The sequence below is a fragment of the Rhinolophus hipposideros genome (genome assembly GCF_964194185.1).
Source record: "Rhinolophus hipposideros genome assembly, chromosome: 25".
NCBI classification, from domain to species: Eukaryota; Metazoa; Chordata; class Mammalia; order Chiroptera; family Rhinolophidae; genus Rhinolophus; species Rhinolophus hipposideros.
Window position 1 is genome coordinate 15790037 of NC_138071.1, and position 576716 is coordinate 16366752.

A 576716-nucleotide genomic window follows, 5' to 3' on the forward strand; every position below is an offset into this window, starting at 1 on the left:
TATGGAAGAGCCAGGTCTCCGTAGCCAGGGACCAGGCCATGCTGGAAGGCACAATTGAATTTTTCCCTTCCATCTGACAGTTCAGGACTAGATGTTACTTTCCAAATGAAAGCAGTTCTGGAAGGTCGTTGGGAACAGTGAATTGTGATTATGCTGGCTCATTTTTAATTCTGTCTCATTACAGCTGCTGTTAAGGCTGCATTATAATAATTGCTTTAGTTCTGCTTTGGTATTTCTGGGCTTCTTTAATGTAGCTGTAATCTATGTGTGTATTAAAGGAAGCAGAGCTAAAGAACGGGGGGCAGTGTTATTAGACCATCAGAACGAACCCTGGAGGAGGGTGTGGAGGAGACCGGCAGGCAGAGAGGAGCCAAGGCTAGGGACCTGGCAACAGCAGGGGGAGAGGGGAGTTCTGGCCCGGGCCCAACGCAGACTCATGCTGTGACTCTGAGCAAGTGGAAGCAGCCTGTTTCAATCTCCCGATCCATTGTATGAGTTGCAAATTCTATCTTGTTGGTGCTTCAGAGCCCTTAGGAGAAAAATCATTGCTGGTGAAGAACCCCAAGGGTAACTACATGGGGCAGAGGGAGTGCTTGTCTGCTGGAGACCCCCCTGGAAGCCCCCACAGAAGGGGCATGTGACCTCTAGGGCAAGGACAACGGTCAAAGAAATGGTTTGCAGATGACCCCCCTCGTTCCCAGGGAGCATTTTGCTCTGGTCTTCCTTCCTTCCATCACTCCCCGATCTGTTTTTGTTTGTTTCATTTTTCCTTCGAAATTTGGTCTATTTGAATCCCTTTACATACCCTGTCTTAGCCACTTGATGCAGGCCTTCCTGGAATTCAAGACTGTAACCGCAGAACCAGCTCCAAATGGTCCTGTCCTTTTTAACGAGATACAGCGTTGCTTTTCAGAGGCAACAGAGCAAGACCTTGCAGCTGGGGCATGCGCAGGGGAGGGAACGCTGGCCTTTAGCTGCACTAGGAACCTAACTCCATCACCCGCTCTCCCCACCAAACCAAAGCACCACGAGATAACTGGAACTTGAACACCGGAACCCTTTCAGAAGCCAAGGGTCCCTTGTCCAGGGAGCCTCGGTGCTGATGCCGTTACTGTACATGGCCAAGTTCAAGGGCCTCCATTTAAAACCTGCCCCACCAGCACTTCCCCACACCTGTGTCCCCAGCCCCTTAAGAACCCTTGGCCTGGTGCAGTGAGCACGATGAATTGGAGGCTCCTCTAGGTCTCCCATCTTCTCTCTTGGCACCTTCTCCGTCAATAAGCCTTTCCTTACTCCAAACCCTGACATTTGGAGTTTTGATCTTTTGATGCCTTGAGCACAGAGACTTGGGTTCGGTACCAAGACCCCTGTGGCCTCTCTGTTTTATCCCCTCAAAGGGCAGTGGTGTCCATTGGGACGGCAGAATGCCAACTGTCCCCCAGGCCTGGCCACTCACAGTGCTTCCTGTGGGCCTTGTTCTGTGCTTAGCACCTACCACCACATGAATTCCTATCATGCTCACAACCATCCTCTGAACGAAGGAACGCTATCATCCCCTTCAGAGAGCAAACGGGGGCCAGCAAGGTGAAGGAAGGTGCCCCTGTATCCAGTGAGTGGCAGAGCCAGAGTTCAAACCCGATCTCATGTGGGGACCGCCTCCTGAGCACTGCGGCTGGCTGCCTCTCCCCACCCTTCCCCACCTCCTCCTCCTCAGGCAGCGTCAGTCCTCCATGCTGCTCAGTGGAAGGATGGTCGGAAGTGGTCCTCGGGCCAGAGACCATAGGGACCTTGACCCTGCTGGGGGGTGTAGGTCAGGACAACTGGGAGTCTGAGCACCCACCAGCTGAACAAAGGTGCCTTTTAGTACCTCAGCTCTCCCCCAAGGGTGCCGTTCCTTGTAACTGGGGGCGTCGCAGAGGAACTGAGAATGAGGAAGAACCTTTGAAGCCATGTCCCCACACGCCTGTATGCCCACCTTGTGCCTCAGCCACATGACCCCCAGATAGTTCCAGAAGGATTCCTGTTTATCCTCGTCCCAGGGTTAAAGCCTTCTCGATGAAGAGGGTTTCAAAGCCTCTCTCAGGGCCTTCTCCTTTGACTTCCTCAGGGAGAACAGTCTTTCTTGTAAGCAACTGAGATACAGTTCCAAGTCTACAGACTCCTGGAATCTCAGTGTTAGGGGACCTCCACGTCAGTGCCCACAGCATAAGTCCCTTCTCATCGTCCCTGACGGGTGTCCCACAGCCTTGGCTCAAACACACAGGAAAGTGGCTGCCACACAGAAAATGATATGGCAGCCCGTGTCATGTCTGAAATAGTTTGAATCGTTAAATAGTTCTTCCTCATTCTGGATCAAAGTCCCCCGCCTGATAACTTCTACCAGGTACTTTGATCTCCTGGAATGAAGGCATTCTTTTTCACACGATAGTAGGTTGAATTTGTGAAGGCAGCGGAAAGTTCCACCTGCGTCTTCCCTTCTTCAGATTCAACATCCTCAGGCTCCTTTTCTGTTACTTCTATTCAGATGTTCCTCAAGGAGGAAAAAAATGTCAAAAGGTCTTAGATTGTCTCCCGCACATACTGTGCTTATATACGTGTTTCCTCTTTTTCCTTTACCATCTTCCAGCCAAAATTTTGGGGTGACCACCCACACCACATATTGTGTTGAGAGTTGGACAATAGAAAGAAACGCAGATGTAGTCTGTGCTCTTGGCTGCGTTAAGAGTAACACTAACAACTGCTGAGCGCCAGCTTTGGACAAACTGCCTCCTTCTTCCTCTGGCTATTCTCACCATTTTCATCCTCACTACTACTTTTGGTGTGGTAAGTGCATTTATACTTGTGTGCAAACAGTGTTCTCTTTGGACTGGAGGAAGAACTATGGGATTGGCTGCCCAGCAGGCTAACTCGGTCCCATTCCTCCCTTGCTCCCCCATCACCTTCTGGGTCACCCTGCTGTCGCTGTGCCTTTTGTCTCTGTTCTTAGTTTTCCTTAATCGGCCCATCCAAGAAGCCTCTTCAGGGCTCCCGTCACTCTTTCCCACAGGAACATGACACTCTCCCCCCAAAACTATCTTTAATTAGTTAACAAAATTTCCCTCCACGACACAGGCTGCTCTCCCCCAGAAAAGCCAGTGACAGAAACGAACACCATTTGGTCTAATTAGTTCTGATATTTCACACAACATATTTGTGAGGTTTTTTTGGAGGGAGGGGAAGAAGGCAGGGAAAATGCTTCTATTAAAAGAACAGCAGGGAGGCTTGGGTGATGGGAAGAGCAGAGTTTGGGTCTTTGCTACAAAGAGAGCCTTCGTAAAATCAGTACCACCTGGCCTGGGGACTCTTCCTCCCACCTCTATTCTCCTCACACCTTTATCTGCATCGGGCCTCCCCAGGGATGAGTCCCATGTGTTTTCCTTATTCCAATGACTTATGAAGTTCCGACTGAGTGACCTTTTCTCCTCTGATGACAAATCTGTGCAGGGCAAGGTAACATGAGAGTGGGCCCAGCGCTGGAGACCTGGGAAGTTGGGAATCGGTATTCTCTATCCATCCTGTCCTTGGCTTGCTCTATGACCTTGGAAAGACTATTGAACTCTCCAAGGCCCCTTTGCAGGTCTAAGAGCTGTGCGTTAGGGTAAAAGGAGGGGGAGAGGAAGGTAAAATCATGCCTTGAGCTGCTAGAATCGATGCCTTTCAAGATATGGACTGTTGGCAATTATAAAGTGTATAAATTAGGAGTAGCTGTTGACATAGAAAATTGATTCGATATTTTTCTGTCACCTTTGCTGTCATCACTTTCTATCCTGCAAGCCTTCAGAGGTGTGCTTCCCAGGCCAAAGAGCTGAGCATGCGCTCCGGGTATCCCGTCACACGGCTGCAATCTCACGAGCTGTACCCGCAGGCTGTAGCTAAGGCTGGAAATCAACGCTGGGCTTCTCGCACGTTCACGTTGATCACCACGCCCAACCCGAGGTGGATGTTCCACAGCGAAACGGGGTAGAATCCCAAGTCGCACGATGGAAAGAATACAGGGTAAAGAACAAGTGTGCTTTGATGACCTTGTTGGGGCAGAGACTGGGGAAAGCCAGGAGGATGAGCCTAAGCTTCAAGCGTGAGGGATTCTTGAGCCATTTCTGGAAACTTCCCTCATCAGGGTCTGTCTCTGCGCGATTCTGTTGGGAAGCATGGCCCAGACCTGCCCGGCTCCACAGACTGCCCTGAGCCTCCCCGTTATTTGGCCTGTGGGACATGTGTTCTAAGCCTCGTTTATCCCGCCCCTGTCCTCAGCACGTTCTGCCTCTGACCTGAGTGTTGCCCTGTTGTGACCTCCACCTGTACCGTCTGCCTATCCCAGCCGCTCCTGGGAGGCGGGAGAGATGTTACCCAATACGTATTATATTTTATTTATTGTATTTTATTACAAATGTGATGATGAGTGTGAAACCTTCAAACCTGAAAGAAGTATGTAATGTCCCAGGTAAGAGTCCCCTGTGCTCTGTAATCTATGTCTGTCACTTCACCCTCCGCCAGAAGTCCACTAATTTGTTTGCACAGAACATTTTAAAACAATTTATGTAAGCGGGGTTCGCGGGTTCGGGGTCAGCTGATCAGTCACGCCCTCTCACTAAGGCGACGTGATACAGACCAGCCCCTCTCCAGCTGCCCTGGGAAATGGGCAGTGCAGTCGTTGTATTTACCTTATGCCCGTTCAGGTCCCAGGGGCTGCACTCCTCTGCCTGTTTCCTTCCCGTGGTGTCAGGAAGGTTTGGCTCCAGCTGGACTTCGGCACCTCCAGGGTGACCTACTTGCTTCTTCTAAGTCACAGCTGCTTCCAGGGCGTCCCCAGAGACAGGCCTTTACGTTATGACAGTGGCTTCATATCAGCCCACTAGGAACATTGGGTAGAAGCTCCCAGACTCAAGGGTTTCATCTCTGCATCTGACAGTCTCTCTCTGTCCCCAGCTGTCCCAGTCCTGTTCATTCTGCCCTCGCCCCACTTCCTGGAAGAGTTTGGAATCATCCTGCTGTCCCATCCCGGGTGTCCCTTGGCCTGGATGTAATCCCCCCGAGAATGGCAGCTGCCTCACCCAACCCCATTGTGTGATCTTCCATTTGGGTCTCTTGCGCCCAGACTCTCTCTCCTCTTCCCATGGCAGGGGTTGGGCTCTACCCTTGAGCCCCAGTCTCCTGACCCCTAGTCTGATTCCTTTCCCAGGGCCAGCTGGTTTCTGGGAGTCCCTCACATCAGCCCCACCCGAGGCAAACAGCATCACCCCCCAGAATTTGTATCAGTGTTCCGCCTCCCCACTCAGGTCAAGTTCTGGCTTGGTGAGAGGCCTATATTTGTCCCCTCGATGCCAAGTCCTGGACCTTCCACTTTCCCGCACCTGGACACAGGGATGTAGGCTGCACCCTCCTTCCCCCACAGTGGACAGCCAATCTTTACAGCCTGGGTCGCCCCGTCCCAATTGTCATCAACTCCAACTTGGGAACCTCTCCAGCCCCCACAGGCCCCCTCCTCTACTGTGCAATCGAGGCCATGTCATTGGCGTCATGTTTAGCTGTCACTGCTATTTCCCATGAGACGTTAACTGTCGCTCAAATGTTGAGCAGTGCTGCTAGTTTGCAGTCCTATTTGGCAATTTATTATTGTTACTAATACTCTGTCAGAAAAATATTGATGTCCCTTTAAATATGTGATTCTCACAGGCTTTCTCTAGGTAGTTGCTTGTTTCCAGGGACACATTTTTTCCCTCAGGGACACAACCCTAATTTTATCTTGAAATTGAGTAAGAAAATCAGATGCATGTCGTTGGGACTTGTTTCATAGGCAGCATTCTAAGGTCACAGAGCATGCCTGCACACACATGACAGGAGTCGAGGGAGATGAGGACGTAATGTCAGTCACCGTGTGTGTGATTGAGGTGTCCCCTTCCCTCATGCCCAGTTTCACCTACAGAGAAATACTGGATTGAAGATATTTCTGCCTTTTGTTTAGGGGCTTTGTTTTCTTGGTTTCACGTCAGACATGCTTATTTCATTTAATATTTCTATCGAACTTACCATGTGCCAGGCACTGTTCTGAACTCTTACAAGTAATCTAGTAAATCCTTACATAGTCTTACAAGGTGAGAGCTCTTATTCTCCCCATTTTACAGATGGGAAAACTGAGGCAGAGAGAGGTTCATGAAAGTGATCAAGGTTACACATCCAGGAAGCAGCAGAGCGGGGATGAAAATTCAGGCCACCTGGTGACAGAGTTGGCGTGTCTGCCTGTCACCCCAGGGTTCCTCCTGGACATGGGGATCCTGTTTCTCTGCTGTGGCCCCTTTGCTCTTGGACTTGGGTCCTTGGGAGGGCGGCCGTGCCTCACTCCACAGGAAATTGCTTCCCTCTCACTCCACAGGAAACTGCAGGTGGCAGGTCTGCACACAAACCTCTCTGCTCTCGGACGTGAGGGATTTTTTATTTTTCCTTCTGGCGTCCATTTCCTTCACCTGGAGGATGAATCGAACAGCTGAGCTGCTGCTGTGTAACCGCGGCGTCTGATTTATCCTCAGATGAACTTGGAACAAAACTCAGCCTCCTGCCAGCCCACGTGGCGGCCGCACGTTGTTTCCAGTTGTGGTCAGAGGCGTCACGGTCCTGTGCATCTTGTCCTCAGGCCACCTCGTGACTCTTTTGTGGTTCAGGGGATCCAGTTCGTGACCTGACAGCCCGTTTACCGCCCTGGTTTCTAGTGACATCCCTGCCCCCTCCTCAGGCACTGGCCATTGCGTGGCCCGTCCCCACACTATGTGTCCTTATTGCTCAATTCGGTGGTACCAGGGGACAATGCAACATGAAAAGGGAATGTGATATGTGGAGCAGGACGCTGTAATGAGACGACTTGGTGCCCCACTTGGTGCCCGGGCTGCTTGTGACTGAGCTGCGGAGGGTTACACCACGGTGACCGGTGAAGATGGCTGTGCGTGACTCAGGCTCCCTTGTACTTGCCAAGCTTGGCCCTAGATCAGCAGCAGGGCACAGAGGGCAGGGAAGGAGGAGAACAGGGCCTCAGTTTCCTCACCTGGATAACGAAGGGCTTAGGTCAGACATTCTCTTGGCCCTTGTGGCTCTGGGACTTGAGGGTCATATGGGGCAAGGGGCCAGTGGTGTGATGGGGAAGCCAGAAAAGCACCCCATTCCTAGAATCACACTGCCTGGGGCTGGTCAGTTTGCTAAGCCAGACAGTGCGCTGAGAGGCAGTGGGGAACATACAGGAGGGCGGTGACAGTTAGCATTGGCACTTCGGTGGCCAGCTCTGGCATTCACTAACGGGGCCCCTGATTACTAACGCCCACTCACGTGACATTCTGGGACTTCTCTCCTGCTGTGTTCCACTCCCTCCAATTCCTGGATATCTGCCCATCAATCTTCAAGGTGCTTCTCAGTCACGTCTTTAACCACAGGTGTGGTTGGGTCCAGGCTCAACGTCCTAATGAGTGGTGGGGGCCACAGGGTCCCCCGTCTAGTGGCCAGCACAGGGCATGGACACGCCCCCCACCCCCATTCCTCCTCACCTGCCCGGCCACCCTACCTCCTAACTCTCCTCCCCTGACTGGGCCACTGGAAGGCGCCCTGCCCATGATGGATTTTTTCAGGCTTCATTTAGTGACATAACCATCCCATTAAAACATACAAATGGCCCAACCATGGATCCTAACGCAGTAAACGGTTCTTCACCTCTTATCATTTTTTACGGGAAGAAATGGGCTTTGTGCTTCCCCTGCACCCCGCCCCCCAGCCTGCAGGTGGGTCGTGCGGGGGGCGCGACAGCCTCCACTCCTTCATCTGCCCGGCTGTCAGCTCTGCTCCAAGCACCACTCACTCACGAGGGGGGGTGCAGTTCAGCTTTGATTAACTGTCCCGTGTGATATTAATTTCTGACAAGAGGCTCACTCTGCTGTCTCTGCAGGAAAAAGGGAGGTGGGTGGTGGCAGGAGGTGGGGGTTCAGGGCACGGCTCCTGATTGGACCCAGTTTTTTATGTATTGTGTGTTGTGTTCGTTTTCAGAAGGCACTGCCTTTCTTCCTGCGTCCTTGTCCCTGGCTCGCTGTCCCCTGCCCTTTACTCGGTCTTTCCTGTGTTTTCTCATCCAAGAAGTGGGAGCCTTGATGCTTGTCTCTGCCACATGGCAAGATTGCAGGGGCTCTCTGAGCTTTCCAGGTAAGAAGATAACTTCCTAATGGACTCTAGGGGGCCTCTCCAAACTCCAGGAGGGAGGACTCAGTGATGCGAAACTCAGTGCCTTTCAATGCAGGCCCAGTGCCTGGACCCTGGCAAGGTCCGTTAACCCACGTCTGTGTGCTGACTATTCCTCAAAGTCGTCCCGTGTTCTCCTTCTGTCCCTTGAGCCAGGTCCTGCCCGGCACCCCTAATGGCTTCATTTCCTCCCTGCATTCTGAACTGGGGGCATGTCCTAAGACTCCAGCCTGGGCCATCTGTCCTTTTCTACGTCTAAGCACTCACAGTGGACACTTGTAGGAGCACATCCAAGGTGCGAGTGATTTGGGGGAGGGCAGGCTATTTGCTGAAAAGGAGTCATCCTTCCCCAGCCACGGAATCGCCCTGTTCTCTCAGGCAGCAAATTCCTATCTTCCTGGCCTCTCCTCCTGCCTGCCTTCCTGCCAGCTGCCTTCTGCAAGTCTAGGAAGTGGAAAGGGTGCAGTGGGGCAGGGGCGCTGCTGCAGCTTGCTTCCTCTTCTTGCTGCTGCTGCTGGTCCTGCCTCCACAGCCAACGAGGCAGCTGGTCCTCGCTGATGCACTGTGGGCAGAGCTGGGAGAATGTGTCTCTGCTTCTGTGTCTTCCAGGCTGTGGATGAAGCCACCTCCGCAGTGTCCTGGATTGCTGCACGCCCCTTTGGTGGGGGCTGGCTGCCACCTCTCCACCCGGGCGGCACTGGGGCAAGGATTGCTGCATGCCCAGTGCAGAAGGACGCATGAGTGGATGTGGACCCAAGCATGTATCCACACATGCAGACACTCATTCTTGAGCAATATCTGCACATGTGGCTCAAAGGCGCAGAATAACTTTGCCTAGCACCTAAGAGGTACTCTGCCATAGCGATGCTGTTTGGGGAAGATGATTGTACCGGAACAAAGAGAAAGGCCTTGGAACTGTTCCAAAGTTCTATAGGAATGTCAGGGTCGATAAGATGAAGACCACTCTCTTAAGTATCGTCACACCACACCTCCGCGGGGAGCCTTGGGAAGGAGGGAAAGGGGGAAGAAACTCAGCTGGTGTTTCCAGCCAGCTTGCACATGGAGATGGGTCCGTGCTGGACTCCACCTTTCCAGATGCAAAAAGAGAAACAAGCAAGTGCTGGGGGAGAGTGGCCAAGGTAGAGGGGGCCACGTGTGACAAGGACGGCTCAGGAGCTGTGAGGCTCGGCCTGAGGAGAGGCTCGTGGCTGCTGACCAAGATCTAAAGGATTTTCACGCGGAAAGACCATCAGGCAGCCCCAAGGTGCTCCAGAGGGCACAAATAGGACGACTGAAGTGCAGGTTCAGAAGGCAGCTTTCCTCCCAACACTTGACTCTCCACAACCATCCACATTGCTTTGCTCCTCCTGCTGACAGGAGTCAGGAAGTGGCCTGAGATCATCTTGCATTGGGAGGAAAGCTCAGGGAGATGACACAGGAGGTGCTTTCCTGCCTTCCAGGGCCTCGGGTTCTAACCAGTTACCCTCCAAAGAGGAGATTGGAACCCAGGACCACAGACAGAAGGAGGAGTTCACATGACTTCTAGAAGTGGAGACCCCTCAGCTCTTCACTGCCTCAAGGCCCCATGCCTCCTTGGGTCCCGGAAAACCAAAGCTAAAAACAATGTATGTCCCCCGAGAGGCCCGGTCACCTATTCACAGCTCTTCAGGATGACAATCCCATTGAGATTTGGGTTCCAAACACAGAAATACAGGGATGAAGAAGACAGTGGCTCTTTGAGGGGCCTCCTGGGGTTCAGAAGAGTTCAGGGGACTTCCTCCTGTCACATGCAATAGCCTGACTTCTCTTGATTCTGCAGCGGCCCTCTTCATGGCCTGGCCTCACTCTCTACCCGCCGCACAGGGGACAGGACCTAGAAGTACATGAGGATAAAAGGGGTGTGGGGGGGAGGGCGACGAAGCCCCTGATTTAGGAGACAAAAAGCACGGCAGTGGAAACAAATCTATTTAGAAGCCTCCAGCAGATTTTAGACACCTTGATTAATCATAACTTGCTACACATTATTTCTCTATAAACAAACTACAATGTTACTCATAGAAACAGCTTTATCTTGACAGCTGCAAAATGTCAGGATTTAATGTGGAATGAGCAGAGATACACCATATGTTACCACTGCAGGCCTGGAACACACTAATTCACAGCATATTGCCTCCTACCAAAGAGGTGATTACAAAGAGGACTAGGTTTTTGCCTTGTTGCCACTGTACACGCTGTCTCCAGGTCCCCAGCCCCAATCCTGGCAGAGCGGCGATGCCTGAAATGCCACACAGAGGACGGCTCTGAGACTTGCCAACTGTGAGCAAGATGGCAGCCCAGAATGCATGGATGTGGTTGTGGTGTTTTATTTTTAAAAGCTGACGCTAATAAATACAGGTGTACCCCACTGGGAAACCCATGGTTCCAGTACAATAATAAGGGGGGAAAGTCAGTACATTTGTTGGTGTCCCGCTGGGGAGAATTGCGGCTGCTTTTGCTAGAATGAAAAGCCGACCAAAGATACTACACAAATAGAACCCACTACGGAAACAAACAACGAAGGAACAAGTTAAATGCAAGAAGAAATGGAAGTTAGTAGTCATGAAGACCAAGTGTATAAAAGGACTCGTTACCTAAGGGTAGCTTTCTCCCAAAAAGAAAGAAAGGAAGTCCCTAGTAGCTGCACAGAGCGAGAAAACCCACAGGGCACATTTTCAGAGAGAGGACTGTTGCTTAGTTCTTCCTTTTTCTTTCTTTCCCCTCTTGTACCTCTCTTCTACCTTAATATGGCTCTAAATCAGGAGTCAATAGGGTCCAGAGCCCAATCAGGCCCCCTGCCTCTTTCGGTGAATGCAGACTCACGGGAACATGGCCACTCCTTTGCACGTATGGGTTGTCTGTCTGCTCCTGTGCTCAGCAGCGAACTAGACAGATACAATGGAGACCGTATGGCCCGCTGCAGAAAATGTTTGCTGACCCCTGCTCTGAACTATAGATGTGTTTATGTCACTCCCCAGCTTAAACACTTGAGGCATGGTATCAATTAATTTTTGGCCACCCAGGAGTCCACCCCCTTGTTCTGGCTCTAGAACCCTGATGTTCTTTGGGGAGCGTCCCACTCTCACTGCCTGGTCTTAGCGGGACTGCCTACCAGGGGGCGGGCCTGTGGTCCCAACTTGGTGTCACACTTCCTTCCTGGACTGTGACTTGCCAATGGAGTGGGGCGCCATTGATTTGGCCTGTGGGGAGCTCCCTCACGCTCTGGCGTCCCAGGGTAGGCCTGGTTTCAGTCTCTTTCCTAGATTCCCGGTTGTGCTTCTGGGTGGTGTCCCACCTCCATTGTTCCGCTATGTGGGTTTTCTTGCCGAAGGAAGTGGGCGCTGGTTTCTGTTGGTTTTGACCAAAGAACCTGAACGGATGCCGGTAGCCTCCCAATGGCCCCCCATCATCTGTGGGTCAGGGCCACAGTGAGGCCTGCCGTACAGACACCCCCGGACGTGGTCCTGGCTCGCCCTGAGGACCTCCCCCAGCCCCACTTGTCTCCTAAGTTCCAGTGCTCCCGTCCTCTAAGGACGCCCACACTTCAGCTGCTCTGTTAAAATCGCTAGTTCATCACCGTCTTCCCCACCTTGCTATGGGCTCCTTGGAGGGGGGGCAGGGAATGGTCTTATTTAACTGTGTCGCTAGAGCACAGCAAGGGTGTTGACTGGTAGACGAATGAGCCCCTGTTTTCACCATTGGTTCTGCATTCAGCTGAGTTATCGTCTTAGTCACGCACCAGTAGTTCCCCAGCTCAAATCAACATCAAGCCGTCCTTTCTGTTCCCACACTGACTTTATTCCCTGGCCCCAGTTATTGGCCTCTAGTCCCGATTCATTCAAGCCCTGAATTTGTACCGCGCTCCTGGCCGGCGGTTCCGGTCTTCCTCCCCCCGGGCTGTACCTCTGCCCGCAGTTGCTGAGGTGCTCTTCCCGCTGCTGCTGTGGCCGACAGTTCTACACCACGTCCTGTAGCTCCTGGCGGGAGCTCTGCTGCCTGACACCAGATAGGATAACCCCCTCACCCTTCCCTCGAAGCCCTGGAGGGAGGTATGAACCCTCCAAATGCTTCCTGTCCTCCTGGATTGCCTTTCCTGGATTTCTTGGGTCTCTACTTGGATCCTGGTGATGTTAACCTGGCTCATCATCTGGCTCATCGTCTGTTATAGGCAGGAGGGTGGGTGTGCCTCAGTGGCACAAGCAGCCAAGGCAGAAGTGTGTGGTAAGCGCCTTCGTGGTCTTTTTGCTGGCAGGAGAGTCTTTGCAGAGAGGGAACCAATCCTCTGGGGAACACACAGCTGACAAGGTTCAGCAGGACAATTAAAGCTCAACCCCCGTGCCCCTGGTGCAGTTCCTTCCCCCTGGGCCACATGCGTGGAGCCCTGTTGAAATCTCGAACTGTTAGTGCCCAGTCCACCTAGCAGAGATGAGCGTTGTGAGGCTTTGCAGGCTCCTGGGAGGGAGAGAAATATGTCTCTCTGACCCACTTCCTCCTTGCGGCCTACTTTCATGGTGGGCCAGAGCTTTCCGAATGCCAGATCCTGTCTGGATATCAGAGTCTGAAACATCAATACTCATAATTCTCTTTCTCTAGTATTCTTCTGCCAGAAGGACTTCCAGGATGTGCAAAACATCCCACAACCATCCTGCTGCCTGGGATCGGGAAGGGTACTTGGTTCCCCTCCAGTTGGTCGAGTCATCAAAAGAAGCAGATTGTCCCACGTCCAGCTCTGCAAGTCCAAATCTAGTGTCCTAACGATGCCCAAAGAAGGCATAATTATCAAGAGGAAGGCTCCTTCTTGGCTCCAAAGCTTACTTCTGAAGGTAATTGGCAGCTGCTGGTCCCTGCTGCCAGGAACTCCTCCAGAAACTGAGAAGGTCAAAAACAAACCTGGTGAGTGAGATCAGATTTGGTGGAGAGGATGAACAAACATCCTGAAGAATCTAGGACAGGCTGACACTGTCAAACGGGCAGCTCAGTTGTTTCCACAAACCTTTAGCGTGTCCCTCAAGTTCTGAAATTTCTGGCCCACGAATTATATCTCCAAGACTGCCTTCCTCACTCAGAATGGAGGAAATCTCTGCCTGAACACAAGCCACGTACTTGACTTGGAGTCTGGTCCTGGGGCCCTTGAAGGAAGGCTCAGCCTCCTGTCCTCTGCTTTCCTCTGGCCCAGGCTGCCTGGGATGAGGGCCAGCTCGCTTGCCTTGCCCTGTGAGGCTGCCACGATGAGATTAGAAAATACAGCCGATGAGTTCGACCCTGTCCCCAGTCCAGCTTCTGGTTCCCAGCTCTGAGCTCCTGGCAGAAACTGACGCATCGGTTGTCTTTTCTGTCACTGGCCTTTTTCTCCTGTTTTAAGGACTTGACTCTGGAGCTCAAAAAACTCCAGAGACCTAAAATAGAAATGTCGGAAGGAGCAAAGAGCAGCAGCCCATCATTACCAAGCAAAGCGGCTTCCCCTTGTGGGTCCAGGGCCCAGAGACGCTATAGCACAGTCTTGGATTTCAGGAAAGTGATTCCATCATTAACACCAGTTCTCAGCGATGAGATTTACCTGGGTTCCTCCACACTTGCTGAGTGTGTGTGTGTGTGTGTGTGTGTGTGTGTGTGTGTGTATAGAGAAAGAGAGAGAGAGAGAGAGAGAGAGAGAGAGAGAGAGAGAGAGAGAGAAGAAAATGAGTTTCAGAGCAAAATCTCCCTGGATTCTGATTCCCAAGCACTAACTCTGACATTCTCCCCCTCTGAACACACACACCAGTGATCTCAGCCTAAATTCAATGCCGTGGGGAAAAGCTAGACTTTGGGGGATGGCTGGGAGTTTTGCATTTGCTTTAAAGGACTGCATGGAATCCACAGTCACCTCGTGTCTAGCAGTGCTGAAGGAAGTGAGCGATCCCAAACCAGTGGATGACCCCCAAATCCTTACCATCTGTTTTTGAAATGTGCCATTGGATCGGGGCTCGAAAGCTAATTTGCCTTGCTAATCATGCTTTCCTTTGACTGATGTTAAAACTAACATTTCTGTCCCATGAAAAATAAAACGAGCTCTTGATACATTGTGAATCCACTGCATAGGTTGCAGAGGCCTTAAAAAAAAGAGGGAAAAAAGACTAAAAGACAAAGAAGACGGTGGAGCGGGGTGGGGGGGGGGTTGGGGCTCCTCTTTTCCTCGAATTGATTTTTCTTGCCACAGTTAGTGAAGAAATGAAAAGTGTAGTCAGCTCTCAGGACCTCAACTGACTGTACATTTTCTGCTCAAAGGAAAAAAAACCTCCCGTTCCCTATATAGTTTTTCAGTCCCCGATTTCAGCTTGATGTAGGTTTGTTCAGAAGAGTGATGGTGCTGGTGATGGTTCTGGCTCTCACCTGTTCTTCCTGGAGCCCACTGACTCCTTATAGCCCCCTTTCTTGGTCCTAATTGGTACTTCTTTTATTATTTTTAATAATTTGTTCAAATGGGTCATACCTACATGCTATGAAACTCAAGATACACAATACAGTGACAATTCAGTCTCTCCCTCTTACCATGTGTCTTGACTTCCTTCTCTTCAGCGGTAATACTTGCTGGGTGACATTCTGGAGACAGTCTCTTCTCGCTGCTTCTTGAGTTGCCCGCTCAGTTTCGGTGTGAAATAGCCCTGCTCACCGTCACTTGAGCTCTGACATTGTCGCTTATTCCCTGAGTGTGTGAAGAACAGCTTTTTAGCAAATCTGTCCTCTGAGGTCTTCAGTGCCTGAGAAAAGCCATGCTCTTCCTGCATGCTGAGATATTGTTCCCCACTCCCAACCAGCTGCTTCTCCATTTTTTACCTCCTCTATGTTTTCTGGTTCATGTTAAAGGACTCTAAAGGCCCTTTCTGGGGCCTTTGTCACCTCTGGTCTCACGCCGGGTAGTATCTGACAGTTTTGTCTCCGTCTTCCTACTGAGGCCCTGTTAATGCTGCACTCTGACCCCTCTGCCCTACTGATTCTTCTGCTCCTTCCCTGAGGGTCCCTCCCCTATCTCTGTACAGATCTTTTCCTTCCCCCATGAATGGTCTAGTCGTTTATTCTTCCTTCTCTCTCTCTCCATCCTGCACTCTCATTTCTATTATGAAGTCCACTCCCAAATCCGTAACTCTACCTCTGGCCCTTTCACTGAGCTTTAGACTATTTCCAACTCTTCTTCTGGACCGTTCCACCATGGCGTCCCCTGGTCAGCTGGAATCCAAGCTTGTGTCTTTCCCTGGTCCTGCTCCTTCCTTTCACCTTCAGTCTTTCTCAAAATAGTTCCATCCTTCTCCCAGTCACACTGAACTCCCCCACACATCCTTCTCATCCCCTAGACTGGTCAATTCTCCCTTCACATCTTCTGCCATAACCATCCTTTTATTTCAATTCAGAGAGCTGCCATTTCATGTCTGAACCTTTCTGGCCCAGCACTTGAATGATGTCAGGAAACTTCTAACCAATTCTCCTTCAGATCTCTTCTCTCCAGTCTACTTGCTATTTAATCTTTAGGATAACATCTCCAAATATGAGTTTAGCATGTCATTCTCCTAAACAGAGGCATTTTTTTTGAAGCAGATAGGATTCTATAGATCCATATCTATCCTTGTTTCTTAGTTTCAACTACCAAAAGGAAATACTGGTGTATACTTTTCTTGAAAACGATATTGCCAAAAGAAAATAGCTTTTTATCCTGACATGTAAGTCAATCTCAAATGGTCCCCAATTTACCTTTTCCAATTTATCTGCTATCTTCTTTTAGAGGCATTATAGTGCCGTGGCTAAGTCAAAGGGCTTTGCAGTTACTCTACCTAGGTTTTTATCCCAGATCCTCCAAATACCTAGTATGTCCCTTTGGAGATTTTTCTTGTTTGTTTGTTTGTTTGTTTTTAAGGAGGGCGCAGCTCACAGTGGCCCATGAGGTGATCGAACCGGCAACCTTGGTGTTATTAGCACAATGCTCTAACCAGCTGAGCTAACTGGCCACCCCCTTTTGGAGGTTTTAAAAACGCCACCAAGCTTTCATTCACACACTTTTCATTAAAAAATGATAATAATGCATCTATATTATAAATTGTTCTGTGGATTAAATGAAATAATCTATGTGAAATGTTTAGTAATTGCCTGGCACATAATAGTGCCAAAAAAATGTTCACTCTTGTCATTATTTCCCAAATATGAGCCCACTGCTTACGACAAACTAACCTACTCACTGTCTTTTTTTTCAAAATTAGTTTCAGGTGTACAAAACAATATAATTGTTAGACATTTTCACCCCTCACAAGGTGATAACCCCTCCCCCAATCTACTAACCCTCTGACATCATACCCTGTTTCTTCAAAAATAAGACCTAGCCAGACAATCAGCTCTGATGAGTCTTTTGGAGCAAAAATTAATATAAGACCCAGCTTTATGCTAGATAAGACCGGGTCTTGTATTATGTTAGGTAAGACCCAATCTTATAGTAAAATAAGACCGGGTCTTATATTAATTTTTGTTCCAAAAGAAATGTTAGAGCTGATTGTCTGGCTAGGTCTTATTTTCAGGGAAACACGGTATATAGCTGTTACAATACCATTGACTATTGCCTGTGCTGTACTCCACATCCTGTGACTATATATATATTAAATTATGGTTGACATTCATTATTATTCAGCTTCAGCTTCAGGAGTACACTGCAGTGGTCTATACCATCCCTGAGGTGGTCTCCCTAATAAGGCAAGTGACCATCAGATACCGTACAAAATCTTTACAACATTATTGATTGTATTCCCTAAACTGTGTTTCATATCCCCGTGGCAATCTTGTGGTAACCAACGGTGCTTTCTAATCCCCTCACTTTCTCCCTCATCCCCACCCCTCCCATTTAGCAACCCTCAGTTTTTTCTCTGTATCTGTGAGACTGTTTCTGATTAGCTGTTCATTTATTCTATTCTTTAGATTCTACATGTAAGTGAGATCATATGGTATTTGTCTTTCTCTGTCTGACTTATTTCACTTAGCATAATACCCTCTAGGTCCATCCATGTTGTTGCAAATGGTAAGATTTCATTCTCTTTTATGGCCAAATAATACTCCATTGTATAAATGTACCATGATTTCTTAATCCAATCGTCTATCAATGGGCATTTCGGTTGTTTCCATGTCTTGGCTATTGTGAATAGTGGGGCAATAAACATAGGGGTGCATATATTTTTTTAACTTAACGTTTTGGATTTCTCTGGATAGATACATAAGAGTGGAATTACTGTGTCATAAGGTAGTTCCAGCTCCAGTTTTTTGAGATACCTCCATACTGATTTCCATAGTGGCTGCACCAACCTGCAATCCCACCAACAGTGCACAAGCGTTCCCTTTTCTCCACATCCTCGCCAGCACTTGCTGTTTGTTGACTTATTGATGATAGCCATTCTGACTGGTGTGAGGTGGTATCTCATTGTGGTTTTTATTTGCATTTCTCTAACGATTAGTGAGGTTGAGCATTTTTTCATATGTCTGTTGGCCATCTGTATGTCCTCTTTAGAAAAATGTCTCTTCGTGTCCTCTGCCCATTTTTTAATTGGGTTGTTTGTTTTTTTTGGTGTTGCCTATTCACTATCTCTTGAGTAATGCCTCGTGCATGCCTTGCTCTGAATTTGTTCACGTTCTTGATCCATCTGTAAATCCTATCCATTTTGAATGTCACACCCATATTCCACTCCTTCCATGAAACCATTTCCTGACGCCCACTCCAGTGAAACTATTCTGTACTACACTGTCATGGCAAGTACACGCCATCAAAACTCAGACAGTTACATGCCATCAAAACCCCAACTATATAACAGAAAGAGTGAACCCTAATGTAAACTGTGGACTTTAGCTAAGAATAACGATTCGTATTTGGCTTATCAATCGTAACAAATGTACCATAGTAACGTAAGATGTTAATAATAGGGTGGGAAAGGGATGTACATGGAAGCTCGGTGCTTTCAGTCACTTTTCCTGTACGCCTGAAAGTGCTCTAACAACTAAAATCTATGAAGTCAAGAAAAAAAAATCTGACCGCGAACTCCTTCAATGTTCGCTTCTTTATCTGTAGCCTAAGGTTTGCCTGGCTTGAAGGCACACAAAGGAGACCCTTCCTTACATTATGTTGTGAATTCTTCTGCCTTATTTTAATGATAGGGTCAAGAAACACTATAACTGAAAAAAAGACTGTGAGATCAGAAAGGTCTGGGTTTGCCTTCTGGCCTTCTCTTGTTACCCAGTTATGTTACTGTAGACACGTTATTTACCTTCTTTGAATCTTCACATCCTCATCTGTAAAATGGGGATAATAATATTGTTAGATCATTGTGAGGATTTGAGTAAGAGATGATGTGCAGAGCCAGCAATGTAATACCTTACATTATATGAGGTAAAAGATTATTATTCCTTTATTGCCAAGTGATCGGCCAGAGGCACAGATTCTGGATGAAGTTTTATAAAAACAGACAAAAGGTGATCGCTTTCTTAACCAAACAATGTGATCAGAATTGGAGAGATCAGATTATTTAGTGATGAGAAGAGATACAGAGTGTTTCCCCCTCAGCTATATTATTATCCACAACATGGAAGAAGCTCTATCAATGTTAGCGTAATCTGCCATACTGGAGCATGTTATTAGTGTTTAATGCAACAAAGATTTTCACTTAGGCCTTCGTCTTGCAGGTCCCACAGCAGCACCGGGAACATATGACCTCTGAGGTCACTGTGATGGTGGGTCAGGCCTACACGTGGCTACATCACATCTGCTCACATCCCCTCGGCCAGAACTCATTCATGTGCCCCCTGCCTGATTGCAAGGGAGCCTGGGAGATGGAACCTTCCTGATGTTTAGACAGAGGAAACAGAGTGATGAGCACAGAGCCCGGTCTCTGCAGACTCATCGTAACAAAAGTGTGTGGGTTTAAAAGTAATTCTTTCAATGCCATCCAATTCTGTGCTAGTGGAAATGAAACTGAGTGCTTTTGTTTGAAAATAAAATATGGATTATTTCAAATCGCAGTGGCACTGGAAGACTAAGGAGAGAAAGGATGATCTCCCAGCAATTGGGAGAGAGAGAAGACCAGTTTCTTCTGTAATAAATTATTTGACGTAGGGCTTCCACATGTTAACAGTGGTAAAGAAAACCATCTCGTTCACTCCAGCCAATCCCAACAGAAAAGGTTCTCTCACACTATGGATAAAAATGTCAAAAATGAAATCCATCTCTGTCTGCAAGTTAAAGGTAGAGAATGGTGTAATTTTGCCACAGAACCGAGGCCTGACATCACTTTGAAATGTGCAACTGTAGAGTGACTTCTCTCCTTTACATGCCTGCACCCCCTACTACATCTGTAAATTCACCTCATCTTGGGGAGAATTTCACTAAAACAAGGGGATTGACTGATGACCGATCTGTTTCCGTCTCCAACCCACATGGTCCAAAGCAAATACGTAAATCAACAAGAAACACCTTGACAAACCAAGGGGGCTGGAATCCTTTGGTTGATTATCATTTCAATTACCCTTTTTATTTGTTTGAGTTAGCAGAGATGGCCTAATTTAATTTGTGATATTTATGATAATCCTATTTTGGTGCTAGATGATAATCTTGTAGCTCATTAGGTAATTTCCATAACAGATATCCATGATCAAACATGCTTAATCATAGGCTGCTCTTGGAAGAACAGATGACCAGAGCTAACCTCGCTGACCCCCACCCCCATCTGCTCACACCACACCCAGGGACATGGTTGGATGCACTGAGCAGCCCGAGTGCAGAGCTCTTCTCTCTCCTTGTGCCTCCTTCCTTTATCACCTTCCTCTTGTTACTAAGGGTTGAGAGCAGGATCATAGCTCTCCCACTTACTATAAACCTTTGAGTGGGGTGCCTGGCTTGTTATAAATGCTATTTGCTCCCGCCCTCCTTTCTCATTATGATGTCTTAGGTTGGGAAGGACGTTCCCAGAGCAATGCCAAACCTTCCAGCAGTCGTCAAAGGAAGAAGAAAGGAAAGGGAGCCCTCACTGAGCACCTTTCCTGGGCCAAGACTCACCTGTACATCTGCTTCAGTATGTCCCTTCATCCTCACAAGGAGCCTGAGAAGAGGAGGTGTTATTGTCCTTCTATGGGTGAAGATACTATGTTTGTCACTCTTGCTGGTCACATACCCTTTTTTGAAGGATCTCTCATGTCAGCCACATCCTTGTCTCTTAGTCTGTCCCTGTGCCTGGTGTGTTCTGCTCTCTGTCCTGTCTCTGTTTGTGGAGACAAGTGGGGAGTGTGGCAGCGAGTTAGAGGAATCCAGGAGGAGGTGTTGGGGAGAAAAGAGGGGTCTGGGCCTTTCTCGTCCTCTTGGTTGTCTTCTGAAGTCTGGCTCAGTTTCTGTTGTTTAACTACTCAAGTTTCGTGGGGTTGTCAAGTGACCACTTAGCCCAGGTAAACCTCCGCAGGCTCCATCCCTGAGCCCTCTGATTTCAAGAGTTCAGTCACGTGCTGTCCCTCATCTCAGGAAGCCTCTCCTTATGCAGCAGCTTGAAGTGTGGGGTTTGGGGGGTGTTATCTGCTGAGGCAGGAGGCAGGAGACCAGGGCTCTGGCCCACCTGCTACTCACTCGATATTCGCTTTCCTTCTCCAGCCAACAGTCTCTTCAGCTGAAGGTGCAGGCGTTGGCTAGGTGACTCCTGAAGCCCCTCCCAACCCCAGTATTCCTTGACTGTTGAACTTCCTCAAGAGCTGCTTCACAGCCCTTGCATTTATTTGATTTTGTCCTCACGACTCTCCAAATCTATCGCCGTGTTTTGGTAATTCACTTCTAAACTACACATCGGCCAATGGCTAGCCTATAAATTCCTATGGCCATTTTAACTTGCAATTCCTTTGAATTGACATTGTTCCCTCAAGTGAGGCCATACCTCTCGCGATTGCTTCAGCCCTCTAATCTCTTTGTCTGTCCTTGTAGCCTGGCAAAAAGGCTGTCTCCCCGCTTCCAGGTACCGCTGCCATCATTGATGGGTCCAAGTCACCATAAAGCCAGCTGCTGTTTACCAACTAATCCAATCCAGTTTGATTCAATATATATCAAGCTCCTGCCATGTGGCATTTTCTGGATTGGTCCCCGGAGCTATCACAGAGTTGTACGTGGTCCCTGCCTTGAGCTGCTCACAGGCTGGTGAGGGTTAGAAGGGTGGCAGTGGTGGTGTGTGGGAGGGACTAAGGCAAGTGGACAGAGAGCTTTCATTCCAGGTAGCTGGGGGCTCTCTTTCCTTCCATTCTTATGGGTTGCACTTCCACTGGCGAGGCTGGCTATGGAGATGGATTTTCTGGGGATCTGGAGGATGTACAGATGTGACCACCAGGACCCTTTGTCCAGAGGAGAACAGACAGACCTATTCATTGTCCTGGGGCTGGAGACACGACTCCACCTGCCTTTCCCACGTGTCACGTTGAGGGAAGCTGGAGGGAAAAAAAGAAAGGGAGTAAGCTACTGTCCCTGAGATAGATTATGCATTCCAAGGACAGGGTCTTTTGGGTGCAGGGTACAGGGTCATCGTGTATTTTTTGAATGAAGCATCCAAGGAGAATCAAGCCTCCAAATTGGGAATTTAGAGTCAGAAGGTCATGGAAAAGTGTCCTTTGTGCCTTCCCACTGGTTGGCTCTTAGTCTCCCAAGAAAGTTGCTGGTGCTTCCTCAGCTGCCACCTGCGGTGGATTTGTTGCACTTGCTGGCTGGGTGGGCAGGACTCTGAGCCTCATGGCCCCACCTGGAGGAGCTGGGATTTCACAGTCCGGTCCATGCTTCCAGGATACATGGTCCTCGAGCTTTAATGTACACCAACCCATGACACTCCTGTATTCATCCCTGATAATGAACTGGTCTCTGAGGACCTCTGTCAGCATTCTTTTAGGTCCAAACCAGAAACTCTGAACCCAGGACACTTCCCTTTAGCAATCTCTGCACCTGTGGTTTTATGGAGATAGGATCTGGGTCTTACTATTTATAAACATAAGGCTAATTTCAGTTAGCCATGCAAGGAGGAGGAGATCCATGCATCCCTCTCTTCTCCTGTCTTCTCCCCCTCTTCCTCCTCCTTTTCACTGACCATGTAGATTAGCATTTACTCTTCTCTAGGATAGCTCTGCAGAATTCTGCTATATCCAGTCTCCTCCACCCCGGAGATACAGTCATAAGAGCTTCAATAGGATACTCACATTATATCATCATCATCATCTTCCTCACCCCCACTGTCATCGTCCTGTTTCCCATGGGTGTCACCCCTCAGTTCAGCAGCAGGCCTAAGGCAGCAGAGCCGGCACTCGAGGCAGCAGTGACTGATGGGACCTCCCTATGCAGGGAAGCCATGTGACTATCCAAAGCTGACAGCCCTCTGCATGCAAGGTAGAGCGTCCTGCCCTGACACTGCCATCTGGATGCCTCGTCTCCCCTCTTTAATGCTGGCATTGAGGCTAGCTGATTAGTTCCTTCCGCTCGGTTGCACCCCGACGATCTCTCGCTGCAAAAGCTTTCGGAGGACAGATTGCGCTGATGAACGCATTTCAGACTTTGGTCTGTTTACTTCCCTCCGCTTCCGATTTTGTGCTGGCGGGTGGTCTTACACCACAGGCAGTACAGATAGCTCCTTCCTCTGGCAGCTTCCTCCCGTAGACAGCATGAGGAAAACAAGACTTTTCTCCCTCGTTGCAGATTCTGCAGACTTCTCCCAGTTTGGCTCCTATTCCAGGACCAAGAACCTGAGATAGGATGACCCAAATCCTCTATGTCAGAGATGAAACGAATGGGGCTCCGGCTGGCTTTACCTGAGGCCAGGTGTTTTGTACCCGATTCCCAGCCTTGAGCACAACTGCAACCCAACAGTCCCTTGAAGACCCAGATGCTACGGAAGCCTCATGAAATATTTCCTACAAATTAGGGAAGGGCAGCAGGAACCTGCCACAAGGCCTATTCAACCCAGAGCTGTCCTATGTTCATCAGTTTCTCCTGTTCTGGACAGTTCCGCTAAACCACGTCAGCCCACAGGCTGTTTTCATCCAACATGAGGACCGATGAGTCACAGTACCCTGGTCTTTTGAAGAGTGAACAAACTCCCATGTTCTAGATCCATGGAAGGAAAAAAGCCCAAGTATTCCCTACACTGAAGGGGCAAGAAGTTAGTTAACTTTCCAATTAAAATATTAATTGAATGGAGAATATTGCCTGGTTCCACTTATATGAAGTTCTAGAACAGACTAAGCTAATCGATGGCAGAAGAAAATCAGAATAGGGGTTGCTTTGAGGGTGGGCGTCATAGAATTGATGAGGAAGGAGCATTAGAGAATTTTCAGGGATGAAGGCAAAAATTCTATATGTTGATACAGATTTGGGTTACAACAGGTATTTGCCAAAACTTAGCAAGTTTACACTTAAGATTTGTGCATTTCATTGTACGTAAATTTTACCTCAAAATAAATCTGTAGTAAATCTAGTAAATGATATCCATGCTGAAGTCTTTAGGGAGAATTGTACTGAAGTCTGCAATGCCTCAAAAATAAGATAAATTAGAGAAGTTACTCTGCGGTTCCACATGCAACATAGGATTTATAGTGTCAGGTCCTACATTTAAATCTTTAATCCATTTTGAGTTAATTTTTGGGAGCGGTGTAAAATAGGGATCCAGTTTCATTTTTCTGCATGTGCCTATCCAGTTTTCCCATCACCAGTTGTTGAAGAGACTATCCTTCCGCATTGAGTGTCCTTGCGTCTCTCAGACACTGTTGGTGGGAATGTAAATTGGTTCAGCCACTATGGAAAACAGTATGGCGTTTCCTCAGACAGTTAAAATAGAACTACCGTGTGACTTAGACATTCCATGTCTAGGTATGTAGCCAAAAGAAACGAAATCAGTATCTCGAAGAAATATCTGCATTCCCATGTTCATTGCAGCAATATTCACAATGGCCAGGACGCGGAACCAACTGAGAAGTCCATCAACGAATGAACAAAGATGTGACATATGTGTATATCCACACGATGGCACATTATTCAGCCATCAGGAAGAAGGAAATCCTGTCATTTGTGGCGACAAGGATGGACATTGAGGACATTATGCTAAGTGAGATAAGTCAGAGAAAGACAAATACTGTCTGCGATCACTTCTGTATGGACTCTATTAGTCAAATCATACAAACAGAGAGCAGAATGGTGGTTTCCAAGGGCTGGTGGTTTCCAAGGGGGAGCTGGGAGTATCTTATTTAATGGTACAAACTGGGCACTACTAGATAAGTAAGTTCTGGAGACCTAATGCATGACCCAGTCATTAGTCAATAATAGCATTATGTTATGAACATCAAGGCTGCTAAGAGACTAGATCTTTTGTATTAATTTTTAATTTTAATTTTTTATATTAGTTTCAGGTGCACAAAACCACATAATGATTGTACATTACACCCCTCACAAAGTGAAAACACCCCCAATCTACTACCCCTCTGACATCATATATCTGTTACAATGCCATTGACTCTATTCCCTATGCTGTACTTTACAGCCCATGACTATTTATATATATGTAATAGTTGACATTCCCTACATCAACCTCCACTTCAGATGTACAGCGCTTGTTGTTATGTGACATGATAGAGGTTCTAGCTAATGCCAAGATGGTAATACATAAATATGTTAAATCAGCATGTCCACCTTAAACCCACACAGTGTTATATGGCAATTGTATCTCAATAAAAATAAAGATAAATGATAAGTGATAAAATAGAAGATAAGCTGGGTTGATGGGTGGATAGAGGGATGAATGGATGGACAAAACCATGATAATGCAAGGATAGCAAAATCTCAATGGAAGAATTTGGTTAGTGTGTATGTTCACCATCAAAATCTATCACCTTTGCATTATGTGTGGCTTTTTTTCATAAAAAAGTGTTGGGATGAAATAGGATGGGGAACTTGAAGGAGAAGAGAAGTTTTCTCTTTTTTTTTTCATTTTTGTATACCACAGCTAGAACTGTTTCTTAAATTGATACTCATCCCAGCTTCACTGGGTTGAAAGGGATCAGATGCCACAATGTGATCTTAAAGCATCAAGTACCAATAGTAGGCTCAGAAGGCAGAGCTGCTTCTTCGTCTCATCAAAGGAGAAATGTATCCACAACCAAAATGAATCCCATGGCCCCACGTGGCTCATTCGTTGTGACCTCAAAGTCAGAGAAATTAGGGAGATGATCGTGATGCCATCATTGCAATTTGCAGGACAAGGTGAGAGAGAGAGAGAGAGAGAGAGAGAGAGAGAGAGAGAGAGAGAGAGAGAGAGAGAGAGAAACAGAGAGGGAGGGAGGGAAGGAAGGAAAAAAGGAGGGAGGGAGGGAGGGATGAAAAGGAAGGAAGGAAGGAAAGAAGGAAGGAAGGAAGGAAGGACAGAAAAGAAAGAAAGAAAGAAAGAAAGAAAGAAAGAAAGAAAGAAAGAAAGAAAGAAAGAAAGAAAGAAAGAAAGAAAGAAAGAAAGAAAGAAAGAAAGAAAGAAAGAAAAAAAGAAAGAAAGAAAGAAAAGAAAGAAAAAGAAAAAGAACGATCCTTTAGGAAGTTGAGAAATTCATCTTTATCCCAACATCCACACATGGACTTTCCTAAGAAACTGGAATCATTTTGAGGCAGTGAGAGAATGTCAATGTCTGACCAATTCAGATTCACTCAAAGCCACCGCTCTGCCCCTCTGGCGAATACTTGACCTACCTACCCCCCTTTGCAGAGTGACTCCAGTAGCTGAATAGCCGGGGAGAAGCTGGGCTCTTTGCTCTTATTTTGAGTCTAAGGTAAAGTTTGTAATGTGAGGTCCAGTTGAATTCTGTACCTTAGGTTCTAAATGAATCTTGATATGTAGGCTGAATAATCTCGTGAACCCTCAGAGTTCAGTCTTTGTATAGAATTGCATTTAAAGATGCTCAGACAGACATGGGCCGAACGGCAATTGAAAGAAAAGAGGAATTCCAAACTTAACTTGCGTCTCTTGAAGAACATTAAAGAGAATATAATCCCAAACCCACAGTATCTCTTGAGAACTCTCCTCCCTGTGCGCCACTCCCTTTTATCTCATAGGTCTCCAGAACCTCCCGTGAAGCTCCCAAACTCTCTCTCAAGCTGGACTCCTTTTAATTTTTCTCACTCTCTCTGGCTTTCTCCTTTTCTTCTAGGTTTTCTTTCTTTCTTTCTTTCTTTCTTTCTTTCTTTCTTTCTTTCTTTCTTTCTTTCTTTCTTTCTTTCTTTCTTTCTTTCTTTCTTTCCTTCCTTCCTTCCTTCCTTCCTTCCTTCCTTCCTTCCTTCCTTCCTTCCTTCCTTCCTTCCTTCCTTCCTTCCTTCCTTCCTTCCTTCTTTCCTTCTTTCTTTCTTTCTTTTCTTTCTTCTTTCACACGATCTTAGCCTTTCTGGCTAAGCCCTCCTGCTTTTCCCGTGCCTCTAGCCTATTTGGTTCTGTCCATCCATTCTCTTAATTATGTCAAAAGACCTGAGAATCTTGCTGGGAACTTCTTCAGAGTTTATGTGTGTACATGGGGGTGGGGAGGGGAGATAAACAGAGGCAGGTCTGGATGACCAGAAGATTGAGGGGAAGAGAGAGATGGTAAATTGACATGTTACTAGAGTTTCTTCCTATTATGTATGCATACGTTCCCTTTTCTGATGCTTTACACATGCGAAATACTCCGTTACTGTTTCTTCTCCCCAGCTCCTTTCTTTGTCTGCACTTGTTTTAAGGTGAATTTCCTGGAGTGTATTAACTGTTCAGTTTCTAGAGATGTGTTTGTTCAGTGGCTCTCCATTATGGACTGTGCCATTAGAAGTCCAGAAGCCAAGACAGAATGACCACACACCGTTGGGGTCCTCTCCTCCCTTTTCTCAGAAACCCAAATGAAGAGCATGCATGGGGCCTTAGGAGAAAAGCACCTCTCTCTACCAGCTGTGAAGGATCAGAGTGAGTGTAAAAGTCATTGCAAAAAAGGAAGAATTGATTTGGCTGTCAAATAGTGAGCAAGATAAAAAGCCACTGATTTGAGAGCCCGACATTCTTTTGATCAGGGCTGAAATTCCCTCCCCGGACCCAGACCCCCAGACTCAGCATTCGGCATCTCACAGCTGATGAATAGGAAAGGGGTAGGTGGTGGCGATGAGCAAGGCCTGCCCTTGTTTGTTCCGTGAGTCAAACTGTGAGTGTGAGTGACAGTTTTCAGTCTTTCAGTGAGAAAACAAAAGCCCCTGGCAGCCTGGAGAAGACAAGCCCCTGAATGGGAATCATTGGAGGCATGTGTTCATTATATTGTATTCCTTGTTCGTTTTCCTCTTGGTGCCAGCCTCTGATCACCCACTGGCAACTCAGAATCATTTTTCTTTTCTTACAGCAGAGCCGACTCGGAGCTTGTTGCTGCAGTCAGGTAGCTTGCGGCCAGAGAGGCCGAGGTGGTAGGGGTGGCAAAAATCCTGCCCGCTGACCATTCCTAAATCTAGGCCACCTGAGTCTGCATAAGGCCAAACACCCAAACCATTATGGTTTGCTTCAAGAAGACCATCCTTATGAGACCCTGGTGCGTTGGTGACGCCAGAAAATCCTGCAAGTACTTTAGACAACACGAAGCCATCCAGAGTGACAGAGCACACTAAGTGAGGTCCAGTCTTTGGGCACAGTCCGGAGGCTTCACCATGTGGGATTCACCGTTTCGGATCAGATGAGTGAGAAACGAGACACACTGGCCGGATGGGGCCGACCTGGGATCCAGACAGAAAGCATCTCTCCTCCTCCAGAAATAGAACAGTTTTGAGAGAAAGAGAGAGCAAGCACGCGCTTCACCGGGGCAGAAGGAAGTAGAAAAGGTAAATTAGGAAGGGGAAACTGGAAATGGCAGTAAAATCCAATTTATATGGTAATCTACGCTCCGCTAATGTGGGCACGCGTTGGGCTGGGCCCCCTGATTTATTGGTGTAGAGTGTGTGTCCTGACAGCGCCACACCTGCCCTCAAAGGACAGACTGCCTTCCAGAGGGCCAGAGCCAGGCTCGGGAGCACCTCCGGGGAGGGCCTGGGCAGGCTTTGTGTAAGTGAAGGCCTAGAAAGTTCTGTCATGCAGGGGTGAGGGCGTGGGGGCTGCGGGGTGCTGGTCTCCATGACTGCCTGTCCCTGTCCCTTCTTTGCCCACGGGGTGAGCATGGCCACCACCAGGCCCCTCGTGCTCTGAACTCTCTGTCTGCATCTGTGACTCACAGAGGCCTGGGTGACAGCTCGGCACCCTCGTTCCCCGGGTATGGCGGTTTCCTCTCCTAGGGCTTCCGAACAGCGGAGCTCATGAGCACCTCCCGAGTCCTGTCACCTGAGCTCAGAACTCACTGGTGAGTCAGTGCGAGACGTGGGAGGGTGGGAGCAAGTTCTGTTTGTTCCTCTATATCAGGGCCCTTTGATTTTAGTAACTTGTTTCCCAAAATGTCATCCAGGGAACCCCAGTTCCCTTTCAAGATCCCTGACCCTGAGCTCAGGCTCAGGGCTGCAGCCTCTTTTGACAGGATGAGACCCTCCTGCCCCCCTCGGTGGCCCAGCTTTCAGGCAGCCCCAGTTTCCCGGGCAGGGTCCTTCCCTGCACCTCCAGGGAGGGGTTGCCCTGGGAGACGGGGAGGGCCACCAACAGCCACCAGACAATGGTATTCTCAGCTCGGCGGAGCTTGGCTCCAATATTTATGAATGCCAGCTTTAATGAAGGGAGGGGAGGACATTAGCAGCAATTTTCCTCTGTGTCTTGTCTTTTCTTCCTGGAAGTGATGGGGCACAAGCAGGAAAAAAGAGCCACAATAACGGTTTATGCCCCTGCAGGGCATAGTGAGAAGAAGGAGACAGCCGAGGGGCCGTCGGACTGCAAAGAGAAGTCCTCAGATCCTCACACTTGCCTGACGCCACCTTCAGGATGGTGGCCTGTCTATGGCTGCCTTTCAGGCTCCTGCAGGGAGTAGATGACAGGGCATCATGGGCAAATGGGGGCAGAGAAAGACTCCAGGGGCCATCATTGGGGCCAATACAGGGAATTGGAAGTTCTACCACCTAGTCTGTCCCAACTGCTGAGCTGGGGCAAGGTCTCCCCTTCTCCTAGGTGTTCAGGGGGCATGGGTGGGCAGGGAATGGGTTCTCCGAGTTCTGGGGTGACTGCTGGTTTCCTCTGATGTGGCTTCAACACTTTCCTCTCTTCTAGTTACACCATATCCACCCTCCAAGGCACCTCTCAAATCTCAGCTCCTCGGGAAAGCGTTTCTTATCTGCTCCATCCGTGGAGGTTCCTATGGCAATTACACTTTGCTCATTTAGCAATTAATCATGAACTGTCTTGTAGCATTTCTTTCTGCCCTCGTCAAAGCGTGGTTAAGGCGTCTGTTTAACCCTCACCTCATTGATGGTCTATTTAGTTATTCTGTGAGGTCTGAAGGGCAAGTTCCAGGCCGCCTCTGGTCTAGAATTCCACTCTGTACCCAGGATGGTGAAGAGCTCATGTTTGGTGTGAAGGCACAGCAACTGCTGATTCTGTCTGTGGTACAGCCTCTCATAAACCTCTTCTTCCAGGCGGGAGGGAGGGCGCGTGGGCAAACTTCCTCCACCCTGGGCTGACCACCGGAAGTAGCGTTGGGAGCAAGATTGCCTTTTGTCTCCAAGGCCCAACCTTCGTTAGCAGAGCGTCAGGGATGGCAGCAGGTCCAAGGCTGGCCTGGATGAACCCACCCTCGATGTGCACCTCTTGTCCTGCATTTTCACTCTCCCAGTGACAAGGGTCGGGCGGGCTGCACCCCCAGCAGCCTGGTCCCCAAATGTCCCCTTGCTTTCAAATACCCATGATTGGAACATTGCCTTTATTTTGTACCTCCTTTCCATCCCCCACTGCCCGTGCAGGCTGTTCTCTTGGTCCCAGAAAGCAGAGTTAACCGCTCGATGAAATTGTGTGGGAAGAGATCCAGTCTATACAATAATTATATTTTAAAACATGGAACAGAAGAAACTTGCCTAGAAATCCTAGATTTTCCAGCGCGCACTAGTAATACGCTCCCTAGCACAGCGGTGGGAGAGCCACTGATGTAGCAGAAGAGATCCAGGCCTGAGCCCCTGGAAGGAGGGCCTCCACGCGTGACTGGCCAAGCCCAGGTGGTCCCTGGGAACCAGCAGAAGGCTCACAGCCTGGAACCAGCCTTGGGAGAGAGCTGGGAGGATAGACGCTTTCATACAGAGCAGTCTCTCTCCTCCTTTCATTCCCACTCTCTTGTCTTCTCTCTTTCCCCATGGCACTGTATTCTTTCCATTGAGACAATACCCCCCAAGGAACCCCTCAAAAACGCTGCTTTTGGAGCGTAGACAGGCTTTGGAGACTCATGCTATTATTTACAGGTATTATTCGAGCCTGTGTTCCCTGCAAACATCAAGCCGTGTAACGGCGTCACCCAGTATGCATGGGCTATTTCTGGAAGGGGAGAGATGGACAGTGGCAGTGGCTGCTCCTGGGGAAGGGAACTGATGGCTGGGGAATATGGGGAGGATGGGGGCCCTTTTGTGCCTCTTGAATTGGGTGTCATGTACAAGTTTTTCCTGTTAAGGACAATAATAATTAATGATCAATTACATAACCTCAGAAGTGTGGCACAGGTCAAGGGCAGGAGGGAGGTGTAGTGCCATCTCAGCAAGAAGGCTGGACATGGGGTCTCTTCTTGAGTAATCCTCCTGCTCCCTCATGGCCCTGGGTCGGCTCATCCCGATGTGCTTTCCAGAGTCATATGAGGCAGAGTCATTTCTTCTTTGTATTTAGAGGTTCTGTGTTCTCTTTGCTGAGAGAGTCTCTGAGTGCAAGCAGGAAATGTCCCATGTGTGCAAACATGAACACCAACGGCAATAATATAACAGCCCCAAATAGTCTGACAAAGTCTCTAGAAGCAAGCGTAAAGAATATCTTCATGACCTTGGGGATCTGCAAAAATTTCTTAAACAGTACACAGAAATAGATCAAAGAGGAGCATGATACTTTGGGCTACATTAAAAAAAGGCCATTTTCCTCATCAAGGTCATCATTTAGAAAGTGAACAGGCAACTCATGGATGAGAAGAAGATATTCACAATACATTTGATAAAGAATCTGATTTTTTTAAAGGGGAACAGGACTTTATTGGGGAACAGTGTGTATTTCCGGGACGTTTTTCCAAGTCAAGTTGTCCAATCTTAGTTGTGGAGGGTGCCATTCAGCTTCAAGTTGTTGTCCTTTCAGTCTTAGTTGTGGAGGGCGCAGCTCAGCTCCAGGTCCAGTTGCCGTTGCTAGTTGCGGGGGGCGCAGCCCACCATCCCTTACCGGCAACCTTGTGAGTCAGAGACCGCGTTCCAACCAACTGAGCCATCCGGGAGCTCAGTGGCAGCTCAGCTCAGTGTTCTGTGTTCAATTTTAGTTGCAGGGGGCGGAGCCCACCATCCCTTGCAGGACTCGAGGAGTCGAACCTGCAATCTTGTGGTTGAGAGCCCGTGCTCCAATCAACTGAGCCATCTGGCCACCCTGGAGCTGAGCAGCAGCTCATTGACTTCATTCTAGTTGCAGAGGGCGCAGCTCCCTGGCCCATGTGGGAATCAAACCGGCAGCCCCATTGTCCAGAGCTCACGCTCTAACCAACTGAGCCACCCGTCTGCCTCAAGAATCTGATTGTTTTTAAAGGACAAAAGAGTCAACACGTGCCTTACAAAAGAGGATATCCAGAGGGCCATAGCAAAAGGTCCTAAACATCATCATTCATCAGAAAAATGCTAATTAAAGCCACATTAAGACACTTATATACCCACCAGAGTGGCTAACATGAAAAGGATGACAAAAACATGTCTTGCAACCTGAATTCTCAGACATTTCTGATGGAAGTATGAATTTGTCCAATCACTTTGGAAAACGACTGGTCGGTGTCTACTTAAAAATGTAAACATATGCCTACTCCATGATCCAGCAATTGCTCTATTAGATATTTAGGTGAAAGCAAGGAACTACGTTGCACAAGAAAAAAGCTGTACAGCAGTGCGCACAGCAGCAATGCAAAACAGCACAGCGATACGAAAGGACCCAATCCGTCCGCCCCAAGAAGCCAGGTCACAGCGTAGATGAATCTCACAGGGATTATATTGAGCGAAAGAAGTTAAAAAAAAAAAGTATATACTGTTTGACCCCATTTATGTAAGTTCCCCATTTATATAAGTTCAAGTAAAACGAATCTATACTGATAGAAATCAAAATAGTAGTTAGCTCAAAGGTGGGGGAGAGTGAGTATTTACTAAGAAGCATGAGGGAACTTTTTAAGGAGATGAATGAGTTCCATAGCTTGATTTGGTTGGTATACAAGTATGTAAACATGCATAGAGCTATGCTTGCAATATCTGTGCACTTTTCTATACAAAAAGTATACCTCCTTTTTTTCAAAGGGGAAGGGGGCTCAGAGGTCAGGTAGAAAAATGATGGGTGTCTATCTGGGCCATGTCAACAGTAATCTGTGTTCTAATAGAAACCATGGAGAAAGTAGTGGGGTTATTTAGTGAATCATAGGGCCATGCAAACTTGGTCAGATGCCCTCTAAGTGACCCCTCTAAGTGACATCCCATGCTGGGATGTGAGGTGGATGGAAAAACTCTCATGGTCGCGTGACCAACCATGGATTTTGGGGAGCACTTCCAGGCATGGTAAGGACTCTGCAGCTGCTTCCCTCACATACATTTGCTCAAGTTCAAGTGCAGCCATTTCTATGGTTTGTCAGTGTTTCCCAGCAAAGCCCCACCTCCCTTCCTGAGGCATGTTTGGGTATAAGCTCACAGTGGACTGGGTCAGCGGGCTTGGTTACAAATGTGTCTGGACTGGGGCCAGGCCTTGGGGGGTTTCCCCAGACGTCTTACTGGGGCTCGAGGCCAGAGCTAGCCAAAGTGTGGTCCACGACTGAAACTGTCCCCAAACTGATCTTCACCCATGAAGATATAGTGTGGAAATAGAGTAAACATTGAGGAAATTTTATACTAGTAGAAGGAGTGCTCTTCTGCCTTTTGGATTTACCATTCTAAAAGTGGGGCTTGGATGTTGTATAGCTTTTGTTTTCTTTTCATTTTTCTAATGTATTTTCAACGGAGTTTACAAGAACATGGAATTGCAATGAGCTGGGACTATGTACAAAGAGAAACTGGTGTTTCCTCACAGGTAGCTTGAGGAGCATCTTCTGAAAGGTCCTAAAAGAACATATGGAAGAGTTTGGGTTGGGTGTCTGATAAGTCAGGGGCAGCTGCTGCCTGCACTTGGCAATTTTTCGAGACATTGAGCAAAACAGCCTAATTGTAGTTTCCATAGTTACCAGCCACCACCGAGGAGAACGTGAGCAGATCTTAAAGGGAAAAGCCAGGCATAGGCAGAAGTCAGACAGGTGGGGAGGGCGCTGGGTCCCAGAGGAGTCTGAGCAACAGCGGGTGGCCTTTATAGAGCTGGAGCCATTAGTTGTTGCGTCCCAGGGGCAGATGCCCTGCGGACCCAGTAATGGCACATACCATTGTAGCTTCCTAGGGAGGACACAGAGACAGACTGAAAAGAGGCCTCCAGCAGAGCTGGCAGGATGAATTACCCTTCAGGGGTGCTACTCTCTGGCCCTGTCCCAGTGCCCCCTCCAGGAGAGTCACCCTCTTTCTTTGCCATGCAACCCACTGTCTCTTGGCTTCCACCCAAAGCAAAGTTGGCAATAAGGGAAAGGTGACAGGAAGATGCCTGTCCCAGCCCCACCACACTTCCTGCTCAAGCTTGGGGCAGGACCGGAGGCGAGCCTCTGTTTCAGTGCCATCGATTGGGGTCAGTCATGCAGATCACCCAGCCACCTCACATGTTCAATCATTTGTTCATTCCTTCATTCATTCTTCACTCAACAAACATTTTCAGAGCTTTGGCTTGGGACTAGACACTGTTCCAGATGCTGAAGATACAGCAGAGTCCAACCTGAGAAAGCCCCGGCCTTTACAAAAGCCCATATTGGAATGGAAGAAACAGATAACAAAAGCATAGACAAGAACTATAGCGTCAGGCAATGGTATGTTCCATTGGCCACAGGGTGGTGCATTGGGCCAGGAGGGGCTGTGGCTATGGCAGAAACATTTACACACAGTCTTTAGTATTTGAAGGGATGTAAAGGGCAACAACATGGGCAAAGGAAGAAGACTGGGCTTAGCAGATTCAGGATCTGCAGTGAGCGCCGCACCAGCTGGGGCTCAATAAATGCAGGTCAACTGAACACGGAAATCATTGCTTTGTATCTCCTACTTGGCCCACATCTGCATATTCCTGGACCTCTAGAGAGGCCCTTGGTACTCACTTGATTTCAGGCATTATGGCTTCCCAACAGGCCATCTCAGGGCAGATGTCCCCCTCCTTTATAAATTTAATAAAATTTAAAAGAAATTAAACTTTTGCACTCCAGATTCAATATGCTGGTAAAAGATACTTCCCTTAACTTTTATGCCGATAAAATCTCATTTCAACATTGAAAAACAAAGAGGCAAAAGGAGTGCAGTCAGTAATTCCACCCAGGAGCCTGTCTGGGCCTCCAGTCACTAGACGGCGCTGCAGCTCCTTAGCTCTGAGCGGGGCCGCTGGAAGCCACGAGAAGGACTGATATTGCTTTAGGAAAATATTTGGATTATGTGAAATAAGAAGCAGTCCCGCCTCAGAATTATAGGCTCATAAATCACTCTTCGGGGAAAAAAGAGGGCCAGGGGCACAGGGAGACTTGGGACATGACTTTACGATCTCTCCAGAAGCCCTTGATGGAATTACAGCCTCATAACTCACTGGGGCCTGCTCTTTCCTCCAGCTCTTTGCTCCGCATTCGGCCCCCTCCCGGGGGGACCAACCAGGGTGCCCGCGATGAGAGACTTGCTTGCCAGAGAGGCCTTAAGTAGGCCCCTTTGGGCTCTCTGGGAACAAGAGAGGAGGCGACAATCAGGATTGTTTGTATGGTGGGAGCTGGCAGCTGGGCCTCAGTTTTAGAGCATCTGGGGGGTTCTGTCAAAGTGAGTTCCAAGGCCCTGAGACTGAAGAGGCCCCAGAGCAATAGAAAGACCCAAACACCAGATGGAAGGTTCTGTGGGGTTCCCTGTGGTGGTGGTGGTGGTGGGGCGGCAGTCACATTCTACAAGGTGCTATGAAACCACATAGCGAGTACAACGAATGTCTCTTTGGGTGAGGTGGTGTGGCACGAGGGTGTCCTGCTCCTTTGTCTGGGCCATGTCTGCAGTTGGCCCTTTTACAAAATGGCGACCATCAGCTTCTCATTACGGAACAAATACACAGTAGGGCCGCAGAAGAGCTCACAGACTGAGAGCAGACATTTGCTGAGCATTTGTTCAGTGCCTCTGTCATTCGCCATTTGCAAGACTGGAGTCATTATTGCTTTGAGCCTCAGTGTCCTCAGCCATAAAATGGGTATAGTAACGACAACTACTGCATAAGGCTGCCGGACCTTGAGAATTGAATGAGGCAATGCATGTACGTAATACAGATATATCAACTCATTATATGAAATCATCTCTCTGAGGAAGTTCTTTGTGGCCTGGAAGGTGACAACCCTCTTATGGGGACAGAGTCCCAGAGAGCAGTGTCCAGGCTCTTCACCTCACGTGGAAAGGTGCTGGCTTGGGTAGTAGATGGCTGTCAGCTGTGACTGGTTGGCCATCAGCTGTAACCAGTGAGCCATTAGCCACTGACACAACTGCCGTGACTGCATTGGTTGGCTGGTTGGCAGGCAGAAAAGTGGATGGCGGATTGCAGATCATGTTCATCCTACTTCATGTGTCTCGTCCGGCCGCCAGAGAGACTGGGGTGCAGGAAGACCCCTTGTTGGGGTACTGGTGGATGTTTGCTCCCTGTATGTGCAACCCAGCCACCAGCGAGAATATAGTGGTATGACTGCCCTATCTATGGCTCCGTGGGTGTTCCTTTTTGGCCTAGCATATCCTGTGTTCTTATGTGGGAAGCGGGAGCTGAGACCCCGCATGACACCGGGCATGACACCTCTATCACAGGGCATCGAATCTGGGTTACAGTCCTACCCAACACTTACATTCGCTTTTTTATTTCCTCCAAATATCTTGTCAATGCTACATTTTCTGAAGGGACCTAATGTTTTTTAATTGACTGCATACAGAAGACTAAAGTCATTTAGAAAGCCTTGTACACAGGATCTGTTTGGTTTCATTACACGATCTTCTTCAGGTACCTGATCTGATAGCCCAGTGCTTTAGAGAAAACAACGGGCATTTATCTTATTACTTTGAGTTCAGAACAAAAGAAAAGTAAGAACTAGCCTATTACTGAGTTGAGGAGGCAGGACATAGAAAAGCTGAAATTATTAGGGAATAAAATGAGCATGTACATATCGGCACGGATTCTGTTAAGGCAAAGTGCTGAGCGGTGCATTATTGGCAATTAGAGGCTAAAGGCATCCAGGAGAAGGTGCTCATTGTGCAGCGCAGAGGAGGGAGGCAGAAGGTGCTGAGGAAGGTTCTGTAGCAACTGATGTCTCTGAAAGTCATCTGTGAATCTTGACGAGTCACAGAGCCAGTGGGCAAATCCAACCTCGCCAACATCCGTGTCTAGGTGTTTCTTCTTTGCTCTTCTTTCCTGATCTCACATATGTCACAACTCTCAAGGTGGAATAAAAACTTGGTTTCCTTGTGAATAAATGGGAAGGAGGAGAAAAGGCAGTGACTGTGGCTGGTGATGGAAGTAAGAGAAAAGTGAAGAGGTAGGAGGAAATTGAGGGCTCTTACCAAGAAAACACTATTTGAAATGACTTTAACCTTTCAGTCAGGGAATTACCAAGGGTTTTAAAGAATTCCATATTGTGCTGTCCATAGATTTCCCTCGTGTCCCACCTCAGACCCTTTTGACCGGCCTTTCATCCCTAGCTGTTGCATAGCAACAAGCTGGCACACAGGGTAACCTGACAATATCTGCTTTAGAGACCGACACTGCATCCCCTTGCCTTCCGCCCTAGGGCTCCTCTGCTCCTACCACTGGGGTCACTGTGGGGAACCATTTAGCCATTCCTGCAGACTTAAAAACCTAGAAGTCTGAGGGAATGAACAGCCCACTGGCAACCTTTGAGCAGCAGGGGAATGAGAGCCAGGGGACACATTCTGAGGTGCGCTCTCCCCTTCCTAGAGACCCAAGGGGGAGTGAGTCCCGCTGCCCACATGGGGACATATCTCATAATACACCCTTGAAGTGGCTTGTCCTCATTCCTCTACCCCAACTCCTGTTTCTCAGGACCTCATACTCAAATAAGCCACCAGTTCCCAAGCCCTTGTCTCAGACACTTACCATTTTTAGTGATCCATTTCTGTATTTTATTGGAAAGCCAAATTCTATACTTGCATTTCAGGATTTTGACTTTTGAGAGATTCTTACAACGACCACTTCATTCGTGTGTCAGACATTTTTAGAGCAACTACTCTATGCTGGGTGTCATCCTCCAAGCTAGGGCCAGACAGATCACGTGGGGCTTCTTCTTCTGGAGGCTGTCAGTCAATACTAAGAGCTACTACCATCCATTAAAAACTCACCAGATGTCAGGACCTGCTCTCAGTGCTTTGTAATCCTTTTCTCACTTGAGCCTCTCAATGACTGTCTGTGAGAAAGGTGTTACTATTCTCATCTTTACAGATGAGAAAACCAAGTTTGGAGATGGGGAGGAATTTGCCCCAGGTAACAGGGCAAGACAGTTACTCTATGTAGTCAGGCTACAAAAGGGGGGTTGGGAAACTGGTTTTGGGGATCGCCGCATTGCAGTCTGGACAGGTGGAGGGCTGACACAGTTCAGAGTCCGTGGCGTGTCCAGCCTGTGTTGCCCATGGGGATTTACAAAGCAGAGGCGCACTACAGTGGAGAGGAAATGAGAGGGGCTCTGTGGAATTGGGGGGCACTGCATACCCAAGGGAGACACCATGATCGTGTTCTGCTCCTTTTATCTGAGGATGTGGCCCTGGTGAATGGGGACGGGAGCACATCCCTAGTGTCAGCACCCTCTCCCTCACTCCGCTGCCTCCTGTCTGCCCAGGCCCTGCCCTTGCACCTCTAGAGTTCGGCTTCATTCGCCAGGGAATGGTGGGGGAACTTGGAAGGTGGGGGCTCTGTACTCCAATATGGAACAGGGGGAGAAGGGCAACCTTCTGTTGGGGGCCATGAGTTGCACCCCTGCCTGTTTCTTAGAGGGCCCATCAGGACTTTATTAGAATCAGGTGGCAAGAGGTGTTACTGAGAAGACCCAGCACCTGGATGTGGGCTGGCCTTTCTAGGCATCCTGAGGAACTGACATTTATGGCGGCGTCTAAAAGCTGCTACCATCTGGAGCGAGGACCTCTGCTGAGAACATGGTCTGTACCTCTCACTGATCAAAATCCAAGCGTAGAGAACTATGGGTTATGTTTTAAAAACGATCTTGGTTGGCTTCATCCCTAGATAGTAAATCTAGCTTCTGAGGGCAGTGTGGGAAGTGAGAGCCGAGGCAGAAGACCTCCGGCATGGAGTTGGAAAGAGATAGGTCCTCCCTGATTCTCTTTCTCCTAATTTCTCTTACTGATGCCGCCCTCCCCTCCATTTCCTTCTTTCCTGTTCACTGTAGATTTGCACTTTCTTTTTCTGAGTCTTCCCCTTCTTCCCAAATCTGCCTAAAAATCAGTTCAGGAAAATTAGAAATTTCCATAAATTAATTCACATTGGGTGTAAATATAATAGCCAATAATGTCTTCCAAAAAAAGGAAAAAGAAAAAGGGCCGGCCCGGTGGCTCAGGTGGTTGGAGCGCCATGCTCCTAATGCCGAGGTCACCAGTTCGGTTTCCACATGGGCCAGTGAGCTGCACCCTCTACAGCTAAGATTGTCAGCTAAGATTGTGAACAACAGCTTTCCCTGGAGCTGGGTGGCCATGAGCAGCTCGAGGTCGGCGTGGGCTGCTGTGTGCTGCTGTGGGTTACTGTGTGCTGTCATGAGTGGCTCGTGGCCAGCGTGAGTGGCCGGCAGCCAGCTTGAGCTGCTGTGTGCTGCCGTGGGCTGCTGTTTGCGGCTGTGGGCTACTGTGTGCGACCATGAGTGGCCAGTGGCCAGTGTGAATGGCTGGCAACCAGCGTGAGCGACCAGCGGGCTGCTGTGTGCTATCGTGGGCTATCATATACTACCATGAGCAGCTGGTGGCCAGCATGAGTGGCCGGCAGCCGGCGAGAGCTGCTATGATTTGCTGTGAGCAGTCGACCGACTGCCTCAACTGGGGGGTGGGGGGTGGGGAGCGCAAGGCTCATCATACCAGCATGGGCCAGGGAGCTGTGTCCTACACAACTAGACTGAGAAACAACGGCTTGAACTGGAGTGGGGGTGGTGGGAGGTGGAAGAAGGGGGACAAAAAAGACTTAGGTCAAAAGAATAATTCTCTGTCGGTGAAAGATGAGATTTCGTACATCAGCTATCAACTAAGGGGCTACTTGCTGGTCAGGTTAAATTCCTTATCCCCTGTAGCAGTTGGGAGAGTCTAGGTTCAGTAACAAACAGCTCTCCCACTTCAGTGATGTAAAACAGCAAAGATTTAGTTTTCAGTCATACTACGTAACCACCAGGGTCCTTTGGTTGCTCTGTCTGTGTCATCATTCTCCTCACTCTGGTCCAGGCTGATGGAATATTGCAGGTGGCTTACGTCACTCAATAGCCTGTATATTTCATTGGCCCAAAGCAAGTGGCGTGGCCAGCCTGCCTTTCCTGGGGTGGAAAGCTGTAATGTAACACAGGGCAGGGAAGTGGGGATTGTTGAACACAGTCCACTAGGTTCCCTACCTACGGGCCCCACCTCATACGTCTGCTTTCACCTTAGCAGATCTCCCAGTAGCCCTGCAGGCTCAGGTCACTGTTCAAGGTGAGAGTTTTGTGAAAAGCAAGTCAGATTTAGAGAAGGTAGTTGCTGTGGAAGTGACCTCCCTGCCTCCATTCACCCTGCTCAGCCAGGAGCAGCTCCACCACACCAGGGAGTGGCTTTGACGTCTAGGTCTTCTTTCTTCACCTGCAAAACATAGCCACTAGCTGCCACTCAAGGCATTGTTTCCTAAAGATAAAATGTTCATGGAGGAGGTGTGGCCTAATATGGAAAACAATGGGAGGGCAGTGGGAAAGGTAACCCAGTGATCGATTCTGTAGCTGATGGCTTTCTCCTAGTCCTGCTTCCTTTGCCCTTCCCTCCATCCAGGCTCTGTGGTGGACACTTGTTAAGCTTAACATATATTCCACCGATGTGGTCGCTGCCTTCAACAGTCTCGCAGTCTAACAATCAAAAAACATACATATTTCATAAAGCGTTAGACACGTACTTTTGGCAATGAAAAAATAAGATATCTGTTATAGACTGAATTGTGTCCCTCCCATATTCAGCCCTAACTCCCCATGTGAATTCAGGTCCTTAGGGAGGTAATTAAGGTTAAATGAGATCATAAGAGTGGGGTGCTAATCTGATAGAACTGGTGTCCTTATAAAAACAGACAGCAGAGATCTTTCTCCATGCACACGCAGAGACCATGTGAGGACACAGAGGGTGGCTGTGTGCAAGCCAGCACGAGAGCCCTCACCAGAAACCAACACTGGCACCTTGACCTTGGACTTCCAGCCTTCAGAACTGTGAGAAAATGAATGTCTGTTGTGTAAGCCGCCCGGTGTGGTATTCTGTTACGGCAGCCCACGCAGACGAATACACCGTCCATTACAAATTTGTTGTTGAGGCCCAGGTTTGAGCTGCGTTTTTGTATGGACAATATCATTGTTATGACTAATAATCTGCGTGCGTGTATGACCCTTCGTAGTGCACCGGGTTTGTTCCACTTGAATTATGTAAATCTACCCTTCCACAACCCCCTGGGTTTCACAGAGCAGTTATTTTGTCTGCAGTTTATGGAAGAGGCAACGCAGAGAAGTGATCCCCTGTGGTCACGGTGGTTGTCGCTGATAAATAGATGACACAGCTGAATGAGTCTGAGGACACGGCAGGAACTGGATGCCCGTGGAATCCTGCTCTGAGCGTTGGCAGTGCGGCCACTGTCCTCACCGCAGCCTGCCTCACTCTTTAGAAGGGACAAACACCTCCTGCCTGTCCACGAATTATACTTTCTTTGTGAGTCTGAACTACTTAAAAAGAAATAAAGAAAACGAACACACACAAAGCCACTCTGTTAATCTAAATCCAGGCAGTTTGTGTAGGTCTGGACCACGGATTCCAGCTTCCCCTCCTAGGTGCCGTGCGTTCCCACGCTGTCCCAAGGTTAAGGCGTTCCCTCATCATTGGCTTCACTGCTGTGTCTCCCAGGGGCTTCTGTTTCATTGCTCAGAGCCGTTTCTTCCTGGGCTGCTCCCTCATGGCTCAGAAGGGATCTCTGTGGAAGGTGGGAGACTGCTATGGAGAAGGCTAGGATGCAGTCCCTGTGGACACTCTCCAAGTCACCTCCTGACCTTTCTCTCGTGGCCCCCAGAGACTCCGTTCCCATGAACACTCTCCACTCGCACCCTTAGGGGCTCTGCTTTGAAGGCCGGAGGAGCTCAGAGTTGATAGTTGGGGGGCAGCAGGAAGACAGGCGAGGGTGGAATGTGCCAGAAGTTTTATCCGCTGTGGACTGTCTCCAGGGCCTGTCTTCCATCTGCCCACACTCCTTTCCTACCTTGCTTTCTTCCTTACTCCGCCCCTTTCCACATTCTCTGTCTCTCCTGCCTGGCCCTGTTTCCTTCCTGCTCCTCTTCTCTCTTGGTTTTCACTTTGAACAGTGGGAACATGGGAATCTCATGGAGACATACAGCTCAGCCTTCTCCATGCGCTGACCTGAGGCTCAGAGAAGGTGCATCTGCCCACAGGTAGCTGGTTGAATGACTAGCAGTGGGCACAGCTTTCCCGGCCCCGGGTGGGGCAGATGCTGCCCCATCTGCATTTGCTTCCCTTTTCCCTGCACCCCACTCACCACCTTGAGGCCAGCACAGCCCATAGACAGCAGGCAGAAATGTCTTCTTCCCTGCCCCCTACCTCCACTGCCACCCACGTCAGTCCCTTTCTCCTTCTCCTAGAGGCACAATAGGGTTCCAGGTCTCCACCTTCTATCAAAATGAGGCAGGGGGCACTGATAAAATCATTTACACTACGGTGCAGCTTGCCAAGAAGAGATGGCCACCTATGTCCTCTCCAGAGCCAGCTCCACCAGGGGAGCAGGCCATGCCCGAAGGCTGTGTTGAAAGGGTCTCAGGCTGGTCGGGCTTGATGGAAAAGTGATGTCTCCTGACGGCACTAGCTGGCACCCATGTTTGCTCGCCCTATCTTGAAGTATCATTGCTTCTAGAGCCGTCTGCTTTGTAACTGAAGCCAGAGCCTTAGGTAAAAGGATGCGTCTCTGATGGTTCAGCTTAGACACTTCGCGGCTGGAGAGAGAAGGTGCCACATCTCTACACCACCACCTACTATGGACAACCTTCTCTCCGGCCCCCTTCCAGCCAGTCACGTAAAGAAAGACCCCAAATCCCAAACTGCAGTTTTATTATTTTTTAATAAACTTTATTCTATATTACAAATAGGTTTTTTTTTTGTTCTGAACTGCAAAATAGGAATGCCTTATATTTACATACACAGGTATACAATTAATTATAACAAAGGTACAGAAGCTTGCCTTTACCAAGTTACAACTGGGCTCCAATTTAAATAGCATCGGTTTCCTTTTTAAAAACTTTTTTTAAAATCTTTTTTTTTTAAATCTTCCTAGGATACTCTTCTTTAAAAATCAAAACCAGAAGACCCTCTTCCGCTAATAGATTTTACCCACCTATCTTTGAGGCTCATTATAACACTGTTGTCTAAAGATATGTTTTGCTTTGTTCTAACGAAGGGTCAGTGTTCAAGGTGGGAGCTTTATGGAAACAGAAGTGGGGTGGGGCTAAAAGGGGGAGACTGGAGCAAGAGTGACCTGCCCGACCTCCTTCAGTGGCCTTTCTCTGAAACTCAGAGGCCCCTGCCTATCCCTTAAACCACCCATTTATCCTGTCCCTCCTCTTAACCTCTAGTATGGGAGACTTACGTAACTCTGGGTCATCTGACCAGGCCAGACTCCTCTCCCCCCACGCCTCAGCTCATTGAGCCATTGTGTGTTGTGGTACCCTGGAGTTGCTGGTTGCTATGGTAACATAGCAGGACCCTGCTGAAGAGAAGGCTGGTCCCTATAAGCTAAAGTGAGGAGGAGATAGGCTGGTCCTTACAAGGGAGGAAGGCAACTGCATCCAATCCTTCCTTCCCATCTCAGGGCCTGGGTTCTTGTTCTTGGTCAGTACAACCAACACATGACTAAGCCAGGTCCTCAGGCCTCAAGGCCCCGTAGGCCCAGGCAGGGAGTGATGGAGGGGAGGGTTGCCCACTCTAAAACACAACGCCATTGGTTTCCAAAAGGAAACAAGATTCTCTGAGGTAAACTAGCTTTTCTTTTCAAAGAACAGAAGGTTTGATGAGCCAACAAGCTGACAGGAACATCAGGGAAGGGAGAAGGAGGAACACACGAGGACACGTACCCCATCTTGGTCATGGGCCTGAATTACGTTCACTGGTCCTGTTTGGTACAGTGGTCTCAGTTTCTTAGTGTCCTTTGCATTGCTCTTTAACTGCACCCTCTGTTTTGAATTCTACTGTTGTAAGGGAGCCCTTCCAAAATGTGCTCGAGTTGTAAGATCGAAGAGACTAACAAAAGAAGCTCTAATTTCAGATAAAGAAACTCATGGAAGACGAGCTACATAGACCTGTCTCTTTGTCATGAGCCTTTGCATTCTCTGGAGAGGGGTCTCAGGTCCCTCCATGACAATCCCTAATAGGGTCTCCCTGCACTTTGGGGGAAGCTGATGAAAACTGGTTATAAGATTCAACATCATCAGGGGCAGCCTGGAGCTAAGGCTGGACGGAGTGAAACGGGGTGGAGTGGTGGGAATGTGGGGCTCACCGACCCAATAAACCCAACCCCGGCCCACCTCACTATCTGCGCCAATACAAACAGAAAGTTCTTTTCATTCATTCAGGGTTTGGTTTTGTTTTGTTTAGCTTTGCTTTGGGGTAGTCATGGGTCTACTCCAGGAATTTAATTGGGACTCTAATAAAGTATATTATTTTTACAACCAAAAAATCCTATGTAGTTTGTAACGTTGGATACTCTCCCTAATAAAAATAATTATATTGGGGAGGGGAGGAGCAAAGGTTTCTAGTTTTGTTTTTTGTTTTTTTTTTTTTAAGAAAGATCTCTCTTGAGTGTCTGAAACTTTTACTGCACAGAGATTCTTTTCTGATAAACAGGAATGGTTACTTAGTTCTGCAGTGGAGGGTGTCGTCCACCTCGAAGCACCACGAAAAGAGGCTCGCAGCGGGCCAGCGTCTCTCAGGAGCTGCCTCATCAGTGTCACCTGTGGTTGTACCTCAGCTCATCTGTAAAATAAGGCTACACCGTAAGATTTGCTACACCTGTGGGGGTGAGGCGGCAGAAGGCAGGAGGAGAAGGAGTAGCATTGGGGGCTCCAGCCAGCCAAGGGGCAGGGGAAGCGAGAATCTTAGCAGCTAGGAGGATGTGTCCCCTGGCTTGTCCACACCCGGGGGATGCCATGACCCATTTCTGTAACACCAGGGGGAGGCTATCACTCCCACTGGCCCTGAAGCTCTTCTCATGCCCTTAAAAGTCACAGGTAAAGGGTTTTGTTTCTCCCCCCTGGTAATTTGGACTTTATGTCCACAGCTGGGCTCCCTCCTTAATCTTGAACTCTTAAAATATATAAATTAAAAAGAAACAACTACAAAACCCCAAATAAACAGCCCATATACAGTCTAAAGGAAAAGGGAGGGGCTGAGGGATCAGGGGCCCTCAGTCACTTGTCCTCAGGGCTGGCAGGAAAAGTGAGGGGCTGAGAGGACGTCTTTGACAAGAAGTAGGAGCAAGAAAAAAGCCCAGAAAGGAACGAGGATCTGTGTATGGGTAGGTGGGGGGTCTTTTCTGGGGGCACGTGGAGATTCTGGTACCTGGACGTTATTCAATCACAGAAATGCTTCTCAGAGACCCGAGCTGCGACTGCTCACTGGGGCAGCCCATTCCTGGAAGGGCCAAGAAAGGGGTGTCTCGGGCCTTCTGCCTGCAGAGCACCCCCCTGGGTCCTCCCTCTCTCCTTGGCTCTCCGGGCCGGGGAATGTTTGTTCTTAATTAACAATAATGAACTCTAACCTTCACTAGGTTAAGTACTTGATTTTTGCCTCCTGGGAAGCCACAGGAAGTGTCCCCTTCGTCCTGAGAAAGGAGGCAGATGGGAAGTGGGGCTTTCCTTTGAGGGTTCCGGGAACATCAGCAGGACTTGTCTCTGACCAAGAGGGGAGCTCATTTGAGAAATCATTGCTGTGGGTCCTACGGGGGCCCTGGCTGGGTGCGGGAGCTCCGACCACTCAGGGAGGTGGCACGGGCCTCGGGCAGTCCCAGAGGGCTGGACTGTGAGAGCTCAGCTGCCCACAGGGTCTCAGCAGCTGTGGCTCTTTAGTGGGCATATGGCATTGGGGCAGAGGCTACACGTGCAGGCGGTGGGCGAGAGACACAAGCGGTGGCACACTCAGAAGCCAGACATGCAAGGGGGACATGAACACAAAGACCTCGGTATGGGAAAGGGGTGGGGGGCTCTGGGATAGTATATGGACGTTAACCCCAGGCTGGAGGTCAGAGCTGGGCCTGAGCGGACAGGGTCAGAGATGACGGCCAGCTACCCCCGCTTCTGCCCGGACAGTCGGTGTCAAACTCTGGGATTTATTTTAGATGTCTTGGCTCTCTCAAGCACCTGGGGCCTCACTCCCTGGTCCCCAGGCTCACCAGAGGGAAGGCCCAAGGGCTGCCTATGAGTGTGCGTGTCACTCTGGGGGTGTGAACGTACCTTGGCCTGGGGGACCCTCAGGCGGGCCCCAAATTTAAAACCACCTTAAAGCAGAAGGCAAGAAAATATAGTTTCCTGAGGAAGTAACTGACAACAATAGCCAACTTCACTTAATGGCACTGTTTGTAGTTACCAACATGTTGGGGATTCTCCTTCTTAAGAAGGACAAAGAGGGGCAAAGCCCACACCTGGGGAGACTTGTGTCCTCTCCCCCATTCCCCCCGGCCCCGGGAGAAATGACCAGCCTGCAGCTGACTTTTTCAGCTTCTATTTACCCATTCTTTTATGCTTAGGACCCCACAAAGCTCCCTTCCACTCCACACCCCTACCAGCCTTGAGCCCATCTCCCTCCAATTTAAAACCCCCACCTAACCCAGGTCAGTTATTTTGGCCGCATTGTCTCTTGGGGAGGAGGGTGCCGGAGTGGGGGAGAGGTGGCCTTTTTACCCTTGCTCTCTGCCCAGGACTCAAGGAGTCAGATAAAGGTTCCACCTTAAACAGAATGTTGACCCTGCCAATGAACTGGGACAGAGAGGAAAGCCTCCTGGTAACCTCCCTGCCACAGGACTGAGTCTGCCCAACTCCCTTCTCTGGCCGCTGCTGCCTCCTCATGCCGCCTGGGCAGCTCTCTAGTCTGCCAAGAGATTGGGGACTCTAAGGGGAATTTTGGATAGGAGATTTGGGAGACAATCTTAGCTTTTTGACAATGCTGCCTTGTTTTAACTTTGAAACATATCACACATGCGCTAAGAATCCAAATGAAAGAAATGGAAAACAAACAAACAGCCAAAGGAAAGAATTTTTATGGGCAAGATGGGTTGTGGCTCTGTGTGTGACTCAACCCTATTTCTCCATCCCCAAGCCCGCCACAGAGATTGCAGGTAAACAAAGCAACAACCCATGGCCCCCAATTAAAGGAAAATCTGCCCGAACTCCTCCCTCAGGAGGAATGAGGAGATCGAGGAAATTTGTCGGTCCTCCCCTCCTCTTTCTTCCTGACATTTATGTTTCTCTGAGGTGTTCGAAGTTTCTCTTAGAACAAAAACATGGGGGGGGGGGAAGATTCCTGTACCGACGAAGGAACAATAACTATAATAATAATCCAGTAAAAAATAAAAGCCTCAGCAGAACCATCATAAGTCTTTTTTTCTGCTTGTTCATTTTTTTCTCTATCTGTGCAAAACTTAAAAAATAAATCAAAACACTCATACACACGCTGACACACACGCAGCTTCCATTCAGCAAATCTGTGTTAAATATGTTTGTGTCTGTCTCCTCCCCAACCTTCACATGTGCAAAACTACTTTAGCGGCTGAGCTGCCTTCTTAGCCCACTTCCCACATGCTTCCTTCCTGGCCTGCCAGGGCCCTTGGCTTTTGGGGAGGAAATCAAGTGATCAGGGGTAGAAATTCCACATTTCTTCACCTGGCACTTCATTTGCCAAAACCTTTGGTTAGTTCTCCCCACCCCCCAACATGCATCTTTTCCCAGTCTCCTCTTCCCATTGGTTAGATTTCTTGCATTTTGCTCACCGTGTGACCCCCTCAATGCCCCATATGCCCTGCTCTGGGGCACCACTGCCCGGCCTCCAGTCAAGTCCAGGCCTCCCTGGGCCAGTGACCGCCCTGATTTCCTACCCACAGCCGACCTCTCCTTCCACCCGGCAGCACTCAGCACAGAAAGCAAGTGTTGAAATGTCCTGGAGCTGCAGGGTGAACTGATGAGCAAGTGTAGAGAAGGGAAACATTTCAAAATCCCCCTCCCTAAGACAAGAAATCTTTCTGAGCTCTCTGCCTACTCCTGGGGCAGACACACACGCACGCGTGTGCACACACACGCACACCTATTCATATCCAAAGGGGTCCGCGTTCTTAAAAGTACAGGATACTCCATAGACATTCCTGAAATGGTGTGGTTCCTTCCCCTTTCCACGTGGGGCTCCACGTGGATGGCGGGAGACAGTGTCTGATGCTGGGGTGTGAAGGCAAGCTGCATCCCTGATCCCACTTTAAGCAATGCTTCTCCTTGTCTCTCAGAGGGCGTAGGGCTGCCAGGAGAGATTCTTGTTTGTGGTGGGAGACTGGACCAGACGGCATCTAAGATTCCTTCAAGATTCCAGGTTTCCATGACTCTCGTTAGACCATCTCCCCCGATAGCTTACCTAAGATCAATGAATGAATGAGCGTGCCTCTGCCTGGCTGGCTTCAATGACGTGTCCGTAGATGGAAGGACAGATGGAGAGACAGAGCCAGGGCCAAGGTCAGTTGTTTCGTCCCTCTTCCCATTTCTGGCCACGTCCTTCAGCTTGACTCTTTGGGCCCTCCAGACGTGACACGTTGGGGGCTGAGTGTGGCTGGCATGTTGGCTGTGCTTGAGTACATTTCTTTCCGTGATGACTGCTGAAAAGATGAGGGAGGAGAGGGACGCACGGGACAGCTGAGATGTTGAGAAAATAATTCCCTAGGAGGTCTGGTCAGTCCAGTGACAAAGCCATCTGTCTGCATAGCAATGGCACCGGATTCTGCAAAGGGAAGAGTGGCGAGGCTGGGCGCCCCGGCTCTGTATAGTGTTCTCAGGAAGGATGGTGGGGCTAGCGCCATGGAGATGGCTGGAGGTAGGATCTCCTGGACACCTGGACACACTCTGGGTTTTATGCTGACCCTTGATGAGCGATGACCAAGGAAGATGAAGGTGTTTTCTCCAGACAGCACTCAGGATCTGCCGATGGGTTACACCTCATGGTTGTGATTCACGTGCACTTGGGGGTGGGTAGAAAACACCAAATTACACTATCAGGGTAGATGAACTCTCTTTCCTCTTCTCCTACTCCATTTCACATTTCTGCCCCTCTGAGCCAGATGAGAAGGGTCTCCGTGGTGGACTGTCACTGCTCTTTCTCCTGCCTGGCTTTCCACAGGCAAAGGAGGAGACTGGGCAGGCATGTCCCTGTGAGCACTTGGAAGATGGACGGCGACAAGGAGACCTCTGGATGCCAACCCAACAAGCGAGAGGCAGCTCACAGAGCACCTCCCACCTCCTCACCACTGCCCCCAATTCCAGCCTCTTGCAGGAGGTGTGGCCCTTCTTCTCCCGGTTACAAAGGGACCATACCACGCATGGACCGCTGGGAGATGGAAATGCAGGAAGGGAGAGCCACATGGTGTCTTCCCAGCAAAGATAAGACTGAGCTTGATGCCTTTTCTCCAGCCCAAGGTTCAGACCAATGCGGGGGCTCTCAAGAAGTGGAAGGTGAAGTAGCAGCAAAGAAACGTCCTCTGTCCACGGCGCCTCATCCGTAGGTGGGCCCTGTTGCTAATGCATGGGGTCAGCTGGGAAAGAGCCCCTTCTGGAATCTTCTGGTCAGGTTCCTCGCTGTGGGCCTGGCCATTCTGGACTAGCTGAGGGTCGGTGGCTTCGTTCAATTGTGTTGGCAGAGAAACGGAAAGAGAAGGCGTCCGGGAAGGAGGGAGAGACAGAAAGAGGAAGAGAGAGAGGGAGCGAGAGAAGAGAGAGAGCGAGAGAGAGCTGCTCAGAGGGTGCTGCTGACGCCAGCGGAACTTGCACTTGGTAAAGATGACATCTAGACTGAGGCACGGCTTGGTGTGTCCCTCCCTCCAGGGTGGCCCTGGAAGGACGGTTCTCAGCTGTCTAAGCTCATGAGGGTTATGACTTGTTCTAGTTTGTAGGCCAGTTTCTGCTTCCCACACTGGTCGTCGTGGTCCAGAGGTCCAAGGATCTGTTGAAGGGCCAAGAACAGGGGGGTTACTAGTTTGCATGCATGTGGGTGTGTTCTGAGGGTACACACGGAAGGGAGGAAGTAGGCAGAAGGTGTGGGAAGACACCGGTGCGTGCGGACATGCACACACGAAGTTGCTGGGTAAGCAGACAGCCTGGGTAACGGATAGGAGGGGTGGGGGGCACTCCTCATGGGTACACCTGTGTGGGCACCCCTGTGGCAACGGGCACAGCAAGTCAGCGCATACCTCCCTGTCTAAATAAATAAATTTTCCTGCCCACGTGAGGCAGCTGGCCATAGGCAGAAGACACCTGTGCCAAGATGTCACATCGCAGACAATTCCACACCCAACGTAAAAGTGGGGGCCCAGTGTCCCGGGGGCAAGGGATTTCATGAATGTTAAGAAATGCCACCCCTCCTTTCCAAAAAGGAAAGTCTCCCCATCAGCTCCCCAAAGCCCGAGATTCCACATTGAGAAAGTCATTTGTCTTCACTTTGTCTGTTTAGAAAAAAATACCTCTCAAAACTTACTATATCTTAAGTGTTGCTGGTCCTTAACTCCCCATGGACAGTGTCTGCCCAAGCCTTTTCTGTGACCTGATGGTTGGTGGAGAACAATGACAGCGATTGTGGCACGTGAAGGAAACTGTGTGAGAATCTGACGGGGAGTCAGGAGAGGTGGGATTGAATAAGGTGTCCACTAGTTTCTCACTGGGTGGTCTGGGGCAAAACTTGTAATGTCCCTGTACTCTTATCTCCTCATCTGTAAAAATGTGGGGACGACTAGACCCCTCTAGGCTGCTCCAGGGGAGACGTAAAGTCAGGTAGCACACCTGAGCTGAGCGCCCTGCACACAATGCCTGCCCCAGCAGGGGCATGTACCAAACGGGTGGAAACTTCTGGGCCTGGGGTGTGAGGGGGCAGGGAGCAGCACAGGGAGGGGGAGAGAGGAAAGAGGAGGCCGAGGGCTTGCGGGGAGCCTCCCAGACCTTTGGATTCCCTGGCCCAGCTCATGTATTTTTAATTAGGGAGACCATGCTAGAGTTGCCAACTTCTTAGCTGGTCAAGAACTACTAGTTCCTGGCGCCAGCATTCCATAAAGATGGGGCATTTTAATAGCAACAGCAGGTGAGTGTACTTACAGACTAAAGGACTGTCCTTTCTAAGACGAGCCAGTTGCATTCGTAAACTGGCATTCTCTACATTGTCCTTATTTCTGTCATGAGGCCACGGCCAGGTAAACACTGTGCCCTGGGCTGGCATTGGCCCGCAGACTGGCATTGGTGTCCTTCCCCTAAGGGCCCACTACTGGCTTCTCCTTTACTTGAGGTTCCCAGCATTGTGTGGGACACAGAAGGGGCGCTGCGGGGGCTCCCTCCTTCCCCTGGGGTTCCTAGACCCTCTCCTGGTGATGAGGCTGGGAAGAGGGAGAGAAGCCAGGCAGGGAGCTGGGATCTGAACCGCCTTGGTCTAAGCCTGCATGACCAAGGACACTCCCACAAGCACCTGTGCACTGGCCAGAAAGAAGGCAGTGACCCCGTACCATACTATGCCAGGCCATGCCAGGCCATGTGGCCTGCCCATGGGAGTGCGGAATTGCTTGTTTAAAGAAAATGAGATCAGAGGGAGAAATGGAAAAAAATACAAGAAGGAAGAAACAGCGGGGAAGGAATGAGAATAAAAAGAGGAAATAAAAATGAAAGACGCTTGATCCACATATCTGAGAAGAACGGGCCTGGGTGCAGAATGCAGAGAATGAAGCTTTCTGGTGTCCCGGTGTCTGGAGCACAGCCCCCGAGGGCTGGGGGGTAGAGTTTTTCCAGCAGAGGGAGGGGGCCGGGGGTGGTGCTTGGGCACAGGAGCTGCTCCGGGCAGGGGTTCTGCAGGCTCTGCCCCCGTCCTTCCCAACAGGCCCTGGCAGCAGGGCAGGGCTCACCTCCTCGGCGTACTTGCCCACGTAGGAGAAGATCTCCGAGAGCGCGCTCATGGTGTTGAACTCATTCATGTGCATGCGGGACTGCTCGGCCAGGTACGCATTCATGTCCTGGTCACTGATGGCCGGCATCTTCCCGATGTCTGAGTAATACCTGCCGAGGGACAGGGGTGGGGAAGAAAGGGTTTGGAGCTGTGCACAGGGAAGAGCGGAGAGAGGGACGCTCCCAGCACTGGGTCTGGGCCAGTGGAGGCCGGTGTGTGAGGCCTGGGGACCATGGTGTGTGCTCTCCCATCTAGGCTTCTGGGTCTGGCCCAGGGAGAGCCCTCTGCAGCTCTGGATGCAGGAAGCACAGAGGGAAGGGATGCGGAGAGTGGTCCAGACATTGTCAGGGGGTGCAGGGCAAGACCAGGAGTAAGGCGGAGCCGTCTCCTGCAAAGGCGTTGCTCCCAGCGACCTGCAAGAGTGGTCCAGGGGGTCTCTGGTGTCCCTCGAACACCTCCCCCGCCCCTGTCCCCGTAGACGTAAGAGGTCCCCTCCAGAGGGCCCAAAGGCTCTTCCAAGCAGTACTGCCTTGATGTCCTGCCCTTTCTGGGGTTCACCACAAAGAGCTGGGGGCTGCTTAGGGAGGGCCGCTGGTGGAAGGCAATCAGTCACTGTCACTTGCAGCTGTGCATTGCTGTCAACTGGTTAATTAGATGCCAGCATTTACATTTTTAATTTCTGCAATTTGACATTTTATGCAGCAAACCCCAGCTCCCCTGCCCAGAGGGGAGCTGTGCACTTTCTAAGGAGGAACCGAAGGGCCCTAGTGCCCCAAGGCCGCCCCACCCTCTCCAGGGTGCTTTCTGGGTGTCAGCTACATCAAAGGGACCAGGTACCTGCAAAGGCAGAGTGGTATTGGGATGGGGGGGGTGGGCAAGCACACCCAGGGATCCCTGCAGGACCCCAGTTTCACTGCTGGGGAAAGCAAGCCTGAGAACCTAGAAGGGAGGAGGGTGCAGGGACAGTCGCCAGGCCAGGGACTAGGAGGCAAGTGAGGCATTTGGGGCACCAGCGTAAGTGCAGGTGACAGTGCCAGGCCCTGGGAGTTCCCAGACTCAAGGCTCAATCAGGTGAATGCAGGGGCCATTCTCAGAGGTTCTGGACAATCTCACCCTGGCCCCTGGCCCTGTGTGCTCCCAGACCACGTCCCTCACGGCACAGACCACAAATCCATCAGTCCCCTACCCCCTACCTTTCCCCACTGGTGACCAGGAGTTGGGTGACAGGCTGGCAGAGGTGGCCTTCCTGTGCTCCCCCAGCCATCACGCTCAAGGGCCTGCCATGGAATGACAGTTCAATTTGCCGCCAGAGCATTCGGGGTGCTGAGGGCTACATGGCCGCCCTGCCTGGAGCCGCAGCCATCCTGTGATTGCAGACCCATCCTGCAGTCTGGGAAGGAGGGAGGCAGCGGGAGGGAGATGAAACCTGCACCCTCTGGCAGGGGAAGGGGCAGAGAGAAACTCCTCTGTCCCTCAGGAGCCCACCACACACAGACACACTCGCCAACTGCTTTGCTGAATTGATTGCGTTTTGGCGGGAGGTCTCGGCCCATGACAAGCTGTCGAAAGACGCGCAAGGACAAGAGCTTAATGAAATGGCGTTTCTCAGAGGAGCCTGGGGCTCAGGGAGGCCGTCATGCAGGCGCTCATGGGGGCTTCCCTCCATCCTTTCAGTGCGAGCTCCTCTGTTACCGGCCCCGCCCCATTTTCCGAGCTCTCAGGTCCTTGGCTGGTTCCTTGTCTTGTTTCCTTTTGGTTCCTTTGCTCTATCCCAGAAGAGCGCGCTCTTCCAGACCTGTGCCCACCCTAAAACCTCCCCAGGTTCCTTGGGGTTCTAAGTAATTTCATGATGTTCCAGGTACAGAAGTTTTCGCCAGAGACTTGAGTCATTGCCACTCTTTCTGGAACGCAGTCAGTTCCAGGGTTCCATTTTACAGCAGACACCCAGGGGATTGAGTGGTGGCTCCCACCCGGGCCACTCCCGAGGAGATTTGTGTCATTGTATGTCAAGGATTCTAGGCCTACCAAGCAAAACCTGTTTGTCAGGTAAAGGGTTATATTCTCAGGTCATATTGGTGAACAAAAGACGCCTGTCGCTTCTCTTCCGTGGCCAGCAGCCAGACGCGGCTCTGCCCACACGGCTCCCTCTGCACAGTTACACCCTGTCACCCACGGACAGTCACAGAGACTGACCAGGATGAAAACCCAGGCCCCGTCCCCGACAGAACACGACTGTCCCCAGAAGCAAAGACTCCTGCTGTTTCCATTACTTGCCCGCGAACCTTTCCCAGGTAGATGGATGGTTCTGTCAGGCTTTGGCCAACAGCACCAGGGCTCCCACTGCTGCCTTTCTCGTCCCTGAGGTACAGGAGAGCAGGTTAGCGCCCAGCGTCTCCACTGGAAAGAGCAGATGCCTACACTCTGTCCCTTTGCAAAGGCTTGCCTTGCAGCACACTAAAAGCCCAGTCATTCCTCCAAAGGGAATGTTTGGAAAGTGTGTCTGTGTGTGAGGAAGAGAGGGGTAGGGGTGGGTTGGGGTTCGAGTGGGGTGGGGAGAGGGCAGGGGTTCTCATCTTCTCATCTGTAGTACTGGGTGGCGGCCCTGCCTGGCGGCGCTTTGCGTATTCTAACAGTGAGGTCAGGTCTGCGTATGCGGCCCCGTCTATGTTGCCTGTGTGTGGAGGGCACTGGATCGGACTAGTGCGTGTCTGTGGCCACTTACTAGCCCACAGGTGGATCCACCACACGCCTTCATCCTCAGTAAGCTCTAAATCACTGAGCTGAGGGGCCAGGGACAGCGTAATGCCCTGAGAAGTGTGGGGGCTTGGGGATTGGCTGACATTGTCCTGTGCTCGTTCCCAGCCCTGCGCGGTGCTATATGGACCCATCCTTCCTGGTGGGCTTTGCCGACCCAACCTTGACCTCTCCCTATGCCACTACAGGGCTCCTCCCAACCCTACCACCTTGCTAGCTAGCAGCCCTTGGACCTGATAATGACCTGGCGTCTCTCAGCTGTGTGTACAATTGCTTCCTTCTCAGCCCTTGCTGTGTGGGCCTTTGGGCTCCGCCACTGAGAAGCCTTATTGATTGTGAAGGATGCAATTACGCCCCATTAATGAACTGTAAACAAGTGTGCTCATCAGCTGGCTGTGCAGGGAGGAAGGGAAAGGTCAGCCTGCGCCCCTGTACTTGAACTTGCTCCCATGGGATTTCCACCTTCTTCGGAAGGACTGGGGCCCAGCCTGCTGAGGAGTCCAGGCGCCACCACTCCTGCATTTGCTCACACCAGTGGGTGCCCGTACCCTGTGGTCCCAGCACCAGCCCCCGGGGAGCTGCCACAAAGGGAAGGGCCCCAAAGAGCTGGATTCTCCTCTGTTGACCAGTCTGCAGAGGTTTACATTTGTGGGCTTCTATGGGATGGGCCAGGTGTGTGAGGGTGGGTGTCCCATCTCTGCCTTTAGGGTGGCTCTTGTGATAAAGAAGGCGGTCTCCGAGGCCCCAAACTCTTAGAGAATAACAAAGTGACGTCATCCCTTCAAACACCTCAAGGGCGAAGGTCAGGCGTGAAAGACAGCCTGATGCGCTGATGTCCCCAAACACTTGCCTTTCCAGTCCCTGCACAGACGTCTCTGCCTTTGTGACTCCTTCACTGACCCCTCTCTGAGCACCCTACTATCACGGCTTATGGGGTTTGACGAGCATGTCCTCCTTCCCCACGAGAGGGAAGGGTCGAGTCTAACCTATCCCGCGTGCCCAACGCCCCCACGATAGATACCATAAAGGTGTGCCCCGGGGTTTAATGAACAAGTTAATGAAATGTCTATACTTCACCTCCCGTCTTGCTCCCGGGGGGACTGTCACAGCTTTCTATTTCAAATAGATGGTTTCCTTAGGAGGCATATTTAAATATTTAAAATTCTTAACCTTTTTCACGCGGTGACACCTGTGATCGATGGCATTCATCCATGCGGCACACCTCTGGTCCTCTCCCGAGTGGGCCAGCTGTGACTCCACTGCAGTCACTCCTGTGTGGAAAGCCTGTGACTGCAAGTCAGCGAGCTAATGGTGCCGGGGGAACAGCCTTGACGCTCTTCCAATTTACAACGAGAGAAGAGCACCGCCCGACGTGAAAATAGTACCGCTCTTGGTAATGAAATAGAAATCACGACTGATCGTGATACCCCTGTTGGCGGTGACGGACACTGTCCCACTGGTGAGTTCTTCTCGGGAAGATGTGTCGCAGTTGATTGCTACTGGGGCACCCAGAGATGTTCCTCCCACGAGCAAAAGCCCTGCTACTTGAAGGGAGGCAGCTAAGACTGGGAGTCTGCAGTGGGGCCGCCCACCCCTCGCACTGCAAGGTATTTGGAGGCAGGACGGGGACGGAAGGGAGGGTAGGAGGACAGATGAGAGGTCACGTGAGAGGAAGCGTAGGTGAAGAACTTTTAGAAGATACAAACCAGCATAGGTGTGATACAAAGATGTGGGCTACTCAACCCACAGAGTGAAGAGGCCTCCTGAATCCATGTGCTTCCCACCCCCTTTATAGAGAGGACCAGCCAGGGCAATCGCTGTTCTTAGTCGCTGTGATGGGACAGAAAGCCTCCCCACATGTGTGCGGGGTGCACTTTACCACAGTGAGCTGCTAAGCCTGAGTCCTGTGGAGCCTATTCTGTGCTCACAGCAGCTGGGCAGTGAATTCAGAGGTGGGCAAGCCCTGGCCACAGAGGAGGGCATTCTACCACCATCCTTCTGAACTACAGGCTGCCAGGGCCCTGCGGTGGGAGGTCAGGCTTGCTGTGGATCCTGAGTGAGTTCTGCCTTTCTGGACTCATTTTCCCCTTCACGGACCCAGACCAGCTCAGAGGCTAGTCTTCTGGGGTCAGAGGGTGACACTGATCCCTTCATCACCAAGTAAGAAGCACTCGGGGCTTGATCTCCACACCTGTGCATGCGGTTTCCCCATCCCTCCGTCTTTGTACCCTCATCCCAGAATGAGAGGAGAAGGGATTTGGGACCTCAAGCAAGAGAAAGATGACTTTCCTGAGAGTGCCACTGGTTGCTAAGAAACTGGTGGGATAAGAAATGAAAACCATCAAACCTAAAAATAACCAAATGGACCACGGTTACTCGTGACCTGTAGCAGCTGCACCGCACAAATCTCATTTAGCACCAAGTCAAAGGGAGCCCATTAGCCTGGGGCAGGCATTATTCTGATCTCCAACGAAATGGCCGAGTTCCGGGGAGTGTCCTCTATGCAGATGTTTCATAAATGCCCCCAGCCTTTCACATCCCTTCTCCCTTCCGCCCTGCCTGAGGGCCTATCACAGGGACCTTGCATCTCTCCATGCAAGAATAACAGAAAGCCCAGCTGCTATCTCTTTCTCTCTGCCGAAGAACCCACAGACCACATAGGAGGGCCTGCTCCTGGCAGTTCTACTGTCCAAAGAATGAGCCGCCCTTTATGTAGAGGGAGGTAAGAGCCCCTCTTGGTGACTCAGACACAATCAGGTGCAAGGACCAAAGAGTTAGCTCTCTCTTTCTGACAGCCAAGGCTTGCGTGCCCATCACAGGCATTAGTAGGAATGGACGGGAGGTTATCAAAGAACAGAGTGGAAGGGGAAAAGAAAAGTCAATGCTTTTTGTAGGGCTGTGTTACCAAAGTGGCCAGGACCACACCCCTTCTTAGCTAGTCCCTCTGCACAAGAGAAGGCAATTTTCAAGAATAAAGATGGAGACTGTCTCTCTGCCATGAATGAAACGATACTATTCATTTTGTCTTCAGGAACAATTTCTGGTCTCTTATTCTTCAAAAAGTCACCACATCTGAGCTTCCTATCCTGAGCCTTCCACCCAGGCTTCCTATCTTTAAGTTACTTGAAATCCAAGAGAACGGCACACTAAAAGTAGGACTGCCATGTACAGTTGTGCAGGTTGTTCACTGTGCAAGTGCTGCTGAGAGGGTCAGCTGGGGCTGACAACTAGCCCCTCACTCAACAAACCATGCATCCTGGCATGGGACCACATTCTCAGGTAGAAAGGGGCACCTTCTCTCATTCCCAGAGACGCCATATGGGTTGGCAGAGGCCCTACAAGTATCATAAATAAAGTAGAAAAGAGATTTGGGAGTCAGCTGACTTCGGGGATCTACTTTCATTGTGGCCAGTTAAGTCATCTTGGGCTGATTACTTAGCCATTCTCCGTGTATATTTCTTCCCCTTCACGGGCACAAAATGAGGTTAGAAATCCTGTCCTCAAATGTTCCAGGGCTACCGTCATGAAGAAATAAATAAAGCATCGTCTGGTGGCTTAGCTCAGGTGCTTGGCATATGAAACTGCTGTGGCCCAGATAAACCACACATGTTCTTTACCAGAAGTTAGTTTTGCACCAAGACAACCCAGCGCCGCAGCTTACAGGTGGCCCTCTATTCACAGGTGCCTGAGACTGTGATTAGACCAGGGGCATTGTGGGTGAGAACACACTGCAAGGCCCAGGTCATCAAGAGCTCACCGTGTGAGAGTCACGGGACCGGGACAGTAAGGTGTTCAAAGTGACAATGACATTCCCACAGCAGGCTGGGTGGACTGCCAGATGGACGGGGTAGATGGGGAAAGGCCTCCAGCCTTCCTGTGGCAAACCAGTTATTCGGTCCTTCGAAATTTTTTGTTGGTGGGGATTAGAGCAGGGGACTGTATTTCCCTCCAGAGCCTAGAAAGAATTTCAGCCACCAAGATCTCAGCCTCCAATGCAGGGACACAGAGCCCAGGGGCAACTTCTAGCCAAGTTTCCCAATTCTTGTTTCAGCGGATGATACACGGTTCCAGGGGGTGTGGGTATTGGATCAGTCATCATAAGCCATCTTGGGCGGTTGGGGGGCAGAGGGGGCACCCCTAGTCAAAGGAAGTTGCCCGCGGCCGCAGAGGCCTGTCGTGGCCCCGGCCCAGAACTCACCTCTCCACCCAGTTCTTGTAGCTGGGAATATCCTTGGCATAGAGCAGCTTGTTGGACGGGGAGTCCTTGCCCAGCCGGTGTTCCGACGTGGAGCAGGAGTCCATGAAGGTCTGGGCTACCACTGAGAGGCAGGCGTCCGTGATGCTGTTCTTGTGGATGTCGAACACGAACTGTGGGTTCTTGATCATGTTGACCCAAAACCGCAGTGGCAGGCTGTGCGGAGGGGAGAGGAGAGGGTCAGGGGAGACGGCGCGGGGCCTGCAGCTTGGCCCAGAGAGTTCTCAGGGGAAAGAGAAATGACTGGGGACCAACGAAGGGCCTCCTCTACGCCATCCATTTGCCTTCCAGGAAACTAAAGAGCAGCAGGGCTGAAGAGTCCATCCAAAGATCCAGTGCGTATGGGCACTGGCGGCTCCCCGTCTCCCCCATAGCACAGGCTTTGGGGTCAGAGGCAGCCACGATGGGTGCTATAAAGTGGACTTTCCGACTGTCTACTCCACTGTCTGCCCCCTGTGCTAGAGACAAGGCACATCCAGTTGACAAAACCTTAAAGAAGGGCCTGGAATGTGGGCTCTGTATCTTACTCTGAGCCCTCCACTGTAGAACTTGGAAGAAGCCCACCCTTCCTCCCTGCCTGGTAACATCCGCTTGGTCCTAATGGTGAAGGCAGTGGGGCAGCTGATGACTCACCCCCAAGCTGGCATACAGAAAACCCACCTTCACGGCCTCTTGCCTGCCCCACTGTGTTCCCTCCTTCCCCTCCCTCTTTCTTCCAGTTAGCACCTGTGGCATTGCAGGCACTGTGTTAGCCACCCGGGCTACCGTGTGCCTGAGACACCGCCCCCGCATTCTGGGGGGCTCGTGGGGAAGCCAGACATGCAATCAAGGATGTGCTCTGCAAACTCTGCGTGCCAGCACGGAAGGACCCAATGGGGGCCACAGGGAGAGGGCATTGCGTCCACCCATGCGGAAGTGCCCAGAGAGTCTTCCCAGAGGGGGCGGCACTTGATGGTCTCAGTTTGAAAGACGCATAGGTGTCCCTGAACTGGATGGGACCTGGATGGAGCGGGGAGAAAGGTGCTACTGGGAGGGGACTCAGCTAAACAAAGACAAAGAGAAGAACGTGCCCAGTGGTGTGTGCGTGTAAGTCACGCTGTTGCTACGAAGGGTATGGGGCGTCGGGAGAAACCTGCCCACCTGCCCCCCGGGCTGTCCTCTCTGGCTGTCCGGTTCTGTGGCTTCCATCCAGCCTGCTGAGACTCAGGTGAGGAAGCAGGGGGGCATCGAGCGAGCGAGGAACCGCTGTTTCCCTCCCTCGGCCCCCACCTCCTCACTTCCTGCCACTTCCCCTCACGTGCTATTGTTATTTGGGTTGCTGTTCTCACTGTTGGTAATAGCCCTAATATTTGTACGTGTTTGGCTTGCCTCTTAGCGCTTAAACTCTTTGAATTACATTATTTCAAACCGTGAGAACAATATTTCTGTATGTGTTGTATCTCCCAGCAGTCAGTACGTACATACAATAAATGCTATAAATACAGTCGGACCTCATATTCGAGACTGCCAATCAATCAACAAGTACATATTAAGTTCCTACAAAGTGTGCAGGGCAAGCCCCGGCAGGCAGCATTGAGTTCTGACAATGGTAAGTGGCACTTGTGTCATCCTGGGAAATCCAGATGGGAAATCCAGGGATGGCACAGAGAATCATGACACTGGGGTGAAGGGGGGGTCACAGCAGCTGCCCTGGGGAGACCATGACAGCTGGGCTCAGAGCTCCGGATGAAGGACCCCCGGCTGCCCAGCTAATAGTCTTCTGTCCACATCTTCCTGTTTCCAGAAGTCCTACCCACAGGAAGGACGCTAGGAGGCCATACGAGCTGTATGGCTGTTTCTCCCCTACACCCCCTCTCCTTAAGCCGGTTGTGCTGACAGTCAAATCAAACAGGGAAGCCAGGGTACCACACCGAGTCTCCTGCCTAATGAAATATTAGCATATTATTAACATTAGTGGTGGCACTAATCTCTGGTTGATTGCAGTCACTCAGGCTAAATGAGCAGGTCTACGTACAAAGAGAGAAAGAAGCAGAATGTGGAGGAAGCCAGCAGGTTCCAACTTTGGCCAGGAACAAAGAAACAATCTCTTTTCAATCAGGGACAGTGAACTCTAAGTCAATATGCAAATCTCATCATTCCCGGACTAACTGCTTCTTGCCCAGGTAGCAATGACAAAGGTCAGGAGAGTGCCCTTTGGTGAAAGTCCCTGAGCTGGGTACCACTGTCTCCTGACCAGCTTGCCTTCCTGGGGACTGGAGTTCTTTGGGAACTGAGGTTCTGAGGATCTGGAAGAGCTGGCACAAGGGAGCTTCTGCCCTCAGCCCCAGGACACTATGGCACTCCTGGAGGTGGCCTTCCCCCAGCAGGAGGTCTGGGCTGAAAGCACATGGCTTAGAAACTATTCCAGGTGACCTGCCGTGAATGTGCTACAAGGACACACAGGGATGTTTTGAAAATGCCAGCTCTCCCCAGCAGGGACCATCAGAGAAGTTCTGGGCAGAGCCTGTCTCGTATTCTGAAGACTGCTGCCATTCAAATGGGGTGGTAAGTAGGAAGACTCACTGGCAGAGGGCAGCAAATTCACTAGGCTGGGAATGTGCCCCTTGGAACAGCTCTGCCTAAGATTTCTAAACGCAATCTCACCCAGAGGCAGGCACTGGGAGAGAGCAGACCTGGCAGGCCGCTCAGAGCAGGGGACAGTCTTTACCCAGAGTGGCTGCCCTGCCTGAGCAATCTGGATTCCAAGAATCTTATTTCAGAAAGGCTGGGAGATGCGTGACAGAAGCTATTCACTCCCCAAGAACTAAGATGGGGATAAACCCCGCTCTTCAATTCTGTGGTCTAAAGCTCTGTTCCTGCCTGATTTTTTTTTTTCATTTTCAGTAGAGACAGCACTGTTTTTCAGATGAAGGAGACAAGAAACCAGAGACACTACACTAAATAAAGTCTTAATACCATAGGCTGACGTCTGCCTTTATCTGTGTCTTGGTTTGGGGTTCCAGGCTGGCGGTCACGGTGCCCTCATGTCCCCCCGGTCCTCACACTTGGCAGCTGCTGGGCAACAGGTTCGTGCTGCCGTGGAAGCATGTTTTGGGGAAGGACAACCTGGGCCAGGAACTGCCTACAAGCTACAGGCAGGCCATTCTGGAACTGATGGGACAATTCCAGCCAGCTGTGCCTGAGGTGGAACTCTCAAGTAGAGACCATCTCAGCCGTGCACCTGTATGAATATTTATCGAGTCCCAGCTTTGTGCGAGGGGTTCTATACCCAGTGCTGAATACTGATGTCTGACCTTGCAGCCTCAACCTGAAACACAAATTACTCACAAACCGAGGGAACGGGTGATGTCAGTTAAAGGAGAGAGGGACCATTGTGGAGACACCTCGTGTGCCCATTAGGACTGAGAGAGTCCTGTTGTCTCGGAGACAGACAAAGCGGTTATGGGAAGGTCTCTTCCCCAAAGGGAGTTTGGAAAGGCGTTAATGGGAAGGGAGACCATTGCTTCTTGAATAGAACAGAAATAGCCGGTTCCCCTAGATGACTGCAAGCAGGGTGTGCTTCAAAACGCTGCTGAGCAGTCCCTATTCGATGCCCCCTTCTATAACCTAGTTGCAAAAATGCCTCGCACCCAAACAGCTGCCTTCCTGTCTTTTACCTGCGTCTCTCAGCCCACTGAGCGCAGGGTCCGTGCCTGACTGTCTCTGTACCCTCAGTGTGTGGCGTAATATCGGGCACACGGGAGATCCCTGGATGTGAGTGACCTGGCCGCGACATTTGGCAGGTCATGACTGTTTTGCGCATGACTTGGTTAAAGAAATGTTTGTTAACTGATTGATTGCTCGGAGAGAAGCATGGTTTGACTAGTCAGAAGTGAGAGAGGAAGTGAGCACAAAAACAGGAGGAGAGGGTGGGAAGGCCCAGGGAGAGAGCCTGCGATGGAAGGTGGACCTCGGCCCTTCTTCTCACCTTGGACACGGGCTGGCCTCCCCTGATGCGGGGCGTCCTTCCCCCCCCTTCACTCACCAGTTGCTCTTCCAGGTATGGCGGACATGCGGGTCGTGAATACCGTGCTTATCAGCCTGCTCATCCAGGAAGTCGAACATGTATTTGATGGCCAGGGGCAGGGCAGAGCCGCGGTGGGCCGTGCTGAAGATGGTCTCAAATAGGTCATCCACGAACTTCTGCAGCGTGCCCTGGGGAGGGGGCGGCACAAGGTCACACACAGCTCCGCACAGGAGCGCTGCCGCCGGTGTGTTTCAGGTCTGCCTTGCAGACCCAGGGGCGGGGAGGACAGCATACCCCCGGCCAGCTTGGGTGAAACGGGGTAAGGGCATGCATTAAATCTCCCCGCCCCCTGACTGTGCCGCTAACAGCTTTAAGTTTCCTCTGCACGTGGGAAACAGACCGCTGATGACTGGGCCTGAGTGAGCCTTCCTCTGCCAACAACACGGTTTGGTTTAACACCCTTTGGCGGTGTTATTTTAGCACTTTTCACAAACGCTAATGAACGGCTCCCTGGGTCAGAGCAGACAAACAGAATCTCCTGGTTTTGTGTGGGCATTCTTCACTCCGGCTAATGAACAGTCAGTCACCCATTCGGCTCCCGGGAGTGACAGATTAACTGCAGACACTCAATGTCCCGAGAACCGGGATTAGAAACGGTGCCTAGAAAGTCACCGATGGAGCCCCCGTTTCCCTCCTCGAAACTGCCTAGGACACCGCAGAAAAGGAGTCATTCTTTCACCAGGATGGTAGAAGACTGTGAATGGAAGCGGCTAGTGTCTCTATACCATGTTTCCCCGAAACTAAGACCGGGTCTTATATTAATTTATGCTCCAAAAGACACATTAGGGCTTATGTTCAGGGGATGTCTTATTTTTTCACATGCAACAACCTACATTTATTCCAATACAGTCATGTCATCTTCTTCTGGAACATTGTCATAATGTACTAAAGGCGTCCGTCTGGCTGACGATCTTAACGGGGGCTTATTTTCGGGGTAGGTCTTATTTTCGGGGAAACACGGCATTTGAGAAAAGGCACAGAGAAGGGATGGAAACAACATTTCAGGCTGCATGCCAACACCAATGTACGGGTAGGCTTTGCCGGAGCACTGGGTTCAGAAGGATTCTGAGGTCGTGCATTGGGAAAGAGTACCAGGCTGATGAGCAGTGCCTGTCCTGAGTGGGTCATAGAGGGGCACCAGCACAGAAGACAGGACTTTGCTAGCTCGGGCATCTCTGTGAGGTGGCGAGGTCCCCCTCCCCCGCACCTCACAGGTGGCCCCCAACCCCCCAACGCCCGGCTGAAGTCCAATACCTTAGTGGCCAGTAATCGTGTCAGATAGATTTCAGACACCATCTTGCTCCCCCGGTCACCCTCCTTCTGGTCCCCGTGCTCATGGTTCTTCACCAGGTGCCACATCTTGACTCCACTCTCCAGGTCGGGGGTGATCATGGGCGTGCGTGAGCGGAGGCTGTCGGGACTCCCCGTGTATCGGATCATGTTTTCTGCCGATGCAATGGGCCCACACGCGTGAGGCGCCCGCCGCTTACTCACAACACACCCCCACTCCAGTTCAGGCCCCCTGCTGTCTGATCCATCCTGCAATTTTCTGCCGCTGTCGCCATGCCTCGGTGAAGCTCGTTCCCCGAAACTGGGGTGCCTTTCCAGCCACCTCCGGGAAACTCTGGGACTGCCTTTACCCACTGGGATTCCCCTCCCTCCTGTCCTTGCCAGCGCTTAATTACTCAACATGTAAAAATATAAGCTTGTCTTTTTTTACACGTGTCCTTGTAAGAGTTTTCCAGTCATGTCTTGGAGGTGTTCTGTGTAGCCAATTAAGTTTGAGCGTGAGAGCAGGTAGCCTGTCTCCCCGAATGACTGGGCCAGCTGAGTAATTGCCTTGTCACCTGCTCATCTTCACCCTCCCCTCCCCTCTGGCCTGGGCCCATTCTTCCCCCTTATTTGCTGAACTGTGAGGTCTGGTGAAATGAGTATTGAGCAGAAAAGAAAGTGATCCTACTGGGTGTGGGCACCATTCTTTGCTTCCTTCTATTTATTTTCCAGAAAGATCCCGGGACTTTGATAGTTTTTTCACTCCCCGTTTTGCTGGTAAGAAAACCAGGTCTCGTAGCCGTCAGGCAGCTGGCCGCCAAGCACCCAGATGGTGTGAGAACAGGGTGGTCCCCCGGCTTCCAGCCCACATCCAGCACCCTTCCCCACACCACGGAACTGGAGTCCGCACCTTCCCTCAAATGCTGCATAACCGTGTGACCTTTACATGTCGTGCAGCCTCTGTGTGTCTGAGTTATAATTTGCTAATCTGCATAATAGGGGGAGATAATAATTACTTAATTCACTAGATTGTTATGAACATGACGCCTGATAATGAGTATCACAAAGTGAAAACATCTTCTGGCCTGTAAGATGCTCACGGAGGTAGATGTCCGTCCTGTTCCAGGGGATGAAGGTTTTGCCCTTGCCTGAGTTCCCACCTGGAACCAGCCTGCCTCACTCGCCCCCCACTCCCCACCCCAGGGGTCCCAGGCCTTTCAGGGGTACTACCATCATGACAACAGCTGCTCAGGGCACTCTCTCCTCCCCGGGAGGACTCGATGAACTCACCATATTTACTGGCCGAGGTCCTGGAGACTGTGGAGTTGTTCACGGTGTTGTAGGCTGTTACCTGCTTAGACACTAAAGCCACCACAGAACCATCTGGCACCTACGAGAAAAAGGCTCCTAAGGGCCTGGGCACAGAAACTCTGCCACCCCAGGAAATAAGGACAAACCCCAATGAACTTGGCCCTCCGGGGCTGTCAGAGCCTCCCAGGAGAACGAGGGGCCTTGGGAGGCTGTCCGCTTCCCTTTGAAGGAAACAAGACACATCTGGATACTGAATAGTATTCTGTGTTGTGGCTTGCTCTTAAAGAGACTCTGGCCAGAGCGTCTCACGAGCACCCTCTGTCCCGATGCTTTTCCAGGGAGTCCCCACCTTAAACTCCAGGGATCTTCCAAGGAAGGGCCTTCCAAGGAAGGGCCCGACACCTGCAACACAAGGGATCACAGACGGATCCCACATGGGGAGCCAGGAGACTGCTTCTCTTGGGAACTCTGCCCCCACCCTGCAGGAAGCATGGCCATCAGCATCGTATCTCCAAGGAGGTCAAAGTTTCCTGGCTAGCGGACAGCAATTTTCCCTGAGTCGCTAAGGGCATGTGAGCTGCAGATGAAGAAGCAGAATTAGGGTTCGGTGTCTAGCCTCAGTGGGGGGACCCTGTTATTCAAGCCCTGAGACTTCCGGGGAACTGGCTGTCCGGTTAGCGAGCCCCTCCTGTGCCCACAGTCGCCTCACTTGGTAATGGGCCAGGGTGTTGAGTCTCTTCCAGTCATTCTCAATCTTGGTGGTGATGTCTTCATCCTGCAGGATCATCCTCGCCCCGCTTCCTTGCCGCCACTCTGTGGGAAGAGCAGGGGCCGCTCAGAGAGCCCGTCGGGCCCCTCCTGGGGGGATCCTGGAGACCCCAGTGTGGGTACCTGCACCGTGCCCCCTCAAGGGGCACCCATGGACACACAAGTGCGAGCATTCGCTCCCTGAGGAGGGGGTGCAGAAGCTCTCAGTGCAGAGGGGCCCCGAGTCCCAGTTCTGGTTCTCATGCCCACAAACTATGTGACAGAAATGGGGATAACGGCACCTGGCCTCCCCTGCCCACCTGCTCTCTGTGAGTGGCCACATGTGCAAGAAGTAGATGTTTAGTAAAACCTGGCTGAATGCCTGAGGCAGGGGGAAGCATGTAAGGAAGCACTAAGCAAAGGCACGGGGGCACCTAATGCCACACACTTGTTTGCTTGATTGTAAGATCCCGGAGCGAACGAGACTGAGGCTGCAGGTTCCGTCACTGGGCACCCTGCTCCTGTTCCAGGGGTGTGTCCTGTACCCGAAAGCCAGCAGGGGAGTCACCCTTGGCAGGGACACTGGGTGAATGTGTGTGGGGGGAGCAGCAAGACCTATTCTCATGCCGGGAACAGCCCCACAAAGCAGATGTGGGTAACAGCATCTCGGGGGGTTTACTCAACACCTAATTAGTTGATGCTGAAGGTATATACTTACATGCCTACCTTCTCCTCTTGGGCCCTGACACCTACAACACACTGGCTCGCTGATGGATCCCACATGGGCAAATAGGAGACTGTTTCTCATCAACCAAATCCCCATCGGCACACGTGGCACAAACCGCGTAGAGATGGAGAAGTGCACATTCCAGTCTTGAAAAGTACACGCATGGCAACCCGGATACATGACAGAGACACCAGTTCTTGCACGTGGGCACGCACCCACCCGTGCACGCACATACCGAAAGGAAAACAGGCTTTTACATTCAAATGCAACATGTGTTCCAGCCAGGAAGCCAGGAATCTGGTTTCCAGGCAGCCACAACTGCCCACCGTGCCTCACAGATGCTGATACTTGGGAAACGTGCAGAGCGCTGGTGTTTGCAGTGCTGCTAGGGGCTGGAATGAGTTATCTGCAGTCCTTGCCTGACCTTGCCATGGATTTCTCCTATGGCCACAGAGACACATTTCAGATTGTCTCCCTCCATTCCCCTCTGGTCAAGGCTGAGCTGTGGGTCCACAAGCAGTCACGTTTGGGACACACAGAGCACCAATTAACCTTGTGCACGTGGCATGGCCAGTGCTACAGATGAGAAACAGGCCCAGGGAAGGAACTGCCTGCCCTCAGAAGGAGCAGAGATGCTCCTACTGTGTTTCCCTGAAAATAAGACCTAGCCGGACCGTCAGCTCTAACGCGTCTTTTGGAGCAAAAATTAATGTAAGACCCGGTCTTATTTTACTATAAGACCCAGTCTTATCTAACATAATATAAGACCAGGTCTCATATTAATTTTTGCTCCAAAAGACGCATTAGAGCTGCTTGTCTGGCTAGGTCTTATTTTCGGGGAAACACAGTAACATCCAAGCCCCTGCTTGCATTTCCCAGGCTCGTCTGCTGCCTCGTGCAGAGCTTCCTGCAGAGTCCAGCCGTCCCAGGAAGGAAAATGTAAGGAAGCCAGGCGTGGTCACTGGAGCGGTCCCCCGGGGCCCTCCTATCACTTAGTGCTGTTGATGACACAGCTGGAGCGGTGGGGCAGGTAGGGAAGAGAGCAAAAGGGGAAATGCCTCCAGAAGCACCTGGTCCCTAGTGTTTTGTCTGTTGTTTGTTGTGGGCTTTACGTTTTAATGCAGATGTATGGTGCACGTATTTTTACGTAGATCTATGGTGCACACAGTCTTGAGGTGCTGGGACAAAAGAAGAGGAGTATTCCCCAACTGGTTGGGCAGCGGATAGGCCGTTTCATTCAGACTCTGGTGAAGACGAGCCTGGGCTAAGGAATACGGCTGTGGCATGCTTTATCTTAGTCACACAGTGGGCCCTAAAAGGCAGACTCTTGGGTCTCCCCTGCTTCCTGGTGAATGGTGTTAGGGTCGTTAAGTCAAAGCCTGCATGGGATTGGGAGGACATCGTACAGAGACAGCCCTGGGGTGCAGAAGGCAGGCAGTGTTCTGCATTCCCCCCATGGGGGTGGGTGGGAGGAGAAGCAGGGGATGGACTCTGGACACGAAGACCACTGGCTGGGCCCAAAGGAGAAGGTCGTCTCCATCACTAAAGAGGCTATGGGCTTGCCAAGACTAGACAGGGAAGATACCAGCTGAGCACCTGCTTTCCGGTTTAGCCACTGCACCGGCATCCCTTGCCGATGGGCTTGTGGCACGTCTCCGTTGGTTCTGAACATGCCACACCGCCTGATGGACTCAGCAATGACAGCTGCTGACTTTTTCTGGCGTCTGATGCAGGACTTCCCTGTTGCATAACTACCCCAAGTTGTGCAGTGCACAGCCTGTGAGGCTGTACTCAGCAGATTGGCTCTAGGTCATGTCCAGTAATTATGTAAGCAAACGAAAGTCAGTCTGCCTCTGTGCCCCCACCTGAAAAAAGTAGGGCAGAGGACGGCCATGCTTCCCCCCCCGAGGCAGGCACAGAATGATGGCTTGTCCTTGGAATATAAAAACCTACCAGCAGGGCTAGCCCAGCACCTGGAACATAATAAGTACTGGATGTGTATTTATTAAAGGAATAATGAGTGAGTGAATGAATGAATGAATGAATGAAGGGGAAGAGTGAGTAAGCAGGTGTGTAATCGCGGCCCATTTTCCAAGCAGTAAAAGAGGACATTTGACCTGTGTGGCGGTGTTCCACAGTCGGCAGTGAACTTCAGTGAGAAGTGAACTGTGAGCGACTCTGTTAGCAACCAGGCACAAAGGACGATGTGATCAGACACACACCCAGGTACGTCCGTTGCCAGAAATGAAAGCGCTCTTAAATTATTGTCACTCCGTATAATTTTACAACCAGAAAAATTAAAGAAATGGCTTGGGAAGACAGACCCAGAGGCCATCATCCCCAGCCACTGCTCCGTCTGCTCACCACTTGGGTTCTCTTCCACGGGCACTACCTGCGCTCCTCCTCTGGGTGGGGCATGGGACCAGGTCATCCAGATACAAAGATGGATAACCAGCGCCACCGTGCCCCAGGTGTTCTCAGCAAGGAAGGCAGGTGTGGACACAGCTCAGGGCACTGCAGCACGGCACCCGCCACATCTATGATCAACCAGGTAGCTGCCGCCACTTGGCTCCATACCTGGAGCTCTAGAAATCCCAGTGTGTCACTTGTGGCCCAGTTTCGCTTGGGCCACAGCACTTTCCACAAAAGCAAGCTGTGCTGATGGGGTGGACACGGGAGTTCCCCACTGGCTGCAGTTTTCGGGCAGTGATGATATGCAATGGGCAGCAGGATGGTCAAGGGCAGGCAGAAGTGTGTTCTCCACGGACGTCAATGCCTGGTCACAGGTTCCTGGACTGCAAGGAGAGGCATCCTGGTATCCTGCCCCCAGGGTCCTTGCAGCCCCGCCCGCCTCGGAGGGGGACGAGTGGGCAGCAGGGAGGCAGCCGCTGTGGTCTTTCGGGCAATTACCTCCAAAGTTCAGAATGTTCCCCCCAGTACCAACATGGGGACAGTAAGCTGGAATCAAGGAGGAGACTACGTAGCCTTCCTTTTAGCTCTCTCAAGCGTGCATTTTTTTCCCCTTTCTACAGAAAAATGGCGCGGTGCTTTTTCTCCTGACACATCAGAAATGTAAAAAAGTCCACTTCTCTGTCCCATCCCCACACTGGTCCTGATGGATGAGCAGAGAGGGATGGGAGCTCCACCCCCGGGGCCTCCAGGACAGAAGCAAGGCCATGGGTGGCCCAGCCAGCTGACTGGGGGGAAGGGGGGCACAGGTGAGAGTGTGGATATAATAGGAAGGCAGGCAATCCCCCGGCACCGAAAAATTTCAGTGGACTCGCATGGAAATTCGTCCCTAACATGCATTTTTCTGTGCCTGGGGTCCTCAGTTTTCCCTGGCCAGGACACACTTCACGTCCATGTTTGCCTGCCTTTCCTAGCCACGGCCTCTATTTCCCCAGACGCATCATGGAATGTCTCCGGAAAATCAAACTGGTGTCGTGGCCCTCGGCTTTCTGGAGCGCCCTGCACTGCTTCATGGAGTGCACTGCTTCATGACCTTGTCTTGACAGAGGTATGAGCCCTGGAGCTCCACCAGTCAAGCCGGAACCAGGCAAGGCCACGTCAAAGGGCAAAGGGCAAAGCAGCTGGCTCTCCCTGTCCCGGGAGCAGTACGTCCCCCAGCGGCACGGCTGGGTGCTCACCCCGACCCAGCCGAAAAGCCTCCTACGAGCAGGACCTCCTTCAGGTGAAGGTCAGCAGCCCTCAGCAGTGTGAGCGGCTGGCTAGGTCAGCCTCAGGAGGCCTCAGTGAGGGCAGAGCTAATGGTGTGCTCTGTGTATTGTTGCATACTCACACAGTTTTAACAAGAGTAACGAAAATCACGAGAACCCAGGTCTCCTAATCCTCAATTCTCTTCCCAAGCCTGCTCTTGACCAGAGAGGCTCCTTCAGGCTCCTCTATACAAACAACACTAAAAATATCTTTCTATTGTGTCCACACCTTGCCATGCGCGAGGTGACCCTGTTAGAACAGCCCGGGGAAAATGTGACAGCTTGGCCAATGGCCAGCGGCCTTGCAGGTGAGTGCCCAGCCTCCCAGACAGCCTTCCTGCCTTGGGCACCGTGAGGGACTGGACAATACCGCAAGGCACCAAATGATGTGAAAGCCCCAGGAATCCTGAGACACATAGACTCCCGCCACCGCCTGCTCTGGACCCGCACGTCTGCTCCCCCATCTGGTGACAGGCAGCCCCTGTAGCCACCATGTTTGATGGTCAGATCCAGAAATCCTTGGAGGTGCATTCTCACTCACTCATTCAAACAGCATTTCCTGAGTGCCCATGGTGTGCCAGGCCCTGTGCCAGTGGGACGCTCTATGGGGTTAGACAAGGAAACTTAAGAAAACGAAAGCCCTGGCCTTTGAAGGGTGGCCTGTGTAGGGCTGTGGGGGCCAGGTGAGGGGAGCCGCAGGGAGGTGAGCTGCCGGGGGGGTCTGCGGGCCTGGGGTGGGGGGAGGCTGTCTGGGCTGAATGCGGAAGGGCCAACAGGCACCGGGCTTTGCCTCACTGGCAGGGGATGGGCACTCAGATCCAAAGGTGCCATTTATGTGACACACCTAGGGACCCGTGAGTCTGCACCCTTATGGGAGACCGTGGAAAAGAGAGGCTGGACACGCACACGCAAGTCAGGAAGGTGACTCAGGAGCAGTCTGGCGTGCCACACGACGGCGTCTGGGGTTGAGCCGAGGGCCACAGAAACGGGGGTGGGGGTGGCAGTGAATGAGAAGGGGTGGGGGAGCCCCACCAAAGGGACTGGGCTAAGGTGGTGGGGGCGGGGATGTAGTGTAAGGCATGGCCAGGAGATAGGCCAGGGGGCCTCAAGGTGCTATGGGGGTGAGAAGATGGGAACGCATGGTGTCCCCAAGGTTGTGAGGTGTCTGGGGAAAAGTGGGGGTTCGTCTGCAGGCCGACCCTGGAAGGGGACACTGACACCAAGCACATCACTGGCCTGGCTCCTGGAGGGTCCCCTACCACCAGCAGGTGTTCCCCTGAGAGGCAAACCCTCCCCTGGGGTGCACAACCCCTCATTAGCTCTGACTCATGGCATGTGCGTGCGTGCAGCTGGGAACACGGCACACACACCCATGCACAGACATGGGCACACACTCAGACACACACACCCTCACGCACACTCATTCATGCACCTTATGTTATGCAGGCCGGGGACCCTAAGGCTTTATAACACCACCCCCTCTGGCCCCAGTCTAGTCTTTCTGCCGCCGTCTCTCCTCAGACCCATCACAGGAAGACTTAGGAGGAGCCAGCCGACCTAACAGGGCAAGGGGGAAGGAGATGCCCTCCAGGCTGCGTAGAGCTGGCCGAGTCAACCCTCATGGTCCCCGAGGGAGGGACCCCACCGCGAGAGGCCTGCCCGCCACCCCAGGCCACCTGTCCTCACCTCGGCGGCACCTGACAACAGGTTCCCATCAGGAGCACACACCAAACCTGCACACGACCCACTCTACTTCCAAACGCAGGGTCCCGAGCATCAGGCTGGGGGAAGAGACACAACTTGGCTGCACACCTCTCAGCAGGTGACCCCACGGAGACACCTGGCAGAGAGCCCTGAGACCCTCAACACCAGCCACTCCAAAGGGGGGCGATCACAGAACAGCTGGGAGGGGTTCAGTGTCCCTGCAAACCAGTTCAGAAAATTGACCTGGGAGTGAGAGGGGAGACCATCTAAATATGTTTTGTGAAAAAAAAAAAATTATTGGGAGCAAGTTCTAAACCATAAAATAACGGAACTATGAAATGTGGTGTTTAAAAGAAGAAATTTCTACATAGAACTGTGCCGCCTGCATGTTAGACTGTAGGTCTTTACCAACTGTAAAGGTCCCAGCCCTGGCTAGTGGTTACTTAGGGACATCTGGGAGCTAAAAGTAAAAGAAAGCCGCGCTCTGCCACTCGATTTAAGAGAGATGAGCGAGAGCTTCATGGATAATCTTGAATATGGAGTACAGAGACGCTAGTGCCACTTAGGCAGCACGCTGGGTCAAAGAAGAGTTAAAAAGGCAGGTGGTGGGTGGTGGAAGGAGGAAAGGTGACCCTGGTGTTCAGACGCAAGGCACCAAGAGAAAATTGCTAACTCTGACCTCTCTGGCAGCTCCTGCCGGGCAGCCCGGTGCCCTGCTCCAGGCTCCAAGCACAAAGGACAGACACACTCACAATCCAATTTGTTACACTTCCACCTTCCAGGGAGAGAGGGAGGTGAAAGAAAAAAAGGAAAAAAAAATCCCATTATCTTTATCTGTCCTTCCCATCAGGTGCAGCGGAAAATGCAAACTGGGGAGACGGCTGCTGTGAACTCTTTATATTTCACTCAGAAGATAGTGTATCTTTTTATTGCATACAGGAATTACTTATTTGAAAAAATATATCCTTTCAGCATGAATTCAATGGCAAGACAGAGGGGGTGGCGGAGTTGGGGGTAAGTGGCTATTGATAGAGCATTTGCATTAAACCAGAGGAATCTCTGGAGGTCAAGACCTGCTGAAGAGGAGACTGGAGGGAGGAAATGGGTGTTCTCGCCAGCTCCCTGCTGTGTGACTGGGGCCCATGCACTGTGCCTCTCTGAGCTGCAGGTTCTTCTGTGCGGTGTTTCCTCTGGGAGAGCAGGGAGGAGACCAAAAGATTTCCATGGCTCAGAAAGAGGGCTGTCCTGCCTTCCGCTCCTCTGTGGAGATGAGGAAATCCTCCTAGGCACGTTGGCACCCCCATGCCTGGCACAGAGCTTGCCCCAAAGTGGCCTCTCCTGACACGCTTGTTGCAGAATCTAGTGATGCCTAGGGGTCCCCACGTCCAACACCTGTGGTGAAAGGGACAGCCTCATGTGTAGCAGAGTGGGGTGCCCTCAGCGGTGAGAGCTCCCAGGGACCACCTGCCCCAGCACAGCCCCCACCGCTGCCCTGTGATACCTCTCCTTCCCTAGAGTCCAACAGACCGAAAGGCAGGCGGCTCACCCCTGTGCCCTTCACTTTGGCTCCCGTGATGGTTAATTTTATGTGTCAACTTGGCGGGACCAAGGCACCCCGGTACGTGGTCAGACGTGACTCTGAACGTTTCCGTGAGGGTGTTTTGGGGTGAGATAAACATTTACATTGGCAGACTCTGAGCGAAGTGAGTTGCCCTCCAGAATGGGGTTGGACCTCATCCAATGAGGTGAAGGCCTGCAGAGGACAAAAGATGGACCTCCTCTCTGAGCAAGAGGGAATCCTGCCAGCAGACGGCCTTTTCACCTGAACTGCAACTGGCTCCTCCCTGCGTTTCCAGCCTGCTGCTCTGTCCACCTTGCCGAGTTGGGCACTTGCCTGCCTCCATGCTCCTGGCTGGAATGCTTGCGTCCCACCAAAATTCGTATTAAAATCCTAACCCCCAATGTGATGGTATTTGGAGGTGGGGTCTTTAGGAGGCGATCGGGTCAGGAGGGCAGAGTCCTCCTGAGTGTGTTTAGAGCCCTTAAAAAGGGGGCCCCCGAGGACCCCGTGCCCCTTCCACCACATGAGGACACGGTGAGAAGGCGCCAGCGAGGAAGATCCTCGCCAGACACCAAATCTGCCAGCTGCTCTTTGTAAGCCACTTAGTCTGTAAGGCGTTAGAGCAGCCCAAACGGACTAAAACTCCATCATCACGTGAACCAATCCCCTCCTCTCTCAACACACACTACCTTATCTCTCTATTTATCTACACCTATGCTTCTAGACATCCTATCTGTCTCTCTGGAGACCCCTGACTCATGCAGTTCTCCACCTTCGTTCCTTAACGCCTAGAAAAGTCTGGCGGAGGGGTAGAGGGGGAGGGGTGGGAGAGCTTCAGTCTAAGAATCAATGTGTCTGGAATAAGGGGCCAGGCCAGGGACCACGGTGATGACGAAGGCGGGGGGGGGGGGTCTGCATTTACTGGGGACCATTACTTGGGACAATATCTTTGCTTCCTTGTGAGCTGACAGGTGTCCTTGCCTTGCCAGGAGGCTGACATCCGAGGGGTGGCAGTCTTTGCCCAACACCCCCCACTATGGGACGAGGAGGCATGGGGGCGGGAATGCAGATGCGGGAGGCCTGGCAGTGTTGCCCTGGCTTCTGCCCAGGGCATGTGGCTGAGCGAGTCCTCTCCCTGCATGTGCAGCTCTGTCCCTTCAGCGTAGATTAATTTTTGATCACAATCACACCTTACATTTGTAAATTGCTTTTAGGCTTTCAAAGCACTTTCACCTAGATGATAGGAAAAACTCGCCTTACCTCCCTCTCCCCTTGGGGGGCTCTAGACGCTGAGTCTAATTGTGTGGAAGAAGCCTGTGGGTTTCTGAGGAGGCCCCCCTCTCCTTTTTATACAATCTGGCTTTGGCAGAAAGAAGGCCGGAGCACTGGGGGCAGCTCCAAACCCAAGATTTAATCGAAAAAAGCAGAAAGGATATTCCTCAGAAAAGCGCCCATCGTGGGAGGGCTTCGTGAGATGTTTTCCATGATGCCCCTTCCCTGGGGGGATGAGCCCTGAGGCTCAAACTGCCCAGCACCCCTTCTTTGGCTTCTCTCCCTTCACCTTCCCCTGCTGTGGAGGCCCTGTCCCCTCAGGGTGGCCCCTGGGTGCTCCCGAGCTGTACCTGTGATAGGAGAGGTGGCCCCTGTGTCCAGAGCACGTTGTCACAGGAGACCCAGCCCCTCTGAGGAAGCAGGCGGCCTGTCCCTGGCCTGAGCAGCTCCGTACTTGAGACAGTGGCCCCCTGCCCCCCACCCCAGGCAGGTGCTGCTGGCTGCCTTCTCTCAGGGTGGACAGCAGGAAGCAGCTGGGCTGTTCTGGGCCCCCGATGGCGTGCCGCTGTGGCTGTGAGAGGCTCGCCATCATCCCAGGACCGCTGTGCTTCCCCGGGCTTGTGCCCCCAGGCCTTCTAAGGGGGCAGTCTTCTACAGCTCATACGCAGCCCCTCCCTGTCCTATGCGCAGGGTGTGCACATTCCAGGTGGGGACGCCTGCTCCTGAGCACCATCTACCAGCCTTGCCGCGGTCCCGCTTCAGGAAACCCAGCAAGCGCAGAAGGCGGGGCCCTGAACCTGCTTGCAGAGGGCGCTCCCTTAGCCGGAGGGGGCGATGGCGTTGACCGATGCTGGCTCCTGCCCTTCCTGAGGTCCATCAAGTGTTTAAGCCACCACAGGTTGTATGTGCTTTTCACCACCCATCCGCCCTTTTCTAGGAAGGAAGAGAGGGCATTCCAGGGCACGCGTGGAGTCTGGAAGCTTCAGCGGGAGGCTGATGTAGCCACCTGCCGCTCCCCGTCGCGGGAAGTCGCCTCGTTCCCAAGTCCCAGAAGCACAGGATTCCACGTGTACCCGCACACAGGAGCTCCTTCCGTGGGCTAGCGCCGCCTTTCCAAACTCGCCTTCGGGCGTGGAGGTTCTTAGAACAGGTCCTCCCCTCGGCCCCACTTGACCAGGGTTATTCTCCCACTCAGCTTGCAGAGAAGGACACTGAGACGCCAAGGGTGGCCAAGGCCATGGCTCCCACAGAAAAGCAAAAGGAATGGTGGGTGCTCCCTGGCCACCTGAGTCACTTCAACCCTCTCTGGGAAACGCATGGGGGAGCAGCCGGCTGAATCGTCCGGGGTGGGGAATGCAGGGGTCTCCCTCCGCAGTGACTGTTTGCTCTTCCACTGATTCTGTAACAAGCCCCTTCATGGTATCAGTCTGTGGGAGCTTCACAGAGTCACCCACATGCAGACACAAATGTCCTCTCCGACTCTCAGGACCAATGTCCCTGGACACACAGGTGGACACAGCCACCCACTCACATTCCCTCCCTCCTGCTTTCCCTGCTTTCCTCCGTCTCTTCCTTCCTTCCTTCCTTCCTTCCTTCCTTCCTTCCTTCCTTCCTTCCTTCCTTCCTTCCTTCCTTCCTTCCTTCCTTCCTCCCTTCCTCCCTTCCTTCCAGAAACAACCTACACAGACACCTCCAAAGTGAAGGGGAGCACATGCTCGCCCAATCTCTCTCCCCAAGCATCGGAGCTCTGGGCACAGGGCCAAACAAACACACCCCACCAAGAGTATAGCAGGAGGAGATGGGGGCAAGGGAAGCAGCAAGAACTGAGGTGAGTTAGCAGAACTTCCCGGTCCTGCATCTTTAGGCATCAGAATTTGGGTGGAGCACTGCGGCGGGAGGGGATGAAAATGTGCTGCAGACTATAGAAAAGAGCACAGGTGCCCATCTGTCTTAGATGGCTTAACCGAAGCCAGCTTAGAAGCCAGATGGATGGATTAGAGGCCTCTGGAAGTCCTCCTACCCCTATGTTGTCACAAATCCTCAGACATAAGTACATACACACATGCTGTGTTTCCCTGAAAATAAGACCCAGCCAGACCGTGAGCTCTAATGCGTCTTTTGGAGCAAAAATTAATATAAGACCCGGTCTTATATAAGGCCGGGTCTTACATTATAGTAAAATAAGACCGGGTCTTATATTAATTTTTGCTAAAGATTCATTAGAGCTGATTGTCCGGCTAGGTCTTATTTTCAGGGAAACACGATAAACACTTTTCTCTCCATACCCAGGATCAACACACAGATTTGTACCATTTCCTTACCAGTATTATCCTCATAACCAGTAACAGCAGCAGCCAACACTTAGGAAGTATGTACTATGGGCCAGGCATTTAGAGGTTTTACATGCATCATCTCATTTCATTCTTACAACGAGGCATGCATTATTATCTCCGTTTTATAGGCAAGGAAACTAAGGCACAGAAAGGTTAAGTAACTTGCCCAAGGTCACACAGCTAAGGCTTGGCAGCTCCAGGACTCACATGCAGGTGTGTTTGACACCATCCCATGATGCCAAAGTGCCTCTCTGCAGCCTTGGGACTCCCTGCTAGGATTTCCCCAGGAAGATATCTGATTAAACACTCAGCAAACCGTAACTGGGTCTAAGTACAGCTGGCCCTAAGCGGCGCACCCTTGTTTAGATAGGCTATGCGACCTATTCATGGAACATTCAAATAAAATGTCATCCTACTCTCTAGTAGGCTGTCAGAGCTCATTTTTCTCTATTCTTTCCTTCATCCTCCATCGCTGACCCAGATCCCTCATGCCTGAGGTAGTTAGGAAACATTACAGGACAGAACAGAGGGGAAAGCAAGGCAGAGCCTGGGGCACAGCGAAGGCAGTGGCAAGGCCTCGGACCACACAGATCAGATTAAATCCCCCTCACAGCAGATATGACACGGCCAGGACCACCCCTCCGCTGCTCAAAAGACCCCAGCGGCCGTCAGGCGGCCAGCAGACTGCAGCCCCCTCTCTGCTGCTTTTTGCTCCCTCAGTGGCCATGAAAGCATACCCTCTGGGCTCCTGGCAGCTGTGCATACCTGCTACCTGCACCGCAGCTCCGCTGGTGGGTAAGAGCAGCTTCCGACCACTCCCAGGACAGCCCCTGGGTGGGCAGCCTACTCACCCAGGTCCATATCTGCAGCCTTGGGCCGGTGGGAGCAGGGCACGTTCTTGAAGATGGCGTCCAGAATCTTCTCCTTGACCTGAGTAATGGTGTCACAGTTGAGGAGCTTCACTGGTACCTCGGGGTTGTTGACATTGTCGGGGTTGACACAGCTCAGGACCTGGGGGCGGGAGGTAGAGGAAGTGCATGGGCGGGGGTCGGGGAAGAGCCCCGAGATTCCCAGCAGCACTCGGGGCTCCTGCCCTGGCCAGTTCTGCCTCTGCAAGTTGGCCAGCAGAGGGGTCGGGGCAGCCCAGCCCAGCCCAGCTGTGTTCCCACAAGCCCTCCTGCCCTTCTCGTCCTCCGAGCCGCAGGAAGGTGCCTGCAGTGGCTTCCGAGTCATTGCCAGAGTAGCAGCTGCACACGCAACAAACGTCATTAAAATCCTCATTTTTTCCAAAGAGAACAAAATACGAGGAGGCAGTGAGGGGAAGTCTGCATGGCGAGGGATACTAATGCACGCACGCACATGCTTGCTCTGGTGCACGCACACGCACGTACAGGGCCTGCCCACCTCTGAGACCCCCTGCCTCCCTCCGTGTGCGTCAGTCTCTCTTTCTTGTCACTCTCTCCCACACACACTCGCACTAATGGAAATCTGGCTTCTTTCTCAAAGGATTGAGGTTTCGGGCTGATCAGAGCTTGCAGAGGCTGTAAGACGCATAATGTGTCCTTTAAAACTAAAAAGATGCTATTTCAAAATTGCAGGTTCAGGCCACCTGAGATCCCTTCCCGGCTCTGAACCTGAAACTGTGTGTTGGGGGAAGAGGTCACCCTGGCTCAGGGCCTCAATGTCTCTTTTTGGAACTAGTCAGACAAGTTAAGACTCGGCTTGCAGCACCTTTAAAAAGTGCTGGGCCATTTCCAAAGGCTCTTCTTCTCTTGCTGTTCTCAGAGTGGGCTCTGTGTACATGGACAAGACTGTGTGGGCTGCTGGGTGAGCCCCGGTGGAAGGGGGTGGGTGCTGGGGGCATGGGTGCTGCCAAGCAGCCACGCCGTGCTGGGCTCCGGCACCCTCTCCCTGATGCTGTTCCTGGAGCCCTCTGTGCCTCTCCTCTGAAGTCTCGCTGCAACCCCCGGGCCCTGACCATTTCCCAACTGCATGTCTGGTTTGCAGACTCAGACAACAGCCTTCCTCCACCGCCACCCCCTCCTGCTCCATGTGGTGGCAATCAGAACTATGGCCCCTGGACACCTGCCTTTCATTAGCAGCCAGACTGCTACAGGCTCAAATGGGGACATGCGTATCCCATTAAGGAGAAGAAGAAAAAAAAACTCCTAAATCTATAAAACCAAACTCTCATTTTCAAAATGTCCTAATCTGCCAACAATGGTGGAAGGAACTCTCTGAAGCATATGTCCCCTCTGGGTGCCCTCTCTTGGCCACTCCTTCCTTTAAAAGTCTCCTGGACCCTCCTTGCCCCCCTGCCATCCCCCCCTAGTGGCCAAGGTTTGTGCTGCCCTGGCCACCCCTGATGCCCTGTGCTCTGGGCCAGTGCTGGGGCGGGGGTCAGCCTCCCCCAGGGAGCAGCACAGCTCAGTTTGGGCTTCCTCCCCTGAGAGACCACGAGAGACCACACAGCAGAGGCTGTCGCCTAAGCATGCTTTCCTGACACTTCTACGAGTCCCAGGAGTTCCTGGTGGCCCTGTGAGAATTCCATGCGCTGCTCAGGGCGTCCCAAAGAAGCAGCAGCAGCCCCACGGAGGGACAGGGTTCCCTTGCCACTGGCCAAGCCATAGGTCCAGCCAGAAGTTCCCTTCCCACCCCCATGCCCAGGGCCCTTGGGTCGTTTCTGAGCAAACTTTCTGGTGTTTTTTTCCTGCTAGGTCAGTGTTTCTCAAACTTTAATGTGAGTAGAATGACTGAGTGGTTTCATTAAAATGCAGATTCGGACTCAGGAGGTCGAAGATGGGGCTTGACATTCTGCATTGCAGAAGGCTCCCAGGTGAGCACGTGACATTCTAGCTGGCTCCCAGGTGACGCCCTGGTCCAAGTGCTACTATCAATCCAGTTAATCGCTCAACATTGAGGAGGAGTGCCTGCTATGAGGCGATGTGTCCTGGGGCCTCTCAGTGCCTATCTCAGTCTTTGTGGCTTTCCCTCCTGCGGAGGGTAAGGTCACCATCAGTCGGCCTAAACTGCCCTGGGCCCCTCCAGTCACTGCAGAATTCCACCACAGTGTCTTCATATGTGATCCCTTCCTCTCGGAGTCTCTGGTCAGTCCTGCCTGCTGCTGGCTAACACATGTTCTCCCTTTATTTCCTCACCAGCCTTAGGGCCATGCCCCTGCTGCATGTGGGAGTTTCCTTTCCCCGGCTAAAAGGTGGCTGTTCAATCTCCCGGCAGCCATTTCTTCTCTGGGCAAAACAATTGCCGTTTCTTTCCCCTTTCCTCATGGTGCCTCTTTCCCAAGTGTTTCCACCTTAATGGATGAGCTTCCCAGACGCACTCCAATCTCCTCCAGTTCACTTTAAGTTGAACTTACTGTGCTAACAATAGGTTGGCCTCCGGAATAAAGGATCCTGCAATTTGGGGACAGAGCATTATTGAAACTCACTGTGTTGGATTCGCTATTGGGGAGCCACGGATGAGATGGGAAAGAAAGGCAGTGAAGGGGGAGAGAGAGCTCAGGCAGGAGACATTTCAACAGTAGGTGTAGCTCATTAAGAAGTCTATTCGGGTCTCTATTTTTGGAAGGATTTTTTTCCCCTTTTGCATTTTAATCAGAGCCTCTAACTCTCTTCTCAGGAGCAGCGCATGCCTGCAAGGAAGCAGGGGCTCCGGTCCCATGCTGGTCCTTTGAAGCCTCATTCACTGAGACAATCCTGGCAACTCTGTTAAGATGATTGGTGGGGTCCCTGAAGATGGAGTGACATAGGTGCGTCACGGTCACCTCATTACCAGACTGCAAGGACAAGTTTGTTCAGAGCGGCAGGGACTGGCCTCGGGGTCTGGGATTCCCCCTGGTTCCCTGCCCCTGCCCGGCTCTGCCATGCCCAGCCTGGCCTGCTGTGGGCCTCATCTCCTCCTCGTGCATTTAAAGTCCCATCTGTTCTCTGTCCTCCCTTCTTGGGTGCCACTCAAACATCCCTCCCAGTGCTCATCTTTTATCTTGTTTTCCCACTTTTCCTTCCCCTTTCTCTCCCCTTTCTTAGAGAAGGCCTGGTGCGGGATCACAACTCTCTCTAAAAACGTCCAAGAGTGAGCTCCCTGGCCTGGAGAGATGGGGCAGCCAGGGAACAGCCTGGCAGGGACAAGGTGGCAGGGCCCCTGGGAGCCAGCAGTGAGTGCTTGCACTGGACTCAGCCCATCGCCTGCACAACTCCGGGAGCAACGTCCTACTGTCATTCCTGTTTTAGAAGGTTATATGATCCCTACATTTTCAGAAAAAGAAACCCAAAGTCAGAGAGGTTAAGATTCACCCAAGCCACCCCGCTGGTCAGAAGCAGCGTCAGGGCTCCAATCCACCTGCCTGTTTCCAAGCCCCCCTGTTCCTATACGCTGAGCTTTGCTGCCTCCTGGGGCAACAGTTTCTGTCAGGAGAGGGAGGCATCTAACCTTGACTGAGAGGATCTCCACATTCCCTGGACAAACGCCTTCACCACTAGGCCATCCTGGCCTCATATCAACAGCCTGGGTCATGGGCATCTTGGAATTTAGAGCCGTGGGCAGAAGTGGGCTTCAGAATCATGAGGAACGCTTTCTGGCTTCCTCTCCTTGGTGCCCCCACTCACTATCTGCATGGAACTGTTCACTCTCAACACTGGGCGAGCTGATGAGAAGGGATCCACTCAGCTGCTGCCAGGGTCTCAGGACCCCACAGTTCGGTTTTGTTGAAGTATTGCTCACATGTATCTGAGCAATACTGGTCTCCAAAAGGAAGCCTGGGATGACGGGCACAGGTGGAAGGCCTGGAGGGCCCCTCGCAGAGGGCACACCTGGACAGGCGCTGTCTTCAGCATTTCCACCACCCCCTCTGCAGGTGCGTGGCTGTGCAGGACCAAAGCCCGCTGAGCAGAGCTAGGGGGAAAGCTGGGAGTCTGGCTTACCAGGGTTTTGTAGTCGATCTGCTGGCGGATGAGCTTGTCCTCGCTCAGGGAGTAGCGGGCCTCCCCCGTGATGGCATCGATGGGCCCCTTCTCCATCTGCTGCTTGATGGCACAGAACAGTGAGAAGAGGGGCTCCCCGGCACACTCCTGGGTATGGAAAAGAACACGCTGGGCGGATGCTGGACCAGCGGTGAGCAGAGTCCAGCCTCCCGGAGGCCCTGCTTCTTCTCCAAAGGGCTCGTCTGCTCCCGTTTCGATTCCCTCCTCCTGCTCCCACCTGCTGTACTCTTGGGTTTTCAGCTCCCTCCTTCAGAGATGTGCCTCTCCTGGCCCATTGGACCCCAGCGTCCTCTCCCACTCAGACCTGTCCCCCGTCGTCCTACCATTCCCTCTCCTCCTCCCTGCCTCTTATCGCCCCTCTCTGTTCCTTCTCCCCACCTCACCCAACCTCGCTTTCTCTGCAGCCCCATTTCTCTGAGGTCAGTCCTTGGTGGGATGAAGTCCTTAGCAAACAAGTTAATAACTGGACATCGGCGGCTCTTCCATCTCCTAGGTACATGGTCGGTTTATCTGCCGACACAGGTAGCTTCTGTACCTGGGATTCTTGTTGGCCTCAGTAAGGCTGGGGCTGGGAGAGGCAGGAGGGAAAGGAACAAGGAAAGCAGGGAAGTAAGGGAAAGATTGCCTTTAGCGTAAAAGCTCACACAGAATCCTCTTGGAGGCATATCTCCCTTCACCAGGCAGAAGCAGCCCGCGGGCATATATGTCTCAAGTTAGGACTGCGTGTGACTGCGCTCTGTCTTCCAAGATGGTCAGGAGCCTGTTCCCTCCTTAACGCATTTCTCGGTGGGGTTCTAAGAGCCTGGCCCTGGGGAATGTGGACTTGGGGGCCATGGAGGGAAATGGGGCAGGCCGGGGAGGATGCGAGCTGGTGGGGAAACCGAGGCAAGGCCAGCGATAACCCCACAGCCATCCTACCTTGAGGAACTTGTAGAGTAGGAAGGTGAACCAATTGGTCAACATCTTCTCGGCCACTGACTCAGTCCTGTCACCCGTCACCCAGGGAACCGGCAGAGCAAGAGAAAGACAGAAACAGCTGGTCAGACCCCAAGGGCTGGGAAGGCAGGGGAAGCAGTTTGCACGGGTCTCGCTGCTTAAGTCTTTCAGGCCAAATCTAGAAATCCTAAAGAATACCCGAGTCCATGGACTCCTAGACACCTTGTAGTGATAAGACAAGCTTTGCCTACAAAGCTGGGAGATGAGATTCTGGGCGTCTGGCTCCTGGCTGGGTTCTGGTGGGAATGGGTTACAGCAGCTCTGTCCCACAGCACTTTCTGGGATGGTAAACTGCTTCCGTTTGGTGCTGTCCAGGGTGGTAGCCACCAGCCACATATGCCTACTGAGCACTTGAAATGCAGCTAGTGTATCTGAGGAGCTGAATTTTTCATTTGCTTTACCTTTAAATAATTTAGATTTAAAAAGTCACATGTGGCTCGTAGCTATCACATTGGATAGTACCACCCCAGAGACCTTTATGGTTCCTTTGTGTGAGCAAAGAAAAACACAAAACCTGGGGAGATGCTAATTTGGCAAGGAAAAGAAAGGAAGGTGGCAGGAGAAGTGGACCATGTACAAAGGCGAGATACATTAGACTGACCCCATCACCTAAGCTGAAGGCTCTCAGAGCTGTCAGCAATATGGAGCTTTATTCCGAGCTCATCCCAAGAGATGCCAAAATTGCCCTATTTTAAAGGCTTCCACATACTCTGGAATTTCCCCTGTGAACCATTTTAGTGTTTCAAATGACAGGAAGTTCCTTCTTGAGCCTAACTTGCATCTTTCATGCTGCTACCACAGTCCATTTATTCTTTTACTCTGGAAATGAAGACACTGCAGCAGTGTGCCTGGCCCGAGGCCACTTTACTTGCATACATGTAGACAAAACAAACTATATTCAAACTTGCACTAAGTGAGTGGCCAGCTCCGGAGAGAAACCAGCCCATCTAGGCATGTTTAGATAGAGTTAAAAGTTGTGGTTTCCCGAAGATACTAAAATCCCAAGGCAGCTGAGCAGCTGCCAGCACAAAATGAAGCTGAGAGGAGAAAAGAAGGAAGACTATAGATAGGAGCGGGGCAGCCAAGGGCAAAAAGAAAAGGCGATGGAGGAGGGCAGAAGGGAGGGCATCTGGGAGAGAGTGAATGGAAAACAAGAAGAGGAGACATACAGATACAGAGCAGGACCATGCCGGGAAATTGTCGGTGGGAACTCTGACACGGAGGCGGCAACCTTAGAATTATGCCAGTGGGTGGCTGCATGGTGGAAGTAAAACAAAAATCAAAATGCTCTGCCTTGCTGCTTCCAAGCCTGTGTGATTGCTCCCGCATGGAGCAACCTTTTGCAGCTGTGCAGGCAAATGCCCACTGCACCAGGAGAAAGACTGGAATCAACACTCAGAACGTCAAATCTATGCACTGGACCAAGCGGGAGGTCCTCCCTCAGACCCAGACACCAAGGACAGGTAAATGGTGATCCAGGCAGAGGGCCTGACCTGGAGTTTTCCATGTTTATCTACGGGAAGGCTAAAGGCATTGGAATAACAGCTTAGAGGAGAAACGGCCCTCAAGTACATGGAAAGTGCTAGTGGCAGCATGGAGAGTTGGAGAGTCTCTATTTCCTATCAGGTCAAAGCCATGGGATCTGGTTATGTCTTCACATGGGACCACTCAGGTTTCAGCAGTGTCCAGGATGAGACATCCAACCATGTGGAGCCTAGAGCAGGTGCCAGAAGTTCTTGCTGTGGTGCGTCGGGGAAGTTGCTGCTAAAGAGCTTCATTAAATATAGGCTGGGCCAGTGCTTCTCAGACTTTAATACACATTCCGATCACCTACACTTCTCGTTAAAATGTAGCTTCTGACCCGGTGGGTGTGGGAGAGGACCTGAGGTGCTGCATTTCCAACAAGCTCCCAGGTGATGCTTCCATTGCTGGTCCCCCAACTGCAGTGAGAGTTGAAAAAAGCTGAAGCTTCCGAGGTTGAGATGCCCTGGGGCATCTCTCCTAATTCACGTTCTGAGTTAGATAAAGCCAGGGGATGGAAAGATGACCTCTGAAGATTGCACAAGAGAAGAATGCCAGTAAAAAAGGGTGAACATCGGGGGAATATAAGGACAGAGAGAGAGAGGAATGCAGAACAGATATAGAGGCAGAAGGAAACCACAGAGTCCGCAGATGGCCCATGGCCAATTCACAGGCACCAACGTGATAGGTTCTGCTAAGGAGGCGTGGGAAGCACCGGGGCTCGGGGCAGTTGGTGCCTAACCGTGGGGAACCTGGCTGCTGTTTCTGGGAGCTCGGGCCGTGTCCCCCCTGTCCCCCTCTTCCCGCCTCTCACCTCCTGAGCAGCAGCTTGGGGTGGTTTTTGCTCTCTAGGTTCTTGTCGATGAGGTCGGCCAACAGCTGCTTCAGCACGTCGGTGGCGTACTCCAGCTTGCTCTGCAGCACCGTCATGATGAGCGAGGCCACGTTGCCGCGGTCGCGCATGGAGAAGCTGCGCTGGGACTCGAGCGTGCGGATGAAGGACAGCAGGAACACCTTGTTGTTGATGAGCTGGGCAAAGAGCTTCAGGCCTTTTTCCACGCGCTCCTGCCGGTAGCCGGGAACCTGCAGAGGAGAGCCGGCGGTGGGGTTTCTGACGGCCGCCTGTGAGGGTGAGGCCGCGGGGCCAGGGACACCCCCAGGCGGTGGGCTGACCGTCTCCTTCCACCAGTCACCCACTGAGCACAGCCCAACCATCGAGTCTTTATTTAATGCCAGGTATCTACTTAGCCTCCATCACAGCCCACGAGTGGGTCACTGTCTCTAGATTAGAGATGAATCAAGTGAGGCCCAGAGGGAACGTCCCTGTTAGTAAGGCTGACACTGGGATCTGAGGCCACTTCTGCCAGCTCCGCAGCCTAAGCTCTTCCCTGAGGGTAACGCAGAGTTGATGAGGGGCCCCTATGCCACGCCGAGCATCATCACAGCCCGGTGGGAATTCCAGGAGGCCCGGCTGTTGCAGGCATCACCAGACCTGAGCTTCCCGCTAACCTAATGCTGACCCATCTCCAACCCCGTGGGTCCTGTTGACAGACCAGTGGCCTCACAGCCTGGACGTTGGGTTCCACATGGGCTCTGAACACCACCACCCTCTGGAAGCTTGGAAAAGTCCATTTACTGCTCTGGGGACCCAAGTTCATTCACTTAAATAAATGGGAAGATGAATCCCAAGAGTCTCAGGCACTCCCTAACTCCAGCATCAGATGTTTTCTCCGACTCCCTCTGAGACCCGGCTCCGTCCCAGGGAACAAGAGGCAGAAGTTGTCTTCCTGCCTGCATCTTCTGGTCACTGCCGTCCGTGCAAGGCGGCAAGGAGGGACCACCCACTCAGCAAACAGGAGCCAGCGACGGAGCCAGGCAGGAGGCACGCATCACTGAGACTATGACGTGGGCATGGCGATACTGTAAGGGCCCCAAACTGGACACACAGGCTTGAGGACCTGAGTACTGTCACCCCGTGGAACCCTACACAGCAGTGGAAATGAAGGACCCACTGCCACTCATCATAACAGGGATGAACCTTGCAGACAGTGAATGAAGAGAGTCAGACACTAAAGAAGGTGGACTGTATAGTTCCATTTAAATAAAGATTGAAAAAAACCCAAATTAATCAATGGTGGTAGGAAAATGGTGGTGGGGGGGGTTGTGATGGGAGGGGGCATACGGGGACTTCTGGATGGCTGTGTTCACTTGGGGAACATGCATTGCTCTGTGTTCTGACAATATGTGCATTGTTCTTCCATTAAAACAACAAGTTGACATAAAAAATAAAGCATAACCTCTGCCCTGGAGGGGAAGCCTGCGGAGAACACAGAGCGGGGCATCTCTCGTGGGTGGGGTACTGGAGGGGGGCGGGACATCCAAGGAGGTGCCATCGAGGCTGCATCCTGAGGGCCGTGTCTCCCCCAGGGGTTAGATGCGTCAGGTTTTGGGGAAGAAGTGTCATGCGTGTCACCATAAAGAACACGGTGTCAGAGTCAGTCAAGCTTGGGTTAACCCTGTCACAGCCATTTACTCGTTGTGGGACCCAAAGTGGACACAGTTTGTTCATCAACCAGGTGAAGGGACCGCAGCTAACATGTGTACAGATTTCAGTCTATGCAGAGCACGGTTCTGTGTGCGTTAGAAATACTGAACCATTTATTCCACACAAGAGACACCCTAGGAGGTAAGTACCATTATTGCCCCATGGCCACAGGGGGATAAGGAACGTCCCTGAGACCCCAAGACTGAGACATGTCAGAACCAGGCTGTGAACCCCGGGCCGTGGGTGCCACATCCTGCCGTCTCCTGGGGCTCCTGGGAGCACTGAAGGAGCCGATGTGTGAAAAGCCCGAAGTACGCAGCCTGACACACAGTCAAGTGACTGGATGGCAGCAATTTCATTCTGCTTTACACGAGAGGTTTTAAACTGCAGAAGACAGACACAGACAGAGAAAGCCACGTTTGCCCAAGGTCCAAAAAGGTGACTGGTGCAAAGCTGAAACGTTCTGCCATTCATTTAGGGAGACGCAGGCTCGGGACAAGGTGCTGGCTGGAGGCAGAGGCCAGTCAGACCCAGGCCCTGCCCTCGGATGGTCAGCTGGCAGGCCCCTTCCGTGGAGGGAGCCCGATGGGTCCACCCCTGAACTTGGAGAAGCATTCTCACTGAACCATGGCGTCAGTAGCTCCCCCCGCTCAGGAATCTGGAGGACACACAAGTGTTCCCAAGTCCTGTCCATTTCCGCTTCCTGTGCTGCGTGCGGTGCTGGTACTAGGCAGGCCCATCATAAGGCAGTTCTTGGGAGAGATGGGAACTTGCCAGAGCCAGGAGGGAGGCTGGCCAGGGCCCCCTGCAGCTCATCCTAGCAAACCCATCCTTCCCCAGGTGGGCCCAGACTCTGCTTGCCCGCTGCCTGGAATCCCACCCTCTCCTTCCCCTCCTTCCCTACTCCGTCGGGACTGGTGAGGTAAGGACAGAGAGACATGGCAGCTTCACTTGCCGTCAGCCTGGGCCTCTCTATCTGCCCAGCTGTCTGTCTCCCATTGATCTCCCTCCAGCTCTGTGACCACCCCCCTCACACACGTGTACGTGTGTTACTTCCCCTGTCCTTCCAACCCTTAGAACAGCATCTCATCCACAACTTATCCTACTAACAATCGGTAATGTCATTTCTTGGGCGCCCACCGTGTGCAGGTAACAGTGTGGGTACACCGCATTCATTGTTCCAGCTGAGCCTTGTAATGACCTTGCAAGGGGTTAGCGTGCTCAAGCAGTTGTCCCACGGCCAGCCCGCTGGTGACGGGTGGTGCTAGATTTCTAAACCCAAGCTTGTTTGGCTCTTGAGCCCCCTTTCGTCCTCCCCATGCTTGGCCACGTCGAGTCGTCCCCGGGCCTGGACTGGACGTGACTGGAAGCCAGCTCTGAGTCCCCCTGGAGTCTCCCGTGCAGGGAGCCCAGCAGCTCAGTTGGCCATCGAGGGCAGCGGAGCCATGGGAAGATTTGGCACTGTGGCACCTGCAGATGGGCCAGATGGCACATTTGGTGTGAAGATGTGCTCTGGACTTCCCGCGACACTGCACTCGCGTCTGGGGCCCTGGGAAGGAAGGATGAGCGAAGCCCCGCGGGGAGAAAGAGCACCTTCCCCAGCAGCTGCGGTTTAGACTTAGAGCCACGAACTGACTCAGAGGTGGGGAAAAGCTCCGTCACCTCTGGGCTCTGTTCCTCCATCTATAAAATGAGAATATGAGTGCTTGTGTCATAATGTTTTATGGACATTAAACAAGACAGTGTATGTAAAGTGCTTGGCGCACGCAGCGAGCGCTTACACAGCAGGTTTATTATGGGGCTCTCCCGCTTCGCTGGCTGCTTATCACTGATCCCTTTCGCCCAGGGGCTTCCCAGATTCCTCCTGCATTGGTACAGTGTCTTGGTGTGCAGAAGGTAGGGATTTCTCCCCATTTTATGAAGGGGGAGATGGAAGGGAAGTATCTCGGTAAAGAGTATCCAGAACAATTCCCCTTTGTAACTTGCCACCCCGCCCCCGACACAAATGCTACTCTGAAACAAGACTTTCTTTATTCACCAGATGGTTCGATAATTCAGTTGAAGTCTATGAGTATAAAACTGTATAGTAAATTTTAATTGTAACCCAATAGGGTAGAGTTTAGGAGGCAAGGATAGGTTGAAAATGGGGTGTGTGGTTACTGTGTGCTTTCTGTTTTTAAAGATTTGGTGTGTGACCAATGCCTGGGCAGCCCCTTCCCTAAATGGCCAGACTTCACCCAGATGGCCCCAAAAGGCTTGGTGGCCTCCTGTCCAGGACGGCCTGAGGCCAAAGAACACCTCCTTTTTCACACGGCTCTACCACTCATGCCCACCCAGCGGCAGGCATCCAAGCGGCTGAAAAGGTTGGGAAACACTGCTTTAGATTAGTCAATGTCTTCCCTGGGAATGTTTCTACACTCACAAAACCAACAGGGAGATACTATTCCGGTGGCAAAGAGGGGTTGGAAAGAAACAAGAAAACAATGATCTACACAAGATCCCTGGATCTCTCGTAGGGGGGCTCACATCCTCCAGGCTCACGTGGGACAGTAAAAGTTGATTTCTGTCTGCAAGCAATTAATTAGCGAGTTTCATGGAAATGAAAAAGTCGTATGTCCTGGGTATATACCCAAAGATTGAAAGCAGGGTCTCCAAGAGTTACTTGAGTGCATTATTTACAAAAGCCCAAAGGGTAACAACCCAAGTGCCCATCGACACATGAGCGGATAAACAAAACGTGCTACACGCTTACAATGGACTATTATCCAGCATTAAAAAGGAGAGAAATCCTGTCGCATGCTACAACATGGGCGAACCTTGAAAACATTTTGCTAAGTGAAATAAACCGGTCACCACAGGACAATTCCCGTACGAGTCCATTTAGTTGAGGTACTCTAGTCAAATTCATAGCCACAGAAGGTAGATGGTGGTTGCCAGGAGATGGGGTGGGGAAAATGGGGAGTCATTGTTTAATGGGGACAGAGTTTCAGTTGAGGAAGAGGCAAAGGTTCTGGAGATGGGGAGGGGTGATGGTTGTACAACAGTGTAAACGTACTTAATGTCACGGAGCTATACACTTGAAAAAGGTTGGAATTTTACGTGATGTATGTTTTACCACAATTAAAAAAGAAAACGGTGTGACTTGCTTGATTCAGAGCGCGTGCCCGACAATTAGCCATTTTGTGGGGCTCAGGGGGCATGATAAAGCTGGCTGTTAACTCCTTCCTGAGCTGAGACTTGGATCAGGAAGCACCCCCTGGTGAGGCAGGCAAGGAAAATCGAGAGTGTGCAGGCTTAAGGGGACATTTTAGGATGCCAGATGAGGCGAAAGGCCATGGTAGGACACGACGTGACTTATAATGCGGGCCACAGGAACAGAAGTTCCCACATAGGCACGTCGCCTCTGCTTCCCTTTGCTGGACCCGTGTTGACATGCCCTCCAGTGAGTACCTGAAAAACTACACGAGTCTTGAGCGATGGGTCTGTTTTCCTTTATGGACAAGATCAGTCTTGGACCTAGTCTTATTTCCTGTTGCTGCTTTGGCCACAGCCTTCCGTTCATCCTACGAAGTAGCCAGAGCATAAGGCATGACACGGACGTACTGCCTCCAAAGTCAAGTGCACAAGCTTAGCTATTAGGAGCGAGACTCTGAGTCCAGCTTCCGGGATTCAAATCCTGGCCTGCTCCCTCCGGGCTGTGGCGCCCAGAATTCCCTGGGCCCTGAGTTTTGGCCCCTGTAAAAGGGGCATCGTGACTTCAGAGGGATCTCGGGAGGCTAAGTGAGAGTACTTTGTACCAGTACCTTAAACTGGTCCGGGGTATTAGTCAGCAGTCAACTCACAGGGATTATTCCTTACGATTGTTATTTCGCCCTGGGGTCCTCATTTATATTTTTCTCTTTTCTCTAGTGTTTATCTTTACAAGTCATTCCAAACCCCTTTCAGAACAAAGCGTAATATGAATATATGCATAAGCCAGATTCTACGCTAGACAGGAAGAGGGATAAAATGTTCAAAAGATGAGGTCTCTGCTGGTACAAAGGACAGTTAGGTTCTCATCACTCACGTTTCCACTTCCCTTCCCAGTGCGTCACTTATCTTTTCCACGTAGGTTTACTGAGCAACAACTAAGTGATTAAATCCTTATGTTGTGGTTTCTTAAATGAGGGTCCATGACCTCCCAACGTGTGTTTGCAGATTTCTTATTTCTGTGTATATAGGTAGTTCTTCTGAGAGGATCTTCAGCTTCCACTCAGTTCTCCAGGGATCCATGACCCCCTATTACCCAAAGCCCTACTCCCTTCTCTGCTCCGAGCTTTCCTGGAGTGCCCCCATCTCCTCCAGGAGGTGCTGGTGCTGGAAAGTAGGGGGACCTTAGGCCAGCGGGGTCCCCTTCCTGTCCTTAGCTTTCTCACCTCTGAATAAGGAAGCTGGGCTTGCAGGTCAGCAGCCCCGTTCTCTGTGCTAACACCGAGCCAGGGAAGGGCCACCGTGGCCAGGGGTCCGGCTTCTCACCTCGAGGTCCCGGAGAACGGGGTGGTCTTCAATCCCCGGAAACAGCACCCGCATGGTGTAGGTTCTGTAGTCCAGGAAGGGAATCCCAGCTCCATCCAGGTCGCTGGTCAACTCATGGATGTCCGTCTGCAGCTCGGCAAATGCTGGCACAGGAGAAGCCCATGAGACGGCTGCAGGGCTGGGCCCACCAGCTACCCGGACTCAGACCGCTCAGAACCCTCACCCAGACCCCTAGGGGACACAAGCAAGGGGCTGCGGATGTGCAGGCATAAGAAGGGGGGATATTTTAAGTAACTGGGGTGGACAACGAGGCACGGGAGTATAGGGAAGCAGAGGAAGCTGGTTGGGGGCCTTCCAAAGCGTGGCAGGGAGCAGATCTGGGCTGCTGCTCAGGCCAGGAGCGCCTCCCCGTCTGAAGATGAAGGGCTGTGGTTTGCAAGCTGTGCAAGGGGCTCGGGGGGCCGTGGAAGAACAGGGGACGGGCAGGGAGACGTTCCCGTGATGAAGGCTCTGTTTCTGATTCTGTGTTTTATAATGGGTTTCCTTCAGAACAATTTCTTCTGAAGTCCCAGTTCTGGGCCACGCAACTCACTGGAGCCCTCAAACCACCCCACGGGGCCAGATGGAGGCTCTGCCACACGAACATGTTCCCTCTGTATAAATTTGCAGGGTGGGTCTTTGTCCTTTCTTCCCCAAGGTGATGCTACTCAATGGGAAATTATGAGCTGTATGTGGGTACCGCTGTCTGTGGAGGCAGCTCAGGCCCCCAGGAGGTCACGAAGCAGTAAGCTGCCCCAGCCCAGAGAAAGTCTAGCCTGAAGCTGGGATCACACCCTGTGGTGAATATGGCCCTGCTCCCCGGCCGCCCTCTGCCGGGGAGGCAGTCAGAGGTGACAAACCCAGCCCTTCCCCGCTCCGCCTTTCTTCTCGGCACATGCACACACATACGTCCACACGTGTGCAAGCACAAACAGGCACGCATGCATGCTGCACACATGCGCACACACAATGAGAATTAGCACACGTTGGCAAAGAAAAACAGCTAGATGACCTCGACTAAGCAACACATTTTTCTATTTATATAAACACAGGGATAGCGAAAAAATAGTCTGGACTCAGAGGAGATTCACAGCCCTGCGTGGCTCTCGAAAAGCCCTTCAAAAGCAAGCCCTGTGTCCAGTGGGCTCTGGTGGTCCCAGGAACACAGCACGGCCACACCAGGCCTTTTCAACAGGAGGCCACTGCAGTGCTGACCTCAGGCCAACGGATCGCGGGTCCCTGGGCTTGAAGATGCCGAGGCTGCTCATTGGACAGCACAGCGGGGTGCCACCTGGGCCCCAGAGAGGCTGCTGCCACCTCTCCTGCGCTGCTCTCTTCCTGCACCCCAATATCCGATGGCAATGGTCACAGACACTGGGGGTCCTTGTCAAGGAAAGTGAGCCCGAAGGCAGAGCAACCCTAATGCATCCAAGAGGAACTTACACCAATGTGTGTGCACGTGTGTGTGTGTGTGTGTGTGTGTGTGTGTGTGTGTGAAAGAGGAGTCAGGAAGCCTTTTTGGCAAGTACTGTCATCAAAAGTCCCAATGAGCGCTCATGAATGTCCTGAATGAGGAAGACACGTGTGTGTCTGTGGGAGTGCGTGGGAATATGCGTGTGAACGTGCGTGTGCGTGCGAGTATGTGTGTGAGTACCTGCGTGATCGTCTGAGTGTGTGAGTGTGTCAGTGAGTGGGGTGTGAATGCACACGTGTGTGTGTTTATCCATCAGAAGGTCAGGCCTCTTCTGAATTGGTGTGCAGGTGACCTCCTGGCTCACTGTCAAGTTTTCAGGAAGTCACCTTCCCTGGACCCAAGCTAGCCAGCCCTGGGCACCCGGGGAAAATACTTCCATGGCTAATCCTACGTGTGCTTTGCTCTACGCGCCTCTGCCCGTGTGGGATGGCTCTCCCCTGGGGCCTGCTCTGACACTCCGCTGGCCTCCCTGTCTGGCTGCTAATTCTTCCTCCTCTGGAACTTCTGAGCGGAGGAGCCTGGCTTCACACTCCCCCTTGAGGCCCTTCCCAGTCGGGGTGCTCAGCTGGTGGGGAGGGAGCTGGCTTTTTATCAGTCTGCAGCTTTCCTTCAAGTCACCAAGTGCCTCCAACATTCAAAGCCTCCGTGCTTGCCACACATAAAAGAGATTCTAATCACTACACCTAATTAGAGGAAAGAGTACATTGCAGAGAAAAAAAATTAAGCAGCGTAAATATAATAAAAGGCAGTAATTAACGGTCCCAGAAGGCGAATGCAGCATTGACAGCTAAAGGATGTAGAGAGGGGAAGGAGTGGACCCACCGCCCCGTCACAGAGGCTTTCCTGCTGGGGACGTGAGAGCCCCAGGTACAAGCCGGATTTACTCCGCGTGTAAATCTACAGCAAAGAACCAGCTCAACCCTCCCGAGTGACTCATGAGATGATATCCTGGGGGTGACAAGCGTCTGACTCCTTAATTTCCTTCTTGGATTTGGTGCACCTGATTTTACTTTATGGTGGCGTTGGTAATGTTTTGAAATACAAGCTGTGAAACACTCGTCCTTGTGAATCTCAGATCAGCCCTACCGTTTTACCTTCCTTCTCAAGGAAGAGAGCTGAAGGTTGCCTGACTGTGTCATGTCCAGACACCCCAAGGTCTCCCGGAGAGGGGAGCAGAAAGCCCATCCGGCCAGGATTTGGGGCTGGGAAGTGCTCTCGTGGGATTTGAAACGAGCCCCGTTGGCCTTGGGGAAAGAGGGCAGGGGACACCTGAAGGAGGCTCAGCCTTGTCTGGCCTCCTCCAGGTGGGGCCTGCCAGGCGATGGCTTTGGTTGGGCCGCAGGCTCATTGACCAGAGTTAGAGATGCTGCAGGTGGACACCCAGCCCCTAGCACTGCCCACGGCCGCCCAGCCCACCGCTTGTGTGTGAGACACACGTGCACGCACACGCACACCCAGCCTGCAGCGTGCGGTCATGGCCACCTGGCCCCTCCGTACCTTCCTTGCACTCCAGGGCCACGCGGGACTCCAGGTTATCCATTTGCATCTGTAGTCGCTTGAGCGTGAGGTCGCTTTCGCGGGACTTGCGTTTGTAGGCGATGAGCACGGCCACGATGAAGATGATGAGGAGACCGCCTGCCACGGCAATGCTGACGATGGCGGGCAGGCTGAGCGGGCTGTCCGGGGCGATGTACACCATCCCCGGGGAGAACTCCATGCCACCAACACGGGCCTGGGGGCACAGCGGGCGAGAGGGGGCTGGGGGTGGGGGTAGAGCACCCTGCCGAGCAGCCCCTGGGGGTGACCAGGGCGGGTGGAGGAATGGTTCCAGGGAGCAGAATCATCTTGGTCGCAAACACAGAGGAGAGGGCATATAGGGGCTGGGGCAGGGGGTCTGGACGCCTCACAGCAGGAAAATCCACACATCCTCTCACTGTGGCGCCAACATATCATTCTCATAAGGAAACCACACACAACTGGGGTCCTAAAAGTCTGACACCAATGAGTAACTCCCCAAAGGACACTGTGGACCTGCCAGGTCAGCAGTGGTCCTTCCCGGAGGGTCCTCGTGCCTACGAAAGGCGATTTAGCACATCACTCCGTGCTTTCCTGCATTGCCTTCACTGTGGCACCAGCCAGGATAGAAGGAAGGACGGTACAGAAAAAGAAGGTGGAAGTAAGACAGGGAGCGGGGACTCAGGGCCTGGGGTAGCTAGGAGGAGAGTGGGAAGCAGGCTGGGTTCTCCTTCCGGGAAGCCGGCCCAGGATGGCGCTGGACCCCTCACACACAGCATTTCTATGCCCGCGGCATCCAGGGCGGGTTCCCGCCAGCCTCACCATCACTTTGTGCCTCCCGATGAGGTTGGGCGACTCGCAGAGCAGCTGCACATCGGACACCGTCACGGCGCACGGCTTCTCCCCGACCAGTACTGTGTAGTTGAGCTTCATGTTGCCCCCAGCCACCGGGGGGATCAGGTTCTTGCCCTGGATGGACAGAAAAAACCCCATTCCACCCCCCAGTCAGGGCCACAGCTATGGGTTGGCTGCGATGTCCTCCCACCCAGCGGTCCCGTCCTGCTGGTGAGCTGGTGGAGAAGCCACCTTCCATAGGAAGTCCCCAAAGGTCACAGTACGTATGCTATCATTCCCCCTTCCTCAGTGGGAAATCAGTAACCAAGGCTCTCTGGTGAGCTTCTCCCAAACGCTGCCTCAGAATCCTTCTCAACACAGAGCTGTGGTCAGCCACCACCAGTTGACTGATATCATCATAGCAGTTAAAATCAAAAGTTGCTCTCCAGGCTCCAAAGACACCCCATCCTGTGGTTTGCAAAAGGCTGCACAGGAGGAAACAGTATGAGCCTTGGACCTCCCACGTCCTGGACTCAGGGACAAACAAAGCTTGGGAATCAGATGGCCGGCGAAGACCTAGCTGCCCTGACCGGGTCTCCATGGCCTTCCCGTACAGAGTATGCCTGTCCCGACAGACACAGAGTGTGTTTACGTACTCCTATTACACTACCTCTGCTCGTCACAAAATTGGGCAGGAGCCCGTGGCTTCTGGCTTCCCCCTGTGCCTCGAGAAGCCCCCTCCTTCCACGCAGCGGCCTCCTTTCTTCCCACCTCCTGCCCCCCAGCCTCTCGGTCTACCTTAAGGATGATGGGTGTGCCGGGCTTGAGCTCCAGGATTCCCGAGGGACCGAAAGCCTCAAACACCGGGTTGGGATAGTAGGTGAAGTTGGTCTTGTTGAGGATTAGCAGGGACTGGACATTGTCGAGGATGAAGCCAAACTCCTCGGGCCTCTCGGTCAGGTCGGACTGGTGGTCAGGCCCCAGAGCGAGGGCCGGAGCCTGGCAGGTCATTTCCGTAGCATTCAGAACTTCACAGAGCTGGGGACGAGAGACAGGGAGACCATGCTGGGGATCTCTGCACACAGAGGGCCTCACCGCACCCACCGGGACCCCCACCACGCTACCATCCAGGTACACGTGGGTCACAGCTCCGTGTCAGCCAGGACCATACAGCTTGGGCACGCCAGCAGTAAGCTCTGTCGCTGGCACCTAGCTCTGCTTTGACCGTGGTGCGTGTGGCAATGACTAGGGTACCTCTCAGCTAAAGAGTGGAACTGGGGGTAGGAAGGATGGAGGAATAAGGGTAGAAAAGCCCAGAAGCGATTGTCTTCCATGCCTATACCCCAAGGTATGAAAATGCCCTCATGTCTGCTCCCTATGCCCCCATCCCAGTGCTCGGCTGTCATATGGGGTGGGCCATCCCGAGTACGCGGGGAGCCCCACACCCTTTAGAGAAGTGACATGCGGAATGGGCAGCCCCCAGGACCCCGGGCAGCCTGGACTCACATTGATGTGTTCCTTCCCTCCGTGCTTGGCACGGATCTGGGGATTCTGGATGAGGTCCAGGTGAGTCCCCCACACGGCGATGGGTGTGTTTCCGCTGACCAGGAAGAAAGAAGGAGGCGAGTAAACACAGGGACAGGAATAGCAATGATAATCCATCAGGCTGAGCCTGACGTTAGAGACATCGCTACCCGGGAGGCATGACAACGTTCCTGGGGACAGTGATGACAAGCTGACCGAATAATAATAAGGATGAGCTCTCAGCAGTCAAGGCGAAGACAGTGATGCCCAGATGGCCCTGGCCATCCTGTGCTGAGCCATTTCAGGCTGTGGACACCCCCTGGAGGCCAGGGCGGCAGCACGCCCTCTCGGCTCCCGCAGACCTGCTGACCCCAGCCAGCTGCTTCTCTGCAGCCCCCTGCCGTGTGTTCCTCCAGCCCTCACCAGTCTCAGGGACGTCTTCACAGTGGCCATGGCCGCGGGGACCAGCTCATCCTCACCAGACCCCTCAGGGTCTGAGCACAGCCTCCCCACGCTCCAGGGCAACCATACTTCATATTTCCACCTTCGAGGCGTCAGTCAGATGAGACCTGGGAAAGGCAGAGGCCCAGACACTCGGGAACCTCCCCTAGGCACGCAAATAGAAATGCTGGGACTCAGGTCTCCTTCACTCCGGGGGCTCAGGGTGGGATCAGGAGATTCATTTGCATGTAGTTTTTCAAAGGAACCCCGGATGCTATTGCCCTCCTCCAGGGCGGCCAAGAAGCTGACATGGGGTGAGGGCTATCGTCCTTGGGGACCACTCAAAGGAAAGGCACCACCATAGCCACAGCCAAGGGAGTATCTTCTAGAAGAATCCTGCTATCTACACAGTTAAGTAGCTATAAGCTTGGGGGGTAAAGAATCCTAGATGCCCACATTCATTTCAATCCCTCTCTCCATCTGCCCATTTTTACAGCCCCAGTTACTTCCCTCCCTATCTCACCTCCACCTGCCCTCTCTCAGGCACACACACACGCTCACACGCATGTACATATGCACATACATGCACGCAGGAAGATTCCTGTGACACCAAGAGGCGTTTCTGCCCATGGCAGAGTTTGAGAATGAGCTTCTGAAGTCCGGCCATCTCCCGACCTTCTCAACCATCAGTCCACCAGGCATTTCTCAGATGCCCCCACCTCTGTTCCTTAGCAGCCCAGGTGCCATAAGTAATGTCGACCCAGACATGCTGCACAGCCCCCTCCTCACCCCCATCACGGGTGACATTAACTGCAGCTAAACTCTGGAGTCGCTGGCGGACTCAGAACATGCCTCTACCCGCCCTCTTGATGAAAGCACGACTGGGGTGGGCTGCTAAGTGCCGGGCAGGACGGCACTTCTATTTCTGTGACGGTGGCATGAGGAAGAACAGAATCAAACCCGGCTGTGAACTCCTCAGGGAGCTACAGAGTTTGTCTTCGGCACAGGGGGCTACGCCAACTTCCTGGACTCACCAAGCCCTGTGGGCAAATCCGGGAATAGCTTTTTACGGGCTATTTCCCCTCTCGGTGCCTTATAGTGTTCATCTGCTGTAAGATGATGGCTAATGCTTATAAGGTTTGGGTCTTAGAGAGTAATTGCTGAGGACAAACAAATCTCATTTCAGGGAAGGCTGCTTTTTTTTGGGTGTAAGGCCGGGGTCAGCACACTCCTTCTGTAAAGGGCCAGAGAATAAATATTTCGGGCTTCCCAGGCCATGTGGTCTGCCACAGTCACTCAGCTCTGCTGATGTGGTGAGAAAGCAACCACAGACAAAACATATGTGAATGAGCATGTCTGTGTTCCAATAAAACTTTATTTACAAAAGCAGGCAGACAGCCAGATTTGGCCCTCAAGCTGGAGGTTGACTCCTGGTTGATAAGATGGTTCTCTGGACTGAACTCCCCCCTGACTCCGGCCTCAGCTTATAGAGACCATGTCTTCACGCTCTCCCCTCGGGTCCCCCTTCGGTCCCCCCAACACCGGACCCAAGCTGAAGCAGACAGGGAAGGGTGAGCACCGAGGGGCAGGAGGAATGGGAGCTGAGCCAGATACTACTACACTATTCATTTGCGTCTCCCTTAATTCTCTCGGGTCCCCTGAGAGGGAGTTGACTGATGGGAAACCCTGGACCCAGGGAGGTTAAGTCGCCTTTAAGCTCACGTGGCTGCTAAGCAGTGGAGCTGGGCTGAGCCCACTCCTGACTCCAAGCCTTTGTTCTATGCTCCACTTGGCCTCTGAAGCAGCGATTTCCCCATTATCACCAGGGGCCTTGCTGTCAGGATGCCGTCTGCAGCCCCTTCTCATGACCATGCGTCCTCCAGGGCCTGGAGAAGCAGACTCACGCTGCCGGCCCACAGTTCCGTCTCTGACGGGAGACCCCCACTGCAGGCCCCACCGAGCCAGGCTGGAGAGGGTCCCTAGGAGACTCCAGAGTTTCCAAAGCCCCAGGTGGATCCCTTCAAAGGTGGAGGCCCTGGCAGATGACCCAAGGCAGCCTGCGAAGGCTAAGCCAGAGCAGCACTGGAGGCTCATCCCATAATAGCATCATACTGGGCTCCGCCATGTAGGAAACGTGGTCGGTCTCCTCTCATCGGACACTCGGGAAAGAGCGGGGAAGAAGACCTAGTCCCTGCCCATGAGGGGTCTGCAGTGGAGGGAAGGACAAAGGCAACTAGTCAGGGGTGAGAAGACGAAGGACGGCAGGAGCTACAGAAGCACAGAGGACGGACATTGGAACTGGTGGTCAGGATGTGCTTTCCTTCCAGAGCAGACTAAGGAGAAGCTGGATCTGATCTTCCTTCCTCCTACACTCCTCAGCAGGACTCGAATTATGGCCCATATTCGTGAGGTTTAGGGGAGTAGGACTGACACCTCTCCCACCAGTCACTGTGGGGGAATGTGGTCCCCAAGTCTGAAGCTCATCATTCCTCCGAGTAGAGGCGACGGGCTCTTGCTGGTCAGACCGTGGCCTTCAGGGCCAGGCCCTGCTCAGACGTGCTCTCCGGGGACGGCGGGAGCCGGGGCAGGAAGGTCTTCTGATTTGGGGAGTGCTGTCAACCCACCCCAGTTCCTCAGTCCCCAAAGCAGGACTTGGCCCCCAGCACTCTCCTGGGCTTTGGAGAGCAGAGGAAGGCAGGCGAGGGTGGGCAGTTCCTACCTGACGATGCTCCAGTCGGGCTCAATCCGCACGATGGTGGGGTCCTCCACGTACCGGAAGAGCAGGTCCTGCTGGATCTTGGCCCTGTCCACCTGCACCGTCACTTTCATGTCCAGCACCTCCTCCGAGGATGTGGTGTTGCAGACGATGTAGGATGCGGAGCGCCTGCAGGGAGGGGAGACGTGGAGCTGGGCTCCTGGGGGTGCAGGGGCGCGGTGGGCCTGTCAGACCCCTCCCAACCCATCCCTGTGGCAGGCAGCTCGGAGGCAATGGGGAGCGCGGCCTCACATATACAGACAGGTGCTGGGCCCTCTTTGACATGAGGCCTGGTCCTTGGGGCCTGTCTTCAGCCTGCCTCACCCCATTCTCAGCAAGAATCCTGCTAAGTCAGTTTAGCAAGAATCCCCCCACCCTTGATATCTGGGCATGCTGGCCGGCCTCCAGCCAGAATCCTGCTAAGTTGGTTTCGTAAGGTCACCCTATCCTTACTATTTCCTCTTAGTAACTGTCCACCCACTGACCCCTCCCCTCTGCTTGTTGGGTGTAAATTCCCAGCTGTCTTTGCTGTACCTGGAGGTGAGGCCTAGGTCTCTCCTCTATTGCATGACACCCACTGCAACGGTCCTGAATGAACTCTTCTTTACCATGTGAACAAGTGGCACGGTCACAAGTGTTACTAAATGCAAGGCCTGGTGTGACTTCAGATCTGTTAGGGCCCTCAGCATGGCTCCCTCCCGGGAAAACCTCTCTCTGCAGAACCTCCCATCTCCTGCCATATCTCCTAGAGTTCTTCCCTAGACACACCTCCTGCCTTCCTCCTGACCTGTCCCCCAGGTTCCCGACTCATGGAAGGCATGGATAGTGGGACCAGGGGAGAGAAACTTGGGTTGCATTTGGAGAGTCAATCTTCGCTAGCTAGGCTGCTGCCCCGACCAGCTCTGAGCAATGCCAGCTGGCTCTGTGGCAGCTCGCAAGGAGCTACCCTGGGGGAAGGCACTCTGGGTTCCAAACTGTGCCCTACGGAGCCCTCGGTGTTCTGCACCGTAGGTGGCATGGGGCACCTTGGAGACATGGTGGCAGCAAGTGGCACAAGGGACCATCCAGGGAACTGAGACAACCCTCCACAGCCAGGGTGCCCAGGAAGCCGTCTCCCAAAGAGAACGGCCACTTTCCAGAAAGGAGGACGCCCGGCAGAGGTCGGCCCCTCTCTGTGCTGTGCAGCCCAGAGCCTGCCCGGCGGTGTTACCTGTGGAAGAGGCAGGGCTGCTTCCCGAACATCACCACCACGTTGCTGCCCGCGTTCAGGTTGGTGCCCGTGATGGTCACCTGTGTGCCCCCGGACATGGGCCCCCGGCTGGGCTTCAGGTCTAAGAGAGTCAGCGTCTGTGTAGGAAAGGATCTGGCCTGAGGCGCAACCAGGATGGGCCGGGCCCGCGGGCCACCTTCTGGAATCCTTACTAACGGTGACCTCCCAGAGAGCCGGCCGGTTTCCTTAGGCTTGTGTGGCTCGGCAATGTTCTGGTCCCTGGGAACTTGTCTCTCTATGTTAGTAATAGTAGTAATAATAATAGCTGCTATGTACTGAGTTTTTAAGTGGCAGGACTTACATCTTCATATATATAAATAATTTAATATATATTAAATATATATATAAATAATGGCACTGCTCAATCAATGCTACAAGGTAGGTATTATTATCCATCTTACAGACGAGATTCAGAGATGTCAGGCAAAGTTTCCAAGGTCACACAGCAGAAAAGTGGCACAACTGACACCGGACTCCAGAGCGCTGGTTGTCCGGCCCCTCTCCAGTCTCCAGTCCCATTTGCTTCTGGAAGGTGATCTGCCCCTTCCACAGGCCTCTCAGAGAGCTGCCAGAAGCTTCCAGGGCCAGACCAGTGCGCTGTGAGGGCCGCAGAGAAATCCAGGGGGAGATGCAAAGAAGGGTCAGAGGATTGAGGGAGGAGTCACATTGGGGATGGGGTGGGGGCATGCTGGGAGTTGACGATTTGGAGTTGCAGTGTGTTCTTTCATTAGCATTTTAATGGAAAAAAACTTTCTTCACTCCCAGGTGAGAAGTCTGTATCTGCATTTAAATGAAGATTTCTCTCCACGCCCCCCCCCACGCGGCCCCCTCAAAGAATTCTACACGGGAAAGTTGAACTCACTCAGCTCCTTGGAGTGGGAAGGCAGCCTCCCCACAGAGAGGCCTGGATCCATCACACTGGAGAAGAGAAGCCTGAGGCCTGTGGTCTGGCATGGCTGTGCCCCAATCCGGGCGCAGGGCGCAGTGCACATGCGCGCGGGGACACACGCTGACCTCTGCATGGACACCAGCCCATGCAGACCCGGTCCTGCCATCCCCGCAGTACCCACCAAGCTGAGGATACCTTATTCTGGCTCTGCTACTGGCTCTACCCGAGACCCCAACAAGGGTGAGGTGAGGTGGGGAAAGAGCCTTCCTTTCTCAGCTCTGTCTGGATCTCCACGCTGTGTGACTCAGGACAAGTCACTTCATCTTTTTGATGACAAAATCAGGGAGCTGGGTCAGAACGTGGCTATCTCAAAGGCGCCTGACTGTTTCCTGGTGCTGTAACTCGGTGTCACCTCCTACAATGGGTGTCTTTGCCCCAACTGTCTGTAAAGGGAGAGCTTTCAATCCTGGATCCTGCTGACCTCCCCAGAGGGAAGGGAAAGGAGGGAGGGAGGGAGGGAGGGAGGAGAGAGAGAGAGAGAGAGAGAGAGAGAGAGAGAGAGAGAGAGAGAGAGAGAGAGAGAACGTCCAAGCCAGTGCCCAGTTTCTAATCAGGGAAGGTGGTGGTGATGGTGGGATGGATTTTCCCAGAGACAATCAAACCCAGGGAAGTTAAGATAGAAGGGATGGAGGGCAACGTGAAAGGAGAACAGGCTCCCTGGTGTGTGTGTGTGTGGGGGGGGGGAGGGTCTTAGTAACCCTTGCTGGCTTTGCCCATATACTCCAGTCAGCACAGGCTGGGGGGGAGCGGGAGGGGGTTGTCCTGGGGGCTGAGGGAGGACAATATGGAGACATGTTTTAAAATTGTGAAGAAACTATTAATTATTCGAGACATGCTTCATAACTATTTCACAGTGGGTTTGCACAGGAAAACAAATCCCGCCTTGTTTGCCATCTCTTCACTTGGCTCCCTGGATGGAGGTAGAGGGAAGGGAAAAGTACTGTCTCCAAGGAGGTTTCTAGAGACAGAACCGGTGACAAGGCCAAGATGCATCACAGAGACTGGCCTGATTTGTGGAGGGAAACTGAGGGAGACCCGAACCTTGTCCCCAAGCTCACCCCTGGGAAGGAGCCCCCCAGCATGCTCCAGAGCCTGAGGCATCCCTGAAAACGGGTTCCCCAGCATGCCCCAAATCCCAGAGGAGCCCTGGGAAGGGGCTCCCCAGCTGAATCCAGAGTCCAGAGGAGATAGGGGCTTCTGTGTGGGACCCAAATTGTTCAACCTGCGAGGTGCCTAGCAAAGCCCGACGACAATGAGGGCTCCGAGTGCTGGGGAGCGTGAGAAAGGGCCATTCTGTCTCTTCCAGCCTCCCTGCTGAGTCATGGGGACCCCTGCCCTTCATTTCTACTCTGAACCCCTAGGAGAGCCTCAACCCCTGGGCCTTCAAATGCAAATTGGGGTCTGGAGAGGAGACTGGGGTCCCGCACCACCATTCTTCCTCCCTGAAAGTCTCCCCCTGTGGACACACAGCACCAGGACAGTTCTTCAGAGATGCCCCTCAAACAGAAAAGCGACACTAGCGTTTGAGTCCCAGGGACCCATTAGACCAATGCATTTTTGCCGGTGGCAACAACTCTCTTGTTTCCTGACCTGCCTGTCTGCCCCCACCTCCCCTCCTCCCCGCCCACCCCCTTCTCTCTCCCTCCCTCCTGCTCCCACCTCTGGTGCATTTCCACGGCACACCTTATCCCAGGAACAGCTTCGCACCAGTCAGGAGGCACACAGAAAGCCACAATGTGCCTTGTATAGACCCTGCCTTTCCATCGGCTCCTTCCATGAAGCCCTGCCTGAATACCCTCCATCCAACCCCATACTGCGCTGGGTAGAAACAATCACACAGGCAAGACCGACCTCCCTGAAAGCAGAAGGGGCTTTGGATTATCTACCACGTAGACGTTGTAAGGATGAAGTCCAAGAGCATATACCAGCAGGCACGTGGTAAATGATCACCGCTGCTACTCCTGGGCCCATGGTCCTCCACCGGGGCTGCCGGTGGAATCTCCTGAGCGGCTCCGTGCCCCACCTGCAGGCTGTGATTTAGCTCAGGAGGGCTACAGAGCATTTTGCCGAAAGACCCTCAAGGTAGCCCAAGGTGTGAAGTGCGTTAGAACTGCCGAAGCACCATGGGGCTGGCAAAGAAATCAGCAACCTGAGTTTCATCTCCAAAGACTGACTGGTGGGACAGAGGGGAGGGCCCCGGGAGGCAACACCGAGAGCCAGTGTGGGAAGATGCAGAGGGTCCTGGGTGAGCAGGACCGGGCCAGCCTGGGAGAAGGCTGAGGAGTGGGGCAGGGGCAGGGCCTGGGAGAACGCGAGGATATGGCTTAGGGCAGTGTGGGGAAGGAGACAGGGCAGGAAGGGGGGGCAGGCTGAAGCGAGAGGATTGGACAGCCCAGGGAACTTAGAGCCCAGCTAGAGGCAGTGGGTGCCCTGGGCCCTTCTTGGGGGATTTAAGGAAGCCATGGTGGAGAGTGAGACTCCAGGACATGGTGACGATGTGGAACTAGGGGAAGCTGAGCCACAGTTTGCCAAGTGTGGGGCTGGGTGACAGGCCTCTGACAGAAATGGGCAGGTGAGTGGGATGCATTGTTTCTGGGAGCTGACAGCCGGGGTGGGACAGGGGAGGTGATGGCAGGACATCCAGAGGCAGGAGCCTCTGAGCGAGGCACAGAGGTGAGAGGCCTGGCTGCAGGCACAGCAGAGACAGCAAAGGCCCAGAGGAAACATCTGCTTCATGAGGTAGTGGCTGTTCCCAGGACCATTCGCTTTGTCACTGCCAAGCGTCCACAGGATAAAACCTGTTCCGGGCAGCTGACTGGCCAAGGAAATCCAGGGCTTGCGTTGGCCATGCAGCAGGGGCCTGCCTTCGCCACAGCCACCAGGCAATTTCCGAGCCAGATTTCGTGGCCAGGTTCGGCATGCCAGGCCACACGTCTCAGATACCTGGTGAGTGTTGTCTCTCCCTGTCTCAGTGTCTCTCTCCCTCTCATTGTCTCTGCTCTGCCGGAATAACAACGTGTGTATGTGCGTGTCTGTAGATTACAAATATATGTATATGTTGTCTAAATATATATACACTTAGCACTCATTGTTTCAAGGTATATAATATCGGGATTAACTTGGAAATTCCCTCAATCTTTTCAGAAGATGGTGGGGGTACAAATCCTAAACACACAGGTAAAACTACACATCCATTAGACCCGTTACATATATGTGTTCTTCTGCATGGGTTCCTGTGTGTGTGCAGTGACAGACAACTGTGCGTGTAAGTCAGTTGGTTCTCAAAGAGTAGAGGGAAGGGTGGGGGGAGCAAAGAGCCGGGCCCCGGCCAGGAGGGGCGTCTGATGCATGGCCCCCCCAGGTCGGCGGTCCCCACTTTGCTGTCTGCACGCGAGTCCTGCATCTTACCTCTCCTGGACCAGGTGCCTCCTGAGGGAGGGGCGGGGGCTGTTTTGGTCTGATTCATCACGGTGGCACCCACAAGCCAGGGCCATCAAATTATATTATCAAATCCAATCAATTTAGCAAGTCTTTATCAAACAATCTACTGAGAGGTATTGTGCAAGGTGATAAATGGTTGTCTGCTGAGTGGAGAAAGGAGAAAGAGGAGGACGGCAGATGAAAAAGAAAAGGAAGGAGGGAGGGAAGGAGGGAAGAAAGGAAGGAAGGAAGAAGGATGAAAACTGGGCTCCCCGTGACATATTTCAGGGCATTTGATGATCAGGCATAACATCCATCATTCAGGTTTCCAACTTCCCAAAGCCGCTCAGCATCATGAGGAAATTCTAGCATCACTGCTGTTGTTAACCTGAGAAGTTAACTGGCTGGGGAAGCAGTTTGGAGAATGACGCAGGCAGGGGATGGGCTCATGTCTCCAGAATCCCTGCCATCCCAAGGTTGAGAGGATGCGAAAGCCACTGCCCCATAGAAGCCCTCACCCTGGACAGCCAGGCGCTGGCCAGGCAGCCTTTGCAGCCCCAGGGAGCGTCCAGGCTGGAGGGAATTGGGGGGGTTGGGTGAGGTCTGCAGAGCGGCCTTGGGATGGGGAGGGAGAGGCAGGGAAAGCGGTGTTGGGGTGGGAGCGGGTAACAGAGCAGGTAGAGGAAGGCGGAGTGAGTGCAGGTGAGATGTGGGATACTGAGGTGGGTTCAGGAGATCATGGGATGATGGTGAGTGGAGAAGGTGGGAGGAGTGAGGGTGATGGGATGGAAACGCAGGGTGCCAGGGGGTAGGGGACACGGCAGGCCACGGCACCATAGCCCAGGTGGCAAGCACAGAAATCATAAAGGACAGGATTCTAGAAGTAATAAACCTATTTTACGTCATTTTCCCCACATACCAAGGGCAGTGCTATTATTATCACCATCCCTGTTTTAGAAATGAAGACGCTGAAGCACAGAAGGGTCAGCAGCTTGTCCAGGTCCACTCAGTAAGTGGCAGAACCAGGGCTCAAAGCCCAGGTGTCCTGATGCGCAGCCCATGCTCTCACCTTCTATGCCACACGGCCACTCAGGCCTGAGAGCCAAAGCCATTGGAACCACACCCCAGGCACAGCACAGCCTGGATTTGAACCCAGGTCTTCTAGACTTCCAAGGCGGTGCTCTCACGTGCTGTAGCACAGGCCTCCCGTGACCTCGCCCTGGGTCTCGAGGGGCCAGCAGTCGTGGTAATAAGGTCTCTGACCTGCACTTGGCATGGCCACTGGGGCCGGGACTCACCATGAAGTAATAGAGCTGGGAGGACCGGGCCATGAACTCAGGCCGACACACGGCCACACAGATCTCCACGAAGCCGGCGTGCTGGCTGGGCTTGGCCTCCCCCATTTCGCACACGATCCTGCGGGGAGGAGAGGACAGACCCCACGGGTCACAGGAGAGTCACAGGACTCCCAGCGGTACCCCAGGGCCCCACTCTCTGCAGGAGGACCTCAGGAAGGGGCGGGCAAGGAGGTGAGGCACCCTAGATTCTTCCTTGCAGGGGCTCCTCCTTGGTTCTCAGGAAATGAGCAACATGGTTTACAGGGGTCTCCTTGGAGGCCTAGGAGAGGGTCCCTGCTTCTGACCTGACCCCCAGTCCCAAACATGAATTATTCACGCTGTTGTGAATTATAGTGCAGGTGGTGCTTCAGCCAAACAGGAATAGAGCTGATGGCCCAGAGAGGTAAAGTGACTTATCCAAGGGCCCACAGCAAGTCAGATGGAGCCTTGGAGCAGACCTAAGGTTTTCAGGTCCTAGCCAAGGAGCTCTTAGCTCCCAATCCATAGACTTCCTCATGCTTTCTGCTCCCAGCCCCAGCTAGGGGCCTGGTGAGCAAGGACATAGTCTTGCTGCGGAGGGGAGGGGTGGGTGCGTGGAGGAGAGTTACCCATTTTCCCCTTTTTACACATTTTTATTCTTTTAATTACAAACTCTGTTCATGCCCTTTGAAAACAAGACAGTACAGAAGTGTGACAATGAAAAAGTTAAGTGTCCCTTTCTTCACTCCTAACCTCTCCGAAAACTTTGGTATGTATATCTTTGCAGACCTTTTTCTAGATCTATGCAACTATACATAATACATATATAAATACAATATATATTTATAAAACATAAATATAATCTCCATTTTACACATGAAGAAACTGAGGCACAGAAAAATTAGGCCACTTGCCCCAATACATATATTTGCACACACCCACCCGTATGTGCATATATTTGTTTGATATTGTGCACCCACATAAACATAAGTGTGATATAAACACACACATACAATTATACACAGACATACTTATGTGAAGAAACATATAATAAAAGTGAAACATAACTACCCACTCTCCTGAGCCCCTCTTTTTTTGCTCGTCAGTGAGGAATGGCGTTTCCTTCACGTCACTGTACACACAACTCTGCTTTTTTTTCACAGCTTCATAGTATTTCATGCTACGACTTCACTGTCTTTTATTTAACCAACCTCCTGCTGATGTACGTTTAACTCATCCTGATTTTTCTCCTACTCCAAATAATCCTGCGAAACAAACCAACTTGTACATACACCCGAAAGCATTGTATGTTTAGCAGAATACATTTCTGAGGAGGGAACTTGCTGGGTCATAGTTTGTGTATTTAATGTTTAATAAATAGAGCAAAATAATGGTCCAAAGGGGCGGTACCCATTTTCACTTTTATCAACAGTAATTGAGCGAGATTACTTCACTCTTTTGCCAACACTAGATATTACCAATTGTTTGAAAGATTTTCCAATATAATAGGAAAAAAAAATTTTTTAATTAAAATTTTTATTTCCCTGATTACTAGTGAGGGTGCACATATTTTCATGTATGTGTGTGTGTGTGTTTTAAAATCTTATGTTGCCTTTCCTTTCACTTGTCTGAAACCCTCTCTTTGTTTTTCTACTGGATTGTCCTTTTGTAGAAGCTGCCGAATTAGGAATATTAACTTTTGTCTGTAATAAATATTGTATTATTTTATCCTAGTTGGTCACCTGTTTCAACTTTGTTTATGTCTTTTGCCAACGTAAAATTTAAAAGTATCTGTGTGGTTCAATTGCTCATTCTTTTATTTTATGGTTTCTGGGTTCTATCTTTCTCTTAGAACTTCTAGGTGAGAGTCGAGCAAAAATATATACCTTGCTTTTCTGTCCAGATAACATAATTAAAACATATTCAGAGTAAAAAAATAGAGAATACATTAAAACACTTGCCATGTTAATGTAAAAAAAACAACAAAAAAGGAAAGTATGTAGAAGAACCTGTCCCCCAATTGCATCACCCAGAAATATCCATTGTCAACATTTTTGCGTAGATGCTTCTAACCTGCCTTTTCATTCATAAAATTAATTAGAAACTCTGTATTCTGTTTGTAATACAACAAACAGAATATACTTAATATACCTTGAGTTCTTACTTAATATACCTTGAGTATATTCTGGGCCATGATTCTTCTATAATATCAAATTTAATGGCTATGTAGTTTACTGTCCTGTGCATATTAAAAAATTTATTGAATTGATTTAATTCCCTATTTTCAAATATGCAAATTGCCTCTAAATTTTTACTATTATAAATAAAGTTGAAATAAGCATTCTTGCCACCCCCCTCCAAAAAAAAAACATTGTGCATTCTGGTTATGTAGGGAAAGTTCTAGAAGTATTATGGCCAGGCTAAAGACTTTCGACCACATTTCCAAACTGCAATCCAGAAAGATAGTCCCAATTTACTCTCCCAACATGAATGTATGAATGTGACGTTTTAAAATTGTTCCCTATTGTTTTAATTTGCATTTCACTGGTTACTACTGATGGTAACCATTTTTATATGACTTTTAGTTCTTTGTGTATCTTATGAATTGTTCATTCATGCTCTTTGGTCATTTTTTGATATTTGCCTTTTATTTATAAAACTTCTTTATATGTTAAGAAAAAGCATCTCTTAACTGTAACAGGGTATATAACCACAAACCTAGTCTATTATTCATATTTTTATTCTGCTTACAATGATTTTTGACATGCAAGTTTTTAAGTTTTATTATTCAAATCTTCTAAGCTTTTCATTTATAATTTTTTTCCCTTTAGCAGTTATAGAGCACCTTCCTTTTCTTGAAATCAGATAAACCCTCACCTGTATTACCTTCTAATCCATTCACAGTTTCATTTTTTTACACTTAACTTTTTCATCTGTCTGGAATTTATTTGGTTTGTAATGTGAAATAAGGATCGGATGCTACATTTTTTTTTCAGGGAGTTAACCAGCACCACTTACTGAATGAGCTTTCCTTTCCTTGCTGATTTGAAATGTCAATTTTATCACACACTAAATGTTTATAGATCAGGATTCTTTTTCTGGATGTTCAACCTTACGCCACGTATCTAAATAACACCACAGCATTTCAATCATGTGGTTTTATAATAATATTTTTTATATCTGGCTATGCAGGTCCCAAGTAGGGTATTTCACATTTCCCGAGACCACAATATATTGGTGGCAATCTGGTTTGGTTTCGTTCTGGGAAGGGCGCAGAAAGTTGAAGGAGACACAGAAAAACCTTTGGGTCAATAAGCAACGATAGGCCAGGGAGGTGAGTCCTACCAAGGCTGGAAACTTCAATCAACTGAGCTACTCTGAGCACCTTGGGAAAACCAGGAGGAATTGAATATGGCAGTACTGATGGTTCCAGAATCACTAAATCCAGGCAAAAGCCAGGAAGCAGAAATGTAAACTGCACTGAGCTACCTAAAGAAGGCCTTTGAAAAGAGTCAATAACTTATGCACACAGGACAAGTAGCCAGATTTCGTTCCGGGAGGGGCAGCAAAGATGGTATAGAATATAGATTCTCCTGTGCTGGTAAACACTTCCTGGTTGTGAGTGCTGGGCTGGAAAATTGTGTTTACTTATTTACAAGGCGATACATGACTCACAAACCTCCTCCACCAGGTGGGTTAGAGGTTCGGGGCACTCGCTGAGTGACCCTCTCAGTGGACCGGTAGATTTTGCAAAGAGAAAAACAATCCAAGTGAAGGCGGCATTTCATTTTCAGTCTCCACAGAGAGTAGCTCAGGATCGGCTTCTTTTATAACTGGGGGAGGGCATGTGTGGGGAGTTCGGGTCAGCAGAGGGAGTTGGGTGTAACGAACTGAACGCACACTTCTCTTGCAGATTTTAATTTTGCTTTGTCTTACTCCTTCTTACCCTCACAGCCCAAGGAGGGAACAGTCACTTTTCTCTCCTCTCCCAGCCTTTTCCCCTTTCTATACTTCCCCCAATACGGCAGCTGGCTAGTGTAGGCACTGGGGAGTTGTGGGAGACCCCTCCCCACCCCTTATAATGTTAAGGATCTTCTTTTTTACTCCCATAAGCTTTCAGATTGTTATTGGCTTGTCTTCCCTCCCCTCCTATACGTCTGGGCGTCTCAGGTCACCTCCACTTACTGTTCCGCAGGGATGTAACCGTCCACCAAAGGGCTGCACTCCACGCCGGCCACCTTGACGTGGGAGGCGATGTCCCGGAACTCCAGGCCCAGGTTCTCTCCTCGGATGGTGACCTTGGTTCCCCCTTCTCGGGGGCCTGTCACAGGGATTATCTGGAGGGAGGAAGCATTGCAATTTGGCAGGCACCGAGATAGAACCATCACCCACTTGCGGATGGGGCAAGGAAGTCCTGCTGGCTCGTCTCCATCTCCACCCGGTTCCCTGAGTTGGGTCCAAGTTCACCAGCGCACCCAGGCCTGGGACCGGCCAGGGGTAGGAGCTTCGGTGAGAGCGGTCCAAGTTTGTGTGTGATTTTAGGAGCAGTGTTCAAAGACCCTCTCTCACCTTCCTGTTTCATAGAAGAGGGAAGGGAAGGGGATCCACAGTGTTACCGGGAAATTCGTGGAAAATCATGATTAAATTCGTCTAGCATTTGCTTGTGTTGCTTCTATTCTCAAGGAAAAGGAAGAACCTCCCCCCCCAACCCCTATAAACCCACAGCTCTCCACACTACGGGGATCCACCCATCTTTTTAAGACCCTTTTCAAATGTCACTTCCCATAGTCTCTCTCCTCTCCCTCCCCTCTTGTCCCTCCCCTCCTCTCCCTTCCTTTCTAATCCCCCCAAGCCCACCCCTGCAACTGAAATTTCAGGCCCCCTTCTTTGTGCTCCTTTCATGGTAACATTTGTGTGGAATTCCCATCCTTCCATCTCCCACCCACTTCCTCTTCAGAGCTGGAGTCTCTGAGACCAGGAACAGTGTCTCACTTCTCTTTGTGGACTTTTCAGTGACAGCACCATACTTGCCTCGAGTTGAAATTGTATGGCAAACCCCCACTATCCAAGCATCTTCCTGGAGTTAGCAGAACGTTGGTCACAACCCCTTGACCTTCCCTGTTTGGCTTGGTTTTTAAGGGAGATGGGTCTCATCTAGACTTCACCCTCCTGGCTGGCCTTCCCTCCAGAGATGGCACTGCTGGTGTTAAAACCCATGATTGGAATGGTGAGGTCCAACAACCGAGGGCCTGCTTGGAGGGAAGGGCTCCGTCCAGTTCACGCGATCTCATGGTGACATTCCACAGGAGTGCCCTTGGCGGCAGACACATGCTGTGCCAACCTCTCCTGGCATCTGATAGACAGAGAAGAGCACGTTTCCCATTCCTGGGGCCTCTGAACACCAGGATGTGGATCTTGGCTAACGTCAATGCGATCACAATTGAAGGAGCCCAGACAGACCACCTCTTCCCATTTCCTCCTCTCTCCACCCCCAAAGGTCACAACTGGGGGTTCCATACTGGGGGGCAGTGAAAGAAACGGGGTGCCCCTGAGTGGCAGCTTTGCCAGGCGGAGGCTGTTCACCTACAAAAGTCGAGGTACTTCCTTCTCACACATGCAGGTGTGCATGTGTGTGAGTGTGCACATGAGTGTGAGGGTTTGCACACGGATGTGCCCACTGCACTGGAAACAAAGGTTCTTTGGAGACACAGACCCCCTGCTGTGTGAGGGAGGGGGGCAGATGTAGGGAGGTCGGGAAGGGGGAGCCCATGTTCTTCCAGCCGGTCCCCCAAAGTGCCACTGGCAGCTGGCAGCAGGCGCTGCCTGCTATTCCAGCCCACACTTGTCATCCTGAAGAAGGACATTTATCTCTGGCCCAGTCCTCGGTTCCCTGGTTCCCCGGGGGGGGGGGGGATGCCAATATGGAGCCATCTAGTAGCCCCCGTCACAGGGAGATTTGTTGATTTTGCCATTGCCTCCCTGCCATTTTCTTGGTCTTAGGCCAGAAAGAAAGCAAGTCCCACTGTTTTCACTAGGCGCACGGTTAGCAGTCATGCATGCCAGCATGGTTGCTCATTAGGGGCTTTGGGGGGTGTAGGAGGGGGAGGGGAAGGCTGGGTGGAAAGGAGGGGGGCACGGCCCAGGTGTGGGACCAAGGGCAGGGGGGAGAGGGGCACCCACTTGCCACCCCTTCCCAGATAATTCTGTCGGTTAAATGCATAAGTATTTCCCCCCAGTATGAGAATCACTGTTGAGATTCCTACCCATGCAGCAGACTGAAGTAGGGGCTGAGGGAAGCTGCCAGCATCTGTTAAGCCAGGAATGGGGCGGGGGGACAAAGGAGCCTAAGTAGGGGTCACACCTAGAGGGCCACCCATGAAGGGTCACAACTGGAGGAGGATGTTCAGTCCCAAAAGCCAAGTTTCCTGCTTTTCCGTGTCCCTGGTGTGTGTGCACAAAGGGAAGACACCCACCGATGTCCCGTGCACCCCTGTGGTGAGCGCAAACATATGGGTGTCTTGCCTTTGTAGGAGAATGTAAACCCAGGAGGATGTAAACCCAGGAATCAAGAGACCTGGGGCTCAGGACCCCTTTGATTCAAACTTGCTTAGAAGAAATAAGCATCTCTGAGCACTGGTCTTTTTATCTGGGAAAGAGTGATAATAATCATAGCTTTGGCAAGCTTTGCGCGTTGAGTTATGTCTCCCCCAAATTCCGTATGTTGAAGCCCTAACCCTCATCCCCCCAGATCGTGACGTTATTTGGAGATAGGGTCTGTACAGAGGCCATCAAGTTAAAATGAGGTCATTAGGCTGAGTCATAATCCAATATGACTGGTGTCCCCATAAAAAGGGTAAATTGGAACAGAGGCACGCATAGAAGAAAGCTGGGTGAAGACACAGGCCGAAGGCAGCCCCATTGAAGCCAACGAGAGAGGCCTGAACAGAGGCTTCCGTTACAGCCTTCAGAGGGAACCAACCCTACCAACATCTTGATTTCGAATTTCCAGCCTCCGAAATGGACAGACAATATATTTCTGCTGTTTAGGCTACCCAGTCTGTGGTCCTTTGCTGTGGCAGCCCCGGGAAACCAGAAGGCAGGGATGTTGTGAGGGAGGATGGAGCAAGGGATATGGAGATAGCTTGCAAGCAGTAAAGCACCACACAGATAGTCGGCCTGTGATTGGACTGCCGGTGGTAGATTATCAGGCGCACGCGCGTTTGTGGGACTTCGCAGAGCTGGATACCCAGTCCACCCTCACGGGTACGAAGGCAGACTCCGAGCTTCCTTCTCCCTCCTCTCTTGTCCACTCTCTTTGGCTTTGTTATTAAGTGTCAGCATCCACTGTGGCCACGAGGCACTGAGCGCCTACTGTGTGCTAAGCCCTGTGCTAGGAGCACAGACGTGAGGCAGGTCCCTTTGTTGACACCTGGGTACCGCTTCCTGATTTTAAGCGGAAGAAGGGACTCCAGCTGTGGTGGGAGGGGGGACCTGAGGAGGTCTTTGTGCCAAGAGTGTGGAGTGGGGAGGTGGGGACACAGGTGACCTAAATAAACCCAGGGGCAGCGGTTGGTTCCCTTGGCTTAGACATGTGCGGCAATGATTTTAACAATGTTGATGATGAAGGAGCGGGAGGAGAAGGAGAGATCCTCATGGGCTGGGCATGGATTCTCTCCTATAATCCTCATAACTGTCTTGTGAGGTAGATGCCTAGACCCACTGCACAGGTGAGCAAGCTGAGGCCTGGGGATAATGACGAATTAGCCCTGGGCTACCCAGCGGTTAGCTGACCGAGCTGGGCCTCAAACCCGTTCTCTATCACCCACAGAGCTGCATGTTTAGCTCTGCCCTGCCCCTCAGCAGTATTTACGCCACTGCCTGTGTCCCCTGGGTAGCCTGAACTGTGCTCCAAATCCATTTCTGCATCTTACAGCTTAACGCTTGCTTTGGGTGAGTCCTGAGGCCTCTTCATTTCCACCTCCTCCACCTCCCCAGGGCTGCGCCCTTGACCCCCACGCAGCCTCTGTTGTGGGCCCACTGCTTGGTGAGGTGGCCACGGATGGAGCGTCACGGCTTGGTTCCCGAAACTCTCAGAGACAAAGGGAGAGTGGCAAGGACTTAGAGTCCTTTATCACACAGCTCACGCACAGACTCCAACAGGAGGGTTGACCTCCCTGGCTGAGGGACAGGCCTGTGCGCCGAGCCTGCAGATTCTGGGGAAGCTGAGGAGCCCCAGCCAGCTGGGTGCGGACGCGCCTGGCGCCCCCCAGGACCCACCACATGCTGGAGCCCTGGATTGGGGCCTACCTCTGTGATGCGGGGGTTGGTGCACTTCCTGTTGGCGCCCGCCAGCTCCAGCCACTGGCTCTCGTGGACGGGGCAGTGCTGCCGCAGCGTGCACTGGCCCTGGCCCTGGCACCAGCCACACTCGAAGTCTGGGTCCGCCTTGAGGCACAGGCCGCAGCTCTCCCGCATGGCTCCGCACTTGTACAGGTGAACTGTGGGCAGAGGGCCAGGGGGCGTTGGGGTGGGGCAGGGGCTGGGGGGGAGGCAGGGCGGGGAGGGCAGGGGGGTTGGGAGGGACCGGGGAGTGTGGACAAGCAGCCCCAGCCTCTGGATGGGACACAACTAGGAAGTCAGTCTCCCTCCAGAATCAGCATCCTCCCTCAGCCAGCCCTGCTCATCCCGCTCCCCCCCAGAGGCCCCCTGCCCACATGGAGCAGGAGGGATGGTGGAGAGGCTGTGGAGGGCGGGCTTGGGGCCAGAGGGACAGGGACAACCAGTAGGTGGGGGACAGGATGGCACCTGCCCGGGAGAGCAGAACCGCTCTCTCCCTCCACCTGCCCCCCCGCACCAGCACCCCCCGGGCCACCTTCCGCACCTTTATTCTGGGCTGGGTTGTCAATGTTGAAGTGGCCGTTCCACACGACCGTCAGCTCCACGGGCAGGTTGTTGATGTCCATGCCTTCGTAGGAATACTGCAGCCAGGTGGGGAGGAAGAAGAAAGCTGGGTCACTGAGATTTCAGGAGGGGCTGGACGTGCAGCCTGAGGCCCCAGGAGTACACCGGCTAGACTGGCCACGACTGTGCGTGTGTATGTGGGGGTGGGCACACGTGTACATGCACGCACACGTGTACACGCACACACACGTGTACACGCACATGTGTATATGCACGCACATGTGTACATGCACACGTGTATGCGCACACACACGTGTACACACATGCACACGTATACACACATGGCTACATGCACACACATGTGTACACGCACACACACACGTGTACATGCACACACATGTGTACGTGCACATGTGTACATGCACGCACGTGTGTGGGTGAGCAGCGAGGGAAAGCACTTACCAGGGGACTGAAAGCGCATCAGGAAGCTAAGGTTGGGATGGGTGCAGGCCTGCTGGGTGGGACACCCATAAATGCAGGTTGATGGACATGCTCTGAGCAAGTGACTCATCCTCCTTTCACCGGGTCTTGTCATCAGCTGGGCTTACCCCAGGAAATTTAACAGAGTCCCAGCTTGGGACTGTGGTGCTAAGAGGCAGGGACAGGGTGCAGGAAAGGGTGCTGCCAGGGATGAAGGGCAGACAGGCAGTCCCCATGGAGACGTGCAGCTCCCATCTGCCTTCCCACAGCAGACACTTCTCAATCCCCAAAGGAGGTAGGCGACGGGAACGCTGAGCCCGCCCTGGGCAGCATTTCCGATCCCTACCAGGTGATGTTCTCATTATCCCACCAGACTCTGCCACCATAGGGGGTGACATGAGGAATGGAACTGAGACAGGTTTACTGTAGAGGCGGGAGGGGCTGAGGGCTGGCAATCTGTTGGAAGGGTCTAGTCTAGATGTGGTTTGAAGTGGTATTTGCAGAGCCGATAGGCTCTTTGAACCCAGAGTGAGAGTTTGGAGGGGCTGGGCCGTGGGGGTGTTGATGGTCACTAGGGCAGGCCGCTGATGCCCCCCGGCCCCCACGCCAGCTAGCCAGAGCGCCTTCACCGAGGGCAGGAAGACACAGAACGTCGGGAACGCACAGGCTGGGCAGGGTCTCAGGGTCTGTCACCAGTGCTTCTGTCTGTATCCCATTTGGAGAGGCTTCTAAAGGAGAGAGGTTATCACCCCAGATTCTTGAGTTCCAGAATGTGCCCCAGTGTGAATATGTCAGATGTCCTCATGCAGCCACATAAGTAGGATGTGAGTTTAGCTTTCTTCAGGCTCTACCCTGGTACTCCGAGATTCTTCACCCGCTCCCTGGCCAGCACGCTCAGGCCAGCGAGCCACGTCCAGTGTGTTCTCCTCAACGGTGGTGTTTGCCCTGCCCCACCCACACTCACAGCATCTCCCTATGACTGATGACACTTGGGCCAGGGCCAGGGTCTGGGCTCCAGCCATAGAACACAGCAAAGCTCCCCAGCCCTGCGGACACAACAGTGGGGAGTTTGTCTGATTCGAGCATAACTCAGCTGGTGACTCATAAGCTCTTGGCTACAAAGCTTGGTCATCAACTTTTCAGAGATTAAATTTTTGTGTCTGGGTCAGGCTGGGTCCTTCCAAGTCATCCTGAGTTTTCTCACCAAACCTCTTCTCCTCTAGACCGGTGGTTCTCATGGGCTACCTTCATCAGCACCACCTAGGGGGCCTGCTAAATGCAGATTCCAGCATCCCCCGCCCCCTGCCCCGCTGCACTGGAGTCTAAGGAACTGGGGGGCATTCCAGGCAAACGACTTTAGTGTTCTTGCTGCTGACCAAAGTTCAACATCACTGCTCCCTGCATTCTGCTACAAGCAGGGAGACACTGGATTGCCCAGTGGAGGGGTATGTGGGGGAGGGAGGGCGGGAGGGAGGGAAAGAGGGAAAGAGACAGACAGACAGATACAGAGAAAACTCTTTTCCAGACCTCCCTTCCCATTTCCTCCTCTAGCCAAGTTGCACTTCCCATCCTTTCCATTTCCCTCCTCCACGGCCCCAGTCAGAGAAATGCAGTGAGGGTAGCCCAGGCTGCCAGCTAGAGGGCTCTGGGCAGTGCTGTTCCCGGCTCAGTGAGGCAGCCCTGGCCTCCTGCCACTCAGCCCTGGGTCTGGCCAGGACCCAAAGAGGTCGTGATCAGGGGCATGTGGACCAAAGATCAATAGACCTGCAGGCCCGTCTCAGGAAGGACCTGAAATCCCCCAGAGAGCAAGGCAAGAAATGGGCCTGTGTATGTGTGTGTGTGCGTGCCAAGGTGTTTGCACACATGCTGACTTGAGGTCAGGGCACGTATCTGTATTCTGAGTTCATACACGTGTGTATGTCACCACGTGGTTCCGCAGTGCCCAGCTGTGTGAATGTGGGCAAATGATCTAAGACCCAGTGTCCATATTTGTAAAGCGGGAATTACAAACAGTGCATTCCCCACAGTGCATTGTTGTGAGGTTTCGAGACAACCACCCAGTCCTCTGAAGTATATACAGGGCCTGTCACGTAGAATGAGCACTCCGATATTATTGTGTATTTCAATCTACGTGTATACACTTAGGGGGCCTATGCAAAATATATTTGTATTCCCTTGTTTATGTTTATGTGGAATAATAATAGCAGCCATCTATTGAGTATTCATGTGCCAGACATTGGCACATATGGACGTGTGTGCATATGAGAATGCTTGAGTGTTCAGATGCGTGTGACTGTGTGTGTGTGTGTGTGTGTGTGTGTGTGCACATTTTTTTTTTTTTTGAAGAAAATTGAAAATAAAAAAAGACTTCAAGGATCAAATATGCCGGGTATTGCTTTCTCTCTCTCCCCCATTCCCGGGGTTTTGATGATGAAATGTTATAGAAATCACTAACCCCGGTTGCTCCCCTCCGCTCTCTCAATCTCTAGTGGGTCACTCTCCTTCCTGGACGCATTCTCTCCCCCAGGACCTGCATCCCAAAGGGAGAGGGGGAGGGCAGACAGCTGGGAGCACCACTGGCCCCCATCCCCCACGACTCCCCACTTCCACACCACGTGGTATTTATACGGCTCTCTGTAATCAGCGGGCAGTTCATCTGCACGGACACCCAGGGCTGAGGGAAGACTGTTTCAGGCTCCCAGGGGCCAGGAGGGTAAGTTTCTCAATCGAGTACGCCATACCATGGCCCTGCTAGTGGGTGACGTTGACCGTGACCTTGGGAAAGCGTGAACCTCAGTTTCTCTTCCTTCTGAAGCAAAAGAGAAGACCTCTGCATACTTTGGACATCCTTTTCTCCAGCCATTCACTTGTCCCAAGCTCTGAGATATTTTGCTGGAAAGCTCACCCATTCCCGCGAACAAATCTGAACACCATAAGAAGCCTATGTGTGTCCATCTCCAGGACTCCAGAGCGCTCAGCAGACCCATTCCCAGCTGTGTTCCAGTACAGCAGGAAGGGGGAGAAGGGACCTCTCCATCTGTGTCCTCATCCCTGCTTTGCATGTGGTAAACTGGGGCACCAAGAGAAAACTTGAGGCCAGTGTGGGTGGGTGGAAGCTGGGCCAGAGCCCCGGGGCCTCAGCCAGCACCACAGCCAGCTGGCTGCCCTCTGCGGCCCACTTACTTGGTGACTGAGAGGCAGATACTAGGCACTATTATTAATAGCACTTGACATTTCTCTAGAACTTGGGTCTAAAGGAGGCCAAGAATACCCGCAGTTGTTCCCCCTCCAACTGCTGCTGCGAGCTACTCTGTTCTCTTCCCACAGGCCCCCTGAGGGCTGCAGTGATTGGCCCAGGGCCTGTCCCCAAAAAGTGGGCTGGAAGTGACCTGCTTCTCTGTTAGATCCTTCTCCCTTCCTGCCCCTATTCCAGAGACCTCACTTAGGAAAAGAAACAACAGTAGCTCTTCTTCCACAATCTGTCTGAGGCAGATCAGACCCTGCTCCCAGGGGTTACACTAAGGCTGTGGTATAACATACTCACTTGCTAATTTTTGCTCACCCTTTAATAAGAGGATGGGATGAGCCTAGCACTACCTTTGCCTGCCCCACTGGTACTGACCAGGGGCCCAGCACCAGGTACCCAGTGGGGGTACCACACATGAGGAAATCTGGCCTCACCTGCCTGGACCTCACCTGTCAGGGCTGCTGAGCTCCCGTTTACGCCCTTGTTTCCAGGAGGCTCTGATTTTGCTCCCACATTCAGGGAATTCTCTGGGACCCCTAATGGGCTCATTCATTGAGTCAGGCCTCAGCTCAGTAAAAGCTGAGGACCTCTGAACCCAATCGGCTTCCAACTCTGGAAGGGCATAGAAAAGCAGCGGGTCCCGAGTCTCATGGAAGCTCATGTTAGTTCCGCGGGCACAGACCCAAGGGTTTACAGGTTGTCATTTCGGGTACCGTTGTCTATTTAACTGAGTCCACGGAAGCACGGGGCCCAGTCTTGTGGCGTCTGGGGAACTGAGACCTCATTGTCAGAGACCACAGACTGTCCTCCATCCTCCATCCTGATACCTCAGGGCCCTGGATCCCTGGGGTAGCTTCTCTGAGGAGCCGAGTGTTTCCTCTGCGGTCTGAAACCCTCAGCTGCCTTCTGCTGAGTTAAACGTGCGGCTCAGGCCCTCTCTTCCCACAGGGAGTTGCTTATTTGGGGGAGAACCACTTGAGCCAGACCCTTGGGGCTGGTCTGCTTGGCCTCCAGATTTAGAGGAAACAGGAGGGGCTTACTATCCCTTTTGCTTGCAAGCTTAATCTAGAGTACTGCAGAAACCTCTAAACAGCCTGCCTGCCAGGGGAGCTGTGGGTACACATCAGGGGTTTCAGAAGTTGGGAGATCAATTGTCAGTTCAGTCCCTGGAATGCTGAGCAACCCTAGGCAAGCATGTGGGCCTCTCTGAGCTCCCCATGACCCCTAAACTACTTCCTGTAGGAAGAGTGGACTGCTCCCAGGAAGGGCTTTGTCTGGGACCCTCCTGGTCCCATGTCACAACCCCAAATATAGTCACCACATATAAGTACCCAGAAACAACGAGAAGGATGAATGAGAGGCAGTGTGACATAGGAGCAGACCCCGACTCCAGGCCTGGCCCTGCCACTCACTAGCTGTGTGACCTTACGCACGTCACTGACCCTCTGGGCAGGGGCAGGTACCCCAAGGCACACGAAGCTGCAGCCCCTTCTAAGGGCTGCCTGCACATCTGCTTTTGTATTTATTAAATTCTTAAAGAGGCTCGCCCAAATTCTATAATGCTCAGCCCCACAAACCTAGATGAACCCCTGCTTCTCGGCCTCCAGTTCTTTCGTACATTGAAAGATACAGGACTCTTACAGCTTGAAAATGGTACAAGGCTCTAAGTACAACGTTTGTCTCTGAGCATCTGGGAGCACAGATGTAGTCCAGAGAGAGAGTGAGAGCAGCACGCAGAGCAGTGACGGAAGGCCCCAGGCAGGCCAGAGGTGATGCACTGAGACGGTTCTTTGTACGCCTAGGAATCCGGTGACAGCCCGAGCAGAGACCTAATGTGAATTTTCTAAACACAGGGCAGGGTTCGTGCTGATCTGAGCAAGGCACTCGTGCTGCCGGCTCCCTTTGCAGGTGCATGGTCTGTCTCAGAAGCCCCCTGTGCTGGGAACAGCCTCTGTGGGGGACCTGTGGCCTCCCCAGCTCAGCTCTGGTAGGAAGGCGGGCCCAGGGCCGCCAGGGCTTTTCTCCGGAAGGAGGATGGACGTGACCGGCAAAGACACCTGCCCATGAACAGCACTCTGCAGCCCCATGGCTGGTCCCAAAGCCCCTCTCCCCACAGCCCTTGTCATGGCCAGAGGACCCTCCGAGCACAGCCCACCCCTGCTGGGGTGGCATGAGGGGCTGAGCTGGGAGAGCAGGGCGGAGTGAGCAGGTAGGCAGGGAGCTGAGCCGTTCTGTGGGTGTTTGGGGAAGCCCAGCAGAGCTGAGCGGATTCGGCTCTAGACAAGAAGAAAGATGGGGTGCAGGAGGGGTGGAGGCGCCTGCAGGCATCGGGTGGGGCACTCACGGAGGTGTTCTGGCACTGCACGCTGGAGCTGTTGAAGCGCAGGGCGGGTACCCTCTGCTCGCTGCCCTGGATGCTGAGAATGCATTCGTAGCCGCGCTGCCCAGACTGTGGCTGGGGCAGATTCTTGGCCTTGAGGGTGATGGGCTTGATCACCTCCACCGGCACCAGGATCTTGTCCACGCGCAGCAGCTGGGGGCAGTCCTGGGGACAGAGAGCTCGCTCAGGCTGGGAGCAGGAAGCAGAGACGTGTGGGAGCCTTTCCAGACAGCACCCGGATGTTCGCCCGACTCCCCCCTCCCACAGAGACACCCAGGGCCAGTCCTGGGCTCGGGCGCTCATCCCCAGACACCTGACGGAGGGAATGGGACTGAGAAATCCCCCGTCCCAGGGTCACTGTCTTCAGGCCACTTCTCACTGAAGCCATCTCTTGACCTCTTCAGGTTGCATTTTTTAAATTAGTTCCAGGTGTACAAAACAATGTACTAGTTAGACATTTACACCCCTCACAAAGGGAACCCCTCTCCCCCAATCTACGACCCGTCTACCATCGTACATGGCTGTTAGAATTCCATTGACTCTACTCCCTATGCTGTACTCCATATCCTGTGACCATATATATATATATGATAGTTGTCATTCAATATTATTTAGCTTCAGCTTCAGGTGTACAGTGCAGTGGTCAGGCATCTACCCTGTCCGAGAAGTGGTCTCCCTAATAAGACACCCTGGTGGGGGGAGAAAGCCTCTGAGGGCCAACGCCTGCTGCGGTTATGATGAGCTATGGACCTCAGCACATCCCCATTTGGAGACTCAACTTCCTTAACTGTCGATTGGATGGGACTCAAAGACCCATTCCGCTCTAATCAGCCCTGATTCCATGAATTGAGGTTGTCTTATATCTGTCCTTCCTGGTTACCCTGGAGCTTTGCCTCAGGGAAACAAGTGCCCCAGGGCTGTTAGTGAATGCCCCCTCCCCTCTTCCAGGCTGCCCACATGTTCATCCTGAAGAGCAGCTAGGAAAGGAGCCGCAGACCCAGCAATCCCAATTCTGGGCGTGGACCCAAAAGAACTGAAAGCAGTACTCGAACTCGTACGAGTGTCATAGCAGCATTATTCACAACAGCCAAAAAGTAGAAGCAATCCGAGTGTCCATCAATGCTTGAATGGATAGACAAAAAGTGTGATATATACAGACAATGGAATAGGATTCCACCTTAAAAAGGAAGAAACTTTTAATACAAGCTACAACATGGATGAATCTTGAAAACATTATGCTAAGTGAAACAAGCCAGTCACAATAGGACAAATATTACACAATTCCGCTCATATGAGGTCCCTAGAGTAGTCAAACTCATGGAGACATACAGTAGAATGATGGTTCCTGGGGGAGAGGGAAATAGAGAGCTAGCGTTTAATGAGGACAGAGTTTCAGTTGGGGAAGACGAAAAAGTTCTGGAGATGATGGTGGTGATGGTGGCGCAAGGTGAAGGTACTTACTGGCATGCTGAACTCCACACTTACAATTGACTAAGGCAGTAAATTTTATGGCTGTGTATTTTACCACAATTAAAGAGGAGCAGCAGGGAGGCAGGCAGGAGGAGGGGAGAAGGGGTGAGGATGGGGCCTGGACCCAGCATGTGGCCCTGAGGCTGGAGAGTGGGTGGGTCTCTGGAGTCTTGGAGGCCCACATGGGGCGAGAGTCTCAGTGAGTCCATCCTATGCCCGTCTCAGCTGATATCCCTCCCGACCCCTACTCCAGCAAGACGAGAATGCAGACACATAGAGGACAGGAGCAATTCTGAGAAAAGGATGGCTCTCATGTCTGAAGCGGGGTGTGTGATGCTAGAGAATCAGGAGAGAAGATCTATGAAAAGTGGGAAGTTGCCAGCTGAGGGTCCAGGCCCGTCCTGGCTCCGCTCCTCGCCCCACCTGGGATGGGGTGGTGGGCGAGCAAGGATCTCCCTGAGACCAGCAGGACTGGGGAGCTTGAAAACCCTCCCAAGGTGAGCTGGAGCCTTGCCTGGGGACTGGATTGATTCTATTCCAGGATATGGGCTGAAGCATAAGCCTCTCTCTCTTCCCCTGTAAGATTCTCACTGAGGCTTGTTATGAGTTCTCTAATGAGTCCTGATTGCCAGTGGCCCCATAAAGGCTTAGTTTGCATATAAAAAGGTTGGCAGCTCTGAGAGTAAGTTCATTAATAATAATTGGAGAGGCCCAGGGCTGGGCTGGGCCCATTTTCCTCTGGTGGCTCTTCTCATTGACCTCGGTTCCCACCTAATTGAAATGTAAAATGGCAATTTTGTCTTCGGCAACAAGGCATGAAGGGACCACCACACTGTCCCTTCCTCCCACGCCAGCTCCCCAGCTCCTGACCTGCGGCATGCTGAGATCCCAGGTACAAAACCACCTCTAAGTTTAATGTTCCTGGGAAATTTCTGAGACACCTCTATGTTTCGCCACGACTCTACAGTCCTGCTTTGAGCACTTCCGCCGGGATCCGGAAGCTCAGGTCATCTAGATCTTGTCCTCACCTTTGAGCTTCCTTCACAAGAAAGGAACTAGCTGGGTAATCATGTCACTTCGAGTGCAGTCTACCTTGCTCCTGATAATTTCAGAGTCCCGAAAGGGTTCGCATCATGGCTTGGTATAACTATCAGTGGGAATTAACAACGCTTCCTCCACACGGCCTTGGGTTGGGGGGCAGGGTGCCCATGGAGTACCATATATAAAGTGTCTGCTGCAGACGAAACAAGCAGCCGACAAATGGTGGTTCTTTCCTCGTCTTCCCCTCAGCTCAGGCTGCACCTGGTCCCTCGTCCACTCCCTTTTCCTACCTCATTTCTGAAGGATCCATCTCCCCTGCTCCTGCCTGTTGGTGCTTTTCCATAAACACCCCATCAGCTCCCACTGTCCAGCTTATTCCACCCTGTTTGTGGAGTCAGACAATTTCAAAAGCTCCCAGTGTCCCAAACACCAGGGGGACAGATCGGAAGGTCCCAGTTCCACCCACTACTCTTCTAATAGCAGTCCCCTCTTCTGGGAGGTGACATCCTGAAGCTGCATGCTTTCCATGCGCAGAGACAGGACCTCCACCAGCCAACCACGTGGCTTCCAGCAAGTCCCTCAAACCTTCGGGGTGTCCCCATCCATAAAAGGAAGAGGTTGGTTTGGATTAGATTATGTTTATGATCCCAGTTCTGTTGATAACCCCATAGATGATCTGGGACAATCATTATATAACCTTTCTGAGGCTCAGTTTTCCCATCTCTAAAATAGGGATCACACCACCTGCTCAACTACCTCCAAGGGTGGTATTCAAAAGACTGACCAACTGAGTGCATGCTGGAGGGGCTTGGGGACTTGTGGGGGAGCTGGGCCTCCTGGAAGTGGCTATGTACCTACCAGGAGGGGAGTATCTTGAAAGGATAATAACTGGTAGATTGTAACCTGTATCGCTGTACAAGTGTGTATGGCTCCGGTAGACAGTGTGTGACGCTGTTATCATTCTAGTAAACATGGTTACACGGTGCAAGGGATACAAAGATTCAATCCAGCGCACATTCTGCTCCCTCCAATCCTTTACACGTCTCCAATCCCCATGTGCTCTCTTGTTTCCTAGCATAACACATAGGACTGTATCCCCCACCAAAAAAATGTCCATGGTAAAGAAAATCAGGACCTGGTACCAACTGTGACCATGAACAAAATACTAAACACCTGCTCATCTGACTGTCACCCCCAAATGGCTAGCTAGTCCCCATACAGAATTCCTCAAAACCTATCGCCCTTCCCTTTTCAAGGAAGATGTTTCTCAGAGCTATCATTTGAAAGGGCCAGCTCTTGGAGAGTGGGAAATACCTGCATGTAACAAGATCATTTGGAGAGAAACGCATAGGGTGAGAAGAGGATTGCTGTGGAGGCCGCTTTGCTTGTGGCTACATTCTGCAGTTCTAAGAGTGGGCTGAGGGTGGGGAGTGGCAGTGGCTTGAGGCACAACAAAATCTTTAAGGTCACGGCTTTCAGTAGGCAGCTCCAGTGGGCTCCAGGTCAACTGCCCAGCCCTGTGTATATTTGGGTCTCCACTTAGATGCACACGGAAGTAAAGATAACAGTGCTAATTTCAGGGAGCACAAACACGCGGCTGAAGTATGAAAGCAAAACAAGGATGCCTTGCTGTCTACCATGTCCAGCCTGTCAGTGGCTGCTTTATACTGAGGTTTCATTGCATATTTAAATAATTGAACAAGGACATAAAGACTGCTGCTGAGCTGGGAGAGCAAAGGCTGCATTCAAGGCTGGTGCTGCCTGGGGAGGGGGTGGCAGGCCTGGGGATTTACAGCCCTCCGTGTGTTTACAAGCTGAGGACTCTAATTCTCCTGGTTGTTACAGAAAGACTGCGCAGAGGGAGCTCGGGGGAGGGAAGGTGCAGGGAGAGCTGGGCTGGGGCAGCCTCTGGGGGCAGCTAAGGGATAAGTGATTTGCAGGTCACCTTTCCCTTCTGCATCATCTCAGCCCCCATTAGTTCCAAAGACAAGCCAGCTGGAGCCCCAACCAACTCCCAAAATTTACACTCACCTTCTCAGACCCCTGGTGCCCAAGACGAAAATGTAATGCCCCATATATTTTCTTGCTGTTCCCCAAGTTTATAATGCCATTAGCGTGATCTACGATGGGCTGGTTTATGGAGAGAGCAAAGTAATAATACAGAAAGGAAATACCCATAACCTTAATGGGGGAGGGGCAGACGAGATTGATGGAAAGTGCAATTGTCTGGAGAAATGGCAACTCAGTAATGGAATACCTGGAGTGGGGGTGGCTCATGGATAAAGCAAGCAAGTTCTTTAGCTGGGTTGACTTTGTTTTTCTCAGAGGAGGGTGAAGGGCATGGCAAGGGTGGTTTTGTTCCTTTGGGTTGGGTCCCAGGAATGGCTCCTCTGCAAGAAGGGAAACAATTGCTGACAAGATGGGCTGGCCTGACTTCCTAAGGGTCCAGTTGGCCGGGGGGTGGTTTTGGTGTGATAAGTGCCCTTTGCCTAGGGCTTATTTCAGCACCAAGGGCAAGCAGCAGTCCAGGGGTCAGCACCCTCCTCGACTTGCCAGCTCTTCAGTTGTAGAGGACTGACTCTTGGGATTGGTAGATTTCATGATCTCCATGCTGGCTAAGGCTGTCATCTCAGGAGTAGCGGGGTGGGAAGGGAGGTGGGGAGAACCTTTCAAGCACAGCTTTGGAAATCAAATAGAATTCATTTTGCCTCTTCTGATCTTACAAGTGTTCTCTGGAGTAAACTCTGCTTGAATCTCAAGAAGAGAGGGGCTGCGGGAACCTCCTCTCTGAGCCTGTGCCCCGTGGGCCAGATGTGTTTCGCCTTTCTAGCAAAACTCATCCAGTCAGAGAACGGAGCTTCTGCTGCAGCATACTTTGCTTTTCAGTTTAGATGAGAAATAAACATTAACAAACATCGAGGGCAAATGTTTGTTAATGATTTCCTTTTCCATAGAAGTTCGACTTTGTTCCCTGAAGATCACCGGTATTAAGAGGGTGGGCCTGACGGGGTATGCAGGTGGGTAGGCAGAGGAGCCTGGAGATTTCAAAGCTACTTGGGGACCCGTGGCTCCTCCAGCTTGGTAGAAGTGAGGGCAAGGTTCTATTAATGGCTACCCCAGTGAAAGGCAATTCCATTGGGAAGCAAGGAGTTTTCGCTGCTATTTCGAGAACAGGACTGAGACCAGGAAGATCCCTACTCATCCCACTTCAGTTTTCCCTCACTTTCCTCTCCCTCCTCTCTTTGGTACCCAGGATACGGCAGCTGATCCAAAGACCCACGGTTGTTATCACAATGCCATCATTTGTTGAAACAAAACCATTCCTTGTAACTGGAATATAGTTACTATAAACGACATATGTTACTGGGCATTCTATTTCTAATAATTGTAATTATGCTAGAATACTTGCCATTACTATAATAACAACAACGATTGACCAGTTCTCTGTTCCAGACCAATAACTTCACCTGAATGCACTCTTTGTTTGGGGAGGAGGCGGGGGAGGTAATTCAACATCCCCGGTGATCGTCAACAAAGCCAGTGTTGAAACTGGAAGACGCATGGATGAAAACCTTCCTGGAATACAAGATGGTGCTGGGTGGATGAAAAGCCACCTGGCAGCATCCCTCTTGGCTAACAAAAAGACCCTCTCTGCATTTCCACACTCAAAGGTTAAAAGGAAATGGAAACCCAGGGACTTCCAGAAGAATCACTGGGCCTGGGTCTCACCCTCCTTCCAACAGGGTAGGTCTGCCCCTGGGTGTCCAGGGAAGCTGCAGGCCTGAGGCTGAGTGAGTCATCCATTAGGTAGAACATCCAGTTAGGTCTGGAACACTCACCTCATAAGACCGCTTTGTGGGCATAAATTTCTCTTCAATGCTTTCCAGCTTATTTCCACTTGTAATTACAGAACCACAGAGACCATGCAGACCACGGCCCATTTTACACGTCTCTAAATACAGATCTCCAGATCTCCTGCACACAGAAGTTTCTCACGATGCCTTGCGTGTGGGAAATACTCGACAACTGGCTGATGAAGGGTGCGTGGTGACACCGTAGCAAAGCTTCACGCTGTACACAAGCCTTTCCTCTGGCATAGAGAGGAGACCCATGGGGCAGGAGATTCTACAAAATCACCTTTCAAACGTGTGATTTTGTTACCCCTTATTCCTGCTACCATCTCTTCCCAGAAACAAAAATATAGACAACAAAACAACATAAACAAAAGAAAATCGCCATATTTCCATTAGTCGCCCGGGGCTTTCTTTTAAGCTCTGAAGACAATGGATCCTTTCACTGATTCAAAATGGCTGGATCAGTCACTAGTCCACAAATATTTATTGACTTCTCTTTCCTTTGGTACATTCTCCAGGAAGATGCTGCTAAAACCGTCATGAGGCGGCCAACGCTGGCTTCCCCACCTGTTATATTCAAAATGGCCCTAGTAACGAGCTGGGGAGAAGGCAGCTGCCAAGCTTGGCCAGAAGCACAGACTTAAAACTTCCTTCTCTTAGGATAAGTCTGCATACAAGAAAAACAGGAGCCAAAGTTAATTCCATTTAATAATGTGATAAGGGAGGTATGGTGATTCCAATCTCCCTGAAGACTCTCAATGCAATAGCCTGCTGGGCTCCCAATAAAACGGCTCAGGTGAAATGGAAAGAATTGAAGGGTGAAGGCGGTGGGTTAGTCCACCTCTCTGTCCCTCCATATGCCATGTTCCTCCAGGCCTCTCCCTTTCTCCTTTTCCCCGGCACCAAATCCTCTGGGGAGTTATGAATGAATCCCTAGCAGCCTTTGCCAGCAGGTACAGATGGGGCATTGTGCCTGGCTTGCATTCTGGACCTTTGAGGACAACATTCTTCCATAGGGATCCCTGAATTGCACCGGGAAACATGATGGGCTCTTGTTTTGTTCTTTCCTAGTTCTTTTTTTCCTCTTTCTGAGCAGCAGATGCAAGCTCCTTTTATATATTTAAAAGAAAGAAACTTGGGACAAGAGCAGCAAACAAGAAAGAAAAAGCAGAGATTTGCAAACCTCTCTCAGGGTAATTAAATGATTAGGGGCCTTTGAAATCCATCAGATAGCTCAATTGTTCCTACTTTCACTTGATTCTTAGACCTCTCCACACATGAAACCTCTGCCAGATACACCGGATTGGAAAGCCAGACAGGCTGGAAACTTCTTTGTCTCTAATCCCATCAAGTAACTTGCAGGTTTGGGAACAAGAAGAGGTTGCTTCCCGGGGCCCGCAGGCTCTGGTCTTGGAGGGTCAACCAGCCTTTCTGCTCCTTCGGCCATGTTCCAAGATAAAGGTGAAGGGCTAAGGAGATTGTCCAGCCTCTTATTAGGGTCTTCATGCCAAGGGTGTGCCCCTTGGCTGTCAGACTCATATCTTTCCTATTAGCTTCAGACCCAGTTTGCCTTAAAGAAGAGTAGAGAATTGACACATAAATATGAGATTCACACTCTTATTTAAAGCCAAGAGGTAACCTCTTTCCTCCATTTCCCTGTAAGGGACAATCTAGGTCTGGGTCTCTTTTCTGGATTAAGAATCCAGAGCCATGTTCAGCCATAGACAGACCCCATTGTACAGGGCGAGGGCCTTATGACTGTGGGCTTCCACAACCTCTTCGTGTGTGTGTGTGTGTGTGTGTGTGTGTGTGTGTGTGTTTTCTAAATAAACATTCTAAAGCAACCACTCCAATGATTCAGAACTATTGGTCCATCGGTTGGAGTCACTCAAGCGCCATGATATTTGAACACCAACAAAGTTTCCCACAGTGCTTTCATACCCGTTATCTTTCAGGTCCCTGTACACAAACTTACGTTTTAAGAAAGGCAACAACCTAGGCATGGAGTATTTCTATTATAGTGATGAATTGTTTCCGAGGATAAGAATCAAGGTTAGAAGGGAAGAGAAACACAGTGTCTTAGGCATGGAGCCCCGCTCCTTCTCTGTGATTCCCAATCTGGACCGTGCAGCCGAACCCGAGTGCTGGGTCCCAGCTTGGAGCTTCTCATCCACTTGGCCGGGGTGGGCCTGGTGACTTTGCATGTCTCACAAGTTTGCAGGCCATGCTGATGCGGCTGGCCTGGGGATCCTGCTTTGAGAACCACTGCTCTGGCTGGTACGTGGACCATTCTTTCATTCTTCCTGTCTCCCTTTTACTTAATTTGTTCTTGTTGGTCTCAGTTCTGCTCTGTGAACAGTGCTCAGGGACAGCTGAAGTCTGGACACAGTCCTGCTGTGTACTTACAAGGCTTTCTCGGACACACCCTCACACTCCTCCCTCTGGAATTCTTCTAGAACTCACCTGGCTGGAGTGACCTGGAATGCACCTTTGCCTGGAACCAAACTTGTGGGACGGATCCAGAGCCCACTGGCCCCAGCGCAGAGTTTTGCTTGTTTACTGTTTTCATGCAGTGGTTCCTTAAGACTTGGGGTTGGGGAGAAGGTGGGTGGTCCTGTGGGAGGTGCCTTCATTTTCTCTTCACGAGGGAAGGCCTGCGTGGGTGTCCCAGGATCATAGCAAGTGGAACTCAGCCGTCTGGCTGCCGGAACCTACCTCAGGGAGCTTCACTCGGCCTTCCTGGAAGGAGCAAGTCTTGGGGTCATGGGTGCAGGCATGCCGATATTTACACCAGTGGCAGCGGAATGGGCTCCCCACACAAGACAGGCACCTGGCACAGAGGAGGGAGAGGCGCCGATCAGAGAACCTGGGTGAACCCAATAAATCGGCTCTAAGACTCTTGAGTCTAGCGAAACATTTTTCAGTAGTAAGAGAAACTACCCTCAAACACTCCGGAAGAACAAATCAGCCAAATGCATCTCCTTTCTCTCTATGGCCTCAACAAGCCAAGAATCTCTGGCCTCCTCACCTTCACTCAGCAAATTGACCATCCTGGTCACCCAGGGCCTTACGAACCCCCCTCCTTCTCCACAGGATGGTGCCCTTTGCTGCTGAATTGAGGAACAATGAGGTCTGAGAAGAGGGGCTGGTCCAGAGAGCCCATGACAGGTAGGCCAAACAAAGAAATGGAGTTTGAATTCATGGACTCCAGGGTCTTGGCTGACAAGGACCCACATGGACCCACTCTGGCAAAGGAAGGTCCCATGGCTGCTCTCTCAGTGGGATGGGCTCTTGCACCCCCTCCTCTACACTCAATCCCAGGAAACAAAGACAGCCTTAGGAGAGTTCCTTCTTGCTTAAAAACCAAACATGGTTCCTTCTTCCAAAGGGTAAACCCCACATGCCTTGCCAGACAGGTGTCCAGGTCCACGTCCCCACATGTGTTTGGTGCTTCAGTCATGCACAGGCCATGCCCTCCTCATGCCATCCTTCTACCTGGAGTACCATTTCCCCTTCCTCCACTTGTCCATCTCCTCTTCCTTCTTTGACCAACGGAGAGTTGGTCACATTGGGCCCTTATCTTGTTAATCCCTTTGTTTATGTCTCTGGGATAGTCTTGGCCTTGTATTATATGTCACTTATGCAGTGTCTAGTTCATCCTCTACTCCATTAGGCCATGACTTCTGAGTTTTTGCATCTTATTAATTTTTGATGATCTGTCTAATGAGTATACATTGCTTTGCACATACAATGCTGACAATCCTTTGATGGACTGAATGGAAACTTCACACATGATTCCACCTACTACTCGGCTTTCCCACAGGGGCAAAAGGGGAGCGAGGGAGTAGGCCGTGAGGTAGTGAAGCCATGGGAAGTTCTGTGGCTAGAAGCAGAACGAGAATTCCAGTGTTAAAGCACTTGTTTTTGGCTGGGAGGTCTGGCTGCCTCTTTTGTGGGGCCCCAAAGAGAGCCATGTACTTAACTCACAGCTGCAGTAACCAGATAGCTGAACCCTAAAATTCCACCAGGCTAGAGTCCACAAATGTCTTTGGTTATGTTAACTAGCTTGCGCTGTATGGAGAGGAAAACAGAACAGCCTATGAAAGCAAGCAGGACTTTTGAGGTCAGGTCCTATGGTTCTCAAACGGTGCTCTCTGGAACCCTGGGGCTCCATGGAGCTTCTTTGGAGGCTGTGTGAGGAGATAGATGAGTGAGGTTCCTAGACAGAGGGGTTCCAGGCCCCCTCAACCTTCACCCAGAGTAGCTCCTACCCCCTTCTAGTTTGTACATTGTGCTTCCACACCTAATTTTGGTTGAAGAAAGGGTTCTAGGGTGAAAGAAATGGCTTTTACCTTCTCCATCTGGTCCAACTCCATCATTTTAAAGAGGAAATAATAACAGAAAAAACGTGAGCGTGGCCCCAAACAGTGGGCCAGACATGGCTCTCACTGCTCGCCTGGTCATAGCTTTTCTAGCCCTGGCAGCTGTCCTGTGGGCCGAGCAGGGCTGATGGGCAGGGACAGCAGTCAGCAGTGTCCCCACCAGTAACCACTCTGCTGGGACAGTGCCCTTGCCATGTTAGCTGTTTAATATTTCAGTGCCATCCCTAGAAAAAGGACTACGATCTCCCCATTTACAGACATTACATCGCAACATTACATTGCGGCACAAAATGGTTATGTTTGCGGCTGGGCTGAGAGAGGGTGAGCGTCTGCCTTCTGTGACTTCCCTTGGGGAAGGGGACAGAGCAGGAACAGGAGCCGGAGCTGGACCCCCAGGCCAGAGCACACCCAGTCGGCACCTCTCTGCCCTCCTCGGACCTGCCTCAGCCTGAGCCCTGACCCAGCCTGCAGGAACGGTGCAGCCCTGAGCGTTCAGTGACTTGTTGGGCCCCTGTGCCCACCTGGGCACACATGGGGGCTTCTTTCCATCTTTAGACCCACTCTTCTCACCCAGGGTACTGGCTGTTCTGTTCTTCAGGTGAGACGCCATCCCCCAACAGATGGTGGAAAGTGAATCAGGTTAGACAGATTTACGCCAGAGAAGATGTATGGGCCAGGGCTTTGGAGCTCCCACCCACACAGGGTCTCGCTCTTCATTCTCTCCTCTTCCCATGAACCCCGTGAGCACCAGGGCACTTTCTCCTTCCGGGGGTGAAGGAGGCCTCCTTGCAGGGCCTCTAAATGGTAATGCCTTGCGCACAATAGTGGGTCTTCTGTCTCTCAATAAATCCTGACTCCAGGAGCAGGGAGCTTAGTCAGGCTGGGGCACTTACGAATTGTGGACGCTGCAGTTGTAGAAGACAAAGCTGGTGCTGGCAAAGGTCATGCCCGTCTCCTTCGACTTGAGCTGCAGCTGGACAACATGGTGGTCCCCTGTGGGGCGGAGCCAGCCAAGAGGTCAGGGGTAAGGCCCAGGCCAGGCATCGGGTCCCAATGAGAGCTGTACCCACTGTACTGTGAGAGGGGGTGCTGTCCACTCTAACAGGTCTCAGGCAGCTGCAGAAGGCAGTTCTGGTCTATTCCTCCTTCCACAGTGGACCCCTGGCATCCAGCCTTCATTAGCTTACAGCTCCTCCACGTACACACACCCACGCACACCCACGAACTCTGACAGGTATTCAAATGTGCATTCATTCACATGCATACTTTCCATGCCAGACTCACAGAAGTCTACACACACACACTGACTGACTACCGAGAGCATGTGTTGACGCTTCGGAGTGCCGCCACAAACCACACGAGAGGTTTTGCATGGTTGTGTGTGCACCCGTGCTGAATGTCCAGCTCTGTCTGACCTGTTCTGGTGCCCCTTCCTGTGGTGGGCTCAGGGCTTCACTCGGGCAGGCCGTCCCTGGACTCCTCAGCTGGCTCCCGGGAAGAGCTGGGGCCCATGTTTAATTCACAGCCCTGACCCCAGGCCCCACTTCCTGCGCCGAGAGCCTCATTAATCAATCAGCTCAGAGCGAATGTGACACGCCCAAACGGGAGGGCCGACATGGGACCAGCCTGCCCACGCCGGGTCTGTCCATCCCCATGCCTCCCAATGCAACTGGCCAAGAACAGGTAGCTCTGGGAAGGCCGGGCAGGGTAGGGGTGAGGAGGCGGTGGTCCAGGGTGAGAGACCGGCAGTGCAGGCAGGGAATAAGCAGCCCGATGACCCCCAGCACCCCATCCCTGCTTCTGGCCAGCTTCCCCTCCTCCACGGCCCCTCCACGCCAGCCTCTCATGCACTAGGACAACCTCTGAAGTTGGCTGGCAACCTCTGATGCCGAGCCCTCTACCTACCCTCTCTGCAGCTGCTCCTCACCAAGGATAAGGTGGACTCTTGCATGCTCACCTGGGTTCAACAGTTAATTCCAAGAGCAGCGGAGGGACACTTCGTCTCCCTCTTCCTGTAACACACTCACGGACCCTCACACTTCCTCTGGCCCTCCCCGCCTGTGCGCTCCCTCATTCCCTTCACATCTGCCCTGAGTTCTCATCCAGGCTGAAGGAAAGACATCCCACCCAGTTCTGCCCCCGGGGACCACTCACCATTCTCCGTGATTATCCGGGGCACCTCCTTGGCCGCCGGGGAGTAGCACTGGATCTGATTGCCTACCACCAGACCATCCATCTCTGACAGGTCCTCAAAAGTGCAGTTGACACCAGCTGACAGCTCTGGGACATTGTATGTTTCCAGGACCAGCTGTGAACAGCCCGGCACGGGAGAGAGAGGAGGAGAGTGACACAGGAAAAAGAAGGGTATAGAATAAAGCAAGAAAGAGGGAGAGCAGGAGAGAACAGACAGAAAAGAGAAAGCAAAACATGAGGCCACAGTGACATAGAGAAAAAGAGATCCAATGTATTACAAGAGTATATGGAGAAGATGGTGGGATGTAAAGAGACAGGGACGAAAGAAACTTCATTATATGCGATTGGAATTGGTCTCAGGAAACAGAACTTGGGGGATTTGTATGTCGAAGGAAAGGTGGAGAGGACTGAGGTACTGCTGATCAAGCTCCTCTTCCATTGTCCCCCATTTTGGAAAAATGGCAACACCAACCAGCAAGCGCCCAGTGCAAGAACATGGAACCATCTGACCCTTCTCCGTCTGCACATACATCTTTCCCATCTTATACACAAAGATATTCCCAGCAGCCTGCCTCTCTTGGTCACCCTTTTGTATCATTTTGGATTCAGTTTTCCTACCCGTGATGCATAAAGACTCTTCCCCAATGTCCCTGCACCCAGCTCATCCACCCCAGGGACATATTCTTTGTCATCCTGGCGCAGATCTGAAGTGGCTCTGCTGGCCAGGTTGGGCCCAGCCTCCCGAGGGGCGTTGGGCTGCGGCCCCGTGCATTGGGCTGCGGCCCCGTGCGGTGCGGAGCGGGCTCCGCCCACGTCCCTGACCCCAGATCCACTGCCCTTACCAGGACATTGTACTGAGACACAGAAATGTTGCTGGGATGGACAGTTAGCCGGACACACTGCTTCATCTCGGAGGCAAACCTGCGGGGCTCTCTGGACCGCTCACAGCGCTCCTTCCGGGTGCACCTGGTTGGGAGAAACCAATGAGGGGCGCAGGAGAAGGCGCCTGGTCCAGGGAGGGGCTGACACAGGTCGGGCACTGTCAGTGGCTCCCGAGACTGACGTTTGTGCTTCCTTCCTCCAGCCTGGCCCTCCCCCATCGTGCCCAGATTTGAAAAAGATGGTAACTCCAATCACCAGTTGCCAAATGCAGAAGCTTGCACATCATCCCAGGGTCCCCTTCCCTCGTCCTCATTCATATTGGGTTCCAAAGTCCTACCTATTCCACCTCCCCACTCCCACCCATCCTCGGCCCTTGTCACTCTCCCCTGCCTCTTAGGCAAGATGAGGCTTGTTCTTTTTCCACATGTCTGATATATTCTGTCAGATTCCTCATCTCTGTGCATGCCAGGTCTTCCGTCTGCACGGCTCTCTCCCCACTTTCCCCCGTCCAACATCCATCTCCCCTTCCAGACGTGGTTCAACTCTTATGCACCTGCCACCCCCACCCCTCCCTGCTAACGTACCCCCAGCTCTGGCAAAGTGAAGAGTACTTTAGAGTTTCCTACAGTCTAGAACTTCTTTGGACCGTATGACAATGACTAGGCTGAGTGCAGCCCCCTCCTGCCCCGTGTGAGCTGCTCCAAATCAAAAACCGTGCCTGACTTCTTTTGGAATCTCCTATAATCCTCATGACCAGCAGACAGAAGATAAAGGCAGGTGGGTGGGAGGGAGAGAAGCAAGGCTCAAAGGAGCAGAGTGCCCTAGTTCAAAGCACACTCTGGAGCCAGACTGCCTTGGATCGAAATCCCAGCTCCACGGCACAAGGTAACGGCCACAGAAGGTTCGCTAATATTGCTTAGTGTCCTGTGTTGTTCAAAGAGTACTGTGTCACAGGTGGACCACATCCAGGCTGACCTGGCATCTTACAATCTCAACCGATGGGGCTTGTGAAAGATGCACATACAAATCAAGGCCCACACCCAAGTGCACAGGGGGAAGGTGCTTAAGCTCTCTGCTGGAGCCAGGGCCATCCCTGCCTTGCAGTGGGAGGTCACTGCAGGGACGTGTCTGAGCTTCAAGGAACAGCATTTCATCCAAGTCAAACAAGTCTCGTGAACGTGGAGCGGCGCTGGGTGGCCAGGATGTGGAGACGCAGGACGGCTGAGCCTACTGTGGGGGAAAAGCGGGGTCCTCAGAGGGCCAAGATGGATAAGCTGGGACTGCAAGGTCATTATCACTCTTGAGGGGCTGATCCCTGGGGGTGAAAGAGAATAGACTCTGCAGGGGAAGGGGCATGCCAGGGACTGTCGCAGGATAGGAGGGAGCCCTGGACAGGAATTTAGTGGGAAATGGAACAGCCAGGGAAGGGGAACCTCTGTGGGGAGGGAGATATTGGGGAGAGAACATCTGCCTCCAGAAGCAGACAGGTGAAGTACCGGGCAAAAGATAAGGGAAGAGCTGCTCTTGGGGTGACCCTCAGGCACAGAGGAGAGCTGTGGGGGCCTCCTCCCAGCCACGGCGAAGGAAAACATCTTGGGTCTCAGTGGGAGGGACAGTCTGACAGTGGACAATCTGAGGTGAATGTAGCAAACAAAGGAGAAATCCCTGAAGGGGTGGACTTAAGAAAGAAAGGGGAGCTCCAGGGACAAGAGAGACGGCCTCAGAACAGGTAGGATGTGTAATGAGAATGTAGAAAACAGTTCTGAGTAATCGTCATGGCTTCGAGTCATTGAGTGCTTATTAGGAGCCATAATAAGGGGCGTACAGGCTATGTCACGTAAGTCTCCCAATAACGCCGTGAGGGAGCTATCATCGTAAACTCCAGAGAAGGTGGTAAGGTCACTTGCCCAAGGTCACCAGAGAGAGCCAGTATTTGAACAGAGATGAGCTCTGGAGACTTGAAGCCCCTGAAGCTTCTAGACAGAGAAGTGAGAGACAGACACCCCGGCTGCCCTTAAACCCGTATTTTTTGCAATCACGATGGGTCTGTCCTTCATGCACTTAAGGCAATCTGAAACGTCCCCCTCAGTCTTCTTCGCTAGGCTAATCGCTCTCTGTGCCTGCCCTAAGAAGCAGCCCTTAGAATAGCATTGCGACTTGTGAGTTCTCCGGGACCCTTCCAGGACGCCCATCCCTAGAGCGAAAGGTCAGACGTTGAGTGTGGTCGTCTCCAAGGCACTCCGTGGCTGCTCTAACAGACCCATGGCAACCCGGGCGTCTGCCTCCAAGTCTGGGAAGTTAATTTACCAGGCTCGCTGCTGCGGGAGGACTTCATTACCTCCAGCCATTAAGCTAATGTTATGGACTTTGCCAGGGCGTCTGCGCCGACATGGCTATTAATAGTGTTTTTACTCCCATTAACGGTAGACCCAGCGAGCTGGTGCAGGCTTCAATTATTCACCGACTCCCCAACTTTGAAGTTCCTATTTCCAAGAGCCATCAGCAAGTCTGAGAAATGTCTTTGATTAAATTATGAAGAGGGAAAAATGAAGCTGCTTTCAGGCCAAACAACACCTGGCATTGTCAAATAGAGATCCAGATGGAAAAGAGAAGACTCTACCTCTCTTTCAGGGGGTACAAAGGAACTTGTTTGGGGGGAATCTCAAGACAAGTTCTGCCGACATGGCTTGCTGCTCTCCAAGTTCAAGGGGCTGCATCCTGCCATGCTCCTGAGAGCCCCCAAACTAAGTACTCATCATTTCCCCCCCAGATTTAGGTCTCGCCAGGGAAGCCACCCATAGCTTACAATTTCCAAGGTCCCATCTTGCTGTGCAATCTTGGGCAAATTACTCAGCCTCTTGGTGCCTCAGTTTTGTCATCTATAAAATGGGGATGAAATAGTATCTACCTAACTGGTTTATTATGAGGATGAAAAGATTATGCAAGAAAAGCATTTAGAACAAGGCTCATACATAATAAGCCCTCCATAAATGGTAGTATTATTCCTTCCCTTCTCATCCTTCTTCTAACCCCTCAGTCTGCAGCTGATGCAGAGACACCAATCTTTTCCCAGACTGGCCCAGGGAGCAAACCAAAGAAAAAACAACAGGGGTGGCTCCAGCAGTTTCCTCCTTAATGAAGAAGAAGGAGCCCCAGAGGTCAGGAGGGAGAAAAGGGAGAAAGAGGGGTCTGGGCTGCAGCTCTGCCTTCTTCCTAGCTCTCACAGGATATACAGAACTCAGCTCTTAGTGAAAAGTCACGTTTAAGGTCAGTGTCAGGCATGTTTTGACATTTCTACTATCCCTCAGTGCCTATCAGGGTAGAGGCTGCAAATGTTCGAGAGCGCAGACAACTGACCTTAGATGTGATAAGATAATGGAAGGGGAAGAATGAATTCCTTCTGGGTTCTTATGGGGTCTGTCAGGGTAATGACCTTCTGCTCTTCGAGGACTATGATTTCTCATTAGCCCAGACAAGAGCTAGGAAATGTGCAGAGGGTTAATTCATGACTCTAGTGGAAGGTGGGGAAAGGGATAGGGGAGCAGCTTAGATGTTTTCTTCAACGGGGTTCCAGAGACTTCCTAAAGCATGCCCTTCAATTCTACTGTGGGAGCAGCCTGGAGGTCCGGGAAGATCCCGCTTCATCCATTTTCCAAGCAGGACTCCAAAAATGTCATAGGGATGTCAAAAGTGCACGCTATGTGACTTTGAGTGTTCAGACATTCATCCAGCTGCCACCACTGTCATCCCACCCCAAACACACACCTGTAGGTGGACCGAGAAGACACCCCAAGCCCCTAGAATTGGACTCTGGCCCTGCTAACCTTCTCTGGCCTCCCCTTCTTATTCTCCTTGCTCTGCAGTTCGTCCCTCCAGCCCCAGTTCAGAGGTGCTACAAGCCCTTGGGAACAATGGCCATGGACCGGTGGAGGGGTTATTATTCAAGTCAGTGGTTCCAATGAGATTACCCTCTCCAATGAAGCAGCTGCCTCCGCCCTCTCCTAAGCCTGAACTTGCACTGCTGGAGAATTCCCAGCCAAGTGGAAAATTAGAAGGGAGAGGGATGAAGGAAGGAAAGGGATGAGGGAGAGGTGGTGATTAAGTTCTCGAGAAATTAATTCCTAAATACAGTGATAGGAAATATTAACTTCCAGTGCTGCTGGCCGGGCAAGCAAATTTCAGTTTGGAAATGGGGCTCTCTGTGAGTCTGGCCTGGGCCAGCCTCCAAGCTGGGGGGTTGTTTCTGGGCCATCTCCCTAAATCCTTTGGCATGGGTCTACCAGCCTGGGTTATTGGAAGCATAATGAGATTGGGGGAAAATGGAGTGGGAGTGGGGCTTCCCAAATGAGCTTTATAGAAAAGTTAGAGGACTTGGAACAGTTACTCAAGTAGGAGACCATGGGGGCTCTTTTGTCATTGTCTCTACATCTGGGAACCCCCACAAGGGAAGAGACTGGGTTTCCTAATGTTGTATCCTTGCCCTCCTCAGGAAGACCCACAGAAAAAGGCAGGTACATCTGTGGTTCGGACACAGGGGCACTGTCTAGTGAAGGGAACCTTCCCAGGTGGATGGGTGTGTGGGAAGTTTCTCCTCCAAAGCGTGTGGACCAGTTGAGTCCTTACAGAGCCATGATTCTCGGACCCAGTGACCGACACCGCAGTCTGAACCTAAGTCTTTAGGATGTTTTCGGATAAACCCCTAAGACGCGAAGACGCAATTATGCTACGATTTTCCCACTGTCACCAGCTGCTGGCAACTAAACTCACCAGCCCTTTACCTTCTTTAAAGATCCAAAGCCAACCTGAGCTGCGGATGTTGGATTCACCATGCCTGCTGGGCCTCACTCAAAAAGGTGAGGTCACCAAAGCAGGATGAGAGCACAGGGCTTAACGGGAATCAGCAGGTGCAGGAGTCTGGGGCAGGCCCAAGAGCCTTTCTGGGCTTATGTAGCGACCACATGGTCCTGTCCCACCACCAGGGTGAGCTCTGCCCTGCGTTCCAGGCCAGAGTCTTGCTTGGCTTCCTTTCAGTCCCTCCCCACATGAATGATCCACAAACCTCAGGCGGTAGACAAAGGAACCCGGAGAGGTTCCTTCTTTCTGAGAAGAGAACTTGCATTTAGCAGTTGCCACCGGAAAAGGTGACGTGGGGCTGTCTTACTCTTCTCTTTGTCAGTAGGGAGTGCTGTTGAGACCTGTTTCTTTCTACTAAGGTTGAGGGGAGGTTAGGAGAGAAGAGGGGGAGAGAAGCAGGAATACAGGGAGAGAGAGGGACAGAGAACAAGAGGGGGAGGAAGGAAACCCAAGGCTCTCGACAGCAGGCTGATCCATTCTCTTCAGAGTGCCGTCGGTAACAAGGAAGACGCTGCCTCTTACTTGAGACACATCCACCAATTACTCTGATTGATTCTGATCAATGTTCACCCTGCCCTTTATCCAACAGCCTGGAGCTTTCATGCCCATTAATGTCACCAGGTCCACAGGCTTGTGGAGGGAAGCACTCGGCTCTGTGCAAGCGGGGCCACTCCACCCCATGTGGCCCCAGGTGGCATGACTGGGCAGAGCGCACGACTGCTGGTACTTGGGTGTGCCTGTCTGGACTTCAAGCCTCAGAGGTCGCCCAGCATGTCAGGATGCCCACGGGGAGCCAGGTCGTTCGATTGAGAGGGACATTTGGAGCTTGCATGGATGACGGGCTTTCCTAATTCCTGTAAGATGGCACCGCTGATTTACCATCCTTTGGCCATGAAAGCATGTGCGAGAGGCCTGTGGGGAGGAGGGGGAGCAGGCAGTGGTTAAGAAAGGAAAAGCACGTTTCCTTAACCCATACTGTGGATTTGCTGAGCCACAGATAGGAAAATTCAAACATACTCGTATCTAAGCGGGGATGTTTCCCTCTGGAATAGAGGCTGGTAACTTTTCGGCAGAGTTAAGGAAGACCACGGCACGGACTGCAGAGAGTTGGCTGGGCAGAAGTGGACCCTCACAGTCCCTCAGGATTGTGTGGGCATACTGGGAACAGCCCTAGGAGAGGTAGTGACTTAGCAGGTTAGTGTTAAGTAGCGCTTGGATGCCAGGCTCTGGGATATGTGACACAGCAAGGAACCACGTGCTCTTTTGAATCAGTTTGTACTCCATTAAGGGGACACTCAGCCATGACTGTGGGACAAACTGTTCTCTTTGCACTTTCCCAGGAGCTGGTGGGTAGCTGCTGAAGAGGGCCTAAATGGCACGGCTGGTATAGGAGTTGCCCAAGGTAGAAAGACTTTCTAGCGGGGGCGGGGGTTGTGCCAGCCACCTGGCCTTTGCCTTCTGGTCTTGGGGAGGATAGGAAGGGGAAACGGACCATGGAAGAGGCCCCGGGGTCCGACCCACGGGCGCTGCTTACACAGTCACTGAAATCAGGGCTAAGGCCACGCACAGGGAGGGGCCACCATACACATCCTCTCCCTTCATTTTCATAATATGGCTGTAATGGCTGTAAGATGGCTCTTGCATTGTCATTTTATATCTGAGGAAACTGAACCCAAACTGCATCTGCCCACAGACAGGTTTTTAGTTTTAATCCACCCTTCTGCTCTGGGTAGCAGCACTTTTCCCTTATCTTCCCTTCCCTTTCTTTCCCTCTCTCCATCTTGGCAGAAATTATATAAAGAAAAAACCAATGAATCCTGAACGGTAACCAGTGCCAACCCATCCAGGGGAGAGCATTCTTCCAACAGAAAAAATCTGCAAAGAGGAGGGGTCACCAGAGGGCAAGGGGGAGACTTTTTATAAAAGCTGATCTTGTCTTTCGCCTGTTGATGTCTCGAGTTACATGAGCCTCCCAGGAGTGACGCTGAGGACCCTTCTTCACAAAGGTACCGTCTAGGCCAATCGATGTGGCTCGGTCTGCAGGATCCTGTTACCTGCTGAGGCTGAGATAGGCTTCTTGGCCTGGGCCTGGGAGGGCGAGATGGAGAGGGGCTTGGGGACCTGCCAAGCCTGTGGTTGGAGGGAAGGGTTCCAGGCCCTGGACAGGTGAAGGCAGGCTGGGCTGTAAGCTTCCCTTTATTTTCACCCAAGTCAGAATAGGTAGGCTCAGGCCCAAGGTGAATGCCCTGAGAATAAAGGCTCAAGATTCATGGACAAATAAATGCCCAGCTTGTTGAAGCTATTGTTGCCATTAGAAACCAGCAAGCCTATGGGCTGGGGCCAGGGACTGTGAGAGAGGGCCTCGGGGTGACCCTCTGTGCTACTGGGGCCGGCGGGCCAGGGCTTCGCGACAATTGAGACTGAGTAACAGGAGGGAGGGTTTCAATTACATGAGCATTTCTTAAGCCTGTTCAGCCTGTAACCCACCTGTGCCCTTGCTAGTACAAATGGCCCTTTCAGCCACCTGAGCCACCTGTTAGTACAGGCCCCGCCCTTGGACTGTGCATGGTCTCACTCTCCTCCTGTTCTCTCTCTCTCCCTCTCTCTCTCTCTCTCTCTCTCCTGTGCTCACGCACACACACGCACAACCTTTCTTCTGTCCTTCCCTTCCCTTCCCACAAAGTTCTCACCCTCCTACTCCCTACAACCTGGGAAAACTAGGCAAAAGTGATAGATAAAACAGCCATATGTTAACACCCAAAGGAACCCTCTTCCTGATGTTCTTTGCCCTGGTTTTCCGGAGGGTCAGGCTCGCCGGGCCCTGTAGCAGTTAAGACGGGGTCTTGCCCATGATGTGGGCCCACCAAATGCATGAGTCCCAGTATAAATTACAACCTCTGCCCTCTTCCTGGACCAGAGGCCTAGTGTCCAAGAAGCCCCAGGGCAGAGCCAGTCTAACATAGCCCCCTTGTACCCGCTGAGCCCAGCACTGTGCCTTGCACAGAGGGGCAGGGCCCGTCAAAGGTCTCTGAACAAGTCTGTGTATATGGGCACAGCTCCCCCACGAAGTGAAGAAACCCCTGCACTTTCAGCACGCGCCCTTCCCAGCACACTGAGGAGCCCAGGCTAAGCATGTGCAGGCCCTCCCTGGTCCTCTGGGATCTTCTGCACCTACTCTGTCTGCCCCAGACTTCTCCCTTCCCTCCTGCCCAGCCCATGTCCTCCTGTATCTCTCCCTGCCATGAATGTCCACACGGCATCTATTTAGAAAGAAAGAGAAGGCATGTCAGGAGAGGCGACGTCTGGCTTTGGCCTGCTCTTAAGTAACTAGGGAAGAAAGGCCCACTGGGAAGAATAGGAAGGAGCCTGAGAGCAGGTTCTGGATGAAGGAAATGTATATCTTGTGGGGTGTGTGTGTGTGTGTGTGTTACCTGGGTGTTTGGGTCCCAGCTTTTCAGACAGTACCCTTAGGATCTGTGTATCTCACTCTATAAATCACAACATTATATCCTAATTACGAGGATCTTAGAAGATCCAGGCACCCACTCTTCTTCACCCGGCCATGTGGGTGAGGGGCTGCCTTGGTCATTAGCCCTGGGAGGGAGGAAGGGAGGATGGACTTGCTGAGCGTCACGGTGAGCCAGTGAAGGCATGGCCTAGGGGTGCCCACGGACTGCATCCTCCCAGGGGAGCTGGGCTTTACCAGGTAGAGGGGCACAGCCTCAGCTCCAGGGGCTTCACACAAGCCCATGCGAGCCTCAAGAAAAAAAGCCCAATTCCCTTTTTTCTGCTGTTCTGCTCTGGAATGCCAGTTTCCAGCGACGTCAATGTCAGACATGTCTGGCGTCTCCCTCTCGCCCTCCAGTATGTGATGATCCAGCATGATGCCATATCCCGACCCAGCATCATTCCCATCCTGCCATTTCTATACCTCTTATGGGAATGTGGCAACGTAAAGGGAAATCAGAAGGAAAGAACTGAGATACAATCTGCAAATGCTACCAGGAAGGAAGGGGAAGAAAAGACAGAGAGAGAAGAGAGTTCGGAGGGAAGGAGAGTGGTGCTAGAGGGAGGAAGAGAGTTACTGGAGGATGTGGGAAGCAGGAGGGCGCTTCTGGGGGTACTCACGTGTTGTGGAGCACACACCAGCCACAGTGGGGGTCACCTGAGCCCAGGCACTGACTGCAGCTCCGATATTGGCCACATGACTCCACAGGGACTCTGGTGAGCTGACAGACAAGGGAGAGAGTGGTCACGATTTTGCAGAACACTCAGTAGTTCACCAGAAAGCGATGGTATTCTCTCAGGCGTATCACCTAAACGGACCTTGAGTGATCATATTTGAGTAGGTGGCCACATACGCACGCAGGGGAGACAACCACTTGTTATTTTCTTAGAAATTTCTGGGAATAGACTTTGTGGAGTTTACTTGAATTATTATAAAAGATACTTATATAGTTGCATTTTGTCACCACCAAACCCCAAAAAATATCTCCACGACCATAATTGTGTCTTACCCATGTGATACACTCAAAGGTCTGTTCTTTCTCCACTCTTACTTCTCCTTTGCCGTAACGTGTTTTGCTTTCTTCCCAATCCTCCACCATAATGTTTGTGGTTCCAGAGGGTGTTTCACCCAAGACCAGGGCCTTCGCTTTCTTTCTCTGTGACTTTTAACGAGGTGTGATAAACTCACTTTGTAGCTGTGACCTGCCCACTCTCTTTCTCATAATGGTGGCCAACTGGCTCTGAAAGTTTTTTCACTCTGGGGCTTTCAAAGAGCAGCTGTTGCTTTTTCTCCTCCTACCCACACTCTTCTCATGATTAGAGGTTTCCTCTCCAACCCCCCCAATTTTACATTTCGCTTTCACCAGTCGCTTGTTAATGGAAAACGTTCCACAGGACATTTCTGCTTCGCCCACATGCTTCCATTTCCTGCATGCTCCTAAAGATCTTTTGCATTTCTTTGTTCTTCCATGTAGCTTTGCCCAGATGTCTTTTTACGTGACTTTTCAGAGCTCATTACATTGGGGAGGTTCTTAATAACCATACAGAGGATCAAATGGAATTTTTATTTTCTTTCTCTAGCCTTGGCCTTTATTTGCCATTGTGCCAGTTTCTTCTTTACGAAAAGTTAGTTTTTATTTTTATTTATTTTAAATTTTTAAGTGTCTTTTCCATTTGGGATACCTTTTTATTTCAATGGAGGATTTCTTACCTAATCCTTCAGCTTGAGCTAAGAGGGTTTGATGTGGTCATCTTTTTTTAATACCTCACCACCAGATAACAGGCACGGAGAAGTGTAAACCACGCTGACCTGACTTAGCCTCCAAGCTCCATGAGCAAATGCGAAGCTGTTTTCCCTGCTGCTTCATAGGGCATCTGCCTCCGTAAAATTATGTATCGCTTGGCAGGGGCTACTTGTAACTCATGTGCAGGCGAACTGGCACCGGTGTCTGCTCAATTAGTCTCAAAACTCTCTTTTGGAATTAATTAATCATTAATTTGAAATCCCACGTGATCTCTTGTCCCTTTCTACCTTAGTTTTCTTCTTCTCGTTGTTTATCTTTTTTTGTTTGTTAAGTATACATCGAGCATTTTTAATGATCACACTGCATTATCACTTCTTCCAAGTTACCTTTTAGCTTTCTGTGCCCATTCTTAGAGCTTTGCTTGGCCTTGGGGGCCCTTTCTCCACATTCTCAGATGTCATTTTTGCACATTTGGAATTTTATCCTTCTTTTTATTACCGCTCATGTAATCAGCATGAGCCATGCCTCGACTCTGCTTACGTAAAACCTTCGCATTTTCGTAGTTAATCCAGACAATCAATTTCTTTACAAATTACCCACTGACTCTACATACAGCCAGGAACTTACCTTCTTCCCGTTGCCCCCTTAATTTCCTCTCCCCGTTTAAACGGGCATAGACATCCTAGTCCTGTAAGCATATAAATAATGGTTCCTAGCAACAAGGTACCTGGACGTGTAGGAATTCCTGAGTGGTAATGAGGTCTACAAGCTATTTTCAATATTTCCAAAAGCCTAATGAAAATTGAATTGTTGCTGTTTTCTGTTTGTCTGCGTATCCAGTGATGCATGTCCCATGTTAAGAATAGGAAATATATTATTACTTAATAAATGCAGTTTGTTTAGTAGGCAAAAACTGTTCAAAACATGATACCTAGAGGGGAAGAAAAAGTAATAAAAGGGGCCATAGATGGTGAAAGTTGGTAACATAACTACATAATAATGTTTTCATATGTTCCAGCTGCTTGTCTAGCACTCCATATTTTGCATGGTCTTAAAGAGAAAATCATGGCTTGTTCAATCAAAAGCATTTTCTTGGTCTAAACTTAACTAGTATCCTCCCCAGTTTCTACCACTGACATGTTCTATTATCTCTCTTGGATCAGTGTGCCGTGGGGTTCTGGGGTGTGCAACACAAAGGGCCAGCTGCTTGGCCAGTCTGACATTCTCAAAAGCCTTTGCATTCAGATTTCTAAAAATATCTTGCAACTGGTATTTAATACTGCCCGATACCTGAAATTGTCAAAGTCCTTCCTCTCTTGATTTCCATTTGGTCCTTTCCATTTGGTTGGAAAGAATGCGGAAACCTGCTGAGCTAGGCTGCAATTCTGGCTTCACCATTTGCTGGTAAGGAGATCCTATTGTCTCTGAGTCTCATTTTGTTTCTCATCTTTAAACATGGAGATAAAACACCTCCCTTAATTCACAGAGCTTCCCAAAGCACAGATGACCCAATAGGTATGAAATGCTTCGTAAATGATCAAGCATTATTATTGTGCTTTGTCATTAATATCCCACTCTTCATTGCACTATCGCTTTACCTCTTCCCCACATCACAGAAAACTGCTCTGAGTGTCTCCCTAGGCCTCGTGAACTTGGTCAGGAGTTTTACAGGACTGGGAGAACCTTTCTCCTTTCGTAACTTGATTATATCATTTCCTCCTTGAACTAATGTCTGCCCCTAACCTGTTCATTGCTTCATCTTTGGGCATATCCCAGCTTTCTGGACTTATTTAGTGCTTTTACCAGCTACTGTAATAGTCACATATTTATTTTTCTTTGTATTCCATCTAGGTGGATCCCAATGAAATAAGGATATAAGTTCTGGACAGTTGTTATGAGAACCTTTAACCGTTACTTTATGATCCTTCTATCTACATATGAACCTTTTTTTTTTAAACTCTTCTGAATTTTATCTAGGCTTTCTCTATTCTTTTCAGAGCAGGGATGCTAAAACGGGGGAAGAAACCAGAATTCTGCCAGACCACGTAGAAAGGTCACCATGATTTGAGAGCTAGGTGCCACCCCCCTCACATTTACAGGACTTTCCCAAAGACGAGCAGGCCGAGGGGAATCTCTGAAATCCTACTATCAGGCAGTATTCTCCATCATGGTCATGCCATCCCAGACTGTTCCCAATCTACGTCAATGCATTACTTCACTCCTCGCCCCACGGGTAATTATGGGAAAGCATCGGAAATATTCCTGACACTTCAAATCACTTTCAAAAACTAGATTTAGTTCACTATTTATCTTGGGACAATTCTATTCCCTAATGGCTCTGGTGACCTTCCACACACTGCTAGTGAATTTCACAGGTGGCCGGTGGCTTCCAAGCCACCTTGGCACAACGATTCTCTCTCCCCAGATTCCCAGGTTCTCCACCCACACTGCATACCAAACACCACCCCATTTCCCATTCCCTATCTCCGGCTCCTCTCCTGACCCTGGAACACAAACCACTCCAGATGCAGAGACACACGATTAATTAAAACCACCCCACGCTGATTAAAGTCTTAAGCTACAGTGCCAGGCATGCTAATTAACCGAGTGAGGGAATTCAGACCACAGGAAGAGGTGAGGAAAGAAAGTCATCGAGGGGGGCTTCTGCTTCGAGAACCACTCAGATGGCCTTGTGACCTGAGCTATCCTGCTGACGGATGGTCTCTGAGACCACACAAGATGGAAGTCTGTCCCCTGGCCACTGGACTCCAGGTGTTGATTGAGGGGGCTGATTGATGTCACTGTTTCTAACCTCTCAGAACCTCCCTGTGTGCTTAACAGTGAGCTGGGGAGAAGGGCTCCTTGGGCGGGGGAGTGGGATGGGGTCTGCATATAGGCTTCTTGCCACATTCTACTAGGCTTCATGCCAAAATCTATTGGGCAGTGTGGAAATTCCCCCAAAAGTTAAACATAGAATTGCCATGTGATCTAGTCATTCCACTGCTGGGCACATACCCCAAAGAATCAGAAGCAGGGACCAGAACAGTTACTTTAACAGTGGTTTTCACAGCAACTTCGTTCACACTAGCCAGAGGGTAGAAGCAACCCAAGTGTCCAACGATAGATAAATAGACAAACACAGTGTGGTCTATAAAGACAATGGAATACTTCCTCCTTAAAAAAGGACATTCTGACACATGCTGCAACACAGATGAAGCTTGAGGACATCATGCTAAGTGAAATAAGCCAGTCACAACAATACAAATATTGTAGGATTCCACTGATGGGTTGTCCTTAGGGTACTCACATTCATAAAGACAGAAATGAGAATTATGCTTGCCAGGGAGTGGGGGAGGGGAAATGGGGAGTCAGTGTTTAATGGGTATGGGAGTTTTAGTTTGGGGAGATGAAAAGAGTTCTGGAGCAGGATGGTGGTGATGGTTGCAGCACCATGTGAATGTACGTAATGCCACTGAACACTCAAAAATCGACAAGATGGTAAATTTTATGTTATGTACATTTTATCAGACACACAAACACACACACACAAAACCTATTGGGTAGATTTGAGAACACCTATTCTCTGCTCAGCCCCCCAGGTCAAGGGGGAGAAGCTTTTTGGCGGTAGGCTAAAAAGTTTATGTTTATGAAGTATTCTGAGATCCCTGAGTGAAAAGATAGCATCGTTACTCTTTTCAGTTTAATCTCAAATGGACAAAAAGGTTTTGGAAGAATGTCTCTTATCGTGTGTTGTCACATAACGGGATCTGTCATTCTCAAGCTCTGAACCTTCATTTCATGATTGGGAAAAATAATGCCACAGCCCTTCTTCTACCCAGAACCGTTCCTTGCCTTCCCTTCCCCCCCAGGAGGCACAGGGGAGGAGCTTAGCATTCAAATAGTTCCTGTGAGGTCAGATGGCCCCAGAGTTTAACAAGTTCTCCTGTTACTGCTCAGCCTCTGCTTTGTCATTTCTCATTCTCAGGTATGATGAGAATGCACCTGCCTGCAGTTCCCATCTCCACCCCTTTTTCCCCCTCCTTAGCTTTCCGGGGATCACATTGGTTTCCTGTATTCTTTTGCCACCAAGGTAAACTTCTCTAATATAGTGTGGTTTTGTCTGGTTTTGAACTATTGTAAATAGTATCACCATCTCTATTCCCTCACTTGTCCAGCCCCATGGCCAAGGCCATGGGTGTACTTCAGCCTGGGCCCCAAATGAACACATATGGGGCAGACTTGAGTCCAACCCACAGAGAAAAGATAGACCAACTGGTGCAGTAACTTGAAGCAGGATTGCTCAGCCTAGCTTAGCCTAGATCACCTGCTACTCAATGGCTCTCAGGTCCGTGAGTATGAGAATTGATGCTCACTGAGTTTGGGGTGGTTTGTTACACAGCTTTACTGTAGTAATAGCTAACTGCTACACAGGTGCCGGGCAGAAAGTCACACAGAATGCAAAGTCCTGTGAAAGGTAGCGGGAAAGGAGGAGGGGTAAGTTTGCAGGGTGGTAGTTTCTTTCTAACCCAAGTACCACATAGATCTAGATAAACATGATAAACATAGGTCATATGCACCCGGTTCGATGGTGGGCAGATTATTAAAAATTGGATGTAACATGACAAATGACCCTTCCCAGGTATCTCCCATGCTGACCAAGCTCTCTTAATTCTATGATGATACATCTGCAGATGTCAGAGAGGCCCAGCCCTGAGTAAAGTACCAGAAAGATTCTAGAAAGAGATTCCAGCTCTCCAGATGTGGCTAGCAGACCGAAAGCACAGATGCTTATGGGACCCTCTCTACTGACGTCCTGGCTGCCCCAATTCTGGGAAATAATTTTATCTCCTTGGAAGCAATAAAAGCTTCTCCAGAATGATTTGCCTTGAACTTTGCGATTTCTCCTGCTTGTTCTCTGGCCATAGGGCTAATCCAGTGAATCCATCAATGAAGTGAGAGCAGATGCAGCCGCCCTGGCTGTCACCATTGTCCCCACCTGCCTCCAGGCAGGAGTTCTGGGGTCAAAGTCGTCAATATTCTGAACAGCAAGGACAATAGCCCCAGAGTCCGAGGCTTGGGGAGCTGAGGTCCTGAGCGCTAATCCATTCAGGGTGTCTGGATGACCTTGAACAAATCCTTTTCCCTCATTATCTCTCCACTGATCGTTTTCAGATAAGGGGACCCTACTCTGCCTCGGAGAATCGGGTCACAAAATGCTACGAATACCAATGGCCTAGGAAGCTCTTTGCAAACGAAAAGTAGCAGATGTTGTGGAGGGCTGCAATTTGCTGCTATTAATAAGTCTAAATGCCTAATAGGAAGCCAGTTTGCTCTGGAAGCTCGGACAGCCAAAGAGTGAGCATGGATGCCGGAACCATCAACATATGCTGCTCCTCATTAGCAAATGGCGGTAGCTGGGAGAGGAGCTCTCAGCAGGCTTTCTGTAGAGCCTGGAGAAATCACCCCTTCCTTGTTCCTCCCAGCTTGGCCTGTGCCACAATCCTTATTAGCTGTACCCCTCACCAAGTGAGAGGGCAATCCCATTCTCTGCTGCACAGATGGAAAAACCACAACCCAGAGGGGCTGCTGCTTGCCCAAGGTCACGCAGCAGGGTGGTGGCAAAGGTGGACATTTACATGAAGCTGGGGCTGCAGGCTGCTGGCCCTCACACACTCACACCCCCCATATAGCCCAGGGGATGGAGAAACGCTGCCCCCCCAATGAACCCTGGTTCTTGGGTTGCAAATTCCACAGCATTGCAGGCTGCTTACTGTAAATCAAGGCAGTTTGGCTGAATTCTGGGGCCTCCAGTGGGCAAAGAGGCCCATCCTGAGTAGGAGCCCAAAAGAGAGAGTGACAGCAGGTCTCAGTGCAACCCACCTCCTTCAGGGACACTTCCTGGCTCCTTCAAATGTGGCCGGGGAGTTTGGAATCACTTTATGTCCGTGCCAAGTGAGAAGCAGAGATTTGGGGGAAAGACAGACCTGGGTGTGAATCCTGAGTCTACCACTTCCTGTGAGTGGGACCGTTTACTTCACCTCTCTGAGCCCCCTTTCCCTCATCTGAGAATAGTAAGCACCCTGAAGTGTTGTTTCAAGGATTAATCAAAATGAAATATATGAATGTGTTAGTGCCATGCCAACAACAATGCTTTGTCTGTTGTTCCAGTAATTTCGTCAGATAAAATGCCTGCAGGAAAGGTGGTGTGAAGTCATCTTTCTTTATCCCACCATAACCTAGTACTCAGCTCAGGCATAGCAAATGAGAATTAATGAGTAAGAGAGTGAATGCTTGCTAGAAAGAAAGAAAGGAAGAAAGGAAAGGAGGGAGGGAGGGAGAAAAAAAGAAAGGAAGGAAGGAAGGAAGGAAGGAAGGAAGGAAGGAAGGAAGGAAGGAAGAATTTGGTTCCTATCAATTTCCAGCGTATCCCAAGGGCCCCATGGAGATAATTGATTTGACAATCTTGGCTCTACCCTAGAATCTATAACTTCTGGATTATTGCCACAAGTTCCTCTCTTAGGTCCAGTTCTCTCCCCTGTCTGGGCGATCGTGCTGACATCACACAATGGGCTCGCAGGCCTGCACCGCAGGGTGTGGTGTTATAAGGGGAGTTTTCCTGGGCCGGCCAATTCAGTGCATTTGACAGAGGAGGTTGGCAGCCATACCCCCATCCTGCCCAGAGAGCCGCACCACCAACATGCAGGCTAGAAAGTGCCCAGGATGGGCGGAGTGTGCTGGCATTCACAGATTTAATAAGCTGAAAAGGACACGGACGTAACCTAGCTGCCAATGCTCTCACGTTTCAGGTGAACCTCAGTGGCTGCAGGGGCTTATCCAAAGGCCACATGGCCACTAACACTATTCTTCGGATGCCCCATCTCTAGATACAGTCCCTGCCATCTCGTGACCCAGCCCTAGGGTCCTGGCTAGAGGAAGAGGCAGAGCCTGCGGGACCCACATCTTTTGGGGGCAGTGAGCCTCCTCCCCACCCACCCAGCAGGTGGGAAGGAGCCTTGTCCTGCGGTTCCGGAGCGCTGATGCTCTGTTCTAACCAGCTTTCACCCAGCGCTGCTGACAGACACTGTGGCCCCATCAGAGCGGGGACTGGGGACCTGCTGGGACGAGTTTCCCAAGCTCAGTCTGCTCAACAGGGGCCTTTGTTCCAGCAGCCAAGGAGAAGGGGGACGGGAGGGGCTGGCACCATGACACCTCAATCCAAGTGTGCACAGAGCCAAGCCAGTTCCGAGACATACGCGGAGACCCTCTGGCTCCCTGGCACCACTCTGGGGAAGTGGCAGGACAGGATGGACGGGCACGCCCTTCTCCCCTAGCGCCCAGCACTTCCTTCCTCTGCCTTCCTTCTGGCCAGGGCACTCACTGCTGGCCAGAGTCCCCAGCAATGCTTGGACGGTCCAAACCAGAGTGGTACGTGGTACCACACAGAGTGTGCACATGGTCCCTGACGTGAATGAGCACCCAGCGGCCTGAGTGTGAATGCCTGGTTTCACCTGTGGGCAGAAAGTGCTCCTGGCCAAGGGAGCACGTTTGCAAATAAGTGCGGCTTTCCTAGCCGACATCCCTGTCTGGGCAGGTGAGCCTTGGATCGCAGACAAACATCTTCCTTCAGAAAGGAATTTGACCCTGGGAAAAATCATGGTGCCCAAATGGATGGGAACTGATATCCCTCCGCCCGGAGCCTTTTAGGTCCATCAATACAGGGACCCTTCTCAGGAAGCCAGTGCTGCTGGGTAGGAAGGAGACACCCTGGAGGAGCCTGAATCGGCTTCCTCTGCTCTCACCCTCTGCCTCCTGGTAGCCACCTAAGTCTCCCAAACCTATGCGAGCTCCCCTTGTGGAGTTAGGGACCCAGCCTGCTGCTGGGGAAGAAAAACAGCCTCCTCGGATGGCCTTGGACGTGAGTCCTCGTGGCTCACACGGGCAGTTGTGTCATCCTCATTAAGAAACGCTGCCCTGAGGATCGTTTTCTGTAGTTCTTCAAATATGAAAGGACAACCATTAAAATGACGGCATTTAAAAAATGTTGATGCTTTAGACACTGTCAGTGGAGAGTTTAGGTTGGCACCACCTTCTTGAGGAGTAATTTGGTGGTTATTAATAAAACCTAAAATTATCCAGCAAGTCTTCCTCTTGGAATCTTTGTTGCAGAAGCTCGCACTTGGGTTCAGGTGTGTGCTGTGGGTATTCCCTGAGGCTTTGTACTTGATAATGACTATTTGGAAAGATCCTGAATGTTCAACCATATGGGATTTGTTAAATAAATTGTGCTACATCCGTATTCTATTATGATGTGTGTCTGCATCACGGACGTGGAAAAATAGCTACGATCCATCTTTGAGTTAAAAAAGCAAGTTTCAGAAAAAGTATATTGACTTGATTTTTATTTTTCAAAGACAGTTCTATAGCTATGTATTCGTATATACACAGACATATTTTTGTGCGAAGAATAATGTCTGGAGAGAACGTAAAACTGCTCAAGGTGGGCAGCTCTGAAGAGTTTGAATTTTTCCCAGATAAGGTATCGTTTAAAACAATTTTTGACTTGGGAATTAAAAGAAGTTTCAAAAGATGCACTAACCTTTAGTCTTTTAAACCAAGGTCACTAGTCAGCCCCAAATTTATTTTAAGGTCAACGTTTTTCTTTCTTGTTGTAACTATATGATTTCTAACATTTGGGAACTATAAAAAGGGTCCATGGCTATTGGTCTGTCCCTTTTGGTGTGCTGGCACACGTATCCTGGGCCATGAAAACATTTTCTCGTTGCAAAACTAACTGGCCCATGTGGGTGGGGTGGGAGACGTGAGTGGTCATTGTTTGAGAAGCTAACTGATGATGGAGGGCGCTCACCTGCCCACCCAGAAGCCCCCACAGGAAAACCACGACATCTCCACCCAACACAGAGGGGACTCCATTTCTCCATGGGAAAACTAAGTAAGGACCAGGGACACCTCTGGCCAAGGTCTCCAGTGTTCAGACTCCGTCATGCAGTTATGCAGTTTGGGTCTGCTCAGCTTCGGTGAAGAAGGGTGCTGGACCATCATGGGGTTGGGGGTCCTTGGGCCCTCGGCACTGTCCTAGACCTGTCCTTAACTTGCTGTGACACTGAGGGCAAGGGTCCTCCAGACACAAATTGATCTCTGTTGTCCTTTCTACCTGGAAGATTCCATCATAATTAATTGTCTTAAGGCTAGAAAAGCCTCCAGGAATTTCATTCCAAGACCTCCCCCCATTGTATTCTCATCTCGGTAGCTTCATCTGTTTGAATAATAAGGAGGTTCAGGGCTCCCTTCCCCGGTTCTTATGATTTTGAATTTGTTAGAGGACATCAATCTGAAATTCACCTCCTACTCTACGAAAGAAAATGATCACAGCTTGCGATTATCAATGATGAAACCAGCAATGCTTATTATTACCACTTCTATCTGTCTCTAATACAAACAATTACAGGGTGCGTAAGGGGTCACCGCACAGGAGTGGTGGCTGCACTGAGGCGGCCTGATGGGAAGGAAAGAGCACAGGCTTTTTGAATCTAGCCTTAGGTTCAGATCCTAGCTCAGCCACTTGTCAACTGTGTGACTCTGGGCCAGTTACCTCTGACGTGGAGCCCCACTTTCCTCCTGTGCACACGGGAATCATAAAGGTGCTCTGCTGCCGAGCGACAATTGGATCCTGGCACATACTCTGTGTTTGGCGATGTCCATCCATGCTTTTCTCTAAAAGGGTCAACAGTGCAGTCAGCGGACCTAGCCTTGCCACCTCAGTCTTCATGTTTTCCAGATATCAGAGAGGAGGTAAGGTCGAGGCTCCCACATCCACAGGCCAGGAGCTGACCCCACTGGACGGTAACTCAATGGTTTCCATTACGAGGTTCATCGTCAAGGGGCGAGCGGTGGTGGGCCATGCATTTCACGCCACGTGCAGCTGGGACATCTGAGCTACACCAGACTAAAGCAGGAAATAAACTGCCCCTTCTGAGATGAGAAACGACTGCTCAGGGCTATAGTTAGATGGGGACTCAGGGAGGCTCGGAAATAATTGCTGGCTCGGGATAGGGGGTGGGGTGAGAGGAGGTGTCTGTTCCTGGCTAATGTGTGCTCCTTCTCAGAGGACGTGTGTGGTATGGCCTGCGGGAAGGCCAGGAACCTCGGCCACTCTCTCTCTCTCTCTCTCTCTGTGACAGCAATGAACAGCCCCTGATATCAAACATCACTGCCTACGTCAAAGACAAACTCAGAGCTGGAGAACCTGGGAGAAGGACTGAGGTGTGTAGAGCCCGTGCGGGTGGTGGGTCAGTGAGAGCAAGCAGTAGAGCTGTTAGGATCTGGGCTTTGCCATCTGAGGGGTTGCCATTCAGATCCTAGCTCTGCCAATTGATAGCTTGGTCAGGCACTTAACATTTTTAAACCTCCAAAAGGTTATGCAGATTAAAGACTATAGTACTTGTAAAACACTCAACACAGTTCCTAGAGCATCTGCACCAAATAAATGGCAGCTATCATAACAGTGATGACAACCATGGCCCACTCACCCTTTTGGTTTGCTTCTTCTGGAACAGATAATGTTTCCCTAAATAAAAAGTGCAGCTTTAAAGTTCAATTTTAAAGGTTTCCAGATGTGTCCCTGTGAGAGCTGAACACTTCTGCCACTGGTTACCTTATAAGTAGTGCTGGCAAAGGAGTTATGACTTGTGAGAACTTGGGAGGGGACCTCACGATCTTATTCCTGACCCATCAGATCTACTGACTGATCCCCTAGGGCCCCCAGGCCTGCAGCTCTCTACTTTTTAATAGAAGTTGGGCTCTACAGCCAGCCCAGAACTTTCCAACCAGTTCCCTGCCTCCTTTCCCCTCTCTAGCTTTTTTGACGGCCTTTTCTCTGCTTTTGAATAGAAGAGGGCAGGATGAGGAAGGAAAACCCCAGTGAATTAATTTCATTGCCCACAGCACCTGGGAAAGCCAGCTGAAGCTAGGGAGCCATTCTGACTATTAGATGAAATGAGGTCGGGGTTATCTGCGGCCTTAATTTATTTCGTTTCTCCCCTGTCCTCTGTGAACAGGCGTAATCCAAAGCTGGCTGCGGGGCTGGGAGATGAAATCGTGCTGGCTCCTGGCCAAACACAAGAGGCCGTGCTGTGTGCCGGTGTGTGGGTACTCGGTTGGCATGGCACGTCTGGCAGGCCAGGGTCGGGCAGCGAGGCCCAGCATGGCGGTATTGGCACAGAGTCCGGCAGACCCTGCTGTGACAGGGACATGAGGATGGAGCCTGCAGATATGATTAAACACAGGGTGTTTGCTGAGTTTGCAAACAAACCTGCAGGATGCAGGACTGACGCAGCAGCAAGGAAACAAAATGTGACAATTTAGGGCAGGTAGCGTGCCATAAGTGGAATTCATTTAAAAAGGCTTTTCTCCTCCATTAAGCCTGCTTGGGAGACTGCTGTGCACATAGGCTGACCTGGATGAGAGTCTGGGGCGTAGGACTCCCCTCACACGTCCCCATGCCACCACGAGCTGAGTGTGGACCAGCTCAGGGAAACTTACAACTCCAGGTGAGAATCAGGCGGTAAGAGCAGGCAAGGGAGGGGGGTCCAGGCGGAAGTCTCCAAACCCAGCTGAGCGTGGGAATCGACTGCATTGCTTTTACAAAGTAACAATGGCCAGGCCAAGGTCAGATTAGCAAAATCAGACTTTCCAGAAGCTGGGCATCTGTACGTTTCTCAACGCACGCACTGAACCCTTCCCCTCCTCCCCCACTCACGACCCTGATGGTGGGCTGGGGTTGGGACAAATGGCCCTAGCCATGGGGAGCAGAGGACGTGGGTTCTCAGGATGACGTATTTCTGCCCTGGAATCTGAGAAATGCAGACAGGTGCAGACTCCTGAGCACAGGACCGGTGGAGTGGACGTAAGGAGAATCCTGGGCTGCAGGACTTGGCTTCACAATGTGTAAAGCAAACCCACAGGCAGGATGCGTGTGAACCCGCCCCCCACCCCCAACCCGCTGAGGTAGCCAGGTCAGGGACGACAGTCTCTATTTTACAGATGGGGACACAGGTTGGAAGAGGTTAAGTGACTTGCTCAAGGTCACACAGCCAGTGAGTGGCAGAGCTGGGACTCGGAGCTCATGCCCTCCGCCTGCTCCACGGCTGGTGCAGCCACCCTCTTCACTGGAATCCCCACTCTCGCAGGGGCCAAGTGGCCATAACTCCCCCGTGGAGAGCAGCAGCTGCCTGAACTGGTTCCAAACAACACGGAAATTGATGAAGGCAGAATTGGCTTGGAGAGTTCCCATTTAAATACCTCTTTGAGTTGCTCTTGGGCCAGCATGTTTCCATGGCAAGTCCTACCGAACACGCACAACTCACATCTCCAAATAAGGCTTCTATCGTCTGGAGCCTGGCATGATTCGAGACCGCGGCTCTGTGGTACGGTGTCACCCGGCAGAAGTGGGGGCGGGGGGGCAGGGGGTGGGTACGCCTGACTTTATGAGGTTTTACCAATTTTGGAATTGTTTCCCTGGCTCTGGGGGCTGTAGACCTCAGAGCTGGCCCATGTCCTGGGGCACCTGCTCCCCAGAGCTCCGTAGTAAATCCCTGTCCTGTCTTGGGGCTCAGGGGGATGGCCTGGGGACATGGAGCAGCCTGAGCCCACAGAGTGGCCAACACATCAGCATAACCGGAACTCCACACCACTGGCAGCATGCTAGGACTGGGTGGGTGGCTTACTGTGACCCTCAGTCACTCGGCTGTGGTCCTAGCAATCTGAGGGAACGCTGGGGGCTGCTTTTCCCAGGCCGTCCCCCGAGTGGGTTCCCAGCTGTGCTGACAATAACTCTGACCCTGCAGGCTCTGGGGGGGCTCCATCCTGGCCCTCCGCGCCATTCAGCGTGTCCTATCAACTCAGCCTCCTAAACACGGCAGATCCAGCAAAACCATAGACACCCGAAGGCCTCCTTAGGCAACAAGCCCTGTACAAAACCCCTCTTTGGGGAAGAGGGCATTTAAGGCAGAAAAGTTGATGAGAAAGTTACCCTGCACAGGTCCCAAGGAGACCTCCTGCCTAGTTCACTAGAATCAGCAAAAACTGCAGAGGGTCCCTCCAATCCCTGCTGTTTCTCTGCCCATAGTTTCCTCAAGGAAAAAAGGGAAAATGAAAACCGCACAAACCAAAGAGCACCAAGTCCCTAAAAGGAGGGCAGGAGACTGAGCAAAGGGTGGCACAGGGAATACGGGGCCTGGGGGGATAGGGGGGCGAGTAGAGGGGCTCAGCTCTTCCCTCATCAGCTCCACCCACCTCTGCAGCCCCCCCACCGGATCTTCTCTCTTCTTTTTCTCCCTTTTACTCTTTATCAGAAATTGCCTGGCAAGATCCCTCACTCATACTTCAGCCTGAATGACTGGGAGCAGAGTGGGGGCCAAGAGTGAGAGTGCTAGGTTCCCATCGACCCCAGGAGCGGGGTCCCTACCTGACCACAGCCTCCACCTTTAAAACCGGCTTTTTCTCCTTTGCCCCATCTCCTCCTCCCTGTCCCCTGTGACCAGTCCCCGGTGATCCTCATGGGCATGGCCGTAGGAGCTGGTACCCAACCGCTGCAGACCACAGCTCCAAGAAAACACACGGGGAGACGAGAAAAGTAACTCTGAAAGCACGGCCTGGTTGCTCAAAGCAAGTACGTGGAGCGAAGAATCCCAGCGTTGGAGAGACCAGCAGGCCACCAAAGCCAGCCTTCTGTTGGATACAAGCCCTCACCTCAGCCTTCATGCAATGTGTTCAGCAGTTACACCCAATTCCAAGAGAAAGTGGTAAGAGTTGTGCACGTCATTCAGTGTAATCCGACGTGACTTATGAAGGAGCTTGAAGGACCATTAAACAGTGCTTATCTGTACTGGCGATCTAATTCATTGCTCGTGTACCACGATAATCCACTCATGATTAGAAAACAAAGGACTGGAAGCATTCTTTACATCTCTTGGTCCCTTAGCCTTCTAAAGCGGCCCGTCCCCCGTCACTAGGAGACAGACACTGAGGCCCTTGCAAGCAGGACACCTGTGGGTTGAGGTATATTCTCCCAAGTTCCCTCTGCCAGCCTAGATGACGGAAGTCTCTACGCACCTGCATCTTGGGTCTTCTCCCTACGGTGGATGGTAGCCCAGCGAGGCAGACGAAAACAAACTAGACCTGCCTGTGGCTGTTTATAGCAGCTTTATGCATAACTGTCAACGCTTGGAAGCAACCGTTGGGTGATGGATAAATAGACTATGGTACATCTGTAACAATGGAATATTTTTCAGCACTAAAAAGAAATGAGCCTTCAAGCCATGGAAAAACATGGAGGAAGCTTAAATGTATTTTACTAAATGAAAGACGCCAAGCTGGGAAGGCTACGTATTGTACAGTTCCAACTGTATGACATTCTGGAAAAGGCAAAACTATGGAGACGGTAAAAATGTCAGTGGTCGTCGGGGAATGGGGTGGGTGGGGGAGGATAAAGAGCTGGAGAACAGGGATTTTCAGGGCTGTAAACATTTTCTATTTTAAACCACAATGGTGGTTAAATATCATTATACATTTGTCCAAACCCATAGAATGAACGAGCGTGAACTCTAATGGAAACTATGGACTTTGGGTGACAATGACGTGTCAGTGTAAGTTCACCCATTGTAACATATGGGCCCCTCTAGTGGGGGTTGCTGATAATGGAGGAGGGGAGGACAGGGGATATATGGGAATTCTCTACATTTTCTGCTTCATTTTGTCATGAACCTAAAATTGCTCTAAAAAATAAAGTCCATTTTTATAAAAAACCATACTGAGGTAGGGAAAGAGGCAATGCGCTATCATCATTTTAAAAAAGAAGATGCCCATCTTCATGTATCCTTCCTTGCGTTCTTACACAGCCACACATGACATGGTCAAGGGGACACAGTGGGGGCGGCAGAAGTGTGGCCACCAGGACGACTGGTTTACTGCCCTGGCTGAGGCACCGGGTACAGAGAGCTCAGGATGAGTAAGCACTCAAGAGTCCTGTGGACGCGGTACCCCGTGGGGGCTGGAACAAAAGGACTTGCTAAGTGGGGCCTGACGATAGACGTGGGACTCACCTAGAGGGAGTGAGCAAGAGCGGTGGGCACATGGGGCAGTGCCAGCAGCACCAGCCAAGTTTTCTGGACATTGGTGGCCAGGCTTAGGAGTCTCTGGCTATGCAGACACACTCGTGCCATCTGTAAATATGCTTGTGCCAGTCCCAGTGTCAAATACTCCCTGCCTGGTCAATGACACGGGGCTGGCCACAGGGCAGCCGAGAGTGTCTCCACTTCTGCAGCAGAGCCCTTCAGCGGCCCGCTGTACTGCACAAGACGTGGCTGCATTTCAGCCCTGACATACCCCTGAGGTAGGCCTGTGCAGTGAACAAACTACACCCCACACACAGTCCCAGGGCAAGGCGTGCATTGAAAGGGTCCAGGAGACACAGGCTGAATCCCAGCTCTACCTTAGCACACAGTCTGAGGCTGGCCAAATAGGTCAGCCCCCCAGGGCTGCTCTTTCCTCACCCATAAAGTGAGAGGCTCCTTCCTGCTCTAACAATCTCAGACACATGGGAAATTGAGAGCACACTTCCCTTCCTTTCCTAGGTTGTCCCCCTTTCTCTCTTGAACTTGACCTAGTCCTTCCGGACCAGGCTAAAATTGAAAATCAATTTTAATTATAAAAATCTGTTTACTGAACCAATAAATCATCCTGCGTTGGTTGGAGGAGAAGGTTACGCCTGGAATGGGGCTAATAAGTCACTCTCTCCCTCTGCCTCACTGCACTGGGACTGCCCCCCCCTCCTGGTCCAAGATTCATCTCCGTCATTAGGCTGGGGATTATTAATAATGCCGGGCCAATGGGTGGGAGCTGAGATGCCCTGATACACATCGTGCTGGTTGTAACTTGATTTCCAGCCGACCCTTTGACAGGAGAACCTGAAGGCCTTCCCACCCTTTCCCAATATGGGGGCGGTGATGCGTAACAGGGGAATGGGACGGTCCTTTGAGATGGCTCCCTATTTAAGGGCCTGAAAGGGTCAGTGGCACAAACAGGAGAGAGCATAGCGTTATCTATACACCAGGTTCCCAGAGCTATGAGGCTTTTAAATTAATTAACTGGTCAATTACTATCGCTGTTAGGATTATTCCTTATGTGCTTTAAGGAAAGGCGTACCATCCACTGCAGATGGCCATTTGGGGACAAAGGAGAGACCTTATCCTAGCATGAGCTCAATGCACAACTAGAGAGGAAGTGAAAGGTACTGGGTATTAGGGGGTCCAACCATAGGGGGCTGCTGGGTCCTAGAGGTCAGGGGTTCGAGCCCACACACCTGTGTGTGACACTGCTACCGAGGATCGGAAGATGGAGGAGGGCTGCTGACAAACAGCAGTTGGCTCTTGGAAGCAACTCTTTTCTCAAGTGGGACCAGGGTCACTTCCTCCAGGAGAGCAGCTCATCACAAGCCCCCACTGCTTCCTGTCTAGCCTGGGCCCCCGAGACTTCCGCTCCTGCAGCCTGCATAAAAGCACTGATGGACTTCTCCCCTGGGTGTCGAGGCATTCCTCTCTTGCCCTCCCATAAATTTGTCAGCAGACATTCGAAACAGGAAGCTTGCGTGAAAGGGAAGCCGGTGTGGCTAACCTGCCACCAGTGGGGCAGGAGCCATGAGTGGCTTTTGTAATGGGACTGAATGATTGAGCAAGACAAGTGTGCTCTGGTCTCTTCAATTCACTGCCATCCTGGCACAGGGTGACCAGGAAGTTGGCATCGATAGCATTTTCAACCGGCTAGGCTGGCAGCCACATAACCCATCATCCATGAGCGAGCCGGGGCAGCTTTACCTACTACTTCCGATATATATGCCTGTGGACAAGTTACTGAGTATCTCTGAGCCTCAGTTTCTTCCCTATAAAATGGGTACAAATCCCTGCCTTGGTTGTCGTGAGAGCATTTCACAAAGGAGGTCCGATTTGGAATATTTTCCTACTCATCAGCACCTCATCCTGAAAACGGAAAAAGGTGTCAACGCGAAGACCTACCAAATTTGGCCATTTGCTTGCACTGATTTTTGTGGGAGGGAAAATGAAAAGCGACACCCTAAATGAGAATTTAGAATTGTTTCTGGAGTTATCGCAGAGGTATTGGATTTAAAATTTAAAATCGGATTTGAGACTCACTGTGCCCCATATGACCTGTGTGACTTTTGAGACGTCATTTAACCTTTCTCATCTATTACATAAGATGGTTACATAAGATGGCAACTTGAAAGAGTTGCTGGGCAAGTTCAATGAGATATTGTGTGGAAATGGCAAGTGCTAAACAGAACCATGATAACACTTCATTTGCTACCACTGGCCCATCAGCAAAGATAATTTAGAGTTCGCCTGTATCAAGCTTTCTAGGGAGCATAAATGATAGTAACTATTAACTTTTTGATTTGGTTCTTTCACTTCCTTCCATTAAGGCACCGGGAGAGAAATCATTTTTCTTTTTTCATCCACTCATCACCATTTTAGGTATCTCACTACACGGAGATACAAGACCGAGGAGGCAAGAACATTACAAAAAAGGGAACGAAAACGAAAGAAGAAAAAGCAACTAAGCCGAGACATAGATCCCAAGCTGAAAAATAGGTTTAATTAAATTGAAAGCTCTGGTGCTTGTGGTAATTGTTATTGAGGAATCCATATCACAGCAGAACCCTCTCCCTGGGAGTTTGCTCTCTACTTTCTCTGCATCGGGCAGTAAAATTGCTTCTACTTTGGGCAGACACAGCCACAGAGCCCAGAGAGCATGTCGGGTGACTGTCCAGTGCAGGGCTTGGGTAGCAACAGTGAACAACTTGATTCAAACCTGACCTTGTCCTTGAATTTCCCTCATTCATTTCTTCTGCAAAAGGGCAACACATGCCCTCTCTTGGGGCTAGTGACCAGGGTCACGTAAAGTAGGTGACACTGCTTTTGGAGCCATTCTGCCGCTTCTGCCATCTACAAGGAGGCTGCGTTTCGAACACCACCCAAACGATTGGCCCTACTGAGATTCTGATGCCCCTGAACCACGGCCATCTACTCTTTGGGCACCTGCAGGCTGTAGGAAATATCTGGCCTGTCCTTTTTGGATACCACTAGAGCAACTAGATCCCAGAAGGCAATCAAACAGCACGCTTTTCATCATGCTTAAAACAACAACAAACACAACCAGCGATGAGTGAGGGCAGCAGGCGGCAGTATAGTGGAAAGAGAGACTTGGGTTTGGGTCTCAACCACACCACTTACAAGGATCACAACTCTAGAAAGCTCTTGGTGTTGGTTCTGAATTGGGTTTTGTGGTCATCTGCGTCCTGCCTGGTTTAGCCTGGCCTGACACTCCAGGGTTCAAAACCATTCTGAAGCATCTGGAGCTAAACAGATGGGTTGATTTCATACTTCATAAAATATTATTTTGCTTATTCTGTCAGAGCCAAATATCCCACCAAGTCCATTTTTTTTCAGCCAGCCAGCCAGAGTCAAATACTGCGTGTGTTTGAAATCTCCACCTTTCAAACATTACCGTGAAGTTGAAAGTTCCTGGCGTCTTCTGACCAAACATTGTGCTAGGTAATGACTGCTTTACTTGGTTTTTTTCACCCCTCTCAAATTACTGATTGTTGTCTCACATTAGTGCCCCATTAACTCTTATTAAATTAACAAGCCTACAAACTCTTGATGAATTGAAACTCATCAACTGTTTGGAAGCAAAGAGCAGTCTGAAGATTCTTTCCCTTTTAAAGTATCTCTGTGTGAAACATCTCACTTTCCCAGTAACTTACTTAATCTCAGACGGCTGGGAGTCAGGTTTTGATTCACAGCTCACCTGAAGCAGCAGGTCGTCAGCTGCCCACAGAGGTGCAAGGACTCCACTGCTTGGCTGGTTCCTCTAACCAGTCAAGCGCTGTCCCTTCTGCATAAAGAAGCATAGGCTGGCTGGCTGCACCACGTGATTCCTACCTTCCTTCAGAGATGCCTTGGGAACTTGGAAGCATTTGAAAAGACATTACTGGGGTGCAGTCTGTGCTCATCAGACCTACTTCCCTTTTTCAAAAGGACAAACTGACTGGTCTGCAAAGAGATTAAACTGGTATATGGGCCATGCTGCCAGTTAGGCAGTTGCGAGCTGATGGGATGGTACCCGAGAGCCCCGTGTCCCATCTTCTCACTGGACATTTCTTCCTTTTCCAATGCCACCTTCATCTAGGAGCAGAGTACAGAGGTGCCTATTGAGATCCTCAGCTTTGCAAAGAGTGAGAGTTCCTGAAGCCATCACAGGGCTTGGGGTCCAGTGACTGGCATAGCCACTCAAGTGGGGAACATCCAGGGGCAAACTCTATACTGACTCTTATCCTACAAGTCAGAAAAAATAATCAGATACCTGAGCAATGCTGCTCAAATTTCAGCCATTGATTTACCCTGGGAAACGGGGTTGCTATGTGAGCATGTAGGAGGATGAATGGGAAGGAATAATGAGCGTAGTTCAAAAGAAACACTTTCCTCGCTGGCTACCAACCACTCCCTAGCCTTGGAGCCAGGTGTCCCTGCACACAAGTGAACGGAGCCAAGGGGTGTGCCTGGCTCGCTGAGCCGCCCGCTGAAGGCACGTGTGCTCCTGACTCTGTCTCCCAGTCATGAGTCCAGACACACGTTCCCAAAATGCTCTTGGCTGAGGCTTTCCAGGTTGGCCCCCCTGTTGTCAGGACTGCCTGGTGTCGTTAGGGACCACCTTCCATCCTCAGGGGCACTGTGGGCTACTTCTCGCGGTCATCCCATGACCAGATCGGCTCCATACTTAGAGCTCTGCCATTGTCTTGTGATAGGTTAGAGGGATCTTAGCTCTGTAATCTGCAGGATGGGAAAAATGGCTCTTTACATGTACTTGAAAAGTAAACATACCTTGTAGAACAAATAACACCGGATTCAAAGGGAGGCTGTGGCAAATCTTCACCACAATCAGACAAGAGGATGGATTTGTGGAGCTTCTGTCCATGTCTGAAATCGGAACCCTGGTTTCCTTGCTCCTGCCTACTTCTCAGCAGCACGACCCTGGCCATCAGGGGTTAAGTCCATCTGAGTCTAATGCATGGGCTCCCACCCAGAACACAGAGCCGAGCGATGAAGAATCCTGCCAGGATCAGTATTGATGGGCTTGCTTGATTAGTTGCTTAATTGAATATCACTGTTATCTAATATAATGAAAACAAGATAAATACTGGGGTTCTGTCCCGTCTGTAAGTGCCATTAGCGATCACGGTGCACACTTTGACGAAAAATGCAATTGCCTAGGAGGGTCATTTATGAACTCGCCAGCCTCTCGTGCCACTCCACGGTTTGTGGGGCCTGGACATCGGATGGGCCTGGCATGGAAGTCCCTCACCTGTTGTGATTGCCCTGGCCTCTTGGGACAGGAATTGACTATACAGGGAACTATACACGATGGCGTCTCCCAGCAGGTAAGACTACTCTGTGCTTGCCACAAGCTCCTATATAAAGTCTGGGGCAGGGATACCTATCGCATCATGGGAACGTCCTGACCATTTTCCCTTTTGCCTCACTTGCCTCAGTCCCAAGAACAACACAGGCCCACTCTCTGTAATCCTTTGTTTTATCCTCACTAGCTTCATCGTGATTTTCAAACTACATTTGGATCACCGATGTGATCACGAAACATTTATGAAAAGTCCCTTAAAGCAAAGCAAGTGTGGCTCGTGGGAGGGGAGCAGGACTTCTCCACAGGCTGCTCAGAGAGGTAGCTAAATGCCTAACGCTTTTGCCTCACAGGTACGTGCAGGTGCCCATGGAGCCCTCTGCTTCCACTGCACGACTCAGACAGGAAGTGGATTACTCCTGGAGGAGGCAGGCTGCCAGAGCCAGGGGAACACAGGTCTCAGCCTTCTTCTCTTGGGTGGCACCTGTTGCTTCCTCAGGCAACTCAGGCATGTGTTTTGACATGTCACCTATGTGAATGTGTGGTGGGGGAGGGGGTAGAGGAATGTCCTGTCACCTTTCCTGATTCATTCCTATTGTGTCTTAGAGCGAAGGGAGTGACACTTCACTGAGAGCTGAGTGGGGGTCTTGGTGAGATACAGTTGGTAAAGCACCTGGAGTACCTCCAAGGAAAGTCCTATATAAATACAAGGTGTTATTACTCTATTAGCTTATGTCCTTCACTTTCAGAATGTCTCCAGATGTGCTGACTGGGGAGCACACGTTACAGATCAGGACGCATTGAAGGATTCTTCTGTTGAGGACGAGAGCAGGAGGAAACACCACTTTAGCTTTCCCTCAGAACAGGGGCGTGTTCGGATGACAGGTCAGGTGTGTCTGCAAAAACTTGATGTAGTCCTACTGCGGAAATAACAAAAAGCTGACCTACTCATGCAGTTCTGACACTGTTTTTCCCCCCGCAAAAAAGGGCTTTTTTTTTCCGCCTGCCAAATGTTGTCCTTCCAAAAATATGTCCCTTTGTTGGTTTTATGGATTTTATTTGTTTGTTTGTTTTCTGAGAAGGTGGCTTCACCTTGTTGTCCTTTTCCCCGAGATGCTGTCAGGTTTGGATGAACAGGGATACGCTGCTGAGATATTTGATATTTCTATCACTAGAGAGAGGAGAAAGGAATGAGGTAAATAGGGAGCTCTGCCGAGGGTAGCAGGAGCTCCCGGCAGCACCTTGTGGGAAGTCAGGGCTGAACGCCCCACCTTTAATGCGAAACATAAAGAAGGGTGCTTGAGGGGTTGACAGTGATAATAAAGTAGACCAGTGTGCTCAGAAATCCATTGTGTGCCCCCTTAGGTTTTCTAAGAGCTGAACTCACCTTCCTAAATGCTTATCTGGAGAAAAAACACTATATGTAAAGAGATATGTATATACAGAGAAATGAGGACATATTTCTACCTACAGTTTTGTTATTATCTTTCCGTAAAATAAACACTTATTAATCTCCATACAACGTATGGAGGGAGCTGTCACATGTGAATTTCTCTCATCAGTAATTGCTGTGCCTGTGACTTCTTAAGTTCTAGGTACCACGGGGATGGTTTCCAAATCAGAACCTAAAGAGAGGGACAGATTCACAGATGCTCGCTAAAAACGTCTAGAAATTATAGACCAATTGAGGTCAGCAAGAAACAAGTTATTCAATATATCCCCTGGGGGCTAAAGCAGACTTTTCCCCATGGTTCCAAGATTACCGGGCAGTCTCATTAGGGTGACAGGCAGTTCAGCCTCATAAGTACCGTGAGTAGAGGTTGTCACTTAAAATTTAGATTGACTTATTAGAGGGGATGGCATTTAGATGGTCTGCTCCTGCTCATCAAAGAAGTTGTTCAAATTTGCGGGACAGAGAAATTAAAGCAAGGAGGATTTTAATTGTAATATTTGTGTAGATGACTATGCCTGTATGAAAATTCAGAAAATCAGTACTGCTAAGGAACCTGATACCCAGGCAGAATTCTTTACCATGTGGGGAGCTGTCCTTTAGTTCTAGTGCTGAAACACAGCACCACAGAATTTTATCCATTTGAAGTGCCTCCTCCACATGAACTAATGCTTTTTCCTGGCCCTCAGCATAGTTACTGCTTAACTACCTGTGACACATGTCCCATCATTAGAGTATGGACTTTTAGGAAACATTTAGGAAAAGCATTCTTTGAACCTTTTCAATGTGGTAGAAATGAGTAGTGTTCACTCATATCTGGTTCTTTTTTCCTTCCTAAGTACCTGGAAACTGAGCCTCTCAGCCCTCTTACAGATACGTGGGGCCATAGGACTACTTCTGGCCAGTGGGGTGTGAATACAAATTATATGTATAACTGCTGTGCCAAAGCGTTTAAGGTGTGTAACCATCCAGCCCTCTTTTTCCTCTGTAGCAAAAATAATGTAGACCAAGATAGAATCAGCCTCTATTCCCAAGTTCCCATTTGGAAAAGATCTTCCCTAAATAGCTGTTGGAGCCATAGTAATCTCTGAATGAGCAAGCAATAAAATGTTGTGTGTTAAGTCCCTGAAATTTTGAAGTTTATTTTATTCTACTTTATCCCATCTTAATTGATACACTTGGTTATGCATTTTTGGTGTCTGAAAACCAAGACCATTACTATAAAACCTATGCTGCTACCAAAGACAGAAAATCAATATATAGGGAAGAAAGGAATTTTGTTCACTTGGGGGAAAAAAAGAAGAGAAAAATACTTGACAATGCCTACTAGAGTGATGACTTGTACATTGGTTTATTTGGGAAAGCTATGAAAGAAGTGTTCCCAGAGGCTGAAATTTCTGTCTGGCATAGAAGTATATTTCTGAACTTCCTTTTAATGGTGAAAGAATCTACGTTGGATTTCTGATGATGAGAGTTCTACGATGTATGAAGAAGCCAAGTCAAGGTCAACACCACTGCCACGAGATGATGGATGTAACCATCAAGCAGAGCTCAAAGAGGAAGAGAACTGAAAAGAGACCATGGGCTTTGGTCAAGAGGTGGTCACAGACTACCTTTTCAAGACAAGTTGTTTCACTGGGAAAATCCAGATTGCAAAGGGTGGAGGAAAGAGTTAGAGGGGAAAAAAAATACGAGTAGAAAGTCTAAACCATAAACTCCAAGTGTTTGGTGGTGAAGAAAAGACACAGGACTGTAATTGAAAAGAGAAAAATAAAACTGGAGTTTGACTGAATATGGAGGTACAAGAACCGGATGACAGAAAAACACTAGAGGATAAAAGTGTGGACAGAAATCCCTTGTATGTTTGAAGAGAGTAGGATTCAGAGCACAAGCGGAAGACACTTGTTCCAAAGAGAGGGCACCTGTGAGGATTTGGAAAGACTGCATTATTTCTTATATGAGTTCATGGCATCATTATACAACCAATTTCTATACACTGAGAACTGCAGGAATCTTAAACTTCTTTATCTCTTTCAGCTCCCCCTACGTGCTGTTGTCACCAAGGCTATTTAACTTCCTAAGTGTCCCCTTAAACCTATACCTTTGTTTAGCCATAAATCAGGCCCTTAATTCTGATGAAACTAATATAATCACAACTTTACCCCTTCCCAGCTGGGTGACCTCACACACCTTACAAACCTTTCAATTTCTCCTTTGTGAAAGGGAAATAAAAATAACTACTTTGTAGCAGGGCTATGAAGATTAAGTTAAATAAGTACCTGGCCCAGTGAGAGCAAAAACATCATCCTTGGTCTCCTTAACTCTGGATTTCCCATTTTTAAAATGTATTCACTACATTTCCATAAGAATGATGTGTTTGACATTCAAGTCTGTCACTGTCTCACCTCTGCTTAAATCACGTCAATGAATCTCTATTGTTTATGAGGTAAAATCCAAGGGTTTTATTTTTTTTTAGTATGGTACTCAGGATGCAGTATGATCTCCTTCCCACCCAACCCTTCAGCTTTCACCAACCTGCCGTCTTAATTCATGTCCCAACAACGTGAAACTCCTGATAGATTTCCTTAAGTTCACATAATGTTTCAAAGTCTTCCTTGACTTGGCAATGCTGTTCCTTCTGCCAAGAATGCCCCTCTTCTCTCTGGTCCCCTCAGGAAACTCCTATTCATCCTTGAAACCAGGCTCCTAGGTGGCCTCTTTCAGGTCCTTCATCATCACCCCCTTCTAGGTGCTACTTCTCTACAGTGTAGTCACTTCTGTTGTCACATCCAACTCATACTGTGATTGATCAGTGGGGTCAACTAGAGGTGTATATGACGGCTTTCAATACATCATGAACTCCGTGAAGAAGAGCTCTGTTTTATTTAATTCCATAACTCCCTCGCCTACAACAGTCTCTAGGACTGGTAGGAAGTCATCCACTGTTGGACCAATGAATGATGGCATAAAGGCACTTGTCAGTGCAGGCAACAACGAAGAACTCAAGTTGCATTAGGTTGGTGCAAAGGTAACTGGGGGTTTTGCAATTATTGTGAACCTTTTAAACCACAATTACTTTTGCACCAACCGAATACAAACGGTAGAAGGGGGTAAGATCATCCCTGCGTAGTCTACACCTTCATGGAGCAGACATCATCAATTCTAAGCGATGTCGCTGTTTCTGGAATTATTGAAAGGAGAGACATTGGGACCGAAAATGAGGGGGAAACTCAGTACACTAAACTCACACCTGACATTCTTTAATTGATGCCTCACATTTTGGAATACATAAACACACACGCACACACACACACACACACATCTGTCACTTTGTCTCTAGAATCATAACATCATGGGCTATCCCAGCCTTCAGAATGGCATCCAGCTTTGCCCACTGAACTCACATGGGTAATTCTCAGTTTATCCTCTTACCTGAGAACTTGGTTCTAGGATACATAGAAAGCGATACTGATGAGTAACAGAATCTACACTTTGCTTCTCCTGTGGTATTATAATGCTGCATGGTAATCCAGGTGTAGAGGCACACGGGAGAGGGAATGCAGATGACTTCCTAGTATCAGGGAAGGGTCCAACAAGAACCTAGGACCCCCCCTGGATGTGTTTCCTCTCCACAGCCAGGACTTGTTATGAGACTCTGGCTTCTTTCCTCCGACATATAAAATGGGGAGAATTCTACAATCTAGATTGCACCTAACCACAAAGATCCAAAATGAGGAGAGACAGCTTCTAGATCTCAGACCAGGGAAAGGACGTCAGGCAGGAACTGGATTCCCAGGGTCCTACTTGTGGAACCTCCAGTTCCCCACACTTCTGCATTCCCCACAGGAGTGTGTACCGTCTCTGACTTCCAGAACACTTGAAGAAATAGCTAATTAGGCCTGCCAAGCCAGGCTCTATAAAAATTAAGTAGTGGAGACTAAAATACATTCAGGAAATGGCTATCATTAGAAAATAGAGTTTCCCTTTTATTTTCTGGAGAAGTGACTGTTAGACATGGTTAAAATATTTTAACTAATGAGGGATCAGCTTTATGGAATCTAGAAGGCTGCAAATGCGTGTCCTCCATTTCTGGGTAAGTGTTCTGTAGTGGATGGAGTTCTACATGTAAAGACTGCAGGGCCTCTCGCTGATCCCACCGATAAGATTCCCAGAGGCTATTGCAGGGTCAATTGAAGCTTCCTCAGTTGGAAAGGTCCATCGAGGAGGAATATTACTGAGAGACCCAGTCATGCTGATTATCCAGCTTTGTCTCCACCTGGGACACTGAGTGTCTTTACAGGAAGCGCAGGAGAATGACCAAGAACACAGATTGCTGGGGTTGAATACTCATCAACTGTGATCCCTCATCAACTGTGATTTTGGAGAGGTTGCTCGACCTCTCTGTGCCTTGGTTTGCTACTCTGTAAAATAGGCCCCCAAACTTGCCATAGACTGGGAGAACACATTTGAAAATCACATATCTGACAAAGGGTTTGTTTTCAGACTATGTAAATACCTCTCAAAACTCAGCACTAAGGAAACAAACAATCGGATTTAAAAAAAAAAAATGAAAGGCCAAAAGATTTTAACAGATACTTCAAAGAAGATATGTAGAGAGCAAATAAAAAGAGGTTTAAATTATGAGTCATTAGGAAAATGCAAATGAAAACCACAATGAGATATCCCTATACACCTATGTGAACGGTTAAAAAACATAAAAACCATATCATTGGAGACTATTCAGCAACACACGGGAGAAGCAACAATGTGGACGAATCTGAAAAGCATTGTGTTGAGGAGAAGAAGCCAGATACAAAAGACTATAGATTTTATGATTCCATTTATGTGAAATTCTAGAAAATACAAAACTATAGTGACAGAACAAAGATCAGTGATCTCCAGGGGCTGGAGATGGAGGCTAGAGATTGCAAAGGAACAGGAAAGAACTTTTCGGTGTGGTGGAAATGTGTAGATCAGGACCATAGTGGTGATTGCATTATTATGTACATTTTTGTTTTCAATTTTAAGAACTATTTGTTTTGAACTAACTTTGGACTTACAGAAAAGTTGCATAAATGGTACAGAGTTCCCATATCCATTTAACCCAGGTTCTCCTAATGTTAACAGCACACATAACCATGTTACAATTATGAAAACCAGGAAATTAATACAGATACAACGTAATTGACGAAATTCTAGGCTTTATTCTAATTTCACCAGTTCTTCTCCTTAACTTTCTATTCTGTTTCAGGGTTCTACATTCCATTTAGTTGTTGTCTCACCTTAGTCACCTCTAATTTGTAACAATCTTTTCTTATCTTCATGACTTTGAGGCTTCTCATGAATACTGGTCAGTTATTTTGTAGACTGTCTTTCATTTTGGGTTTGTCTGAGGTTCTCGCATAATTAGAATGAATTTATGCAATTTTTTGGCAAGAATATCACAGAAGTGATGTTGTGTCCTTCTCAGTGCATCTTATGATATTGGTATGCCTTGTTCCTGATTATGTTAACCTTGTAGGTGCTTTCTCAACTGTAAAGTTACTATTTTTTCCTTTGCAGTTAATAAATATCCTGGAGCAAATATTTTGACATTATGCAAATATCCTATTTCTCCTTCAAAAATTTCCCACTAATTTTGTATCCAATAGTGGATGTTCTCTGTAACAATTATTATCATAGTGTAATTTAAACTTTTTTCTCCTCCCTTCTACATTTCAAAATTTTGATTCGGTGTTTTAATATTTAAAACACATTTTATTTTGAAATGATTACAGGTTCATGGGAAGTTGCAAAGATAGTACAGGGAAGTCCCATGTCCGCTTCACCCAATTTCCTCCCACGGTTACCTCTTACGAAACTATAGTATCAAAACCAAGAAATTCACATTGGCGTAAAGCGTGTCGATCATTCTACGTCATTTTATCACGCGTATAGATTCATGTAACTACCACCACAATCAGCATACAAAACTATTCCATCACCACCATATAACTCTACGCTTGAAATTGGTGACCGTATGTTGGTTATGGCTCAATAAAGCTGGCAAAACACAAAACACAACGCTCTCCCCCCAACTCTGCCAGGATCACTTTAACAGTAAGTAACTATTAGCTCTCATTATTGCTGTTTCCTCATGCAGCATTTGTCTCCTGTACTTGGGGTGCTAGTAGAGTAAGATGTTCAAGCCAAGGCCAGTCCAGGCAGTAAACAAGGGTGGCAGGGGCCCCTCCTGGTTTGCACAACTGCCTGCCTGTTACTATACTGGATGAATTACGCAGCAAATTAGGCATCAACACCTGGCCCTGTTGGAGATTCCCAGGGTTGACTCCCGTACGTCTCTGTGGGCTCCCGCTTTGCTCCTGCCTCTTCTCTTTACGGCAACGATCTTTCTGTTACTTGAATATACCCACCAAGTCCTGCTGCAAGTCTTTGCGCTTGCTCTCTCCTCTGTCTAGAATGTTCTCCTCATAGATAGTCAGTAGCCAGACCCCATGTCATCTACTCAGAAAGAGTTTCCTGGGCTACCTATTCTAAATCCTGCCCCCACCGCTCGTTTCAGCTTCCCTCTATCCTGTGGTTCCATTGCATTTCCATGACAGCTCTTATCACTAGAAGAAATGATCTTGGTTATTGACTTGCTGACTTGTGTGTTGCCCATCCCCCATCCCCACTAGCATGTAAGTGACATCAATGCATGGGCACCCCCTGCTTTGTTGAAATCTGTATCTTGTGTATTCGTCAAGTGACATGGCCACAAGCCCCTGACGAGTTTTCCTGCTGCCTTCCTTCTCATTCTCGCTCCTCCTTTCTTTTCTTTCCTTTAAGTCTCTTTATAGCTCCTTCCTATTCCAACACATATCCATTAAGATAAAAATGAAGTATCCGCTCACACGGCAGGAATCACACACAGACCCAGGGGCTTCCGCCTACTCCCTCCAGGCTTTTCTGCAGTGACTCCCTCCTTCCCAACCCTTTTCCTTGGTTCTCAGCCTGTCCTTGATGGGTGCTGGCGGGAGGAATGCTCAGAAAAGAGGGCTCTCACTAAATTGTCTGTAAGCTGTTTATTTGTGAACTGCATTTAAGCGAACAGAAAAGGCTTCCCAGGAAATCTGCAGGCTTCTCATCGAGCTTACTCTTGCCCACTGCCCCATGTCAACCTCGTTAGCTCTGTTATTATTATTTCTGTGGAGTGGCCTTTATCTGCGCCTTGAAGTCTATATGTTTCTAAGGGAAAAGGGAATGAGAGGAAGGAAAGACTGATTACTGATCGAGTAGAAGGCATTCTTCCTCCCTCTGGAAAGCCAGGTGGACTTCCGGAACTCGTTTCTGCCCTGAAATGGGGCAGCCGCTCTGAAATGACTCCTCTGGGTTGGGGGTGGGCTGTTTTTATGGCCAGTGGGTAATAGCATTTCCTGATTTATGAATTGGCATCTGGAAGAGATGCAGAGTCCCTGGATGGATTTATCATAGGGAGAACAGCCAGATAAATAATCCTGTCACATAAAATTATTGTTCTCATTCTGATTTTTTTAAAACAAATTTCCTTTTGTGTGTTGGTGGGATTTAGGAGCTTTTAGTGGAAAAGCAGGATAGGAATAAGTTATTTGGCCCCCTTTTGCCCCTATGTTACAAAAATGTACAGATTTTCTCCAGAAACAGTGAGTTGCATAGGAGTCAATTACTAACATGGCTTCATTATTCAGGAGACCCTTTGAACTTGACTTAAAGCCAAAGCCAAGGTCCTGGCCTAAGGTGAGAGATAGGGACTTTGATCTCCTGGTTTTGGTCCAAGGTCCATTTGGGATATGTATTTACTTTATAAATTGGTAGACAGAAGGTCATTATATGTAGGTTTCCCTCATCTTCTCCAAATCAGTGTGAGGCTTCATTTAAATGCACCAAATGCGTATTGAGCATCTATATGGTACAAATAGCCCCACCAGTGTCCTGGGGCTGCAAAGACAACCATAGATAGGAGCACGGAGTCTGGAGGGTTTGGGTGAGAATGACTGTAAGTAGAATGAAGACTTTGAAGCATGCACACAATTCTCCTGGTAAGATGAGGCACAGGCTGTCCTGGACAGGATGGAAACAGAGGTCCATGGATGAGGACACACGCCGTGTGGCTACGCCAGAAACTGGAAACTGCTGTCACTTTATTATGCGTTACGTATTTAAGATCCTTCTCACCCATAAACTTGTAACCTCCCCGAGGGCAAGGACCCCACCAGACTTCTTTTGTACCCACTCCTTTGTTCCCTGACCTTGAGCTTTAATACACAGTAGGTCAGGAGAAAGGACACCATTGTCTACTAAAGGCCAGAGAGATTATATGTTAGAGTGGCAGTGGTTATACGGCCTGTCACAACAACTCAACTCTGCTGTTGTGGTAAAAAGCAGCCATAGATGCCATGTCAACAAATGGGCAGGACCGGGTTCCAAGAAAACGTGATTTACAAACACGGGTAGTCCATCAGATTTGCACCGGAGTTTGCCAACCCCTCTAGCAGGTCAACAATGCGTGCTTGTTCAATTGCGTGGAAAGGATATCCTTTGATAACAAGGGCATCTCACTTAAAACAAACAAACAGACGAACACAAAACCCACAACATCAAATATGACCCGACAAAGGAAATAACTGCCAAACATGTTCAGAGTTATTTTCTATGCAGAAAGATTCCCGTGGTACTTGAATCACACACTCTATCACAGAAGCGTATTTTATAGAATGGGTCCCTCGCAGAAAAATGGAATTTCGGAATCTTCTCCTGTACGCAAAAGGCTGCTTAGACACCATCTCTTTCTATGGCACCAGGCTCCAGAGGGCAAGAAAAAAAGCACGGGGAATGGGGGAGGCGACGGGGGGGGGGGGGGGGGGAGGGGTGGCAGAAACCTTTCTTCTCATTTTGCTGGTCTGGAAAGGGAGCAATCGGGGAGTGGTAACCAAGGCAGGATTCTCCTGGTGCGGGTGGCCTTGGGGATTGGGCCAGCAGAGGCTGTGGAACTATCTCCAACCAGAGTGTCGGACCATGGAGACTTCTGCTCATTCCTTTAATTTATTTCTTTGTTTTCATGGCAGAATAAACTCCAAATTCCAGGGGTCAACTGAGTGCCTGCCACCAGCCCGTGTGCGGCCAAAAAAACGCTTGGTGCCATCAGTCAATGCCAGCTAGTTAATAACAACCAGCCTCTTCGCTAATGGCCCGAGGCAGGGGTCCTCTGGCAGCAAAGGCTCTAGCGGAGAGACTGGTTTGCAAGAAGCATGTCTGCTGGCCACCTTCAAGGGCGTATCCACCCATGGTCAGCTCTTTAAGCAGGTAGTAATTAGTTTTATTCCCTTCGGTGCATACGGTGCAGATAGCAGGATGTGGCATTTAGAGAACCACTGGAGTCTGTCCCTCTCATCTTGGCTTGCCTCCGGTTTATGTCTGTAACTAAGAAATATCAAGATTGCAAGGCAATTCAGGGGTTGTGTTCAGCTCCTACAGGAAGCAAATAAGCTTTCAAGCGTCAGGGCTCCAGGCAAGGAAAGGCCACTGCAAAGGAAAGGTCATCGTGACTCAGTGGGCCCATACCACACAGCGTCTCTTGCCAACTGCAGGTGGTGAGCACAACCACTAAAGAGCAAGCTACGAGAGGGCATGGGTGTCTCGTGCATCTCTGTATATTCCCACATGGAGACCTCCATGCAGAGTTGCAGGGACAACACCTTCTAGGCCTACCTGTATATTGTGGTCACCTGGGCAGTGCTTCCCTTTCTGGTGAGAGGTGGCATCGTGTGATGCAGTGGATGGGTCACAGGTGTGTTACCATTTTGATCCTTTGAGCCCTTGGGGCAGCTGGGAAATGCCTGGAGAGGTCAGTGCCCCCAGAACCTGGTCCCCTCTGGTCATGAGGGGACCTCCATCAGCTGTACCAGTACATTCATTTTCCATGTGTGCCTTAATAAAACAACATGTTGGAAAGCTCTGTTATGGTCTACAAAGGAGAAAACTGAGAGCAGAAGTCAAGATCTCACAACAAATGAAGGACATGATTCCAGAGAGCCTGACTCTGTGCCCAGTACCGATCCACTCCTCCACGGAGGTCACACTACGTTGTCAACAAGAAACGGTGGAAGCCAAATTATCGAAATTGAGAAATCACTTGAACAAAACCTAGTAGATGGTCAGATGACATCATTAGCAACGCTTGAAATATAAGCGGATGCCCAAAGCTGAAGTCAACTTATTCCAGGGAATGTATGACATTCTCCCCGAGACCAGTGGCTTTCATTTTGACCAGGACGCGTGGCAGGAGATATGTTTTACATGGTAACCCAGGGCCCACACATACATGCACATATAGTTTCCACATAGTACTTCTCCTTACAATGCTTGATAGACACTGTTCTATTCGATTTTATTCTATCCCATTAAAAAAAAAATTCTGGGCATGACCCTTTAAATTGATTTAGTGACCCACTAAATTGATTTCTCGACCCACTAATGTGTCATGACTGACAGTATGAAAAACACTGGCTTGATCCCATTCCAGCTCTCCCTCCCTCATCAGAGATTGGGAACATGTGAGGCGAATGCAGAGAAGAGTAAGATGAGAGATTGAGATAAACATAAGGAGAAAGGCGGGAGGGATACCAAAAGTAACATCAAGGAAAGAATGGGAATGAAATGAGGCCAAGGAGAAGGCAATGGGAAATGGTAGGCATCATGAGAAAAGGCTAACTCTGGACTGACAGATTTATGTCTATATAACCATCCTCAACCATCCACAGTCATTCTGGCCATATTAAGGTAAGAATTTTCCTTGACAGCTTTAATGGTCACAGTCATCACAGTGCTATCTGTTCGTCTGAAGATTTTCTTATCTGTCAGCACCATGTCAAATGACAATGGTCTCTCTCAGAGAGAATTTTCTGTCTGCTGTCCAGGGATCTGGGCCCCAGAAAGATCTAGAAGGCATTGGGTAAATTACTCAGAAATTACTCAGAAACTGACCACACTGACTCGTCTTCTATCGATGTACCTACACACAGTGGGCTCTGGGGATCGCTGAGCTGGGTCTAAACAACAAGCTCTTGAGTACGGAAAGATAGTTTTAGTAGATAACAGGGAAGTGAAAATCAGACATTGAGATGAGATTACGATATGAAGCAGCTGGAAATTTACATCTTCCAATGGCCAGTGGGTTTCTAAGGAGTTTTGATTGTACACTCTGTAGTAAAAAAATGTTTGAACATGCACCTACAAAGCGCGCACACACACGTTTCTAAAGAATATACATGTCCTATTTATTAACATCATTGAATTATCAAATATGCACAAAATTACGAAATAAAGAAGTAAGATAAAGGCAAAACAGCATCCATTTATTTTGCTTTACTAATGAGTGATATAACACATCTTCCTGTCACCAAGAAAATTATTATTGATAATGGTGAGGCTGACGTGTTAGGGATTGGCTTCATTATTTTTGAAAATCTTTGTTTAGCATGTAGTGATACAGGGTTCTGAGGTCTAAGGTTCAATTTATTTCAATACTTTGTTTTAATGGCTGTCATAATGAAAGACACCTCACGTAGACACAGAGGCACAAAAAGTACATTTTTGGCTGGCTATATTGACTAAATCATGATACTTTTTTTCCGGTCTTAGGCACCAATTATGTGAAAATTGTTGTTGAAATTCAGCTAGTAGATTTCCATCTTCTCTGATGTCAATCAGCTATTCTTTCAACTAATCGGAACGTGCTGAAGTCTTATACTTTTTAACAAATGGGTCAAAACTCTCCAATGGTCTTCATTTGGAAGAATTTTAGGCAAGCAGAAGGTTCTATTTCCAAGTTTTTAAAGTTTTTAGATATGCCTTATGAAGGTGTCACACTCATGTCAACAACAAAATCACACAAAGATAAAATATTTCTAAACATCCTTTTCTCCCCCGTTCCAAAATGGACTCTCTGTGCCATAAATTCTTTCTAAAAGGAGCTACTTTCTAACTCATTGTTAACACAATGCCTTTATAGTGAGGGGGCAGGTGAAGTGTGTAATTTTTTAAAGTTATCAGCAAAGTGGCATGCTTTTGACAGCTGCTTGTCAGAACTGAAAAGGTCAGCAAATGCGGAACATTTTGATTCTTTGAAAAGAAAAATGTTTAACTATGTTTCCCTAACCAGCAAACCTCGGTGCTGGTGCCATACAACAATGTTTTCATGGTCACTCCTCTCTCCTTGCAAAGTATTGCAAAGACTCTCTTTAATGGATCGTTTTCACAATATTGATAATATTGGTCACACATCAGTTGCAAATTTGTTGTAATCTACTGAAACGGAATCAGCCAGTAAGAACACGAGTGTCTATTGCTCAGAGATGTGGCCATCTCATGTACCTCTGTGTCTTCCTAATACGTGAATTGTAGCCTTACATATAGACCAAGGCAAGGAACCAGTCTCCAGTATCACCTATATATTATAGGAGTAAAGCCTAATTTCTTGTTTTCAACAGAAAAAAATAGCAGCCCAAATAGTTTATTCTCTTGCCCCATCTTAGCACCACTGGGCATCCTGAACTGATGATTAAAGTGGTACCAAGGCAAGGGAGACCTCATTTACATGTCACACTTCCTGTGTGTATTGCTTGTGCCCTGAAATGTCCTTACCTTAAGGAGACTGAGCATTTATCACCAAGTCTTGTGGATTAAAGGTGGCTTCAGGGATGCAGGGGCCTCTTCTCTTACCCTATAGGTTACCTCAGGTGTCAGGGGTGATCTCCGCCAAACACGGCGTCTCGAGGAAGCATGTGGGGCACCAACAGTTCACTAGAACAGCGAAGGGGCCCTCAACACCCCCACACTCAGGCTGTGAGGCCATAACTCACTGGGAAACATGGCCGATGGAGGCTACCTGGTCTTCTCTCTGCCACTCTCGGCACCAAAGAACCAGTGGCCTGATATGCCCTGGAAGAGATCGCAGTCAATTTATGAATGATGGAAGTAAAGGTAGTAGAGGTGAAATTTTTTTCAGTAAAATATAAACAATGTTCTAATAGAGCGGCATACCGAAAATAACAAAGATGACAGCTAAGATTTATTGAGACCTCGTTATGTGCCAGGCCCTGCATTAAGAGTTTTGTATATGTTTTCTAATTGACTCATTGTAACCACCAGGCATGAGCATATGGCATGAGCATAATGGCATGAGCATATCCCCGTGATACTGTCGAGAAAACAGAAACACACAGAGGTCAAATGACTTGCTCAAGGTCATAGAGACAGAAAGTAGCAAACCCAGGCCCAGAATCCAGGGCAGGTGGTTTCAACTCTGTCCCTGAACCATCTTCAGGTCACCCAACAGGTAACTGCATAGCTTCCCCCCGGCCCTGACTCCTTCTTGAGAGGGATAGACCTATTTCCAAACTCGTTTCTCTACTCCTCTACTCTCTACTCCTTGGTTTGCACAACTTTCCTTTAAATAAATATCCAGATGGTCTTCTCCTCCACCATTACGCACCCCTTTGAAATTATCTCATTGTCTCTGAGTCAGTTTCAAATTCATGACTCCATTGCCTACGCGTAATATTTAAAATGCAGTAAGAGACACGGTTCAGATATAATTCTGCCATTTGTAATTTCTCTTTTTATCCCTATAGTGCGTTTGATAAAGTCATGTGACACCACTAACGCCAACGAGTCCTCTGGAACAATGGCACAGATTAACACACATCTATTTACTTTTGAAAACGTCTTATCCATATTCAAACTGAGAGCACACAATTTATTCAAGTATCACAGACTTCCCGTCTCTCTGCAGAACTTAAGCACAAGCCAGTCGGTCCTCAGGCCCTTAACCACTTCCATTCACACATCATCCCTGGTCCTAGAGGACAGGAGAAAGGGCTGGGATTGTGTGGATCAGCTCCCGTCCACACCCACCATGTGAGAGGAGATGGGGAGCCAAGGGGTGCTCAGAGAATTGAGGATTGTCTTAGGAAACACCTCAAGAGCTCTGACCTTACATGCTGACATCCTTTTCCTCCCAGAGCCCTAACTCCATAAGGGAGTTGGGTGCAGGGTAACCCCCAGAGTGGTCACTTTCTTTTCAGGGCCCTGAAGCTGAAGCGTGTCATCACCTCACCCCTACAGAGCTTCCAGAAAGGCCTTCTTTCTGCTCTTCTCCATTCTGCACAGTGTCCAGCCTTACGCTGGGCACACAGTGGACACGTATAAAGCATACATGGCAGGGGTGGGCGCAAAGGGGGCAGAGACACAGCCCCTGCCCTGTGTGCCCACGCAGTGGAGTCTCCTCACATGTTGCTAAGTGGAATATTGCAGGTGACCGTCTTAAAAGTGGCACCTCAAGTGCCTTGAAAATATGGAGACACTGGTACTGAGTGGAAAGGAGAGCTGAGTGTCAGGGCAATTGCTGGAGACAGATGCTTAATGGAGTTCAGGATGAGAGAGCTGCCATGGCTTCTCCCTAATCACCTGTCCCTTAGATTTCCTGTCTCTCTCCCTCATCCATCCTGGCCCACTTTTACAAACTTGCTCTTCTCTTGTTCCCCTTCTCAGAGAGAAGGGGACCAAGCCACTTCCCCTTCTGCCCTCAAGACCTTTCTGACACATGAGGAGTCAGAAGCTATTTCAGCTGCCCGGGCTGTGATAGCCTCAAGCCCGGGGGAGCTGGACTCCAGTGGACTAAAATTCTTCCCCCCAGAGCAGAGGTGGTTACAAAGAGAAACCCATGGAGCCCTGCAGAGGCCACACAACTCCGACTGGGGAGGGAGACCGCCCACTCCAGGTCTGTCAGTCTCCTTGCGGGAGGTGCTAATGGGTGTAAAGGGACACTCAGCTTTAGTATTTTTCCGAGGGGCTTCGAAACAGATGGGGGTGCCAGGGTACCTGGAGGAGCTGGCACCCAGAGCTGAAGAGACCTTCAGCCACCAAACAGGAATTTGTCTCAGCCTTCCTACCCTAGCAACAATGCGTTTCCTAAGAGTATTAGTAATAATAATGACGATGAAGATAACCCTCAACTTGCTAAGAGCCCTTTATATGTATGACCTTTAATCCCAGACGTCCTGAAAGGTTGACATTATCATGTGCATTTTATACATGAAGAAACTCAAGTACAAGCTGCTTGAGTGACTTGCTCTGGGTGGCAGAGCTGGTAGGCACGGAGGGCCAGGATGAAAACCCTAGTTCACGGCCAGTGTATGATCACCTGTGGCCTTCGTCCTGCACACGTCACTGGTTCCAGTCACCCCCACGACTGTCGGAGAGATGATGTCAGGCCACTGCCACTTTTTCCTCTGGGGCAGGCTGCTAAACTCGGTCAGATTCAGATGTTAGAGACCTTTATGTCTATACGAGTGCCCACTAAGAGCATGTCAGTTGGAAAAGGATGGTGATGGTGGTAGGGTGCTTCTCCACTTACTCCATCTAGGGGGTAGACTGGCTGTGTCTGGGGCCCCAGGGACCCCAAGATGTTCTAGAGTAGATGTTGCAAAGGGTCTCTCTTGTCCCAACTTGCATCAGGCTGGAACTAAGGAAGAATAAGCCAAGGGATCCCCTTCCCAGAGCAGAGAGGACAGTTCTGAGATCTGACTGTCACCCCTTAGGCCCCATTCATCCTTCCCTCCCCCAGTCCTTTGGAATTCTAAGGCTTGTTTCGGTGGCTGAGGAATGGGGTACATAACTCTCCTGCTTGAAGAATAGGGGATGAAAAACGTCTTTTGCCCACAAAGAGCTCCCAGTTCCTCACTGAAAGAGGGGCTGGAGATGACATCACAGTAAGTGCTGAGCTGGATTCTAACTCAGCTCCCCTCCCAACCTGCTATGTGACTTCGGACAAGCCATTTACTTCTCTGGGCTTCAGTCTGCTCATCAAGCATGGGGGAAAGGCAGCAGGAGAGAGTTGGACCTGCAGGAGAGAGCAGGAGAGATAAGCCTCTCAGGCTTTTCTAGTTCTAAGGTTTTACGACACAATGGAGAATCCAGGCTACCAGCACCAAAGGACTATAGGAAGCTGGAGCGGGAAGGCATTTCCCCTGCCTGGTTCCCTCCAGTTCTGTGACAGTAAAATGGACACGGTCTGCCTTCACTGAGAAGGAAGTGAGAAATGGGACTATCTCGGTTGTGACATGCTAGAAACCCTGGGGTCCAGCTCCAGACAAAAGAGAAGGCTTTCTGCCTCAGTGAAATTGGGGGAAACATTGCAACAGCTTTTCTCTTTCTGTGAGTGCCTGAGATGGCTCCATTTCCTGTCATTCACTCTCAGGCCTGCACTTCAAGTTTCTTCTCCCAGGAGCTACCAGGAGGAGCCCAGCCTGGCGGCTGGGAGCAAATGTCCAAATGGGTTTGTCACAATGTCAGCCGTCCAAACACAAACAGCAATGTACAGCTCGGTCCCCTGCAGGGGCAGGCAGAATGATGGAAAGATGGGCTGTGTCACCACAGACACACCTCAAGAGAGACGTGCCGAGGGACCCAGCGCAAACAGAACTGGAATCTTTCTTAGCAAAGCCCATCACCTCTGGCTGCAGAAATAATCTCCATGACTGCACCTCACATGAGATGTCAGCAGACCTCTGAGATTGTCAGACGTCACCTCTGAAGCCTCAGAACAACCCTGAGAGGCAGACTGGGGATGGACGGGGACACTGAGGGCATAGAGGCAGCAATTACCCCTTCCTCACACAAGGGGACCCAGCAGAGGTACCATCCGGTTAGGAGTCAAGCCCCAATGGCCTGAGCCTGGTTTGGAACACAGTATCACCCTCCCATTGAACTGAACTTCCCCTGAAACTCTCAACATGGTAAAAATCACAATCACAAAGCAGCCTCTCAGCTACTCCCTCCTACCATGCAGACGCAAGCATCTCTCCAATCCACAACCCCAAGCAAAGAGCCTGAAAAGAAGCACGAAGAACAGGGAAGGGGTAGATACCCTCAGCTGGCTGCGCTTTGTGTCTCTGGGAAGCCCTCTGTGACCACACCATTTAAAATTGCAGCCGTCCCAGATCCCACGGACCCTACTCCAGTTCCTTTTTCCATAGTGCTTATCTATCACCTGCTCGTTGACTGTACGATTTATCTTGTATGCTGACTACTTCTTTGCTGCTTCAGCTGCTCAGATTGCAAGCTCCCAAAGTCAGGGATATTTCTTCACAATGCCTAGGCCAGTGCCTGGTGCTAAGTAAGTGTCTGTTGAGAGAATGAGTGAGTCAGGCCTGAGCAAGATGGCGCCCTTCCTTCATTACCAGATTGTGTTGGAAGGAGCCCAGCTGAGCTGCTCCACCCAGCTCTGCTTTCCCAGCAGTAAGTGGGCCTACCTCCAGACCGACCCCCTGAGCCCCCGCGGGCATCTGTGTCTTGGATCACAGCTAGGACTTGAGTGTCACCAGCTCATGAGGGGGATAGGCTGCGCGTGCCACCCGGCACCTTGGAGGAAAACCCACTTGTCCACCGGAGCCAGTAAAATGAAAAACGCCATGAAAGACGGCTTTGGCCCAGACACAAATGCAACATGTATTTGAGGCCTCTGTCTTTTGGGCAGGGGAGAGCTGGTGTGTGGGACGGCAGAGGCTGAAATTTATTGAGAAATCTGCCACTTGCTCTGGGGCCCATCAAAGAAGAGAGTTGCCTTGTGTGTGTGGGGGAGGACAGCGGCTCTTCCCCTTCTAGGGGGTCATTCCAGGGCACCTGGGACAACCCCAACTCTGCCACCTCAGCGCCTCACTTATCTGCCTTGCTGATTCTTCTTCTCACTTCCCTCCCATCAATTTGGCAGGTTTTTTTATCACAGTAGTTTCAGTGTGTAGAGACCTTCCCTTGGGAGCACTGGAGTTGTAGTAAATAGACACCATATACATAAATACGGACACGTACAAAGCAAGAAGGAGGCTGATGGAGATACACAGACATGGACAGACGGCGGACGGTGTCATGCGTGTGCACACATGCACACTCCCACGCGCCACACACCATTCCCGGCCTCTATTAGTTATACGAGCCTTACCCCTTCCAACTCTGTAATCACGTAATTGGCTCCTCTGGCAACCAGCCCCCCACCTTAAGGGGCCTTTTTCAAAAATCGCCTCATTCACATAAACTCAGTTGTGGTTGCAAAGGGCTTGTTAGGAAAAACACGACACTCATTTCACCTTTATGGCTCTGCAGAGATTTAGGGAGCTGAGAACAAGAGACCAGATATTATATAACAACGGATCTATAAGATCGCTACTCAAGAGATGGTTAAAGTAGGCTACTTAAGTTTAACCAGTAAGTTTAAATAAAAACAAAAAGCAAAAAATAGTACAGAACAGGGCCAAAGTCATGGCAGTGATACATAGATGACTAAAGTTTGGAAGATGCTTTCTTTATCTGAAGCGTAGTTTTTTAATTATAGGCTTGAATTAAGATAAGCAATAAATAATTTGTATCAGTCTCTCTCTTTTCCAATTATGGTTCAATGAATACTGGGGATTCATTCATTCATTCATTCATTCATTCAGTTATCAAATATTTATCAAGGATCTATTAGGTGGGGTTTAGGCAGACAAGCAAGATACAGGGCTGCCCTCAAGCTGCTGATGGTCTGGTAGGAGAGAAAAGACAAGAAATGATCACAGCCCAGTCTGAGAAGAGCTACCATACAGGTGTCTAACCACAAGCCAGGAATCACTGGTTGGAGAATGTGACAGCAGAGCTAAGTTTTGAAGGACAAGGAAAAATTAGCCAGATGACAAAGGGAAGTGTGTCGTCCAGGCAGAGCAGACATCATTACTGAGCATACACCTTTCACCTGCAGACTCAGCCCTGCAAAGTGTTTGACCCATCGTGGCTGACACTGACCCACCAGCGATGGAGACTGGGATTCGCCCCGACCCCCTGGGCTGGTGTCTCCCCAGTGTATTTACCAAAAGGCTCTGGCCCTGAGCTCTACCTGGTGTGCTCAGTGAGGAAAGCGGGCTGTGGGTTCTGGATTTGCTCTCGCCGGGACCTGCTTTGGCCTTGACCTGCATTCCTGAATTTCATACTTCATCGATCTTCCAGAATCTTGATGCCACCCCCTGCCTGACTCTAAACATGGCCCACATCCATGCAACACTCCTGTTACAATGTCATAAGAGTAAGAGCCTCCATTTATCACGACCTTACTTTTTGCCAGGCTTGGTTCATGCTTATTACATGTGTTACGTCATTTGATTCTTGGGACACCACTATGGTATATTATTATTTCCATGTGACAGAGAAGCATGCTGAGTCTGAAAGTGATTAAGGAACTTTCCTGAAAGCAAGATTAGTAAATGTCAGAGCCAAGGTTCATGCTCAGATATTCTGACAGAGAGCTGTGCACTCAACCATTGTGCTACCCTACCCCTTCCCACAAAGAATCTGCAAACCCACTGGCTGCCAGTGTTGGTCCAACAGTCGGGTCCTTGGGATTGTGATTTGGGTGGCAGGTGACCCTCCATCTCTGTGAGGAACAGCCCTAGAATGGATGAATGCTCCATTCTTGCCTTCTTTTCCCTTCCAGTAATCCAGAGCTCACAGCATGCCTCACCGATGGGTCCTGAGTACTGGCTGCACTCTCAGGGAAACTGAGGACAACGGACTCAGAATCCCAACTCAGTTATCAGACGGGGCTTCACCCGACTTATGTTTTCCAGCTTTGGAAGTCATTCAGTGTTTTAAGTCCCAGTTCGGCTATCCCAGCTTTCAGGTCAGGTAAAAAATCTTAAAATATTTGATGCCTTATGGAAGTCTTGGGTCTTCTCCAAAGGATTCATTCCTCCATGGAAAGTTGCTTCTTCTCATTGTCTAGGGCCTTGTGGGGAAGCAGGGAATGGGGAGTATGGGCCCCAGTGAAAGAGAGCAAGGAATGAAAGCAAAGGAGGGGCCTCATGCCCAGTCCTGACTCCTGGGGTAGAATGTTCCCCTCTTGGCCCCACGTCAGGCCATTTCCAAGGCATGGCAGCCTCCACCAGGGCACCACAATGGGTCCTAGTGTAGCTGGACGGAGAGTCCCACACCAAGAGAAGATGTCATCGAACTCTTGGGGAGGGTGGAGCTACTGTGAGCTGCCAAGGCATAATGCACAAGCCCTGTGGGTGGTATAATGTGGTATTTATCTCCCTCACCATGCAGAGAGGGGACAGCAGGAACAATCAAGACTCTGTGAGTAAGGTCCTTTGGGGAGTTCAGGCCTCCCTAATGAAGATGAATGGGGGGGGTGCTCAGCTTTTCATGGATGCTGCGTTTGCCACATACATATTCATGGGCTGGAGGGACAGCTCCTGGGAATGACCCAACATCGAGATGACAGGGGCAGACGTGTGGCAGTGCGAATCCACACGTGGGGTGGGGTGTGTCGTGTGTGGTGGAACACACTAGGCAGTGAATTAGGGTACTTTACTCCAGGTATACCCTTAAGTAGATGGAATTTCCAGGTGACGTGGATTCCTGGCCTGCTGAAGACCCGGATTCCTGGCGCGAGCTCAAGAACTGCTGGAGAACTTCGTTCTCCGCTGAGTCCCAGAAGCAAGCCCAGTTTTGCTCCTTCCAACTCAGTATCAGTTAACAGTAATCCCTGAGCCATGGCTGCACTGCCTGGCTTGGCCTGGTGGGATTTGATGGAGGTCCCATATGAGAGTTTCAGGTACACCTAAAGGCCTAGGACACATTCTGTATGTCACCTCATCTCTCACACACAGACCGTATTTTCTGAATCTCCTTCCATTTGATTCTTCCATGATGTTCCAACAACTAGGATTTTTAGACAGCAAATCCCTGCCCACCATAGACCTTCAGGGTTCCGGAAGATACCTTGGTAGGAACCTATACTTTGTTTAGGGAAATCTGGACCAAAAACCACTTGAGCCTCTGTACTAAGTGCCTTCAATGGACAGTAAATGTTGGCCCAGAACCTACACACACCATCCTTTTGAAGTTAGAGGATTTGTTCTAGAGTCACAGATATTTTGATATTTAGAAGTTTTCATTTCCTCTTTCAGTACACTCAGCCTCAGTCCCCAGGCAGCATAACGAAAAGGATACACACTGGGCCATCCATCAAATCCGCTCTGTGCAGCTGGCCTCCCGTAGGCTAGTACTTAGCTGCAAGACAAATGTCTCATGCCCAGAGCGCCTTACCTGCCTTTCTGACATGACGTAGAGCTGCTCGTGGTCCTTGGAGAAGGCCATATCCCGGAGGACAGGGCCGGGCTCGACCACCTGCACAGTCTCGTACTGGAGGGCATTGCCTCGGGGCCCATCCACCCGGATCTGTGGAGAAGAGGGAGAGGAGAACCGAGGTGAGTTCAGATCCTGCACTGCCCCAGTCGAGCTGCAGCCCAGAGACCCTCCTAACAGCCAGGGCAGAGGCAGTGAGCTCTGCTGCCACAGTGCCCAGAGGCCAGGCCCAAAGGAGCAGGTGTGACAGCCCATCATGGGTCTCACGTGAGAACGACAAGGAGAAGCGGGGACCCTAAACAGGACTGCACCAAGAATCGCTGTTATTCTCTCCAGTTCCCTGCGCCTCAGGTTTACGTCTTTGAAGCCTTGTGTGTCTGTCTTTAGAGAAGAGGGTGAGGCTGGTATTGGGGGGTGGGGTTTGCGGATTGGGGCACAGTAGATAATTGAAGCTGCCTCAGAGTGCCATCCTATAAGACAGGCAATAGTATTTGCCACATTTGTTAGTGGAAACACATGTGGGTATAAGGATGTGGGCTGATTCTTTGAAACTGGTACCCAACTAGCTCTGCTGCACCTTGCAAGGGAACCAGGCCAGGAGCTAACCCCAGAAGTTTCACACCGAGTGGGCTCGTTCTGCCCATTAAAACCAGTGGCTCATGTCTCAGATTTTGGAGGAGATGTAGGGTCCCAAAACCTCCCTGAGGTTCTATTCATGTCTCCCGGGAAGGGGATGTGGGCATTTCAGGAAAATATGCTCTGGGTATGAATCATCTGCAATTTTCTGAGAACACTTTTCAGAGTAGATCGTCCCTGAGCCGTCCACAAGTCCTTCCTAGAACTGTTTGGACAACGTGGAGACAACCGGGAAAGACTTTGGCCAACACTCCCTCCATGACTGAGGACAAATTTAGAAAAGATGGCCTCCGTTCTAGAATCAGAATCATCACGAATCTTAGCTCAGAGATTTGGCATGATCACTGCCCAGTGCTAATGGTCCACCCACAGAAGTCAGGACCCAAGATTACCGACAATGTAAGAAGGATGAGGGGAACACTGGAGGGTGACAGGGAGAGGCCCTAGGGGGTCTCCAAAGTTGATCAGATGCCATTTGCATAAGACTCTGTAAGATACCTGGAGTATAATTTTAGAGATTCTAATAACAAAGCTAAAGAAAAAAATTATATTCCAACCAGTCCCGTGATATACTCTTATTTTTAGTTTTTAATATTTAATTTTTAACGTCTCATGAGAGCAAGGAGAATAGAAGAGTTATTCAGAGGAGCCACATAATAGCAGGGGCCACCACACCAGTGGCACCTAATCACACCACTTCATCTGAAAGTCTGCTGCCTCTCATTTCTGTTGAATTCACCGGACTCTGACATCGAGGTATTTTATGATTAATGTGTTTGATTTTCGGTTTGTCCCAGACTCTGTTTGTTTTCCTTCTAGGCATTATTGTTAAGCCCTTCCTAGCCATCAGGCAGTGGCAGATGGTTTCGCACATAATTCCTTATTGATATAATCCTCTCAATCCTATGAGTTTAGCGTCCATTTGTCATGACTTGCATGACCCCCTCCAGCATCTACTCCACCCTCTCTCACCTTTTGGGTGGGATCGGACCTGCCCCCCTGCCCCCGCTTCCTGGGGTCGCCCTTGATTGGCGTAAGCAAATCAATTTCATCTCACTCTCTTGTCACAGTGATTGGGAGAAAGCAGGCCCAAGTCAATTAATATGTGGACCCAGAGAAAGCACACTGTGTTACATGATAGGAGGAAGCGAAGGAATCTCTCGTCACCCTCAATAGGGTCAGAGAAACAGAGGTGGCAGCCCTGTTGTGCTGAGGAGGGAGTTGGAACCAGAGCAGATCAGGAGCAGAGATGGGAGAAAGAAAAAATTGTATTTTGGTGATGTCCCTGAGCCACTGAATCAAAAGAACCCCAAAGCCTGCCCTGCATTAGGACTTTCTGATTACCAAGGTATTTCCTTATCATTAAAGTAATGAAAAGGCTTTTTGCAACATCAAAAGTCTTAACTGATATACTGAAAATAGATGAGGAAAATGGGAGCCCGGTACATTAAACAACGGGCCTGAGCTATCACATCTGGGGACAGACTCTGAAGTTCATGCCTTTCCTGCCACCAGTTACGTGACAGACCTACTCGTTCCTTGATGGGTTTCGTGGTTACTTCCTGGGGGTGTGACCCAAGGCAGGGGCTGAGGTCAGTGTCTGTCTCTGGCCTATTCAATCCCAGTGGCTTTCGCCAGTCATTCTTGATACTAATGCTCAACTACTTGAGCGTGAAAATATTCGTTTTAAACATGGAGACATAAATTGATGTAGTTAAAACTCCTCTTTCCTAATTTCCCATTAAACTCATGGAAAAACAAACCAAACCAAACCACAACCCAAAAACTAGTAAAGGAATTAAAGAGAGATATGTTTAGCTCTGAAAATCAAAATGCCTTAAATTCCGATAGCCCTCCTGCTTCTGTACCCACCTGCAAGCCACCAGACGTCCACCTGGCCAGGTCCTGCCTTACTCCGAATGAAATGAGAGTACATGTAAAAGCAATTGGGATTACCACCCAAGTGAGGGCTTTGGCCCCTCCCCAGTCAGGCTTCATCTCCAGCTGTGAGTCACCTCTGGAGAGGCATCACGAGAGTGACAAGAGTGACACTGAGCAACCTGGCTGGTCTCCAATCCCCTCAGGCCTCTGGCTGGAGCAGGCTCTCTGAGGGAATGCTGGTAGAACTGTCTTATCTCGTGCCCGTGTGGTCTGACCCCCAAGGGAAACTGGATTCAGTGCCTGAGCGATCCTTATCATTTGGCTCCAACTCCCCTGCTCTTGAGGATGAGGTGATGTGTTGGATGTAGGTGGACATCAGAGGAAAGCAAGGACAGAGGGATGGATCAGGGAGCACCCATAGGGCCAGTTCTCACAGGCATGGCTTTCCCCAGGGAGGTGGGATGGGGTTATGGCCCCCCATGGGTACTCTGCCTGGGTGGGAAATTCGTACTTGGAAAAACAGGTCTCCCTCACCTCCCTGCCCCACCCAATCCACTACTTGTTTCAGAAAATGGAAAGGAAAGCATTGTTCATCCATCTGCTGGAAGAATCTCACACAAGACACGGATAAAAGGAATTTGTGGTGGGATTTGCTAAGCGAAGGACAAAAATGAAATGTAGGTAGGATGGACCAGCTGTCAGTTCTTGGGCGATTACATAACAATGGCAACGAGAGGGAGTAAGGAATCTGGTACTAGGCATTCTACACACGTTTACCTTCTCATTTAAATCTCATAATACTAAGAGTGCGATAACTTTGTATGGTGACAGATGGCTACTAGATTTAGTGTCCTGAACACATCATAAGGGATAAAAATGTCCAACCACTATGTTGTACACCTGAACATAATATAATATTGTATATCAACTATACTTAAAAAAAAAAAAATCTCCTAACTCCGTGAGGTAAGCCTTAATATTATCCCATGTACAGGAGAGGCACAGAAAGGGTTAATCACTTGTTCAAGGTCATACATCGAGGCCACGGCATAGCCTTGACCCACACCAAGGTCTGACTGATTCCAGCATCCACACTTCTATGTGTTTGCATACTATGCTATTGGTTAGATAAACATGAATCCCTTCAAGGGCTGAAAGCAGCTGAGTTAAACAAACATCACCCCTGAGGAACCATGTCTACTGCGTATTAGCTACTGCAATTCTTTTGGGAGAAAATCCTGCCTGTGAATGTAGAAGATGCTATTGTCAATTTTCAAAATTATGATCTCTTATATTTGTGTTTGATACCTTTCAAAGCATTCTTAAATAACATGACCTCATCGGATGGTTGTAAAAGTTTTAACGATGTTGACTGCCCGGACAGTCCTTTTCATTTGACCAACAGAGAAGCTGAGATTGGGGCTGGTCTGAGCCCCAAATTCAATGATAAATCAATGACCTTCAGGAGTAGAACCCAGGTCTCCTGACTCCTTGCTCAGCACTTCCCTCTTAGCTATTTAGATTTTCCAACAGCCTTTGACAAGGTTCCACATGAAAAAGGTATTTAAAAATAATGAGTCTCTGCGGGACTTCGGGCAGTTTGGCATTGGAGAGAGAACCGAGTGAGAGACAGAAAAAGACACGTTTGTGTGTGAAGAAGTGGAAACTGGGGGACTCCCCAAGCACTAGTGTTATGACTAGTCTTATTTAATGCTTTTATAAGTGGTCTGGAGGAAGGAACAAGAAACTGTGCAGAATATTCTAAGCTCTTTGGGATGGCAAGAAGGCCGACGATGGAGATGAACTGCAGAAAGATGGCACAAGCCCGGCAGGGTCTGGGGGGATGGGCAGGAGCTGCACACAGGCTAATAGACCTGGGACAGAGAGTCCTATGGGGGCAGAGACCGTGCCTGCAGCAGTCAGCACTGCCCCACTGCTGGCCACGCACCCAAGACATGGTTGGTGCTCAGTAAGCAGTCACTGGCAAGCACTGGCAAAGATGTGGGCAAAAGGGAACCCCTGTGCCATTCTGGTGGGAATGCAAATTGGTGCAGTCACTGTGGAAAACAGTCACCATGGAGGCTCCTCAAAAAATGAAACATAGAAATCCCATATGATCCAGCAATCCTCCTCCTGTGTACACACCCGAAGGAAATGAAATCAGCATCTCGAAGTGATATCTGCAGTCCCATGTTCACTGCAGCCTTATTCACAATGGCCAAGACATGGCAACAATTGAAGTGTCTGTCAATGGATGAATGGATGGAGAAAACTAAAATAGAAGGAAATCCTGCTGTTTACAACCGCGGGGATGGATCTGGAGCACAGTGTGCTAAGCGAAGTAAGCCAGACACAGAAAGACAGATATTGCATGATCTCATTATGTGGAATGTAAAACAGCCATACGCATAGACGCAGAGAGTAGAATGGTGGTTGCCAGAGTCTGGGGAGTGCGGGAAATGGGAGAGGTTGGTCAAAGGGGACCAAGTTTCAGTTATAAGACGGAAACGTTTTGGAGAGCTAATGTATAGCATGGTGACTACAGTTAATAATACGGAGATGTATATTTGAAATTTGCTAAGAGGGTAGTGTGGAAGGAAAAAGGGGTTCCACAGAAAGTAACCTCACAGGATGATCTGATCATGAATTCCTAACGTGGCAGGTTAGGAATGGGTAGTGACACCCCAGGCATATAACTTCTTTAGTAACATGTTCATCTTTGCCTTAAGCAAACCCTGTCCATGGTTCTTGTGCATTGGGGTTAACACACCTTTGACGTAAGTGTAACCACCCTCAAGAGAGCAGTCATTTTGCTAACGATCCTGTAATTGGTCCCTGCCTTACTTTCTCCCACCTTCATGCAATCTTCCTTATGTTCCCGCCTTAATTTCAAACGCATAAAAGAAACTGCAAAACTGTCATTTCCCAAAGCTTTTGAGATCCGGCTTCCTGGCAAGTGTCATCAGTTTTGGCTCAAATAAACTCTGATACAAATTCTTTGCAGGTTTGGACAGTCTTTACATTGATAGTAGACCTTAAGAGTGCTCATCAACACACACACACACACACACACACTCACACACACACACACACACACACACACAGACACCAGTAATATGTGAAGTGATGGATATATTATTTACCTCAATTGTGGTGATTTTTAAAAATAATACATACATATATCAAAACATCAAATCGTATACCTTAAATATATATACTTTTTATTTGTCAATAAATATGAGAAAACATAAGGAGCTATTAAATAAATGATCAACTCCCTCTGGAAAAAGAACCACATTCTACCAACCAGACAAGGAACACTTAGTTGGTCAAGGCCTGATCAAGGTAAGAGGCAGGATGAAGAAAGGAGAATTTGGTGTCACCGTTTACTGCTCCCAGTAATCCATGGCTGCCAAAAAGGCCAATGAAGGAGACATGATGGCCAGGGGCTATGGTTCAGCCACCAATACAAGGACCCTGAAGCTTGGGAAGTGACAGCTTAAAACAAACAAGATTTATTATCACACATTAGGACAAATCAAATTTCTTATTTTATATAGTGTAGATAATATTTGTGGATCACCTAAGCAGTGAGAAAGGATGAAAACGGCCATTGCTTTCTTTTTAAGCCAGAACATGTAAAGAAGCCACTAATGTAAATTTGGGGGTTTAGAAGATGTTATTCTCTGAGGCTGAAACCAAGAAGAAACCGCATCCTAACCCTACAGGTCCCTTGACGGAGTGACATGCCACACTCATTCATTACCCACGTGCCCTTATGGAATTCCCACTGTGTTCCAGGCTCTGATTTAGCTGCTGGAGAAGCAAGGTGAATCTCAGCCCTGCTCTCCAGGAGGCTGTCTCCTGATGGGCTCAGAGTTCATACAAATAAAGCCACGTGGGGTGTTCATGCCTCTGTGTCTTCTTCCCAGGAGATCTGGCTCATTCCCTGGGGTGTAACCAGGAATTATCAAACCAGCCCCAAGTAAGGTCCGAGGGAGCACGTGTATACCATATGGCAAAAGGCCTACCAACGTGGCACCACCAACTGAGAATTTGGTGACTGAAACACATAGCGGGTAATATCAGATTTATTCCAAAGTCACCTTAGGAGACAAAAACCTCTTACGTCACAAGGAAGAGTGACCTGCAATAGCAAAATCAGTGGTACTAACAGATTTTCTAAACACATGCCACACTGGCAGAGGGAGCGAAGAGGAAAAATATATTTAAAATGGGGCCAGAGGGGAAAAATTTCACTTAGCCCTGTCTTGAGGGGAATGAGTGTGAATGTGTTCTCTGTGGTAAGGCATGGTGTTCCCTCAGGCCTCACCTCAGGACAATGGAACGTTCTTCTAGACACCAGCGCTGGACCACAGAAAAACAACGCCAGCCCCAGATGTGGGTCACATATGCAATAATACCTTTTCTAGCAGGGGTCACATTGAAAAAGGAAACAGGCGAAATTAGGTTTTAATTACCCTACTGATGTTCCTCAATAATTTATCTAATCCAATGGGCCCCAAGTGTTAGCACTTTAGTATGTACACAGTATTAACAAGTTGTGAATGAGACGTTTTACATTCGTTTTCTCATACGAAATCTTTGACACCTGAAGTGTGTGTACTTTTACACTTACAGCAAACCTGTTTGGACCCGCCACACGTCACGTGCTTCACAGTCATGTAGAGCCAACGGCGACCATGTTGGCCAGCACGGCTCTCGATGGTTATCGTCTGTGTGTTCCGATTCTGCCCTCGCCAAATGGCCTTGCTAATAATTTGCCTTGGTGACTAGCTTTCTAGGGATACCCTCAGTGAGATCTTGCCCACTCCACTCCCCTGCCACGCTATCCTGTGTCGCCTGGGACCTTTAGTTTATAGCATAACGCGTGTGCCCCATCGTGACCACTTTTTTGGAGCTCACAGGCTGGAAACCCCAGCCAGTTGTAGGGCTCTTATCAGTCCATGGAAGCCGTAATACACAGCTGCGTGGGCCCGGTTCTGACCGAGGCTAGCACTTGGCAGGAACCCCCTGTACCTCGAGGGGTAGACAAAACATTTAACACCTGCTCGTGGGGTGGGGTGGGGGGACCAGCCAGTCAGAAGAGTTGGTCGGGGGCAGGAAGTCTTATAGAGACCCCCAGCTGTACCAGCGAATACTGCTGAAGGCGAGGGGGGTGCTAGACGGCATGGGCAGTCAAAGCCTGGGGGCGCAGCTGAGCACCAAGCACAGGGAAAGCTTTCAATATTTAACAGCGGGTGAGTGATTCACCACAGTCGAGACATGGAAACAACCTAAACGTCTGCTGACGGATGAATGGTTCCAGCTATGGCTCAGTAAGTTCTGGACACCTAATAGGTAGCAGTGTGACCAGAGTTAACTATGCTGTATACTGTATGCTTGGAATGTGCTAGGAAGGCGTCGCGTACGTGTCCTCTTAGAAGAAGAAAAGAGAAAACGCTGACTGTGTGGGGTGACAGAAAACGCAAATCAGCTTGACCGTGGCCATTATTTCACAACGTACGTGTGTTCGTACATCAACACATCAAATACACCTTAAACACACACGATTTTAATTTGTCAATTGCACCTCAATAAAGAGGAGGAAGACAGCAACTGGTGAGGTCACACGGGACATAATGGCTGACCCCCAGTCCTGCCCGTACCATGTAGGAACCTCCACCAAAGCACTTAGGGTACACTGTGCCATCCCCGCCCTGTGGCTTACCAGGAACAGGCATGCATGTGTCACGCAGGGGACCCTGCTCGCTGCACCATTCGTCGTGCAGGGTCTCAGCTCCCGCTCCCCGCCCAAGAACGCAGGACACGGTAAGGCCAAAAAGGAACACCCACGGAGCCATAAGTAGGGGAGTCAAACCAATATATTCTCGCTGGCGGCTGGGCTGGAGACACAGGAAGCAGGATCTACATAATCTGCCTAACAGCAGTCCGCGCTTGCCAGCCACCATCTTCTCGCTAGCCCCCATTCCTTTCCTGCTAGCGTAGCCACAGCCGTTATATTAGTGGCCAATGGCCTACGGGTTACAGCTGACGGCCAACTAGCCACAGCTGCTGGCATCTGATCACAGTTGATGGCCATTTACTACCCGAGCCAGCACCTTTCTATGTGAGGCCGAGAGCTGGAAACTGCTTTTTTGGGGTTTTGTCCCCACACTCCACCCCTACAGGGTCTCGCCTCACAATCTACGCGACAAGCGTCTTCTGCGAGGGTCCCTGTGCAAGGAGCCTGGAGGTGAATGCACTATCCTGAACACAGCCAGGCTCTCTGGGCACAGCCAGGGTTTCTCAGGGCACCACCACAGTACTTCTGGGCACAGCCAGACATCCTGGGCTTCTTAGGGTACCACCTGTCTCCCCGGGCACAGCCAGGTTTTCTCAGGGGACCACCACAGTACTTCTGGTCACAGCCAGACTTCCTGGGCTTCTTAGGGTACCACCTGTCTCCCCGGGCACAGCCAGGTTTTCTCAGGGGACCACCACAGTACTTCTGGTCACAGCCAGACTTCCTGGGCTTCTTAGGGTACCACCTGTCTCCCCGGGCACAGCCAGAGTTTCTCAGGGCACTGCCACTCTCTCTGGACACAGCCAGACTTCCTGGACTCAGCCAGGGCCTCTCAGGGCACTGCCACTCTCTCTGGACACAGCCAGACTTCCTGGACACAGCCAGGGCCTCTCAGGACACTGCCACTCTCTGGACACAGCCAGACTTCCTGGACACAGCCAGGGCCTCAGGGCACTGCCACTCTCTCTGGACACAGCCAGACTTCCTGGACACAGCCAGGGCTCTCAGGGCACTGCCACTCTCTCTCTGGGCCTCTCGGGGTACTGTGCTGGAACAACAGCGGCTCACATCAAGGTGCTTACATATTATCAATGGCGGCCAGTCAAGACACAAAAGCAAACATTCTCGCCAGTCCCACTACATGGTGGTATGTTCCCAAACAGTCAAGCGTCCATTAAATTAGGGATAGAAGGCAATTCCCCATAGTCCATAGTCATTCGCCAGGGCTGTCCTGGGGGTGAGGGATGACCTTGACCTCACCCTCATCTCCCATGGAGGACTCAGCAAGCGTTTCCTCCTGGGACTAAAAGTCCTGCAGCCGGGCTGCCTCAGCAAGCAGTTCCCAGCCCACAGGGCGGCAACAACCTTCGCTTTCTCCGCTTTCTCCGGCCTCTGCTGGTCGGGGAACCATCCGCATCTTTCCACCCCTCCACGGGAATCGAGCTCTCCGGCAGCTGCTCCTCCTGGTCTTCCTCAGACCGAGCTTTCATACGCACAAACTGCTCCACTGCCCTTCGGAAAGCTTTGGCCAGCACCGTATCCTGCCGACTGCGCCATGTGTCACGCAGGGGACCCTGCTCGCTGCACCATTCGTCGTGCAGGGTCTCAGCTCCCGCTCCCCGCCCAAGAACGCAGGACACGGTAAGGCCAAAAAGGAACACCCACGGAGCCATAAGTAGGGGAGTCAAACCAATATATTCTCGCTGGCGGCTGGGCTGGAGACACAGGAAGCAGGATCTACATAATCTGCCTAACAGCAGTCCGCGCTTGCCAGCCACCATCTTCTCGCTAGCCCCCATTCCTTTCCTGCTAGCGTAGCCACAGCCGTTATATTAGTGGCCAATGGCCTACGGGTTACAGCTGACGGCCAACTAGCCACAGCTGCTGGCATCTGATCACAGTTGATGGCCATTTACTACCCGAGCCAGCACCTTTCTATGTGAGGCCGAGAGCCTGGAAACTGCTTTTTTGGGGTTTTGTCCCCACAGCATGCTTGAGGGCACATGCAGGCACCCCCACCTGCCCTCCCCAGCCCTCAGCCTGGGATCTGCCCAGGTGGCGTAGCCCCCTTTCCTGCAGCCCATCCACCAATCAGCACTGCCACCTCGCTACCCCTGGCACTGCCAGGCAGACTGCTATTAAAACATCAGCAGAGTGGCCTCCTCAAAGGTCAGCCATCCAGGGAACTCCTGGCAGCTGCGTGTTTGTTTATTGGAACATTATCTGGGCTGGGCTGTTTATTTACATCCATTGAAGGATTGAACAATAAATATCATCTCCCAGTAGCAGGCAGATGCTTGCACTAGAGTGTCTGGCTGCCGTCTTGCTTGGAATAATCTCCCTAATGAGCAAACAGTGCTATTCATCTTTAAAGATGCAGGCCACCCGCTGGGTTTCCCCCTTTCCTCTCTCCCTTCACCTCCTCCCCAAACTTCCTGGTCAAGGTCTACACTGGCCCGATTTCGGGGCTGGGTGCAGGTATGGGAAGGTGAGGATGGGGTCTTATCTGTCAGGCAGGGAAATGGAGCTGCAGGGTACGAATATGGAGACCGATCTCCCAGGGCCACTCTGAATTCTCCACATAGACCCTCAAACCTCAAACCTCAAACCACCTGGTGGCATGGGTGGCAGGGAGTTCAGGCCTTCTTCACAGAGGCGGGGGTGACAGGGTTTGTGGAGAGGCACACCCCATCGTCGTGGTACCAGAGCTGGAGTCAGGTCTAATCCTCTCTCAGGCAAGTCTCCAAAGTACTCAGAATCCCAAGAGGGTCCTATGCAGGTACCAGCAAACCAATCAGCTGGCAAAATGGAGACCGTGGGGGTGGCAGGTGAGGAGCCCAAGGAGGGCGGTGGGGATCCAGGCTCTACTCCTCTCAGAGCTGTGAGCACATGACCTTGGCTCTCTGTCCTGGCCTTGACCTGTCTCCCAGTGAGGCAGGAGTAGAGGTGAGGACCTCTGGTCGGAAATGAGGGATGACAAGGTCTTTTTCTCTGACTCACCACGAGGCTACAGTGTCTCTCAGGAGGGAACAAATAGTGCACCTTTCGGGTCTTATTTGTGCAGTTGATTCATTGGCCCCCAAACGTTCTCACTGCCATAACCTGGTCACTAGCACTTAGCGTCCTGCCACACAGGCTGAAAACCAGGTGAAAGAATGAATTAGCGCATCGTGGAGCACCAGGATCAGGAGCACAGCAAGTGCTCCTTTGCTGAATGAACAAACGAACAAACGAACGAATGAACAAATGAATGAATGGATGAATGATCTGAGACACTAACTCTGGGCCTGAGTTACCACAGTTGAAATTAGATGTACATACACCCTCACAGACACAAACACACACATGCTCTCTCTGCCTCTGTCTCTGTCTCAAACACCTGAACTCTAGCACTTTCCCTCATGATTTGATGACAAAGTGATGGAGGGCAGGTGATTGAGCTCCTCCTGGGCTGAGGAGAAACTGGGAGAGCTGTGTCGGCTCAGCAGGAAGACAGAGGCCAGTGTGAGGTGTGAGTCGATTTGCAACTTGCTGGTGTGGAGTGAAATCTCTTTAGGGAAAAGAGCCCTTTTACGGAAGAGCTGCCAGATTTGCAGGACAGTGGATGGGAGGACCTCTGAGTTCCCGCAAGACTCCCAGGGGTGCAAGTGTGTCTCCTGCCAAGGACAGCTCACTCATGCCCAGTCACTCACATAGTGTCAGTATTCCTACAACCCAAAGCCAAGGACACCTGAAAACAAAACTTAAATCAGAATGCCCCTTGAATTTCCCCCGGTGCTTTCATTTTCAAAACCACACACCCCTGCCCTTTCCTCTGGCACTTCCCGTCTCCTTTCCCTGCTCTTCTTTTCCTTTTTCCACAGCACTCATCCCCTTCTCACGTACTATATAACTTATTCGTTTATTATGATTGTTGCTTATCCCCCTTGCTAGAAGGTAAACTCCACAAGAGCAGGGATCTTTCTCTCTCGTGTTCATTGAGCACCTTGAAACACACAGTAGGTGCTCAATAAATATTTGTTGAATAAATGAATGAATGGAGATGCTCAAACTACTCATTAACATCTTAATTCATTCTCCTGATTCAGATCTTCCTTATTTCATGGTGAAGGGAGCATGCAGTTGGGGGTGCTCTAACCGGGAGACCCAGCAGCAGGAGAGGAGCTGGCACTGCCCACCCCAGAGCTCAGGGGCCCTGTTTCACTACAGATTGGACTCCACGACCTGCCACAGCCTCGCCTCCTCGCCTGAGTCCTGGGGCTCGGAAGGTGGGTATACACCCTGTTTCCGTGTTCACTCTGCATTGGCTCACCCGAAGGAGAGTACAGTGAGGGCACTAGGTTTTGATTTCCTGATTCCAGCCAGGACAGAAAAGGATGAAAAGGGGCAAGAGTGTGAACAGTGAATAATTAGACAGGCCCTGTGTGTGCACAAATCCCGCGCCCTGTTACCAAACACTGTCAGCACAGTGGGTCCCTCTGGGTCTCACGTCACACATTCATAAAGCCAAATGGTGATTTCTGGGTTGCCATGAGGACTTCTTGCACTGCTTTGTCCAAATCAGAGAAATCGGGGACAACGGCCTCTTCCCTACCTGCTGGGGTGGTGACACAAAGAACAAGATCTAACTCCAGGAGCAAAAAGATATTGAAGAAATATAAAGGAAAATCAACACGGTTGATAGGAAGGAAGAAGGGCCAGAAAAAGGTTCAAGCCAGACTCTCTTAAACGCACAATATTTTAAATCCACCTCTGCTGCTGCACGTTTCCAAAGAACTCATTGGAGAGAACACAACAGCAAGGTACAGGTTTGGAAGCTGGGTGTGGTGACCCAGGGTCACCACATATTTGAGTAGCCTGTACCCCAATCCTTGACTGGCCACGCCCCACGTTTCTCTGGCTACTGAGGAGCCTGTACGGACTGTTCCCACGCCTAGAAAAATGAGTGCAGATGAACAAATATTAATAATCGACCTGCCACACGCTGTACCATGTGCTTTACACACATCAGCTCATTCTGCTGTTTGGCAGACGACCCACATCATTCATATTACAAAGGACAGGAGTCCTCTGCCTTCTGAGAGGGGGCGTGCAGGCAGAAGAGCGAGGGGTTAGGCAAAGGGCGTGAATCCCACCTCTGCCACTTCAGAATTGTATGGCCTTAGACAACCTACCAAACTTACTCTGAGCTTTACTTTCCTCAGACGAGACACAGAAATAATAATAACACTGCTTCATTGTTATTGTGGGGATATGCTAATGTCCCAAGCATGTGGAATAATTAGCAGAGTGAGAGACAAATCGTTACATTTCCACCAATGTGGTCAACGATTACTATGGAGGCAATTCAAATGATTGAGCTCCATGATCTCCACTCATCCCCACTGGGAAGGAGCAGTACCCCTATGTGCTATAGAAGGAGCGATTAGAGGATGTGGCCCGTAGATTGGGCTCCCAGCATCTGATAAGGTCACCTTGGGGCTGGAAATAGAGAAGAGGACCCGCGGCTAAGCTCTGGCCATCTGAAACAGACTAGAAAAGGGGCCATGCAGGACAGAGAGCAGGGTATTCCGATGGGTATTCCACCAACATGGACGTAGACACCTTCACACGGCTGCCTCGAAGCTGAAGGAATTGTCTAGGAAACCCTGAGTCTGGTTCAATTTGGGTGTAATTCAAAGAGTCAGCAACTTTATGGAGAAAGAGGAAAGCAGCTTCATGCCGATGGTTTGGGCAAACCACAGTTGGGGAAGAGGGGTACCACAGCCTGGCCTCATGGAGAATGAGGACCCATTAAGCGCAGAAAGCAGAGTCAAGGCTGGCAGGTCGCTAAGGAGAAGCAGGGCCCACCTCCTAAAGATGAGGCAGTGGCCCTACATGGCACTGGGGGCCGTCTCAGACTCAGAATCAGGACCCCTGTTTCCTCATCCACACTCCCCATCCTCCCCCATATTCTCTGGGCTCAGTGTGCCCGTCTGTGAAATGGGGGTAGGGGCCGATCTCCTCACTTCTGTAGCCCCCACCACGGTTGCAGTCACGAAAGGGTTAATGAGCAGAGGTGTATCATGAGTGCAAGGAGCTGGTGTACAGTCAGCATGTCTCTCCTGCTGGAAACGTAGCTTCTTCTGGAGAGGAACTCAGCAGCTGCTGAATGCAGCTGTACCAGAACGAGCAGAAAACCCCTGTCCAGCTGGAGCGCCCCCAGACACCAGAAGTAGGGTGAAGACGGGAGCCAGACGGGCTCTCTGGCATGAGCTGTCACAGGAGTTTCAGGAGTGCTCATTGGCCGGGTCCTAACTCAGGCTCAGCACACAGCAGAGACCCAATAACAGAGTGTTAACTGCGTAAGGAGTGTGGGCCGGGTCTAGGTTGTCTCCCAGGCCCAGCAGCAGCTGCCCTCCCCCCACCCCTTCACATCCCAGGTCTTACCACTCACCACATGCTCCCACTCCTCCAGTTCTGAAATCCAAGCCGTCCTCCCATCTGGGGATCAAGGCTGTGGTCTCCAACCCCTTTTCTCATCCTCACCCCAATCGTTTCATCTTCAGACTCTCCGTTCCATATTGTCATCACGCCCCTGGAGCAGAGCCAAACTCTCCGCCCCCCAGGTCTCCTCTCAGCCCCTCCCCCACTTCAGCACACCTGGTCTTCCTCCTCCTCGTCACCCCAACAATCACCCAGAGCTGACGGCCCAGAGCAGCTGGAGGCGCAGCTCCCCATTCATTCCTCCACGTGGCCTGGCCTTTCTTGCCAGGCCAGGTGCTTTCCTGTTTCCTCGAGGGACAGAGAAAGTTCCTCTCTCGCAGTCCTGTTGCTCCCATTTCTCTCACCTCCTCTCTTTGCTTCAGTTTCCTCTCTCCTTTCTTTCACCTACCCCACACCCATCAGTCCCTCCAACTCGGCTCTGCCAAAGGATTTCTCCATCACACCTGCCACCTCGTGTCACGTCCATCACCTGCGGCTACCCACGCAGCCACGTAAGGCTGTCACGTGCTTCGAGTTGTGGCAAAGTCTATCCTTCCTTGCTCTCATGCTTCAAGTGTGTTCCTTTCAACCACGAGAGGGGCAGCCGCTTGAGGGCAGATCTGCGGCAGAGGGAGGGTACAGGACCGTGGAGCCAGCCAAGTGGGCATCCTGATTCTATTATTAAAGTTTGCCACGGCAGGCAGCATTTTAAAGATTTATTTACTATCTGCAGCTGAAATACGGGGCTCTGAATGCCATGTTCAAGGTTGCTGTCAGGATTTTATCGGGTGGATTAGGAGACGCTCTTATTAAAGTTCCTGGTGTGTCTAAAGGCATACATGCAAATGACAGTTAGTTGTGACGCGTTAGTACGGCATGGCGCTCAGTTAGAGGGGAGGAAGATGAGATAACGTGCTGATGGGGAGAACGTAGCAGAGTGCGGCCCCCTCAGCAAGGCCCCGAACAGCTCTGTGAACACCAGAGGTGCTCAATGGGTGCTTAGTAAATTACCGCATGAACACATGGGTTCCATCAAAAATGAAAACACAAAACTCAAAAAGATCCCAGCATCCTCAGAGACTCTGCCAAGCCTACATCTCTGATGTCCCATCCTTAAAGGCCCATGAGCCCTCTTTCTAACACCAAGGACAGCAGCAGCAGCCAGCCCTAGATGGTTCCCCCTCATTAGACACTGTTCATTGCTGTCTGCGGGAAGCCCCGTGGGACTGCCATTCGGCCCCCAGGCACCGTTCGGCAATTTCCTTGACAAATAAATAACCCAGGGAGCATCAGACAAATGTGTTTCACCTCCACATCTGCTCTCTCTGATGAGGTCTGCTCTGGGTCCTTCCCCTGCAGCCTCATCAAGCTGCTGGGGCACAAGCCCTTTCGTGGGCGCCGTCCAAGGACAGTTATATGTGTTTGTGAGGCTAAGAACAGCCTGCGTTTACTTAGTGCAAAGGACCAAGGTGTGGGCTTGCCAGAAGGGGGAGAGCACAATTCCTCAAACAGAAATGGGAAGTCCCCATCAACTGCTCAGAGCACGAAGCACATGGCGCCTCCTCTGGGGAAGCAGGCTGGTTAGGGGGGCGCCTGCCATGTCAGTGGCTGTGCAAGATCTGAAACAGGCAGAGATTCAAATTTCGCTCACTTGGGGTTGATACCAGGATTTCGAAGGAGTCCCGGCTCCTGTGCTATCTAGGATTTTTGTGTGTGGTCAAATGAGGGTCAGAAGGAAGCATGGGAAGCACACCATGCTTACTCCAGACTCAGCTCAGCACGACTGTGTCCAAGAATTCTCCCCACTGGCTCCCAGTAGAGATTCAATGCCTCCCCCACGTGCTCAAAGGCACTTCCCGCGTGCCATGATCGTGGCACTGTGGCACACCACAGCATGGGTCATTACGTGTGCCCTTGTCCTTCCATTGCCTGCGTGCTTCTCCACTGCGGGGCCCATGTCTTATTCTTACCCAGAAATCACCAAAGTCGCAAAGCCAGTGAGTGTTGGAACCCCACACTGCAGTTTCCTGCCTTCAAACCTGTACTCAGCAACAATTAACCTAAAAGTAGCTATTGTCAGGTGCCACGGGACTATCTTCATTTATTATTTAGGAGAAAATCACTGGCACTTCTTTGAAGCTGCACTTCAGGCAGGGGGGTCTCACAGATCAACAAGTCTTACTTAATTCTTCCCCTCTCTCCACATATCTCCCCTGGCAGCCACTGCCCACATGTTACTGTTTTTTTGTTTTGTTTTGTTTTCTTTCTCTCTGTCTTTCTTTCTTCTTCTTCTTCTTTTTTTTTTTTAAACAGCAGCTACTCTGAGGAAAAAAAAAACACACAAGAAAAAAGAAAAAAACAAAAAAACACTTGGAACTATTTCAGATGAGAACCCAGGACTTCTTGAAGCCTAGGGTGAGGCATGTGAATGGTTTGTAGTCAGGGAGCCCGCTCTCAGAGACACTGGGGAACGGCTTCCCCGGGCTGAGAAGTGGAGTGGAGAAGGGGGTCCCTGTGTGGGAATGACATCACCAGACAGAGCTGGAATGCACAGATGCAGAGAGCTGAGGGGCCCCAGGGCCAAGCGGGAGTTTGGCTGTGATATCACAAAGGGTCTTTTGACCATTCTTCATCCCAAGGAAACCACAGAGACTGGGCTTTAAGCCGCCCCCATCCTCAGCCAAGGGGCCTAGAGACACTCCTCGATCAGCCGGGTGACCTTTGAGCCCAGTGAGGGAGAGTCTGGAAAACGCGGGAGGTGCCAGGGCTGAAGTGCCTTGAAGAAAAAAAAAATCATCGTCATCAGTGCCTGTATGGGACACTCTTTCTGCCAAAGCATGTGGAGTTAATTGTAGAGAAATGCATGTGAAAATAAGATATTGGAAAACCACCCTCTCCATCAGCATCCACAGTTATTACAATTATTTATACGGCATCGCCAAGGCCCGTGTGTTTCACAGCAATTAAGCTATTGATGTAGCAACTCTGAGACACTGGGAAGAACCCACAGCCGCCACTCTTGTTTCGGGGCGGGGGGTTGTCTCTCCCCACGTTCAGATGTGGAATCTGAGACCTTGGCGGAAGTGAACGAAAGCATGACCATCCGTGGTTGAAATATTCATATTGAGAATCAATATGTTGATACAGTATGCTAACGATATCGTAACAGTACTATGTTCATTTCTCCATTTGGGCAGCACTTCCTCCGGCAGGATGTTATTTTCTGGGCTTGCCCAAGAAGTTACACAGTGTGGTGACTAAGCACCTGTTTCCAGAGGCCACTAACACGGGCTCCACACCCAGCTCTGTCATGCAGCAGCCACATGACCTTTGGGGAATGAGTCAACGTCTCTAACCCCGTGTGCCCTCGTTCGTCAAATGCAAAGAATAACAGTACCTACCACGTTGGGCTAATGTGTAGAGTTAGTGAGTTAGTCCATGAAAAGGATTTATCATACCACTTGGCACATCATCAGGGTGAAAAGAAAGTTTTCAGTTATTATCACAGGAGGTCCACAAGATACTATTCACCCAGGACACATCCATTGTAACTCGTGTTTCTTGATTACATCGTTGGTAAGGAAGACAGGGCCATCTTGGTGTCCTGTGAGTCTCAACACTGAAATTTGGAATAGGGTGAGTGACATTCTTTCTTGATGGTCCTGGGCCAGGAGCTGGATGGGACTTCCCCCTGTAGCTGGCCTCCTGGATGTGGGTGGAGATGGCCCTTGAGCTCTAACTCCACTCCTCTGCCTGTCACACTCCACCCCAGAAACATACCCTCTCAACTCTGTTATTTTTCTTCAAGCCCAAAGCCAATATTAAGCTAACAGTGGTTACCCAAAGTCTTATTTCTAAAATGCATTTGTAGTATGATTTAATGTAGTTTTGGGATATATTAAGGGATAAAATGTATTGGATGATAAGTGTCTGGGACGTCTGAAAATAATTTCCCTTTACAAACGTTTTTGCTACAGGAAGGTTGCATGTTCCCAGAACATAATCCCTTATATTAGAAGGGGTGGAGAGGGAGAGACTAGAAGTAGAGCGGCAGTAAAGACCTGTGATGTTCATTTTGGTTTAGCCCGCAGGCAGTGGGAATCGAGGAGAAGAACAGAGGTTGAAGGGGATGGAACGTGATACATCTAGATTGTCACACCCAGATGACCAAGGGAATGGTGGGACCAAGGAGCAAGTTGGGAGGGAAGACGGGTGTGGGTGGAAAATGCGGAGTGAGCCTGGGACTGTGAAATGACGTGGCACATCTGTGTCCAGTGCCTGTGGAAATTCAGGACTGTTCCTTGGGTGGGAGGTCATTGCCAAGGATTTGTCTCTGGTCACTGCGATTCTAGATGTGATCTGCGAAAGTGTGACACAGAAACATTTCCCAAAGCCAGGGTTCAGACCACGGTGCCAGGCTGAGGCTCCCATGCCCTTTCTGAGGGTCAAATTTGGCACAAGCCATTGATTCCAGACTACAGATTGGAAAGTCGATGATGAAAGGGAGGGACACAGAGTCACGTTCTCCCACTTCCCTTTGTGTTGCCCCCAAACAACCATGAAGGGCTCCCTCAGTTTAGAAAGGAGGATATCCTCCTATTCCCCAGCCCAGCTATTGAAATGGGCCCCATGCCTTAGCCTACATAAACCCACAAATACATAGGCAGTCCCTGTGAGGCACACACAAAACACATGCCCATTCGGATACCATCTCGACACAGTCACCACCATCCTTGAATTCCAGTATCCGAAGCACTTTCCTTCGCATTCGGCATCTTTTAAGATATAAATATTCTGATGAGGGATGGGAAGTTAATCTTTAGAGTGGGGTAAGTGAAGGACGCTGGCCTGGGAGTAGTCCCGGAGAGGAGTCTGGCCCCATTGGCCAGGACTCCCCAACTCTTGGGGAACCATCAGCAAAATGACGAGTTTAGATGCACTCACGTTAGGGTCCACATTATACAATGACATAGGAGATACATATCTGGTGAGCTTCAATTCTTCCACAACAGGAGAGCATGGGAGAGTGCCCGGTGAAAGGTAAAAGGGGATGGTTCCCCAGGATGGTTCAGGATGGAGAAGGAGCGGGCGTTTTTGAGGAACTGAAGAGAAGTCTCATTTTGTACCACCACAATGATCACAATTTTACTTGGGGCTGGTTCAGGAATTTCTCTCCAAAATCAATGTCACGTTCAAAATCCAAATTTATCTATCATTACAACAACAACAAAAATCTCAGGGTGTAGCTTCCACACTGATTTAAGACTTGAAACCGAGGGACGGACACTCTGAGGGTTGAGCGTGTGGTTCAGCTCTTTCTCCTCACAGACCTTTTCCTTTGGTCACTTCTGGTCCGCCTCCTGCCAGTGACTACCACCAGGGGTCACTGGATCCCTTCTGCTTCTTGGGACCCTCCAACATTGTCCCAAAAGGTAAAAGGGGAAGGGAGGCAATGGCGGGGAAGAAGGGAAGGGTTGGGGAGCTGAGGGCTGAGAAATCTCAGGAAAGGAGAAGGAGACTGAATAGATCGTTACTCTCCAGGCTCCAAGAGGACCCAGGGACCCTTCACACCACAAGGCCCCAAGGCCTGGATCAGAATGTCCCTATATCCCGGGTTTGTAGACTGGAGCCCATTGACTAGATTTTATTTTCCGTCCCTTAAGGTAGGCCAGGGAAGGCAGGATGGAAACCCCTCTTTGTTCGTCTTCAGCGCTGTCAGACCCTGCTCATGTCAGCTTGTCGTGTTACCAAGTGAGAGAGACAAAAAGTAGCCAGCAACAAAATTGTCTCGTGTCGCTTAATTTCCTCTTGCATTTCTAAGCAGGTAAATATTTCCTCAGCCTCCAATGGACTGCAAGCACGTTGGGGAGATTTATTATTATTGTTATTACAGACACTACATAAATAAAGGTGTTAGGTAACTGAGAATAATCTTATCCTCCCCCCTCCCAAGTATACTATTTATCTAGTGGAAAACCTTGCTCATCTTCCATAGCTTCCCCTCCCTGACTTTTTTATTTGGCAACTAAGACGAGCAGGTCAGAAGACCTGGGAGCAAAGGAAATATTTCTGTGACTGAGGCTTAAGAAACAGACAACCAGAGGGCCTTTCACACTGGCCTGCCATAGGCGACATCTGACACGTCATTTTCTCGAGTTCACACCATTGCTGAACATTAATTGAGCACCTACTTTGTAAAATCCCTCCACAGAGGACTCAAAGGGAATCTTACAAAGGATACAAAGGGAATTTGGCTGGTTCCTACCCTCATGGGTTTCTTGTCTAAACAACTGAGATACAAAATACAATTTAGAAAGCAGTTTTGCATTTATTCTCAAATTTAATTCACACCACGCCTAATAAGTGCACAATAAACCCTGGTGGATTTAGTATGTGAGTGACAATTCCAATGAGATTAAGAGGACAGTTATTTCAATTCATGTTTTATGTGTGAAAAAAGTAAGATTCAAAGAGATTAAATGACAGACCTAATATAGCTAACAAGTAGTATAGATTCAGAATTTTCTATGATATCTTCTGCCAACATGCCCTGCCCCACTCACCAAGCTCCTCCTGAATGAAGGGCATAGAGATACCAGGCAGTGTGTGGCTGTGAAAAGAATGGTCAGTCCCGAGGAGGATACTTCACAGAATTGTGACAATATGAACTGACTTTTAAAGGAGGAATAGGGTTCCAACAGGAGGAGCTGTGAAGAAGAATGTGTCCGGGGACCGTCTGGCATGTGTGCGCAATGGGGAGCTATGGCCAGGGCATGTGACTTTAAAGAGACACTGTAGAGGGACGCCTGGGATGGTAGGTTGGGTGTAGATACAAGGGACCCTGGAACACTGGGCTTTAATCTGTAGGCAAAAGTCTGATATCGTCTGACTTTTGTAAAATGGAGATAATAAACCTTATTTCACTTTCCCAACTTGGATAACCTGCTATAAGAACCTTGAGGATGAGCGTTTTCATTCCTTCCACAAAGGTCAGAATCTACTTATTGTCTCAAACAACTGAAATACAAAATACCACTCTACCCCCATGAGGCCGCCTACTGTGTTAGGAAGTGGATCACATTAAATCATGCACTTTCTCCCAGTTCTCGTATAGCCCATATCTTGTGTTTGGGTGAAGGGAACAACACATTTCTTCACAATGAGCTCTCTGGAGTTTTGGAAAAAGTTTGATATTCTCAGCATAAATGGAATCAACCAACTTAGACTCATGGAAAGTGATGGGCTTAGGGACAGCATTTTATTTTAGCACTTCTCTGATTGAGTCGCTATGGGATAGAGACCCTAAACTCTCACCAGCTTCCAGGTCAAGATATTAAAACATGATTGAATTCTTGTCTATAAAGCAGTTACGCAACCAACTTCAAACTTAGCACTTCAAACTTTGAAAAGGGCTTTGTGCACCCTCACAATGGTGTGATGAGCCACGTTAATAAAGTGTCCTTGGGCCCTCCAACAGATGAGGAACTAAAACCCATATATTAAGTGACTACCCATATTCATGCCACCACTGTAGTTCCACTAGGTCTCTTTACTCCTGAGCCCACTGTCCTCACCAAGTTGCCGTGGTGCTCACCCCCCACTAACAATCCTATAAGTGTGGGACGGAGGTGTGACCAGGAAAATCCATTGCTTAGTCCTCCACCTCCCCAGTTCCATCAATTCAGAGGGAGATGAGTAAAGAGGGTGCTATAAAACTACCTGTTGCATGGGCTTAGTTATTTTGTGTTGGGTTGGGTTGAGTTGTGTAGTGTTGGGTTAGGTTGAGTTGTGTTGTGTTGTGTTGTGTTGGGTTGAGTTGTGTTGTGTTGTATTGTGTTGGGTTGGGTTGAGTTGTGTTGTGTTAGGTTAAGTTGAGTTGTGTTGGGTTGGGTTGTATTGAGTTGGGTTGTGTTGTATTGGGTTGAGTTGTGTTGTGTTGGGTTGAGTTGTGTTGGGTTGAGTTGTGTTGTGTTGGGTTGTGTTGGGTTGGGTTGGATGGGGTTGGACTGCATCTACTGGTCTGTGATTCCCCATTCACCCCGACTGTGTACACTTTGTGGCATTCAGTGTCCTTTTGGTTGCCCTTGCCAACCCACAATGGTTTCACAATGACCAAGCCGTGTGCAGTAAGAGCAAAGTGGGGTACCACAAACAAGTGAGAGCACTCACTGCCTGAACACCAGCTTCAGGGGCTCTCCCAGCCTGTTCCCTCCCTCAGCTGGCTCAGGTTATAGGAAGCTTCAGGAAGGGGTAGGGAAGAAAGCCAAGAGCCGGGGCTAGAGAACAAGAAAGATCCAGGCAGAGAGTCAGGGGGCGGGCAGGTGGGCAGAGTCTACAGGCCAGCATCTGTGACTCGTGGGGACGGCTGTGATCTGTTAATCTGTTTTCCCCGAAGACCTGTGGGAACCTAGACAATGAAACTCAACCCCAAATGGTTTTGACATAAGTTCATGGCCTGAGACGAGGCAAGGACAGAAGTTCACCTTGCACACAAGTGGGCCTGCAGGTGGGTGGGCAGGGGGGCAGGTAGGCATGGGGCAACAACACTCCTCTGAGCGGCTCCAGTGGTCCTGGAGCCCTTCCTAGACAGACAGATGATACCTGCGCATACACATTCCTGCCCTTTGGGGCACTAGAGAAGGTCATCCTTAGGCCTAACACCCTGACAGGGTTCTGAAGGCAGTGGTATCCATTCATTCATGTCACAGCCCCATCTGCTCATTAAAGGGGAAACCGAGGCACCAAACACTGAACTACTGAACTAAAAGCCAGGAGCCAGAGCCTCTAGGAAAGGGCATGATAGAAGTCTGCTCACTTGCTCTAGATACCAGGACAGTCCAGCTAAGGGCAGGGCAGCTGCTCACAGCCTCTCTGCTCACACCTTTCTCCTCACCCCCTTTCCTTGGGGCTGGAGCCAGGAAAGCCTCAGCTGCTTGCCTCTCCCTCCGCCTCCTCTGCAGGTTGAGTGTTTCCACATTTCTCACGAACTCTTTACCTCCTGTGCCCTTTACTGGAAAATAGGAAGGAAGGAGCAAGAGGAAGGCTTTTCAGAGCCTCTGGTCATCGTCCGACACTTTGCTTTCCTTTTTCCTTCTTCTTCCCCCCCCCCCCCCATCTCATCCATCCCTGAATGGAGAAATCTAATGCATCTGTACTCGTGACAACAGGTGAATCAACAGTTGCTGCTGTGGTCTACCCTGGGCCAGCCAGAGGGGCGCTGGTGAGTGTGCGTGCGTGTGTGTGCGTGTGTGTGTGTGTGCTCCTGTGTGTGTGTGCGTGTGTACTCTCAAGCTATTCTTTAACCAGCGGGAACTCTACAGTGAGTTCTGCATCTCTTCCTGCAGCCAGTAGGTGGCAGAGCTGCGACAGGCCAGCGATTCCAGTCCTGTGGCACTTGGCCCTGCAGCACCAGACTGCATTGGTCCAGCTGTGGGAAGGATGGGGCTTCCACAGGCACCGCCAAGAGGTCCCACACAGAGGTCCCGGGCAAGACGATGGGAGGAAGGCTACCCCCAAGTTCTGAAACCCCACTCTCCTCTCCTTCTCTCCTGTGTTTCTCTGTATTTCCCCTAATTTTATCTAGAAAGGGGAAACCCATTAACAGTTACGAAGCATCTGTAGCAACGACTGGTTTCAGAGGTTGTGGGCATAAAATCTACTGTGGAGTTGGTGAAAATGCAGATTCCCGGGCCCCCTCCACTCGGATTCTCACTCAGCATGACTGACGTGGAGCCCAGGAAGTTGCATGTCAAAGAAAGCACCAAGGTGATGCCCAATGGAATCCCAAATTGAGAAACAGAAAACTACGACATCCCAGGTACTATGACGAGGGCTTCTTCAGACTAAAATCTGTTCTCAGGCCTTCCATAATTACTTCTTCTCTCCACCTGTTTCCTACTCTTCACCCATGCCACTCCTCTGCCGGGAAGTTTTAAATTTTGCATTCGTTCCTAAGAGACCACTTTCCTTTATCCTCATGCTAATTTCCTGGTGCTCTAAGATCATCAACTCCTTGCTCCTGAAGAAGTTTTTCTCAGACTGCCTACCTCTCACCCTACCGTCCCTTTCACTCTGTCTAAACTCCTGCAAAGCCCCGCATTTCCCCTGACTTGATGGTAAAGGGGCTCCCCTGGGAAGGTGTAGGGCAGTGGCCACACCCCTTCGTCCCCATGCTCTCCATCCTCTGCCTTCCCAGCCATGGATTCGATTGTTCAGGCAAGTCTGTCCTCTCAGCAAGTCCGCCCTAACAAACGACCATAAACTGGTGGCTGAAAACAACAAACTCATTTTCTTTCAGGTCTGGACGTTAGAAGACTGACATCAAGGTGGTGCTACGGCCACGCTCCCTCTGAAAGTTCCAGGGAAGACTCCATCTTTGCTTGGTCCTAGCTCCTGGTGGCAGCCGGGAATCCTTGGTATTCCTCGATTGCAGCAGTGTAAGTCCAATCTCTGCCTCCATCGTCACATGGCCTGCTTGCTTGTGTGTCTCTGCCCCTGTGTCCAAATGTCCCACTCTTTTCTCTTCTAAAGGCACCAGTCACTGGATGGAGGGCTCAGTCTAATTCAGCATGACTTGGATTACACCTAAATAACCTGATTACAATCTGCAGAGACCCTATTTCCAAATAAGGTCACATTCTCAGAGACTGGAGGTTAGGATTTCAACATTTCTTTGGGGGGACATACAATTCAGCCTATCACACTGCATACACACTGCGTACTGACAGTTCTCTGGTCACATATTACCTTCTGATTGAAAGAGGAGAGCAGGTTTAGGGGTTCGGTGCTTCCCCAAGCATTTCCTATGGGTGGATATAGGCATTTCTTTTGGTGGACACAGTATGAGAGCCCAGTTCATACATCACCCCTTGTGATTTCCTGGATTAAACTGGCAGATGGACAGTTTAAAGCCAGTCAGCTTTTTAGCTTCCCTGGTGCAGTGCTCACAGAGTGTGGGTCCTGACCTGCAGCCTCTGGGAACAAGTGAGAAATGCAAATTCGCCAGCCTCACTGCAGACCTACAGAATCAGAAACGCTGAGGATGAGACCAGCAACCTGCATAGAACAAGCCCTCTAGACAACTCACTGAGGGTGAGAAGCACTGCTCCAGGATAAATGACTACCAGGGGGTCCCCAAGGAGAGACAGCTGTAAGGTTCGTTGCCCCAAATCTCCTTATTCCTGGCAATGCCTCTCCCAGGCACTCCTCTCCATCCCCGTCCAATCGAGGCTGCAGGATGAGCCTATCATTCACTCCACACCCACCAGCCAGCGTTTCTGCCAGTGTTTCCTTCTCTCCCTCTCTCCTCACCTGGATCTCCTGACACCCCCCTCACACACACCTATGATGCCCTCACTTCCCTCCAGCTCTTTCTCGTGACAAAGAGAAGAGCTTGGCAGGGGTTGGTTAAGTTAGCTCTGATCACACACAAAACAAACTGTTATTTTTCTATCTGCCAAACTGCTGAAGGCAAGGATGTCAAACCCAGGAACTGCGTGAACGTAAGATGTACAGCTATCCCAGCGTGTCTTGTGTTCCACGCAAGCTTTTCTATTTCGTATTTTTTTTAAATCATGGTCCAATTTCCAGAGAGGTCGCAGAGAAACCTCTTGGATACTCACTGAAGTGGCTGTTGACAGTCTCCACACACGTGGATACCTTCCCCAACCTGGGGAATGAGCCACCCCCACACACAGCAGATGGTGGGTCACCTCTGACATCTGCTCTCCACATTTCTGACCCCCCGGCGGGGCTCGTTCAAAGCAGTGCTGAGCTGAAGTGTGGGCGCACCATGTGTGTTTGCTAAGTCGGCACGCACCAGCAGACAGACCTGCAGGAAGGCAGATCGACGGCAGGAGGGAGCCCGGGGGACATGTGCTGGAGTCTGGTGAACATTCGAGAGAAGATTTGAAAGCTATTTCTCTGGGTTGGGGGTGGAGCGGTGCAGAGAGCACTTTGGAGACAGCCAAGGTGAGAGCACTGAGGAGGTGTGTGTGTGGGCCACCGATGTCCCAGCACAGTCCCACATCCCTGGAGTGACTGCCCACCTGAGCATGTGGGAGCTGACGGGGGAGGAGGCAGCGTAGGAAGTCCTAGGGCTCCTCCCCCAGAAGGAGGTGGCACAGGCTGGTATATTTGTCTGTCTATCCAACTGTGTTGATTTCTGGGCAAATTACCACCCAGTTTCCATGCCTTTCCACTCCCCCGGCCCTTGTCAAATTGGGCACAATTATAGTAGAGCCATAGTGAGAGGGGAGAAAAAACTACATGCAATCAAACTGAATATGGTGAGGGCAAGGGTTTGCAAAAGACACAGGCCAGAGAAATCTGGAAATATTTGCATGCTGGCACTCTGGTCTGAGACACAATTTGCATTTAGTCTGGAAACCAGACAGACAAAGGCTTGAGTTCTAATTTCCTCCAAAGCCTGCCTCACGCATCTGCAGTTTCCTAGAGGGAGCGCCAGCATGCATGAGGCCTCATTCTTTCTCTCACACGGCAAGAACGCAGCCAGCTGAGGGTGCCGAACCGCTGCTGTCACGCCAGCAAATGAGTCTGATTAGCCACCGAGGGCCCTTCTCCAGCCTCAAACCCCAAACAGCGCCCGGCTTCTTAGGAGTTGAGTCCCTCTGTCATTCCTGCTCACTTGGTTTAAAACATTCGTCCCCTCTTCGTAAGCACTTCCTATGCTACATGCATTTTTAAACTATTGTGACTTATTTTGCTTTGGGGACATAGGAGATCACCGAGTCACTCTTCACTTTTCCGGAGACACTCAGGAACAAAGGGCTGTCACAGCACCAGGTCTGGGGTTCAGGTTCCCGTGACTTATCGATCTATTCAGATTTGAAACAAGATAGTTGATCCATCACCTCTTGGGGTCCCCTCTATAGACTGTAAGCTACAGGGACCTTAAGATCAGAAACAAAGGGGTTGGGGACGGGGGTACACTTATATGGGTGAATTCCCCTCTCGCCCCAATAAAACACACTGGGTGACATCATGGAACTCCATGGAAGGGAGAGATCTATGGAAAGGGAGCCTCGTAACTCAGGTGACCACTGAGCTGTGATTCTCTGAGTTCACCTTGTTCGCTGTCTTCCCTCGGCCTCCTGGGACCTGGCTGTAAATCACCTGTGTATGTACACCGCTGACAGCTAGAATATGATTCGTGAAACCCACCAGATAAATGCCCGGATGAGAACATGAAGCTGACAGGTTAAGGAGTGTGAGGAAGAGACCCACAAATCCTGGCACTGTGGATTCCATGACACCCCCCTGTGTGTCTCCACAGCACGGGCCCAAGAGCCTGAGGACCTGTCTTCCTTCTCCAGCTGCTGGCTTCTCAGGCTCCTGGCCGCTGGGTGAAGTCGGCCAACCACAGAGGCTCAGACTCTCACTCCAGCAGAAGACGGCCTAACACCGTCTCCTCCCTCTTGCAATTGCTTTCTTTCCCCAACCACTCTCTCCTTTTTCCTTTCTACTGTCCTAACATTTCTTTCTCTTTCATCACCCTGCCCCAATAGCGGGGAATTGCCTTCATTTACCTGTGATGGAGGGGAAAAGATAGGGTTGACGGTGGAAAGAATAAATTTTTACTTAGTAGTTCTTCTTTAGACAACGTGTGTTGACATGCCAGGAATAATCACCATGAGACCACGCGGCACAGTTAAGCTTTGCTTTTACAAAGGGGATTGCACTTGCATTATCTCATGGAATCCTCACAAAGATCGGAGGAGTCAGGCAGCAGTGTCCCTGAAATCTTCAACACTGAACCCCCAACCCAGAGGCCTGAGCTAGATCCACCCGAAATCTCTCATGACAATTCTAGGTAGCCCTACCAGGTCCTCCTTCCAGGGAGGGGCTCTGATGTGCCGGGCCATGGTTGGATTTGCCCCTGCTAGCCCACGATAGCACGGGCCATCCTTGGTCCACCGGGTTTTGCCAAAAGCTCTGACCCGGGACTGAGAAAGTTGTGATCAGATGTCATGTTGGGAAGATGGGCAGGTTCTATTTTGTTGCCCCTTCCACATCTGGGTGGCTGTGGGAAAGACATGTCACCCTCTGTGTCTCAGCTCCCTCATGGGGAAGCCAGGGCCTCGTATCTCTGTGGTTCCTTCAAGCATAAGTTTCTGCGATTCTACAAGAGGCGCGAAATAATTCAGCTGCAAATAATCACAACATGTGCCTGAGGACTGAGAAGGAGCCGGGTTGTGCTGCGCCATGCAGGGACAGGCAGAGACAGGAGAACCGTGGGCAACACGGGTCCTGGAGAGAGTCAGTGACCCTGTGTGAGGAAAACCAGGCTCTCTCTACTAAGTTAGCGGAGAACTGAGAACACGGAGGACGGCCAGTCACGCTCACACCAGGACTCTAAGATCCTCCTAAGATGGGAGTGAAGGAAATGGATGGAACGGGAAGAGGAGAAGAAAGCAAAAAGGACAAATGGGAGAATGGATGAGAAAAAGAGCAAAATGGAAAGGATCGCCCAGGTTTGACACTCCCATGAAAATGTCCTCGCAGATTTGCATTTCCTGTTAATAATCATTTCTGTTTTTATTTTTTCTGGCACGTTTTGAATGTCATGTAATCATTGTTTTAGTTCATTTCTCCTCCGTGATAGATTGTGATAAGTCAAGTTGGGTGTTAATAACGCTACAATTTACCTAACAAATTTTGAGCTTGTAGTACAGCTTCATTAATATGTTTAATTTATTGTTACAATTCCTTCAGGTTAATGGTTTGAGAATGTGTTGGAGTTTAATCTGAGCTGTTATTACAAAGTGCTTGTTTCTTGTTAAAATGTAAAATTGAGATATCCAAGATTTACTTGGGATAAACTGGCAAAATAAATCTCTCTCTTCTTTGCACTGGGAAAGGAACAAGGATTGGCTATTAATAATATTAATAATATTAATATTAATAATGTTCAGAATTGGAGAGCCCCTCCTGATCACGTTAAAGTATTTTGCAGCTGCAACTGCCTTTTCCTAGGGCTCATGGAAGAGATGCCGGCACCCAGAATTTATTCTGGAAGGATTCTCTCTGGAGGCTGCAAGATGGCAGGGGCACCAGCAAATGAATGAGAACTGAATTTCGCTGAAACATAGCATCACAAATTCCTGAAAGGTGTCTGAAGGTTGGGTGATAAGTGACAGGAAACAGACTCCAACTTATGAGCTTTCCCCATGTTCTCAGGAAAAAGATTAAAATCAAGAACACATGCCCTCCATAGAGAACAAAAGAAGACAGCATCCTTCTTTTCTCCCGCTGGAATTTCGGTGGGGTCCTCTGACAGGCAAACGGCCCCAAACGCTCTTCTGGCTGCTCAGACATCTGCCCCCACCCACCTTCCCTTTGAGGGCTCCACCAACTGCTCCATTCCTCTGGGTAACTTTTAGCTCGGCCCAGGAGAAGACAGAAACCCTCATTCTGTGGCTCCAACTTAGCCATTCAACTTCTCAGAGAAACTTCTAGGGTGTCTACAACGTCCCCTGGATTTGGGGTGTGGGCAAGGAGGCTCCAGAGCTTCAGATGAAGCTTTGGGGTGTCTGGCCGTCTCTGGTTGGTGGTGTTGTTGGTAATAATGGAAAGATGGAAGTAGAATTCTTGCCATTTTCATAATCAGGGCCCCTCTGGACATGTCTCTGGCTCCTACGGGAAGCTCAGGAAGACAGAGTTATGGGTTAAATTGTGTCCCTTCAAAAGATGGGTTGAAGCGGTAACACCGGATACCTGTGAATGCAACTTTATTTGGAAATAGGGCCTGGGGAGACATATCAAGACAAGGAGAGGTTATTGGTGTGGGCAATAATCCGGAATGACTGGTGTCTTTACAAGAAGAGGAACGTTCCATGTGAAGATGGAGACAGAGAAAGGAGAGATGCAGCTACAAGCCAAGGAATGTCAGGGATGGATGGCCCCCATCCGAAGCTGGAAAGGCAAGGAAGGATTCTACCCAGAGTCTCGGAGAGCGCACGGCCCTGCTGACACCTTGATTTCTGACTTCTCGCCTCCAGAACTGCAAGGCAATCCATTTTTGTTATTTCCAGCCACCTAGTTTGTGGTCCTTTGTTACAGCAGCCCTAGGAAATGACGAGAAGGAAACCCAGTAGGTCATCCTGATGGTAAGAAGGGTCATGTGACGGGGGCGGGGGGCGTACATGGTGTGCAGAGCCCCCAGGGAGGCAGTGGCTGCCACAGAAACCGACTTCTCACACCCAGCAGCCCTTCCTCTCACACCTACCCAGTGTCTCTTCTCTCCCACTGACCTTGGATTCAATCACCTTGTGTGATGGTTAATTGTATGTGTCAACTGGACGGGGCCACAGGTGCCAGGTATTTGGCTAAACCTTATTTCTGAGTGTGTCTGTGAGGGTGTTTTGGGATGAGATTAACATTTGCATCAGTAGACTGAGTAAAGCAAATTGCCCTCCCTAACGTGGGTGGGCCCCCTCCAATCCATTGAAAGCCTGAATCGATCAAAAAGGCTGAATAAGACAGAATACTCTCTGCCTGACTGTCTTCGAGCTGGGGCATCGGTCTTCTCCCGTGTTTAGATCCAGACTCGAACTTGAACCTACACTCCTGCCTCTCCTGGGTCTCGGGCTTTCGGACTTGGAATGGAACTAACCATTGGCTCTCCTGGGTCTCCAGCCTTGCTCACTGTAGACCTTGGACTTCTCAGCCTCCATAATTGTATACACCAATGCCTTGTAATAAACCTATCATCTATCTATCTATCTATCTATCTATCTATCTATCTATCTATCTATCTATCTATCTATCCATCCATCCATCCACCCACCCACCTAACCATCCATACACCCACCCATCATCTATCTATCTATCTATCTATCTATCTATCTATCTATCTATCTATCATCTATCTCCTATTGGTTCTGTTTCTCTGAACAAAAGAACTAATAGACCTTAGAATCCAGCCTAAAGCCCTTGAATAGTGGGTCCCAGGCGTTTCCATGGCGCACGTGATCTGGCCCTGCTCTCTACAACTATCCACCCCGACTCTTTTTCTTGCTCATTTCACTCCTGTCTCTCTAGGCCTTCCTCTTATGCCTCCAACTTCAGGCTCTGCCTCAGGACTCTTCTGTCCACGGGGGCTGCTTTCCCAGAGAACTTCTCATGGCCTCTTCCTCAAATGCCATCTCTCCTCAGAGATACGGTCCCTGACTCCCCGAATTCTAATGGCTCCCACCCCAATCTGTCTTCATTACCTCGCCCAGTTTTATTTTTCTTTGTAACACCACCTGAAATTATAGCTGTTTATTTACTGTTCCCCCGACTCAAATGTAAACTCCCTGCAGGTAGCAACTGTGTCTGTCTCATTCCCCACTGTTCCTCTAGGGTCTATGCCTCGAGCTCAGCACAGAGTTTTGTGGCAGAAGGAATGAAAGAAGGAAGGAGGGAGGGAGGGGAGCAGCCATGCAAGTCCAGGCCCTCAGCCCACCATCTACCATTTAAGGATGGCCCCTGGGGTCTGCTCATGACTAAAGCATACCATAGTTTGACACGCCAGGAGGAAGCCGCAATCTGGGGGTTAGAAGTGCCAAGAGATAGGTCAGTTGTGTAAATAAAAATTAAATATATGTACATATTTACTTCCTCCCATTCCCACCCCTACCCTCAGATCTTTCCAAAGTAGGAAATTCTTCTTCCAGAACAAGATCGATATACACCCTGCTGGTCTGAAAATGGAGGCCCTCTCAGAACACATTTCATTGGTCAACCTTAGAGCACACATTTCAAAATACGCATTGAGGTCTTGCTATGCTCTAGGTCCTCGGGGTACAGAAGCGACCTCTCTGTATGAGGAAAGCACAATCTTAACTATATGATTTGATTATCAAATTATACTAAATGTAAGTCCTTTGAGAAGAATGTTTATGTCTAGGTTACAAAAAAGATGACAAGAGCACATGGTCCATTTTGGCCTGCACGAAGGCAATCCCTGGTGGCACAGAAATGTCCAGGGAGTGCTCCATCTCCTCTAACTGTTGGACCAGAAGGAGCTCCCTGCTCTTTCTACAAGGCTCTGAGAACAGGGAGAATTGCCTCTGCTTGGGGCCACAGGTGAGCTCCCTTATCCATGTGGAAGGAAACCAGCAGCTGGGCAAAGAGAACTTCCGGTCCCCATGGAAGGGACGCGGGGTGGACAGACATCTCCTCAATGAGGCATCTGGTCCTGCTGAGGGGGGCTGAGCTTTCCTTTCTCATTTCCACGTTAAGTGAGGGGTCACTGGGGTCAAGCTGGCGCTGGCGTCTCTTCCTCCTGACAGATCCATAATTAGAAGGAGACAGAGCTTTCAAAGAGGAGTGTTTGGCTCCAGGCATATCCTTGTCAGCCTGTCAAGCAGAAGCCTGTTCTCCATGCGCTATTTTGAGCCACCTTCTCAGCTGCATTTCTGAGCCTCTTGGCCCATCGAACTCCCCTCCCCACCACGTCTCTCCATCATGACATCACTGGGGCTCATAGGTTTGAGGGAGGGCTGGACAAAAGGCGCATTTTGTGCAAGATGCGGGAGGGCAGCAGCACTGGGGGGGCCGCCTAACCCTGCTGCACCTCTCCCACCTCTCGTCCAGTGGGCTGTGCACAAGGACCAGAGGGCATGGGGTCCAGACTCTGGGAGAGATTATTACCAGAGGCCAAGAAGGTCACGAGAGGCCTGGCCGAGGAGAAAATAAAGGGTCAAAATTGCTTAGAGAGGATTTCCTGGTAGCCAAACTGAGACGAAGAACAAGAGAGGGTGTGTTCTCTGCCAAGATCTGCCCTGTGGAATTGCCGGGGACTGGGGAAAGCCGGGCAGCTCTGAACCATCCAGAAGTCTCCAGTGCCACACTAGTTGGAAGAACACCTCAGGAAAGAACAGTTTCCTTCCTCAGCCCCAAGGAAGATGCTCTCAGGGAAACCTCATGAGTCAGCTTGTCAGAGATGGGCATTATGTCCCCTGGTGTCTGCCATGCATACCTCTCATGAGCACTGGTTCCCACTGTCCCACCCATGCCCTACACACCAACATAGAGCTCACTCAAGACAGAGGCCCATATGGAAGGCACTTGCAAGGCAATCCTGGCACCTTCTGGGCAAGCTGGTAGGATGAGAGGGGGCCCTGGGGCTCCTGTGAACACCTGGGCTGGGGGACCAGGGAGGAGCTCCTAGGGTGTGGCAGCCAGAGCAGAGAGAGCAGCAGTCAAGAAGGGAAGGCCGGGTTCTGTGTCCAGGGTGTCCGCAAGGCTGACTACCTGGTGAAGGATAAATACGGCCCTCCTGGTCACCCTCCTGGTCATGCTGGCAGCACCTAACGTGGCAGAGGAACAGCCATGCTCCTGCTTTCAATGCAACAAAGCCCATCACCTATGCATCCTGCTGAGATTCAGTGAGGGGAGCAGAGCATGGGCGAGAACTGGGGCTCCCTGGGAACACCTGACTGACTGTCTCGAACTAACTGTGCAAGCTGCCGCAGATAACAGTAATGAGAATGAAGACCTGCATGATTTCATGCCATGCTCATGGCAACTCTAAGAGGGAGAGACCTCTGCCGATGACGAGAGGTTAAATTTTTACTCGAGAGCATTGATGCCCCACCTGGCCGGAGATGACAGGGTCTCGTGTCCTGGGTAAGCTTGGTTCGGTGTCTCTAAGGCTGTGATTCTCAAAGTGGGGTCCTGAGCCAGAAGCATCAGCAACCCTTGATTGGTTCAACATGCAAATTCTCAGAGCCCATTCCAGCCCGGAATCCGAAGCTCTGGGGTCGGCGCCAGCCGTGTGGGTGATAAGAAGCCCTCCAGGAATCTGAATGCATGCTCAAGTTTTGGAACTTCCGCTCAGAGGACACCTTATCATCGGCACACACAAAGCACCTCCAGGCAGAGTCTAAATGCCCCTCACCGCCCTGCCCCGCAGGTGGAGTCTGTCCCTTGAATCCAGCTCCAACCTCACCATTCTAACACTCATCTCAAACCCATGAGGTCTCTCTGATCTTCGGGAATACCACCTTCTTCATTCCCTTACCCACGTCTGACTCTGACTCTCGGTGCATTTTTATGTCTTTTATGTGTGTTTCCCTTTTTTTTACAAGAAGATGGTGAGTGCCACCTGTTTTTGCTCCACGAGATCCTGCCCAAGGGTGTTCATCCCCGTGCCTGCCTATCTCCGCTATTGGCCCCATGCCCCAGGGACCCAGTGACAGTCACACACAGCCTTGACAAGCCAGAGAGAAACGATTAAGCACAACTCTTCACTGTGGCGGCATTGCCGGAGAGCCCGGAGCCAATTCCAGCTGCTTTTCATTGTTTGCATTGCAGACCTTCAGCTCCATCGGTTGTTTTTAATTACCAAAATAATAACAATTCAAAGTTCTTTGCACCAGCCATTCTCAAGGGATCACAGGACACGGGGTTGGCTCCTGGCCTCTGGCTGCAGTCTGGAAATTTGGCAATACGGACGGACAGACGTGTGGGGTCCTCCCCAGGAACCAGGGTTCCCAAGTTCTAATCCTGTTGCCCCTGAATCTTTGACCCAGTCACTCTGAGCTCTCTGATGAAGATTTTCTGTTCACAAAATAGGGGGATTCTATCGTTCATTCAACAGACCTTTTTTGAGCTTACAGGAAGCTGGCTGGGTATTGGGTACCAATAATGTATGTAAGACAAAACGCTGTTGGTAGGTGCTTTGCACTGGGGTTGAGGGCTATGCCTGAAACCTAGAAAGTACTATGAGCACTTGGGGAGTCAAAAGGAGGGGTCTCAGAGCAGGTTTCCCTGCGCTGATTCCTAAGGAATGAGTGGGCATTCTGCAGATGGAAAAGAGAGGGAACAGCCTACTTTAAGGAACAGCATATGCAAAGACTAGAGGTGGCAAGGACCTGCAGTGTTTGGGTGACAGCGAGGCTGGCCACCTTCTATCAGGGGGCCTCTGGGACATGAGCAGCGGTTTCATCAATTGTCTCACAAGTAACCCTCAGAATGAAACTTTCATGCGTTTCCAGTAATCACCCATCAGAGTGAAATATAACGTTCTTACCCGTGAATGATTCAGAGGAGACAGGCATAGAGAAAGGGTAGGAAAGAGCCTCAGTCCTCAAAAATAAAACACGCCTTCTGTCCTGTAGCCATCCTGAGTATTTCTTCACAGCACAGTTTCAGGAAACATAAAGACCCTGGTAAGCCAGGGTCCCATTGGGCATCCTTTCCAGTTCCTGATGGTGCCCATGTTTGGCTGTGAGGAGGTGAGATGCCCGGATTGAAGCCCTTCAGTGAATGACATGGGGGAGGGGCTGAGGGCTGAGGGCCTGAGCGGAGCTGTGGATTTGATCTGGGTCATGAAGCCATTGGGCTCACAAGACCCACAATCACCAATGAGAACACAAAGCAGCACGAACCCTGGCGGTCAGGTGACCTACTGCGACAGGCCTGCCGCCTCATCACAAACCCACCATACCTGCCATATGGGGCTGCAGGTAGTGCTTAAGGGTACCATAAAACATTTCTAAATGAAGGGGAAGGGCAACCACGTGACAGAGCCAAGCCGCTCATTTTACTGCGACCCCCGAGTCACCTTTGACTTCCGATTGGCTGCCTGGATCTCAGGATATGTCAGTCATTTTCCAAGGTTCAAGGCTCCACTCGTGTCCAGCACAGAGCGGAGATTGGGGTGGGATCAGGTTGGAGAAGGGCGACCAACCTGGCAAGAGCTACTCCTTGGCCATGTTAATGAGAAGCTTTGTTCTGCCTCACCTCGCTGTATAATAACAGCAGCAATTAATACAACCACAAATGAACAGCGCAGAAGAGCAATCAGAGCTGCATCCGTAATGGGCTTAGCGAGAGCAGAGAGAAAGAGGATAGGGAGACTCTCATGGCCTCAGTCCCTGAGCCTCACGAACTGGGGCTGGCAGAGGGGCCATAACACCCCCCATACACACACACACACACGTCTCAGCTTTGCCAAGGACAGAGCACGTGCCTCTACTAAGGGTCATCGGGGCCTGCAGCCTCCCTCCTGCTCCCTGTCCTCACCCCCTTCTGCCCAGGGTCACAGCCCTGGAAGACACAAGATGCCCTGATGTGTTGCTCAGGGACCGGCGCCACCCATGTCTGAGTCTTACACATGTCGCTCCCCCGCGAAGGGGACAGGATTTCTCACAGTTGCCTTTCCCCAGATCCTGTGGTTATGGAGAGTTGTCAGGAGCCATTTTCGATTAGGGCCACATGAATTGCTCACTCAGCCAATAAATCTAATCATAACAGTGATAGAAGTAATAACCTCAAGTGTACAGTATCTCTCTCATCATAATTATGTGTGGCCAATGCTCTCAGGCTTTCCTTCCATGCCTCCCCTTCAGGGGTGCAAAGCACCAGCTCTCCATCCCACCTGCCCAGGCGCCATTGTTGGAAGAGTTGCTGACAAAACCAGGAGTCAGCTGATTGCCTGGAACTCCGGGTGTGCCACCTGAATGGCAGTGAGGGTCCCATGGGGCAAGGACTGTTGACCCTGGTCTCCCCTTCCTCCAGGAGAAGGAGCAGTACCCCAGAAACCAGCAGTGACAGTCAAGGTTCCGGGGGACGGTGGAAGGAACTTTTGGGTGTCAAGATCTGGGACCGAGACCTTCTCAGCCACAGAACCCTGGGCGACCTTGGGCAAGGCATGGAATGTCTGGACGGTGTGGATAGCTTCTATGTAAATATACGCCAGTGATTTCTAAACTCCCTTCAAGCACTCACATCTCATTAACAATAAGTGCATGGCTAACTAAGCAGACATTCCGAAAGCCTCCGGAATCCCTGACTCTCCATCCACCTTCATGCACCTGTGAAGGGTGTGGAAGGAAACTATGGGCCCACTTCAGGTGTAAAAAAGCATCCCAGTTCTTTGCACGTAACCGCTGAGACCCTCTGGCCAGGGAATGGATGTTCTTACCACTGAAGTTAAAACTTGGGTGGATGCATTGCGTGGGACACAGCCATTTCGCTCCTGGGATATGGTTTGCTCTGAAGTCAGGCTTCTCTCCTCCCCTGTCCTCTGTGAGCCCTGATCCTTACAGCTCTGTTTGGAAGGATGAACATCTCCATCCCAATCTTTTTTAACCTGAGCAGGTACCTCATCCAAAGGGAGCTGTGATGACATCAGGAAGGGAAGCCAGTGGGAAGGACAGGCATCATCTATGGACAGTGTGCCCAGTTCTGATGTGAGGAGCTGGGATTTCTGAATTTCTCAGTGGGAGAATGAAGTCAAGGGTTATTACATGAAAGGTGGTTGGATCTCTATAACCAAGGAAGAGAAAGTGGGAGTCAGACCTGGACAGCTGGGGAGGAATCGAAGGAAGTGAGGAACGTTTACGCAGCCAGGACAAGCTCAACAGGCTCAACAGTGGAAGCAAGGCGGTCCCTCCACCTGAAACCTGCACACTGAGCGGTTCTCATGGGTGTAGGGAGCTCGGAGGGAAATCAGAGCAGAAGTGGGCAAAACTAGGCTATCATAGCCTTTCTCTAGCTTTTTCTTTGAGACTTACAGTCAGAAAGACGTTACCACTCAGGACACATGGGCTTATAGACAACGGAAGGAAAAGTTCCATTTATATGTGACATGCATTCTGATACTTTCCCATTTTTAAAAATAAAATGCTGGTGACGACCCACTAAATTGCTTTCACGACACATTAATGGGTCTCATGCCACAATTTAAAATTCATTGGATTCGAGGATCTCAAAAGGACATTACGGGCTTCCAATTTTGTGGTTTGAAACCAGGAGGGGCAGATGGCCTCCCCATTGATGGGCTCCCCCGTGATAGTCTTCCCTGAGCACAGGTGGTCGGGGGGTGGGTAGTGGGGAAGGGTTCCCGGCACCCTTGTTATGGGGATTCCAGGCCTGATGCTGATTAGATAACGTGTACGCAGAGTGACAATGGGTTCCCCAGCTCCCAGCCCAGAGCTGCTGCTTCCCCGGATTCTCAGTAAGAAGGAAGGAGAAGGAGGTCGGGAGGGGGAAATCTAGCAACAAGCACCAAGCAGCTGCTAGGTAACTGAGGAAGGAAGAGGGCCAGGCGAGGCTGTGGAAGGAGAGGCATGGGGGTCCTTCTCCCCAACTCCTCCATGGCTCCTGCTGCTAACAGCCCCGCTGGGAGAGCAGATGTGGCTGCCTAACTCTGCCTGGTACTCAGCTGCCGGAGGGCCAGGGCCACTGTGGGGGCCTGGAAGGCGGGACTGCGAGAGGTGTGTCCAGCTTGGCGGCTCTGGGAGAGAGAGTCAGGAGGAAGCACTTCCCCCTGATTCAGTGAGGGGATCAGCACAGTGACCCATTTCCCAGGGGTCCCGTGGGGATGTGCTAGTGAGACACCGGCCCGCCTTGTCTTGTAAGTGCTGATAGCTGCACTTTTCTGGAGGGCCGGTGGTGAGCACAGTACAGGACCCATTCCAGTTATCAGCCCCTCTATCTTTCCTCTCGCTTCTACACCCAGAGAACTTCATTCCCTCTCCAGGGTCCTGTAAGACCTAATTCCTCCCTGTTTACAAGGTGCTTTGGGCATAGCAGGGTTTTGTACACATAGTTAGCTACTGTTGTGCCACTAATGAAATGCATTTAATAATTGCGATGATTTTATAACATCTGCAGCTTTTTTACACTATGCAGCACGTCTTTAATGGAATTCTGTGGCTTGAGGGAAATCAGAGCAGGAAGGGGTGAAACTAGGCTACCATCGCCTTTCTTTAGTTTTTTCTTCTGTAAGACTTACAGTCAGAAATACACCGCCTCCCAGGACACATGTGCTTATAGACAACTGAAGGAAAAGTCCCATTTATAGGTGACATGCATAGATTTAAGTGGCAGAGAATGGAAAGCAGTCTTTTTTTGTTTTTTAAGCCCAGAGATCAGTCTCAGTGATTGATTAATGTAAAACGAGGTAGAGCTTTTGCTCTGAATTATTCGTGGGTACTTTATGAGATTTTTTTGCTTACTTTAGAAAGTAATACCTCGGATTCTATGGGCTGACTGCAAACAATGAGGAAACCGAGATTTAGGGGCCACTCATTATAGTAGGGCCAGAATCAGGCTTGGACTTTGTGGGTTAAGTCCGATGAATGGAGGGGTTAAGGGTGGGGGGAGGCTGAAGCCTTTCTCCCATTTATACATAGATGCTGGACTAAAGAAGAAACCATCTCCCTGATAGTCTTTAATCCCATCATCCGAGACCCAACTGCCCAGGGCCCTGGGGAATATGACAGGTGGCTCTCATTAGAATCTAATTTTCCAATTGTAAGATAAACCAGATAACAAAACACCCTAATAAAAAAGTGCAGGACCATCCATTGTTTTCGTTGTTCTATTTCCCCGATCTTTCTGTTAACCAGAACGTCTGCACGTGTACCTTGACAGGGATATTTCAGTACGGTAAAAGTCTTGACTCCTTCCAAAAAGTTTTAAAGAAATACATTCTATTCCGCAGAGCTGTATTGTGAAGGTAAACACGTTGCTTTCTATTCCTTTGGTTATTCATTACCGCCGGCCCCAAATCGATGGTTCAGTGACACTCACAATACTTACTCTCTGAGCATCGTCTGCGTAAACAAGCAGTTCTCTCCAGCCCCTTTCACAGGGGCCATGAGCGTTATCAGAAGTTGGGGCAGGACATGATAAAGAATAGGAGTATTTTCACTGTTGGTGGGAATGCAGACTGGTGCAGCCGCTATGGAAGGCAGTGTGGAGGTTCCTCAAGAAATTACGAATAGAATTACCATACGACCCAGCAATTGCTCTCCTGGGTATCTACCCCAAAAATATAAAAGCATTTCTCTATAGAGACACGTGTACGCCAATGTTCATTGCAGCTTTGTTTACGGTGGCCAAGACATGGAAACAACCAAAATGTCCTTCGATAGATGAATGGATAAAGAAGTTGTGGTACATATACACAATGGAATACTATTCGGCGTTAAGGAAAGATGATATAGGAGCATTTGTGACAACATGGATGGATCTTGAGAGAATAATGCTAAGTGAAACAAGTCAGACAGAAAAAGCAGAGAACCCTATGATTTCACTGATATGTGGTATATAAACCAAAAAGAACAAGACAAACAAATGAGAAACAAAAACTCATAGACACAGACAATAATTTAGTGGTTACCAGAGGGTAAGGGGGTGGGGGGTGGGTGATGAGGGTAAAGGGGATCAAATATATGGTGATGGAAAGAGAACTGACTCTGGGTGGTGATCACACAATGGGATTTATAGACGATGGAATACAGAATTGTACACCTGAAATCTATGTAAATTTACTAACAATTGTCACCCCAATAAAATTAATTAAAAAAAAAAAAAAGAATAGGAGTATTTTGAGACGGGAGGGAGAACACTAAATAAATACTGTCCCCTTTTCTATAGTCCGGGGGTTGGTTAGTAATTGCCAATATCCCCAAAATCTAATTTTCTCTGAAGCTATGACTCACAAGCCTGCATTCTCCTCCAGAGGACATTCATTCCCAAGAACCCCCCTTCTCTCCTCAGTGTCCCCAAAGCATGTGAGTTAATTCTCCTTAAATGAGTTAGTCTTGTTGAGCGGTTTACAAACGCTTTTATTTTGGCCAAAATAGAAAGTTTGGTTTTTTCCTTTTCTTTTTTTAAGCATTACAGCGCAAGGCTAGCCTATATTAAACATGAGTTCCGACGTTATCCATAAATGATGAGTTTCAATTCAGAAAACAAAGATATCATTGTTTGTTTTCTCACCTAAGCCATCAGAGAATTATGAACTTTATGGCATGTCAATACTTTCAACGCTCTTCTAAGACAGGGCAGGGCAAAGAAGATTCCAGAAAACAAGCTCCCAGAGATGAGATACTGAATCAATGGAGGAATAAAAGCTGACCCAAGCATCTGAATTTGTTAAGTCTTTGCTCTATCTGTTTGGTTTCCTTCTCTCAAGGCTTTGTCCCCATTCTGGGAGGGAAGTGAGGCCTGCTGGTGGTATGTTCTACCCAGCACATGCCACTTGGCAAGACCAGTGGGAGTTGCTGGGTTCCTGTCTGCTCAGAACGAAGGAGCTGCTAGGAAAGAGATAAACAGCCTCCCAGCTCGGGGAGGAAGATGCCAGGCGTTGGAGGAATGATAGTGGAGCTGACATATTCTTTGTCATCTGCTTGCCCTACCATTGGTGGCAGGATCCAAGGACCCAGCTGAGAAGAATAACAAGGAAAGTCATGTTCTTGTGGAAATAGCTTCTGCTCTCCAAGTATTCTAGTCCACACCAAGTCTGTTTAGGATCAAAGATTTAATTAGCATCATTAGTGGTATAAATATGAATGTTAATAGCTTTGCCTCATTCGGAGTGGCTGATGGCATATCTCCCAATGAGCTCATGGGTTTCGGTCACGTTCACACACAAGGTGTTCAGCGCGTGATCCAAGTAGCTCCGACTTTCGTTGTCGATTTTCCAGAATAGTCTTTTCAAAGTTCTCAGATTGTATGTCCCGATTTGGGGGTTCAAAATGTATGGCCACTATCACTTGTACCCTTAATCCCTTCTCATTGGGTACCCAGTCTGATCTTAAAGCCCCAACTACTTCGACTTTCTCTCGCCTCCAGAGATATTCTGGAACAGAAGAATTTCCTAGGCAAGAAGCAAGAAGAGGAAGGCACACTTACGGAGCACCTACTATGTTCCAGGTACTTGCCTCCCAGGAACCTCAGAGGGTGGACATTACTATCCCCCCACTTTACAGATGAAGAAATTGAGGTCAGAGACGAGGGGGGTAACAGCTGGTGAAGCTGGGAATTGAGCATAGAACATTCAGACTACAGAACTCTCTTCACCGAAACATGCTGCTTTTCCGCACAAAGAGTTGAGCACCTGGGTGTTTTCTTGTTGTTGTCTCATGTTCCTCTCAATCCTCTGACCAAAACATACACTCTGTGAGGGCAGGAGCCAAGCCTCTGCTGACTAATTAACTAATTCTTGGAGTTACAAAAGTTAAAAGCCAATTAGATCAGCCATTTTGCTTCTGGGTGGACTTTGTTTCCAACCACCTCCCGCTTCCTGCTCTTACTCGCTCCCATCACACCCAGGAAATTTGGGACATGAAGCCAACCAACTCCGCCTCTCTCAATGCACTCTGCTGTTGTAATAACAAACCATAAAATTAACTAAATTTCACTACGGTATAATGTGCAGCATAAAAGCGGTGGCAATGTGTCTGCAGGGCAAAGGCACATTCCACTGAAATCAGTTTCTCTTTATTGCATTGCCAGCATTTAACAATTTCATTCCCATAACAGGGAGAGTAGCAGGAGCAAAAATAGAATGGTCATTTGCAAAAGTGCAGCAGATACCTATCCATCTAAGCAGGCGTGGATGGTGTGAAATAAAACCTCACAAGGGCCACGTGTGCATATTCACACACACACACACACACACACACACACACACACACACACGTCCTATGTCCACACATGTCCCCTGGCTGTGGAAACACACACAATTGTGTACAGAAATATCCAAACGCATGTACAGTAATACACAGCTGCAACCGTGCACGCCAACCTATGGTGTACGCATTCATGCTCGCTCAACGCTTGTAAGTGGGTGGTCATACAGAGAGGGATGGGTCTCATTCTCTATTCATATCAACATTACCAGTAACCACCTTGTGGAGTTCCGCAATCAACTGCACCCCAGGAGTAGCAAGTTCAGGGCATGTCCAAGTAACAAGGTTTAAAAGCTGGAGCACTCTTTTCCTGACCTGTGGCTAGGAAAAGACAGCCTAGGTAGAGAGCGTCAGTAGTTTCCGCTGGGTTGGATCGATCCAAAATGACACAACCCGCGGGATCTGAGCCTCTGCTTACAACACATTTGCAGGCTGGGTAAATGCGCCCTGCTCACTAACAGGGTTTTTCTTGCACTTTGGGAGAAAACAGATGTGAGAGAACAGAAAGCCACTCACAGCAGTCCAGTGAGTTTGAGGCTGACAGAATCTGCCTTTGCAGAGCCAGGAAGTCCTCCTGATTGCCTGATCTCAGTCCTTCCTGGAACCATTCAGTCCATTTCCTCTCCTGGTGAGGAAAAACAGCCGCTCCTCACTTTCTATGTATATACTGTACAACCCGTTTACTCACTGCTCGAACGGCAAGGTCCTCCCTGAAATTTCCTGACACGTTCCTCCTCTACCTGTCTCAGATTCCCAGCTGCACACTGTGGTGAGGGCAAGTTCTTAAGATTTCCAATTTCTGCAAGGACTGCTGATCGAAGGCTACTGTGTGCCTTGTAAAGAGCCCTGGATTTCATGCCAGGAGAGCTGGTTCCATGCCAGTTCTGCCACCCGCACAGGAGTTTTGACAGACTGAAATTTCTCTTGGCCTCTCAATAAGGCAGTGATACTTCAGCGGGTCAGTGAGGCCCCCAAACTCTATGACCCTAAGATGTTTTGAAATCCACTGGCAAAAGGTAAGTGCCAATCTTGCTTGGATGCAAAACAGCATTGAAAAAAAAAAAAAGACTACCTCTGGTGTTGTCAGATAGGCAGCTATTAGGCAAAATGCAACGTAACTGGTGAGAAGTTCTCCACACTTTCAGGACAAATTGTCTTCAAAATGCTGCCAGGGTAGTGATGCCTCAGATATTTACATAGTGATGACATCCTCGCCCTCCAAATAACAGGAGGATGTCTACAGTCAGATATTCTTCCCGTCTACTCAGGGAATGTTTACTAATACTCAAAATACAACCAATACTTACTTAGTGACCGCGTTGTACATATTGGGGCATGGGAAGTGGGCTGGCTCTGGAAACGCAGTGCCGAACCAGACAGAGCTCTGCCCTCAAATAATAACTGGAATCTGGTGACCCCAATGGCCCACTTGCCTCATCTGGCACTTGGTTCCCATCCTCTGCCCAAGAAAATAGTCCATTTCTTCTCCCCAAAGATACATTTTTGGGCCCCCCATAGCATCCTGAAGTGACACCTGGATGCTGGGCTGTCCATGTGGCAAACGAGGGACGAAGGGTGACTCACTGTCTGTGAGCAAGGGGACCTGGACCACCGACCACGGATTTCCAGGGCAGGCCCCTTTCGGAGGATGCGTTGGCTGAGGAGGGGCCATGGGGCCCCATGGATTCTTCCCCGCAAAGACGCAGCTGCTTCCAGAATGCTGAGAAGCCCAGGAAAGAGAAGGACCCCACGTGGACTCTATGCTGGTTCAGGTGAGTGATTATTCAGCTAATAAATACAGGGTAAGCGGCGTCCTTGCCATTTCACTGACCAGACAAAACTGAGACCCCCGTGAAAGACCCCGTGAAGACCTGGAAGCATAGCATGTTTAGAGCTGAACCAAATGTCAGAGATCTTGTACGCCTCCCCCTTGTACGCCCCCCCTCACGCCCATTTTGTAAGTGATAATTCTGAGGCCAGTAATGCAACTTATTCTCTACGGCCTTGTCCCCAATATGACATGTCCTGCCACACCACAGCAATAATAAATACATAAATAAACAAACAAAGCATCTCATGGAACAATCTTTCAACCTAAACCCAAATTTAATACCAATTCTCAATCATATACTCCATCCATCCGTTTGCCATGGTTTACCCCACGAAAACCGGTGAACTTAAAATTTCTTCCATTCTCCCTTTTACGCATATTGTGTACATACCGTACGCGAGGCATTGATAAAAAAGGACAAACGTGTTCTATTTTATGAAAAGCAGCTATTATGAATGTGCCTGCTTACAAATAAATAAATAAACCTTACTAATGTAACTTTTCTCTCCTCCCCCCCGCCCCTTGGATACAATAATTGCAATTGGAACTGACTACACCTGAGTTTTCCATCTTTTCTCGTTGGGACAGGACGCTCAAACGCCCCACATTTGGTTGAGAAGCTGAATTTCGTACCATGTCTACCTTCAGGTTATTGTGACGAGACTGTAGAAGACTGGATTGTCACCGGAAACTTCATTGAAAACACTGAAACGAGCCTTTAAATGATTCTTCACTGAAAAGACCTAGCATAGAAGCTGAGCCTGACGACGCACGTTTTTTCCACCCAAGACACTGTAATGTATGCGCACATCACGCGTGAGAAGTAGCAGGGGCCTGGACTGGAAATACTCACTCAGTTCCCCGCTTGGCTACAGCAGGGAAAGGATGATGGAGTGCAGTGCCGGACCCTGCAGATCCCGGGTGGAGGTTTTCACTCGCTACGTCTGGTCTACAAGTTTTGCTTTTGGCCACACAGTGAGTCTATGGTTAAGGCAAGTGGGAGAATTCAGCGGGGTCCACTCGGAGCCCTTAATGGCCTGGGGGAACTGAAAGGTTTGAGTGTCCAAGGAAAGCTATGCCACACACTTCTCTCCCCCATCTTCACTATATTACTTACTGGAGATAAAATTGGATAAAAAATGAACTTCATGGACTCGACTGAAGGGAAGCAGGAGAAGGAGAGGCTCTGAAGAAGAACACAGGGGAAAAGGAGCAGAGGGCACTGTTGCTAGGCAACCAGCCCCAGTCCACCGGAGAGGGGCGGGGCTTCTGTGTCGTCTGCATAGAGATGAGGCCCAGATGATGCTGAGGATCAGCTGGGAGGTTCTCCAGGTTCTTCACCGTCTGCCTGCCTTTCCCTGCCCCCATAACCGGCAAGCCATGGCTTTACGGTGCCCCAAAGATAGCTTTGCTCAATGGGGAGAAGCAGGAGAAAGGGGCCCGAGGAAGAATGGGAGGAAGCAACAGAGACAAAACACACAAAAGAATCAAGAAACTGAAAATGATAAAGATCGCTTTCATAGCATCATCCCTGAAGTCCAGCTTCCTGACTGGGTTCCTAACTCCTTCGGCAAAACCCACGGCAGTTAGACAGAGAGCGAGGTCCGGTTTTGGAGGAAGATGTAGAACTTTCCAGAAGCATGAAGACAAGTCTGTGCGAAGGACCAGATAGCAGGTTTCTGAGTGTTGAGTGTTTCTGAGAGTTGAGTTGTTTGTGGAACATTGTACCTATTTTCTCAGCAGTTTTGCCTCTTTGCCTGCACTTACTGAGGGACGGCGGGCGCTTACCCCGTGCCAAGGCCCCCCCACTGAGACAACAACTGTTAAAAGGTGGGGGACTCACGTCCTGCATCAGCCGTGAATTATATCTGAGCACACCTGGGCATTTATTTACCAGCACTGAACAAGTTACTGGGACGGAAAGGAAAGGAAACAATAGCAACACGAAGCTTTCTCCAGTTAGGTCTTGGGTTCCCCACCCTTTAACACACCATATTTCATCTAATCGAAGGCACCAACTGTACTGTGCACTGTCATTTTATGTGCAACGAAGAAAGGAAAACACCCTGGCAATGAACGACGACAACACACCGATTGTAAGATGCATTCAGTTCGGAGATTGTAAAATGGGAGTGAACATGTGTGTGTTGGGAGTGTTAAAATCCAGTACAATCTAAATCCTTTTCGATGGCATTGAAGCCCGCCCCAGATGGCCACATCAACATTTTCAGCCTCACACCCTGACCCTCTTCCTTGGACCAGCTCCTTTTGCCTGGAAGGCAGCCCAGTGGCCCCGGCCTCCCCTCTCTGCCTGCACACTTTGCCTGTACGCTCTCGCCCCTCTCTGTCCCCACACTTTGACTCATTCTCGTGACGGCCCTTACCCTGTCCCTTCTCAGCACAGTTCTGAGTACTTCAGGGTTTGGTTCTCTTTTTAGGTTATGAGCTCCTTGAGGAAGATAAACCACCATAGTTAACATGTATTGAATATTCACTCTGTGCCAGATGATATAACCATACGGGGCATACATTTCATATGCAAGGGGGCACTATTGGTGTCTAAAGAGGGAAGTAAGACATAGATAGTAACTTCGCCAAATTCACGCCCGCTATTGACTAATATATTATTTAGTCTAAATGGGAAGCAAACCCCAGTCTGGGTAACACCACTGCCCCATTTTTAATCATTCTGGATCTTAGTGGCCTGAACGCCAGCATTATGAGAGGCATAAGTTGAACGAACACTCAGTGTGTGACATGAGTCAATCCATCATGGATTTTTCCTTTGGCATTGATGTGGCTTTGAGGAGACCATCTAGTTTGCCCTATTTCTTACTATTCCTCTTCCCTATAATATCAGAAAAATCATTGCTGCTGTTAGGGAATTTAGGATTATAAATAACACAAAACCTTTAAGACATTACTGAAAACTAAAGCAAAAAGGCAACTCGATAAAAAGAATAACACTGGCTAAAGGTATGAATAGCAATGCTGATGATAACAATAGAATTCCTGAACTATAGTAATACACATAGGCAAATCAAGGTTCTACGAATATAATGAGTTACAAACAGATTCTTCTTGGCTATAAAATAAGAAGCTTCTGTGATTGTTGTCATTATAAATTAAGCTGGGCTTTAAAATACCATGCTCTAGATAACTGTGAATTTTAATAACTTGAAAGCACAACTCAAAGCTAGAGTCCTGTTTCTCTGGCTCAGGGATGTGTGGAGGTACAGACGTGTGGCCAGGCTTCCCATTGGTCACCTGCCAGGCCAGACTGAGGGTGATCCCTGACTTTTGCAAGTTGGCTTAAGGAGAAGGGAGCCTGGCGGCGTCTGGCTGGACCGGCACATTGTTTCCCTCAGAAGATGTTTATGAAACTGAGGGGTGGTGCTATCTGGCAAAAGTCTCCTGGGAAAGGAGAACGGTGTTCAAAGTTCTAGGGCTGAAGACCCATTTCAAGGAATAAGATTATTTTTAGGTTTAGAAAAACGTACTATAAGAAGAAGAGAACGCTACTTTGACATGATAAAGAGTACGCAGAATGCACTCTTTCGATGGGAAGTTCTTTGCTTCAAAAATGTAATTATAGTAAAATCCACATAGAAACAGTAGGACCTAACCATTTCTTAAGTGTACAGTTCCGTCGTGCTAAGAACATTCACGTGGCTGTGCAACCACCACCACTATCCATCCACAGAACTCTTCATTTTGCAAAACTGAAATCCTACACCCGTTAAACAATAACTCTCTATTCTTCCTTCCTCCCAGCTCCTGGCAGTTACCCTTCTCCTGTCTGTCTAGAAAGTCCTTTTTAAATGGACTATTTCACAATCATTATCGCATTGCTCTCCTAGGGAGCTTAAGTCCTGAGATGCTTGTCCTTTGAGAAGGGAAGGGTCACCCTTCCAGATTACTCCAGCTTACAGAAGACACTGGTAAGAGAACAAGTGGGAAACTGAGGCTTGCCCTGGAACACGCAATGGATAGGTGATGGGAACACGCAGGCACCACCTCTGTGCTAACATTTCGTTTAGATCCACAGTTGTCACCCTCCCTTGCTTCCACCCAGAAGTCCTGTAACACTGCCAGCTTGACTGCAGTGCTTTGTCAGGCAGGGTGAGCCAAGTACAGCTGGGGCCTGGAGGCAGGAGAACAGATTACATGCTTTCTTGAAAGCATCTGTCCTTTCACCTGTAAGACAAGTCACCAGAATGAGCACATCCCAACAGCCTCCATAGCACGTAAGTTGTGCCACCAATGGGTTACATGTGTGCCAAGGGGTGGACATTTCCCTTCCGCTCTTGGGGAGGCGGTTGTCTACCAACTCGGGTAGACTCAGTGTGCCCCACACAAATGATCATTTTCCAGGTGGGCCATGATGTGATAAGGCACATTTGAAGTATGGATCTTCCCATTTCACAAGACAAAAAGTGCAGAAGAACGCTGAGCTCGCTGGGGACGGAGGAGACCAGCTCCTGTCGATCAAAGAGCATGTGTCCCGCCCAGTTTCTGCACCCAGAAATAGCCAGCACCAGCCCCTGCGGGTGACGGCCGGCATCCCGACCCCTTGCCCTTTCAGTGTTCGTCTCTAGCGTTTTCCTTTCTCTTCTCTCCTTTATGTCGTCCTGTTCTCTACACGACTGGTTTGATGCAGATTCCCAATGGCTGTTCATCAGAACATCTTGACGTTCTATCTCTGTCCTCAGTGTGTTGTCATGTCACTTTCTGGGTTACAATTTAGTCACGTGTGAAGGAAGGGTCGCATTAAGAAGAACTTACTTTTCAGTGGAACTAGGGGATAATATCTCCAAGGCACACAGGTGAGCACAGCAATACGTGCCAAAGCAGGGAGAACCCCTCGCCTAGTAGATCTGATGTGCCCCCAGGAGCTTCTTCCCTCAGCATCCTCACCGGAAATCTGTACATAATAAATATTTGCCCCGCCAGAATAGGTACCAGCCATGGATAAATGAAGGTGAAATGAACAAATGGATAAAAGTATATATTTCTCTGAAAATAAGACCTAGCTGGACCATCAGCTCTAATGCATCTTTTGGAGCAAAAATTAATATAAGACCCAGTCTTATTTTACTATAATACAAGACCAGGTCTATAATATAATATAGTATAGTATAGTATAATATAATATAATATAATATAATATAATATAATATAATATAATATAATACTGGGTCTTAATATATTAAGTTTTGCTCCAAAAGACGCATTAGAGCTGATGGTCCGGCTAGGTCTTATTTTTGGGGAAACTCAGCATGTATTTGGCTAGATTTTAGATCTTTACAGTCACTCCTGGGAATGGGCATAGGTATGAAAGTAGGAAATCCCACTGATGAGCAGAATGTTTAAACTCATAACCAGCAAAACACAGGCATTGAAGTCTAGAGCCTTAACACATTAAGACTGGTTACTCTGCCTAATATTCGAGTTCTCAGAGCACACATATACGGCATCGATAACTAACTTTTCTGCTAAACCGACACTCCAAAAGATCATCACTAACCTCAAGACATGAACAAGTCCAAAAAGATATTTGGATAACGGCGAACCATAATAATTCTTACATCCATAGGTGCTTGTTACACATGCATTAAACATTCACACTTTGTCATTGCTTATCTCTTGAGGGCAAGAAAGCTCAAATTTTCCCAGGACACGGAGGTGTCCTGTAGAAAGACATGTTGTCTCTCATCTACAGTTATAACAACTATCTAGTTTGTTACGAATCTCTGTTGAACGAACGAATGAATGAATGAATGAATGAGTCAAGAAGAACATCTGTCAGAACCGGTGGGGAAGGAAACAATATGATCCATGGTTCTCACACACGAGTTCAGGTCAGTTGGTTGCTCAGGGAACGCCATGGAGTCGTACCCTCTAAATCTTCGGGGCTCTGCCAGCCAACCCCATTTGGGAACATCCCTCCAATAACATGATGACAGTAAGCTCCTGGCAGGGCCCCACGGGCTCCAGCGTCTCACCCCAAGAGTAACTCTTTTGGCAGTGCCAGCCAGGCCTGTCCTTGCGAAACAGCCCAGCTGGACCATAAATTGCACAGACAAAGATAAAGACACACATTTTCTCTTGGCTCAAAGCACTTCAGCATGGCATATTACCCTCCCCTCTGCCAGGCCAGCCCGGGTGTTCCCATGGCTTCCCCTTTCCTCCACGTTTTCTCTTCTCCCACTCTATCCCTTTCTCCTCTTTTCCCATCTGCTGCATGAGCCATAAGGTTCCTATACTACCCGGTCAATGGAGCTGCATATCGTTCCAGAGCTGGTACAGCAGGCTGTTTGTTGGGATGACCTTGAAATGACCCTCTCTCTGGGTCTGAGTCTCGGTGCTGGTTTAACCTTGTTCCCACAGACAGCTGTGGGCTGATGAAAAACTCTCAAGTGGAAGCCAGCCGTGCAGACACTGCTGCTTTCTACCTGGCTGATTTGGGGCAAGTGGTTTGATTTCTCTGTTCCTTAGAAAATAAAATAACGCTAACCTTACAGGATCGTTGCAAGCAAGTAATGAGATCACTCACAGCTTTAATTAAACTTAGTATTTCTAGCATGCCTTGAAGGTTACAAAGTAACTTCACATCTTTGGATCACCTAGAGGGAGGCAGGGAGGCATTTTAACTCCGTTTTTCAGGGAAAAAAAAATTAAAACCAAATTTCAAAAACATCCCAGGACCTAGTCAACTCAGTAATAGAGGAGGCAGGATGAAAAGCCAGGTTATCCCATTCCCCAGCCAGTGCCAATTCCATCCCTCTCTCTGTAAATCAAGTCCTATGACTAGAATTTTTGGTAGGCTCGTTCTCCAAATATGCTGGGACGTCCACATGAAAATCAGGAAACCTGGATTGTTTTCCACTTTTGGCCATTAGATTTCAACGTGTATAATTTCTTGGACTCTCTGAGAGGACAGGGAATCCTTCATTTATACTTTGTACCTCAGTTTCCCTCATCTGCCCAGTGCAACAGAAGAAAGTGCCTCTATCTTACTGAAAGTGGTTGGATTATGTAAGGCACTGGCTGAAGTTCCTTTGAGATGCTTAGAGATAAATTAAACACACACACACATACACACCCAGACACACACACACATACATTTTTTAGAAATTAGAACCAGTCTGAGGTCCTAAGGAAGAGCTCTTGCAGAGGTTCAGGTAGATATTATTGATGAGCTGTCTATTCAGAGCCTTGAATGAAAAGGTGAGGGATTTGTGATGGCTGTATCACTAGGCAGTGAGCTTTGCTCAGCAGCAGGAAGATGACATTAAATGATGAGTCAGAGGAAGAAATAAAACTGCATCCCTCTGCTGACCTTGGAGAATATGATAAAATGTAAATAACATGGACATTACCCTGATTCCAGTTTTTCTTTTTTCTCTGATAGCCACTTGGCATAATTAACTAATACAACAGGCCAAATAGAAAACTTCCTGGGTTCGTTGCCAGCCCAGTGCCCCCTCCCTGGTGGAATGATTTGGAGTAGGTAGAATCAAAGCACTGAAAGAAGGAGAAAGAGAGGGCAAAGCCAGATCTTTCTTTTCTAGCCCAGAAAGGTTGCCGGGAAGAGCTCAAGGGCCGATGTGGGGAGAGAAGCTGGGATGTGTCTCCATGACAACCACCCAGGCCCAAGGCCAGTTTCATCACCTGGAAACTAAGCAAGACATGAACAGAGTGTCTGCCGGGGAGTTCAGATTCTCCTAAGCCTGAGCCTGTTTGTATGTGAGTATGTGTGTGTTTGTGGGTCAGTGTGTGCGGTGGAATGAGGGAGGGGGAACGGAAGAACCGAGAAAGGGAGGAGGTAACAGACAAAATCAATGCCAGCTCAGGGAAGAGGAATTTCTAGAGAAGAGTTATTGCTGCCCCTAAAAGGGCCATGCAGGATGGCCAAGCGGGGAGTGGTGGGTTGGTCCCCAGAGAGGCGGTCTTAGGGTTTAATGTGGTGTTGGTCACCCAGGGGGACAGGGGGTGTAGAAGAGTCTGCACACCGCGTCCAAGGCCTGGGAGGGAAGGCAGTTGCCAAGATCACACGGAGAGTGGTCCAGACCATAACTCTCCAGCCAGTGCTATCTATTCCTGTCCTGGGCTTCACTTTATCCTTCTCCCCCTTTCTGGTCTTTCCAGACAGGATCTACTTCCTGAGGCATGTCCATGCTCCCAGATGTCCCCTGCAAAGAAGCATGGACACCAGCTAGCTGGGCACTGACGTAGGATAGCCAGGCGCCTTCTGAGGCATGGCTCTTCCGGGACAGATGTGGGAGAAAGGATGAAAGGGAAGGAGGGGAAGTTTCATCTGCCTCACAGTTTTTCATTTGCTTGGTGCTGGAGAAGTGACTTATGGGGTAGGAGGTGACAGATATCAACCTCCCCTCATCCCACGACTGCACATTACTTAGCTGGAAAGACAAAGGTGGAGGAGCCAGCCTGTCTGCATTCAAACTCTGGCCCTGCCACTTTAACTGTATAACTTTGCCCAGATCACCTCTTCGCCACAGTTCCCTAATCTTTAAGAACAGTAGCAAAACCCACGTTGGCGTAAGATGCTGCTAGCTGCCCTCCTGCAGCTCCACCGGAAGCCCCGTCTGAGGACACAGCTGACAAATTCATGAGTACGTGACGAGGGGTGAAGGAATCCCTGTCTACCTTCTCGTGCCAAACCTCTTCTCTTCCGGCTCCGTTTTCCAACCTTTTTCACATTGTGATACATGCAGAAAAGTCTTATATGTAGCATAAGCTGAAGAAACTAGAGCGGTGGCTCACAGAGGCAGGCAGATGGTCCCCAGGACTCTGGCTGTCCCAGACACCTCCTGGTGGCTCCCAGGGCTGTGAGATAAGTACCTAGGTGCACTGCAATCCAGACAGAGCCAAGCAAGCCCAGCCTCAAAATATGGGGGTGTAAGGTGAGGCAGGTTGGGAGAGGCCCTGCCCCCTGGGGCCAGGGAAATTCTGGGCACTTACTGGCTTAGGATTATCTGAATGGGACCCTGACAGAAAGGGCGGATTATCCTGAGGAGCTCAAGCCAAGGGGGGGCCACCTGTGATCTTGGGAGCGGAACAATTTTCCTTATATTTCCTCATCACTGTACAATAGGGGAGGAAGGTCATTGGCTGTGTGGAAGCTCCTACTGTCCCCACCACAGGCAAACATGGACACGAAGCCTAACAGGAGCAGGACCCCAGGTCAGGCATGGGCCCTCCTGTAACCCTAATGCCTTCCCCAATATTCACTTGGGTTTGTGTGTCTGTAACCTATGAATACCTTGCCAAGTTCTCAACCCTGAAAGCTCCGCCAAGAACAGTACCATCCACAGTGAGACATCTATTAAAGGACCAAACATTTGAGCTTTTCTTGAAAGATATTTTTTTCTTTTAAAAATAATAGAGTTATTTAGCTCTTTTCCCTCCCTCTGTCTTAACAGCACCTTTCAACCCAGGAGCTGCCAAAGAAGTTCTAAGCCAGGGCTATGTATAGAAACCACATCACTCACGACTGAAATAGAGAGAGCAGCGACTCCTCCACACCATGGAGGGTGAGAAGAGAGAGCACCTGGATCCAGCCAAAACAGGGGGCTGGTGGGGTTGGGAGGGTGGGGGGGTGGAGCGGTCACTACAGCACCACCTGGGTGGATAGGGTGTCCCACAGTGTGGGCTACCAGGGTGGGCGATGCCAGGAATCGCAGCGATTTTGTGGTGGAAGGAACTGCTTTGGGGCAGCTCATTCGTGCTCCCAGATGCAGTTTATCATTGGGAAAGGCCTTCAGGGACAGGAAATTTGATAAATTCCCATTCCAATGTTTCACGAGCCTGACAGGGAAGGAGCTCTTCCTAATAACTAAGCCACAGTTTAAATGCATTTTCCTTCTGATGTCCTTAGCGGAGCTGGGGAACAGCTGGTCACCATCCTCCACATAATAACCCCTCTCATATTGAAGATGGTTATTATGTCACTCCTCACCCTTTGCGGCTCCTTGTTAATGAAACTCCAATTTCTTTATCTCGGCATCAAACGCCGTTCTTCTTTGTCCTACCTCAATGCATCATAAGCCTCCTTTCCTTTTTGAAGTTACGTTCTTTCTCCTGACCTTGTTGTAAAATTGGGGAAGCACGTATAAATGTCGTTTCCAGTGTACCAGCAGAAAAATGGAGGTGCATGTATCAGGATTGGGCGGGAGGGGAAGAAAAGTATTGTGCGCCTCTCCTTGTAAGCTGCTTGCGTCTACGTTCCCTCAGTCTTCACAACCCCAGGAGGTATCTCAACTTCAAATTCACACATTTGGAATCTAAGATTCAGAGAAATGAAGTTATCTGTTCAAGATTATCTGGTTAATCATCACAGCTGAGGCCTGAATTCATCACTCACTGCTGATTAACTCCCAGACCCATTTAGACCCAGCGTACATTGTAGCCATTCAGGGAAATGGGAATCAAAACCACAATGAGACACCACCTCGCGCCCACTGGGATGGCTGCAACGAAAGACAATAACAAGTATTGGCGAGGATGTGGAGAAAACGGAGCCCTCAGCCATTGCTGGTGGGAATGCAAAGGAGGCAGCCACTTTGGGAAAGTCTGACGGTTCCTCAAATGGTTTAGCATAGATTTACTATGTTATTCCGAACTTCCACTCCTAGGTAAAGATCCAAGAGAAGTGAAAACAGACATTCATGCTACAAACTATACACAAGTGTTCATTGCAGCATTACTCACAATAGCCCCAACTCAGAAACAACCTAGATGTTCATCAAATGGGGAATGGATAAATAAAAGGTGCTACATTCATATAATGGAATATTATCCAGCAATAAAAATGGATGAAGTACTGACACATACCACAACCTGGATGGACCTTGAAAACACTATGCTGAGTGAAAGAAGCCAGTCACAGAGGACCACATATTGTATGATTCCATTTATATGAAATGTCTAGAATAGGAAAATCTACAGAGATGGAAAGGAGAGTGGTTTCTTAGGGCTGAGACACGGGGTTTGGCAGGGTGATGGCTAAGGTTGTGGGGTTTCTTTTCAGACTAATGAAAATGTCCCCAAATTGATTGTGGTGATAGTTATACAACTCTGTAATTATACTACAAGCCATTGAATTGTCCTCTTTCAATGGGTAAATTATATCTCATTAAAGCCATAATTTTTTTTTTTTTAAATGAGGTATACTAAATCCCAAAACTCTACCTTTTAAATGTTTGGGAATTCTTTGCTCTCCCAAGAATTGGACCAGGTTTCCATACAACACGTCCTGGAATCATTTTCTGGACTGGCTTCCTGAAACTTGTCCATCATTATCCATTTCATCCTCTGCAGCGGTGGGTGTGTGAGAATGGCCATGGTCTCCACTGTCCTGGGAGGGAAGATGCCAGCCCAGGAAGAAGGGAGTGATACACCCTCTCATTCAAAGGTGTATCGCCAAGATATGTGCTTTGAGGAATCCCACACCCGTCTTCCCACTGCCAGTGGAAGGCAGAAATGCAAAAAGCAGGCACCTGTCCAGGCATGAAGTGAGTCAAGCAAAGGATCCAGGAGCTGGAATCCCTGCCACGTGCCCGAACCAGGTCCCACATGTAGCAAGAGCTAGGAGTCTCTCAGCCGGAAGCTCTGAGGGGAAAGAAGTGTCCACCTACCCCTCACTTCCGCCTCGCTCTGTCACTCAACAGAACTCTGAAGAAAGAGAAAGAGGAGGCAAAGAAAGAATGGAAGAAAAGAGCATGCAAAGACCAGTTGGAAAACAAAAGGGGGCCAATTCCCTCTTATTAAGCCTGTTATTAGGCTGTGAATCAAATTAAACCACAGGGCTTTCCACTTACAGAGTGCTATTTTAAGGCTGATTAGACTATATTAGGATTGGCATACATTTCCACTGACATAATATCGGCCTTTAACTGGATTTAAGGGCGAGGAGTCTGCTTTCAGCTGGAATTGGCCCCTGCGAGGAGAAAGTTGGTATTCTCACAGTTTTCCCACTGCCCCTGCTGGCGGCCACCCGAGGGGCCAAGCTGGCCTGTAACCCATTCAGATCCAAAACACAGCTGTTTTCCTATTCCTCTTCCTCCTCTCTCTCCTCTTCCTTTGAAAAGCTGTCCGGAGACGCCGTAGGTCCCTCTGGCGTATTGGGGCGCCCATCACTGACTGATGGGTGTTTGGTTCTCGGAGCTCTGGGCACCCGCGAGGCTGGGCAGCAGACTTTAGATACTGCAGGTAGAGCACCAGGTAGAGAAGTGGCTTCACCTTCCAATTCCAGGCAGCTATGGACACCAGGCCGCCTGTCAGTGGGAGGTATTGGGGTTTCTCATGGGCACTGATGAAGACGGGAATTTGGGGCTGGAAGCAGCGTTGGCCTGGGCCTTCGAATCTCCTCCCATCTCCTGCCCCAACTGCAACTGCTAGACTTTGGGAAATAACTTCCACTGGCCAATCCTTGACCTCCCTTCGGGGCAGGTGGTAGAGCTCTGAGTAGGGAGGAAATGTGGGAAGGAGTCCACACACTGGGCCAGGAGACGAACGGTCACTGAACACGTCCTGGACGCTCAGAACCAGTGGAACTCTAAGGGAGCCACTTCATTTTATCCTCTGCCGTCTCTGGTGAGGGGTAGGAATCGGGCACAGCAAGGGCCCACGGTGACGTTCATGGCTTCCAGAGTCAGACAGACCCTTTTCTGCCACCTACCTGGCTGTGTGATTAATGTCCTTTGTAAAACACAGTTCCCTCTTTTAAAAAAATGGGGACGCCCTTTCCTTCCACTCAGGATTGTTGTGAGAATTAACTGAGGCACTGCAGGTAAATGGTGAGTAGAAAGCTTAGTAACAGGAGTGCCTCCTCCCCTTTCCTTTGCTCTAAAACTTTCAAATATTTCTACAAAAAGACATCGTCACAGTAACAGACCTCAGCAAACAAGTACATCACAAAATAACGCTAGGAAGAGAGAAATCCTGGTGCAGAGACAAGTGTGTATGAAACACCACTTCCCAAAATATTGCTCAAACATGAAAAAAAAAATATCCCAAATTCCTGAAGATTTTCCACTAATAGATGTGAACATCTCCCGCTCCTCCTTGCCAAGATGCTTTTGGCTTTACTTTGATGTCTTCAATTTCCACACTTGTTTTCAGCTCTTCTGCCAGAGCCATGTGCTTATTTATTTTTACTACATTTTTATGACGTTTCTGCTCCAGCAATAAGTTTTGCATTATTAGTTTTATCAAATAACAGAATGTCTGGTTGGCTGGCAGAGATTTATTGGCCTGACTTTTATGGCCCCATCCCAGAATACTTTTTGTGATTACTTTCTAAGTTGTTCTCAGATCCATTCTGAAATATGTGTTTATGCCCTTATTAACTCACATTTGAGGGCTAATTGTTGTGGTTTACACTTAGCATCAGTATGATGCCAATTGCTAAAATCTTATCGTTATTACTTAATCACAGGTTTGTATAGTTAATTCTATGCAACGGATATATGTCGGAAAAGTTGCTTGTAAATCTAATATTTACAAACTGAATCTCTTTCGATAGTCCCTTGGAAGCCCTGCCCACTAATACGTATTAACACACCTTGAAATATCTGTTTGGCAAGTTCAGTGTAGTTGGAATATTGAATTTCCTGAAACTGGAAGGAAGCCTTATTACAAAACAAAGAGAAACAGACAAACATGATTTTATCTCTGCAATTAGTAGCCTCCTCCACTGTTCTCATTTGACTGAGTAAGTCTGTGCATGACTTGGCTCTGTCTTTGACAGGCAGAGAAAGCATGTATTCCCCTCATTGATCAAGGGGGAAACTGAGGCAGAAGGACAGGGAGCACCTTGCCAGGCCCTGCAATGGGGACCAGCTGTCCTGTGCTCTGCAGGGAAGGCCCTGGTAGTCTGGCATTAACCAAGTCTGCTGCGTTTCTTGAGGGCTTTGCATGTCCTGAACGTCTGTGTTCTTTTCAGGGCCGATCTGTTTCCCTCATGGAGCCTGAGCCCAAGGTTTTTTGCTCTTCCCTCCCCCAACACATGTCCTCATTGCTTACTGTCCCCCAGAGAGTTCCACATCAGTAAGAGTGGGACCTCCTGGAATGTCCCCCAAGGGAGCATCAAAAGAGCAAGTGTCCTGGTGGGACTGGATTAATGGCATCTGAATCATTACAGCCTGAATTGTGCATGCCTGTGAGCCGGGGACACCGGCAGGATGTGGGGTGTGTGTGTGTGTGAGTATGTGTGTGTACGCACACTGCTGAGCACGTGCACAGTAAGGAGTTTAAATCAGGAATGGGCTCAAATCCACAAACATGCATTGCATCGTTGTAGACTTATGGTCCTCACAATTAAGACAGGAAGAGTTTTAATCTGAAACCCACCAGGGTCCAAAATCATTTTAGGGTTTGGTTATCTGGAGGAGAAGTTCTTTAAATTCACATTTCTGCTGCCCTGCCACTATAACTGCTTTTTCCTTCAGGGAACAGAATATTCAAGTGGTGGAGGGTGGTAGCGTTATTGAGTGTTATTTAGCAGTAACATGTGTAGGTTATTGACGTAGGGGCTGGCTGCTTAGTGCCTGGCTCTGTGGGTGTGTTTGTTTGTACTCATATATGTGTGTCCCTAACGCACCCCTGCTCTGCAGATGGTTCTAATTAATCTGGGGAAGGGAAGCTCTTGGAGAGAGATTCTTTTCCTTCAAAAAGGAAGATATTCTAGCTCCTCCCTTGGCTTAGCAACCAGTATGTACAGATGTGGAAAAGGTAGAGAATTAGAGAAGTGGTCTGAAGTTCTACAAAAGGACTCCTGGGGGACAACTTGCTGACAGTCCCTGGAAAACACGGAGAAGGTGCCCGAGTTTCCTTTCAGCGGTGGTATGGGCCTAGGGTGGAGGAGTCTTCAAGTGGCTTTGAAACGATCGGTAAAAGATCAGGCAAAGACATGCCTTCCTCTACCGGACTTATTTTGGGAGTCGTCCAGGATCAACCCCCCAGTTTGTATGAATGCCCCTTCCCCATTAAGGGAAGTCTTGGGGGCAGGCAGGACCCAGTGGCAGCACTTTGGAAACAGAATGAGCCAAACACTCCCTCTCCCTGCCTCTGGCAGTTAGGACCCTGGGCTGCTCAATGGAGTTTTGCTCCTAACACCGTGGATCTCCAGCAGGTGATACACTCGGAAGAATGGTTCGAAATTGTGCAGGATGGCAGTGACGAGTCATAGTAAGAACAGCACATCCTGCAGACTGTTCTTGTTGGAGCTAGCTGTCACACCTCCAGCAGCCAGAGTGCCCCGATTCACGTACTTCGTCCAAGGCTACTCCTCCAGCTATCCATCAATCTGGGAGGTCCTGATAACCTTCCCCGTAAATTCTCTTTTCGATTAAGATAACCCTGGTCAGTTTCTGTTAGTTGCAACCAAAACATCCTATCTGATAAATCCCCAAGACAGCTGACATCAGATTTCATTAGCTGAAGGGAAAAGTCCCACCAACTATGAGTGAGAAATGCACCCAATAGCAATTTCCATTTCCATGTAAAAATCAGACAAATGAGATAGATCCTCAAGAGTTCGGCAATCTCTTTCATTCATTCAATTAACATGTATTCAGCACTAGCCATGTGCTGGGCACTGTTCTAGGTACAAGGCATATAGCGACAAATAAGAGAAAATCTATGTTCTCATGCGGATTATATCCTGGTGACGGAGGAGACAAACAATCATGATGGGCGGTCATAAGTAGGTGTAGAAATACCTCTTGTGCCAGGTATAAGTGCTGTGAAGAAGAATGAAGCAGGAGAAAGGGGGGCTAGAGAGTGCGAGAGATGGGTGGGGGTGCATTACCTAGTGGGGTTAAGGAAGGCTCCTCTGATAAAGTGACATTGGGACTTGGAGGAAAGAAGGTGGCCAGGTATGTGGACATGTGGGAGAAGAAAATTCCAGGAAGAAGGCACTGAAGGTGCAGACTCTGATGCAGGAGTCTACGGGAGTGCTGAAGAAATTGCAAGGAGGCCAGATGTGGCCGGAGATGGCTGAGCAAGGAGGAGAGAGGAGAAGGAGCACGAAGCCAGAGATGAAGGACCTCGGGAGCCCCTGTAAGAACCCGGGATTTTACAGAGTGAGATGGGAACCACTGAAAGATTTTGAGCACAGGCGTGACACGATCCCATTGATGTTTAAAGAGGTCTCCTCTGGTTGCTGTACAGAGAATAGCCTTTGAGGTGGGGAGGGTAGGAAGCAGGGAAAGCAGGGAGAAGTCTCCTGCGATGGTCCAGGCAAGTAACAACTGTGACTTGGGCTAAGACGACAGCGGTAGAGATGCTGAGAAGTGGTCAAGGGTCAAAGCCTGTAGGGATTTCAGAGACGGACCTAGCAGGCTGTTGTGGCACAATGAATAGAGTGTGAGAGAAAGAGAGGAGTCAGGATAACTCCAAAGTTCGGCCTCAGCAACAAGAATGACATTGCCATTCACTTACTGGAGAAGGCTGGAAGTGGGGCAGGATTTCACAGAGAAAGCAAGGGTTTCATGTGGGGCATATTAAGTCTGAGATCTTTATTAGACTATCTAGTAGAGCTAGTGAGCAGGCATGTAGGTATATGAGTGTGGAATTCAAGCAAAGGATCTGAGGCTGAAGTTGTGATTTTGGAAAGCGCCAATGTCTAGATGGTATTTGAGACAAAGAATTAAATTAGAACCCCTAGATAGTGAGTTAGAGAAAAGAACAGGTCCAGGGATAAGGAGTCCTGACATTCTAGTATAGGGGTCTGAGAAGGAGTAACCAGTGAAGTAAAGTGGGGGGGAGAAAGGGAGAGAGAGCGAGAGAGAGAGAGAGAGAGAGAGAGAGAGAGAGAGGAGCAGGAGGATGAGGAGGAGGAGAAGAGAAAAAGAGAGGGGCAATAGGGAAGGGGGGAGACAGACAGACAAACAGAAAGACAGAGATCCTCTGAGGACAAGAGATAAAAATGTTTGAATAAAAAGGGGTAAGATCTCAGGAAAACAACTAACTTTACATCTCAAGGACCTAGAAAAAGAACAAGGTAAGCCCAAAGTTATCAGAGGGAAGGAAAAAATAAAGATTAGAGCAGAAATAAACAAAACAGAGAATAGAAAAATAGAAAAAACAAATAAAACTAAGAGTTGGCTTTTAAAAAATGTCAACAAGATTGACAAACCCTAAGCTACCCTGAAGAAAAAAGAGAGAAGATTCAAATAAATAAAATTCAGAAATGGAAGAGGAAACCTTACTACTAATGCCATGTAAATAAAAAGGATTATGAGACGTCTATGAACAATTATGTGCTAACAAATTGAATAACATAGAGGAAATGGATATATTCCTAGAAACATAAAACCTATCATGACTTAATCATGAAGAAATAAAAATCTGAGCAGACCTATATGTGTAACTAGTGAAGAGATTGAATCAATAATCAAAAACCTCCCGACAAAGAAAAGCCACAGCAGATGGCTTCACTAGAGAATTCCACCAACCATTTGAAGAAGAATGAATGCCAATCCTCTCAAACTCTTCCAAAAAAATGAAGAGGAGGAAACACTTCCAAACTCATCTATGAGGCCAGCATTATTCTGATACCAAAGCCAGACAAAGATATTACAAGAAAACTAGACCAATTTCCCTGGATGGATATAGATACAAAAATCTTCTACAAAATACTAGCAAACCGAATTCAACAGCACATTGAAAAGATCATACACCACAACTAAGTGGCCTTAATCCCTGGAATGCAAGGGTGCTTTAGCACACAACCAATCAATGTGATAACACATTAAAGAACAAAGGATAAAAATCTCTTAATAGATGAGGAAAAAGTATCTCAAAAAAATTCAATACCCTAGCATGATAAAAATGCTCTACAAACTAGAAATAGAAGAAAATTGCCTCAATATAATGAAGGCCAATATATGACAAGCCCACGGCTGACATCATACTCAACAGTGAAAAACTAAAAACCTTTATGTTAACATCAGGAACATGCAAGAATATCCATTCTTACAACTTCTACTCAACATCGTACTAGAACTTTTAGCTAGAGAGATTAGGGAAGAAAAAGAAATAAAATGCATCCAAATTAGAAGGGAAGAAGTAAAACTATCTCAGTTTGCAGATGACATGACCTTATATGCAGGAAACCCTGAAGATTCCACAAAAAAAGGTTAGAACTAATAAGTGAATTCAGCAAAGATGTAGGATACAAATAAACATACAAAAATCACTTATGTTTCTCTATATTAACGATGATCTACCTGAACAGGAATTTAAGAAAACAATCCATTTATAATAGCATCAAATAGCATTAATCTCGACAGTGACTATAATTCAGAATAGATTTAACCAAGGAGGTGAAAGACTTATACACTGAAAACTACAAAGCAATGAAGAAAGAAATTAAGAAATTAAAATAAATTGAAGAAGATACAAATTGATAGGAAAACATTCATGCTCATGGATTGGAAGACTTAATATTGTTAAAATGTCTAGACTACCCAAAGCAATTGACAGATTCATTGCAATCCCTATCAAAATCCCAACGGCATTTTATCTTATTTATTTTCAGAAATAGAAAAAACAATCCTAGAATTTATATGCAAACACAAAGAACCGCTAACAGCCAAAACAGTCTTGAGAAAGAAGAACAAAGCTGGAGGCATCCTACTTCCTGACTTTTTTTTTGTTTTTATATTACAAAACTACAGTAATAAAACAGCATGGTACTGGCATAAAGAGAGACACACAGACCAATGGAACAGAATAGAGAGCCCAGAAATAATCTTTGCATGTGTATATAGTGGTCAAATAATCTTCAGCAATGGTGCCAAGACAAATTGAAGGGAAAAGGACAGTCTCTTCAATAAATGATGTCAGGAACACTAGCTATCCACATGCAAAAGAAGGAAGTTGGACCCTTATCTTAAACCATACATAAAAATCAACTGAAAATGGATGAGAGAGTTAAATATAAGACCTGAAACTAAAACTCCTAGAAGAAAATATAAGGGGAAATCTTCCTAACATTAACCTTGACAGTGACTTCCTGGAGGTGACACCCAAGCACAGGAAACAAAAGCAAAAATAGACAAGTGGGACTACATCAAACTAAAAGCTTCTGTGCCACAAAGGAAATAATGGACGGAGTGAAACGACAATCTAAAGTATGGTAAAAAATATTCGCAAACCAGGTTTCTGATAAGGGGTTGATATATAAAGAACTAATCCAAAATACATAAGGAATGCCTACAACTGAATAACAAAAAAACCCCCAATAACCCAACTGAAAATGGGCAAAGGACTTGAAAACACATTTCTCCGAAGGACATACAAATGGTCAATCGGTGTATGAAAGGATGCTGAACATCACTAATCATCAGGGAAATGCGAATCAAACCACAATAAGAAATCACCTCACACCTGTTAGGATGGCCATTATAAAACAAACAAACAAACAAACCCAGAAAATAGCAAGTGTTGGTAAGAACGTGGTGAAATCAGAACGCTGGTGCAGCCATGATGGAAAACAGTATGGCGGTCAAAAATTACAAATAAAAATCCCACGTGATTTTGCCATCCCTCTTTGTGGTGTTTATCCCAAAGCATTAAAAAGAATGTCTTGAAGTGATACTTGCATTCCTATGTTCACTGCAGCATTAGTCATAATTTAGGTAGAAACAATCTAAATATACATCCATGGATGGATATAAAGAAAAGGTGCTGCATACACACAATGGAATATATATTCCAGTTTTAAAAAAAGAAGGAAATCCCATCGCATGCTACGATATGGGTGAACCTTGAGCACATTATGCTAAGTGAAATAAATCAATCACAGGACAAAGACTGCATGTTTCTACCTCTATGGGTGTCTAAAGCAGTCAAACTCATAGAAGCAGAAAGTAGGACGGTGCTTGCCAGGGGCTGGGAGGAGGCAAAATGGGCAGTTCCTCTTCAACAGACACAAGACATTTCAGTCACACAAGATGAAAACGTTCTAGAAAACTGCTATATAACATTGCTCCAAGAGTTACCCATACCGTACTGTACGCTCGACTATTTGTGAATGGGGTAGATATCATGTTATATGATTTTTACAATAAAACGCTTTCTTTTTAAAAAGAGGGGTTGGTCATTTTAAGTGGTAGAGTAGTAGATAGGTAGACTAGCAGAAGAACTAAGAAATGACCACCACACAGCAGCAGAGGAGAGAGGCAAGGTTTGGAGGAAGGAGGAGAGCAAGAAGGGCGATATTTGACATCCCTTTTTAAAGCCCACTATCAGTATGTCTAGTTCTGGAGAGAACTGCTTTAGAAAGGGAAAACCCTTGACATGCTACTAGGGCGTGCAGACATTTTGAGCCGGATCTTCTTAGAAGCTCTACCTGACAGACAGGTGAAAGCCTGGGGTTCCACTTTCCTTCCCAACTGAGCCTCCCAACGGGCCTGTTTTCCTACCCTGGTGCTCAAGTGTAAATGGGAGAAGCTCAGACACACTGTTTGTTTAAAGGTGCAGTTGGGTTTATAGCAATTTAATCAGCAGCATTAATAATGTCACCTAAGCTTAATGACACCAATTAGAACCATGGTAAACACCGCCACGCAGCTTATAAACAGTGATATGTGAGATGAACTTCCTGCGTTTGGTCAATGCTGTTTTTAAAGAACAAGAACAGAAGGGTTCATGTTTTAAATACTCCCATATTCTCACGCCTCCTTGGAACCACAAACAGCGCATAAGAGCAAACCTTTGCCGGGGAGTAGTAGCCCCGTTTGTTTCTTTATCACCCGAAATTGTTTTGGTGGTTTTACAAGGACAGATCCAAATCCACGGCCGTTGGCACCATCACGGATGTGAGACCCAGGCCAGGGGTATTATAGACACAATCACCCAGGAATGAGGACACAGCTGGATGATTATTCTGGCTCAGAAAATTATCCTCACCAAGTCCTGAGAAGTCCAGAGGCAAGCAAAAGTCATTTTTAAAGGTCAAACAGAGAACCTCTTAAAGCTTGCATCCGAACGCAAAATCGGAGGCAGAATTGAATTAGAACCATTTCTATGTGTCTGGGCCTCTCCTAGGATTGATGGTAACTAATCTTCTTCTTTCTTCTAACCCAGGTTAGAGAGTCAAAAATGCTCCACAAGGATTTGCACTAGAGAATGAGGAAGGCAGGCCTATAGGGAAGGATTCTCACGGAGGGCTGTGTGCTCACCTGTTTCCAAGGGTTTTCATACTACAGGTAGCATCCCTGCTTCCCAGAGATGCAGGGTCCAAATGGACAGACCGATAGCAGAGAAGGGATATTTGTCAGCCAGAAGTCTCTTCCGGACATAAGAGCTTTGAAATTGTACTTGTGTCCAGAGACACGTCCATCTAAAAACAGCATAACCCCCCCCCCCCACTGTCTTTCATGCAGCCATAGGAAATGGAGCTCTCTGCAGAGGACCTGGGGTAAAGGGTGGGGGCTGCTGGTGAGCCAGACGTGCTTGGCCGGGAGCTCTGTTGGGGGGTAGTGCCCCTTCGTCCATGGTACACTGAGTGCAAAGCTCTGCGCCCTGCACTTCCCTGCCCTCCCTCTCTTCTTCTCATCCTTCTCACCTCTGTAATCCCCTGCAGCCCAGAACTTCTTTCACCTTCTTATGGTGAGTAGGACTCAAGGAGAGTAGGACTCAAGGAAAGCTGCTCGTATCCAGAATGCAGCTAAATGAGAGTAACCCCAAGGCTACTGTGCCGCACAGCTCTTGGGGACACAAGTCACATGTGTTCTTTGTCCATGATGCTCCCTGAAGTTGTGCAATAGGTTGACGCTGAACCCACATCCAGTTTGGAGTCCTAACATACCAAGACACGCAAATAGCTGCCCTTCAGGGTATTGTCTCTCCACCCAGGTTGCCATGAAGAGGGGTTGGATCGGCCAGAGCCTTTGACATGTCACCTCAGGCCTGCAGGGGACACAGAACGTTTCCCAGGAAAGAACAATGGGCTTCACATCTCTGTCTTCATTCAGTCCATAGAAAGCCGGCCTCTGCTTCGCCTCCAACATAAGCCGACTTTTCAATCTCAGATCCCCCGTGATGGTCTACTCTTTAGGGGGGGTTTTACTGCAGTGTTTGGAAATTGCTTTGAGCTTTTATAGATTTGTGTATAGGCCCGGTGGTCTTAGAACTCTGCAGGCAACTCTAATAAATAAATAACACTGCTGGGTTGAACCTCAGTTAAAGTAACAGATTTTGTTAGGCTGAAGTCAGAGAAAAGAATTACAGGCAAAGCCACACCAGAAAGCAGAAGGTTGCTGGACAGACAGCACTTACTTCAGAGGGAAGGACAGCTATATATATATATATATATATATATATATATATATATATATGTATATGTATATATGTATATATATATATGTTTTTTTTTTCTTTTCTTTTCCCCCCCAGCCAGCAGTGTACCTCAGTGGAGATGAAGATTTGTGAACAACATTCAAATTACACTGCCACCACTCACATGTTTTTTTTTTAGACTCCAAAACAAAGTCTTTCTCTGGCTGTATCTATGTGGCTTCAACCATCTGGAAGGGAACTGAGAAGTTTATTTAATTATCCAGATATTTTGAAATATAGCATTCCTTTTTTTTTCCCTCCCACTTCCAATTTAACCCAGATGTTTGTCATCTGTAGAGAGTGTCTGCGACTCAGGTTTCTCCTCTGAAAACCAGGGAGCTTTCAAGCTCATTTGTCCAAAGGGACGCCCCTTTATATTAACACATGATCCTGAAGCAATGTACAAACATACCCTGGGAAGAACAAACCTTTAAGGCAATGCATTGGCAGCATAAGTAGGTGGAGAAGAAAACTGAGTGAGGAGATGACTGTGTTTTATTAAATTCTCTGGAAGTAAACTGCAGGATCTTTAGGTTTGGCTATTCCAGAGGTTCCAGGCCATTGTGCATTTACAGCTAATTCCTTAATGTGTGCGTTCATTCAACAAATATTAAGTTATACCTACCATGGGCCAGGCACTCTGGTAGGTGCTGGCGATAAAGATGAGAACACGCCTTGTTCCTTTCTTTTTTTTTCACTTTTACAAATGAGTAATTACAATTGTAGAAGGTTCTGTGAAGAAAAGGTGAAAGGAGCGACCACGAGTATCAGTGGCCATGTTCTCATCAGCATGTGGAGGGTGGGGTTCCCCCAAGACACAGCAAACAAGCTAAGATTTGAAGGGTGAAGAGAAAGAGGCCCAACAAGCGTCTCCAGAGGCAGGCAGGGCCTCAGGCAGGGCCTGGAGGGGCCAGGATCTTGCAGGCCACACAGCTCTGTTGGTTTTATCATGAATGCAAGAAGCACGCACTGAGAGGTTTAGAATCCTAAGGAGGAAGAAACACCAGAATCAGAAGTCTCGGCTCTAGACCCAGCTCAATGTCTTAACCAGCCAGGTGGTCCCGGGAAAGCCATTTGAGTTTCCCGGTCCCGGTTTTCTTGTCTAGAAAAGGATAATACACGTTGGTTCAAATTTAGAACTCGAAGGCATTGGGGAGGTATGTCCTTTATTCTTTTTAAGTCTAGCTCCTTCCTAGTTCAGAAGGAAAAACAAAAATCAAGGCTTCTCATACCAATGTCTGCTTCATTCGATGGTGGCGGAGATCAAAAGAAATAATGCATGCAAATACGTTTTGTAAAATAAAGGATAATATATATCTAAGGTATTATTATTATTATTATTATTATTACCTCTGATTTCCTCCACCTTGGCCACAGACTCACACATCTCATTGTCCCTAAGAGTTAAGACCACAGAGAGAAAAAGGGAGCTATGCCTGCATTATGTATATGTAAGTCCACATAGCTGTCCGTATACATATTTATTTCATTACCTAGATCTAGAGAGAAAGGAGGAAAGAGATAGTCGGGAGATTGGCTGCAGTTCTATAGCATTATTTACAGGGAGCAGGGGTAATCCTGAAAAAAAAAAAAAAAACTGCTGTATCCCCTTGGGATCAGTGACCTCATCAAGATGTATAATTATCTGCCTTATCTAAATGAAAGCATCATTTGAGAAACAGTAATGGGCCTCGGCGTGGCTTCAATTGCTATAGAGTTCTCAATTGCTGTTGGGTTCTCATTTGCCATGGAGTTCAGCTGCTGAAGGGTAATTATAATGTTTAACAAATATATTCCCTTTAGGGCCCTGATGTTAAAGACGCAACATCCCTTTTCTCAGCCGACCAAAGTACCCAGCTCTTAGGACCATTGCTTCATACCCCAGAATCACAGACGCCTCCTCAGCTCACGTTCCTGCCAGCTCAGCTGCTCACAATCTCAGAGGGCAGGAGCAAAATCAGGGTCGGAGGCTCTAAGGGGGGCCTGCCCCTCATCTATAAACAGACGTGAGGCTCCTACAGCCTCTTGGGCCTTCCTAAGGGATCCCAGGAAGGCTTGGGAAAGTATATTCTGTCAAGTATTGACCCTGCGCCTCAGGTCCCAAGCATTATCCCTTTCCCACAACACCAAGGTAAGACGGTGAAGATCAGAGCAAACGTGGGGCTCACCCCAAAAATGCAGATCAAAGCTGCTCAGTTATTCCCCAGGATGAGAGGGCTAACAAAAATTATAAGGGTCCTCATTTTTATTGGCTTTAGAAGGTATATTGGATACTCTTGGCAGACTGAGCGATGGCCTTCGGAACTAAGTGATACATTTCCAAACCAAAAAAATTAAAATTAAAAAACTATAACAATGGGCCAATTGGGAAGAGGAAGCCCAACGTCACTGTAGAAAGGTTGAGGTGTGCAGTGCTTCCATGCATTCTGCAGCTTAGAAGGTGGTACAGGCTCCTACTGGGAGAGGTAGGTGGCGGGTGCTGCCTTTGGTGCGGCTGATGTGGCACGCATCGTCTACACCTTTGTGTAGCCCCTGCGTCTCTAAGTCGGTCTACTGAATGCATCTGGCTTGAGAAGAGGGGCTACACCCTCTATAGTCTCCATTCATCCCCGGTGGCCGGCCCTGTTCTTACCCCTGCAGTGCTGCTCATTAAATGTTTGGAGAATGAATGCTAAGTGGAGCAAAGAGATGAGTAAAATATATTGTTTTACCGCAAGTGGCCGGATAGCCTGTTCCAATTGGCCTTACTACGGATGGTCCTTAATGCCATCCCTCTTCCCCAAGGTATCAGCCATTAATGAGCCCTGGGGTGGGGGTAGGGAGCTGCTGCAACACTCTAGATGTGAATGCATCCCCCTTCGAGGGAAAACTGGGAGAAGCCAGGAAAGAAAGTGTCCCAAATTGGCATAAGGCAGAGATGACAATCATGGGGGCTGCTCTCTGTGTCACCTGGGGACAGAAGCCAGCACCTCCGAAGGCCTCCTTGGGCCAAACATACCTGGTGTGAGTCCTCACTGCTGTGAGAACAAAAACCCACTTGTGTGGCCAATGTAGGTGTCTCATGAGCTCATAGAAAATGATAGATTGATTGATTTGTTTATTGGGCCTTTTATTTATTTTGCCCAGAGTGATGGATGAATTTAGCAAAGAGGGAAAAAGAGAAGGGACAATTGAGTTTGGAGGATGGTCTGTCAGCTAGAGTGGCTGAGCCAGCATCCAGTTATTAGCTTAGAAAATAAAATTGATCTGCACTCCTCACTCCTTCGTTGGAGAATTTTTTTTCTAACCCACGTTAATAAAAAACAATAACGAAAAATGTGGAAGAAGGAAGGGTTGGAGTAGGAAGAGTGAGTGAGGCAAGGAATTCGTTTAGCAGAAGCATTTCTGTGCCCCCTTGAACACTTTGATTAAAGCCAAGGGACCTAAATCAAAGCCCCAAAAGGAAAAATAAAAAGATGTCTGAGAACAATTTCGTTTCCTGGACTTTTCCTTTCTGTATTCTATTATGATGGGGGGGGGGGGCGGGGTGTAAAAAGAGTTCTATGTGGCCCCGTTTTGATCTTTCAAAGTAAAGAAGAACATTAGAAAAAGCAAATGAAGAGAAATGGACACTAATCTTGTTTCTTTTCTTTACTTGCATCAATAACTTAACTGGATGTGAAGTGAGGTATGAACAACTAGTGAGCCCAGGCCTCCCACAGACAAAAACTAGGAGCACGGAACAAGAGGGAGTTCAAAAGGCCCCCAGGTCACCAAGGACTCTCTCAGTCACAGGCCCTCGCCGCTCCCCTGGCCCCCATATAAGACAAGAGACAATTTTGAGGTCTTGTTAGCATGTTCAAGTCAGACCGAGATGAGAGGGGCAAGAGATGGAAAAGCCTTCAGTTCCTATTTCCTTCCATCTTCAATGGATTTTCTGCAGAGCCACGTGCAGGAAGGGGTACCCTCTACGAGACAGAGCTGCTACCCCCATCTTGACAAGGTGGGGGACGATATTCAGCACAATATTCGAATAAGGAGGCTGCAAGCACTTGACTCATTTCTGGGCTGGAAATCTGTGCAACTAGCCCCATGGCTCTCCAAAATGGGCCACGGTCTTTCTACACCCGTGTCATGCAGCTTCAAAACTTCCTAAAGAAAGAGAGATAAGTCAGGGGCACCTAGAGAAGCTGATACAAATGCTGGAAGTGCAGAGATGGGCAGTAAGCTGCAACTTGTGTGCTAACTCGGACCAATGGAGGGTGACTGCTGGATTGCTCTGTTAAGAATGATTCTGAGGGCAAGTCGGAATTTTGTCAGAAGAAGTGTAGCGATCAATGAACTGATGTCTGTCACAGGGGTAGAAGAAAGCACTGGCACCGCAGGCCGTGTACGCGTAGATACCACCCCCGGTGCATTGAAAAGAGCGCTAGACGTGGAGTCAAAAGACCACGACCCATAATCTTAGGAGACACAAAAACTTCCTGAGCCACGAGGGCCCTACTATTAGAAACAATACTAAGGACAGGAAAATCGGTATTTGTGTATAGAATTTGCAATTTGTGGCATGTGTTCCTATGTGCTATTTCCTTTTTATCGTGGTAAATATAATTCACTATTTTAACAAATTTTTAAGTGTATAGTGGCATTAAGCAGATTCATATTGCTATGTCATTGTCACCACTACCCGTCTTCAGAACATTTTCGTCTTCCCAAACTGAAACTCTGTACCCACTAAACAATAACTCCCCATTCTACCCTCTCCCCACCCCCTGGCAAACCACCGTCCTACTACGAACTTGATCACTCTAGGTACCTTATAAAAGTGGCATCACACAGGATTTGTCCCCTGTGTCGGGCTTATTTCACTTAGCATAATACCCTCAGGATTCATCCATGTTGTAGCATGTGTTAGAATTTCCTTCATTTTTAAGGGCTGAATCATATTCCATTGTCTGTATATACCACATTTTATTTATCCGTTCACCCGTGGAGACACACGTAGATTTTCCCCCACCTTTTGACTATTGTGAATAATACTGCTCTGGACAAGGGTTGGTAAATACCTGAGTGCCTGCTTTCAGTTCTTTTGGGTGTAGACTCAGAAGTGGAATTGCTGAATCCCATGCTAATTCTACGTTTCACTGTTTGAGGAACTGCCATGCTGCTACTGTCTCTTTTTAAATTTCCATTAGTAATGCCTGTTTGAAAGACTTCATGGAGAAGTTGGAAGATCACAACGAAATAAAGGTTGAGGAAACTCAAGTTGAAGACGGCTAGGTACGGCCTGGACCTGGCCAAGAGCACGTGGCAAATTGTCCTGCCCTGCTGCTGCCCAGGCTGCAGGTGGTAGGCCATCTGGCTCCAGCAGAACCCCAGGGTAGAGAGGCAACATCTTGAGCCCATCCAGTCTGGTGTGCAGAGAGCACGTGGTCTCTGGGCCAGTGATAGTGGGAAAGAACATTCCATCATCAGCAAGAAAGTTCCGTTTGGCAGGGGGGAGACTCAGATGTCCCCTGGAATGTGGACCCATTCATAGGAAGAAGGGTTGTGGGGAGGGAAACATGGGGAAGGACGGGCAGCCATGCTGGGAGGAGGCCATTTGCATTTTGGCGGTGACATATTTATGCTCAGACTTTGCCATGTAGGGCAAATGCCAGGATATTCAGACAGATGTAACTTTCAAATAATGAGCTTAAAAGAAAAAAAAAATGCACTGCCTTTCTTTGTTCTACAAAGGCGAGGCAGCAGGTGTGATCAGAACCAGTCTGGCAGAGCAGAAAGCTTTAGCGTTCTCGTCTTCCCTGGGATAGGCCAGTGGTTTAATTCAAGTTTATGGCCAATAAGAGGCTGAGCGGCCTGGACACATCACATCCGAGGATGCTAGTGGCACCTGGGAATGGCAACTAACTTGATGGGCTCTTTTCAGCTCCATAAAGTTGTCTAGAAGGCACTGGACTTAACAAGGCCCATGGAGGGTCATTTAGCCCACACTCCTGCCTAGAGCAGATACTAGCAAAACCATCCCAAAGCAGCAGGAATTCTTACTACCCAAATTTCCCATTCTGTGGCCTTGTTCTGGGGGTGTGGAAAAACATGGCTTCCTTTTCTGCACTGTCTGCACAGTTTAACTCTGTAGCAGGTAGGCTCTGGAATCTGACAAACTCAGGTTGACTCCCAGGGCTGACATTTACTAGTTTGTGAATTTAGGAAAATTACTATAATTACTACATCGTGTAATTCTGACATTTTTCATCTGTAAACTGGAGATAAACAAGAATCCCTGTCTGATCTCATTCCGGGATATCAGGTGCCTGGTACATAAGAACACAACGTAAGCTCTAAGGGTTCCGTCTCTCCCAAATGGAGGTGTCGCCCTTGAGGAAGATGGCACCTGAGGTCCCTTGGAAGAATGTCCACCTGTGTGGATGCCCTTCCAGACAGTGCTCCCAAGATCTGGATTTGGGCTTTTCGCCAAACTTGAAGGTCTAGGAATCAAACCAGAAGCTTCATCTCATCAAAATCTACATCTGGCTCACTTAACTGCTCCGTCAATAGGCTGAGAGAGCTCAATAGTGAGTTAATAAAAACGCTAGTTAATAATGGCCCCTTTGGGTGTATGGAGAAAGGCCGCCTTCTGTGTTGGCATGGCCTTGCTCACCTTACCTTTACAGTGGCCCTTAGGGGGCTGATGGCAAGTGCTGGACTGGAAGTCAGAAAATTGGATTCTACATACGTCTCTGTATTGAGGTAGCCACACCCCCTGGGGGGGCGCTCAGTGTCCTCATCTCTGAAATAAAAGGTGGCACAGATTCATTTCTAGCATGCTTTGTAGTTTAATGGATCCATGATTCTGGAGCTGTGGCTGATGGGTAGGAACACCAAGGAAGGAAGGGAGGCTACAGGCGCAGCCAAACCCATGTCTCCCGATTCCCAGGATACAGAAGAGAGGGAGATTCAGAGGAAGAGGACGCGTATCAGCAAGGAAATGTTTCCTCTGTCAGGTCGTCTTGGATAGAAACCTATATCGCCAAGGAAATTGTTGAAACTCAATTCCTTTGGGAACTAGACAAATGAGTTAGGAGAACACACGGCAAGGAGGAAAGCTGGTGGCCCTGGCACCTGTCCTTTGTGTCACTCCCCACGAGAGGTGGGGCTCCTTTACTCCCAGTCCCTGGGGTCCCTCCCCATCTCTCAGGGAGCTTGGCAACTCCCGAAGAGAAACAGTGAGATTAGTTAGAAGCTGTGAACCTGTCTCAGATGCCGTGTTTCCCAGAAAATAAGACCTAACAGGAAGATGAGTCCTAGCATGATTTTTCAGGATGACATCCCCTGAATGTGTGTTTTGGAGCAAAAATTAATATAAGACCCGGTCTTATTTTTGGGGAAACACGGTATAACAGGGAGCTTCACGCTAAGAGACAGTGGAAGAAGTGTACTCCAGGAATGAACACACAGGTAACGGCCAGTCTGACCCCTGAAACACTCTTACTATGTTCACATCCCGAAAAGACATTGGTCAGTACCCGGAAAAGGAATCCCAGGCTCTTTACCCACTTCCAGGGCCAAGAAGGCCTGTCTTTTAGGATAACGGGCCCGGTGGCTTCTAGGTCTCAGTCTTCCGACCTTACAAAAAGAAAGAATTAAATTAAAAGTATCTCTTTCACCAGGCAACTAAAAAAGTAGGAGCTTTCCAGGAAATCAAGAGTCAGCATCTAGAAAGAAGATGAATGGCTGGTATTCCAGAAAGGGGATTCCAGCAAAGGGCCTCTTCTCATGGGAAAAATTAATTGGAAAAGTAATTCAGATACATTGACCAGATACGGCAGTGAGAGCTTTCAATAAGCGAAGAAAGAGATCTCTAAAGTTACTTAGCAATGAAACCCTTGCTAAATATGGCACTCTCCACGTGGTTGTAGAGCAAGGGAGATGGTACCAATCAGTAAGTCATTGGCTATTTTAAGGGGTGGAAATGTCTGCGAGGGAAGGGGGTGAGCGGCAGTGGGCTAGGCTTTGGGATCAGACAGAATCCCCTGCCTGGGACCAGAGACTGCTAAGGACAGTGGCTGGCGACTGCCCCAGACAGTGATCAAAGAGGTATTCCGAAGGACTGCCGCATGCCACCTGTGTCAGGTGTGACCCCTACTGCCCTCAAGTAGGATACAGGCACATGTAGGCGGGGGGCCAGGAGGCAGGGATGCGAGGAGATGCAGAAGGAAGAGGAAAGGGGTACAGGACTCAGAAGGAAAGTATGGAGGATGGAGTGGTAAGAAGTGGGGCCGCTGGGGGTGGGTGGGAAGGGAAGAAGGAAACACAAGAGGAGATGGAGAAATAGGGAAGAATAATGAGTGGTGGGAGGGGGAACCAATGATGAGCCCCGATTTGCAGGGGACATTACAGATGACTTGGGCCAGATGAAGGACCCATTTGGCTGGGACAGATGACCACAAATGCAGGCAGCATGTCTGTGAAGAACAAATGTCCATGGGGACCTGTAGAGAGGGGGAAGGAAGGACCGAACAAATGGCATTAGCGGGAATTGTACGTCCCCTAGAAGTCAGGACTTTGAACTGAACTGACTTGAGTGGAGTCCTTACAACAGACCCGCAGTGCAGGCTTGTGTTAAGTAAGAAAGCTGAGGACCAACGACTAAAGAGCAGGCCCACAGTCCTCCAGCGGCGAGCAGAACTGCCATCTGCCTCATCTGCTGGCCAAAGACCCGCTTTTTCCCCCGTGACACTTGTCTCTTGATGTCCCAGGCCCGACAGAAGACAGATCATAAAAGCAGTGCAGCAAGGAGTTTTCTGTGATAACCAAGAAAACACGTGCACACAATAAGGATGACGGGCAGCAGAATAGGACGTCTTGGAAACGGGTGGTACAGCACGGTGTTGATTGAGCCAAAGTACGTGATTAAAGGAGGGAGGGGCAGGGTCCCCTATATAAGAAGAGAGAGTCAAGGAAACGAGGAAGGGAGTAGAATGGGCGCCTGTTTGACTATTCTGTGCTACTAAGGGGCTTTTTTTTGTTTTGTTTTTTGGGTTTTTTTTTTTTTTGGAGTTAACCTGCAAAAACGGATCAGTTATTAAGGTCTGAGAAAAAAGCAAAGCAGCAAGGAGATACAATGTTGGGAGGAAAGACGGGAGGGGAAGAGAGAGAGAAATGACTGTGTCCACACAGGCGTCACTTCCCTGTCACTCTCCTTCCTGCCAGCAGCTGAGTGCGCCTGTCAGGAGTCTAGAGGAGCAGCTGTGGGAGCCCAAGTCCAGCTGGGGAGCCACCCCACCGACCTGGGGACCACAGGAGGCGCCAAGGCCTTGCTCTCTCTTGTCACCCCTGCCCCTGCTCCAGCTGGCACAGGGAGGGGTCCGGGGTGGGTGCTCAGCAGCTCCTGGGCTGCCACGTGGGCTCAGCGCACCTGTGCACAGGTGTGGCTCCTCCGTCTCACCAAGGACGCCGCACTCTGCTCTGGGCACCATGCCCATCTCAGCCAACAGTTGCAGACGAGGGCCGGGCAGAGGGGAGTTGACACGCACGCGTCTGCTGAGGAGCCGGACGCAGCCCTGAAGGCGCACAGCCCAGGCCCCCACACAGCACGGTTCCCAGAATGAAAGCGGCAGTTGCCAGCCTCCCGCCACGTGGTGACATCCCATTTGCAGCAGGCATTTGCATACCCCTGACATTCCACACTGGACGTCTGCGGCTCTTGGCACCCCTGGAGGGGGCTTTCCCTGGCCACCTTTTCCATCCCGCCTGCCCTAAGTCAAATCCTTCTGTCTTCATCCCACTCCTCCTTTGGGTTACCTGCTTGGATCTTCATGCCTGATGAGCCGGGCTGCTCTGAGCGGCCCAGGGCCTTTCCCAGCCCTTTAACACGAGATGAGAAGATCCCTAGCGCTGCTTCTGTTTGACCAAGACAGGCTCCTTTCAACTTCTGTCTTCCCCTCGGGCAAAATCAGCAGCAAAGACAGCACTAAGCTGAGTGGCCTAAGCCCCTCCTTTGATTCTCAGGTCCCCAGAGCCACCCAGGCGCCAGCAACCTGCGAAGACGCAAGGACCAGATCCCTTGCTGATATCATGCACATTTTCCCCCTTCTCAGCAAAACTGACAGGACAGGTTTCCTGAACGGAGGTCAGCAGAGAACTCCCTGGGCCTGGTGAGAACAGGGGAGCGTGGGTTGATGGCTCCTGTCTCTTAGCCACCATCCCCCAGGAGCCTTCCAAGGGGACGGCAGGCAAGTGATCCCATTGGCTCCGCTAATGGGAGAAGCTCCCGGTGGGGGCAGCATTCATCAAAAAGACAGAGCACCTACATCTGTGTTGACAGAGAAAAACATTCCACCACAGGCTCAGTAGAGAAGCAGGTACTTCACGTCTGCCCCGAAACCATCGCTTTGAACGGTTAGCTCATCAAAGACGGGGCATTTTTATAGACTCTGTAGGGGAATGATTCTGATACCTAATAGGTCCATTATGGCCCCCTGGGAAGTAGGTACCAAGAGGTGAATGCAGCCCCGCTGGAACTGCACGTTTGAGGCCTGCCTCCCTTGCAGGAAAGCCCACGTGTTAGATGTCGAAGTGACACGGATGAACTTGGGTGTCCTTCTTTCCCTGTCTTAACCCGGTTTGGGAACTAGGGGTGGAAAATCCATGTGCATTCTGCCCAAAGTGTCCTTTTGTTGAGTGGCTGCAGCGAGACTGCCTACTGTTGTCATCACAGACTCTGCCCCGGCATGAAACCCCAGGGAAGTCAAGGCAGCCAGCTGGGAGTGGATTACCCGAGAGCCCATGGTCCTCCACGCTACCCTCAGTCACCAGGCTCTCTTAGCCTGGATGTGGTCTCGCAAATGCTGGAGGACATCTAGCCCACGGCCTTCTGTGATGCCCTCCTGCCTGATTTAGAATTCTTAACCCTTGCAGATGACTTTTATAAATTCATCGGTTTGTGTAAAAAACAATCTATGTTTAGTTAATAAAACTTGCTTGTCTTGCCATATTTAGCAGTGCCACCTCTCCTGGCCTGCGTGTGCGTGTGTGTGCGTGCTCCCACTTTGCCTGTTTCGATTCCTCGCCTATCATCAATATAAGAGAACATAAATAAATGCCTGTGAGTAGCAAATTCCCCACTGGAGCTGTGAGCAGAGTCTTTACTTGGGTTTTGCGGACTTATTCTTGGAGCCTTTGCTCCCCGCTCCCCACCAGCCCCCAGGTGCTATGACTGAGCCAGACCACCCTCTGCCTTAGGCACAACTATATTCCCAAAGGGACATATCTGTCCCAGGGACAGAAGGCCCTTTATGTCCCAAGGGTCCCCAGTGAAGATACAGACGCCGCACGCAGGTCGTGAGAGCTGATGTCTGGTTTGCAGGGCACGTGAATGGGTGTCGGGCTGTGCACAGCCAGCCACACTGGTGGGCACAGGACCAGGAGAGTGGAAAGGATGGCCCAGAGGAGGAGAATGGGAGTGGTGCGGGCGAGCCGAGGGGGTTAGGAGTAGGCTGCGAAGGAATGTGTCACTGAGTCGGGGTGGGGAGGGAGAGAAATGATGAGCCAAGTTATATGTGCCTTGGCTCCATGTTATGGGCAGAGTAGGCACAAAGGTGAGGGAAGGAAAGGATATGGGAAGTTAAGAGGAGGGCCAATTAGGTGGATGAGAAAATAGTTTACCAAAAATGGCTGTTCGCTTCATGGCCCTCAAAGAAAAAGTGGTCCCGCCGTCTTCATCTGCCTGCCCTGTAAACTTTAGGGTCTTGAATCACTTCCGGTGAAAATTTCTCTCCAAAGACCTCATTGTGAAAGCCTATTTTAGGACATAGCTCCGTGCAGGAAGCACTGAGAAGAGGGGTGAGGAAACAAGGCGCTGAGAGGCTGGCGACAACCACCAAAGTGGCGGTAAGCCAGGAAGGCAGCAGACCCCTCAGGAGGGAGCCTCAAACTCGAGTCAGGGTGGGGGACGAGAGCCTGTGACAGCAGTCCTTGACATGAAAGAATCAACCAGGCATGGTGACACCCTGGTCACAGCCCATGATTGGGACCTCCCTGATCTGTCCCCCCAACTCACACAAAGTCTGGGACACACCAGCGTGCTTTAGTCCGCACAAATGAACTGAGAAATAACCCCGGGGAAACCAGATTGGGAAGGTAACACGTTTCACCTGAAGCGAAAACCTGCGACTGTGTATCCCACAGTTCCAGAGACACGATCTTCTGATTCTCTGCCATCACTCTGTTTAATAATTGTTCACCATTGCCTGTACAACTGAGGCCCGTAGTATTTTTGCCCCAGCCTGGCTCTTCACTCGCACCAATCAGCTCACGGCGATCCAGTACCAGCAGGCTGGCTCGAATGCTTTGGGAAACCCTACATCTGTGTGACATGCTGCGTGGCTCCCACTAGTGGCCGAGGGGCCAGGTATTGAGCACAGGCATACTTCCTGCCAGCAAAGGGCTTACACTTTCCAATCCAAAAGAAGCAGCAAAGAATGGCTCAGCTGAGTCGGAGATGAGAAACTTGAGTGGTTCTGCTGTTTTGATTTTTAAATTTCCCCAGAACACACTGCATGGCGTTCGGCACCACTGAACACACACGTGGTGTGGTCTGTGCCTGTTTCCCCAAGCTGCTTCTTTCTCAGGAAGGTGTCTTTGACACCTGTGCGGATTTTCCCAGGAGGACTTGTGGATGCTGGGCTCCTAAAAGAGGTAGGACAGGCCCGTGGCAGACCCCACCTCTTAAACTACATCTCAGCTGCTGCAGCCCGGCCTCCTGGCAGGAGTAGAAGTTCTGAGCCAATCCTGTGTCTTCTCTGTCTTTAATACCATCCAGCAGGTCAGGACATGTTACCCATCACCTCCCACATCTCACAGACTGGAAACCAGCATGATACGTAGAAAAGACGAAGGCGTTTAGAATTAAACCACAAAGGCTGAGATTCCCCAGAGCCTATATAACAGTATATGACACACGGTAGCACTTGATAGTTACCCGATGAATGAAATTCTGGCTCTGCCACCCACCAACAGTATGATTTCTGTACAAGTTTGTGAAACCTCAACTTTCTCCCCTATAAACAGGGAAAGCTGGGAGGCTTAAAGAATCCACAATCTATGCCGTGGGCTCCCTAGAGGGCTTGGCATGGAGAGCAGGGAGGCACTACAGAAACTGGCATGTCTTAAGAGTCTGGCAACAAAAGCATAAAATGTGTTAATGCAATTCCATTATAAAATACTACACAGGTACAGAGTACTCACCATTGCCAGGTACTTTTCTAAGGGCTTCGCACCCAGTATCCTTGGAAATCTTTAAAACGCTATGTGGTTGGTAAATATCATTATCCTCATTTCGCACAGGCAACAATTCGAAGTTGTAAAAGTGGCCGAGGCACGATGGAGCCAGATAGTCGAAATAATGAGAAAGTCTATAGGGTGGGTGGATTACCTTATAAACTCCTGGCTACCCTGGAATCTTGGCTGAACTCACTGCTGTGTTCATCCCCAGCCCAGACCACTAGTGACCCATCGTTGGTCAAGCTCTGTCTTCTCTGCAGGAAAAGTCAAGTGGAAGGGGAAAACAGGGTGCCCTTTCCTCACACTCTAGGATTCTACGATTGGGGCCAGGCTGCTGAGTTCTAGATGCGTAGAGAGGGAGTTGCTGAGACCGCGGTGGCAGTTTTGGGGTGTTTGGGTCACAAGAGACACAGATGTGTGCACACCTTTCTGGCTTGTCTTATTCCCCCTCCCCCAGAAATCCAGGCCACATGATTGCTCTCAAACGCAGGAGTCTTTTGAAGTCATGGTGTTCAGACTATAAAACACATACACACAAAACCACTGGCCTTCATTAGGGGGAGCAAAAGCTGTGGGATAATTTGGCTACTAACTGCTTTTTGGTGTTTTAGCAGGGGCTTTACATAATGAGGTACCCATGGAAATGAGAGGATGGCGGAGGGGCAATGCAGCAGCAACACAAGAGAGAAATCTGGGAAAATGAGAAAGTTTCATATAAGATAAGAAACACTTATGGCTCTTATTAGGCTTTCTACTCCGCCAGGGAGGTCCCCTGGCTTTCATAAAATCTCATTTTCCCCTTAAACTCTTCCATGTGGTAGAGGCCCAGAGTTTAATGGGGATATAAGAGATGATTCCAACCTGAGTCTCAGGTCGCTGGGGCCCCCCCACCCTGCCGCCCAGCAGCTGGAATTGATTGCAGAGCTGCCAGTCTAGCAACGCACAAAGTCCCTGCACATCAGAGAATAATCAGGAGCCATTTGATGCTGACCTGGGCCAGACAAAGATGGCCGCCTGGCTCCCGTGCATTCCTGCTTTGAGGAAGGAAGAGATCATCCTGGTCTTTATTAAGAGTGGGTCCAAGGAGTAAGTCGACCAGCTCCAACATGTGATTTATTAGTGGGCATCTGCATTTGAAAGGCTCCGTGGCTTTAATCTACGCTTGATTCTTTGACAGCCCCCCAACACTGGGTGACCCTGTTCAGTAGAACTGGTCAGCTGGATTGTGATGAATTCATCTCTCCTGCACGTAATTCAATCTGGGGGTCTCGCTGTCAGTACTGAGGGGCCGATCCATGGCGCCTGATACCCCACGACAGGCTCCTTCACAAGAAAAGCAGGATGTCACAGGCAACGCTGTCGGGAGATGCCAGACCTGAGCCAGTAGAGGCTGGAGGGAAGGTGAGCGTGAGCAGCTTGTAATCAGAAGGCCCTGGTGGGTATCAGAATGCATCCATCACAAATCTGCAGAGATGACCACGCCCGGAGTATTTTTGGGTGATGGGCTGGTGTGGGTTCTGGGCTTTTCTTCCGCCATTGCAAAAGAAACACCACATGTTACGCACTTGAACCCTAACCCCAAGACACATAGAAACTGCATGATTAGCCACACAGTTTTCACTTCTAAACAAATCTGTGGGAGCCACGTGCACCGACAAAACGCAATCATTTTTACTAGCAATTTTACTATCAATTCAAGCAGGCATGTTTACCCTTAAATCCACAGAAATTTTCCAGCTTTCTTCAGGGGAAAAAAAACCACGTCAGGGGTAAAACCAATTCATTTCTGCTCTGGGACGAGCTCTCTGTGTTTTTCAAGGTGTGGGAGAGATACTCTGATAAACAGGATGTGAGGTGTAGTTGGGAGACCGACGGAAGCAGCGCTGCCCCCCTGCCCTTCCCATGACCGTCCTGGTACCCCAAGCTCACATGTAAAGCCTCAGAAGTGGGGGCTCCTATCCTGTCCAGATACTCTATTCCAAAGCAGAGATTCTAGCTGGAATTTTGAGTCCTCGTGAGGACCTGGGCAGGACCATTTTGGGGAAGGGTACCTTGCCGGTCTGTCTGCCAGGCTTCCCAAGACACAGGCTGACTACTGCTACTCACCCTCCATGCCATTTTGGTCCCTGCCTTTGCATATTCTCCAGAGATTCAAATCACTGACCCAGCCCTCAGAAGGATTTAGGACCAGTCACTAAACTCACAAAGACACCCTCCTGAGGTTCTACAAATCTGGCCATCCCCCAAAGCAGAAAAGTCTCTGGAGGCTCAAGGAAAGTGCCCTGTGGACAGGGGGTCCCCAGGCCCTAATTCCATTCATCAAAAACAAAGGCAATGAGCACTTTCAGGGTGTGGCTCTGGGGACCCCAGGACATGTCAATGTCCCTGCCCCACACGGGCTCACACAGGGCCCAGCAAGAAAGACTGATAGTTGGTCACATAATCGCAGCACAGTGTGATCTAGGAAAGATGGAAATGTGGAGGGGCACAGGAAACAGAGTGACTTGTTCTGCTTACGGACGAAGAGAAAGGGAGGGAGGGACAGAACAGAGATGGCTTACAAGGGGAGGTGACATCTGAGCTGCCAAGGAGCTGCTAAAATGGTCCAAAGGGTAGAACAGATGCTGAAGACAGGAGAAGCAAGATGTTTTCAGTGAGGGAGGTGGGAAACAGCATGGCCTGTCGCGGAGACAAAACAGCTTAGAGTGGCTGGTGTATAAGTACAAAGTGCCGGGACTTTGCATAGAATTTAGAAAGGAAAAAGTTTAACAGAAACCACGGGTGGGGGACAAGGAACAATATTTCCTTACAGTTCATGGGATAGAAAAGGGTGGACAGTAGAGGCTGAGCTCCGGTTCCATGGGTGTGACCTCAGACAAATGCCTGAAACTTACGGAGTCCGGGTTCCTCATCTGTAAGATAGGAATGGATACCTGCTGTGCCTGCCTCAGTGTCTCTATGAGAATCAAATTCAGATAAGACTGTAGAAAGCTAAGACTGTAGAAATTCAAAGAGGCATTAGCACTCATCACCCGGTAGGCTGGCCTTAGTCCACAGACTGCTCGAAGTTTGCCGAAATGTCCTTGGAGCTTTCACATGGAGGGGCAAATTATCTATTGTTCCACGAGGCAGAACACAGCCCACCACAGAGACGGGGAGGGAGGAAGGTGTTCCAGCCTCTGTGGCTCCCTGCAGGGGCCTGGGGAGGGTGTCCCCATGCCCACTGCATCCGCACTGGGTGGCTGTTTCTCCTCATTTACACTCGACTCAGCTCTCCTCAAATACCTTCCTCTAAAGTTTTTTTTTTTAAGGCCCTTCAAACTCTGTGACTATAAACAATGGTGTTAGGCAAGGTGCTTTCAGCCAAAAGCTACCATAAGGAAACGGAATTGCTGCTGTTAAATCTCCACTCGCAGGAAGCGCTTTGCTCAGTGATAACCATTTCTCAGGAGCGCTGATCAATCACTGCTCAGACAGGCGAGGCTCCCAGGCTGCGAACGTCTCCATCCTCAGTGGAGGCAGCACCTGTCTTAGTTCATCCAGCGGGCCCCACCTGTGACTTTGGCCTGGTTTGGGATCAGAATGAAATCGCCCCTGTGACTGTCCTCGAGAGGACACATGCTGATCGTCACCCCGAATGAGCCCCAACTGCACCCCGGCTTCCTTGCACCTCTGTCCCTCCAGGTCAACCCTTCACTTTTCATGGCAAAACAGGGTTAATCTCCTCCCTGCTTTCAGTGGGAAGTGTCGAATCCCTCCGTGGGCAATGTTTGCTGACAGAAAAACGTATCCTGCTTGCATTACTCTCTCTTCATCAAACATAAATGCCAGCAGAAACCCCTCTCCCAGTCTCATGAATTTTGTAAGAAAACAAAACAGAAAACGAAATTCTACACAGTATTCCCAGATGTTCCTAATAAGACAATTGGAGATTTCTCTCTCTTGGCTGGGAAAGGGTACTTAGGAAAAGCCAGTGAACATGAGATGTTATAAAACAGTAGCCCAGTAACCTTGTTTACTGGGACCCAGTTGGAAAAGAGCCAGGTCCAAAAATGAATTAAGTTGTCTCCTCTTCCTGCTAAAATCGTTTCAAAGGATTTCAGTCCTAAAGATCACTTTCCCAAGCCGAATGGCCTCCGCCTTCTGTCCCTAGACTGTCCTAGGATGGCACTTTACAGAATGTGTTTCTCTGATAAGCACGGCGCTTTCCCACCCACAGGCTTCTTTAAGCTCAAAATTAAAAAAGGGAAAGAGAGCTGAATTATCACTTTTGTGAAGGGAGGAAAAGTGATGGGACTTGCGCCCCTCCGGTGGTACCCACACATCTGATTGGGCAGCACACAAGATAAAGATGCCAGGACATCCCACCGGGGCCCAGCCCTTCATCCTCAGGGTCCACACAACCAGCCTCTTCCTCCTGAGGCCCATCTTCTCCCCTCCTCTGGGCTTCGCCGCTGGGAGAGACTGATTTCCTCGTGCCCTTCAGTGGCTACCAGCTCAGAGCCAGCAGAATGGGTTCTGCTTTGAAAATCCCTTTGCTTTCCAGGAGACCTCTGTGAGCAGGATGGCGGGGCTGGGGCTGGCGGTAAGGATGAGAATGAGAGAGGCCTGGGGCAGAATCGAGGCAGGAGCTGGAATAGCCGGCATGACAGAAGCACTGTTCCTCACAACTGTCTTGAAAGAGAGACAAGGGGAGGAAAACACACTCAGGCTTCAGGACTGTATGACTAGGTGCTGAGACGAGGGAGCCAAGACTGCGAGAGGGGCTGGTGTCCCCCAAATTCTGCCAACACAATCCTCCTCCCCCGACTATCACGAGAAGGTGAGAGTAACAGCCTGGTGATGCCATCTCCTGCCTCCAGCATCCCGTGGTCCTGGTAAAACCATCTATGCTGTCACCAAAGCTCTCTAATGATCTTGTTTCTGTCAGAGCACCCCAGCTATTTTCAAGAGTCCCAATGCTACCTGCCAATGGGCACTACTTATCCCAGCTCAGTGTCTTACACAGCAGATTTTTCTCTCATCTACCAGAGGTCTAGTGTTCTCAAACCATGAAAATAGTTATTTTTCCCATTTAGCATTGGAGCCGTGCTTTAGAAAAAGTGGAGGAGGTTTTCATTAGGAGTTCCAACGTCTCAGCATTTCTGGCACATGGCAGGCATACGGTATGTCCTGGCTGATTATTTCTTGAGTTTTTGCCTAAGGCCAACCCTCCCTGATACGGAGAGACCCCTGGAAATTAAGGGGGTTTGAGGAGGAGGCATGAAGCCATGGGCTGTCCCTATTCCCCTCCAGGGCGATAAGTCTGGAAACCGCCCATCTTTGACCACAGGAGGCCAGAGCAGTCCCTCGCAAGCTCCCCATTCCCACCAAACATTCCAAGAAGTTTCATGGACAGCAGCCAAGGCAAGTCACTAACTGGGGTGAGTGATTTCACTTCTCTGGGTCTCAGATCTCTCATTTGTAAAATGGGATTTAAGGAGAGAATGAGCATAATTTAGACTATTCGGAACTCCCTCCCACCCGATTTTCTTTGAGTCACTGAAATTTAGAATTCTACAGGCTATTAGAATATACCCCTAGCTGAGATTTAGTCCACTTTAAACCAAAATGGCAGCCAACACAAGTCTGAAACGGGTATCTGTCCTCTTTTTTAAAAGTTCTAACATGGCCATTCGTTCATTTGTTTGTAACAGATGTCCATAAAATTTGGTGCAAAAGTTCCCCATGGCTTCAGATGGTCAAGTGTAGGCTGGACAGAAACTTGGCCAGGGGTTGTGTGTGGGCAAGGGTGGGTAGGTCTTGCCGCAAGGAGAATATAAGCACCCAGCACGTGGTGAAACCAGGCAACTTTTCATCTCCCTTCTCCTTCTGGGAGACTAGGATGCAAAAGAGAGAACTGGCACTGTGTTGATGAGACACGATTTTTACAAAATCTCTGGAGGGAAGGAAGAAATGGAGGTGGCATCTTAAGCCTTGAGATGCATTCCTCTCTCCACAGCACCCATGGCTGTGTCTTCTGGGTGGACACTGGACTTAGCAGTACCTCCACGGAAGCCCTTGCTCTGTGTATCAGAATCCATTTACAAACACCTCCTCCTTAGACTGTGGGCTCCTTGGGAACAGAGTAGCCCCACGTAACCAGCGAGTGCCAAGAGCATAATCAGCATTAATCCAACATGAAAGAATAAACAAAGGAATGAAGAAACAATCTCGCCCTAGGTCACAAATCCTCAGTGACAAAGTCGATAGTAGAGCGCAGGTTTCCTGAAACCTGGGGTGTCGCACTTGATATTAACTCTGTAAATTTCACAAGTGACGAGAGATGGCATCCAATAGATTCCCCTTCTTAGTCTATACACTGTCTTTAGCTTTCAAGGCCTTTGGAGTAGGGGCCTGTTATTTAATTATTCTTGCCTGACCTTTACTATTTACCCACATGGTCTTAGAGCCAGCCACCCCCCCCCCCCACACACACACACTGTAAAATAGGGCTCACCACTTCATATAAAGGTGTTGACTTACTTCTGGCTTGAGAGCTGGCGGGCAGTTGCTGAAACTGGACCCGTACGGGATTCCAGGAGTAGAAGCAGCCCCACCCCCTGGGGCTTCTGGGAACCACAGACAACTTTTTTAATGAACTAAAATACCAAAGAAATAACCCTCTCTCGACAGTTGTTATCTATTGCCCAACTCTCAGCAGACAGCGGCCTGTGGAATTTGTTATGGTCACGTGTCAAGGGTGGTGCCAGGCGCTGTGGTAACAGGCATGATTTATCCAACGCTCCTCCCCGGAGAGCTTGTTTCCTTCTGCTGCAACACTGCGGCCCTCTTGGATCAACCCGCCTAGGCCCTGGCAGGAACACGGCACTGCAAGCGGACGGGTGGATCTGCGCACCTGCCCAGAGACGCGGGGCGCGGTGGGAAGGGAGCAGATGAGGTGATCTGGCCCTTTATCCCATAGTCTGTTGCCTAAGCATGAAGAACTGCCAGCCTCGAAGAATTTCATAGCCCTGCTTTCAAGAAACCTGCCAACATTCTAAGACCAGGAAATAGATAGCAGTCCTCTGGGGGCAGGCTGCAAGCGAGAGAGGACAGACGCAAGGAGAAGGGCCACGTGGGAGTGAGCTCCAGTGGTCCGACGGTTCTTGGCAAAGTCAATATACACAATCCTTAGGGCAGCAGTTGGCAAACCGAAGTGGGCATCAGGACCACCTGGACAACTTGCTCAAGTCCCCGGCGGGTCCCTGACACCAGAGAGCCTGACGCTGGAACCTGGGTCCAGAATGTGTATGTCTAACAAGTTCCCAGGTGACACTGAGGCTGCTGGTTCACTGCCCCTGCTCTAGGGGGAAATGGCGTTAAATCTGCATACAGTGAACTTGGCAAGATACCAGGAAGAAGGTTCTATGGCCAAGGTTAGGAACAAGGCAGGGGATTGAGTTACCCGGGCAGTGCGGAAGTCTCCTGAGCGGGAGACTCACGTTTCCGCAATGGATCCGAATCAGTTCTGCTTAGCTACAAGGTAATTTTATCTACCATGGGTTATATTTATATTCAGTTTCAATATGAGATTAGAGAGAGTCTCCTACGTTCCAAGCTCTGTGATAGGTGCTGTTACACACAATAGTACCGGCAATTGGGGGTTGGTTGGTTGATTTTAATTTCTGTTGTAGGTGAGGAAACAAGCTCAGAGACCCCTGCAAAGTCTCTCAGCAGGTATGAAGCAGAAACACGATTCCAACTCACTTCTCCAGTCTCACCGTGTCTTCTTTTAGGTATGAAGTGGAGGGCAGAGCTGCACATACCAATATGTTCCTAAATTGTATACTGCAGGACGGTGTCTTACAATAGGTTTTTCTTTTGTTTTCTTTTTTCAAAGTCATCCAAAATGTGATCCCATGGTCAAACAAATCTGGAGAAAACAAATGCAAATATGCAAAGAATTCACTGATAGACTTCTCAGGCAATTTGATATACCTGTTTCCCCGCAAATAAGACCTAGCCAGACCATCAGCTCTAATGCATCTTTTGGAGCAAAAATTAATATAAGACTAGGTATTATATTGTGTTATATTAATTTTTGCTCCAAAAGACGCATTAGAGCTGATGGTCCGGCTAGGTCTTATGTTCGGGGAAACATGGTACTTAAGTGTATAGTGCATTTTAAAGAGGAGGCTAGATAGCATTTTCCAATTTGACCAGAGAATGTTTTATTCGAAAACAACTATTTAAATTTCAAGTGACCTTACAGTTATGTTGAACAGAGCTTGGTAATGCCTGGCATCGGTATTCATAAGGCAGACAATTTACACAGCTAGCCCACGTTTTTCTTCACACCACTCTCAGTTTTCGGATGAACTTGCAGGCCATGTCTGGTGTGAACCAAATCAGATTAGAACAGAGAACTTTCCAGGATCCTGCACCATCCGCCCAGGGCACTGGCCTCTAGTGAAGGGCCTGTGTAGACATACACACACACACACAAACACACACACACATATGTGCGCGCCAAGGTGGTCACATGGCTCTGTGGGTGCCCCTGCAGCCTGCAGCCCGCCCAGGACAGGAGTCAGAGGGGCCTGGTTGTCATTCAGATCACCTCCCCTCTGCACCTCCCCAGGCTTCCCGAATGAGAGAGATTCCAACCAGAACTGTGAGTCATTGCAGCTTCTCGCAATCAATTATTCACACTTCTCTCTGTTTGCTTGCTTTGAGGAAGAAAGAAAGAAGAACAAAAAAAAATCACAGGATGAGAAAACAGGAGAGCGAAGGGGGAAAGGAAACCAGGGGTCTCTTTTCTGTGCAGACCTCTAGGTGCGCTTCCTAAGGAGAAGTCTGCATTTGCCCTCCTGGGCTAAGCAAACAGGTAAAAGGTCCCTTCGTTCTCTGAAGTCCCAACAAGTCCAAGAAGAGGAAGCAGGACGAGAGTTATGATCACAGCTGATCTCAGGGGACAGAACAATGTCCTTCCCAGCTCTCGTGGTTGTTTGCCTTGCCTGCCTGCGTCGTGTTGGACCAGTGGAGGAGCGCAGCGCAGAAGCAGGAACATTCTCCTGCTGGCTCCCTTCCCATCATGCAGTCTACTCCCTCAGGAAAACAGGGAGGGCTGCTCAAACTCCCCTGGAAGGACCCAGGTGAGGACCAAACACATGATCCCTGTGGTGGGGTCTTCCAAACCTCCAAGAGCCTTTCACCCCAGGCGTGCCTAATCAGTTTTGGCAAAATGATCAGGATTTTAAAATCGCTATGTGTGGCATTTTGCAAATGCGACTGCGACTGCATCAGCTCATTAATAACAGAGGGTGTACTGGCATGGTCTGCAATCACTGTTATTGCTATTGAAATGATCTGCAAGGACAGGCTGTCCTTTGTATTCAAAGGACACTGCTACTCACACAGTACAATAAGTGCTTATTTTCCATTGCACAATTATCATATATTGTCGGCGCTATCAATATATTTGAGAGAGTGTTTGCAGAATGTATGTGTGTGGAAATGTGTGCATATATGTGTGTGTATATATGTGTGTATACATATGTATGTGTGTCTATATATACAGACATAAATATGTACATGAACAAATGTAGTGATATGTAGTATATGTATATAAAAGTAGTTATGTTCACGAACTCTTTTATGTATATGTATCTTCATAGTGGTTTGTCCCTAGCTAAGAATGCAAGTTCTTTTGGGCAACAATTTTCCTTTGCATTTCTGTATCATCCTTAATTCAAAACAGGCTGCATTCTTCATAGGAAACCCTTAATTCTAGTTGGCTGTTGGATTTATCTCAGCAGTGGCGGAAGGCTCATGCTGATCCCTCCACCCACGGGCCATCTCTCTGAGGCCCACTCATGGCATGTGTCATAAGATGGCCCAGCCACCGTACAAAACACTGACCCGCTCAGAAAAACACCCCCTACCCACTGAGTTAATTGGCTGGCTGGCTACAGACCTTTGGGTGGAACGTTGTTATTATAAAATCTCTCTGTTCTGAGACATAAATGCTATCTAAAAAATTCTCTGGGATTCTTTCTATTTTTAAAACTTTATGTTTTCCATTATTAAAGCTCATATAATGCTCATTAAGGAAAATGTAAAAAAAAATGTAGATAAGTAGAAAAAATAAGTAAATCACATCTAGTCCCATTGTCCAAGAACAACTATTGTTAGCATTTTGATGGGTTTCTTGCCAGTTTTTATTGTATGCTTTGTAAAATGTTTCAATTGTATCATGCTTTTTCATGTAATGTTATCAACACGAGAATTTGCTATAATATTGGGCTTTACAAACTAAAATGTAAATGGTGATATAATACATGTATGCCAAATTTACCTAATCATTCCTCTATAAATGACTATTTAGATCAATTCCAATTTAGCCAAACAATGCTGAAATATGTATCGTGGCGATCAGCCCCATTTTTTAAAATTTAGAGTTGTTTCCTATAAAAAGAATTATCACTAGTTCAAAGACTGAGTCTTTGCAAAGTTCTTGCTAAATATTTACAAATTATTTGCGAGCAGTGTTGTACTAGTTAGAATCCCCAACTGCCATGCTTCAAATGCACACAGAGCCCGTTTCACATGACACTCCTGGGACTCGTTTCTGCAGAACTGTTTATGCTGCTTTTCCACTCCTTCACAGTCTCTGTTTACCTGTCCCTATGCAGGCTCAGATGGCCTGCTATGAACCTCTACCCCCTAGATAGGGACATTCTGGCACAGAGTAGATACCTCTTTTCATGAAATCTCATTTTTGGGCCTCATTTGCAGCCCCAACTCTGCAGCAACCACGCGGACCGAGGTCCTCAAGAGCCCTCTTGACCCTGCACCCCGTGGGGGCCAGGACGCTTGGGCCACCATAGCAGAAATTACACTGCCCCACTGCACATCCTACGGAAGCCGTTCGGGGTGCGTGGACTGTGGTGGTGCTCAACAAGAGAACGAATCTGCGGAAGTTTTACTTGGTTTCAAGCCGTCAGATTCCTACCTCTGTCTCTAGCTTTACTTTTTGCCTTCATGCATTTTTGCCACATTTTATCTCCCACTGAACCAGTAGACACGATGGGAACCTATGACACCGAGTGTTCTCACCTCTTTTCCCCGTCCCCTCTTCCTCGCCAGCTTTCCTGACTGAGAATTACGAGATTGTGCTGGATACTGGTCATGCAGGACAGGCAGCCATGCCGGGAGCAGACCCTGGTGCTAAGTAGAGGAGACTAGATGACACTGACTGGCTTTGCTGTTGCTTCTGTCCTAGTCCAGATGCCAGCAAAGCTTTAGCACATAGCCAGCCTTAACGGGCACGGCTGGCTTCCTCTTGCTCTCTTTCTGTAGAGGCTGGTATGCTTCTGAGCACTGAGTTCATTACCTAATACTACAATACCGCGAGCTCCGTCCTCTGTGCGCACCCTAAGTGAGCGTGCACATGTGCGCACACACACATACACATACATACACACACACATACACACACAGACAGACACACAGAGTGTCTACGTGACTTTAGCCGTAGAAGTGATGAAAGGAGCATGAAATCATCCTCTTGCATCAGGAAAGATATAACCCAGGTCTAAGAGACAGCCATATTCTGACGAAGACAGTTTTTCTGAAGTTTACAAGTTTACACAACGAGAGTCGACCACTCCTGAACTCCAGTGTCCAGGAGGGCAGGGAAGAGAGACCCTCTGCCTAAGCAAGCTATGTGGGGAGATGTTCTCAGCAGTTCGTTTCCCTAGGGACTGGGGGTAGCAGGAGATGCGCTTTGATGTCTGGCTGGTGTCACCCTGAGTAGATGCTGGCTCCTCTGTTTCCATTTCCCTACTTCCAAAGCAGACACTTTGCTAAACAAGTCCACACCACTCTCAAGTTTTTCTCAGTTTGGTTAAAGCTAGAGAGCAGGACTCCCAGAGTAATGACTGCTCTGGGGCATTACTTTGAGGATTCTGGGAGCCCACCTGTGGCTGGGGGGTAGGGAAGAGGCTAGTGTAATAGCAGGTATCTAAACAAGGTGGTCCTTTTCGTGTCCTAACAATCTTGGACCATGGTACAGGACATGTGGCCACAAAGGCCCTTCTTCTCCCTCCCCTTCCTAGAAAAGTGTACAAAAGTTCAGTTTTGCAAAATGGGTTAAGAGGCTCAGTGGTGATGGGCCAGGGCTAATAAGGCCACAGCCATGGGTCCAAAGCCTGGATCAACCAAAAGCTGTGCTTTGCTTCTCTGGCCAAGGACACTGTCTCCAGCCTGAGGCACCTGTCTCAGGAAGGTGTGTGGTGGCACCTGTTTCAGATAGCAAGTGGGAAAGGCCAGGGGAGATCAGCTCATCTCCATCCCTGGAAGAACAACTCAAAAGCCCCAACTTGTCAAGTCCCTGCTTTTATACAAAAGTTAGCGCTCGCTCTCTCTCTCCCTCTCTCTCTCTCAATAATAAGTCCTTCTGTGGCCAACCTAGAACCTCATTAACAAATTTCACGAACTGAAAGGTAAAGCAGCTTCAGGTCATCCAATAAATTACAGGCACAAATCAAAACCTACCCACTCAATTAAATCCGGCTTAGCTGAAATCATATCCTTTTGAACAGTGGAGTGACTGATTTCTAAAGGATGTAAGATCACTCAACACATGGTTATTCCATCCCAACCCTTTTTCTCTGTGATTTTCAAACCGAATTAACATTTCGTAAAGGTGGGGAGGGATTCCATACATCTTCTATAGTTGAGGGATGACCACTCGCTCGGAATAGGGGGCCATATAAAATCAATCCAAGAAAAAGCACCGTGGAGGGGGACCCCACGCGCCTCCCAGCACTGGACCAGGCACCAAGGGTGCGGGGGGGCGGGTGTGAGAAAAAAAGAGATGTGAAACGAGCTTTGCCTGCCCTGCTGCCCTGGGTCTCCCCACCGGTCTTGTCCAGCATGCATGATAGCCCACAGTGGGCCAAGAACAACAGAGACTGCCTCTGCCGGGAGAAAACCAGACTGTGTTTTCGTCTCTGACCACTCCCACAGCAGTCTGGGTCCTGCCAAGTGACCGCAGGTCACACATGGGCGGGCTCCAGCTGGCCCCATTCCTGTTGTGACTGCACTGGAGTGCATTAACACCCAGCCCTCCCCCGCGGGCCCACGAGGCAGGAAGCCTTCTCCCTGGCCTGTTTCTCAGCCTGCCTGTCTCTCTCTCAGAAATGGGGCAGGAGGTACCACAGTAGAGTCAAATCCTGCTGAGGGACGAAGGGGCCGGGAGGCTGCACAGTCCTGGTGTGAATGCCCTCGAGGCTATGCCCTTCAGAGGCTCTCCTGCTGCCAATCGCTCTTGTTAGTTGGCATGCCCTGGAATCCTCAGAGGCTGAATTCCCCTGGTAATTTAAACCTTTGTCTGAAATACCCAGAATGCCGCCTGGGAAAGAAAACACGGCGCTGAGCTTGGAAAACAGGCGAGGGGAGGACACGTCAAGGATCTGGCTGGAGGTCCCTTGCAGGGTTCATGGGCTACTAGGTCGGGACCCCAGAGACAGGACACTTGTACACGAGCTGCCGCATGTCGGAAGTCATCTAGTCCATTGCTTTGTACACTATCTGTGTTGAAGAGCCATTCTGTAAAGTTTCTAGTCCACGATAGACGGATGCTTTTGTCCAACATCAAAAACACAAATCACTAGGAAAAGGAAATCTAAACATTTAAATTCACTGACCACGCTCTGGGTTGTGACAGCAATGTCGAATTGCTACGCCATTTTCTCAGGGCTCATTGTCAGGGTCTGTACCTATCTGGTTGCCCATCATTAGCAAACAGGTCACAGACCACATTTTGAGTAGAACTGGCTTTTCGAGTAGCCAGTAGACATTTGCTACTCGAAGTGCGGTTCAAGGACCAAAAGCATCCTAGGGGAGCTTCTTAGAAATGCAGGGTCTCAGGCCCCACCACCGAGCTGCGGAATCAGAACCTGCGTTTGCATAAGAGCCTCAGGTGATTTACGTGCACATTCAAGTTTGAGAAGCATGGACAGACGTGCTCATGCGTGAAGAGATTACAAATGTTTTCTCCACATCCAACCCTTACAACAGCTTTGAATACAGGAGATGCTTCATGTTCGGGAAGCTTCTGGATGATGCTGGAGAGCGGAAGGTGGGTGTAAAACTCGGTAGACTCTTCCGGATAAAATGTCTCACAGGAGCTGGGTAATGGGGTAAGAGTGGAGAAGAAAAGCAGAGACGCTGGCAGAGCCCATCTGGGGCTGGATTACTCTATGGCCACCGGAGAACAACAGCACACGCTTGCCAGATTGAAAACGGGCCCCGAAAAGTGAGCACAAAGGGCGAGACATGTTTGCGAATCTGATAGGGAGAAATCTGGCCCTTCACCAGGGTCAGGTAGGGAGTCCAAGGTCAGGATGTTGGAGGAGACAACCAGATTCCGCCATGGAGAGGGCGGCTGGTCTGGCTGGAGACAGAAACGTGTTTATTTAGATCTTGTCTGCTTAGCTGCTCGTCTGGCTGCAAGGAGTTTGATCCTCATTCTCCAGAGCTCGGGGCCCTCAGCCGGAACCATGCTCCTAATCTGCTTAGTCATTAAGGGCTCTCTGTGCCCTGCTCTGTCTCCCACAGAGAGCCAGAGAGACTGGCAGCCCCCAGGGAGCTGCTTTCTGCACCCCTTCGTCCAGCGTGTCTATGCCCCTGTCCGGGGCTGCAGACCCACTTCAATCATTTCCCACTGAGGAGCAGGCCCAGTCCTTAATGAAGACATTGAACCTGTGCATGAGGGAGGAGAGCAGGCACAGCCCCATTAGCCCGGTGCAAGGAAATCACGAGGGATTTGCACTGACTCCCAAGAGACCCCATTTTTCAGGGGCAGACTGGGTGCAGCCATTCCTGGGTTCCATTTCCTGAGTGCCACTCTATCTCTTCACGTCCCATCCGCACTGTTACCCTCACTTCTCTGACCCTCATAGGGGTCCTCTTCTCCCTCACCTGAAATCATCAATTCATACAGGGGGGAGACCCTCAAAACTGAGGTCCCAAGTGGCTAAATGTCTTGCCCAAAGTTATCCAACTAGTTGTGTTGCTGCCTAAGAAGACGATGCAAGGAAATCAGTGATTTGTGAGTCTAGCACTCATGTGAATCCCAGTTCCCAGATATTCTACCACAGTGACAATGTTTTATTCAATATTATGTCATGACAATCCACCCCAGCTTTTAATTTTGGTTCAGGAAAAACGGTCTCCTTATTAACATATTTCCTCTGGTCCTGACCGTGGATTTTCACCTACCCAACAAAAAGGCCCAGCCATCCAACTCTTTAGAGAATAAGTCATGAGGAATTTCACCTAGTTACTTTCCAAGTCCTGAGGGTCCTAGTTGGGGCCACACTGGCTTCAAGGGTGACCAAAGCAGGAATTGGGTTGACCTCTGGGTTGTGGAATTCAGGACCCGCTCCTGAGATCAACCTCCTTCTCTCTTCCCTTCCAGTTCTGAGAGATTCCAGGGAATATTAGCTTTTATTATCCTCTGCTTCAAAGAGGGGCCACTTTCTGTCAAGTCCTGCACCATATGAGAAGAACCTGAATCACACAGTGACAAGCAGCGCAGAGCAGAGGTGACAGCCTTCCCAGAGCAGAGGTTCCGGCTGAAAGTGACAGTGTCTGCCAAAGGAAAGGGCCAGTGCAAACACACACAGCTATCACTAACTTTTCCTTTGGGCAGAGTGGGCTCCAGGATATGCCATAGCAAGAACCCCAACTCTGCCCCATGCGTTCTGCCAGGAGCACCCCACCCTCAGTGTTTCCTGAGAAATACCCATCCACACCCAGCATTTCAGCATGTTCAGTCTAGCTTTTACTTTTTTACTTACTCACATGAGTGGGCATGAGGCAGGCAAAGTCTTTCCCTCTCTCCTACTGTGTTTGAATCTTGGAAAATGATGCCTATAATAAGAAGGGAAACTCTTTTCTGGCAACTCCAAAGCCAGTGAAAAGAGAAGACCATGGAGTGGGAAAGAAGCTGGAGAAGGAGCTCCAGTCATTTCTCCGAGAACCTTCAGTCTGAGGGCGTCACCCTTTTGCCTTCTCCTTCTACGTGTGAATGGAGCAAAGGGGTGACAGATCTTGCTTCTGCTCCCTTCCAAACCATGCTTAGTATCATGGAAAGGGGCTCATGTCCCAGTCAGGAGAATGGAAGAGCACTAGATGCTGGCCAGAGCAGATATGTGGCATCTAAATGTGTGTGGTCATGCGTCACTGTGGTGTTGAGTGGACAGAGGACACACGAGAAATGAACAGGGGAATGTCCAGTGTGGGGGCCAGGACAGAGAACATAGGGGCTGAGAGAATCCCCTGCACTTCTCTTACAAGCGTCCCCATTCTTCCTTCCTTATTGGTACAAATGAGGGTACAGTACAGATGAGCAAAGGATGGTGACGAGGACAGTGGAACCTCCGTGAGTCTGTCTTCTGCTGGTGGGAAGGCCTTGTGCTGACATATTCTAATTATTTCGCTGACACCCCTGTGTGAAGTAAAGGGGAACCTTAAAGGATAGGACAGTTGGCTGGTGCTGATAAAAGTGAGGGACCTGCCACTCTTTGATCCAAAGGAGAAAGGGGTGGGAATGGTTACTGGAAGCTGAAAGGAGAAAGAGTCATGGACACGGCTTGAGAGAAGTGGTCTCAGGTAAAGGATGTAGCCAGCGTGAGGCTACCCAGTAGAGAATGGGAGGAGAAGGGGTGGGGGTGAGCAACCGAGGAATAAGTACCCCCACCTCTCTCTCTTTTCCCAGTCTCCTGCCAACGCTCCTCACTGTCCAACTCAACTGGAAGTCAGAGGCAAGGAGGGCTACCGAGGGGTCTCAACAGTCCATGGAGAAGGCAGAGAATCTGGCTCTGGCGACAAGACAGGGGACAGGCGCACATCACAGCCCACCGGAAGTACTTATTCACACTTCTGTCCCCCTTCCCTGGAGAGAAGCGTCCCTGTGTCCAGTGCATAGTGGACACTCAGTAAACCTGACCACACTAACAAGTGAATGCACAAAGGTGTGAATGTATGAAGGACGAGAGGAAGGTCACCAGAGGCAGAAACAAAGCTCACGAGCCCACACGCAGTAGCTCAGAATGAACCAGGTCATCATTAGGCTCTACCTTGTCATTCTGCTTCACTCTCCACGATGCGGATGGAGCTGTTTCTCCCAGCCTCTCCTTCCCAGGAAACCATGGCCAGGTCTGTTGCAGGTCAGAGCCATGATCCTCCAAGCTGCTCAGGGCCTCTCCTGGGGGCCGAAGCTCCAGGCAGGCAGCAGGTGCCCCAGCGGCCCTGGCAGGTACTGTCTGGCCTCAGTGCCCTTCTGCTACGAGGTGGGGAGCCAAGCCGTGCGTGCTCCCTTGCTCCCTGCTTGGCAGTTACTGTGGCAACAGCCAGCACTCAGCCTCCTCCAGACTGTCCCACGGAGCCCTGATGCTGGAGGCTGCAGCGATCCTGTAAACCGGGCTTGTCCTGGTCACTGCACAGTGCCAGGTGCCTTAAACCAGACGTGGACACAGACGCCAGCGTCCTCCTGAGCCCAGGGCTGGTCAGCAGACAAGAAGCAATCATGCACAGAAACCCCTACAGCCCTGGGACGTGCTGCGCTCTTCATCGGTCTGAGCACCCACACCCAGCGGTCGGGTCCACGCAAGGTGTTCTTTCTGGGCTGGCATGGCAGCACGTCACAGCCCCCTCTCCTGCCGTGCCCTGACCCACCCTCCTCACCCCACACTCCAGCCAAATCAAACGACAGGAATTCTCCATCCAGACTGTCAATGGACTCCTCCAACTTGCCTTGTGCTGCTCCTTCCCACCCCACTTTTCATTTGGAAAGTTTCACTTCCCCTCCAGCTCTAGCACGACACCCCCTTTCTCAATCTGGACCATTTTCTAGCACCGTGGACCCCAGAGCCTGCCCCAGCCCCAGCCTCGCTTCACTCCCCATTCCAGACTCCCCCAGCGGGTGGTGAATCCCCCTAGCAGAGCTTCACCACGAGTGCTTTGTCTTTGGACTCCCCCAACCAGACTGGGATCCCCTCAAGGTCAGGGAAACCATCTCTTTCATCTTCTTATCAGCCCAGCACCTAAGACAGCCCTTAGCGCTTAGTAGGTGATTGAATGAATGGGTTTTCGCCTCAAGGCCCCACAAATCAGAGGTGGTATATGAGGCTCTGACCCAGATATCAGACCAACGTGTGGAGGGCAAACAGTACCACATATCAACTTTGGACAGGACTGGTAATTGCTGGAAGCCCCAACCAGCGCATCTCCCAGGTCCTAATTTTATTAGCGAAACATTCATGCATGGATTCGTTCATTCACTCACCTGAGAAATATTTACTGAGTAGCTGCTATACTCAGCACTGGGAATTCAGAGAACAAGACACAGACCTACCCTCTAGAAACTCTGCAACCAGGAGGAGACACAGAAGCATAAGCAGACATGGTGGGGAAGCGGAGGGGCGCTGTCAGAGCCCCAAAAGAGGCACGTGACTACACCTGGGAGCAGAGACAGCCGTGAGCGATTAGAGGCTGCTTACACGTTCAGTCGGGATAAAACTGGGAGGGCGGGTGGTACCAGGACCCTGACCCGTGCCATCCTCAGTGTGTGGCAGGAAAGCCAGGGCTGGAGTCAGAAGGCGGGTTGTGTTCTAATCTAAAATCCCCAGCCGACTTGTGGTGAGGCCCATTAGAGATTCCAGGCACAGAGCTGCTGAGACGCAGGCCACTAATTTACACCCACCCTCTATTTTTTTTCCTTCATGCTAACTGGCATCCCTGTCTGACCGTCCCCAATGCCCTGACAACCTGGGTGTCTGCCTGGCTAGCAGCCACCAGCATTTATTTATTTCCAAGGCCTGGCTGAGACCCACGGCACATGGGAGGGCTGGAGGGAGGGGATGGGCGCAGTTTGTGCCTCTGCAGAACCTGCTCTTCCATTCAGCCCCTGTGCCGGGCTGGGGCCGGCTTCCCTCTGAAGCGACGCCCAGCCGGTAGGGCTGCCTCTGTCCTCTCCCCCGAGACACCCAGGCTGATTTCAGTGCAGATGGCACTGGCAGATGCCAGTCCCTGAGAGGACCCTCCCCCTTAGCTAATGAGGGGAGCAAGTGAAGAGACCAGCAAAAGTGATCAGGGGCGGGAAGCGACATAAACACTAGCTTCAGAGCTAGGAAACCTGGGTTCTAGACTCAACTCTGCAACTCAACGGGCTGTGTGTCATTGGGCTTCACCTCTCCGAGCCTGGCTGTTCCTGCTGCCTGAGTCTGAGAGCTTAGCTGTCAGGATGGCATATGATACTGTGTAGTGCTTTCAAAGAAAAGAGAAGTGGGTTCTCATTTGTACTCCACCGTTAAGCTACGGTGGGACACTGGGTGAATTCCCTCACCTCTCTGCACTAAATTAGACACCATGTCCAAGGTACACTGCATACGGCACGGGATGAAGACCGAGTTGGTTGGTCTGAAGCAAGGACCGAAGCCAGGAAGAAATCACGAGGGGCTAAGAAGTGCTCTTATCCACCTTCTCCCACTGGCCCTGCTCTGGGATTCTAGACACGAGGAAGCAGTTGGTCTCCCCACGGCGTTTTCAGCCCTCCTTGAACTCATGCCTTTCCCCCACACTTACTGACTCCCTCTGCTTAGCCAGAGCCCTCTGTAGCCTTCCGTAGCTCAGGTCCACCAGCCCAGTGGGCTCTGGGAGCAGCTCTGAGAATTCTCCGCCTTAAGGGACTCGGGTCCATATCCTGTGTGAACGTGGCCTTGCCTTTCAGGGGCAGCTGGGGCCAGCTGCACACTCCGTAGAGGTGAAGCTGTGCCTATCTGCAGCCCCACAGCTAATGGGGAACAACCACAGCCACAGATAAGAAGCCATGAGGGCTACTGATCAGGTAACCCCACTTTCCCTCCTGGAAATAATGAAGGAAACTCCGAATTAGGCATTCAGGTCTGGGCTTGAGTACAGGCCGGCTAAAGCAGCCCCTTCAACCTCTGAGAAAATGCACAGGTGTGTCTGCTACAAGAGGCAATGAGGCTTACGGAGACTAGAGGGCATGGCTGAGGACAAGCGGCTGGGTGGTGGCCATCCAGGCAGAGAGGAGGATGGGGGGTGGGAGAGATGAACGGGAAGTTTCTTCAGTTTCTGAGGCCCTACGAGAGGAGGAAATAAATGCACGCCTTGGGAGAGAAGACAGAGAAAGAGAGCCCTGCAAGGGAAGGGTGCCAGCCATGATGAATTTGAGCAATGCAGCAGTGGACTGGGGGCTTGAAGCTGTTTTCAAAGTATTGCGGGCAGCCAGGTGTTTCCAATCTCCAGAGTTCACATCTGGTTATGCGGGCCCTGATATGCCATGGGGCAGAGGCAGAGTGCTTTGAAATTTGGAGATCCCCTGGAGGGAATGGGGATACCCAGGGGCTCCCTAGATACCGATGGAAGTTTCTAGAATAACAATAATAGTCAACCTGTATGTAGCACTCACATAGATTCACTCTCGTTTTCACAACAGCACTGTAAGATAAGCACTATTATTTTTCCACACTTTAAAAGATAAGGAGAGGAAGGCACAGAGAGGTGGAGTGACAGGCCCAAGGTCAAACAACTGATTGGCGCCCAAGCCAGACTTTAGAGCCCAGGAGTCTCCTTCCAAAGCCTGTGTGCTTAACCACTAGGCAGCACAGTCTCTCCTCAGTGAATGAGGACGCTGCCTTCTTCAGGGCAGGGCCCTGCCTCTGTGAGGGCTGAACCTGCTGGAAGGATTGGAGAGTCCAAGACGAGCCTTAGCCCATACTCGCCTAGCGCCTGGGAGAATCCAGCCCCAAGACCCAGCCCCAGGCACCTGCCATGGACAGCTGGCCCAGGGATGGGGGCTGGGACCTCTCACCCACGTTCTCCATGAGGATACCCAGCCAGCAGTTTTAGGTTAAAACTCCTCTCTGCAGCCTAGGCTTCCCGAAAATCTTTTATAAATACAGCAAGATAAAAGTGCAGGGACCGGCATGAACGGAGAGGGTTTTTAAGAGACGGTGTTTCACATCAAAATCCCTCTGATGTGAGTAATTTGGATTCTGATGCATTTCTGGATTGCTTGTTGAATTATGCCTCGGCAGCTTCTGCTGCCGTACAAAGCACCACCGTCGTACGGCTGCTCTGAAACCTGCAGCAATGGAGACAGCTGGGTTCACAGTTTGGATACCGAGATCTGTCTCTGATGAGAGTGAACCAGCAGAAAGAGAAAGGCAAGGAGAAATGGAGAGAAGCAGCGGGAAGAATTGGGGGAACGGAGTGAGCTAAGCTGCTTGCCTCCCCACTCCCTCGTGAAAGCCCTGCCAGAAGGTGAGCAGACAGGAGCTTCCTGGAAGTCCAGCCCATCCCCAGAACACAAAAAGAGAAGGAGGTCAGAGAGCTGGGAATGCTTCCTGGCGAAGGATGAAACAGCACGCAGCCGGCAGACACCCCTCGTCTCCGCCACCCAAAATGTGCAGCTGCCCTCGAGGTGGGTGCTCCCACGGTGGGGCCTTTCTGCTGGGCCTAGGGCAGTCACTGCTGTCATTATTATTTCCTTTCTAAGTGTTTCTACATTTAAAAGCAACAACTAATGACAGTATACCCGTTGAGCTGAGGTCACAGAGCAGGGAGGTTATATCTATCTGTGTATCTCACATGACTATTTAGCTGCCGGGATGAAATTGGAATCCCAGTTCTCGACTCTCAGCCACCTTCTCTCCCATCAGCGCAGACTTCCCATCTCACGGTGGAGGCTCCCAGCATCCCGACACCCATTACATCCATTGCTCAGGCTGGTAATGCCATGTGCTATGCGTGGGGCAGTAGAAAGTAAAAGCACCAAAGCCCTGAGCCAGGCCACTGGTCCAGAGCTGAGTTCTACCTCTGCTAAGGTGTGTCCTTAAGCAGTTTATTCAACCTTCTGTGCCTCAGTTTCCTCACCCGCCAAATGGGCCTGATCACAGTTCTTAACACCTTATTGAATGAGATAATATATCTGAAGCCTTTTAGCTCAGTGCCAAGGAGACAGTAAGCAGTCAGTCATATCAGCTGCTGCTTTCACTTCCATTATGGTTATTCTCCTGCAAACTGTTGTGAGTTCAGAAAGCTGATCCCAACCCAACAGTGGCCAGTGAAGACCCCAGTCAGTGTCTTGCTCTGCCAAGGGGACTGTGTCCTCCCCAGAGCAGGTTCTGTCCCATCTGCCAAACAAGGAATGGCATGCCCCAGGGGGAGGCTGAGTCAGGAGGCCCCCAGGCTGTGCTGGACTCGGCTCTGTGCTGATTTGGCAGGAACCTCATCCTGCACTGGTACTTTTTAGGAAGCGGGGGAGCCAAAACCACCCTTCTGGACTGGCCTAATTTGGAGCCTGGGCTCCAGGGACACAAGGGCACCCCACAGCCCAATTAGAAATCAATCTAGCAACTCTCGCCAAGCCCATTGCCATAAATGGCTCTAACAGCCCAGCCTCTGTGGGCCCACCAGGCACAGGGCTCCAGGATTAATGAGCCTCAGCTGCAGGCAGGCTGGTGGGGACAGATGCGAACCTAATAAGCGGGGTGGCTCAGCCACACAGACTCGAGGTGGGGCAGGGATGACGAGCAGGTGTCATTGTCATGCTGCCCCTTTGCTGAGTGTCACTTTGAAAGGCAAGGCTGTTGTCATCGAGTGACATCTTACTACGCCACCCTGGAATGTCACAGGAGACTCAAAAGACCATCCACAAGGAACAGGCCCTTTGAAGCCGTACCCTCTGTCCCTGGCTGGGTTGTCAGATCAGGCTTTTCTCCAGGTTCCTTGAGGGTGGGGCCAGAGAGAGGTTTTGGAATCCTGGAATGCCCTCCCTCCCCGTGCCACCTGGTTAGTGCTGCACCTAAGCGCAGAAGTCTCTGCGAGAATCTCCTTTATTCACCTCTCTGGTGTAGTCAGAGTCCCCAGATACACGGACTTAGAGTTGGCCTGGAGCTTACGCACATCTGTGCAGATTTCAATGATCACAAGTGTCTACCATCGTGCTGGTACCCCGCCGGACTTGTGTGTCGATCAAGGACACAGCCCCTCGGGAGACTGGTCAGAAACATAAACTATCACAGTGATCATTTACTGAGCACTTATTTTATTCAGGCACTGTTCTATGCTCGTTCAATGTCCGAATTTATTTAGTTAATAAAAATAAAAGACGGAGCAACAAAGTGTCAAATTATAGTAAGGCAGTCAATGTAGGCGAAGCTGAAAAGGGAAAGGTCACTTAGGCTGACTGGAGAGATGCAGGAAGGCTTCATGGGGGAGGCAGGAGCACCCTGGCCCTACTGGAGGGTGGGAGAACTGTTCCAGAAGCGGGAGCAGGCACATCCAGGCCAAGGGTGGAGCGAGTCCCCTGAAGGTCATCCGCCGATGCCGCAGAGGGCAGAGATTTGGGGCCACAATGTGTGGTGGGCACCAGCCTCTGAAGGTGTAGTTAGGGTGAAATTTCAAATTTAGGGTTTTATTCCTGATTAAAATTGCCGTCTCCTAACTGGCTTCACTGCTCCTTTTCCCCTTCTATCTGAAATGTGATTGTTTTAAGGTAAAAGTTACACATTGCAATGCACCGATCTTAAACGTACGCTTTGATGAACTTTTTATACATGTCTTCGGCCATGCAACCAGCATCCCATTCAAGATCTAGAACATTTGCACAGGACATGAATAAGGAATGTGGCTTTGAAAATCCGTTGGTTCTGTATACCTACATCTTCCGAGCATTTGTGAATTGGAATAAATCAACACAATCAACTTCCTCTCTTGCCCATCTCCAATCCATCTCCCATCCCAGGAGGAAAACATCAAATAAAATTAAGACACATTTAGAGACACATGACTAGTGAGCATTTGTCTTACTCATCTTTGTGTCCCAGAAGGAAGCTTAATAAGTGCCATGGAGCAGAGGATCCAAACATGTTTCTTAAATAAGGGAAGGAATGGTTATCCTCAAAGTAACGTCTCCCAGGAAATAACGAACTCCACTTTCTCTGCCCTCCCGTATGACACTGACAATCATGAAACCTCGCTGTCTACTCCTGACAACGGTCAGGAATGCCCCACAGGATGTAAAAGAGCATTTTCCTGTTACCCTCCTCCCCACCCCCACCCCTTATCCCCGAACTCGACTGCACTTCCTGTAGTCAGCCCATATTAGGCCCCAAATTCCAGGGTCTTGAGAAAAGCAAACTTGGGGCACAAGGGATGCCTGTCTTCCCTCAAAGCTATTTAGTAGACAATGTCTGAGACAAAACGTTCCCCAGCTTCAGACACCCTCACTCTTCCTTCCCAACCTCTTCCCAGTATCCATGACCAGGCCACTCCATGATAGCTTTCAGGCAAAAAGCATTACAAAGCTTCCAGGGAAAAGAGAAGCTTCAAGTAGGACTACCCATGTGCACGTGGCCCATTTCCTTCGTAGCCTAATTAGTACCTGGATGTCGCCCTAGCCAAATACCAGTCAACACTTTTACCCTCCACCTCCCTGGGAAATCTCCCTTTGCACAGCTTGCTTGGAGACTGCAGGCTTATACACAGCATAAGCCAGCATTCCAATCAGAGTATTTCTCACTTGCAGTATTGCATAAAGAGAAAAAAAAAATAATGCTGAACATTCTGTTCATGGAAGAAAAAATAGCAGCAAAAAACTGTCACATTGTTTGGTCTATTTTCAATTTAATTCCCGAGCCCTGGAAATAGCTTTCTGTGCAAGCAGGCCGGAAGAGGACTAGCGACCTGACACACGCCATCGCATCGCATGGTCTTGGGCTGAGGGACAGGGAGAGCCCAGCCGGTGGGTCACCGAGGGTCCCGGTGTGTCTGCTGTGGGACTCCACGTGTGCAGAAGAAACTCCGAATCAGGAAGGACAGAGAGAGCATTAGCAGCTGGGCATGGCAAGTGCAAACAGGATGTCCCTCACAGAGCACGGTTCTCAGCCTGGCTCCACTGAGATCACCGGGGAGCTTTGAGAAACAATGCTACCAAAAGGTCGTTACACACATCGGTGCGTGGGACAACACTGCGTCGAACGGAAGACACGCACACATGCAAACACACACACGAGCACACGTAAAACTGGTGAACTCTGAATGAGTAACTTTGGGGGATTGTACTCGTGTCAATGTTCCACTTGTGGCATTGCACAATCCTTACATAAAAATGTTAGCACAGGGAGAAACCGCGTGAAGGGTACAAGGGACCTCTCTGTGTAGTTCCTCGCAATGACATGCAAATCCACAAGTATTTATATATATTCTTTTCTTTTTGAGGTGCTTCTGGGGTCTGAGTTGCTGGGTCTAGGGTTCAGCCGTGGCCTCAGAGTTCCAAAATCTCACCAGGTGATTCTATGTGCAGCCAAGGTTGGGAACCACTTCTCCAGAGTGGAGATGCAGGTTGAGAAAGTGAGACAAATACGTGAAATTGGGGAGCCAGCTGCATAGGCTCTGTACCCAGGGCTTACTCAATACCCGTGGAATAAATAACTGAACTCCTGAAGGGGTACATGAAGTGTTACAGGCATTCAGAGAAAGGGCGAGATGTGGTATGAGGGAAGGCTTCCTGGCGATGGCAGCATTAAACCAGGATGTGACAGAAGTGGAGAATTCAAATAGAAGAGCGGGTCAAGGGCCTTCGAGGTCAGCGAAGAAGGGCTTGGAGAGTCGGCGGCCACCCAGCACAGGAGAAGGACTGAATTCTTTGGGCACAGTTGAGGAGTAAGGGTGGATAAACCTGCTCATGATGAACCAGCCCTATCCCCGCCCTTTGGGCAGGTCAGTCTCTCGGGCACCTGAACCAGCTTTAGGTCCTGGCAAGTGGCCAAAAGCAATTATCAGCAAAAAAAGTCAGTTTTCCAGAAGACACTTGGCATCTCTCAGGTAACCACAATGTGGAGAACTTGGAGAGGTTTCCGATTATAGTATAAAAGTAAGCACTCCTTCTCACAGCTCATCACCCCTCGCCAAACTGCACTTCAGCTGGTCTTAGATATCCCCACCCCAGAACCCAGCTGAGCACCGGAAAATACCAGCGATGACCTGGGAAGGGCTGAAACCGAAATCTCAGTGTCTACACACCGACGCTAATACACTTGACTCAGCAGGTCCCTTGAGTACTTGCTCAATGCCTCTTTACTCTTATTTTACACCCAAGCCTAATAAGCTTGATTATCTGTTTCCAAGTTCACAGAATGAAAAAGAAAATCACTCAACAGGTGAGGCATCAGACAGCATCCCTGACAACAGAGACAAGCGATAGGTGGCCGACACCCCAATGGCAGGTGGCAGACCGAATCTGTATAAAGGAGCCTGGAGCGCTCGTCTGACAGAAGGCCACCTTAGCGGGGCTGAGGGGCTCCGTTGTAAAGCTGGAGAAGGAGCTTTAAGATGCTCCACTTTCTAAGAGCCCTGTGGAGCCTGTCCTTCCTTTTCCTTGCACCTGTTATTCGTCCAGCGTATGTACCCCGGTGAGTGGCTGTGTTCTGCTGCAGTATTCCCGCAGGCAAGGGGCAGCTGGCTAGCCTTTCTGATTCCAGAGAACGCCCTCTGCCAAAACCACCAGCGCCCCTCTCAAAGCCTGCTTTCTCCCTTTGCAGCACCCACCCGTGCCCTCCCAGGGCGCGCACAGCCAAGCAGGCTGCTGTTGACCTGCTCAGGCTGTTGGGTCAAGCGGCCTGAGCAGCAAGGCCAGGAGAAGCATCTCCCGCATCCGACTGCACTATCCCCGCTCTGCCTGCAGTGGGTCTGGCTGTGAACGCCAGCTCCGCTCGGGCAAAAGCGCAGTGCGTCCTGGACCCAGTTGTTTCATTGCTTGTGCTTGGCTCTCACACCATGGACCCACCATTCAGGTGGCGCGGGTTAGCTGACTCAGTGCCACCATGCCAACGTGTAACAACCAGGAATCTCCTGCCCTTGAGCATTCCCTCTGGCAGCTGACTCACTTGTGCTCCCTGCATGGTGCACGGTTCAAAGCCAGAGTGAGTTGGCCGGCCCCCGATGGGGCCAGGCAGGCTGGGCAGCACCCCCCGCCCCCATCATCCATGCCCACGTCACAGGAGGCAGCGCTCAGAGTGGGCAGGAGACAATACTGGTCTCTCCTGCTACACAGCCCCCAGATCTCCGCCCCAGACTCAGAGGCCTGGATGAGCGCCCACGGCCGGAGCAGCGGGGAAGGGGGCGGACTTTCCACTCCCAGGCACCCTGATGAGTGCCCATGCCCTGCTCTCCTCCGGAAGCCCAGCACCTGATCACTTCCTCTCTCAGGGAGGCAGTGCCCTGTCTTCATCCACAGGAAAAAGCTGAGAAAGACAAACCAGGCAAGGAAGGAAGGCTCTTAGCTGCCCCCGTGCATGTGGGTGTAGATGAAAGTTAGCCTAAAACCAGGCAGGCAGGTAAGGGGAGGGGACTTAGGACAGTCTCGGGCTCTAATTGCTGCTAAAGAGCAGTGGGCAGCCCAGGTGACACCTGGAGGTCTTCTGGGTCCTCAGGCATAAAACATAAATCATCTCCCTCTCACTTGGTACTAATCTCGCTTTCTCGCTGTGTCAGCTGGATTCCTGCGTCAGCCTGGGTTTAAATGGGGACTTCTGTTCCTTCCTAGGCTTTTCTTTTCTTTCTCTCCAACCTTCTCCCCAACCCCCTCCGAAAGTGATGACAGAGGAATGCAAACTCCAAAAGGTAGGCTTGTGGCTTCACCCTGGAGAAGAGGGGGGCGTGCAGACAGAGAAAGAGGGTGTTTGGACACCGATGTGGGTGGGCAAACCTGAGTGACCCGTAGGGAGAAAGTGGCCATCTGGCCCCCCCAGCAGACTCTTGGTGTCCAGTGTCCCTTCCAGGTAAACCCCTTCCCCGTTCCCAGGTGGGTGTGCAGCCGACAGGCTTGTTTCCCCGTGGGCTGGACACACGTGGTGGGGTGCGTGAGAGCACACAGCTAGCTGGGTGAGGGCTCTGTGGTTGCCCCGTCATTTCTCAGGAGCAAAGACCACCCAGACTCTGGGGGTGCCTGGGAGAGGAGGGCTTCTTTCGCTTCTTTTGTTTCCTTGGTTCCCCAAGCACCTCTGTGACGTCCTATGGGTCACATCCCCTGGAGGCATTCACTTAGAGGCCTAACCCTCACTAGCTCCGCAAGAAGCCTGCACCTTCCAGGCGCCTCCAGCAGGCTGACGTGAGGCCGCATCTCTGCAGGGTCCCATCCTGCAAAGCTCCAGGAAACACCCCCCAAAATCTTTCAGAAAACTCCTCTTCCTTGAGAGAAGGGAGACTCACCCCAGTGACTTCACTGCCGAAGCCCATGGGGGACGAGGTCCCTGCCCCGCGGGTTCTCCTGGGGCATCGGAAGAGGCGGACGGGAGCAGTGGGACGGGCAGCCACCCGCCCTTGGTTGCATACCTGCTCTTACATGCCCCGAGCCAGGCAGGCACCGGCAGGTGTCACTGGCCCGATGGGATGACAGAACTAGGACACTCGCAATGGCCAGCGTGGCTTGTGCTGCGGTTTCAGCTGAAGCTGCTCAGGCCTTGTTATGCTGGCAGCTGGCCATGAACCTGGCTACAGGGGGGCCATGGCACAGGGCCGTGGATAAGAAAGGGGCTTCTCAGCCAGACTGCGTGGTTGGGATCCTAAGGAGCTGTGTGACAGTGAATCAGCCAGCTTTCCTGTGCCTCGTTTTGTCTCCTGTTAAAGGGGGTGATAGCAATCGTGGCAGCTCAAGGGGGTATAAGATTAATTGGGATGATTCATGTACGTGCCTGAGTAGGTGCCTGGTGTAGGCTGACATTACTATTCGGACCACCACGACTCTTGTTGTTGTTGTTACTGTTATTATTCTCCCTCCAGGGAGACCGGAGGTATGGAGGGGTGGGACGATACGACTACAGGGTCGGCATGAGGGAGCAACGCAGAGGGAGGAACGCCGGTGGCCGTCCCGTCACCCCAGACACCCCCTCTGCTACCCCAGTGTCGGTCCTCCTTGTGGGATGGGACCTGATTCTGCCATTCTGCTCTGAGAACTGCTGGGGGTTGGCGGTGTCCAGGGAAGATAAGAGGGGGCAGCTGGAGGTGCACGTGTGGGGGGGTGTTATGCACGTCCCCTCTCAGAGATGTATCTTTTCACCGCAAATCTCTCAGGAGCTATGTGCTAAAGGGTGGAGCTTCCAGCCAGGAGGTGGGCGGCACAAGGCAGGATGGGGAGGGGGCTTTGCTGACTGAAAACCGGGGTTTCTAACTGGCTCCCCTAATTTCACCGAGTGTCGGGTTCCTTGCACAGTGATGGGGCAGGATGCGGCTGTTTTTACAGCTCATTTGAGTTGCTGAATTCTAGGAACACAGACTCCATTCCTGCCACATCTGACTCATGTCAAGAGGCGAGTCAATCACTCCTTTTTTTGTCTGATTTGACTCCTGCTTGATCCAACTTCCTTAGTTTTGAAAACAGCCAGAGGAGCAGGGACCAAGGGGAATGAAAGTCCCCTGCCAGACTGGAAAGGAGTGGTGACAGGGATTTGTCCTCCCACGGGAGAAGGCAATGGTACGGCAGGTCTCCGGGGTCAGGAGCCCAGGCCACAAAGCCAGGAGCCACTGGGCGGAGGGGACACAGCCCAAGCCCCACTGGTACTTCCAAGACCCACTGCAAGGCCCACTGGTACTTCCAGTTGTCGCCACACATACGTCCCAGGCACAAAACAGACGCTGTGAGGACGTGCGGAGAGCCTTGGAGGCCTTCTCCCTCAGATTCTCCATCCTATGAGCTGTTTTAACTGTTTGGATGGAGACCTACCCAGGAGGTCTGACTCCCCTTGCCACCCAGGATGAAGCAGAACTTCTCAGAAAACCGAGCTTACCCTTGCTCCCTGCCATGCACTCTGACCGGTTCTTAGTCTATTATCATTATTTTTTTACCATGTTGGCTACAGCCCACTACACTGACCTAATGGCACACTGAAAAGTGGTGACCTCGGGTTTGGAAAGCACTGTTTGAGAGCCAGGGAAGCGACAGTGACTCCACATGGCGACAAAACCAGCAAAGACCCCAGTTTGCAGAGGGACAGGCTGCCTGACAAATTCGGAGACTAGACGTGCGCAGGGCTAAATTACAGGGAGAATAGACTTTCCAGGTGCCGGGGTCACTTCGGAGAGCGGTTTCCATATCCCTCCAACGACTCATTCTCAGCGCCGAACTAAGCTGATTTAAGTGAAAGACATGGCAACTCCTCCTGCCACAGTGTTCCCGGGAGTTTCTTTGTGCAACATGAATGAAGCTGCATGAGGGAAGTCTTACTCTCCAAGAACTTCTGAAAAATGGCAGTCGGCTACTGAACTATTTTAATGAAGCTTTTTCACCTCACAGCTAGGATGTCTGGGAAGGAGCTAACCCAGGCCCTTTTTAACCCACCCATTATTCACCTTGAACACTTCTTTCTGCCTTTTGACCCAGGAGACTCCTGAGCACACAAGTTAGAGGAACGATGGCTGCTCTGGCCTCTTGGATTCAGAGTAGCTTCTCCTTCTTGCCAAGACACCACCTTTATTTTTTTTTTTTTTAGGCATACTTCATTTCTTATCATATCACAAATTTACCAAATCTAAAAGAAAACCCCAGAGTCCCTCTAATCCAGACTCCTGTTTGATGAGTGAGAAGAACACGACCTGGGGAGGTTGGTGAGCGGCCCGGAGTCACAGGGATTCCTGGGATTCAGGTAAACTGTCTCCCAGACCCCAGCGTCCCAGCCAAATTCTCCACAAAAGAAAGCAAAAAGGGCCAAGTCTCTAATACTTTTGGGTTCACCCACCTATGCGTTAGCAGAGAAGGCTGAGTGTGTCCCAAGAGAAATGAAACAGAGCGGGTGATGATTTTGAGGGGGGAAACCCAACTTTCTAGGCCTCATTGCCCCCTTTTCTAAAATGCGAAAAACAAGCCCACGTGAGATAGCCACTTCCGTAAGGACTGATCATCCCAGCGTCCTCATGTTCCTTAGGGAACGGAGGGGGCAAGAGGGCTCTAGAAATAACTACACTTACAGCCCTGGATTGGCGGGTCTGGAGAGACACATATTGACACTCTCATTTGTTCCGCATGGCCCCTGCCTGCCAGACCTCCCTGCGATGAGCAGGAGCTCATTATCTCAGCTGGCCTTCTCCCTAAGCCTGGCTGAAATGGCCTGACCCTTGCTGGGACACCCCACCCCCGGGCCTGGGAGGGCCTCGGCACAGCAGAGCTGAGATGGACTGACACGGGTCATCGGAGAGGCCAAATGAGCCACCCCGGTGATTTTCACAGGATGGTGCACCAGGCCCATTTTCTATTGTGAGGCAACGTGTTTATGCGGCAATTGATCCAGGACTGTGGTTTTCTCCAGGGATGGAGATGCTATACACACACGCACGCACACGCACACGCACACGCACACGCTCACGTCCGTGTGTGCACATGTACAAGCACATGGATAGCTTCTGGGGACTAATCTGCCTGTTTTTTGTTTTTGTTTTTTTTTTAATTCCTGGGGTTATGTCACTATATATCTCCTGGTCCAGGGTGCAGGCACCATGCTGGGGAGGCTGGTCCTAGCCAGCTGGGCTAAACGGGGACAATGCTTTGCTTTCTAGGGTAGATCCAGGGCTTTGTTGAATTTTCAAAAGTGGTCACTGAAACTGTTTATTCGGATTGCAGTCTCGGCTCCCTCCCAGCCACATTTGAACTTCCAACGCTGAGATTTTTCATATCGGAAATGAGAACTGCCTACCACATTAGCAAAGACTTAATACAATTTCATAGCTTTCTAGTGGGAACATAAATTGGAACAATACTTTTGGAAAACAATTTAGTAATAGATAGCCAGTCTTTAATGTGTTTATACCCTCTGACCTAGAAACACCACTTCTGGGACTCGAGCCAAAGGAAAGAGTCGGAAATACAGGGACTTTTAAAAAAAAGAAAAGCAAAAGCTTTATGCACAATCATTTTTACGTTAGCATTATTCATCATTTGAAAATATGAGAAGTTAAGCAGAAAACAGTACGACGGTGGGTAAATTATGACATGTTCACGTGATAGAATATTAAGCACATGTTTAAAATTATGTTTATGAAGCGTTTACAACAAGTGAGGAAATTACTTGTATTACAAGGTTTTACTGAACGGGGCCGGAAAAAAAAAAAATCACACACACACACACACACACACACACACACACACACACAATATACCGGGGATGCCAAAAAAATGTATACACATGACTTGTATTCATCTTGTTGTTATCGGTATATATTGAGCATTACAATTTTAATACAGTTATTTTCCTTTCTTAAAATGTGTATACATTTTTTTGGCACCATCTGTATATACCTATATATGCTTATATATGCTTATATACATATAAAATATACATATACATATAAAATATATACATATATGAAAATACATATATCAGAAAATCATACATATATGATTATATACATATACATATAAAATCATATATCGTATATATGATTTCATATGAATGAAAATCATATATACAGATATATGATTTTATTTCTGGCTTATTCAGTGAATATGCATAGAGAGTATAATCTTAGCTAGAGAAAATAATTAACATAAATAATTGAAATGAAATATGAACAATGACTGTGGAGTGGCACTGTATTTTCTTTTCTTTTTATACATTTCTGTATTTTCTAATTAAAAGTATTACTTTTCTTCTAAATTTTTTTGAACTTTGAACAAACAATGACATTATAAAACTGAAGGTCCAGTTATATCTCTGCCACCACCTCTGCAGGTGACCTCAGGGAAGGCACGTGACCTTTCTGCCTGTCTGCCTCCCTCCCCACCCCCACCCGGCACCCTCCCCACCCCTCTGCCCTCGTCTCTATGATGAGAGTGCAGGATCACATGAGCTTTAAAGCCCATTCTGCTCTAACATTCTGTGTCTCAAAATATCACCCCCCCTGCATTTGAGAATAGATCTCAAAAAAGGGCCCAAGAGGCGGAACCATCTCACGAGTAAAAGACTGTAATCATCCTAATAAGCGATGGACTTGGAAGGGTCTTCTGGAAGACGCAGCTGTTCTTTTTAGTCAGTGGAGAAACATGCTGACATGATGTCCTTGGGTTTGGACATCTCGAGCCAAACTTCCAAATGAAGGGGGTCGCTGGCAGCTGTGCTGTGAAGCCAGGAACCCAGGGTGGGGGAGGCGGGTCCCCAGCACTGAGTCTCCATCCAGGAGCCCAGCTGTAGCTGATTGCCCAGGGCCTGGGCGGGGTGGCATGGTGACCCACACTGGGACAGTAGGACAAACCTCACACCGTGCAAACCTCCTCAGACAGCTCACACCCCGGACAACTCGCCCTGACCAAACCCCACAGATGTTTATGGTTTGAGCATGGGGGCACTTCTTCACAAATTGTGTGACTGCCTCATGTTTCTGAGTCTCATTTCCTCAGTGCCATTATCTGTCACCCCTGGAAGTTCTGTCCTCTCATGTTAAATCCACAGCACGGGTTCACAGGGGAGGAGAAACAAGGAGAATCCGCCTATGGAACTAGCTTCCACCCAGGATGAGAGGTGAATAGAGCTCTGAGATTTCTTCCTAGGTGGAATTCCACAACTGGGTAATGGCATGTCATTGTATCTCTCCCCTTGACCTTGGCCATCTCTCCCACAATCTGAAGCATGACTTGCTCGTAGACATGATATTCAGCCAGTATGCATCAGGAAGCATGGACATTCAAATAGTGAATTATTTCTACATTGGTTAGTAAGTTGCCTTCTGATGCCGCCCCCATTACCCAGGCAACCCAGGCTCTCTCGAGGACATCCTGCAAGGATTCCTGCAAGGATTCCATAAGACCCATCACCTGAACGGTTAATGCCTGGCCCAGGAGGGGACCTCCAGGATCTTGACCCAGCATTAACCTTTATGCCCTTGGTGCTAAAATATTTGGAATCACACCTCTCCTGCTCCCTCTTCCCTACACTGATCCCGCTGGGTTAAGAGAAGCTGACTGTAAATTCTTTGGGGAGAGTGCGTGAGATAACTAGGGTGGTTTAAAAGTGATAAAGACAAGCTTGGTTTGGGTCACCAAGCTGTCCCTATGGCTTGGGGACAAGGGTCGGGGGAGTGGGAGGGCAATAGAGGGCGTGTGACAGCAGCAGTGATGGGCAAACAGGTGGGGAAAGGTGGGCTGTGTCCATCCGCCTGGCGCCCCCTGCTGTACTTGCAGGGGTCACGTTTTCTCCTTACAGAGGGGCTTGCAAGTTCTGCGGGAGACACCGTAGTACACAAGAGCATCACAGTTCCATCCTTCTGAGCTCTTCAGGCACTGCCGAGCAGCAAGCACATTTCCCACAGGGTGTCTGTGGAAGGCAGAAGGAAGTGGACATACTTTTCCTGCCTCTGTCTAAGGGGAGAGGAAGCACAGAGATGCTGCGCAGGTGATCTCAGGTCACCCCATCTGTCATATGAGCAGCTGGGAAGAGACCCCCAGCCGAGCCTTCTCCCCTCCATAGGAGAATTGTAGGATTGCCACCCCCATGTCAATCAGCACAAAAGTGCTCTGGCAGCATGGCATTGTGTTAGCTCTAAGTAGGAGACAGGTTAATGAGAAGAAGACCAGAGAGATTGGTGTCATGGGTGGGGGGAGGGTGTGTGTCAAAGTGCTGCCTTTTGATGATAAAGCCTTTGATTTTCTGGGCTGCCTTTCCCCAAGCACTCACCCCACTACCAGGCCCTAGGAGGAAAGGCCGCCATCATTTTATACTCCTACTAATCTCCCTCGGGAGGTACAGAAGATGCCAGGGACCTCCTGGACTTTGGATCGTTCCCCGTCTGAATGTCTATCCATCCGTCTGTCCATCCCCTCACCGTAGGCTAGCATCCTTGCCAACCCTCAGGCATGAGCCCCAGGAGATAGCAGCCCAGGAGGTAAACCCCAGGCCTCTGCAGCAGAAAAAGTCTGGTGCTTTGGCCGTCATCCCCATGATGTTTGCCCATGATATGATCCGGCTGTCATGGATTAAAGGAACACAGGGGGTTTTAATACAAGGAGATGCTTAGAAACAGAGAGAAAAGGAGCGAAACACGCTTGTGCTCATACGTTTTCACTTGAAGGTACTCGGATCTAGCAGAGGAAGGGGGATATTCAACTCCAAACGGAGTTGCCTCACCTGTCCAAACCACTCTCCCCTCGCTGCTAGGAAGGCTCAGCTCTCATGCAGCCTAGCCATTCCTCACACAGGTGACACTCTCCCAGTCTCCAGGAAGCAACTCCCACCCATCGGATGTGCTCTGGCACTTCTCCACCCTTCTTGGGCCTCAGCCCTGAAATCCCGCATCAACAACTAATTCTAATGCTTAATGGACAAGACCGTGACTGACAAAGGACCTTCTATGGGCTTGGCTCTCACCACCAAATCTATCTCAAATTGATACAGCTTTCAATGTACTGCCATCAAAGGGCCCAGAAGGTGAGAATGAGCTGTTATTGCCATTGTTCCGACTGTGTTGTTTTTGAAACCTGGATCTTACAATCTGACCAAGAGCCGTCTGAGTCCAGATGCCCTATTTACAGTTATAGCATCTTTATAAATGCAGAGTAACAGGAGATACAAGCAAATGATGTCTCAAAGGTGGAGCAGAAAAGGAGGCCCAGAAATTCTGGCATCCAACCCACTGCCCAGCATGCCTTGTCCAAATTACCACCTTCACTTCCTGTTTCCACACCACAGTCTTTCCAGCGGCTTCCTCTCGGGATCGTAGAGATCTTTATGCTTGGAGCAGGAGGGATCCAAATTCTCCCCACTGATCACATCCCGAGTACCCTGACCACCCCAGACATTTCTGAAATAGTTTAGCCCCTCCCTACCTCTCCATGCGCAAAAAAATGCCCCCTTTCACAATGTTGTAGCCCCCCACCCCGCCAGGCTGAGCTGCTCCCTATGCTTAGAAAGCTCTTCCTTCCACCTGTGCTCGTGGCTGGGACTTGTCACCCTCTAGGTCTCACAGAGGGGTTTACTGTCTTCCAGTTGAAGCTCACCTCCCTGCCCAACCCGATTCTCCTTTATTTCAACACCTGATTTGTTTCTTTCAAAGCACTCATAACTGCTTGTCATTGTTTTAGAATTGTTTGGTTTTTATCACCTCCAACTCTATACCTTGGCTCTATTTGTTGAATGAATGAATGAATGAGTGACTGAATTGCATGGATGGATGAAACTGCATGCCTGCTGCTCACCAGGCCCTCTTCCTATACCGGAGCTACAACGTTCAACAAGACAGATACCCTCATGGAGCTTATCATCTTACAGAGAGCCTGCGGGAAACAAACAGTAGGAGGCTTGTGCCAAGACAAATGGGCTTAGATGGAGGCAGAAGGAGAGGAATGGCATCTTGTGCTGAAAGCTAAATCCGGTATAAATATCACACAAAATCTATTAGTGTTACCAGCATTGAGGGCAGTTGCTTTTTTAATATAATAAGATCTTCCTTGGAGGCGATTACGAGGCCCCGATAAAGCTCGGGTGACATGTTGAGGTTTCGCAGACGGATTCATTTCTGTTTATATCTAGTTGCTTGCAGCATGGGGTGTGCTTGGTTTTCAGGGAGAAGGTAGGAGAGAGGTTCCTCTGGAGAGAGCCGCCCGGACAGGATTCATTTAGGTGCTATCTTAGGAGCACACTGCCTGCTGTTGATCTCAGGCCAGATGTAAAGAAAATGGGGAGGGAGGTGCACGCGGGGAAGACACCTGCCGAGATTTGGGTAGGGCTCCCCTTTCCTTCCCCCCCAAACCTCAGGGCTACCATCAGGGCGGCAGACTATTGCTGATATGGGGGGAGGAGTGACGCCGGGGAACAAAGGTCTGGGGTCTTCAGAGGCAACAGTCATCTAATAAACGAAAGCACTGCAGGGCTGAGGGGTGGAGAGAGAAGGAGGGGTGGGGAGAGAAGCTGTGTGTTTCTCTTACACAGCTCATTCCGAATGCTGTCTCGAATGTTCGTACTCTTGCTAGTGGATATTGTTTTTCCCTGATGTTCCTGGAGAGGTGCACTGAGGCCGGAGCCAAGTCAAAGACAGACTCAGCCACAGTAGAGCAGAGCCTGGCTCCTGGCTCAGTGCTCTCCGGCTCCAGGGCCACACACAGCAAACCCTGAGTGACTTTGAGGGGTCCCTGGGGGGGGCGGGGCAGTCCCTCCCCGAGTAGTCAGGCTGCAGACCTCAGGTTCACTGGCTACACTTTCCATCTAAGGGACTCCGGGCTCCTGAAGTGGGTACCAAAGTCCCCCAGGTGTCAGGACATGGGCACAGAACCAGGACATGTGTGAAACTGACACGCAAGCCTGAGGACGGGTCCATGGGGCTGCTGTTCCCACCATGGGGCAGCCATGGGACAGAGGCCAGTGATTATTATGTCCCCAAAGAGACAACCCTCTGCCCTCCTCTAAGGTCTAACTCTGACAGACTCACCTCCAACAGAAGCTCAACTAGAGGCCAAACACAATGGAAAGCGCACGTAAGCAACTCAGCGGTGCCTCGTAAGTGCAGTTACTGCATCTCCCTGGTGGCCTGGAACCATCCTCGTTTATGACAGTGGTCTAGGCAACATATTAATAACGTCCCCTTTTACTTTCAAAACTCTTCTCGTTGGACAACAATTCCTAGAGTCTTCCTACTTGTAATGCGCCTGGAGACCCAAGTGTGATAGAATCCCCGTAGAGATGTGCAGTATACACACTCACTACTATTAATTAACGCCCCTCCCTCCCTCCCCATATTGACCACCCACAAACAAAATGCTCACTACCTCATACACAACAGGTAACCATGAATCAGGCACACAGAAAGAATGTGTACCCATCCACTAGCTGTGCTGCCACTTTTCTGATCACCGCCTGAATCTCCCAATCACGGCGGATGTAGTGTCCTCCCTTCCACTGTCCAGGCCTACACATAACTATACACATCTCGTAATTTGGGGGAGTACGAGGACAAATGTGCCCACTTAGACATCCATCCCGGTCAACTGAGCCTTCAGGGATTTGAAACGGAAAGGTCCTGTTTGCTAAAATGACCACAACCTTGTAAGGACAGGAGTCCAAGTTCATTAAGCAGCTCCGTTCAGATGAACCCTGTTGCAGTTGTGATTAATAATCGTAATAGACAGTTAGCTGGAGGGCTTCCCAGCTGCGTCTCCCAGGGCCCGGTTCTGGGATCCCCTCTCTACCCACCAGTGAGTAATGGTTTGGTTTATTGGAAGCTCTCTTTTCATTTTTTATGGCTTCAATTAAGTGATGGGGAGAATCCATCATGCAACCTTCTTGTCGCACTGCTAAAGACTTCCGGAGGGGAAAATGTTTTTGAAACCCCAAACCATCAGAGGAGAGATTGTGGTAAACCTAACAGGAGGCTGGGGTCGCAGAGACGTGACCAAGGTGGTAGGAAGAGGAGAAGAACATATCCACAAGGAGGTTTCCTGCCTGGACGGGAGCCACACTCTCTATAAAACAGCTGTTCAATTCACAGACATCTTGCTCCTTTCCCTCCTCAGCTCAAATCCCGCATCCCCAGGAGGCGTTCTACCAAACGTCCCAGCCGTGTGTATGCCGGTAGCCCAACAGGTTCAAAGTGGTGACAAGAACAGACAACCAGTGAGAGGAGTCCTCAGGAGGGAGGCAGGATGCCTGTCCAGTGGGTGGTACCCGGCATTACAATGTCCGTGGCAATATGGTGCCATCTTGGAAAACGGCCAACACTCCTCATGAACCTTCCCAACCCCTTGTATGGATAAAAATACCGAAGGACCAATTTTCCCGGTTGTGACTACAAATTCTTCCCAATGCCAACGACAACGAATACTCTCCCCAATCAACTCATTAGAACCCACAACCTCCTGTCCTTGGCCTGGAATTGGCCCTTCCCCTCTCCCTGACCTCGGCCCAGGCAGTCTTGTTGGTAAGCGGAGCTGGCTCTTATTCTGCCCTTTAAATTATTCACACCCCAATCTTGGCCACTGGCATTAATCTTTCATTTGCTATTTAGACATCTGATTCCTGGGGCAGCACTGCGAGATGTCACATGGGAGATGGAGGTGGCCAGAGGGGAGGTCTGATGAGAGTTGGAGGCCTGCAGAGCAAGCAGGGCCTGCCTGGAATTAATGGGGTCGTCACCCTGCTCCCCATCACCCAGAGGAGGAGGAGCCAGAGACAGGAGACACAGATGTGTCTGAAGGAATGAAATACCAGGTCCATCTGCTTTGTAATAAGTGTGTGTGTGCGTGTGTGTGTGTGTGGTGACAGTCAGCTCCCATCAGGGTAGGCTCTGTCAGGAGGCTTGTATCTGACCTGGTGCAGAGCTCAGAGCTGGGTAAAGAGAAAGACATCAAATAAAAGGACACTCGCATGAGCCCAGGGAACAGTATTGCATTGTCTCCATATGCTAAATAGTAATACCTGAAGGTTAGATCATCTTAGACCTCAAGACTTCCCTCTAATGAAAGAGAAAAGATGGAATTATGTCCCCTCTTTTTTCCTCCCCCTGCTCCTCCTCATTCTCAGCTCACAGTTACGAACTGCCAGACACTGTGCTAAATACTCTCCATTCATTATCTCAGTCAATACTCACCCCTATCCTGGTAGACAGGACAGTCAGTACCCTCGTCACACAGGCGTGAAACTGAAGCGTGGAAAGGTGAAGGGAGTTGCCCAAGGCTCCACAGCTGGTGAGCGGTGTGGAGAATGCGAGCTAAGGAATTTTCACTACAGATACCAGGCTCTTAAAGACTGATTTAAGGAGAAATAAACAGATGAACACAATCATGACCAAAGAATGTTGGGCAAAGGTTAGAGCTGTTACCCACGAAAGTAGTTATTAGACACACATGTTAAGATAAAATTAAATAAAATGTGAGATCCAGTTCCTCGGTCACACGAGCCATATTTCAGGTGCGCAATAGTCAGTGGGGCCAGTGGCCGCCATGATGACAGGTGTAGATATGAGTATTGCCATCACCATCACTGAAAGTTCTATTGGATAAGGCTGGGTTAGAGGATAACGCTAGCCGTCAGCCAAATGGAATGCCCTGCAGGAAAAACATCTGGAGGAAGGACGGCATTGACTTATGAGATGGTCAGATCTAAGAAGGAAAAGAAATAGGGTGACAAGGAGAGAAGAAAGCTGGGGGCGGGCAGCAAAACACAGAGCAATAGGTTAATGTCATTTCCAAGTCAAACTTCACTCAATGTCACTGAAGCGTTCGAATGTTCAACCCCTTCCTATTACAAACGATGCCGGTAACCACTGGGGAAGTCATTTGTCCTGGTCACACAGTCCATTAGGTCCAGGGCTCTTCCCATCCCACCCAGCCTGTCACCCTGGGTCCCTCCCATTGCCTTCATGCTTGATCCCTCTGGAGATGTGTACCCAGAGGCAATTATCATCATGAGCTCTTCTTATTCTTACTCCTAACAGGTACCTTTGGTTCGGGAGCAATAACAGTCATTACCCCTATTACGGCATCTTCCCTTCTTGTGACGGCACAAGGCTCTTCAAGGATGAGAAGGTGGCCCTTTGTAAAAAAGCAGCCATTGAAAAGATGAACGGCAAACCTGGAGCTTGGGAAGCAGCCACATAGGACTCTGTTCCCAACTGTCTTCCTGGGGTATGGATTAGGGCATATTGTGGGCAGTCGTAAATCCTTCTCAAGTAAACCAACAGATGGATGGTTGGTTGGGTGGGTGGGTGGTTGGTTGGTTGGTTGGTTGGTTGGTTGGTTAGTTGGTTGGTTGGTTAGTGAATGGATGAATGGATGACACCTGTCTATAAGTCCTTTAACCATTTTAAGGACTGGTGCCATATACCTCCCCTACCCCACACTGCCATTCGTACATGCATAGGTGCTTCTCCACAAACCACGAAAAGGGAAAAATACCTCAGAACATAGAACAAATTCAACTGCAATTCACAGCCCAATTTTTAAGAGTGGGTGTATCCTACTAATGCTACCAGGACAAAGAAGAGTTTGAATCTCTGCAAAGGATTTTGCCGCATGCCATTTTGCATGTAGACTAGAAATCTACAGACTCTCCCTTAGGCTATGTTTATGACCACTCTATAGGAACCCCTGCTTCCTTTCTGGCCTCAAAGATCATTCCCTCTCTCATTGTGCAATCCATCCTCCTGACATCTCATCCCCCAGCTGTGGGGGAGCCTCTGACAGCCAGAGATGAAATAGCAGAAGGTATCCCTCGTCTGAAGACCTTGTGCATTATTTTGTCTGCTGCCTAAAGAGCCAGGTTTGCTCCCCTCCTCAGAAGGTCTGTGCCAGGGTCACCTGGACCTCTCCCTAGACCTCTGCTTTAAGACATTCCCTCAAACTATATATTCAGCCATTTAAATGATGAAATCATTTTGAGACAAAGTGAGAAATCTCAGAATATAGACTTTGTCTGGTAGATAAGGAATGAGGTAATGCTTTAGCTCACAAATTCCCTGAGGGTGGAGATTTTACTTCTGTATATTTTAAATCTGACTTCCCAATGTACAGAAGAATGCCTGGCATATACTAAATAACCAATACAATGGATGAATGAATAAATGAAAGGGAGAGAGAGATGAATGAATCCCCGCTAAACCTGTTACTCTACCTCATACCCAGTCTGCTAGTGTTTCATCCACAGGAAAGCTAGCTTGGTCCTTGGGTCCCTGTTCTCTTTCTTGCTGGGTCCCCCATGTACCTCCTTCAGTTCTGTGATAACACTGCTGCCTCTGTAACTGCCTGATATTCATCCTCTAAAGTCTCTCTTCCTTGGTTATGTTGGTTTATTTGGATAAAATCCCGCTAATCCATTGTTCCTCGTGTTTAGGATTGTTGGAGATGGTTTCGGATGAGAGATTCTGCACACTGAAAGGATCTTACTGATCATCCACTGCCAAATACCCAAGCAACCCACTCTGCCCTCTGAGCGCCCGAGTCCTCCTGGATTTCTCTGAAGCCTTATAACCTTATCTTATCTTATCTTATCTTATCTTATCTTATCTTATCTTGTCTTGTCTTGTCTTGTCTTATCAAGATCACATCCTTTTTCCTCCAGTGACCTGGCCCTAAGAAGGGTTCTCTCTCCTCATTGTCCATCAAGGTTCCTTCATTCTGTCCCCACCCTAGATGTCTACCCAAGTTCCTTGGACTACTTTGGCATAGTCACCTCAAATTCTTAGACTCCTTACCTATCCATTCCCCTGATTTAGAGCACAGTGCAATCTGTTTTCCACCATGATGTGAAGGTCGAAACTTCCTGCTGGACGTGCCTCCTGGGAACTTCCCAAAGTCGTGAAACCAAAATGGACCCAATCCAGCTTAGCTTTTAAGGCCTGGCATAGTCTGCTTCAAACAAAGCATATCTATCGTATCATAATGACCTTTGTTATCTGGTTGTTTAAGGCCTTCATGGAGGACACCTATGATTAATGGCATTGAGAATATGAAGCTTGGCTAAGCACTTGTTCAATGAATCACCAATTGAAATTCAACAGACACACTGGGCACCAGTTGGGGAAAAAAAGAGGAAAGCAGGTAGTCCTGTTCTACTGCTGCTTCTAAGACCAAGGCAAATGCTCTTGTACAAATCAAAGGTTTTCCTTCTATTGCATAAAGAAAACTTGGCAGTGATGAGCAAATAGAGTAGCAGAGGGAAAAGGAAAAAGGACAAAGTAAGAGAAGGTGCAGGGGAAGGGAGGAGGGGAGGGCGAGGGTTGTAATGGTGTTTTCATCCTCTATAGTTTCTTCCCCTTCACTTCCTCCAGGCCTGGATTTCTGTTCCTTCTGAATGGCTGGGGCCAGTGATTTGTTCTTATTGATTGCTATTGATGTGTTTCAATTATATCCGTGACACTTTTGGCAATATGTTTGTAAACACAAAGCCTTCTCGGCTCTTGCTTCTTGTCACCGTATCCAAGACCACCTTTCAGCACCCTGTATCGGCTAATTATCAAAGGGGTCAGGAAGGGGCTCCATGTCCTTGGTCCTGGACCTTGCTTGTTTTTCTCTTTCTGCCCCAGAGTGAATTAACACTGCTCACTCATTGCCCTCTGAGAAAATGCCCTCCCTCTGTAAGTGGGAGAAAATTGGGCAGAAAGAAGGGAACAGCCCTCCCTGAGGTCAGGCATCAGCCATCGCTGGAACAATGGGCTCTTGGAGAGAAATGGTGCTGAGAATCCTGGACCCACCGCTCAGTGTGAGCATGGGCTGCAGAAACAGACAACCACGTACCGCTGAGCCGAGGTAGCTGAGAGGCATGCATCCAAATTCTATACCAGACACCCGGTGAACAACAGTCCATTTCCTAGGTTCACCAAGACAAGGAGCTTTCCAACATTTTTAATAAGACCCATACATAAGAGAAATAGTTCACATCAAGCTTGTGCGTACCCATGCATATTTCATTGAAATAAAACTTAAGAAAAGAGAAAAATCTTTAAGAAGGAAAATCGCCTTACAAGTGATGTATTTTGATTGATATTTTCTGTCCATTCTTCTATTTTATAATGTTTAATGGTGATCATGTTCCACTAAGTTAATTCATGAGTGACAAAGGGTTTATGACCTACAGTTTGAAAAAATATTGGACTAGACCGGGGTTGGCAAACTTTTCTGTAAAGGCCAGAAAAGAAATATTTCCAGCGCTGCCCCCCAGAGTCACTGTCACAACTACTCAGCTTTGCTATTGCAGCATGAAAGCTGCCAGGGGCAATCCATAAACCCACAAGCACGGCTGTGTCCCAATAAAACTTTACTTACGTACACTAAAATTCAGATTGCATATACTGTTCATGGGTCATGAAATAGTATTTGTCTTTTGATTTTTTAAAAACCATTAATTAATGGTAAAGCCATTCGTAGCTCATGGGTTATGCAAAATCAGGGGTGGTTCAGATTTTGCCTGTGGGCTATAATTCGCCAACCCATATCCCATACCATGTCAACCAATGCTTGTGGCATGCTGACAATGTTTTTCCCATGGGTTTGGCATCTGCAATCGTCTGAGGTATAGGGAGCCCCAACAACTCCTACCACGGCGATCCATGAGTCACGGTCAAGCTCATGCTGATTTGTGCCTCTGTGTTAGAATTAGAGTTCTAACCTATTTAATAGCCCCTATCCCCCTAGAACAGTTTCCTTTGAGAGAATGTTTTCTGGTTCTTAGGGTTTTGCACACTGCCTTGAAATGTCTCTTTACTTGCCTATCTTCTCCATGAGACTATGAGCCAATCAATTTTAGAAGTTGCTCGTCCAGTGGAGGGCAGGAAAGCCTGTGCTCTTCCCGAGCCTTCGCTTGGCTCACGTGTGCGTCTACTTCTGGGCTCATCCCAGGGGCTTGTCGGAACCTCCTCTCAGGCTTCAGCCATCCACAGCCCCAGAAGCGAACCTAAAACCCTCCGGGTGCCCCAGCTCACCCAAAGGCTCTTCGCTTCCAAGTACCTCAATAGCAGTGAGAACACTCATGTTGGAAAATAGTCCTAATTTATGCATAACATAAAATGTATCATCTTAACCATTTTTAAGTGTCCAGTTCAATAGTAGGAAGCACATTCACCTGGTTATGCAACCCATCTCCAGAACTCTCTGCATCTTGAACTGAAACTCTGTGCCCCTTCAACACAACTCCCCGTTCCCCCCTCTCCCCAGCCCCCAGCAACTATCAATCTACTTTCTGTCTCCAAGAATTCACTCCTCTAGGGATCACGTAAGTGAATCCTACAGTACCTGTCTTTTTGTGACTGGCTTATTTCACCTAAAACAATGTCCTCAAGTTTCATCCCTGTCATAGCCTGTGTCAGAATTTCCTTCTTCAAGTTGAATGAGAGAACACTAACTTTTGAAAGGTGGGTCCCAAATTTTTCTAGGAAGTAAGGGCATTCATTAATGGGCCTTTCCCAGTTTTGACACGAGACACAGTTCAAACAAACGGTTCATATTTCCCCCAGTAATGTCACAGCCGGATTTTATTCCATCTTCATCATTACTCAGTCTTTAGAACATTCCCCAGTCCTGTTCATCCTCTCCCTCTTGTTTAGTGTGGTGTCAGGGAGAGGAAGGGGGCTTTATTCAGGGCTCACATCCTGAATTTAAATCTTAGTTGCTCCTTCACTTTATTAGCTAGAGGTGTTAACCAGAGCTTCATCTATAAAAAGGAAATCTCTACCTTATATACAATGAGTGTTGTACAATGAAATGAGGTGAAAGATGAACAATATCTAACACAAAGTTTAGAACTTATTGCTCAAAGTAATAATGATAATTATTAGCCCGAGTCATGATTTCCAGAGTCACAGTCTGGTTCCTACTATCTCAAATGACCCTGACGATCTCCCCCCTGGAGAATTCCAGAACCTTTTTGGAGACACCAATGGAGTTACTACAAAAAGATTCATGGTCAGGAGCTGGAACTCAGATGTCAAATACACCCCGGCTTTCCTGTGACCTGGGCAAACAGTTGGTATATCATAAAGCTGAGATGAAAAACAGGTTTGTCTACCTGCAGACTCTACAAGTTTCCACTCGGCCCTGCAGTCATTCTAATAATAAGGACCCATCCTGATTGTCCATCAGAAATCCATTTGGAGGTAGATTCATGTTGATTCTATCTAATGGCTCGCCTCTCGTTCCTTTTCTGTCTCCTTTATGGCTCAAGCTAATTAGTGATGTGCTTCATCCAGCATTCCGCTGACAATTTATTGGCTATTGGGTTCACAAAGGGAAGGAGCATTCACTGAGTGCTTTCCAAGACCCAGCCCTGTTCCAGGAGTTCCTGGCTGTCCATTCGCTCTCTGAATCCTCATAATAACTGTGTAAAGTGGATATCATGACCCCATTGGACAGAGGATCAGAAAGGTTAAGTAACTCTGGACACCCCAGAAGATGGAGGAGTGAGATGAGCCAGCACCTGAGGACACCTCCAAAGGTGAGAACCTCAAGCCAGCCCTCCGAGAGCTGAAGGAGCCAGGCCTCTCCGAGAGGTGTGAAGAGTAGAATGGATCAGGTGGTGGGTTCAAAGGAAGAACATTTATCATTCCTGCCCCTGCAGCTTATTGGGGGGGGGCTCAGAATTCATCAGGACACTTCTGAGCTGTGTTCGTCCTCCCTAACCTCCGCCCACGTGAACACCATGGAATTATCCAAGAAGGGTTAGTAATGAGAAGAAAGCTGATCTGTGGAGAGCTCCACATTCCCAGCACTGAGCTACTCTGCATCTATCTTCTCCCTTCACTTTTATAATAATTATATCGGGTCTATATTTCCACCTCGCACCCCGTGTGCATTATTTCATCTGATTTTTCCCAACGGATCAGAGTTAATGCGATGAAGGGATCCTCCCAGCTCACCCAGCGGGGAAGTGTGAAGCTAGGATTCAGGCCCCCTCCGCCCACCCTAACCCATCTGTCCTGCTGCTGTGGACATAATGCAGGGGCTTCCGCCTCCAGTATTACTGATGGGTAAACTGAGTCTGTGCACAGAGCAGGAGAGTGGTTGCAGAGATCTGGGGCCAAAATCCCAGTCACACTTCCATCTGACTCTCCTAGAAATGATAATGGACCCAAATGGAGAGAAGGTGAGCTGTGAGAATCCTTGATAAAAGCTAATGTTGAAAAATAAAACTGAGTAATTTGTTCAATTGTTCATCACTCCTCCCTCTTACAGGGTTTTAAAGAATTCTGCTGCTCCCTGAAACGATCCGATAACAAAATGTCTGATGGTAACTGGCCTTCTCTCCTGCTCTCTCTGCTGCAGAATGTGTTCTGTTTATCCCGTTCCTGTGTCTTTATAATCATGTTATTCGCACAGCAACACACGGGGATGGCAGGACGACAGTCACCAGCGTCTGAGCCAAGGGGAAAACTTGGCGGCTCTCCAGGAGAATGCACCACTCGTCAGGCATCCCCATGCCAGGTGGGGCAAACCCCCCACCAGGGCTGTGCCAACCCAGACCATCTCCCGAGCATGCCCTTTGTTTCTCGCCAGGAGCCGGGGTCTGCTGGGGCACCGGTTGCTTCCTCCACTTCAGCTGCCCAAAGAGAACAGCCAAGAAATGGAAGGGAGGGAACTCCAGCCTCCTCGTCGTCGTTAGCACTGAACTTCCCGGGGGAGGAACCTTGACACTCTCGTCCAGCTTCACCGGCCCCACACTTTGGAAATACAAAACTGTAGATTCACACACAGCTGCTTCTAGGCTGCCCTGGCTTTCTGGGGCTGCGTTTTGCCCCATCTCTGAGCTTCTTTTGAAAAAAGGCAGATCCAAGAAACCCACTGCCAACTTCCCAGTCCCAAGACAGGCTGTAGTCGAAGGGGTGGAAGACAGAGCTCATTCCGGGGAGCCACTGGCTGCCCAGCTAGGAGGGAGTTCGGGGGCACCACCCCTAGAGGAACCCCTGTCAAGCTGAGGTCTTCATCCATCCCTGCATGGAGACCCAAATCCTGTGTAACCCCACCCTGCCCGGCAAGTCAGGAGGTCGGTGGCAATGCCCAGGCCTGTGGAGTTCCTGCCCCAGGGTCCCTGTGACTTGTCCCTGCTCCAACGTGAGGACAATCTATTCCATGGACTCTGCTCCTTTTAAGTTCCATTTTGAATTGTTCGTGGGATAAACCACCTCCCCCAAATAGCATGTTGTGTGCCAGTGTGTGGTTGGTCAGCTGTCAAGTTCTGGGCTAGGGTGGCGTCCTGGCTGGGACGAGCCCTCCATGCACCCTCCCCACCCATCCATCCTGCTTGGAAGCCTCTGTGGAGGTTTCTCACAGGCCCACGCCAGGCTGGGTATCTGGGCACCCCTGGATCCTGGTGGGGGAACCACTATTGCCCCTTCTCTCCGCGCCGCCCTTTCCAGATGCGCTGTGCCACAACCCCTTTTGAGGAAACCGTCTGGAACACAGAAAACCATTCTCCCCGGCCCCCTCCTTGCTGCTAAATCTATAAAAGGGCCGGCGCCTGGCCCTGTCCTTGGAGGCTGAACTGACTGCTCAGGCTTGTCCATTTCTTCTATGTCTCCCTAGAGCCAAGATAATAAAGGGGGAAAGTTTTTTCTCCTCCTTCTGTGCAGACCAATTAGCATTTTCAAAATTACCATTGGAGAAATACACCTAATTAGCCACTTTAAAAGAAAGCTTTAAAAAAAAAAGTCATAAATTTCTAACTGGCCACAGCTTGGAGACACGTTTAAAGCTAATTGTGTGTTTCTGGTACTCACAAGGTAATTGGTGAAAGTTAGAAATGGATTTTATGACCTTGGTGGGAAGGCGAGCGAAATGGCTGGCTGACCTCCTTGGGCCATGGAAGGGTTAATTTCTGAGTACTGGAATTCAGGGTTCTCTCCTTGCTCTTCCTCTTCTCCTTCCTCCATCCTCACTTCCAGGCCTGCCTGGGTCAGGGGTACCTGCCTTAAATCTGAATCAGAGGCAGGCCCACAAGTAGACACCTAACCAGGCAACAATGCAAGGAGATAAAGGTTAGAGGACAAAGAAGGCAGAGCGAGAGGGAAACTAGAGAAGGGGGAAACACTGGAGGAAACTAAGAGAGGAGCCACAGCCAGATTCCAGAAGCCTGTTTCTCATTTGAGCTTCCCATTAAACCATGCCTCGCTGTGACTCGGGTGGGACCCTGGGCTGCTGTGAACGTGTGACTCCCTCAGCCTGTTCCAAACCGGAGGCCAACGGGGGCTTCTGCAGCCCTTCAGCTTCCGGCCAGGCTCACGGGGCTCTGTGGCCCCAACTCCTTGATCTTGAAACTGAGAAAACACTTCATAAAGTGCAGGCGTGAGGCTGTGAGGTGCCCCATTAGAAGGAAGGCAGCACAGTGGGGATTGGGGCTCCTGGGGAAAGGGAGAAAGGCCCCCGCTACCCCAGAAAATCCATGTACAAATGGGGATGTGTAAAGAAGGGGAGACAGGAAAGGTGCAGAGTGAACACATGGTGCTCCCCCATCATCCTGAAGACTCCACCTGCCAGTGCCCCACAGCGACACATCAGGAGAGAGAGCTACCAAAGGAGCGAGTGGGGGGCTTTCCCGTCAGGAGCACCCCTCCTCTGGCTGGGTTGCAGGGCAGAAGCCAAGGGAAGAACGGAGAGCTAACGTCTTGCCTGACCCCAAACCCCATTTGAGGTGCACACGTGTGGCCAGGGTCATACTTGCCTGACCCTACATGTGGTCTCCTAAGTCGGTTGAGGGGGCAGAAGCTGATGTTTGAGTTCTAGAAACAGAAAACGTGAGAACCAGTAATGGGAAAGCATTCCCTCCAGTAGCAGATTGAGCACTAAATTTGTATGTCTGACTCAGTCCTTGAAACCACATTCTTCCTTCATTAAGACCCTTGTTTTTATATCTTAAAGGACACTGCAGAGAAATGACACACAGTTGGGAAACTACACACAGTTCTGGAAAGCCCCCCGCATGTCTTCTCAATGGGGGCAATAGCGTCCCCTAGAGGGTGAAAATCAGAGGGCAAAAAATAAAGAAAGTCTCAGCTACTACAATGGTTTGTAATATCTAATACTATCCAAAACTCAACCCTACCTGACAAATTTTCATACCCTGGCATAACTTCTCATTCAAAAGAATTTTAGTTTAGTTTAGTTTTTCTCCTAAAGAAGAGGGTGATTTTTTTAAAAAAAGGTTGAGAAACGCTGGCCAGTGTCACACTCCAGGGACTCACGGGCCACGCTGGACCCACTCACGTTCACCGCCTTGGGATCGACCTCAGCTGACTGAACAAGAAATGGGGCACAGGAGCAGTTCTGCCCCCACACTGGTCAGGGAGCCCTCGGTGTCCCACCACGGGCAACCACAAGCTTTCAAAGTGGTAGGAGATTCGAGCCATCTAGGAGATTGAAGCAGCACCAGAGTAGGGCAATTGTGTGAGACGCCACCATGCTGTATGTTTCCCCTGCTGGCTCAGAGGAAAGAGCTTCGGCAACACAAAGTACCTCAGGGGCTTTGTCCCATCCCTCACCCCAGACCTTACTCCCTAAGAGAAATGGGGTACCAGATGGACAGACACTAGGCGGCCTGCTGAGGCAGTAACAGGGTGGGGCCGAAAGGGTTTGGGGCCATCAAAATGGCCAGTGAGCCTAGGTGCCCTGAGTGGAGGGCCAAAGTAGGGAACCTTGAGGTCCTCAGCACTCCAGAGCCACATTTCACACTCCCCTTTTCTTCCCTCTCTGGTTCCAGAGGCTGGAAAAGAAGGAGGAGCGAGAGATACCTAGCAGAATGGACAGCCTGCACCCTCCCTCCATACTCACCAGTGATAGTTCCTCAAATCCCCGCCCCTAACACCCCCCCCCCAAGTGACCCTGGGCTGCATCTTGCAAGCAAACTGTGTGGCCTCTGGCCTGACCAGCCGCAGCTTCAGTAGGCAGCCCTGGGTCTGGTGGAAAGAGCCTGGAGTCAGGCATACTTCACTCCAAGAAGCATGGTGTGAATTTGAAAGTCAAGGTTTTGGACAAGAGTTCAACGCCATGCCTTCTCTAGTACCTGTCACACAGTAGGGGCTTCACACATGTTTGTGGACTTCCATTTCATCCTTCTTTCTCAAATGTTTTCTCGAAAGGAAAATAGAAATGATAGTCTCCCTGAGCTCGGGGGATTCTGTGAATGTTTAAAACATCATCAAGCAACAGACAAGGTGGGCCTTCCTGCTACCCCCACCTAGTCCCATCCCTTCTTCCCTTTCTGAGAAACTCAGCGCTTTTAGTAGAAGTGTCTCATACCGTTTCTGCAGAGGAGGTGAGAAGAGGAATGGGGGAAGGGAAGACTTCGCCGTCACAGACAGGGAGGCTGAAGTGTACCTCAGGGAAGACCTGAGGTCACAGAGAAGGCCCCGGTTGCCCCCACCATGGGTCCTGCATGTGCTGTCCTCTGCGTGGTTCCATCGGGGACAAAGTATCTAATCAGGGGACACATTCCTAAAAGCAGTGATGTGCCAAAGAATGACTCTGGGTCCCTTTCCTGGGGTTCTGGCCCCAGGAAGGCAGCACCTCCTTTGCTGCCTCCCAGGGACATACTACCAGGAGCCACATTTCACCTGCTCAGGCCCAAAGCAGCAGGACACCACCCTGTTCTCCCTCCACTGGTGCTCCCTGGCTTTCTGGGGGTGAGAGATGGCTCAAGGGTTGCTGGGGGGTTTTATTTGTCAAGAAAGCACAAACAATTTGATGCCAGGAGGTAAGAACGCAGCTCCCTGTTGGCCACTGGCAGAACCCCTGGGAGCCTTACCAACGTCACAGAGACCTTGGAGAAAGAAAAAGCAGCCAGGCCTGTGGGACCTAGGAGCGGGAGGGAGATTGGTTATTTGTGAATGATTAAAGCAAAGCTCCTCACACCTCAATGAGTCCTTCTTCTTGCCAGCCCCACCCTTCAGACACCAGAACTGTGAAGGGTGGCCCTCTCCGAGCCCCCTGCTCAGACCAGGCCTCCAGCAGACAACCCAGCTCTGGCCAACTGCCAGGTCCTTGCCTGCCTCCCACTCCATTCCTTGTCTGCAATTGTTTCCAATCAGTTTAGGAAACAGCTCCTAGAACAATTAGAAAACATAACAAGGAAGAATTACATAATTACAGTCTGCCTAGATCTCAGGCGCTGCAAAAAAAAAAGGCTGAACTGAGTCCAAACAGGGATCAATGCAAGGAAAAAGATGGCGTCCTTGGTGAGTACCAGGGCATGAGGGTGCAAGGGCTGGGACCCTGAGGGGAGGGAGGCAAGGAGCTTCTGTGTCCACCTGCAGCCCGACCTGGACCCTCACTGCTCCCCAGGCGGAAGTCTCCGAGGAAGAGGCCGGGAGGCCCAGAGCCATCCTTATACAGTGCAGACCACGCTGCAGAACAGGTAGACCAGACGGCCGTACCCAGCTGGGCGCAAGACGGAGCTTTAGAGACCATGCAGCCCAAGCTTATGAGGCACAAAGGCCCAGAGAGGCAAAGGTCTTGCCTGAAGCCACACAGAACTCAGGATTCCAAACGCCCAGCCAATGTTTTGTCCCTTTCCCGGTCCCTGAACACTGGCCTCTGATCTCCTGGCCCTATGCCCTGGGAGAGCTGGCAAGGACTTTATTCTTGACCAAAAAGGACGGGCATAGGCAGAACTTTGTCCTCTAACGCAAGGCTTCCAATCTTCTCCTGTAAATATTTAGCCTCTGTGAGCTATGTGATCTCTGTGCTGTTGTAACAAGAAGGCAGCCACAGACAAGACATAAACAAACGAGCATGGCGGACTTCCAGCAAAACATCATGTGTGGACACTGAAATTTGAATTTCATATCCTTTGCATGTGCCATGAAATATTATTCTTCTTTGGATATATTCTAACAACTATTTAAAACTGTAAGAGCCCTGGAACAGCTCATGGGCTGTACCAAGAGAGGTGGCGGGCCAGCTGTGGCCCATGGATTGGAGTCACCGACTCTCCTCTCGCATGTGGCAGAAGACTTTGTGTTTGCAGAAGACTCCAATTGTTCCACACCCAGAGCGTAAACAGGACTGAATGGACTTGACACAGCGTTTGGAAAATCTTGGTGGTCTTTGCCGGGTCACACTGTCATGCTAGGCCAGGCTGCCACCAACCGCAGGAAGCCCTCAGGAAATCACCCTACCAGGCGTTCTCAAGACATCCCTGCCATCTGTGAGCACGTGGGCCCCAGGGGCAAGCTGGGCAAATAGAGGAGAGGTTTCCCCCACCAGGCAAGCTATGCCTCCCCAAAAGAGAATGGAAGACAGATTGTGTCCCAATTTGTCCCTCTCTAGACAAGACACACAAGGTGATAAATGACCGACCTCCTGGCTATCTATGCAGCACAACCCAACTTAGCACCATATCTTCCCATTGCCTCTCTCTCCTTTTAGCATTAGGAAGTACAAACATCTGCATTCACTCAAAACAAATGGATTGTGTTGAATGCCTACTCTGGCACCACGCCAGATGACAGTCAGGATGTCACATACACACTGACACCAAGTTGTCACACAGTTAGTACCTTGAGGGGTAGGACCTGTTCCTTTCGTCCCCTGCCCCCAGCTGGGGTGAACGAATGAGTAGATGAATGTATGTGCAAGACGAAAATGGTTCGTGGCATAAGAAAGACAGATGGAATCCTATGTAAGTTAAGAGGAGGGAGAACTGGTGCCCAGCTGAGGAAATCGACAAAGGCCCAAATGACAGTGGAGGCAGTTGAGCTACGCCTGATAAAATGGATGGGATTTGGGCATGCACAGTTGGGGCCTAGAAAGAGACGAGAGAAGACATTCCAGCCAGAAGGAATAACCAGCCAGGGCCTCAGGCATCGTGGTGTCTGTAGGAACACAGAGTTTAGCTTGCTGATTCATGCATGCAGCCTGTGGGATAACACCGAGTGCTATGAGCTCAGAGTTAGGTTTTCTCTAGATCATGAGGACCCAGAATGTCAGGCAAAGGAATTTCGACTTGTGTAGGTGGTAGGAGGTGTTGAGTGTTCTGAACAGAGATGGTTGGGTGGCAATGAGATCAGGAAAATTACTATGTCGGCAGAGTACCTAAGGACTGGAGCAAGCGTGGAGTCCATTTGAAAAAACCCTGATCTAGGACAGAAGAGACAGGTTGAGCCCCTCTACTGGGGGGAGCAAAAGAGCCATTTGGGAAGATGTGAGACTTGTAAAGTGAACAGTGATTGTAAGTGTAGACCTTGGAGTCAGATAAGCTGGGCCCACATCCAGCTCCAGCACTTAGTCACTGGAAATGGTCAAGCCTGTCTGGGACTCAGTTTCCCCATCTGTTAAATGGAGTAACAATCAGAGGGGTCATTGTGAAATTCAGGTGAGGTTATAAATATGATGTGCTTATAATACTCAAGAAACATTAGCTATTACTGTTACTTTTATACCAGAATAACTTTACATGGTAGGTAAATTCATAACTAGTAAAAACGATCTCTGAGTGCTGGGATAACGACTACATATTTCTACACGACCAGTAGGAAAACTGTATTCACTGATCAGGAGTCACATCGGGGCCAGAACAGCTTCTTTTCAGCAGAGAGGTGGATGCCTGACAGCATTCTACAATCCCCACCTGGCTCCTTTCTCACCCTGGATGGTGGGACCCTTGCCACATGTTCAGAAAGCAGACATACCCCCTCCCAGTCACTCCCCAGAGGCAGCTAGTGGCAGCCAGTGACCAGAAATGCAGAACACTACACGGGACCTGCGGCCAGAAAGTCGGTGTGCTCTACAAAACACTCACAGCCCCAACAGCGGGGGAGGGAGGCAGGCAGGCAGGAAGTCCTGACCCACAGGCCAAATGCCTTCTTTCTTAGAACACAGGGGTGTCACCAGGGACCCAAGCCAAGGCCTCTGCCCGGCAGGCAAGTCCAGGCATTCCCTGATTCCCAAAGGCTCTCTTTCAGGATCCCTCATGTTCAAGATTGGTGATCAGCTACTCGTCAGGTCTCTGACCTGCCAGGAAAATGACCGGCATCATGGCAGAAAGAGCATAGCCTATGGGTGCAGGCAGCCACGAGCTCCATCTTGATGTCGCCCCTCCCTGGCCACGTGACTCCGTAAACAAGGACAGCAGTTCAACGAGGGCACACGAGATAATGTGCATTCAGCACAGACGGCAGCCCAGCACCTGGGACCTGTGGCATAAAGGCAGAGGGTAGGGACTTCAGTGACGCCACTGAGGTTCTGTGTACCATCTGAGAGAAGGACGTGGCCTCTCGTCTCTTAATCGATGCCTGCCACGCACCTGGGAGGAGGACATGGCTTTAACCAAGCCCACAGCCTCGCCATGGTCTCCGTGCGGGCTCTACCCCACCCTCACTGAGATGGCCCCTGATTCTCCTTTGGGGGCTCTGTGTTTTTCCACGTGGTCCAGTCTCCTCTCTCTCCTGATCCAGTTCACATAGACCCCCTCTGCCTGTCAATCAGCTGGATTTCCCATCTCTGCATCTGAAGGAGGAAACGTGACTCTGAAGGAAGACTCGCCAGCCACTCATGGAATCCCCCCCAACAAGCCTTTAGTCCGCTTTGCAACTCTCTTCAAATCGCATTTTACAACTGACCAGGTCTCCAAGAGCAGAAACGCCAGACCAAGGGGGTAGAAATGGGGATTTAAAAAGAAAAAAAAAAGAAAAAGAAAAGAAACATACTCGGTTTGCAGGAAACCTCTCCACACTCCTGCATTGCCATCTGGTTGCTATTGGCAACCAGGCAATCATCTTTTCTAGTCCCAGATATAATCATCATAATCAATATAGGGTATTTATCCCATTCTTTGGTTTTAAGGAACGCAAAGCTTTTCATGGCTATTATTCTTTCTTCACTAACATGGTGGGGGGAAATGGGGAGGAAGTGTGTATGTTGGGGGGTGCAATGGGGCAACTCTGAAATGCTCCCTCCACGTCACAGATGGAGAAACTAAGGGAAGGGGTAAGAAAGGGAGGCCGTGGAGAGCTGCTCATGAGGAGACAATGTTGGTAACCGTAATTACCACTAGCATGCGGATGGTACTTCCTACATACGTTCTCTCCGTACGCTCTCACAACACCCCTGGGAACTACCCGCTCAAGACGAGGCCTGCCTGAAAGATTAAGCAAAGTGTCCGCTCACACAGCTAGACACGGCACTGCTGATTCTCAGAGCAGGCCTTCTCAGTCCCCTTCCGTAGTTCTTCCCCCCCCCCTCCATCGTATTCTGCACAGAATTATAATACACTTTTAGAATCACCATGTCTCTTCGATGCAGGGCCATCATAGCACGGTAAAAGCTGATCCTTCAATTAGTCGCTCTTCTATATGAAGTTCTCCTCTCGAGTTCTGGGGGACACCCGTACCAAATGCGCAATAGGGACAAAAAGGACAAGATTGAAGCATGTGACTAGGGTGACAAACTCAGGCGCTGTGTCTGATTTCTAAACTACGATGGACTTCCCTCCCCAGAGTAAAAAATTTTGAAAAAAAAGTATCAATCTTTTTTGACCGTGGAAATCAGGCATCTCTTCTGACAGCTCTGTGATGGTAGCTGTGTTACGACAGCAACTGGTTTCATGCCACCCTTTTATAGCAACCAACGTGATGCCAAACATATGCCTTCAGGGTCCCAGAGGTGGATGAGACACAGCCTGAATACCTTCCGTCTTAAACCCCAGTAAAGGTTTTGGTGCCCACCTTGCTAGTGAGTGTTCAGCACATGGCTGGTGGTAAACAGGACACCAAATAAAACACACCTGGAAGAGGACACACGTGACACGGGCAGAACCATTCTAACGAGGGTGTTGTTCTGAGTTTCTCATGCAGTGTTGCCTTCCCTGTGGAGACAGCATGAACACCACTGAAGAAGAGAGTGGCCGGCTTACATCTGAAGCTTCCTCTCTGTTCTCGAACAGAGAATCAGCTGGATGTCACATCATCTTCTACCAGTTTCCTAACTTAGAGAGGCATGTTTTACCGCAGAAGGAGAGGCCCCCAGGCCTGTGTGCCCCCTGGGATAGCACAGACCTCCTGACAAAGGAAGCAAAAGGACTCAGGCCATCCCTGCTTTCCTAACGTCTCATTTAGCATCCCCCCGTATTCTAAAAAGAACTACCATATCCTGAAGTTCCCTCTATATCCTCAGGAGACGCAGTTGAGTAGGCAGAGTAGGAAAATTAGAAACAAAGGCCCAATATGCTCGAGTCCAGACTAAAGATACACCAAAGAAACGATGAGGCCCCAAACCCCCAGGGGTGATGACCAGTGTCAACCCATCAACAAATGCTTGTTTAGTACCTTCGAGTGTGATCACTGTCGCTGCCCCAGCTGGGCCCAAACCCGGGCAGGCCCGCCCACCAGCACACAGACCTGCCTGAGCCCAGGGACACTGTCCCCCTTTGGTCTCCCCTCCCCTTCTGTTTCTACATCTCCTCAGCTTCCGACATTTTGCTTTTTTCTTCTACTGGCCTTCCACAGATCCCTCACTGGCGTCAGATTTGGCCTTGTCAGTACTGAATTTCAGTGCTCCCTTTTGGCCACAGTTTGCACCCACCCCCCACGTCCGTGGCCTTCTGGCCACGTTGGGTACCCACACTGCCTGTGCCTGGGGCCCAGCCCACATTATCCAGCTGGTTGGCACCTCTGCCCTGTCTGTGCCAGCTGCCCACGGTAGGAGACAAGGAGGGAGATGTCGGTGACAAGGCCCTATGCAGTGTCTGTCCCAGAAATTTAACAAGGCTCAAACTTAGAAGTTTAGGTTCTGCAAGACACAAACCCGTCTGGGGCTCCTCTTCAATTCTGCTCTTCCAACTCTGTCTCGCAATAGAGTCTCAACAACAATGATTTCTTTCCGTTACGTATGACTTGCTCCTTTCCCAAGAGCTTGCTGTCTGTGGTCTCTTTTGAACCTGATGGCATGCTTGGGATGGCTGTTGTCAGGTCAAGGGACATGATCCCCATTTTGCTGCGTGTGGGGACACTCTGGTGCATAGCCCCTGAATGATGCTTCATTGAGTCAGAATGGCGTGCTGTGCTTGCTTTGGACCACTTTTGGCTACATGAGCTTGACCTTGACGAGTGAAGGTCTATGGGGCGTGAGAAGATGAGTCTCTTGTGCAGTTGGAACACACCTGTATTTCTGGCCCCGTAGGTGGTGAAAACCAAAGTCCCTACTCTGATTTCTCACCTGGGATGAATAACCCGAGTCTATTTCCTCTATCAGCTGCTTTATCTGGGACCTCAACTGGGGAGCAAGAGGAGCGGAGCCCCAGTCCCCAGCCTACCCATCTCTCCCCAAGCCCTCTCCACGCACAAAGGGCACTGCTCAGGGCCTCAGACTACACTTGTGGCACCCGGACACATCAGCTTGTATCTTCGAGCTTTGAGCAGGAAGTGCATCTGCCTTGCTTCAGGCTTCCAGGCCACCCAGGAAGGCGCTCTCCCCACTTAGAAGGGCAGCCGCATGGTGGAGACTGGCTGAGGTCCACCGTCTTCACTCTGTTGTGGGCTCACAAACTCCTGTCAAACGAGTAGCAACAGCCTTGGGGGGAACACATGGAAGGAAGGAAAATAACCAAGGTGGGGAGAGGGGAGAGATTCCGAGATCTGGACAACATCAAGAGCCGGTTTCCATGACAACTGCTCCCTATTCCAGTTGCTCAAACCGCAGGCTGTTGCAATCAGCACTGTGGATGGAGCCTTCAGCCCTACTCCATGGTGGCCTCCACGGGGTCTGGCTCCTCCCCAGGCAGGAGGACCCTTAACACCCTCCGATGACCCCACTCTCCTATGAAGGGAACACAGGCCAGAGCTTAAAGGGTGGGATTTCTTGGGGAGGGGAAGGAAGATGAGAGGTTCTGAAGAGAGTGGAAAGTGGGAGGAAAACTCAGAGTCGTGGTGCAGCCTGACAGAAGTGAGAGCTGTCTGTCTGCGTGAATGTGTGTCAGACGATGCTTATCTTTGCGCTGGAGAGCCCCTGAGCACTCATGGGACATGTGACATCTGCTGGCCAGCATGCCAGTGTGGCTACCTGCGGGCACACCCACTGAGCCTGTACACATCTCCCTTCCCTCTTTCTGACTCCGTGGAATGCTCTCTCCTCTCTTGCCTCTTGCAGAGCTCTAAGCTGAAGTCCAAGGATAACGCCTGGGAGGGAAAGGCCGGGTCAGTGCCCAGCAGGAACTAGGCACCAGCAGCTTCAACCATTGTTCAGTGAGTTAGGGATGGAGAGAACAATTGCAGCCACCGTTCTCTAGAGTTATGCAGCAGCGAAGGGTTAGGAACTCCCTGCACTGACTCCAGACTCCTCAAGTTCCCAGAAAATGACTGGTGATTCCAGGTTTTCCTCCAATCCTCAGATGGGGCCTAGAGGCAAACAACTTGTCAAAGTCACCCGCGGGGTCTGGGCCTGGTGTCAACCCAGAGAGACGGTCCCCAGAAAACCGAATTCTCTTCCCGCTGCATGCTCAGAGCGGCCCTCCCTCCTGTGCCCATCTGGCAATCACCCAGACACACTGCAAATCAGATGACATATGACACACTACACTCCGTCCTGCTCTGAAGGGAGTCCGTCTAGGGGGACCAGGGGCCTGGTTTATATTTTAAGCAGCTAGAGAAACGGGGGGCTGATGAGGTAAGGCCACGGCAATGAACACCGTGCAGCTGTCCAGGATAATTACTTTGCCTGGCTATCCTGGCGGCAGGGGAGTGGGGCACAGGGGAAGGCCTGCCCTATAGATTATGAGCAATGGGGACACAACCCGTTCGCTTTACAAATTCCAACTCCCCACCTGCACCCAAGCTGCAAGTGGAAATAGTGCAGAAGGAGCTGGGGGTGGGGGTGTGTGTATGGAAAATCCCAGTCAAAGCAAGGCTATCTTTTCTCCAATTTCCAACTCTTGCAGAGTCCCAGAGAAATTCCCATGCAAACCTCCCCCATCTAAGTTGCTACATGGAGAATCAAGTCCCTGAATTGTAGTTGATGGCTGACGACCCAAGAGACATTGGGAAACCTAAAACCAGCCTTGGATAGAAATGAGTGAAAAGGTCATTGAACAGGAGATGGGGATGGGAGAGACACAAGCATGCGTGCCACAAGCTGGGGGCGCCCTGTGACAATCCCCACACCCTCCCTCACGTGGGGATGTGGTCCCGTGTGCTGACTTCACAGCCACCAAACCCCACGGATGGAGTCGGGCATTCCAGGACCGAGGACGCTGGCCACTGGGACGCCACCCCCGCAGGAGTCATGTGGAATCATCGGCCTTGACTGTACGGGGCTTCCTGGGTGCGGTGGCCCCACGTGCTCCATTCCACTCGAGTGTCACATGTGCAGGGATCATACACCGTCTTGATTCTGGACCCAATGTCATGGATATGGAAGGACATGCCAGGGAGTTTCCTTCCTTGGTTCCCTGGGTCCTCCGGTGAAAAAGCCTACTAGCTAATACCGTGGAGAAGAGCATCCAGTTTAGGTGACCCGCCAACTAGTACTGGGGGTCCTCGTTCTCCTCAGAGGCTCTCCAGAAGCACAGCGGCGTGGACACCGAGATAAAAAGCCAAATTCCGAAAAGCCCAGGCCTTTGCCGACAGCCAGAAAGCAGCTCCCCGCCTCTCTCGTCATGGTCCTCAGCTTAGATCATTCACCGGCCTGATGAGTCTGACTCCCAAGGGGCCGAAATCTAGCAGGAAGGGATGTGGCCACAGTGTGTGCATGCCCCTCGATGCACACATTCTCACAAATGAAATCACAATGCTGGGTGGTGTGTGGGCGTGTGTGCAAGAGTCAGGGGGCCTCCATGGGACCGCGCAACTTGGGATCCCGAATCAAATGGAGGAAGAGTACCTCTGAGGCCAGAAAAGCTGCCAGGTCTGCACTTCCAGGGCAAGAGTCCACTGTCCCTGATTCTCCGGGCTCCCCCCATTCTCACCTTCCTCCAAGCAAAGGAAACAGAGAGCCACGCCACTACGTGAACACAGCCTGAAAATACAAAACACCCAGAGGTGGTGACCGTGATGGTGTGGGCTCGCCCACGAACAGAGGTAATTCTGTCACCGTGTGTGGTGTCTGCAGGCAGGAGGGCTGTGTGATGAGAGAGGGTGGTCGGAAGAACCAAGGTCACGCACTCTCACAACAGATGGAAACCACCCCGCTGAGAAAGGGAGTTGAAGATGAGGGGAAGGAATGGTACGTGGAGCTCGCGAGAGCCAAGGTGAAGCCGAGGGTTCCGTGAGCGCAGACTTGGGAGGGAAACCAAAGGTCAGTGGCCTGAGCTACCTTCATTGTGTGGTCTCAGTCGTGGGAGAATGACACTCATCTCCTGAGAAGGAGTTTGTCCTGCCCTGAACCCTCCGGCGGGGAGGCCACGGCTTTGAGAAACTCATCTTTGGTCCACTCTGCAGGAAAGTCCCATCACCCCTTACAGATATGAAAGCACGTGTGTAGGTTAGCACACAACATGCCAAAAGCACATGTGAGTAACTTCAGGTTAAAGGGTGGTTAGGAGCACAGACTTGTTAAAATGTGACCACTTAGGGGTTCAATTTCCTCATCTATGAGATGTAGGTGATATTAAGTGACTCTTTCATAGCATTACTTTTTATGACATGATCCCTGGATAAAGCACTGGGCACAGAGCCTGGCGCATAGTAGGTGCTAAATAAATACCTATTGGTTTTATTATTTTTCAGCTCCATATCATCTGAGATCTAAAATGATATAGCAAAAATAGGGGTTGTTGGATACATAATGTTATTATTTGCAACACAGCAAATGTTCACGTCACCCAGTGAAAGCCGACCTGCTAACTTCTCAACCACACAATGAGAATTAGCATAGGATGATAATTGTAGCCAGATAATCTCAATGCCAGTCCAATAGACATTTTAAAATGTCATAACGTATAAAGGTAAAACCAGGACTCTGATACCAGACTATGACAATAGTCCATATTTGCCATATGCCAGCAGTTGGCCTGGCTCAGCCCAATGCCCAGCACATTCGAACAACTCAGTAGATTTCTTTTTTTAAAAAAATACAGTTCTGCATAGTTTTCGATGTGCTTAATATCAACAATTCCACTGTTGGTCTAATGTTTTTGTTTTTTTCCCTTCAATCTTCTTTATGACTGATTGTCAGCACATGTAAACAAAAAGCTTTGCTCCAAATCCACTGGCCACTGCTGGGTAGTGAAGTCGAAAAACTTCTACCGGATGATGGTGGCTAAGGTTTAATGTGCCATGACTCCATGAAACACGTGGATGTATTCACTCCTCAGCACTGACATGAGGTGGCCTGTCCGTTTTACACCCTTCATCCCAGGCATCAACCGTCGTTATTACCACGGACAATGCACTCTCCTACCGGCAGGAATGGTAACCGTCCCTGGTTCATTCAGCCGCCCTGGTACCATTCACGAACTGCTGTTCTCCTGCTACCTCTGTCCTAGAGGGAAGTGAGGAGGTGAAAATGGTCTCTGCCAGATCCAGGTGCCCTGACACTCGAAGCTCAGCTGGCAGGTACCTGGGCGGACACATGACCCACAGGTCGAGCAGGCCCACCTTACTTGGGCTCGACAATCAAGGCCAGCCCTTCAGAAAGAAGTCATCTCCTGGCAGCCTCTGAAGTTTCTCCAGGCTGCCTGCTGACATGTCTCTCCGAATGTGTGACCGTCGCGCTTCAGAACCCATGAATGAGTCATGCATTTGGTTATCAGTACACACACACATCGGCATTCCATATGCATATATGCATACACACCCCTATGCACATATGCATACATACATACATACATATGCATAAAGCTATGATATGCATATATCAATGCGTGACTACACTGCCTATTCACCTTAGGCGACACAGTTGCTAGGGATATTTGCGGGAGAAAGAGGGGCATTTTCTGCAGCTCAAACAGCTTTGGGAACCACAATATTTGCAAACCACTGGTTGAAGGGACAAGCCCTGAACTCAGAGCTGCATGCCATAGACGATCAACCAAAGTTCACGGTCGATGGTCAACCAAAGTTCACGGTCGTAATTCTTTCTGTTCTCTCCTCCCCTTTCCTAAATCATGAGCAAATGTTTTTACACAGTCGCCTTTTTACCCGTTGTCCTCCAGGCCCTGCTGACGGGGATATTCTCGGAGTGAAAAGCCTCTGGTTCCTGATCCCAGAAAATGTCCTAATGCGGCCAGACGAGCAGTGATGTCCTCCCATTTCCTCCCAATGAGGACACCATAAAAGTTTTGAGCTCAACCTGCAAGAAAATGCTGGAGCTCTGGGCTTTACCTTCCCCGCTGCCTTACCCAGACATATGTTGCACAGACAAACACCTGGAAGGCAGTGTGCCATTCTTTGAGGTTCTGCCTTTCACAAGCAGCTGTCAAATCGCACCAGATCAACATGACACAGCAAATAACACTATGACACGCAAGCAGTGACTTTTGAAAATACACTCTCCCCACCCTACGCCCTGCCTGGCTTCCCCAGCGTGTGCAGCTGTCTTCAAACTAACCATCCTGAAACTGCTTAAAAGAGCCTGACAGGTAATTTATTCTATGGTAGAGGATAGCAATTTCACTGTCCAGAGGCAAGAAACCCAGCTGCATAAGAAAATCTGTCCACTCATGGAACACAGGTTTACTATGATAACAATTCCAAGGGTGTGTGGTCGTAATTCTTTCTGCTCTCTCCTGCCTTTCCCTAAAGCTGCTAGCAAATGTTTTCACAGGTTTCTTTTTTAAAGGCCCTCCAATGAACCTCTTAGAATAAATCAAATATTTCCCCACGGCCGGTGATTATCAGGCACTTGTTTGTGGAAAGAGCCAACTATACAGGGGTCAGGGCCTAGCTGCTGCTGTGGGATTTTTGCCCATAAGTAGGATGTTTTTAAAAAAATGTATCTGACTTTCTCTGCAGCAATCCTGCTGGGCCTACAGAGTGTCACATGGGTACCTGGTACAGAAGAAAATGAGAGCAGGGAAGGTTGATAAGCAGACGACACTTGCTTCTAGCGGAAGAGAGCTACGTATTTATTCTGAGCTGTTACCACATTTTATTTCCTAAAATCTACATAAGGTGAGGAAGGTAAGCGTCCCATTTTTCCTCTGTGTTATACTTGGGAAAATCTAAGACTTAGGACACTGAGCTTCCTCAACTATCTCATAGGGATAGTGGACCCTGGGTTCCTTCCAGGTTAAATCACAATGTTATGACCTAATTTCACAGCGTGAGTTCCCCTCAGGCTTAGAGCTACAACCCCCACCTCCTGACTTCAGTCCCAGACGACCCCCCCGGTGCCCTACCCGTGAGCTTCTTCTCCCAGAGACTGCACCTCACCTGCATTGCAACACAATGCAAATTCTGAAAGTGATTTCTAAACTTGGCTTTGTCGCTGAACTTGCTCTGAAATCTTAGACAAGATGCTTCGTTTTACAGTATTTTGGAAGGCTGAGCTGTAAGTGGGGCCGGGAGCTCCTCAGGCCATGGTGAATTCTTTCACAAGGCACAGCGCCTGGGCTAGAATAGGTCCTCCATAAGTGCTGAGCTCAACCGACCAGAATAACCGAATTCTCTTACCTCCCACTGACATCCCTGAGCGAGGGACACATGCTCAGAAACACAGGACCCTGCCTGGAGAGCCCACGGCTGTAAAATGGTGACATGTCTGTGTGCTCCTTCCACCAAGCTCCACCTTTTCAGGTAGTAATGATGCTTTTGGAGTTTGTTTCATGCCTTTTTTAAAAAAACACATTATATATATATTTCATATATATAATATGAAATGTAAAAATGACATGATTTTATATTTGTGTATATATATGTATGTATGTGTCTCCCAACTCAACCACATTTAAGAAATCTATTCAGTCAAATGAAAACCCGGTTGCCTGACTACTGGTCAGGGAAAGAAAGGTCTCACAAAGGGTGATGTACCCAAGGCCAGCAAAGGCTGAATGTCAGAGCACAGTGACCCCAAAGGTAGACCCAGCTTCCTGAGGCCAGGGCTTCACCAGGCTACTGTTTGGAGAAAGCCTTGCAGGCAAGGAGGGCCAACCGCTTCACAAAGTAGCACGTCACGGACGCTCGCAGTGGAAATTACATGCAAGAGTGATCTTCCTGACCTCAAGTCACCACTCTGTCAGAGTCCGAGGTGAAAGGAGACCCCAAATCTTCCAAGGCTGAGGGACTATCTGCTCATCCTATCTGAGGAAGAACCCCAGGTCCTAAATGGTCATACTTGGCCTTTTGGGGCCAGCCTGGGAGATTCAAGGGCAACAGAGAAGACAAAGTCAGGTCTGAAGGGGTGGAGAAAATGTTATCAATCAACAGCAAAGAGCAGGGGAGTAATGAAACATGTTTAGTTACCAGCCTCGATTTTAGGGTCCGGGGCCACAGAAGTCCCAGAGGATAGTAGCTGGGGTGAGTGAGCCTGCAGGTTATGCGTGAGATGGAATACAAGCAACCAGAGAAACACAGGGTGGAAATCCTGGAAAGATGGAAATGAAGCAACCTCCAGCCTCAACCCATTTTCAGAAGTTTTAACAGATGTCCTTTCTTTTTGGGAATGCTTCAGATTTTTACTTTTCTCGAATGGGCAGCTTGCCCCACCACCTACGCTTTCTTTCTGGATTCCAATCTGCTGCTTCTGCATGGGAATCTTCTGGTTCTTTCTGTTTTCCTTCAGATGCTGAACTTCGTCCTCCCAAATGCTGTCCCTCAGAGAAGTCTCCTCCACAAACTCATTGCATGCATTTGTAAGTACTTATTAAGCACAGTCTGCAGCCCGGCCCTGAGCTAAGCACCAGGCGTATATGGAATAGTGACTAAGACAGAAGCAGTCGCAGGCCTCCCAAAGCTTACACTTTAGTATGAAAGACCGGCGGTCCACAGGACCAGGTTCCCCCAGAAGTACTGCCTCTGCCTCCTGATCTGCTATGCGGCTGGCTTCTTCTTGGGGTCCCTTTGATTACTTCGCCCGGATCGGACAGACTTCATGTTATAGGTTGTTGGGACTGGCCTGGCCCTAAGAGGTCACACCCTTACCCTGGGCCCAAGGCTAGATGACATCCAGCCAGATGGTGCTAGTAGGGTCTTATGGTTGTTAACAAACAGTGTCACTGCCGATGGCTGGGCCTGTGCTGTCGTAGCTGTGTGTCTCACCACAAGCCCAGGCTTTATCACCGAAGAGACCAGGCAACTGAGGCCACATTTCACACCTCTGGTGTCTTTAAGAACCCAGCACCCTCAAGGTCTGTGGAAGAGCAGGAAGTTTTGCCCACTGGGAAGATATTCCTTTGCCAATGCTCAGAGCCTCTCCTTGCTTTGTGGCCATTTTCCTACAGCCAAGCAAATGAAATCATCTTTTTTATACCATGTCCTCTGTGGGGAAAATGTCCTGTCTTCTGGGTTCCTCTCGATCATGAGCTACAATCTCAAGGCTTCAGAAAGAGGAGTCATGCTGCCTGAAGTGAAAGTCAACTGGGCAATTTTCTTCCCAGAACGCAATTCTGCCAACACGCTGTGTATCCTTTCTTCCCTCCGAGTGGTAAGAGAAGCTGATGGTTTCATGACCATGGCTTCTATGAGCTTTCAGCCTGGATGTTTCTAGAGTCGATTTCCAGCTCGTGCCCTGTTTGCCTGCCTGTGCTCAGTCAATAAGAATCAAGGATGGAGACGACAAGGCCACTGCTGGTCATGGCCGCGTTCCCCCTGGATTGTTCTGTACACAGCCTTCCTTTAGACACATCTTTCTTAATTAACCTCGTGTCTGTATCCTTTCTTTATTACACGGAAGGGAAAACATTGTCATGGAAGGATTCAGCAGAGAAAATTTCCAAAGACCGGCATGGAGCCTCTCTGGGGTTCCCCCTTGTTTTCTAAATTGGCAGTTCTCTCAAATTAAAACGTCTCTGGCACAGCTTCCTTTTAAAAAAATGTGTGCTTCCATTACAGGAAATGCAATCATAGACTGTTCCTGTCCATGAGCACTGGAAGACCACGTACGTACCTGGTACGTACCTGTCTGATTCCTTCAGTGTCGTTCAATATACTAAAACAGGCGTCCGCGGGGCTGCATACCATCTCGGCGCATGGCCCGGGTTCTTTCTCCCCAGGTGCCCTGCTTACAAACTGAGCCAGATCTAAAACACTTCGAGGAACTTAAGAGCATCATCTTGCTCAATTTCTGCCTTCATTAATGTTCTTTTCCAGGATGTGAACATTTTGTTTTGTTTGACTTTCTCTCCTACACATGCTTCTCTCCTTCAAGGTTGGAAATCATACCAAACATTCACCTTCTCACCCTCGTAGCGATGCCCTTTTTCTCGGGTGTGATCAGGAATTGACTCCCTTCCCGACAGCATCCTGAATGACAGCTGGCATCTAGCAAAGGAAAGCGAGTGCCAGGCACCCTGGGCACCTTGGTAGACCTCTGTGGTAAGGGTTGCGTTGGTGTGGGGTGGGAGGGGCGGAGGGGTGGAGGGAGAGTGTGCAACCACACACGCTCTCTGCCTCCGCACATGAGGATTCTGCTGTTCACTGCACATAGAGTGTCCATGCTAAGTAATTTCCCCAGAAGTATAAAAGGACATGGCCGCTGCCATTCCCACTCCCACGCCGGGAAAACCAGCACCACTGGGCCCATCAAGGGGCATCTCTTTAAGCCTGGTTGTCATTAACTTCCTGACCTTGCCAACTGAACCACCATGCCATGTCTCCCTGCCCCGTGCTCCTTCTTCGATGTTATTTCTGAAGTGGAGGAGAGGAGTTTTGCCTGGGGTAACTCACATCGCATACCATCTCGATTTTCTCTCTCTAGTCTTCAGAGCCCTGTCCTCATGGCAATTGCGTGGGCGTGCCTGCCTCGGTAGCTACTCATTTAGCTCTCATCAGTCCCCTGTGGGTCACCTCCACAGAACGCCCCTCACAGACCCACAATGCATCTACTTGCCTACGGACACAAGAGATTGCAGTAGCTAAGTGATTTATATCCATGGCGTAAATCAGGAATTATTGCATTATCTTAGTCCATTTGGGCTGCTGTAACGAAGTACCATAGACTGAGTGGCTTATAAAAAACAGACATTTATTTCTCAGAGTTCTGGAGGCTGGGAAGTCCAAGATCAAGGCAGATTCAAGCCAGTTTTGTTTCATAGGTGGCCTTCTTCTGGCTGTGTCCTCACATGGCAATAGGGGTGAGAGAGCTCTCTGAAGCCTTTTTTCTAAGGGCACTAATCCCATTCATGAGGGCTCCACCCTCACAACCTCATCACCTCCCCGAAGGTCCCACCTCCACATACCGCCACATTGGGGATTAGATTTCCAACTTAAGAATGTTGGGGGCGCACATTCAGTCTATAGCATACCTCACCCCTACATCGTCCTAACACTCACTTCTGGATAGATAATGGCATTTGTTACACCCAAAATGCTTTGAAAACTTGTCAAGTTGTAAAACCAGGGCAAATTTGTGGTTTGATAAATCTTGCCTGATTCCATAGCCAGACCAATTCAAGTGAAGGAAGGAAGGAAGGAAGGAAGGAAGGAAGGAAGGAAGGAAGGAAGGAAGGAAGGAAGGAAGGAAGGAAGGAAGGAAGGAAGGAAGGAAGAAAGAAAGAAAGATGGATGAAAAAGAAGTTCTGGATTTCCTCCGCGATTCTGTTGACCCATTCCCATGGCATGGAGTGCTCTGAGCAGTACTGAAGGATATCGGGAAGTTCTCCTCACGGGGAACTCTGCTGGGTTCTCCCTGTGCCCTCCCTCCGAGATTCTGCCTCCTGGTACGGTTGACACAGTTTCTCAGGCTCACATAATAATGTGGTAAAGTCAAGGCCACAGTTAAAAGGCAAAACCTCACAAGTGCTCCTTGATGTAGGGGGTCGTTTGCCTGGCTCTGAAAGCTGAGCTGACATCTCCGCAATAGGTCCAGCTCAGCTCTACACCATGTTCACGAGAGCGCACCCGCTCAGATGGAGGAAGAGAAGGCCAGAGGCAGGGTGCCCAGGCTGAGATGGGTGGTGTGGCCCTGGGAATCACAGGCCACATCTCCCAGAGCCGTCCATGAACAACAGCACTAACTCCTGACAGTTGTTTGTGGCTAAAGGAGACCACATGTCGCATGTGCAGACCAGAGACTACACCCATCCATGTCAGTAAAGGTGATGTAAGGACAACAGACATTCCGTGATACCTCTCATTTCAATGCACAGCAGTCCAGTACGCTAGGCACCATCACCATCGCTTTACATGTGAGAAAATGCAGACCCTGTACCGTTAAAGAGCTTCCCCATGTCGCACAGCTAGACGAACACTTAAAAGGAGAATTAGAGAAAAATGGGATCTGTTGATTCCATCTGAGGGGCTCAGAGAAGAAAGTTGGGAACGGCCTTGACATGACCTGAAAAGTGACATCTAAACCCCAACCTCTCCTTCTCCCTTAGTCTTCAGTGTACCCCAAAGGGAAAAGGAAGTTAACTATGAACTAGGCACTATGATGGGTGTTTGAAAGAAGAAAATAAAATAATAGCTGTCTCCAAAGAACAAGCATCTGCAATCCCGGCCAAATCATTTTATCCTCACAAAACCCTACCTGCTCCCAGTCCCTACTGGCTCCCTTTTACAGAGAAGGAAAAGAAGAAGCAGAAAGGTGAGGTAAGTGGTCCAAGTCTACACTAAATGGCACATTTCGGATTCCAGCCCAAGGCTAGCTCATGTGGGCACTCTTGCTCTTGGGTGCAGCGGACACACACACCTTTGAATTCCTCCGCAGGCCCTGTGCCTGGACTTTCCATCCCTCCCTTCCTCTCTCCACCCACCCACATCCATCATGTGCATTTTCATTCGGTATCTCTGCCCAGGCATCTGTTGATATGTTATGAGAATTGCAAACAAATGCTCTCATTTTCTCCTTCCACCTCCCCCTCTCCTGCTCTCTTGGCATCTGGAATTTACCACTGATTTTTCTGGCCCCGCTCCACTACCTGACTGACATTTGGTTGATTTCCCCTTGGAGAGCTTTAGCTGGAGCACCAGGCTCCTCCCACTGGAGCCCAGGATGGAATGGCACAGGACCTGGAGAAGCTGAACTGGGCATCCTCCCCTTCTTCCCTGCTCTTAGGTGCCAAGACTCTGTGCCCCTGGCCTCTGCTCCCATTATCTAGTTGATGAATGCACACTCCTCCTCAATCCTTTAGGGCAACCAGTATGGAGGAGAGGCAGGGGAAACTGGAGAAATGTGTTTCCCCGTGAGGCAAAACCAGGTAAGTTTTGACCTCCCAAGTAATGATGCTTTCAACCAGACCTGGGGTTATTTGGCTTCTTGTCAAATGAGGAAAGGGATTACCTTGGAGTGAAATGGATTGGAAGACATGAGGAAGATGAGCTCAGAGAACGGAGTGGGAAGGTGACCGGGATACCGTCTTGTAACCAGCCACCATCCCTTAACCCATCAGAAGGCATCATATAGTTATAAGCTTTCTGAAAATGAATTTAATAATGCTCAGAGGTCACCTTAGCCAGTCTTCTGTACAGGCCACACAGCAAATCTCAAAAAAATGGGCTTCTCTCATAAGTTGAAGAACTCAAACAAATACACAGAGCTCTCTCAACATTTGGTTTCTATCTCTGATAATTATGTTGGATCATCCAGTACCAAATAGGGCTATATTTTCTTCCTTGAACTCCCCATTCCCAATGGATGCAGCCAGTGGGTGGAGCCACCACTCGGCCAATCAGGCCTGGAGCCAGTGGTTTGTGAAGTGCTCACTGATGACGCAGCTCAAAAGGGAGGGGACTCCCAGTGGTACGCTGGAGCCAGCTGTTGCCAGCTCAGGAAAGCTGATCGTTAAAGTTTTAGGACTTTTGTGATCTGGTTACACCAGCTTCAGCTCACCGTGGTGGTAATATTTACATCATAGTAATTGGCATGTGCTACAAATCAGGGCTCTTTTTTTTTTTCTACACAACTGGGGGTTTATTGCAGAGGGTGCCCAGTCATGTGGTCAGCTTAGCAGGAGGCAGAAGGCATAGAAAGTGTGGAGAAAAGTGGAAGAGACAAATGAAAAAATCCACAGTCTTTAACCTCTTGGAAAGAGCACCCTCTCACCTAACTATCACCCCTCCTTTTTCTCTCCTAAACAAGGCACAACTCCATTTCCTTTGCATCTGTACGTTACTTCTTCCCTGAGGAAAACAATCACTGGTCATGTTCTCAGACCTAAAATGGGGAAAGGTGAAGAGACATATGGGACGCTGGATTCTGCCGTTTCTCAGAGGCCGAGTTGGAGATACAAGAAGAGCAGAGAGGTCTTGACCAGAGATGGAATTCTAGAAGCACATTTATCCACAGCCCAGTTCTAAGTCTCCAGTTAGTCCTTGTATGAATGTTTGTTCTCCCCAGTTAACTGATGAGAGCACCCAAAGCAGAAACTACGCCTTGACGGTGCCTGAAAATACAGTCGACAACTGACAAATGTTTGGTTAATTGGTTGAATTGCTTTGAATGGAATCGAATTGGTGGGGAACCACTGGCTTACTTTCAGAGGTCAAGCCTTTTCAAATCCCTTTTTTTCTAACGAGGTGAAAATTAGCTGCTGGCAAGAGAGACAGGCACACGGTCAGGGCACAAACTTGACCTGTAACATCACTTGAGTTCATGACTCTGGTTCTATCTCATTCCCACTTTTCCAGGGAACTGTCTTCCTTCTCCATAGTTTTCCAGGCTCCTGGTCTCTTGTTCAGAGCTGTACGGTTTGAGATTGTGGTTCTTAGTAAGCGGGCCACTTGGCCCCTAACAATGTCCAGCTATGCATCTGGAACACCTCCAAATAAGGGCCACCCAAAGTCCAGTCACACTCAGACAACAAAGCAAGGCTTGCTGGGTCTGCATTGGAAGTCTTGGAAATTACGAGGAGCCATCTCCCCAAAACCTCCTTCCTGATCAGGGCTGCCCCCACAGTTGATCCCCTAACAGGGAAACCAGCACCCAGGTTGATGAAAGGACACATTTGGTCTCACCGCTCTCGCTCTGCTCCCCCAAAGGGGGCAGATGTACCTCGCTGGGAAACCTGTCCTTCTCTGATTCCTGTCACACATGACCACTTCCATTCATCATGCTTCTCCAATTCCCTACAGCTCCCCCCAGAACCAGAAGCCAGGCTGCCCCAGGCCTCTGGATGAGAGGCCAGGGTTGCTGATCGGGGTGCTGCCTCTCAGGGGAGACCCATCCTCCCCAATCTAGGGGCTGAAGTCCAGGCTGCTCCCACCCAAAGCGGCCAGTGTGTATTTACCTGGCAGGGGCCAAGACCTCTCTGTGACCCTTCTCAAAGATTCTGGAAATGCTCACTCACCCGTTGTTTTTATAGCAGACTTCAGAGTTCATAAGCCTCCAAAAGCCCAGTGGGGGGCCCAAGTCAGTGACTCCAGATTCAGGACACCGGATAAAATGGCTCTCAGGCACATTGTCCATTTCCTTCCTGGATACCAGCTCCTGTTTTTCATCTCTCCAAGCCCTTCCCTCCTCCAGGAAGGAAAAGGACTGTTCCATGGGATCTTTCCATGTTACAGATACACAAATCGGCATCCCTAGAGGCTGTGTAAGAGGCACAGCAAGTTCCTAAGAGAGACTGGATTGGAAGTTCAGGGAGACTGTGGCTCTCTTTGGTCCTCAAAGCAGCTACACAGAAACAACCATCTCAAAACGCCGGCCTTCTACTTCTCCTCGGCTATGAGTTCACATCAAAAGGGAACAGAGTGCTCCTCTGGAGAGCAGGTAGGTGTTCCCACAGACAGAGGCAAGACAAGGAAGCAGCTCCATGTCTGTCGTGGGCTGACGTCTGGAGAACTGATACCGTAAATGGCTCTGACACACAGACTCCACTGCTAATGGGGGAGCTCTAAAAGCCAATTAACTTTTCCCCTGTTCTGTCAGCAGCAAGTGGGCATGTTCCCTTCAGTCCCCCTCTCCAACTCCTCACGTCATTTGGCTGCTGAGGAGAGTCGCTCCGCCCGACCCCAGGGTGGCTGCAAGGACAAGAGTTGACCAGGGACACCAGAAAGGCCAGGGACCCACCTTCCCCGCACCTTGGAGCTGGAGGAAGCTTCTCAGCCCACCAGAGCCAATGGGCATGGGGGCAGCATGGTGTCCCCACAAATTTGACCCATAACCCCGGTGGTAGGCCTCGCAGCCCTCTCCCTGAAATTCCAGAATAATCTCTGCATGGCTATGAGTAAGGACTCTGTTCCACTCCGGCTGGGCGCTGCTCTGGGCAAGTTGGAACCGCACGTGGGTGAGTCCGTTCCTAGGCCTCTTGCTTCGTGGCTCGGGACCCCAGGGCTGGGGCCATATCTTTGAATACCCAAGGCTTAGAGGCCTCAGAAGGATGATTCAAGCCTGAGGAAACGTCCCAGGTCATACTCTCCTTGGTGCCCACACGCTCAAGGTATGGGTTGTACAAACCCAAACGTCTTAGTTACTAATTCAGAATAGGCCTCTACCCTCAACATACACCCCTTTCTTTTTAAATGGCAACTGACACCTATACCTCTAAGAGACCATGAAGGGAGGCGAGTGGAAGACCAGGGGCCGTAAGCGGAGACACGGAATAGGGGCTTCTCTTCCACAGCTCAGGCCTCCGCCATGCTGGGCCAGAAGTCCTCACCTGGGGAGCACACAGGAGCACAACCAGCTGCTACCTGCAAGTCCTGCTGAGGTCTTGCTCTGGACTCCCTTTTCCCTGCCCCCCTGCGCTAAGGTTCCTGGGAGTTACCTGGGAAGGGAGTCGGAGGCAGAAACGACCGCCTTCCCACTCAGCATCACCTCTACCAACAAGCGGCGACGTGCTGAGCCACTTAGGAGGTGTTTGGGGAGGAGACTCTGGGGCAGACAGTAGGCAGTTCCAGGGCTCAGACAGTCAGGGAAATCTGCCAACACACAGGAAGAGCCATAAAAACAGGTAGTAAGCAGCACCGAAGCCTGCTTCCCAATCAAAAATGTAAAGAGGGTGCTCTTACATGGATCTCCAGCAAGAAAGGGACTTTTTTGTGTGTGTGGACCCCCTTGTATTTCATTGTTAGTTGTGCCTGAGGTACCCAGGGTGGGAAAGGCTGTGGGACAAGAAGCTAAGGACACATTCCTGCCTGGAGAGTTTTCTAGGAGAAGGAGGCGAGAGCTTGGTTTCTGGACCCAGTGGTTTCTGGAAGGGGTGGCCGTGCTAGGCCCTCTAAGAGAGAGTGAGCTTGTCTCCTCAGCTGCCTCAGTGGCCCAGAACTGATAAGCCAGGCTGCAGTCAGCATAGGCACAGAAGTGGAATGTGGGGGCCATGCAAGTTTATTGTGGCAATGACCTTCTTAGAGATGAGAGCCAAGGAGCCGCCTTTTCTGAACTCAAAAAAACTTCAGCTCTCCCAGGCTTAATTTGGACATTCTTGCAAAATGTGTCTCAATGTATCACACACCAAAATATTACGTCACACTAACTGCCCTCTTCCTTCTCCCCTAGGCCCCTCCCGATTTCAAAAAGGCACACTGGAGGGACGCATGAAAGAATCTTGGCCTTTTTCCTTGGAGTAGTCACAGGTTTATTTTTGTCTTACTTCTGACTCAGTCACGGCAAGAAGATGGTTTGGTCCCCTGCTTTGACCAGGGGAAGCATTTCCAAAAGAACTCAAAAGCAGTTATCTGTCATCATTGCCCCCAGCAAGGCGTCCTGACCTCACATATTTAAGACAAAGGAACATCAATCAGTCCAGCATCAAGAGATGAAAGAGGCAGGAATAAAAGGCAAGGCTTGAGTATTATCATCTCACCCACCAGGACACATTCCAAGTTACTCAGGCCTTCTCCACCCAGGGCTCTTGCAGCAGGCCTGTCTCTGGCAAGCACAAATCAGCAGGGCTGCAAAGGAAACATGATGGTCTAACGCTGGAAAAGCAACAGTGACCGCGTGGTGTGGGGACGTCCAAAAAGACACGGCACAGGGCGACTGTCTAGTCTCAAATCACTCTCGAAAGTAAGTCTTTAGACACTCACATGCTCTGGAGTTTGGTGTGAGAGGTGTGAGGGCCATGTTCCCAGCTCCCTGGAGGAGGATATTCTGCCCTCTCGCTTCCGTGGGGAAAGACTCAAAGAAAGGCGATTTTGCCATCTGCTCACGCGTAACCGTCCTGTTCCAACGCAAGCTCTCTGGTCTCAGAAGGGGAAGGGTGGAGAGGATACGAGCATCAGCGCGAGGGATTAGGACACAGTATCAGCTGGCAGACAGCTGCCACGATGGTGGGAAATGCAGGTCCTAATTGCATTCCTCCATTGGCTATGACCTTGGGTCACCACACACCAGCAATTATTTACTCTGGCGAAATGATTAGGGAATTGGGGCCAGGGAATTGGTGGGCTGGGACAGAGGCACATGGGGGCACAGAAGATGAGGATGGCGATGGGAAAGACACTCTTTTTGCATCTGCCTCTTCCTAATTGGGGTCAGCTCAGCCTTCAGTGGGGGAGCCGCATGCTATGGTCTGCTCCTCCATCACGGGGACACGTCTGGGGGCTCACATATGAAAAGCAGGGGAAAGGAGAACAAGAGAGCAGGCTAAGGGCCAGAGGAAACAGTGGCTCATTCACAGGTGAAAATCCTACGTGAGTCAGGGAAAGGATGGAGAAGTTTCCACATACCTGTCCTTCACCTAGGGATGAAAGCAGCGAAATCAGATTGGGCAGAGAGGAGTACAGCAAAGACAGGACAGGCTGGAGAAAAAAGGGGATACAGACTAAACAAGGACTACTTCTGGGTGGCAGTGCTTCTCCAAGTGTGGTCCCTGGACCAGTGGCATTGGCATCACCTGGGAACTTTCTAGAAATACACCTTCTCAGGTCCCACCCTGGGTCTATTGAATCAGAAACTCTGAGGGTGGAGCCCAGCAATCTGTGTTTTCACAAGCACCCTTCTTCTCCACCAGGTGATTCTGATTCATGTTCAAGTTTGAAACCATCCCCGTCGGGGAAAAAGAGACGCCAGTTTTTGGTTCCATCCTTTGCCCGCCTTATTTTCACATTTTGTGTTCAGAGTTCCCCTTGAGACTGGGCATCGTTTTCAATGACTACAAAATCATCTGTATACAGAGATTTTTGTCTTTCACCCATCAGCAGAAATGACATTTGCGGGTGGGTTATTGTGAAACAGTAGAATGAGGTCTGCACCGAGTTCTCAGCAAGGTCCCAGCATGTCCCAGCTCCCTTGAGTGGGCGGCAGCTGTTTGCCAAGTGGCCTGCTGGGTTCAGAGTGTCTGCCATCACCACTTTTGCTGTTGGCAGAAAGGGGAGCAGCGCCAATACCATATCAGAAGTAAAGGAGAAAGTAGGGCCCAGCCCGGCACTAGGCAATCTGCACACGTCTCACCTCATTCTCACCGCAGCCCCGCCATTGTATAGATAAGAACACATGTTTAGAGAGGTGAGCTAATTTGGTCAAGGCCACACAATTATTCAGTCTTATCCCAAAGTTCTCGTTGGTGCCACTATAGGCATTGCTGTCTCCTTATCCGATGAATGTTTAAAAACATCGCCCCCAAAGAAAATAACCTTCTTTGCAGTTACTTTGCAAGTGACGAAGCCAAAAGCTACCTCCTCATCCACGCGGGGGAAGGAGCTAGGGTCCAATGAGGGGCACTCGTGGCTCTCACAAGAAACCAGCTGGGAAATGGCCCTACTGGGACGAGGCAGAGTGGCTTTGTCAGGGGCTGAACTGTGTTCTTCTAAAATTTATATGCTGAAGCCCTAACCCAAGTAGCTTGAAATGTGACCGTATTTGGAGGTAGGGTCTTTAAAGAGGTGATTAAGTTAAAAGGAGATCATTAGAACTGACCCTTTACGAGAAGAGGAGATTTGGACACAGACGTGTAGAGGAGAAGCCGTTGTGAAGACAGGGAGAAGAGCATGGCCACGTAGAAGCTAAGTAGAGAGGCTTCAGAAGAACCCAACCCTGCCAACACCCTGATCTTGAACTTCCAACCACATTTCTGTGGTTTGAGCCCCCAGTCTATGGTACTTAGTTATGGCAGCCTCTTCCTGTCACACTGAGCTGTCCACCTTCCTACAGCTCCAGCAGCACCCCTGTAGGGGCTCCTTCTGGCCATCAGGGCAGGTTCTAGACAACCTTGCCTGGCGCTGGGACTGGAGGTCTGCCAAGGTGCCACCTCCCGCCCGCAGAGGCGCAGGACATCAGGGAGACAGGCAGCTCCGAGAGGCAGCACCGGGGGTCTGCCTTCCGGCCGCCTGCCCACCTGCAGCCTCACCTGGGCTCTGTGTGCACATGCACGCCAGGTACGGGAAGTGGCCTCTCCAGCTTCCGGTGTTCGCCTCCTTCTTGGCAGGTGCCCGAAGAGAGAGCAGGAAGGCCTGATGGCTGAGGAAGGAGAACTACAGAGCTGAGACTACAGGAGGATTTACAGAGAGCAGGTTCATCTTCAGGACCTGGGAGCGGCATCTGGCTCAGGACGGTACTGAGGGAAGGAGAGGGAGGCAGGTAGCAGCTGTGCGGCAAAGCAGACCAGGAAGAGGAGGGAGGAAGGGCCAGCTCACAGGATAGTGCGCCCGTGTATACACCACACACACACACACACACACGGAGGGGCTGCTGGCATTTACACTTGGAAACGCAGCAAACCCAATGCACTCACGCATACACACACCGTAGGGTGACACACCAGGCACTGTCCATATGTTGGTTGGGGACACCCACAGTATTTTTGCTGAATGAAAGTCCTCCTTAGAGAATTCCCCTTCTGCATGCTCCACATACACTCTCTTTCTGGGCTTCAAAGCTGTGCAGCAGGCATGCAGCTGCGAAGAGAATTCTACAGTCACAGAAGCGTGCCAGGACAGTCCACGGGACCCAGCAGAAGGAGGGGATTGTGGCTCAGATAGTCCACAGCCAATGGGGGGGTGTGGGTACATGGCTCCACATGAGCTGACTGACAGCCTTCACTCCTCAGCCTGGACCTGTCCATCACCCCTGCCCCCCATCTCAGGAGGCTGAGGAGGAATTGGGGGACATGTGGGGTTTTCAGGAAAATGGACACAAGGCCAGCCTCTACAGCTCACAGCTTGGACAGAAGAAGGCCTCCCTCTCTCCTGCTTCTGTCCCTGGTGGGCCTGAAATGAGGCTGACTGGAAGCAGGAGGGAGACTAAGCCATCTGTCTCTAATTATTGTAGAAGTTTCTGGTGGTCTGGGTTAGCTTCTTCTCTATTCTCTTTATAAGGCCCAGAGCTCTCTCTGAACTCCTATCTCTACCAATTTCCTTGGAAGAGGCTGGGGGTGCAAGGAAAGCCAAAACAACCAGAGGAGCTAATCAAGCGGGTCTGGACAGTGATGGGATTAAAGGCAGTGACAAATTTTATTAGGGAGCTCTAACCGTGCCCAGATAAGTGTGTGACGGGAAGATAACTCAGCTGTGAGCCGGCTGGCCGCTGGGGAGCACTTAACAGACTGAGCCCTGTGACGGGGCCAGGAAGAGAGGAGGGAAGGGGAGGGCTGGGGAGGAGTTGATGAATCAATCAGAGAGGCTGAGGGCAGGACTCCCTCTCCATTCACACCCAAGGACCACCCTCAGCTTCGGCTCCAGCTCCCACTAGGAGGTCTTGGGTGGTCTGGATTGACCCATATGTTCCCACCAAGATAACAAACACCATCTTATTTGTCTCACAAGTCACCAATCTCCATTTATACTTCAACAGCTATATACATACACACACACACACACACACACACACACATATATATATACATATATATATATATACATATATATATACTTTTTGTGTATATATATATATATGTATATATATATATATGGAGGACCAAATATATATATATTTAAACCTTGTCATTATCTTTTGGATCTTCTAAATTCATTTTGCCGACACTGGACCATATCTTTCATGTCACATAAACAGATGGAATTTGGAGTTTTTCCACGGGTACTTGAATGGGATCCATTTTTTGTTAACTTTCTGTTTTGAAGTAATTTCAGATTTATAGAAGAGTCAGGAAGATAATAGAGATAATACATCGTTCACCTAGTTTCCCCTAACATTATACTTGCATAACCATGACATGATTCCTAAAACAAAATTAGCTAAACTATAGACTTATATTCAGGCTTCACCAGTGTATCCACTAATGTCTCTTGTCTGCCCCAGGATCCAGTCTGAACTCCAGGTTTGTACGAGGTCTGACAATTAGGTTTGAGAAAGCATGCCAGAAAAAGTGCTCCATCCCTCATCGCTGAATATCACTATGGTCACCTTTGAAGGACTCCCCTTGGGAAGCTGTGCACCAACCCAGCACTTAGTCCACCCTTCAAAGCAATTCTGGAACTCTTTCTGGAATGGCCATCAGAGCTGTCGTACCCTTGACGTCCGGAATGTCATCAAAATGTCTTCCTCTCAATATTTCCTTTATCTTTGGGTAAAGAAAGAAGACACGGCGGCCAGATCAGGTGAGTAGGGAGGGTGTTCCAATACAGTTATTTGTTTACTGGCTAAAAACTCCCTCATAGACAGTGCTGTGACCTGGTGTGCTGGCGTGATACAAGAGCCATGATTTGTTGGTGAAAAGTTCAGGTCATTTTCATCTTTTTCATGCAGCTTTTTCAGCACTTCCAAATAGTAAACTTGGTTAACTGTCCAGTTGGTACAAATTCATAATGAATAATCCCTCTGATATCAAAAAAGGTTGGCAACATTGTTTTGACTCTTGATTTGGACCGGCAGAAATTTTTTGGTCCCGAAGAATTGGCTGACTTCCATTATGCACTGTGATGCTTTGTTTAGGTCATATTGGTACACCCATGTTTCATCATCAGTGATAACACGGCCCAAAACATCGTCTTGCCTCTCCAAAAGGTCTTGGCAAACTTCGACTCTCCTTTGCTTTTGTTCATCGGTGAGCTCCTTCAGGACCATTTTTGCACACACCTTTCTCATGCCAAGATTTTCAGTTCAGATTTTCCTAACTGTTTCTCTATCGATGTTTACTTGGTCTGCTTTGCTTCTCACAGTCAGCTGACGATTTTTATGCACACTTCAACGAATTTCTGCAATGTTTTCGCAGTTCTGCTTGTTACTGGCAATCTTGACATCTCTTCATCAGTGACACGTTCTCTCCCCTCAGAAAAACATTTAATCCATTTGTGCACTGCCGTTTTCTTCATGGCATTATCCCTATAAACTTGGACTAACATGTCCCTGATTTCACTTCCATTCTTGCCAAGTTTAACAAGAAATTGAATGTTTGTTTGTTGCTCTAATTCAAGCTCAGACTTGCTATTGACGGTGCACGAAAACACGCAACAACAATAATGAACGTCACTCAGCTAGACACCACCCCATGTCGACACGAACACAGCTGTGAACACTGATATACCAAGGTTTTGAAACCTTATCGAGCTGTTTGTACAGTGCTGCCAATGTAAGCGCATGGTGGCAAGTTCGTGACCTTACTTGTCAGACCTCGTATTTTGATATTTTTCTTCCGATCCATTTGAAAGTCTTTATTACCCCTGAAAGTAAGTTACAGCTTGAGGACACAAATCTTGTCATCTTTGAAATACACTTCTCTGGTCTCATCCATCGACCTTTACCCATGATGCCACAAGAGCCACAGAGAGTAACAGAACAATTGGACAACTCTGTGATGGAGGATGAAGGCAGTTTCTGTGGATGACATGGTGAAAATCAAGAGCTAATGGTACCTGTCTGTGTGGTAGGCTAACTAATGCTTCCCAAAGAGATCCGGGTCCTAATCCCTGGAGCCTGTGCATATTACCTTATTATAGCAAAGGAGACTTTACATGTGATTCAGTTAAGGACCTTGAGATGAGGGAGACTGTCCTAAATGCAACCAGAAGTCTCCTTATAAGAGGTTGGTAAAGGGTGATTTCACTACACCCGGGAGAAGGCCACGTGAAGACAGACTAGACTGAGATTCAAAGATGCTACACTTGTGGCCTTGAAGATGGAGGAAGGAGCAATGGGCACAAAATTGGAGCTCTAGCAGCTGGGAAACGCAAGGTAAAGGATTCCGCTATAAAGCCTCTGGGGGGATCACAGCTTTGTTGATACCTTCATTTCAACCTGTGAGACCTGTTTTGGATTTCCGACCTCCAGAGCTGTAAGAATATATGTTTGTGTTGTTTTAAACCACCAATTTTGTGGTAATTTGTTACAGCAGCCATAGGAAACTCACACCTCCTGTCACTTAGAACAATGGGCACTTGATAAATACTCATTGAACTAACATTCCCAGGCTCTCTCTCTCCAAAACCCACTAGAGTGTGCTGTCTAAAATGAAAAGATACCCCTTTTCTGCTATTTTCTGGTGAGTATGTTAACCTGCCTCCCACAACTAAAAAGCCCTTTAAAAAAGATCTAGTCTATATATTTGGCAATTTCGGCTAAAGCTGAATACATGCAATGACCCAGCAATTTCACTCCTAGGTGTATTTGCAGTAGGAATGTGACAATATAGCCTCCAGACGACATACGGAAGAGCGTTCAGAGCAGCACTAGCCACAAAAGGCCAAGATTGGCAACCATTCCAATGCTCGTCAACAATAAAACAGAAAAATAACTTTTAGTATAGTCACCCAATGGGACGCTATACAACCACAAGAATGGACAAAATACAACCACAGGTGGGGATACGGATCAATCTCACAGACGTAAAGTAGAGCAAAATGAATGAGACACGAGGGTATGCGCTGCACGATTCCATGTCTATAAAGTACGAAACCGGAGGACCTAATCTAAGATGTGAGAGGTCCGGAGGGTGGCTTCCCTTGGGAGGGTGAGGGTAGGGACTTGAAGGGTGAACGAGGGGCGTTCTGGGGGATGGGGAACACTCTGTTTCTTGATTTGGGGACAGGTTACATGGAGGATCTCAGCATGTGAACACTCAACGAAGTGTATGTTTATATACACTTTTCTGTATGCATATGATAGTTCAGTCAATAAAAAAACCACCGGAGAAGCCCAAATTGGAAAACAGCTCGTCCGCCAAGCCCATGCGCTCCCACAGCAGCCTACAATGGAGAGCTGGGCTACATGCCGAGGGGGACAGCTCCACCAACAAGGTCTGCCCATTACCATAATTACATCCTGGGAACTTGCAAGGCCCTCATTTTCCCTTCAAGTCTCTAATGTTGTGGGGACACAGGCTGCAATTACAGCCCTGAAATATGCAGCTTAGCAAGCTGAAATACATCCATCCACACGGGCCTAGGTGAGGCCTCTGCATTTACACGGCAAGACCAAACCAGAGAGCGTAGCCCCTCCGCCACCTGTCTCCTGCACGCCAGCTGGGAAGCTTTCTGACCCTCTGTGCTGCCCATCTGAACAAAGACAGCAACTCTGGGGACCAACGACCCTGAGCACACAGTTTTCTCGGACAGAGCTCCTCATCGAAATATTACACGAGAAAGCCCACGACAAGAACTTAAATCAGTTGCTGGTGTTAACCTAATGAGATTTTCGGTTTGGGAAAAGAGTCTTTCTATTCGTATGTGAAATGTAACCTCCTCGGTCATCATCTATCATTCAGGAGAAGCTGGGAGCAAAGTGAATGGCAGCAACTGGGAAATGGAACTACCGCACTTCCTTGGCAGTACAGAGAGGCGGGCCAGGGGCAGATGGAAGGGCAGGGCATGGGCTGGAGTACATTTGGCGTTGTGAGATTCTTTCAGGTGAAGCACAGAAGGGTGCTAGTGATGCCCAGGAAAGAAGATGGATGGGGGTCCCGTCCTGCAGTTGGGCGGGGGGCTTTCTCCTCTCCAGCATTTCCAATTCAGATCCCTGCTTCATGAGACCTTCGGGCCGAAGGTCAGCATGTCAGAGAATCTGGGCTTGTTTTAACACCAGACCCCGGAAGTGCAGACCCCAGGTACAGCTGTGGGGCAGGGGCCGGTTGATGTGAATGGGGACGTTCCTCTGTACTTAAGAAGGTATCCCCACACAAAGTGGGGATAATTTCAAAATGATCTGCTGGTTTCAATAATCATTTCATGTAATGATCTGCATCAAATCTCCTTTCTGAAGTATAGAGAATTAGAACGGACCAAATTGCAAAAATGCCTGATGTTCAAATTTGCATTTGTACAAAGAAATGCTCCCACACCCTGCTCCGTCTCTTCCCCCTCCCCCCTCTGGCAATCACGCTTACACACACATGTAGTACAGTCCGCCTGCTAGCCCGTGGGAGCACACGTAGCGAAGGGGTGCTGCTTTCATACGGCATTTATATTCGGTGAGGAGTGCAGCTACGGGCAGGTAAACATTCTCACCTCTGGTTCTGAAAGTCCAGATGTGGGGATTACAGGATGGCAGTCAATGGAAAGAATACTTATGGCCATGTCCAGTCCAGGGGCAATGGAAAAAGAGTTCAAATCATAAATTCTCCAAATATTTTCAAATACAGTTACGTGGAAACAATCAGCTGCACGGCCACCCCTCTCTCCTGGGGTTTTATCAAGTCCACCCCTCCAGGGTCAGAGGCAACGCCTTTCCAGAGTTTCAGGGGCCCAAGGACCCTGGGAGAGGTCTCACCAAGGGGGAAACCAAATCAGTTCAGGACAGCTGGAGGTGGGGCTGCTGGCTGAGAAATGGGACTGGGGGCTTCCAAGCAAGAAGGCAGTGCTTAGGCTCAAAATTGAGAGGACGTCATCACAGCCTCTCTGTGCCTCTGTTTCTCTTTCCTTCCTTTACTGCATAAAGTGGTAAGAATAAACTCTACCCTCTGCCAATCTCACATATCATTCACTATGAGGGTAAATTGGGGTTTTCAGTGAAACACACACACACACACACACACACACACACACACACATTGAGAGAGAGAGAGGTATTGGAAATCTATAAACATTTCAGAACAGAGCCATTCTCATAGACTCACCATACTTCCCTGGACAACATCTCTCTTTGTAAGGCTGAACAAACAGGAAAAATAAGCAGCAAGGATATATTACAGTCCCAACAAATAAAAATTAAAAAAGATGAGGACTTACAAGAAATATCTTTCTATGAGACAGATTTACTATAAGGAAAAAAGAGAAAAAGAATGTTTGGGAAATTTTCTTACTTATTTTCCAGTAAGATTCAAGAGGACTTTTATCTGCAAAATCAAAGCACACAGTATCTAGAACAAGGGTCAGCAAACTTTCCCTTTAAAAGACCAGACAGTAAATATTGGAGGCTCCCAGGACCGCACGGTCTCTCACAACTGCTCAGCTGAGCTCCCACAGCAGCGGACAGTATGGAAAGGGGGAGGGGGACCAGATCTTCCCCTGTGGTTTGTCCTCCACATTCAATCTAGAAGAAAGGACCTAGAGTCACGTAAGTTTATATAACTGGCAGAAGAAAATCTCACTGAAAGCAGTAAGTGGCAGAAACCATACTGAAAAATAAATAAATAAATACATACATACATACATAGAGTTAAAGAAGTAAAGATACACTTGAAAAGCTTTCCCAGAATTGGATGATAGTGAGAAAACAAACATATGAGGCCTGGACCACAAAACCAGGACCCCCACTGTATCCACGCAAGGAATTTTCCAAGGAGAAAACAACACAGAGCACAAATATGAGGAGGATGGTGACGGTGATGATGAAGATAAACCTTTCCTGAGTTGAAAACTTGAGGCTGCAGACTGAAAGAGCATATTTAAACGCAACGCAAAAGACATTCAATCAACACGGGCACACACGTCTTGATAAACTTGTTTGATATCCAGAGAAAATTCTATAAGCCTTCACACAGGCCAAAGGAAAAGGTAACCGACAAAGGAATCGGAATCCAACTGTCCTCGAGCTTCTCTCCTATATTCATTGCTCAGAGACAATGGAGTAATTTCAGTAACTTGGACGAAAACATACTCTGCCAAGTTGCCATTTACATGTGAGGTCAACAGAATGACACTTTCAGACATCCAAGGGCTTAAAGATTACATGACCAGTATTCCCTTCGTGAAAAAAAAAAAAAAGTTCTTAAAGACGAATGCTGACCTACTAAGAGACAAATCAAAATTCAGACCTGGTAGGTGAGGAATTTGCAATGTAACAGATCTGTGAGCAATGGTAAACTGGTAGAGTTGTCTGAACACTGAGTATAATTTTAACTATAAAAAAATAGTACAGATGCAGGAGTGAATGAATACTGAAATTATGATGTAAAAATATTAATGTCTGAAATCCTAGGTCATCTTAACAAATATTAAAAAGTGGAATGAGGAGAAAGGCACAAGATCACACTCTTTAATCCTTAACTTGGAGGCTTATGGGTTTCAGCATGCTTTCAAAAAACTTAAGGGAAACCGCTTATGGGATGGCTACTTTCCAAATCACCAGAGGGAGGAAAAAAGAGAAAATCTAATTCATGGAGCACATTAACAGTAGATAAAAAAGGAAACAATGGTAATGTGTTCAAAAGAAAACCAGAAAGCTTAAAGGCAAGGAACAGAAGAGCAAGGACTGCATTGTGAAATATTAGGCTGTCCTGAAAAATCACATGTTTGAAGGATATTTCATCACATGGAAAGAGGTACACAATGAAAAGTAGGAAAAAGACATGATATAAAATATGCACAGAATATATATATATAATTATTATTATCTCAACTGTGTATGTATTTACCATACATGCGTATGGAATAAAGACACACAGGAATACACTCATATATCAGAATAACTTTCTGAAGGTGGTAGGATTTCAGGTGACTTTTATTTTGCTGTTTATTCTTTTTCTATCTTTTCTATAAACAATATATACGGGGGGTGCCAAAAATACGTATACACATTTTAACAGATGGTCAGCGTTGCTCAAGCAGTAGTTTGCTGTCATCAGAAATGTCTGGACACTATGGTAACCACTTTGAGCACCTCTTGCAATGGCAGAAGTCAAATGGGACTTGTAGTCATCTTTTATTATCGGTATATATTGAGTGTTACAATTAATACAGTTTTCTCTTTTTTTTAAATGTGCATACATTTTTTGGCTTCCTGTACCCTCTTAGCCCTCAGAATTCTCAGGACACCTGAGAAAAAAATCACCGTAACAGTTTTACTTTCCAGAATCCTTACTATGTGCTTTGTGCAATGTGCTTTAATCCTTGCAACAGCCCAGAGAAACAGACATTACTCACCCCATTTTTCAGATGAGGCAACTGAGGCCAAGAGAGGCTGAGAGGCTTGCTTGAGGTCTCACAGCAGGAAAAGAAAGCTGTCAGGATTTGAACCCAGGTGGCCAGTGGACAGCCTGTTTGTTGAATCTTCTTTCTTCTCTTTCTTTCTTTCTTTCTTTCTTTCTTTCTTTCTTTCTTTCTTTCTTTCTTTCTTTCTTTCTTTCTTTCTTTCTTTTCTCTCTCTCTCTCTCTCTCTCTCTCTCTCTCTCTCTCTCTCTCTCTCTCTTTCTTTTGTAGAAGTTCAGCAAAACTTGTCTAACTTCATTGCTATTATTTTCTAATCTGTTCCTTCTTCGCTCTGGCTTAGGAGGACACAACTGTGAGGGCTGCTATCTCTTACTTTCAGCTGGACCATGAATACAAATGCCCCAGATTCTTTCACAAAGACCCTGCAAGCCGCACCCCGTGAGAGTTTCCTGGGCAGACACAGTATCCCTCCAATCTAGTTTTAGAACCAGATTCATCACAACTCCAGCCACCCCCACATCCTTCTCTTATAAACTAACCGTGGAATGGAGGCCAGCGGACTGTCCCATATCTGTCAGAATCCTGGATACGGTTCCCCACAGGCCCAGGACCAGCCAAAGAAACGTGCGCTGGCTGTCAGCCAGACGAATAAAATCGCTATCTTCGCTGAAAAGGCATAGGAGGGGAGGGGGGAGCTTACCTCTGAATTGCAATGTTACTAGGACACAGTTTGCTGTAATAACACCAATTAACATTTCTCCCCCACTTAATAGTTTCTAGTACAGGATAAAAATAGCAATACACATGGTGCTGAGATGTGAAAAATAACAACGGGACTATGAGCTGAAGAGCTCACCTAGGAAGGAGGGTAAGACAAGCAGGAATATTATGGGAGATTTAGGAAGGGACTGCGGACAACCTGCTAGGATTCAGGCCCTGTCGTCATCTCACTCTTCTCGTGACCTAAGCTGCCAGATGTGCCAACTGAAGGCACCTGTGGGTGAGTGAAAATAGCATTGGACTCAGAATCAGAGATTTGATTGTTGAGGTCCCACCCCACACAAACTAGTTGTGTGACCTTGCTTGAGTCAGGTGACCTTTCTAAGCTGATTCCTTATCTGTCAGAGGAGAACCGAGATTTTCAGCCCCGACTTCACAGGTGGCTGTGCCATTTAAATGCAGTCCCATATGAAAGGGCTTTGCAAATTATAACGTGTGTGATTCAAATGTTAGCGGGGGTTGTGCTCGCTTTGGCAACACATATACAAATGTTAGAGGGGGTCCCTAAGGCTCTGGTGATAGTGGTGACGCAGATGACACTGGCCACCACAACCTGGATTGATTACCAAAAGGAAAAGCGCCATGCATTAGCCCCCATCCTGCTCAGCAGGTCAAAGGAACACCAGGAGCCCAGGTATTATATTGCACGTGCCCAGTCAACACCATGGGCCAGCACCTATCTTTAAAGACGTCTCTCAGATGGAAACATCTCGTCTTAAAGACAAAGGTGGCCTGGCCAGAAGCCGTTCTCTTCATAGCTCTGAGACAGTTAGCTAAGAGAGGAAATGCCCAGTCACACTCAAGACATTTCCTGAGGGCTGGCCATCATTCAGAGCCGGAGGCAGCCCTGGGGAGCCCCGGTGACATCAGATATGAGGATGGAATGATGAAACTATGGAAAGCCTCCTCCCTCTTTTTATTCCCTTACACACGGGCTTGCACCAATTCTCCAGACCTCACCCCAACCACGCAGGACACACAGCCCGTAAACCAGGATGATTTCATGGTTCAGTCTAGACCACTCACAAATGCGTCGGTTGGGGCCTTCCAGCTGAACTTGGGAGGGTGCACTGAGCTCCATGAGGTGTCTGGGAGTCTTGGGGGCCACTGGGAAGACAGAGAGGGAAGCTCTGAAATCCCTTCCCTCTTCCCCTTACCTACCCCAACCATCAACTTCAACCCGACCTGCTTTTTATCAGTGTTATGTTTGATTTCCATGTAAGATTTTATTCGAAGAAAAAGTTCTCTGTCTAAAACACTTCAAGATCTTTGCTTTAGAGGCTTGTAAGAATCCTGACTGAAGTCTAGGAAAAGAGGATTTGGTTCCTGGACTAAAGCGGAGCCCCCAAAGGGCCTCTTCTCCCACCCCAATAATGACAATGTTTTCTTAACAGGTAAATGTGGTCGAACCATTACACCATCTGGAATTTCTCCAGGTCTGTGGCCCTGCACCTGTGGACAAGGAATTGTCCTGTTCACAAGCCCTTCCTCTCTCCTGTGCTGTGCTACCAGGAGGGTCAGCTCAGGCTGGATGAGCCCAAGTGAGTAAAGCCTGACCACAGAGTTAGACGGGACATGGGCAGAAGTTTAGGGGGAAGGAAAGAAATCAGCAAGACTGAGAGGAAACAGCTTCTCCCTGTGGAGCTAGAGGAGAGAGCAGCTGAGAGAGTACCCCTAAGCCCATCTGCTTCTTCTAAAATGCACAGTGTTGGAAAAAAAGAAGGTTCGGTAAGCAGAGTTGCCAGCTTAGAGCTGGAGAGCATCCCCTTCATAGAAAGCACATGGGCTAAAATAAGCCACTGTTCCAGGTGCCCACCTGGGCCAGGGGGCCTGCGCTCAACCCGGGAAACCTGAGGAGGTCAGTAAGCAGGAACCTCCTGAGACATGGAAAAGCTTAAAGCCATTGACCGGAGAAGCAGGGAAGAGTCATCCATCATTGCTTGGCTACCCGAGGAAGGTGCAAGAGAGGGGCCTGCCTCAGTCCAAGGGACAAATACAAAGGGGAGGGTAATACCTGACATTTCTGGGAGGCTGCAGGCCTCCACTCAGCCCGAGACTAACAAGCACAAGCTTGGAAGCCAGAACCTACTTTGGGACCCTGCCTCCGTGGCTTTAACCGGGTAGTCTTGGCTTAGCTGTTGAACCTCTCTCTCCCTCAGTTTCCTCAAATGTCCTTGGCAATAATGAGCATATCTACATTGCAGGGCGGTTCTGAGGAGTCAATGAATTCGTAGACGTACCCACCACCCAGAGCGACGTCCACACTTAACAAACAGGAGATACACGTTGGCCAGAGAAGTCCTGGGAGAGCCCCGCTGGGTTCAGCCCCATAACTGAGGAGCATGGGTGGGTAAGTGGGGCTCCCAAGGTGGCAGCAGGATGTGACAGCACCCCAACAGCAATCTTCTCTGGGGATAACCCCCTCCCTTGGGGCCATTTGCCCCATTTCCATCTCTTCCATCTTTTCTTTCCCTGATGTTTCCATTGCCTTCCTTTTAAAATTTTGTGAACATTTTCTAAGTGCCCTTTCTGTTCTATTTTAGTAGATTAAAGTGAAATTGCCAAGCCAGTTATCAAGAAGCCTAAATAAGTATGGCCGTGCAGGAAAGTTGCCTGCTCACAGATTCCTGGCTTTCTGAGTCATTAGCAGGAGACTTCTGGGGGGCGGGGGGAGGCACCTGCCTGGAATATGTTTCAGCCTCTTAGAGAAACTGGCACTGTCACCGCCTCTTAACTGCCCATCAACATCAATGGTGACTCCCTAAACAGCCCTGTCAGGTAAAACCACCCACTACGTATTTCACATAAGGAAAAGCTGTAAGACAGGCTGAGAAGTTATTGGTGGGGAAGCGGGTTGAAATCCCCCTGGCTCTGATTTTCCTGCCTGCTCACCGTGTCTCCTGATTCAGCAAGTAACCAAACAAGAGAAGGATTCCCAGCTGCCCCCTCCCTGGGGTCATCCTCACAGCTTGGCAGAGTGGCTGGTCTGGGGGCCAAAAGAGGTATGCGGTTCACTGACCCACAACGAGCAGGGCAGTGGCTGGCATTATTTTTCCAGAGCTGATTCCGTCACACACTCTTGTGGCCAAGGTGACCCATTAGGCAAGAGCTCAGGGTTCTGCTGAGGCCACGGGCCATGGTTGTTTGCTGTCCCACTGCAGGGGGCGTGGGAGAGACCTTGGCCTGTTTCCTCCCCTGCTTCAGCCCCCTCGGCCCACCAATCCCAGGCTCTGAAAACTGGTTTACTCACAGGCTGCGCTCCCCAGGATAGGTTTGTTAAACAAGCACATCTTCTGGTCTTCAACACACAGCGGGGAAGTGAACACATGGGGAGGTCAAGGAAACTGCCCAAGACCAGCAAATGGAAACGTGGTGAAGCAAGGACCCCGCTTTCAGTCCCTTCCCAGGATGGCCCAAGAGAGCGCTCCCACAGGAGGAGTGGGGGTACACTCCTGATTCAGCAAGTAACCAAACAAAAGAAGGACCCCCAGCTCCCCTCGCCCTGGGGTCATCCCCACAGCTTGGCAGTGTGGCTGGTCTGATACGCTCAGTGATCTCATCACGCAGGACAGGGGTGTCCAAGTAGGGAAATATGCCATCCCCGGATGACAGCACTGCTGAGAAATACAGCGCCTTGGTAGTGTGTCATTGCCAGCTCAGTTTGGACTGCCAACCTCCCACCATGGCGTAGTTAAAATGTTCCACATCTCTCAAACTTAATGAAACACCTGTCCTCTCTAACGCCATCAGAGGTAATTACACAGGGCTCTCACACGTTCAACACACACTTACACACCCAGACTCCAGCTGGCTCACTGGCTGGTTCCCAGGTAGACCTGGGTGTGTTCCCCAATTAATCTTGGTCTGACCCAGCTGGAAGAACCCCTCCTCGTTCTTAACTCTCTGGAACAAATGGCAGGAAACTCTAGTCTGGTATCTACTGGGCCTAAGATAAGTGTGAAGGAATGACGAAAGAGACAGGAATCTCTTTACATTCAAACTGTAATGCTTTAAATGACTGATACACGCACATATGGTATTTTCGAAAACTTCTAATTCACAATATTTAGAAACCGTCCCCATGTGTCATTTTGTAAAGTGATGTTTAGACATGCACCGCACATATTCCACACAAATCATTTCTCCTAATCGTGTTATTAGTTTGCACACTCAATCCCAGTGAACTCTGCAGGGATAAACTTCTCATCTCAACAATCCAAAGAGTTGAAGTCAGGCGGGGAAGTCCCGGCTTCAGGGTGACAAAATAGAACAGGCCGTCGAAAGCCCACACAAGGCTCCCTCTCTGTGTCTGCTGCCCTGTGACTTCTCTCCCCCTTCCTGTCAAGTCGGAGAAGGAGAACGAGATAAGAAAGGCAGAGGAATGTTTTAGAATAAGTCATCAAAAATGGCAAACAGGCCCTCCCCAGCTTTTCCATGAACAATACCCCCCTACACACACACACACACACACACACACACATACACACACACACACACTATATTTATGTACATCCTGTTACACATTTGAAAAGACGAGGAATTCTATAACACTTCAGCTGTTCCTTTTCTCAAGCCCAGTTGAGATCAATCCTGTAAGTATATGCCTGTGGGAGGGTCCAAGGATTTCTACAGACAGAGAGAAAAAAGGCCCACTCTCTCTGAGGCTCAGAATACAGGATCTGGAATGCTTAGAAGCTTCCAGCACGGAAGGCTACTCAAGATGTTAGTACCAATTGTTTCCTCACTGGAGCCTAACTCATCCCTACTGGATGATTGGATAATTGGTGGAGAAGTCACATTGAACTCTGAAATGTACACAGGGTGGGGGGAGTCTTTATGGTAAAAAAGGCCCAGCACATAGAAGCTGATCACTTTTTCTCATCTTCCATCCTCTCTCTCCCCCCAACTGACTAAGCAGTGATTTCAACCATTGCCAAGGAGGTAGCTTTTGCTAATGAGTATGCAGATGGGCCCAACCTAATCACACAGCGCTTTAAAAATGGAAACCCTTGCCTAGCTATGGTTGGTAAGCGATGAGACTATAGAACAGCAATCAGAGAGGTGCAAGGCTTTGGAAATGGAGAAGGGCCCCTGATCCAAGGAAGGCGGGCAGCCGCTGGAAGCGGGAAAAGGCAAGGAACTGTGCCTTGTCACCATGGCTCACCTTGTCCCAGCCCCTTTGCCAGGAGAGCAGGCGCCTGTCCTCTCCGCCAGTTTCAAACGGCCCTGGTTCCTTAATGAGACCTCCACATCTTGTTTCTAGTTCCTGGGACCCTTCGTGTTCCAAGCTCATTTGTCAGACGAGAGACCCCAGGCCCGTGCGAGTGTGCGGAGAGGGGTTCTTTCAGGCTGGGCAACCGCACTTCACTCACACCCCCAGAGGTGGACTTGTAAAACACCCTCAGTGCTTGCAATGCGCGCCCTCCGTCCACACACGAGAACAAAGCAGGAGGTGGCAGGTATTTCTCACCCAGTCTGGGTTCGCTCTCTAACCTGGTTTTGATGCTGGTCCTTTAAGTGGCCAGGACCCAGGTGGGTTGGTGGGGACAAAGCAAATCTTTAGAACAGGGAACCTGGGAAGCTGAAAGGAGAGAGGTGAACACTGTCAGAGGAGAAGGAAAGCTCCTCTCAACAGACAGCAGGGGTGGCAGGAGCGGGGGTATGTTCAAGACTCTCCACTAGCCGACTACCTCCCAAGCCTGTCAGGGGCCCTGGAACCCAGTTCTGGGCTGTCAGCAAAGACAAATTTAGTACCAGTGATCTCATCGTGCAGAACAGCCCTGGGCCTCAGAGCGCTCTGGGCAGCGTCACGTTGACAAGTTGAGAAATGGACATCACAGTTGTCCCATAATATGGGTGGGGGCACGGGGTCCTTCCCTCAGCTCACCAAAGAGGAACAGGGACGGGTGATGGCCTGGGAGTGGCAGCAGGTAGCAGGCTGCCTGAGGCCTGAGGCATTGCCATCGGCTCTCCCTTGGGTCCCAGAGACCTCAGGTATGGCGAGCTGGTGTTTGAAGGCAAGTCCACAGGTGCCAAATGCTTAGTTTGAAATGAGTGGAGGGCAGTAACAAACGTTCTATTTGGGAGGGGGTGTGAATGTCGCTGCAAACCTCCCCTCATGCTTCCGCTAGGACATTACGTGACGGAGTATTTATAAATGTAGCAGCAGGCGGAAGGTAGGGGGGTAGAGGAGGGCTGAGCTCATTCCCTCTGTTGTTTACGGCAAATAAGACTGAAGCCCTGCAAAGGGGGGTGACTAGCACTTGTCCCTCAACGTGAGTCAGTGGCAGAGAAGGATGAGAACGTGTCACCAAGTGCAAATGCGCAGTCCTGCCACTGGCTCAAGCCACCTCTGTGGCCCTGCAATTGGTTTTCTGGCTTATCTGAGCAAGGCTTTGGCGGGTCATTCCCCTAAGGCTTTTCAGTGTGTTTCACGGTCAGATTCCCCTTCATGCTTCGGAGCAAAGAGGTCACAGTGGCTCATTCCAGGCGGCCCCAAAGTCACAGGAGGGCAGTGGCAGGCGGGATGAGGAGCCCTGGCTCCTGCTGCTGTAGCCAGTGCACAGGGCCCCCCAAACCTTCTAGGTGGAGGTATGAAAATATGAAACATGGACTCGACACCTTTCCAAACAAAAGAAATACATTCCTAAATATCACATAAACATGGGCACTTCCAGAAGGCTGGACCCACAGAGTAGAGAGGTACAAATCACACAGCTACGTGATAGACACTGATGATGAATAAATGTTGTCTCATAAGAAAGGCCAGCTTTCCATCCAAGCACATGGTGGGTGGGTGTCAGTTCCATGTCAGATTCAGTCAGATTAGAGAAGATCACCTCCAGGAGAATGAGGGTTGAGAGTCCATTAAATTCTATACTGGGAAGTGCCAATGGGACGCAATGAGGAGCCGTCAGAGAAATAAATCAAACGTACTGAGAATATGGGGTGACCGCCAAAATAAAATCTCTTCTACAAAGACAGCATCATTGTGGTTGAAGGCAGGCAAGTTCTACAGGCGACTTCCAACATTACTGATAACATCGCCTTAAGTAAAGATGTTAGAAAAAGCTGCAAAGAGAAACTGCAATACAGGTAGAAGCGGGTATCAGGCTACGCAGCAGGAGGACAGAGCCATGGGGGTACATAATCTGTAAAGGGGTACGACCCAGAGGGCTGGGCCAACGTCCCATTACACACACACATGACACACACGGGCGCACACACGTGCACACACTCCTACAGCACTGGGGCATTGGGGAAAGAAACAAAAGGAGTTCACATTGTGAACCATTTATCCTGTAGAGGCAAAATGAGTTTTTTCCTGCTGTCCTTTTAATTAGAAGTTAGCTCATAAATCAAAGACCTTGTTTCCAGGCTGTAAGAGGTGGTAGGAGGGAACCCAGGCTTCTCAGAGCTGAGCGTGCCCTGCCTATGCCTCCTTTCCTCACCCAGGTTACTCACACCTCAAGTGAGGAGCCAAGGATGGCCCAGCGGAATCACGTCTCTCATCTTTCTCATCGGGCTTCCTGGAGGCCTTCCACAGAGATCCCGAGCGTGTATGCACACACTCATACACACAGTTAAATCCCACAGGGACTGCTTAGTGCATCTTTTTGGAGCATCTGAGGTTTCCCCCAGAGACGCCCACCTCTGGAGAACTTCCACACTCCCTGCCTGGGTCCACGTGGGTGTTTACATCCATGGAGTTTAAAGACTCTTCTGAGAAGCGTACTAAGCACAGCAAGTCATGTAAGTCTCACCAGCTTCTTAATTTTGTTTAGTTTTTGTCTTTCTACGGAATCAAGGAATGCTCTACAGATGTGAAGTCCTATTATCCCGAGCTGATTCCGAAGAGAGATGGAGTGTACATATATTCATCTGCTCATTGCTCAAAAGGTGAAATATGTGTGGATAAACAATTTGTCCAAAGTCAGAAATGCAGCCAACAACAAAGTGGAGATTTCCCGGCTGTCATTTCCAACTCTTCATTTACCAGGCAGGGCCGGTTCTTAATGGTTTAGAGGCACGGGTAACCCCCGACACAGACCTGGGCAGACACTTGGTTATGAAGGCTACAGAGAGGCTTAGATTTGGAGGAGGGAAGCAGCAGGGTGGCATTCAATAGCTCCTTTTGCTCCTTCTCACCTGCCTCTGGCTTAGGAGAATGGTTGTCATGACCACTGAGGAAGCGTAGTATTTTCCCATTTTTAAGCTGCTGCTTACCTAAGCGTCTTAAAGTGCCTTGTGTACCCACATTCACATGCCTGCCTACTTTGGGGGAGAAATGGGGACCAAGAAAGGGAACCCCCATTAAAGATGGAAACAGAGCTTCATTTCAACTTCCTGTCCAGAATCTACTCATGATGTCATGGGCCTCTCTCTCCCTGTGTCCCCACCCCAACCTCAACCTAGTGACTCCCGTCTGCTCCTGCCCTGGACAGAGAAAGAGTACAGACAAAAACGACAATCAAGAAATGTGCAAAGGTCCCCTCTCCCCTGGCCCCGGACTCACGTCCCTCAAAAACAAATTTAAAGCAGAGAGATTAAATTATCACCAAGCTAATTATGGGAATCACACTTAGGCTGACTGCTATGAAGGAAGGTCAGCGAGCAAGAAGCATTCAAATTAGAGGCAGATGCAAGAAGCACTTACAAAAGCAACTGGGAGACTCATTACCGCCCCCCCACATACACACATGCGGAGGAGAAAGAAACCACTCTGATGTCTGAGGCGCCCGTCCATCTGGGCAATCGTCAGAGCATTTGACAGCTAAATAGCTCTACTCCCCCAAAGTGGGCGAGTCAGAGGTAAACTGATTAGATAGTGTGATGCTAATTTCCCAGACAGAACACCAGGGAGGGGGGCTCAGTCTAGGAGGGCAGAGCACAGGCTTGAGTGCAAAGAGGAAGGTCTGGCTCCTGAGTGCTACAGGGGTGCACACAGGTGTGCATGGGGGGAGGCATGAGTGCAAGTTTGTGATGTGAGTGTGTGTGTGTGTGTGTGTGTGTGCACGCGGGAGGAGGCACACAGGCACACATGAGTGCGCATATGTCTTATCTACCTGACAATGGAAGGTAAAGAGCTTGGAAAGGGTCCGAGGAACCCTCCTAGCACATTTGCAACAGGGCATCTCCGTAGGGGCTTTCTATGATTGCCAAGGCCCGCGCGACTGCTTGCCACCAGCGCAGCCAGGAAAACTTGTATCATTTTGCCCAGTTCTGGGCGTTCAGCGACTCGTCCTGCGTCATCAATATGATGCAGGTTTAAGACATGCGGACCCACACTGGCAATCTTCAAAAGGAGTTGGAGAGCTAAAAATCGATGGTTTTCAAAGCAAGCTCCGGGATCACACTGTCCCTTAAGTCACTAAATCTATACAGAAATCGCGGAGCCAGAGTTACCTTGGGACGTACTACCCCACACTCATCCTGGGAAATCTGGTCAAGATGACATTTGTGAGTGGATTGTCATAAGTTAAGAATCCAACGCTACATAATGACAGGAAGAAAATGGCAAGAACTGCGAGGCGAACCTGGGGAAAGGAGGTACAGGACTGAGAGAGTAGCCCAGAAGCTCGGGTGAAGGAGATTGGTATTTAGAAAGAAGAAGGTTGTGTGGACTGGTGGGGATAGGTGCCACAAACGATCGGGGTCGTAAGGAGACGGGATACCAGGTCCTCGGCTCTAGAGGGTTTGCCGCAGTTACTAAACATGACTAAGTAGAAGCGGCCATCTTCCAAAAGAATAAAGACAGGGACCTTGGATGACATGTAACAGGAAAAATAATCGAGAAGCACTACACACAGTCCTGCAGGCTGCTGCAAGAGAGAAGTTTAGTGAGAATCCCAAAGACAAAGGAATGCCCCCAGTGTGTCCCAAGTGGCAGGTCAATAATAAGCGGAAAAGCACAGCTTGTCTGTTTCCCAGAAAGCCCCCCTCCCCTTGCCCAAGGCCACCACCCACTCTGCTGCTGGGTCTGGGCTCCAGCATAATTGTTCCTTGAGAGGGAAATTGCCAGTGGAGGGAGGTTGGCGATGTGAGAACTGCCATGTGTGGGTGGGAATGCCGTTGTTTCTCGGGTGGAAGCCTCTTCCTTGGAATTTAAATTTAGCCAGGGCCCTTGAAGACATAAAACCATGGTGAAGGCTGAGCTGGAGGGCCTGTGTCCTCAGTGAGGCCGGGCCATGGACACACAAACAGGCAGGGGGGCCACAGAGGGCTGATGAGGTGATCTGCTTTGTAATTAGGAGAGCGAGACAATTGGAACTGTTTGAGGAAGGTGAATCTGGTACAACTTATAAAACTCTTAAAAGGGGGTGAGGAGAGCTTAGAGCCTGGGAAATCAGTTACAACCATCCAAGCACTGGGCCAGGGCAGGGGCAGAGGGAATGAAAGGAAGGTTCTGGCCCACAGGCACTGGCCAGGTACACCAACTGCTCTCCTGGTTGTGGAGGTAAGATTTACCCACAACCCAAGAGCAAAGCCTCAGCTAGAGCCCAGGACACTATTATGTAAATGAGTCAAAGGGCAGACCTCCCATTAAATCCTGTGACTTCTGGTGAGTTAAGCAATCCCTTTCCTCATATGCAAAATGGAGGTTGTAGTATTTCCCCTGAAAGGAAATGTTGAAGAGTATGCCATTATCGATGTACGTAACACACATAAGACACCCAGAACAATACCTGGAAGCTATAAGGTGTACAAAGCACACAGTTTCCTTCACATTCTCTCTTTCCTGCCAGCTCCAATCCCTAGGGAAGTGACCCCCTACCTAGGGAGCCAGGTGAGTCCCAAAGAAGGCCAAAGTCAGGAGGCCAGGATTCTCCATGGCCATGCAGAGCTCTCACTGGTCTTTGATCTGAGATCTAAGCCGCTCTCATCCGCCGTCATAAACTACCATTTCCCTCAGATTCACAGAGCACCTGGGTCCGCCAGCCCGTGATCTCAGGCTTCCTGAGGAGGACGGTTCCTCCCCCCACCCCCATGGCCCTGCGGGTGTGGCAGGTCCCTTCATCCCTTCCTGTTCCTCCTCTGGATTCTCTAACATGGGTGCACAATCAAAACTTCAGGGAGCCGAAAAACAGGACTCAATGCTTTGGGCCACTTCTGTCCCTGAGCAGGGCTGTGCCTAAAAGTTAACCTGGCCCCCACACAAAGCCCTAGGGTAGCAGGCAGCCTCTAAAATGACCTCAAAGACGCCTGCCTCCTGGGATCCCGCCCCTGGTGGAAGCCCCTCCCCTGAGTGTGAGCTGGGCCACGTGACTGCCTTCTAACAAATAGTTTACAGCAAAAGCCATAGGATGTTACTTCTGAAATTAGATTTCAAAAAGACTGTGGCTTTCATCTTGTAGGCCCTTTCTTACTCTCTCTCTCTCTCTCTCTCTCTCTCTCTCTCTCTTTCTCTCTCTCTCTCTCTCTCTCTCTCTCTCCTGCCATGTTGAGTGAGTAGCCATCATGGAGAGACCCCCCCCTTGGCAAGAGACTGACGTCTCCAGTGAGTACCTGAGATCGGACGACAGCCATGTGTGTGAGATTGGAAGTGATCCTCCCCCATTTCAGCCTGGAGTCTGGAGATCACCGCAGCCCCAGCTGCCCCCTTGACTTCAGTGTGGGAGCAACTCTCAGCCAGAGGACCCCGAAGCTATGCCTGGATTCCTGACCCACAGAAATTGTAAGATAATACACATTGATTTAAGTTTCTATGTTTCGGGGCCATTTGTTACCCAGCAATCCGTCACTGATACACCTGTGTACCTGAGGGGGGATAGAATGGAGTGAAGGTGGGAGACTTGAGAGAGCTGTTTCAGAAGTCACTGGGTATGCCTCAATGAGCAGCCAGAGCTGCTAGAAAAAAAGACTGTCACACCACCAAGAAGCAAGCCTCGTGGCCACATTCTCAGGAGGTCACTTGAGAACAAATAGGGGCTGGAAGCAGACCCCCTAGTCAGAGCTTCAGCTGGTGGGCTCTGAGTTAGTCCAGCTGCTACCGCCCTCCCCAGCGAAGTGGCTGAGGAGGCCACAGGGATTTCCGGTAATGAAGACTCCCCAGTCCTGTCTCCCAGGGCCACCGTATTGACAAAGATTCTATTATCCCCTGATCCAGATTCTATCATACCCCAGCCCAGCAGTCAGGGGACCATTGACAGCTGGGGGCCCGCTTCCTCTTCTTGCCTCTGCCTTCTCCCTCTTCCTCTGGTATAGCATGTCTTTCATCCTGGCCCATATTTGTTGTCTTGGTTACATGGCCAGACTCCTGATATGCTGCTAGTTTTCATTTTAATGATATGTTCTTGTAAAGTACAATATTTTACTTCAATTGCATGTGTCACTGGATAAATTCCTCCAGCGTGTCTGGCATTTGAGTATCAGCTGACTGAGTGCATTCTATGATTTGAGGGTATTTCCGCGGCACTTTCTTCCATTTTAATGTCTTTCATTTTAATTTATGATCAGGATCATGATTCAGAAAAGTGGCACCCATGTATCAGTAAATCTTGAATTGGCAAAGCTCATTGAAAACTATCTCCTTAAATCATGTGCACTCGCAATGACCATTTGGAAAATAGAATGACAAGTGTTCCCGAGGTAGCGTTTCATGGAGATCTCAAAGAGGGTTTCGAGGGGACACGAGAAGGGGAGTGGGTCTATGTCCCCACGACTGGCGTCAAGCTGCTTTGAGAGTGGCAGAAGCTGCGGTGGGAGGCCACCTCCTCACGCCTGCTCAGGTCAGCTCTGAGTGACAGCTTGAGATGCCCCCCCCCCAGGGGCATGCAGGGCCGGGGGTGGGCCCAAGGGCAGAATAGTGAGAAGTAAAAAAGGGTGAGAAAATAGTGTCAGTGGGGACGCACTGACATAAAAAGAATGGTTGAATGAGAGCTTAATATTGTCTAAAAATGCAAGCTATGCCCATGAGGACACTCACCAGCTGAGCTGCTCTCCATATCCACCTATCAGGCAAATATGGACAAAAGGGCTCAAAACCCAGCGGAGGAGATGGAAGGAGGTGGGAGGAGAACCATGAGAAGTGGACAGGTTGACCTTAGGCGAAGCCGCTCTGAAGGCCAGTCCTAGGTCCCAGGCCTGAAGAACTAATGACAGAACAGCCATCTCGTGTCCCTGTGTAGACGTGAAGTCAGAGAAGGAGGGGGGCCCTGCTGGAACAATCACAGTGTCTTCTCTGCAGCACATCAACCTCAGCGTTGCCCTCAACCCTCAGGTTAATACCTAAACAGGCTTAATACTTGCAAAACCAGGGGTGGGAAGTGAAAAAACAACACGACAGAAACAACCAAACCCAAATGCTTTGATGGTCTTTGCCCATCATGGAAATTGTCCAGCATCGATTCCCCCTTATTTCTGTTCCTTTCTGCTGGCCGGCATCTGTGGTTAGAGGAGCTCATGACCCAGCAGAGCTAACTGAGCGGACCCTGCACCCAGCGCTGCCAGCCTCTGCTCTAACCCCAGGGCGCCCAGGCAAGGGGGAGTCCGACACTGCATCTCCTCCAGCCCTCTGGAGCGCTTTCCATGGTATGAATTTCTTTTTTCTAGTTGATCCAAATTTCCAGGTGAATATTCAGAAGCAGTGTCAGATACATTGAGGAGATTGCAAAGCAGAGCTGCTCATCTGTGATCTGACATTGTTCTGTGACTCATGCATTGCACACACACACACACACACACACACACAGACACACACACACCATCCATTCCTGAGAAGTTATGGTCAGAATGGCACAGCCCCAGACGGGTCTCCCTCTGCCCCACTCCACTTCTGGCTGGTTGCCCTTCTGGACCCATGTTCAGAGCCTATGGAACACAAGCAAATCATTTCTAAAACAGGCTCAAGAAAAGATAAATTAGGAAGATCAAACTGCATGACAACTCCCAAGGAGAATGACTTTTGTGTTACCCACTCCTATGAACTCTCCATGCTGACACAGTCCGGATTCCTATCAAGAGAGGCCGGTACGCTGTGCTTTATGCGTGCGCGCGCACACACCCACACACACACACACACACACACACACACACACACACTCACACACGGCACATGTCCTATGACTAGAAGCCGACAGCAGGGCCAGCGAGGCTTCTGCTTAACCCATGAAGTGCTCAGCCCCTTGGGTGTGAACAGTTTCCTTTGCAAACCACCCAGGAAAGACGCAATCACAGAACAAAAGGAGCAATCACACCTCAAGTGGGAGTTTATGATGTTCTGGTTCCCAATGAACACGAGTCGCGCGCACCCATGTCAGTTCGCAGGGCACTGCTACACAGCAGCCATGAAATTGGGTCACTTAGTGGTGGCAACGTGGGTGGCAGAGCAAGATGGCGGTGGGTTCCAGGCAAACTGTGTAGGCAAGAAATCGTCTCCTTCTGGGGCGACCCTGACCTCGTTACCCCAACTTGGGTCAGAGGTTTCCAGATGTATACAGACACCCTGAAGCAAATCAGGATGGTGTTGGCCTTAAGCGTTTTACCTGTCGTTGACATTTTAACAGTCTGTGGGTGGCTGTTAAGTTCCTAGATACCTCCTGATGATGGGAGCATTTATGAGTTACATTTCTTAACGGGACATGCCTTTCACGTGCGCCATGGAAAAGGTTTCCAATACCAGCAGTAACACATACACACACACACACTGGAAAATATAAAAGACATCCAAATTGGCACTCTCCTCACCTCCTTTCCCCCTGCCTCATGTGATGTGTGCACTAAAGGAGTGAAATTATGGTCATCAGAGGCAAGTTTGCAAATGATGGGGACCCACACCTTTCAAACAACACAAAAAGACAGTAATTTTGAGGGCAGCCCATGGATAGTCACAGTCTAGCTCCTGGAGCCCTGGAACCCCCAGCAAACTCCCTTACTCTCAGCAAAGTCCCCTTCCACCCATCCTCCCCACCTCGAGTCTCTTGTCATCTTGCAAAGAATGCTGCAAGGTCCTTGGTCCACATAGGAGATTATTACCGTGCTCAGAGAAAGAATCCAACTCTGTAATTACGGCTACCGTATAATTTCCATTATTCTCACCCCCTGCTTCAGTGGCTCACAAAACTTCCTGCAAAATCCTCCTGCAGCCCCAGAGCTTTTCATGGCTGGGCCAAGGCCCAAGAGGTGAATGTGGTCCTGATAACCTCTGGGAAAAGCAAGACAGGGTTATTACAAGGAAAGGGGAGTGGTGCTTAGCGAGCAAGGGTGGTAGGAAGTTCTATTGTTTAGAAAAAATAAATAAACCAGCCAGTTTTGCTTTTTATTATTTCAAACAACAGACTCGGCGGGCCAGCCTTCCCTTCCCAACTCAGATTTGTCCCCCTGGGCAGGCTCTGCTGAGTCTGCAAGAACAGTAGCTGGGCTCCAGCAAAACTATTAAAAAGGATACCACTCTGAGCTCATGAAGCGTAGAGTTTGGCTGTTCCGATGGCCGGGCTTTCCCCAAGAGAGCCGCTGGTTCATTCCCCCTCACATGACCTTCTGCTCTCACCTCTCACAGGTTTTTGCTTCCCCAGTCCTACCCCTGCTCTGGAAATTAAATGTAATGTCTCAGGTGGCTGAAACAGGACTGTTCTTATAGAAATACCCCAAAAGAAAAGATGGGAAATGCCAGCCAGCAATTTATAAAGCCTCCTGGTCACGTGTTGCCTGTCGTCGCCGGCCTGGCTGACCTCTGTCTGGGGACACTTCAAGGCCAGGCTCTGCCCCTGAGGTTTGTCTCTGAGCACAGGGTCTGTCCTCAGCCCACACTTGGGGAGACGTGCTTCCCCATCAGGGGCCAGGCTCCCACAGGTGAGAGAGACCCAGCCCTCCTCGGCCTCAGTCCTCCCTCAGACCAGCAGGCTGCTGGGTTTACGATGCAGCCGTGGCCAGGAAATGTGTCTTTTTCCTCCCCCAAGAGAAAATCACAGACTGTTCTGTTATGTGCCCTGAACTCTCAATGTTTATGTCACTGACACCACATTCCAAGGAGCTCAGACAACAGCAAAAAAAAAAAAAAAAGGAAAGAAGAAAGAAAGCAAGAAAGAGAGAGAGAGAGAGAGAGAGAGAGAGAGAGAAGAAAGAAAGAGAGCGAGAGAGAGAGAGAGCGAGAGAGAGAGAAAGAAAGAAAGAGAGAAAGAAAGAAAGAAAGAAAGAAAGAAAGAAAGAAAGAAAGAAAGAAAGAAAGAAAGAAAGAAAGAAAGAAAGAAAGAAAGAAAGAAAGAAAAGAAAAGAAAAGAAGAAGAAAAGAAAAAAATCCTTTTATAGGTTCTACTAGTTCCTGCCAGCAAGTAAATGATCCTCAGGCACCTGGTGGAAATTTCGGTACCTGGGACTCTTGGAGCACATGGGATAAGTTACTTCCCCATTGCACTGAGATTGGGCTCACTGAGAGAAAAGAGCTAAAGCACCCCAAATTGCCTTGCTTACTTATTTACACTCAACAGTGCTTATTCTCCCATCGGGCCAGGCAAAGCAGGTCAACAGGTATTTCACCGCATATTTTCATTGTCTGAATGGTGTGTGGTTCCCATATACCTTGGGATTCAGAATCCCCTTTTCCCGCAAACCGAATGTATTGAAACGTGGTGAGGAATGAAGTCATCTGCACACCCAATGGGAACCTCCTCGAGGCGCTCTAACGCTTGGGCATGGCCTTCCTCGGCTTATTTGGAGGTTTATGAGACACAATTTCAGCAAGTTTGGGAATCCGCCTCCGAGTTCACCAAAAGCGAGAAGCCACAGATGGAAGGAGGAGGAAAGGATGCCGCCAGCAATTGGAAATGATGAGTGACAATGTGCATTAGAGGAAAACCCCACACGTCGGACATGGGGTTGTATGGGGACAACACACCTACTCCTCCCAGGGCCCATCTCCTCTGGGCGTCCATGAATCCAGTTCAGTACAGGAGTAAATAAGCCACGAGAAAGCCGAGGCAGCAAGAAAACCTTCAGTTGTGTTCAACATATTCTTTGCAGAAAGGCAGAGGACTACGCCATAGAATTCTTAAAGATATGGAGACCATGGTTAAATTATTTGTGAGTTTGACACTTGGTAGGTGGTTACCTTTTTAGAGGCAACGCCATGCCTGGGGCTTTGTCTGCCCCATCCGGGCAGAGCGCCATGGCGTTTCATCAACACGTACTTCCTCTTCCAGATACAAGCCATCTAACTGCCCCACATACATCTCCCAGCTCATACACACTCTGCTTCCTGCCTCTCACCCTCCATACCCCAGACCCACTGCCTGTTCCACAGAAATGTCCAATTTAAAGAAAGAAACGATTGCTGAAACAGGCTGTAGGATGGGAACAGGCCCTATTTGCAGCGAACTTTCCCTTTGGCCGCCTCGAGCTGACACCCAGAAACACAGCAATGAGAAAGTAGGGATGAAGGCCATTTCCGATCAGGCGGTGCTGCTTTGTCAGCCTGAATCACACAATGTCCAGAGAACTCCACCGGAAGCCTAAAGAAGACAAGCGGGAGCTCCACGTGGAGTCACCAATGTGTCCCTGGGACGAGCCTGGAGCACGACGATTATCAGCCAACAGAAAACAGAATCTCCTGCCTACAGTCTTCGAAAGGCTTTTACTGCAAGCCAGGAGGGTCTCCCATGTGGCCAGCTCCTACTCATCGCGATGAGAAGCCTGAACAGAGCGAAATGAGAGAGTAGTCCTGCGTGGACAGCTACCCCCAGCACTGCTGATGGGCCAAGATCAGCCAATGCCCCTGAAGCCATCAGACTTCTGAAGAACATGGAGGAAAGCTCGTGTCCCCAGATCACACCATCTCACTCCACCTCAAGCAATTCCTATGTACCTACAACATGCATGATTTCCTCGTCCCATGATTTGGCTCTTCGCCCCATGAGCAACTCTAGCAGAAACTCCTGTAGTTTCTTCCATCTGTTTCCCTGAATGAATTCCAGATGGATGGAGCAGCCAGAAGGGCTGCAGCAAGAGGAGCAGACACACCCACTGCCCCTGCCCACCATCCTCCACCATCCAGACCTAATAACGCTCTTGCCTCAGGCACAAGCCCGAGCTGGACAGACTGCATCATTCAGGAGGGCAGAGCAGAGCTGCGGTCACACTGCTCCGTTCACACCACTCTTAGGGAAGAGGTGAGCTCACACTCTCCCCGTGTGATTCCCACAACAACCCTCGTACAAAAGGAGAGAAGGCACGAGGTCATCGTCCGTGATCTCCACGGCAAGATACCTCCTTAGCTCCAACCTGCATCCGTCGCCCACCAGGCCCAGGTAGGAAAGAAGCATGAGATAATATCCATCCCAGTGGGGGCAGGCTGGCTTCCCAATAACCAGAGTGACTGCACCCCCTTCCTACCTTCTTCAGTTTGCCGCTTTTGGTGCCCACGAAGGCCAGAGAGTGGTTCTTGTAGACATATGCGATGACCGACGTCATGCGGTCCCGGTCCTCTGTGAAGACGGGGACACCACGTACCATCTCAGACACGCCCAGGGGGGCATTCATATCCAGGCCACAGAAGTTATCATCAATGGTTAACAGCTGCAAGTCAGACAAGGAGAACCGTTAGCAGGGAGCATCGGGGCAATTGGCAGGGGTACTGAGTCAGGGAACGAGAACGTCAGAAGAATCCTTAGACATGAATCAGCCAGGATAAATCTCTCCTTTTTGACATGAAAAACACCGCTCCAGAGAAACCAGATGACCTGTCCACGGTCATCCAAGTAGGTTCAGGACTATGGAAAAACTAGCACAACTTCCTACACTCTCTTTTCATCATACTCTCACGGTCTCTCTGTCCCTGCTACAAGCCCTCCAGGTGCCATCATGGTCCACCACCACCATCATGTCGGAAAGCATGGGGCCAGTGGCCACAACCATGGGCTCCAGATGGCTCTGCGCAGGCGTGAGACCGTTGTGGTCTCCTCATCTACACACTTACTGCTGAGCAGACACACGGATGATGACTCAAAGCGCAGAAGAGAGAACTAGAAACATTAATGCACGAATGACAAGGTGATGACGAAGACCTACACGACCCATCGGTTGGGGAAAGGGCAATGGAAGTGGAAGATTTGTGAGTGACCAAGTACAATGGGGTGCACTCTCCCCAATATCAGGCTCCCTGTTTCTTTCAGAGCATTGCAAAGAGGGGCAGCCCTGGTCTTGTCAGACCTACACCAGCGTTTCCAAAAGCGTCTTCCATGGAAGCCACGCCCCCCAAGATGCTCTACCATAAAAGGATTCCTTGGGCAAATAACTTGGGGAAACATGACACATTCTAACACCATGTAAGAGACTCCAAATGATGAATTACAGGAAAGATCTGAAAAGCCTTCGTAAGAAGAAATATATTGAACATTACCTCAGCCTTTCCCGAACGTTTTACTCCCTAAACCATGTTGGACCAGAACACCCTCTAATACTCTATACAGAGAATATTCCCTGCATATTCTGGGACACACGGACTCAACTCTTGCTCCTGATTCCAGAACAATTTCAGGAGTCAGGGAACCAACAGGAAAGGCTTTGGGCCGGTTTCCCCCACAGTGTTTCAACTGAATCTCTCCCTGTTTTATTCCAGGCCTCCAGACCCAAATGTTAGCAGAGGGTCACAGCTGGATTCTGACCTAGCAAGTGGCAAAGACTTTGACAATGGCTGGTGCAGAGTCCCCAGGGCTCCCCTCTGGGCAGCTCTGGGTTGGCATAGACCTCTCCCAGCCTCAAAGAATCCCCACTGGATTTTCCCCCTTTTCTCAGAAGAACTGTGTGGCCTTAGAAGAGTTATTCCATACTTTTATTTTCCACTCTATAAAGATAAAGGAAACAAGCCCTGCTTTTTGATGGGCTTCCATAAAACCTACAGAGCTCATGCCTGTAAATGTCTTTGGACTTTTCAGAGAAAGGAGTAAAATAAAATAATAAAATACAAGGTGTCACTTTTTTAAAGGCTTCAATCCAGCCAAAGGAAAAGGCATCTGAAGAAGCAGCAGGCAGGCTCTTGCTAGGGAGCTACGCAAAAGTGGCCAACTCTGAACTTTTCAGAGCTTCGGGGGGGGTGGTTCGGGGGGGCGCCTTCGGCTCCCTCCCAGAAGTGGGGGAGACAGCTACTGTCCATCTCAGGGAAGACAACGGGTTGAGCATCTCCATCTTCTCTTTGAGCTCTCCCCTCCTTCTTATCGTGGGGGTGGGGAGCGGTCAGGGCGAGGACAGAGAGAGCCTGGGCAGGCCACGTGCAGAGCAGACACGTGCTCCGTGACTCTCTCTGCTCACCCTGCTCTCACATGCTACGGTCCAACAGCACCAGACCAAACACAACTTCTCCCCTCTCAAAAGAGAAAAACCAAAACAAAAAAAACTGTAGGAGTCAAAGTTAGGAGGGAGCTTTCCAGGTCTATGCTGATCTTTATAGTTCTTTCGTAAAACGAGGAAATGAGAGGAGATAGGTGCAGCAGAATGAAAGGAATGGACAGAAAAGAAGAAGGAAAAATCCAGACAGAGGGAAGACGATGGTTTCTCCCTGCGGGACGCAGCTGCAGTGACCTACCAGGTGTTCCGAGGGCAGCCTAGGGCATGCTGGGAACGCGCGTGACGTTGCCTGTTCCCGCCTCTGGTTCCTAGAGAGGCCTCATCCCTCACTTTCTTGGCCCCACGCTGTGCTGCGAGGACCTCTGCCATCAGCTAACATGCCTTGTCCATCATGGCCCATTTCCAAGTAGATGAGTCTGAATGATTTCTCTGCCCAGGAGGAAACTGAGGCCGGGAGCAAACCAGTCCTTGTTTCCCAGTCTTCCACCACCCCTGATATACACACACACCTCGTTGGCCTGGGGAAGCTTAGCCTGCTCGGCCCTCAGAAATGCTTTTCTGAGTTACCGAAAACCATTCTTCCCCTTGGCTGGGCAGAACACAAGCAAATAAATAAACAGCCACCTACAAACAGATGGTCTGCATTTGACCAATTGCATCATTGAACCATCGCTTGTTCAAATGCAGAAAGTCAGGGCCTTGTGAGCTCCAGCAGCTGTGTCACCATGTGCAGCAAAGGGCCTGGTGAGGGACATTTTCATCCAAAGGAAGTGAGCATGGCTCAGCCTGGTGGCCAGCTCATGATGGCTCCCTACAAGGCTACGTGAGGAGCCAGGTCCCTGTCTCCTCACCCGGACCTGACAGACATCCCCACATCGCCTACCTCCCGGTGTCGTCCTGAGGTTCAAATACAGCAAAGACTGCAGTGGGGGCTCCTAGCATGGTATTTGGATTCCAGGAACAATGGGATCAACAAACAAGTGCTGGCGAGGATGTGGAGAAAAGGGAACCCTGGTGCACTGCTGGTGGGAGTGCAGGTTGGTGCAGCCACTATGGAAAACAGTACGAAGGTATCTCAAAAAACTGGAAATGGAACTACCTTATGACCCAACAATTCCACTCCTAGGTATCTATGCAGAGAAATCCAAAATACTAATTCAAAAAAATATATGCACCCCTATATTTATTGCATCGCTATTCACAATAGCCAAGACATGGAAACAACCGAAATGCCCATCGGGAGACGACTGGATTAAGAAGCAGTGGTACATTTATACAATGGAGTATTACACAGCCACAAAGAAGAATGAAATCTCACCATTTGCAATGATATGGATGGCCCTAGAGAACATTACGCTAAGTGAAATAGTCAGAGACAAATACCATGTGATCTCACTTACATGCGGAATCTAAAAAATAGAATAAAAGAACGAAATAATCAGAAACAGTCTCAGAGACATGGAGGAAAAACTGAGGGTTGCTAGATGGGAGGGGGGTGACAATGAGGAGGAAGGTGAAGGGATTAGAAAGCACAATCGGTAACCACAAGATGGCCACGGGGATACAAAAGACAGTTTGGGGAATATAATCAAAATGTTGTAAAGATTTTATAGGGTACGCAATGGGGTACCTTGTCTTATTAGGGAGACCGCTTCATGGACGGTGGGGGTGCCTGACCACTGAGCTGCACACCTGGAGCTGGGAGCTGAATAATACTGAATGTCAACGATAATTTTATATGTAGAGAGTCACAGGATGTGAAGTACCGCATAGGGAACACACAGTGTCAAAGGAATTGGAGCAACCACATGTGATGTCAGAGGGGTAGTAGATTGGGGGAGGGGGTTATCACTTTGTGAGGGGTGTAAATATCTAACTATTACATTGTTTTGTACACCTGGAACTAATAAAAAACAAAACCAAAAAAAACAATGGGGACTTTCTCCCCAGGCCACCCGCTGCCTCGGTTTCTCCCTCTGAACCGGGCCTCATGTGATGAAGGGGTGATGGGGGGCTCTGAGCAGGCGCAGCCCAGGTCTGCATGGATGCTGAGGTCCCCAGCTGTGGCATGAGATGGACGCACTCTTTGTTTCCTCGAAGCTGGAGTGATGGGGGTGCTTTTTAACACTGCAATCGTGGAAAAAACCCAGGCATCGAGTCACCAAGCAGCCCAGCTGCTTCCCAATACACAGCATGGCCCAGCCTTCTCCTGTTCTCTGTGCCTCATTTTCCTTGACGGTAAAATAGCAAGACAGGACTGGGTGAGATAACAGGTACGACGGCACCTGGTCAGCAGGAAAGCACTTCATCACTGTGAGGTGATGGTGCACGTTCACCTTTTCCCATGGAAATCCTGCCCAGAACAGGGGTAGGACGGCTGCAGGGGTGACTCTAGCTGCCTCCTGCCCAGAGCGCAGTGCTCCAAGGTCACGACCTGCCAAGTCTGAGCTGAAGCCACAGGGTAATTAATTACAGCACCGGGAAGAGAAGGCAGAGGGTCCCACAAGGCCCACAGACTGGGGAGCGGGGGTGGGGGGGTCAAACTAGAGGGAACAGACGCCAGGGCCGTGTGAGCCCTGGAAGGGAGGCTAATTGGTGAGAGCCTCCAACAGGTGAGGGCTGGCGTGGATTCCTGAGCAGCCTGGGCAACGGGCGAGGACCCTGTCTGCTCTGGCCTTGGCTGAGCCCTCCCTGCGGCCCCATTATCTGCAAGCTTAGAGGAGCGAGGAAGGGACTGCCTGTGCTGCAATCAGAAGTTCAGCTGAGCCTGCAGGCCCAGGTCACTTCTCTCCCGCCACAAATACCCGGGAATGAGCTGTGGCCACTGTCATAATGTTTGTTTATTAGAGAGCAGCTTCATGTTTCCAAGGGAAGGGAATAGGGTCTGTTGCATGGGACTATAGCTGAGGTCTACTTGGGCCACCCCGTGAACAGATATGGAAGCTTTACACCAGGCCATACACTGTGGGGTCCCCTCTGCCCCAATTAGGAGGATAACATCTGCTTTCCTCAATGTCCCCGTGGGATGCATGGTTCCACATTAAGACTGGTGAGCCACTGGACTCCAGGGACCATGAGTTCATGGGTGGAACCATGTTTTATGCATCTTTATACCCTTAGCTTGGTTCCTGGCTCATAGTAGGGTCAGGCATATGTGGTAAATGGATAGAAGGATGGATACATGCATGCTTGCGTGCATGGATGTGTGGGTAACCAAATAAAAGCCTGAGTTTCTGTCCCCCCGATAAATTTAATAAAGATGAACAAAAAAGCCTGAGTTTCACAGTGGCTAACACTGGGGAACGAGAGTCAGAATGCCCAGGTGTGAATCCCAGCTTCGTTACTTAACGCTGTAAGACCTCGGGCAAGGTATTAGGTGGGTTTCCAAAGTAATTGCAGTTTAAAAGGTTAAAAATAATTGCAAATACCGCAGTTACTTTTGCACCAGCCTACTACTTAAGCTCTCTGTGCCTCAATCTATTACGGGTAGAATGGGGATAGTGGTAACAGTATATATGACGTCTGACAAGTAAGTCTGCGAACTCATCCTAGACAAGTGCTCCATCCCTCACTGCTGAATATCACTACGGTCACCTTCGAAGTGCTCCCCTTGGGGAGCTATGCACTGATGCCAGCGCCTAGTCCACCCTTCAAAGCAATTTTGGAACTCTTTTTCTGGAATGGCCATCAGAGCTGTCATCCTATTACCCTTGATGTCCCAAATGCCATCAAAATGTCTTCCTTTCAATATTTCCTTTACCTTCGAGTAAAGAAAGAAGCCACTGGGGGCCAGATCAGGTGAGTAGGAAGGGTGTTCCAATACAGTTATTTGTTTACTGGCTAAAAACTCCCTCACAGACAGTGCCGTGTGAGCTGGTGCATTGTCGTGATGCAAGAGCCATGAATTGTTGGCGAAAAGTTCAGGTCATCTAACTTTTTCATGCAGCCTTTTTAGCACTTCCAAATAGTACACTTGGTTACCTGTCTGTCCAGTTGGTACCAATTCATCATGAACTCATCCTAGAACAATCCCTCTGATATCAAAAAAGATTAGTAACATTGTTGCAACAAGTTCCTGAACGGAATTGTCAGACCTCTATGTCCTAGTGCTGTGGTGAGTATTAAGTGATTTACGACAAGTAGGACAATGCCAGGCACTTCCTACGTGTTACGGGAGTGCTAACTCCTCTTCTTGTCATCTTAGACAATTCAGACAACGTGGTGAGTCTCGGCGTCTGTGGGGAAAGGCATGGCATCTGCCTCAGAGAGGTGGTCTCCAGATTAAAGAGCTAATGTTATCAAGATGAAATAGCAAAGGTGGTACTTCCTAAAGATCTAGCAGACCAATGGTCTAAGTTCCAGAAGCATCACCTCTATTCATCAGAAATGAAAATTCTCGGGCTCCACTCAGAAACCGGACCCCTCACTCTGAGATGCGGCTCTGGGATTTGCATCTTAACATCTCCCCGGGTGCTTCTGCTGCACACTGAGGTCTGAGAAGCCCTGGCATGGGTCGCAGTGGAGGTCCTGTCCTCTCTGAGGATGCATAGATCACACCGGCATGGGACAAGCATTGTTGTTCTGGAGCAAGAGCCACTGGACCAGGACGTGGAGAGGCCCATGGCCACCCCGAAGGCCACCCTGAGCAGTGTTGGTGGGGATGGCATGGGGAGCTGGAGCTGACGCTCCGAATTACAATCTAATAGCTTACCGTGCTCCCCCTGCACCCAGCGGCAAAGGTTACTGTGCAATTATGTGCGGCTACATACAAATGACAGAGCAGTTACGGTGACTTTACCAATTACAGGGAAATTGCTCCCACTCTGCAGAGACTGGTGCTCTGAAAAGCTCTATCATCTCCACGGAAAGGGGATTTTAAATCCTGCCAGCATCCTTCCTCCGGCAGTCTCCCCGGCTCCGGGGCAGAGCTGCAAAGCAACCACCCAAGAACCCCAGAAGTGTCTGATGGTCTCTGCAGAGACTCTTAGGGAAAGCTGAAGAAGGAGCATAGTTGGGGTACCACGGGGACATCTCGCCCAACCCCATGCCCGCTGACACACTCATAAGAAACCATCCCCGACACTGCGCCACTCCATCTTGAAGGCCAAGGATGATGAGGTGGGGTGGGGACATGATCCTGAAATCACTCCTCCCCCCAGCTAGCATGGCCCCTGGGCTGGTTCCTGGTGGCACCACACCTGCCAAGTGGAGCTGTTTTAGCCCCACCCTCAGGTGCCCCACTTTTGCAGAAACATATGTGGAGTCTGTATTACGAAAAGGTCAGAAGTCGGCCAGAGCTCAGTGGTCCAAATGCAGCGCTAATGACTTAGAGGGTCACCAGGTCCATCCCCCTGGGGCCAATTAGCTCAGTTCTGGGACACGGTCTCCTCCACAGCCACAGGCTGGCCCTGGCTTCACTGTTTACAAATATCCCAAACTAATCCCCAGGAGGCCACGCAGGTGAACCAGCGGATATAGACAGTGTAGCCACCGCCTCCTCCCGGGATGAACAGCCCACTACTCGGGCCAGCAGCAGCCATCTCTAAGGCCAGGGCGGAAAATCCAAAGTCAGATCTGGTCCTCCCACTGCTAATGGGCAGCTCTTGGTCCAGCAGAGAAAGGAGTCGTTTCTTCTGGGAGCAGCTCTTCTGCCCTCCCTGAAGGCAAAAGTAGCAGCCAGTCCCATGTAGAGGGGTCCTGAGCACCCCTCCACCCACCCCCAAAGCTGGGAGGCCAGACCACTAGACGGGGGAAGAAGGCATCAGAGATTGGCCCACGCTCATCCATGATAGGGCCTTCAGTGGAACCTTTTCCCATCAAATTTGTGGTCTCATAGGCTACTGGAACTCCTGTTTCCATTAGGGGACACTGAGGCACTACATGAAGACAACACGATTTACTATTCCTCACTCACTGATGTGCTGAAGAACGCTAGGGGAGGACCCAACAACATAGAGATGAAACGTCTTAGTTCCTCCCTCTTTTCTAGTTGGGGAGACACTCCTGGGCCATGACCAGACAAGGCCCTGCTTCCGCTATGTACCTGGGGGTACAGAGGGCATGGCCAACTGTCTGGGGAAGCAGCCGGGCTTTGTGGAAGCCGAACATCTGGGCTCATGTCTGACTTCTCTGTGCAGCACAATGCACGGCCACTTTCATACATCAGGCTATTTCAGAGAAGGAAAATGACTCGGGATCTTAGACCCCAAAGGCCCATTTTACAGAAGAGGAAACTGAGGTCTACAGAGTAAAATGATGCCCCTCCCAAGCCATGATCTATCAAGTCATCAGAAAATAGGTACCAGAACCCCAAGTTCCCAGTCCAGCGGGGAAAAAACTGATCTTATTCAGGAGATTCCAAAGGGGTTGCAAGAGAGTGGCCCCAAGGAAACCTATTCCAACATCAGGGGAACCTACTCTTGGGGTCAGAGACTGAGCGGGGAGGATCCCCGGCCGCAGCTCCTTCTCCTGCCTTCCAGGAAGTACTCTGCCCTTCTGTGACCTCTGGAAGGAAATAACTCTCCCCTCGCTAGAAGGCCTTTGGCCGATCCTCAGAACTGAGCTGATCCTTTCCTGGGCCCCTGGGTCCCAAAGGAAAATGAGAACTGAATCTTTGAAAAGAAATACAAGTTAGGAGAAAAAGAGGAGGGCACCTAGGAGGTACCTGCTGACACAGACTAGAGAAGGTCTTTAGATTCTTCAAGCTCGGCCACCCTCAATTGCTTCCCATGAATGAATCATGCGCCCACACACACACGCAGAGCTGACCGGAGCAGGCCTCCGCTGGAAATGGGACAACAGTGAATTACACATGTGGGATTTCTCTCTAAAGGGAGATACTGATCAGGTCAGCTGTAGTAGCTCACGTCTATACAGAGTGTCCAGTTATAAAGCTGTGCAGTACAGGAAAAGAACGATCACCCACTTACTGGGGCCATATTGCAAATGCGACGGCTGAGCCCTAGGCGCTCAGCAATACACTGTCTGCTGCCCACAGTGTATCCATCCTTGAGATGACACTGCGCCCTCCAATGGTGGGGGCGGGGGGGTCGGCAGAGAGAATCCTCTTGGCGAGACTCTAGTAGGCTGGGTGTGTTCTCATCACAAAGCCTCTTACTCCATACAATAGTCCCATGTACTTGAGGGCTAGTTTGTAACAGAGTTAAAAAATGGGACCATACAAACCCCTCATGGCTTTGCTGCGCTGCATAAACTTCCTTTTCCCTTTGATGAGTTCTCATCTTCCCCAGAAGGTCTGCAGGTGACCCACGCTGACCCCAGAGATTGAACTCTCTTGAGAGACAGAGAAGTCCGGCAACAGGCGAAGGCTGGCCCCGCACCTGGACGTGAGCACAGCCAAGGGAAATGGAACGTGGGAACGAGGGCTCATCCACTTCGCTACGACCCCATTATCTCAGAAGGATTCTTTATTGTGTGTTTTGCAGTGAGATTGTAGGAAAAAACGAGGAGGCACAGAGAAAGAGAGGGGAAGCCAGCAAACACAGCCCCAATAACCTCGTTAGACAAACACCTTGGAGGGGCTTCAGGGGACGTGTCTCAGCTTTGGGAAAATAATCCAACAAATGACACCAACGTTCCCAAGAACCGAGTGTTGTGTTTCTGAGCATCTCACAAAGGGCTGGTACCTACATACAGGAGAGACGGTCATGATGTTTGAGGAGCTCTGTGTGTGTGTGTGTGTGTGTGTGTGTGTGTGTGTGTGTGCACGCATGCACGTGCGAGCGTGTATGTGTGTGTCGGAGACAAACATCCATTGAATTAATGTATTTAACTACTATGGAACAATGAAAGCGATTTGCTAAAAGCAACACTTTTATACTCATTTTGGTATTTCTGTGTGTTTTGAGACTGTCTGTGGCCCAATCCCCCCAGATATCTAAATGGTCTTTCACTTATCACCATAACAAGCTACCCTTGTAATAGGAAACTAATGCCACTAATTGGAGCTGTTTTTCCAAGAGTGGGGCATTAGCCGAGCAGACTCCCAGCAGGCCTGGCTGTAACCAACAGTGAGCTATGGGGACGTCACCCTCCTAAGAGCTGCTGAGCATAGTGGTCAGAAAGCAGCAGCATCTCAGCATGCTGGGGCTGAACCCACGACCTTCTCCTCATTCGCTCAGCTGCTGAGAGCCCCAGAGTCCGTCCTCCGACCTGCCGAGAGGGCCACGACGTCATGACCAGAGCTATCGGCCCACCAAGTGAGAGAATCAGCACCCAGACTGCCGTCGCCCTGCTCTGCACATGACCACCACCGTGGGGCAAGGCCAGTAGCCAAAGCTGGACCGAGGGAAGTCTCAGCGTTGGGAAGGGTACCAAGTAAAACCCATTTGGGTACTGTCCTTCTCTTTCCGTACCTTCGCTTCAGAGGTCCCGAGGGGCTACCTGTCAAGGGCACACAGCCCACACAGCCCACCTTCCCACTCCCCTCCCAGTCTCCTGCACCACGAGAACTGGAATCGGAGTGGGGCATGCCACAGCGATTAGGTTTGTGTGTTTTCTGGCGGGCGCTGGGAATCAGTGGCCCTGCTTGCCAGGCTGAATTATAGGGTAGGTCATTCCCTTGTTAGTGGAGATAAATTTTATTAGCCCACTCTTGCTGCCATGTATCTTCCCCTCTTGCTCCTCAGGCCCGTGTGTGGGTCTGGATAATGTAGCCTGCACGCGGGATAAATCAGCCAAACAAATCCCATTACATTTTGGAACGCTGACAGAGACACAGTAATGACAGTGAGACCAGGGAACGACATGGGCTTTCTTCTTTCCTACTGACCCCGTTTCATGTATGTGGACAGCATGGGGGGCCCATCTACTAGGGAAATAAAATGTAAATGGAGAGTCGGAATGGAGAACTCCTTTAGTTGTCTTTTTTTTTCCCCCTTCTCTCCACTAACTTTGTTAATGAAAAGAAGCCAATGCCCTGTGTCCCCATGGAGTCCCTCCCTCCTGCCTTGCAAAAAATGCAGGGACACCTGAAGGTAGCAGCAGGGAGGGTCTGGCCCAAAATGCATCCTCTCCTTCAAATGACTTAGCTTGGTATTCATCTCATGTACTGGATGGAAAGGGAGGCAGCAGGCACATTTCAGGCCTGGGATACTGACAGAACATCTGGGTAAAGCGCAACCCAAATCTCTCAAAACCAGATACTGGTGGAGAGAAGAAAAAAAAAAGCATGAAAGAAAATCACAGCAATATTAGGAAGTCCCTTTCTGTCCCACTGTGTGCTTATTATAACCAGAGGAGAATACATCGAAGGAGCTATGAAGCTGTTTAAGGGTCCTACAAATACAAGGTGCTCTGCGTCTTTTATGATTTATTCGTGTCTACGTGTTTCTCTTTCCTTCGGAGTCTCGGTACACTTTATTGAAGGGATATTATTTGATCACCTCCTTCTTGAAGAGGAAACGTACACAAAGCAAAAGGAAACAGCTCACCAGCCCAGTGACATCTCAGGAGCTGGGACTGGCTGAGACCCAAAGGTCCACACTCTCAGGCCAGCATCCAGGCCGAGACGCCACCCTGTGAGGATGACAGGAATTGAAGGGAAGGCTGAGGAATGCCAGTCTGGATGGTTTAGATGGGCTGGTCTGTGTGCCGATGGAATGAGAGACTCAGCTGCCAATTTTGGGAGAGCGACGCACAGTGTATGGGATGCATTTGCACGTGCATGTGTGCACAGGGGAGAGAGCTCTCGCTATATTAGCTGCTTTGTGTAGTGTGTGGGTGTGAAGCAGAATCAATCACAGACAGAGGGAGGCAGAGAGACCCTAAGAGATGACAGTGCACAGAGTGTGAGTGCAAGACAGACAGTGGAAGGCAGCGGAGAGAACAGCAGACAGACAGAAATGAAGGGCGGGAGCAGACACCATGAGGAAATGAGTCGGCGTCTCCATGCTGACCCGATGGGCTCCAGGGTGGCATCCTGGGAGGAAACGTCCAGCCTAGGAGGCCAACCTGCAGCCCCTTCCCCTCACCAGGTCCCGCATACCATCCGGTACCCCAAAGCACCCCACGTCCCTGACGGGATGTGACTTCCACTGCAAACCGTGCCGGCCCAAAAGAGGGAAGTGGGTGGGCGTTCACCCGAATACCTGGGACAGAAACCATCTCAAGAGGAGAAGGGGAAGACTTGACTCTTCAAACATTGGGGTTGTGATATGGCAGTCCCCCAGATGCTAAGCCAGGCGTCAGCTGTACAGAGGCCAGGGGTATGAGGGGTCAGAGCTTGGGCCGATGTGAAAGGAGATCTGTGATGCGTGCTCACATGAGTTCAGAGGAAGGAATGTGGTTCCCAGGAAACAGAAGGGGCCGGAAAAGCCTGAATAGTAGCACAGCGTGAACCGTCTAGCTTAGGGAATTAGGACAACACGTGCACGATAAAAATGAAACACGAATCATAACCCTTTCCAAGCTCTTTGAGTTATAACAATGAAAAAGCCCACGGTGGACCCCCTTCCTTGCAAAATACTAGTCCTAAAAGTCAACCTTCTGGTACCTTCCCTTCCTTCCACCATTTTTCTACAGCTGAAATGCCACAGGACAGAGGCCATCTGAGATTCGGGTCCACTCCACGGGCTTCAGGGGAATCTTGGGCTTGGAGACAAAGAGAACTCTTGAGTTCACACCTCACCCCTCCCTGCCTAAAGGTAGGAAAGGAAGAAAAACGGGGACCCAGCAGCCGTAGGAACAGGGGGAGGAAAAGCTGGGTTTGCCAGTGGTGTGCCCACTACGGTTCCCAGTGGGGGTGCTTCGGAGGCTGGCCTGGCGGATGGCGCGTGAAACACGTGTGGTCTGAGCTGAGGCCAAATGAACTGCAGCGGACAGCTCCGGAGCAAAGTAACTTGAGGCCCGGCCGAATCAAAGGAAACGGACACTGTGCATTAAAAGCTGGCGTGGCCTTTCTGGGGAGTCAGTGCCAGCCCTGCGCACGGTTTCTGGCCTCCTCCTTTCTGCTCTCAGCCCTCAACTTGCCTCTAACTTGAAAGGGCTAATTAAAGCCAACGGAAACATCAAAAGCTTGCTATCTGGCTCCATGACTCCCGTCCTGGCATTAGCCTCTCTTGCAAAACTGTTTTTCCTCTGTTCTCTCCGAAGCCACCATGTGGTGTGTTGGGACCTGCAGCTCTGCAGACTTCCATGATGAACTTTGCTTTTTTGTATTGTGGCAGGGAGCCAGGGAGGACCAAACTCCTGCCCATGGGCAGCCCAGTGGATCCCTGCCACTGATGTTATTCCCCAGAGCATTGCCCCCAAAGACAGGGTTTGAGCAAGTTTTCTACAGAAAAGTATCTACAGAACAAATAGCCAACCCCTCAGATCTCCAAAGAACTAGATGTTTAGTAAGCACACAGCATAAGCTTGCCATTTCCTAACCTAGGGTGTATGTGTACATGCTCGTGGGGGTATTTATTGTGATTTATTGTGATTTATTGTGATTTATTATGCACGCATGTACGAGTGTGTGCACGAGTGTGTCTACATGGGTGTGTGCAAGTGTGGTAATGAGAGGCCAGGGGGTTCTCCTTAAGGCTGTGTCTGCCATTCACTCACAAGATGCGTGACCCTGAACAATTCATTCACCTTGCTGGGCCTTGAAAGGAAGGGTTCGACCAGAGTATCTCCAAGGGCCTTTTTCACGCCAACATTCTAATACGTCTCCCTGGGACTATGTTTGCGTGTGTAACACACATATACACAACACAGCATCTGGCCTGTCTTTTATTACCTTCCTCTGGGAGCAGTCATGGCCCCTCGAGTTCAGAGGCCTGTTTCATAGACTCTCCTGAGTCATTCATCTACTGCTGCAAACCAAAGCCTGTGAACGACATGTCACCTGCCAGGGCTCAGCAGACACAGTAGAGTCCCTTCGATTCTCTGGCTTGACGATGACTGTCAATTTGTTGCTGCTTGGTTGGGCCCATAGTACCTCTCCCATTTCCTTCGTTTCAGCCCAGGGACCTCCAAAATGCCACTAGCAAGCAGCCTGAACCTAAACGTCAGGGCGTCAAAGACAAACTTTGCTGAGTTCCTCCTTTCTCTTTCCTGACCTCTCGCCCCAACCCCAATCCCAGTGATTAAAGAAATAGCCTCACCACACACTGGGTGGGGTGCGTGCCAGGACCCTTAGAGATTGGCTTGTGGCCCTACTACACTAAGGGAAACTTACACTTTTTAAATCAACCCAAATACATTTCCTAATATGGAATTCCACCAAAGTTTGGCTAGGAGTCAAGAATCAGAGCCATGCAAATGCATACTTCTACCTGACGAGCGAATTCTCCTTTCCTCTCCTACATAAAGATCACAGGATAGATTGTCTCCAACTAGGTTCCTAACTTTTTAATTGGACAAGAAAAAGGGAAAGGAGAGTAACATAGGACATAGCAGATGGCAACAGCTGAGCCTTCCAAGTCACTTGAAGAATTGGTTGAGAAAAAACTGGACCATTTTAAAGATGAACAGAAGTCAAGCCTCAGAAAGGCAGATGCTTTGGATGTTGGGTCACAAGTGACTTAGGCTGTCACCTGGTGTACCTGTAAGCACCCAGCAAGGCAGCAGCCTGAGGGACAGACCGGACCCTCAGGCCCCACAGGCCCGGAGCCAGCCTCCTAAGCCAACCCTGCGTTCTCTCCTTCCTCCAGTTTCCTTCAGCACTCCCGTCACCTTGAACTCTTCTCAGACTGCTTCCTGACTTTGTGACGTGTCTGTTCCATGGAGCAGGGCACACAGTAGATGGTAAATAAATGCAGAGCTCGCTTTTCTAAGCAAGCTCTGCTTTCCTCTCTATGGTCACTGGACTCTCATCTACTTTCCTAAAGATACACAAGAGGCTAAAAGCGTAACTCTCCTGAAATTCCCTCTCTATCCCAAATGTAGAATGACTGGCTCCAGTACTCTCACCCTAAGCTCATTCTAAGCTGTCCTCGCACCCCTCCCCCCGCAATGATCATGCTAAGCTCCCAGGAAAGCGATTCATAGGGTTCGTTGGCAAGAAGCGTAGAAACACGTCTTGTCCTATAGTACATGACAACTAGTTTTCCACAATGCCCGGCACACATGACGTCTGTGTAACACAATTCCTGCCTATTCCTAGCACAGTCGCCTACAGCCAGGAAGCCCACACGGAATAGAGAAAAGTGTCCTGTAGGAAATCTGTGTGTTAGCTCCAGCTCTGACTCTTATAAGCTCAGTGTCACAGCCACAGAACGTTTGAGCTGCTGGTGATCGGAGTCCAGTGAGACCCAGAGATGGGACATACTCGTCCCCTCTGCAAAACGGGACAGGGATTCACACCCCTGGGAGGCCGAAGGCTGCATCCACCCTCCACACTGCACCACCCCAGCCCGCAGGCCACCCCCGACTCACCGCACTGCTGCAGGGAATGTCCTTCACCTTGAGCCAGGCCAGGTCCAAGGTGCCCTCGCCCCGGTAGCAGGACTGCAGCCGCTCCTTAATGCGCTCGTTGATCTGTTTCAAGATGAAGATACACAGGGCCGACTCATCCAGGGATTTCATTTTCCGCTTCTGGCCCTTGGAGAAGACAGTGAAGAGGAGGTCGTCCTCGGGATGGACCCCAAGGGTCTGGGCCAGCACCGCCCCGGCTTTGGACAGGTAGGCGGCCTGCAGCAAGCGGTACTCCACCCCGCTGCGCTCACAGCCAATGGGCACCTCCACGTAGGAATTGAAGGCCGTGTCTTCCTTGCAAAGCCTCACGAGCTTGGACGTGTATACCTGCTCCTTCGTGGTGGAGCCGGGGGGAGACACCATCTCAGGCTGAAGCGTCAAAAAGTAGACAAAGTTGCCACTGCTGAAGCCATAGACGTAGTAGATGTCAAAGTCGGGGATGACGGTGAAGGTGTCCGAGGGGATCTTAATCATGGAGGCCACAAACTCATCGTGGAAGACGTACGCAAACATGCCGTCTGCTTCCGAGTTCTTGGTCAGCTTCCGGCTGGAGATGGTGGGGAAATACTCTGGCTTCCCATCCACCGCCGTGGCGATGAAGAGTTTGTCATCCACGTTGCTGTAGGAGACGATCACGCCGAAGACAGAGCCGCTCTCGTTGACGCCCGACAGGTAATGCTCCTTCTTGTGAAAGGGCTCCCCCAGCTTGAAGAGGTCCTCCAGCCTCAGCAGCTTGCAGATGCCCTGATACAGGCTCCCGCACGCGATCAGCCGGTTCTCCTTGTAGTCGATGAGCAACATCTTATTGACGTTGTTGGTGGTGGTCAGCGGCTCGGGGCACGTCTGCACGATGCGGGGTGGGTAACACTTGGGGTTGTCCTCATCCGGCCCCGTCTGGTGGGTCACCAAGACCTTCAGGTCGCTGGACAGCTTGTAGATCCGGTTGACGGCCCCCAAGTAAATGTGCCCTGTCCTCTCATCCACCACCAGGTGGTTGAAGCCCTCGGTGGGCTCCCCCCGAAATGTGACCAAAGGCCTCTTCTGGGCCGGCGGGGGTGGCTGCCGGGGGAGCAGGGAGGAGGAGCCCATCCCTACCATCAGGAGGTGGGACAGGAGGCAGGTCCAGTTCCAAGGCATGGCTTTCATTTCACACACGGGTCCTTGCGGCTCACGAGCACTGGCAGAGCGCCCTCCCGGGAGGGCCAGGACTCAGGAGTAGAGGCTCCCTAAGCGGGAAAGGAAAGACGTCATGCTAGGTAACAATGGCAGCAGCTGAGTGTCACCCCGCAGCTTGCCTGGGGAACCCTCAAAGTCATCTGCACACATTGAAACAGAGAACTGTACTGGGAGAAACTAGAGGCCAAGGGACGTGGCCGCCCTGGGTGTGTGGGACAGCCAGAGTGGAGTGGCACAGGAGGGGACTTCGGTAATAAAACAGTAATACTGATAGTGATGGTAATAATAATAGTCATGATGATGACAAACAGCCATTGCCAGCCGAGGGCCTAACTGTGGCAGTCGCTGTCCAGCACCTTCCGAGACAAACCTTAATCTTAAACTTTTTTTCAAACCTCTCAGTGCCGGGATCCTCCATCTGCCTCCCCAACCCCCCAAATCGACTCTCCACCCTTCTCTGCACCCAGGAGGCTGAACTGCATAGACTGTACCTCTGCGGGCTCCTTGCCCTTGGGCCTGGTTAGGTGCTGCCCGCAGGGGCATCAGCCGAAGGCTGAAGGGATGGGGAGGGGGCAGGCGCAGACATGGGCTGCCTGCACCGGCTGTGACCCTTGCCAACAGGTCTCAGGCAGGGTTCTCGTCAGGCCTCTCCGCATGGCCTCTCCATCTCCAGGTTCCATGAACCTCTCCCTGCCCACCCCATTTGGTCCTAGAGGAGGACACAGGGCCTCCGTCTTCCTCCCCCCCAAATACAGCCCTGCCTCTGGAGGAGCCACACCTTTGTCAAGAGCCCCTTTATTAATTTCTGTGCAAGTGACCAAGTTTGCATGTGCCATTTCTTGCAGGGACCCTGCTTCACAGACCTCTGAAGTAAGTAATATTGTCACTCCACTGTCCGGCTTCGGGAAGTTACGTCGCTTGCACACTAAGAGAGGTAGAGGTGGATTCGAACCTGGCCATCCAAGTGCATGGCAGGTTCTTAACTGCTAAACCACCTCAGTTTCGCCAGGCACAGATGGGATTGTACACCGGTCATTGCTTATACACAGCAGAACAGTTCAAACAACCACGTGCCAGGGGCTATCCCTTACCACCTGCCCTCGGGGTCTACACTTACTGCAGGGGAAGCTTCTCCTTTGCACCTCCCCTCGCTGGATGGACCGAGGAGGAGCCCAAATCCAAACCCCACATCCTCGGTCCCTTCTTGCTGTGGCAGTGACCAGGTGCTCTGAGCCCTGATGTCGTTTTAACCAGGCAGGCCTTAGCTGCCTCCCACAGTGGGACCTCCCCTAAGAGGTTTTCATTAAAGGGAGTGAACAAACGCTCGAAGGAGTGGTCAAGGAAACACACAAATAACTCCCTGTGGCACAAAACGGCTTTCCATCCTAACGGTCTCATTCATTTCTATTTGAGATGCTTTCTGAGTGTGTTCCAGAGGACAGCTTCATATTTCTTACCGTTCGACAGAAATTGGGAGAGGATTGGCTTACGTGTTATTTGGGGGCATCTCGGCTCTGTGTGATTTCTCTCATTCCCTCCCAAACATCTCAAAAACAAGGAAAAGGTAATTGCTGAGCCACAGAAAACCCTCCTCATGAGAGCGTGAGGTCAGAAATGGAAACCAAGAGAAGAGAGGAGAAAGACGTGACATTGTCGGCTAAAACCCCAGTGAAAACACAGGTCTTCTCAAGTAAGTATCAGAGGAGGAAGATGGTGGCAGAAAATGCACCCCACAACTGACAGCTGTCCTGCAAGGGCCTTCCCATGTGGTAAATGTTTGCTCAGGAAACACACGAAATGTGCTGGGCACCATGAGATCGAAGGTGGCTGAGGCGGGATCCGTCAGACCCCATAGGAACCGAAATTAGTCTAATGGTGAAAACGTATGTGATGGACCACGGAGTGCTTTGGGAAGTCCCATGAGGAAAGCGCCTTCTAACTTGGGGTGAAGGAGCACAGAGGAGGCTGGGGGAAGCCTTGGGGAGGGGTGGCATTGATGGCTGAGTCATGAACTTGGAGAGAACATGCAGAGCTGGAAGGGAAGGGCCTCCTTGGGGAGGATTCAGCACAGCAAAGAAGTGTACACCAGGAACAGTCTGAAAACCACGATTCGTGAGAGCCAGGGAGAACACACGGCTGGAAAGAGAGACCCACAAGCCTTGTCAAAATGGCCCTGCAAGGCTGAGACGGAAATGTATGGGATCAAGGAAAGCAACTGAAAGAAAGGAGCAAAGGCCCCCAGAAAGGAGACTCCCTGTTTCTCTCAATGGACTCTTTGCAGAAGGAACTGAGTTTGGAGCTGAGAGCGGTGGGCTCCGTGAAGGCAGGGAGGACCGGCCCTGTTCACTCGTGGGTCATAGCCCCAGACCAGCACCTGGCACACCGTGGAAGCTCGAGAACTATTTTCTGACCAGCAGAAAGGGAGGCTGGAAGCAAGGAGGAACAGCAGTATCTGTGCACCATTTGCCGTACCCCAGACCCCACGCAAATGCTTGCTCACTGTCTACCTCACTTAGTCATCAGAACTGCTCACTGCGGTGAGGACTGTTTTACCTGCTTCTCAGGTGAGGACACTTCAGCTCTGCAGAGGCATGTGGCTCACAAGTGGCAGAGTGGGAGTTGAAACCCAAGTTTGTACACTGCAAAACCCATACTCTTTCTAGAAACATGCAATTCCAGAGCATACAATATAGAGCACTCGGAAGCCCATTTTAATTCATATGTGCCCCAAACACAGAAATTTAGGACATCATCCAGCAGTACCCACCCCCCACCAAAGCCCCTGGGACCCACAGGGCATGACCTGGCAGGTAATGCCTATCAGGTGGGCACCGTTATTTACTTCTAAGAGCATTAAGGACTGGAAAGCACCTGGCACATGGCCTCAGCCTGGCACTCAGTAAGTGCTTAATAAATGACAGTTGACGAGACTGAAATAAGAGTAAAAGGATTAGGATTATGATAACGAGATGGTACCACCTCAATTAGACTAATGAGGAGTCAGAATGGTTCATCCTGAATTGCCTGTGCAGATCCAAATATCAGAAAAGAATCTAGAAGCTTTTTATCTGTAGGGGATACTGCAGTTTAATGACCCCCAATTGCTGATTTTAGGCAGTTGAGATCCAGAAAAGTTAACAACTTGCAGGAAGTCAGATAGTGAGTTTAAGGTGGGGTGAGGTCAAGTTCCGGTCTCTGGACTCCGAGTCCAGTGCTCTTTCCACCACCTAAGGCCTCTCTTCTGACTTATCTGAACCTACTTCAGCCTCTGCTCCCTGACCTTTGTCTGGAGAAGGCGTCTCTTTGGCTGCCCTCTGCTCTGCTGGCTCCCACAGCTCGCTCTCAGAACGTCACTGCCAAGAACCAATTGCAGCTGTGCTGGTAACCCTCCTTCCAGATGGGCAGGTGCAGGTCAGGACTCGGCCACCAACCCTGGGGAGGGAACTCCCGCAGTCCCTATGTCGGAACCTGCCAGGCACCAGGGAAGGGCGCCTGCCGCACCCCCTCCTTACTGTACACACTCACACACCCGCAAACCAATCAACAGTTCTCTAGTTTGCGAGAGGCGAGATGAGGAAGCCTGTAATTATGAATTTACTGAGCACGGAGGTGCCAGGCTCATTCTCCATCTTCTATTAGGCACTGAAATGAGACACAGTTATGCATCTCAAACACTCATCACCCGCCTCTGAAAATGCTGCAATGACTGCACCTGGAAGCGGGGGACCCACAGAAAACAATAACGTGTGAGAGGAATAACCAGCCTCTCATTTTACACACCACGAACAGACTGTTTTGAAAACAAATAGGAGAAATGGAAGGAAAGGGGAATGAGCAAGGATGTGGGCTCCAACTTGCCTCATCAGAGACCTCACCGGGCACCATTGCCAAGGTGACCCAACCTGTGTGCACGCTCCTACCCCTCTGCAGAACCACGGGGGGGCGGGGGGCAGAGCTGCCACCTGTGCCTGCCCCTCGGGCTGACTGAGGCTGCTCCATTCCAGCAAAGCTGGGGCTTCCAGTATGGCTTCCATTCCAAGACCCCAATCCTTGTAAGTGGTGATCCAGCCTCCAAAACCCTCATCCCAATGCCAGGGCCCACCCACCATTTCTCTCTCGGGTCATCAATAGGCTGGTTTTAAGACGAAGTATTGGAGGTAGCATTCAGCCTAACTCTGGCTCTTAAAGGTAAGTTATGTGACCAAGTCACCTCCAAATCACCCCAAAGGACGCACTGCGCTAAGGAGAGTGGGAAAGTGGCAAGAAGGCAGGAGAAGATGAAAGCCTCCGAATCAAACCCAAACACACTACAATTTTCCCTTCTTTGAAATCAGATTTTCATTCTGAATGATCTCAGGGGCGATGGGACTGATTTTTAGAAGCTGATCATCATTTTGATTAAAGAAATTGGGGTTCTCTTTGTGTTACGTGGCGGTTTTGAAGAGCTCAAACGAATTTTCATGAAATAGCACCATCCTCTCAGATTCCTGAGTGGTAGAGAAGAAAGTTATTATAGAGTAGTTTAAAATAGCAATTACCTCACAAAATTACTTCGGAGTTTACAAGGTGTTTGCACATACATTACCTCGTTCTGAGTTGATTGTTTGCAACAGCCCTGTTAGGTGGAGGAGATACCGTATTCACAAGTACACCTCCATTACAGAGAAGGAAACTGAGGCATGGAAAGGGACACATCCTGGCTGAGGTTGCACACAATCTCCCTCCGTTGCCCGCAGGACCTTCCCTGACCATCTGGACAGAGCGCTAATGCGCAGGCCCTAGGATGGTATTTCAAAAGGACCATTTCAACAACCTATCACGAGACCAGAAACCACGGGGGTGAAACACGCATGCTTTTTTAATGAAATAAAAAGAAGAGAAAAACAACAGTAGGGCACACGTAGGAAGGATCAGCACAATCTAGTGAGGATTTTGGGTCGGCCCATGTAGACCGATGTGTGTGTTGAGTGTGAGGTAAACGTAGGTCTTACTGTTGGTCATGGTCATGGTGAATTTTATGTGTCAGCTGGGCTGGCCCATGGTGCCCAGGAATGTGGTCAAACATTATCCTGAATGTTTCCGTGAGGATGTTTTTGAATGAGATTAACTTTGAAATCAGTGGACATTGAGTGTCCCGTCCACTGCCCCTTATAATGCGAGTGCGAGGCCATCCAGTCAGTGGAAGATGGATCAAAAGACTGACCTCCCCCTGGACAAGAGGGAATTCTGCTGGCAGACGGCCTTTGCACGAGAACTGTAACGAGCTCTCTTCTGAATCTTCAGTCTGAGGGCCCACCCTGCTGATTTGGACTTGGAGCCTCCGTAATTGTGTGAGCCAATTCCTTCAAATCGATCGATCAATCAATCAATCAATCAATCAATCAATCTCTCTGGTTTCTGTTTCTCTGGAGAACCCTGAATAACACAGTTATGATTAAAAATAATTTGAAAGACGCTATTAGAGATAGTGGACAGCAGTTGTTTTTTGCTGCCATTCATTTATCCTCTGAGGATCCACCCGGTCACCCTCTCTCGGCCCAAAAGCTTCTGGGGGAATGGACGCCACCCCTTATTCAAGGGTGTGCACCTGACTTGGTCCATTTCAATCTGCACCGGGCAGGGCTGGGTGGTCACAGTGATTGGTTTAGGAATGGGTGCCTCGTTGGATCAGAATCTCTGTGAGGCAAAAAGGCTTTAGATGGGAGTGCTAAGGGGAAGGTTCTGGTTCTTTCAGTGGGTGTGACCTTCGAGCGGTGTTGGCCTAAGAACCTGGGGCACCATAATGTACCCATGGGGGTGGGCGGATGGGAGGGGAGCCTGAAAAGAAGGAAGCCAACATACTGAACACAGAGAGCTGAGCCGGAGGAGGGAGTGTCCTGGGGGCCTCAGACAGATCATGTGCACTGCAGCCAGCTCTATGCTTATAGTTTCCAGTCCCATGAGCCAGACGTCCCCTATTGCATAAGGCGGTGTGGATTCAGTACTGGGTACTGAATTCAGTACTGAATTCAGTTTGGGTACTTGTTCATGAAAGAATTCTAACCCCGAAAAATCCAGCCTCCTAGCCAAACAGTGAACTGTCTCTCCCCAAGCTCTCTTGACTAGGTTATTCTTTTCTAGGAAGCAGGCAGCATGGCAAAGAGTCTCCAGGTCCCACTGCCCACGGAGATCAACTAGAATTCTGCCACGAGTGAGGCTTTGTCCCGGGGGGGCTTGGGGTGTGTGAAGGTACACGTGCTGACTTCTATACTCGAACACAATGTCCCCCGTCTGCCCACCATTTGCCTTGAGGGCTGCGCTGGCAGGTCTCTGGGAATGTTCTCCACCTGTTCATGCTTCTGTGCCTTCTGCACAGGTGGCTTACAGTGCCCAGGACCCCCACCTCCAAGCCCCTCATCTATGGACTCATTTTTCAAATGAAGCCATCTCGGACCCTGGCACTCGTCTCAGATGCCCAGACGACATCTTAGTACAGGAGGCAGTGCCCACCTGAGTCTCACATTTTACAAACTCTGTTGTACCTGCACATTGATGCTGTCCCCTCTCAAAAAATATCAGCTCTTGGAGGTCAGGAATTATGCCGTTTGCACCACTACTCTCTCCAGTTCCAATGCGTGGGAACGCATGAACAAATGGATGACGAAATGGGTGAACGACCGAACGATGAAGCAATGGCTGCTCTTCGGCAGAGTATACGAAACGGCGATTGGGATCACCTACATCAGCTGAAGCACAAAGTTAACCTTGGTCCTGGGCCACCGAGCTCAAAAGGGCCCACACTCACATGCTGCTTTTACGCTGCTCTCATCCAGGGCTCCTGAGTACTTCAAATACGCAGTGTTGTCCATTTAAAGCGTGACTTCCAATGCACTGAGGAAACCACATCTTTCATACGTGATTTACAGTGAGCGCAGCTAGGCCAGCAGCTGGAATACCGTACCAAGTCACCTTGCAGCCACACATTACTTTGAGAACCAGGGCAGACGCTGTTGAGAAGGAGCTGGGTGAGGAAAACAACACTGCAGCCAGGAAAACTGAGACGATGGAGAAGACACAGTTGTGAGTAGTTGGCATGCATTCACTCATTTGGCCAATTTCTGAGGTGGGTAAAAAGGGCACAGACGCGACTAAGCAGAAACTAGTACCCTGGGCCTCAGGGGGCGGGTTGCGCCCCTTTGAGGTCAGCCCCGGTCACTGGCCAGCTCTGCTGAGCTGCACCTTGTAGCCCCTACTGGAAACAGGCACTTATCATTGGCCTTCATCTCCCTACTATACACAGGTGCGGCCGGGAGACAGGCAGCTCACTACCCATGAAAACGCGCTTCCCTTCCCTGCGGCTGAGGGTGCGAAGTAGTTGTTAAGAGGGGGCCACCAGCTACGGTCTGTATTTCCAGACAGTATCTCCAGGTGTGACCAGGTGAATAGTGAGGGTCACAGTGACACTTCCACACCAAAGCAGGTAAGCAGTTAGGTGTGACTTGTCTCCGGATCCTTCACCTGCTGGATAAAGAGGGTCTGAGGCCCTGTGGGAAGGTGAAGACTCGACGTGGAAGGGCCCATCCACCAATCAGGTCCACGTCAGACAAGAAATGAAGCATGACTGGGTCAAGGCTCTGAGCTGTGGCTTTGTGGGACAGAGGTGGGCATCACCCAACACGGAAAGCACAGCCAGGACACTGCATATCAGAGCCAGGATTCGAACCTGAGACCACGCACCTGGGAGCTCTGACCCTCTGGCAATCAGGCTGCCCCAGGCAAAGTCCTCTTTAGATGTCCGCAGTCCCCTCCTTGTTCCCAAAGCTGGACTGCAACTTGCCAAGTCCAGAGAGGTGAGAGACGACCATGCCAACATCTACAGAAAAACCTTCGTGTTCCTCCATAGCCCTTCCCAAGTTTTGGGCTCAGGGAAGCACTACCTCTGTGCATTTGAGGGCAGCGACGGGATTGGGGACACAGTACAGGTCACCTTTCTATTTCATCCAAGAAACACTAGACATTCACTGATCTATCTAAATTAGCCAAATGGACAAATGCCTTTTTTTAGAGTCTTGCTCCAATTTGTAATTTATACATTTAGAATGACATCCTCAGGAAATCTCCAGTATTTTGTTTTCTGTCTGCATTTCTCACTTTTTAAAACTCTTGGTTTCTAGAAGCGGGAGTCCTGAATTATCATTGTATTTCTTTCTCTAAGAGAAGGATATTTACATGTAACATCTATGGTCCGGTCATGCAACTGGCTGCAGTCGGAAGCCCATGGTGGGCAAGCAGCCCCTGCCCAACGCCCTTCACTTGCCAACCCTTCTGTTCGTCACTGTCTCAGAAATGAGTGCCACATTCACAAAAGGAGAAACGCCCGAGCATGTGGGTGTCACAGTGTAATCCATCACTCCCGCTAGGGGGAAAAATCAAATCAAAGCAACTGTCCTCCCACGGGGGAGGTCACCATGCTGTCTCTGGACAGTTAATGTGCGGAGTGCGGGGTGGGGGGGTGGGAGAGGACTCCAAAGGGTCAGCGTGGCCATAACCCAGGACAAAACCAGAATGTAACAACAGCCGGAGCAGGCCGTGGGCACAGGACTCAATACCTCAGTCTGCTCTCCCTCTGCTTCTGCTTCTGTTCTTTTGAGCACGAGAAATGGGACACTGGTGGTTGGGGGGAAGGGCTGGCAAGGGGCATAAAGGATGGGGAGAGGGAGCAACGGGGCGCCAGGCACCGCCAGGCAGCCAGCCCAGTCCCTGTGAATTTCAGCACCAAGCTCAGATAGTCAGGGTTCTCTTAATCCTAACTTCCCCGTTTATTAAAGGGGGTGGGCAAACACTATTACCAGGGACAGAGCCTTTGGAACCAGCCTGGAAGAAGCCTCTGCAGGAGGGTGAGTCTGTGAGTTGCCCCCATTCAGAGATGAGGCCCCCACTGGACCCCCCCTATGGTTTCCCCTCCCCCAGGCCTTCCTGTCCTTGGCCTTGAGGGCTCTTCCCAGGGTACAGAACTACCTTTCCCTGGCCAAGTCTGCTGTTCCCAGCGGAGCTGAGGCGGAGCTTCACAGATCTCAGGCAGCCCAAGATGGAAGTCTATTATTACATCGTGGCAGCCCCTTTATATTCCAGGCACTATGCTCTGGGTGGGGGAGTCGCTAAGCAATGACTCTTTACTCCAAGTCTGGCTGTGAGGCTTTAAAAACACAACACTCTCAATAGCTGCCTGAGCTGGGAGGACAGATTCATAAACTTCTTTACAGCGTCTCATTTAAAGAAACAGGCCAGCCAGGAATTTGGGGTTAGGTACCCCAGCTGGACTTGGCCTCAGGGTGGTCCCTTTCCCCCACCCCAGCCCCGGGCCCACCCAGCACTGAGGAATGCCCTGTCCAGGGGTGGCATGGCTCCCAGTCTTCCAATGTGGCTTCTGGATATGCAGAAATAGAGGGACATCTTGCAAAAGTGTTCCAGACACCCCAAAGCCGTGGTGAAGGGAGCATCTGCTGTCAGTTTGGCTGCCCCAAGACCTGGGTGCACACTTGGGTCACAGAGAAGGGGCTGTGTGTCCCCAGCACACCCTGGGGACAGTCATTTTCCCATGCGGCCCCATCTCATGCATGCGGCCTGAGGCAAAGGGCGTTGAAGTCTTGCTTAGCTTAGCAAGGTGATCTGGGAGGAGGGCTTTGTCCCAGATTCCTGTTCCCACACGCCCCTCAGCTTGCCATCATCTTTGCCTGGATTCCCAGCCTGGCACCGAGAAGTGAAGCCACATCATGGGGGCTTCACCTAAATGAGCTCCTCTCTCTCAAGACCCTCCTCTCCTTTCATGGTCAAGGGAAGAGGTGGGGTATTCTTAGCTCATCGGCGTTGACGTGTCTACAAGTCACCCTTCTCCCTGCAAATCATGGCGGCAAGGAAGCTACCGGCATCGGGAGTAGCCGTCCAAAGGCCACAGTCCTGATACGTGACTGCCCTTCGTGCCTGATGCCTCAGTTTCCCCATCTGGAAAACAGCCATACTGGAAATAGGGTAATGAGGCAAGAGAGATGACTAAGTTCCTTTTTAGGCTACATCTAGGAGAAGTAGTGTTTTAGGCTTTGTGGAACACAGGCCATCACTGACAGGAGGATTCCATGAGGCCCTTGGCAGTAGGGCCATGAAATGCTGATGAGTGCAATCCCTGGGCGTCTCCTGGAAAACGAAAGGCTGGAGTTGAAGTTGCTCTTGAGACCCTTTGCATCTTTGCTTAAATTGGCTTGCTACATTGTGGGGCACGCTGGGAGAGCCTGCCCTCGGAGAACGTGGGACGCTCATCTGTGAAGGGGGCCTCCATCATCTCCCTTGACCCTATTTTCTCTCTCACAGTGAGGACTGCTGGCATAGGACACACGTTGTCAGCTCAGGTGTTGGCCTATTTCCCTGAGTCAGCTCCTAATAAGTTCAGGAGGGGGTCTTCGCGTCTTCTGGCTTCTGGGGACCTCTACATGGGACAGGCGACTGAAGAGTTAGCAGGAGGACTTTACCCCCTGAAGCTCCCCTCACACCCCGTCAAGGGCTTAACTCACACTCCGTGATAAGATGGGTCTGCCCATTTGCTTCCCTACACTTAGCCAAAAAAGCAATGGAAAAAAGCAATGGACATGCTCTTCCTGGGTGTGAAATGTCTAACTAGACTTTTATAACTCAAAAAAAAAACACACAAAAGTCAGTAGGTTTGGAAACGAAGCTAAATTCAGGGTGCTAGGGGATCCCAGCACAGACGCCACTGCCCTCAAATCCTTGGGCCTCAGCAACTCTCCCAGTTACGGCTCTGCTGTTACCAGATATCTAGTGGGAGGGCTCTCTCCCCAGCCTCTCCTTATCCTCTACCTCATCCCTTTCTTTTTTAATTCCAGGGAAAATCAGGAAGTGAACAGTTGTCTCCCTTGCTGGTCTATATTCATGTAATTAGCGCTATTTAATTCCACGATGAGCCAAAGCTCATAAAATACAAAACATATTTCAGCTGCATGACGCAAATCTTGGCAGAAATCTCCCCTGTAGCCGGAAGCCGAACACAGCTATATTCTCTCCTTAAAAGAAAAAAAAAATGCTCAGAATGACTGCAACAAAGTTTTGGGGCCAGCCACAGCTACCTGGAAATATGCAAGGAAGTAGCAGAATAGGGGATTCTAGATCTTCAAGCTTGGAAATAATCCCCATCCCCATGACAGCAATGAAGTTTTAAAAATATTTAGTATTGACCAAGTAACACTCGTCCGTCATTCCTCACAAGGAGGTTGATCTCGGCCCATTCCCTCCATATCCCCATGTGCTTCAAGGGTTTGGGTCCCCAGCAGAGGGGACCTGTGCCACCAAGTCATCCGCCTCTCTCACCTGCTGGGCACACACCAATGACTCAAATGACCAAGGAGATGTGTGCACTTCCCAGCGATGATTCTAAAGTACCAAATTCCCATCTCCGAACTCTGTTGTCCCTGCCCAACCCACTGGGCTGAGACCTCACCCTACGTCTGTATTTATGCCAGCGACGCAGCAGGCAAGGAGCAGGCGATCTTAACCCCCATCCTACCACCATTTCGCAGAAAAGGCACAGGAGGGGGAAGGGCCTCAGATGCCATTCTCCAAGGTGCTCATCGCTGTAAAGCAGCAGCACAGCACGGTCCCCAGAGAGTCAAACTCTGCTCCCAGCATCAACGCCAGGCCCACTCACCAGCACTTCTCATGGGACTGACCCCCTCCCACAGCACCCCTAGGAATTGGTCATGTCCTCCTCCTTCTCCGGGTGATAAGAAAACACAGGAGAGAAAGCTGCTGTCCGTGCAGAGGAAGGATTCATGTTGGACGCTGCTCAGAAGCTGTGCCACTGGCGGCACAAAAGGCCAAGACATGGATCCCAGGTGGGATAGAGGGTCAGGTTCACTGCAAAACCCAGGAGACTTTTAAGTAGACCCAACGGCTCTCCTGAGTCTGCTCTGCACATGGCTCAGAGGACAGAAACACAGTGTTCCATGCAGATAGGAAAATACACCTGCCAGCTCTCGCCACCTCTTCCTCTACCCGGCCTGAAATTCCACCGCCACCACCTCTCATGGGTATAGTACCTTGCCTTTTCCAAACTCATCCAAGTGTGATAGAAATTCGTGGCTCCAAAAATACATATCCAGCCCTCCCCAGCCCATGATTATTACTGTCCAGATGGGGACACCGAGACTCGGAGAATTTATTAAGTTGCCCCAAGCCATGCTCTTCGTGTGTCCACGACTCAGGTCTTCTGATGGATCCGAACCTTCCCTTGTAAACCTCACAGCCACGCACCAGGGTCATCTCTGGAGGTGGAGAGCAGAGGGGGAGGGGCAGAATCGGAGGCCCCTCACCAATGCACAGTTGGCAACGGGAGGAGAGGAAGGCGTTCCAGCTTACTAGAGTATAGACACTAACCCGGTTTGGACTGGCATCACCTCCACAGGCCTGGATAACACGCCTACGATAGAGAGGTCCCTTTCCTTTATCCCAAGGAAGTGGCACCCTTGGACACATTTTGGGTGGCCAAGGAATGGTATGAAGAGCCAAGTAGCACGCAGGGAAGAGGACCCAAGTTCCTTCCTGCATTTGTGCAGCAACACTTAATTCAGCTCCTACTACAAGCCAGGAAGCCACATTCTGAGGGTGTACAATGAATAAGCAGAAAAGGCCTTGCATGTGAAGGAGCTTACGATGAACAGAAAGAAGGCAGACAATAAATAGGAAAAAGAGTTCTTTTCAGATAGTGTTAAGACCTTTGAAAAAAGAAGGCAACAGTCATTTGCTACAGAATAACTGCTGGAGGCCAGGTGTTCCCTAGCTGGAGGGACCCGTGCAGGTCTCTCTGACGTGATGCTTGCAGGGGGAATAAATGATGAGCAGGAGCCAGCCATGCAAAGATTTGGGGAAAGAGCATTCTAGGCCAAAGGAAAAGGAATGCAAAAAACCTGAGGAGGGGGCACATTTGGCAAGGCAGAAGCAGTAGGCTGAGGGCCTGGAGGCACTGAATGAGCAGGGAAGTATGAGGCACGAGGCCAGCGAGAAAGGCAGGGGGCAGGTGACACAGGACATGTAAAACCATGGGAAGGAATGTGAATTCATTCCCAATGGCATGAGAGGCCATGAAACGGTTTTAAGCAAGGGAATGACTTCGTCGGTGTGGCTGTTGGATGGAGAATGGTTTGTAGGTGCAACAGGGGACCTGCAGGAGCTCACTGAGGGGTGATGGTGGCCTGGCCCCCATGCTAATGGTGAAAAGAGAAAAATCATTTGTCCAACGTGGCTTGCTGGTGACCACGGAAACGACAGGGGAGGAGAAGAGGGACTTCATAACCCCTCCTCGATTTTGGCTTGAGCACCTGGGTGGATAGTTGGGCCATTGCACTGCGATGGAGAAGACGAGGCAGGGAGCAAAGAAGTCAAGAGTTCTGTATGGGCCGTCAAGGGCAAGGTCAATACCACAGGGGATCATGGAGGGAAGTAGCTAACAGAGGACCCAGCCGCGTGGTGTTCATAAGGCATCTCATGTAAATGCATGAAAGAGGGTGCTAATGGCATCCTTATTTTCTGGATGAGAACCTGATTCTCAATAACTGATACGAAGTCAGGCTAAGAGCTGAACCTAAGCCGGCAGAAGGCCCAGTGGGTATCAGGGCCCTCTGCTGTGACAGTTCCTTGGGAGACGCAGAAGTTGTATGAAGGGACCTCGGCTGGAGGAAGGTGCTGCCAACTAAAATCTTTTAATGAGGGACCTTGCACTTATATCTTGTGAAAGAAGACTAGCACATCCAAAACTCTGATTTCCCTAAAGGAAAATTGCAAATGCTTACGAAGGACAGGCTAAGTCGTAAATTTCCCAAGCTTCCAACCAAAATTAATAATATTAAAGGAGTGGGCAATGCCAGGGCTTATCAGCACTAGTTACGTACTTCTTCGCAAGGAGCGCTCTCTTCACCCACATTATAAAGAGCATTCTGGGCACCGAGTTATGCAAACCAGTGAACATCTACAGGCCAGAGTCTGAAAGAAACTGCACTGAAACCGAAAGAACTCAGACCGATGGCCAGGACATGTTTTAATATTAACTTTTTAAAAAGTTGTGGTAAGATATACATAACATGAAATTTACTATTTTAACCATTTTTAAGTTTACAGCTTGGTGGCATTAAGTACATTCACACTGTTGTACAACCATCACTACTACCCATCTCCACACGTTTTCATCATCCCAGATTGAGACTTTGTACCATGTTTCCCCGAAAATAAGACCTAGCTGGACCATCAGCTCTAATGCGTCTTTTGGAGCAAAAATTAATGTAAGACCCGGTCTTATTTCATTGTAACACCGGGTCTTATATGATATAAGACCGGGTCTAATATAATATAACGTAATACCAGGTCTTATATTAATTTTTGCTCCAAAAGACACATTAGAGCTGATGGTCTGGCTAGGTCTTATTTTCGGGGAAACATGGTACCTATTAAACACTAACTCCCCAAACCTCTCTCCCCGCAACCCGTGACAACTCACATTCTACTCTCTGTCTCGATGAATTTGACTATGTTAGATCCCTCAGACGAGTCTAAGCAGAATCATACAGTAATTACTGTCCTTGTGTATCTAGCTTATTTCACTTAGCGTGTCTTCAAGGTTCATCCATGGTGTAGCATGTGAGGCAAGACAGTTTTTAATAAAGAAAAATGGATCGCCCCGCCCCCTGCAAAAAAGAAACGTTTCTGGATTTTTTAACTCCTGCTCACAGTAGCCATTTCATGCACACGGGTGAGAATGGGAAGAAATGATGAAATGAGAACAAGTTCTGGACAACTGAGTGTCAAAGCTTACTGAATGAAAGCATGCCCTCTTCACCCTCCTGCAGCTCCAAACTCATACCACTATCAAAACAGAGCAGTAAGAAGAACTTCAGTTCCTCCCAAAGCTCTGCCCAAACACCAAATCACCCTCTTCGAGAACCATGAGACGTAGCTTACTAAAAATCCAGAGAGGTCTTGCATGAAGACACCCATTGAAGGCTTATTAACCAGGGTTTCTCAGATGCATCTAAGAAACCCCTTTATTGCTTAACACCTATTAATAGGTTAATTGCTTAACTTTAATAAGTGTTAAGCTCCAGGAACATGATTCCACGGCACACACTTTGGGGAATGTTGGTACGCTAGCCTCCAGACCTCAAAACACTTTTACATCTATTTTCTCACCTACTTTTTACAAAAATTTTTCAAGTCGATTGAGAAATTTAAGGTAATTTGCTTTACTTATGGGTGGGTGGGGGGAGCTTCCGAGGCAGAAAATCTCTAGGTGAGAAGCAGCAGATGGAAGAAGAGATACAGCTTCCGAAGCCCTCAGCTTCCCCTTCCTGCGAAAGGCCCATTCACGTAACACAGGGTGTCCACCATCTCCATGTCCCCACGGATACACAGCAGCCTTCGCTTAACCTCCTGGCAGAAGCCTGCATTGCCTGTGACAACGCCCTCCTCCTGCTTCCTCTTAGCACAGCTGGAAGAGGCCGCACTATTCTCTAGGATTTGCTGAAATCTGACAGGAAAACAGAATAAACAGAGAGAAAGGGAGAAGCATAGAATGAGTCTATCTGAGCGAAGTGCGGGTTTCTGTTTCATCCATCCCTAGCTCATTCCCAGGCTCACAGGCCCTACCACCCTCACACCCAGTTCACCTTCCTGTCACCTCGCCTGGGACCTCACTTCCTCGCTGCCTGTAATGCAGGTGTTGCCGGCGCTTTTTGGGGAGCTGCTGTTTTATTTGGGGATAATGACTCTTCTGCCCTTGCCTTTGGGGTAAGACTATGCTTACTGCAAAGGGGTGAACATTCCCAGGTAGAAGAAGAGACTCCCATCATTCTCTGGGCCGCAGTCTTTATGCCTAAAATTGAAGGGGTCCAGCTGGGGATCCAAAATCGCCACTGCTCCACGGCAGCACAGTGGGTGTTAAACCGGGGCTCCATACTGGCGAAGTAGAATAACCTACAGCTTGGAAACTGCATTGACTTGGACAGTAACTAGTTCTTTCCCTTTTATTACCCCCAGGCCCTTGGCAAAGTCCTGTGTTAATGTCCTGCCTTGTCTCAGCCGTGCTGTTAGATATTAATAGACAGTTGTAAATCCAGACTTGGGCTGAGGTTACAAGCAAGAGGCAGCCCATCCTCAGCAACGAAGGAGGCCACGGCTGCCGTTACTGGCAGGAGAAATCAGAGTCTCTGGGCGAGAGCTGAGGCCATGGGACATGAGTGCTCCTCCTCCCATGGAGGTTCTCCCTCCATTCCCAAATCAGAGCACAGCCATAGTTCCTCACTGAGCAAATCTCACCACCACCTCTCAAGAGCCACTCTCTCGGATACGCAACTGCCTGCCCAGCTTCTGGATGCTTGAGGCAGGAATTATCATCTCCATTTAGCAGAACAGGAAACTGAGATCAGTTAAAGGTTAAAGGCTTTTCCCAAAGTCACCGAGATTGTCCTGGGAAAGAGGCGATTAGATCCACAGTGAGGAAGGGCAATGCAATGTGGTGAAGTGTCAAACGGGCACAGAAAAATGAATTGAAAAGAAATGAAGCAATCTCTAAGTGAACACATGAACAAGACTCAGGTAGCAGTGAAAAATCAATGAGGCAAAATGCTCAGCCTGTAAAGATCGATGAGGCAACCGACCAATGACCTCTATTCCCACCTGAATTGACACCCGATCACATCACAGTTACGTTTGTGTTTGCCCAGACCGACTCCTCACTCCACTTGCTGCATATCGCCCAGGTGACAGATTCAACCTCCACCCAGGCGTCCACCACACCTGATCTGAAGAGCATCTTCAAACAGCCCTGAGAGGCGGCTGATGGAGTCTGCACACGGAGGCTACAGAAAGAAGCCCCCAGAACAAGGAGAAAAAGTAACCTCCTAAGAGCTAATTTAGTAACCATCCAGATATCTGCATAAAAGCATCAGATATCTATAGAAGCCACCTGAGAGGGACACAGGGCTCCCAAAATACTGAAAGAGCAGGGAACCGAGGCCCACTCAGGGTGACATGGTTTCTTACTCTGGATAAGAATGTAACTCAAGAAAGGCTGTCACCTAAACAGCCTGAAAAAAACGACAGTGTTAAAGAGCTCAGGGTAGTCGGCCTCAGGTATAGAGCAAATCAGTAAGAACTACCGAGCTTTAATCTCATGCTAACCAGAGATACAGAGAGAGAGAGAGACCTGTGGAGGCTTCCAGAGAGGAGTGTGTGACTCACCCAGAAGCACGCGCTGAAGAGGAATGGCAGGTGCTCATTAGGCTTCTCCATGGCACAGATGACATGGTTCTCAAAACACCAGGCTCCTGGTTCCAATTCCATGCTCCCTTGGTGAGGCAGCCAACCCCCCCCACACACACCAATTCTTTCTTGCTGGTATTCCCCAAATTTCATCATCCACATGGGGCCCCACATCAGAAGGGGGTCAGTCATGACTGGACTGAGTGGTTCCCAGCCCCAGTGGTTACTTGCAATTGGATTAAGCCAATCATGGTGGTCTCCTTGCCCTGCCAGCGATAAGCTTCAGAACAGCCACGAGACTCAAATCTGGCCAATTGGAACAAGGGAAAGGCCTGCTGGGGACTTCATGTGAGGAAGCACCCTCTTCCTTACTTGTCTACCACTCATGGTGCCATCAACTGCTGCAGACTTCTACTGATCATGAGGGGAGATGCCATTGATATGCCTGCCATGGCTGAACAGAGAGAAGAAATGATGGGGGCATGAAGATGTTGTTGAGTCACAGTGACCCAATCCTGCAGCCACACAACCTGTGGTCTTCTCAGGTGATATGACCAATCACTTACTGTTCACACTATTATTGGGTCTGTGACCAGCGCCTGAAAGCATCTCACTGACTCACCCAGTACACCTCCAGATTACAGATATGCTCTCCAGATAACTTGCTACCATGAAGGGAACGAAGGGTATCTAGAAGTGTAACTGCCATTCTTTCATTAACTAGATAGGAACAGACTCCATTGCAATAAATAATCTGGCATTTTACCTTAAATGTCAATATTCTAGGGAATTAGAGTGAGTCCTGAGAATCTGTCCATCTCTGGAGACACTGGCAAAGTCACATCCTGGCCTGCCAAACCGTACCTGGAAGCCACTGGCAGTCTTCCACTGCATGTGGGTGTCACTTTGTTCAACAGAAATTAAAGGTAATAATGGAAAACACATGCTACCTTCCAGTCCCCACTCTGCCGTACATTCACTCAAGTCCCTTATCCACTCTATATATGTATATCCTTGTCTCTAAACAAGCTATATCTTTCTTATCTACCTCATGACGTTTCGGAGAGAATGAAATGAAATCAGTATGAAAAATACAAAGTGCTACAGAAGCCATGGAATTTTGGATATGAAGGTTGTGTTGGAAATCGTCTTACCGGACTGTGCTTCAGAATCACTAGGGGGTGCTTCATAAAAAGCACAGACCCCAGGATCCCAACCCCAGAAACTCTCATTCAAAGGATGTGGGATGGATATCAGTATGCTTTAAAAAGCAATACTAATTCAAAATCAATTATAAAATAATTAGTAAAAGGTTGCTTTTTCTAAAAAAAAAAAAAGCAATAATCACTTCCTTCCCAATGCTTAATATGCAGCCAGAGTAGATGAGAACCACTGATAGCAAAATCCTGTCACATGCAGGTGAGGAAGCAAGACCAGAGAAGTGAGAGGCTGTTCGAAATCAGCACCCATTAGAGCCACAGCACCAGGAGTTTGGTCTCCTGAGTCCCAGTTGGGTAACTTCCCAGGATGCTTCAGTGTGAACTACAGGGTATGTGGAGCATTATCATTAACAGACAGAGAGAGGAAGGAATTACAAAAGGTCAAGAGGAAACTTTTGGGAGTGACGGGTATGTTCATTATCTTGATTGTGGTGATGGTTTCACAGATGTTTACATATGTCAAAACTCATTAAATTATATACTTTAAATATGCAGTTTACGGCGTATCAGTTATACTCAATAAAACTGTATTTTAAAAAACGGAATGAAAAAGACTACCTACAGAATGGGAGAAAATATTTGCAAATCATATATCTGATAAGAGTCTAGTATCCAGACAATATAAAGAAGTCCTAGAGAGGAGATCCAAGATGGCAGAGAAGATAAACACTGTGCCTTCTTCCTTCCATGAAGACATTAAAATTACAACTAAATTATAGAACAATCACCCTGGAGAACCATCTGAAGTCTAGCTGAACAGAAGTTTTATAATAAGGATATAAAGAAGAAGCCATGTTGAGACTTGTAGGAGGGGTGGAGATGCAAAATGGGCTGACCCCAAACCTCCATGTGGCAGTTGAGAACCAGGAGGGATATCTCAGCCATGGAGGTTCCTCCCGGAGAAGTGAGAGACCCCAGGCCCACACAAGCCTTCCCAGCCCACAGTACTGGTGCAATGAAAAAGAATCCCCATAACATCTGGCTGTGAAAAACAATGGGGATTCCAACCATCTGGGTGGGACCGAAGGTTACGGGAAACACAGATGTCCACTTAAACAGCCCACACACTGACTCTTTCACCCACAGGCACTCACCTTGGGTTCTAGTGGAGGGACAGTAACTTGAGGGGTGTGGGAGGCATACAGGATGCAGACTGAGGTGTTCGGCTTTGTAGCAAGGGCTGGAGGACAGTCGCCATTTTCCCTGTGTGGGGTCCTCTGCTCATGTAGCAAGCAAACAGAAGTCATCTTTCCTGTGTTGAGCCCTCCCCCACAGGCCAAATCAGAATCTGATTGGCCTGGTGAGCTCAGTTCGCTCTACCCTGCTGTCTCACTGGGAACCCCTGCCCCAACTCATCTAACACAAGAGGCACTTTCTTCACAAGCAGCCAGCCCTGCCCAAATTGCACACTTTCTTGAAAAACATTGAAGTCAATGGGCCCCAAGTGGGCAGCAATTGGCCTCAGTGTGGTCTGAGACTTTTGCTGAATAGCTCCAGGCTCAGCACAGGCACCAAACAAGAGTCTACGTTAACCTGTTGACCACAACTCTTCCCACTCTAGTGACTCCCTGAGTCCCTGCCTCACCCAATTCATGTACCACACAAGGTTTTATCGAGGAACTAAACCTTAAGGGAGTTGGCAGATGCAGCAGGCCCTGGGTGTCCTGGCTTTTTGTGGAGGCCTGGTACTGGTACTGTAGGTGTCCTCAGTTCACAGGATGGCCTGTCCCATGCACCCCCAGTGTTACCACAGGCAGCAATAAACTATGAATCGCTTTGTAGCTCTTACCAGGTAGTCCCTGACCAGTCACAGGCAGTGGGTGACCTGGGCCTGCAATGGAGCCCCTCACAAGAGGCCCCAGGACCCACATAATTGGAGGTTGGCTTTAGACCATAGCAGAGCCCTACCCAATTAGCCCCATAAGTGGCACACCAAAGGGCAGTCTCAACAGGCATCGGAACTGATTGAATCCCAATCAGTCCCCCAAGCACAGCAGCCTGTAAACTGTGGCTATGACCAAACCCCACAGCCAATCAGCCTGAGGATCAATCTTACCCACTGACATTCCAACAGCAATCAATTCTCAACTATCAAAGGAGGGCACACACAACCCACACCAGGGACACTCCTGGAGCACCCAGAGGAGACCACAGAGGCTGAACCAGAGCCACACAGAGCACCTACTACATAAGTCCACCTGGCCAAGACTGCAAGACATAGCAGATCTACCTAACACATAGAAACAAATAGAGCTGCAGCCAAAATGAGGAAATAAAGAAGTACATCCCACATGAAAGAACAGGAGAAAACTCCAGAAAGAGAACTAAACAAAACTGAGGCAAGCAACCTACCAGAGTTCAAAGCAATGGTTATAAGGATGCTCAAAGAACTTAGTGAGAATAAAGAGAGAGCAAGCATAAAAAAAGGACATAGAAACCATAGAAAAGAAGCAGTTAGAAATAAAGAATACAATAACTGAAATGAAGAATGCACTATAAGGAATCACCAGCAGACTAAATAAAGTAGAGGACTGAATCAGCGATTTGGAAGACAAGGTAGCAGAAAACACCCAATCAGAACAGCAAAACAAAAAAAAAATAATCAACAACAACAAAAATGAGGATAGTTTAAGAGACCTCTGGGACAACATCAAGCGTAACAACATTCGCATCATAGGGCTATCAGAAGGAGAACAGTGAAAGTAAGGGACTGAGAATCTATTTGAAGAAATAATAACTGAAAAATTTCCTAACCTGGCAAAGGAAATAGACATACAAGTCTAGGCAGCACAGAGAATCCCAAATAAGATAAATCCAAACAGGCCCACACTAAGACACATTATAATTAAAATGGCAAAGCTTAAAGAAAGAATCCTAAAAGCAGCAAGACAAAGGCAACTAATAACTTATAAGGAAGCCCCCAAAAGATTGTCAGCTGATTTCTCAACAGAAATTTTGCAGGCCAGAAAGGACTGGCACAAAATATTCAACATGATGAAAAGCAAGAACCTACAACCAATTACTCTACCAAGCAAAGCTATCATTTAGAATCAAAGGACAGATAAAGAGCTTCCCAGACAATAAAAAGCTAAAGGAGTTCATCACCACCAAACCGGTATAATAGGGAATGTTAGAGGGACTTCTATAAGATGGGGGGGAGGGGAGAAAAAAAAAAGATCAAAATTATGAATAGTACAATGGCAGGAGCTATATATCTATCAACTACTTTCAGTGTAAATGGATTAAATGTTCCACTCAAAAGACTTAGGAGGGCTGAGTGAATAAGAAAACAAAACCCTTACATATGCTGCCTAAAAGAGATTTATTTCAGATATAAAGACACATACAGACAGAAAGTAAAGAGATGGAAAAAGATATTTCATGAAAATGGAAATGAAAAATTTAAAAAAAGGCTAGGGTAGCAATACTTACACCAAACAAAATACACTTTAAAACAAAGGTTATAACAAGACAAAGAAGGACCCAGGAATTTCACTTCTGGGTATTTATCCGAAGAAACCCAAACGCTACTTAGAGGGGACCTGAGTGTCCATATGTTCATTGCTGCATTGTTTACAATGGCCAAGACGTGGAGGCAGCCTGGTGTCTGTAGATGGAAAAATGGATAAAGAGGAGTTGGTACGTACTTGTATATACAATGCAATATTGCTCAGCCATGGATGGGAATGGGTTCTTGCCATCTGCAGTGGCCTGGATGGACCTGGAGCATATTGTGCTGAATGGAGTGTCAGACAGAGAAAGACAGATGCAATGTGGAATCTACAGAACAAAATAAACAAAAAACAGAAATAATCTCATAGATACAGAGAACATTTTGATAGTTGCCAGATGGGAGGGGGTTTTGACATGAGTGAAAAAGGAGAAGGGATTACGAAGTACAAATTGGTTGTTACACAGTAACAACCTATACCCTACATGAAGATGTAGGGTACAGCATAAGGAAAATAGTCAATAATATTATAATAACTATGTATGGTGTCAGATGGGTACTAAATTTGTTGGGGTGGTAGATGGAAAGGGGTTGGCAGGCAGGGTGGAAAAGGTGAAGGGATTAAGAAGCACGAACTGGTACCCTGTTTCCCTGAATATAAGACCTAGCTAGACAATTAGCTCTAATGTGTCTTTTGGAGCAAAAATTAATATAAGACCTAGTATTATATTGTATTATATTATATGACCTAGTCTTATATTATAGTAAAATAAGACCAGGTCTTATATTAATTTTTGCTCCAAAAGACTCATTAGAGCTGATTGTCTGGCTAGGTCTTATTTTCGAGGAAACATGGTAGTTACAAAATAGTCATAAGGATGTGAAGTAAAGTATAGGGAACATAGTCAATAATATGGTAATAACTATGTATAGTGCCAGGTGACTACTAGACTGAGAATCACTGATACACAGACTCTCATTTTCCTTACTACCACCTCATTTTTCTTACTGGCTTTGGTATCATTATCCCCATCTTGCATGTGGAGAAACTCGAAATCAGAGATCAAACATCCTAGAACCACAAAAGGAATTATTGATGGGACCTAGAACCTGAGCTCAGTGCTCTTTTCACTACAGTACTTTTACCCCAGTGACCTACATGCTTCCATATGCCAAGTTTGCACTCAACTACCATCTCCCTCAAAAATCAATAAATACCTGAGGACATAAAAGATGTTTTATTCATTCCAATAAAGCGGTGTTAGAATGATCTAAAAAATAACTGGTACTTGTGTCAGAGAAATCCAGTAAGGAGACAGAAAAAGGATAGAACAATCATAACTAGAGTCCCAAATGTGTGGAAGGAATTGGAATATGGACCACATTTGCCTCATTCTTATGGAATCAATAGCCTCCTATCAAAATGAAAGGAAATTTTCTCGCCTGCTTTGTCCAAAGTAGGAAGACTTCAGACTACCCTTCCGGCACACTGCATTATCTCTCAGGTGTCCCATTATCGTCACCTCTGAATGCTCTATACATCTCCAGATTCTCCTCTTTCCTAACCATTTGTCTGCTCTGATCATCACATTGTCATACTCAAGAATCTTCAGCGGCTCCCTATTGCCTCCAGAATGAAGGACAGACTTAGCCTTATACTCAAAGACCTTTGCCATCTGGCTTTCATCCTTTCCATGCAAGTAGAACTCCTTTCCGTCGCCCATACGTGCCCCATACTTTCCTGCTTTGATGGCTTCACCAAGTTATTCCTTTTGCCTGAGATTCCCTTCTCCTCCATCCTCCTTCCTTCCCTAACTCTACACTTACAAATCTGGCCTTGGACAAATTACTTATTCCCTGTAGGCCTCCGTTTCCTCAACCATAAAATGGGGATGACAGACAGCAGGACCTGCCTTCTGGGTTGTGATGAGGAACAAATGGTCTGTGTAACTGATGACTGCTGTCACAAACTCCTTCCCCCCTCCAAGCCAAAAGAATGTCTCTCCTTCCCTGCATTTCCAAAGCAATGTGTGCAAACATCAGAGCTTATCATTTCCTACTTTGCATTCACCATTGTATTTATACTTGCATTCACTTTGTTGCTAAATAAGCCTTATTGAAGTGAAGATTTGCTTCTCATTTGTAGTTCAATGCACAGTTCTCAGCACAGTATAAGGGCCCAATAGGAGTTGAAAGAACAAATGATCAGTTTGATGCGGTCTTAAATGGACCCTGAGCCCCCGCCCCCCTCCAGTGCTCTGAGCCCCCATCCAAGGTAGCCAAATCCTTGGGCAGGACAGAAATTCAGGAATCAGATGGGTGCAAGGCTTCCAACATGAAAAGAGTTAACCTGTCCTGGGAACCAGCCGCTGAGGTTTGGAGAAAGGTCTCCAGACACCCCGTTCAAAGAGTTGCCCCCAATCCAGAGAGACCTCAGCCCGTTTTCCATCCACAAAGCATCTTCCAATAATTCAAAGATTCCCTTCCACATCAGGAGTCCCTTGGGCTTACTTAAAACAAAAAATGTTGGCTCTACACGAAAACTATTTTTTTCCTCTTTTTGTGCGTCTGGGTCTCTGTTCTCCTTTGCTCTGCTCGTCTCTGAAGCTGCAGCTGCCCTGCCCACCTCGCGGGCTGACTCAGTGGGGTCCTTGGGCATCTCCTGCCTCACGCCCAACCACCCCTCGTTCCCTTCCCCACCTGCTGTCAGCACCTATCGTCTCCTCCACTCACTACCTACCTGGGCGCCATCACCTTATACCAACACATTGCCTTCAAAAAAGCTAAGTCATCCCCTCATCTTGGGACTCCAGAACTCTGATTCAAGCCCACTGCCCCAGAACCAGACCCCGGTGGGGCTGTCCTAAAGGACAGATTAAGAATTTTTGTTTGTTTTTTGGCAACTCATCAGGCAATGGAAACAATGGAGACTGCGAGACATTCTTTTGATGGGGCAGGGAGGAGGTTGTAGAAAGGGAGGCTGGGAAACAAAACGGCCACACTGTGATGACCCCCAGGGCTGACCCTACTTAGAGGAAAAGGCCAATAAAAGGGAATCTCGTGTGTGTACATATAATGTGTGTGTAGAGGTAAAGGGGGGGGGCTGGAGCGCATACTGAAATGGAAAACTGGTCAACGTAAATGAAAAAAAGATACCATCCTTCTCTCTGCTTCTTGGCTGGACTAGGGATACCCAGTGAGATCCACTAGTAACTCTAGTTCTTCCCTGACCCTAATCCCGAGCTCCCCAGCTAACCTGCTGCAGGCCACCTGTCTTACTCACGCCTCCCATTAGACTCACTCCGTGCTGTAGGAGTCCCACTAAAGGAGAAGCATCTCATCTTCCAGGACAGAGGAGCATGGCCTGGGGTTCCCCCCGTCCCCACCCTCCCTATCCTAGTGTCCACATTCTTATACCTGCTGCAGAGGTGAGAGCCTGGCTATAGGGACACGGCCAGGCAGTCACACACGAGTGTGCATATATGTACAAATATAGTGGTGGGGGACGGGGGTATGGAGAGAGCAAAGGAGGAAGGATTGAGTCTCCAAAGTGAGAAAAGCCATGAGTCAGAGGAAATGACACAAGCACTGGGTTGGCTAGTACGGAAGGGCTCTTTAGTGGTCTCCAAAATAGGGAGATATGGGAAGACAACACTAGAAGTGCTATTTAAATCTATTTTTATCTCAAAAGAATGAAAGATAACGGCTGTGCAAATATTCGATATAGAGAACTGGCACACCCATGGGGTGGTATGTCGATGAGCCTGTGTCCTGCGGGGTACAGCAGGTGTCCTGGGGGCAGAATAGGGCTCCCATAATGCTGAGGGGCTGACACAGTCCTGTCACACCTCAGTGTGCCATCAGTATTTGCAAGATACTGTGTCACCTCTGTGCCTAATACGGAGATCTATGATTTATTGCATTTTTTCATTTTACTAACCCAACATCTTAAAAAATAGGCAAGTGGCTTTAAAAGAGCCACTTCTCCTATCAGGAGAATCTGGATAGAAAATTGTATAAATAATGTAAGCACCAGTAATCGATACAAAAAAGAGGTGATCCTTCTACTCCTAGCACAAAATCTTCACGCTCCATATTACAAGCCACAGGATCAATTAACCATACTAGGGAACACTCCCTTCTCAAAAAAAAAAAAAAAAATTGAAATGATTAGGAAGAGTACTTTACTATTGGATTGATATTCAGCATCGTTAATGATGACCCTCCCCCCAAGTGCTGATTTACTTTGAGATACTGCTTAATGGAGGTGAATGCATGCCTAAAACACTGCAGACTATACTCCATTTCCCCACTTGGCTGAGGGTTGCTCTGGGCAGGCTGGGGCTGAGAAGGGCCCATGGTCTGGCTGATAGGTTTATGTGGGAGAGTAAGAAGTGTGGTCACCCTCTCATGAGCCTCAAGATCCAATTCTTGGTAGACCATCTAGTGGCGGAGACCATCCAGCTGATGCATTTCTCCTACGCTCTTATTCACACCAGCTCTAGAGGTGGGGCCGCAGAGGAAACAGGATGGGGTTCCTTTCTCATCAAGCACTTCATGCATCTCACTTACCTAGAGAAGCCACCGTACAGCCTGCATCCCACTGTCCCACCAATTCATCCAAGGGAGCCAGAAGGAACGTGTGACACTGAGAATGAGAAGCCAGGTCCCTTTGTTCCCAGACTTATGCTTTTATGGCTTGGCTAAGAGCCTCCCCGCAGGGCCTACAGCCAGGATATGGTCACTGTGATTGAAAAGAAAGACATCTTCCCTTCATAACAGGAGCTAACTACTGAGACCCTGCCACATGCCTGGCACCGGGCTGTCACTTGCGCCCACCTGCCATCTCCGTTGATCCTGGCCACAACCCCAGAGGGAGTCTTACTAGGACCCTTTGACAGAGGACGAATCAGAGGTTCCCAGAGGACAGGCAGTTTTCAGTGGAGCCCAGACTCAAACCCCAGCTCAGATCCGCGGCTCCCCACCTCTCTTCGGCTTCTCACAGAAATCAGGAGTGCTGAACTTGGAGAAAAATGCGCACCTGTCTTTTGACCTTGAACAAGTTGCTCTCTGAACTTTGGGTTCCCCACGTGTGAAATGGAGTTCTAATAGCACACGTTGCATGAGGCTTTCGTGAGGATTAAATGAGTTAATAAGTGTAACTGCTTCCATCAGAGCTGGACACAAAGTAGCTGTGATATCAGTTAGCCATCTTACTGCCATCGTTTTCATGTTACATTGCCCTTCCCAGTAAGCTCAGGCTTTCCTCTTTTTTTCTCCCTATGAGAGACTAATCCTTATCATTTTATCCCCATCCTGACACTTGCTCTAGGCCTCGGGAAAAGCTGCAGACTACAGAAGGGAAGACTGAACTACCCTCCCTGCTCCTATCTTCACTTCTGCACACACCCCACTGCCACTTCCAAGTCTCAGCAAGCGGAACCTAGATGTGAATGGAGCAGAAGAGAAGAAGGACAAGGCCTTCTTCAGCCCCTGCTAGAACTGCACCTGGCACAGCCAACCTTCTCCTCCGAGTAAGCCTGCCCAATATAGGCTGCTCCACTGGGGCTCCAGGCACCTAGAGACTAATTAGGGAGCCAGCCCGTGGGCAAGTCAGCCCAGAGGACGCAACCAGGGGACAGCTGCAGAGAGAGGCTGGAAGGCTGTAATCCCAGAGCCAATCTAGCAGCAACTCGTAAGCCATCTGTAAATGAAGAGAAGCAACCTTCTAAAGATGGCCGTTTTTCACCAGTCCAAGGTCCTAATTCTCAGAAGTCAGGGGAAGAAAGATACTCATAAGAGGAATATTTCAGGGGGGAAAAAAGCATAGTTTTTAAGAATGAATGGCTGAGTTCCCACTCTGAGTCTCAGACTCTTTTTTGGCAAGAGAGGGTTACAAAGTTGACCTTACTCTCTGGGACAGGAGGCTGATTAAAAAGATGACAAGAAAACAAGCACCTAGAGAGGAGCAGGAAGGCTTGAAGAGATAGGGTGCATTTAAACTGAATTTGGGGGCTGCCACCTGGAGGAGAAATTGAGTTTTCTGAGTTATTTCAAAGGGCAGAAAGAAATAGGGCCTGTAATTAGATGTCATAAAGCAGAGATTTTGATCCTCAAAATATGAGAGCTTTGAAAATAATTATTAATCCAATGATAAGATTGAGTGCTTCTTTTTTGGTCCAAAATGATAAAGTCAGCCTTTCTGGAAGGATCTTAATCCTTTCAGTCCCCTCATTGCCCTGAATGAGATCATTCTCAGCACCGAAAGTCGTATTTCCAAAACGTGAAACCCTTTCTGAGGGCTTCAGCTGAGATTCCCTACTTTGGGACAGACATCCTAAAAAGGACTGCCAGGTATCCCAAGACCGAGGGTCATGTGCCTCAGCAGACAGCAGGGGCCCTTCCCTCCAACACAGCCTAGGGCTTCTGCTGCAGAGAAAAGAGGGAGCGGGAGGAACAGAAAGGAAGAGTAAAGGAGGCAAAGGGCCCTCAGAGAGAGAAGTGTGAAAGTGACAACAGGAAAACCTCTGGTAAGAGCGGGAGCTGGGGGAGAAAAAAGTGTCTTTATCTGGCTCACACTCTTCTCCATGCCAGGAGCTTCTGTTGTCAATTTCATGGGGAATGGCCTGGGCAGTGGGGGCCACCACAACCCACGCTCAGCCTGGACACCCAGCCCTGGCTCATTTATCAAGTCAGCAGAGAGGAAAATCCCCCTGCACAGAACAAGGCCTGTGTGGCCTGCTCAGCATCGCTGATCCTGCCCTGCCCCTGCCCCTGCTTGCATTTCAATTCCTTCTAGAAAAGACATCAGAGAGCGGTCCTCTCTCTCCTTCCCCTTCTCCAGCTCTCCCAGTGAAGCCACCCGTATGGAGAAGGAGCATGTGCGAGGCTTGGCATCACCAGGGGTGGCGGCTAGACAGAAGGCTTCCTGGGGCAGCTCCTTCATGGGGCGGGATCCCACCACCCCCTTTCCAGGAGCCTGGACATGTCAGTCATCTACACAGCAGCCCCACAAGACAGCAGAGGGGTCCCGGTGCTCCCAAAGGGGAGACACTTGGGCCCTGTGAGTTGTGCGACCAGTTCAGGTTCAAGGGCAGGGTCTTAGGCAGAGGCTGATCTGAAGCTTGGAGCAGCACCATCTCTACAAGGCTTAGGAAGTACCTGCTTCTGGGCAAGGCAAGTGCAACTAAAGTGTCCTTGCCGTGAGGGAGGAGCCTTCCCTAGTTCAGACAAAGCGAGCGCCAAGGGTGTATCTGCGCATTGGGGCGAAAGAGGGACAGGCATGGGCTCAACCTCATGCAGCCCTCGGCCCCAGTCTGGCGCTGTCACTTGCTCGTTGCACGGACCTGAGCACATTTTTGAACCTCCAAACTTACCTTCTTTATAAAATAAAGCTAAAAGTGGGATCCGTCCCCTACAACTGTTACAATGCTCAGCAGAAGCCCTGGCACACAGTAGGCAGTTAGTAGCTATGGGTGGTGGTGAGGACACTATTATTGGAAGGACTCAGGCGAGGAGGGCAGCTGGACCCAGCAATCCTGGGTGCTACTGGCACCTGACCTGCCCCCTGTTCGCCTCTCTGGTTCCTTTTCTTTGGCTCCAGCTGCCACCCTCATGACCAGCCCCAGGGAGATGGTCCCCTCTTAACACCCTGCGCGAAGCATGGAGGAAACAATCCCTTTTCTTGTGTCCTCTTTGCACAGACTGACATTGTCAGAAGAGAATAGAAATCTGATAGTCACAGAAAACACACGCTCAGTAAAAATCATTAACGTGCCTGAGTACAAGTCTCTGAACTTGTACTAACTCATGCCTATAGGACTCCCCGAGCTCTCAGCCTGCGCTTGTCTCCCGGTGGCCACTGCCCCCCCCACCTCTCTCTTCCCTCTCCTACTATAAGTCTCAGTAATGTCACTAATACCCACTTAGGACCTGCCTCTCCATCTCAGGGTTGAGGACAGGTGGAGTCTCAGTAGGCTAACAGTGAAGACACAACCCAACTGAGACTGTCCCCTGCCCCCGGGGCTGTGTCCTGTCCAAGATGACACAGAACATACAAAATCCCTTGATATGTACGCATTGGGGAAGGAGGGAGGACATCCTCTCCACCTGCCTTCTTGGAGCTTAAGAGACCTTACAAATTCTTGGGAGTTATACCTTGGAACACTCACCTCAGGGGTGCCCATCATGTCTTCCCCAGAGCAGCAGCCCCAGAGCTCCTGGGAACGTGTGAAAAATGCAAATCCTCAGGCCCATGCCAGACCTACTGAATCAGAGCTCTGGAGGGGGGTCCCAGCAACCTGTGGTTTTTACAAGCCCTCCAGGAGATTCTCAGGCAATGCTGGAGGTGGAGAACCAACAATCAAAGTTACCAACCAGCATGACCTTGAGTCTGCATCCAGACAGTGGGACGAACAACAGTTTCAACATCTGTGAAAATAAGAATAATAATGCAACCTACTTCATTGGGTTGCTTGTTGCAAAGGTTAGATGAGCTCTTGCATATAATGTGCCATAAATATTCACTAATCTTAATCTCCCTACCACACCTAAGAGATGGGTTCACCATTCAATAGGCCAGGATCCCGAAGGCTGAAAGTTTTTGAAGTGACTTGTTCAAGGTCACTCAGGTCAAAGATACTTTCATAGCCCATCTCCTCAGGAAGAGACAGAGCTGTCAATATGTTCTTCCTCTCGGACTTGCCTAAATTCTCAGTCTGAGCAGTTCCCCCTCCCCCTGGGCATCTAGGAATGTAGAGAGGGGTTTCTGGTTGATTGGGTGCCCTGGCTTTGAGCGGGTCAGGGGTGCTCGCCTGCACTGTGCCAGACGGTCCTGCATAATGAAGACCTGGCCTGCCCCCAATGCCAGCGCCACCTCCATTGAGAAACACGGATGGCCAGGGGTTCAGGGCTATACAGAGTAGGACACCATGTCAGAGGCTGCCTGGAGAATCCATCAATCAAATCACAGTAATTGCCTTGGGCTTCCTGGAAGTCTCATAGGAGACGTTTCCTGCTAGAGACCCCAATACTCTTGCTTTGGGTGATGGGAGGGCTAGCTTTTACTCTAGACATTTTGCTCTCTCACTTTAATAGGCAATCGCCCAATGCCTCTAGCTTAACCACCCCCTACCAAACCCAGACAAGCTCTCCACCTCTGTGACCTGGGCAGAGATTTTCCAGCACTGTGATAGTGAGGATTCCCCCGTGTTCTCCAAAAGCTCAGAGAGAAAACAGATGTTGGGTCCAGAGAGAGTAGAAGGTGTACTGTGGACCCGTCCTTCAAACTTTGTGCTATCTGTTATTTGTTACTGAGAGAGGGAGAGGGAGCAAGGAAGGGACTAGAGGAATGTCCGTGCTGCTCAGAAAGTGAGAAATTCTGCTGTCAAAAGGCCAGCAGTGGATTTCATCAGTGAAATCAATAATGATTTATTTCAAAGGGTGCGCAGTGAAAAGGTGCCCAGGCAGAGAGCTGGAGGGGGTCGCAGCAGCAGAACATCCAGAAGCACACACAAATCACTGCTGTGCCTGAAGCAGTGGCCGTGTGAGGCTCTGATGAAGTTAGCCGTTTCCCCTAACTTAACACCGCTTTCCCCAGGCTCAGCCCCCCTTCCTCTGCAGACTTCACCTAGTGCTTTTACCAGTTACTCCTCCCCACAAGAGGTAGAGGCTGGCTGTGCTAAAATGCTCCTTCTCCCACAAACCATTAAGCTGTCAAGCTGAGGTGGCAAACAAATCCAGAGAGAGCCTAGGCTGGAAAGCTAATGGTGAATGCCGCAATTATTCTTTCTGTGCTGGACAATTCCTGCTTCAACTTTACTGGGCCCAGGTCATATATTGTGATCTTTGGATGCTGATGGAAGAGACACGGCTTAATGTAGAAAATAACCAGGGAGATGATTCTTGAAAGAGATAGAGGAGGTTTGGGTTTTTGTTTGTTTGGGTTTTTTTTTAACCCCATTGTTTTTCCTGACATCCACACAGGTGTCATATAATGGCTTCTGGTTTCAAACTCCCCTATCCAGAGGAAAAACAACCTCTCCATAAATACCTTGCCCACATCGGGGAAATAGCTGTGTTACACACTTGAGTACCATTTTCGAGGACACTTTAAATAGAGCATTGGTCGCTGCTTTCAATTTAACGTGTGAACGGGAGCCACTCAGGCAGGCAGAGATGATAAGGTGCGCGGATGGGCTCGCTGCTTCCGTTGGTGCGTCTGCTCAGACTTTTCACAGATCCATAGACACTGAAGGTATGTGCGGACAGGCCACATGCGAGACGCACTCAACAAATGAATGGGCACCTACTACGCATGTGCAAAGCTGGGTGCTAGGCACAGTGAGACACACAAAACGAAGAGGATTTTCTTTCCCCAGATGAGATGAGCATTACATACACATGACAGTGGGAAACATGTTACAAGATAGGTCAAGTGCTATACAAGTTGAGAGGAGAACCAGGTGGTCTCGTTTTCTCTTGTATAGAAATCCCTACTGCGTTTTATGAGGATTAAATGAGATCATGTATGACGGGTGCCAAGAAGAATGCCTGGAACTAAATAAGTGTCCCGTAAGGGTAGCAGTAGTCAAGGAAAACGTATTAATATTGCTGACATTAAATTATTATGGATAATTTTAAGTGTGGTTAGAGGTAAGAACAGGAGGATTATCAGATAAAGCTTGGTAAGTAATGGTAACATTTGGACAGATGAAGGAGTGGGGGGATAGTATATGCAGAGATTCAGATACAAGGAAACTGGGAACTAAATAGTACAATGCGTCTCTATTTTATTTTATTTTTATTTATTTATTTTTTTGTTTCTCTATTTATTAACATGCCTCTCTCAGACGTTACCACAAAGTTTAACAATAAGTCAGGACTAGAGAGATAACAGGGGCCCAGCTCCACCCCTAGTCCTCTCAGCTCTACAGTTAATCATTAAAATGTGTCTTTAATTTTCTGCATTTGTATTAAGAGTACTTTTTACTTATCCTGCTTGGGGTTTGTAGACCTCCTTGAAATTGTGTACTGATATTTTTCCTCAGTTTTAGAAAATGCATGGCCATTACTTCTTCAAATAATGCTTCATCCCCATGTTCTCTCTTTCTCTGTAGAAATCCAATTAAATAGATAAGACCTTCTCACTGTATCCTCTATGTTTCTTAAGCCCTTTTCCGTATTTTTTATCCCTCATTTCAGGTTGTTTACTTTGCCCTGTACCCCACTTCATTAATTATTTCTTCAGCTGTGTCTAAATTCTTTGTATAATCCATCCATTGAAACCTTTATTTCAGTTGCCGTGTTTTCAGTTCTAGAATTTCTTTTTGGTTCTTGTTTCCAATCCACTATATCATTTTTACAGTTCTTAGTTTCCTGCCAGGTTTTGTAATCTTATCATCTTATTTCTACTTGAAAATAGTAAGTATAATTATTTAAAGCCAATGCCTGATTATTGCAGTACCCAGAAAACCTACCAAGTCTATTGTTTCCTGCTGGTTCTTGTTCATGGTGACTTGTTTCCTGGGTGCCAACTTATCTTTGATTGTATGCTGGACATTGTATTCAAAGATTTGTTTATAGGAATGATTTTATAGATAGTACAATGTCATCTTCCTCCAGAGAGTGTTCAAGTGCATCTACCAGGTGACTTTCTTGCAATACGGTATAACATTAATGTTATTTCAGGAATGGAGAGTTCTCTCAGCTATTCAAATGGTTCAAAGCTAGACTTCAGAACTTGGAAGGGGTGGTTTACTTGTAGTCTTAACCCCAAATGAGCCCACTTTGATAGACCCTGAATTCCAGTTTTTGTCCCCTAACCCAATGGTGCTGTGAACTGAAATTCTTTAGAAACCAGAAAAAAAAGCAGTTTCTAAAGAGAGGTTTAGAAACCCCTCTGGTAACCCACCTCTTGATTTCCATTCTCCTCCAAAATTTGTCCTTGTAAATATTTACCATCGTGCTAGCTTTTATATGTCTTCAAACACACTTTTGAAAATATCTTTCCCACTTTCTGCATTTTCCTCACTAAGTGGTTCAGTCTGAATCACTTACTCGGCCATTACCAAAAGTCCCACAAATAAGACAGACATACTTCAAAGATATTGCAGGTTTGGTTCTAGACCACTGCAATAAAGACAATATTGCAACAAACTGAGTCACACAATTGGTTTTTTTTTTGGTTTCCCACTGCATATAAAAGTTATATTTGCACTATACTGTAGTTGATTAAGTTTGCAATGGCATTACGTCTTAAAAATAAAATGTACATACCCTGTTTTCCCTAAAATAAGACCTAGCCAGACAATCAGCTCTAACATGTCTTTCGGAGCAAAAATTAATGTAAGACCCAGTGTTATTTTACTATAATATAAGACTGGGTAATATAATATAATATAATATAATATAATATAATATAATATAATACCGGGCCTTATATTAATTTTTGCTCCAAAAGACGCATTAGAGCTGATTGTCTGGCTAGATCTTATTTTCAGGGAAACACGGTATCTTAATTAAAAAAACACTCTACTGATAAAATGTGCACATGAAAATTTTATTTATACTATACTGTAGTCTATTAAGTTTGCAATAGCATTATGTCTTAAAAAATGTACATGTCTTCATTAAAAAATACTCTACTGCTAAAATATGCTGACCATCATCTGAGCCTTCAGTGAGTTATAATCTTTTACTGGTGAAGGGTCTTGCCTTGACGAAGATGAAACCACAGTATCTACAAAGTACAATAAAGCAACACACAATAAAACAGGTGTACCTGTGCATGTTTTGATTAGAACATTGGATTTATGTGAGGCAGGAAGTAAAAGATAAAACCAAAATATTGGCTGCTTCTTAAACGTGGATAACCTTGATAACCTAGTCTAAAGAGGAAATAGATTCAATAACTTATGGGGAGCCATTGACGATTCTTGAACAGAGGAGTGGTAACCGGAGAGCTACCTGTGAGGAAGATGAATTGGGCACTTATGTGTCAAACAGATTGGAAGGGGATGAGAGCAAAATCAGGAAGGACAGTGAACAGGCTTTATCAAACCTGCAGAGAAGAGGTGAAGATTCTGAACTTGGGTCGTAGTGGTGAGACAGGGCAAAGGACTCTTTAACCCAGAAAATCCCCAGAGGAGGGGAGAGATAATTTCATATGAGAATAAAGAACCTGCCACCGAAATATATGCATTCGTGGCAGCACGTGATCAGGTAGCTGGGACAACCTCCTGAGGAGAGGGAGATCCCTCCATTTTGTGATCAGAGATTCTCTAAATGACATTAACCGGCGGCACGATTCTTGTTTGGGGTAAGAAGAAAGCCCGAGCCTCTCTGTTAATAACCAGAGATCCTGGGGCATCAGGACACAAGCCAGGAGGTTTCACAGAAAATAAAGAGCACACAGCAATAGACTTTAGAGTGCAGAGGGTGAGATGTGCATTCCCCATCACTCCATGTCAGATGAGCCTTGGGGACTCCTAGAACTATCATTACTGGTTCCATTGAGTGATGGAAAGGGGCCCACTACGGTTACCTTCTGAGGTTTCTAGGTAGAGTCTGAAGCCAACGGAAATATAAACCTTTAAACTATACTCACATCTTTCCTGGCCTAGATGGCTGCCATGTACTCTGGATATTTTTCCCTATCTTCCCTTCCATTTATATGAATGGGTGTCAAAAGGTAGGTACCTGTGAGGAGATAACTTCTGCTTTCACTGTGATCTGGGAGATGAAATAAAATAAAACTAAAATGTTACTTGAGGAAGGGCTATATAATTTCATACATAAATTACCAAGTGTGGCATCGATCGGAGCGCAACTTGTGCTACCGATGGAGGGGAACAGCAAGTCAGACACACATAACCTGTTTGCTCCTGCCTTTTTCATTAATTGCCTGAACCAAATCAATATTATCCACGAAAAGCAAATGTGCGTTCCTCTTCCTGTCCTCTGCCAGGACCCCTTGACTTCCTCCGACCTGGAATTCAAGAATATGCTGACCCCTCTCCCAATATCTTCTGGGCTCGCATTGTCTGTCCCCAAAAGTCCCTGCTAATTCTCCCCAAATTCTCCCACCTCCTGCCATCACTTCTTAGGCTCCTGTGGGCAGCCTCATGTAACCCAATGAAAGTTAGAACACAGGTGTGCTTAGGGGGTTAGAAACCTATCGGGCAGAGTGGGAGCCGAGCAAAACTGTCCGAGGGAGAGACCGTAATGTTCCTAAAGGTAGGGAGGGCTGTATTTGCTGACTCACCACGGAACTCCTACCCCTGGTACCATACCCAGCTTATAGGAGACACTGCATAACTACTGGAACTATTGAGCTGGTATGAGGAAAGCAAGGAAAAGCAACAAAGCATCACTTCTCTACAAATAGTTCCTAAGGATTTTGCCACCTGAGAGCAGGGCAACGGACTGACCCAATGTTTTTCTAGCTTCCTCACGGCAGAGTCTCAAGGAGAGTCCCCTGGGAATGTGGCCTGACTTTTTCCCGCCATTCATTCTGTGAAAAAGCCAAACAGCCATTGGGTTTCCAGACTCCTGAGAAAGGGAGGACTTCATGACTTTCCTGTGTTTTTTGCAGGGAAAGAAGGAAGATGAGGGTAGGATGGGATGAAGGTGCTGAGAAGTGTATGAGGGTAGAGAAGGCTAAGAAAATTCGGGAGTGTTGTTGGAGTAGGGAGAGGTTTCACTGATTAGCTCCCGCCATCCACTACAAAGGGACTCAGTACTTGTTGGTCTGGACCCAGCAGGAGGTGCTGGGGTACCTTCCTGCTGACTGAATAACTCTACATGTTCAGAGCTAAAATTGGGGTGTGGGAAGGGGACCATCCGTAACCCACCAACCCTGGAAACTACATAGCGCTGCGGGACCAATCATCTTTGATCAACCCACTCATCAGTAGCTAGTCCAGCAGTGGCTTTAACGACTGTCCCTGATGGAAGGGGGTATCTGCCTGAACCAGACCGAAATCTAGTTTCCCTCAGTGATTTCTACCACCACCAGACCTGGGGTCCTTTCTTCTAGCTACAACTGCAGGAATAATACCTTGCTTACTCCCAAAGCTAACCTTCAGAATAAAAATACAATGGCACACTACAGAAAAAAGATTTGAAGGTGGCTATGTGGAAATGGATGTTTCCAGACCTACAGAAAAATATAGCAGCTAGGAGGGGACAATTATTAGAGGTCCCTGTAGTGTGGCTTATTCTCTTAGCTTCTCCAATCTCTGGGCCCTGAAGAAATCTGAATTCTCTCTTATTTTCATCCATCTATCCCAGATGGAGTTTAGGATTTCCTCCGGAACTCCCTGATCAGGGAAGGAAGCAGCAAATCTGTTTTGTTCACATCCTCCTTTGCTGGCTTCTGGCTCACGCGGGGCTACACTTCTGCATTCACTGCTCTGACTCTTCAGAAGTCACTCTCCAGCTTTACAGGCCGCTGGCCCTCGAGTTGGGCTTCCATTTTAAACAATGAGTGTGTGTGTTTGGGGGGGTAAGGGTGTGGGAGGGTGATCATTCTTTTTCTCCTAAAAGCCTCAGCGAGGCAGTTTTCTTCACTACGCACAGCCTCAAGTCCATACCTCTGGGTGCAAAAGCAGAGCTCATCTGTGTGTCATATCTTCTGTCCCCACCTGAGACCCCTGGGCTCCAGAGAAGGGCAAAGAACGAAACACCTGCTTCTCACCCTGAATTGTCAGTGAGCGTTGAGTTCACTCCGCAGTGGGATTTTCCTGGACTTCTTTGTGGAGATGACACACTCACCCTCGTTGAAAATTATGCCTTGAACTCTAGGCCAGTAGCTCCCAAAGTGAAGTTTACTGCCCCAGAATCACAACCATGGAATCAGAGCCTCGGAGGGCCAACGGGACCAGAAATCTAGAACGTTAATAGGTCTTTAAATGATTCTTGGGCACTGGCAGGGCTCCCAAACTCAAGAGACGACCTCAGGCCCCAGATTAATAAGGCAAATAACACACATGAATAAAGCAAGCTGGGGAGGGGGCATGTAACTTTGCAAACCAGGAAATGCGGCCTCTAAGAAGCAACTTCTAGATGCTGCCAGTTGTTGCCATGTGGGAATCGAGGCTCAGTGTTCTCAGATATGCCTGTATTTCTACAGACGTGCAAAAATCACATTTGAAGTGAAATCTCTTGATCTTTCAGTGTTGGCCACAGTAAAATACTCCATGCTCCTAAATGAAACACAAACGTGATTTGGCTCATGGGTTTCTAGTTCACGGTCATGTCTGCGAACCACTGATTGAGGACAGATTTGAGAATCACTAAACTTTAGGATGTTTCCGTCCCAAGAAAGACCCTGTGCTTCCTAACTTAGGATAGCATGGGTCACCCCTCAGGTGCCAAAGGAGAAGTGGCCTCCTACTCTGCTAGTGTAGCCCTTTAGTTCTTCCTGAGAAGGAGAAGGGAGACCTCACTTTTAAGAACCTTTGGGTGAGACTCAGTCTCATTTCCCATCATCAGGCCAGGAGCAGACACCACAGCTCCCATTACAAGGGAAGACACTCTCCTGGTTCAGAGCATTTGCTCCTGAGAGGAGGGGTGAGGGGTGTGTCTCCCTGACATCCAACTGCCATGCCAAAGTCCCTAAACATGCTCAGAAATTCATAGAGTTGAGGCTCCGAGGTCCTTCTCTCGTGTTCCCCAAATCTATAGGAAGAACAAAACTGCCCTGATTCCAAAATGTAATCACCCACAACATCTAAAATCTGGCCTTGAGAAGCGGAAAAGCACATAGGAAAAACTAACCCTGTGTATTTCCCAGCCTGTGGTTTCTACAGTGGCTCTCACAGACATCAGCTAAACCCTCCAGAAGCACTTTCATTGCTGATCGCTGGTGGGATGAGCAGAGAGCAATTGCTGCAGCTTCAGCAGGAGCCCCTGGCCTGACTGTTAGTATTTTCCACTCAAGGAGAAAAGTGAAGGTAAGGACGGGTCAGGGAGTGAAAGCCACAACCACACACGATCTCATGCGTTTCTTCCTCTTCCCCTCACACCTCTCCAAGACCACTACTAGAAGAGTCCTTACAAGGAGATTTGAAGCCAAGAAAGAAGAAGAGAAGAGAAAAAGAAAACCACACCGACATGGGTTTGCTTGAGGTGGTCTTAACCTTTCATTCCCCTTAGCCAGCCCTAGTGGGTTCCATATGTGACACTGCTAGAATGTAGGAACAGAAGGAGAAAGGAATCCAATGTAGAGGTCAAATTTAAAAGTCCCAATGAAAGAACTCCAGGGGAAGCCATCGGTAAGAATATCTCCAGAATATAGTATCACTGCGGTCCAAAAGGGCCACCGTTAACTCAGGACCAGACACTCATTTAGACGGAGGAACAGAAGGGGTAATTCTGGTAATCACTTGAATACAGAGTTTAGTTTTTATGATACACTGGAGAATGGAAGGGAGAGGTGACGCCATTCACGGGAATACTAAAACACATGCCCCACCAGTGTACTAAAACTCTAGTAACATCTTGCTTTGGGTTTCCTAAACTGACTGATGATCAGATCCACCTTGAAACCCTTTCCAGAAAGTTATCCATCCCTACCCCCCACTCCCAACACTCTTGGGATTCTACACCCTTGAATGAGACCAGGGAATCTATAATTTTCCAAAAACTCCTTAGTGAATCCAAGGATAAGCAGAGCTTCAGAACCCTGGGTTCAACCCATGAGATTCGCAAAATGAAATTCTCAAGTCAAGTGCCAAACTAGCCCATCTGGTCTCATTATTCAAGGAAAGGAGCCCCAAAGTGTGCCAATTTGTTACAAGTGGCCTGAAAAAAAAACTACACTTATTTTTCAAACACTTCCTCTCTGGGAATAATAAACTGAATTACAGCAGGCTAGCTCCATGGTGACATGTTCCTTGATTCCAGTTCACAGAGACAATTTAAAGCTGAAATCCTTTCCGCGTTCTTCACCAGTGCTTGCTCTGGGCCAGGGACGTGCGGGACACTTTACATACATCTCAATTAACCCTGTAAGGAAGGTGGCATCATCCCCTGCTACAGGTGAAAAGGTAGCCTCCGGAAGCTTTAAGTAACTTGCCTAACTTGGGAAGTGGGGAGGGGTGAACTGAATCTACATCTGATCCCAGAGCCTTCTACCTTTAAGCCTATAGCACGTTGTTTCCTTAAGCCTTCCAACATCTAGACCTCTGCTGCAGTTTCTAGGTCTTAAAATGGCACTTAAAAGTCCCCTACAGGCCAACGTAGTTCCTTTGGTGCCTTTGCCAAGGCCCCCTGAATGCATGCAGCCATGGCTGAGGATATAGCAGGGGGCAGAGGTCAAGAGGAGAGGCTGGGAGCTACCGTGTTTCCCCCAAAATAGGACCTAGCTGGACAATCAGCTCTAATGCGTCTTTTGGAGCAAAAATTAATATAAGACCCGGTCTTATTTTACTATAAGACCAGGTATAATATAACAGAATATAATATAATATAACATAACATAACATAATATAATAATATAATACTGGGTCTTATATTAATTTTTGTTTCAAAAGACACATTAGAGCTGATGGTCCGGCTAGGTCTTATTTTCGGGAAAACACGGTATTACAGGGCTCCTCCTGAGGTTACCAGGTGAGGAGCAGAGCTGTCTCCCAGACCCTGGCTCATTTATCTACCAGGCAGAAGAACCAAAGGACAGACATTCCAGAATGACAGAGAAGGCAGGGAAGAGGTGAAAGGCTCCAGGACCCCATCCACCCCCAGCAGGAGAATGAAATCAGTGCTGAAGGTAACAGGAGAGTTTGTTGGTAGCCTGCATTTCTTTTCTTTGGGCTGCTCTGTATTCCAGCCTTAGGCAGCAGCTTGCAAATGAGCCCCGGGGATGACAGGAAACTAGAGAGCACCTCTCTTTGTAGCCACCACTACAGATCCCTAGATCACCAGGACCGAATTAGGACAGAAAGCCATTACTGACGTATACACGGCCCCGGGGAGTCTCAGCATGAGCACATCCAAGGCTGGGGAACAAACCCTGAAACCAAAGAAAACACCCAGCCAAACAGAGCCCTTTCAATTGGTGGCTTCAGTCCAGGGCCGTGGATGGAGAGAGCGTGAAGAGAGACAAAGACTCACTTTGGAAAGGCTCAAAAGAGTTTTTAGGAATACCACATCCCAAATCCGGTGGGGTTTGTGAGGGGTTTGAAGAGCCCTTGGGTTGAACAGCACTTAGTTGTCATAGCAGGAAGTGGAACGGTAGACTTACCTTGTCCCCCCTGTCTTGTATAAAATTAAATCCTAATGCAAAATAATTCAGCATAGAGTTTAATTCTAACTTCGAGCTGACCGAGGATTTTTATAAGATAATGAGCCTAGGGCAATTTCAAGTGCAAGTGAGTTTTGTTTATTTGTTTTCGTTTTTTTAATGTCCCATCATGTTTATTTGTTGTTGTTTTTTTAATGTCCCATAATGGAGTATATCTTTGGTGGTTTTGTTTAGTAGAAGGAATCCAGAACAGGGGGCACAGACCTGGAAATAGACAACACTGACAACAGTGGGAGAGCCTGCAGCTGAATGCGTGCCAGTCTGGGTTCTGTTCCCACCACCCATCCCAGAAACACTTCTTTTAACTCCACTTTTGCCATATGCTCGCCAAAGTCCAAGACCAAGAATTCTACCGTGTTTTCCAATAAATACCCAATCTAGCTTTTTCCAAAGCTAGAAATGGGGCACCAACACCAATCTGTTTTTTCCTAATTTGCATGAGTGAACTAAACCCCCTCACCACCACACCTAAGAATGCCAGAATCCCAGGGAACCTAATCTCCCCATCCACAAACTATTAACTACTCTCTCCCTTTGAGTTATCTAGCTGAACTGCTTAGTTCAACCACTGGAAATGGCTCGGAACTTGGCTGCCCATGAGAACCACCTGGAGAACTTTAAAACACGTGACACCTGCGCCCCAACCACAGTGACTTTGATACATTTGCTCCATCCTAAGGTTTTGGAAATTTGCAACTACATACTCTGGGAAAACCTTAAAAGTGAGTGGACGCTAAAACATCCCTGTGGACAGATTTTCTCCATGCTGTGAGGGCCATCTGCATGAACCCCTTTGGTGTTCTGAAAAATGATGAAGTACAGTGACTGCAGGAAGATGTGCTCAGCAGCCGTGAAAACTGCTATTTGGGTTAAGTTACGGTTATATCTTTAATATTCCCCGTTTTTGTTTTTTGTGTTGTTGTTGTTGTTTGATTGTTTCGTTGGTTGGGGAGTAGCAAGGGAGGTAGATTTTCCCCCTAAAATGATTTTCAAATGCTCAACTCATAGCTGTGGACGGGTATGTGAGTCACAGTTTGAGTATTCCGTAGAGAAAGGAGGGACAGGAGAAGACAGAGCAGGTGGTGGGTCCTCCCTTCACCAGGAGGGAGGGGCTAAGCCCAGACCCAGGTATCACTTGGGGCACTGGCCCAGCCTTCGGGGACCACACCAGTGCCAGCCAAGCTTGCTCTGCTCTTGTTGTTCTTTTGGTGCCTTAAGGTGATAATCTACCTCTGCACCCGATGGGGAGGTGTCCCATCAGAAGGGCATATTCCCTACAAAGAAAACGAGGGCTGGAATATGGGTCTTCAATTGGGGCTCAGAGAACCCCCACCCCACAGCATGAGGATGCGCCCACCCTTCCCCTGGGGACAGGATGCCCAGGAAGGAGGCGTCTTGTAAGAAAGGGGGAAGTACACCGTTGTGAAGTTACTCTCTGTGTTACGCTCCTGTTCCTTCGTTAACCTGGACCTATCGGAAAAGTTTTACTCAGACTTATGGCCTTATCTCTCTCGTCGGGAGGGATGTGGAGAAGGACCTTTAGGATTTATGGAGAGTGCAACAACGGGCAGTCAGTCAGCATTTCTTGAGCTGCCGGACGCAATGAGTGGACTCTTAAAGGGATATGAGTGCGGCTCACTGGTTTAAAAGTTCATCATAATGTGGGTGTTAACCACAATATGACTATTCTGTATTTGCAAGGCACTGAATTCTGCTATCCACAATGACCTCCCCCCGGCCCCCAAAGTCTCTGTCTGAGAGACTCACCGAGGAAGGAGATAATTCAGCTCCTCTGCGTATGCATGACCCCAACAGGCCACTGTGGCCTAGGGCTCCAATCACACTTTCCCACTGGGCTGCAGTGACACATCTCTGCCATTTGCGCCTCATCTCATCTCCAATCTGGACCTCAATCCTCCCTCTCCTGCGGACCCCCAGCCTCCTCACACACCACCCTCTGGTGGGACCAGGCACCTGAAACTCAGTCACCAAAACCCAGCCCCCTTAGTTTCTTCTGCACCTGCTCCTTCTCCTGCGTTTTCCCCCTGCGTTGGAGCAGCGCCACCCACGGGGTCCTTCGAGCCCCTCAGCGGCCTCATCTAATTAGCATCAAGGCCTGCTCATTAACCTCTGACCCACTTTGGCGCCCTCCCTCCCTGCCCTCCCATGGACTCCAGTGCGTTTGTCACCTTTTCTCTGGACGGCAGTAATAATCCCCTGACTCCCAACTCCAGCTTTATCGGCTTCCTCTCCACGCCACCCACCATACCTCCAAGACTGTGATCGCTCTTTCTAAAAAGATCAATCAAAGTAGGTTATTTCTCTTTCCAGCCCTGGATTAGCAGCGTCTCAGCCCTGCGGTATCCCTGGGCCACAATGCAGCTGCACTCGGCTCTCGTATGTAGAGAGAAGATCTCAGCGTCCAGTCCCAGTCCTGCTGGACTTGGAGCCTGTCAACCTGGGTCCCTCGATGTCCCCATACCAGCTCTGTAACTCCCCTCACACACTGTCTCTTTCCTCCTCTCCTGACCAGATGCAGAAGTCCCAGGGGAGACCTGAGACGTCCTTGGGGTGGTAGAGCCACAAGATGGAAGGAACCTGGGTTCCTGAATGACTGCCTGGAGCAAAATTCCCCCACCTACTAACCACTATTCGATGGTAATGTGTGACCCTACGAGACTGGGTGTTGTTTGTGACAGAATTTGCACACCCTGATGAATGTACCAAGCAGGAGCACCTCAAGAAGAAATGGACAAGCCTGTAATAGAAATGCAGTGTTCATTTATTCATAGGCCTTTAATTACAAAAGTCCAGACCGCCTTACTGAGTAGTGAGTGTGCCTTGCTTGTTTCTGCCATGACAGGCAGCTATGCTCATCCACAATTAGAGCTGTCCATCTGTGACAGTCTGCACAGCCAGCCCCACACCCTCTCGGTCACCCTCTAGTTTCCCTGCCCGAATACCACTGAAGGAAACTGCAATATGATTCCAGGTGTCACCTTTCAAAGGGTGTTCGTGACTGTGATTTCAGCCCTGGAAAAACCTTGTGTCCTTTTAACATCCAAAACGAATCCTCTTCACACCACACATCAATGTTAAATCAACAGTGATTCCCATTAACCTGCACCTCTGTACATTTATTTTTAAAAAGCGGTGTCACTCTCCTTTAAATGAACATACTAATTAGTGCATTAATAAATAGCTGAATGAAATCAATGAGACATGTAATCAAGGTCTGACCAGGAGTCAGGCCAGGTGGAAGCGGGTGGAGGGGAGGAGGGCGAGGGAAAGAATCTTATCAGCAGGTTTGCGAAGAAGGGACATGTGAAAATCAATGCCCCACATGCAACTGAGATGTAGCCAGAGTTGACAGTGTACGGAAAACTAAGTGCCTCCCTCTATTTGACAGGAAACCCCTGGCGAGAATTAAAGTGAGTAGCAGGGAGGATGGTACATGGGGCTGGAAAAGCCCAGAGATCACATTGAGATCACAGCTGGCCAAGCTACCCAGAACCTCGTGCTGGAGAGCTGAGTCCTAGAGCTTCATTGAAAATACTGAAAAATAACAAGCTGGGCAGGTTGATCTAGTTCTCAGCAAACACTTGCTCCAAACCAGAAGCCAGAATGGGGGTTATTTGTTTGAGGCTCTTGGTTTGTCTTCCTCCCTTTGGAAATCCGTGTCCCTAACGAGTAGCCAGAGTACCTCTGCTCCAGGAAATGGGGCACTGGGAGCGCCAGGGCCAGAATTCTAGACAGCCTTGGGGTGGGAATGGGATAGGCCCTGCTCCTTCATCAGCCCCCAATTTCCTGCAGCACACCTTCTAACAGGAAGACTCTGGGAGGTGACAAGAGCAAGTGCCTTTGCAGGGATGAGGTTTCCAGCTGAAGTGGTGATCTGATTCCCTGCGAACACCCCACCTCCCACCTACCCCTCCATCCACCTTTCTGCTGGAGCTGGAGCTCAGGTTATCAAGGTTAGCATGGATGTTCCAGCGGCATTTCCTCTATCTGGAGATACAGCCCTTTGGGCCCCAAAACTCTGAGCCTGCGTTTTCATTTCCTTGGAGGTTAATATCAGGAGTAACTCCCTTCTATTCAAGATCACTTAGATGCCTGAGCTCCTTCCCCAATGCCAGCTAAGTGACACTAGCTGAAGTGGGAGTTGTGTTAGGATGAAGAGACACCAAAAAGAAATCTTGCCTTGGGTCCAGCGCTGCCCACAACAAGCTCCCTTAGGGGGTGGTCCTGCCAGGAGTCAGGGGATTGGCTTGTTAGCTCAGGATGGAATGCAGGGCTCAGGGTTCTGGGGTGTCCAAGGGGCCCCACACCATGAAAATTAGGTTCTTTCCAATTCTGGTTCCTGAAGAAGACAGTCCCTTGGGGTGCACCTCGCAGGCTGAAATCCTGCTGCTCAGAGTGCCTATCCCTGGCACCTACATCTACATCCTGAGGCCTGCTCCTGCCAACCCCAGGTGTGGCCCGTGACCCGCTCACACTGAGCTCAGCATTTCCTGGAATGACAGTGAGGAGACAGAGCAAAGGAAGTGTGGGGACATGGGGAGGCAGTCTCAGCAGCCCTTGAGCTCTTTCCCACACTACGACTAATGATGTTTTGCCCCAAGAGGCTCCTAACCCTGCTGGAAGGATCACCATTTCCCCCAGACCTCCCCAGAACCGTCAGAAAAGCCAAAGGGTTATAGCCATCAGCTCAGGGGCAGGGTTTCCTGACAGGTCCACAAAATGAAACGCAGAAGGAGAGGCCAGAGGCGACTGTCTCCAGACCCAATCTGAAACACAGTGGTGACCAGGGTCTTCCCCGTCCTGTTTGAGAGTTTCTAGAAAAGTTTCCCACTGCCAATCAACATCTCATCCCCTCCACTGAAAGGCCACCATTGGTTTCTTCAGGCCCAGCATTATGCTCTCTCCTCCAACAACCCACTCCTCCAGGACCTTCCTTTGCCTGTGGCCAAGAGGACCCTTAGGATAGCACTAAGCAGAAGAGGGGACTAGAGCTGTTCAGACAGTAGGGTCCCACTCGTCTACAAGGCTACTGGAGGGAATCAGAGAAAGTCATCCTCTCTGTTCGGCCAAAGCCACCTTGGAGGAAGAAACAGGCAACCCTTTCTCAGCCAGAAGGTGGAATAATAAGGCTTGGCCAAGGGAACATGGGCAGAATGTCAGCTCCTCATCCCTCCCTTGGACATGCATACAAACACAGTGTATAGTACTAGAGGCCCTTTCTAAAGAAAGAAAAGGAGAGGTGGAAGGAAGTACCTTCATTCTGAATGGAGTGCTGAGGGGAAGATTCAACTGCTTCCTGGTTTTGTCCAAGAATACCCTTAGAGATATAGTAGGTAGGTAGGTAGGTAGGTAGGTAGGTAGGTAGGTAGGTAGGTAGAAAAGCAGACAGACAGATACATATAGTGTCTACATATGTCTATATCTATAGCTCTAGAGTGAGTATTATCAAACCACAGCTCGCAGGACCCATGCTCCAGCAATGGCACAGAACACCAGAAGTGAAGGCTATTCTAGTAAATCCAGGGCTATGGTCACTGTAAATAGGCTGAAGAATGGAGGATGGGGTGACAGTGTGCCCAGAAGGTGCCTCCTTGCCCTCAGGGGACAGAGGAGACGTGACCGGTCTCTTGATGTGTGCTTGCCGGGGAAGGGCAGTCACATTCAGAGTTGGCCTAGACTCTGTTCATAGAGGCCCCTTCATCAAAATACACCAACGCACTGCAAGTTTCCAGGTTTCCCAAGCGTTCGTTCCCTCCCCACAGTGACTAATCACCTTTCTCCACAGTCAACCAGTGGTTCCTGCCTCCCTCAGCCAGAGTGTTGCTGGGAATAATGCAATGTTCCAAGCTTAATAGTCTGTCATCATGCAGAGATTTTACTGATTTCAGAGCCGAGGTGGTTGGAGGAATTAGGCATATCCGACAACCAGGGTGCCTCAGGGCCAAGGATTCTGATTGGATAGCTGGATACACACAGTGAAAACCACACGGGAAAATCCCAGAGGCCCTTCCTGTCTAGTTTAAGGTACCTTCCAGGAAACCAGGGCCTGGAACTGAAGACAGTGGACACGGGCTGTTTTTATAAATATTCCTTGTCGGTTACAAGTGAGCGTCTCTGGCATTTGTCAATGCCGTGCACGCTGGACCCACCCCTCTGGTCTCTGATGGACCATGTCAGCTTTATGACTTTTGTCCAAGGCAAACTTTAGCAGATGCCCCTTCTGCAATGCCTGACGTAATTATCAGGGAGGCTGTAGGCAATAATTACCCACTCGTGGGTAGTCACTGCCTTGAGTTAAAGCCGACTATTTCCTACTTGCTCCCTCTTAAACCACATCTACAGTCCTAGGTGGTAACCCTGAAAACACCAGCAGCCATCGCCACCGCCTGGCAAGAAAAACACATTATCTAAGAGATCACTGGAGGTTCTATCATTATAAAAGCAATGTATTTTTACACGCGTGCACTGGCAAAATGGACGGCTGAATTGAACACAGACTGGACATATAAACATGGTTGTTAAATCTAAACTCCAGGCAAATGCTGGCTCTCTCAAAAATGAAGGAATCCCTACATACATTTTAAAATCTTCTTTAAGAGGTCTCACTTAGATGGAAGGCCAGGATTGATCCTTAGGACCAGCCGCCTACCGTTCTTCTCTTCCCATCCGCTTGCAGAACCTCAAGGTGGTCGGACCCCTGCAGCCCCATGTCGGAAACAGACGTGACTATTTATAGACCAAGAAAAAATGGAAGTGCTTTCATCCAACAGAGTGTCAAGAAGCATAATGAGTGTTAGGGATCTGAAGAGCAGGCAATAATTTTCAACAATATTCTGCCTCCATTTATTAAGCATTTCTAAGTGCCAAGCCGTGTGTATAATGTCACTGAATTGTCACAACAGTCCCACCATGGACTAGTTTACTTTTCTAATAATAAAGAACCTGAACATCAGTGAGGACTCTCACCATCACACAGCTAAGGAGCAGGGCTTGAGGACCTCTGTAATGCACCTTAAAACACTGCTTTAACAGTGTGCTGGAATGTGTGTGAGTTTTAAAATCTATACCCAAGAAGGATGAGTCAGCAGCTGAAGTGCTGTCATGAAAAATGCATACTCCAGGGTTGGTGAGTTGGCTTTGAAAAGAAGTTGCGTCAGAGTCCACTCTATTTCAACCCCATTATCTCAACCGGCCCCGCTGGGTTTGTTCAAGAATGGAAGAGATGGTAGAAATAATTTTTCAATGGGAAGTTAAGTGGTGTCAAGGACAGCTGATTGGTTAGAAATACTGTCCAGACATCCCTGCCCTACGGACACAGAATCTGGCCAGCCCAGAGCCTTCGGTGGCTCCATTCTTGTCCTTGGAATGGAGGTGTTTCATATTTCAAGAGATTCTGTCCTCTGATTCTCCTAGAAAGTGAGCTGAAACCTGCAACCAACGTAATGTGGTTGTATCTGTCTCAAGGAAACCTTCCTTCAGACAAAACCTTGTCAGAACTACTGCTGTGGATTGACTGTTTGTACCCTCTCAAAAATCCATGTTCACATCCTACCCCTCCCCTGCAGCATGGCGGTTTTAGGAGTTGAGGCCCTTGGAAGGTAATTAGGTCATGTAGGTAGTGCCCTCCTGAATGGAATTAGTGTCTTTATAAGAAGAGAAGCAGACTAGATCTCAACATCCCTCTCCCCACCCCCACCTCTTTCTCTCCCATGTGAGGATACAATGAGCACATTGTCACCTGGAACTGGGGAAGGGACCTTCACCAAGAACTCAGCCATGTGGCACTCTGATCTTGAACTTCTAGTCTGCAGAACTGGGAGAAACACATGCTGTTGTTTGAGCCTCCCATCTATGGTGTTCTGTTACTACAACCTAAACTGAGCACCCTCACACAGTGCTTCCCAAATTTTCTCACTTCCTGGCACACACAGAAAATGATAATATTTGCACTACACCCTGGGGCCAGAGAGGGCTGGCCTGGGGACTTTGCCCGTCACACACCCTACGCGTCCACCCACAGGGCTGAGGGGTGTCTCGACACATTTGCAAAACCATTCTCTGGAACAGTAGTAGGGACAGAATTCAGGGTTTGCTCTGACCTTCAAAAATAGGTTGTCTGACTTTTCTTGTGTCTGTTCCCTAACAAAGATTGGTATGTATGGCACTGATATTTGACACTGATTTGTTTGGAAGGCTGTGGAGGACGAAGCCTATAGCTTGTATCTACGTGGAATTATTGAAACCTGAGACCTCAACTAATCTGATCCCTGGGAACGGCCAGCTTGGCATAGGCCAAGTTGCAATGCCAGGTCTGTCTGCCTCCAAAGTCTATGCTGGGTCCTCAACACTCCATTGTGTTTTGGCCCAAAGAAGCTTCATCAATGGTTATTTGTCAAACCTACAAGGGAAGCTCTCAAGGAAATGCCATGCCAAAGAGTTCTGCCCTTGGTGCTGTACAGTTTCACATTTTTATCAGTAATTTGAATGAGGACTGAGTCACACTTATCGAATTTGCAAATGACAGATTCTAGGACTTGAGAAGGTCAAATGAGATACTAGGAGAGAAGTCATGTGGTATTACTGTAAGGCTTCCCCTACTGAGGAGAATGACACATAGTTCAAGATGATCTGAGCAGGCTGGAACCGGGTCCAAACTGACCCGAAAATGAAATTTAATGTGAGACACGTAAGTTCAAAATTTAGGTTTCAAAAAAATATTAATGGATAAAGTCCCAGATGGCAGAAGTTCATGTAAAATATACACCAAATGCGTATGGGATGAGTTTGGAGACCCACCGATCATGAACCAGCAGTGGGGTGGGGCTGCCCTTAAAATTTAGGGGAGCCTGTGACCAACAGACTTGACACAAGATGGGTTCTGACACTGGCTTTGCTACTCCCAACTCCTGCAGACTCTGACCTTCGCCACACATGAATCCCAAAGTCCGATGTGGAGTCAGGCCTAACAGCACATGAGCAGCAGAGAGCTCTCACTCAATATGGAAAGTAACTAAAAGAGAACGAGGTCTCCATCATGCTCTACCCAAACGGGGTTGTTCCCAAGCCCTGCAAAGACTCCCAACTTGCCAGCACAGCCCAGATGTGTGGCTCAGAGAAAAGAGGTGGAAGGAGAGTAGGCTTCTTGACAGAAGCCTGAAATTTAAAATTTCTTCACAGAAGATAGAAGGATTAGGGGTGGGGGGGGGGCTACATAAAGCAAGCAATCAACTCCCAACGGGCCACCATTTGTGCCCCTAAATAAAAATCTTTTTACATCCTTGAATTTCACTATGCTGTTATCATTTTTATTTTTTCATCTTTGTGAAACCTCAGAACCTTCTGGCCAAAGACAGCGGGAAGTCAGCCAAGCTTAATGGTGAGCAACGGCTATTCAATGGAAGACTAACCACCAGGGCGCAGCCATCACAGAGCAGACTTTGTAGGGAAGCTGCTTCCCACTTCCTGTGGATATCCAGGTCTTTCCGTATATGTGATGCCCTCTACTGTCCAACGATTCTAGCACTCTTCTAAGCTCAGAAAACGAAGTTTAAGGCGGAGAGAGAGAGAGAGAGAGAGAGAGAGAGAGAGAGAGAGAGAGAGAGAGAGAGAGAGAGAATAAAATCAAACCACCCTCACCGTGGGTCCTAAGGGAACTGCATATGTGTCTAAGACAGCTGCCCGCTTTCAAGAAGCTTGCGATTAAGTGGGAATAGGAGATGTACACGCTTAAAAATACAAGTCAATAAATTGTATTTTACAAATACATCCTTGGCAGACCAAATGTACAGAGAGTCTAGGGAAACAACTCTCTTGTCACAAAACTACCTGGGCTAATACTGGAATGTGGGCAAGGGTACTCACAAAATTTGTTAGCTGGTCAAAACTTTTCCAGGCCTAAAGATTGTTAAAATTTGCATATACATTTGGGTATAGAAATGCCCTTCTTTCAAAGCAGCGTGTAAGGGAAATGTTGCTTTTTACTGAAGCTCTCTTGAACACTCCAAACATAAGCAGCACCCAGTGAAGGCGAGAGAGCTTCTATTACATCTCCAATCCTAGGTGCCAAGAAAATGTCATTTCACTCAATAATGACTGCCATAAATCTAAATACAGGTTTTTAAAAATATGTAATGAGTTTATTTTTAAGTACGTATCAAGAAGCATTCAGTCTTGCTAGCGTCAAGAAGGAAGGAAGGAAAGGAGAAGGAGCTGCAGCACCTTCTTCATGCAATCAGATCTGGGTTGAGCAAAGCTTGCTCTCTCCCACCATCCCCACCCCCCAGCCCAGGGGCCATCCACAGCCAAGATTCTCGGTCCAATTTGCCACCATGCACAGGGGCAGTCCCTCGAGGATTTGCGCCTTTCTTGGATGTTCTCATCTGAGCATAAACCCGGAAGCCCTTTGGAGGACATCTGATGACCTACAGCTCAGTAGAAACTACAATGACATATAAAAGGGCAGCATGGTAGAGAAGCAGAAGCAATGGGGTTCCCTACCTTTGTCTCAGACTCTGAGGCAGCCTTTGAGCGGTCTTGGCTCACCAACCCTGGAGCTCCCCACCCCCAGTGGAGAGAGTCATGGACACCCAAGCGCAGCCCAGGGCAGTGGGGCCTAATCTATTTTGGTCCTGACCACATTTCACTGCGGTTAGGTTACTTCCCTTCTTAGGACCCTGGACCTACCCTCTGTCCCTTTTAGGGAAACAAGTTGGCACCTGATAAACAGGGGAAAACTGCTCTGAGTTCCCTGAGATCAAAAGTGTAGCTGTGTAAACATATTAGGTGCAGCGTGAAGTTTATGAGATGGACAAGGGTTGGGTACAGAGGCGTGAGGAGGGGAGAAGAGAAACCCTGTCATCTCTGTGGGGCTCTGGAAAGGTTAGAGCTCAAACATATCTCGCCTGCCCCCTGGTCTCTCTCTACGACCGAATCCACAGTATAAGCCATTTTTATTAGCAGCTCTGAGCTACCCAGAAGCAAGCCAGAGAAGAGAGTAAATCCATCATTTCACTTGAAATTGCACTGCAATTTTGCAGCTAAAGACACCATTTGAGGCTAAACTCCCAGAGTCCCTCATTCTAGAGGACTGGTACCCATGCCAGTCGGACACTTCACACGACCTGAGGACCTCTATCCCAATGCAGCTTAGCGACCTTACAGCAGCGAAGAGTAGGGGTTCACAGTCTGGGTAAACTTGAAGGAGTTGGGCGTTTTTCTCTCCACACTCTGCTCAAACCAAATGGCCTGTTTTCTAAAGTTTTCACAGAATCAAACACATTGATGGAGCACAGAGCACTTCAAAGTTTTGCCACCAGCTACTTCAACATCTCTTGCCATTAATAGGGGCTACTAAATTACAAAGCTTCCTTGCAGAAAGCAAAGGACTTGATACTATTACGTGAACTCATTTATTTGTTTTCGCATATTGGGAAGATGGACTAAGCACTGTTTGAGTACCTACTAGGTACTAGGCTGCTGGTATTTTAATTCAAATACCTTCACCATAAATATCTGAAGCAAAGGGGCGACAACAGAGAGTGAAACCTGAAGGGGGACCGTCCCACGTAACGGCATTCGAAAATACAGATTTTTCTTTAACACACTTTGGACCAAGCAAAATTTATCTAGTGGTCAGATCCTACCTGCAGGCCTCGATTGTACAGACTGGCTCCTACAACCAGACAGACAAGGCATTGCTTCTCAAGGGCAAGGTCAACATTTTAATTATTTCTCAGCTCATGATAGAGCTCATTTCACCAAGCCACGCTCAATGAACATGGGGTGCACGCACCAAGAAGGGGGACAAACTAATGCCCAGAACGAAGGGCTGGTCATTTTTCCTTGCTGAATTCTAATTCTGCTTTTATTCCAAGCTCACCCCGTAGTGAGTACGACTCACTCTGCGCACGACTCAACCTCCTATTGGAAAATAGTGAGGATCTCCTAAGGCAAGGTGAATGCCTGGATGTTTTCAGAACGATCTCAAGCAAAATGTTCAAGCTCGTATGTTTAATTCAAAACTTGAACCACTTGAAAAATGTAAAAATCTATATGTGGGTCTTATCTCGCTTCCGTGTAATCTTCTGCCAGATCCCAAAATGAATTCCTAAGTCTACAAATGAGACCAGAAGTAAACATCATAGTAACCACTAGCTGAAGCTACCAGGAACACAAGAGCCAAAAAAAGCCATATATCTGCTGGCCTCCTGGTCACCTCTACCTGAAAATCCCACATGCACCTCTTCAACTCACCATGTCCAGAAAAGAACACATTCCCCCTTCTCCCACCACTCCCCCTCAACTGAGTCTCGGCCTAGAAATCTCAAGCTAAATGAACGGTGTTACCTTCCACCAGCTGCCCAAGCTGGATACCGATACGATGTCCCCAACTCCCCGTACTCCCTCCACCTTCACCCCCGTATTCACCACCTGTCAGCTCTAACTCCTAGGTTCCTCTCTCATCAGCCCCTTTCTCTCCTGTGTCACTGCCTTTGATCAGTCTTCTCCCATGTCTGCCTGTCTCACTGGAATAGCTTCACCCCGATTAATTCTCCGTCCAGCCCCCACAGTGGTCTTTCTCAATGCGAATCTGCTCCGGTTGATTCTCTCACTTGGCAATCCCCAAGGCCTGCCAGATAAAACTCTGAGCTGGACACCTACCCCTGGTCCTGGCCCAGCCTCGACCTGCGTTTGCCTCCAGCCCCACCTCCCACCTCTGCCCTGACCCACTGCAGGTCAGCCACGCTGTGTGCTCTCACTTCTCCATGCCTGTCCTTGCTGCTTCCTGCACCTGCCACCCCTTCCTCCTGTTCACCGGGCCAATCCCACTCACCCTGCGAAACAGCCCTCACAGCTCAGTTGGATGCCCTCTCCTCCTTCTCCAGGAGACCTTTCCGATGTCCTGCCTTCCGTATCTGGATGGGTGTCCCTTCTGATGTGCTTTCTTCTTACCACATTGTATTTCAATGGTCTGTTAACACATGTGCTGTGCCCATACCAAGCAGTGAACGCCCTAAAGGCAGACACGAGGTCTTTCATCTCAACACCACCAAAGTCTTGCACAGTGCACGGCACAGAGTGGACACTCAATAAGTGTTGACTAAATTGACTAGTTGACTGATCAACTGATTAGTTGGTTAAAAATTTCATAACAGTGTATCTAGCTCTCTAGGATATGTAAATCTATATGCATGGGGCAAAGTGAAAGATAGGCATCAAGGGACATGATGACTCCTTTGCTTTTCCCACAGCCCTCCCTTTCACCCACTGCTACGGTCAGGTGCAGGACTCCCCCTCCTACGCAGGCTCTGGACTCCTGTATCAACCATGCTTTCTCACAGTCCCTTGCTATCCCATGTGCATTCTCCTTTCTGATCCTCTGCAAGCAGCTGTTACGACGTACAGCTCTTCACCACACCAGCAAACACACAGGAGATGGTAGAGGGTAATGGTGAGAGGCCTAAGCTTAGACTGCATTCTCTCTTTCTTGACTTTCTCTGACCTTGTGTGTCAATGGAGTCTTTCTTCTGACGCTCACCTGGCCCTTTAATATGCATGCCACATTCATCCCCACCTCCTGGGCTTCGGGAAACAGCAAGAGCTTATTCTGGCTTTAAAGAAAGAGAAATCGAGGCCTAACTCAGACAGGACTCGCTGAAAGATATTGAGCAGATGTAGAATTAGAAACTGGGTCTCCCCATTCCCTGGCCAGCACATAATACGTCTTCAATTGCCCTGAACATGAAAACCTCAGGATTATTTTGCAGGAGAAAGAAAAAACGGGCCTTGAGAAGCTGTAGCCACGTTTCCGACAAGCTCCATTCAGAGGGTACCGTAACTTACATAAATGATTTCCTATTACACCACAATTGTCACTACAACATGACAGTCTTGCAGCCCCCTTGAAGTGCTCTCTTTGTTGCTTTTCTGTACAGATCCCCCAGAAAGGAGAATCAAATATGGTCCGAGCGGGAAAACAACCACACAACACACGTAGACCCAAATGCCCCTTCTGCATGGCTCCTTCTGAGAAAGAGGACGCAATGAATTGTGCCCTTGGGCCTCAGTCCTCTCCCACCTGCTCTGTTCCGAGAGCTCTGCTGTGTCCCTGCAAATAGGATTCCTTCTTTTTTTAAAAAAAAAATGAAAGCCAACAGTTTATGAAGAAGAAATGAAGTGGCAATTTCCCAGCATGACTGGGCATCAATACAAGCTGTTGTCAGGGTTTTCCTTTCGAAGGGTGATGGCTACGCTTCTCCAAAGTCAAGAGTGACGGAGCGCCAGTGCTTGACTTCCAACTGCCTCATCATAGCAAGATATTTTTAATTTAAAACTCACTGCAGTTGGGTTCGAACTCAGCTGGGACTTGATTTACTGCTAATTCATTTCTACGAATGCTATAATTCTAAACTCAGTCACCAAACAGTTTAATGCTGATAGAAATCACCAGTGCAATGCTTTATGAATGGGTGCCAGGGGAATTTTGTTAGTAAGTGTGTGTTATTCACTTTGGAAAGGAGCGTGGTGCTTGGGCAAAGCATGACCAATGGGCCTGTAATTGGGCACGTGGATGATCAGCCAAAGTCCCCAGGTTATCCAAACCCAAATACTTCTGGGGTTATAGTCCACCCCCACCCAAACTCTCAAACCCACACATCATTACCAATGTGAGACGAATACTGGGCGGCGAAATGCTTCCCATGGGAAATTCCTAACTTCGCCCTCTGGGTCACTTACCCAACGGTGGGTAACCATGGATTTACAGTCTCATTAGAAACCTTCAGCCTCTCTAGGGCAGCAAAGTTTCTTTCCCAAGAGAAAATTTGTTTCCACCATCCAAAATTTAGGGAGCTGTGTCTGAAGAACTTTCTTAGTTAATTCAGAACATTTATCTTTGCCAGTTATATTGAAGCCTATTATTCCGTAAGTGTAGCTGAAAAGAATATATGGAGAAGGTGAATGTCATTACTCACATATTTTGCAAACATCCGTCTTGATCTGTTACGTACCACCGAGAAGTGCGACTTTCTGGCAACATGTCCACAAACCTGTCAAAGCTGTAACCACACTCCTTAAAAGAATCCCTTTAGAAGATACACATCTGAAAGCACTCCAGCCGCCCAAGTCTTACAACAATTCACAGCCATTTCTGAGAGTCTCAAAAGAAAATTACAAGGTCAAAAGCAAGCCAACCTCCTCCAAAAGCTGGACATCTCCAGTCTGCATTTTACCAGAGCAGCAGATTCGTTCTCCTGTTTATTTCTGCTCCAAACTGAACTCAGACCTGCAGGTTTCCCATTGAAGACCAACATCTCCCCAAATGCTCCCTCCTGAACACCCGTGCCAGGTGTAAATACACCCACACAAGGGGATCCCAATGCCAAAGAAGCTGGCAAATGGTGGGCTAAGAATAAATAAGCCAGTTTTTCTGCAGCAGAATTCCCAAGCCTTTCACGTGCATCTTGAATCTCCAGGAGGACACCGTCTAAGGTGCTTGTAAGACATATGTGGCCACAGAATGCTTTTTCCGTAGAGAAACTAGTCCTTGGAATGCCCTGGGAAATGCTGTTTGGTCGTCCCAGCCAATCTACCAGCTCCGAAACCCGCAGCAAGTGTTACCTGAAAAGCAAGTAATCAACTCCTTGTGCAATAATGTGAATAGACCACTGCGCTCGACCTGCCCCCAAACTGCCAGCACCCAAGACACTCTAGGGCGACGGATGGGCTCTGTTGCTGTGTTGGTTTATCTCAATCTTCTGAAATAGCCGCCCGTCTTGATGTGGTTCCAACCCTGTCCTTGCTAGAAAGCAGACACCCGCCATTGCAGCTGGTTCACACTTTCCTTGTTTTATCCTTTATAGACCATTCTTCTCCACCTTCTCCTGCTCTATTCATTCATTCATTCATTCAGTTTACTCAGCAAATATTACTATTTTTTGATTGCTTCCCGTAGAATAGGCCCTAGGTTCAGCACCGAGTATGCAAGAGAAGTAAGAAAGGGTCTCTCTCAGGGAAAGACATAAAGAAATCACTCCAATGCTGTTGGCACCATTGCTACCGGCCGCAGAAGCTTCTTTACCGTTATTTAAGAGTATGAATTAAGTTCCTGAATACACAAGGGACTGCTTCAAGCAGGGCTGGTCCTGACCCACAGGGAGCCAGAAATCTCAAGCAGACATGCTAATGCACACACACCCATCTCCGAGTCAGGGAGTTGCCCTCATCAATCAGCAGTTTAGGGCAAGTGCATTTAGGGGAGAAAGATGGTGAAGAGAGCGGGAAAGGGGTCGTAAGCACAGTGCAACCATCTGTCCTTTCCCTGCCTGACCCTAGAGGGGCTTCAGAGCACAAGAGCTGCAATAAAAGGGCGGTGGGAGGGGGGGGAGACTGGCAAGAGGCAATTACTTATGGAAAAGATTCTATGCAGAAATGTCCCCTACTACTTTATACTTCAATAGTTGTAATAGTTTTGAAAACAAGGAGAGAGGCAGAGGTCATTTCCTCTGCCCTCTCAGCCACCACAAGCAGACGTGGCTGACACATTCACATATGACCACGTGGAAGGCACTCCTTAGGTTAATGAGCCCTAAAAGTTGGGAAAGCCTCTTGAAACCTAACTGGAACCCATTCTTCATGTGATTTCTATTCGGGGTCTCAGGTGGGTAACCCATAGTGGGGTTGGCTATTGCGGTCATAGAGTCATGAGTTTGGGGGGCTGAATGATGACTCTTATGGGAACAGCCTGCCCTGGTTTGCTATCTGACTCTGCTCTGAAGAATCGTGTATGGACTCCTTACGTGGAACCCCTTATCCCAGACCCCCAGTTTGTGTACCCACCCAGATCTGCCTGGCCCCACATGACACGCCACTTCCATCCCCAATTCTGAGCTTCAGCCACTTGCCCCACTTCCTGCCAGAGGGGCCCAAGGGACACCTCACACTATTTCTCTGGTCCTACAGTTCTTAAAGCCTTTCTTCCTTCGGGGTGAAGAATGAATCCGGCAGGCGTAGCACCATCAGGCTCTTTGTGGGGGGAGCCACGGAAGCCCCACCCCATGGGCCTGACCACAGAGGGGCTAGTTTGATGTAGATCACAATCAAAGTAAGGAGGTGTTCCTACTTTATGGGGTGAATGGTGCCCAGGGAGCTGCAGCACCCAGGAAGGGCCCCGCTGATGGATGCTGGCTGTTCTGCTGCGTGTTCCCATCAGGCTTCTCCAGATCCCTCCTTAGGGATGGAGCCACCAGCTGTGCTTCCTCGGGAAGCTGCAGCTAGCTTGGGAATACATTCTTTCTTTCTCTTCCTTCCCGACCTCTCCTCCCTTTCTCCTTCACTCCTGCTGCCCTGGGATCCCACCTTCAGCAAAGGATTACCACAGCAGCTTTGGCCTCAGACTCTGCTTTCCAGGGAACCCAGGCCATGAGGGGGAAAGAGGGACACCCCCATAGCACTGACCAACAGTCCTTGTGTCTGTTCTGTGCACTGGAATTCCATATACGTTTTCATTGGAATAAAGCGTTCTACCTGCATATATATTAAAAACGATTTTTTAAATCACTGATCTCGACCAAACCCCCTCATTTTATCAATGTTAATCCTAAAACACAAGGGGATTTTTCCCAAGACCCCTGAGCTGGTAAGTGACAAAGTTGGAATTATCTACATCTATTTGTCTCCACTATCTAGCTTTTCCCGCAACACCAGCGCTTTTTAACCAGGGGGAACATACCAGAGTTGTCTAGGAACCTAAATATACACCTGCCTTGACCTCACTCCTGTCTGAGAATTTCTCTGCTGCCTTGAAACAGCAGAGACAGGGGGCAAACGCTGATCCTGGAATTGGACTATCTGCCCATCTGGCAAAATTCTGCTTGAAACCTGAGTTTCCATGTAATCACCAGAACCCGGTACTTTGTGTGTGTGGCGTGCACTTCCCGCCGAAGTTTTTACTGTAGAGTCCACCGTGTTATTTACAGTTGAAATCAGACAAATAAAAGAGTTTGTGTTAGTCCAGCATTTCTCAGTGGATCCCCAGGGCTACTACATAGGACAGCTACCTTTTGTGGGTACGCAGTCCATATGAGTGTGTCTAAAGGCTCTGAGAAGTCCTGCAACAAGGAACCTCTTTAGCTTTGCTTCACACTCAGGGTAAATGTATGGGGCCACGGAAACTTTTTGTGTGTGCCACATCTATTCATTCCCACAGAACATACTTTGGGAAATTCTGCTCTTTTTTAGGTTTACCTTCAAGAAGCAGGTCTGAGATGGAGAGAAGGAAAATGAACTCTCTCCCTCTGAAAGGTGAGCTGATATTGCACGTAGTCTAGTTCAATTATGCAACCCAATGGCTCCAGCCCCAACACGCCTGCCTCTCACTGTCTACTCCTTGCACAATCAGCGGGACACTCCTGCTTTGCTTACTTTCCCTCCTCGTGACCTCGGGGGCAAAGGCAAGACTGGTCTGTTCGTCCTCGACTCCACACAACCAAGAGGGAAATCCAGCTGGGCTCCTACGAGATGGGGCAGTGAGTGTGTCCGATCTTGCGTGAAGACCAGGAAAGCCTCTGACCAGCTCTGGTTCCCAAGGTCTCCTCCTCCACTGTGTCTTCCTACTGAAAGTGCTCTTGCCCGTAAGACGCGGGCATTGATTCAGCTCGTCTGCGTTCAGTTCAGCGCATCGACTACGGAGACCAGGTCGTCTGAGCTAGCGATCTGTTTTATGTTGGAGTGACACACATCCCCAAATCCAATTTGCTGTTGCGACTCTTGGTTCATGGAGAAGGCACAGCGGAGAGGGAGGGGAACAGCCAAGCTTAGCAGGCAGGTGAGGACACCTGAGGTCAAACACACACCAGTCGGCGTGAGTCTGAGCAGGACTCCGCATCCAACAGTGTCAGCCACTCCTACTGCTGCCCCAGAGGGGCCGTGATGCTATTCCAAGCGCAGCCCTGCTAGCCACCTCGAGTTTGGCAGAACCTTCACCCCCTTCAGTGTAGGGGGGAAAAAAGCCAAATCAATAATGCATAGGATAAAAGCTTGTCCTTTGGAAGAAAAAAACAAACAGCTAAGCACACGAGGAGCCCCTGTGGCTGTTCCCTAAAATGTTCAGGCCGGAGAGACCCGGCTTTGGGATGGGACGGCACCCAACCAGGTCCCTAGTTCCATCCGGGCGTCGCTGCCCACCCCTCGCAGAATCCAGCTGTAATTCCTAACAGGACGACTTCCCCACGCACAGCCCTTTGGCACCAACTTCCAGTAAACCTCTGCTCCATCTACCATAAGGACCCGGCCCCCAGTGTGGGATGACATCCACAAGCAAAGGTTCCTTCCCTGCCTCTCAGCTTCCAAAGGCTGGGACCCGAGGGCTAATGAATGAATGAATGAACATGGCTGAGCACCCACTGTGGGCACCCTTCTCCAAGAGTGAAAAGACCGTCCACCATGCGGCATCCGGGAGCTCAGGACATTCCGCCTTCGAGCCTACTCCGTCACAATGGAAATAAATTCTCCTCGCCTTACAGGGTCACTTGAAGGATTAAATGGGAGAGTCCTGTTTCCACAAGGCCAGCGTACTCCATGCAGTCACTAGGAAGCACGAGACTCAACAGTGACTCCTACCAGCACAAGACTCAGCCTCACGGAATGGAAAGCAGAGATCAGGAGCTCACTCACTCAGTCACTCCCTCAAGTTTTTCCCAGGAGGGAATCCGAGGAGTCATTTGCCCAAGGAGGCCAGAGTCACGTGGGAAACTGAGCTCTGTGCTAGAATGGTCCCTGCAATTTCACACCCCACCAACAGTGAGGCTAAGACGCAGCCCCTCTGATGAATGGGAGAATGGAGCCTCAAAGGATAAACAAATTCACCGGGGGTCACAGAGGTAGCCCAGGGGCGAATCCAGGTAGTGTCAACTTCCTGGGGACACTCTCTCCCAAACCTCCCGTGGGCCTGGCGGCGTGCTCCACAGACATTCTACGAAGGCGAACAGCACGGTGATTAGGAGGGAGGTCAGTTTGTTTGCTGAGGGTTGAGACTTGGTGCCACCACCCGCCAACTGTGTGATCTTGGCCAAGTCCTCACCCGCCCCCATCTCAGTTCCCTCGTGGCGGAAGTGGGGACAGTAATAACAACAGCCCCTCTGGGTTGTTAGGACCAAAGGGGCCAACCTGTGCAAAGTACTTCCATGATGCCTCACCTGAGAAAATGCTCAATAAATACTAGCCACTGTCCTCTTCCTCATCAGGAATTAGTATCCTTTTCCATTTTGTTACTTTCACAAAGACAGATCTTAACAGCCTCTTCCCTGGGGAGGCTGCTGCCACGTGATCTTAGCACCAGGGTCGCGGGCTCGCTGAGACTCACAGGGGGACCCAGGAAGCTCTCCTTCCCGGCTGCTTCCGACCACGCAGCCCTCTCCTTCTGGAATGAGGCCTCCGCTCTGGGAATTAGGACCCCCTGCCTGCCTCCGCTTTTAAGATCCGTCTCTCACCACTTAGCAGCAGAGCCCCCTTCAGTCTCCCTGCTGACTCTACCTTCCTGCCACCACTGGAACGCTACAGCCCAGGCAGTGAGGAGGGGCGAGGGGGGAGTAAGTAAGCCCCCAGGAAGGGAAGGAGGGCGCCAGGTGGGAGTTCGGGGTAGGGCGCAGCGGGGCTCCCAGCTGCTTCTAAAGAGGTGGTGTCTGCAGGGCTCTGTGTGGACCAAGCTTTGCTCAATAGCCTACGGAGCAATCACCCTCATCACAGCCGTTTGATTTATTAGCACGACGTCTTTTTAAAATGCCGCTCTTAAATATAAATAACACTTAATCATCCAGCTGTCGTTAAATTCATGTTATATTGATTTCTTGGAGTGCCACACATTTGAGGGCGAATGGGCTGGCGGATGTGTGCACAAAGCCAGGAGGAGGATTAGTAAGTGGTGGGAAGGAGGAGGAGGGAAGGGGCTGTGGGGACGAAGGAAGGGGGGTGTCAAGCGTTGTTCAACCTCGCCAGCGTCTGCACCGCTCTGGCGTCGGGTAGTACTGGACACAAATAAGAAGAGACTAGAGCCTAAAAATTAATGGCACATCTGTTGCACAGACAAATCACAGCCGAGATCACGGGCGCGTTTCTGTATGGCTGCCGCCCTACACCGCCCATCACAGAGCCACTCCAACAGGTCTCCGAGGTGGCATTATCTATGTACTGCCTTCTCTGGGTGGAGCTGGGGAGAAGCAGCTAAAAAAAAAAAAAAAAGCCTCCTAACTGGCTAGGAAGAGAGAGCTGGGCTGCAATTTCTTTGCATCAAAGCCTGGTGATAGCTAGGAACTAAGGACGGTTAATCAGCCCGCCCCCGTAGCTCTCTCCTCACTTCAGGACTGCTTCCCCCCCTCCAGAAAGCCCCCACTTAATTCCCAGCAGCCCTCATTGTGATGAAAGGATCTGCAGGCCAAGTACAGGCAGACTCTACCATGTAGCTCTCCCTGTCTGCAGAGAGCAGCAGACACTGGAGAGGTGCAGAGAAGGAGAAAGGAAACAAGTTGGCAGCCTCCTGAGATTCCTCCCGAAACGTGTGCAGAGCATCAGTGGGTATCCAGGATGAAGTTCTGGGAGGACAGCGGCCCAGCCTGAGGGCGAGTACTGGCTTAGGCAAGAAGGAACTACTCATGCTCCCAGCAGTCCAGCAGCAGCAAGGGTCTGCCTGCCAAAAGGAAGTACTCACAGCTGGGGTTTTCCTAGTGCAACTCCTGTCTGAGTGAGAGAACCCCGGGGAACTTAAAAGGAAGACCACAGAGGAGTGGTAGAGAGGGAGAGTGACAACCTCACATGCTGCGGGGCTGGGCCGGAGAGCCAGGAAGAAATTAGACGATGTACGTTCAGCGTTACACAGATGTTAATTAATGCCTGCTTTATCCTAGAAACCAAATCGGTACCCAACACAAAGTGTGGAAACTGTGGGGATTTTTTTGAAGCCATGTTTAAAAATCTTTAGCTTATAACCAGCATAATGACTGCTGGCTTTGCATTAAAATGACAGATCCTGAGGCTACAAATCTATGAGAAAGGAAAGAGGGTAGAGAGGGCAGCAGAAAAAGGAACAGTCTATGTGCAAGATGCCCAGGCATTTCAGGGAGCTCTGTACCTCATCTTTTTCTCCCTTCCAGGTCCCATGAGGGCATGTTTACCTGGGAGCCACCCACTGTTACTGGAGTTCACTGTTTCTGTTGAAAACCATGTACCGCTCTACGTGTATGTGGGACCTCCCTGTCCACGGGCTCAAGGGGCATGCGTGGGGAAATATTCCGGTTCTTCCCAGGATACAGAGGTAGGTCCTGTTGCCACACATGGTTGGTTGAGCTGACCACGTAGAGCTAGGCTCTTTAAGAACTCGTCCACACACACCCACCATTCTTAAAAAGAAAATAATGTTTCTTCCCCCTACTGGGTTCTTCCTATTGTGACAGCTTTGCTTTATTCCATCTACCCTTTTCAATCAATCAAAGGGCAGATCACACAGCCAGAATACAATCTGCCTCCCGGGGCGTCTGCTCCTCTCCTCCCCAGCCTAGCTAGAGACCTTTGCAGAAGGTGCAAAAAGTTGGAAAATAGCAGAGATCGGGGTGCCGAGGGAGCCCTTAATTTCAGCACCCATCTTTAGGATTTATAGGAACAAACAACTCCTATGCTCAGCTCTGAGTTCCTCTTGCTCCAAAGAATGTTGAATTGACTTCTTTCCCCTAAGGTTCTGGAAAACTCCCAACAGATTTTCCCCACTGGTGGGTTTGTAGGACACCCTGAACACATAATCTTGTATAGAGGGCACAAGCTTATTCCACTTCTTTCCAGGTTGACCAACAAGCTATCCCCACAAGTGACCGCTATAGAAACATGGGACCTTGTTATATTTATATTCAACTCCAAAAGAATATTTTATTTGGATCTCACATTCTTCTTCCTACACCAACCAAACCCTGAATGAACTGGGAAGTGGGAACTGGGAAAAAGCCCTTTTGGAGCCCCAGCCATCTCCTACCCCCTCCAGAAAAAAAGTTTCAAAATAAGCAGCCTGTGACCCTCCAGCCAGGGAGAAAAGGTAAGGAAGAAAAAGCTTCTGGGAAACAGAACCTTGAACCACAGGCTTCTGGAGAGCGATGCTCTCAGGAGCAGCCAGGCTCTGGGGACACTGGCAGATCCAAGACTGTGTTGCTGCCTACAGGGTGGGCACGGCTGAGGTGATCAGGAGAGAGGGGACCCCTCCCTTCCTGCATGACAGCTCGTGGATCCCCCTTCCAGATCTTTTTCCCAGACACACACCCTGGAAAGGCATGTGACAGGTGTTAGCCAGAGGCAGAGGGGATGCTTTCCAGCACAGTGCAGAGGACCGGCAGGGAGGTAAAGGGGAGACTCAAGACCTGTGTCCCTTAGCCCTGTCGTCTTACTGTGGGCCAGAGACCGCACGTGTGAGGAGATCATACCTTTCAGGGAGGATCCGACCCCCTTGCCTCCCTTGACAAGCAACGCACCCACCCCAAGCGGCTCTTCAACCCCTTCCTGCCTGAAATCCCGGCGCATTCTCCGGGAAGCAGAACCACGCTTCAGAAAAGCGATTGTGCTGCCTCTTACTGGGGAAACGCAGTGTCTGTGCCACATGCACCGCCCTACAGAACCGCAGCCCCGTCCGCCTCTGTGGCCTCCTCCCCGCGCGGGGCCACCAGGCTCTCCAAATATCTGTCTGAGTGTCTGTCGGTCTATCTCCCATTAAAATCCCGGGGTGTCTTAAGGCCACAAGGCAGAGATTAGACTGGGCGGGTCTCCCCAGACCTCCCATTACTTCTCCGGTTTTTAAAACCAGCCAGGGAAGCGAGGGGCTGGGAACTGGAAAAAAAAATCACTCCCTCAGCCTACCCGGGTGGGAGGGAGAGGCGGTCATACCCAGACTCCCAGCCCGAAAGTCCCGGGGCACAGACGTCCGAGTCCGGGAGCTTCCGAGAAAGACCCCAGGAAATACCTGCCGCGGCCGCGCAGCACCCACGGCGGGTGTCCAGGTGCGACGTGGGCAGGTGCCCGTGCGCGCCGTGGGCCCGTGTGCATTTGTGTGCGCGCGTGTCTGGGTGCGTGCGTGCCGCGGGCTGGCTGCGGGGCGGCCGCGGACTCCCGGGGCGACTTGGGGCTCCCCGCCCGCGCCCCCGCCCGCGCCCCCGCCCCCGCCCGCGCCTTACCTGCAAGCCCGCTCGCGCCCGGCTCAGCGGGAGCGCCGCATTGACACTGCAGAGGGGGCCGGCGCCGCCGCTTCTCGCCTGCTCGCAACGTGTGCGTGTGCGCGCGTGGCTGCCTCCCCAGCCCCAGCCGGGGACGCAAATCCTCCAGCGAGGCACCGGGCGCCCGGGGGGAGGCAGGCAAAGCCCGGGGCGCGATCAGAGCCGGCGGGGCTTGACAGCTCCTCCCGCGGCATCCAAGGGGGGCAGAATGTCCAGGAAAAAGGTCGCAGATGCGGAGCAATTCCAAGCACCCCTGTCCGCCACCCGGCCCCAGCGCCCGAGCCGCGGCGGCAGCGACGCGGGCTGCTCCCCGCCGTCCCCACCCCCGCGGGCGGGATGTCCTTGATGCCAGGCGGGCACGGCGGCGTCACTCCGCGCCGCCCATGCTCTCCCGCTCGGGCCGCTGCCCGGGCGCAGCGAGCGCGCTGGGGACCCGCCGGGGAGCGCTCCCGGCGCCTCCGCGCGTCTCCCTGGGCAGCGGCGGCCGCCCCCCCGCAGCCCGCCCCCGCCCCCGCTGGGGGACCGGCCGGCCAGCGCCCAGGGGCCGGGGCTGGGGGGCCGCGGGAGCCGCCGGCTGCTCCCCGGGGAGGCGCGGGGCTGCGGAGGCTGCGGAGAGCGCGGCCCGAGCCCGGCCTCCCGGGCGCGCCCCCGGCCCCCCGGGCGGGCTGCTCGCAAAGTTTGCAGGGGGCAGGGAGCGGGGCTGCCGCTGGCTCGGCCGCCGCCGGAGCTCCCGGGCTGCCTGCTGCCGCCGCGGCGCGCTGCTGCTGTGCATTGAAGCCCGGCCAAGCGCTGCAAAAACTCCAGCTGCCTGGCGCTCTCTGGGTCCTCCTCTCCTCCCTCCGCCCGCCCCGCTTCCCTGCCTCCCTCCCCCCTCGCCTCGCCTCGCCTCGCCCCTGCCCCTCCCCGCCGCCAGCGCCGCTCCCTCTCCGGCTCCCTCTGGCTGGCTGGGAGCTCGAGGCTGACATCCAGACAGACCGAAAGCGGCCGGCAGAGGGGGCCCAGGGCGCCGCCCCCACACTCCGCGCCCGCCGCCGCCCGCCTGGCCCGCGCTGCCCTGCACCCATGGTGGCCGACACCCTCCCGGTCCCCTCGGCACGCAGCGAGCGAGCCTGCCAGTGGCGATAGGGGGCAAAGAAGGGCGCATCCACGGCGACCGGGTGCAGGGCGCGCACTCGGCATGAGGCACACTCAGCCTGCTCGGAAGGTGGGGACATGGAGTCCGATGGTCAGGGTGCCCCGAAGGGGTTCAGAAGTGACACCCACCGGTGCACGCGCCCATTCCGGATCAGAGCCCCGCCCCAGCACCCCACCAAGGTACGCCCCCTCCTTGTGGCTGGGGGCGCCCCAAGGACGGACCGAAAGCATGGGTGGGACAACATGAACGGCCAAGTGCCCTAGAGCTCGCCTGGTCTAGTCATGATTGTATTACGAGGCTGAGCTGGCTTGTCCCTCCTTGGAAACCCTACATTCTACACCACAGCAAAACACACAATGCAAACATCAGGGCAGTTTCTGAAGTCCCGAGAAAGAAATCAGGATGCTGTTCTGGGTTAGACAGCGGCTGGCAGCGAGGGCATGTGCCAGGATGGGAAGGGGCATCACTGCCTCGGAAACCCGACCCAGACCCTCCTAGGATTGAGCCCCACCCCCCAAGAGAAGCCTAAGGCATTCCCACACTTACTACTTTATGCATGCCCCCCACCCCATCCCACAATAGTCGCAGGGAAGTAGCACCATCAGTTGCGCCCACTAAGTACCCCCTGGCATGGGCAGCAGTCAGGGATGACCCACTGAATGAGCGCCTGGTTTCTGGCCTCCGCCCTCGTGTCTCTTCTTCAACTTTCCTTTTCCCCACACCCATTACTATCCTTCCCATCAAAACATCGCCGAATCTTCCTATCAGGTGGAAATTATGACAACAGCATAAATTCCTACACCTTCCTGTAGGGGCTATGATTTCGCAGACATCATAGTTGTAAAGTGGGGAGACATTAAAACCAGCTGTGAACTGGCCAGCTGCACAAGAAGCAAGGTGGGCCGCAGCATAGGTCAGGCAGGGGCCACCTAGATAGCCAGGGCCTCGCCTGAAGCTTTGCTCTCAAGAGGCGAGGTGGGTGCTTCAGGGAGAAGATGAGCCAGGCTCCAGTGAGAAGGGAAGCAGACATTTGGTTGTCTGGTTAAAGGGTTTTCCGGGAGACAGAGTGGAGCCCTTCTAGCCTCTGCTTCTCTGCTGAGTATTGCACAGCCCAGAAAGCAGCAAGGAGTTATCTTATTAGCTTGTGTTAATACATTGATCTGGCTCCTCTCTTCTCAGAAAGCCTGGATCCCAGACTCTAGATAACGCACACAATATCAGGTTAGTTTGGGAAGTCCGGAGAAACACATAGCAAAATAACTCAATGCTACTGCTTATTGAACCTTCATGGGGCCTGAGGGATCCCAGGACCCAATGTCTCTCCTGGCAGGACTGAGACTAGGTGAATCAGCGAGGTGCCCAGGATGTAAACTTTAAGGAGGTGCACATGCTCGGGCTCCTATATGGCTGTTCCCACTCTGGTCCTGGACCCCTTCAAGGTATCTTCTCTAAAACTGCTGCGTGGGACATCACAGGCTTTTCCCAGAGGTGACACTGCAGATAGCACCATGGAAAAATCATAATGGGTTACTTAAGGAATATGGTTCAATAAAAGTGGGGCAGGGGTGGGGACAATCCTTTCAAATGTCTGTTTGCCACTTGGCTTTCACGGGATGCCATAAAAATGCTGAAAGGGAGGGAGTGAGTGAGAAAACAGCTTTGCTTCCATGCTCAGCCCTTCTAGCATGCATTTTTAATACAACTTGAGTTTTTGCCTCCTGGTAGCCTGTGTGGGTACATGCATGCATGTGTATGTAGGTGTGAATGTAGCTACTGGGCCCCAGGTCCGTTTTCGGATGGATGGATGGATGGATGGATGGGAAGTCAAAGACCTTTCATTTTAGAGGTGGCAAGTAAAATGTATTTATTATTCTTTATCTCCTGCCTGGTGTGTGGTGTCATTTATTTCCATTCAGAGAAATGAACGCCATGTGGTGCCTGAAGAGTAATAACAGAGCCAGATGACAGGAAAGAAGTGAGGCGAAAAGCTGGCCCCACAATGGGCAGGTGAGGGTCCCCAGCCGATTCTCCTGTCGTTAATGGGGCCACATGGCCAACTGCCTTTTCCTTTCCTCCCCTTCCATTTAATAGCGTGGGTGAAAAGTGTGCTGCAGCAGCAGTTAAAATGTCATGGTAAGGAAGAACTGGCAGGGTCAAATTCACAACAGTGTGGGACTCGATTTTTTTTAATTATGTTTTTTTTTTAATGATAATTTTAAAAAATCCAAGCCCCATAGCCGTTTCTCTCAAGGCTGGAGAGTGGGGTGGGGTGGGATGAGTAGGGCCTGGAAGTTAAAGGACCTGGCTGTGCCACCCACCAGCTCTACAATTTGGGGCAAATCACACCTTCTCAGCCGCATTCTGAGTTCCCGCGTAACCCATGTACCCCTTAGGGATGGTGACATTCAAAGGAGATGCTATGTGTTCCCGTGCTTGGAAACACCAAGCTAAGTGCAATACACGAGTAAGGAATTAGCATTGCTTTTCAGAACAAGACATCTTTTTAAAGATGGTGCAATGCAATGAGGGCAGGAAGGTCCTCTGTTGTCTTGACTCTTTTCTATGAACAGACACAGGGGGAAAGGCAGCCTCTACAAAGGTTCAAAGTGGGGTTTTGCTTTAGGTACAAATCCTGCTCACCCTTTCACTTTCCTCAACCCCTGCCAGCTGGTGAGGGGCAACGGGAGACACAAGCTTTCTCCTGCTGACAGTGTGTCTCTAAGTCACTCACTGTACCCCTAGCCCAGTGGGGAAGCTGGGTAGGTCATTGCCTGGCTCCATGGCCACAAGAGGGGAAGCTAAATGGCATATCGTTTTGTAAAGCCCTATTTCCGAAGAGGCTGTTTTTGTGGCAGTTCGATTGTGGTTTATTGAGGGGTTTGAGGAGAAAAGTATTGGCTCATCTCTCATGGCTGAACAAAAGGGCCAGCTTAATAGGAGAGTAGAGAAGAAATCCTTGTTTCCCTTCACTTCGCTACCACCATTTTATTAGCCTAGGAACAGAACTGCTAGTTAAGTTGATAAAAGCCAGATTTTCTTGTTAAATAAATCACCAGAGCCTGGTGCTGCTATAGCGAATTTTTTTTTTCCCCCTCAAGAGCTGGCCCAACGCTGGGTTTTACACAGAGCTTGCTTAGGGCGCTGGATGAAAACCGCAGGCCATCAGCAGCTTAAAAACCTAAATTGTGGCGCCACCTGCAGGCGAGCAGAAATATCAACGTTATCCCCGCTCGCAGCGGCGACCGGGAGGGGAAGCGCCTTCCGCAGTGACATTGCGCTGGATGCCGAGGTCAGGGTTGCAGACACAAAGAAGCGCCCCGACTCCCCACTGACCCCTGCTTCCTGGTATGTCGCCACATGTCCACTGTACACTTCCGCAACCTTCTATCTGCATCCTCCTCGAAAGCTGCCATTTTGAGGTATCCACAGCTGCTCCCAAGATTCTCAGTCCATTGAAACAAACTTATCTTTCCTCTGTTTCCCAAGGGGCTTCAGTAACCCTCTATCTAAGCCAAGGGTTAGAAAAATGACTGTCCTTGAGGGAGGGTCGGGAAAGAACGTGCCTGTGTCACCACAGACCCAAACTGCCCGTGGCTTCTCTAGCCTCTGGGTGCTAGTGAGGACACGCAATATTAACCTCTGAACCCCAGGCTGCTCCTGATCATTCAAGGCTTTGCCACCACTGACAAACCCCTCCCTGTCTCCTCCCATTGTGAGACTCCCGCTGGTGGTTGTGCTTGGGAATGAGTCTGATCATAAGATTCTCTACGAGTCTTGACGTGGAAACCCAAGCCATTTGATGGAAGGACAGACATCTGCGCATCACCTCTGCCAGCCAGCCCTGATGCTCTCCTGTGACTTCCCAGGCCACACCAGGGGCTGGTGCCAAGGAAGGGAGGTTACTGGGCTCCCCCCAACTCCTACGCGGTACGGATATTGCTCACTGGGGCCATGAAGCAGCTCCCAGGTCTCCCACTGTCCTACCCTCCTTCCTCCAGAGAGTTCTTCCTTCTCTTTCAGCTAACAAACAAAATGGTCTTTTCAAATGAAGGAACCAGAAGTTAGAGGATGCAGTGGGGGGCCAGGGAGCTGAAGGAGGGAGGGATGTGACCTAACTCTAGTGGCCATAAACAGCAGAGTCCCAACTCTTGCTACAAGAAAGTGTAAGCATTCCAGTGTGGCCCTTGTTGGGGTTCCAACCCAGGAGGCATGAGGTCCCACACTATCCCTGCATTCCAAGAACTATAGGCAGTTCATGGTTCCCACATGAAGGCGCCATGTTGCTTCTACCTAGTTCACTTGCCAAGTAGCTTAGGTGACCCAGTTGACCCCTGTGACTGGAGTACAAAGAGCACAAAGGCCTTGAGTTCTTTGCCTTGTAAGGAAGATAGGTTCATGCCAATGGGTTGAATACTCTTGCCTGGTAACACACATTCCTAAGGTGGTCACCAGGTAGTCTGAGTATAACCTTCTAAGTGACTGTGGTAACCAGCCTCCAAAATGGCCCAAATGACCCTCACCAACTGGAATCCATGCCCTCAAGCGGTCCCCTCCCACAGTGAATCAGAGCTGACTTAGGGGACCCAGAAGAGATATTGTGGAAGAGACAGTGTGTGACTTCTAAGGCCAGGTTCATAAAAGACATCACCGCTCCCAGCTTGGTCTCTTGGATCATATCTCTGGGAGAAGCAAGCTGCCATGTGGTAAGGACCCTCAAGCAGCCTGTGGAGAGGAGCTGAGGGTGCCCACCCATCGTCATCCCAGCACCAACTTGCCATCCCATGAGTGAGCCACCTTAGAAGAGCTTCCTCTAGCCCCTGTCAAGTCTTCAGAGGATTCCAGCCTTTCAGCCTTCCAACTGAGGTCCAGGACATCGTAGAGTGGAGAGGAGGTGCTGTGTGATGCCAGTGATTGGGGGTGATTTGTTAGGCAGCAATAGATAACGGAGACAGTGACTTACAGAGAGGGACTCATTTCCCTGGCCTTGGTCTCCTTAACCTCCTACTCTCATTACTTGAGCCCACTTGGCTTTAGAATCAGAAAGACAGAGAGAGACATGCTTCATGTCATGATCTGGATGGTACTGAGCAGAACCGAGCCCAGTAGGTGCTCCACCAGGACTCTTCAGGGCTCCGGGCTCAAGCCTCTTACTATATTCCAATGTGTTCAGGGAAAATGAGAAAACCTAGCCAGGGGGCTGGAAAGCATCGACACACAGAATGTCGAGTCCAGCACTTACTCTCAGTTGGGTGGAGTCACTTCCAGAGTGTCAGTCTCAGAGATACCCAGCAGTGAGGTGGGAAATGGTCCTGGATCCTGGTCACCTTAGCAAACTGTCTGTCCCCTGTCTCTCCTAAGGAGCCTCTTGGAGGTCAGATTGAGGGGACTTTAGTGAGCACCAATCTCTATGGTGCTAAAAATGTTTCCAACACCTGATCCTGACCCTCCCTGCCCTGAAAGGCAGGGCAGGGCAGGCAAAGACTATTCTTGTTGACAAAAGGTAGTGCAAGAAGGGACTGGAAACAGAAGCAGCTGGAAGCTGGTAGTACAGTCTCCACTCTGCACAGTGCCCTATGGGAACTTTTTCGAATCACCTTCTCTCAGCTCTAAGGAATCCTCTCAGTTCTCAGCAACTTCTAGAGAAAGCAGTCCCTGAAGGTCATCAGTGGGCCGAGGGTAGGAAGAAAGGAGGAGAGAAGAAAGAAGCAATGAGGAAGTAGAATAAGAAGCGAAGGAGGTGCCTCTGCTAAATCAGAGTAGAAAGAGAGCCACAATGCCTCATGGACCCAAGGTGATCTCTTTCCTCCTTAATAATATCATCCAGGACTCTGTGGCTTGCCCCATTTTCCTGGCCAGGCCCCATTCTCCTTCCTCTGTTTTGAAAGGATTTCCTCCCAAAACTCCCGTTGACTCTAGGTTTTGCAAATGCTAGGTGTCACTTGTGGAGTTCCCTCTCAGCCCCAAGACCACAGTGGTGCGCTGTAGCTTAAGGGCCGAAGAGAGCCAATTGTATGCAACTCTCCCAACTCTGTATTCAGTGACACCATGCTGAGAGCCGGCAATCAGCACTGGTGGAAATATTTACACCACGGGAATCAGCACACACTACAAACCAGGGCTTTTATTTTTGTGGTGAAGCAGTTGTTAACCATTCACGAGCACACCATGGGGCAGGGCCAGCCGTGGACCAGGATCAGGTGGGTCAGGTGGCTTAGGCCTGCTTAGCTATTCTGCTAATTGTTCATGGGCACCCAATAAATACACCACCAACATCACCCCAGAATAAAGGTTCCCTTCTGCCCACATGTCACCTCTAGCTGATAAGGAAAAGTTAATACATACTCTATTAATTATTTTCCCCACATCCTGTATTTAAGGAGCCTTGATTCATATTTTTTGACACTAGAATCAAGAAGGAAAGTGATTTTCTTTTCCTGCTAGGCAAACTGAGGCAAGGAAGATTGAAGTAACATATCTCAGGTTACACAGGAATCTGAAATGTAAAGCTCTGAACACCTGTCGTTTACTCCTTCCATTTCAAACTTAAGCTTAATACCCTAAGAGCAATTCTATTGTCATTCCCTCAAAGCACTGCTGTTAAAATTATGGTACACCCATACAATAGAACATGGGGTAGATCTTACACCAATGAAGTAAATCTATATAATCTATACTCTGGAAAAAAAAAAAGAAAATCCCAACCAAGTGCATAACCATGTATTTGTGTATATATTTGCATATTTTTGAATATACAGAATAGTGCATGCTTATCTACATAGGCTTATATATACACAGACTATTTTGGAAAGATACATAAAAAACCTAACACCAGCAACCTTTTAGTGGGAGCCAGGGTGATCTATATTTCATTGTTTCATTGTACATCCTTTGTTCTTTTTGACATTTTATCATGTGCAAGGATTACGTACCCCATTTTTTTAAAGCTAGTTAAAAAGGAACAAAAATAATCCCGCTGCTAAAGGCATCGTTGCACCACTAGTGTTCCACTCTCTCTCTCTCTTTTCGCAAATCCAGCCAGCCACTCCTCTACCCCATCTGTATCATATGCAAACTTGCCTTTGTTCTAGTTCCAACTATCAGCTCCATCTTGCTCTTCTGTGGGCTGCCATGAAGGTCACACAGCAGCCTGCAGGCCTGGCACGATGGGGTACACGTCCCGGACAATGAGTCCGCATCGCCCATTTGCTAGACCGGCAAGCATCCTGTTTGGATGGAGGACTTCTGTTTGGCACTCACTGAGTAGAGGGAGAGTCTAAGAATGATCCAGAACCTCATTTGCACGCTAAAGCAAGTACCTGATCAAGTCAAAGGTAATGTTCTTCCTCACTGGTGTCAGTAAGCACATGGAAACTCACCCCCAGAAATGGCACAGGCTACAAATATGGCCATGCCAAGAAACATTTAGAGATGAATGGGTGAGAGCTCCCTGTTGAGTTATGAGTACATTAGGAACTGTGTAGGGAGAGGGGAAGAAAGACTAGAGACAGGTACATGTCATTCCAGTTTTGCAAAAGGTGAAAGTAATGTAAGTTCTGAAAAATACCAGTGAGCTTGGCTCAGATATTGACGATTGGTTCCGTAAAAGGTAGATGTGTGATTATTTCGAAAATGATACGTTGATCACAGAGAATAAGTCTGGGATCACAAAGCACAAACCCTGCCAGGCTGTCCTTGTTCTCTGACTCGAGGTGTGGAGGCTTTTGAATCCAGGAAACATAAGAGGGACTATCTGAATCGCATCAAGGCATTTGATGGACTCTTTAATAAAATCCCTGGAGAACATGGGGCAATGCGGACTAGAATGGGGTGATGTTGGGGGTAAGATTACCAATGTCCCACCAAGCCCATTTCTAAGAGAGAACTCAAGGATGAAGTCAGGAATACAGTCAGCTCTAAGAGTGAGAGGAAGGGAATGAAGAGATACGGAGAGGAATGAACCCCTGCCTCTTCTGCTCTGCACCTCATTCACCAGCTCTACCATCCTTGCCCAGTACAGGCCTGCATGGAACCATTTTCCTTAGCATTCGTCCACTGGATGCTCATATGCTCTGAATTCTCTTTTTTTTTTCCCTTTGGTTTTCAAACTTTTCTCGCACCGCTAACTCCCGCAAGTCCCGTCTTTCTTTTTTATGCCCAGATGCTTTCCTCTTCCTTTCAGCTGGGCAGTCTCTCCCATTCCAGAAAAGGATCCTTGTCATTCTCCTGTTCTTACCACGGTAGCCCCAGAAGCTTTCTACTGCTACTAAGGGCCTGAAAACCAGGCCAGGGATCCTAGTGTCTCAGAGATGCCACAGGTAATGGGCTCAATGTCACTTTACATCATCTCCTCCATGGACTGTAAACCTGGGGACTGGACAGCCTTTTGCCTACATCTAGCTACACTGTGGACATCCAACAAACTATAAATAATGACTGTTCGCTCGTCCTCTAGTTTGTCTTAAGTGACCTGAACAATGCATTCTCATCTCTCCCCTGGGGGAAATTATTCCATCTTCAAATGCACCTCTCTGTACAGGAAAGTGTGACTGCTTCTTCTGCAGGCATTCCAAATTTTCGGTCTAAATGTCCCTTTGCCATTCCTAATTTCTGCTTCCTCCCATATTACTACCAGTAGTATTGACACTCTCAACATTTTCTTCTGCAAATAAGAGTAAACCATCCTACCTCTGTCATTCCAGTGATTGCATTAACACCTTTTGGACATGGTCATAATTTCCCTTCCTGATTCTTCATGCTTATTCAGGCATAAAATTCCAGGAAGAGAAAACACACCTAAAGAAAGAAAGAGTGAACTGATAATGATGAAGATATTGTTCAAAGACCAAAACCAGGTGGCATAGACTTTCATGGAACTTTTTTGTTTTGTCTATTTTTTATTTCACTGTAACTATAGAATGAACTATGCCAAGGGGATAGGGAGATACTTTGTGTAACTCACAGCATGTTAGGATCATCCATTTAAAAGACATTTATGAAGTGCCTACTGTATGTCACTGTGCTGTTTCAGGCATAGTCCCTACCCTTAGGGGTTTTCAGGTGAATGGGGCACAAAACTGTAATTAAATAAGTACAGCAATATGTTATTGATGCTAAAATATACGTATATGCCAGGTAGTTGGGACTATAAGGGGGAAAGGAGCAATTCAGAAAGCAGTTCTTCCTGATTCCGATCATAACACCATCATTAAACTACAATGATTATTTTTTATTAATAGTGTGTATTGCTACATTATTTTTAAAACAAGTCTCCTCTCAATGAGAAATAATAACAATAAGTGTATGGTCTAAGTTAGAATTTTAAATCATAGAAACTTGATGATGGTACAATATTTACCCAGCACCTTGCTTAGAATTGCTGATTGCTTTATCGTTTAGTACCCTCATCTCATAAATACTGAAATATTCCCCTAGGGAACAAAACCAGGGATTCACATACATGAGCAGGTACTTTGCATTAATCTCTTCATTCTTTTTTATTTAAAAAAATGAATGATCTTATTGGCTTTATGAAGTAATTTATGAACATCCAATCGATCAGCTACCAAGGACATTCTTTCGTTTATTCATGTATTATGTTAATATATTCTGAGCATCTGCTATGTGCCAAGTTCTAGGTGCTGGGGCTAAAATGGAGTTCAAGATAGACTAAGTCCCTGCTCTTGTGCAGTGTGCATTGTGGATGGAGGCAGGAAGGAGCCTGTGAAATGGATAAGGAAGATCATTTCAGATAGTGGTTTGTTCTGGGAAGGACATAGGATTGCTAGGGGTGGAGGTACACAGGTGAAGAAAGACTTCTCTGAGATCGCCACATCTGGACTGAGGCTTCAAGGAGGAGAAGGAGCCAAGTAGGTAAAGATGTGGGGAGAGGCAGTGGCCAGTCCAAGGGCCCTGTGGTGGGGCATAGAGGGGGAATAATACTTATTTCCAAAGAAGGCAAGCTTTGGGAACCATGAAAGGGCTTGTGTAGGCAGAAATGTGCAAGGGAAAGAATTGGAAGGAACCATTATAAACACACAAACACGCACACAGTAATACAATTGGGAAAATAACACAGAAAAGAGTTAAGAAAATAATGCATGGCTCGAAAAAGATCTGGTCATATGACTTCTTATGCCATAGGGACCAAGCCTATTTCCATAAAAGTTAAGGAGACTGAGGAGCAGAAAGAAACTGACAAAATGATGAAATGAGGATGGCAGACGCTGATTAGAAACGTAGAAATGGAGACTGTGTCTTTGAAAGAAGTCTGTCTGTAAATACAAAATACTGCTCGAGCGGCTTAAGCAGTAAAGACATTTAGTATCTCACATGAGTAGCCTGAAGGCAGGTGTCTTCTGGTCCAGGTCAGGGACACACTGAGTTCTCAAAGAACAATCTCTCTCTGCTTTGTCTGTGTCTGTTCCTTAGCAAATTGCCTTTTGCCCTTAGGTTCATTTCCTCATGGCCAAAACCATCTCCAAGTGTACCCTCCACATAATCATACAATAGTGCCCCCTTATCTGTGGGGTATATCTTCCTTCCAACACCCCCGTGGATGCCTGAAATCAAAGAGAGTACCAAACTCTGCATATACTATGTTTTTTCCAATACAACAAGTTCTCATATAACCTTGTTGATACATAGGTTCCTGAAAACTGCGTCTGGAAGCGAAACGATGTGTAATGAAACCAATTTTATCACAAGCTAATTGATACACACAAGAGCTAAGTTCCCACGGCATATTTCTGGTCACAAAAATCATCCCCAAACCTCTAAATAAAGGCCCAAAACATTTCTAATATTAAACACTGAAATAAATGTGAGCTATCCCTACGTTTAAGAAAGATGAATAACAATAAGTAAGAGAATTATTTTCCAACCAATTTCGGTTCAGGGTCATGGGTTCCTCTCCCTGCCGTTCAGGGTGCAGGATGGGACCCCACCCTGGACAGAACGCCCTTCCATTGCAGGGTACACTGGGACAATATAGACACACCCGTTCACCTCACATGCATATCTGGGGACCCAGAGTCCCCAGACAAAACTTACACAGGCATGGGAAGAACTTGCAGAATTCCCCACTGAGAGTGGCCAGGGCCCAAATCTGTTTTTTTTCTTATCAACATTATAACAAAACAACGCTATTCGAGGACCTGCTTTACATACTTGTACAGACCTATGATAAAGTTTAACTTATAAATGAGGCACAGTAAGAGATTAATAACAATAACTGGTAATAATATAGAATTATAACAATAGACTGTAAAAAAACATTAGGTGAAAGTGGTCTCTCTCTCTCTCTCTCTCTCTCTCTCTCTCTCTCTCTCTCTCTCGCAAATTATCTTGTACTGTACTCACCTTGTCACATAAAGGAAGCACTTTATGGCTTCTCTTTGGCATACCCAATTGCCAGCATCACAGCTCTTGCCCGTTGGGGCCAAGTCTATGTAAAATAAGTGGGACTTGAACGCAAGTACTACGATCGACAGTCTATCTGATAACCGAGAGGGCTACTAAGTGACTAACGGATGGGGACGTGTCCAGCATGGAGACGCTGGACAAGGGATGAGTCACATCCTAGGCTAAATGACACGAGATTTCATCACGTACCTTAAATTCACTGCGTACAATTTAAAACTTACAAATTGTTTATTTCTGGATTTTTCCCTTTAATATTTTCAGACCCCAGTTGACCACCAGTAACTGAAATCGCAGAAAATGAAACTGCAGCTGTGCAGGGGACCCCTATATTTAAGACCTGGAGAGAGGAGAAGCCATGCTGGGGAGCTCCTAGGGAGGGCTGTCTCTTCGAACAGCAAGTGAAATCTCTTAGAATGCTCTCGCACGTTAGACTGGCCAGAACTGGGTCACATGACCACTCTAAGCTGCAAGGGAGGTTGGAAAAATGAGTGTTTGGCAAAAGAGAATGGGATTTCACACATGGATTTGGAGCAGTCAAGATTCAAGGCGTTAGTCCCTGCAGATTCGTTCAACATGAAGAGCCTTGGAACAGAAGGGAGAGGGAATAATGGGCCACGGGAAGGTCAGGCCATTCATCGGAGAAAGAGGAAATGCAGCGTAATGGAAGATCCCAGATCAGAAATCAGAAGACATGGGTTACAATCTCAGCTCTGGGCAAATTACTAACACAATCTCAGCCACAGTTTCCTCATTTATTAAATGGAAGTGACCATACCTCCCTTTCAGGCACACTGTCAGGAGCAGAAATTTTCAGAGTGGGTTGTGAGTACCTCCCACATGTCCAAGATTCTCTGGGGTTGCAGAGAGTATGCGTTATAACCTCTACTTCTACTTGTTTTTCTCACTCTTTTAAAATATGTGCAGTAGTACACACATTATAATATACATAACACATTACACAATAGCATGTATATAACTTACACGTAGATAATATGCATATGTTGGAAGTGCTCAAAAAAATTTACTGAGAAGGGTCCAGATGTTTTAAAAAACGAATTGGAAACATCTTTAAAGAACATAATGCATATAAAGCACTTAGCACAGGAGTAGGGGGTCGTTTGAGCCCTCAGAAAACGTCCAGTCCCTCTGCTGCCTTTCAGAAGTATTAGGATTCTGATTTTTAATGGCAAGGTCAAGCATCTGTCACAGTGCTGCCCAAATCCACTTTCAAAACACTGCGTAGAATGTGCTCTTTTGACATGTCCAATCCCTCTCCCAGAAAACAGGATTACAAGCACCGTGCAATGCAAGCAGCTCCCAGGAGCCATTATTACATTGCCTCCTCAACCCCCGGCATCTTCTCTTTCCACCTGCCGTCCATCTTTTGACTGTTTTGAGCTGGTGGTCACTTCCGTGAAGGGCCGAACGAGGGCAAAAAGGAGAGTCAGCAAAGCCAGGGAGGGGACCAGCGGCCCCTAAAGGACAGGGACTCTCTGGGAGGGAGGGTTGAAACTCAAACAAGGTTTGGGGGGTTTCTGTGCAATTGATTTCTCCCTGTGAACCCTGCCTCCCATTAGCATGGAAAATTAGAAGTGCCTGTATCTCCTTCCCATCTGCCCTCATGTTTCTTTGCAGGTACTCAAGGCACTTTAGAAAGATCATCTTTTTCTTCCTCCCAGTATCATCTCTGTAGAGGCCAAAATGGGAGTGGGGTGCAGGTAGAGAAATAGAGTCACCAGGCCACTCAGTGGCTCAGCTAGACTACATCCAGGAGGGCTGACGCCTGATCGAAATCATTTTCCTCATTAAAAGAACAAAGATAAAGCCTCCTTTATAAATATGGCCCTTAAATATTATCGGTTGCACTCAATTATACTAGCCATGAAGGCATTGTTCACTTATTTAATTTAACCTTTTTTTCCCCCCAGAAAGCTTTGGGATGTGACTTTAAAAACCCACGTTCAATGCTCACTTTTAACAATTTGACTGGCTCTCCTTTCGCCCTCTTTAAACGAGCTGCCGATAAGGGAATAAACTTCCTGAAGAAATGAAAAAGAAGACTCCTGAACACTGGAGCCTTTATGCCACCGCTGTCCCGGCTGAAGCCCCTCTCAAATGGATTGAGAGATAATGCTAATGGAATTACACATCGTGACTGGATCAGGGACTGTCACAGGATGACAAATACCAAAGCAAGGCAAAGGCACTTAATCAAAAATAAGCCCCCTACGTGTCTTTTTTCCCTACACACACACACACACACACACACACCGAGACCTTGGTTTGCTACATATATGACTTGCCCTGATGTTATATGCCAAATAATTTGGTTTAGGGGAGGTCCCACATATGCACATCTAAAAGCAAATTAAATTCGTAAGAGTGACCCACCCAGCGTATGTTTACAGTGGCACCAGTGACACCACAGCAACCCTCTGGGAAGATAAACTGCACGTGCATTAATTCAGGGAGATGATATGGTGCTTATCTGTTTTATTTGGGCTCGAGTTTAACAAGATAAAATCCTTGGGCCCTGTGATCTGCACTGGGGAAGCGTTTACCACACAGCTGACATGCAGTGTGGGCTGTTATGGAATGTAGATTAGCACGTGGCAGCTGGCTGGCGGTCCCTCCTTCCCTTCCTCTCCCCCGCTCCACCCGGGATGGATTCGTGATGCCCCCAGAACACATGTCTGAAGTCCCAGCTCACACGTAGGCCCAAAGAAAAAAAAAAATCCACACAACGGTAATTTGTCATCTTTGGGTCTCATGATGTGTCCTGATTCCTTCTAAAATTAAATCAGTGTAGTGACACCTCTCCAGATAAACGGTGACACCCTAGTGCATCAGTCAGAGATTGTTTTTATAAGTATCAGCAATGGATTCTTCCTGTCTTAAACAAAAGTGGGACGTGCTGGAAGAACATCAGAGACTCACAGGTGGGAGAGTTCCAGTGCAAGACTCAGGAGGGGACCAGCAAGCCACCCTCCAGGAATGGGGTGCTGCCACACTGGAGCACAAAGCTGGCAGCAGTTGGACCTGGCATCGCTCACGCAGGACAAGGCCCAGGAGAGTGGTCCAGCGGCTGAGTCTAAGGCACGTGTCCACCTGGCTCACTGGAGATAGAAGACCTACCAAAAACTGAGTTTGAACGGAGGTTGAGCAAGAGTCAGGGCTCAGGGCTCTGGTTCCAGGGGTCTCTGATCTCTCTCTCCACCCAGGGCAGGCTCCATGCCAGCCTCTCCGCCATGGCCCTACCACGGGTGGGAATCCCACCCAGTCGCTGCTCTAGGACCACTGGAAAGCACTGCTGTGACTTTCCATATTTTGTGGCCTCTGAGGTTGGAGTGAACACAGCTGGAAACATACATGCCGTGCCACAAAAGTTTACAGAGATTTACAGGTTTCTCAGTGATTTATGTCTCTTTAATGAGGGCTTTTATGCTTTAATTAAAAAGTTACAGAAGTTGTCTTTCCTTCTGAAAAATGTGTTTCTGGTTGACTGCTTGGGTGAATTAAACAGCATGAGATCCCTGCCTTGGTTCCATGTTAGACTCCTAGAGCTCGTTTTCAGGGTAAGGGCAAGGAGGTCACTGAGAACCACCATTAAGAAGAGAGGCTGTGACAACTTTCATAACTTTTTGATGATCATGCAATAATTTTCCATGATAAATCATCTCATTATATCTGCAAATTTGGAGGGAGACTCTAAATGCCACCGTACTAAAAACAAACAAAACAACCACCAAAGCAGCACTGGGACCTTGTTTAAAGGGACCACCGCTTCGTTGAGGAAGCAGTGTACAAGTCTACGCTTTATTATTCCTCGTTTGGTTAGTTCCCGGGTCACACTGACTCTGTGTATGTGCGGTGTGCCGTTGCGCAGAGCTTTCATTTGGCTCCACGGATAGTCTAGAGCTGACGTCAGCACCCAGACGTGGCCCCAGACTGGCTGATTGCCTGGGCCACCTGCCCCGTTCTGTGGGCTCAGCTCAGGTTTCAAGACACTGTTTTCTGTTCACTCTACAGAAAATATCTGTCTCTTTCTGTTATCGTCCCTTACCTGTGTGTCCCCATTGGGTATATTTTTAATATTCACTTTTCATTTTTTTTCTATCATCCTTTGAGTTATATTATTTATGCCGTACCTGTCTCCCTCATTAGTGTGATGCTGTCTCCTCTACAATCTCATGTCCCCAGCCCCCACCCAGGGAGAAGTTACACCACCATGACTTCTGTCCCCACTCGACCATGAGCAGAATTGTTCCAAAGTGTCTAACTCACTTTATTCTACTTTTTAAATGCCTGTCTGCTTCTACTAAATTGTAAGCCCCAATAAGCACAATTTGATGTTCTCTTTTCTCCTCTGTTCTACTAGATCCGAGATCAGAGAATTGAGTCAACCCTACCCCTATCCGCGACACTTGCATTCACACAGGGCATCATTCCACGCACTCATTCATTCATGCTTGTATTTATTCCCTTTATTCCGCATTCCCAAGCCTGTTACCTTGATCATGGGCTATCATTCTAATGAAGTTAATGAAGTTATTTTGTTAATATGTATTTTATAAAGTGTGTATATTTTTATGCACGTGAAATTTTTATTTACGTAAATATATAATGTCATATGCTTCATGTTTTATACATGTATATACACACATATATATACCATATGCATGTGTGTGTCTGTGTGTAATATAAATTCACTGTTCCTTGTAAAACTTTAAAACTAACTGAGCCTGAATTTGGGGGGATAAAAGGTTACCACTCCAATTTCTTTAATACTTACTGGTCTAATTATCTTTTTAACTTTTTTTCTTGTACCAATTTTGGCATTTTATATTTCCTAAAAATGTTTCCATTACAATAATTATTACCTCTAGTACTACGACATCATAATATGCTTATTATTCTCATCTCTGCTTTGTCTACAGTTTTTTTTTTCCATTCCGTATTTTACTTATATCTATCTTCTCTCTTTTGTCTTGATCAGTCTTTTCAGAGGTCTAATTATTTTACTAATAATATCAAAGAGTCGGCTTTTGGTTTTGTTCATCTTTTTTGTTGTTGTTTTAATTGTTTTTGTTTCTCTTGTTATATTTATTATTTCATTTATCCTTGTTTCTTTGGGTAAGCTCCATACTTCTTTTTCTCCAAAGCTGAGCAGGTACTTAGTACATAGAAGTTTTCATCAAATGCTTATTGAATAAGTGAATCGCAAATACCTCGAGATCGGATAATGTCTGTCCATCTTAATACTCCTCAAAGAAGCTACTATACCACCTTGCACATTGGAGGCATCAGTACATATCGAGAAAATATTTATTGAGGGAATAGTTAATATAAAGAAATATATTCTTCCCTCAAGAAACCTCCAGAGGTCGTTTAATTCAGCATTCTGATTTAAAAAAAAATAATAATAATTTAAAAAGGACATTTCTAATAGTCTGGTAGAAACCATTTGTGACATTGGTGATTCTCTATTCTTTCCTTCTTTAGTGATAGAACCCCTAATATTAGCTGGGCACACAACCACCTGGAATAAAGACCAAGTGATTAAGTTCTGACCAATAGGATAAAAGTGAAGGTGGGTACAACTTGAGAAAATATACTTCAAGGGAGGAGATGTGTCTTTCTTCTTCCCCTTTCTTTGTCTTGTATTCTGAAATGTGGATACAACGGTTGGGGTTCCAGAGCTATAATGGATCAGGAGGAGACCTGAATGGAAATCTACATCACAAAGACACAAGATAAAGTGTCTCTGTTCCTTATACCTGGAAGCTTCCACAGCAGCCCCAGATGAATGCTTTTGGACTTCTTTATGAGACAGAACTCTGATCTTATTTAAGACAGAGTTTTGCATCATTTCTTCGGGGTGTGGCGGGGGGAGTGCTTCTGTCACAGGTAGGTGAACATATCAACTGATTGTACCGTAGAAGTAGATTAGTAACGGATTCAGTTGGTGCATGTTGATCTTTTTCTAAAGCATGTGTTTCCTCACAAAACAAAGATCTAAGAAAGAGGGTGATGTTAAAATCCCCATTTCGTATGTGAGAAAAGCAATGAGGGAGCCGAGACTAAAACATCTCTCATTCTTACTCAGATCTCAGTTTACCGGCCAAATTTACCTCTTTTGAACTAAATCAATTAGAAGAGGGCTGGTCCCAAAAGTTCTTACTATAGAAAAATCTAGTGTTTCTCACGTGAACTCCCAACAATTTGCAGCCCCAGTGATTGCCTGGGCAAATTCCAGGTAGACTTCATTTTTTTCAGATCTTGGTAGGATTTTTCTCAGGCTTGACTCTCTGGCTAACTAGGTAATCAGGTTTCCAGTTCTTTTCAAGCAGGTCAAGCACAACTAAAATATGAAATCCTTGTCCATTCTATGTGGCCAGTGACCTTGAGTCACTCTTGGGGTCCACATTCAGCATTGCTTTGCACACTCCATAGCAAGGTTCACGGATGAGACCTCCATGCTCTATAATCTACAAAATGAAATGGCCATGTCACCTCTGTCTCATTATCAGCTTCTTTACGTCCTATGGTCTTCTGTTACCAGGGTCGTTTTAGGGTGCTTTTTAGGCTGCTCTTAAGCGGCATTATTATCAATGGTCACCATCAACATCAGCCCTGGATTGACCCCAGAACCCTGGGGTAGTTCTAGGTACAGACAAGAGGTTATATCTCCTAGACCAGAGCCTGGGGATGTCAAAGGATCGAAAGGATCCGAAGTCCTAGCTAAACTCCACCTTTGGGGATTGGCAGGAAAGAGGGAAATTCAAAGGAATTAGGGTGGCGTTATGCTCTTCAAAGTGAGCCAGATCCAGAACTGCCTCTGACCAGTCATCTCACCAGCAGAAAGGAAAAGAAAGAATATTAACAGAGAGCTCTCTATGTGCCAGACACTGTAGCAGGCTTGTCACAGGCCTCTCTTCTTTCGTTGAAAGGCAGTACAGTGCAGTGGTTAACCATAAAAATTCCTAGCTATGCAGACAGGGATGAGTTTCTAACTTCTCTGAGATTCATGTAAACAGAAGGTCAAATAGTTCTTACCGCCTAAGGCTGATGTAATCAAGATATTGAAAACATGCTACACTCGCAATGACTGCATGATTCATCACAGTGACACTTTGAAATGGGTTTTACTATGCCCGTTTTGAAGGTATAGAATCTAAGAGTCAGAGACGTAAGCTTCCCAAGGTCAACTGTTAATAAAAGGAAGAACTAAAGGATTCAAATCCGGGTTCATCTAACTCCAACCTCCTTGCTCTTTGCCCTAGCCATTTTCCAGAAAACGAATTCTTCCCTAGATGATTGTTCTACACACAATTTATGACACTTTACGACAAAAGTAGCTGCTCTCAGGGTCACTAATACAATGCAATGAAAATGGACTGTTGGCCTTTGAGGAGATGACCACCAATCATAGCCCTCTCCCCTCTGACCACAGAATCAGCTGAGATAGAGTTGAACAGGAGTTAAACAGGAATGAAGATATTGGGATTTTTCACTCATAGAAGTAGAGGACACAATGTAGATCCAAGACCATAACAAGCTTCCTAACCTTTCTTCCCATGCCCCAACCCCGGTGCTCACACACAGGGAAGGTTTGGGTGTGGAGAACACATACGTACCCAGTCACCAGCGTGGCTATCATGGGCAACACAAGGAAGTGATTACAAGGGAGAGCAGAGACAATCAGTCTCTGTCTGAGCCAGATCCTACCCTATGGGGACACGTGGACAAAGAATGTCAGACTCATACCTTCTCACCTGTCAGTGGAACCTCCTCTACCCTTGTGGGAGTCAGTGAAAGGTAGAAAAAAGCTTCTTCCTGAGATTATCAGGAAGTATTGGTGTAATTCTATGAACCAGAAGAAACATAGAGAAAGAAAATCTCTCCCTTACTATAACCCAAAATCCCCAATGCATTTGCCCATCCATTTACAATCAATCAATTGAAAAAAAAAGAAAAGAAAGAAACGCTACAAGTACCCAACAAAGAGCTGTTAGCCTTGAAAGTATTAATTTTTTTCCTTTTTGTCTACACCATGTTTTTATTCTTCTCATAGCTCGTTTGCTGGTTTCAATCTGCCTTCAAGTAGCTCCCACACTAATGCAACTGGTAGTTTGAGTGTCTCAAAGAAATAGCAAGGACCACTGGGATCTATAGTCTCTCTCTTGAAAAAAAAATAAAATCAAATGGACTGCAGAGAGTTAGGTGGAATTAATTCCACTGTAGAAAGAGAGGAGCCAAGCTGCTTGAGTCTCTTGGTTTATAAGGTCACCAGAATCCCTGGATGGGAATTATTTCTCTGTAAATCGCTTCTGCCCAGCTACTCCGCAGCCCTGAGTTGCCCATAATCCAGACAGTGATTGTGTCTGGTCTCTGAACAGAAGCTTCACTGACCTCCCCTAAGGGTATTCTGGCACCAGTGGTGGCTGCAGGAAGCAGTGGGGAAGCCCAGCCCCAATATGGTCAGCTCTGTGACCACCTTTGAGCCTCGATTCGGCCTTTGTGTAAACGTCTTGGGTAGAGAAGCCCCTGATGAAAGTCCAGTCTCTGCTAGAGGGGAGGCCCCCACGCCCCAGCTCACACAGCACATAGGCGTGCAGGGCCTGCCTGAGGACCAGGGAGAGGGGTCTCTCACTGCCATCAAGTGCATGAGGCTCCCTGCTGTGAGGCCAGGGTCTATTTGTATGTTTTCTTTGGGTGTGGTTTTGTATTCTTCTAAGAATCTATCAGACCAATCAGTCCATCTTTGGCTACCAATTAATTCTAGCCTTGAGCAAATCACTTCATTGTGAGCCTTAGTTTCACACAGGTCTAAATTAAAACCCTGCATCCACACACATTGATGATGACTTGAGCATATTACATGATCACTCCGAGCGTGTTTCTACACCAGTATGTTGGGAACACTAATATATAATTGCAAAGCTGTGACGAGGACTTAGAAGCTACCAGACTATCCAGTTTATTAGGCTCTGATTGGTTCTTTGCCCAGCTATGTCCATCACTGTGCATTGCCCTCTTGTCATGCAGGTTGTCACGCGGGGTCTCTGGTCCCGCTCCCCACATAAGAACACAGGACATGGTGAGGCCAAAAAGGAACACCCACGGAGCCATAGATTGGTATCTGGGTGGTATCTCGCTGGTATCTGGGTGAGACACACAAAGTAGGATCCACACGATCCACAATCTGCCATCTGCTTCTCTGCCTGCCAACCAGCCAACCAACCAATGCAGCCGCGGCACTTATATCAGCAGCCAATTGGCCAACCACCATCTGAGCCAGCACCCACCCCACCACGCGAGGCCGAGAGCCTGGAAACTGCTCTCTGGACTCTGTCCCCACAGCTCTTCTGAGAGGTCCCCCTGTGTCTCCAGTCTGTATGGTCCCAGAGGTGGTTGCCAGGATACCTGACTCCACTACCACTCTGTGGTCTAGGCTGGGCATGTAACCCAAAGCAAGCCAATATAAGTGCCTTCTCCCAAGATTTAACAGTCAGATGGATGCTGAGAGAGATGGGTCTCCCTCTGGATAAAGGATCATGAACACCCACGACCTCAGGAGCTGATAGGGACCCTGGGCTCTGCTAAGCCACCTGGAGCAGCTGGAGAAGCTGGTGTACAAATGGAGAGAAGAGGGACACATACAGAGAGGAGAAAAGACACAGAATGCAGCTAACATCCCGTCCCTGCCTCTGGTTCATCTCGGCCCTTGGGCTCCATGAAACTCACACTCCTGTATCCTCATAATAAAGTTCTTTTCTTATTAAAGTTCGCTTTAGCTGGTTCTTGTTATGTGCAACAGAGAACAGTCTTAATAACCTGCTGACCCATTGTCATTCCATAACCAGCAAACAATAACTTGTGTAAAATGAGAAAACTGCACGGATGATGTCACAGATTCTCCCCCAGTCTCTGACTTGAAAGAATTATTCCCTGGGAGCCCCACTCTATCTACAGAAAGTCTCCGTGTCACATATCACTTCTGGTACAGCAATCTCTGTCAAAAACATTACAGTGTGTCCTCATCTACCTTATTCACCGGATCTGGCACCGTGTGACTTCTGGCTCTTCCCCAAAGTCAAAATGATTTGGGACACCGAGGCAGCCACGACAGCGTAACTAAAGACACTCACAAAAGAGGACTTCCAGAACTGCTTCAGAAAGTGGCAAGAACGGTGGGATAATTTCGTTCAAAGCGAGGTGGAATATTTTGAGGGGGACTAATGGAATGAGTCTTTCACTGTAATAAATTTTTTGATTTAAACATTCACTACATGTTTTGATCACACCTTGTACATTGATTTGTTGGCTTACTGTTTATCTTGCTCCACAAGAAGTTCAGCTCCAAGAAGGCAGCAATGTCTTCTGTTCATTGCTGTAACCCTATGCCCAGGTTAGCACTCAATATATGGCAGGGATTCAACAAATACTTGAAGAATATTTGAAGTGTGGTATGAAGATTAAATGAGATAATGTATGTAAGCATCTATTCTATGGCAAGGACTTAGTATGTGCCAGCCCTGCCCCTTGGATGTCCCTGAACCTTTTCTATAGAAATGTTATGCATAATGGAGAGGACATGTGTCCTATGCTTTGGAAACCACATATGTAAAGTTGTGTATGTCTATTTTAAAATTGTGTTCCATTTTTCATTTCTTTAAACCTTACCCTTTTAGAAATGGCCTTCATAAACTATGTCTTTGGTGAGTAATCAAAGTGGCCCGTGGCAAGGAGATCAGAAGTTACCTGCATATCTAGTGAGGTCCCTTGTCTCCAAAGTGAACATTATATTCCTTTCTCAGGGAGCTAGAGTGAGGCTCAGAGTCCCCCAGTTACAGCCAGGTTTGCTGTAATGCAGCATATGTGTTCTTCAAAATCACGACAATGTACAAAATTGCACAATAAAAACCGTAGGGCTTATGGGATGATGGGGTTAGAAGCACAACACTCAAAAATGTCATCAAGGATACACTAAAAAAGAAATGGAGAGAGAGAGAGAGAGAGAGAGAGAGAGAGAGAGAGAGAGAAGAGAGAAGAGAGAAGACAAGACTAATAAAAATGGTAGCCCAATTTGACACAAGTAACATGGTTAAGAAATCCATAAATACTGCGATAAATATGGTACTTTACCCTGAAAACGTCCTGATGTTTCCTTGTGGAAATGGGCACCAGAAAGGCTGCAGCTTGTGAGTTGCTGTGACTCAGTACAAGGAGGCTTATTTGGAGTGAACAGAAAGCTTTAACCACAGATGTGGACGGGTGTGGCTCACAACACACTGGGTGAACTTAGGTAGCCAGAAAATGTTTGAGTGTGTGCATGCGACATAATTCTATGCCGTTCTGTTAGCTGTGTACCGTTTTCTGCATTCACCTCGTGTTTGTCACAGGCTAAATCACACATAAGTAAACGTGAAATTTGTGCTACGCTCAAATTGTTCCTAATGACATCGATTGCATTGGAACAAACTTTTCATTTCTGAAACAAGCATGACAGCAGAACTGACTGTATATCCAAACTCATACAAGGAGTTCACAACGGGGCTGGGCACAGTTTATGCTAAATGCTCCTGATTCACAGGGCGACATCTTACTTTTAGCCTGAGATCACATAGGGAAGAGGGAGCTGATATGGGGTAATACTTTCATTAACCAGAAAGCAACTCAAACCCTCATATATTTAGAATGATTGGTCTTCACCATTTAAAGAAAGCCAATCACCAGAAATGAGCTGATATCTGGAAGTTAGCCAAATAAAATCAAGAATGTGTCCTGGAATGAGGGTCACCCAGTCCCCTGAGCCTTCCACACCTCTGGCCATGTTTAATAAAAATTGGCATTTCGGAATGGGGATTCTGAACCGTGATCCTGAATGCTTTCTAAATCACAAAATCAAGAGTAAACAGTGCTCCATTTATTTAAACAGCTTAAGGAAGGAAAATGGACCAAAGCCTTTGAAAAAGAGTTTAACAAGACTAACCAAAACAAGGGTTTTGGATAATCCCCACTTAACCACAAAACCCATGCCCTGCTCATTCTAGTTCCCAAAGGTTGGCCTGTGCATGTCCAGAGGAGACGTGCCCTCTGAGTGTGTAAGATGTGTTACTGCTTAAAATTCTGGAGAAATTGCTTGGGTGATTCAAGTTGTCTAGGATAAAGCTGCCTCTTTGGCCCCTTCCTGCCTCCACCAACCCTTGATTGCTTCCTGCTTCATCTGGGGGTTCCCACGACCCAGCTAGGAGCAGCACAGAGCAAGCAGAATAGCAGCTACAAATCTATACTGAGCAGATGACGAATCGAGGGAAAATTGTATAGACGGAGAGATGGATAATTCTGAAGTGTGATAACCAGGCTAAAGGGATAGGAGTTTTATCTTCCTTTGATAGAAGAGCCTTAACGGGGCTACTCAGGAACTATGAGAGCAATGATCACTCTTATGGAAATATTCCCTGAGCCTATGGCTTCTTCCAGCCAAGAAATTCCAACTAGGACACTTTGCTCATGTTAGTTAATTAGGCCTCCTGCATTCCCGAGGGAAGCTTGGGAGCACTGTGTTCTGGAAAGGGGTAGGTGAGCAGCATTGCATTATAACCGCCATCACCACCATCATCACCATCTTCCCATGGGATCAGACATCCATCAGACCCCATTCTGGGAGCTGTAACAAACCAGTTGGGCACGTGCTCTCCCTTCAGAGGTGCACAGTACAAGGCAGAATGAAAAGTTCATTCATTTATTCCTTCATTTATCAATATATTAATTCTAAGGTTATTGGAACCCTATTCTGTATAAGCATGAAGGGTCCAGGTAGAACAAATAAGATACAGCCCTGCACACAAGGATTACCAAGTCTCACAGCAAAGGAGAAATAAAGCACAAGCATTATAATTTAAGTGTCATAAGAGAAAATTGGTCCAAGATTCCAATGACCCAAGAAAGCAATAAGGAATCATCCTCACCCTCCAATGTCACTCAGCCCCCATGTCCAATCATCACTGAGACTGCCCAGTCTCTCTTCTCACTGTGGCTTAAACCTGTCCCTCTGCCACTGTTGCAATAGCCTAAAGACTGGTCTCCCTGCCTCCACTCTTGCCTCTCATGCTCCATTCTCCCCAGTGCAGCCAAACTCGTCTTCCCAAAGTGCACACCTGAAGGCGTCACTCACGCCACTGAACCACCATCATGTTCCAGGCTCATGTCTCCAGGGTCAGACCAGGCCTCGCTCAGCGGTTCACGACAAACACTCTCGGGTGGGCCTGACACTTGTTACCCTGCGCTGCTCACGTTCCCCTGGGAGAGCCAGGCGCGGCCATATGCTGAGGACTTGCTCACATGTTGTCCCCTCTGCCCTGTGGGCTACCTGTCCACATGCCCATCCTCCCTAAAGGTCAGCTCCACATCCTCATAACCGACATCCCCCAATGGCTTCCTTCTCGTGCCAGGTAGGATTCATCACACTTTGATGATAGCATTTTAAAAGTGGTGTCATAATTACTTGTTTCTACATCTATCTTCCTTTCTAGTCTTTGAATTCTTTGAGAGCAGAGAGCAGGCGGGCACGGTAATGGCTGCTGGAAGGGATGGGGAACGACCAACTGCCTATTTCAGCACTGTGCCAATGACTGCCCTCAAAGTATGTGCCATGCTCTACAATGTGACTGTAAGTCCTGCAGTACAAAACCCTCATCCTTCGTCACATAAGGCTGCCACAAAAACACTGGTCTGTGAGAATGTCCTGGAGTGAGAAGGAATTTGCCCTGGGCGGGCCAGCCATACTCCTTGGGCCCCTCTGCCACTTGCCACTATTCACGTGACCATTGTCATGTATAGGTGAGGACTAGATGGGGTCTAGAGTATGGCTGGCAACCATTACTAATGAGCCATCACTGTAGAAAGCCACTATGGACTGCTCCTTTTACTTCCATTTACTTCATTAGATTAATAGACATTATTTTTCCAATTTTATAGGTGAGCAAACAGTCTCCCTGAGGGTAAGCTGCCCAAGGCCGCACTAGCTGGGGTAAGCACCAGAGCTGGGATTTGAACCTATGACTGTCTGACTCCACAGGCTGAGTTTCTGCCATCACTCTGGGCTGCCTCCCACTAGCAGTGGGAGGGGGAAGCTGGCAGCTGAGAGAGGGGCAGCTTGGGCAACACTGCCTCTGCGTCCTGTGGGGCCAGCACGCAGTGAGCGTTGGCTTTTACTTCCCTTATATGGTGAAAAGAGAGATGCCCATTTTCCCCCATTTCTGCAGACGAACAGACGGGTGCTAATTTGGTAAGTGCAAATTGTCTGGCTTCAGTTCTACCCACCATCTGCCTGCTTGAACTAGTGAAACCAGGGTGACTTGTAATTATGCCCAGTTCTCTTCACAAGGTCCTTCATCCCTTCAGATGAGTGTATCCTTTTCCTATTTTAAGAAAGAGCTTCACATAGCAGGGCATTTATGGAACACGTCCAAGTACCAGAGTAGCAAGTGATATTTGAAGCCAAACCAATCACACGGACAAAACCGGTAAACTAGACGCCAGGGGACCAGGGCTGGCCCCACTCCGCCCAGGAAACTGATGAGCGACAGAAGACGAGTCACTGTAACGCTCCGGGCCTCAGTTTCTCCTCCAGGGCACTAGCTTTGGAGTCTCCCCGAAAACAGAGGCGGCGCATTGCTGATTGCCCCTGCTGCTGGACCTGGGGCCTCAGATGGGGTTTGAAGGGACCATCCCGAACTTCTCACCCTCACCCTCCAGAAGGAGCTCTTCAAACCCCGCATCCTCAGCCCTGCTAAAAATACAAAGCTGACTTTCATCTTATTCGTGCCACAGCTACAGTATAGCTGTTTGAAGTCCCCCTTCCCTTCTCTCTGCAACCACCTCCCCCTACATCTAGCCCCCACCCACCGGGTTTTGAAAACGAAAGCCTGCAGGAATGATAAGCGGGTCATAAGGCTAAGAGAAGCAGTTTACGCTGCACAAAACACATCATGAAAACCCGAGTGTCCCTCATTCTAATCCCAAGAAGTGCTTTCCATCCATTTACCTACAGCTGTCTTCTCTTGCCAGTTTCTCCCTTCCTGAAGGCTGCATCTTCAGGAGATAAGGCCCATGTGACAGCAGGGAGGGTTTCCCCTTCAGTGTGGGGATAGTACCTCTTAGAAGAGCAGGGGTTGGCCACTTGGGAGGCTAGTGAGCAGCGAGTCCCTGCCTGACCCAGGAGGGAGCGAGGCTTCCCTGCATGCCCAGGCATTCCCTCTTCCACACCTCCTCCTGTCGCTTCTCTCCCCAACCCCATCCCCCCATCCCTAAGACTGGCAAATGAGCCAGTCCCACTGCCGGCAGCCAAGTTCAGTTTTTAAAGTCTCTCTTTGACAAAACTAAGAGGAAAAGTTGGCTGTTTAATTTGGTGGTTTTCTTTAGCAACACTGAAATGTCTAACATCGACATGTGTGGTGTTTGCGAACTTAAATATGTTGCCTCTGGACCAGCCATTCCTGAAGGAACATCTGCTCTGCAGAAGATCAGAAGTGAGAAACCACAAAGTTGCATGACTTATCTTTCCCCGAAGAAATGAAAGGTGTTTTTCGCCCCCTCAAAGTAACAGCTATTTCTCCACTCCACATCAAAACGCCAGCCTTTGGCAAACATGTCTCAGTGCTTCTAGATCCAAGCTGCGGCACAGGCTTCAAAAGTGACAGCACGGTGCCACCCTTGCATGGTCCTCAGCTTCTGACTCTCTGACAACTTCTGAATGTCTCATGTGAGGGACCAGACAGGAGGGAGAGTGCTGTACTGAGCCCCCAGGAGGACATACAGCCAAAGGTGAGGACTTCATTTAACAACCCGTGGGGCAATCCCAGGAGATGGGCTGCATGCAAATCTCCCAGAAGTAGAACCTGACCAAGAACTTGAAACATTATGAAAATTGCTTCTGAGGCTGGCTGACATGTTGGCATGTAAGGAGACGAGTGCCAGAAGAGAAGGATGGGGAGAAAGGAGTCCCGAAATGCAGCAGGAAGAGCTATGGACCTTCAGTCTCCTGGGTGATTGTCTGGCACCTAGAAGTAGATTCAGCCATCCATTACAGGCAACCCCAAATAACAGAGGTTTCCACACACAGGTTCATTCTTTCCTGTAAAATACGTCAGGAAGGAGGGAGTCCAGGGGCTCCAGGAAGCCATTGGAAACCAAGGCTCCGGCTTTGGGCTCTGCCATCTTCAAGGTCACCTCAAGGCCACTTCCTGGCTTCCATCTCAAGGTCCCTGGTATTCCAAGATGGCTGTTTGAGCTCGTGCTATCACACTATATTCACATACCAGTAAAGAAGAAAAACAAGAGCAAAATGTCCTCATGACACTAAGCAAGCCAAGTCGGCTCCATTTTAGCAACCTTCCCCAAAGGACAAGACATTTCTGCCGATATCTCCGTGGCTAGGACTTAGTCCCAGGGCCATGCCTTTCGCAGGCCTGGGACCCTGCGAAATAGTGCCCTCTAGCTGAGTGCATTCCAATACTGAAAAAAATTGGGCTTCTTCTTGTAAGGACAGAGGGAATATCGGACATGAGGTGGCAACTGGCAGCTGTCACAGACTCAGCTTTCCATCTACCAGAAGAAAATGTTTATCCTGACTATATCTGTACCAAGATATCTGCGTGTCAGCACTACAGACATTTTGGGCCCATCAATTCTTTGTTAAGGGAGACTGTCCTATATACCAGCAGATGTACTGCGGCATCTCCGACCTCGATCCATTAGATACCAATAGCACTGCCCTCAAGCCCAGCGTTTGCTGACAACCCAAAATGTCCCCAGGCAATGCCATCGGTCCCCTAGGGGACAAAAATCACCGCTGGGTGAGAACCACTGATGTATATCAAAAGGGCGTTACAATGAGGTTATACACACGGATTTCATACAGAAAGAGTACACATTTTATACCTGTTCACCTAGGGGTAATGCATATGAGAATAGAATTAATCTATATGCTTTGCTGAAAAGAGATTTTAAGATTCTAGGGTGCTCCCAGGGTTCCCAAGAGGAACCTCAGAACACACAGGAAACCGACCCACTAGTGATTCCATCCTAATGTCCTGCGGCCTCATGCAGCTCCCTCCTCCCTCCCTGGGTCTTCTTGCACCAGATTCCCTCTGCCTGGGCTTCCTCCTTCTGCTCTGCACACAGCTGATTCCTCTGTCTGAGTGTCATGAGTTCACTGACCACAAATCTAAGTCAACCTGTCCTCCTCCCTGACTGCCATTCACTTCCTCTTCTGAATTCTACATATACAGTCCATGAGTATATTAACTATTGTTATCACTCTCCCCGCTAAGGTAGGGACCATGGCTCTGTAATCACCTATATTTGCCAGCACCTGGCACAGTAAAGTGCCATCAAATATCTGATGAATGAAAGAATGAATGAATATGGTAATGGAGGTGAGAGACAGTGCATGTGTGGTACGTGTGACAGAATTGGTAAGGGAGTGATGGAGAGAACTGGAACACAGACCAGGGCAAAGGCCACACCTGAGCTCAAATGACCAATCAGTATTGAGTGTGACTTTTCTTTCACAGACTTAGGATTTCCAGTCGGTGACAGGAACTTATTGGGTATCTATACCTGGAACAGACAAATATATGAAGCAAGGACCTACAATATAATATAGGAGAAAAACGCACACCTACTAATAATTATAATAGAGGTTAAATGGGCCCAAAGTGTATTTTAAAATACAACAAAAGAAAAAGAAAAAAGCGTTCACCAGACCTGAAGATCTGGTCAAAGGGCAGAACTGGAGGGAGGTTTTGCAGGATGGATAGGAGTTAGGTAGATAGAAGATGGGAAAAAAAAATAACACAAAACCGAGTCTATCCCAAATACTATCATTCCAACATGTAATCCACAGAATTATTAATGAGATAGTTTACATTCTTTCTTCCTAAGTGTTAAGAACCTAGTGTGCATTTGAAACTTACTGCACTTCTCAATTTGGACTGATCACATTTCAAGGACTCAACCGTCACATGGGGCAAAAGGAGACATTACTGGACGGGTCCAGTCCACTTAGGTGGGGTGGGCTTGGGTATGTCCACCCTGGGAAGATAACAAAATGTGGTGACAGAGGGTGACATTCAAACAGGCATGTTGTATGCTGTTTTGATGATGTAAGTTACCGAAACAAAAAGATGGAAGGTACGGAAGAATGAGGGAGCATGTACAAGAGCAGGGGTTATACAGGTGAGACCCGTGGGGATGGCGCCAAGGCGAGGCTAGGAGGTGACACATATGGGTCCCCAGCAGCTATGGTTGTATGTAAGGACCTGTCTGCCTCGCCACCGCTGATGGTACAGAGGCACCTGGCCCAACTTGGCTAATAAGAAATTGCCAAGGAATCTGAGACCAGTTCGATTTATTCACGTCTCTGGAAAGGAGAATCCATACATACTAGGGAGATACGGGGAGGCACCTCCCACCACGAATGAGCAGCAGAGAAAAGCGAGCCGCAGAGACAGAAGAACTAAGCAGACGTGCAGAGAGAGACCTAGTCAGGAGGCTGGGAGAAGGCTGACTGTTCCCACTGGCTTGGCTTTCAAATTCTAGCTTCCAGATTCTTCCGAGCTTCTCCTAAAACACTGCCCTTAGGATGTCCCGTACTCTTAAACTAAAATCTCTCTCTCCCTCTCCCTTTCTCTCTCTCTTCTCTTCTAGCATGCTGGTTTTTGTTACATGCATTTAAAGATTTAGATGTCCTAAGAAACACTATTAGTACCAGGCTTTATAACATGCAGTGTTTTTTAACTCCTGGCTTGGGAAGAAGGCATAGGGAGGAAGTGGAAGGGATCCGTGTGAGAGGTGAAATTGCCAGAATTTAACAGCTGATTGAATTGGGAAGCAGGTGTTAGGAAGATGGCTAAGGGTTTAAGCCTAGATGGCTGGAAGATTGATGATATTTTTCCCACATATGGGAGGGGGATACGAGGAGCAGCAGGTCCCCAAGGGAAGATGAGGCAGCACTTTGCACACACACTGACTTCTCACCTCTCTGCCCTGGCTGGATGCACCGGGCAGTCCGTAGCTGAGGCTACTTCTGCCCACCTGCAGCCTGTCGAGTACCCCGGTCGGAGCGAACCCTATAGGCTTTCGTCTCCTGGTCTGCTGCTGGCTTCCGTACAGCAAATAGTCATTTCCAATGTTTGCTTTCAGATCTGTCTTCTGACACTATCTTTCCACACCTCTCTTCCTGGCACCTGCCCCATATTCCCCATGCCAATCTCTCCCTCAGTGGTCTTTCTTCCCTTCTTTTCATGCCCCAATGCTGGGAGACCTTATTTTAACCAGAGGAAAAATAAGTTACAGGCTTTGTCCACGTCAGTTTCCAGCAATGCATGTGTACACACACACACACACATTTATTTTCTGTCTTTCCCTTTCTCCATCAGACAGACTTTCCCAGTAATACTCTTTCCCTAGAATGAACCTTTCAAAGATTTTCAGCCAGTCTAGGGAAAGCAGTGGCAGATCCTATGTTCATTCCCTGGTTATTTTTTCCCTTGGCTTGCAGGCTGAGGTAGCATTCTCTCCCTGATACTGAACACCTCCACACACGCAGGCACCCACTGCAACAGGCACCCACCACGCCTGTCATAAATGTATGTCACCTCTTTGCAGTCCTTCTACAAAACTGCAGCTGCTTTTGCATTTGCTGGCTACAGGCAAGAGAGGGAAAGATGCTTTCCACCGAATTCTACCCTGTCTCCGCCTCTGTTCACTAAGGACTGATTGGGTATCCATCGGAGCTTCTCAAAAGGGAATCCTGATTGGAATTTCACAGCCAAAAAACTGAGTCACCTTGGGGTTAAGGGCTCCAGGCCTTATTTTCAAAGTGCTTTCAGCACGATTAGCCTGAGGGTCGATGGGTCCTATTCCCTGGCTCAGTGCTCAACACCCATTTTCAATTGCCTGCCCCATCCGTAAAACCTTTTTGAGAATCCACCCCTAGTACATGCATATTTATTTACTCACAAATTATAATCGTGTACAACTACATACACGTTAGGCACCATATAAACAGACACACTCATTAGAGATATAATAGACATACTCAAGAGATAGAAATTTGGAAAGGAGAAGAATAAATGTAACTGGAAGTTCCACTATGTTCTTCCTGTCTCCAGCAGGTCACGTGTTCCTGCTGGGGCACGCACCCACTTTGAAGATTCCCGGGGCCCGCCCATCAGCCTTCTCATAGTGCGATCTCTGTGGCAGGCATTGTTGCCATTCACCAATATTTCCAGTCCTCCTCCCCTTCCAGACATGGGAGGATTGCGCTTCCCAGCCCTTGCAGGTAGGAGAGGCGACATGATTCGCTTGTCCGATAAGTATCTCATTTCTAACTTGGAAGTATCACGACTGTGGCTCTCCATGTCCTCTCTTCTCATGCCACATAAAAGGCCTGATGCCTCCTGTTGAAATGTAATGTCTAAGACGGTCATCTGGGAACCCTCAAGAGGTTCATTGAGCAGAACGCTGCTGAGCTATGTTGCATTTGAAGTCTGGAAACTGTTTGTTGCTGCAGCAAAATCTAACTTATCTTGACTGATACTATTTGTGCAGAACCAGACACCATCACAGTCATGGGTTTGTCCCTGAGGGCTGATCTCTCCCAACTGGCATTGCTCCTTAGTTGTGTCAGCCACAGTGTCATGGGGGGAGGAAGAACAGAGAACTGGGCATAGGATGGAGTCACGATGTAAGAAATGGCCTAGAGTCTAAACAGCAAACTTGGAAACCAAGAAGACACCATTTGGGGACCTGCCCAGGAATTGATGGGCAGTCTCCACTCTAATCCAAAGTCCATCCCTGAACTGAGCTGAAGATCTCTAAGTCAGAGAGTGAAAAATGACTCTATTCCTGCGTTTCTGGACATCTGGTACCTTCCTAATAGAAAGGAGTTTAATTTGGAACCAAATACATAAATCCTTCTCCGCTAGGCTACTCTTTCAGCTCCTAAGGCAGTGGATCTCTGTCTTTAAGAAAAGTTCAGGGGAATTAAATTGGAAAAGTACTTGTAAAACTGAAGCTACCTCAACATTACATCTGAAATATTGACAGCCCACTTCCCAATCTCTCCAGATTGGCCAATGCAAGAACTGCTCCTGAGTTACATGATGGGATCTCAAGTGGTAAAGAAGAGGAGCTTAGGAATTTGGAATTCTCTTTTAAACTTGGCTTAACATTTTGATCTGTGGCTTAATATATGGGTCCAGCAGCCCTAATAGAGATTAAATAACAGTAACTTATATCAGACAGATTTTTTTTTTCATTCTCGCATAACAGTCCTCAGGTCTTGGGCAGGAGGGCAACTCTACTGCACAGTACTATTCCTGGTACATTCTGCCTTTCTCCCCTTCCACCTGTACCACTGAGCTTTCATTTTATGGGCTAAGATGGCTGCTTCAGTCACCACCTCCAGGTCCACTTTCTAAACAATAGGAATAGGAAAAGGCAGGTACACAATAGGAATAGAAAAAGGCAGGTACACTAGAAGTTACACACATCACTTCTGCTCAGATCTCATGACCAGGATTTAGTTACATGGCTGAGCTTAGCTGCAAGGGAAGCTGGGAATATAGCCGCTAGCTGTGTGTCCAATGGCCAGCTACATTTTGGACATGCTATTATTAAAGGTATTACTAAAGGAAGAAGAAGAAGAGAAAGGATATTATGGATGTCTAGCAGCCTCTGGCTTTTTGGTGTGCTATGTGCCTTCTTCAGGAAGCTTTTCCTCCGACCTTAGCCCTGGCCAGGAGCTCACATAGGACCCTGCATTGCTGAGCCTAGCTCTCCCCAGGGTGCTGCAAATGCCTGCTGACTCTTCTCTATGTCCTACTAGGTGAAGCTGCATGCATGCAGAGGCTGTGTTCATTCTGTTTACCCTTATGTTCCCAGGCTCTGGCACTTAGTAGGTGCTTATTAAATATTTATTGACTAAGTAAATGAACAGATGATTATGTGAAAGGACACTGAATTTTCATCTTTGGCTCTTCTCTGCCTTCTAGTTTCGCCTCCCTTTGCTTGCCCCTCAGTTTTTCCTTCTCTCCTCTAGGCCAGGTTCACACAGGCCAGGCCAAAAGCTTTGGGCTTTTGGAATGCACGATTGTGAGGAAAGAAGAGAGAAAGGCAGCTGAGAGCCAAGGTTGGAAGAAGAATCTTTGAGTAACTATACTGCATGAAAAAAAAAGTGGCTAGGAAAGAAAAGTGTATTTAAGAAATATCACTGTGGACATCATGACATTAAGAAATGCAAGAACAGGAACAAAAATTATTTGGAAAAAATTTTAATTTGTTAGACTGTGTTTCCATGCCCCAGACACTGTCTTGTGACTAGACTAGCTGTGGCTCAGAAGGGAATGACTCACACACCAGGAAAATTTCAGAGAAGCGTAAATCCCAGAAAACCTTCACAATGATTCCTGCCTGCTTGGGATTCTTCAGAAAAATTAACAACCCTACAAAAGACAGAAGTATATGTCAGTGGTTTACAAACTTTTTCGTGTTGTTTCCAAGCCTAGAAATCATGATGTCCTCTGTATAGCCCCATGAGATCATTGCATTTTTAACTCCGTTTTACAAATCAAAAACAAAATGTTTAGTAGGAAACAATACTATTCTGTCATATGTATGAAATACAATATCACAACAAGGCATACATGTCCAAAGAGATTCGTTGTCAAATTAAACACAAAAAAACCTGTTTATGGATTTTCCTGTTAATACCACTTGCTCCTGGTCTGTCTACATTGTGGTTGTCTGTGCATGCTGGCACATCAGTAATATCAAAATCAAAGGGAAAGTTGATGGGGGAAAACAACTGAAAACGGAGGAAATTCTAGGCGATAACTCACTGTTTTCTGTAAATTGAGAAACTATCTCTAGGCTGTAAGTTCCACACAAAAAGTGGTAATGACTGTCTATTCATTGCTCTGAGCTCCTAGTTCTGTGTCTGATGTCTTCTTGAAACAGAGCAAACGTGTGTGACCTAGTCTTTCATTGTAGCAGTGGCACCCTCCTGCTGCAGCATAATTTGAGAACTGCTGGACAAGCAGCATTCTTACTACCTTTTGTTGACGAGCTCTTGTTTTGTTGATAAACATATACAAGGTTACAGGGCCACGTTAGCTCCTACTGTCCTGAAAGATTGAATGACACACTCAATATGCATGAGGTCATAATCCCAACCCTCCCGTGATTTTTGGAGGTGACCCTGGAGACGTGGCCTGCTTCAGAGTAAGATTTGTGGGAGGGTTCTCGTGATTTTGTTCCAGATCTTAAATCATTATGATAACAATAAAGCATAATGAATAATATTGCTATTTATAAAGAGGGTGCCAAAAATGTATACACATTTTAAGAAAGGAAAAAACTGTATTAAAATTACGTTGCTGGTAACCACTTTGAGCACCTCTTGTAATTGCAGATGTCAAATGTGACTTGTCTTCATCTTTTGTTATTGGTATATATTGAGTATTACAATTTCAACACAGTGTTTTCGTTTCTTAAGACGTGTATACATTTTCTGGGCACCCTCTGTATTTGCAAAGTCCAATATACTTGGACTTTTTATTTTTCTTCTTATTTTAGTCATTTTTTTTCTTTTTTGATTAATTTATTTTTAATTATATAAGCAGTACATTAATGATGCTTTATAATGATTAAAATTCAAATAATAAAAACCCAAATCCCTTCGATTACCATGTTAAACCCAGTCTACTCTTCAAAGGTAACAACTTTTCTCTGGTAGGTATCCTTCCAGATCTTTCTTTATACTTTTACATATAAATCCATATGTATCTAGAGACAGCTACAGTTTTATCTTGCTCTTGTTTTTATTTCTATAAATGGTATACTGTGGTAACTTTTGCTCTGGGACTTCCTTTTTTCTTTTGGAATATGCCTTAAAGCCCCTATCATGTCTTCCCACATAAATCTACCTTACACTTTTAACCATTCATGGTAATCCACAATACAAACATACCAGAACTGACTTACCTCGTCCCCTACTGCTGGACATTTAGGTAGTTTTTAATCTTTGGGTTTATGTACACGGCTAGCAATAGGCATTTTATTTCTGCTTCACTGTATACATATAAGAGTATTACTCTAAAAAAGATAGTGAGGAATGGAATCTTTGGGTCAAAGGGCATGAACACTTAAAGTTTTCATAAACACTGACAGTGTCTGCACCAATTCACCCTCCTCTCTCACCCCTGTAGATGCACTGTATGACAGAACCCATTTGCCTAAACTCCTGCCATCACCCTCAAACTTTAAAATGACTGCTAACCAGATGAGTGACAACAGTTTCCCGCTGTTGTTTTATTTTGCCTCTCAGGGTCTTAACTGTGCAAGTTGAACTACGTTACTGCTATTTAAGGGAGTTTTCCTCACTGTTTTATTTCTCGCCCTGCCCCCTGCCCCACCCTCCCACCCCGAAACAGGGAGCCATAACCTAAGCAGATGGTAGTAGCAGAGACTGATAGCTGTCCACCAAATCTCTTCTTTTGGGCGTACAGTTAGACTACATTTCCCAGACGTCTTTGTAGTTAGATAGCATCTTGGGTGCTGGGTTCCAGCCATGGAAAGGTTAAGTGGAGTGATGTGTACTACTTCCTAGGCTGGCCTCTAAAAACCTTCCACGTGCTATCTACCATGCTCTGGTTCCTTCCACTGGCTTGATGCAAATCAGCATGGTGAGCCTGGAAGCTCCATGTCGAAGGTGGCAGAACGACAGGACAAAAGATGGCTGGTTCTTGAATATCCACTTGGGGAAGAGCTACCCACCAACCCAGAACACCTGTTTTGGATTTAATGTGAGCCAGAAATAAAATTCTATCATGTTTGAGCATTTTGGAGGTTATTACAGCAGTCATCAGTATGTTAATACAATGTAGTGAGGATTAAGTCATTAAAATGATCATGGGTGCTATAAGGAAAGTGTAAAAAATAATCAGGGAACAGTTCCCTGGGCATTTAGGGATTTCTTCCAGTGCAGAATACTCCATTTTGGTAACACTAAATAATTCAGAGCTAGCTAAAGGCAGAAAACCCTGGAATATTGCCCAGGTTAGCGAGGAAAGGGATTTTATCCATTTTCGGGTCCTCTCTGTGGTCTGACAATCACCACTTACTGGGGAGACTCTGGTTTTTGGTCTGGGGGATGCTGTTCCCTTAGAAATGTTCTGTCAGCGATCAGGCTCAATTACTGCAGAGAGTCTAAATGCTGCAGAATTGTTTCATCGGAGGTCAAAGACTACCCAGAACGCCATGCCATTTACTGTTAGAATGCCATCCACAAGCTAGGTGTCAGGGGTGAAGTTACCACATGGTTACCAGGTTACCTCTTGAGGTTGACTGTAGAGAAGAGAAATTGCCTTAGATAGGGTCACACCCAGCCTTTCTTGTGAAGCATGGCATTCCCAGCCGGGAGCCAAAGCTATTTGTGCAGGTTGTTGTCTATGGTTATGAAAGGAAACAAGCCCTCCTCCAGGTGACTTGTCACCCACCCAACCCCTTTCCCATTCTACATAAGAATTGAGGTGAAGGTCCTCACACCCTGGTCATATTTCAGTAATGGTAAAAAGCAGACTCTCTCCCCAGCAACCACTGAAAGGGGAGGAAAGAGACTTTGAAAGAGGCTCATCAATGAGTCAGATGTAAAAGTTAGAAAAGATCAAGGAGCCAGGCTCTCTATCTTCTTCCACGAAAGCAGCACTCTTCCAACAATGAAATAAAGCAGGAAAAGAGAAGCAAACCTGGCTGGAGGCAGAAGGAGGCCCAAGAGGCCCTTCTGCCCATCACCCATGTGAAGTTCTGCCTGGACCTTTGGGCTCCCCGAGCACAGTTTCAAAAGCATCACTCTCAAGGCCCTTAAGAAGGTCCATCCGAAGATCTAGCAGGAAGCTCCCTCCAACCCCTCCCACTCCCCTAGAGTGTGCAACTCCAAACCCAAAGGGGGCACACCGGCAAACCTGGATGTGGGGATCTCAATGTTGGGCCATAAAGACATGAGGCCAGATGCGGATGCTTTCTGCCTGTTATATTCCCAGTAGCTGGCTTAGCACCAGGCATAGCAGGCACTTTATTTCCAGGGAATGAGAGACTTAAATAAGCTTGGTTTTCACATTGAAATCACCAACAGTTACAGCATTGGCCACATAGCATTTTACAGTTTACAAAGTCCCTTACACTGTCTCATCGACCATCAGAACCCACTGTGATATAGTCAAGAGAGTGATTATGATCCTTTTCATAGAAACTGGATTTCAGAGAGATTAGGTGACATGTTGAAGGTCACCCAGCTAATCAAAGGAAGTTCCAGAACGGGAACCTCATCTTCAGGCTCCAAGTACCAATGCTGTGTCCACGACCCTCACCGCTGCTATTCTTACCTGCTCCCACCATAATGCCTGCAACCACTGGTGGTGACAGTGGTGCCATATTAAGATCACAGCAATATGTAAAGCATCTGAAGACTCCCGACCCTGACCATCACACTAGCTTCTTGGTTATCTCACACGGCTGCAGGTGCTACCTCTTTACACTGAGAAGGGCAAGCCTTTTTGCTCCATGAGCAAAGATCACAGACTCCACACCAAACAGTCATCCTGAATGTTTCTGCCAGGGGTCTCTGAGGCCATGAAGAGTACGGGATGAAGAGTTTGTTTCATGACCTGAAAACCGACTCCAACTCCAAAGTCCTACTTCGTAGGGGAAGCTACATCTGGGAGTTACTCAATCTTGGTCAAGGAAGCATGAGTGTGGAAACCGTAAATCCTGGGTCCTTATATAAATGATGAACTCGGTCCACGTAACTCACAGGTTGCTAATTTGGTGGTTAGTGACCTAAAGGTTCAATCCCAGTCCCCACCAACAAATTGCTGAGGGCTACCCAGTGTAGGCTTGCCACAAGCTGCTCACTGCTTTTAGAATCAGCTTCACCATAAGCCCTGAGAAGCTAAGCTTCCTCCAAGGGAGTCCATGAGCCAGCATGAGCAGTAAGCATGGAAACACAGGGATCTGTGTAAGAGAAAAGAAACAGCCCAAGTCGGGGGACTTTCAGCTACTGCTAGGTTGCCCAATTTATTCTCCTTGTATAAAATCGGTGAAAACGACTTACGAATGCCCAGTGCTATGAATGCCTTGTCACTTGTAGAAAACTGAGCCCTAATGATAAAGCAGTATATTTGGCCTGCAAGGTCTTTCCTTCCTCTGTTCTTCAGATCCCTCCTCTACTTACTTTTCTCCATCTAAAAAGGGAGGGCTAAGCAATTTGCAAGAAACTAAACCCCTCTGGTGGAGTGCAAGCCAGTGATTTAAGCCCAGGAGAGGTTCAGGGTGCTGAATCAAGCCACCCAGGGTTGAGGGTTATACGACCACATTGGGGGTTGGGGCTTCAATATACGAATTTGGGGGAAACACAGTTCAGTGCACAGCACACAGTCTACACCAGAACACTTCAGAGGAAACCCTTACCCCTCATTCCTGGTTTTCTGCAAACCTGTTGGCTTCTTGGTTTCGCCCCAACAATATTTCAGCTTTCTCAGCACTAAGTCATTTGTCATACCCCATTGCTTACCAGCTGCCACGATCTCGGAGACATCGTTTGCCTTTTGTCACTGCCTCTCCTGTACTTTGTCCTTCTGCTTTTCTAACTCTTCTTGGTCACTTTAATGGGGTTTTGGGAGGGAGTAGATATAAACGCAAGTGTTTGATCTGTAAGTGTACCTGGTGTTCCTTGAAAGTCGCCATTCTAAACTGTAACCTTTATTATGACTCTTCTCTAACTAAAGTCCTTTAATTTCCCCCACAATGCACAGGAAGGACTTTCAAACCAATGCACCCATAGTGGCAGAAGAGAATTAACATGTGCACTCCAAGTTTCTGGGATGTAGTCCAAAGAAGTCAACCCCTTGCGTGAAATTTCTTTGAAATCTCAAGTTTTATTTTTTCAATATATGCAAATTTTGCCCCTATTCCATAATAGATCTGTTTGTTTTCATGTAAGAATATTATTTTAAGTTATTGGCTTTTAAATTGCTTGCCTTTCCTTCCCTTCCCCAATCTTCGAGTAAAAATGATGCTTTGGAAAGATACCACATTTATCTCCTTGCTTTGAGCATCTACAAGAAGACATAGACCTCAGTTTAAGAGGCCCAGCCTTATTCTTCTTGTGTCCCTAGCACTGAGCATAGTGTCTGGCTCCGAGAAGATACTTAACAAGTGTTTAATGAATGAACTGAACTGAAAGAAGAGTATCATTTGAATGGGGAGTGGGGAGGGAGTCATTTGCCATGTCCGGTAGACCATTTAGCTAAGCCAAGTTCTAGAAGGAAGAATGAGCACATCTGATCTTCTGCCCTGAGACCTCAGGGTAAGCCTGGTCAGTGAGGTGCCTTCACTCTGACATGTAACCTCTCCCCGCCCCATGCTCTCACCTGCTGTTCACTCACCCCTCCTCATAGCTCCTGACAAGATTAAATCTATGCTGCATGGCCAAGCCAAGGCTAGAAGCTACATTCTTGGAAGCAGGGCTGGTTTTACGTTGAGGGCCACGGACAACATTTCAACTTTAAGTGATGCAGGGACGTCCCCTAATGTCAGCAATCTGCTACTGAAGTTAGAAATTCTTTCCCTGAATCCCTGTCCTCTCACTGTACAAAGGGCCCTGGGGGAAACACCACAGGAGGTCTTTAAGATCCCACAGTGAATACGTGTAAAAGTGGCTACCTATCTTCTAGAAGGAATAAGAGAGATCAGAGGCCATTGATATTCCCACGGGAGTTAACACTGATGTTTCTCAACTGCTAAAGAGCTTCTAGGAAGAGAAGGCAGTTACCGCCAATCCTTTTGGTTCTCTTTTTTGAGTCTTATTTTGGCCCCATAATTTTAAGTACATGTAAATACCTCCAGAGCCCCTTCTCACCCTTTTCTCCTTTCCATCAATTTTTTCTTTCTGTCCCTTCCTTTCATCAAAGCCCTAACCGGTAAAGGAATATGACAGAGATTAGTTAATCAGCTGGGGAAAAACATTCTAAGTCTCTTGGGTAGACTTTCTGGAATTAAAGCTCTTGGTAGATAAGAAGAGCCCATCTTTAATGGAAATCTTTAGACGTGATGATATACCACATAACTCATTTAATCGTCACAGCCCTAGAAGGAAGGTGCTATAGGATTCCCATTCCACAGATCAGGAGCTGAAGCCCAGAATTCACACAACTAGTACACGCTGGAGTGGACCGTGAACCTAGGCTGTCTGATCCCAGATTTTGGTTTGTAGGGAAGGAAAAATCTCTTTCTCTCCTCTATTTGTCTTAGGGTCTCAGCTGGGTCCCTGTTAACAAGGCAGATTAATAAGAGAAAAACCTACAGATTTCTCTAATACATATGTTTGATGTGGCCCGGGGGCTTCCATGAGGAAATGAAGACCTGAAGAAGAAGGTCAGCGTGAGCATTTTGATGCTTGGTGTGATGGAGAGTGGACAGTCGTGGGAAAATGTGATGGGACAAAAGGGTGTGAGCGAAGGGGAACGAGCTGGGGGAAACGGAGCAAGGTCTGTTTGTTAGGATTCCTCTCGGTGTCCCTCCATCTTCAGACGTAAAGTAGCTCCTTTCCCTCCAGGTACAGGGAGGGCAGCTCTACGATGAGGGTCTATGACCTGCTTGGGGGGTGGGGTGGGTGGGTCAGAGTCCTGCCTGCACCTGCTATTTCTCACATTCCTTCAGCTTGAACTGCTGGCTGTGCCAAGGTACCATATACGTGAGTGGTGTGTCCTGCGTCCCACCAGGCTCTTACCCATCATACCGCCTCATGAAGTTGAAATGTAACATCTCAACAAGCTCCCAGACTCTGACTTTTCTTACACCACGAAAATTACAAAAATGATATGGGGGAACGTAAATCCACCCAGGATTGCCAACATTATATTTTGCCAAAAAAGCACATTCCAAACAAGTCCAATGATCAGTCATCATTTCATTTTTAAAATGACTTGTTAACACTACACAGTGGGAAGAAGATAAGCTCGGGGCAAAACGCCGACATCTACACAAATAAATTTAGACTGAGGAAACATGGAACATACCCCTTGGGTTCTCCATCTTGCTGAAGACCAGTGAAAAGTGTCGGGGACCTCCGTGGTCCTTTACCAGCATTTGAAGCCAGGAATCAGCTCCCCTGATCAGTTTTCCCAGGACTCAGAGCAGGGTCTCTAGGCCCATGTGGTGTGGTGGGTCAAGGAGGGACAGAGACCCTCATCTTCAATTCTGGGAATCACAAGGAAGGAAAACCTGTGCCTGGTTCACCTCAATGCTCTCTCCATCCTAACCAGACTTTGCACGCTCCCTGCCACACAATTACTCCTGGGCCAAAAGCAGTCAGTGTGTGGGGGAGGTAGGCGAGGGGAGGGTGAGAGAGAAAAACGGAATCCATAAAGCCAGTGTTCTGGGTGGGCGGCACAGATCAAAGGTCTAGAAATGAAATGGGGCAGTTAATTGTCCAAGACAGAGGGGGACAAGCGCAATTGGCTCAAGGTGATTGAGAAAACGGTGGGGCTTGATGTCCTCCTGCTTGTGTTTCTTATCCCTTCCTCCGTTTGGGACGACCATCAACACGTACGTATTCGGTAACTGAATCCTTAAAGGTGAGGTCTGTTCCTGACAATTTCACCTCCGAAGTATTTTTCATGTTTTCCCCGCTGCTTCCCTGGCTTAGGCCTCCATCATCTCTTTGGTCAATGATGGCAAACAAAGCCTTGCTCAGCCTCCCAATGGCTCGTCGTCTTCCTCCAGACCAGCCTGCCTGAAAGGCTTCCCCTGTCATTCACCCCCTCCCTGCCATATGGCCTCATCTGTCACCAAGGGAATCAAGTCGGAGCTCCCAAACACAGCACACACGGCAACTCCATCCCCGCCACCAACACACATCGGTGCCCCACACACTCACACATGCTCCTCCATGCCATCCTAGGCCACTCCAGGAACACAGACCTCCCTCAAGATGGACAGACAAGTAGCTCTGGGCCGCTCAGGCTGTTCTCTCTGTTTGAATTGCTCTCCCCTTTTCTGCCTAACTCTGTGCAGCGTTTCAAGGTCTCAGCTTCGCAGGGAACCATCTGGGACCCGCCCTGACCCACGTCACACCTTGCCTGGGTCCCGTGGGTAAGCGTGCAGGTCTCCTTCATAGCGGTCACTGATTCCTCCTTGGGGGCAAAAGGTCACACCATACTGATATTTGCACTTTCGACACCAGCACAGCACATGCATGGAGCAGGAACTACAAATGGACGTTTTGAACCGTGTACCTGTATTTAGAGAGCCAGTCCTTGTCCCGAAAGCTTGTGAGTTAGCCGCAGAGAGGACACCCCACAGGTAGGAAGCATTATAAGACAAGAGAAAGTCCAGATCACCAAGAGCTAGAACATGAGGAATGTATTCCCCACAACCGGATAAACCAGGCCACACTGGGAGCTGGCACTGCTAAGAAAGGTTACATGGAGGACCGAGAAAGAGGGAGTGGCTAGACAATTCCCTGGCACCAGGACTGGCCCTCTCAGAGCCCTGTGCTGCTGTGGCACCAGGCCTCCCTCCCACCCAGCCACCTCCAGACCCTCCACCAGCTCAGGAGGATGATAAACCAAACCATAGTAACAGCACCAGATGCCTCCAGCATTTACATCTGACAGCACAAGAATTTTCTTGAGTGTCAGGTTATCGAACTTGAAATAGGTAAATGTAAGAGTCTTTGAATGACTTTCTAGCAACTTTTGAAGAGCAGACACCATGTACTTACTTGCAGGCAGTAAGGATGGGGTGCAACTCTGCCAGGAGGCTGGGGGTGGTGGGCAGGGCACCAAGCTTCTGTGAGGAGCAGTCCTCCACCAGAACTCAGGGTGCAGAGCTTCTGGAAAGGCATCTCCTGGAAAGGGCTGATGACCAGCGGGACGTCTGCAGGCGGGAAGCCGTCTCTGCCATGAGGGTGGGAAATGAGGGCAGCCAACCTCTATAGCTCAGAGCCTCAGACCTAAGACCAAGGTTGGCTCAGTTTGGCAGGAGAACTTCAAGCAAACTAGGGCTTCGTAGCCAGAAAGCTGGGGATCTCTTGAGTAACATTCCCTGAGCTGTGAGTGGAGAGGCTTCTGTGGGTGCAGGGGGCTGCGAGCGACAGGGCCAGGATGGAGGACAGTAGGGGCCTCGTGAAGCTGGTGATGGGAGTTGAGGTCCTGGCAACCTGGACATCTAGCTCCATGGGTTGGGAGAATCCCCTTATAGGCTGCTGTGCTGCATGGGGCCTCTGGGGAATGGGTTCTCCAGGAATTTTTGAGCTTTAGAGACCCTACTGTGGATTTGCACCCAGTGGCCTCCGCTCCACACCCTCACCTCTGTCCCTTGGACGCTGTGCAAAGGCCCAAGCACCCTCGTGCACTGGGACGTCCCAGCCAGGCCATACCTGCCAGGTCCTGTTCTGGCTGCTGCCCTTCTGATGCATGTAAAGCCCGAGAGGGAGAGGGTCAGCTGTAAAGGACTATCACCCTCATCCTTCCCTACTGCACCCCAATAAGGTGGCCTCCTGTGAGCAAAGACTTCACAGCCTAGCAACTCCGTGACTCATTCTCTTCCGGAAACACAACTGGCCTCAAGTATTAAATTATTCACCTGTCCCTTGGGGCACCCAAGCCAGCCTTCACCTTTGGTGTCTGAATAAGGTTGCAAAAACTACAACTAGCTCAACCCAAAGGATGCAGGCGGTGGGGAGGTGGGAAGAATTCTGCTCCATCCAGCCGCGGCAACACACTCCTGCTCCCGCCCAGGAAGCAAGCGCCTCAAACTTGCTTGGTATTGTTTGATGCAGAAATAGTCCTTTGTGGAAATGCCCCGAAAGAGAGGGAAGGCTGAGGGAGAATGCAGAGACAGACGGCTCTGGGAGTCCATTTCCAGAGAGCCTTTTGACCATTCTCTCAGCTCTTAGCTCCCTTGGCCCTCCTCTCTCTCTCCCCTGCTCCCGCCCTCCACCTCTTCTGCTGTCAGGCCAAAGCCACAATCTGTATGCACAATCCTCTCTCCATCCGTGGGTGTAAAAGGATGAATTACTGTCTCGATCTCCACTTGATGGCCCCTGTCCAACTACCCCTCGCCTGTTGGGTACGTAATTGAAGTGTGGTCTCTGAGTCTGCAGCTGTCACTGCAGGACAGTGACAGAGAGGAGTGGACAAAGAGACAAGAATAAGGCCCCCACACAAACCAGGCTCTCCTCATCCCCCTTCGGCACACGAGAATGCCATTTACCACACTCTGCACGGGTGGAGGGCCATGCAAAGTTCTGAGACACTGGAACTGCCTTTTAACCAGAAATAGAAAATTAGCACTGTTGCCCCCAGACTTGCATTCAGCTGCCTCTCGCCCTCTGCCCCTGCTTCTGCCTGAGAAGATTCTGGAAGGCTAACAAACAGAGGCCAAGCTTGTTTCCCTTTCTGTGAGAAAGCTTCGGCAGAAATAGCACTGGCCGGGCCTGTACCTCAGTTTCCCTACACCACTATGTTGTAGTTACTTTGGCGCTACAAATACGTAAACAAGCAAATACGTAGAAATAAAGAAAGGACTCCCCCAAACCACGAAGGCTAGGCCTTCCTCACGTCCCCTGCCTCCGCCTTCCCCTCTCCTATACGCTGAGCACCCCTGCCCCCCACCCTCTGCCCAGATCCTACACCGCTCCTCAGACAGGAAGCTTACAGGTGGGTCAGTCTCTTTTCGCCATCTGTGAAGTTTTCTACATGGGTCTCCGCTCCGACATCCCCAAATGGCTACCATGCAGGGTCCCTTGGCCCCTTCAGTCCAGGAGTCTGCCAGGAGCGCCACCGTTTACGGGGCTGCACTGTCATCCATACTATCGCGGCCTGAGTGACCGGCGCCCCACTTTAAGGGGCTGCGCTCAGTTTCCCCCGTCTGTGTCCCTGGATTACGGTAGGTCTTGTGCCAGCACAGTCAGCCCCGTGGTGTCATGAGCAGATCACACCCCTCATGGCGAGTCCAGGCCTGAGACAGTGGAAGACTAAGTAAGACCATCTGGATAAATCTCATGCACAAGAAGACTGGCCATCCATACCCAAGCTTACTGAGCTGTCCCGGTTCTTCTCTCTTTTACCCTGAAAACAGGAGAGGCAACAAATAAGTGAAAGCATGATGTCAGGGAAGCTTTTTGAGCGAAAAGGGAGCGAGAGACGCTGTGGGGGGTGTGACTGCACTGTCTCAGGCCGTGGGGACAAATGCCCATGGACATTCTGTGCACGCACAGCCATGCCTTGGAGGCTGGCTGCCTGCTAAGCAGGACGTCTCATCTTTTCAAAGTTGCCAACGATTCCTAAGGTGCTCGGGAATTGAGTCTGTGTGTCCAGGACTTCCGGGTCCCAGCGGGCACTGTCCTGAGAGTTCTGTGGGGCTGGTGCATCTGGGGACAACCTGACTGCACCCCATCACAGCTCACCCGTGGGGATGGTGAGCTCAGAACTGAGTGCAGCGGGGTGCTCAGTCCTGGGACACTGGCTATCAGCCCAAGGCCAGCGGAACCAAAATAGGGCCTCTGTGCTCAGATCCAACCTCCAACCCTGAATACCCAGGGAAGGGCTCCCCCTTCGGAATGGGCGGGGAAGTTTCCTCTGCTCCTTAGGCCTTTGCGCTGCTTTTCTATAACAGGGTAACCTATGCCTCAGTTTCCATTTACTGCCAAAAGTGAAGATCAAACCTCATGCTCTTGAGACCACCTCTCTTCTTCCATTTTCCTGAAAACAACTCCCAACCGCCCCACCTCCTCACCACTGGGACCACATATACACTAACATCATTTACTTGTATATGAAAAAGTGGGAACTCAGGCAAAATAAAGGAAAACGTTTACCCTTCAGCCTCACCCTCTACCACTACTGCCCCCGCCAGACTCCAGACCCTAATCAACAACTGCCCCCCCATTTTCCCCAGCACTGGTGAGTTCTGCTCTATGTAACCAAAGGGGACATTTAGGGGGTCTTACAGAACAAAAGACTAATCGTCCCAAAAATAATATTAAAGTTTTCATCTCCTACTAGGAAAAAAAAAAACTACATGCAATTTTCAAATGATAAATTTCCTGGCTTCTACACACCAAACTGCAAAAGTTTGGGGACCACCACACCCAGTTTTATGTGACATTTGTGAATTTCCAGAATGACGACCAGAGTCTTAGGGTAGAAAGTGCCTCCCGAGGATCTGAGTTCCAGACCCAGCCCTACCTCTAACTAGCTTTGGGGAAAGCTCCGTTTCGCTCCGTTTCCTCATCTGTGAGTCGAGACGATTTAACTCGATTTCTAAGGATGGCGGGGCTCTGAGGCTCCAGCATGGCATTGCCATTCATGATTAGCAATTACAACCGACTTGAGGCCGTCATGACACCAGTGTCTGAAGCATATGTGGGAGATTGTGGCGCTCTTTCCCAAACCTGAAATGTGCTCACATAACAAAAGGTGTCCGTAAGGCAACAAATATTCATGGATCCTCTCCTGTGTGTCCGAGAAGTGGGGTAGGCGCTGGGGAAGATGATGAGCAAAGAAAATATGGTCATCAAGGAACTGACAATGGACCCAAGAAGTTACAGTGCTCAGAGATCGAACCCTCAATGTGACTGTATTTGGAGACAGAGCCTTTACAGAGGTCACTAAGGTTACATGAGGTCATAAGGGTGGGGCTCTAATCTTTGTCCTTATCAAAAGAGGAAGAGAGAATTTTCTCTCTCTGATCATGCAAAGGGGAAATGCCATGTGAAGACACAGCAAGAAGGCAGCCCTCTGCAAGCCAGGAAAAGAGACTTCACTGGAAACTGAAATTTCCAGCACCTTGATCATGCACTTTTGGCCGTCAGAACTGTGAGAAAATTCATTTTTGTTGTTTAGGCCACCCAGTCTGATATATATATATATATATATATATATATATATATATATATATATATGCTCCATATTTCATCAAATCCAATGCTCCATATTTCATCAAATCCAAGACACCATTGACTTTATGGCCCTCTATTATTTTATGTATACAAAAAAAAAACACTGCCAATTAAATATGTTTTATTATCTCTTGGAACATTTAGACTTATTGGAAAACTCTTTTAGGACATTTAGACATATTTTTGCTGCTCTTATGCAGACAAAACGGAAGTATAAGCAGAATAAATTGGTTACAATATTCCTAAAACTTCGTATTCAGAGTCCAACTCCTCTGAATTACTTTTCAACACAGAGTTGAAAGTGGCACCATGAATGGATGATGAATGAGGCAGCATTTCTTAAAAGTATTTTCCACTATTGTCTCCCAAACTCTTCCAAACCATTGACACCCATTATGCAAGATGGATGTTGCTGCTTGCATGCTCGCCCGGGGATAGACAAGTCTTTCCCACTAACGTCAGGAGCCAAATGTAACATAGCTTCATCTACTTGTGAGAGTCTTTCTTAGGTTCTTATACTAGTTTGCTGGGGCTGCCATAATAAAAGACCACAGAGCGAGTGGCTTGAGCAACAGAAATTTATCCTCTCCCAGTTCCAGAAGGTGGAAGCCCAAGGTCAGGGTGCCAGCAGGGTTGGTTTCTCTGAGGCCTCTGTCCTGGGCTTGCAGGTGACTGTCTCCTTGCTGTGTCCTTATGTGGCCTTGCCTCTGTGTCTGCATCTGATGTCTCTGCCTCTTCTCATAAAGACACCAGTTCTATTGGAACAGGGCCGTACGCATAGGACCTCATTTCACCTGAATTTCTTCTTTAAAGGCCGTATCTCCAAATACAGTCCCATCAAAAGTTAGGGCTTCAGCATATGAAATTTGGAAGGACATATTTCAGTCCACATAACAGTCTTGTGAAGCATTGATTGTCACACTGCAAGAGTCTACTGAATTCATGTTATCTTTCCAATGATAAAAACTTGCTTTGCTAATATCACATGGACAACCTGCTGTTCAGTTTCCTGGCCTTTCTGCATAAACTTTTTGTTTCCGTGCCAAATCTGAGTTTGATCTTTTTGATGATAAAATAAACCCCAACTCCATAATGTCAATAATGTGCCTAACTCAATGGAAGTGACGGAAGTGTGAACAACCATGACCAAATCTGTGCTTCTCAAACAGTCCCAAGGTGGTAACAGCATCAAGACAGTTTCATGGGTCACAACGTGACAAGAAAGTATGAATAGTAAGACGTATCCCAACCTCAGAAATATTCAAGGTGCACAAATCGTGTATGTGTTAGCTGAAATACAATAAAACAAATCTAATTAGGACATCCATAAAGTTCCTGGGCAACTTGAGTTTTTTAATGAATTCTCTTCTATTATCGTATATAAACAATTTGCAAAATGCAACAGAGAAGGCATTTACTCAGGATTTCAATGACATTTTTAATCGCTCATTTGTTCTCATTTCTTTCTTTAATTTTCTTGGTCATAAACCCGGTCCTGTATGCAACTGTTATATCCAAATGTATCTAAAATAATGTGAGATGTGTCAAAAGCCAACCTTTCTGTAGTTAAATATAGTAAATTATGATTAAATTCCCTCTCTGTTTCATCTTGCAGATGGTTTCTATCATATTTAAAGTGAATTTGTTAAAATTTCAAACTGTATAAGGACTTTAGGACCATCCAATATAATATCAAGAGATTGATTCCAGAGTGTTTTGAGGATGAGCCGAGCTCCCTGGAGAAAATATTTCTCAAGCTCACCCAGAAGGTGAGTTGGGTGTCAGCAGGGGAGAAGGGGATATTCCAGAAAGAAGGAGCTGCATTCACAGGCCTAGAGGTCGGAAAGAGCAACTGAGGAGGTGGCTGATAGACTTAGACTTGAAAAAGCAAGAGAGAGAAAGCATGGTAGGACATGAGGGTGGAGAGGCAGACAGAGGGTCCCCGGGGGAAGGGGAGACTGGGGGGAGTCCCACCTTGATGGGTCATGTCTAGACACACAACGTAGTATGGAGGTTGTTTATTGCTACATTAAAAATGAAAAAAAGAGCAAGAGGTTGGAAAAAATCTCAATGTCTCATCAATAAGGGACCAGTTACATAAATTAGGGTCCACCCAAAAGAATTTCTGGGGAGTTGCACAAAAAGAATGTGGAACTCTTTATGTATTAATACGCAGTGATCTTCAAGATACATTCAGTGCCAGATGCAAACAGTGAGAATAATACAATACAATTTGTGGTTATAAAAAGAAACAATAATTTACACTTGTTTACAGGTGCTGGACTATTTCCAAGAGGATCCACTAGAAACTGGAGAAGTTGGTTCCCTCCCGAGAGGGCATTAGGAGGCTGAGGGTGGGGATGGGAAGAAGAATTAGAATGGTCTGCCCTTTGTAATCTTTTAAGTGTTGGCTCTTGCAAATGTAGTGTCTGTTAAAGAGGAAGAAGTGGAGGAGGAGGAGGAGAAGGATGAAGGAGAAGGAAGATGTTTTATGTGTAAGGGCAGCTCACTGGGGACTGTGGCTCTGTTTCTGGAAAGGCTGGTGTGTGGACAAACAACGATGGAGGTCCTCCAGGTTCCTTCAGGGTGCTGTCTGGTTTTGTTCTCTAGTAGTTTCACGTGGGGATGCTCTGTGAGAAAGATAATGAAGTCCTCAAGCCCAGAAACCTGAATGTGCTCGTTTAGAAACCCCAGAACCCCTAATACCATGCTAGATCCAGCACAGGTTGTCTTACTTCTACCTGCCCCCCACCAAACGGCCCCTGGAGTCTGCCCCAAACCCAAAGGCAGCATAAACAAGCTGAGAAACTCCTCCGAGTTATGCCAGCCTAGTCTCAGGGTCAGAACAACACGCCCTTCCAGGATTGTTCTTTGTGCTGAAAATGGGTCTCACAGGCACCGAGGGGAGGGGGTCTACAAACAGAGTTCACAATCCATTAGTGAGATGGGAAATTGACACAGTGGGTCTAATTAGCCTTTTAAAAACAGAACGGATCTTTTGAAATCAGAATGCATCACACGTGAATAAAGGTAAGTATTATTTTACGAGAATTTTTCATTTCAAATATGTATGCGGATAGTGGGTCCTGAAATAAAAATGTATTTCTAACTGTGGGCGGCAGCCCAAAGTCTAGAGGAGTATGTGAGCACGAGGTCTCTGGAGTCAAGCCAAGCATGGTTCAAACCTCACCTCTGTGACTTCTGGTCCCCTAGAAGGTCACTTAATCTGTCCTCATGGGCAAAATGTGATAGTGGCAAAGCATCATGGGATTGCTGTAAGGTGCTTAGTGCAATGGCCAATGTTCAGACGTGCCGCCATTCAGGAATATCACTATCCTCCCCAAGAAAGACTCCCTTCGGCTCGGCCCGCGTCCCTGGCCCCCCACCTGAGCAGACTTGGCCGTGGTCTGGGCTCAGATGCGCCTGTGTGCTGGGCTGTGTGTTCTGCATTCCAGGCTGCCTCACAGTGGTCCCGTCTGCCTCTCCTCACCTTCCCCCACTCACCCACCCAGGCACCAGTTGGCTCCACAGCTTCCTGCTTCTGCACCATCAAAGGGGCTGGGTGACCGGAAAGGCACGTCTCCATTCAGCAGAGAACATTACTTTCCTCTAATAGGACATTTGTCATCCTGGTCGCCTTTCAGCCTGAGTGCCAGGGAAATAGATGGTCTGCAGCCATCTCTAATTCCTCCATGGTAAATTTAAAGAGGAGGATGACGAAGAATAAGACGGCGGTTGATTTGTGGTTTGAAAGAGCAGATGATATACATGCCCCCGTCCCAAATTAAAGATGATGAATCAGTGTCTGAGCATGAAAGGGCTTTTGATGATAAGGCTTCCTTTCTTCTGGCTCCCGGTTTCAGCCTTTGAACAATGGGAAGGGTTTGTTCTGATTCACCTCTTCTGGTAAAAATCCTAAAGCTCGCCTCCCTCCCTCTCTCGCACTTCCCAAATAAGCCCATCAGGGCACAGTAAGGAGGGCGGGGGTAGCAGCCAGGAGCCTGAGCATGCCGGGGGCTGTGCCTGACGCCTGTGGGTCAGGAAAACTGGAATGCCCTTTCAGTATGTGTGGCTTAGCTCTCAGAGTTGAACGTGAGCCATGGGTGACCTACCCGTGGCTAAAAATACCCAGAAGGGTCCCCACTATGACCGGGAACCAGGTCTTAACTAGCTGTTCCCTTTGCTCTCAGTTCATGGTTCCCATCTCTGCAGGAATATCAGGGGAGCGGAGGGGAGCATAAAAGAGATTTCCCGTGTGCTCCGTTCTCATGAATGGAACAGACTCTGGGTGGAGGAGGAGCTTGATCAGGCTGGCCCCTTAGTGACGTCTTCAGAAGATATCACTAGAGAGTGTGCAGCTCGTCCAGGCAGAAAACCACCAAAGGGGCTGACGGGGGTGGGGGGGGTCCCTGTGTTCTATGGATCTTGTCACCTTAATGGCCTGATGGCAGGAAGCAACAAGATAGATCAGGATAATACTGTGGATTACTTACCGTATTGCCATGCTCGTTAACAGCCTTAATTAGTCTATAATGTACTGTATCTCCGCAGCAAGTGCCCCTTTTAGAAGTGGACGTCAGGCCAGCAACCGGGAAGCCAAGCACCAAGTCCAGATCTACCCCGAACGCTTTCTGACCTCTCTGCCAAGCCACTGGCTCGAGTGCAAAGTTTAGACTCTAGTTTCCAATGACGTCTGTGCTTCTGGAGGCTCACTTCCTTTCAACTCTCTCTCTCTCTCCCTCTCCTCTCTGACCAATAATTGCCAGCTCCTACTCCTTTCACTTTCCCTGATGATAAGACCACCCTGCATGCTCATACCACTTTACACCTTTCCGAAGCATGTCTACACTTGTTTCTTCCTTGCAGTGACCCTGTGGGGTTGGTAGGGGCAGGTGTTCTTACCCTCATCTTATGGAGATAGGAAATTGAGACCTAGAATTATTGAATATAAGGAAACGGGCCAGCATCCAGGCTAGGACTAGGACCTAATTTCCAACCCATTTCCAGTTCCACAATCACATACACACAATCACAGACACAATCACAGACACAATCACACACACAATTACACAATCACACAATCACACAACACAATCACACACACAATCACACACAATCACACACACAATCACACACACAATCACACACACACAATCACACACAGTCACACAACACAATCACACACACAATCACATACACAATCACACACACAATCACACAACACAATCACAATCACACACACAATCACACACACACAATCACACACACAATCACACACACAATCACACAGTCACACAACACAATCACACACACAATCACACAACACAATCACACAATCACACACACAATCACACACATAACCACACACACAACCACACACACAATCACACAACACAATCACACACTCACACACACAATCACACACAAACACACACATAATCACACACACAATCACACACACACAATCATACACACAATCACACACACACACTCGTACACCATGATGATCCTTCTCATCAGACCTGCTTTCCACTTCCAACAGCATCAAATAATTCCTAATTCTTGAGATGAGTGACTCAAAGATCCTTCCCCCTTTTCTTATGCTCACCAGTTTTTCAGTGACATAAAATATAGAATTTGGCTGCTTCCCATGGGGCCTTGGCCACGGTCTGAGCCATTACTAAGAGCTGTTTCTCCAGCTTTCCTCTCCCTCCACACTCTCAACAGTAATGCAGCTCAGTGCTCTAGATGATTCTTCAGGAGGGGTCTCCTCCATCCAATCTTTTCCTATCTGTTTGGGGACTTAAAGCAGACTCGTTCAATTTTTGGCCTCTCTGTTCATCCCTGCTCAGTCCTCAAGAAGAGGAAATACTGATCTGGCTACTCGTGGTCAAGTCCCCTCTGCATGAAAATGCGGCGGGGACTCTTCGGTTGGCTCCTGGAACAGAAGAGGACAGTAGTGGACGATCTGGAGAAATCCGACTAAAGGCAGTAATTTGAGTAATAGCATTGCACCAATGTTCACACTCCATTCTGACAATGGTCCTACGCGGATGTAGGAGGTTCACATTAGGGGAAGCTGGGTGAAGGGTGCATGGGGACTCCCTACACTAGCTTGGCAACTTTTCTGTAAACCTGAAACTATGCCAACATAAAATGCTTATTAAACAAAAGACAGGACCAACCTATGTTACCACGAACACCGTGTTATACGCTCACCCAGCCTTGCGCAACGGACGGTTACATGCGACAGGTCCACCATACCTACTGCACGTGTGTCTGACCTCTCCTGGAGGGGTGGAGGGGGTGAGCGGTAGCAATGTGCTCGCCGGGACTATTTACTGGGTGCACACAGGCCAGGGCCTGCATTTCAAACAAATCAGTGCAGAGTTACAGCCTTCCAAATCAATGACATGTTAATAAATAGTTCACACACACACACACGGCAGAAACAGCTTTTTTCTAAGATCTGTGCAATATGAGTTCGCCCAGCAAAACAAATGAACACGTTGGCTTTTAATATGTGTATATGCGGCATATGACCCAATGGAGGAGTTGTGTATTTCTAGTACAGCTATAAAAATAGTGTTTTGTTTTAAACAAACAAAAAATGTCCATATTATTCATGGGAAGATACCTGGCAATACACAAAAGGATGAAGAAAGTTAAAAAAAAGGAACCCAAATCTCACTAGTCAGAAATTCGCCTTGCCCACAATTGGTGCCCATCAGTGCAGATGTGTGTCATTCTAAACATAAACAGATTAATGCTAAGCATTAGGCAGCATCATAATCAGCACACATATTAGAAAAATGCGATCAGACTATACATGACATATATGTAAAATATTGGATAAAATTCAAATCGCTTCTGTAGAGCGAGACCCGGGGTCCCACAGAAGAGCCTGAGAAACGCTGGGACAGTCCCTTGGTTTGAGAGGAGTGTGATCTGATGGCTTATGCAAGGTCACACAGCAAGTTGGAATCAGAAACCAGGTCTCCTGGCTTCCTGTCCTGGGCATTCTGAACCCCAGACAGGTCAAGGGCCGTCCCAGTGATGGAGGCCTACATTCTGGCCAGCCTAGCGCCTGGGCCTGGCAGACTCCAGTGGGCAGCTCTGCAGAGGGAGTGCTTCCCCAGGAGGTGGTCACATCAGCCGGAGAGTTTCAGCTGGAGGGAGACAGTTGGTGCCGTGAGATCCTTGGTGAGTAAAGGCCTGCTTGTGAGAGCACGGAAGATAACCCTCACCCCCCATCACCCACGCCCCAACATAAGGAGCAGAGGTGCTGACAACTAAGCCCCGTTGCTCCATCCACAGGCCCTTGTTGAAGAACTGGGTTATCAGCTGGGTGTTACCTCCATAAAGAAAAAGGGAAAAACATCGGTGGCTAGATTTTCAGAGAAAATCAGAGGCTGTGGGAGGACGGCCCTGATTTGTAAGAGGATAACGAGAGACAAGCAAACACTGGGGAACCATGCTCCAAATTCTGTAGGAAATTGAGTCATTCCTTGCTAAACAATTCCAATTGACCCAGACGAACCTTCTGTAAGGGACGGGCATGATACAATACACACAAGGCATTCAAAATCCACATCTGCCTACACTGGAATCAGTCCTTTCCTGTGCTCCCAAATCCCTCCTGCCAGACAAGCCAGCAGGGCCTCAGTGTCCTGCGCTGAGCACCGAGCCACACAGAGACAGACCGACGGACAGGGATTAGTGCTGGAGGCAGCATGCAGGCGCTGAAGGGCTGCTGGGCCTGCGGAGCCTGGCTCTGGTGCTTCTGCTGCTTTTCGGCAGAGTGGTATCAGTCTTCCCAGTCCCCAAATATCTGGTTCCTCATCCTTTGCAGAAGGTCATTGCTTCCCAATTCTAAGCCGTAACCCATCACTTCCCTGTGTAAACCCTCCAGCGGCTTCCCATTCAATTAAAATCAAAACTCCTGACCATGGCCGGCAAGTCCCACGGGAACTGGCCACTCTCCATCGTTTTAAGCTTATCTGATACTGCTTCCTTCTCCAGCCTCGGAGGTCCTCTCCATGTCCCCGAAACAACACCTCATCACTAGCCAGTCCAAGATGAGAACCCAAGCCCCCCAGATCTTCCCATGGCCATTTCTTCCTGCCATTCACTCATTCACTCTTCCTCTGAGAAACTTTCCCTGAGTGTCATGTAACTTCTATCTCTAGATAAGCATTATCCACATCTAATATTATCTTGTTAATTTGTTTATTCGCTTATTGGCTGCCTCCCCTCAGTAGACTGTCAGCAACTTGTCTGTCTGATTCAGAGTCATATCTCCAGTGCCTAGAACTACCTGGCATATAGTAGACGCTCAATAAAAAAGAACTTCCCTTACCTGATGTGTCTCTGACCTCAGATTTTTCTACGTCAGTGACTTTTCCTAGATGCATCTTAGAGTCTGTTTGCCAAGAAGCAGAGGTTTGATGAAAAAGCGCTTTGCTGAGAGTATCGTGGACAGAAATTTTCTGCTTCATTTTCTCCTCCTATTGCGTGATAGCACAACACCATGGTCAGCCAGCTATCCTGAGGCCATGCTGCTTCCCTCCTGGGACTTTCACATCCCATGCGTGTGGTTTACAAGCCAAACATGATATTTTTCCTGTCCCTGGATAAACTCTAACATTCACGTCAGATGGTTCTTCTGTCTCAGGAATTCAGAACTTAGAAGGATATTGAAATCATAGCCCAAGGCTAAAAGAGATTCAGATTTCCTGCACGGGTGGGGGAATCTCAGCATCACAGACATATGTTTTTGTCTTAGTCTACTCGGTGCAACATTCATAAGCAAGCTTTACACTCAAACTGTCCAAGTTCCAAGGCCCTGGTATTTACGATCGGGGCTATCAACATCACCATCTTTCTTCAGATGGTTAAAAATGAGAAAGACACTCCTTAAGAATCCGAATAAAGTAGTGGGCCTTGTCTTACCAGATTTCAAGGTTTATTTTGCAGGCCAATATCCTTGATACAGAAGTGTCATTTCAGGTCACTGGGGAAAGAATAAGTGTGCCATAGATGGTGCTAAGAAAAGTGACATGCAAGGCAAGGAAGGGAAGGAGGGATATATATGAATTCCTACTCTCATCTCACACGAAAATCAATTCCAGGTGGATTGAAGACTTAAATACGCAAGGCAAACATTAAAACATTTAGAAGATATAACAGAAGAGTATTTTTATAAACTCAAGAAAGTGTTTCTTAAGAAACAGAAAGAAAAGACTGATAAATGTTGATTACTCTAAAATCAAGAACTTCTGTTCAAAAAGAAAGAATTCTGAATTATTAAGAGATACCACTAGATAAGTGAATACAACTGGGTGAAAACATTTGAAAGCTAATTAGTCAGAAAAGGATCAGAACACCGATGTAATTCTTATAAATCAACTTAGAAAAAGACAATAACCCAATAGAGAAAGAGTAAAGAGCATGAATAGGAATGTCGCTAAAGAGGAAATATGAAAAAACAAAATGTATGAAAAGACGACCAACCTCAGTGGTGATTAGTAGTAATCAGGAGAAAATAAATTAGGAGAACAATCAGACACTATAACATACCCACTAGATTTGCACAAATTAAGAAACCTGAGAATAACAAGTGGAGGTGAGAATATGGAGCAACGGCAACTTTATGCAATGATTTCAGAAAACAATATGGAAATATCTTGCAAGATAAAACAGCACCCACCATCAGCAAGTGATTCTCCTCCAGGAATACCTCCCAGAGAAATTCTTGCACACGTGTACCGGTGAAGAGAGCAAAATGTTCACAATCATAATATTATAATTGAAAGCCTGAAACAACCCAAATGTCCATTAGCAAGAGCGTGAATACATAAATTCTGGTGTATTCACGCAAATGGAATATTAAGTAGCAGTGGAAAATGAGTATCACACATCTGCTCATCGTCATCAGGATGATCTTAGAAAAATAACGTTGAATAAAAGGCAAATTTCAAAGGACTAGAACCGGTATATCTTTTCTAAACTCAAAAGCAAGCAGAAGGAAACACATTGTTTAATGATTCACACAGATGAGGAGGTGAATCTATGTTTTAAAAGTCTAGGGAGCGGTAAACATAAAACTGAAAACAGTGGCTATCTTTGTGAAACAGCAGGACCATGCATTCTGGGGGGAGAGTATAGGTAGCAGCCACAATATTGGTAAAATTCTGGTTCTTCACTGTGGTGTCACCAATGTGTGTTTCATTACTATGCTTTGTTTAGTCCTATATTACATAGACACTACATATATTTCTGTATGAATATTCGAGAATGAAAAATTTAAGTCTTAAGAAAGAACATAAGGAAAGGCCATCTGTGGTCCCAAAACTCATCATCTCTCCTAAAAACACATGTATTTGTCTTTGCGGGACACGGTGAAAGTGACTAAGGTCAGGAGAATTTGAGTTGTAAAATCCTTGTTGCTCATTCATTCAACAAATATTAGGGCACATTCACACTGTGCCTGCCCTGGGGACTGGTCACTGAACAAGACCAGCGTGCTCCTTGTTCTTGCTTTTCTGGACCTAACAGTCTAGCAGCTAATCCGAGGCCTGAAGAACTGAGATGCCACCATTTTCTTCCCCGCTGAGCTCTCTTCTGAGAAGAGACAGTGGACAAGGGATGGGGGTCTGTCTTGGCTGGGGTCTTTAACAAAATCTCCTCTGGGGTCTAAAATCTGCCTTCCAAACAAATAGTCTATACCAAGACTTTCTTTGGCCATCAGGTTATGAAAGTGACAGTGATTAAAGCCCCGAGGCCTTTCTATACAGCTGGCTGATGTCATTTGCTTGGCAGGTGGCAGTTTGAAATTGGATGCTGGCTCTATGGGGGAAATGTGAGTGGAAATGGCTTGGAGTTGTGTCTTTTACAAGTGGTGTGTGTCGTGTGTCCCAGGCCCTATTTTCTCAGGTACCTGGTGGGTTTCAGCTGCTCACATCTATACAGGTGGTCTCCCTTGAGCTACCAGGCCTCCTGGTCTCTGTTTGCCTGTCACTTAGTGTCAGTCTGGTGACATCTAGCTGGTCCTAAATGAAGGGAAGTGGTGGCTGATGGCCTCACTTTGCCCAAGCTGCTGCTGTCAAACCTACCTGGACACACTGTCAGAACTTCTGTTCCTCCACTGTGCTCAGGAGAAAGGGTCCAGCTCTCCCTTCAGCTAGGGGTCTCCATTTTCTCCCCCACCGAGACTCAAAATTTCCCGGGGTAGCACTAGAAAAGCTTTCTTGTGTTTTTATCCTTCTGGTCTCTGGGTAAATTCCTACTCATCTAGGGAGAAAAACAAACAAGAGAAAAACAACAAAAAAAGCCCTGCTCTAAGCTCTACCTTTGGATGCAAAAATGAGTTATTAATCAGACTAAGAGAAGGCTGAAACATGGGCCTGGCTGAGAAGTGGAAAGGATGATGAGAATGGGCTGATAGCCCAAACTTTGCTTCTGGGGAGAGGGGCCTGAAAGGGATGGCAAGCTCTCCGGTGTGACCCCATGACAATTAAGCCAGGTGTGAAAGGCCTGAATTAATCTTTCCTCTACTACTTATTACAGAACTTTCTGTGACGATGGAAATATTCTTTACTATCCAAATATGGTAGCACGAGCACTGTGTGTCTCCTAAGTACTTGAAATATAGCTGGTGTGACCAAGAAATTGAATTTCTAATTGTATTTGATTGTAATTAATTTAAATTTGAAGAGCCACATATAATAGCTAGTGGCTATGTATTAGTCTATTAGACAGAAAAGCTCTAGAAAAACACTTAACTAAACTAATAAAAAAAGAAAAAGAAAAACGATGAGGGCTGTTGAGAGGGAGACAACTGCCTCACTGGAGGCTTCTAGCAGGTTCTGAGTCAAGTTCACGGGCTTTGTATGGGCAGAGCTTCAGCAGACTGTGAGAAGGGGAGTTTCTACTTGAAGCTGAGGGGAAAACTCAGATCTACCTCTACTTTGAGGTACCTTTTCTAGGTACCGAAAGAGGAGGTTAAAGACAGATGTAAAGAAAGTCATCACCGTATTGTTCATAATAACTAAAACATTGAAAATAGTAGCATCTCGGCTGAATAAAGACTGCACATATGATGTGCACATATGATGGAAATATTATACAAACATTAAGACTCATGATTTAAAAAATTTTAATAACGCATGTGAAAAACCAGAACATGAAAAACTGCATACTTCATGATCAAAATTTCATGAAGGAAAACATATATATGCATAGAACAAAAGCTTAGAATAGTCATTTCTGGCTATGGAAATGATGAGTATTTTTACTTCCTTTCTTATACTCTTTACATTTTCCCAAATTTTTTACAATGGTAAACTATTATTTTATGCCAAAAATGTCTTTCTCAAAGCATGCTCTAAAGAGTTTTCAATAACAGACAGTGCTCTTTATGGATAAGCAAAATGATAATAATAACAATAATAAAGCTAGGATATAATACACGTAGTTCTAACATAGCTCAACATGTGTAGAGAGAAGACCAGAATGGTTGCAACACACTGGTGAAATCATGCATTTTTCTACTATATTACCCCTTTCTGTAGCCATCTTTTCTGTAATTATATAAGTATCATTTTCTAAAATAAGGGGCAAAAATCTAGTCCGTCTGGATGAGACTCAAACCCTGAATATTAAAATAAGCATTTTCAGGCACTCCCACTTAACCCTGGTTAGGCTTGCGTGACGTCCCCTTCCATGTCCTCTGGAGGACTCAGAGGGCAGGTTCCAGTCCAGCGACCTCAGTGGCCTTGTGGCACTCCCACAGTGATGGCTACTCACTCCCCCTTAGAGACAGACCCTTTCTCCTCCATGCCCCTCCCACTCCATTACCACAGAGAATCATTGAAGGAGATCAATAAATATGAAAAACAATTGATTTTCTTCTCCCCTCCCCCTTTCTTTCTCTGTCTGACAGAAAGATTCTGTCTGACATGCTTAACGGGAATCACACAACATTGGGACATTGGGCTCCCTCCCCTCTCCACCCTTCCCTCTGCACGGTCAGCAATTTTAAGATGGAGGGCAGTGCTCTTTATCAACTTGGCAGATGCTATCACCTCTTCCGGCTTGGCTCGCGTACATCCCGTGCTGGGCGCCCTCCATCCGCTGTTTGCCCCACTAAGATCCCAACAGAAGTATCCCTCTCGGAGCCAGCCCAAGCTCAGGCTGCAGCTGTACCACGCTGTCTCAGGAAAACAGGAAACCATAGACGCTGGCTCACCAGCCTGGATGGCACATCTCAGAGCCTTCAACAGGGAGAATTCTTGGATAGGCTCACATCTCAAGAAGGAATCTCTTTCCCTCCATCTCAAAACAAAGCAGCTCAGGGCCTTCAATGGACCCGAGTCTAGACGGAACTCCACTGAAGAACATCACAGGTGACCCCACTTCCCTTCTGCACACGGAACCTTGACATCCACAGGTTTAACCTTCCCTATTTTGACCCAGGATATCCACCATCCAATGTGATTGGCCATATTATTAAGGCAAGAATCCGAATTGTTTTTGCTATATGGTTGATACGGCCTAGCAAAATTGAAATAAGAAAATTGAACACAACCATGATATACTCATTTGGAAGGGAAACTGAGGCACCGGACAATGAAGATATTGGTCTGACATGTCCTTAAAGGGTCTGATTTCAGACTCAGAGGAGTACTCAGCATGGCTGAAACAGAAGCTGAGTTGGGTTTACCAAAATGTCATAGTTTCCTGATGGCGTGGGCTCTTCAACAAAGCCTCAATGCCTAGTGTCCCATCGGTTTAGAAAACACGCACATGCAGTTGATTACACAGCTTGCCCTAAAAGCTCTCTACTCAGTCTTCATTGTATTCTGTGGAATTCAAATGATTTCTCTTGGGTCCTAATCACCTGCTCTCATATCACCAAAATGAGAACCCCCTGGGCAACCTGCCTCTGGTGGACTTCCACAAGTGTCTGGTGACATCTAAACACCGTGGCCAAGTGGACCCATCCTCATCTTGTTAACTTTCCTCTCTTTCTTTTTATTCCCATCAACCTCAATCCATTCCCATCCTGCCCTTCGCGGTCTTATTTGCCTAAAATTTCCCATCTGTGTGTGACATGGGTGAGCAATAATTACCTCTCAAGGATGGAGGACATGCCTCAGTGGGCCATGAGCACAGCTGACTTACCAGGAACAGGCCAGGCTGGCTGAGAGGAGGAACCCTCAATTCTGCATGAGCGTCACACAGTCCTTTGAATGGAACAGACATCCCTTTCCTGTGCTCGTGCTTGGGACCAGAAGTCCTTAATGCTTGGCTTCCCAGTCAGGTAGTAAGCAGGGAGGAAACTGAACAGATGGAAGACGAGGCGTGCCCAGGTGTATGGATGACGGCTGAGTCGGGGAGTAGGAAAAGGACCGAAGTCTGGGGAAGAAGCAGGAAAAGACCAGAGATAGCCACTCGGTCAGGTTCATTTCAGGGCACCACGCAAAACTGTGCCGTCCTCTGGCCAGTGATCTTAATTCTGTCATTACAAAGTCTGTCCTGTAGGTTAGCATTTAAATCTGTTAAATCACAAAGATCTTGGTAACTCTTTAAAAAGAGGCCGGTGTTTTGTTTGACTATGAGAGTGTGTCTGCTTCCAGGAGGCTGGTTTCGATCTGGAAAAGGAGAGCAGTTGGCACCCTGGGCGAAGGGAGAGGCTGAAAAGCAATGGCAGAAAGGTGCCCAGCCGTGAGGAAGGAGGCTGAGAACTCAGCACGCACCACACCACTATTTCTCCAGGGTCAACCCCAAGCTCTTCATCTTTGCTTGGATTCTCTTTCCTTCCTCACCTTTCCTGCTCGGCATCTTTTCCTTTCCTCATGGATGAGTCCCCATTGCAGCCATAGTGTCTACAGGTTTCCCGACATGTCTGCCCCATCCATTCATCTGGGAGTGCGTCCCAAGGGCTTCATAGGACAGTTTTCAAGTGATGCCACTTTGAGAGTCCCCGATTCAGCACCTTTGCCTTCCTTCCTTCCCTCCGTTCTTCTTTCCTCCAATATTTACCAGGCACCTATTTATGTTTTAGGCCCTGTGAAAATAAAATAAATAATACACAAACGAAACTACCTTGCTCCTCGCATTCAAAATACATTTCAAAAGCTGAACCCCAGCATTAAGAGCAGCAAACACGGGTTTTTATCCTGCTGCACCCCTTGACCCCTCTTTTCCTCCCTTCCAGGGATCGCGAGCAATTAAATAAGCTCAATGCCTTGGTGCCTTTATTGTTAAAATGGGGACAGTAGAGAAATAGAAAATTCTTATTTTTTTCCCCCCTCGCAACCTTGAAGAGAAGCATCTCTGTGTGTCTATAGTGCAATGATTTGCATCCCTCCAGGAACTCACAGAAGACAAAGCGGTATTATTAAACACGCCAGTGAAAGATATTTCAAAATTCACAGAATGTCTTTCTAGTTTGTATATTAATGCTTTGGTAAACCTACCCTAGAGATCGTGTTATAATAAGATCTCATTTTAAAGTAAACTGAATCCATTATTCTAGTTTAACATAATAGAGTATTTAGGTATACGTGTGATTTTGTTTTAACTCATAATGTGACAAAGAGCTTTTGATAAGGATTAAAAAAAAAAAAAAGAAGCTGCCATTTTTCTAGAACTTCCACTGTCTAGTAATCATTGTATTACTCAAAGCATGAATTTCACCAAGAATTTATAGATGATTTTTTTGTATTGTAGCATGTTGTACAAGAAAGAGCATTAAAATGAAAGTCCTGAGACTTGGTTCAAATGCCAATGTTACTATTCACTCCTTCTGTCTCTTTTAGTGAAGGTTCTTTTGGTTGCCAGCAACAGAAATCAACTCTAAATGATCCTTCCATTTTTCAGAAAGAATTCATTAGAAGCACACTGGGGAATGTCATAAAAGTGAAGAAAGAGTTGAACAACAAGACTCATGAAGAGAAGCCCCAAGAACGAGTCCAGGCACTCAGCCTCAGAAGAACGTGGAATTCCTTCCAATGGTGCCACCCCTCCCGACTTAACCTCAAGAACCCTTCAGGCTCTGTTTTGAGTGAAGAGAAGAGATTGATACACTCAGCTTCAGACCAGTATTGAGAGGTAGCTGTTGCTGAGGTTTAGCTCAGGAGGGACCCAGCAGAAGAGGATGATAGGCCAGACCTGGCCTCAGGGGGCCTCCCCTTGTACTACAGCCATTCCCAGAAAAGAAGGACATGAGTAGGGCTGGGGGTCACTCCCAGAAGCCTCTACCAGGGTCTGGGAACAAGTGACCCAATCCCTGGGCTTCAGCTCCTTCTATAAAGTCAGTAGTTAGACTCTATTATTTCTAAGATCCTCTAATTAATGGTGGTATTTCCTAGTGATTTTGGAAAATAATAATGGGACTCTTCAGACTGTTTTCAATAGTCTTAAGAAATCCAGTTTCAATTCATGGCCTAGAATTATTTAAACACAGTAGGATAGCAATGGTCATATACAGATCAGAAGCTCTGATTGGCAGTTAACTATGATCAATGTATGACGGGAAATAATCTTTCTTTAATCAATGTAACTTGATTGAAAAAAAAATATGTTGTGAGATTCCTTAGAACTGAAAAGCATCGGCACCTTTAATTTATGTTGTAAGAGGAAACTTAATTTATTTGTGGGAAGTTGAATAAATTGTCTCACCCACACTTACAGACCCTGCAAGAGAACTTTGGGAAATAAGGAACTTGTGGCTTTCCCTACTCAACCCCCAGAAGAGAAACCCATCTACATTTCGCCATCGGTGTCAACATCCAAAGTGAGCAAGATTAACTTAGCAGGAGACCTTTGGGGGAAAAAAAAGAAATTTGTGTCATGACAGAAAAACTGTCATAAATGCACTTACCCACTTTTAAGGAACTCAGAAGGAGAACTTGAAACTGAGTAGACGAGCAACTACTTTTTCTCAGTATGGACATTAACAATTAAAATGAGTTAAAATAACAGGCACCCATAATATATTCCTATGTCTTAAATAATTGGGATGAATTTTGCCTTGAAAAGTACACCTGCATTTGAAAAACTAAACAACAGAAAAGAAGTTGATGTCTGCAAAGCACCAAATTCAACGTCAGGAGACCCAGCTTCTACACAGTCTTATTCTTCTTTAACTAATTTTGGGTCCATAGATCAGTCACCTCTCCCTCTGGGCTTCAGATTCCTCCTCTGCAGACTGGGAAGCTCAATATGAGTCTCTCTGAGATTCTTTCTAGTTCTCATTTTCTGTGTTACTGAAACAGCGCATATTGTTCAAGCTCTTTCTATGTGGCATGCACACCTCCACGTGATTAATATGTATTATGTCCTCCAATCCCCAACAAGATACTATTTTCATTTCAGTTTTATAAAAGAGGGAACTGATACAGACAGGTCAAAGTGGGAAGGCACAGTCAGAGGTCTGTGTCCAGAAAGACACTCTTAGCTTTACTCACTCAAGTACTGAAAGTTTCCCACCGTCCCCTTCCTCCAATTTCTTTAACAAATCTGAGCAGACACTTGCACGTGCAATTCTTTTCATCTTTCCCCCTGACATCACCTCTAATCACCTAAGTTACTTGTCTCTAAATTGCTTACAATTTGTCTTCATCTTTCTAGAACTGAAGAGATGATGGCAATACGTCTTCCAGGTGCAGTTTCCTTTGGGCCCTCTGAACAAAGCAAGTAAACTTCATTCATAGAAGTCCCTAAGAAGTCCCCACAGCAGAGTAGCAGGCCTTTCTGGATGGTGCTGCCCTAGAAGGTGGAAAACCACAGAACTCAAAGATAGCCAGAGCCCCAGTTGGGGAATAACTGACTAACAAACAAAGGGATTGAGAGATTGAACTCAGGCCAAAAGGTTAAGGAAACTGGAATTTGCTCACCTACACATGATAAAACTAATAAATATTAGGAGACAGTTCTCCATGGGACGCTTGCATTTTTGCACATCTTGCAAGCAAGGTACAGACTGTCTTTTGGTTCAGACCACTTTTCAAGAATGTTTGCATTGCAAACAGCCCTGGAAGATAGAGAGACTAGGGTCTCACTGCAGAGCAAAGGGCAGGCATGTTTACTGCCTATTATAAAAGATTTGGGTACCCTAAGCTCAGGGTTTCTCTCCTATAAGGAAATCACTGTGTGTATAGGTGTCATCTGGTCATCTTTCCTCCCATCCTGTGGGAATTGGGGCTCAGGAAGCCAACACACAAGAAACAAATATGACAACGTGGCTCCTGCTTTTGCTGTGAGTCATGAAGTCATTCATGTCTGAACAAGGAATCTCATGTCTTCTGTCAACTTGAAATAATAACAGTCTAATTTATTAGGTAACTTATGAAGCAGAGTGAAATCTCAGACCCTCCAAATGCTTGACATTAATAGACTTGAGAACAACTTTCAATGAAAAAAAAAAAAAAGTGTGTCTTCGGAGAGGTCAACGAACTTTATGTTCCCCTTCCTGAGAACCCAAGAATATTTTCTTGAATTATAGGAAAGAAAATATGGATCCAGGCTTTTACACGGTGAATTTGCTAATATTTGTGTGGTTTTCCTAGGGCAATTTTGAACTCTCCTCTCCTAGACTTTAATAAACAGTTTAGATACCTATCCGTGTGATATATGTCAGGCATAGAGACACCTAAATACAAAGGCACAGGCAGTTGCCATCATGGACTTTGTCATGCTAGTAATGGCTTACGAAGCAACGCTGTCCATGTATGGACCCTCAGCCTGATTCTTTTTCCATATAAATTATCCACAACATGTGAAGCTTTCTCCAGTCAATTAGCTCAGAGTCGGTCAACCCCAGCACAAAGTCTCCATGATTCCCATGACTCAGGACCCATGGCCCAGGTTTCAGAACCTTGTCCTAAAACAAGCCTTTTGAAGAAATGGGTCCTCCCACTGTAGCTCTAGCCTGCGTGGTGCAGCTGCTGGTGAATTCAGAAGAAGGCCAGGGTAGGAAGGTGATCTCTAGGAAGCTGAAGTTTGGACAGCGCTTATTCTCTTCCCTTTCCTCTATTCTCCTCTCTTTTGTCCTCCTCAAAGGGTCCTCCATGGAGATGGCTTGAGGAATGATAAGAGGTCTACAGTCCTAATGATTCACTCTTTCCCGATTCCAGCAGAAAAGGAAGGACATGAGATGATGTTAGCTCAGAGCCCTGAGCACCAAAGAACAAGATGCTCACATCTTTGCTAAACAGAGACCTTCCAATGACCACAATCTTCTACACGTCCTTTCTGGTGAAGAACTCAATGCATTTCACATGAAATGGCCTACACGTTGTCCTCATTAGGAGTACTGCTTTACCTTTGTATGGGACGTTTCCTCTTTCAAGGCACTCTTACCTCGTTTGATTCAAACAAAACCTTATTGCCATAGCAAATATTACTCAACTGATCTTATACATGAAGAAATTGAAGCTGCTAGAGGTTAAACGTGTGGTCTGAGATCACAAGATGGTTATGTGGCAGAGCTGAAGCTGCAACCCAGCTGCCTGACTCCAGGTCCATGATCCTTTCTGCTCTGCCGTACAGAAAGGGGATGGAGGCCGCATCCAGGGATGAGATATTGTCTCTATTTTATAGAAAAACAAGAATCAAGTGCCTTTTCCAAGGACGCAATATGTGAGCTGCTGTGGAACCAGAACTAGATACAAGGTCTCCGGAATCCATGGCCACACGACCACTTGGCCTTGCCAGAAGGGATGGGAACTGACATTTAAAAGGAAAGTTATCTTTAACAGGCTGAGCACATGGTGGAGCTGGTCAGTGGAGGCCCCAAGTCTGAACACCAGGGAATTGGACCTAGAACCAAACATCCTAGATACAAACCCAGTATTCTTTCGAGCACAGCACCACCTTTCTTCTGGAAAGCCCTCCTTCATGAAGCTAATATGGGGGAACTGACTCTGAAAACCCAAACTTTCAACAAACTTATTCCTTTCCTTAAGAAAAGAGAAAAATGAAAAACAATGAAAGTTTCCCCATCCTACGACTCTAGCTAGAAAACTTGAGAGAACAAGAACCCTTCTTTAACATACTGAGCACAACCCCAGAACTACGTGAGCCATTAGAAATAAAAGCTGACCACCCACATTTTTCAAGTCTTGCAGAGAAATTGGAGAGGATCGGAAGGAAGTTACTCATATGCAGTAATAAAGGGCAATAACGTAAAGCTGTGGAGCGTTGATAAAGGAAATCCTTCTGGGTCTTAAGTTGGATGATTCTACGACTCTTGGAATTGGGATGATTTGGCTTGGAGAACAGAAGACCAAGGGAGGCAAAATAAGAGTTTCATAACTGACTTCAAGTTTAAAAAGACTTACAGACAGAGTCGACCAGGTGAATAAGAATCAAAAAGAAATAGACTTCTGTTAGATAAGGAAGATTCAGATCAGCCATCCCTGAGAACTTCCAGTCTGCAAAAACAATAAGACAGGAAGTGAAAGAACACAGGCCGGGCAATCAATGCCTTCATATCCAGGGCTTCCTTTCAGCCCAGGGGTGCTAAGAAGAGTTGGTCCTATGAGAACAGTGTTGATGGTAAGAGGGAAGAAAATGATGAATGTTTTAGGGTCATCATGCAGTTGTTCCTGCAGTGCTGCTCAAATGACCGCATTAGGACCACGTTTCCCCGTGACCAAGCTCCTCCAGCCCCTCCCTGGGAGAGAGAAAAAGATGGTCAGATGGAACGTCTCTTCCTTTATTCCAACTTTCTCTTTGCTGGAGGGAAGCGCAGGCTTAGATCTCCTCCCACCATGGACTCTTAAGTCATACATTTCATGAGGGTGAGTGGTCTGTACCACTAAGAACCTGAGTCTCAGCAGAAGATTCAGGTACCCTGCACTGGCCTGCTTCCTGCATGGGGGATGGTGTGCCAAGGAGCTGGGGGGAAGGTAGGGAGTGAGGAACAGAGAAAACTGGCAGCAGGGCCTTCTCCACTCTTTTCCTCTGTTCTCACCCTCTCTCCCTGCTCACTGTTCACACTAATGAAAATAAGCCTGCACAGCTTCTGCTGCAGCCCAAGAATTCGTTCAGAGCAATTTGGAGCCAATTGAATCAACAGGAATAAACAGCAGATATTGCAGCTTATGGCTGGCTGCTCCAAGGCCCCAGGCAGTGATTAGAGGCCCACGGTCCTTTTTATGCCCACAGCAAGCAGACAAGCAAAATTTGGTCCAGTTAAGAGCTCTAAACAGGAGGTACCATGGTGAGGAATAGGATGGGCAATTAGACTTGGGGTTCATCCTGGGGCGGTGGCCATGCCACCCAGACGTGAGAAATAATTAAGTGATTGAGTAAAAGATTGAAACAGTGGGAAGCAGTAATTGTTTTGTTAGGTCCGTGGATATAGAAGGCTGAAATGTCCTTGTGGGAGGGAAAGCCAACTGCTACTCCTGGTAGGCCCTGTCTGTCCTGGGATTTTGTCCCAACACAGATGCACTCTCCCTAAGCAGTAGGGAAAACCAGTCTCTCTCTCTCTCTCTCTCTCTCTCTCTCTCTCTCTCTCTCTCTCTCTCTCACACACACACACACACACATACACATACACACACACACTTCTGTGAAATGGCATTTATCCTCTGTTCCCTTCCCTCATGGTCAAGGACACAGGTTTCCAAAATGGCTGTCCAGTGTCTCGGGAATGTCTATGACTTTGGAATAGAGGTTTCTCTCTACGCCCTTTGGGGAGTGGAGTCCACAACCTTTAACTCAGAACCAGAGAAGCTGTTGAGCAGATCTGGTTGACCTTGACCAAGCATCTGCATCTCAGGGAAGCATTTAGAAAAAGATCTCTGGGATAAGGCAAGAGAAGCACTCCATCTTTATTAGGATCCCCTACCTCCTTGGGCATTTTGCTTTCCACCGTTATTTTGAGAATAAAACCAGAGGTAGTATTTTCTCTAAAATCCCCACCATACACATACTTTATTTTCTGCTTTGGAGAAGCAGCACTGAAGCTATAATAATGAATAAGATGTGGACTGTGATCTCCAGAAATTAAAATCTCATAGTGGAGATAGATATGTAAACATCATGTTGGAGGCAAGTTTGGGATATTACATTACAAAGGAGAGTGCTACGTAATTCAGCCACGGGGTGGGCAGGGGTGTCGTTGTGTCATGTGAGCTCAGTCTTAAAAAACAAGGGCCAGGAATTAGCAAAGAACAGGACTGCATGTCTTGTTCTAAGCAGAGAATATAGCACAAGCAAAAGCATGGAGGTGGGAAATTGTGCGGCTTATTTGGAGATTTACCTTTGGTCCAGTATTATTAAGACATAAGATACAGGGCAGACAAATTTGCAAGATGAAGTCCGCGGTTCCCAGACACCTGCTAGAAAACATAGACTTTATCTGGTCAATAATGACGCCACTGAAGGGTCTCAAACTCTGTGTGAGGGGTGTGAGAAGAGGGATGTAGCCCGTTTTAAATGTTTGGAGAATGGATTTCAGGGAGGAAGGTTGAGAACAAAGAGACCAGTTAGGAAGCTATGGCAGAAGTCCAGTCTGCATGAGATGTGATGGAGGTCTGAGCCAGGGCAGCTGAGTTCAGGGTAAAGAGAAGGGGAAGGATTTGGGAAATCCTCGGGAGAGTCAGTTGGTACTTGATTGGATGCAGGTCATGACGAAGTCACAAAAACAGAGATGGCTACCTGATTTCTGGCCTGGATGGGACTGGGTGGGTGTGGACGGAAGAAAGAAAACCCTTGGGAGAGAGGGGATGGGTTCTGTTTGACCCTGTGAAGCCTGAGGGCTTTGGGGCGGGGAGGGGTCTCCTAGTGGAGAAATATCCAAGAAACATGAAGTCTGTGTCCCAGTTCTTTGTCACCATGCAACTCGGTCATTCAGGGGCAAGCATTTCGCCTCTCTGTGCTGCAGTTTCCCTCTCTGTTAACAGGAAAACTCACTTTCCTCAACTCACCTTCTGGAAATAGATTGTGAAGGCCCAATGTGAAAATGTATTTCAGGCACTGTGAAAATAAAGCTGCTACATAAATACAAGGGATTTAAGCAGTCTCTGCGTTGGGCGTTCTAAGGTTTCCTACAGCTGCCAAATAATTTCAAACGATGGATGTACTCATTTTGTGATAGGCCTGCTCTTCCCGACTTTTAAAATGTGTTTGAAAGATGTACGTCAACAAGCGCGGTTTGCTTGCCTTTTCCTCGTTTCTCCTTTGGCGCCGTGGAGAGGCAGGGAGACATATCAGAGCGCATGTGTGCACGAGGGGCCCTCAGCGGTGACACGGCCCAGAGCCGGCCACACAGCCGCAGAGAGGGAGGGGTTTGCTGGAAAAACCACAGGAAGTGAGCAGCAGCTCGTCCAGCCCTCCCCAGTGTGCATGAGAACCACGGTGGAGCCACGCTCGGCAGGTGCGCATTGGTGGTCCTGCCACAGCCCACACCTCCCATCTCAGCCCCGTGGGCCTCGCTCGTCTCTGCTCTTCCAGAGGATGAAAGAGCCATGTGGTTGATGGTTGCAAAGCCCTCTGAAACTCCAGAGAGTTAGAAAAAAAACAAAACACAGAAGACCCAGTGTGTCTCCCTGTTCATTGCAAGCCCAGAACATTTTCGAGATTTCAGGAACGCGAGACTGAACATGGAGAGAACTGCTGACTGACAGCAGTGGGGGTGGAGACGTATAACTGGGAATAAATCCGAGTACCTGGGCCAGAGTGGGAACAAAGGGAACAGGAGAAGCACTGCAGACAAGATAAGGAGCCTTCAGGTGGGAGGGGCTGAGGCCAGGGGACCTGAAGTCGAGGCTGACCCAGTGTGGGTCCGGACAGAATGGCCAGAGGGTACCCGGCGAGGCAGGGACTAGATGTACCCTGGACGCTCGGTCCTCCACGGCCTGGACCCCATGTGGGGAGGTGGGATCCTTCACCCCCTAAGTGAAACCCCACACTCATAGGGAGTGCCCCAAGAATCAGCCGTGAAAGCCAGCTCCTGGGAGATGACTGCCCCAAAAGGGACTGCAGGGTGACATCAGCGTGGGAAGCAGCACACAGCACACGGGCTTCTTGCAATCCACACGCGCACTCATACGTTAAAGGCTCTGAGAAGTCCCGCTATAGGCAAACCTGCTTAACTTGCCTTACACTGTTTTCCAAAGCTACCATCCTCCCACACCTCCCCTTGGGGGACGCAGCTGGAGACCAGCCCTGGAGGCCTCCCCTCCTGAAAGGACACCATGACGGCCTCTTCTATGCCGACTCTGAGTCCTGGGGCTTCATGAGGAGCTAAGGTGTCTCAATCTGTTTTGTCCAAAACGTAGGCCACCCAATGACTCCAAATGCAAAGCCTAGTTTTCTGGTGAAGACTCAGACCAGAATTCAGCTTAATTCACTGCAGCGAGTACCTTCTGAAGACTAAGTCCTCAGTGGACACAAGACGGTTACAGAAGCAGGGTCCTGACTTGACCGCACTCTAGGGGAACAGACAAAGCTCCCAAGCCAAACTGGTAGCTCCATTGTCAAGGTGACGTTCTAGTATACACTAAGGTTGGGGGTCCCAGAGATGAGTTCTGTAGATGCACGGAGAATAGAGAGAGGAGTCAGAAAGCCTTCTTGCAGAGGGTCAGAGGTTTAAAAGGACAGAGGAGAGAGGATGACAATCCAGATGTAGAGAACAAAAGTGGGGGTGGGGACGCTGGATGGCTCAGGGCGGGTTCCCCACAAGGTGTGTGGACATGAGCCAGCCGAGGGGGCTGCTTGTGCACAGGAAAGTGACAGTGTCTACAAGCTCCTGGACCCGCTGATGACTGAGCAAGTGGTAGAGTCCCCTTGCCTCGGGGACCGGAGCCTGGCAAGGATACCCATTCCTTTGGAGGATGCCAGAAAGAAAGACCCAACCACTTATGGATGGAAGAACAGACGTTCCTCCTGCTCCTAGGAGATTCTGATTCTAAGGCAGGTTCTGGAAAGAAAATGGCTCAATTGGAAGCAATCATGACATATTAATAAGAGAAAATACAGTGACCCAATATCCAGGGCAATCTCCTACACACCAAACAGCTTCTCGAAATCTGCCCCCTAAAGAGTTAGATTAAGAAAATCACAGCCATCGAGGCCTGGTTTCTTCCCCACAGAGTGTTCTCACAGTGAGGGCCTGGAAGTTTGTCACCTCACGGAGGGGACCAGCTGCTCCCACGATGAAGGCATTTCCAATGCAATTTGGCCGCAAGCCCTGCCGACCCTTTCCCACCTGCCCAGCCCAGGTGATCCAGCAGACTTTCTCCACCTTCCCTGGGGGCGCACAGCTCCCAGCCCCGCCCTGTGTCTCATCTCCCACTTTGCCTCAACCCCGAACAATGGCTCTCTCATTAGCTGGCCCCCTCCCTCCCTGCCCATAGGCCCTTATTACAGTAACTATGGAGTCAGCCTTCTGACAAGAAGGAAAAGAGCAATTAGAGGCTTTTGTCTCTGCTGGGCAGCCTGGCTGACATCATCCTCCATTCCCCCACATACCAGGCTCACGGTTAACCCCCTTCTCTCCCAGCTGCCTGCTGCTCAGGAAATCAAGCCAGAGATAGAAACGCAGAGGCACAGAGTAATGACTTGCAGCCCCACATCCACAGTGGTCAAGGCCTGAGGACACGGAGAAAGCGAGAAAATGTGCCGGGTAGCTCCAAGTCTACAAAGAGGCCCCAAGAATTGCTGAGGTCACTGGGGCAGCTGAGGACCCCTCTTCCGCCAGGCCCGGCTTCACAGCCAGCACCTTGCCAGGATTCCAGCACCGTGGAAACTACCGCTCTCTGCTGGCCCGTTCCCACAGCACAGCCCACGCGGAACGCACCCAGCCCTGTCCCGGGTCCATAGAAGACAGAAGGCAAGGCAGAAAACCCAATGATGTCAGCTGGTGCCATGACACCAAAGTAATCACCAGATCTTAGCAGCTGTCGTGAATTCTCCATCTTGTATAGAGGGCCTACTGTGTTCTAGGCACTGATGATCGAACCCAATAGAAGACAGACTCTGTCCCTGCCCACTCCCCTTCCTCACGGAGCCTAAAGTGCAGGATGACTGACACTGAACCAGCCAGTGTGAGGGTGCTCGGTGCCCCCATAGTGAGGGCAGGAGGCCCAGAGGGGCTCTACTGGGGGCACTTAACCCAGTGTCAAGCATCAGAGACAGCTGCCCGCAGAAAGTGACGTGTTGATTGAAACCAGAAAGATGGACAGAAGTTAGCTATGGCAGGTGAGGCCGGAGACGAAGATGTAAGTTCACCACCCAAACCTGCCTCCCCTCCAACTTCCACCTCACAAGGACCGACGGAGAAGCTCCTTGTGGGACATCCCAGGAGACCACCACCCAGCTTCTCCTAAATACCCCCATGAAGGAAGGTCCACTCATGTACAGCTGCAGCTGGCAGAAACTTCTTTCTTAAATTAAGGTGAAATCAGAGCCTTTGTTTCATCCTCGGTGAAACGGGGAAATACTGCCTCCCTCATAGAGCTGTTGAGAGGACTAAAGGGAAGAATGACTGTCCAGGGCCCAGCCCAGAACTCAACAAGCATCAGACATTTTTCTTAGCCATTGGCCCCCTCTCTCCCTCTGACGTGTATCATTCATTCAAGGCAATGGCCCTTCCTGTTTTCAAAGCTTCCCTAAATCTCCTCATTCCCGGTTCCTTGGGCCATTCCTCATATCACCTGGTTTCTGAGCCTCTTAGCCCCAGTTGCACATCGGAAGCGAAGGAAGAAGCTGTCGAAGCCAATTATGTTCCTAGATGTCCGCTGCACAAGGACAGCATTTGTCTGTCTATCTCAGGGGTGTCCAAACTGCAGCCCGCAGGCCAATCCATTGTTAATTGGCCCGCAGCAAATTCCAAAAATATATTTAGTTTACTTAAATAAACCAGGTGAGGCAATACGTACTTCACCTCGAGTGAGTGGCCCTGCTGTTTGTGTATTTTACCTCATATGGCCCTTGGTGAAAACCGTTGAAAAAAGTCTGGACACCCCTGGTCTATCTCCAGCACCCAGCACAATGCCCAGCACACAGTAAGCACTCCATATACACTCACTGGGAGAATGGCTGCAGTCTGAACATGAAGCCTCTATTAAAACAGCCTCAGATGGTCTTTGTTGCTAAGGAGTCTGTGCCGTTTGCTTGACTCCTATCAGGCTAATGGCAACGAGAACCCCACGACTTTCACACCTGAGCTGCTACTGCATGGAGCCTCCTCCTCCTCTCTTCATCCACTTAGTTTGGGAACAAAAGACAGGACTCGGATTTATCCCTTCTACCTTTTGTCTTGTTAGTGTCGGTCCATTGTTCTGGCCTGCCCAGACCTTTTCTGAATCTTCACTCTGTCATCCAACAAATCAGCTCCCCGGTCTATCTCTGCTCCATTCATCAATGTGCGAGGCATACGTCCTACGTCTCCACGCCTCCAAAGCCAAGATGTCAAAGAAGAGAGACACACTGTATGGCTCTTTAGGGAAACGGACAAGCCCGCTGGGACCCAGCACCGGGGACTTCCTGGTGGACATTGGTTCGTTAATCAACACATCGTGGAGACAATGGTTCAAACACGGAGGAAGCCACCGTTCAGCCCACGTCACTCCATTTGGTCCACGGTGACACTACGAGAGGCACCGCTAAATTCCTGGCCCCGGTGAAAGCCTTGCTGTGTAACAACTATCAAGTGTGCAGATCCTACCAGGGGCCGAGCCTGCTGTACGCTGTCTCACTTAAGCCTCACAATAATACACTACTACGCAGAGAGGGTAGTGACTAAGCCAGCCGAGCTGCCCAGGTTCAAGTCCTGCTTCTGCCCCTGCTGGCCAGGCAACCTGGGGCCGTGTATATTAGTCAGAGCGGGCCATCTGCTCCAAGCAAAAGCTCCATGACTCAGCACCAAGGTTTAGTTATTGCTCACGTCACCATCCAGTGTCATGGGTGCCCTTCTGTGGGATGGTTTGGGGACCCGAGCTCCTGACATCTAGTGTTTCTTCCTCGGAGGACTTTACTGAGTCTTCTCCAGTCAGACAACCAGAGCACAAAGACAGGCAGGTGCAGTCTTGACATGTCACGCTGCCCACATTCCATTGGACAGAACTAGTCATGTGACCAATCTCAATGGGAGGAGGATGGGAAATATAGAGGAGCATGTTTCAGGTGGCAAATACTCTGTCCTACTTACTCACGTCCGACATAATAATATTCCCCGGCTCGTAATGTCTGTATTAGTCAGGGTTCTCTGGAGAAACAGAACCAATACAAGCTAGAGATAGACAGACAGACAGACAGATAGATGGATACTTTAAGGAATTGTTAGCATGACTGTGGCAGCTGGCAAGTCTGAAACCTGCAGGGCAAGCTGGCAGGCTGGAAATTCTGGCAGGGGTTGCTGTCACAGACTTGAGTCCGTCTTTTCTCTGAAGTTAAGGCCTTCGACTGATTTGACAAGGCCCACCCACATTATGAAGGGTAATCTGCTTTACTCACCATCTACTGATTTAAATGTGAATGTCACATAAAAAGCACCTTCACAGCAACATCTAGACTGGTGGTACATGAGCCTTCTCTACATGGGAGCAGCCGAAACCCGACGCTGGGGTAGGAAGACAGAAGCACAGGAAGCAGAGAACTAGGATGGGCGTTTGAGGCTGATGCTGTTGCCCGCTCCCGTTCTACACCGTCCTCTGGCTGCCCTGCTCAACTCTTACGCAAGTCATCACCATTTCGGGATGCTCCCTCCTGCTGAACAGTGCCCTGGGCTACAAATGGTCCTGGATCCGGGCATGAAGCTGTCAGTGACCCTGGGGAAACCACTGACCCACCTTACGCCCTAGTGTTTCCCTCTGCAACATGGGTCTAATTTCCAGTAGTCCCATGAGCTGCATCCCATCCTATCTCAATAATTTTCAAAGCGCTTTGATTACCATAAAGCACTACACAGATGTGCAGCGTTACCACTGGCATAACTACTTGCAGGAAAGAGGCTCAAGGCCCCAACCAAGAGGCCTCTCTCTCCCCGTCCCCCCATTCCAGCTGGTGCAGACCTCGGCAGTGATGCTTGCAGACACGGGGTCCCCAGCACTGTCTGCCCACAGCCGTGGCACCCAGATCACGTCTGGCTCCATCCTCGTCACCAGACATCTCCGCCAAATGAAAGGAACCTGAGGAACAAGGCTTCAGTGCATGCCTACTGTGGTGGGCAAATGATGCCTACTGTGGTGGGCAAATGATGCCTACTGTGGTGGGCAAATGATGCCTCCTGACACAGCTGTCCATGGGCTAACCACTGGACCCTGTGGACATGTCACCTTACATGGCAAAGAGGACTTTGCAGATGTGACCCAGGTTAAGGGCCTTGAGATGGGGAGACTAGCCTAGATCACCAGGTGGACCTGATCTCACCATATGAATCCAGGAAAGTACAGAACCTTCCCTGGCTATGGAAGAAGGGTCGCAGAGATGCAGCAAGGTCGGCTTTGAGGACGGAGGATGGGAGCAAAGGGCCAAGCAACGCGGGTGGCCTCTAGAGGCCGGAAAAGGCAGGGAAGCAGATCCACCCGAGGGCCTCCAGCGGGGAATGCAGCCCTGCCAACCCTTTGATATTTGCCTAGAAAGACACATGCCAGACTTGTGACTTCAAAAGCGTACGATGATATATGTGTGTCATTTAAGTCCCTGTGTGTGCAGAAACATGTTACAGCAGCAATAGGGAACTAGTACATATGCCAAAAAGATGGAAGAAGCAGCTCGTGTGACTTGGAGTTAAGGCAGAGGAGAGAATAGGAAACAATAGGCCTCAGACAAATTCCTAGATGCTCTGCTATCCCTCTTCCTTTCTTGAAGTAATCACCGTTCAGGAAGGGGCGGGGAGTGACAGGAAAGTCACTTCCAGATCAGAATTTAGAATTCAGAGCCACAGCTGGGCTGGACCTACCTTCGTCATCTCAACGTGTTTCTGGAATTTTGCGTGTCAAACAGAAAGGAGACTACGAATGCCTTTCCTACAACCATGCCCCGTTAGAAATGGAGCACATTCCGCCTTTGCCTCCTCCTTCCTCCCTCCTCCGGGCCAGCATAATCCCAGGAGCAGACCCCAGCGCCTCCTTCCCACCCCAGCCCGACCCAGCAGCCACCACCCATTCTCGCCTCTTAGTCATCTCCTTACAGCAACGAACGCCTGTCATTAAGGGCCTTTCATTATCAGCGGCTTGCACGCAGCTGATGTTGATTTGATAGAATCCAATTTAGCAACCCACTCTGGGCTCTGCTCCATAAGCATTTGGGTTTCGCATGTACAGGCAGTCTGATGCTGGCTTGATGGCCTTTTAAGCGGCTGAGAAAATTGCTGGCATGGCAATTTGGTGGCAGGCAGGCTCCTGCTGGGTGGGGCTGGAGGGATGTGGGAAGGAGCGGGAGATGGAGAGGACATTTCAGCCTGTGTCTGTAAAAGGCAGCTAAGTGTTTGGGACTTACAGATTTGAAGTGAAGAGAGAAGAGGCAAAACCACCAGGGGTGCCTGAGGGACATTTTGCCGTGGTGTCGCCGTCTGAGGGGCAGAGCGCTGTTCTCCGACGGTAAAAATGAGCAAAGGCACGCCACCATTCACAAAACGCTTTCCTACGTTATCTCGGTTTTGACGCCAGGCTAATGCTGAGGAGGTTATGATCCCTGTGTGCAGACAGGAAACCAAGGCTCCCGTGCAGATACCCAAGGTGGGAGCGGAGGTGCTGGCGGCTGAGCTAGTGCAGGGCCCAAGATACAGGGATAATTACACAGAAAGTGCGAGTGGGCATCACCTTCCCTGACTCCATATTCAGATCTCCCAGTGACTCACTGCACCTCACCTCTGACCTTGAACACCAAAGGGAGCTGTCTGCCTACTCCTTCATTGGGCGCTACCTAAGGATGAGTGGGGAGGTCACGGGCTGCCAGTTCTTTGCAGAAGGGATGGAGTTCCTGGAGTCCAGTGGTGTGCTGGTGAATGCTGACCCTCTGGTTCTCCAAATAAAGGAGCCCTAATTTGTAGCCCTTGCCCCTTCACCTGGACTCCACATTCCCACCATGCTGATCTCAAGCTATCAATGAGATGTCACCAATGCAGATATGGGAAGGGGTGTCCTCGATGGGCTCTGCCAGGGTGAGCAGGTTCAGCCACACCAGTGCTAATGGGGCGTGATGTGATTCTGAACTTGTGCCCATTTTACAGCTGAACAAACTGAGGCCCAGAGTAGTTCTGAGGCGAAAGCCTTTGCTCCCAAACAATGGGCCACAGAATGCTGAGGACGCTCCACCTCCTTCACGTGGAAAGACACGCTGCCTGAGATCACAGAGTCCAGCGCAAGTCAGAGTCAGGCCATGGCAGACAGGCAGGCAGCCCAGCCTGTTCCCCGCCCAACACCGAACACACATGCCATGTTTAATGTGCGCTTTCTTCTGGGGAAGGGAGTGAGGAGAGAGCTGTCAGGTGAGGGCAAGGTTAGCTGCTCCTGGAGGCAGGGGAGGAGGAGAGCTCTTCTTTCCAGTGCCATCTGACTGTAATTCAGGCGGCTGAATGGCCTGTGAAGTCTTTCTCCTTTTCCTTTCCACCTGGCTCTTTTCTCTCTCCTCCTAGTCAGAGGCCTCAGAAAATCACTGCCTTGAAATCTCCCTCCTGAGGCTTTCTGTGTGTGATGAGAGCCTGTCTGTCTTCTCTCCTCTGAGGGTGAGCTAGGCTTTTCAGCCTGGAGGCCACAGGCGGCCTTAAGTAGAAACCCGGCACCCCTTGTCACATGCTTGGCACCCCTCTGGTTTCAGCCACAGCTGCGGTGGATAGTTTGACAATGTCCTGCTTCAGGAAGTGCACTGTACCCCAGTCTCCTTCTGCCCCCAGGACCTTCTCTGTGACTCTGGGTTTGACCTGCAGGCAAGCAGCAGCCTAAAGTACAAGGAAGTTTTGCCTCCTGGGGCAACCGTCAGTCAATGGGCACAAGAGCTGGTGGGCAGTGCCCCAGCTTCCCAGACAACTGTGGGGGAGTCTTCACTAAGCTGCGCGGCAGGCCCCAGAACCCCACAGAGAACCCCACAGCCTTCCTTCTCTCTGCTGCCTCCTCTTGCTTCCTGAGATCATCTTGCAAAGAAATTACCTGCCCCAAATCCTTGCTTCAAACACTGTTTTAGATATAAATGCAAACCCTTGGAGGTGGGTACCATTATTATCCCCAGTTTACAGGTGAGGAAACTGAGGCTGCATCTGACCTGGGTTAGATGGGTCACCTGTCCAGCCTGCCCGGAGGACGGTGGTTCTTGAGGATTTAGTCACAGTCCACCTTCAGGAGAGGGTGTGACAGGGCTGTGCTGGGCCCACGAGCTGGAATGTCCTTTGGCTGAAGGAGAGACGCTTTGGCCGTGGAGGACACCCCAGGGGCAGTGGTCCTCTGCTCTCCAAACCATTCTCTTTGAAAAGAAAACCTCTCAACGCTTGACCTCATTTCTGTTTTGCTTTTGCTAATATATATGTACATATGTAATATTATATGTATATATATATATACATATATGTATGTAAGTATATATGTAAGTATCTATATATGTGTGTGTATAAATACACATTAACAAACATATATATGTATGTGTGTATACATATTCAAAAGGTTGGAAAGAAATTCACCAAAATGTTAACCGTAGTTATTCTTGGATAGCAGCAGATGATTTTTCTATTTTGTGTGTGCTTTTCTGTCTTCTCTAATTTTTCCCACAATTAAATATTATTGTGGAAAGAGGCAAAAGCATTAATTTTTTTTTTTTTAATAAAAAGAAAGGCCAAGCCTCGTGGAAGGAATTCTTCGTTAACTTAAAACACCGATGGCTAGCGAGCAGGGACCGGCAAGGGGGAAGAAAAAACTCTACTCCTGGCAGCAGGCTCCATCACTTCCTGGGAAACTGAACGGCACAGGGGAGCGAGGGTAGAGAAGACAGAGAAGGTGAAAGTGGAGGAAGACATGATTTAAATGTCAGACCCTTCCCTGGGACACAGAGCAGTACTGGGGTGGAGAAAGGGGCGAGGAGAAGAGCAGGGTCTCCCTAACTGTCTGTGGCAGGAGCAGTGTCCACCAAGCTGTGTGACAAGAGGATTTGAGGACAGAAAGGCCTCCAATTTAAGACGCCAATAAAAGGCTCTGGAAGGAATGGGCAAGATCTCAGCCTTCACACAGAACAGGAAGTACTTCAGACAACTTTGATCACCTGCCCGTTAGTTAAGTGCCTCAAGCACAGTATTGGAAGGCCTTGCCAATCCCATGGGAGTGTTGAGAAAAGAAGTATTTGTCCCAAGTAGGCTAAGTTCCCTTTGCGTGTTCATTGCACAAATCTGAATTGAGCACCCCTGTTTCATTCTGTCAGCTCCATGAGAGCAGGGACCATGACAGCCTGACTTACCACTGTCCCCCACCGCTGTCAGCACAGGATGGGCAGACATCCAATAGATGGACTGAATGAGCAAATCCCACCACCTCCCCTCTTTGTCCCCGAAGAGGCTGCTAGACTGGATGGGAAGATAATTAGTCAGAAGACCTAAGTGTTCGTCCCTGACCTTCCAGCAACCTACTTCCTGACCTTTGGGAGGTCAGCTATTGACCTTGTGATTCAATTTCCCCCCAATAGGAAGAGTGGACCTTAAAAGAAAATCCACAGATGCAATAACATGTCGACTGTTAGAAACTTTGGTCCTTAGGATAAGGAACAGGCCTAAAAAGAGGGCACAAATCAACGTGTCCTCAAATCCTAGAGCCACAGGAAGTGGAAAGGAGTCAGCCGTGGGGTCCACGGGGCCCTCCTAAGACTGCTGAGACTAAGGGGGTCCTGTTGGGGGTAGGGACACGCTGGACGTAGGTGTGGGTCCTTCTGCTTCTCTTCAATGGCCTCTCCTCTGGGATCAGGCTGCCTTAATGGAGGCTGCATTAGTGAATCGAGTGATTCAATTAGTTCTAAATGCTCCTGGCCTGAGAAAGAGGGATGGCAAGGTGGGCATTTGCTGACTCCTATTTGCCGGAAAGGGTTTCCCAAGACAATGGAGCTGCAATTTGAATTCCCAAGTCTCCCACTTCCCTCTCCATTCAACATCCCGGGGTCATCAACCCAAGTGAGATCATGCCTGTGAAAGCACTTTGTAAACTATTTTTATTACTCATTCCCTCTTGGGGGGAGAGCCCCCCACCCCATGCCTTCTCCAGCCACCTTCTGTCCCAGAGGTAGGGAGTCTGCCCTAGGAGAGAGGGACCCCAAGTTTTCAAGGGCAGGCCCCAGGCCTAACCCTGACGAATCCCAGGCCACAGGTTTTTCTGACTGCAGAATGGAAAGGATATTTAGATCGTCTACAGCAAAGATCCATGCTTTCTCTCATTACAGCTCTGCTCAGCGTGGAAACCCTGCACCTCTCACGTGGGGACACAGTTACGGAATGATCTACCATCTTCTATTTCCTCCGGTGGCCTCATCTCCCCAGAAAGACTTGACTTTGAGGACATGGACCACATCTCCGGTGTCAGTTCCCAGGGAGCCAAGCTCAGCTCCTGGCAGGAAGAGACAGAAAAGGGGAAATGTGGGAAAAGGGAGGACAGTAAAAGAGGACAAAAGGACACAGAGGTGAGTCTTTACCATGTGGAGGTCCTTTTACTCTCCAGAGGAAGATGTGCTTTTTCTAAGGTCTGGGAATTGCCACTCACTCCCCAGAAGCTGTTCGGATGGGGAGAAGTCACTTTACCTCAGTTTCTCCTGTGTAAAATGAGAGTGTTAGGTTGGAATAGTGATTCCAACTTCGGCTACACCCTGGAATCACCTGTGAGGGCTTAACAGGCTTCGTGGCTTGGCTCCATGCACAAAGATTCTAGTTTAATTGGTCTGGGGGTGTTGTCTGGACAAGCAACTGTTTTCATTTCTCTAGGTGGTGGTGTGTTGGTAAACCAGCTTTCAAAATAATAAAGCTCTGATTTGCAGCATTTGCCAATTTTCATGGTGTAAATACTCTCCCTGTAGTCTAGTTCAAGCTTCCAAGAGTGTGATAACGGGCTGCTTCACACCACGTCTCCCAGTGATTGTAAGTGGCAGCTAAAGTGGGGAACCACTGCAGCAGGCCCCAGGAGCCACTTTAGGAAGAGGCATTTCCCTGGGCCCAGGAAACTCCACGTCCCCAGAGCAAAGGTGAGAAGGAAGGGGCTGGTCACATCCACACCAGCCCTGGAGGCCATCCTCTCATGCCATTCTCCCCACCAAAAGCACCCTGTGGTGGTTTGCGGAGATAAAGAACAAAGAAGGAAACAAGGTCCCAATGGCTTCCAAATGCTGTCAGGGCCCCTTCCAGGGAGAAACCTCTTACACATTCACCTCCCTTCTTTTCCATCAGGAAAATGTCTTCAATACTGAAAGCAATCAGCCAGACATCGGAGAGGTCCTTTTTTAGCACATTATCCACTTTCACTGATAGTAAGACCGAAAACTGTTTTCCCAAAAGACTCTCTGAGAACCTTTGCTGGAGCCTGAATGGGACAGGGGGAGAGAAAGGAGGCCAACAGAAGAAGAAAGACGTCCGTTTCTCTTGGTAATGATGGGGGTTTGGGTGTCTGAGGTAGGGTCACATCTAAGCCACCATTCTCCCTTTCCTCCGAGGATGCTGCATCTTATATTCAACTAAATTCAACAATATTTGTTAAGTACATTCAGAAAGTCAGCTCTGGGCTAATCGATTTGCGAATTTGGTTTTCTAAGTGGAAAATACTGTCCTTTGAGGCAGTTAATGACCGTGTTTCCCTGAAAGTAAGACATAACTGGAAAATAAGCCCTAGCATGATTTTTCAGAAGAACATCCCCTGAACGTAAGCCCTCATGTGTCTTTTGGAGCAAAACTTAATATAAGACCCCGTCTTATTTTCAGGGGAACATGGTAATAGCAGAGTCAAGACTCATGGAAGAAACAAGCTTAGGAACTCGAAGTCATGTGTAAACTAGCGTAACAGCTGAGGATGGGTTCTATAAGCGAGGATTGGTAGAATTCAGAGTATGTTTTATAAAAATCTATTTTTATACCTCACCAATTTCCAAAAAAGAGTATAAGAGGCTGAGATCCAGAAAAGGGTGAAGGCCAGGGCAGGCTCACACTGGAAGTCTTCATGGAGATTTGACAAAATACACCGTCCAGCAGTCCCTTGGGTAAGAGGGAGCCTGGTCTCCTGGCCTCTGGGATGTAAGAGAACCGACTGTCTGAGGCAGTAACAAAATGGTGGATGGTCCTTGGTTTGGGCAGACATCTGCGTGGGCCATCATGGAGAGTGGGCAAGCCATGATCCAAGGGTGGAGGTGAATCCACTTAAAGAGGGGTCACCTTTTTCTAATTTGCTCAAAAACATCCAGTTGGCCAGTAAGAGCCCAAGAATGAGTCCAACCTGCCAACATCACGGGGCCACGCTTCGCAACACCAGCATTCAATCAGCTCTGAGGCCTGGGGTCAGTCCCTCTTCTGGAAGGAACAAGGTGAGTGAGCTAGGGCAATTTGCTCTGTTTCTAAGGCTCGAGGATGCTTGGAAACGGGGGAGGGGAGCACACGCTTGGTTCATAAATCAAAGAATCAAAAACCCCTCAGCCGTTGGGTCTTGGTCACCGCTGTCTGGACTTCTCGTGGGTTTAGGCCACTGTTTTACATCCCTTTCGCCCACACTGACCTGGAGGCGGTTAGACGTCTGGGGGACGCACCATGACCAAGGAAATTAGATACACAGACTCTGTGTAGGTACTTGGGAGTTGATTATTTTCCCATGTAGTAAAAGAGGGTGAATGTTGGACATTGGCCCAGTCCCCTAAGCCACAGAAGTGACTCGTACTAAAGCTACAGGGGCGCTTAGAGATGATGAGATCATGAAATTTTACAGATGACAAAAGCAAGATGGAAGAAGTGCAGTGTCTGGGTCAGGCCACACGGCTTCTTAGCGGTGAACCTTCATCTTGGTGTGCCTGAGAAGGCCGTAAAAAGGGCAATCACCACCATTCACACACCTCCAGGCGCGTGCCTGAAATATGACATGGGAAGAAAAGGCTGAATTACAAAAGAAATATAGAAATAGACAGTAATACTGATGCAATTCAGTGGCAGGTGGGGGGGGTGGGGAGAGGAAAAATAGATTTCAGAATTAGGAGAGAGCCAGATCAGTCAAGGGTGAAAAAAAGAGAATTGTGAATGAAAGACAAATGGGACACCGAACTATGGAGGAAGATGAAATAAGTGAAGTATGAAATCAACCTTCCTTCAGCTGCACTTTGCAGGGTAGCCTTGAAATATGCCTGTCACTTGCAGGTGGAGGGGAGGGGAGGTTCACAGTGAGTTGGGTGGCAGTAGAAATGGCGTCATGTGTGTGGCCAGCAGACAACCCAGGGTCTGTGGAGAAGGAGGGCTTTCTGGAAGGAGTGGGGCTCCTGGAGATTACAGGGGTAAACTGAGCTGGGGGCATGAGCCAGAGTCTCTTCTCTACCAGCCAGGATGGGACAGTGTCTGCCCTTCACCCTCTGCTAAGCCTTTCAGCCACAACCTGTTTCTCTCCTTGAGTCTTGGGGTAAATCTGCCTCTTCCCTCACGGTGTCCTGTTCCCACAAGGAGTTGTGTACAAACCACCTAGGCCCGAGGGTCCAAATGATAGCCTTGGTGTCCACAACCAGCATCACTGACACCCCAGGGTACCCCAAGTGGTAGTGGGGTGCTGCTGCCCCTCCAGGCAGCCTACGTTGCCTGTGGCTTCTGCTGTGCTGCCCTGGCCCCCCCTCCAGAGGCCCTGAGTCAATGTTAGAGTCTCCAAGGGGCCTGGGATGAAGGGAAGACTGGGTGTGAAAGGAGCATCGAAGTCCAAACCTTTTACTCTGCCTCTTACTCTCTGTGCGACCTTGACCGAGAATGTCACCTCTTTCAGCCTCGCTTTCTCCGTCAGGTCAATGGGGATTATAACATAGACCTCTGAGGTTTATTCTGAAGAGTGAATGTGATGGTGAATGAAAACCCCACTCATGGAGATCAGTATTAAGTCCCTTCCCTCCTCCTTCCAAAGTAACGCAATGGGGGATGTCTTGGTGTATCTTTAAAACAAGGACTGGTGTTGCCGTAAAGGAAAAGACAGAGAACCTCTGTGAGGGACCATGCCAATCAGCGGAGGGGCCTCTGACTTAGGAAAGCTCACCCCACTTACCCCGCTTCCTGCCCACCCCCATCACCACCACCAAACAGGATCATTGGGGTTCTAAGCAGCAAGACGCTGGTGAGACTAGGTCAGCTGCGGCCTCGTATATAAAAAGGATTCTCGTGGCATCGTGGAGTTTGCCTTGTCCAAGCCAAAATGAAATCTGAGGATGAGCGGGTGACACTGGGGGTTGTGACTGAATTCAGCCCATGAGTTACATTCAATACCTGTTGAAGTGTAAAGGTGAGGTTAGGCGCAGATGGATTATTTCTCCTATGTCCACTAGCTATGGTCTCGGGTGACACATTATGCCATGCCCCCTTTTCTCTGCCCACTCCCTTCTTCTCAGAGACTAAAACGAGCTTGCTTCTTCCCAAAGAATGAGAATCTCCTTCTAGCTCTTGGTCCTGGTCTGAGGGATCTGTCTGAGTGAGGGAACATTGCAGGGGAAAGGTAGAGGCTGAGATAGGGTTTAAGGGGGGAGGCAGAAGACCTGGGTCCCCCTGCCCATCCTTTACCTGACTCTGGAAGCCCAAATAAGCCAACCAGCACCCCTGGGCCTCAGTTTCTTCACCTACAAAATAAAATTACCGCTACCCACTCCATTCAAATCCTAGGAATGAAGTAAAGGTTTCTCCATTCAGCTGATGGAGCAAAAGTTTGAGACACCTGGAAAAAATGAATTGGTCCCACAATGGTTAATGGGGGTGATTCTGAAAAGAGGCCGTAAAGGAAGGGGCAAGAGCAGAGGAGGATTTTCAAGAGTGCGCCTCTTCTTCCACAGGGCGCTGTGGGGATGTTAAAAATAAATGGGACTCAGCTCTCTCTGCCCAGTGACAGATCAGAGGTGAAGATCATTAATTTTGGAGGCTTTGTTTGTTCAAAAACTAGCAGCCTTTTGCCTAATGAAGAACTCTTAATAGGTTTTGTTTTTCCTAAATTATCATATTAACCACAGATAATTAACAAGCGTGTCCCTTAATGCCTCAGGATACTGACAGGCCCACTGAACGCAATGCTGCCTATAAATCATCCAGCCGTCCTTCCAGGCAGCTGCTTAATTACTCCCGCATCTGGGAGGAGCCACATCGAGGCTCTCTCTAAATTTGGTTGCCAGTGAAAATAAAGTCAGCAACATTTCAGCTCTTCATCATCATTGTTCCATCTTAAGATGTGGCTGCCGGGTCTATTGATGTTGGTGGGAACCTGGAAACAACCCAAATGTCCAGCAACAGGGGAATGGCTTGGCTAAACAAAGGAAGGGGGATCCATTGAACGGCTGTCATACAGCTACCTTAGTGACAAAGCTGAAACGATGTCAATACAAGGAAAACACGCATTCTAAATTCTGTTTCCTGGGAAAGCAACATGACATAATACGTACCCACTGGTTACAGCCCTACACAACGGTATATAATTATTGACAAACAATAAATGAGAATTTAGAGGGATGTAAAGTGTTGTGTTTAATGCTTGTTTTCTAGTCTAAAGTGGATTAAGTTCATTTTTTAAAGCGAAATAAAACACAGCCGGTGGCCGTTGGCCCAGGCTGCGTGTGACTCTCGCCAGGAGAGCCGAGATTCCTGTAACCTGGACAAAGAATGGCTCAGCCCCATTCACCCCCGCCCTACCCCCAATTCTGGCCCCCATCTCTGAAATACGTAGGCTGGATCTTTGCAGCATTCGTGATGTCGGACGGCGCTCTTAGGGTAGAAATCAGCTGAATGTATTTTTTTTCATGCCTCGTTCATGGAAACATAGACTTCCAAGATAGAAGGAAGTTGGTTCTTAGCAGTCACGTCTATTCTGCTGTCTCCCACCAGAATTCATTTGCATGAGCTCAGCTGCGGGTGCGAACTGCCCAGCTCTGAAGCCTGAGGCCTGACTATGGGTGGCACAGAGAAATGGGGAGCCAGGGGGGAAAGGTGACATCCTGTGCCCCAGCCCAAACACCCAGCTTAGCAGGAGCTGAGGGCTCCGCCATGGAGTGCAGGGGTGAGGGGAGACTTCGTTCAGCTTCTGAATTTGGTAGGGCCCTTCCTTCTCCAGCATTACAGGAACTGAATCTGTCCTTTGAAACGACCTTTCACTGCGACTTTCATTTCAAGCCAAGCTTTTCCTTTTTTTCCCCTCAAGGGTAGGAGACAGCGGTTGGTGACAGAAGGCAGCTGGGGCAAACAGAGTACCCTGGGGTGGCAGGAAGCCACCAGCTGGTGAAAATCCAGGTGCTGAGTGCACGAATCAGCTAGTCACTGGCTCCGATTCTCTGTCTGCTTTCTCTATGTCCACGCGTGGTGTCTTTGGCTCTCTGGACCACGCCACCAGAACACTCAGGGGGAAGAGAAAGGGATATAGAACCCAAGGCCCTGGCCAGCCCAGGGGTCCCAGGGCTCCAGCTGTGGTGCTCTGGACTCCTCCTCCCTGTAGTACTTAATTTTCAAAGGAGGACGTCCAGTCACCAATCCAGCAAGGCTGGAAACTGGTTTTATCAGCCTGGACAGACGCTTGGCCGTCGCCGGACCATGTGCCCCTCTGCAGGGCAGATGGCGAGAGGAGGACATTGCCTCCCCACTCCCACCACCCCGGGGCTCAGGAGAGATGGCTATCGTGTCTTCCACTCCCATCTGCTTGCAGCCCATGATCTCACTGGCCTGAATTATTGCTTGCCACCCCCTACTTTGAGTTTTGAAATTTTATGTCTGGTTCTCATGAATATATTTAAGCAGTGCTAGGGATGGGGTCCTGAGGTGGCCCGAGTCACGATGTGATGTTCCCTCTGTCCCTTACGGTGCCCGGAGGAAGCACTGCAAGCCAAACGCTGTGAGGAGCTCCCTAAACCAGCAGTACCCGTAAGCACGGTTAGACAGAGGAAGGCCAAGGCGGGATCTGCACATTGCCCGACTCTGCAAAGCGACGCTGATGGGAGAAGGTGGCGGGAAACCAGGTCAGCGGACACTCCCTTTCAGTTGGAACTGAGGCCATGAACAAAAAGACAGAGTTAAAACACCTCTGTGGTAGGCGCACATTAGGGTCCCCACATTTTATAGACGAAGAAATGGATGCTCAGAGAAGTCCGATAACATTTCCAAGGTCACACAGATCGTCGCTCAGGAAGCCAGGATGTGAAGCGACGCAGACTCCAGCCTCTGCTCTTACAGAGTGATGCATTCTGCCATCCAGATGACCATTACGGGAAGGAGGAGTGAGGGGTGAATGAAGGACAAGAAGGAATCATTAAAATAAATCTAAAGACCAGTCGGGGAAAACACTGGAGTATCAAAAGAGTAAACCTCCCCTCAGCAGAGAATCTGGGAAATCATTTTCTAATACCGTTTGCTCTGGTTATGTGTCCATAAAGCCAGCTTCTAAGCTACCATTCGGTTTTCCGAAAGGACCTATTTCCTGGGGAAGGTGTGCCTGGAGCCAATCACCTGCTGATTCTCAGGCCAGGATCACTGATCCACTTCACTTCCTGGTTGGCAATGCAGCCTCCTGGGGCTTTGGGGGGGAGCATGTACCCCACTTCTGACCACCTCAGGCAGGACCAGGTAACTATCAGGGTATCTGCCCAACAGAACAGGCACCTGAGACGTGCCAAGGTATAAGTGGGCATGAAGCCTACGGTGGGTTCCTTAAGTAGCTCAGGAAGGGGAGAGACGGGATGAGTTTGTACTGTGCTTGGGAAGAAAGTCAGGACGGGGTGGGGGGGGAAGCTACTCAGTTCACAGAATCACGTGCCTCGGATTTTTTCTTACCTGCCTGCTTGTCTCCAACTTAACCTCCACCTTCACTCCAAACTCCACCCAGAACTCATTCTACCTTATCTCCAGGCTTCAGCTCCAGCCATAGAATTGCCAGAAAACTCCTTCCCACCATTCACAGTTCCCCGAATTCCACTCCCAAGGGAGCCACGCAAAGAAATGGGACGTGGACAGTAAGAAGGATGAGGCATGTCTACTGTCACCACCGAGAAAAAATTCCACAAATAAAAAATAGGAAGCAAAAGAGAGAGGAGAAAAAGAAAAGAAACCATATTCAGCATAATGGGATCCCATTTGTGGAAAACTTCTAACTATATGTGCATATATATGCCCAGAGGGAAGCCGGGACACAGTGGTTGCCTGGGGTGAGGGGTAGGGGATTCCAGAGTGATCAACCTTTCTTTTTATACTTCTCTGTATCATGCGAATGCTCCGTAGTGAACACATGTTACCTCCCCAAACAGAAAATACATAAAAAGCCATAAATTTAAACTAAAACCTCCCCTCCTCGACAAAATCTTCCCAGATTAGCCCAAGGAGAACCAGCAACTTGCAAAGATTGCTTGGAAATGGTTATTTCCCATCCCATTGAGGCTATTTAAAATCTCACACTCCCCTCCTACAAACCATGGCATTTTACACTCTTAGAAATCTAAGGGGGTCAAGGCCTGCTCGGAGGAGAATTGCCTCTCTCTGAACCAGCCTATACTTCTTCTCCAGGTGCCTCCTGGGATTGTCCTTATTTAGAGTTGCTTAGATCAGATGTGTAGACGTTCTTCAGAGTGCTTACTTACTCTAAGGAGGAATATAACATATGTGCATTTTCTACAAGTTTGTAAATTTTAATTAGGAGAATAGTATATATTTTAATTAGCTCCCTCTCCCTCTTAGCAGCCTTGGGAATTCTCATAGGCTCTATCCTTCCCTATTAGGTCTATTGAGGAAAAGCAGTGATGCTCTTAACCTGACCTGGCTATGACATTCCCCTTCACCAAAGCTGACCTTGACCAGAGCTCTGACCTTGCTATGACATTCCCCTTCACCAAAGCTGACCTTGACCAGAGCTCTGACTTTGCAATGACATTCCCCTTCACCAAAGCTGACCTTGACCAGAGCTCTGACCTTGCTATGACATTTACCTTCACCAACCCTGACTTTGACCAGAGCTCTGACCTTGCTATGACATTTACCCTCACCAACCCTGACTTTGACCAGAGCTCTGACCTTGCTATGACATTTACCTTCACCAAAGCTGAACTGGACCAGAGCTCTGAGCTCTGGTCTCTCTTCTCTGGGTCTTGTGTCTCTTAACTGGACTTCTCAAAAGTACATCTTTATGTTCCTATCTCTCTTGGTCACTTCAGATTTCCTCACTCAGAAGCCCTCCCTTCTGGCACATGGACCCTTTGCATTCCACTCAACTTCCAAAAGGATATAACAATCAGAAATGTCTTCGGTAACAAGTAAGAGAAAACCTGACTAACAGTGGTTTAAACAAAGAGAAGTCTGGAGGTGGGTCGCTGATGGCACTGACTCAGCAGCTTAACATGTCAGGACAAGTGGTCTCTACAATTCTACCAAGCACTGCTTTCCTCAGCCCGAAGTGGCTGCCCGGGCTCCAGAAATCACATCTATATTCAAGGCAGGAAGAGGGAAAATTGGTGGCGTTCAACCTTGCTGTCCCTTTTCTTAGGAAGGCAAAAGCTTTCCCAGAACACTCAGAGCAAACTTTCATTTATGCCTTATCCGACAGACTGTATCTTATGGACATTCCTGAATGCAAAGGAGACGGGGATAACAAAGAGTTAGCTTTTCCAACCTCTGAAGTAGCATATTAGTGGGATTCACAGGGTCAGCAAGCCAGCAGTCTCCCTCACAGGAGCCAAACCCTTTTCCTTGAGAAGCTTTCCAAATAGAATAACAACAGAAAACGGTTACTGAGCGCTTATTCTGCACGAGGCCCATTGCTAAGTACTTTTTTTTTTAGCATCTTCTTTCTCAAGTAATCCTCTTAACCCCAAGATGTGGGTGTGACTAGTAGCTCCATTTATAGATGAGAAACCTGTGGCTTACAGAGGCTAGAGAACTAGCCAAGATCACACAGTCCAGAAGTGTTAGAGCTGGGGCTTAAACCTTTCTTAGCCAGGGCTCAACAAACTCTGTAAAGGGCCAGAAAATAAGTATTTGGGGGGGGGGGGGTGTGGGCCGTACAGCCTGTGTTGCCACTACTCAGCCCTGTTGTTTTCGTACAAAAGAGTCACTGCCAGTATTAGGCAAACCAACTGCATTTTCCAATAAAACTTTATTTATGGACACTAAAATTTGAATTTCATATCTTTTTCAGCTGCCACAAAATATTATTCTTTTGAATTTTTCCTGACTATTTAAAAAGGGAAAAACCATGCTTAGCTCAAGGGCTGTACAGGTTTCAAGTCAAATTTGGCCCATGTGGCCACCATTTGCCAAGTCCTACCATGAGCCAGTGTTGTAAACATTTAGGTCCTAAGCGTAGGGAGGTTTTAACCAATGCACTCACCCCTGCTTTCTGCTTGCCTCGTGCTACTGCTTTGGCTTAGAATTTTTCATTCTTTTGTCTTCCGCTCCTGTACCCCTGTGCCTGGATACGTGAGGACCACAAAACAGGGGCCACTCCCAGTACAGTTCACTGGCGCCTCAGTAAATGACCTGGCTATTGGTCTTGCCACCGAGGCGACGTTTATGAAAAGAGAGAGCTGGCGCTGACAGAATCCCTGGCCGGGCATACTTAGCGCAAGCACCAAAGCAATCATGCACTCGTTGGTTTTATCTAGTTTTAGAGCTTTGGGTGATTTTTTTTTTTCTTTTTCTTTTGTACCCTTAACAGCAGGCACTCCACAAGCTCTCAGGGAAGGAGAAAAACAGGAATGAAAGCCCAGATCGCTTTTCTTTCCTTGTCTAAGTAATATGAGATCTCTTTTTTAACTGGATACTTAAGGATGCGTAGAAGGAGAGAGGGGAACAGTGCGGCATCAAACTGCTCTCTTTCCTCCCTCCTCTCAGGTGCCAACACCCTCTGTGCACAGCCCCGCCTCAAGCACCCTCAACAAAAGCACCAGGAATGCTCTCCGGGCTCTATAATTACCCCTCCAAAAAGGGCACATGAATTCCCCAAAGCTGCTGCTCTCTGAACTGCTTAGCAAACGCTTCTCTCTCACTGTGGCTCCTGAGCGCAGGCTACTGATGGGTCTGCTCGCCGAAGATTTCCATAAGGTTCCACTGGCCACTGGCCAAGAAGTTCAGAAATGCCGGAGCCGTTTCCCTGGCTGCAGGTGCCTCCCCTCTCCTACTACCTGGGAAGGCCCGGGTGTGTAATTCCCTTGGGGTTGTAACCATTCATGACACTTGTTACAGAACAGACAGGCCAGCTATAGCGATGTCATATGCATAGGGACCACTGCAATGGCGTTTGCAGCAGGGGAGACAGACTGGGCTCAACTCCTAATACAACGTGGAAAAGTGGGAATTGATAGCTAAGGAGCAGGTTGGGGGTCAGCAGATACCAAATTCCCACACAGGAAATATCAGGGGTAAGTGGGGACTCTGGCTAAGCCAACCTAACAGGATTCTTGCCGAAGGCAACCTGGGTTATCAGACATCACCTGGGGTAGGGGTGAAGAAAGAGGGACCTGATCAGATCGGGGGGGATCAGATAGTGAGGGTGGGAGGCTCTAGTTAAACTGACTTAGCAGGTTGCTTGCTAAAACTGGACCACGCAGAGACGCACATGGTACCCAAAAGTCAAGGCCTAGCTGAGAAGAGATTTCGGAGGAGCCTGACCAAAGTTTATTTAAGGAGAGAATCTTTGTCAGGGTGAGTCCCCAGTCAGTGTTGTGTTGTAGTTTTTCTAATTTAACGCTGAGCTTTTGTGGTCAGTGACCATTTTAAGGGCTCCCCCTGGTGATTCGAGTGCCTTATTTGGCGTCCTCTGTAGAAAACGGATGGTGATCCCGTCTGCTCTGCAGGGTTGTTGGGAGGAATAAAGGAGATTATGTCTGGGACAACAGCTCATACAAGCGTAGCACACGGCAGCTGAGCCACGAGTACTGCTCTCCTTCCTGCTCTGAAGTCCGTGGCCGTGTCATTCAGAGAACGCTGTGACTCTGTGTCGGATCCCCCCACCCCAAGTACTCTGGATTGGTTCCTGTCTACAGCTCCCCGCCCCCCAGCCATGAGGGCGACAGGCTGAGAGTGTAGACCGACCAGTGTCACCAGCCGCTCTGCGCGGTAAGTAGCTCAGTGAGTATGGAGGACCCACGGATGGCGTTGGGTCCACGGCTCCGGGGAGTGCTGGTGAACTGGTCCTGGGTTCCTGATCGCCCCCAACTTGGTTTGCCTGAGCGGGCAGCGGGCTTCCTCCACAAGAAAGAAGAGACTTCAGTGCCCTGACTGCCTTTGAAGAAGGTGCTGCTCTCGGGCTGGAAGGCTGTGCTGGTTCCTGTCTTGCTGGTAGCAGAGCTGTGAATAGGAGGAAAATGGAATCCAAAGGGTTGAAGAGGGCAAACCGAAGAATCTATCACTTCCTCTGGGCCGACAGAGCTTTGAGGATGAGGAAAAACATTAACCACCAAGTGCATTTCTTCGATTTCCACCCGTCCCAGCAGCCTCTCCCTCCGTTCTCACGGTGGGCGAGAGGTCGCTAAGCTTCAGACAGCAGCAGCCTTGCCCCTTGAAGCTGGACCCAGTGGCTCTGTGGCTCTGAAGAGCAGTTCTAGAAGGGAATCCCTAATGAGAGCTTAAGGCCTCTCAGCTTCGGAGACAAAAACATAAATAAATAAAAATAAATAAAAAATAAAAAATAACCAGGACTGACTTATCCCGAAGCCCAGACAGCTTTGGTTTCAGCGCTCATTCACTCCAGCAGCGGCTGTGTGTGCGGGCGGGCAGGGGTGCCTGCCAGGCAGAGGTGCCCAGTGTCCTATTTCCCCGTGGTCTGTGGGACTTGGTCATTCTAAGAGGGGATCAGATTCCTTGTCTCCGAGGACACAGCCTCACAACAAGGCAGAGCAGAGGGAAAGGACATTGGTCTGCTTGTCCCAAAGGATCCCGCTCTGAATGCCGGTGTTTGGAGGGAGTTTCCCGTCTCCACACTTAACCCCTTGGCACCCAGCTTTGGGCTCCCGCACGCTTTCCGACATAGCTTGCTGCCATCCTAACGAGGGTGAGGTGCTAAAGCTCCTTTCAAAGCAGCCGTGTGTGTGTGCGCGTGTGTGTGTGATTGTGTGTGCGCACACGTGTGCACATGCGTGACGAGATGGGGAAGAACCAGTTAGCCTATGTATTTATCACTCCCTGAAAGTGGCCTCTTCACCAACACTAGCAGACGTGTATGAGATTGTTATGGATTGGATTTCGTCCCCCAAATTCCTATGTTAAAGTCTTGCCCCTACAGGGCCACAGAACAGGAACTTATTTGGAAATAGGGCTGTTGCAGATGCAATCAGTTAAAACCATGTCATGCTGGGCCCACATCCAATAAGACTGGTCCTTATAATAAAGAATGCCACGTGTGGAGACAGACACACACAGAGGGAAGAGACGCAAAGAGACCCTGAGAGAAATCCACCACCTACAGGCCCAGGGATGTCCGAGGCTACAGGAAGCCAGGAGACGGGTCTGGAATAGATCTTTCCCTCATTCCTTTCGAAGGAAGATGGCCCTGACGCCTTGGTTTTGCACCTCTGGCTAAAATCTGAGACAATATCTCAGTTGTTCTAAGCCACCCAGTGTATGGTAGTTTGTTATAGCAGCCCTAAGAAACTCATACAAAGGTCAATAGATAAAAAGCAACTGCGGATAATACAATAGGGTAGAATGCCCATGCCAAGGCAGCCCTCAGAAGGCGGTGGGGGTAGGTGTGTGTGTGTGTGTGTGTGTGTGTGTGTTTCTCAGCCTCGGGCTCAAGGATTAAAGTCATTTCCATGATATCAACCGAGGAGACCCTGGGAATTCAAGGGCTTGGCATTCCTGGGTTTGACTCTTCATAAATGATCCCATAATTTACGACACATCATTTGCCATCATTAGTCATCCTGCCAAGGCAGGAACTTGAATTATGCACTCTGAGCCTGGTGTACAGACAAGGCGCTTGGCTGGTGGCTTTGTTCTCCATTCGTCATCCGGAGGCAGGAACACATGGGAGGTGATAAAGCTTGTGCTTCTTTGGGGAAAAACAGGGGCTGAGAAGAAAGGCAGCGGCTAGCGTGGGGGCGGACAAGGAGGTCTAATCCTGTGATGGCCTAGGCCAGAAAGTAGCTTTACAAAGGACCTGAGTATCAGTTTTATAGAATGATCATGGGGCTGAAAGAGGCACTAGAGTTTTCAATTAGACTTTATTACCTCGTGGGGGTAGGAATGATATGACTTAGTGTCCTTCTCAAATCTGGTAAATTCACTAAGGGATGAGGCCATATCCTTTAATATGTCAAGGGTCTACTACATAACAACAGGATTCCACTCTATTTTCCAACCTCCTTTTTCCTTCAGGTACCAGGCTTTCTGCAGACTCTAATTGCTGCCATATCCTTGAACTACCAATAGACTAAAGGTCACTGGTGTGGTATAATTTGGAGAGATTCTGAGAAGAGTCTTGCACTCAATCACCCCTGCTTTAGGGCCTTTTCCCTGCCACAGTATACACCTGAGGCCTGAAATTCTGCCAGGATAGACTCATTCTTTAGGAGGAAGGCATTGCCTCAATTTAAAAAGCCCCCATAGTTGGGAGAAGCCACCTGAAATTACTGATAATCTCGTCCTCCTCGGTATGAAGGGGCTTAGCGGAGTCTGTACAATTAGCCTGACCACAGTTGTTAACGAGGGGAAGTGGGAAGAGCACAGCCATGGCCTCCTGGCAGAGGGGAGCTGGAGAATCTTCCAGACGTCATCAAGGTCAGCCCTGGTGGTAGCCTCATGCATAAGGCTAGTGCGGACAGAAGCTCGGGGGCCAACTGGAAATGTCTGATCCTCTGTGTGGAAACTGCTGTGGTGCAGAGAACGTCAGAAGAAGGAATCCCTCCAGTACCATCCAGTCATTAGAACTATGAGTTTGCTTTTCTGTCTCTTTTCTTTTTTCAAATAAACTCTCACAACCGCACAAATCAGCTGTAATAGCTGTAATGCAATCATCCATCGTGGAGAAAAATATTCCACGGCAGACATCTCTAAGTCTTGATTTCCAAAATGATGCGTGTGTACAATGGGCCTCTAGAGCTCTTACTTTGATGTCCCTCCATTCCCTCTTGGTTTCCTTTCTTTTAGAGTCCCATCCTTCCCTACCATCTCTTGCAAGCTTTTAAGATAACTCTAAAAAGCAAAAACGAAGACGCAGTGTTAGTAGGTACCAGTGCCCTGTCAGTTAACAGATAACCACATTACTCTTTCTCAAGATAGCTGCAAAGACCATTTTTGAAACATGCTTGGGTTTGTGAAAATAAGATGGATTAAGCGCAACACAAAACAGACAGCCAGGGTGTACAGTGAGAGCAATGCTACTGAGCCTGAGAAGAGCTTTGCTCTAAATCACCCATTCGTACCGCACCCCTGAGCCAGCACACCCACAATTCAGGGGGTTTTGTCTGTCTGCATATCCAAAGAGGTTTTCTTTCATTACGCATTTGTGGTTGACTCCAGAACCTACACCCTTCTCCAGAATCACCATCAAAACTCTTCAGACTCATCCTACAACATGGGACTCTTCAACCAACTGACATTATTTATTATTATATATGTATGACAGCAGCTGACATTGGCCACGTACTTAACTGTAGTCCAGGTGCGAGGCAAAGGAGGTAGGTACCGTTACCATCTCACTTTACAGCAGTGAAAACTGAAGCTGGAAGAGGATAGGGGACTGGTGGTAAGTGCTGGAGCTTCGGTAGGATGCGGTTCTAACTTTGGAACTGAGTCCAACATCTGTGGAAGCCATCGGGAGACTCTCTCCAAAGGAATGGAGCTGGAGTTTGAGGGGGCTAGAGAGACAAACATTACTGTGTGGTTAGCATGTGTTGAGAAGGTGTAAGAAATTGGAAGCTGAGTTAAGGTGTCTTGTGGCCCAAAGTAGGGTGTGCCAAAACAGGCGTACTTTGGGGATCTCCAAGTCAAAGCTTTCAAACTTCATTCTTGCCAGAGACAAGCCAGACTAAAGAGCCTACTGTGTTAATGGAACTAGAGAAGATCAGCATTAACCAGATGAATAGTAGCAATCAAAATTGTTCCAAGACATCAAAGCACAAACAGGACATGCTTTCTTTTGCTCAGTCAGGCTTTCTTCTCTTTCTTTTCTCTTAGTCTTCACTCTCTCTTTTCCCAGTTCCATTAGGTCGTGCCGACCCCCCCCCCATCCGTCTACCCCCACACACAAACAACTGGTATCTTAAAGCTTGCTTCTTTCTCCTTTTCACCTCTCTTGCTATTTTTGGTAGTGCCTAGTACAACGACATTTAAAATGCTCCGTTATCACCATTCTGAGTCTGGTAACTGGTGGTGTTGGGATTGGGTCAGTTCATTTTGAAGAAGGCAAGTAAGAAGGAAACAGGTGGAAGCCTTGAAGCCAGAGGTTGTGAACGCCCCACGTCCATCATCCATCCTACCAGATGGGCCAGGCACAGAAACAGAAATGTGTCAGGGCGAATCCCGCCCATCCTGTCTTCTTATAGGACCTACCGACATAATTATAGTGAAAGGAACACCTTGGAAATGTTTCTCTCAAACGTACGATGACCTTGGAACATAGGAGGCAGAATTTAATATAAGTTTACCAAGTAGTCAAGAAAAGCAGACAATTTTGTCCCACATCCTGTACGGAATCTGGAGGCAGGACCCAGACGGGTTTGGTGCGCAAATCATTTCTAGAACCTCGCCGTGCTGCTCAAGTGCTTGACTTCCAGAGTTTCTCTCAATACTGAAAAGATGAAAACTATTGAAGCATGCTTTTGAAAGCAAAATGTGTGAAAACACTTAAAAAACAGAGAGAGATGCTTATCCATCCTGCCTCACTTGCATTGTTTTATCCCTGAGTGGTGTCAGCCTCAGTGTCAGAGCTGACAGAGCGACAGTCTGAATTTTCGCTGCCGTCACCTAACTTTTTAAGCCAATTTAAACATTTATCTCTTGCGCTGACTCCATATTTGCATAGCTACACTCTTGAAGGTCAGTGGTCCACGGGCTGTTGGGGGGCTCCACGGCCATCTGCCCCTCCTCTTGCTCTCCCCTCTCCCCCCAGGGGCAGGCAGGGGCATGACGGGAGGACGGAACCATGGCGACCTGGCAGCCACTTCACTATGACAAAGCTGAACTGGAGTAGAGCATTGTTGGCTTCCTTCTCCGAACTCGCCTGGGTTTGTCTGTTTCCACTGAGTTGTGTTCCACAGGTACCTGCGTCTGGTCATGTACCGACTTGAATAAGAATAATTCATGAGAATTTAGGAGACGAGGGCTTCCAAAAGTTTCCATGAGGTCTATAACTCATAGGGTGCACGTAGGTAGCTGGCCCAAGGTACCCTAAGGGGACAAGCCAGACCTCACAGCTCCTGCCACTTGGGGAACACTAGGTCCAAAGCATCCCAATTGGTCAAGGCCCCAAACACGAAAACATTATGCGCCCCCTCATATGTAATTCACAATGAAAATAGCACTGAACCAACCTGGTTCAGATTTTCTTCCGGGATAACTACTTCATACTCTCAAATATCTACACCTCTACTAAGAGCTTGTGTGTGTGTGTGTGTGTGTGTGTGTGTGTGTGTACATGGACGTGCATATACTCAGGCTGCCTTGGGGATTACCCAGCATGAAAAGCTCTTCTCCCAGCAGCTAAGGCTTGGCCTACGAGTGTGTTCTCTCTCCCAGACCTCCCAGGTAGGTCAAGGTTTCATGGCAGGCTGTTACCATGCTTTGAGAAACACTCCAATTAGTCAAGAGTGCACCTGCTCCCCAGGTGCAGCCATTCCCCTCAGACCCTCTAACGTCAGAGAAATCCTCTATCTGTCACCTCTTCTCTCTAGACCCAGAGAAGAAACTGAGGACTCAGACACAGCCATGTCAGGGCCAGGTGGTTAAAGCTGGTGCTGTTTTGGGGTCCCACTCCCAACTTCACCATTCTACCCCACCCTACCCTCTACCACTACAGACAGGCAGAGGGCCGCACAGCCAACTGACTCAAGGTCGTTAGCCCACCAATAACTTGCCTGAGGAGAACACAGCTTCCCATAAGGTGGAGCCACCTTAGTTCTTGAGTGAAGGAGGCTCTCCCCAAAGATTGCCATAAAGTGGGCTTTCAGTCTAAGAACCCCGCACTAAGCCACTGCATTCCTCGGCCCTTTTCCCTGCATGGGCATACACCAGATGCCTGAAATTCCACATGACAGATTCTTCCTCCCTTCCTCTCTACTTTAAGGAGGACATAGTATTGGGTCTGATAAGAGTCCTTTAGTCTCACTCCTAAAGCCCTGAAGGCCTTGGTCTACTGCACCCTTTCCACTCCTTTCCCCCCAACAGCATCTAATTTTTATGGCAACCACCCCCCACTCACAGCAGGAGCGGCCGGGGAGAGATGCTAGGTTCTACACGTGAGTGCTAGAACTCCATCAACTCACATTAATGGAATTCCCTATCTTCCTCTGTCAACAACCTTTACACATACACACATGAACTATCTCTCTCTCTCTCTCTCTCTCTCTCTCTCTCTCTCTCTCTCTCTCTCTCTCTCTCACACACACACACACACACACACACACACACACACACACACACATCTCTATACTCCATTCCAGAGGGAGCATTCATTTTCCCTATAATGCTCTCCCATTGTGAGTGGTGATGGGCAATAGAGATGATGTAATAATAAATTTATCAGATCAATATATCATTTAGAAAATAAAAGCTCTCCCCTTCATAGGGTGATGACCAAGAGGGGAAATGCCTGTGTCTGGTCAGTAATTTATGTCTGTGCAGCAGAATGGACGAGATCTCCAGCTCAATGCACTTGTGTCCTGTGTTTTACTGTACCCCCTATGTTTTCAGTGCCCATAAAACAACCCTCTGAAGGGCTGTCCTTTGAGCGGAAGCAGCTCCCTCCCCCAGGGATTGAGAGCTCAGTCAAGAGGGAAGCCAGCTTTGCCATGCCTTTTACTTTCTTTGTGTTATGGATGATGAGGTCAGCTCTGTTAGGCTAGTGTTTGCCAGGAAATGTCTTTGCCTTCCTCGGCAAGCAAGGATTAGGAGTCCCATTTTACAGATGGGGAAAACAGAGGACCAAGAGTGTAACTATTTTTTCTCCAGCCCACAGGAGCATAAAAAAATCTCCAACTTTAATACAACACTGCCCATGCCTCTCTACAACTTTGTGGATGGGATCAGAGCAGGAGAACATGAGCAGGGAAATATGTCACTTCGTAGTGACAGCTGCATCCAGTCAGAAGGTGGAACAGCTTGCCTCTTTCTCCCTTTCCAAAGCCCTTTCTGACCCTGCTGTCCCATCCTGACTCATGGCCTGCCGGGCCTCTAGCCCTTCTTCTCTATGACAACTCAGGACCAGGTCCCATCAATGGCATACTTTGGAGCTGGCCACAGTGACCCTTAAACAGCTGTGCCCTATTCCTGGGTCGGAGTGTGTTCTTTGCTTTGGTTCAAGCCGGCTCCCTGCATCATAAAATCAGAGTGCTGTGGGGTGAGGGAAGAATAAAGGGCAACAGTGAAACATTTGGTCAGTCAGTGACTTATTGAAAAAACAGAAAGAAAATATGAGAGGAGGAAGAAAAGCATTATTTAATGTGTGTGGAGCACTACATCAGACCATTAAAATGCAGAAACAAAACCCCAAAGGAAATTAATTCTGTTGAAGTGGTACTGACAATAAGTAGAGGTGGTGTTCCTCTTGTGTTATGCATGGTATTGCTTCTCTGTCTGCTCTATGTGCTTGAGTGCTTTTACCCACAGTGGAGAGGGCTTATAGCTAAAAATGCTGCCCTCCCCCAGCAAATTTTTCCTTCTGAACAAGGGTATCTACTCGTCTATCCATTCATTCACTCAACTTTTTAGGGGTGAAGCAGGGATGACCCACAGGTTTTATGTATTCAGGACCAAATCTTACAACTGAGAGATAAACTTATTATTGAATTCTTTGTTGGCACCTCCCATTTTAGTACAAAGTATAAATTACCTTTTATTTCACCATAATTTTTAAGCACTTACTATGCACCTCGCACTATTTGAATACAAGGGGTTCTAGAATAAATTAGATGGAGTCCTTGCTCCCCCACGGACCTGGCTCAGGCCTGCATACAGGCCGCAGGGCTTGAATTTATCACCTTAGTCCGATTGACCCCAAGTGACTCAACCCTTCCCGGACAAACATGGTTGGGGTTGTGTTTGTTGGTTGTGCTTTTGGTTTTGTTTTGAAAGGGTGTTCAAAGGACAGCAAGCCACTCAGATAAAAAAGGCAAACCCACTTTCTGTCTTTACATCTTGTATAGAACTTCTTGCAGCACCAAATCTGCACACATTTTGAACTTAAACCTCCGATTCTGACAAATGCCAGACCATCTTCAGGACTTTCTCAAGGCTGGTGGAAGACGGACACAAATGGAAAGTCTGGTCACTTTCGAAACCCAGGGTCCCTACTAAAGAACTCCCACTACAGGAAGGCAAAGAGCTCGGGGTGGGAGAAGGGGCAGATGCTTGGATCGAATTCACAGATTTCCTTTCACAAGTGGTAGGTAAGCTCCATGAAACACAGATCTTAGTTCCATTATTCAAAGTGTGTTTTAGCTCTAATTAGGGACCTTTCTATCCTCTGGGCCCACTCCCATGCCGGTCACACAGTAGGAACTCAGTAAATGGTTTTTCACAACTTAACTTTTTCTCCCAGCGACGTGCCTACAGCACCACGTCCGATTTTGCAGGAGTGCTCTTTTGTGCCAAGGGGGCATGGAGAGAGAAAGGGCCAGGTGGTGTAAATATGACATAGGGATTATTGAGGGAACATTTACAAGCCCGAGCAGTGGCAAAGCACACAGTCCCGTGGGCTCCCAACGTCCCCAAAGAGGTGGCAGAGGCCTGGCTGGAATGGCGTGGGGGTGGAGAAGTGGGGCTGAGCCCCTGGGTCATTCCCATCAATCCCTCCTCAAGCTTCAGATGACCCGATCCCTCTATCCATCCTCATCTCCCTTCCCAGAAGCAATTTCTAAAACCAATCCATTTTTAGCTCTTTGGATGGCTATTACCTTTTTTTTTAATGCTATGAAACTTTAATAAGAGCAATTATAGCATCAATTAAATAACAGCAGTTAAACTAAAAAGAGATAAATCAAAATTAACAGAGAGAAAGCACAGGCAAATGTCTTGCTGTGGTCTACTACTGTGAAATGTGAACCGAACCTGCACGAGACCCCAGATCCCTGAGCTCCCACAGCTTAACCCTTCACTCTCCTCGGGGACCGGATAACCCCAGGGAACCCCCTGACACTTTGGGGCCGGGGGGGGGACTATGTGGGGAACTCTAGGCGCAAAAGGGCCATTTGGGAAAGGCTGGAACTTAAACTTGGCCTTAGCCTGTATTAGCTATGAGCATTTTCTTTTCTTAGCTCTTGGAGCTTTCTTTCTGCCAACAGAGCCACCGTTCAACTTCCTAGAGCACTTTTCTCTCTGAAGAGAATCTGGTTTTGATAAAAGGAAGTGGTTCTTTCTGATTCTTTCCAGTTTTTCTTGTCTTCGGCCATCTTCCTGTACAGGCTGGCCTTCTGATATGCCTGTTCACGCTTCTATGCACTTCGGGATGTTTCTTCTCATTTCTAAGCAGTCTATAGTTCCTTTTCAACTGATTTTCTCTACCTTTGCCTTGCATGTGCTTGGTGTGCGCTTCAAGATGCAGCTGAAGTTTCTGCATCTTCCTTTCAAGCTGGAATTTTCAGACTGCAAAGATGCATGCTGAGTTTGGAGTCTTTATTTGTCCTGTCAGCTTTTCATTCATTTGATTTCCTTCACATAATTTTTCGGATAATGTTTGTTGCTCTCCAAGTCTTTTAAAGGACACACTGCAGTGAAGCAGTCACGAGTCTCTTCAGATCAACTTCTGACTGAGACGCTGGGTAAACTCCTTTCTCTGCTTCCTTCTTCCTCGGATTCCACATGGCCATCACCCATTTGATGGCCTCTGAAGACACACCTGTGATCTTCATCACGCTGTCACCAGAGATTTTAACTGGCTCTTTCTCGTCCTGAATCCGTTTTGTCCATGCGTTTGTGTTTTTCAAGCATTTTTTTCTGATCCTTCGAGTTTGCATATTCTTTGCTTCCACCCCTCAGTTCCTTGGGCACACAGTTCTAGACTTTCCTAAACTTAGTGTTTTGATTCAAACTGCCATTATTTTCTGCTGAAGTTGTTCTGCACTGTCCCAAGATGCTCTTAAGGGGCTGTTTTGTTTAGTCACTTTGGATTGGAGGCGTTTTCATGCATCTTCAGGTGACCATGTCCCTCTCTGAAGGTGAACCATTCTTGGTCCAGGAAGTAAGTTTAGAGGTTCACTTTTTGAAGAACGTCTACTGCATCCTCAAGTGAAGGCCTGTTCTGATATTTATTAAGTGTAGCCAAACGCGGCATTTGAAACTACAAAGACTGTCCCCCACCATAGGCGACGAGAGGGTTTCACGGGCTTGTGTCCTTAGCCCAATGTCCTCACTGACTCTTCAACACACATTAACGGGGGCAGCAAACCGATTGGCTAGCTCTTTTGCCCTCCTTAACTTATGCTGGCTCTTTACTATAAAAAACCACCACTGCAGTACATACCAGGCTCTCACAGGGAAACCCACAGAGACCTGAGCCTATCTCAGGCACACAAATATCACCAGCAGAACACAGCTCAGCGGCTTCAGGACCAGCTGGGAAGACATTTCTGTGGCTCTCAGCAGGCCCTCCATGGTTCTGAAGAGCACCACAGCTCTGCCCCTGATACCAGTATCCTATGGCCACCACTGACCGCATGGAATCCCGTGGAGAATTCCATCTCCATACACACACATGCCTGGCAACCAGAACAGACCATCAGTTGAGATGGAAAAGGGCAAGGCCAGCCAGTGTCTATAAAATAATGCTCCCTAACTTCGCTTGGCTGAGTGAATAAACAGAAAGTGATATTACTTATACAATGGACTTGGGGAAGCAAAAAGGGCTGACTGCAGCCAGAGACCAGCCCGGAGAACGGCCATTCCAGGCCCCACCTGAAACCCAGAGGATCAAAGCAGCGCCTTATTGGTGGTTAGTATCTTAATCTAAATAGTATTTATAACTCTTCTTCCTGGTTTATCAACTCAAAACAATATCCATTGATGCCTCACTCGAAAACATATGAATTTAAACTCACTTAAACTGCCCTCCTTTAAGACCCTAACTCAATGTTTGTGGTTTCATTATTTTTATAAATATTTCGTTACTTCCCTAACATTAAATAACGTCCATAGTGTCCCTCATTTATTGTTCCATCAACTTTCGTCAGTATTTTGATTTTCCTACCCTTCCTTCTCCTTTCCCCCTTCAACCTACTCTCAGATAAATTTTCACATTAAATTGCAAATGTTAACATTTGCGTTCTGCAACCTGTCATCCAAGCTTCCATAGATTTACTCTAAATGTTTTTATTTTTTTTTTCACGGTGTTTACCCTAATATCCCTATATACATATTGTTCCTTGTCCAAACAAGTAGGGCTACTGTATCGATTCCTTTTCTACAAATATGAGATCACAATCCCTAAGCCATTCAAAGAAGAATGGTCACAGCATAAAGTTCAATTGCACTCCTTTCCTTATATTCCAGCAATTGCTTAAAAATCATGATACATTTTTCTAACTGCTAAAATAATGACTTTCTGGTACAGCTTCTTGTTTTAGCAGGAGTTTCCAAATACATTACGTTGGGGTTTTCGATCCTCTCAAGGATATTACCTACAACAAGGACTTGCCTTTTTTTCTCAGACCCTCTCCCTGGCAGGACAATCCGTTCCAGTCTGGACTGGTTGTCCCCTAGGCTGATTTTCCTACAGATGTGCTTCCTGATTGTTCCTCTTATCTGTTCTCCTTGACTGGACTGCTCTCCTGCCTCCAGGATCCCATGTCTTTCTCTTCCTTTGTTTACTTCCCCATGCTTCTGGGCTACATCCTCAAGTAACTTCCTAAGAAAGGGTATATGGAAACTAAGTGTTCTTATTTTGCCCTGATATTTAGTTGACAATTGGGTAAGAAAAAAAAATTAAGGTAAGGTCTTATTCTCTCAGCACTTTGAAGTCATTATTGTATTGTCTTCTAGCACTGAGGGCTACAGATAAAATTCAGTTGTCAATTTGAGGTTAGTTCCTTTGAGGTGACTTGTGTTATCTCTCTGGGAGAGTTTAGGATCTACCAATTATCCTTGGTCTAGAATTTTGCAGAGTAGTGTCTAAGTGTTGGGTTGTTTTGTTGTTGCGTCCATTTATTTTGCTAGATACTCTGAGCCCTTTAAAATTAAGGTCCTCGTTCAGCCTCGTTCTACTGTTTCTTTGCTAATTTCCACTTTTATATTCTTTCTGTGATTCTTTGTCTTTTATGTTTGACCCCCAGGATGAGTTCTCATGTCTCTTACATTTTCTCTAATATTTCTCCTCTCTTTATGATTCTGTTCTACATTCTGAGAGATTCCCTTGTATTTATATTTCAAGCTTGTTTTGAATTTTTTATTTCAGCAATCAATATTTTTTAATCTCTATGAACTGTCTCTTGGTCTCTTTCTGCTACTTTTTATTTACATCTTATTTTATGGATGTAATATACTCTTGAATCTGAATGTATAACATATTTTTTTCTGAATTAACTTGGTTTTCACTAGGGTCAGCCTATTTATTTTAGTCTGTCTCAGGTTCAGATTCTTCTCTAATTCTTGTGATCTTCGGTTGTCATCCCACAGTTATTATGTTGTTATGGTGCAAAAGTAATTACGGTTTAAAAGGTTAAAAATAATTGCAAAAGCTGCAATTGCTATTGCACCAACCTAATAAAAAGGACTAGGCAGTTGCTGCGAGTTTTTTTCTACACTGTGTTGGAACTCAAGGAAGCTATTATTCAACAGATGTCTACCCTGGAACTCGGAGTAGGAGCTCTCCGTGAAAGGGGTGTGAAAGGTGCCTGGTCGCATGATGGCTGGCAGTTTGGCATTGGGGACAGTGGATAAGGAGCTGAATTGACAGTCAAGCTATGGAATCCCCAAATGCCAGAATGTGGAGGTTCTGCTCTGGAGCACCAAAATCAGCCCTAGATGCCTCCGCCTTCTCCAGAGTGTTTGTATAAATTTAGAGATAAACCTTTTATATTTTGTCTTAGAGCAGACACCAGGGTACCTGTACTTGGTGGGTCACACTAACTCAACCATCCCTCCTCTGTGAGCCCCATTTCTTACTCCTGCCTCTCATCGTACCTGCTAACTTTGAGCTCAGAACATTTTTTGGTTTCTAACAGGCATATGGTTTCCCAAGTCCATTGTAAGCCCCTTTTATTCCAGGTGATGCCTTTTTTGATTATTGCATGCATCACAAATCCCATTCATTTTATGTTCCAGAAAAGCAGTAAGCATTCTTGCTTTTTGGCAGTCTTCTTCCCCAATGTCTTCGCCATGCCAGACATTATAGTTTTATTCCCGTTGAATCAAAGTGACAAAGATGAAAGCATGCGCTCAGGCCACCATTTTGAAACATAAACTCTCATTAAAAATGTGCTCGAATTCAACTTTGAATTGGAACTCTGAATACTGTTGAAACGATGTGCCAAACATTGTGTTTGACTTGAATAGGCTGCCAGTATAAGAAGTGCTCGATTAGAGATTACAGTGAGTCCATTTTTATTAAAAAGTTCCAAAAGGAAATTCAAGGTGGACTTGAGAGGAATGTTTTAGAGTTCAAGGGCAGAAAGGCCAGGGTTGGCAGCTTCTGGTGTTTCCCCTGACTGTGGCTGCTTCCGTGCACAAGGTTTGGAGGCCGCCCAGTTCCTGCTGGGAAGATGCAATGGCTGTCAGTCAAGAGCACGAGGCCACGCACTGAGGCTCTGATCCTGGGCTCCTCAGCAACTTTTTCTCTGCGTCAGCTCAGTTGCCAACCTTTGTGCACACCTGCTCCCCCTGGCAGGGCCAGGAGAGACTCACCAGCTCAGAAGAAAGGATGGAGGGAAGGCTGGATCTCTGGATTAAGTGTGATGGGCTGGTCCATGGTCAGTGAGGAGCAGGAGGCACAGAGCTTCTCCAGAGTATTCGTGGGGACACTAGTTGCCAAAACCAGACATGAATTTGAGCTAGCTTAAGCAAAAGATGATTTTATCACAGGGTCTAGGAGTAACAAATGAAACTCAAGAGACTTAGGATGGGCCTAGAATTGAGGTCTCTGAGCTACTGTGATTTGCCCTCCTTCTCCCATCTGCAGGCCTCCAGCTTCCTGTTCCTCTCTTTCTGTGAACTGGCTTTCTCTTCTCCCCAGTCTAAATGGCAGAATGTGGCTACCTCACTGGTCCAGCCTTTCACAGAAACCAGCTGACTTTCCTTCAGACCAAGGGTTGGCAAACTTCTGTAAAGTCCAGAAAGAAAATATTTTCAGCTGCGTGGGCCATCCGGTCCAATTCACAACTATGCTACGCAGCCTACTGGTAATGAGTGACTGCATGGCTGTGTTCCAGCAAAACGTTATGAATGAAAACAGGCAAGTGGGGGGCAGGACCTGGCTAGCTTGTTGTCCCTGGCCCTAGACACAACCCCACATTTTCAGAAGAATCTGAATGGTTCAGTGTGGGTCAGCAGTCAGTCCCTTAGTCAGAGACCAGACAGGCAGGGAAACATGGCTGCTGGGAGCCAAAGCCCATTCCCAGAGAAGAGAATCTGAGAGGACACTCCAATCAGGGTCCCCTCGACCTCACCTCTCATTAGAGGAGCCCTTAATCGGGAAGGTTAGGGTTTGCAGACTCTGACTTCAAGCTAATCTCATGGAACCCGGGTAACAAAAGCAGCCTCGTGAATCCTCAGAAACAAGGTCCTGCTTCAAATGAGACATTTTGAAAATTTCCCATAATAAAAAAGGAAGCGAATAAAGGATGTGAGACAACTCGCCCTATAAAGAACGTATAGCTCTATAACTGGAAAAGCTGATTCAAAACTTTTATGGTTTCCTAAATGGACATTTAGGGGAAATTTTTTTTTACCTGTAAACCCAAGGCTCTGAAATTGAACTAAAGTAATGTTGAGCGGTGTAGGTTGAGAGATTCCTCTGCTCCCTGCTCCCTACCCCCAGGGCTCACAAGTGTACGGCGGTGTGGTTGAGGGTGGAATTACGTGCCCACAGCGGCTACAACTCAGTGTGTGTCCTGACCTCCCATGGTGGCCCTGTGGCTTACAGGCATGTCATGAAAAGTCTGCGGGGGCTGTTGGGGGGAGTGCAAAATGGTGCAGCTGCTGTGGAAAGCACTATGGTTGGTCCTCAAAAAATTAAAGGTGGAAATACCAGATGATCCAGCAATTTCCCTTCTGGCTATCTACCCAAAAGAACGGAACGCAGGGTCTCAAAGACATACTTGTCTACCCCTATTCATATCAGCATCATTTACAGTAGCCAAAGAGTGGAAGTAACCCAAGTGTCCATCAACAGATGAATAAACAGAATGTGGTATGGACATACAAGGGAAGTTCATTCAGCCTTAAAAAGAAAGGAAAGTCTAATACATGCTACAGCTTGGATGAATCTTGAGGACATTTTGCTAAGTGAAATAATCCAGACACAAGAAGATAATACTGTAAGATTTCACTTCTAAGAGTTACTTAAGCAGTCCGATTCACAGAAACAGAACGCAGAAAGGTAGTTGGTTACCAGGGGCTGGGGGTGGGGGAATGGGGAGTTGTCATCTCATGGGTCTAGAGTTCCAGTTTTGCAAGATGAAAAGAGTTCTGGAGATGGGTTGCACAATAGCATGAATGTACTAAACACTACTGAACTCCACACTGAGAAATGGTGAAAAGGATGCATTGTATGCCATGTTTAATTTACCACAAAAAAAAACCATCTGTGGTGAAACAGGCCTGGGCCTCCGTGAATCCCCCCGGGGAAAGGCTGTGCACAGACCAGAGTCACTGCCCCCCAAAGCTTTCCTGGGATGAGCTTTAGCCTCTGCATTCTAGGTGTCTATGAAAATAAGAGTTTTGGTTTTCTTTTCTTTCTCTCCACAGAAACGAGAGAACGGGTGTTTAGAAACACCTTGCTGCTGACTCCTCTGTGAAACACTCTGGGGGCTTCTCCCCTGAAGGGAACCTGGACGACAAAGGTAGCTCACCTCCCCAGCAGCCCTTCGGGCCCAGGTGTTAGAATAACTGAGAGCCCAGAGGGCTCCAAAGGGGGACATGGGGGCTTTTCTCAGGAGAGCAGTTCGACAGATGACCAGGTCCCACGTGATCTGCTACAGGAGCAGAGGTCTTCCCCCTTCCCACACCCACACCCTGCATCTCCTACGAGGAGGGCCTCCGAGAGAGAGGAACAGTCCATGTACCCCCAGAGCCTTCCACTAGCCCCATGAAAGACCCCAAAGTTTCTGCGGGAGCTGCCCCAGCCTAAGACCCTCCCTGTGTTTTGTCTTCCCCTCTCCAAGTCCTCTTCCACAGGCCTCCTACTGACCCTGAGCTCACATCTAAGTAGGTCCTGCCATGCACTGACCCTCCTTGGCACCTGCTGCTCTCAGGACCAAACTCCCTAGAGTGACAGTCAGCCTGCGTGCCCTGATCCCTGCCTCTCTCTCCAGTTACATTCCCATAGTTCCCCATCTTCGTGCTTCTGATCCCCAGGCATCCCTACATTTTCCCAAACCTACCCCATATGAAGTCTCCATCAATCATTTGAGTCCCTTTTCCACAGAAGTCAAACTGTTGAGTTGTTCCCGGTGTAGCATGGTGGCCAGTGCCCCCTCTCCTTGGGAGCCTCCTGTCTGTCCACAGACTCTAGATAGCAGGAGACCCAAAACTGACCACGCATTTTAGCGACAATGCATATGGCACAGAGAATAGCCCGTAGGTTCAGAGACGTCATAATAGGACACACGCAGACCAAGCAAAGATCATGGACCAAAATTACAAAAGGACAGCTTTGGGATTACCTGCCAAGCAGGGGCTTTGAAAAGCACTAGGATAAGCTCCAGAAGGCAACCACCTCCTTTCCTCACCTGGAAGTCCCTGAGGGTAAGTCAGGAGCGTACCTGGTTGGGATGGTGTGCATGTATCCTGGAGGCGGAAAGATGGACGGGGTGGCCTGTAGGAATCCTTGTGTCCCTGTGAGTTACATGGTGCCTTTGCTGGGGGTTCTCCCATCCTTTCGCTTTATTCCGATGGCTATAAATAGGGTTTTTTTCTTTCAGTTTTGAGTCATGGGTGTAAAATTCTTAAGAAGTAACCATCTTTGACTCCAGCCAAATTCCTCGCCGACCAAAGTACAGGAGCTGATGTCCAGGCCTGCTGCCACATGGCAGCACCTACCAGGATGGGGCAGAAACCGTAAGCGTAGAAGGGAAGGATGGAGTTGCTAACCCTTCCCCAGAGTCTCTGTGGAAGCTGCAAGAGTCGTTGCAGAGGCCAGCTTCTGTGGTCAAGGGCATGAGACATGCAACACAACTACAATTCCAGTCTCCTGTGAGTTCTATTCTTCTGGAAGCCTGGTCACAGTATTTAACCTCTCTGAGCTTCAATGGAGAGTTACTCTCTCCTGTTAAATGGAGAAGGTACCAACCTTGTCCATGAAAAGACTGCAAATTGCAAGGCATGTTGAAAATATGTTTATTCATCTCCTATACCAGCTAAGAAATTTCTAGAAGAAATAAGGTGATACAAAGTATCCTTGATTTCAGTGGAAGAAATGGTCCAAGGTAGACAGTGCAATTATTCAAAGAATGAAGAAAGCAGTGAGTCACCGCAGATGGGCAGACGGTAGGAGGAAAGGGCTGGAACGACAGCTGAGGAGCAGACATCCGTGTTCGCTGCAGCAGTATTCACAATAGCCAAGATATGAAAACAACCTAGGTTTCCATCGACATATGGATAAATAAAGAAATTGTATACACACACACGTACGTGAGGTGATACATACATTCATTAGCTTGACGGCAGTAATCATTTCATTATGAGTATGTATTCCAAAACTTCATAAATATATTTTTTATTAAAAATAAAGACACATGTACATTAAACACACACATGAGGAATGAACAGTGTTAGCTGGTCCCAGGTCTCCATGCTTCTGGGCTCTTAGCCCCGCTGAGTATCACAGGGCTTGAGCCACCCCCACCTCAGAGCCCCCAAACGTTGGGCCCCTCCGCGAGTGGCCAGTGGGGGAACAGAAACACGGGCTGCAGCTCTTCCCATCCAGCACTGGTGCGCGGCCAGAGCTGGGAATTCTTTCCCATCACCCCCACCAAGTCATCCTGGGCTCCGTGCTAGGGAGGGAAATGCTGAATCAGGCTGTCAGTTCCCCGAGAGTGTTTCCTTTCCCAGAGCCCCGGGGACGCAGGCAATTGCCAAACTCTATGGTCCCCTCTTCCCCTTAAGTATGATAGATGGGCTGAGTTTTCCCGGCAGTTTAAACACTTTGCATTGATTTGTGTATTACTTTGTATATTGTTTTGAGAGACCAATTTCAAGACAAGCTTTGTCTGTCGTCCATCAAAGCTCACTGGTGCTTTGTCTTCATTCTGAGTTGGCTGCTCATCAGACTTCGGGCAGGGTGCTGCCAGAAGACCCTGCTGCCTGAGGCCTCCATCCATCACAGCTCGGCATCATTCTGCCTCAGGTGAATTAAAACTCAGGTGCAGACACTGGCCCCTGGGGAACAACACTCCACACTCGCCCACTTTGCTCCTTGGAGAAGATTGGAGCAATTGGCCTTGGGGACCCTTAACATTTCCAGAGACCTGGGGAATTCTTTCTTTCTAGGAAAACCTCACAAGCATTTCACAGATGTGGAAACTGAGTCAAGAATCATGGAATTGAAACAGGTAGAAACCACAGCTGCATCTTAGCAGTGCTTGGAAACGGACAGAGTGGAAACAACCACGGAGAACAGGATACTTTTTATTTTACCTGCCAAGTGTCTGCTTATGGGGACAACTTTGGTGGCGGGACATGGGGATTGAGGGTGAGGCAATCCCCGTTCTGGTAGCATCTTGCTCCCTCAAGGGGACTGGCTCCTGCCCTGCATCAGTGCCCCAGAAGGGGCCGGTTCCCTGTCCCCCAAGAGTGGATGTGTGCCATTTTTGGTGGGTAGGTGGGATCCCCTCGCAGGGACGGACTCCTCTCCCAGCCCTGGCTGTCTGCACTCTGCCAGGAAGAGACAAAGCTCCAAGCACCACCCCGTACCCAGCCATGTTTCTCAGCCCCACATTGGGTATGAGGGGTACCTGGACATAAATGCATTTGTGCCACTGCAGCTAACCGATGGCATGACCACCTTTCTCGCCCTCTCTCTTTCTCTCTCTCTGTCCTCTTCCCACTGTTTCAAGGATGAGAGTCTGACTGACTATTCTTTCCTTTCTTGGATATGCACAAGGTCCTGGACCCCCACGACAGCTCCACTCCAGTGTCAGCCGTGTGGTGGAGACAGGAGCTCAGTGAGGCCAGGGGTCTCCTCACCCCAGAATCTTGATTCTCCAGAGGGTGTCAGAACACAGAGACCAGCAAACACAGCGGCCAGGCTCTCACAGCTGGGTGTTGGCAGGGCTCCGTCGGCTCAGCCAGGAAGCCTCATCGGGAAACACCTGCCAGAGCCCTGAGCTGCCCTAACAACGGGAGGGTCGTAGGCTTGCTCCAAGGCTCACCATAGACCTGGAGACAGGCAGTGCATGAGGAAGAGGGAATTGACTCTAACAGAAATGTGTAAGAAAACTACATCAGTGCCCTTCAGCTTGCTTCTGACCCTTCCTGACCCCCCTGGCAGGACTCCACATACCTTCTTCTCACCTTTCCTAAGGAGTGCTAAGTTCTGGGCCTTTCCCTTCTCCTCCCCTCAAATGTATCCATTCAAAGTAGAGATGGCTCCCTAACACATGACAAGATGCGCAGCCTCATTCAGAACGAAAGAAACACAAATGAACACGACTCAGCCTCCATTTATCACCATCAGGGTGGCAAAAGGCCAAGGCTCATACCACACTGTTGAGAACGCCGTGGGGACACAGCCACTCTCATTTGCTAATGGCAGGAGTGACAGGGAAAATGGATGCATTAGGGTATCGGAACTGTATCTTTCTGTAATATAATAAAAAGTATATTTGGTCTTCTCCCTGGTTCCTGGCACAGAACTCCAAAAACCCTTAGACTTTCCTAAGTGATAGGAGTACCTTCCATTATTCATAACGAGGCCCGTCAACCACACCTTCGTTTAAGCTCAGGTGGTGACTTGGGCTAGGCCCCTCGATAGCTCCAGTACGGCGTGTGGCCTCTGGCTGCAGGCTGGAGTGGTGCTCTGGGCATCTGTATCATGCTCACCCTCCTTCTAGGTCAAACTTACGAAATTCCAAACTCCCTTGCAAGGTGGATGGAAGATGCGTGCCTCTGTTCAAAACCTGTTAGCATTGTCATTTATCTGACTGACTACCCTGCCCAGACAGACATGGCTGTCACACCAGCTAGGGACAGAAACTCAGAACCCTCCAGAACATAACTGTTGTTCACCCATAACGTGTGACAAACACAAGTTGTATCTAAACAGGCCAGGAAGGTTCAGAGGCGCTAAGCAAGGCGCTAAGCACCTTGGGACAGCAGATTGAGAAAGGCCATCGATGATGAATGAATGCTTGGTACATCAAAGAGATCTGGGGTTTACAAGGAGAGCCCCATTAGAGAGCGTTGGGTCACAAATTTGAGACACGTTTGGCTCCTCAGACACTGCTGGACTGACTGTTTCAAAGGGAACAAGGCTATCAAAGCCGCCAGAGGGAGAATGGGTAAGTGAGATGAATGGAGATCAAATCCCATTATAACCAATCCCATTACAAAGAAAATTTCACCTTAACAAAAATATATCCAAGCCCCAGGCATCAGCCCATAATAATCATACATTGTTCAAATAACCCATTGTGAGGATGCTGTTCTTTAGTCCTTCTAGGTAATAGTCTCTAGTGATAACAACACCCGCCTACATCCCCACTTACCACATGATGAATTATTAGTGGTACATGACGATACCCGGATTCCTTTCCAACCCTCTGCCCATGGGAGCAGACTTGTAAGATGCTTTATAGAACAGCAATGTTTTGCAAAACTGCAAGGGACTGGTCTTAAGAATCTTGACCTCATTTCATAGTTTCCCAGAAAGTCAGCTACCTAGGTCTAACATCATCAGGAAGATTATTTCAAATGTCAGGAGATCGCCTCTAAATAAGCAGAACAAAACATATGACAAAACGCAACATTCATTCACGGGTTAGAAAAAGTCATAGGAAAATAAGACTCGAACCTTCCATAGTCTAATTAACAGCAACCTGTCGTGAACCTACAGTGAACATCCTACTTAGCATGGAAATGTTTAAATCGCTCCCTTAAAAATCCAGATTAAACAGCTGCTGTATCAAAAATTGGCAACCGCTTAAAGGTCTGGAGTATACTGTGTATAGACAGGGATTTGGAATCATAGGAACTCTCCTACAGTATCAATTGATTTGACCCCTATTAGAGCATTTTGGCAATAACAAGATAATGATATACACATTCTTTGATCCAGCCCCTCCATGTGTGTAAGGAGATGTCCTTAAAAATGTGCATTGTAGCTTTGCTTTTAGTAGAAGAAGGATTGGAAAAAAACACTCCTGTGCATCAGAAAAAAAAAAAAAAAAAGAATAGTGATATATTCTTACAATGGGAAAGTACATAGCAGTTCAGATGAATCAACTAGAATTACGTGTATCAACATGGGTCCGTGGCCAAAAAAAAAAAAAGGCAAATTTTGGAAGATACATACAGAATGATATGTTTTAAAAGTATGCCAGAACCAGGGCTCAGCACCTGGGGGTTCAAGGGCAGTAAATTCAGCCTCTCCTAGTAGGCAGGATCCCCACAAACCTTTGTCTCTAAAACTGAGTGATCTAGGGGATCTCTCCAGCTCTGAACTGGGGCTGAAGGAGGTTCACACCCTGTGCTGTGGGTGCGATCAGTGTCTTAGCTCAGACTGCTGTGACAACTACCACTGACTGATTGGGTGGCTGAAATCCCACACACTGATTTCTCCCATTCTGGAGGCTGGGGGTGTCAGTACGGTTGGGTTCTTGGCGAAGGTCCCTCTGCATGGTTTACAGATGGTCATCTTCTCACTATACCCTCACGTGGTGGAGACACGACAAGCCTTCCTCTTCTTATAAGGGCATCAATCCCATCATGGGGCCTTCACTGTCACGGCCTCATCACCTCCCAAAAGCTCCCCCCCCTCCATACACCATCACATTTAGGCTTCAACATAAGAACATGGGGAGCAGCATTCAATCCACAGCAATCAGAACACCCCTGGACCCTTTGGGAGTGACCAGAAATCTACAACAAGACTAGGAAAATGGCAGCAAGGGAGAAAAACACAAGAACCTCCTCGTTTGTACTTTGCTTTCCTTACTTTTAGCGATTCCGCCATCTGGTTTCTGACCCACTTTCAGCACCTGTTACATGTATCTGTTAGACATCCAGAAAGCTACCCCAGAATAGACCCGCCTCTCCCCACCACGTCTCCAGATCAACAGAAACAGTAGGAGACCAAGAAAAACTTGTGAAGTCCTTGTTGACTGGGTCACATTAGCTCACAGGACTCTGTGGAATCTGGGAACTTTAAGGAAATTAAGCTGATCCAGTCCGGCCTGCTTCCTCTCCAAGGTCCATCAGGGTGACACGGCTTGCCCAAGGTCACACAACTCATTAGTGAAAGAGCAAGACCCCAATTCAGGTCTCCTGTAACAACGGTGTTGGTTCTATTGTACCACGTAAGTCTACAGTGTGTGTTCATTACGGAAAATCCACAAAACATCAGCTTGAGCCCTTTCATCCCTTGAGGGTTCCAACAATATCAGATCATGCTTTATGTCACTTTCAGCTCATTCAGGATCATTTTCAAAATGTCCTCCCCTGAAAGGTCAGAGTCACGCCTGCCGTCACGGACTGGGATGGCACCCAAGCACGCACAGTTGTGCAGTTGTGCATGCAGAATAACAGTCTCCACATTTAGACAATGACTCATCATTTCAAATGTCACTGGGCTTGGAACAACTTGAAAGAGAAGGAAGGAGGGATGGTGCGGTCTCCGTGGAATCGTGCTGATAAAAACATGCTTCTGCTAATGAAAGGCAAAAATGGATGCTTCCATTCCTTCCCTCACTGGCTGGTACCCAATTATCATTAAGACTCTGGTAGCCAAGGATTGTTTTAACGATGGAAGGATTGAGCTATAAATGCAGGAAAATGTCTGCAAACATCGCGGACCTGATTGCTTCCTGGTGATCTTGATTTGTGAAGATCCGTGGGAAATTCAAATCAGATGTAAAAAGAAGTTAGTAGTCCATGCTAATGGATAGAATTGTCATACTGATCAGTGCAGCCAAGCTGGGAGAAATCTCCAGTTTCTACCTGCCCCCTCTCACCCCATCCCCCAAACTTACAATCTAACGCAGATCCAGAACGAACACGTGGGACAAATTTGAGACAGCCCTAGAGAACCATACGAGTAAATGGTACTTAATTTAAAGAGAACACCATATTCTTCTGGCATTGGAGAAAGACAAAAGGATGATCCAAGTGAGACAGGTTCATCCAGGAGGACCTCCTGAAGAAATGTGAAGTTTGTGCCATGACATTTGGAAGGAAGGAAAGGCCAGAGGGTGATAAAGCCAGGAAGCAGGCGTCCAAGGCAGATGAATGGCTTCTACATTTGCCCGGAGGAGGGCATATGGTGATGGTGGCAAGTCTTTACATCAGCAAGATAAGGCTGTTTGCATCCATGCATTCCTCTATAGACAACGACCTTGTGAAAAAGGTAAGGTGGTGATCCTTTCCATGTTACAGAGGGGAAACCGGCGAGCAGACCAAGTGGCTCGCAGGTAACAAGTGATAGAGTTAAATCTTGAACTAAGCACTTTGAACTCCCAACTTAGAGAGCATTTGGGGGTTCCTTTGATATTCTAATAGTCAGAAATAGAAACATAGACCTATGTTAAAAGAAGCCAGGCAGATGCAAGTATAGGGTGAAGTAACAGACTATGTACTTCCAAAGGACACGGTGGTTACAAACTTGACCTGTTGGATGTGTTGGGCAAGAGTCATGGGACATGAATGAATGAGATCAAGGCCACAGTTTCAATGTCTCAGGAAGCAGGGTTGAGAACAGAGCGGCAAGCCATTGTTCTCTTAGCTCACTCAGGTATACCAGTTCGCAAATATTTGCAAAGGGAGGTCTCAGTATTGGAAATGGATCCTTGGAAATGGATCCTTCAATGCACAAATCCCCACCGATGGAAAAACGCCTCCAAAACCCAGTTAACATAGATGGCCCCAAGATGTTTTTTTTGTATACAAAGATCAAGATGTTATTATTGAAGTTAAACTGGGATGGACACTTACTCTTTTCCCTGGAAGCCTGACCCAGAAGCTCCCAGCTGGAATCCAGCCACATCTCTGCACAGAATCATCCACCCTTTAAAGAGTG

At 49.0% G+C, this 576716-nt stretch overlaps 1 protein-coding gene across 1 annotated transcript; it reads right to left on the reverse strand.

Moving 5' to 3' along the window:
• Positions 1–47433: 47433 nt before the first annotated feature.
• PLXNA4 (plexin A4) lies at positions 47434–457548 on the reverse strand. The gene is made up of 32 exons (XM_081038260.1): positions 457409–457548; positions 390707–391971; positions 375374–375556; positions 189850–189981; positions 145618–145718; positions 136596–136719; positions 135715–135868; positions 134454–134553; positions 131894–132008; positions 122778–122978; positions 116687–116783; positions 116113–116303; positions 111991–112142; positions 107788–107905; positions 102061–102197; positions 100815–100979; positions 97637–97730; positions 96929–97168; positions 96119–96265; positions 95279–95513; positions 92269–92411; positions 86023–86291; positions 83610–83676; positions 82632–82778; positions 78543–78702; positions 66341–66444; positions 65611–65710; positions 64303–64493; positions 63007–63176; positions 58926–59138; positions 51933–52083; positions 47434–49996 (listed from the first exon to the last, which is right to left on the reverse strand). The coding sequence occupies exons 2-32, from the start codon at positions 391889–391891 to the stop codon at positions 49901–49903; spliced, it is 5682 nt and encodes a 1893-aa protein (XP_080894386.1). The 5' UTR covers positions 391892–391971; positions 457409–457548; the 3' UTR covers positions 47434–49900.
• Between the last annotated feature and the right edge of the window lie 119168 nt (positions 457549–576716).

Bases quoted from the DNA above. Each gene is read 5' to 3' on its own strand.
- PLXNA4 (XM_081038260.1), bottom strand. From the start codon at position 391,891: ATGAAAGCCATGCCTTGGAACTGGACCTGCCTCCTGTCCCACCTCCTG. The intron at 375,557-390,706 runs GTGAGTCGGGGG...TCTGACTTGCAG, and splicing joins ACATTCCCTGCAGCAGTGCG to CTGTTAACCATTGATGATAA. The intron at 112,143-116,112 runs GTAGGCCCCAAT...TCCTCCCTCCAG, and splicing joins CCAACCCCCGCATCACAGAG to ATAATCCCTGTGACAGGCCC.